This window comes from Artibeus jamaicensis, unplaced genomic scaffold (genome assembly GCF_021234435.1).
Source record: "Artibeus jamaicensis isolate MK-2021 breed Jamaican fruit bat unplaced genomic scaffold, CSHL_Jam_final contig_64, whole genome shotgun sequence".
Lineage (NCBI taxonomy): Eukaryota > Metazoa > Chordata > Mammalia > Chiroptera > Phyllostomidae > Artibeus > Artibeus jamaicensis.
This window is the reverse complement of record NW_026521911.1, coordinates 1,543,736-2,113,485: the sequence shown is the minus strand read 5'-3', so window position 1 is coordinate 2,113,485 and position 569,750 is coordinate 1,543,736. Positions and strand designations below refer to the sequence as shown.

At 49.1% G+C, this 569,750-nt stretch overlaps 7 protein-coding genes, 3 long non-coding RNA genes, 1 other non-coding gene and 1 pseudogene across 30 annotated transcripts in view; 4 read left to right on the top strand and 8 right to left on the bottom strand.

Annotated features, from left to right (window-relative positions):
- The window catches only part of ARHGEF17 (Rho guanine nucleotide exchange factor 17), a 55,271-nt gene extending 1,875 nt beyond the window's left edge, over positions 1-53,396 (bottom strand). Inside the window, exons 1-20 of the mRNA XM_037148642.2 lie at positions 50,174-53,396; positions 16,129-16,206; positions 10,862-11,044; positions 8,756-8,872; positions 8,442-8,534; positions 8,080-8,256; positions 7,731-7,781; positions 7,370-7,479; positions 7,178-7,263; positions 5,483-5,601; positions 5,011-5,224; positions 4,412-4,485; positions 3,682-3,881; positions 3,168-3,466; positions 2,446-2,695; positions 2,072-2,158; positions 1,687-1,754; positions 1,323-1,471; positions 720-894; positions 340-609 (exon numbers count right to left, since the gene is read on the bottom strand). Of these exons, the coding sequence (XP_037004537.2) occupies positions 340-609; positions 720-894; positions 1,323-1,471; positions 1,687-1,754; positions 2,072-2,158; positions 2,446-2,695; positions 3,168-3,466; positions 3,682-3,881; positions 4,412-4,485; positions 5,011-5,224; positions 5,483-5,601; positions 7,178-7,263; positions 7,370-7,479; positions 7,731-7,781; positions 8,080-8,256; positions 8,442-8,534; positions 8,756-8,872; positions 10,862-11,044; positions 16,129-16,206; positions 50,174-53,365 (5,992 nt within the window). The 5' untranslated portion in view covers positions 53,366-53,396. The remainder of the gene's footprint in view (positions 1-339; positions 610-719; positions 895-1,322; positions 1,472-1,686; positions 1,755-2,071; positions 2,159-2,445; positions 2,696-3,167; positions 3,467-3,681; positions 3,882-4,411; positions 4,486-5,010; positions 5,225-5,482; positions 5,602-7,177; positions 7,264-7,369; positions 7,480-7,730; positions 7,782-8,079; positions 8,257-8,441; positions 8,535-8,755; positions 8,873-10,861; positions 11,045-16,128; positions 16,207-50,173) is intronic.
- A 7,614-nt stretch (positions 53,397-61,010) lies between these two features.
- Positions 61,011-64,465, bottom strand: P2RY6 (pyrimidinergic receptor P2Y6). Its single transcript, XM_037148698.2, has 2 exons — positions 64,378-64,465; positions 61,011-63,740 (listed from the first exon to the last, which is right to left on the bottom strand). Exon 2 carries the CDS (start codon positions 63,705-63,707, stop codon positions 62,721-62,723), a length of 987 nt encoding a protein of 328 aa, XP_037004593.2. The 5' UTR covers positions 63,708-63,740; positions 64,378-64,465; the 3' UTR covers positions 61,011-62,720.
- Positions 64,466-121,961: 57,496 nt separating this feature from the next.
- On the bottom strand, positions 121,962-139,885 carry P2RY2 (purinergic receptor P2Y2). Of its 10 annotated transcripts, none has more exons than XM_053670866.1 (3): positions 139,793-139,885; positions 128,634-128,909; positions 121,962-123,772 (listed from the first exon to the last, which is right to left on the bottom strand). In XM_053670866.1, exons 1-3 carry the CDS (start codon positions 139,816-139,818, stop codon positions 122,638-122,640), a joined length of 1,437 nt encoding a protein of 478 aa, XP_053526841.1. In that variant the 5' UTR covers positions 139,819-139,885; the 3' UTR covers positions 121,962-122,637. The 10 variants fall into 10 exon arrangements, with proteins under 10 accessions (XP_053526841.1, XP_053526842.1, XP_037004584.1 ...); XM_053670867.1 differs by having other exon boundaries at positions 128,634-128,811; positions 139,793-139,863; XM_037148689.2 differs by lacking the exon at positions 139,793-139,885 and adding an exon at positions 138,846-138,927.
- Positions 139,886-167,038: 27,153 nt separating this feature from the next.
- LOC128628270 (uncharacterized) lies at positions 167,039-169,070 on the bottom strand. The gene is made up of 3 exons (XR_008392584.1): positions 168,705-169,070; positions 168,200-168,260; positions 167,039-167,403 (listed from the first exon to the last, which is right to left on the bottom strand). It is a non-coding gene; the product is annotated as an uncharacterized LOC128628270 (long non-coding RNA).
- Positions 169,071-180,613: 11,543 nt separating this feature from the next.
- On the bottom strand, positions 180,614-186,222 carry LOC119051755 (uncharacterized). The gene is made up of 3 exons (XR_005082984.2): positions 186,174-186,222; positions 183,629-183,850; positions 180,614-183,190 (listed from the first exon to the last, which is right to left on the bottom strand). It is a non-coding gene; the product is annotated as an uncharacterized LOC119051755 (long non-coding RNA).
- A 15,211-nt stretch (positions 186,223-201,433) lies between these two features.
- FCHSD2 (FCH and double SH3 domains 2) lies at positions 201,434-422,683 on the top strand. 2 transcript variants are annotated; one of them, XM_037135754.2, is made up of 20 exons: positions 201,434-201,463; positions 213,876-213,973; positions 244,743-244,788; positions 303,910-303,986; positions 312,221-312,365; positions 320,955-321,088; positions 324,805-324,859; positions 325,730-325,858; positions 367,552-367,674; positions 380,569-380,664; positions 384,680-384,796; positions 390,124-390,228; positions 402,327-402,488; positions 411,927-412,061; positions 416,483-416,566; positions 416,685-416,862; positions 417,151-417,371; positions 418,365-418,494; positions 418,642-418,724; positions 420,568-422,683. In XM_037135754.2, exons 1-20 carry the CDS (start codon positions 201,449-201,451, stop codon positions 420,649-420,651), a joined length of 2,217 nt encoding a protein of 738 aa, XP_036991649.2. In that variant the 5' UTR covers positions 201,434-201,448; the 3' UTR covers positions 420,652-422,683. The 2 variants fall into 2 exon arrangements, with proteins under 2 accessions (XP_036991649.2, XP_036991648.2); XM_037135753.2 differs by lacking the exon at positions 201,434-201,463 and adding an exon at positions 212,028-212,156.
- Positions 290,325-295,398, bottom strand: LOC119042148 (uncharacterized). The gene is made up of 4 exons (XR_005081162.2): positions 295,243-295,398; positions 292,599-292,725; positions 292,094-292,171; positions 290,325-290,573 (listed from the first exon to the last, which is right to left on the bottom strand). It is a non-coding gene; the product is annotated as an uncharacterized LOC119042148 (long non-coding RNA).
- Positions 422,684-428,907: 6,224 nt separating the features above from the next.
- ATG16L2 (autophagy related 16 like 2) lies at positions 428,908-442,144 on the bottom strand. 7 transcript variants are annotated; one of them, XM_053670888.1, is made up of 19 exons: positions 441,459-441,875; positions 440,136-440,235; positions 439,813-439,849; positions 439,459-439,561; positions 435,944-436,017; positions 435,434-435,685; positions 435,190-435,255; positions 434,807-434,923; positions 433,732-433,794; positions 432,868-432,976; positions 432,405-432,510; positions 431,719-431,789; positions 431,384-431,455; positions 431,138-431,258; positions 430,672-430,777; positions 430,089-430,238; positions 429,820-429,867; positions 429,605-429,706; positions 428,910-429,275 (listed from the first exon to the last, which is right to left on the bottom strand). In XM_053670888.1, exons 5-19 carry the CDS (start codon positions 436,015-436,017, stop codon positions 429,134-429,136), a joined length of 1,599 nt encoding a protein of 532 aa, XP_053526863.1. In that variant the 5' UTR covers positions 439,459-439,561; positions 439,813-439,849; positions 440,136-440,235; positions 441,459-441,875; the 3' UTR covers positions 428,910-429,133. The 7 variants fall into 7 exon arrangements, with proteins under 7 accessions (XP_053526861.1, XP_036991594.2, XP_036991597.2 ...); XM_053670886.1 differs by lacking the exons at positions 439,813-439,849; positions 441,459-441,875 and adding an exon at positions 441,940-442,142 and having other exon boundaries at positions 428,908-429,275; positions 430,089-430,154; XM_037135699.2 differs by lacking the exons at positions 439,813-439,849; positions 441,459-441,875 and adding an exon at positions 441,940-442,142 and having other exon boundaries at positions 428,909-429,275.
- A 9,439-nt stretch (positions 442,145-451,583) lies between these two features.
- On the top strand, positions 451,584-451,712 carry LOC119042153 (small nucleolar RNA SNORA36 family). The gene has a single exon (XR_005081164.1). It is a non-coding gene; the product is annotated as a small nucleolar RNA SNORA36 family (small nucleolar RNA).
- Positions 451,713-466,277: 14,565 nt separating this feature from the next.
- On the top strand, positions 466,278-493,091 carry STARD10 (StAR related lipid transfer domain containing 10). Of its 2 annotated transcripts, none has more exons than XM_037135672.2 (7): positions 466,278-466,380; positions 467,531-467,841; positions 488,682-488,829; positions 489,461-489,564; positions 490,511-490,628; positions 492,364-492,416; positions 492,672-493,091. In XM_037135672.2, the coding sequence occupies exons 2-7, from the start codon at positions 467,635-467,637 to the stop codon at positions 492,915-492,917; spliced, it is 876 nt and encodes a 291-aa protein (XP_036991567.1). In that variant the 5' UTR covers positions 466,278-466,380; positions 467,531-467,634; the 3' UTR covers positions 492,918-493,091. The 2 variants fall into 2 exon arrangements, with proteins under 2 accessions (XP_036991567.1, XP_036991566.1); XM_037135671.2 differs by lacking the exon at positions 466,278-466,380 and adding an exon at positions 467,005-467,144.
- Positions 493,092-495,412: 2,321 nt separating this feature from the next.
- ARAP1 (ArfGAP with RhoGAP domain, ankyrin repeat and PH domain 1) lies at positions 495,413-565,245 on the top strand. 3 transcript variants are annotated; one of them, XM_037135659.2, is made up of 35 exons: positions 495,413-495,521; positions 514,349-514,429; positions 519,721-520,272; positions 531,815-531,984; positions 532,593-532,663; positions 533,283-533,413; positions 533,527-533,682; positions 534,055-534,124; positions 534,394-534,514; positions 534,906-535,108; positions 536,063-536,169; positions 537,263-537,462; positions 539,763-539,848; positions 541,148-541,330; positions 542,419-542,593; positions 543,714-543,848; positions 551,913-552,048; positions 552,363-552,465; positions 553,292-553,487; positions 553,737-553,788; positions 553,899-554,062; positions 554,237-554,449; positions 554,801-554,906; positions 555,347-555,494; positions 555,583-555,669; positions 555,751-555,819; positions 556,118-556,235; positions 557,592-557,705; positions 557,987-558,132; positions 558,654-558,686; positions 562,058-562,140; positions 562,840-562,890; positions 563,076-563,139; positions 564,255-564,404; positions 564,642-565,245. In XM_037135659.2, exons 3-35 carry the CDS (start codon positions 519,764-519,766, stop codon positions 564,657-564,659), a joined length of 4,368 nt encoding a protein of 1,455 aa, XP_036991554.2. In that variant the 5' UTR covers positions 495,413-495,521; positions 514,349-514,429; positions 519,721-519,763; the 3' UTR covers positions 564,660-565,245. The 3 variants fall into 3 exon arrangements, with proteins under 3 accessions (XP_036991554.2, XP_053526730.1, XP_036991560.2); XM_037135665.2 differs by lacking the exons at positions 495,413-495,521; positions 514,349-514,429; positions 519,721-520,272 and adding an exon at positions 524,478-524,548; XM_053670755.1 differs by lacking the exons at positions 495,413-495,521; positions 514,349-514,429; positions 558,654-558,686 and having other exon boundaries at positions 519,724-520,272.
- On the bottom strand, positions 521,051-521,462 carry LOC119042087 (60S ribosomal protein L27-like; annotated as a pseudogene).
- Positions 565,246-569,750: the final 4,505 nt, after the last annotated feature.

Sequence of the window (569,750 nt, the reverse complement as noted above, 5' to 3'; positions counted from 1 at the left end):
CTAATCCGTCCCCTTCCCAGGTTTCACAGTCCGTGTCCCGCCCGCCTGCCTGGGTTCTGCTGTCGCTGTCATTTCTATTTCCTGCTCTTCTCATTGCTTCCGGCTTCGTTCCCTGTTGTCTGTGCCCTGCGGAGCCTCGCTCTACTTCTCGGCTTCTAGTTCACTCCCCGTCTGCCGTGACCCCTCACACACGCACCCCCGGCGTTTATTTTGGGGTTTCCTCCGTCAGCTTCCTGTCATATGTGCCACCTGCAGCTCCGTGTTACACTTCGCCCTGCTCTTCCGCCTCTGCTGGCGGGACAGGCCACAGGCCCCGGGGAAGGGGGGACGCAGACCCACCTGTGTCCGGGGCAGGCGGCGGGGTCGGGCAGAGCAGGTTAAAGCCGTCGGGCAGCTGGACTGCAGCCAGGAAGCGGACGTGGCCGGTGTGCCCCTGGCCTAGGCCCGCGGGGCTGAGGGGCGCGCGCGGGCAGCTGACGGTGCTGGGCGAGGTGGGCATGGTGAGCACGACGCCTGCGCTGGTGCCCACCCACAGCAGCTCCTCGCACACCAGCAGCGCCGTGATCCTCAGGCAGGCAGCTTTGTGCTGCCGGATGATGGCGTCCGAGCCTGGGGCGGGGGGACAGACCGGAGCTGAGGTCGAACCCCGGCCCTGGCTCAGCCTCCATGACGGGGGCAAGAGGCTCCGAGCGGGGCTGGTAGTAGACTGAGGCCACTACCTGCCAGCATCCTGTGCACGGGAGGTGTGACGTCTACCTCGGACAGCTGCTCAAAAGTGTCTGGATGGTAGAGACACACGTGGGCACTGCCTTTCAAAGTCACCCACACGCCCAGGCTGGAGTCCACCATGCACGCCACGCTGCGGCTGGAGTCCTGCCCCACGGAGAACGTGTGCTGGGTGGGGGCAGAGAACAGGAGGCTGAGCAGCAGGCTCGCCTCCCCGGGTCCCTCCCTGCCTCTGCTCCCCCAGGACCCACCCCTCCCTCGCCATCTGCACCAGGCCTCTGCGGGAAGCCTGCCGGCATCAGCAGCAAAGCAGCCTTGCTCCTCGCACCCCGATCGGTCTGGAAGACCAACCCGTCCAAGCTTTCACTGCAGCCTCCCACTCAACCCTCAGGGACTAAAGTGGAGGTGCCCTTTCCCAGTGAAATTTGAGGGATTTAAGGGTCAGAGGGTTTCAAAGTTTGAAGGGGTTTAAGAGCAATCACTGGCCTCTCCCTGGACAGCTGGATGCTTTTCTGTGCCCTGCCCCAGGCTCATCGCCCTCTTCCGTGGGCCAGCTCACCTAAGGCCGTCCCGCTACCACCCACCCCAACGGCTACCTCCAGCTGCAGTGTGTCCGGGTTGAGGACCAGCACTCGGTTCTGGCAGCCACACCACAGCCGCCCGCCCACGGAGACCATCTTGGTGATGGGGCTCCCCTGAGCACCCAAGGTCACAGACTTGAAGTTCTGTGGGTCCCAGAAACGACCTGGGGTGGGGGTGGGGTAAGGAGAACAGCAGACTCGGTTCAGTGTTGCGTTTGAGCCTCACACTCTCCTGAAACGAGGTGCGAACAACCCCATTTGAAAATGAGGGCACTGAGGCCAGAGGGCCTGGGAGCTGCCCAAAGCCCCCTCCCCAAAGCACAGCCCTGGGGCCCAACACCAGCATGGGGCTCCGGGGGCTGTGGGGGCTGGGCCTCACCTGCTTCTCTTTGGTAGACCACCAGTTCCCCATTGGCCAGAGACACAAACACCTGGTTATTCAGATACCTGGCACGAGAAAAGAGGGGGGAGTCAGGGGCTTCAGGGGACCAAAGCAGGTCACCTGGGGCCAAGAACACCACAGATGGCATGGCTATGGTCCCCCAGAGGCCACCTCCGCAGGTGAGACAGCCTGCGTCTAGGAAGGTGTACTGACTTGCCCAGGGCCACACAGTGTGTGAGGCACAGCTAGCCTGGGGCCAGGCCTCTGGCCTCCAGCCACCAACTCCGGGAGTGGCCTAGAGCAGGAGGGCCCTGCGGAACCGGAGGAAGCCTGCAGGGGCAGCGGAGAAGGGTCTGCGCCGGAGAGGCAGCGGGGGCCTTACAGGATGCAGGTCACAGAGGCCGAGTGCTGGAGCTTCATGCTGTTCCTGCGATCGCGGATGCTGTCGGAGGACTGGTACACGTGGACGCTGTGGATCAGGGACGTGCCCCTGTGACACGTGTGTGGGCACGCCTGTCCCCGAGCCATCCCCCCACCTCCATGTCTCCACCACCGTCTCCTCCACGCCAGGCGGCTGCCCAAGGTACTGAGATCCCACAGCTTCCCTGTGAGTTCCAGACCCGCCGGTGACCCGGTGGCAGTGCCCCTGGGGTCTGCCTGAAAGCCCTCCTGTTCCTGCTTCAGAAGCCTTGTGAGTCCCAAAGCGAGGAGCTCAGGGTTTTGGCACTGTGACCCCGGCCCCTTCTGCATCCCTACCAGCCGTCCTCAGTGCCCAGCCACACGGAGCTCTGATAGGCCTCGGGGTCAGCGCTCAGCAGGTCCTCCAGGCTGCCCCTGGTGAAGGAGCCCCGGCTGGAGCGGCGGAGGGCCCTCCCGTCCATCGGGCTGGTGCCGCAGGGGCCACCGGGCCCGAAGGAGCTGGACAGCGGCAGGAAGCTGGGCTCCTGCTCCTCCTCCGAACTGGTCGTCTCTGCCACGGCCTCCTTGGAGCTCGGGGTCTCCTCATCTGAGGGGGACAAAGGTCTCTGTCTCCATTCCCCTCTGCCAGGTCTGAGCCCTGATACCTCTCTGGCCTCCCACAGCTGCTTTCTCAACCCCGAGGCCTCCGCATCAGCTCCGGCCCTTGTCAGCCTGCCTGCCGACAGCTCAGTGCTGCCAGCTCCCGGTCCTAGCCTGGCCCCTCCAATCTGCCACGGCCCCATGGACAAAGGGGCCAACCACTCCACCCCCTGCTCCATCTCTAACTCATCAGTCATTCCAGGACCTGGCCTGACTGTCCCACTGCCCTCTGGGGCCTCAGTGTCACTGCCCTGCCTGCCTTGCTGCCCCCTCCCCCACCCCTGCTCTGGGTGCTGGCGTCCTGAGACTCGATCCCAACCTGTGCTTATGCAGGTCCCTCCTCTCCCATCAGAACCCTCTGGGCTGCCCCCTCTTCTGGGCCGTCCACCCTGCCTGACAGCTCTAAGTTGGGCACTCACTGCCAAAGCTAGAGGAGATGGTGGACCGGCTGGCCTGACTCTGCAGGGTCCCAGAGGGGCTGGGCGAAGACTCATCATCCGAGTCACTGTCAAAGGGCACCAACTCCGGGCGGGGGTCACCCTTGGCCAGGCCGGGGGCCATCTCGAGGCCCGATCCCGCAATGGAGATGTGTAGGCAGGGCTGGGGCCCGGACTCGGTCAGCACCCCCGCTTCCTCGTCTGCCGCCTCCATGTCCAGTTCCGACCCAGCAGCCTCGGGAGCCGACTCCTGGGCGGTCCTCAGAGATGAAGGCTGCTCCCTGGGAGATAAAAGGGGAAGAGATGAGAGCCCCCAGGAGCCCATGCTCAGCCCCACTCCCCGGCAAGCCCACCAGGCCCCACCCACAAACATGCCCTCACCGCCCCACCTATGTCCACTGCACAGTGGTCAGGTGCAGCCACCACCACCAGGGGTGACCTGTGCCTGCCGGACACGGGAACTCAGTGTGGTGGCCCTGCCCCCGAGGGGCCTCACCGTGCACAGCGGGGCTGCAGGCCGGGCACTGCCCCGATGCAGAGGATGCGTGCGGAGCAGACGGCGATGCAGGCCTCCACGTCGGGCTCGGCGCGCAGACTCAGCAGGCACACCTGGCCCACGTAGCCATCGCTGTTGCACACCCACACCTCTGGCGCGGGCTCCGGGCAGCTGCTCAGGGTTGGGGCTGCGCACGAGAACTGCAAGAGGCACCATTGGGTAGGGGAAGGCGAATGGAGGGACCGCCGCTGGCTCCCACCAGCAGGGCAGCAGAGGCTGGCCCACGCGGGTGTGAAGGGGTTCCTAACACACCCCTCTGCCTACCTGTGTGCACACAGCCCATGTGACATGCTTTACACATCAAATGCACACATGCCTGTGATATAGGTATCCTCTGTTCACACATGTGCACACACATGCACCCAACATATACATATGCATGCAGCAAATGTGAAAATGATAACTTTCATACGTGTGTACAAGTTCATGCAAGCACATGAACCAGACCCTTTTCACTTGTACAGCCTTTGTTCACATGCATGAACACACCCATGTGCATGTGACACATGCAGTGTTCATGAGCATGTGCAGAGAGAGCTGTACACTCAGAAACATAGGGAGCAGTTGCAATACTCAAGACACGCATGTAACTCGAACACAGAACACAAACCCATGAACACGTGCTGGCTCTGAACATGTAAACCCACGGGACCAAGGTACATGCACACACCTGCATGCCACTGCGTGTTTTCATGATGGGGATGGCCTTCAGGAACTCAGGGTCCAAACAGCTTTTGCTGGATGCTACAGTGGAGATGAACAGACAGACAGACACACACTGCTTAGCATCTACTCATCCTGGTTCCTGACCTCGCCCATGTCCCTCCCTCCGCTGCCGCTTAGGGTCTCTCAAGGGGGAATGAGGTGGCTGTGGACTATGCCCTGCTTGTCCCTGGCCTTAAGCTCCCAGCCGTGTGGTGTGGGAGGCAGACCTAGAGGTCTCTGAGAATCTTCTAAGCCACAGACCTCGATCCACAGCTTGCCCCAAGCCAGGCTTCCTCCCAGCGTGAGAAGATGACGGGTTCCTAGCAACCCTCTTCCACGTGGGGCCCCTGACTTAAGCCCTCCCAACCCATGGAACCCCTCTCTCTGCCTGGAGGGCCTGGGGAGTCCTGTGTTTCACTGCAGAAGTCTAGTCCACCCTCCTGCCAGCAGGGACTGGACGGAGGACACTCGGTCCTGGAATTCTGGACTCCCGGTGTCTCCTGGTGACAGCCATACACTGCCTGGAGATTCCGGGAGGAGGGTGCCGGCCGGGCCTTGGCTCACCCAGCTTCCTCTTGGCCTCATCAAAGGCCTGTTCAAAGCCCAGGCAGGCTTCAGGGTGGGGGAACTCGAAGAGGAAGGAGTCGGTGCCCTCGGGCCTCGTGGTGCACAGCTCCAGCTTGGTGGGGGGGAAGGACAGCGCACAACACAGCGCCTGCTTCTCTGACAGGTCCCGGTGCATGGCGGCCGAGAGGTCCCGCAGCGCGTCATCCAGGCTCTGTGGGGAGGGAGGCCCAGGCCTCAGGCTCTGTCATCTCCCCACGGGCCTGCGTGTGCCCTGGGGATGTGGGTGGGGACCTGCCTCTCCCCTCTCACAGAAAATGGGGCTCTGCCTTTCCTCTCTCACCAAGGGGAAGTCTGGATCCCCCCCCCCCGCCCACAGACAGGATGGGCCCTCTCCTCCCTCAGATGCAGCGAGGCCGTACTTCCCCGCCCCACTTCCAGCTTGGGGCAGCCTCGGGCAGCGGACACAGACCTGGTGTGGAAAGCCAAGGCTCTCAGAGAGCTTGCTCATCTGGCCCAGGGTGGTCAAGTCCTCGTCCAGGCGGCTGATGGCCTTCTGGATGTTCTCTCGGTTAGTGGCTTGGGATGCCCCTGGTGGGGATAAAGGAAGACCATGGACAGATCCAGAGACAGACAAGGTCAAGCTTAGACAGACAATCCTGCCCTCATTGTGCAACTTGCAGCTGGGTGCGGGGAGTGGCCTGACAAATGGAGCTCACAAACCCCAAGTGCCCAGGAGAGGAGTTAGCAGGCGGCTTGCAGAGAGACCCGGGGCCTGAGAGCAGGGGCTGGGCCTAATTCAGACCTACACAGCCCAGGGTGTTGGGTCCCTGGAGAACTCTCTGAGAGAAAACAAAGCATGAACAGCAGGTGGCCTGCAGATTACACAGGCACTGCCTGGCGAGCTGGCCCGCTGCATGGAGCAGCCTCGTGCAGGCAGGGCCTCGGGGCAGGCAAATTTGCTGACTACAGGACTTTATTCCTCCATGTAGGTGGGAGCAATGTGCTGATGTCCTGGATTTCTCTGGTCTACAGCGCGCCAGACCACTGCCAGCACCCCATGCCCTGCGCTGCCTGGCAGGGGAGTGCACATCTGGGCAGCATAGATAGCAGCGGAGTGTGCAAGAAGCCAGGGTGGGGGACCTCCCGCTCCTTCTGAGGGAAACTGTCCCCACAGCTCTCACCGCCCGGGCAGCCACGGTCTCTCCCATATGACCCTGTCCCACCCTGGGCTGTAACTGACTGGACTAGGCCTGGACACCTGACCTACAGAAAATCATTTGTCAGCTGGTTCTCCAGTGAGGAGACCTGAATCGGGCCAATAGTCAGCTTGGACTCCTACACAAGGGCCCAGGTGAAGCAGGTCTGGGTTCGCCTGGCTGAGCCAGCCCCTTCCTCACCTTGGGGACCACCCCCACTGAGCTTAGGAACCGAGTCTGGGCCCGAACGGCCGCCGGCCCAGAGGTGCCCACACCAGCATTCAATACCCAACACCCCTCAATTAGGCGGGTCCCGGAGCAGCTGGGGCCCAGAGGGAGGGAGGACAGCCCATACAGAAAAGGGTGTGACGGATCGTGGGAGTTAGGAGGAAGCAGAGGAAACTCAGAGTGGTGAGAACAGACTGACAGAGACAGACAGACAGACAGCAACACACACATACACAGCAGGAGGAGCAGGTCCCTAAAGCCGCCTCGGCTCCCGACAGTCTCAGCCCCAAACAGCACAGAGCTTTCCAGCCAAGCGGCCCTTCGACCACACTGGCGCGGGGACTGGCGGGAGTGGGTCTGCGTCCCTGTGTGCAGGGCTGTGGGGCCAGGACGGTGCCCGTCGTCTGGCGGAATGCTTCAGCATGTTTGCACAGAATCACCGGCCAACAGGGACCGTACGTCTGTGCTCCCAGCACTGCCCCAGCCCAGCCCACCCGCCAGCCTAGGCCAGGTCTCTGCCAGAGAGCAGGCGGTCCTCCTGGACCGGTCCTGGTCCGGCTCTGTGAGTGCCAGTCGGGTCCCACATGCCAGCCCCTCGTAATGGGTGGGAAAGTGACGGCCCAAAGCAGAAAAACAGATGAGAGGAAGCCAGCCTTGGCCACAGCCCAAACCCACGAGGAGGGCCTCTCAGAGGAAGACCCCAACACCCAGATCCCTGGGCGGGCCTGAGGCAGCCCCACCTTTGATGATGTCCACATCTTCCAGCGGCAGCTTCCACAGCAGCTTGTACTTGCTGGCCGTGTCAATGACGCTGGCTGCCGTGTACCTGTGAGGAGCCAAGGGGTGTGCTCTGGCCAGGGCAGAGGCCTGGGGCCCAGGGAGGGACAGCTGCTCCCCGCTTCCCGAGCCTGCACCCCACCCCAGCCACTCACAGACTCATGGAGCTGCGCCGCAGGGAGCCCGACTTCCGCTTCAGGGTGGTGCAGACCAGGAGGTCCGTGAACAGGAAGAGGGACCGGTCCTTCTTGCCTCCAACTGCCTTCTGTGGGGCCCGAGGCAGGATTCAGGCCCAGAGGCCCACCCTCCTGCCCACAGTGCCCAAGGGGACAGCCAGGCCCAGGGAGGGACGGGACTCTCCCACAGCTGCCCAGAGGCAGAGAGATAGAGGTGGGACTCGACCCAGGGTTCCTGTTGGGGCGGAAGAGCAGGGAGAGCTGTGGGCAGCAGGTATGAGCAAAAGTGTGAGCAAGGCGGGGATGGGGACACGCAGAGAGACACTAGGACACTTCTTACCACTTCAATGACCATCTCCTGCCTCAGGAACCGCCGCATAGGGGCCTGGAGCTGTGGGGCAGGAGGTACAAGGCGTTTTGCAGGCTGATTATTGATCCTCAGCCCCCCCAAGCCCTTGTGACCCCCTGGCCCCAGTCTATGGCCAGACCATGGAAGCAACATCCCATCCACCCTCCTGATGCTGTCAGGGCACAAGGCTGGAGACAGATGTGGAAGAGGGAAGGTGGATATGCTGGTAGACAAGATGCAAACACACGGTGGACACCACTGTGGATGTGGACACGGCCACAGTTCCAGGTGACCCCAGAGGAACACAGGCACAGGCAGGGTGGGGCGGGGCCGCACGCACATCCTCCATGCCCTCGATGTGGGCCTCGATCTCCTGCAGCACGCGGGCGTGCCGCTCGGCCTCCTCTGCACTCCGCACGCCCTTGTTGATGCGCTCAGCCACCTGCTTGATGTTCCGCTGAGCATCCAACAGGAGTGGGTGGTCCGGGTGGTCCTCAGGCGTGTGCTTCAGGAGGTCCTGGGGTGAGAATGGGAACCAGGTCTGCCTGCTTAGCTGCTCTGCTGGAACCTGGGGCCCCACACTGGCTCTGCAGCAGGAAGAACTATGGGTAGATGTCAGGGAGGACTTCCTTTCCTAACTGACACCTGGAGACCAGGCCTTAGAGCCCCCTGCATCCCCACAGGCCTCCAGTCCTCACCCACCTTCACCAGAAGCTCGTAGCGTGGGATCCGCTGCACGGGCTTGATCATAAGGTCGGACAGCGCCTGCTTCTCCTTGTTCTCACGCATGCTTTGCTGAACTCGAAAACAGGGCCGGGGGCAGCCATGTGAGGAATGACAGGCAAAGAAGGGACTGTCCAGGGACCAGCCCCCAGGAAGCCCCTCCAGCTCAGCCTGAGGGCAGAGGTTGACCCCACAGGCTAGGACTGTGGTGCCCAGGCTGGAAGCTTCTGGGCCCCCCAAAACTAGCCCAAAATGAGGGTGGCTTCCATCCCCCTAGCCCTGGCCCGCAGTACCTCTAGGAACTTGAGAAAGGCAGGCCTCGCCTCTTTGGCCACACGTACAGCGTCCTTTGCGTTGAGAAAGTTATCGATGTAGGCAGAATAGATGTTGACCAGGACATCCTTGGAGAACTGCAGATGAAGACACAGGCTGGGGACCCTCAAGGCGTTTCCTGCCCCATCCCACCCTCTCCTGGTTTCCACTGATTCAGGAGCCAACATCCCCCCCCTCCAGTTAAAAATGACACAGTCCCTGAGAGGTAAGGCAGGTGCTCCTGAGTGCTGTATGTACACGCTGTGTGTGCCTATGTGATCAGGTGTGTGTATGTGCACAGACGCGTGCATGTGTGCCTTATCCGTGTGCCTGGATGTGTCCTGTGAGCTCAGACAGGGTTCTCACTTCCAAGCAGGCAGGTCCCCTGCTCTGAGTGACAGCCTTGCTCCAGCTGCTTGGCCTTTGTTCCTGTCCTTCCCTCCAATAGGTGTGCCCTCCCCCCACCAAAATCTTACTGGTCCTCAAGGCTGAGCTCCAGGTCTGCCTCCTCCAGGAAGCACTCCCTATCCTCACTAGGGCTCCGCCTGGAACTACGCCTGTTCTCCAGCTTCCCTTGACCCTCAGGACAATCTCCCTCTCTAAGGAGACAGGCACCCCCACCCCAGCCAGTCAAGCCCGGCTCAGCGAAGGGCGCCCCCTGGGGGCTGACATGTGTTGGCTGGTGGGCAGCTGGGCTAAATGTGGGGGTTCCTGGGTGAGGCCCTGGCTGGAAGTCAGGACCTCTGGTTCCTATCTCAGCTGCACCTCCAGATCAAGGGTCCCCTCATGCTGCTTTCAGGACAGCGGGGGTCTTCTGAGACCTTTTGAGGCCCGAGGCCCACCCACATCACCTCAAACTCAGGAAAACACACCCACCTCCCATAAAAATAGGTAAGTTGTTTTTTTCTTTGCAAGTAAAATTTTTGGAAGGAGTTTTAAATTTTGCTTTAAAAAAATTTTGGCTCTATCCATTTAGTTTGCATTTGGCTATAACTTATTCACAATCATCATGCATTCTTGGGATTTCTGGCAAAGTAACAAAATGTAACTTAAATTTTTCTAATGTAATCAAATTCTATAAACAAATTCTAAATTTAACAGTTAAAGAAAATGACACATTATGCTTTATAGGCATTTGGTTAAATGTTGACTAGTTTTGCTTTTGCAGTTCTTTTTGAGCTTGGAAGCCAATTCTTTTCCAAAGGTCCCAGTCACTATTGCAGGACCTTTCTTTAATTTTTATGAGCACTTATTTGAGCCAAGCTGATGAAATACACCAGGGCGCAGGATCTCAAATGCTCCTGTTGGACCCCGGAAAGCTCACAGACGGAGGGTGAAGGGAACAGAGGTGGAACAGAGCGTGCACCCTAGAGGCCGGTGTCTGGGGGCTAGATCCTGTGCTTCTCGCCGACTCTGCCTCTGATCAGGTTATTTTCTCTCTCTGCCACAGAGCCATCAACTTTAAATTCAGGGCAACAAGAGCACCTGTTTCCTGGAGTTGTCCATATAACAGGGTGGGGCAGAAGTGGGTTTACAGTTGTTTGATGGGAAATAACACAGCATTTAACAAACACTAAAGAAGAGTAAACCTGCGTTTTGCATACTCACGACTGTAAACCTACTTTTGCCCTGCCCTGTGCAATGTATTTAGCCTAATGCCTAGCACATATTAAGTGACAAATAGTTAGCTATTACTGTTGAAACATCTAATGGAGAAAAGAGCTAGTCAAGGTAGGGGTTGAGGTCAGTACCTGCATCCCTCTGAGGTCTGGGGCAACGTCAGCGCCAGTTCAGGGTCAGGACTAGGGTAGGTCAATGCCAGCAACCTGCACTGGGTCTGGGATCAGGTCAGTGACTGTTTGGGATTAAGGTCCCCACCAGAGTCCAGCCAAGACCCAGGCTGGGCAGTGTCCAGGTTCAGGTCGACCCAGAGTCTGGGATCAGTACCGGTGTCTGGTCAAGTCCTGGGATTACATCCGGGACCGGAATCCGTGTCCAGGTGAGGCAGGGTGGGGGGTCCACAGCAGCAGCCGGCCCCACCCAGGAGGTACATGGGGGCCGCAGCTGCAGGCAGCAGGGGCACTCACCGACTGGATGAGCAGGTGCCCCACCTTCTGCTCGGCGTGCCAGGTCTGCACACAGTGCCGCACCTGCTCCAGGAACTGCTCGTGGTGCTCCAGGAGCTCAGGGATCTGGTCGAAGATCTCGTCCACCAGCGACGGGTCACACAGCAAGGAGTTCTCTGCCTGCTTCAGTGGCTGCATATAGCCCTGGGGGAGCCACGAGGTCAGTACGGGCCCCCTCAGAGAGAGGGCACCCCAAACCACTGGTGTAGGTACCAGGCCTGCAGCTCAGGGGTCCTGCCTCCTGGGTCTCCCTCATTAGACTCAGCGCCCTAGGAGGGAGACAGGAAGACCTACCCTCGTGCCCCACACTGCGCAGCCCAGAGCCTGGCCCGGACGGGCAGGAGGGAGCTCAGGAAAGGTTGAAGGCATGGACAAGCAGAGCTCGGAGTGAGGAAAGCAAGAAGGCTGGGCTCCCTGCACGACCTCCACACACTAAGCCTACACCTACTACATGCCAGGCACCGTTCAAGAACTGGGTGACAGCAGTGAATGAGGAAGAGTTTACAATCTAGTCAGATAAAATACACAACTAAAACAATGAATAAAAACAAACCACCTTTCAGCAAATCTGAGATGTGTATTTGAGAAAAAATTTGCTGCCACTTAAATGATGATAGTCATTCAGTTATAAAGTGAACCTTGATTTCAGAGATGTTACACATGAAGAATGTGCTTTAGAACTGATCACCCGTGGAAACCGCTGAAGTCAAGGATGATCAGTGCTGTGGGGTTAATGAAGCAGGGGGTGTGTGGGAGGGCCTATGGGAAGTACTGGAGGCTTTTAGCGACACTACCTGAACAATAACTTGACAGCTTTCAGATCTGCTGGTCAGTCTGTGACTAACCTCCTATTTTTCACTTCAAATCTGCATTCAGTGGTGTTTCCTGAGCATAAATAGCCCTTGCTCAGCAGCTGGTGTGCTCACAGGGAGGCTGCCCTCTCCTGGCCAGAACTGTAACTGCAGGCCAAAAACAACCCCATCCGAAAACCTATGGGCAACGTTGTCATAAAATGTATATTAAACATTTAAAAGATCTGGCTTGTTTTGTAAGACAAGTTTGAGAAGCAAAGCTCAACAGAATTCTCCTCTCACCTGGGTGGGGGCTCTGAAAAGGCCCGAGGTGAGGAGGCAGGCAGGCAGCCTCTCCCAGCACTGGCCCGGCTGAGCCAGCGTCCCCCCCCCAGCTGGGGTGTCTGCTGCCCCACGACGAGCAGCAGCTAAACAGCTCACCTCCAGGTCCCAACACCCCACACAGAAGCAGGCACACGGCAGGGGGCAAAATAAACAGTGAGAACCCGATACAGAACCAGCTAGGAGCCAACACCTGCATTCACTTGCCACAGTAGACGCTGAGCGACTACTGTGCATCTGGCCTTGAGGTGCGGGGCCTCGATGGTGGACAGACAAAAGTCCCTGTGCTTGAGGAGCTGGCGTTTTAGCAGAGGGAGGGAGAAAACAGGCACCATAAGTAAACTCAGCACACAGCAGGTTAGAGGACAGCGAGCGCCTTGGGAAACACAGGGTCAGGGGTGCTCGGAGAAGGGGCTGGGCTGGCTGGAGTCTGGGCCAGAGCTGCACCGAGGGCGGGCGTGGCCTCAGCACCTGGGTTCAAACCCCACCTCCTTCTGGCTGTTAACCTTGGTATTTAACTTCGTTATTTTAAGCTCCTGGCCTGCAGGAACGATCCCAATCAGCGTGTGGCAGTGGTCACACGAAGGGAACGCCAAGGCTGCGCGGTCCAGGCTGTCTGACTACATTTCAGGCAGTGCAGACTAGGGGGTGACCCACGGGGGTCAGCCCAGGCGACGGTGCCCCTAGTTCTGTGACCGTGAACAAGTTACTCTACTCGCTGCACTGTTTCATCATCTGTGAGAGGGGCGTTATAGTGAGGTTTACTGTGAATCAGCTTAGGCACAGTGCGCATAGTAAGCACTCAGTTTTTAGTTTGTGCTCCCCAACCCCCAAATTTGTATGTTGGAACTAATCTCCAATATGGTGTTATTTGGAGCTGAGGCTCTGAGCAGGCCCTAAGGGTAGAGCCCTTGTGAGTGAGATTAGCACCCTTACGAGAGACCGGGGAGAGGCCCTCAGCTCTTGTAGCCAGTGAAACACCACTGTCTACAGACCAGGAAGTGGGTCCTCGCCGGACAGCGAGTCTGCCAGTGCCTTGATCTTGGACTTGCCAGGCTCCAGATCAATGAAAAATAAATTCTACTTGGTTAAGCCATCCAGTCTATGGTATCTTTGTCACAGCAGCCCACGTGAGCTGGGATACCACTAAAGAGATGGATGACCCTGGGCAGGTTTCCCTGCCTCTCTGAGCCTCCACTTCCTCATCTAAAGAAGGGACTGTAATATCTACCTCGCAGAGTTAATGGGAGGTTAAACGTGATCTTACGTACACCCTCGCGCATGCAGGATTGCCGGGCAGTACGCTAAATTACACACGCTGCTCTCCAGTAACCTGTGCTTGATGCAGGTGCTATTATTATTTACCCTCCACAGACAAGGAAACTGAGGCAGAGACTGGTTATGTAACTCGTGCCGGTCACATGGTTGGTGAAGAGATAGGGCGAAGTCTGCATGCTATGTCCTGGCTCCGGACCCCTGGGCCGACCTTAGTCCTTTGGACACACCGAGGCTGCTTCAAGTGCAGTCCTCGGGTGCAGCTGACACTCTCCTGCCCCTCTCCACTCCTCCCCACCCAAAACTCTCCCTCTGGCTCCCTCAGCACGATCCTTCCTCCCCGAGCTTTTCCGCCCACAGACACTGCGAGCCTCCAAGGGTGCCGCCAGGAGATTCAAAGATAGGGACGTGCCCAGGCCCTGTCGGCCTCCTGTCTGCAAACAAGGAACGGCGGCTTCGTCATCTTTTCATCTCTGTGCTGGGAGACGGGTGTAGGGGCAGCTGCGCTTCTGCAGACAGAAACACTGCACCTCAGAGAAGTGAGGTGACTAGGCTAGTGCCACCCAGCAGGCAGGCAAGTGACTCACACGGGGCTGTCTGACCCCTGTGCCTTCAACGCCCACCTAGGAGACAACGTAAGGTCCCCCACCCCACCGCCAGACCCCTGCACATCTACTCCTGCTGGCAGCCAGGGCATGTCTTAAAGAAGGAATTCCAGTTTGTACATGGCTAGCAGATGTCCCTCCAGTGACGTCCCTGTGGTTACAATCAGGGCCAGCCCCTTGCCCGCCAGCCGCCTCTCCATCCCCAGAAGCGTTAGGCCTCCCCTGGCTCCTGGCCTTGGCTCGTGGCACCCTCCCCTGAACGACTCCCTCCAGCCCCTCCCCTGCCCACCTGCCCTTCAGGTCTCAGCTAAATACTCCAACCTCAGAGAAGGGCCCCTGGGCCCCCGATGCCAGGCAGGCCCCTATCTGTGTTTGCTGCTCTCTGTGCACTTTTTTAAAAGATTTTATTTATTTATTTTCAGAGAGGGGGGAAGGGAGGGAGAAAGAGAGAGAGAGAGAAACATGAACGTGTGGTTGCTTCTCACATGGCTCCTACTGGGGACCTGGCCCGCAACCCAGGCATCTACCCTGACAGGGAATCAAACTGGTGACCCTTTGGTTCCCAGCCCACGCTCAATCCACTGAGCTATACCTGCCGGGGCTTCTGTGCAATTTTAAAAAACACATAAGAGCATGTAAATTTTTGTGTTAAAAGACACAGAACAGAACATTTGCCATTTTAACCATTTTTAAGCGTCCAGATCGGCACAGTCACATCCACATTGCTGTGGAAGCACCTTGAGTGGCGGGCACCTCCGGAATCTCCTCCTCCTCCTCCTACCCAAGGGTCCCCATCAAACACCCCCTCGCCCCAGGCAAGCACCACTCTGCTCTCTGTCTCTATGGCTCTGACTACTCTACACAGCTCAGGTAAGCGGAATCGCAGTGTTTGTCTCTTTGTGACTGGCTTATTTCATTTAGCGTCATGTCCCCAAGGCCCAGCTATGCTGCAGCCCCTGTCAGGATCTCCCTCCTTTGTAAGGTGAGCAATACTCTGTGAAGTCTGTGCTCGCCCTGCACTGTTGCGTCAGCACTTGTTCTCACGTGCGGTCGGTCTGTCCGGCTGCTGTTGGTCTCTGCCGGGGGCGGAGCCCTGAGCACGAGGAGGGCGCTGTGATGTGGGCTTTCGGGGAGCATCAGCAAATACTCTGGACGTTTCCGGGCTCTCCCTTCTACGCTTTGCTCTCATTTACCCGCAGGGCTCGAACAGGCTGGTCCTCAACTGCGACCTTAGCTGAGATCCACACTCTGCATCCTGGGCCCCTGACCCGCTGGTGCACCCCGGCTCCCGGGCTCTCCCAGACCCACACCCCCATTTTTGAACCCGAACCCACCATCTCGCCCCACCTTGCCCAGGCGGGGTTCCTCGGGTGCCTCAGTCACCCAGGCTAGGAGCCCGGGCCCCGTTCTGGGCCTCCCCACCTCACCCACCTCACCCACCGTAGCCGACCAGGTTCCATGCCTGGCCTGCCAATCCACCTCCCAAGTGTCTGCCCCCGACCCTTGCTCCCTGCAGTCTCTTCCCTGGCCTCTCCTCCCTTGCCTGACCTCAGTGGCCTTACCCTGGCCTCCTCTTCCACTCGCTACCCACCTTCCCAGCAGCCAACAGACTTTGCAAAGCTGGAGTCAGGCTCTATACTGCCCTGCTCAGAGCGCTTCCCTGACTTCCTAAGGCCCTCAGTGGAGCCCAAACCCTCCTCCTGGTACCCGAGGCCCTGACCCTGTGCCTCCGATTCCCGCAAAGTCACCCTACGACCATCCCCTTGTGTTCTGCAGGGCCACACAGGCTTCCCCGTGTGCCGTGCTTCTCGTGCCCGGACTTCGCACACGCTACTCCTGCTGCGGAGAGGACAGGTTGGGGGAGGCCGGCCCCTCCTCCAGGGGACGTTCCCGGGCCCCTGACTCACAGTTGCCCTTCGACACCCACATACTCAACTGCGTCCCAGCAGCACTGAGCTCCCCTGGGAACAGGGCCCTGCAAGCAGGGGTGGAGGGGCAGCTGCTCTTGCCTCATCCAGGCCCCTTCGTGGTCTTCCTCCTCCGGGGCCGTCACATGGGGGGCTCTCCAGGGAGGGGAGGTGCGTCCCAGGGTCATCCCTCTCTCCTCTCTGACCTGGGCTCACCGTCCATGAAACAGGTTTGCTCCCACATGTCTGACAGCCCCCCAGACTCGGCACGGCTATGCTCGGGGGCCCGCGCGGGCTGGCAGCCTCACCTGCATCAGGGTGCGCAGCGACTCCACGTACGACTGCTCCGTGTCCAGCAGGGTCATGGTCACGTGCTTCCGCATGTCCTGGGGGACGGAGGTAGAGGGTGAGCAGTGCACACGGGCGCAGAGTGCACCCACGCCCTCTCCCTGGCCTTGGAGGCCTGTGCCCCGCAGGTGCCCTGGGCCCCCGTCACGCCAGGTGTCTGCTCACCTGCTCCGACTGTGGGGGGCGGCCTGCCCCACGCCCTCCTGCCTCCCCAGAGCGCCCCTCGCCCCTCCGCCACCACCCGCCTGTCTGGTGGCTGCTGCAGATCCAGACATCTGTTTACTTCTTGGCTCCCCTGCTGGGCTTCTGAGAAGGACTCAGAAAAAATCAATAGCCTCTCACATTTGCAAAGGAGGGTGCCTCCAGGCCACCCCCACTCCAGCTGCCAACCCCTAAAACCCCACCATCACACTCAGTGCTGAGGGGTCAGACCCACCTGGTCGGGCCTCACACCGTCCCCGAGAGTGGACACTGTTACCCTCTGCTACAGAGGAAGACAAGGTGGCCCAGGGGGACGAGGCTGGCACCAGTGGTCACGCAGGCGGGTGGGGACAGGATTTCAGACACTCTCAGACAAGGCTGGACCCCAGTTCTCTCATTTAAACAGCTTAACTGAACCCTACTCTGTGTCAGGCACTGTTCTAAGTGTTACGTATTATTTCATCCCTCTGACCACCCTGCAAGGGAGATGTTATTTTTCCCATTTTGATGGCGAGGAAAAGGAAGCCCAGGAACCGATGCCTCCATCTGGGAGTCTGGTGACCTGCAGGAGAGTGCCTGCGGGGTGGCCCAGACCCTGCACCCACACCCACAAGCACAGGGTGTGCGTCCCTCGTAGGGCAGCCCCTGTCCTGTGAAGAGACTTGGTGGGAAGCCAGCGGGGCACGCCTTCCCTGTTCTCTCCCCTGGGGCTCACTCCCTGCTGCCCTTCACCACCAACCCCCGGGCCTCTGGCCCACTCTTCCTCCAGGAAGCCGTCCCACATGGCGTCAGTCCCCAAGCTTCTCCCTGCAGGCAGAGTCCACTCCGGTCTCTGGTGTGGTCCTGAGCAAGGCTCCGAACGCCTCGGGGCTGAGATCTCTGGGGCCTGTGCTTCGCTTTCCACTCTGCCTTCCAGGCCTTGGCTTGCCCACCACACCGATTTGTCTGGACCCCGTCTCAGCTCCAGCTCTCACGGCCCACTGACCCGAGGCACGCGGCAATGCCAGGGTGGGTGTCCACATCCGCAGGAGCCCCTCGGGGCAGGGCCTCGCAGGGGGGCTGCCCAGGCCCCTGCTGTGCCCAGGGCCTGTGTCTGCCGAGCGGACCCGAGCCCCAGCTCTGTGTGGCCTGCCTGTTCCAGCCCATCTGCTTCTGGCATGCCCACCTCCAGTCCCCCGACCTCTGACCCAGGGACTCAGGGGTCAGGCTTGTCCCCAAACGTGTCCTATAATAAAGTGTACTCAGAGGAGTGGGCTCCTGTGCTAGAAACTTAGGGGTTGGCTGGGCGAATGTCGCCCCTTCTGGCCCTGGGCTCTGATGGGCGCGAAGGCCCAGGCCCTGCCTGCCTCAGAGCCCCCAGCTCCAGACACGCCATCTAGTCCCAGTGTTCTGAGGCCGCTAAAAAAAAATCAGGGCTGCTTCCAGTAGGAGGTGGTATGAATGGGGGCCCAGCCCAGGATGGAGAGCTTGGCAGGGCGTGGAGGCCCAGAAGGGCCTCCCAAGGAAAGGCCTCAACACCGGACGCTCCCCTCGCTCCCCAGGGACATCCGGGCACTTCACAGATGTGGCCTCGTTTCAGCCCCACACTCATGGCTCCATGTCGTGTCATCATCTCCACTTCCCAGGGGAGGAAGTCGAGTCAGAGAGGTGACCTGACTGACCTAAGGTCGCAAAACCAGAGCTCGGGCCTGTGGAGCCAGGACCAGTCTCTCCGGCTGAGTCTCTCTACCTCACGCCGAGTCTTAGGGCCCCAGTGCCCAGAGCTCTCGCCCAGACTGACCAGCCGGCAGTGGGCCGCAGGGTCTGCACTCGGACCCTACGGCTCTGAGACTTTGAGGGGTCCCCCTCTATGAAATGGAGCGCCCCCCCAGAACCGAGAAAGCGGGCACACTGAGAGCAGAGCCGCGCCCTCCACACACACCAGGTCAGCGTGATCCGTTCTCCCTCCCCCTCAGCAAGGCTATTATTGATCTGTGTCCCTCTCCCTGCTGGACAGGGGGCTCCCTGAGAAGAGGACCAGGCGGGGCTCAGCCTCCCCCACCCACTGCCCTGGCCCAGCCCTGCCAGGCTCAGCAGCCAGGGTCGTGGGCAGGGAGGCCTCCTGAGGGAGGCAGGGCCGAGGCAAGTCACACAGGGAGACTGACTCCACAGTGCCCGCCCGCCTCAGCCTCCCCCCTGCTTAAAAGCACAGCAGGCTGTCACTCAGCTGTCAGGTAGAGGCACAGAAAACAAGGCCAGCTCCCGTCAGTGCACGAGAAACCTTCCGCACGTGCCCAGACACGGGTGTGAGTGTATGTGTGGTAGGGGGGGCAGGGGAAGCAGCGGATGGGCGACGCAGCTGTCAACCAGATCAGCAGGCCCACCTGTTCTGGGCGGGACAGCCCTGCAGGCCCGGCTTCCCCCAGAGCCCTCACCTGTCAACAGCCCCTGCGCCGGCCCTTCACTACGTGGGGCGCTGAAATGGGAGGGAAGGTGGGGGCCGAAGGGACGCAGCAGGAAGAAGGGGGGTTTCTCCTACCAGTGTGATTGGGACGTCATGACCCAAAGCCTGAGACCCCCCCCATAAACACGGCGTGAAGACAGAGACAGATGCATGCAGAGAGCAGCCTTATGGCCAGACTCCCCGCAAAGAGACAAAAAATGCAGCCAAGTCACTCGGCCGAGGACCTCGGCCTTCAGCCCGAGGACGAGGTGGTGGAGAGAGAAACACACCGCGCAGCCTGGGAGGAAGGCAGCCACAGCCGCCTCTGGAGCTGGGGGAGCGGAGCGATCCGGCCCCGACACACAAAGCCATGAAACAGCCCCCGGAGGCCTCCCCACCCCCTCAGGGAACCACGCACTGATGCAGGAATGGAGACACCGCCGTTGCCACCACAGCATGACACCTCCATGGCCCAGTGGAGGGTACAGTGGCAGGGAAAGGGTGGGGGAAAGTGCCCCCCTGCACCCCTCCCACACATACACACACCTGGGGACCCCGTCAGGACTGAGGGGGGGCTGGAAAAACCTGGCGTTCTGGAGCCTGCGAACCCAGGATACCCCTGGCAACAGCTCTTCTCCGCGCTCACCCACATTGCTGCGCTAAGTACTACCGGCTCTTGCCACGGCTGGGTCTCAGGGCGCAGGCCTCCCCCCAGCTGAGTTTACCAGCCTTTTTGCCTCCTAAACTTGCATCCCGGTGGCACCAAACTTCAGTGCCCTGACAGCTACGTCACCCCAGCCAGGGCTCCTCACACACCTCCAAGTCTCCCTGTCCCCATCATGTATCACTGAGTCCCCAGCCCCGTGGCCAGGAGGCTGGACTGGCTGATTCTGTCTCCAGCATCTGCCCATGCTTCCCTCAGTACCTGGGCCTCCCCAGGCTCCTCAGAGTCAGGGCCGCTGCCCTCATTCTCAGCAGGCTCCTCGGAGGCAGGCTCCCCGGAGGCAGCGGCCGGGCCCAGATCGCGCATGTCTTCCAGCGCGATGGTGAACTGGGCCAGGGTCTTCACCATCTGCAGCATACGGCCGGCCTGCCGCGGGGGCGGGGCGCCGGGGATCAGCGGCCCCCTCCCTCTCACCGCTACTCCCTCCGGGGGCTCAGCGGGGCTTGCGGAGGCGGTGGCAGTCGCAGCCTCAGTTCCAGCGCAGATCTGATCGCTACCGCCCGGCCGGTGGCGGGCTATTACCTTCTAGGCTCAGCAAGTGTGCCCAGCAAGCCTGCCGCTAGTGGCGCTGCTGGCGGAGGGGGGGCCGGGGTGGGGGGCGTGGCGGGGGAGGCCCCGCCCTCTACGTGCCGCCCCATCTCCCCGCAAACTCAGGGCCGCCCAACCTCGTCCAGATGCTCCCCTACACAGCGGCATCCTCCTGTGGAGTCATCACCTCTGAGCACCCAAGTCAGTGCATGCCCGTGGACAAAGGCGAGTACACTTGGTTACACGCACTTGTTGTCCACACCTGTACCCCTGGAAGCACACATAGGGGCTATGCACCTACACAGAACAGGCCCACATGCAAGGAAGCCCGTCCCCCGGCCTGGATTGTATGTACGTATGGGTCAGAGCCGAGTGCACCCACATCGACACAGTCCTGTACAGACCTACACCCTGGCACGCATGAACGTGACCCAGTGTAGCACACAACTGCACGTGTTTGAGTCACACAACTGTAACCAGACAGAAGCACACTTAGAGATGCACACGGAGACACACCCCTGAAAACTGACCCTGTCCTCCCGTGGCAAGCACTTGGGCCTGATGGACAGGACTACCTGGGAAACGGCCCACCCTGAGTAATCCCTACTCTCATCCCACTCAGCTGACCAGGGTCCTGTACTTGAGACAGTCCTAGAGAGTTCCCATCCCATCCCTCTGCAACCCACCCACCCCACCCCCATGGAGAGGGGCTCAGGCATTTACAAATCCCAAGTGATGCCAAAAACCCATCCCAGGTTTTTGGGATAAAAAACCTTAACCAGGAGGGCCGCAGTGAACTTTGCTTTGCAGGGTTCCCACTCCCCACCAGGGGGCTCTGATGCACCTTGCACAGTCTGGGGGAACCCCTCTGCTGTGCCTCAGCTCAGCCAGCCTGCGGACTTCAGTCTCCCCCGGTGTACTGCGGGCTCCCACATGGACCGAGCCCTCAGCTGTCTCCCTCCTCCAAACCTGCTTTCACCTGGATTCCCTGCACAGTGGGGGGACCTCCTCACTCCACCACCCGAACTGGTCTTACCCATCCATCCCTTCGCCCCCTCTGCTTAATACATGCAGCCGCTTCTGTTTTAACTTCTAGAAGACTAGGCTCTCTCCTGCCTCAGGGTCTTGGCCCATGCCTTTCCCCTCTCTTCGGGAATGCTTTTTCTTTCCCTTTAAGACTAATCTTAAAGGAAAGACGGCAGTACAAATGTCACCTCCTCAGGGAAGCCCTCCCTGACCCACAGATTAGGTCAGGTGCTCTTCTAGCTCTGTGCTCTCAGAGATTCTCAGTTTTTCTTAACCAGGTAGCAGAGTTTGTAATTATATACTTGAGCAACTGCTACCCACCTCCTCCCTGGGAACTGCAGCTTACGTCTGGGAGGGGGCCATGTCCCTTTGTAAGCCGTGGCACCCTGCACGTAGAGGCTGGCTAGTAAACAAACCCCGGATAACTCTTCCCTCTCAGCACACAGCAAACTGGCCTGCAGTTCCCCCTGCTCACAGACCTTCCCTGGCGTCCATGGCACAGGATCAACCTCTCCTGCTGGCCCTTGCAATCTCTGATCCCCCTCTGCCCCACTGTCTCCCCTCCGTCTGTTCAGCCCTCAACCAGGTGAGTCCACCCTGTCCCCATCCAAGGGGAGTATTCCCCATCCTCTCCTGAGAAGGCAGGGCATGGGCCCTGGCAGCACAGGCCATCTCAGTGCCCAAACATCCAGCATCGGAATTTTAACTCCCCAACAGACAACCCCCCAGGCAGTCGACAACAAAAACAGGAGCAGAGAATTCCCAGGGAGAATGGTCTGGCAGTGGGCACAAAGCAGTTGGCACCACACAGAGGCTGCACCAGGAGGCAGAGCCTGACGCCTGACAGGTGCTGGCTAAGCGCTGAGTTTGTGCCACGCGATGAGGGGTGGACCTGGCTATCTCCACTGGGTTACCAGAGGGCCTGGCCCACAGAACTGTAGAGTTGGTTTGCTCAACGAAAGAATGAATGAAGAAGTCATGAGCATGTGCTCTGTACAAATAGCCCTTCAGGTCCCACTCTGGTTTTGAGAAGGCCCAAAAGTGGTTCTCAAAGTGGGGTCCCTGGACCAAGGGCTTCAGCACCTCCTGGAAATGTATTAGAAATGCACATTATCAGCTCCCACCACCACCCAACCACCCTACAGACCAGAAACTCTGGAGTGGGGCCCAGCAACCTGTGTGCTTGGAGCTTACTTACAGATGCACAGCATGGGGCCTGCAAGCCCTAGAGCCTGGCCCGGTCACCACCCCCTGCCCTGCGAGCGGGTCCTTGCCAAGCTCCTTCTGCCCCTGGGAGGCTGAAGCAAGGGTCCTCCTATGCTTCCAGTTTGGACCAGTGAAACCAGTGAGTCCTTCTGCTTCTCATCCTCCCAATCCCTGGCATGAGGCCTGAGCCTCCTCCCTCTCCTCCGAGGGCTGGACATACAGGGACAGGAATTGGGACAGCCAGGCCGATGGACTGCGTTATGCTTGAGCAAGGAGGATGGACACACCCCTGGTCTGGTCCAAACAGCCAGGTACCAAAGATATATTTCAGTAGCACAAGGGCCGGTGGTCGGCAGGACCCACCCGGCTCACTGATTACTGCAGCTACTTAACCCACCTGTGGCCTCCTCTCAGACCTCCTTTCCCACCTGACCCTCTCCAGCTATATGACCCAGGCCTCATTTCTGGAGTAGTTGGGAGGCAGTGCACAGCTCGTAAGGTGGATCCATTCATTCCGTCAACAGCTCCAGCAGGACCAGGCCTGCAGAGATGAATCCACCTTGGCTGGAATCTAGGAGTTCCCACACAATACTCAGAAGGCTCAGCAGAGGGAGTCACTTCTGCCTGGGGGTACAAGTGAGGGCTTCCTGGAAGAGGCAGGGTTCGAACAAGGTCCTCAAGTCTAGAAATCCAAAGATATGTGGGTGCCCAGCCTGAAAGGGGTGGGGATTGCTGCCAAAGGTGCTGCTTGCTGTTGTTGCTGCTTCTGTAAGGAAGGCTAATTAAATCCAAGCCTGTTGCTATGGCAGCAAAGGGGTGGGTGGGAGAATGAAAGGAAGCTGAGAGAAGAACCAGGAGCCCAAACCTGCTGAGTCAGGGTGTCCACACCACAGGCACTGGAGCCTGGAGCCTGTCAAGGTGAGGGGAGCGGTGGTGGGGGCTGCGAACACCCTGTGCAGGTCCGGTTCTGTTGCTCCTCCAAGCTCCTGTCCCAGACACTGACTTGTCCTTTTGTGTCTCTGCAGTTGTCTGGGTGGGTCTGGCTCCGAATGGTTTTTGTAAGTGTACGAGGTGCTTGGTGAAGGCCCACCCAGCCCTCCCTTCTATACCCCACACCCGCCACAACACCTTCACCCCTCCCCCAGCCACATTCCAGCCCCGGGGACACCTAACCCTCCCTCCCCCAAGCCTGCTGACAGCTTCTGCATCTCTGACAGAAGCCCCGCACCTTGCATGCCTGCCTCTGAACACGCTCCCACCCTGCACCGGGACGCGGCCTCCCGAGGGCCACTTGGTCCTGCAGCTGGCGCTGGACCAACTGGGGGACCAGCGATGAGAAAAGACAAATGGGTGGCCAATGAATAAAGGCTGAACAGATGAATGAAAAGACGGAATGATGACACAGGAGTAAGTAATAAATGGATGGACAGACAGAACGATGAGTGGGATGACAAATGGACGGACTCACAGACACATGTTTCAATGGAGCTCACTGAGTCTTTATTTTATTCATTGTTGATTTGGTCAACAAACACTGGATCCACCTACTAGGTACCAAGGCCTGTGTTGAGAATCAAAGGTAAGAAAAGAGGACAGTCTGGGACCTGAAAAAGTGACGACAAGTGCCATGCAGGTTATGAAGGAGAAATGCGAGTTCTGGGTAAGGGGCTCTAGCCTGCCACATCCGCACGGCTCTGTATAAATATCTGCCAGAAGACGGGTCTGGGCCCCACAGCCACCCACACTGGAGCACTGGGAACTCCGTAAGCTTAGAATCCTCACCATCACTAATGCCGTTTGAACATTTCCAAGCCCTGGCTCCTTTACCCCTGCATCAAGGACACGGCTGGTTATTGTTACTCCCCCATTTGAGGTTCAGGGAGGTCACCTCACTGGTGAGGGGAGGAGCCCAGTGGCTGCCTCCAGGCCCCCTGTTCCTAAACCCCCATCTCCTGGGAGAGCCCCTCTCCACCCCTCTCGGCCTGGTGCCCCCAGCTTCACCTCTGTTGCCGCCCTGGAGCACATGTGGCCTGAGCTGCCTTCACCTGCGTTGAGACAGACAGGAGCAGGTTTTCCCAACCCAGGATGGGTTTGATGGAAAATGAAATGCCACCCACGGGCAGTGCTGCGATCCTCCCCCCGGGAGCTGAGCCCTGGCTCACGGCCCAGATGGACCGTCTGAGGTTCCTGACCCCTCGTGTGCTCATGGACACGGGGTCAGTACTGGACATTCCCAACCGAGTGGGCTATCCATTTCACTGATGGCCCTGGCCTCCTTATGTCCTCAGGTTCATCAACGAGATGCAAGTTCCAAAAGAGGGCCCTTGGCATAAAGATTTAGAGGGCAAACTTGAGCCAGACGGCATGGGCTCAAATCCGGGCGCCACCGTGTACTCGGGATGTGGGGCCAGGCGCTTCCCCTTCTGGGGCCTCAGTCTCTCTTTTTGGTCCTGAGACCCCTTCCCTCTTCCTCCCAGCATCGGGCCCTTTGCCACACACTCCCACGTCACAGCCCATTCCCCACAGACCCTCCCTGCTGCGAGAAGGAGACTAACCAGGCTCCGGAGTTCCCAGGCCGCACGGGCAGCTGCTGCAAGGGCCGTTCCGAGTCACAGGACTCCCTTGGGACTGGCCCCAGAACCCTGGGGAATGTGCTTTGTGAATGCAAAGGGGAGATCACGGGCCTGAGGGGCCTCAGGTCCTTCCTGTCAAAGGGCTACCGCCCTGCTTAAGTGGGTCTCTGAGTGCGCCTGGAGGCGAGACTATGAGTGACCTGACATATGTCCCATCTGTGGACTCATCCAGGTGTCTGTGCGTGACCACCCATGCGGTAGTTCTGCGGCCCAGTCGGAAAGTGCAGGGGCCACTTCCGGAATAACCCAGAGCAACTGGAGCAGTTGATTCCTGAGCACTTACTATGTGCCGGGCGCTGGCTAAGTACCTTACATCACTCTCATTTCATCCGTGTAACCACCCCAGGGAGGTGTGGCAGGCTGCACATCTCAGATGGCTACCGTAATACTTTCCATCCCGCATGTTCTTCCGACAGTGACGCACTGACCCTCTGCCTGGAGAGTGGTGAGGTTTACGTCCCCTCCCCTTGAAGCCGGGTGGACCTGTGTAACTGCCTCAGCCAACAGAGGATGACAGAGGGATACTACATGACATGCAAAGCTAGGCCACACAAGTGCCAGGTACACTGCTCTCGAGTCACTCATTCTTTTTTTTTTTCACTACTTCTTTTTTTTTTTTAACTTTTAAAAAAATATTTTATTTATTTACTTTTAGAGAGAGGGGAAGGGAAGGAGAAAGAGTGGGAGAGAAACATCAATGTGTGGTTGCCTCTCGTGAGTCCCCTGCTGGGAACTGGCCTGCAACCCAGGCATGTGCCCTGACTGGGAATCGAACCGCAATACTCTGGTTCGCAGGCCCGCGCTCAATCCACTGAGCTACTCCAGCCAGGGCTCGAGTCACTCATTCTTAAAACCAGCTGCTGCACTGTACGGAAGCCCAGGCCCCGCGCAGAGGCCATGGGTAGGCTATTCCAGCCGACAGCCCCGGCGAGGTTCTGCCCAAATGCCAGCAGGAACCATCAGACTTGTGAGTAGAAGTGCATTTCGGGAGATTTCGGCCCAGCCACTTCAACATCATTAGATCCTCACACCAATTCTCTGAGCTATTATCATCTTTTGCCAATGAGCAAACACGGGCTCCGAGAAGTGAAGCAATTTGTCTGAGGTCATGAAGTCTGATGTGGCCAAACTGAAATTTGACCCCAAGTAACCACATATCACAGAGGCCTTCCCCAAGGTCACAGAGCACATGAGCGGGGAGCTGGCCACCATCTGCCTGTAACTGCATGGGCCCAGTGAGGACTACCGAGCTGAGCACACAGTTGGTAAAGCCCAGTCGTGCGGCTGGTGAGCAGCGGGACTGGGAGGAGAACCCGGGGGCCCTAATGTGCTGACAGGAGAAGTGAGGCAAGGAGATGACTTCTGCACAGACCCAGCTTTCCCCTGCTGGCCTGGAGAGGTGCAGCTGGGACCCAGCCTCAGCAGAACTATAAAATCTCACCGCCCTTCCAGGAGCTGTCCCTGATGCCTGAAAGGAGGATCGAGGGGGCGGCTCTCGTTCCCTAAGCTGGGTCAGGCCCCACGTTTGGCCAATGAGCTGTGCTGGCCACCTCTCAGCCACAGGAGACCCCTCCACCCACTGCACTCCCGACCCCCTCTGGGACCAGGAATGGCGTGTGCTGTTACACCCATGGGGGACTTACTTTTCCTGCCAGCCCCCCTTTAGTGAGGCGCTACTTCTCAGGTGTTATCTCCTTAGTCCTCACACCAGCCCTCTGAGCCCTGCATCACTACTGTCACCATTTCACAGATGGCAGACAAAGGCTCCAAGGAGTGAAGCGCCTTGCCGAGGTTATGAAGTCTGATGTGGCAAAGCTGGAATTTGACTCCAGGCGATCGGCACACCGGAGAGGCCCGAGCGCCTTCGCTGGGTCACAAGCACATGCGTGCGGAGCTGAGCCAGCCCCGAGTGCCCTGCATTAGGAGGCAGTGGGCTGTCCTCTCTTCCCTGGGTGACCGGAAACGGAGAAATGAAATAGGAGCAAGGCCTCTGTCTGCCTGCTCACCTCCCCACCCCAACTATAGGGCCCATGAGGGAGGAGACCAGGTCTCTCCGAGGTCACAGCTGCGTCCCTGACCTATAGCAGGCACACAGTATGGACCTGCTGATGGACTTGCTCTGTTTAGCTGAGTTGTTCCCCACTTGGGAATCCGGTTTTCCCCTCAGTGAACAAATTGGGGGGGGGCTCTAAATTCCCCACCAGGCTCCCTGAGGTGGGTCAGTGAGGCCATGACCAGAGACTGGAATGGACAGCCTGACGCTCCTCCCTGAAGTCCCTGCCCGGATCCAGTCTCCCACTTTCATGAGGAAGTTGGGGCTCCAGAAACTGACATTCTACTATACGCCCTCCAGATGGCAGCAGAGACCTGCACAGCAGGGGCTGCGTGCATGTGGTTTGAATTTAATTTTTTACATGTGGGTTCCCGCCCCTCCTTTCTCCTCTCCCCCTCCCCCTCCCCCTTTTTTTCCAAGAAGATACAGCTGGATCTTCCAGCCTGGGAAGAAGTTTCCTCACATCATGATAATGGCCGGAAGCAGGAGGTGGGGGGTACAGGGTAGGTGGATGGACAGACCCCCAACAGATGTGAAACACATCTCCTGAGGAGCTAGGAAGCCCTGAATGCCTTCGCCTCTAGGGCCCAGGCCGCTGGGACGATCACCTCCACTGTACAGGCCGAGAAACCGAAACCTGGATCTTCTGGGTGCCACACCTCAGCCTGAGGGGGCACGCTGCCCCACCCGTGGGGGAGGGAGGCAGGGATACCGTTGGGAATCTGACAAAGCCCTAAGGTAAATGCACCTGCCCACTGTGCGCACCTCTGCCCACAACAGGGGTCTGGCCTGTGGTCCCAGCCCCAGCTCAGAACTGGTGCATGAGGTTCTAGAGCCCCCTCTCCCAGTACTGAAACTTATTTCATTCAAAACGTTTAAGCTTTGCTCATCATAGAACCCTGCCCGGGGATTCGGGCCCATGTGGTCCAACCAGTACCACTCACTGCCTTCTCGCTGTTACAAACATCGCTTGCCTTCAGCCTGTTTCCTTCCTTGAAAAATGAGGGTGAACACCTACAGACGGTGCACAGAAGGTGCTCTGCACAGAAGGGCCCCCTTCCCTCGCTCCACCCAGCCTCCAGCCTGCAGGGAGGCTGGGGTGAGGGATCGTGGGAACGGAAGTTTATCCATCGTCTGTGTCCAGCCCCTCCTCCCTCTCTCCCTCCCTCGGACCCAGGCACAAGCTGGGGGGGGGCTACATTTGTGTGTGTTGTCGGGGTGGGATGGGGTGTCCTGCCTCTGGAGCGGAAGCTGACTCACTGGGCTGTGGGCCAGGCACCCTGGGAAAGGCCAGGCCAGCCTCAGACCAGAGTCCCAGGGAGCAGAGAGGCAGGGAGGAGGGGCAGGGCCTGAGCTGTGGATACAATCCTGGGGTGTCTAAAAGCCAAAAGAGGCCATCCTCTCCACTTACCAGGGTGCCCGAAACTCTACTCAGGCACTGAAGGCCCAGAGAAGCTGGCAGTGTGACCTGCTCCTACTAACCCAGTTATCTGACCTCCACTGGAGGCTTGGATGGGCTGTTACATGGCAGAGGTGCTCCCTCCCCCATGGAGTTCCCACACGTCAGCGACCCTGCCTAGAACAGGGCCTGGCTCAGAGCGGGAGCTCCGTCTGTGTCTGTGGACTAGTGGGTGGGTGGAGGCAAGTGTCAGTGTGATGAACGTGCGCAGCCAGTTTAGAATGGCCACGCTCAACTCTCCTTTGAAGACGGGAGCCAGAGAAGGGACCGTTCCTTCCCATTTTACATGTGGGCATTGAGGACCAGAGGCTCTTTCTCACAGCTTGTCCAAAGGGGCCCCGCCAGCTGAGAGGCACTGTGGCCCCCATCTTCCCTGCCTCTACCCTATTCTAGGGCCCAGGGGACACTCCCAGGAGGGGAGCAAGTTCCACCCATCAGTCAGTCACTGGCCCTCAGCCCTCCCTCCTCTGGGGATGCTGGCCTGACCCAAGCCTGGGAAGCCCCCCTCCTGTCACACCAGACAAGCCCAGGTTGGGGAGAGGGCCAGGGACAGTGGCCATGCCTGGCTCACATCCCCCACCCCAGCTTCTGGGGGGGGGCTGTCACTGGCCCTGGGCCAGGCTGGCAGAAGTGGTCTCTGCCTATGGCTGATCAGAGGTAGCTTCAGCTTCTAATCTAAGCATTTTTTTAAAAACCTTCACCCAAGGATATATTTTTTATTGATTTTAGAATTTTAGAGAGAAGAAGGGAGAGAGAAAGAGAGAAACACTGATGCGAGAGAGAAACATTGATCTGATGTCTCCTGTACACGCCCTAACTGGTAATCGAACCCACAACCTTTTTGGCGTACAGGCTGATGCTTCAAATAAGTGAGCTACCCAGCCAGGGCTTCTAAGCCTTTTGCTATCAGCAACTAGAGACCAGACTTAGTGCCTGGGCAGCAAGTCACATGTGTGTGTTGTGCAAGATTCACGGCTGCAGGTCAGCCTGAGCAGGTCCGGGCTCTGCTCTCCCGAGGCCCCAGGACCGGAGCCACCACTTCCAGGAAGCTGTCCCGATGGCCCAGACCTGCCAACACCTCTCCTTCTCCGAGCACTGGGGCCCAGTCTGGAACTCCCTGTGGTCCTGCTGTCAGTAAGCGGCCCCTCCCAGCACTTCACAGTTTACAAAAGGCCTGAAGGGCCTAATCTCATCAGATCCACACTAAAGCCCAGTGGGGAAACCAGGGCTTCTCGAAACCCATGACTGGCTCAGGTTCTCAGACTAAAGAGGGGGTGGGGCTGGGGCTCGACACCCCCTCTGCCGCTGACCTGCCTGGGGCTTCGGTAAATCACTCAGCCTGGGCCTGTGGGTGGCAGCCAGCAACAGCACACAGACGGGTGTTAATCCTTCGTGGGGTTCCCACGTGCTGCTTACAGGCATTTACTGAACCTGAGGCAAGCCTCCTAGGGGCCCTAACTACTACCCTGCTTTACAGAAGAGGCTGTGGGTACAGGGAACAGCCGGGTTCAGTCTCAACAGCAAACGGGACTCCTGCCCCGGGGGGCCAAAAGGCAGGAATCCACACGTCTTCCACAGTGAAGGAGAAGGGGAGCCGTCTGGCCCAAGGCGGGCACCTAGATAGCAGCCAGGGCCGCCAGCCCGAGGAGGCCCGAGGAGGACGCTCACACCTCCTGCCTTCTTCACACCAGCAGGAACTGACCACGGGCAGAGTGAGCCTGCACTTACAGAGCTAAAGATGCCGAGGAGAATGTTCAGCATAATTATAAATGAAAGAAGCCCTGGCTGTTGTGGCTCAGTGGATTGAGTGGCGGCCCTTGGAGGGTCGCAGGTTGGATTCCCAGTCAGGGCACCTGCCTGGGTTGATAGGGGGCGCACAAGAGGCAACCACACATTGATGTTTCTCCTCCCTCCCTTCCCTTCTCTCTAAAAAAAAAAAAAGAACAAATATTTTTAAGAATAATAATAAAAAATGAAAGAAGCATGAACATACACTCTGCAACATCTCAACATCATGAAAAATACCCATGTATGTGTATGCAAGGAGAAAAGGCTAGAAGCAAACACCACCCAGCAGAATTTAGCAGCGGGCCGGGCCCGTGGCACAAGGAGGGCCGAGCCGGAGATCGCCCTGTACTGATGGCTGCTCCGACCTCCAGGAAGCCCACCTGCGTGACTCAGTTCCTTCATCTATATAATAGAAAGTATAAAGGGTTTACTCAGCACAGTGCCTGGAACAAGAGCTCTCAATAAATACTGGCTGTTATGAAAAAGCACAGAACCTTAGGAGGCAAGTCATGTCCGAGCTGACTGTGCCAGCCCCCTCCCGGGGCAGGCGCCCCCTGGCAGCCCCTGCTTGCATTCCCCCGGGCCAAGGACCTTACACCCTCTAGTGGCACCTCCGTAGCTCTGTTTACTATGGCGCTGGTCTGCCTGGGAAAAAGCCCAAGCTGGTCTGGGCCCCTCAGTCCCTGGGCAGCCTTAGCGCTGGATGGTGGTGACCTTAGGGTCCTCCATCTCCCATTCTAAATCCCCTGGTCTTAGACCCTTCTCTGCAGTGATGCCCCAGGTGAGAGGTCAGGAGAGGCTTTCCGGGTGGGTCTCTTGTCCCCAGCCCAGGTGACCATCTCTGATCGTCCTCTGTCCCTGAGACCCCAGAGTAGCACTTGCTGGCAGCATTGTCCGCCTTTTCCATTTTCTCCTTTGGAAAACACAAGAGAGATCAGATGGGTCAAACCGCCTCCCTGCTCCACCTCCAACCCCTGCAGGCCCCCAGGGGCAGGAGGCCCTCTTGGCCTCCTCCTTGGACAACAGCCTGGTGGAGAGCCCTAGAGGCAGGGCCTGTGAGCTGGCTGTTGCTATGGCAACGGCAGCCCTGGAATTTGACCACTGGGGCCCAGGAGTGGGGGTGGGGAGTTGATGCAGGCCATGGTGGGGGCAGGGAGGAAGGTCCAGAGGCCCAGGAGAGCTAAAAAGAGCAAAGAAAGGGTTAGGGTTAGGGTCCCCTCCATGGCTTCAGTTTCCCCATCTCTAAGGGGAGAACAGGCATGGACCTCAAGATCTCTCTCCAGCTGTAATTCAAACTGGAACCTGAGTGAGGACTAGGGGCGGGGGAAGTCCCAAAGCAAGGCCAGTTGCCCCCTTTGATGGATAGGGACCCCAGAGGACAGGGACTTGCCCCAAGTGGCACACCAAGTCCATTGTATTACCAGGACTAGGCCCTGGGCAAGGGGGTAAGGGTCTGTCCGCCCTGGCCTCCCTATTCTCCCCTGGAGAGAAGACAAGGATGCCTGCTCCAAGGTGGAGAGAAAAGGCCCTTCAGGCACGGCTATGGCTGGGCCAGGCCCGTTCTCCTGAGACAATGGACAATGCGCCCGCTCCCCAGCAATCCCCAGCATGCCTGGATCTGGAGGGCTGGCAGGGGGCCTGCTCCCACCCCTGACGGCAGTGCCAGGCTGCAGTAGGTATTTTTAAACGGCTGCCCTGCCCGCCCCTCTCCGCCTTCCGCCTGTGTTCCAAGGCAGGAACACGGCAAATTCCCTCCCCACCCTGCTTTGACCAAGCCTGAGTGGTGCTAGATCCGTGGCCACCCCCTGCGCCCCGCCTTAAGGAGGGCCACCTCTTGCTGACTGCTCCCTCTCACAGAGCTGGCCCTGGGGTCAGGGTGGTGGTGACCAGGGCCCTTTGGCTATGATACTCTAGGTCCAGAGAGGGGATGGCACTTGTCTGAAGTCACACAGCACTGGCGAGGATTTGGGAACACTGTCAGACTGCGCCCTACCTCCTGCTGTCCATCACGTCCTACTGGTGCCGCCCCAAGCCCTTCTCAGCCACTGCCATGGCCCCTCAGGAGCCGCCTGGCTCCTCCAGACCTACCCAAGAAAGATACTCCCACTGCGACCAAGTCGGTCCTCAGCTTAAAATGCCAGCAAGCTGGGGAAAAAAATACAGTTGGAACCGTAACTCACACCACGCACCAGGGTGAATTCTGAATGGCGCACAGATTGAAATGTTAAACAAAACAAGAAAACATAAAGCACCCAAGGAAAACACGAGGAAGTTGCTTTATAACCTTGGAATGGGAAAGGCCTTCCTCACCGTGACTGCACACCCAGAAGCCATAAAGTAAAAGCTTGATAAATTAGACCACATAAAAACGAAACTTTCTACATGTCAAAAATACACCATAAACAAAGTCAAAAGTCAAATGACGAGTCAGGAAAAAAATATCTGCAACTCATAACCCAGACAAAGGACTAACCTCCCTACCAGTTATTTAAAGGTTCCTAGAAACTGACCAAACCAAAGGCCAGCAGCCCGACAGAGAACAGGCAAAGGTTGTGAACTCTTCACAGAAAAGGGAAACCAAAAGTCTCTTGGACGTGTGGGAAGATGCTTGGTCTTGCGCATTAGGAGCTAAATATCAATTAAAATACACTAAGGTACCATCTTCCGCCTATTGGGTTGCGAAAATACCCAAGGGCTGACTTGGTGAGCTGTGGGAACCAGGCGTCTTACTGGGCAGTGGACTCCTGCTAGCATCAAAACTAGAATCAGCCCTGCCTGGTGTGGCTCAGTGGATTGAGCTCTGGCCTGTGAACCAAAGGGTAGCCAGTTCTATTCCCAGTCAGGGCACATGCCTGAGTTGCAGGCCCAGTCCTCAGTAGGGGGCGCTCCAGAGGCAACCACACATTGATGTTTCTCTTTCTCCCGGCCTTCCCCTGTCTAAAAATAAATTAAATCTTAAAAAATAATTAGCATCACATATACCTTCTGTCCCAGCAACTCCACCCCTAAGAAGGTGCCCTCAACATATAGTGGCCCCCAAACAAATGACCTATGGATGAGTTTGTTCACTACAGCTCTGTTTGTAAGAGCCCAAGGTGGAAAATAACGGAAATATCCTTTATGTGGCTAAATACAGTTTGGTCATCTGCTCAGCACAACATCACGCAGCACAAGAAAGAATACGGAAGCTCTCAGAGCGCTGACGAGGCAAGATCCGCAAGCAATGCTGAGTGGAGGGCGGCGTGGACAGAGTGCGGCCGGCTGTGCCGGGAGTGGGGGAAGGACAGGGCGTTTGCTGGCATGCGCGTGTGGGAGTCACCGGAACTGACACCGGGGGTCCCGGGGTGGTGGTCGGTGGGCACTGACCAGCCGGTGGGAAGAGACTTTTTACCGTTGATATTTTTAAACCACATGAATATATTATTTAATTTATTTTTTAAATTTACGGATTTGAGAGAGTGAGAGAGAGGAAAGGAGAGAGAGAAAAACACTGATTTGCTGTTCCACTTATTTACACACTCATTGTATGTATCCTGACTGGGACTGAACCCACAACTTTGGCCTGTCATGCCGACACTCAGACCAACGAAGTGACCCAGCAGGGCCCTTATCTATTCATGTTTTAAATACACAGACCGAACTGACGTCACCTCACAATCCCGCCCCTGCCGCCGGCTCCGGGCTCGAGGCTCAGCTTTGAACAGCCCTCCCAGCCCTCATCCCCCTTCCCAGCCTTCAAAGGCTCCCCTTCCCTTCAGCCTTCCCCAGGACCGGCCCCCCTGCAGGCCCCCTCCTGAGAGGGCACCCACGGGCTCCTCCGGCCTCTGCGCATCTCTGTCCCAGGCCTTATCACTGCCAAGGTCCTTCTCTGTGCCGGTGTCTGGGTGCAGCCCAGCCTCCACGACAGGACCAGGTCCCAAGGGGACTGACACCTGGTGAACGACGACTGACTGAAGGGGGCGCTGCTCTGGGCCCCTGTCTCGTTTGTGATGGCCCTCCAGGGTGCCCTCCCTGCCCACACGGCAGTCAGAAATGGCCTGGCCCCCTGGCCCTGTGCAGAGAAATGTCAAACTCCTCCTTCACAGGCTACCCCCGTCCTCCTCGGGCCCTGGCAATCCTGCCCCTTCCTGGGCCACAGATATTGTCTATAAATTCTACAGTGAGGCTGGCAACAGGCAACTTCACAGCAGCGTGCCATTTCTGCCAGTGAGAAACCAGCAGAGCCCCAAGGCCCCAGAATCCCACCCCACTTCTGCAGAGCCCTTAGCTCCCTGCCCATGCCCAACCACCGAGGGGGAAATTTTGAGCCTCCCTAGGAACTCAGCATACCCACTCCCCCCAGAGATGACCCCAGGCTATTCTTGGTGACTGCAAACACTTCTCTCAGTCCCTGGGACCCCCCTCAGCCAGGCCAGGCCAGGCCAGCACCCTCCCTCCCCTTCCAGCTTGTTTTACGATTCCCCAGTGACTCCCCCAGTGGTCCGGTCCGACTACCACAAGCGTGATCAGACTCCTGTGTATACAGGAGCCATCATCACCATGCCCATTTTACAGGGGCATAAACTGAGCCACAGAGGGGTGAAGTATTCACTTGTGGTCACACAGAGGAAGAGCTGAATCTGAACCTAAGCCATCTGGCTGCGGTCTGCTCTAGCCATCGCACCAACGCACCTGGAGGCAGGATCGCATGGGCATGCGCTCTCGGACTGGCCCGACAGCTGGGGTGACCGGGCCCTTGCTGACCCATCAGCATCAAACTTCTCTGCCCAGACCACACTCTGGCTATAGCATTATAGTCCTCAGCTGGTCATACTCACACCCTGGGCCTCCGCATGTGCTGGTCTCTCTGCTGGGGGCTCCCTCCCCTGTCTTCGTCCTTGGCGGTCTCCTACTCATCCCACATTTTTGGTGGCCAAAGAAGAGGGAGCCCAGGTTGTGTGGTGGGCCCGGTGGGCAGGTGCCTGCAGTGGACAAAGCCTGGGTCCTGAAGGGCCTCGAAGCCTCCAGGCTCAGAGCTCAGGCTTTCTGCTGCCAACGCCTGTTCATGCCTCCTTTCACTCACCTGAACTCTGGGGAAGTCTGCTTGATTCTAACTGAAATTACCTCGACCTAGAAGAGCCAGGGGGATTCCTGGGCCCCTAGAGAGTGTGCCCCCACCTGTCCCTGATCAATGACCAAGCTGGGCCAGGCAGTGTGCCTGCTCTGGGAGCCCGGCTGGCTGCCAGCTCCCACTTCTCTCAAAGGGTCCCAGCCTTCCCAGGTGGCAGCAGTTGGAGACCAGGGTCTTCTCACCACACCGACAGGTCATCCCCCTGATCTGGCAGAGCCCAGCTCTGCAGGCGCCTGGTGGGGGGCACAGCCTGCTCACGGGGCCCCAAAGTGGGTGCCCTGTCAGCCTGGCCCCCTGTGGAGACCAGGCCCCTAACAGGGTTTGTCCCCGCTGGGAGAGCCTGGCTGGGCTGAACTTCTAGGGCTGAGGAAAAGCTGAAGGGAGAGGCTTGTCGGGCCCAAAACCTCTCCAGCAGGGCCCCTCTGGCCCAAACAGGGGTTCTCTGCCTGAGTCGTAAGGGGATCCACAAAGTGCATTGGGGCAGATGTGGTCAAGGGGGCAGACACACCCCCAGCCTCACTTAAATCAACAAGGCCCTGAGTTTTATAGTTCTGCGTCCAGATTCCTCTAGAAGAAAGGGTTCCATTGTTCTTAAAAGCTTGGCAATTGCTGCCCGGGATCAAATCCAGCCTTCAGGGCTGGTCTCCCAGACTCCCCGGGACCCGCCGACTTCCCCAGGACCAGGGGCTTCCAAGGTGCCCGGCCGCAGCAGGGCTTTTCCATCACAGGCCTCTGCCTTCCCAGCCCTCTGCCGAGGGGCCCGGCCCGTCTCTGCCTGTCAGGCACTGCTGGTCCTTCAAGGCTCCAGCCACTGCCCCCATCCCTCCTTGGCCTCCTCCGTTCCGGTTCTCAGTTCTCAGAAGGGGACTCAGGGGCAGGAACCCCTTCCCATTAGTCCTAGAGCCCAGGCTCACGCTGTTCCTGTAGGCTCCAGTGTAGGGCAGTGGACCCTTCAAACCCGTCCTGCAGGCTGATTCCAGAGCTCCTCACCCAGGGCTAACTAGAAAAGCTGGGGGCAGCTACGCCGTCGGCCCGGTTACTCTACCAGTGACAACAAGCACCCAGCCTTCAGTCAATTCTCTGGGCTCTCCCCTGAGAGCGAGCCCTGCTCCAGGCAGAGAGTGGGCTGAGGCCCGCTCCCCATTCACGTGGCTCTGGCGTCCACCGCCTGGGACAGCTCCGTGATGGGAACTCATGGTTCCAGGGCAGGGACGACTGCTCTGGTCACATCTGCCCAGATGGACAATGCTTAGGCACATTACTGAAGCTGACATCCGGCTGCCCTTAATTACTTCGATTTCGCTGCGACCAACCCCAGAAGGTACGAGGGGTTCTCAGGCTGAATGCTCACTTCTGATATCTGCAGAGAGGTCTTCATGGGGGTGAGTCTTCTGGGATTGAAAAGGAGTGTATGTGTGCACGTGCCTACATGACCTGTACCTCGGGCTCTTCCCATGCTGGGATGGGTGGGGCGTCTACAGCAAACTTACCCCATGGTGTGGGCATTGTTGGGTTCAGTGCGCAACCCGTCCGTCCTGCGGGCTCTGCCAGGGCTCCTCTCTGCCTTTCCAGCCCGAGCTCAGGGCCCAACACTGGGTGTTTCTTCCCCAGCACCCATCACCCAGGCCTGGCCACACAGAAGGTGGCCTGGTGATGAGGGTGGGGGCCACAGTGCTGCCTGAGGCCCAAGAGCTAAACTCCTGGGACAGGGCTCAGGGCTAGGGGCCCAGTGGGAGATAGGGCAGGAGGCCAGGGGTGGGGGAGGCGGTCTGGGCCGGCTGCGGGTCTGGGCCTCTCTGGGCTCTTTGTCCAAATATGGAAGGTTTTTTTTGTCTCCATTTGAGTCACGCCGGCCATGGCCCAAGAGATCTGCTTTCCAGATACTGCAGGCAGGCGGGACTGTGCCAGCACTGCCTGGCCCGCCCCCACTCGTCTCTCCTTCCTCTGCCTGTGGTTCATCTCAGCACCCTCCAACCTGCTGGGGCCCAGCTCCCGCCACCAGCAGGGTGCCCAGCAACCTCCTCTGCTGCTCTCCAGCACCGAGGAGAGCTGGACCCTCACCTCCTCTTACTCCCCAAGGGCCGCGTGTATTCAACGAGCCATTCAATATTTACTGAGCAACTACTATGTGCTAGTTCCCGGGCTAGAACGGTAGATTGTGAATTCAGTGGGCTCCCCATGCCCAAACTGAAATTCGCTTTCTCTTCCCACACACCTGCCTACGGATGGCACCACCTCCACCAGGCAGTACTGAAAGCTAGGGGCCTAACATGCAAAGGTTATGGAACCAGACTGGGTTCGAACTTGAACTGTGCCACTTGGTGAGCTTTCCTAACCTGAGCAAACTATGTCCCTATGCTGTGCCTCGGGTCCTTGTCTGTGTCACAGGGATGTCAGCACCGCCCCATAGGGTGCCGTGAGGGATGACTGAACACATGGAACGCAACTGGACCCGTGCCTGGCACCCAGGAGGAGCTCTGCTACCAGTACTGTGACCCTTACACCTGCCTGAGCCGTAGCCAGTCGGGCACTGTGGACCAGACTTCCTGAGACTCCCAGCAGCTTTCTCCTTGATCTCTCTGCTTTAGACAAGAGTCGCTCCCACAGCCTGGGAGTGGAGCCAGCGTAGGTTCCAGGGCCTCCTCTCTTCCTGAGCAATATGGTCCAAGCGGGCACCTCGCCCTCTCCGGCCTGTGTCTAGCTCCCACCCCCACCCCCGCCCCCAACTGGTGCAGGCTTGAGACAGCACCCTTTGCCCATCTGCCAGCTCCCACCTGCCTGGGTGCTCAGGCCTGTGGTCCCAGAGCTGAGCCCACCCCGGGCTGGGCCTGGAGGTGGGAAGACTGGCCTGAGAACTCCCCAGAGGCAGGGCCCAGCTCTCCTCCCATCTTCCCCACCCCCTGCAGATTACTTCATAAATGTGTTTTGATGTCCCACCGAGTGCCAGGAACAGGAGGGCGTGGCATGGTGGGGAGACACCTGACCAGAACCAAGTGCTGGGTCACAGGGTGAACCGGGGGCCATCCCCACACCGCCACACCCACGGCCATGAGGTCTGTACACCTCCAGGCAGAGTGTGGTTGCAACAGCTGTGAGTCCTGGGGCGGGGAAGGTTCCTGACACCAGGGCTGGGATGCCAAGGGGACAGTGCCCAATACAGGGCCCTCTTCCAAAGGCCTGGTTCTAGCCAGCAACCTCTGTCTGGCTGTCAGAGGCAGGAAGACAGAGAGGGTCAGAGGAGATAAGAGACAGACAGAAGGAGCAAGACTGAGGGTGGAGGGCAGGAAGGATGGAGGAGGAAAGAGAGGAGAGCAAGAAGCCCCCAGTGAGGGGAGGGTCTGGTGTGAGTCAGTAGAAGAAACTGTGGAGAAGGAGGAGGAGGAGGAGGAGGAGGAGGCGGCGGCAGGCGATCACAGCTCAGGCCCTAGGTCCAGGTGAAGAGGTGGGGCGGGCGAATGCGCAGCTGCCAGCCCGCCTGCCCTGCTCCTCCTCCTCCTCCAGCCTTGGGGCCAGGCCCAGGGCTATTTTTAGTGGGAACTGAATTTAGCTGTTCCCTCGGAAATTCCTCACCCTCCCCAGGCTACGCCCCCGCTGGCCTTGGGGAGAAGCCTAGAAGCTCTGGACCAGGCGGGAGGGGACGGTAGGGCCTAAGAGAAGCAAAAAGACAGAAGGAAACCTGGGCATCTGATGGGAAGACTGAGGCTCAGATCAGGCCCCAAACAGAATTTACTCCTCTTCCTATAGTCCCTGCCCTATCCTCCTCCAGGAAGGCCTCCTGGGCTGCAGGGCCACAGAACAGCACTTGTCTCAGGGTCTCAGGTATGGATATCATGAGGATACTTTGTCGCCATCTATATCATTCACTGCTAGCAATACTGTCTGCCTGTCCACCAGTCTGCCAGTCCTCCTCCTGAGGGCCTGCGTAGTCCAGAGCTCTCCCGGGCTCTGCCACATCCGGAACCCCCGTTTCACAGATGGGGAGATTGAGGCCAACCAACTTGTCTTGGGTCATAGCCAGTGTAGATGAAAAAGGGTTCTATGGAAAGTCGCCTCACACGCTGATCTGATCATAAATTCCCAACTGGGCAGGTCACGGTGGATAGCTCCACCCCAGGCCTGTAAGTCACTTAGTGAAGGGTTTTTAAGCAAGTCCTGTCCATCGTTCTTGTGAATCTAGGTTAACACACTTTTGAAGTGGCGAAAATAATACCAGCCCCCACCCCACCCCTAAGGGGCAACCACCCTTAAGGGGACATAGAATCTTAACCCGTAACCCGATGGGCCTCGCTCTCTCCCCCGTTCCTGTGACCTTCCTTGCGCTCCCTCCTTCATTTCAAATACATGAAAGAAACTGCAAGTCTGTTGTTCTTCCAGAGCATCTAAGATCTTACTTGACATATGTCATCAGTTTGGCTCGAATAAACTTTTTTTTAAGGCTACTGTGTTTTATTTTTTATTTCTTTTTTAAAAGATTTTATTTTTTTATTTTTAGAGAGTGGGAAAGGGAGGGAGGAAGAGAGGGAAAGAAACATCGATTGGTTGCCTCTTGCATGCCCCACCCCAAGGAGGGGCCAGATCGGCAACCCAGGCACGTGCTCTGATCGGGAATTAAACCGGCGACCCTTCACTTTGCAGGATGACGCTCAACCAGCTGAGCCATGGCGGTCAGGGCTCAGACAAACTCTTACACAAATTCTCTGCAGGTCTGGACACCAGCAAGGCAGCACAGGCCTGATCCTTCTCTTTCCTGCCCAGGCTGCTCCCCCGCAGGGCCCGCACAGGGGGCCCCATGGAGAGCAGGGCAAGGCCCCCGCAGCAGGAGGGACTGAAGTTAGACAAGAAGCATGTGGGCACTGGGGCGAGGACCAGAGCTGGCTCAGGGCCATCCGTCCCTTCCAGAGGCGCAGCGCAAGTTCTCTGATGAGCAGGGAGCTAACCCGATGACCCTGCCCCCTGTCCCAAGGCCTCACTCTCTAACTCCGATGAGGTGGGTGGGCCCCACTCGCCCCAACCCAGCCTCGGATGGAGCCTCAGAGCCCAAGTTTAAACCATCACATTTTACCTCCGAATGATGTCCCCAGTGAGTCCTTTGCTCTCCATCCCACAGCACAGCCCCTCCACTCAGGCCTCACACCTCCCTGTTCCCTCCAGTCCAGTTTCTCGAACCAGAGGGTGCTTTCCAACACGTCCATCTGGCACTGCCCCTCCACAGCCCCTAACCTTCCGTGGCTCCCCACTGTCCACAGCCTCCCCCTGCGCAGTCTGGGCAGAAACCTCTTGGCCTCAGATATATATTGAGGCTTCTCTTTCCTGCCTGGCTCAGCCCAAATGCCAAGGGACCTGACTTCTCAAGAACTCTCAGCGGCTCCTCAGATGCACAGGCCAAGTGCAGGGCTGCTGCAGCTGCGTGCAAGGCGCCCGGAGCAGACTGCTGGGCCTGGTCTGCTACCGCGTGGCCTGGGGGCAAGACCCCTGCCCTCGCTGGGCCCCAGTTGCCTCTCCAAATAATGCGGGTGAGGTGTGTTCAGAAGACACAGCTGGTTTCTAAGCTTCTTTCCAGGTGGACCATCCTGGCATTCAAGGCCCTGCCCCTCTTCCTCCTGCCAAGAAGTTTGGATGTCTTACCACCAGGCCCCACCCCAGGGAGCTAGGGGGAGGGGGACAGTGAGGAGCCAGGAGGGAGACCTCAGTGACATGGGAGACCAAGATGAAGTCAGTAGGATTTTGAGCGGGAAGGGGGTCCCTTCCTGTGCTTCCGCCCCCTCCCTTCCACATCTGCTCCTTGACCTCCAGTGCCCCGTCCTGGGAAAGGACTGGATGTTTGTTCAAGGGGTTGGGGGGAGGGGTCTCAGCAGTCCCAGGAGGCCAGGCTATGGGGCTGGCTGGCAGCCAGGACCCCGGGCCTCCCTCCCTCCAGCTCTGGGAGCAGGGCCTGCTCACCCCCTGGGAACCAATAAACAGGAAACAGATACCAACCTGGCGCTTGCTCCCTCAGCCTGGCCCCTCCAGCACAGCCCCCCCACTGCCCCCCCCATTGCCCCCCCGCTGGCCCAGGACCTGCCCCACCTCTGCCCAGCCTCAGGATCTCAGAACCAAGGAGTAATGATCTCAAATGCAAGAACAAAATCAAACTGAGGCACGACTCCTGGAAAAAAAACTCAGGATCCATCTTGAAACCTCGGGATTCTACACTCTGAACTGGCCGTCTAAAAAGCATACACTTCGAAGTGGCCTTGTTTCCGAGAGCTTCTAGACCTGGGGCCATGGGCTGAGGGCTCCCTAAGCATCATCTCTGAGGCCCTCACAGTTACTCCTTAGTGTCCCCGGAGCAGGAACCTGAGGCTCAGAGCCCAGGTGCAGAGTGACCTGTTAGCTATCACCTGGTGAGCGGGTCGGATTCAGGCGGAGATGCTAACCCGTATCAGTCTGACCCCAAAGCCCACCAGGCACACAGAGCTTTGGAGGGGACTGGGCCCCGTTTCGTAGCTGGTTCCGTGGGTCTGGGACTCTGATCCAGAGCTGTACCTTCGGCTCTGCTGTGCCCCCCAGGCTGGGAGGGTGGTCACATAAGGAGAGAGGAGCTGGAGGGAGAAGCGAGGGTAGTGGGCACTTCCACCCAACTGCCCAGCCCTCTCCCTCTGCCCACCTCCAAAGGTCCAGGATGCTGGCTTACACCGCCTACCCAGGTGTAGCCAGGACTGCACCGGCCCTCCTGCCCAGCTTTATCCTGTTTCAGGGTTGGAAAGAGATGCCAAGAATCTGCACATCTTGGAGTCAATGTCTCTCAGAATCTTAGAATCCTAACATCATCTTAGCATCTCAGTCATGAGGGGAGGAACAAACATTTCTTGAGCACTTACTACATGGGAAGCCCTGCTGGCGTTATTTCATTTAATCTGAATAATCCTCAGTGGAGCAAGGGGATAATGCACCCATGTTTCGGACGCAGGAGCACTAAGTGCTTGACCTGCGTCCTGGCGCCAGCCGGGGTAGGAAGGGGGCGGGCTGCGCTCCGTACCCTACACACAGCACCCGCATGTGACACTCCGAGAAGCACCTTGGCCTCTCGTGGCCTGAAGGGACCTAGCAGGTCCTCTGGCGCCACATCACCAGTTTCCGATTCTGGGTGTCCCCAGGGCTACTGGAGGGGGGTTGTGGACACCCCTCTGGGGACCCCAATACCTTGGCTCCTGGCGCAGGTGGTTAGAGGGTGCTCTCCAGACATCCCTGAGGTCCTCCTGGGACAGCCGGCAGCCATGTGACTCCCACCCCTGCCCTGGACCCCTACCCTCCCTCTTTGCCTTAGCTCTAACCTCTCTTGCCAACTGCCCTGCTCGGGGCGGCTTCACCCCAAGTTTCATCAGCAAACCCAGGGCCAGCCAACCTAAGGGCCCAGCCTGTCTGCAAGGGACCCACTGGCTCTTCTGTCCCCCTCCCGCCAGGCCACGGCTCAGCCACCATCTGGACCCCACTACCTCAGGGGGCACGGACCCTTGTTGGAAGCTCCTGACAAGCAGGGAGGATGTCCAAGCTTTCCCTGCATGAGCCCACTGCCCTCAAGGGCCTCCACAATGGGCTGCTGAGTGGTGGATGACCAATGGTCACGGAAGGAAACGACTGCAGGGTCAATGCCATGGGCTGGATTCGTGGGCTCAGCCCCACACCCAGGGCCCATCAGAGGCTCTGGGTTGCAGGAGCCAGCAGCCCGGCCACTCTGCCCACCTGCAGGGGGCAGAACAATGGTCCCCAAAGATGCCCTCGCCCTGATCCCGAGAACCTGTGTCTGTGTTGCCTCCCCTGGCAAAAGGGACTTTGCAAACGTGATTGAGGATTTGCAGGTGGGATTTTCCTGGATGACCCAAGTGGCCCTAATCAATCACAGGGGTCCTCATCCGCAGAGGGGAGGCAGGCGGTTTGGCTCAGAGAGATTTGAAGGGGCTATGCTGCTGGCTTTGAAGACAGAGGAAGGGGACAGGAACCGAGGAGTGACAGCAGCCACCAGAAGCTGGAAAAGGCAAGGACGCTGGTTTTCCCCTAAAGCCTCCAGAAGGAACGCAGTCCTGTTAACACCTTGATTTTTAGCCCCGTGAAGCCCATTTCTTCTGACCTCCAGAACTGTAACATAATGTTTCTATTGTTTTAAGCCACTAAACATGTGGCAACTTGCTAAAGCAGCAATAGGAAACTAACACAGCACCCATCTCGGCCACCTCAGGTAGCTCCGCTGGGCTCCCCTCTCTGTCACGCTCTCTACCCAGGGACAGTCTCAGAGCCCTGCGCCTTCCCTCGCCTTCCCCCGGCACCAGAGGAAGTTTTCACAATTGGCCACAGCAGAATCACTACTTCAGGGCACAGGCAAGGGCGTGTGTGTATTGGGGGTGGGGAGAGCCCAGAGGAGCAGCTAGTGGCAGGGGAAAGGGCCCTGGGGGCCAGACCAGGGTGAAACCCCGAGTCACTCTCCTCAGCGGCCTAATGGGGCTGCAGTGCCCCCTGCCAGCACCTTAGTCCACAGGCTCGTGTTTTACTCTGTGCAGCTGCTGCCTCTCCCAGCAGCTCTGGGAGACCTTATGCCGGTGCCTAGAGCAGGGAGGAATCTGTGGCTCTGAGAGAGACTTATTTAAAGACACACAGAGGAAAACGGAGAGTCTGAGGTGGGAACCCAGGTCTCCCGACTCCAGTGCAGACCTCCTCATGCTACACCAGGTCACCCTGGTCGCCCCAAACCTACTGGAGGGAGGCTGTGAACGCCCCCGGGGCTCCGGTAGCCTTGCTGGGGCTTTAGGCCCCCGCGCATCATGGGCTCCAGCTCACGACCGCTCAGGGCCGGGCAGCCTGGCCATCTTCTTCTGTCCATCCTGGAACACCCCAAAGGCCTGGGGTGGAAGCAGGGGGAGTGAGGGAAGATCAGTTCCCACTGGGGGCAACATCAGCTCCAAGAGACTCCTGCTTCCCAGGGGACCCGGGGCCCCTGTTTCAGGGCCTGCCAGCAAGGCGCCAGGCTGCCTGGGCACATGTCCCAGTAAGTGCGCCAGGGCGGCGAGCCTTTCTGGGAAACAGGGGCTCCCCCTGCCCCCGCCCCACCACCACTATCCCCGCCAACTGCGCTCAGCAGGAGCTCTGTGGGGCCAATACAGGACCAGGGCATCAGGACACCCGGAGCCAAGTCCCATATTTGAGCCACAGGGCCTTGGGGAGCCTCTGCCTACTGCAGGTCAGCTTCTTCACCTGTATATTGGGGCCATGGCAATGCCCACTTAGCCAGAGGACCCAATGGGAGGGACAGGCCTGCCATGGGGTGGCATGTGGTCTCTGTCCTAGGAGATGTGCAAGCTGGAGCTAACAGGTGTCACGGAGCCTGCAGAGAAGACACCAACAGGACATAGCACAGCCACCGTCCTCACTGGGGCCTCCTGGCCTTCGAGCCAAGCCTACATAGGTCTGCAAGGGACAGCCAGGGCAACCTCCAGCCCCAGGCCACACTGGGGGCTTTGCCAATCTCCCCTTCCCCGCCCTCAGCAGCCCTGCACACACTGTCCAGCCTCAGGACCTCCATGTTCACCTCGAATGCCAGAGTCCAGGTCCTTCCAGAGCCCTCGGGGCTGCAGCAGAAACCCACCAACTGACTGACCACCTCTGCCTCAGCCCAAGCCACCATTAGCTCTTGCCCAGATTATTCCAGTGGCCTTCTGACTTGCTCCCTGCTTCCACTCTGGACTTCTGTAGTCTGCCCGCACAGAGAAGCCAGAGTGGACCTCTGAAGGCCTAAGTCAGATCAGGTGCTCTATTCAGAACCTTCCAACAGTGCCTACCCCACCTCACTTCAAATAAACATCAAAGACTTCCTATTGACTTCGGAGAGCTACCTTGTCTGGTCCCAACCCATTTCCACCCTCCCTTAGCTCCCAGACCTCATCTACTTTGTGCCACCCACACAGTCCTCTCGAACATTTCTCAAACACACTTCTACCTCAGGGCCTTTGCACTTGCTGTTCTCTGCCCAGAATGCCCTTCCCCACCACCCATCACCTGGCGTGCTCTCTCACTTCCTCCAGGCCTCTGTTCCAATCTCCTTCCTTCTCAGGAAGGAGGCCTTCTCAGACCTCTCCATCTAAAATAGTACCCCCTCCCTGTGACTCTCTCCTCCCTCATCCTGCTTTCTTTTGCTGCCCAGACCCCGCCTCTCCCTGAGACATAATGCATCCACTTGCAGACAGGTCTCCTCGCTTCTTGGGAAGCTCCATGAGGCCAGGCCTTTGTTTGCTGATGTATGCGGAGGGATGAGAAGAGAACCCGACATGTCTAAAGGCTCAGTAGGTATTTGCTAAATGATTGAAAGCAATGCCTTATCACGGTCACGCAAGTCTCTGAAACAAACTCCCGACTGCTTGCAAGCTGCTGCCTTCTCTCCAGCCTCCAAACTCTGCTCATATTGAGCCCTCCTCCTAGAACCTCCTTTCCTTCAGTTTTAAAGGCCAAGCTCAGGCAGAGCCTCCTCCAGGAAGCCTCCCCTGCTAGCACGGGCCTGTCGGCCAGTCCCCCAACATCCTGCAGCCCCTTCCATCTGCTTGCAGATTCTGAAAGCTCTGAGTGCTTCAGCTCCCCAAGCAGCCTGGGGGTGCCTCTCCCCACCCCCACTGTGAGTTGGGCATGTGTAACCTGAGAGATCACAGATGGGAGGGAAGGAAGCAGAGGGGCAAGTCCTTACACTGGGTTGGGGGCTGGGGACAGGATTTTTGAGGCTGCCAGCCTCCCAACCCAGCCGGTCCCAGAAACGTGGGCTTGGAAAGTATCAGACCCGACTCGGGTCCACTCCCCACCTCCTCCCTGCTGGAAGGGGTGGGAACCATTCCTGGGTCACTCTGCCCCCTACTAACCCAGGACCCTTAGGAAGAAGTTGGGGGGCAGGGAATAGGAAAAGGACAGTCTTCTGCCTATACTCCCTCGTCCCACCCTCCCCCTGCTGGGTGACAAGACATTTAATTATAGATATTTGGTACCGCTCAGAATTCCAAATGTCCTAATCACCTCCTCTCCCGGAACCAGTTTCCATGGAAAAATCATAGCAAAGAGTCAAGGAGGGAGAGGAGAAAACCCTCACCCCCGTGGGTTCCCTACCAAGAGGAGGCAGAGAAGAAAGGTGATGAAGAGCTGCAGCCCAGGCCTTCCTCCGTAGGGCGGGGGTCGGCTGGGCAAACCGGAGGACCAGTCGGGTCTGCTGGGCAGGGGCTCAGTGGAGAGGCCAGGGTTCCGGCGCTTGGGCCTGGCTCGGCCCCGCCTGACTAAACAGAGTTGGCGTTCTCCCTTCTGAGTCCTGAAGTTCTTCCCACCCCAACCCCAGGCCCCAGGGAATTACATAACCACCATGAAGGTGCCCCCAACTGCACCCCCAAGTCCTGTTCCTCTACTGAGACGGCAGGCCAGTCCCGCTGGGAAACAGAGCCCCTTGGACCCCTTCCCCACTAAGACACTGATATGCTAGGATTCAGTGCGTCTGCCATCCTGAGAATTCAGCCCTGCAGGGTTCCCACAGCCTTCCCTCTTGAAGAAGGAAACATTCAGAGTGTCTGGCAGATAGAAAGCACTTAATAACCCTGGCTGGTATAGCTCAGTGGATTGAGCATGGGCCTGCGAACCAGAGGATCGCGGTTCGATTCCCAGTCGGGGCACATGTTTGGGTTGCAGGCCAGTTCCCAGCAGGGGATGCACTAGAGGCAACCATACATTGATATTTCTCTCCCTCTCTCCTTCCCCTCTAAAGATAAATAAATAAATAAATCTTAAAAAAAAAGAATTTTTAAGAAAGCACTTAATAAATGTTAGCCACCATTACTACTATTCCAATATGTTGAAGTTCTGTGAGTCCATCCATCTGATTCTGAGAGACAAGTCATTTCCTGTTTCTGGGAGACAGCTGTCACATCTGTCAAATGCGCATTAAGTATCTGAGGGCAGCGGGTTGGCCCACAGGGCAGTGCTCTGAGGTCCGGGTAGGGAAGCCCTGGAGTGAAGGTAACGCGGACCCAGGCGGCAATGCCCAGGGGGTAGGTGGGCAGGGCAGGGAGCCCCCCACAGCTCCACCCCTACCCCCAGCACCTGCGCAAGCAGCTGTCCACAGAATGAAGCCAGCATGTGTGGTCCCTCACTCCCTGGGCTCCTGCGGTCTTACGGCTCTTCCCTAGACTGGCCCTTCTCTCCCGTGCAGCCACACCGGACTCCTGCTTTTCCCTGACCACCCTTCCTGGAGAGCCTCAAAGGCCAGGCAGTCGAACCTCCCCGAACAGATGGCAACACCAAGACCCAGGATGACTTTCCAGGTCCCAGCGAGCATCAGAGGCCAAGCCAGGCCTGGTATCCAGGCTTCTCGCTCCCAGCAATGGTGGCAACACTGAACTCCAGCTGGGAGAGGCCTGACTTTGAGGGACTTCCATGCAGCCTGGCGCCAGGTCAGGGGCCCCCTCTGCCCTGGCGGTCGCCGCCGCCAGCTCGGTTCACACTGGTTTCTGCCCCATCAGCAAAGTGTGAAAGCCTCTTCTCTTCACTTCTCACTCTGGAGCCCACACCACACCATCTCCACCCACAGCCCAGGGAGCGTGACTGGGGCCCGGGGCCCAAAACAAGGGGACATTGTCTCCTCCGTGGAGGCCAGCAGGAGGGGGTAGACAGCTGCTCCCCATTTTTCAGGAGCTAAAAGGAAGGGGATAGCAGGAGAGATTCAAGCTAGCAGATGGGAGAACTTCCAGGTGTTTATGAGCGGGTGGGGAATTAGGGGATGTTGAATCTCTCTGGAGCCAATTCAAGTCCGCCAGGTTACACTGAGGCCAGGGTGCCTGGCCCCGTGCTCAGAAACCAGCAGGCGGCAGGGAGGAGGGGCCGAGGCTGGTAACTAGAAGCAGCTGGGGCAGTGGGGCCTGTTCTTCCCCTCCCTGTCCTGCCCCCCCCCCCGGGACAGAGCGATCATACCCACCATTCGCTGTATGAGAGCCGGTTACGTGGAGACCGTTACCTCCTTTTTACAGAAGGGGAAAGTAAGGCACAGAACAGGCAAGGGACTGACCCTAGGGACCCAGAGCCAAGGCTCAAACCCTGTTATTCTGCGACAGACTCACCAGTTCTCTCCCCTAAGGGGCAAGGGGGACACCAGGTTGGTGAGCAGGCAAAGACCTGGAGGCTGGGGAGAGCCTCCCTGGGGGCGGGGAGAAGCCTGTTACGGACAGGTGTGCCCCACCACATAGGCCCCTGGAGGGCAGGGAACCCCAAGCTTCTCCGTGGGGTCAGACAGGCAGGGAGACAGTGCGGTGGGGGCAGATCAGGGGCCGATTCTGTAAAAAATCCCACCTCCGCTCTGGGTCTCATGCCTCTTCGTAGGAGCACCCCCCGCCCCCACCCCCTAAAAGTCTCATTGAGTCCCTTGGTTCTTTCCTGCTCTCTCCCCTAATTTAGCCTTCACGGCTCCCAGGGAAGATAATTATATAGGGTAGGCAGCTGGGGAGCGGCTGCTGGCAGAAGCTGCCCTGCTCTCACCACCCTGCACCCCCATGTTCCAACGACAGCAGGCACTGAAGTTTGGGGCGCCGAGCTGCCCTACTGGGCTCTCAGGAGGAAGGACAGGCCCCGCTGCTGGCCTGCTGACTCTGTGGCTTCGTGAGAGACACCGCAGAGCCAGAACCGGGGGGAAGGAACGACCAGGACAGAAAAACAAAGAGACAGAGAAGTCAGAGGCAGCCTGAGAGCTCTGGGAACAGGAGTGACCGAAGTTGCCCGGGGTGTAGGGTTTCCGGGCTCCTCACCTGGGCAGGGAACACAGTGGGAGCTCGGGTCATCACTGAAATAACCTGGGCCACCCCCGTGACAGGACCAGAACCCAGGGCCTTAAATCCGGCTTCCAGCCGGATGCCAGGGCCCCGACGTGCCTGGAACCCATCCGAACCCACAGCCGAAACCTCAGGGACGCTGGAGCCAGGGGGCAGAAGTAGAGGCCTTGAGGAGGGTCTGCAGGGCCTGGGGTCTGGCAGAGGGAGCGGGGAGCACCTGGAGTCACCAGGAAGGAGGTGGGGTGGGGAGCAGATGCCAGCAGCAGGATGAGGGGCCGGAACCTCCACCCCGACCCACAGAGGCAACCCTGTCCGCGGGCCCAGAACCTCTCCCAGCCCCTCGAGGCTGCTGCCTGCTGAGCTCTGGCAACCTCTCCCTGACTCTGCCTCCCTGAGAGGCCTCAGCAGACCTCAGGCCCCAAGAGTGCCCAACCCCAAAATTGGCGTCACTACTTGGAGACACAGGAGCTACCTTGTCCACAGTCCCCCTGATCGTACAATGGGGAGGTTAAGTCAGAGAACAGCCAGGACTGGCGGTGTGCGGCCCACTCAGCCCCTCCACAAACAATGCCTTGCACCCCTCCAACATGCCCAGGCCCAGGGACAGACCCACATGTTTGTCTGTCAGAAAAGCCACGTGAGGAAGGGCAAACCCATGTGACCCATGGGCCCCCACACCAAAGCATCCTAGGAGGGGTCTAGCTAATAGGACAGTGAGGCTCTCTAGAAAGTTCCATTACTCTCCCATCACCTTGTATATTTAAAACAAAGAACCGGATAGGAATCTCCAAAGCCAATCCTTGAGAAACAGCTGAAGGACAAGGTTAAAACCTTGTGTGATCATCACCCAGAGAACCTCTGGGGTCTGAACAGATAGAAGTCCTTGTTATCAACACTCTTGAAACTGCTCAGGCACTTCCAGGGCCAGAGGGGCACCCTCAGACTGGGGCCTGCCCCGTGAGCACTCTCAAAATGCCCCTGCACAAGTCGGTGCCCCGAGCCTCCCCTCAGCCCAGCCCCCAGGGCCCCCCACACAACACTCACCACCTGCGGCTTGCTGCAGCACTTGCTGGCTGGGGAAGGCTCATCTGGGGCCCGGGCTGCCTCCGGGGGCTTGGCCTCGGCAGAGGGCGGTGCAACCACTGGAGTCAAGCATGGCATATCCACTGGCACTGGGGCAGGCACCTCGCCAGAGCGAAGGGTCAGCATGTACCGCTTAGTGACATCCTCAAGGGACGGTGCCTTTGACGTGGGGTGGGCTCTGGCAGGAAAGCCCACAGGCTCCGGCACAGCCACAGGGGGGCCAACAGAGGTCCGTGGCTCAGGCACCACGATAGGCGTGAAGGTGGCGGGCACGCTGGAGTGGCGAACGTGTCTGGCGGAGTGCCGGGCCTGAGGCAGGCTGCCAGGCGGGTCCTGATTGTCCTCCTGTCTCTGCAGCTCCTGGTGACTGCTCCGGGATGGGCGCTTCTTGGAACCGCGGCGGCTGAGCCGAGGGGACAGGACGCCAGCCAGTTTAGGGTCGAGGTGGAAGTCCCGGTGGGCAGGGGGGGAGGCGGGTGGGGCCTCAGGTAGGGCCCTCTCAGACTGTGCCCGGCCACAGGCGGGACTGGGCTCTTCTGGTTCCGCTTGTCGATCTGCAAGGATGGGCTCGCTGCTGGACGGAGGCAGCAAGGGCTCAACCTCTCGGATGGGCTCACCTCCAGGGCCCTCAAATCCAGGCCCTGCTAGCTCCCCACGGCGGCTGGGGTCACTCAGAGATTTCTTCTTGGGCGCTTTGCCAGCAGCCCTGTCGTCCACCGCACGTCCCAAGGCACCAGGGCCCTGAACAATGCTCTGAATAACCTCCTGGTATCCCTTGCTCTCTTCACTGCCCACAGACCAGTCACTGTGGCCGCTGGTCAAGCCCTCATCCACAGCTGGAGCCGCTGGAAGCCCAGTTTTGGGGCTCAGTGAGCCCAGGAGGTTGCTATCCACAGAGAACCCAGAGGGTTCCTCAGAGGTGGCAGCCCGGTGTCGCTGTGGAATCGGGTCACTTAGAGACCGGTAGGCCTCACCTGCCTCGCCATTGCTCAGCTCAGTCCCACCAGGACCTGAAGGCGGGATTTTGCGTCTCCTGCGGAGGGCACCTGGTGTGGGAGGGGCATCAGGGGACACCAGGGACCACCCCCCCAGACTGTCTTCAGCCCCAGAGAGCTGGTTGGTCTGGGCTGAGGACGAGTTAAGGGGTCGCCACACCCCTGTGGTGCCCAGGCTGCAAAAGGCTGAAATGGAAGGCTCAGGGTCCGTCCCAATGCCCTCATCTGTCAGGCTGGATTCTGGGCCAGAGAGCTCCTCCTGGGACCGCTGCCCTTGGGTCATGTTCCCTGCCCACTCAGTGCTTCCAGGGGGAGTATCACTGCCATCCTCCTGCTGGGCACCCATACGCTGGATCTTCTCAAAAACCTGACGGGCCTCTTGCACATACTGATCCTGAACCACGAGGGGCAGTGGGTCCTCCTCGGCACCTGGGCCTGCCAGCAGGAGCTCAGAGGAGCTGGGCTTCAGGGCACTGGTGCGGGGTACGCGGCGGGCCATGGGCTTCTCAGAGCAGGTGAATGACTTTGTCCTCCGAAGGGTGGCTGTCAAGTCCTTGAGTGTGGGGCGCGTGCCAGGTGCTGCTGGGGTTGAAGGGGGTGTGGACCCAAGTTGCCCCACCAGGGCACCTGCTGATGGTGAGTCTCTGCCATCTAAGGGGCCACTCCCAAGGTCCCCTGGGCGCCCACCAGGCTTTCGGACTCTCAGCTCTGAAAGATCTGAGCGCAGGAAACTGAGCAGGGTCAGGGTCTCTGAGGCAATGTCTGGATTTGACAGGGACTTGCGCTGCCGGCTCTTGTCCAACTCCAGTCCTCCATCCCTCAATGCCCTCGTGGTGCCCACAGGTCCCCTGGTGCGGGTTCGAGCTTGGGGCCTCAGGAGGAGCCCTTCTCCAGCTCCGAAGCTAGGAGAACGATACACACCCCAGCTCCCAGAACCCCCGCTAGCCCACAGGTCCTCATCTTTGAGGGTCTCTGTGCTGGAGTAACGGCTGCTACCACAGGAGCCTGATGGGCTGGCCAGGTATGCAGGAAAGCTCACCTTGGCCACTCGAAAAGCTCCTCCCACAGTGTCTGACAAGGGTCTAAGTCCCTCCTGGGCACCTGGTACACAGGGCGGTGAGCCAGTACTCCACTCCCGGGGTCCTTCCTCATTAGGGGCTCTTGGAGATGTTGGGGGCTCTGGGCTCCTGGCTCCTCCTGCCGGGTCCATGCTGCTCAGATTTAACCCATAACTGTCTGGCCTGCAGTCCTTATCCAAGAGGGAGCTTCCAGATTTGGGCCCCGGCCTCCCTCTCCAGCAGTGGCCGCCCTCACCATCTTGGTCCTCTTCGCTGCCTGAGGAGAGGCCTCCGTGGTAGGCCCGACTCTGCGCCCCAGGCGGCAGTGGTGGCGGGCCCTCCTCTTCCTCCTCGCTGGAGCTGGCAGCCCGGCTGTGGCTGACAGGATAGGAGGCGATGGAGGAGGAGGAGGAGCAGGAGGCCCGGGCCCCGGCCTGCGGTTGGGAGAAGCTATGCCAAGAATGTAAACCATCCGCCGGACGCTGCGCCCGCTCCTGCTGCTGCTGCCGCCGCCTCCTCCCCTCGATCCCTGGGCCAGGCAGTGGCCCCGCCGAACGAAGGCCAGCCAGGGGGAAGCACGTCCGAGGAGGTGGCGTTGGTGGCTGTCGGGGCTCCCGAGCCGGGGGTTCCCACGCGGCACTGTCGGGGCTGGGAGTCCCCGAGGCCTCAGAATCCGCACTGGGCCGCCTGGAGCCAGGGCCACTGAAGAGCTTGCGCATCTCCGTGACGCTGGGCCAGGCCCCGCGCGCTGAGCCCTCTGTCTTTTCTTCGCCGGCCCCAGGGGAGACGCACCCGTCCCGGGCCCCAGCGGAATCGTCCGTCCGCTGCGCGTCGAAGCGCCGGGAGAGCTGGCGCACCGACGGCGAGAGACTGCGGAGCGGGCGCGGCTGCGCGGGGGCGGCCGTGGGCCCCGACGCCAGCTTGGACACGCGCCGGGAGGGCTGGCCCGGAACGGTTGCGGCCGGCCGGCACGAGGCGCGGCGCCGCAGCCCGGGTGTGTCCGCGGCCCCTTCTCTCGGACCCGGTCCGCCGCTCCAACGCTCCAGCAGCTTGAACGAGACGCTGCGATACAGCGGGGGCCGGGGCGCCCCGTCCGCCATAGTGGCGGCACTCACTCCGGGGGGGCTGGCCTCGGGAACCGCGGCCAACCCCCCCCCCGGGGTCCCCGCCCCGAAGGAGCGCAGCTGCCGGGATCCGAAGGCCTGAGTCCTGCAGCTGCAGTCGCGGGAGTTTTCGGGAAGAGGACGCCGGAGACGAGAGCAGAGCTTTATCTGCTACGGCTCAAGTTTCTACGGCCTCGGGCGGCTTCGGCTCCATCCCGCGCGGCCCCTCCCGCCTCAGTGCCAACCCCCAGGCCTGGCCCCGACCTCGGCCGGTGCAGCCCGGAGCATGGCGCGAGGCCTGGCCCGGCTCAGTCCGGATCCCTTCTTCGACTCTACGCCCGCCAGCCGGGTCCCTGCCTCCCGCCCCTCGCGCTCCCGCTCCAGCTCCTCTTCCCTCCCTCCAGTCTGCTCGATCCTCGCTCCCTTTTGTTGCAAATAAACTTTGTGGCAGAAGAAAGGGGGCGGGGGGCGGGGCCTCTAGAGCCAAAGAGGGGGTGGGCTCCCCGCGCGCGCTAGGCTGGGAGTCAGGAGTAGGGGGAGGGAATTGGGGAGGAGCCGAAGTAGAAACTGGACTGCTGAGCACACGCAGACCGAAGCGACCCTCACGCCCGCGCTGCCCCCAAAGGACTCACTTCGACACCCGCGAGCTCCGAGTGTGGTCAGTCCGCGGACATACAACCAGGGCGGCGCCCCCACTGCGGTTCAGCCGCTTTCGTGAGGAAACACATCCTGTCCAGGGACCAATATGGCAACCTCGGACCCACAAACTCGTACACACCTTTACTCAGGTACACGACTCTTCCAGACGGAAAAGGGGCAGGACTCGCCGCCAGGGGGAGCAATGGGCACTGTGGGCGGGCTCGGGCTTTTACCACTCCCTGCCCCGCCTTTTCACTCGGCCAAGGCCACGCCCTGTACTCGGCCCTCCGAGAGTCCCGCTGTCACTGCGACCCCGTCCAGCCCCTCGCACCACCAAACGCCCCACCCCTTCCACCTCTAGTCCTGTCCAGCTCTGAAGGTCTCCGAACTGGTCCCACGCCTCTCCATAAGCCCCACCCCCTTGTCCACGCCCCGGTCACATTTTCTGCAGCCAGCCGGGCGCCGGGGCCTCTTCTGTTACCCCTGCGCTCCAGATTACGTGACTCTTGCGCTCTCTACCGGCCGCATTTGCCCACCCCTCGGCATCCTGGACAGGTAAAACAGCACCCACCACCGGAAAACCAGAGGGTTGGAAAGACCACTTCTTCACTTCCTTTCAGTCCTTTCCTAGTCTCTTCGGGAGCCCTTTGAAAATTAATCCCTTCCCCAAAGTGCACTCACATACAAAAGGAGCTTCGTAGGAACTTGCTCAACTTGCCACTGCCAAACATACACTCCTACCTGCCGCTGCTCCACCCTCCTAACTGGGAAGGTGTGGATCTCTTCCACTGCTTCTAGCCAAGTTTCTATGGGGCTGGGGGGAGGGGGGGGAGGTTGTCCAACCCGCGGCACAGGATGGTTATGAATGCGGTCCAACACAAAATCGTAAATTTACTTAAAACATTATGAGATTTGTTTTTGTTTTCATTAGTGTTTGTGTATTTAATGTGTGGCCCAACACAACTCTTCTTTAACTGTAGACCAGAGATGCCAAAAGGTGGGACACCCCTTTCTGGTCCAACCCATGAGCTCCTACTTCTGCCCCCAAGTATCTGCCCAGGAGATTTGTCTGGCAAGTCTCGAATTCTGTCGGATACTGGGCCCTTCCCCTCCCCCACCTGCCACTGCTAGGCCCGGTTCATCTTCCTGCCCCAGCTTAAATGCATGACAGCTACCCTACATCAGAATGAATGAATGGGGATTTATGGAGTGCCTTTGATGTATCAGTAATATTATTTCATTTGTTTTATTTAGCCCTTGAACCATCATTGGAAGTAAGATATTATTGCCCCTTTTATGGGTCATGAAGGAGAAGCAACTTTGACCAGTGTTAAAGTCAGGAAATGGTAGACTCAAAATCAGATTTTGGGAGCTTCAAACACCCTGTTCCTCCAGACCGCCTTCCCTGGTCCCAGCTTCCTGATTTAGAAGGGGGTTCTCTCTCCTTTGAGCTTCCATTAGCCTCCTCCTCCTTGGGCCTGGGTTCACCTTCCCCAGGAACAGAGTATTCTGGTTGTCCCCTCAACCCAAGAGACCAGTTGGACCTAAGATGGGAGACCCTGGGAGCAGGAGGCCCTGGTCCAGATGATGGGGGGTAGGGATGGGCAAAGGGCAGGATGGCAGACACTGAGGGATTGCCTGACTATGGCACAAGAGAGGGAGGTCTCAGCCAGGACCCTGGGCCCTGTCTGTTGCTTCCCTTGGCTCGCGTGGGAAATTGCTGTAGAAAGAAAGCTCCTCCTCTTTGAGTTGAGACCAGCCTCTTCCCTGTGAGTTCCTCAACTTTGCCTCAGCTCTGCCTTGAAGGAGCCAGCACATTTTTCCGACTTCACTGGGAAACTGATGGCAAGAGAGCCTCTCCTGGCCTAGTGCTGCTCTGCCCTTGCCTGGCTGTGTGACCTTGGGTAAATTCCTGCACTTCTCTGGGCCTCAGCCACCACATCTGAAAAGTGAGGAACAGGTCTAGGCTTCCCCAAGGATGCTTCTCTCTATTTGAAGTCAGACTCTTGTCTCCTCCAGAGTGTTCTTTCTACTTTTTGGGCAGCCATAGCATGTGGGGGGAATTCGTCCCAGAAGTCACCGTTCTCTTCCAATAACCATGTACCCTACCTTCTGAAATGTACTTTTCGAACTCTTTTACACCCTGTCCTATTCTGTCTTCGTGTCACTTCAGGGACAGAGAGGTTCTTATTCCCATTTCACAGATGGGCAAAGTGATGAAGAGGAGTGCAGACTCAGGTCATAGGCTCCCAGCATCCTGCAGCTTGGCTGTGAGAGGAACCAGTTGTGAGGGACGGCTTTGGATCAGGAACCCCTGTGGTGGAGGAGGGGGTGATTAAGGGTCTAGGCTGGTCCTCTGCCAGTGGGGAGCTCCCCCAGAGAGTGGCTTGGCTGCTTGCAGCACCTTGTGAGTCCTCCCCTTCTGACCCAGGATGAGACAAAGTCATCTTCCTGGCAGAGAGACCTGGTGTTTTTAGGACTCAAAGCCTTGCCTAAGAGGGGGCTGGGAGCACTGGGCCCCGGGGGAGAGAGAAGAACACTGTGCCTGGACGCTAGAGCTGGCCCAAGGCCGTCACCCTTATGGACCTGCCTAGTGACCCTAGCAGGCCGCTCTCTTCCTTTGGGCCTCAGGCTCCTTGCCTGTGAAAGGGGAGCGAAAACAACAACCGTCTGCCCCAGGAGTACACTCAGCGACATCAGAGCTATAGGATCCCCTGGAGAAATCAAGATGGGAAGGTTATGAGGGTCAAAGTCACACCCAGTGTTTGGCCTCGGGTACTTAAGGGGGACGAAGATGAGGAGGGAGAGGATTCCAAGAAGCAGTGAGCTCCAGGAAGGAACTCTGACTCCTGACTCCACTCCAAAGTCAAACAGAAATGACCTGAGACTGTTCTGTTCCTTTCCTGTATAATTAGACCTCAAGTTCACAGAGTTGGATTATTTATAACCTTTTGTGCATGACACAGTCTCACCTATTATGTAATTGACTCCCACCAAAACCCGAAACAACTAGGACCTTCATTATATAGCCGGCCCATTCTCCTGTTGCCCACCCTCCAGGGCCACCATCACCTCCTGGGTCCAGCACTACACAGTTTTATCACATCTGTGTATTTCTTTAAAGGCTATATTTTAATTTTAATTCTAATTGTTTTTAAGTTTACAAATAGGGCACCTTGCTGTGTATAGTTTTGGGGATTTCTTTTTATTTAAAACGTATTGCCCAGATTCACCCGTGTCACTCCGTGCTGGCGCGGCGCATTCTGCTGTGTGCAGTTCTGCAGTGTGTGAACACGGCACGGTGCACCCACCCACTCGAATGCATGGGCGTTTGCGTGTTTTTGGTGCTGCCGTGAGCACTGTGCCCGCGTCAGGTGCACATTAGCAGCAGTGCTCGGGCAGTGGGCCGTGTGGCTGCTCACCACGGGTCAGCATTGTCGGGCCAGAACCAAATCTTTTCTGTTTTTTGATGATCTGTATTTCCTTTTCTGTGAAGTGCCTATTTGTGCGTCTTGTCCATTCTTCTGTTGGGTTATAATACTTTGTTATATTTTATGAAAATCCTGCTCTAACCTTTCCATACTCAGTACCCCCGGTGGCCTAGGGAGAGCTGATAGTATTATTGCTATTTTACAGGTAGGGAAGCAGAGGCTCGGAGTAGTGAAGGGGCTTGTTCAAAGTCACAGACTTAGTAACAGCCCTTCTGTATTGAGCTAGTGCCTTCTGAGGCCATTGGGCCTCAGCTAAGAAACCTTCTCTGCCCCTCAAGCTGGGTCAGGGCCCCTGTGGGCCCCAGCATCTCCTGACCATTCCATGAGCATATTGTCTCCCCCATGGGACCTTCTTTGCCCTGGCCCTCTGTAAGTTTCTCTGAACTCTCTCTTCTCCGACTGTGATGATCCAGATGTGTACGTGTTTATTTCATGGTTGTCATTCTCCATCAAACTAGGAGCTTCCAGAGGGCAGGGACCCACTGCCAGCATGATGCCTGGCATACAGTAGGTGCTCAATAAATGTTTACTGGATGAATGTCTGCTCCTTGTCTGCATCCCCAGCCCCCTGGATTCCTTCAGCAGGTTGAGCCCAGGTCTGAGCTGCCTCAGTGTTCCCAGCACCATCTGTGAGGCGCACAGGGAATGCTTGTTAAACAGATGAATGGGGGGCCCGTGTTGCTGGGACAGATCCGGCGCCCCTGGGCTTTTCCTGCTTTGGATGGAAATCTCCCCCAATCAAACCCTTGTTCCCAACTTTCTGGCTCCCCCATCTTGACCCTGCACCCCTGGCTCCTGCCTTCTCTGAGCCCGGCCTCCCTCAGAACCTTCTCTCTTTACTTCTCCCCCCATCACCTTCACTTCCTTCCTCCAGCCCCTCCCTCTGCCACCCCCCGCCACTGCCTCACCCCATCACCATCATTCAGAGACCCCCAGGCTCTACCCTCACTGCTTTGGCTCCTTCCCCTCCTCCCCAGCCCCTAAACGTTGGTGTTCTAGGGCCCTATCCAGGATACCCCCTCTTCTTACTCTCTTAAGAAGCGCATCCACCCCTCAGATTCCAGCCAAAAGTGGGGTGATCACTCCTTTGCACCTTTTCCAGAAGGCCTTCCTGGACGTGGCCAGACCCTGTGGACTCCTGGCTCCCGCCCAGAGAGGCCTCCGCCCCAGTTCAGGACGCTGCCCAGCCTCCACCTTGGTCTACCGTCTCAGGATAGAAGCCGAGTACAGGGGCTGTGGGTAACACAGATCCAAGAAGCTGGGCCTTACAAAAGATAGATCCTTATCCCTCATGCAGAAATCTGGATTTAGGAGGCCCCAAACTGGAATGGTCAGAGGCCCAACTGATCTCAGCTTTCCGCCCCACCAGCCACGGAAGGCACCCTGGCCCTCCCGGTCCAAGATGGTGCTCGGCTGTGAGGTTCCTGCCAGGAGCAGCAAGAAGGGAGGAGAAGCAGAGAACAGACCCCACCTCTCCCTGAAGAACCTTCCCTCCTCCCACATTCAACTGCCATAGGGCACTTTGCTTACGTCCCCTTGGCCAGGAATAAGTTTCCTGGTCATACCCAGCTGCAAGAGAGACTGGGAAATGGAGTTTTCATCCTTGGAGGCCATGTGCCCAGCTAAAAGAGAATTGCTTTTGTGGCTGGCACTCTGCTGTCTCTGTCACAGCTTCCTGGGGGGTCCCCAGGAACTGGGACTGGGCGGGGCAGTGGGCCCCTGGAAGGCAGGCGTAGGAAGGGAAGGGAGTGAGGATAAGGCAGGAGGGATCTGGTATATGGGTTAGAGAAAGGCGGTGTGACCCTGGCACATCCGCTCCCACACCCGGGCCTCGGTTTCCCCACCTATGGCAGGAGGTGTTACGAAGATTGAATGGGAAGGTGTGTGTACAGCATGTTGCGTGGTGCCCGGAACCTGCGGAGCCCAGCTGATGGTCACTGCTGTCGTGCTGGCTCCCCAGTGCTTCTTCGTCTCTGACTCTCCAGCCCCGTCCCAGGCCACAGCCCTGCCGGGGCTTCACGCGGCAGCCTCCATGCCTGTGCCTGTGCTGTCCTCTCTACCAGGAACACCCTCACCCTCTGTCCTTCAGGCTAATCTCATTGGCCCTTCGAGGCCCCACTGCACTGCCCCATGCCCTGGGAAGTCTCTGACCCAGGGAAAGAGCACCCTGGACCCCTTCGAACCCTACGGCCCCGCTGCCCTTCACCTCCACTCCGCTGTCCGTTCCCTGCTCCCCACCTCAGCAAGCAGACGTCCTCCGGGTAAGCCCTCACCTCCTGCCTGTCACTAAGTGAGCTGGAGGTTAAAGTGAGGAGGGAGAAGGGGGACGAAGAGGATGAAAAAGACCAAAGGAGAGGTCTGAGCCCTTCAGATGGTGGTGGTTGGAGCCCTGGTGCCAGGATGCAATGAATGGTTCCCCCTGATAGGAACAGCGTGGGCTCATGGACATGGCCCTTGTTTTTTAAAAAGTGTGCTGAGTTTTGTTTTTGTTTTTCTTAAAAGGCTGGCTGCCTCCCAGATAAAGGAGAAAGAGAGATTGTTGCAACCCCCTGCTTAAAGTCCCTCGTTTAGAAACGTTTAGAAACCTCCTACGATGAGTCCTAGAGATGGACCCCGGGGGACTTGTGTGCCGAACGGGCGACATCCCTATAAGAGTAACATTCGCCACATGCTTACTATGTTCTAAGTGCTTTGCACATATTAAGCAATTTGACCCTCATGACTTTACAAGATAGGTTTCATTATTTTCCTTTTTTACACTTTGAGAAGTTAAGGCACAAAGAAGTGAAATAACTTGCCTAGAACAACACTGCTAGCGAACGGCGGAGTCAGGAGGCACCCCCAGGGGCCTGGCTCCGGGGCCTTTACCCTCTTGCTATTCCGTCCTGCAAAGGGAGGATGGGGATGGCATTTGCCGAGGCCCACAGCTCCCACGCTTCTGGGTGGTCTGCAGGGGCAGTCGTTTGGGTCTTTACAGGGGCTCAGCCTGGGCTGCGGAGGGAGGCCCTCTCTCCCTCTCCCCCTTCACAGGCGACTGGAGAGTGTGGTCTCAAGACTTGGAACAGGTTGTAAGGTGGGCGGCATCTGTACTGCTAGGCACAGTGTGGCATCCCGTAGGGAATAAGGACAAGCCTCTGTCTTCCGACAACCCCACACGTCTATCTCACAGTGGCCCAGAGAATCCAAGTGCTTCGGTCTGAGTCGCCAGCCTCCCCAGGAACGGCACTTGCAATGGGTTCCCCTGGTGGCTGGGCCTGGTGTTCCCACTCCCCCACCAGCTGCGAGCACATCTCCGGCCTTCCCATGGCGCTGAACTCCTCCAGAGTCCCCCTCTGAATGCCTCTGCTGCCCAGCAGCCTTGGAGGTTAGGCAGGGCTCAGAGGAAAACACTGAATTACGCAGCCCTTCCCCTCCCGGCCCTGCCCTCTCCTCCCTCTACCTTCTAAAAAGGACGCCCCTCTGCCACGCTGGCTCGGTCCCGCTCGGTCCCGCTCGGGGTCTGTGTGCTGTACCAGCAGCCAAGGGCAGGCCAGGTTGTTCCACAGCGGGGACAAGGCCTAGAGAAGTGAGGGGTATGGGGTGGGGGTGGGGAGGGAGAGGAGAACCAAGGAAAAAGGGCGGGGAGGATGAGGATTTGCAGGGGTGTGGCTGAGAGGAGAGGTGCGTAGGAAGAGATCAGGGGAAGATGTAGAAGGGCCTTGCCTGGTATAATTCCCCTTTGCTGCCTCCTGGGGACCTTCGGTGAGGATGACTTTCCAAGAGTTTTGAAGGTTTAGGGTGTGTTTGAGATGCTTCCGTATGAGATAGTCTCCAGGCAGCCTCCCAGGTACCCGCAGGTCGGGATAAAGGAGCTGAAGGGGCAGGATAGAGGAAGCCAGCAGGGGGCAGTCTCTCTGAGACTGGGCAGCAGGTCTTGACCACGGACCTCCACACCCCAGACCTCCTGATGGTTCTGGGGTGGCTCTGAGTCTCCTCATGCCACCTACTTCTTTTAGAATAAAGCAGTGCTGAAGGGCTATTTCCCCTAACTTGGGGGGGGGGGGTGCTGGTGGAGGTGTCCCAGGCACAGAGGGTACCCTGAGCTGAAGAAGGTACACGGGAAGAGGTAGGTGGAGGAGAGGTGGGGTCTGAGGCTCTTCCTGGCATTTAATGCTGGTCCCTCCCACCCAGCCTCTTTTCTCGACACCCCACTCCTCCTGGGCTTAACTGAAACTCACTTGCTTTATGGCCAGGCTCAGCACATCTCTACCTCTGAGTTTTGTGCGCACAGCGCCTTCACCAGGAGGAGGCTTCCCTTCTATGCCTTTTAGATTTCTCCCCACCTGTTCCAGGAAGCACTCCCTGATTTCTCCTTCTGCCGAGCCTCCACTCCTGCCATTTTCTGGAGAGTAGCCATGAGACAGCTCTTGCTGTTCCAGCTCTCACACACAGGAGGATCCATGCCCTCCACCCCACTCTCTGCCCACCTGCTCCAGGACACAGCCTAGGATAGGGCTGGCTCAGGTTGCACGAACATGCTTCCCACCTATTTGCGGAGCCCCCATCAGCCTGTAACATCTGGTTCAAATGCTCCCCCTCCCCCACTCCTTGGACTGGGTCATGGGCACCCTCTGGGCACTTCTTCCCTGCAGCCAAGCTTCCCTCGGTCGTGGCCCTTCCATCACTGTGTCAGTACCTCTGGTAGTGGGGAGCCGGTGTGGGACGGGGCAGGGGCTGGTTCCTTCGAGGCCCCAGAACCGACCCAGGCCCGAGCACAAGGTGTCAGTAAAGGTTTGCTGAACAACTGGAGCATCACATCAGCTCATGTTCATCCCTCAAAACCCAGCTCAAATGCCTCTTCCCAGAAGCTGTCACTTCCTCCTCCCATCTTCCCTCGCTCCCATGACTCCAAAGCAGGCAGCATATTCCTCGGTTACAGAACACATCACGCTATATTTTTGTGAGCAGCTTAACATGGCTTGCCCAACTCTCCGTGGCTGACTGGGACCTTCTGGAGAGCCAGGCTCTGGTTTGTCTGTCTCTGTGGCCGAAGGGTCTGGTCCAGAGGAAGGGGTCCCAAAGTAGCTGGTGAGATTTTGGGGTCTGTGGGGGACCTCACTCCGTGTCCAGCTGCGCTAAGCTCTAATTCTCTGTATGTTTTAGGGTTGATCAGGCTCCTGTGTCCTGGCCACAATGGTAAATACTATGGCTGTTCGGGCCCCACGTGTCCTGCCCCAGTGGATTCAGCGGCCCTGCCGCTGCCACTTGGCCGTGAGTTTCTGTAGCAGCTCATGTGACTGCCGGCGGAACTTCTTCTGGGTGAAGTAGAAGAGAATGGGGTCCAGCACGCTGTTGGCACTGGCAAAGGGCCTCGTGCCTTTGTAGGCGGCTGCAAAGGCCTCCAGAATGGGGCAGGGGACACCGGGCGTGGAGCGCACTGCCAGGTAGGCTGTCTTGGTGATGTGGAAAGGCAGGAAACTGATGGCAAAGGCAGCTGCCACCACCACAGCCATGCGGGCTGCCTTGCCACGCCGCTCCTGGACCACAGGCCCCGCGAGGCAGTCCTGGCGGCACAGACGGCGGGCCAGACAGGAGTAGCAGACCAGCAGGGCGGCAAAGGGTAGCAGGAAGCCGATGACCGTGAGGGCCATGCCATAGGGCAAGTATCGGGTGGCCAGGGCAGGTGGGCTTAGGTCGTAGCAGACTGTGCGGTTACGCTGGATGCCTGTGGCGGCGAAGAAGGCCGTGGGCAGGCACTGGGTCGTCACAACCAGCCACACGATGCCACACACAAGCCAGGCAACCCGGCGGCCCCCACGCTTGTGCCAGGGGGCCAGAGGGTGGCAGATGCCCAGGTACCTCTGGAAGCTGATGCAGGTGAGGAAGAGGATGCTGCCGTGTAGGTTGGCGTAGAAGAGGAAGCGCACCAGGCGGCAGGTGAGGTCGCCAAAAGGCCAGTGGTCACCTTGGGCGTAGTTGTAGATGAGCAGGGGCAGGGAGCAGGCGTACAGCAGGTCGGCCAGGGCCAGGTTCAGGGTGTACACAGCCGTGCGGGTCAGGGCCCGACGGGACATGCAGATCTGGGCGATGACGCAGATATTCAGCGGCAGGCCGGCCGCCAGCACCACTGAGTACACAGGGGGCAGCAGGAGTCGCTTAAAGTTCTCTCGGTAGACGCAATTGGTCGGCGGTGAGCCCAGAGCCTGGCTGGTGCCATTGTGCCACTCCATGGCTGCCCGGCCGGCTTCCTACATCTGGGGAGGCTGGGGAAGCAACACACAGCCTGTCAGGGACCCATTCTCCGACCCGGTCCCTCTCTGGGCCTTGATCTCCCCACCGGAACCGAACTGTCTCTGGTTCCACCCCCGCAGAGGCCCCACGCTGTGCCCCCTTCAAGGAGAAAAACCTGGAGTACGAGAAAGCTTGGGAGAAATCCAGTTCACTTTCTTTTTTTGACATCCGTCTCACCAGACGTCCTGGTGAACTTCTTTTCATCTTTCACAACCTTAGTCAAATGTCTCTGCTCTGTAAGTGGAAACGGATAGACTTCAGTTTGGATCTCAGCTTAGTTACTGGCTGTGTGGCCTTTGATTGCCGATAGACCTTCTCTGAGCCTCAGCTTTCCCATCTGAAAAATGGGGGAATGGCGACCTGCCTCTCAGGATGTCATGAGGTTGGACGCACTAAATCGTGCCATACAGGGCTTCCCCAGGGAGCCCCGGACTCTGGAGATTGTGGTTATGGTGGGCCTGCCTGTCTGTCTCTCCTCACAGATCAGGAAGCTCCTGAGGAGAAGAGCCGAGGCTGCTGCCTGTCTGTGTGGAGAGCCCAGCCCTGGTCCACGGCACAGAGGACCACCGCAACTCTTAATGAATCAACACGAATGAAATGTCCACACACCGTGAGCTGATCAAGGACAGCGTCTACCTCCTCGGCCTGGACTCCACCTTCCAAAGCCATGGTCTTTCTTTTGGTTGCAGTTTCCTTATCTGTAAAATGAGGGAAGGAGGGATTCAGGAGTTACCTAAGAAGCCTTCTTCCACTGACTTCAGGCTACAGACTGGTCTGGCAGAGCCACTGGTGCCACAGCGCCCTCTGGTGACTAGAGTAAAAACAGCTTCCCTGAATGCAAAGGGCAGAGGGAGCCACCACCTCAGCAGTTTATAGCTGGAGGGCACGGTGTGGGCCGGGGGCGGGGAGGATCTTGACACAGTGAAGGGCAGTGGCTGCTTAGTCTTACTCAGTGAATTACAGGCAGAGAGCTCTAGCCTGAGCTGGGGCCCAGGCCCAGCCATCTGACTCAGAGAAGGCAGCTTAGTGTAGCCTGTGGACATGGAACGTACAGGTTCCTAGCCCAACTTCAGAACATCAGGCAGGCCTGGTTCAAATCCTGGCTTCCCTTCTTCCATGCCGTTCAACCCAGGGCATGTCACTTGCCTTTTCTGGGCCTGTGTCCTCATCAGTAAAATGTATTATAAGACTGACATGCAGCAGGTGCTTAATAAATGCCATGCCGCGGTGTTTTACCCCACCCCTAAGCCCTCCACTCACCCTTTCAGGTTGGGGATTGGGGGAGCCAACAGCATAAGGCTTTAAGGGGCCCCTGGTGGGCTCCGTCTGACTCCTGGAAGCTCACTCCCAACTGGCATTTCCACATCTGCTGGTGTCCAGAGAGAATTTACCGCTTGACTCTGATGGACCCGTAAGGCAAAGCCATCGACAGATAGTGAGTCCAATCCTCCCCCTCCCTATTTTACAGATTGGAGAAACTGAGGCCCAGAAAGAAAGATAGAAAGTCCTGCAGATGCACTCAGAGGGTGGCAGAGGGTTGATGCTCCGATCCACATGACCAGGTTCAAATACCAGCTCTGCCGCGTGTGCGCCGTGTGGCCTTAGGCTCATGACCGAACCTCCACGCTTCCCGTTCCCCACCTGCAACCCCACGGCCGGTTTCCTCGTAGGGCTGTGGGGGGATCAGTGTGCCGCGCGGGGCGGATGTCAGCTACTCTTAATGGGAAAGCACCTGCTAAGTAAAGTTGTGAGGTTTTTAAAAAAGATTTTATTTATTAATTTTTGGAGAAAGGGGAAGGGAAGGAGAAAGAGAGGGAGAGAAACATCAATGCGTGGTTGCCTCTCATGCTCCCCCTACTGAGGACCTGGCCTGCAACCCAGGCCTGTGCCCTGATTGGGAATCGAACAGCTGGTTCGGTTCACAGGCCGGTGCTCAATCAAACCACCGAGCCAAACCAGCCAGGCCGAGATTTTTTAAAGTTATATTAGAGCAACACATAACTCCCCACACTCATTTCTTCCAACTTAAAATTTCATTTTGATGAAAATATTTTACCTAGATTCTGGGCACCTGCAAAATGATGATGTTTGGATTCTATGGTCTACATCTCACACGCACATCACTCTCGGTGCCAGAGATTCTCTGTGGCCCCAGGGGTTAGGCGTGCTGGGTGCCCAGCCAACCAGGGAGGCACAGGGGAGGCCGAGTGGGAAGCGTGGTGGCACCGCCACTGTAGCCGGGAAGACAGAATCAGTACAAGCGGGAGAAAGTTTATCACTCATCTCTTCATTCATTTTTCAGGCCATTCTTTCATTCACACGTTCATTTTCTGGTTGTCACACGCTAGGCATTTAGTGAGTATTTACTGCCCGGTGGATGCATGAGGACACGGTATGTAGATACCGTGTAGGTAGGTAGATACAGAAATACACATATGCATTAGCTATACTTATACAGGCAGCAGGTGGGACAAAAGCAGGTTTACAGGAATAAACACAGAGTATATTCTTGTACTATTATTGATTAATTATTGTATTCTTTTCCACACTAACAACTGTTAGACTACTTCTGCCCCGCCCTGCACACGTGCCAGTCTGAAGGGGGAGACCAGTGCGATCACAGGACGGAAGAGACTTTTCAGAGGGAGATGAGGATGGAGCAAGACCCTGAGGGTTGTGGAGAGTTTTCCTGGGTGGAGAGGGGTGTGAGGACCCCTGGTGTCCCTAGGAAGGGAGGAAGGTGGAGCAGGCAGGGCCCGAGCGGAGAGCAGCCTGCTGGGGTGGAGGGTCGTGGTGAGGAGCAGGAAGCGGTGGAAGAACGGTGAACCCACCTTTGAGAGGCCTGTTGCCCTTGGACACCACCCCAGAGAGAGGCCCCGGCTTAGGCGACCGGAGATTCTAGTTATTTTCTGCCTGCCCCCCTCCGCTGGCCCCTGGCGAGTTGGGTCCTCTGTGCAGGGAACACAGCAGCATGAGAGATCCATGGCAAACCTCAGGTTGGCGCCAGGAAGGGCAGGCCTAGCTGCCACCTGGCCCCTCATCCATTCTGCCTTCTGAGGATGTAGAGGGGTGAGCTGTTCTCCCAGTTCTGGGCAGGAGCTGGTTCCAAGAGAGCTCGCCTGGCCCTGCCTCCTTGCGGCCCCTGCCTCCCTGTGGCACCTGCCATCGGCTTCCTCTGGCTTTCTCATTGCTCACCAGTCTTGAGACCTGAGGCCTGGACCAGCTCAGACCCAGCCTCTTCCCGGGCTCCTCCACTGTCCGTGATGGGGGGCTTCCCAACAGATGCTTCTGACTGCCTCCTTCCCTGCCGCACCCCCTGTCCTCTGGGGGAAAGCGCAAACCCCAGCCCTGACAGTCTAGCTTTGCGGAGCCTCCCAGCCTCGTCTCAAGTACCTCAGGCCCCTCCACTCGGCCCCTTCCTCCCTTATCATGCTGCTCCCAAGAGACAGAGATGGCCAGAAACCCAGACTTGCTCCGCAGCCTCCCCATCTGTACCGTTCCCTCCACACAAAGTGCCGCTCAACCCAACTCTGTTCCTCACAACCCCAAGTGTCCATCAGGCTCCAGATCCAGTCTTGCTTTTGAGGGGGAGTCCCTTCCTCTGGGCACCCCCAGCTCTGTGGACCTGCTTTAGGTCAGCGCTAAACCCAGCCTGCCTGCCCAAAGTGACAGTCCCTTGTGCCCAGAACCAGCCCCACTGCACACGGGCCCGTGGCCCCAGGACGCATCGACTCTTACCTGCAGCCTTCTGTCCCTGAAGTGTCTTGGGTGGTCTCCGGTGTGTTGGGCCAAGGGGGAGCCAGACGCGCGGCTCCCTGCACGCCTGCCCTCAGCCCAGGCTGCGACACCTCTGACCGGGCCAGCAGCTTCCTCTGCTTCCTGTCAGGGCTGTCTTGGACTGAAATAGCCCCTGCGGGGGCCACCCCCGCCCTAACACCCCTGACACCAAGGCCTGGCGGAAACTGGGACTTGAAGAACAGGGAGGCAGACAAGGTGGAGAAAAGGCCCCTTCCCGGAACCCTCCCCACCCCAGCAGAGGAAAGAGGGTGGTGAGCGGTGAAGGGAGAGGGGCATGGGGGCATCGGAGGCTGCTGGTCCAGGGGCAGCTGCACAGACCCAGCGGCTTCCTCTCTCCTCAGCCTCTCTCTTCTCAGTCTTCTCACCTGTCAAACGGACGGCTTAGTGATTAACGAGCCTTCGGCTGCAACACCAGACCGCCTTCCCAGTCACCCACAACTCCCTCCATCCCCTTTCTCCATGGATCCAACAGCTCACTCGCTGACATGCCCAGCCCTCCACCTGGCCGTCCACTCACGTACTCACTCAGCCGCCCTCTGCCTCCCTTTTTAGCTCTCTTCCCTTTCTCCAAAAGCACTGATTACGCACCTACTATCTGCCCTCAGATATTCCCGCATGTTCCCCTGCAGCAGTCTCGGCCCCCTTTTCCATGGCAGGCCCGCAGCCCACTGGGAGCGATAGGTGTGAGCTGTGGGATGGAGCTGACGCTTCTGAGAACCCGCCTGAGTGAAGTTCTCCTCCCTCAACCCCTCCTCACCACCAAACCAGGACGCAGAGCTGTGTGATTCCGGAGAAGCCCCTTTCCCTCTCTGACCTTCCGGTAGAATGTGGTCATCCTGGCCACAGCGGGCTGTGAGGGGGAGCTGCCAGGGGAAGGTGCCCCGTGTAAGCACTGACCTCACCCCAAACCCATTTTACAGGCGAGCAGATTGAGGAACCAAGTCGGGGCCAAAAGTTTAGACAGAGCTGAGAAAATTCAGGTTTGAGCTGCTGGTGAGAACTTTGTCAGTTGTACATGAATTGCACACCTACTGCGTATGCAGGGCTGCCCGGAGGTTGCTCACGCTGGTTAAAAGCAAGGACTTGCCTCCTGGTCTGATCTGAGCTGGGCTAGGACCTGGAAGGGCAAGGCAGCCTGGCCTTCAGCCCCGTAGCTAGCCCTCTGCCGGGTGCCCAGGGTGCACTCCTGTGGCCCCCCCATGGGGGGGGGTCACTGCATGTCCCAAGAATGGGAGCAGCTCCAAGGGCTTCCTGGGAATGCCAGCCTCCAGGTAGGACTTGGGACTTAGTTCCTGCCACTTGGGGGCAGAGTTCAGGTGTCACTCGGTATACCTTGAGTGACCTGGGAGGGCTCCTGGGGAAGACATGTCTGTTGCTGGGCCTGAAAAGGCCAAGGGCACATGGACTTTGGAAAGTGAAGCGACATCCCAGGCAGGAGGCACAGAGGTGGGGAACGGGCCTACCTTGTGTGAGAAATGAAGAATAGCACTGTAGCCCGAGCAGAGGAGAGTCGCGTAGTGAGGAGGCCAGACGGGAGGCCCGAGGGGGCTGGCCCCTCACAAGACCTCCAGGCAGAGCCCAAGTGCCCTGCTCCCGAGCCCAGCCTCATCCTCCTCACCTGGCTTTCCAGCCCCTAAGCCTGTGCACGAGCTCTTTCTTGGCCTGGGATGCTTTCCCCCACTCTCTCTGAATAATCCTCACCTACCGTCCCTGTAGTTTTCTTGTCTGTGAAATAAGAATGATCATTGGAACCTATGACAAAAGCTGGTATAGGAGTGAAATGAAATGAAACCCTGTATATGAGGTGCCCTGACACACAGTAGGTGCTCAATAAACACCCATTAACTGAATGAATCCATTCCAGGCCCAACCTAGTAAATGCCCACATGTTGGGTGCCCTCAGCCCACCACAGTCTCCACCACTTTCGGGGCCTCAGCACCGAGCGTCTTGTCTTTTTCTCCCCTCCCCTCCCCTCCCCTCCCCTCCCCTCCCTCCCCTCCCCTCCCCTCCCCTCCCTCCTCCCTCCCCTCCCCTCCCCTCCCCTCCCCTCCCTCCCCTCCCCTCCCCTCCCCTCCCCTCCCCTCCCCTCCTCCCTTCCCTTTCTTTCATTTTTTTCAGTTTTAGGGAGAGGGGAAGGGAGGGAGAAACAGAGGGAGAGAAACATCGATTGGCTGCCTCTCGTAGGCGCCCTGACTGGGGACTGAACCTGACTCCCAGGCCTGTGCCCTGACCAGGAATAAAACCAGTGACAATTCATTTTTGAGGACAATGCCCAATCAACTGAGCCATGCCGGTCAAGGCCAAGTGTCATTTCTTAACTGCCTACTGCGTGCCAGATGCTTTATCTGCAGTTCTAGGTGAGTGGGAGTAGGGAAAAACTATTTTCTTCATTTTACAGGTGAAAAAACTAAGATAGAGGAAGGGCCAATGAGTTTCCCAAGGTGTCACAGCCAGGTGGCATTTCATCAGGGTCTTTCTGACTCTATAGCCGCCTTTTCCAATGTTCCCTTCACTCCCAGGTGGGTGTCTTCCCTGCACTGAGGACCTATGGCCATGAGATGGCGCCAGCAGACTGCGCAGCACCGCCAGCCTCACCTGCAGACCTGGGCTGGGTGGCAGGTCTGCACACAGCAGGGGCTTCCCCGCTGGGGCCGGTTCCCAGCCTCGTCTCCTGATGACCCACTCCCCAGCCTTTCTCCCAATCATTCCCAGATAAGCCCTGTTCTCGGGTTCTCCCCTGGTCAGTGTGGCTCACAAGAGCCACGGGGACACTGGCAGGATGACAGGGCCAGTGCTGAGCCGGTCCGTCCGAGGTGGAGGCGCTGGCTGTGCCACCTGATTCCCCTTCATGCACCGTCAGCACGAAAACCGAACAAGGTCACCTCTCACAGAGGGGCAGCTGCAATAATTCAGGCAACAACCCACGGGTCAGTTTATGCCGCAGGAGTGATTCAGCTTAGACGTAAGGGAGAACTGCCAAAGGTTGAAACTCCTTGGGCAGCTTGGACCCTACGGTCTCAGGATACCATTTAGAGGACTTCACAGATGCCCCCCCCCCCGTCCACACCCCAAGGCCCTCATATCTGGAAGCGATGAGGAGGCCTGATGACCAGAGGCAGGAGCTGGAAGCCTGAGTCACAGCCAGACAGCCAGGAACCAGCCCAGACCAGGCTGGATGTGGGAAGAGGCCCCCAGCCTTGGCTCGCCTGCCTGCTGGGAAACCGCTCTGGAATCCCCCTTGTCCAGCCTCTGAGCTGTGACTTGAGCAGCACGGGGACAGGAGGACAGGGGTCGAGACTCAGCTTCCTTCCCTGGAGGAGTCAGACAGGCTGGGATCTGTCACCACCTCGCTGTGTGCCCTGACCCGAAGCCACCTCTCCTCTATGTGCCTGGGGCTCTGCCTGAGGAACAGGGCTAGTCAGGGTGCCTACCTGACAGGGCCATTATGTGCTCTGTGCTCCAGTGACCAGCCCACCCCTGACCCAGGCGGTGTCTAGCCTGAGGCCCGTTCCTGCACCGGCGCCTCCCCGGAGCTCGCCCTTTCCCTAGGAGGAGAGCACAGGGAGGGTAGGAAACCTGATCTCTCTTCTCTTTTCCACTTCCCTTTCTCACCTCCTTTTCAACAGGAATTAAAGCTGGAACTGAAACCACCATTTTCAGAGCAAGGAAGGGGAAGCTGTAGCTCCGGGGAATTTGGTGGTTGAGGCTGCTTCCTTCGGTTCCTCTCCAGCCCCTATAGGCTGAACGGATCGAGAACTCGCACTTCCAGAGCCTCTGCTCGTGTCAGGCCCTGGCTGCTCATCCTTGCACCCAGGTCACCCCTTGCCACAGGCTGGACAGATGTTTTCCGTTGAGCACTGACTGCACGCACCCAGCACTGTGCCAAAGCACTTTCCATGCCTTATCTCATTCACCCCTCACAGTTCCCATCTCAGATGAGGAAGCTGAGGCTTGGCAAAGTTAGCAGGAGGTTCCGTCTTGGAAAGGGGATGAGGAGCTCAGGCACCACAATGGTGAGCGCAGGGCTGAGAAGTCGGGCAGCTCGGGGCTGAGTTGCTGTGAGAGAGGCAGCGCCGGCGGGAGAGGGAGCACCCACGGTGCCGGACTCTCCAAGGCCATGGGGCTGCAGCTCCTCCCACCCAGGGCTCTGGGAGATCCCAAGTCCTTCCAATAAGCCCTCTTTCCCTGGAGCTGGTATGGGAGGGTCTTGTTTCTTGCCTGGACCCCCGGGGTGTTCGGTGTTTTCCCTGTGGAGGTGTACCGCTTGGGTCTCCCTTCAAGAAAGAACCACCCTCTGGCTGAAAGCAGTGCTGTTGGCTGATGGCCTCTGCTGGTGAGCCAGGGACCCACCCATCCTCTCAGATAACCAGACTCCCGTCTGCTGGGAAGAGCTGGCCCAGGCCCAGCCACCTGGCCCGCGGACAGGCAGTCATTGTTCTGTTCCTCTGTAGTTTCTTCCCACTTGGTTCCTAGACCCCCTGTGGTGATTAGGGCCCCACCTCCTGGTGTCCCTTTGGGGGATCCAGTCCTTCCTGTCCTGGAGTCTTGAGGATCTGGGGGTGGTGGGTCTGGGACATAGGCCTGTCCAGGAGAGACGAGTGGGCTCCTCAGGCCTCATAACTGGCTCAGAGGTGGATGGACGACCTTCACTGGGTGCCTCAGAGTCAATTCTGGAGCCTTTGCTGGCACATCGGGAAGGACTGAGTTTGCAAAGCTGGTAGGAAGTGAGCCTGGAGCTGCTGGAACCAGGTAGCTGTGCACCAGGCTCCAGCCTAAGCACTGCGGATACTGTCTGAAGTAAAGCTAAGGGATGTCAGAGTCGACAGGCAGACACACACAGGTTCCTGAGAGCACCACCGAGTGCCTTGTTCCAGCTGCACCTGAAGCTTCCCCAACCACTGTACTTTTTGGTGGCGTGAGCTGATAAAGTCCCTTTTTGTCTCAGTCCATTTGACCCAGGTTTCTGTCCCTTGAAAGCCAGGAGTCCTGCCCATAGACCTGCATCCCTGCACTTCTGTCCCCTCTCTCCGCAGCCTGTGTCCGCAGCTTTGGCCCCAGAGCCCTCACGTTCCTGTCGGGAGGCCAGACCTGACCCTGCACCTGGAGGCCACCAGCAGAGGGCCTGTCAGGTCAAGGTTACTGCCCCCCCACAGCTCCCAGAGTAACCACTGTGTCCCCTCAGTAGGTTCTGGGCGGGAAGCTGGAGGGCTGGAAACCAGGGTTCCAGTCCTGATTTACTTTCTACTTGCTGTGTGACCCCGGGGAGGTCACTTCACCTTCTGAACATGCTTCCCTGAGTGACTTCACGGCTGCACTTTCTTGGATGCTCCGCAGGGGCCAGCCCTGCGCCAAGAGCTTTGCGGCAGGGTCTCATTTGCTCTCGCCACATCCCTGGTTGGGGGGTTGTATTATCCCATTTCCGAGATGAGAAAGCAGGCTCAGAGAAGTCGGGTGGCTTGCCCACGCTGACACAGTGAGTCAGTGGTGGGCCAGGACCAGGGTGCCCAGGAAGAAAAGTGACAATTCCCTATGGGAAAACTGAGGCCAGAGAAATGAGGAATTTTCCCAAAGTGACTGTAAAGCCATCATGCCACCCTGCCTCTCAGGAGCACAGTGGCCTGAGAAGGGACAGAAATGGGGCCAGGAGATAAGGAAGGAAAGACCGCCGCCCTGACCAATTTTGTGGCTCGGTGGGTTGGGTGTCATCCTGCAAACCAAAAGATCCCCTGGGTTGCGGGCCAGGTCCCTGGTTGGGGGGCATGTAGGAGGCAGCCACATGCTGCTGTCTCTCTCTCTTTCTCCCACCCTTTTCCTCTCTCTAAAAACAAATAAATAAAATCTAAAAAAAAAAAAGACCAGTCCAAGGGTCAATGTCGGCTACAGTCCTCCCATTCTCTAGTGTTGTTAGGAGCTGGGGACAAGGTCTGCTTTGTCCTCGCCCCAGTGAACAGCCCAGGTGCCAGCCCCAAGAAGCCCTGGGAAGTGCTGAGTGATGAGCGAGGGAGCCCGGTCTGTAAGAAGAGCCACACGGCTCTGTCCTTGGTGCTGCCTGGCTCAATGGCACTTTAAAACATTTTTGTCTTGGCTGATGACAGAGAAGATTTCAGGGAAATAACATTGATGGAGTAGTACCTCTGAGCCCTCCTGGGTGCCCCAGCCCCCAACTCTCCAGAGGGCAGACCACCAACTCCACCTGAGTGTTTCACAGACAGACACTGAGGCCCAAAGGAAGAAGGCAGCTTTGTCCACGGCTCTCACTGATAAGGTCTGGGTGTGGAGGAAGCTTCAGAGAAGCCCTCTCCTCCCATGAACGGCAGCTCCCCCGCCTTGGTCCTGCTCTGACCTAGCACCCAAGCCCACCTGGCAGGGATAAGATACACATCTGGACCCCAAAGCCCAAGGGTCAGTGACAGAGGTCTGAGCTCTGCACCCTCATGGCCTTAAGAGCATCTGACCCAGAGCTCTCCCCAACCCCTCAGAGAAGGAGGCTCCCTGAAGCCTCTTTGACAGGACTTGTCTGGCCTCTGCTCGCATACTTCCCACGACAAGGAGCTCACTCCTTTGCTCCCAGGCCACTGCATTCCACCTGGAGAAAGCCCAATGGGAGACCTGGTTTGTCACACCAGCCTCTGAGATCTGTCCCTAGGTACTGCTTAGCTTCCCTAGTCTGACCTGCCTCAGTCTGCCACAGAGCCTGGCTGTCCCCAAGCCCCAGGACACCCTACAGAGACTGTCCCAAGATGACTTATCAGTCGATCTTCATCCCCACTGGGCAATTCTAGTGCTTATGTCCAGGCCGGGGAATCCAGTGGTGGGGCCCATAACCAGGCATGAGGCCAGGGGGCCGTGACCACTTCCAAACCTGAGGGCAACACCCTCTGCCTCTGTCCGGTCTCACTTCCTGCCTGGGTCCTGGAGGGGGCGGGTGCAGGGAGCAGCATGGTCTCTTTCCATTTGGGGAAGGGGAAACTGAGGCCCCCCAAAGCTTAGTAGCTTACTAAGGCCACCCGTCTGCTGGTGGTCTTCCAATCAGCCAGACCACCTTCCACCATACTCCAAACCCTCACCTTCAAGCGTCAGTCACCTGGGACTGCAGCCCTGTTTGCAGCTGACCCAGCTCCGGAGGGACAGGCTTTGTGGGCATTGAGGAGCAGCTGGGGGCAGAGATCAAAGTCGGGGCACCTGCCTGGCTAGGGGTGCAACGTGGGAGGTCAGCAGCAGCACAGGGGGTCCTGCTGGAGAAGAGCGCGCTGCGGCCTGCGCAGAGGGCGTGAAGGACACAGGTTGGACCTCACCTCCTGCAGGCGTTCACTCAGGTGCCCCTTCTCGGTGAGGCCTCCCCCACTGTAGCTAAAATGCAACCTCCTGCTCTGCACACTGTGCTTCCTACTCCCCTCCTCGGCTGCATTTTTCTCCTTAGCATTTATCATCACTTAAGGTACTGTTTTATTTATTTGTCTGCTCATTGTCTGTCTCCCCCGGCCAGCACGTAAACTCCACCAGGACAGGGGTTTCATGTCTTAGTCCCTGCTATATCTCCAGTGCCTAGCACAGTGCCTGGCATATAGTAGGTACTCAATAAATATTTGCTGAGTGAATAAATGAATAAATGAATTTCCAGGGGAACATCGAGAGGGAGAGGACTTAAGAGCAGAGATCCGACTAGGGGCAAAAGCAACATGGCTTGAGGCCACATTCGTATCACAAGCTGCAGGCTGCTCTTACAGGTTGGGGCCTGGGCACTGACGGAGGCCTCGGTGCCACCGTGGGGCTGCCTCTGTCTGGCTGTTTGAGATTAAGGCTGTGAACAGTCCCAGAGGAGGGGTGAACTTGGGCCGGTGGGCCTGGTCTCCCTGCCTCTCCCTGTGGCACTGTCCCAGGTCTTCCCTGGCAGTCTCACCTGCCACACCGTCATCTGCCCCACACTGGTGCCGCTGCATCTTGTCCTCCTCCCAGAGCCTCCCAGCCCCCCCGGCCTGCACACCATCACTCCCTCTGCCCTGGGGCCCCTGATCTGGAGCCGTCCGGCACCCGGGCCAGCATCTTCCTGGCCTCTCTCCCTTCCCTTGCCAGCCCGGAGCAGGAATCCTGCGAACACTGCCAGTGTGTGCACACCCCTCACTCCCGGCACCACAGGGCTACTTGGTCCTGCATCGCAGAGCCGTGTGGCTGGAGGATGTGACTAAGCTGAGGACCCTGAGGCCACATGGATGAGGTCACTACCCCCCTTGTCTGGGTCCCCAAGCTTTTGCCTGCGTGGGATTAGCCTCCCTTCTCTCCCTTTCAAACCTCTGCCCTATCTCTCTTGTCAGCCCTACACCCTTAACCCCAGTGGCCCTCAACTCTTCCTTCAGAGCCAAGAAAGCCCTCTCAGAGGGGCCTCCTTCCACTTTCTGCCACCGGAGTAAGCCTGGGCCTGCTGGCTTCTCCCCTCATTCTTCCACAGGCGCTCCGTGCCGCCAGCTCAGCCTGCAGCCCCTCCATCCCGGCCCCCAGGCTTCTCCTGCCGTGCTGCTTCCTCCCTTCACAGTCGAGCTTCTGGGAGAGTCCTCACTGCTCTGTCTCCACTTCCTCCCCCCCCCCCTAAGTCTCACGTCTCAGGTCTCAGTCGTTGGGTCTAGGGCAGAGTGGGGCCTTTGGGCGTGGCTTAGAGAAGACCAGTGGGCACCCCATCTTTCTTGGCCAGGCTGGCAAGATGAGACCAGGGGAGCAAGTGCCCATCTGAGCTCCAGCACAAAAGTGACCTTGGCCCTGGTGGTGTGGCTCAGTGGATTGAGCTATGGCCTGTGAACCAAAAGGTCACTGGTTTGATTCCAATTCCCTGTCAGGGCACACAGGTCTGAGTTATGGGCCAGGTCCCCAGTTGGGAGCGTGTGAGAGGCTAGTGATCCAGGTTTCTCTCCCTGTCTTTCTCCCTCCCTGCTCCCTCTCAAAAAAAAAGTACTCTAAAAAAAAAAAGAAGTGACCTTGACATGACAGATCTTGGGGGGAAAATCAGGCCTCTTCCAGGTGACTTCTGCTTGACATCCCCCCCCCCACCCACACACACCATCAGGCTGGTGCAAGGCTAGTGGAGGAGAAGCTCCTCTGTGGCTTCCAGGAAAGAGCCTGCACTCTGACGGGAAGGCGGGTGAGCTCAGGGCGGGCAGGGGCACTGCCGGAATGTTTGTTTGGGTGGGGGCTGGGGGATTTGAAGGGGAGCAGAGGAGGGGACTGGTAGCTTTGCATAGATCATAACATCAGCCTGAGAAAACATCAGTTGTGTGCACCTTACAATGGGAGAGCCGCCAATCACGGAACAGGTGAAGGTGGATGGACACAGACGCCCTGGTCATACAAAACACGAGGCTACACCCTGGATGGGGTCTCGCCTCAGAGCTCCCTGGAAAGTTCAGAGTTCTTCCAGCCCCATCAATTAGTCTGTTTTTAAAACAGATTTTATTATTTGTCTTTAGAGAGAGGTGGAGAGAGGGAAACATCAATGTGTGTCTGCTTCTCTCACGCCCCCTACTGGGGACCTGGCCTGCAACCCAGACATGTGCTCTGACTGGGAATCAAACCAGTTGACCCTTTGGTTTGCAGGTGGTGCTCAATCCACTGACCCATACAGGCCAAGGCTTCATCAATATTCTAATTCTCCCATGCAGTCGAATACACTGCCCCAACCAGTGCCTGCCCCTGGGAGGGGCCCAGGTCAGTCACATCCATTCCTGGCATGGGCACCACTCCGCCACACATCACCGGTCCCTCTCCAGGGCCCGGCACGTGGCAGACCTGGTTTCCAGCCTTGCCCTGCAGCTTATGAACAGTGACTTTACCTCCCTGAGCCTCAGGGTCCTTAATGATGAAATGGAGATAGTAACACCCACCTCACAGCACTGTTGGGGCTCAAATGAAGCAAGGAATCTAAGATACCTGGGCTACTATCCGGCAAAAGCAGGTATTCCCTCAGGGTGGCTTCTATTATTGCTCATAATTTCATCAGAGGCTAGCAAATCCATGAGAAATGGCCTCACTTATAGCCTTTGCTCATTTACCCACTCACTTATTCATTTGACATCTATTTGCAGGGAGCCTTACAGTGTGCAGGGACTTCACTGGGCCCAGGTTCCTGCTCTTGAGGAGCTCCAGCAGGTGCAAAGACAAATGAAAAGGTCTCTGGGAAGGTGGAAGTAGCCTCTATTCCTGCCTGGGGTATCAAGGAAGGCTCCCTGGAGGAGGTTATTTTTTGGTGGAGTGTGGACAAGGAAGTGGAGGGTGTTAGGGGCAGGCAGAGCTGCTGAGGATGCAAAGGCATGGTGTGTCTGCAAATGTCTGTGTTAGTAGACACAGGAGCTGAGCCTGGGAGGTCATCAAAGCCAAGTTCCAACAGGCCTCAAATTTGTCAGGCTGCAGAGTTGGCATCTGCATGATGGATGCCTGCTGAGGAGCCCTTGATGGTTTGTAAGAAGGGCAGAGGTGTGATCCAATTTGAGATGTAGGGGATGCCATTTGCTGATGCATAGAGGACAGATGAAATGTAGTTAGAGTCCTGGTCAGAGACTCTGGACTGGGGGCCCTGGAACAGGACAGGGATGCTGCAGTATGAATGGGGGTGGGGCCGGGACCAAACCAGGGGCCTCGAATGCCAGGCTCAGGGCAGCCTCCCATCCATCCCTCTTCCGCACACCCCTCTACAGCCCTAACAGCCAGAACGCTAGACAGACAGATTCTCAGAGATGCCCTACTCTGGCCTGCAGGTCGCAGAGGGGAATCCAGGGTCCGGAACAGGCAAGAGGGTGCCCTATAGCTCTTTAGTGTGCCCATGGGGGCCTCCTGCCCTGGACCCCCCTTTCCAAGGCTGTTTCTGCAGCCTGACTCCTCTCCTGGGGAGGGTGGCTTTGGTGGATGACGGGTCTGGAAGGATGACTTGCTCCAACGGCCAGGCCCATGAAGGCCCTCCCATTTCCAACTGGGGAGGGGAGCCCTTAGAGCTCCCAAAATTCTCTCCCCTCCTCCACACCCAGTTTGTAGCTGGGGAAACCAAAGCTCAGAGAAGAGAGGCATTGGGCTCCTGGGATATAAACACAGCCATCTGGCCTACGGGTGTCAAGAACCAAAGGCAGAGTACTTGGGCCCTGCTGCTGGGCAGCTGGGTTCATGATTCCCGAGGGCGGCCAGCTGGTGAGGGGTGGAGGTCCTGCGGCACCAGCTCCTGGCCCTGGCCCTGGCCCGGCCCTTGTGCTCAGCACTGTTCCCAGGGTGTGCTCTCCTTCCAGATCAGTCTGTGTCTCTGCAAGGCATGGACGAGGAGGACAGGACAGGAAGGAACCACATGCTTTCTGCTCCAGGGATCTGTGGGTCTGGGCTGGCCCCTTGTCTGGTGGCTCATCCGGGGTGGGGTTGGGGGGAGGCCTGGCTCTGGTCTCTGGGGTTTGCAGGCTCAACCAAGCCCCTCAGTGCCTGGCCTTGTGCTTGACCTGGGTCCTACCTGGGGGTGGGGTGGACTGGGGGTGGGTATGGGACTACATGGGAGATATGTTACTGTTTAAGGTGCTTAGTGCCTGGTGTTTGCTATCTTCCAGTCTCCCTAGAGAGGCCAGCGGGCCAAGACCTGCTCATTGCCATTTCCCTGGAGGGAAAACTGAGGCCCCATTTCAAATCAGTCACCAAGCCCTGTTTGTTCTCCATCCTTACATCTGTCAAACTGTCCTCTTCTGTCATCTGTTGTCTGTGCCTCAACCTAGACTGCAGCCACCGCACGCTGTCTGTCTTCCCTCTCCCTGGACAATCCATTCCCTTTCTGCAGGCAGAGGGATCTTTGCCCAGCAAAAATCTGACCTCATCACTCCCCTGTCTAAGTGCTTTATGGCTTCCTAGTGCCCGAAGATCAAGGCAAACCCCGTCCTGGCGACCTGTCTGTTCTCAGCATCCCCTCCTGCCCCTCGCATGCGACCTGCAGGACCTTGAGCTACTTTCAGTCCCTGGGACCAGCTGTGCTCTCCTTTGCTCTCTGGTCAGTGTTACTGCTGCCCCCTGGACGGCCCCTTCTCCTGCTGTGAACTCAACAACAGAGGGGACCCAGGCCCTGCCCTCGGGAGGCCCAGGTAAGGGCCACGGTTCTGCAAGCACAGAAGGCTCAGTGGAGGAGGCAACGACGAAATGGTCAAGTGTGGGTGGAGGCAAAGGCACTACAGGCAATGGGAACAGCATGGCAGGGGCCGGATGAGGTGCCTTGAAGGGGGGGTGAACGCAGCTGCAGCTGCCAGTGCACCAGTAAATGTGGCTGAAAAAGAGGCTCAAACTAACAACAATAATGATATAGTTACCGAACCTTACAGATCTGCATTACACTCAATCCCTGTGAGATAGGACTGGTATTACCTCCATTTCATATGAAGGCACAGAAAGGTTACTGATTTGCTTAAGGCGGCACAGGCAGAATGAATGGCTGCTGGGCTGCGAGCTCAGTCTGGCTCCAGACTCAGTTCGTAGCTCCTACGACACACCAGGGCTGGGTGGGGCGGCTATCAGGGGGCAGGGACCGCCAGCCCCTCCGTTGCTCTGCCTAACTGCACAGGGCCCGGCTCGCCCCGAGCTCACCCCCCACCAGTTGCAGGGCTCCACAAACGCTGCCTCCGTCAGGGACCACCCGAAAGGACTCTCTCCGCTTCTTCCAGTGCCACCCCCCCACCCAGTGGGAAGTCTGAGGTGAGGAATGTCCTTTCAAAGTAGGACCTCATGACCTGGCTGCCCTGCACATTCCTGGGCCTCTCCAGGGGACGAATGTTTGCCTGTCAGTGATCTTGCTGTGGGGGCCCCTCCCCCACTCCACAGGAATCCTGTTCATTCAAGGTGGGCACCCGGCCCAGAGCTGATCAATCAGAGTGTGTGCCCAGCCCTCCCACCAGTGGTCGGCTCAGGGGAGCCCAGTTACAGTCTGTCCCAAGAATTTTGGTAGAACCAGCATGAAAGGTCCTTCCTCCTCCCCCCAGGGATCTGAGCCGTGAGGGCCCCACAAGCTCGGTGCTTCTGGAAAGAACTCGGATGACAATGTAGGAAGCCAGAAGGAAGTAGAAGAAAAGATAGGAAAAGAGAGAGAGTGATGGGGTAATTGTCGTAACTGCTGAATTTAGCTATGTCCCATCCAGGCCCTTTCTTCACATACACTGATGCCTTTCTTGCCCGAGATAGCTGCATTTGTCATTTGCAATAAAAATAGCACTGGCCACCATGACACCAAAATCACAAGCAACAAGAGACAAAGGAGGTCAACTAAAATTCATCAAAATTAAAAAAATTTTGTGCATCAAAGGACACTATCAACAAAATGAAAAGACAACCCACAGAATGGGAGAAGATATTTGAAAGCATATATCTGATAAGGGATTAACATTCAGAATATATCAAGAAATACTACAACTCAACCACAACCAAAACAACTCTATTCAAATGTAGGCAAAAGACTTGAATAGACATTTCTCCAAAGAAACTATCCAAATGGCAGCCCCGATTGGTGAAGCTCGGTTGGTTGGGCATCGCCCGCAAAGCAAAAGGCCACAGGTTCAGTTCCCCTCGGGGCACGTGCTGGGCTGTGGGCTGGTCCCCACGGGGGCACATGCACAAGGCAGCCAGTGGGTGTTTCTCTCACACTTTGATGCTTCTCTCCCTCTCTTTCTCCCTCCCTTCCCCTCTCTCTAAAAATAAATAAAATCTTAAAGAAGAGAATTTCCAAATGGTGAGTAAGTACATGAAAAGATTACCAAAATTACTAATTGTTAGGAAAATGCAAATCAAACCAACAACGAGATACGACTTCACACCCATAAGGATGGCTATTATTTAAAAACTGGGAAATAACAAGCATTGGAGAGGCTGTTCAGAAATCAGAACCCTGTTCATTGCTGGTGGGAATGTAAAATGGTGCAGCTGTTGTTAAAAACACTTCGGCAGTTGCTTAAATAAATAAATAAATAAATACAGAATCACCATGACATCAGCACTTTCACTTCTAAGTGAAAAGAATCGAAAGCAACAGCTCGAACAGATATTTATACACTAATGTTTGCAGCAACATTATTCATAATAGCCAAAAGGTAGAAACGACCCAACGTTGCCCGTGGACAGAAGAAGGGATAAACGAACCGTGGCGTATCCATCCATGCAGTGAAACATTACTGAGCCTTAAAAAGCAAGGGAATCCTGTGATACATGCTGTCAATGGATGAACCTTGAAAACATCATCCTAAGTGAAATAAGCAAGATGCGAAAGGACAGAGACACTGTGTGACCTCACTTTCACGAGGTCCCTCGGCTACAGTCACATTCATGGAGATGGGAAGGACAGCGGCTCCCTGGGGCTGGGGCTGGGGGACTGGGGAGCCCCTGTTTAACGGATGCAGTGTTTCAGTCGAGGATAAAGTTCTGGAGACGGATAGTGGTGATGGCTGCACAACAGAGTGAGAGTAGCTAACACCACTGAATTACCCATCAAGAGTTAAAATGGTGAACTTTATGTGTGGCACAGAAATACACAATTTGCCTCCGCCCCCGGTCCCTGACACAGAGCTCCTAAATCCCTTGGAACTTCCTGAGTGATGGGTGCCTTCCTTGTTCTAATGCGTTGACCCTTGGCAGGCGCCTAGGTAACTTCAGGAGGGGGCTGGTCACTAGGGAGACCACACCTTGAGTTGATCTTGGAACTTTCAGCGCCACCCCCTAATATCCAGGAATGAAAGAGGGGCTAGGGATTAAGTTCAGTCCCCAGCAGCCAACGAGCTAGTGGATCACGCTACATAGTGAAACCTCCTCCTAAAACCCTACACGACAGGGCTCAGGCAGCCTCTGGGCTGGCGAACCCTAGGAGCTGCTGGGAGGCGGGGGGAGCCGAGAGGGCACGGAAGCTCCACTCCACAGCCCGTCCCTTGCTCTGTGCATCTTGCATTTGACTGTTCGCGAGTGGTAGTTATCCTTCCTAATAATCCGGTGTTAGTGAACAAAGTGCTTTCCTGAGTTCCCTGAGCTGCTTGAGCAAATTATGAAACCTGAGGAGGGGGTTGTGGGAGCGCCGGATACACAGAGGGTCAGTGAGAAGGGGAGGAGGCCCCGGACTTGCCACTGGGGTCTGAACTAGGGCAGCAGCCTCGAGGGATTGAGCCTTAACCTGTGCGGTCCACGCTGACTCCGACTTGGTGTCGGAATTGGTTGGTGCAAAGGGGAGAAAACCCTACACATTTGGTGTCAGAAGTGCTGTGAGTAAAAACATACATTTTACCACCAAAAAAACAATTAAAATGTAAAGTTTATGTTATATATATTTTACTATAATAAAAAAAACACACGAACAAAAACAACCTTGACCATTGTACCTGCATGTCAGGAGACAGTTCTCCACCAGTCTCTCGGACTTCTGCACAGCTTGTGAGCAGACAGACTGCCCATGTTTGCACAGCAAACAGCCTTGGAAGACAGCGATAGTCTCTCCCTTTGGGGCAAAAGGCAGGTTTGTTAACTGTCTAGTTTGACAGAGACGATGTCTTCCTCTGGGGCAAAAGTCAGGCAGGCTTGATGCCCATTATAAAATATTCGAGTCACCCAGCATCCGGGTTCCTCTCTTGTAATAAAGTTCACTGCACATGCAGGTATTAATTTGCCTCTTTTGCATCGCCGTGTGGGACCCAGGGCTTGAGGAACTGGTGCTAATGCTTCTATTCTCCCTGCTACTGTTGCTGTGAGAAACATTCTTGGTCACTCACCAGGAATCTTAGGTTTTCTGCTAGCATCCACTGAAACCGCGGCTGGCTAACTTGCTAATTTGCAAGTGTATTAAAATTGCAGACTCCTCACAGGTCTTGTTACCACTTGCAGCAGAATCTCAGGTAGGAGGTATGGGAAGTTGGTGTTTTTGACAACTCATTATGATAGTCAGCCAATGCAGGCTTGTCAGGATCTTGTCCTAGAGCTAATCCCTGGAAGAGGTGGTTTCGCTAAGGAGCTGGCACTTTTCCTCCTCACGGAAGTTGCTCCTCCTTTTTTACTTTAGCTGCTAGGAAGCTCCAATTCAAATGTCTATGCTCTCCTACCTCAGGGTCAAAGTTAGCCTCAACCTTCATGTAGCTTGTGTATTCCTGCTCCTGTTTTTTAAAAAATTAAGATGTAATGTACCTATAATAAAATTCAACCCATAAAGTGTACAATTCAGTGAGTTTCAGTATATTCACAAGACAGTGCTACTATCTCTAATTTTGGAACAATTAGTGCTACTATCATCTAATTTTGGAAAATTTCATTGCTACAAAAGAAACCCTGTACCCAATAGCAGCTAGCCCTCACTACTCTCTCCCTCCTTCCTTCTCTATGAGTAGGTAAGAAACTACTTATCTACTTTCTGTATTTATGACAAGCATTTGGGTTTTCACTTTTTAGCTATTATGAATAACTCTAGTATGAAAATTTGTAAGTTTTTGTGTGGGTGTATGTTTTCAATTTTCTTGGAAACATATATAAAAGCAGAACTTCTGGATCATATGGTAACTTTCTGTTCAACTTTTTGAGAAATTAAGACACTGGTTTTCAAAGTGGTTGCACTGTTTTACATTTCTGCCAGTCACGTATGAGAGTTCCAGTTTCTCCACAGCCTTGTCAACACTTATTGTTGTCTGCCTTTTTCATTGTAGCCATTCTCCCAGGAGTACAGTGGTGTCATATTACAATTTGGGTTTGCATTTCCCTAACTGCCTTCTCTGCTGTTTGGCTGTCATTCATGTTTCCCCACCTTCTTTTCTGTATTTCTGATTTGAGAACTGCCATATTTTGTGGAACTAGTGCCCCATGGATAGGAAATTCGTGGGTTTCGGGGCCTGGCAATCCTGGTTTTGCATCCTCCCTCTGTTTCTGTCAGCTGTAACTTTGAGCAAGTTATGTAACCCCTGGATCTGTTTCCTTGCTTATCGAATGTGAGTTACAGTATTAACATTTCATGGTTGTCGGTTTTTATTGTGCAGGCAAATCTATGACACAGCTGTGGTGCGGGCCAAGCAGAGAGCAGGTAAACCTCATGGACTGGGAGTCTGACAGGGAGATCTCCACCTTGGTCAGGGCACATAGGCTGGGACTGTTTAGATTTTAATCTATTATCTGCTTCATTCCAGCACATTTTTACAACAGAGACTTTATAGGGTGCCTCAAATATCGGTCTCTCTGTGCCTCTATTTCCCCTTTGTGACAAGAGAAATGAGACTGTGCACCATAATGTCAAGCGCTGGTGAGTCTGTAGGGTTTATTCTAACATCTTACTGACTCTGGCTCTGGCCTCAGCCGTCAGACCCGAGGCCGCCTAAAGGAATATCTCCTGTCTCAGTCGAAGGGCTCTTCTGAGGGGAGGGGAGTGAACCAGAACTTCCTAAGAACCTACAAGGAATGGTACACGCCTTGTCTTCTTTCATCCACTCCATGAACTGGTCAGGAGGTTCTATTATTCCACTTTACGAATCAGAAAACTGAGATTCCAAGAAGTTAAATGACTTGTCTGAGATCACGTGGCCAGAACAAGCTGGGCCTGGATTCAAATCTAGTTCTCATTTCAACACCTGATTTCTTTCCCCGGTGCAGAGTGTGTCTCCCACACCCAACAGGAGGCACTCAGAGAACTTCCCGGAGACCTGGACGGCCGGGTCCCGTTCCTCTGGCCTGACGGAGAAAATGTCATCCTTCACTCTGTGCGAGGATCTGCCTTCCAGACGCCACGGGCCAGCCCTTTCCTGGGACCACAGAACAACCCCTGCTCCATCCCACCACAAAAACAAGCTCTGCAGTGGGAGCCAGGATGCCGGGCTCCTCCCTGACTGCTACTGACTTAGCCGGCCCAGAGCATGAGTCCTCTAAGGAGGGGGCTGAATTCGCCTTGCCCCTAGGTCCCTGGGTCAGCCCCAGAGATCCATTATGGCATCTTGCACAGGCCCGTCCTCCTGTGGAAGCTGTTAATGACAGGCTGCCCCTTGGGCCTGCGGAACAGGAGGACACCTCCACAAGCCCAGGCCAGGGCGCTTGCCCTTACCAGACATGCCAGCAGTCAGAGGAAGAAGAGTCGGAGCTGGGACAGCAGATCCTTTCCCCCAGACTGAAATAGAAACCCCTTTCGGAGACAAATGGGGAAACGGCCCCCAGACGGGAGGGGTCGGGTGGAGCATCACTGGGCAGAGCCCTGCAGACGCAGCTTCCTGAGAGTCTTGACTGGTCTCTGCCACAGTGGGGACCTGTCACAGCCTCTGCTGACTAGCCCCCCTCCCCGCCCCAAGGAAGGACAAATTGAATCTCAGGTCCCACACTGAACAAGATGTTTTAACTTCTCTGAATCTCCACTTCCTCGACTGCAAAGTGGAGATAACGGTAATCTTGGCTGCATGTGCTTTTATATAAAGCACTTAGCACATAGTAGGTGCTCAATAAATGGTACCCATTGTTAATATCACTTTACCTTCTCTTTCAGCTCAATATTGACCAAGGGATTTATTCATTTGTTTTTCATTCATTTATTCATTCAGCCACCCAAACTGTACACACCTGCCAGGTCGGTCACAACAGCTAAGATTCAAGTTTTTGGAGTTAAAACCCCAGCTTTGCCACTAGCTGGCAGGCTAACTCTGAGAAAGCCATTTCCTCTGACTGAGACTTCACTTCCTTGCCTATAAAATAGGAATAATAAGAGCACCTCTGGACGGTGCTGAGCTGTCGAGACGAGTCAATGGGATGAAGATGTGAGAGCAGCCAGCGCAGAGCCTTGAAGGGAAAAGCGGATGGCAGGTGGGCTGCACAGAGGAGCCAGGCGAGCAGCCCGCCCTGCAGCCAGGCTGCACTGGGCTGCGGGGCAGCGGGGCCTCCAGGGACAGCCGCAGGATGAGAGGAGGGTGGGGGGGGAGGCAGTTGCTAGGTTTCCGGGCCATGGCCCAGTCCCTTTCTGGTAAACTAAGAAACAGTGAGGAAACACAAAAAAAGACTGTCAGAAGTTTAGAGGGGAAAAGCCCGAACCAAACAGGGAGCCTTGGGTAGTGTGGAGTTACTCTGCCCCGCCAAGAAGTCGGGGGACTGGCACACTCACACGCATTGCACACGTGTGTGTGCACAATCACAAGCTGCTCGTGTCACTCCCGCATTCACACCCAGGGTGTTCACACTTATGCAGATTGGAGGCAGGCGCTTTACGGTTTACAAAGAGCCTTCTCATCTATCACCTTATTTGATGACGGGGGGGGGGGGGGGTGGGGGTGGGGGGTGGAGAGACTGTCCCTGAACTGGCTTAGCACCTGTTCAAGAGCTGGCGAGAGATGCCAATCCCAGACATCTTCAAGGGGCCGGGGCCTGTCACATGGGCTGCACTGCTTCCTTTCTGTCCCAGTGGTAGTGTCGGCGGGAGTCGAAAGGCAACAGAAACCTTACCCCAGCTCCCCCAGATACACTCATTTCCCTGCTTTGTTCCCCTTTAACACATCACACCTCGACTCAGGGACACACTTTCCGCACTGGTCACGTGGGGTCAGCTTCAGCATCTCTTGACATGTAACCAGGCCGGCAGAGGCCAGAGCTTTCTAAGGATCAAACCTGTGGACTCCCACCTGGTCACCTGGTCTTCGTAGCCTCTCCCGCCACAGGCCCCACTGCGAGGGACCCCCATGAGCACACAACACTTCACAGTTTTCAGATACTCAGGGGAGATCACTGTTTCCCCGCATCACAGACTAAGAAGTGGAGGCTCAGAGCAAAAAAGTGTCCTGTGCCACTCAAGACTCAAACCCGGGCTGGGGAGCTTGCCAATCCCACCTCCACTATTCTGCTCCTTCACTGTGGCCCAGTTCAGTCCCCCTGTCCCCATCTCCTCCACCCTCCCAGCTGCATAGCCCGCGGGCCCCAGGCACAACTAGTCAGAGGAAGGGAGGAGGACCCCCCAAGTCTGCTCCTGCTCCTGGTCCAGTCTTGCAGGAGCCAGGGTGGCTGCAAGCGGACAGCGTAGGGAGCTCTGAGAGGAGGTAGGGGCTCAGGCATCCGTACAGCATTGACCCAGAACACTCACCCAGGAGTCAGTGAGTTCCCCGTTGGTCTGTGAAGTGTCGGAGCCGATTCTGACTCCCGGAGCAGCCTCTACTGCTACCAGTTCCCGTGTCACACTCTGTCACATGCATATCCCACAGAAGTCTCAGAAGGCAGCAGATGAGGAAACCGAGACATCTGAGGAGGGGAAGTAACTTGCCACAGTACGTGACTGGCAGGCTGCAGGGCTGGGACCCAAATCTCAAGACCAAACAAACAAACTCAAGTCCCTCAAATACCAAGGCTGACTCAGCCCCTGGCCAGCTAGGAGCTGTCACTTCACCCTGAATGTGCTCATTAACTCAGGCCCGAGGGCTGTGGGGAACACTGAGTGAAATCGCATTTCAGGACCAGGGTTTGACACAGGGTAGGCGCTCCTCGGATGACCGTTTTTCTCCTCCTTCTCTCCACCCCACCCTGCAGCCCTCTGCCGGTCCTTTCTTAAGTCTTGAGAGAGCCCTGCCCTGCTCATCACTCTCACGGAAAACGACTAACCCGGTTTTCTCAGCAGTGACTGGAAGGTCCCTTAAGAGAGGCTGAGCCCCTGAGATTAATGGCTCTGTTGACTGCAGCTCTCACTCGGTGGGGCCAGTTGCCACCTCCTCCCCCCAGGGACAGAGGATGGCTCCTCAGACTGGAGGTGACCTGCGGGGAAAGTGTGAGTCTGGTCACCATCCCCTCCCCTAGTTCCAATCCATCCTTGAGCTTGGTGGCTCTGACTCTGGCCAATGGTGGCCTGGATGGCCCCTCCCATCCGTAAGATGAGGCCTCCTTCTCCTCCTCCCTCTCTTCTTCTTTCTCCTCCTCCCCTTCTTTTACAGGTACTTATTGGGCATCTCCTCCATGTAGGTGATGTTCAAGGCACTTGAGGACATAAAACAAAGTCCTTGCCTTTAGAGCTCCTACATTCTAGCAGTGGAGACTAGTTTATTCTGGCTAATATATATATATTAACCAGAATATATATAGTAGATCAAATAGCAGTAAGAACCATAGAGGAACATAGGGAGGGTAAGGGGCAGAGAGGCAGGGAACTGCAGTTTCAGACAGACTGGACAGGCACCATGGGGATTTGCTGGATCCTCTTTTCACACCACCACCTTCCACCCAGCCTGGAGGAGACCCCCGGCCCAGAGCCCCCACTCCGTGTCAGGTTCTGCCTTGGTTGATCTCAGCGGCAGGCCAGATGCCAAGGCTAGCGGCTCCTTAGGCACAGGTCTCACTCAGCTCAGGACCACCAGGGCTTCCCTGTGGAGCATCCTGGGCCTGCCCTCTGTGCAAGGCCCTGCAGAAGCGCCCTCTGCAGGCTCGGAGAGGGAGCGTATCCTCCAACCAACCCCAATGTTCCATTGCCAAGAGAGGTCCTTGAGCCCGGAGAGGGGCAGGAATTTGCCTGGGTCACACAGTAAGGCAAAAGTGTCCTCAGTCCCTTCCTGCCCTTTCCTCTGGCACATCCACAAGGGTGGACTAAGGGCTGAGCCTCAGAGCAGAGTGTTGTTAGCCTGTGATGGGGCGGTCTGTGCCCTCAGCCAGATCTTGGTAAAGGTGTATGAGGTGCTCCTCTATTGGGTCTACCTGGTGGTCCCAGCCTGCCCCAACTTCCAGTTCTTATTCTCTAAGCCCCAGAAATCTGAAACTACTTCCTCTAAGCCTAAGCTCTGGAGTCAACTATGGCTTGTGTTGCTGTGTGACCTCAGGCAGGTCCCATTCCTCTCTGGGCCTTGGTCCCCTTACTTGTCAAATGGAGGAAATGAAGCACCTGCATCTCAGGGCTACCTGAAGAATGACTAAGACATTGGAAAGAAGGCAGTTTGCAAAATGTAGGTGCTACCCAGATGACAAGGGTTGCCTGATGTTCAACAACCCTCCTTATCTGGAAGCTTCTTTCCTCATGCTTGTAAGGCCCCGAGGCAGCCCTCAGAGTAGGCCCGTGACCTCTGACAGGAAATAAGTAGAAATTCCACAGAACCAGTTCTTTAGAAAAGACAAAGCCAACTCTGCTCCCCACTAGCAGGTGGCCCCTCCTCTGTCCTTGAGATGAGAAGGTGAGCAGGGAGAGATGGGAAGGGGCAGGCTGGGGGGAGGAGGAGCAAGCCTGAGGGACTATGGGGGTCCCTCACCTCCCACCTCAGGCCCTCCTGCTGGTAGAGGGTGCAGGGTCTGACCTAGAAGCTGCACACACACTCACACGTGTTTACAATTGCACGCTTGCATGTTTCCCTATGCCCGTGTCTCAGCATGTGACATACACACGTGCACGCACATGCCTACTCCTGGGGAGGCTGCAAACCCCAAGTTCATGGGCCTTGTTTTCCCAGCTAGGCAATTTTTTTGAGAGAGGAGCAAAGGGGAAGGAAGAGAGAAAGAGAAACATAGATGTGTGTGAGGGACACTGATTGGCTGCCTCTCACATGCTCTCAACTGGGGACCTGGCCTGCAACCCAGGCATGTGCCCCAACCCAATTGAAACAGTGACCTTTTGGTTTGCAAGCTGGTGCTCAACCCACTGAGCTGCACCGGCCAGGGCTAGGCAATTATTGCCACAATCCCAGGCTTGCCCAGATGCCGTAGGAGATTTGTGGGGTTCATGGTCATTGTGGGCTCTCAATTTTCCTCAGGAAAAAAAAAGCAGTTAGACAAGAAGAGGAGGAAGGCTTAGAAGGTTAACTCAGGCTCTCCCAGCTCAGCCCTGTCCGTAGGCTCCTAGGGGCTGAGTATTGGGAGGGGGTTTGGTGTGTGCCAAAGACCATATTCCTCCAGGGTCCTCAGACCCTCTGTTAGCACTGGCCCCTCCACAGCCACTCTCCTGCCGTCAGTCACAGCAGAAGCCCCTCAGCCCTGAACAGAGGTCAAGCACTTCAGAGTTCACACCCCACAGGCCCTTGTTGCATGCTGCTCACCAACCTTGGGCCAGACTGACCTTGGAACCCTGCCTCTGCAAGCCCTGTCCCCACACAGCCACTGCCGGCTAGGTCTCAGGGTCCCCGCTCCTGGCCTTGGGCTGGGTTCACAGTACAGTGCAGGTCACTTTGTTGTGTGGGTCTCACCACTTCCGGAACCTTGGTGTCCCTAGCTGCAGAATGGAGCTATTCCTGTCCCTGTGAGTCAAGGGCTGAGAAGGGTTTTTGTGAGCCACTGGCTGACAGAAATAGTTTCTCACGCATCTGGGAACCCAGGGTCACTGCCCATTGATCTGTTGTTGCTTCTAGAAGCCAGAAGGAAAACGCTATCCTGAGCCCCCCTGTCTGAAATGGCCTGGCCCTTATCTGATGGAAGAGCCTCGGTACCTCTGGGATTCAGATCAGGTCCCGACGGGAGCTGTTGTCACTTCACGTTTGCACGCAGCACGCTCGGTGGTCCCTCTTGCTGTACCTCAGTTGTCCTTCTCTGCAACCTGGACACTCTGTAGTTCTGTCCACAGCCTGGGGCCTGCTGTTTACCATCACAGGAAAGCACGCAGTGGCCACCGGGACCTGGCAGAAAAGGAAAGGGGCGCGCCCACGGGCATAATCCCACACTGGTGCATGCACAACACACCCAGGCCCTGACGCAGCTCCACGTAACCCACACAGGCCCACTCACGTGCACGTGAGGCACCTGCCACACCTGGAAGCACACCACTCCCGTCACGCACATGTGCACCCACATGAGTGTGTGTCCGCACGCAGCCCAGTTTATTCAGGGCCTTTGAGTGGCTCAGCAGCAGGTTTCACTGAAGAGCTTTCAGACCAGGAAAGAGATGGAGGGGAAGAACTGAGTCCTCGGTGCCCAGGCCCTTCCTCAGCTCTCTCCAAAGGGTTACCAAGAACGCGGATGATTTGTTCAGTTTTTCCTCCTCAGCCAACCTGCACAAGTCCCGGCCAGAATGCTCAGAGGTCCCCCTGGGAGTGTGGTCCCCGACCTGTCCAACCAGCCACCGGCCCTGTTTGTCACCACCTTACAGTGAGGCTTTCAGCTAATTAACCACTCTGGATTTGGAAGCTCAAGGGGCAGCAAGTGGGGCAGCGGAGTTCCAGAGGGGCAGGGCCAACTCCAGGCAGAGGGAGCACAGCCATAGAGCCCCCCGCTCAGGGCCCTTCCTTCACTGGACTTTTGGTTCATTCACTCATTGAACCCAGGGGGCTCTTCTGAGTGCTGGTGACTTGTTGGTGAAGAAAAGCACCCTGGTCTCAGACTCAGCTCAGGGTCCGGCCTCCTCAGAGCTTCCAGGTGTGCGTGGGGGTCTCCAGTCCCAGGCCTCTCCATTACCCCCTGGGTCTCTGCAGTGGATCCCACCACAGCCTGACCTGAGTCCTCACGTACAGACTGAGCGTGAACTCTTCTCTAATTCACTGGCATCACACAAGAGCATGTCAGGAATGTGCTCTGAGTCTCCACCTTGACCTACTGACTCAGACCTTAGGGATTGCTGTGTACACTGACATTTGAGAAGGACTGGTCTAGAACATTCCATACAGAGCTGGCCACTCCTCCTGCCAGCCCCCCAGGATGGCTAAGAGCCATTCAGGTAATAACCACATATATTGGTGAGCACACAGTGTTTACCACAGTGCTTATACTGTCTCATTAAACCCTCACACAGCCTTATAAGGTAGATACCATTACTGGCCTCGTATCACAGATGGGAACATGAGCCACCCTGACTGGTTAAGTAACGTGTCCGAGGTTCTTACAGCCGATAGTGGCAAAGCCAGGGTTTGAACACACCGCTCTGAACCAGCACACTGCCCCATCCAGCAGCAGTGTCTCCATGTCTGGGCTGGGCGCAGTGTGCGGGGGAGGCGATAAAGTGAAAATCCCAGGAAGCCAGCGGCTCTCCTCATAACAATCTGGGAAACACTAGGTTATACTCACTGACTGCTTTAGAATTTACAACTCTGTCCATAAAGGAGCTCAGACCACACCCACATGTGCCACAGGATCCTATTAGACTCAGGACTGGAAAAAAAAAAAAAAAAAACAGTATCAGAAACCTAGACTAAGATGGTGACTGAGCTTCCTGGCAGCCAAAGTAAAAAGGAGGCAGGAATGGGGCTGGAAGTGGGGAGGCTGTGAGGATTCTACAGCTGGGCCAAAGTCACCCAAAGGGGTGGAGACAAGGGGACCACGGGAGAGATACTTGGGAGGCAGATTTAATGGTGTTTGACTACTGCATGGGGGCAGAAGCCCAGAATGTACCCAAACTACTCCCTCTGCCAGGGGGCTGGCTGGAGGACAGAGAACACCCAGGGAGGAACGGTGCCTCACAGCAGGTGCCTGGTAAATGCGTGCCACCTGTGTCCCTCTCTGCCCACGCCAATACCTGCCGAGATGTGCACCACTCCCACCACCAGCCTGCCTCACACGGCCCGGGGGTCCCGGGCCCTTCTGGCCTCCACTCTTCCACCAGCCCCTTGGAGGCTCCTGCTTACCCCCATCGGCCCTCTGAAGCCACAGTTCCTTCCTCCAATCATCAGCTCGGGCTGGGGGTGAGGTGGGCGATGATCATGGGGAAATTATCGTGGAGAATACTGTGAATCCACAGGCCTGCTGAGGCGGGGGGTGGTGGGGGGGGCGGTGCGCAGGGCAAGGCAGTAAAAGCCCTGCAGGGCAAGGGCCGACACGCAGGAGTTCCCACCCCTTACTTAGTCTCCGAAACCCTCAGCCGATCCTGGCTTCTTCCAGAGAACAAGGGCCTCGGTTCTTTCAGTTCTGAGATTAATTTCTCAGGTATAGGCTGAGGCCGGGTGGGGGAAGGGGGGAGGGAGATGTGCGTAATGGTGCATTTTCATGTCGCTTCATGGGATCCTTGGTTTGCTCATTTACTCCTCATTCATTCAACAAATGTTTACAGACTGGTCCAAAGATCAGGCTCTCCACAGCAGTGCTGATGTCCTCAGCGATAGCATAGAGAGGTCAGGGAGTTTAGTCCTATGTGTCAACTGGCCAGAGGAGGAAAACAAGGTCTGGAGAGAGACAGTGACTTGTCCAAAGTCACACAGCTGAAACTGGGATTGGCCATCAGACTCCACTCCCCACCCAGCCCTCGCTGAGTTTGCACAGGGCTGTGCATGAATGAAGCTGCTAATACCCCAGGAGTCTTTGCACGACCTCAGGTGTTCAGAGTCTCTCAGACAGACTGAGGCTTGCCTTGGGGGTCTCCTCAGCCCCATTTCTTTCTCTCCCTTCTTCCTCTCCCTGTCCCCTCTAGGAACTGAGTGACTCGACACTTCCCTTGTCATGAGGGGACTGGTGACAATGTGGGTCCTAATCTTTCCCTCTCCTGGGCCACCCTCCCCTGAGAGCCACAAACCGCTCCAAGCACCTCCACTGCCCAGATGAGGAGGGGCCTTGGGGTTCACTGTCACCCAACCCAGGGAGCACGGGGCCATTTCACCAGGGAACCTCCCTGACCCCAGAGGAGCCACAGTGGCTGTGGCCGGCTGATGGGGGATCTTTCCTGGGGCTTCTCAAATGATTCTGCACAGCGACCCCTAGTGAAGCTTCCCTGGAAGTGTTAAGCTTGAGAGTGTCGGACTGCCGGAGCTGGGGCCAGAGTCCTTGAACGTGTGAACTGGAACCGGGGATGTGACAGCCGCAGTACAGAACGTGAGAGTTGGGTTATAGACATAGAATGTTTGAGTTGAGGTTATCAACTTTTAGGAGGAAGGCTGTAGAATCATAAACAGTCATGGCTGGGATTGCGGATTAAAGGAAAGCCGGGCCAGAAGTGACGCCAGCATCACTCAGTCCCTCCTCCCTGAGAGCTGAGAAGACAGAGCTGGCCTTGTCACCTTGCCAGTCAGGGCTGGGCCGGGCCACCTGCCACCCCACAGGGTTATTTCCTCCAGACCTCCTGGAGTTGCCCTCAGGGCCTCCGGGCCAAGCAATCCCCGGCTGGGGACAGTGGGGCCGGGGGTCTGCCTCCGGTCTGGCGGAGCCTCACCACCAGCCCGTCACAGCACCCCGCCACCCAGTGGATATATTTAGGTGCCCTCCGCAAATATGTTTCCACAGCTCCCAGCACTGCCTTTTATGTCCCCTTTCCCTCTGAGGCCTCTGGACACCTTCTCTAAACTGACCCGAAAAAGTCACCCGGAACGAGGGCTCTTGCTCTGCCAATGCCCAAGTTTCCCCCCGAAAAGTGGAGCCCAGCCTGCGGGTTTTCCTGGTCCACCTCAGCCTGCAGTGCAGACCCACTGCTCTAGCTCCGGCCTCGCAGCCTCTCTCCAGCTCCCAGAGCCTGCCTTGATTCTTGACTGTCCTCATTCCAGGAAGAGGGTAGCCCAGCTCCTACCAGTCCCCCCCCCACACACACAGGGCACGGGCCCCCATTTTCTGTTCCTTTGGTATCTGTCAGGAGAGAAAGGGCCCCACCCAGGCCTGTGTCTGCCCTCACTTCTCCCCCAGCCTCCCTCTCACACCCCATCCCAGGACCTGCCAGAGACAGGCGTCTTCCCTCTTCACACTGCATTTCCCAGAAGCCAGACAGGTACTGGGGAGGTAACAGTTATAGAGCCTGGGGTTGGGAATGGGTGCCCCCAGACATATTTAAAGGGGGGTTCTCAGGTTCCCCTCTGTCCAGCCCATGGGAAATCATTGCTTCTGCAGGAATTGAGGGTTCCCGGGCCGGCAGGAGCCCACTGCTGTGGGAGCTGCATCATTATCATCACAGTTTTACTGCCAGCTATTAAGGGTTTCTGTGCTGGAGACTGGGCCAAGCACTTTACCTCCAGGAACTCAGTTTCCACAATAACCCTACGAGGCAAATACAACTGCTGTCTCCATTTCATAAAGGAAGAAACTCAGGCATGGAGAGATTTCACCCAAAGGTGTCCATGTGGAGAGTGCCAGAGCTGGGATTCAAACCGAGCCAGATAACACAACGACCTCAGTGCCCCCCCGTGCTAGTCTGCTACGGGAACCCCCTCCCCTGTGGTCCTCTGGGGCCCGGCAACCTCTTCCTGCCTCTTTGCCCCAGTGGGACGAAGGTGAGAACCTCATTGGTGGTCAGGGCTCCTCCCCAGAAGCCAGCTCCCCTGCCCTGCCCCTGCACTAGAAATGACCAAGACAGACCCCACCACTGTCCTCCATGCAGGACACACCCCCATACACTGTGATCCCTTCCTTCATACACAGTACAGTTGTGCAAGGCCTTACACAACCCCCCACACACACAACTGTGCTGCGCCGGTGAACAGCCACATTGCCACACCCACCGGCAGGCCGTGTCCCGCCACCCCAGCCCGGAGGACAGGCAGGGTTTGTACTCCACAGGTGCCGGAGGGCCCCATGCAGGATAAACCTGCTCATCCCTGAGCCTAGAGTCGGCTCACTGGATGGTAACTTACCAGAATGGTATTTTTACATTAAAATAAATGCAGAAAAACTACAGAGAGAAAAATGCAAAATTCACATGAATTTTGAAAGGTGAAAAATGAGATTTCAAAGAAGCTTTGTGTGTGTGTGAGGAAGAGCATGGGGCTGTTCCCACTTCTTCCATTCACATCAGGGGTGAGCTTGTGCTCTCGCGAGCCCTTCGGGTGCTGGGACGGTCAGAGCCACCCCGGGATCTCGGGAAACATTCTGTCCGTGGGAACAGCTCAGTAAATGCTTCCTGCCTCCATTATCTGGCCCAGCACACCACACAGGGCCATGGGGTGCCACAGAGCAAGCACACATCTCACAGCACACACAACACACACATATGCACGAATGTGCCACGGTGCCCAGCATACAGCCCGGACACACACACCGAGCCCCTGGGTTGGTTACCTTGGCATGGTCACCAACAGCTACGGACAGGACCACACACACTTCTTCCTGACACACACCACAGTCCATTGGTTGCACTGGGCACACCCACACACACCTCACATTACACACAACCCAGTACATACACATCGCCCAGTCTAATCTCTTATGTACTGCCCCCAATCACACACAGACTTACCCCCAGAACCCCACAGGGGCAGCAACGCAAGCCTGGAGTGGGCAGACCTACCTTGTACTCTGGACCTTCACAGCCCTCACCTGGGCCGTGTAGCACAAGCAGGGGTTGAGTCCGAACGTCACGGGCTCCAGCACTGGGTGGGAAGTCAACCCACAAACCCAGGGGCAGCGGAGGCGGCTGCAGCAGCTCGGCTCTAAGCGTTCCCTGCGCCCCCCCCGCGCCGGGAGCAAAGGGGCGGGGAGGAGGCGTGGCAGACCTGGCAGGACCCGCCCTGACTGTCCGCCTCTGGGGGAAACAGAAGCCAGGAAATTCGCTCGGGGCTAGAACCCGAGAACCCTGGATTCCTGCTCAGGTTCCCTGGCCATTCCTGTTCTCCCCTGGCCTCAGCTTCCCTCTTTGTACTGGGGACAGTGGCTGATCAGATCTTTTCAGCTCTGCCATTCTACAGTTCTGGAATGGTGGAGGAGAGGGAGGGATAGTGCTTGTTATTTCTTGAGCCCCTACTATGTGCCAGGCTCTGTGCTAGGTGTTTTAAAACATTACCTCCTTTGATCCCCATAGCAATTCCAGAGGTGTGCTGCTCCATTGTACGGGAGGGGAAACCGGGGCACAGAGAGATAAAGTGACTTGCCCAAGGTCACACAGCTAGTAAAAGGGAAACCTGAGATTTGAAAGCAGGCGGTCTGACTCCAGAGCCTCAGTAACCCTATGGCATGGGTTGGTGGCACTTTCCACGCCATACACTGCGCCATAACAATCCCCATCCTCATAACAACCCCTGGGCTTGGTGTTACAAATCCTTTTACGGATGAAGAAACTGAGGTTCAAGGAGGTTATTTTACCTCAGTCGCCCTGCTAGCAGGATATTATACGCGGGGCGGGAATGATGCTGGGAGCGATGGGCATCAGGACAGTGTCATGGGACAGCACTTGGCACATAGTCGGTGCTCATCGATGCCAAAACTCCTCCTGGGTGCCACTCGCCTTCCCTCTCTGCTGTCTTCTAATGTCTCCTATGGACAGTGGCCTCTGCTCCCTCCTCCCTGAAACCTTCCATGACCTGTAGCCTGCAGACAATCTGGCTCTTCCTTACAGCTGCCACTGCAGCTTTTATTCAATAGTTATTGAATTCCTACTACGTGCTAGATTCTGTGCTGGGCACTGAGGATGTACGTGAACAAGACAGCCCAGACAGCACCAGCCTCATGGAGTTTGTAATCTTGTGGGGAACACAAACACTTCACAGTCACATGAACTTACACACAAGCACACGTTGCAGTGAGTGCTAAGAAGGAAGAGTGGAGGGCTAGAGCAGGGACTGTCATGGGAAGGGCGTCTAGTTTCATCTCGGACATTCGGGAAGTGACAGTCAAGCTGAGACCAGAGTGAGGAGTTGACCTCAGCCAGGTGATGGTGAGGGGAAGGGAGTCCTGGACAGAGGGAAATTTATAGGGGGCGTGACATGGGAAAGGGTTTGGCACAGTCCGCTAATAAAGTGCAGCCAGAGTCGGGGGCGCCCCACTAGCCAGGAGGCATGGCTGGACACGGGGCTGGAGGAGCAGCAGTGGCCAGCCCAGCAGGGCCTTGTAGTGATGGTCAGGAATTTGGCCTTCGTTGGAAGATGGGGCGGCTTGCTCAGGGCGGGGTGGAGGATGGAGATATGAGAACAGACCCAGGGGTGTTTGGTGTCTTGGGCTATGGTTATGGCCATCTCTCCCTTACTGGAGGGGCATTGAGGTGAGGCTTTGTCTGGTTCAAGGGGGCAAGGGAGGGTCACTGCCAGCCCCTGGTGGGAAGAAGGTGTTTGCCTGTGACTAAGGGGACTCAGGCTCCTAGAAACCCATCACCTTCTTGCTTCATCTCCCTTTATGGTGGCCCTTCCAAATCTTCCCTCTCCACAAGCCCTAACTCACTGACTCCTCAATCCTAGCTGCTGATTCCACTCTCTACTCACCAAGGCAATTCACTCACCAAATACTCACTGGCTTTTTCCTGTGCCTGGGGGACATTAGAACTGAGGCAAAGCTCAGTGGAGGAGACTCACTTAAGTTCCTGCCCTCAACCTCCCTGCTCATCATTCATCTCCCCAGGGGGTGTCTTTTCTTTCATCTGAAGCTGAAGGCACCAGCCATGCTCAGAGCTGCCCTTCTGCAGCCAGGTTCCCACACCCTTGTTTACCCCACCCTCTTCTGGTTCCCTTCCCTGTAGGCCTATTGTTAACAAAAATTAACTGCCATCAAACTAATGTCAGCACCAGTCCCAAATCTGGGGTGTGGAAAAAGACAAACAGGCTGCAGACCTGGAAAACAGCCTCCAGTGGAAACTGAAAACGCACTCAACTGAGACAAAGGGGGGGGCTCACTTTTATAGAGAAAATTCCTACTCTGGTTCCTGATTGGCCCATTTTATGCAAATGAGGAACCCAAATCTGCACAGTCTAATTGGTCCAAATCTCACATTCTTGATTAGTTGGAATTGTGCAATCTGATTAGTTGTTATGGAGCTATTCTCATTGGTCAGTATAGCTGCAAATGAGGATATAATTTCTGATCAGACAGGGCCAGTCTCAGTCCTACTGGTACAAAGACGATGCCAGGAGCTCCCTTATAAGGGCTGACTCGGCCTGCAGAAACACAATGCAAGAGGCTGGCAGCTCAGTCTGTAGCTTTTCCCTCAAATGCAGTGTGTTCCAGAGGCCTCTGTCAGCAATGGCTGCCAGACTCTGGTGTGAATTTGGGCCCCATTAACCATGAGGAGTCCTTCTTGGCAGATATATTCCTTCTCAGGGCTAACACTATGGACATGGGTGTTTCCTCAAACCCTGCATTGGAGCCACCCCCTCCAGGTATCGCTCCCCTCTCTTCCCTTTACTGCCAACGGTTTGTCTCCTCTGCAGTCCTCTGCCCATTTATCTAGTCTCTGCCCCCAGAAAGCTCCCAAGATGGTCCCTTCGAGGACCCAGAGACCTCCATACCTTTGAAGGAGTGCCCAGGAAGTCACTCCACACACAGTCAAGCCCCCACAACAATCTTCCCCATTCTCCTCCTGCTTCTTAGACTCCTTCCAGGCCCCTGTCCCTGGTCTTTGCTCACTATACACATTCTTCCTGGGGAAGGGCAGTGGCTCTCCTTAAATTATCCCTGTATGCTGGACAGTCACAGTCCCCACCTTCAGCCCAGCGTTTCCCCCACGTCCCAGGCCTATTGCTCCCTGGACATCTTCCTTTTGAGGACTGCAGCACCCCTTCTGTACAGTAACCCCCCCCAGATCCTCCCCTCTGTGAGGGCACCGCTGGCCCTGCCAGCTCGGCCCAGCACCGGCAAGTGCTCAGACAGAAGCCAGCCCCTCCCCTGACCTCCCACTGCGGCTTATAGTCAACAAACATTCATTGGATTCCTACTATGTGGCAGGATTAATGAAGCAGTTCTTAAACAAAAACATCCAAAAAAGAGAAAAAATTATGAAGGGAAAAATTGGTAAACTCAAGCATAATAAAAAATTTTAATTGTTATTCTATGCACACACACACACACAAAGGCAGACTACAAACTGAGAGAAGATACTTCCAACACATACAACAGACAAAGGATTATTATTCAGTATGTGTAAATAACTCCTACATATCAATAAGAAAAAGGCAAACAACCTAATAGAAAAATGAGCAAAAGACACAAACAGTCATTTCACAGAAGAGAAAGCAAGTATGGCCAATACACATATGAAAATATGTTTACCTCACTATCAACCAGGGAAATTTCAATTAAAACTACAGTGAAGTATCATTTTGTACACATCAGATTAGCAAAAGTTAGGGCGTTTGATAGGCCCACTTTGTTGAGGGTGTGCAGAGATAGGAAGTTTTAGGTACTGCTGGTGGGACTGGAAACAGAACACGAGCAAGATGAAGAACAATTTGTCAATATCTGGTGGTTGAAGACACACGGAGTCTGAGACTAAGCCCCTCCACCCCAACGTGTATTACCCGGAGAAACTCTGGCAGGCGTATAAAAACGTACATCACAGAATTATGTCTAATGCAAAACATCGGGAACAGTCTAAAATACCCATTTATAAGACAATGGAAAAATACATCTTAATTCAGGCATTTCTTGCTATTGGAACTCTCACTCTCTTAATATTTGTTCTAATGACTTGTATATATTTGACTAGTAGAGCCCTGGCCAGCTAGTAACTCAGTTGGTTAGAGCATTGTCCAGATACACCAAGGTTGCTGGTTCGATTCCTGGTCAGGGCACATAATATATAAGAACCAACCAATGAATGAATAAATGAATAGAACAACAAACTGATGTTTCTTTCTCCCTAAAACAAACTTTGCTAGTAGAAAACCTGTTGTAAGGAGTCTTCGGGTGCTCAACAGCTTGAGTCTCTGGACGAGAGCATGTGGAGTGAGCGGCACTTGTAACTCAGCTGTTCTCCTGATGGGATAGGATCGGGCCTCGTGCTCACGTCACGTAAACTTGTTTGGTGCATAATCGTCACCATCTCCCCCTCACTGTTTAGTGAAAACGTCTTCTCAGAAAGTGGGAAAGCCCAAGAAGAAAGTAGGTGAGCCTGAGAGGCTTAGAAAAGCCCTTATATTAGAAGGAAATGTGTAAGTAATACAGCTCACGAAGAGGGCTCGGCCAGGCACCCGTCCTTCTCCATCACGCACAGGAAGTGCTCCCCACGTGAGAGACAGGAAAAGCCCGTTCGGTGTTAGACAATGAAGTGATCGGTGTTTAAATGCCTGAGACCTTTCTGTAATGATGGGAATGGTCTCTATCTGCGGTCCAGTATGGTAGCCTCTAGACCCATGTGGCTACTGAGCACTTCAAATGTGTCTAGTGCAACTGGGGACCTAAACTTCTAACTTTCGATGAATTTACATGTAAACTTAGCCTCCTGTGGCTAGTAGGTACCATATTGGACAGCATAGCTTATACTATGCAGAAATAATTGGTGATTAGTAATAATTTAAAGAACTTTAATGACATTTGTGGGAAATTAGTTGACGTTTTTGCACAAGCTGGGAACATATTTTTCTCAGCTCAAATTCTGCAATGTGAGCTTTCACTGTCCACACATTTGCTGTGAGGAGTGGTCCATGTTCTGATAATAAGAGCTGAGTGTATATTCATATAATGGAATACTATACAATGGAGAAAATGAATGAACCAGAGCAACACACAGCAATGAACCTGAATCTCATAAGCATAATGTGACTGGAAAGTGTAAGAAGGCTACACCCAGGAGTGTACTATGACCATCAAATTTTAAAACATGCAAAATAATGCTAAACTCAGTAGAAAGCATATGAGGACATGAATGGGAATAACCAACAATGTAAAGTTACCTTTGAGGGGAAGGAGGCAGTGAGATTGTAGGTGACACACGGGTAGCTCGGGTCCCTCTCTTGACTTCCCAGCAAAGACGACGGTGAGCAGAGCCAGCACAGAGAGGAGCTTCCTCCTCTCGAAAACCTTCTGTGTCTCTCTCCCCACCAGCTGGGCCCAGTGTCTCCTCCGGGCTCCTGAGATCCCAGAGTTGGCCTCTGACGTACCTGATCATTTCAGCCTGATGTTGCCTCTCTTCACATCTCTTCCCCAGCAGCACAAAGGCTCTTCCAGGGCAGGCACTATGCCGGTTGTTCACCAGCCCTGTTTCTCCCACAGTTGGCACAATGCTCTGTAAATACCTAAATGAAGACATAAATATGGGTTTCTTTGGGGATTTAGAGTCATCAATATCATTCATTTATTCTTTGACTCTTGCTATGTGCTTAGGCATGGTCAGGACATCAGGGATGCAAAGATAAATTGCACGTGGCTAATGCCCTTAAAAAGTGCCTGGTGTGGAGAAAGGATAAACCAGGATGTGTGGGCACTGGGATGCAGACATGCACGAGACACAAGAGTCCAGCAGCATACTGGACCAGTCTGGGGACAGCGCGACAGGCACAGGGGAGGTCAGAGTACAAGTGTGTCCTAAGCTGAGTGTTCAAGATCTAGAGTTATTTGGGTAAAATCAGGGAGGGTGTTACTGGGAGAGGGGGCAGCATGCAAAGACCTGAGGTGAGAGAGAACGTGGCGGGTTCTGGGAATGCCGTGAAGTTCAGGTCTACTGAAGGGTCGGTCCAGTGAAGGGAGGAGTGGGACACGCCAAGGCCAAAGAGGGGCAGGGGGTCAGTTCTTGCAGGACCTTGCATGCTTGATTTATCCTGAGAGTGATGAGAGCCATGGGAGGGTATAAACAGGTGAGGTACATATCAGACTGGAGTCTAAGAAGGATCACTTGTCCTGGCTGTTATGTTACGGAGGGGCAGAAGAGGAGGCAGGGACCAGTGACAAGGCTGGGCCAGTTGTCTAGGCAAGTTGGTGGCCAAAGCAGTGGGGAGGGAAGAGGGGTGATAAATGAGGAGCTGACTAGAAGGCAGATCTCAGGGCTCCTTAGAATGCAGAATCTGCAGGACACAGGCAGATTGGATGTGAGGGAGATAGAGGGGCTGTCTTGGTTTGGGCTTCCCAAGAAGCCCACCCCGTGGCAAGGACTCAGGTGCAAATAGTTAATTTCTGGGATGATCCTAGGAAGCATCAGTCGAGGTCAGGTGAAGTGAGACAAGAAAAATAAGGAAGGCAATTCAGGGAGGTCAATGAACAGATTATCACTAGGGGCCAATCCCATTGGGAACCTCTGGGAAATGGCACAGAACATTAATATATCAACTCCAGCTGTCATTGACTAGAGGATGGTCTCCAAAGATTGTAACACTTCTGGTCAAATGTGTTCCAAATAGCCAGAGAAGGCCCCTGGGCAGAGTCCCAGGCCCCTCAGTGAGAAGCTGTAGGTGTGTAAGGGGATAGTGAGTACTGAGGGTCATAGCAGGGAACTGCTCCAGCATTTGCTACTGGGCAGAGAGCAGCCCCATTTATTCCTAATAGGCTGAGCCCTGGTCTTCCAAGGTGGGTGGAGGTGAGGGTTTGTCTTGGTGGCCCTGACTCTCCTCAGTGTCCTTCCCTCAGCCCTCAGCCTTTCTTGCCTGGCCCATCCGCTGTCCCCAGGCCCTCTGGGGTTTGCAGAGCCTCACTTGATTTCCATGGAGACTATACCCCAGCTTCTGGAAATGCCTGTTCTACTTAGTGTAGCCAAGTGGTTTGATCCCTGTACCCATATCAAGACAGAGAAGCTTGGTGGCTCTTTAATGAGTCAAATCCCATTACCCAGGGTCAGCAGCGAGCTAGAGACATGGATTTGTGACTTACGGGCTTAATGTCTGGTTCTCCAGGCTGTGGGATGGACAAGGTTGATTAAAGGATGAGAAAGTCTGAGAGGAGGGTTTAAGATGCAGCCATCAGTTAAAGGCGGGAGGATGAGATGAGCAAAGTGAGGCGGAGGAGCGGCCAGAGCAGAGAGATGCTGCAGAGCAGTGGGACGCCACTGAAGCCAAGGAAATACGGGCTCTGGAGGAGCAGGGAGAGGGCTACAGACTCAGAGCCGGGCCCAGGGGCCAGGACACATCCCTCCGGCCCCGGGAGAGATTAACATAACCCTCCATTAAACCTTGTCTGGCTGCAAACTTGCCTCCTCCTCTTCCTCTCCCTTCTCTTCCACCTTCTCCCAGACTCGATGACCTCAGAGGCCTTAGCAGCTGGCAGGTGTCCAGTGGGATCAATAGCTGGATGAGCTATGTCTGGCATTTCTAATGACTCCTGAGACTTCCCTTGCCCCTGACAGCCCCAAGCCTTGAAGCACCTGCAGCCTCCTCTTGAGGCTAGTGCTGCTCTTTCAGCCCTAGCCATGGCCTTAGGCGCCCCTCCGCCTCCCCTGAGGTCCAGGAGCCCCATGTCTTTCCTGTTCGTTCTGTCAGTCCAGCAGCCATGGCCAGCCCATGTCCTGAATAGGGGAGCCGCTTCCTGGAAGTTCCCCCTTTCACGTTCCCAACACATTCCCACCACATTCCAGCTGTCTGATGGAGTGTTAATTAAAATTCATGACCCAGGAACTTCTGCCCTGGCAGCTCTTCCCCCGGGCCCTGAATTCCTCCTTGTCTCCGTGCACACTGATGGACAATGTGGGTGAGTCACCGCCCATTTCCAGGTCTCAGTTTCCTCAACCACAATGTTGCATTAGCCACCCCTGTCCTGCCCCGCTCTGCAGCTGGCTCTGAGGGCTCAAACTTTGTCCACTCTGCCGTTTACACATGGTGTTCTCTCCTTACCTTCCCGGTGAGTCCTGTTCATCATTCCCAGCTCTACTAATAAACCACGTTACCATGTATTTCACAGGTGCTGTGAGCCGGCATTGTGCTAAGTGTTTGCCTATATTGCCGTGCTTCATTTGTACATGGAGGCTTAGTAAATACTTTGATTATTCCCATTTCCCAGATGAGAAAACTGAGGCTCAGAGAGACTACATGACTTGCTTTAGTTTACACATGTAGGAAGTGTCGATCAAAACTGGAACTCAGGACTTTTGTGCCAAGATTTAGGCCTTTCTCCTTCCTCCGGACCAGCTCCCTCCTACCAGACCCATGCTCGGCAGAGCTGTTCCTGATTCAGAAGTGGACGTGCATGAAGGGGAGCACAGTGCCTGTGGGGAAGGAGGGATAGCCCATGGAGGTCTGCTGCTCAGGTGACCTCTGGAGCCTCAGCAGTGCTGCCTGCTGCAGGGGGCCCGGCGGGTAGCAAAGCCAACAGGTGGCACCAGGAACCAAATTTCATGAGAGTTGATCCTGGAGATCAGGGGGCAAATCTTTCACTTGATACCAACAGATTCCTGTCCGTTTTACATCAGACTTGCTGACTCTGATTCTGAGGTACCTCCCAATGTTGTTTGGCTAAATAGTTTATGCTTCGTAATGAAGAGAGAGTTGATGTTTTCATTAATTTGAGCTCTTTAAGAAATCAACAAATCAATAGCCGAAGATTGGAAATGACCTAAATATCTGCTCACAGGGAATTTATGAGATAAATTATGGCTATAAGCAGGACAAGTAAGATTTTTGTGTATTAGTGTGGAAAGACCTTCAAGATATCTGCAGAAAAAAGTTAGAAGAATGGGTATATGTATACAGCCTTTTGTGTATGAAGGAAATAGAAAAGAATACATGGTTTGTAGGGCTGGTATATGCAGACAGTTACCTGGAAAGATAGAGGAGCAACCACGAACGGGGGTTACGCGGTAGAATCAATGACACTCTTCACCGTTTACCTTTCAATATTTTTTTTGTTTGAACCAGATGAATGCATTCAGTTGAAAATAGAATGAAAAACAAATACATCACTTTCTTTAATTAAGATGTTATATTTATTGCCCCAACTGCTGGGGCTTAATAGTATCCCATTACTGAGAAAAATTAAAAGTTTGTATAAATAAAAATCTATATAGGGATTTACTGTTTTCTAAGTAGTTTTGCGTAAATTAACACATTAATCTTCTTAAGCCTTGTATAGAAGAAATGATTACCCTCATTTTTCAGAGGAGGAAACTGAGGCTCAGAGAGGTGAAGGGTCTTGTCCAAGGTCACCCAGTCTGTAAGGAAAGGAGCTGGAACTTGAGCCCAGGGGCCTGATAATAGGAACAACAGAAAATGTAGGACAAGGATCCCACATTCACCTGTCAGAAGGCCAGTCATAAAAAGGGTGGTTCAAACCCTCGCTGGTGTAGCTCAGTGGATTGAGTGTAGGCCTACAAACCAAAGTACTACTGGTTCAATCCCCACTCAGGGCACATGCCTGGGTTGCAGGCCAGGTCCCCCTCAGTAGGGAGAGCATGAGGGGCACCCACACATTGATGTTGAAAAAAGAAAAAATGGTGGTTTGAGGATTAACTGAGGTGCTGTATGAAAAATTCTTAGCACTGTATCTAGCACAGAGTCAATAATTAAAGCCTGTAACTATTGAAGCTTTTTACTTATGGAATATCAACTGGTATTTCTTGAGCTCCCCAGATGTCTGCTGCATACACTAAGAAGGGGGCAAGCCCTGGAGAATGGAAGGGAATATAGGAAACCACCTCTGCCCTCACGACGCCTATGGTCTCACTGGAGAGAGAGCAGCACGATAGCAAAATGCTAGGGAAGTTCTTGGACAAAAAAAAGTGGGGAAACTAAGACAAGAAAATTAAACAGTTCGAACAACTTACAGCCAGCTGGCGAATCACAAGACCTTATCTCCCCACACCTAGCAACTCGAGAGTGAATGGTTAATGCCTCTTCTCCTTAACCACAGAGCTTCAATCTCCCTGGTCTGGGAGATAGAGAACAGAAACCCCGTTAATGCCATTTGTGCCAGCCAAGCCCAAGGACAGATGCAGTCAGGGGAGGAAATAGCAAAAGCCCCATTAGAGCCAGGCAGACCCAGGTTAAAAGTAAAGCAGTAAAGCAGGCCAAAAAACACCCCAAACTCCCCTATATGCTCAGTCTAACTCACAAGTGTATTAAAAACCGCACCTGGAAAACTGGTGCATATTCTGCTGAAACCACCCCCTGAGAGTCTCCTCCACAGAAGAGAAACGAAACTCTCAAGACAAAGGATATCATGTGCACTAGCTCAAGCTCGTGCCACTTCCTGGGCATGGACTTCCTACTTACTCCCAGGCTCTAAGGGTCCCCAGGAGACTTGCAACCAGGGGAGTGGCGTGTGGCAGCAGCTTGATTCAGGCTTACGCCCTGATCCTGTCTCCAGGGTGCCCTTTTCTCTGACTTCCCGGTGAGCTAACAGCAGCCCCACCTTGGCTCACTCCTTTCCCATAACATTTCTAGGGAGCCAAAGCGGCCCCGCCTGGGCTCTCACCTTTTACTTCTTCTACTCTAAGCCCTCCTTTTGTTTCACTGTTCCGGCTTTAATAAACATACTCTCACACTCACCTGGACTCGTGTTGTGAAATCTTTCTTACACAAAGTCAAGAACCCACATACCACAAGCCGGTCTGAGGCAGACCCACAATGGCCTGGGCCCCATCTGGTCACAAGAGGAAGTTTAAGTAGATACATACCTGTTTTCTAGAAGTAATTACTGTCAGTGTTTAGCTTTTTTCCCATGCCAAGCCTCACTATAAAATTAAAAAGCAACTGAATTGTTAATACAGTTTTATGTGCAATGGTTTTAAGTGATAAGTGATGACATTTGCAATAAAAAATAAGTGGTGTTTTTTTCCAGAATGTTTGGTGCCGGGTTAGACAGTGTTGTGCACAACTTTGATGCTGTCGCCTGCCCTTCCCCCTGAAGCCCCGGGCACATATTTGGCCCTCTGCTCACCCCGCACGAATCCTGACTTTGGCGGCCGTGGTGCCCAGATGGTGGTGTTGTCCTGCGTTGACTTCAGCACCTAAGGTGGTGTTGTAACAGCCTGCACCACGCCACCCCTGGCTTCTGGCTACGCGCAGATCAGAGAAATAGGGACAGAATAATGCTGCGTTTCACTGGAAATAATCATATAAAAGGAACAGTGTTGTTCTTACTGATTTAATTTCCCCCCAAAGTTTGACAAGAGGGTGTGGCTCACAATTCAAATGAAAAAAAAAATCCCTGCCTCTGTCTCTCACATGGAGAGGACCACAGACATCCCCACTCACCGGGGAGGGGGGTTGCGTGGCAATACCCTCACCTGCACCAGCTCAGGATGCAGCTGGCAGAAGGCCTTAGGGGTTGCCACTCTCGGAAGCAGACGACAAGGGCCAGAGTAACACAAGCAGGGGTAGCTAGGGCAATAGGCCACGATTATGAGGGTCTGGGTGCACCCCGAGCTGCGCGCACAAGTTGGAAGAGAGACATTTCGTTGGAATCCTGCTGCCTCTGCCAGTAGAAGACAGAGAATGCTTCCAAAGTTTTTGCCCTTCTGGGTGCAGGTAAGCAAGCTGCAGTATTCAACTTTTCTCCAGGTGACTTATAGACATCATTGCATACGTCCAGGATTTGGCAAAGAGCAGGGGACAGAATGGTGCCCGCTAGTAAAGCCAGGAGGAGCCGGGACTTCCTGTGAGGAAAGTGAAGAGAAGAGTCCGAAGAAAGACCGAACGTCCCTCTGTCTGTGGAATGGACAGGGGACAAAACCTCTCTGTGAAGAAACAGGAGAAGTACACACTTGGATCTCCCTGCGTGGCTCCTGCTTTCCTGGCATGGGAGCAGCATCGTCCTTTTTTTTCTCAGGCTGTAAATAGGGGGCCCAGCACAGACCCCACGTTGTGATAGACAACTCAGCGGTGCATACGCCCTGGAGGGGAAGGTTTAGGTACACGGATACCACCGACCCGAAGAAAAGAGAACTGGCATCGACGCGAGAGCTACAGGCGCTGAAGAACTTTGATTTGCCTTGAGCAGATGAGATGAAGGAAACGAAGACCGGAAACTGCCACCTCAGCGACATAGGTGCTTGTGCACGATGTTTAGAGAACCAGGACACTCACACAGGTGAGGGCTGGTGGCACTGCCATTACCGAAGGTCGGCCTGAGCGTATGCCCTGTACGGGCAGTGGGGCCAGCAAATCCTACCTCGCACACACCCCAAACTTCAACACCAAACACACCTGTGGGTGAAAAAGGGGCACAGTGATCCGTCCAACTGGAAGTATCCTCACAGGGCGATCTGACCACTAATTCCTAACTGGGCAGGTCACAGTAGGGAGTCATGCTTCGTGGCGAGAATACGTAGCCCCTTAACAAGAGACTGTCTTTGCCCTAAGCAAGCCCTGCCCATTGTTTCTGTGCATCTAGGTTAACACACCTTTGAAATTCCTCTTTTTTAGAACCCTGGAAAGAGCACTGCACTCAGGAGAGCACGTGGTGTTAACTATCCTGTAATCCACCTCCCGCCTTCCTTTCTCCCACCTTCAAGGAAACTTCCTCGTGTTTCCTCCCTAATTTGAAATTCGTGAAAGAAATTGCAAACTGTCCTTCTTTAGGAACATGTGAAATCTTGCTTCTCAGCATTGTCATCAGTTTGGCTCAGATAAACTTGTAAAAATTCTCTACAGCCCTGGCTGGGTGATTCAGTTGGTTAGAGCATCACTCCGTCAACCAAAATGTTGCAGGTTTGATGCCCAGTCAGGGCACATATTGGAGGCAACCGATCGATGTTTCTCTCTCTCCTTCTCTTCCTCAGTCTAAAAATTCAATAAACCTGTCCTGGGGTAAGGATTTAAAAAAGTTCTCTACAGGTGTGGATATTCTTTATATCTGATAAGATGCGGCGATCTATACGATGATGAATTGCAGATGGCTACAAAGGGACCCTCGGTCATTAATGTCGACACATGGTATTCAGAGAGGACAATAAGAGGAAGATGGTGTTCTCTGAGACAAAGGTCACCAACATATTGGGGGTGAAAACAGAAATTTATGAAGCATCGGTCGAAGAGGAAATAGAGCATCAGGTATAAAGGTAGGACTTCAGGCCAATTCGAGGAATGAAGGCCAAGTTCCCCTCCGTGAGGACAACGTGTTGGTCCAGTAAGGGCGAGTCCGGCCCCGTGAAGTAGTGTCCCGCAGGCATCCCTGCACGGGGGACGGGGGGGGGGGGGGCCCGGAGGACACGCAGCTCCCTTTACCTCTAACAGACCCAGGCTCCTCCTGAGGGCCTGCCCGGCCCAGTGGCCGGTGTGTGGGTATTAGGCTGCATCTGCCGTGACAAAGCACCACGGGCTTTGGGGGCTTAAAGAGCACAAGTTTATTTTTTCAGGGTTGGAGGCTAGAAGTTCAAGACCACGGTGATGGCAGACCTGGCTGGCTCCCTCCGAGGGCCGCGGGAGACGGGTCAACTCCAGACCCATTTCCGGGCTTGTCGACGCCCGCCTTCTCTCGTGTCGTCCCACCGTCTTCTCCCCACAGGTGTCTGTGTCCACGCCTCCTCGTCGCGGAAGAACAGCAGTCGCACCGGACGGGGGTCCACTCCCGTGACCTCTTTTTAACTCAATTACTTCTTCAAAGACCTTTTCTCCAAAAAAAAGTTACATTCTATTTCCGGATATGAATGTGAGAGGAGAACACAATTCAGCTTTAACAGGGGCAAAACCAAAAATGTGGTCCCGTCCCTTCTCTGTTTCAGACCCCCCCAACCATGTTTTATTTCGAGATAAGTGGCCCCTGAGTGTCCGGGGAGCAGGGCCTTACCCTCTGCAGCAGCGACGGGAGACAAGCCTTGGGCTTCACCTTTCATTCCCGTGTCTACTCCTTTCCAAATGTTCCCCATTTTACTTATGAAGAAACCAGATTATTTATCCTGTAAAAGTCCTCAAATTCTGGATCTAGCTAACTGTATTTCCACATTGTCATTCCACGTGTTTGTCCATATTTCCTGAAGAAAACTGGTAGTTAAATCTAGAGGTTTGATTAGATTCAGGTTCAATTTTCTGGCAAGAATTCAGGGGTGGTGGTGGGTGCTTCCTGACTGGCACCATGTTCTGAAACAGGCTGACTGCTGGTTCCCCCGGAAGGGTGGGCCCGCGTCACCTGGGAGGGTATCTTATCTCAAATAGATAAGTGGGCGCCTGAAGTTGTTTGCTGTTTTGGATTATAACAGCTCTTAGCAAGGATGTACCTTGTGGCTACAAGCCATTTCTGTTAGCAAGTGCCACTTGCCTATACATAACAAACCCCCATCTGCTTTGGGGGCAGAAATCCATTGTCTTGCTGTTGCCCAAAATGCTGCTTCGGTCCTTAAGTTCCCTTACTAAACTCCTGTCCTCCTCTCCCTGCCTCCCAGCACCCCAATCTTCAGCTCCTGTGTGGGCAGAAACTAGAGGAAAGAAAAAGCAGGACAGTGATTGGAATGCTCTTTGGGCGTCCCTCTTCCCCGACAGCCCCGAGTTGGAGCGTGCCTTTTGTTGGATGCAGGCCCTCGAGCAAGGGACCCTCCCCTGCACAGTGTGAGCTCTCTGCCCAGGGGGATGAGCCTGCTGAGGGTGGGCATGGTGACTAGCAAGGCTTCACAGAGGAGGGGATTTGGAAGTGAGCCTTGGAGGAGGAGGAGATGTTTATAGGGTGAGCAAGGCAGAGTGGGGACCACTGCAGACAGAGGAGCAGCACATGCGGGGCGAGATGGGGGCACCCACCGGGCCTGCAGCGCACCAGGGCCTGCGGTTACTCCACAGGGATGCCGGGCAGCTGCTCGGACCTTCCTGGCAGCCCAAGACGCAGGGCCATTTCCTAATCTAATAAGAGGCAAACACTCTGGTGTCTGCTCAGTGCAGCCCATGGTCTTGGAACAAAGGGACCCAATTATAAGGCCATCATAGGGGAATTCAGGGGAAGGAAAAAAAGCCATTGATCGAATCAATGCCCAGCCGCACAGAGGGGCTGTTTTGCAGCCTGCTGCCTCACGACTCTTCCTTGCACTCTTCACCATCTTCCCCCGATGCTGCTGGAGACCTGGGGACCATCCTGTCACCCTCCCCTCCCCCACCCCTTCACCCCTCCCACTGACAAGCTGTGCGCACCACCCTAGACTGTCTCTGGATCTCAGTTTCATTGCTTGCCAAACCTTGCAGGAAAAAACTATCAGGAATCCCGTTAGCTATTCCTTCAAAATACATCTGACATTGATCCACTTCTTACCATCTTGTGGGGGCAGAAAAATAGTTTTCCTTCCACCTTCTTAGATTTTGGCTGGACTAATAATCGGATTAATGGAATGGGAGAAAATGACTACATTTATTATATATGTACATACAGGGTTCCATAAAGATATGAGACCCAAGGACACATGAGCAGTTGAAGCTTGGACACCACTCTGGACTAAGGAGAGGGAGTCGGGGGTCTGGGATTTCAGAGGAAAAGGAGGCCACCCACAGGCAGACAAGAAAGAGCAAGTGGGTGGTGAAGACATTCCTGCTGGGTTTCCCAAACGCTGGGTCGCATGGGGGAGTCTCGCCCTTGTCTGGACCCCCGTCTAGCACGGTGAACTCATACACACTAAGGTGAATATGCTAAGGTCCCTTCCTGAACCAGGTTTTTCTGATTTCCTTTAGGCAGGTAAAGGGGGCGGGGAGTGTCAAAAGTCTTTTTTGAGACTTTTGTTTCTTAATAACCAGTTTAAAATCAGTATCCCCAAAAAGCACATTTTGGGGTGGCACACACTCCTTCCCCTCAGGCCCCCTTGCTACCGCCCGGTCCTAATCCCCGTGAGCTCCCGCCAGGACGCTGTGCGAACTCGTTCCTGCTCTTGCTGCTCCTGTCCTGCCCTCGCAGCCAGACTGAGTGTCCTGGACTGGAAGTCAAGTTGTGCCTCTGCCGCGGCTTTCCACCTAGCTCGGTATTCCACCAGATTTCCTTGATCTCTGGCCCCAGAGCCTCCCATCCCCACCCCAGCCACACACAGACCGTACTGGGCTGTGTTTTCTGTGAAGAGCCACCCCCACCCCCCTCCGTTAACTCCCGCACCTCCCCCGGGTCTGCTCAGATGCCCTCTCTCTGGTCTCTCCTGAGGTTCCATCCGACCGCCCTACTAAGAATCACAGCTCCCTGCCCTCCCATCTCACTTCTTGCTCTGCTGTTTCCCCCACACAGCACTTGTCACTTTTTAACGGGCCATGGAATTGCCATTGTTAAATGTCTCCTGCTTTTGTGTTTCTTACCCCACTAGAATATAAACGAGTTCCACAAAGGAGTGGTCTTTGTTTTCCCATTCACTGATTATTTTCAAGTACCTAAAGCACTCCCTGGCACATAGTAGGTAGGCTCTTGGTAAATATTTGTGGAATAAATGAATGAATGAGTCTATAATAATAAGGTTCCCGCTTCAAAGGGCCATTGTGAGAGTTAACATAAAATAACTTATTCACTTGCTTTGGGAAGGGAAGGAATAAACATATAATGAACACCCACTAGGTCCCCTGCGAAAGTTTACACGGTAGCTCATTTATTCCTCGCTGTGAACCGAATTCACAGGGGGCTGGGGTGCTGGCCTGGAGAAGGGCCAGCTTGGGGTCCTGGTCAAACCCGCCCACGGCTGCCCTGAGCTGAGGGCAGGCGCCCGCTGAGCGCCCCGGGCACTGAGCTGCAGAGCCGAGCGGAGGCCCTGGGAGGAGGGCTCCCCCGAAGGGAAAGCGTGGTGCCTGGGCGGAAGCGTTTCCTCCGGGCCTGGAGGTGGGGGGAGGGTGCACATGATGTTGGGACATCGGGGGCACAGAGGGGACTCTCCTCATGCAGGGAGACCTTTTTAGAGGCCCCACCCTCACTGAGGGAAGAAGGTTCTGGTTTCCCTTCAGAAGAGCTCCCAGACCAGTGGGAGGGCCTGGCATTCAGCCTCCCCTTTGGGAGGGTCCCCACTCCCCCAACACGCAGCTTCGTCCTCAGACCCAGAGCTCGTGTGTCTTCCTGGCAGCAGAGGTGGGGACCCCATCTGGGGCCTCTTGGAAACTAACCAGGAGGTTGCCCTGGCTGGATGGTTCAGTTGGTTGGAGCGTCGGCCCTATATCAAAAGGTCATGAGTTCAATTCCCAGTCAGGGCAGATGCCTAGGTTGTGAGTCCAACCTCCTGTTGGGGAGCATACAGGAGGCAAGCAATCAATGTTTCTCTGTTACATCTGTGTTTCTCTCTTTCTTTTCCCCTTCCCCTCTCTCTAAAAACAATGAAAAATTCTCATTGGGTGAGGATAGGGGAAAAAAAGTAAGCCAGAGGTCAAAGGGACACCCAAGGCCAGAGGACATCATGGGACAGTCATCGAGGAACCTCCTCCAGGCAAAACCAGAGAGGGCAAAGTCGACCCCTTTGAAACTCCAAGCTGGGAGCCTGAAGGGGCAGCGCCCTGAGGACAGAGCGGCTGTGTCTGCCCCTCAGTCCTGCCTTCACGGAGTCATCCGCTGGACCTGCGCGCTCCTCTGTGGGGACGAGTCACCCCGCAGTGCGGACTGCTGTCCGGGTGCCAGGTGCACCGCGGTGGGCCAGCCGGGAGCTGTGGGGCTCCGGGTGGCCCAGTTCCTGGGCGCTGAGGGGGCGGGGGGGTGCTGGCACTAGAGCCGAAACATGACCTGCTCTCCCCGCCTCACTCGGGAAGAGGCAGCTCCCGTCAGTGCAGGCCAGTGCACACCCCCAGGGACACACCTGCAGCCAACAAGCCCGGTCATTACTCACAGTGGCAAAGACTTCTGTTTGGGGGTCCTGGGTACCTCCAAAGGAGGGAGTGAGGGAAGGGTGCTGGTAGAGCTGTGGGGGCTGAAGTGGAGTCAAACGATGGTCTTTGGCAGAGATTGGTCAGAATTTACAAAGCAAGGAGTTACGGGAAAGTCTGCAGTCCTAGGCTGAGCACACAGGCGCCCTCATGGAGCATTCCTGTTAGGTCAGGCTGCTTGTGTCCTCTCTTAGAACATGCAGGCCTAGATACAGGGGTGTTTATGAGGGTGAATTTTTGTAGCCTGAGCTAGACACCATGGCTTGGTCAGGCACTTGGTCAGTTTTGCAAGTCAGGGAATGTTTCGCAGATTGTGTCTCCTGTTTCAGTTCTCAGCCCTACCCCCATCTTGCAGCCCACAGCAACCGGGTTGCTAGCAGGATCATTTTCTTCTCATCATCATTCCACAGGTGAAGATCTGGGCCCCAGCTCTCACTCCTGCCTCTGCAGCCAGCTCTGGACACCAGGGGGCAGCAGAGCAGCATCCATGAACCTGGGGTCCCCCTGCTGCAGTAGACGAAAGAGCCAGGGAAGGGCACTGAGGCAGCCTCAAGAATAAAGGAATGAATAGGTCTGAAAGTTTGAAGTGCCCCACTTGCTTCCCTTTGCTCCCAGGAATTCTGAGAACAGGGAGCAAAAAGGGGAGGAAAACGGGAGAGGGGAAGAAGTGAGCTGAGGGAAAGGAGAAAGAATGGGGAGGGAGGGAGGGAGGGAGGAGGGAGAAGGGGGCCCACAGATCACAGAGCTGGGAGCTGGATCTCCTCTCCACTCCCCATCTTTTTTGCCATCCTGCAGCCTGTTACTTCCACGTCCCGGTTTCAGTCTGACCTCCTGCCAGCACCTCCTGGTCCCTCTCTGCCTCCCATAGGCTGGCCAACCGCCTGTGGCCCACCTGTCTCCAAGTATCTACTTGGTGCTGCTGGGGGACTGCACCGCCCCCTCAGCACCCCCCCCACACACACACACACTAGCACAGGCTGTGATGACCCAGCAGCAGGCTTTTCCTTTCCTGCCCCATGTTTTGCAATTGCTTTGGTCACAAAAGGCTGGCCTAACGTTTTAATCCCATAATGAGGTGGGACTCTTCATACGGCTGCTGATTTGGAGTTTGGCTCCAGGACATACATCTGAGGACACACTGGGGTTAAATGCCCCATTTTCTAAAGAAACCTGAAAGCAGCTGGGGTCTCAGCTTCTCAGAGTTTATCACCCCAACCGAGCTCTACCACCTCCCTCTGGGCTCAGGGGATTGAGACAGTTGTGAGTTTTTGACCTAATGGGAGGGGAAGAAGGGGCGAGGGGTGCTCTAGGAAAATCACTCAGGGAGACTGGGGGGTATTAGAGTCTCAGCAGGAAAGGTGGGACACATTTGTGTTTGGGGGGGCTCCAAGCAGAGGGGCGCTGGTGGCCATGTTGTCATGGCCAGAGAAGCGAGGACAGCAAGAGGGCGGTGGCAGCACTCTCAAGGGACAGGGAAGACACTCTCGTCCCTTTTGTCCCCACCTTGCCCAACACCTGGGACCCAAAGTAGGGGTGAGGAGGGTCCTCCAGCGCTGGGGGAGAGGAGCGGTGAGCAGGAAGTGAAGTAGGAATTGGAACTTTAAGCTGGATTGGACTTTGTTACTCAAAAGTGACCCCACAGTTTTGGAGTTTGCCAAATAGGCAGTTTGTGGATGGGGAAAGGAAATTAGACATTGTCGAGCAGAGAGCATTGAAGGGAGGAAATAAAAATAGTTGTGTGCTTGCGCGTCATGCCTTTTGTCCCGTTCAGTCAGCTGGGAAAAGTGGTAGTATCAGTTCCATTTCACAGATGGAGAAACCGAATTTGGGGTCACAGAGCTGGTGGTGGCTGGACTGGGTCATAACCCTGCTCCTCTCGCCTCAGCTCCCCTGTGTCCCCCAGCCTGCTTCGTTCCCCAGAGCTGCTACTTTGTAACTCAGAATTCAAGGCTAAAGCCGTCCTTGGTAAAAACAGGACTGAATAGGGATCTTTGAGGTCAGAACCCAAGATACAACCACCCCTCCCACCCACGTCATTCAGGCTTCTTCCCAGGATGACCTCACTCCCGGGAGGCACAGACCGGCGCTACTGAAGGCAGCCGAGTTAGCGGGGGCAGTCAGAGCACTGGGATGACCTCGCAGCTAGTCTCCACGTTGGACACTATGTGACGCTGGGCAATGCCCAGCCCTCACTGGGCCTCCAGTCCCTCGAAGCAGCCAAACAATCCCTGGGGTCCCTGCCAGGAGAGAAAACTGATTCTAACTGGTCATGTCTCCCAGGGGACCCACATGCTGTTTCATAGTGGCCTTCAGGAGTTAGCAGCCTGAGGAAGCAATGTTGAGGTGGGGAGGTGAGGAGCCGGGCAGGGAGGCGCAGAGGTAGGGCCAGGGGAGATATTTTGGGGCAGGCGTCTCCCCGATCAAGGCTGGACAATGGTCCAGGGCAGCCATTGTGCTGGGAGTGGAAAATCCGTTTCTGACTCCATCTCCAAGGGCTGAAAATAGTCCAAGGCAGAGCCCCTGGGGACTGGGTTTGGGCTGATGAGTGACTTACCCAGCCTGGCCCATTGTTTCTCACTGGGACAGGGCTGAGACTGAACACCTGGCTCAGCTGGAGCCGAGACAGAGGTGAGCCCGGGGAGCCCCGACTAGAGGAAGAATTGCTGGACCATGCCACGCCTCACTGCAGGTGCAGAAACTGAGTCCCGGGGCCCTGGCCGGGTATCTCGGTGGTTAGAGCGTCATCCTGATATGCCAAGAATTGATCGATGAATGCATAAATAAGTGGAAAAACAAATCCATGTTTTTTCTATCTCTCTTTTCCTCTCTCTCTTCCTTCTTCTCTCTCTCTAAAATCAATCAATCAAAAAACTTTTAAAATTAAAAACATGGGGACAGACTCATAGATGGAGAGCAGGATGACAGCTAGTGAGGGGGCAAGGTGAGCGGGTGGAAGGACTCAGCAAAAAGGAAAAAGGATTCAGGGACATGGACAACAGTGTGGTGACTGTCGGGGGGAGGGTATGGAAATGGTAATGGAAATTGTATCTTCTCCATTACCATTCCTAAATGGTAATGGAAAAGATACAATAAAGATAAGATAAAAAATAAAGACCCCCCCAATCAGAATAATATAAAGCTGAGGCCCAGAGAGAAGGGGTTCACCAAGCCACATGGGCAGAGGAAGATGAGAGTTTGAGACCTGGGGCTCATCTCCTCACCCCATCATTCTCCCCCGAGAGCACACTCTCCTTGGGGGGGGGGGGCCATGAAGATTCCTCACCCTGCAGCCAAGCCACTTGAGGCCAAGCCCCACCCGCCCCCACAAGAGGCAGGAGCATCAGACATCAGACTGGTTCCCTTCGAGCCACTGTGTGGTGCCAATGGAGTCGCTTCACCTCTCTGGTCTCCTGATGCAAGACAGACCCCCCCGCCCCACTCCAGTCCTCACGACTGAGAGCCCAGTGGGTCTTGGGAATGCCTGAAGGAGCAGCTGTTAGTCGTGCCTTTGGTGAAGATCTGGGTAGTTGGTGCCCTAATTGAGGCAGGGAGTGTGGGAGGCGAGTTCTTCGGAGATGGATTGCAGGTGGCCTGAGGTCACACAGCAAAAGCTACTTATTCATTGCCTGCTGTGGCCCAGCTCCAGTCCAGTACGCCCGCGCTGGGGCTCCAGGACCTTGCTTGAACCAAGGAGCAGCTGTGGTACCCCACGGCAGGTGCCAGTGGTCGGGAGAAGGGGCCAAATCTGTTTCCAGGGATAGGCGGGAGCTGTCTAGCCCCAAGGGGCTGCTCCAGAATCTTGATACCAAGGGCATCCTCTTCCTTCCCCGCCCACTGTCCATTCTCCCTGCTGCTGCCCTCCCACAGCCAGCACCTGGACAAGCTTCTGTGAACACACACACAGGCCCGTGGGTCTGAAAGCCACAGTAGGGCTTTCAGGTAGGGCACAGGGTGGTCCCTCGCTTTACTCCAAGATGGACCCGCTCCCTTCCTCCTATACTCTGGGGAAGCCTGGGCCACAGGGGGCCCATGGTGCTCGCTGGCCAGAAACACTGTCCTTTCCTTCAGAGCACTTATCTTCATGTGGTCCCATATTGAATTACGCCAGTGCCATGATGGTAGGGTCTGGCTGGTTCGCCTTCCTATCCCCTTGGCACAGTGCCTGGCATGTAAATGCTTCCCACACACCAGGCACTGTTCTAAGTGCTCCCTGTGTGTTAACTCAGGTGGGCCCCGCAACGACCTACGTGGGAGGCAGGGCCTCCTCTGAAATGCGAAAACCAAGGCGCTGTGAGATTGAGTGATTTGCCCAGGGCGCCCCCCCTGGGGGAGTTGGAGACCACACTCAGAGCCAGGGGCACGGGCATAGAATCTGCGCTCTCAGCCCCGTTCTCACCACGCTGCGTCTCCTCCTACATGCTGAGCATCGCTTACGGACCCTCCTTCCCCACAGGCCTTTCCAGTGAGTGGCACAGGGTGCTGGAAAGGGAACTAATCTGGGACCGGACGGACCTGGGCTCAGTCTCAACTCACGTAATGGCCTGTGTACCCCGGGGCAAGCCATCACTTTTCAGAGCCTGGCCCCTTGTCTGCTGAATGGGGTGGGAATGCCTATTTCACACAGCTGTGGTAAAGGATAAATGACATAATGAATGTGAGAGTGCCTGGCACAGTGCCTGGGGCACGGGTTAGCACATGAGTTCCCTTTCTCATGCAGCCGACTCCAGACAGATGGGCCAGAATCTGCAATGACAAGGGTGGTGACCTGACATGGGCCTGGACTGGGGCAACTGTGTCCGGGGACTTTCCTAGCATTGGAGTGTCAGGGTGAGAATGTTCTCTGGGCTCCCACTCCCTCCTGGGCCCTGGAATAATACCTGCTACCCAGGGCACAGACCCCTCTGTGTCAGGTCCACTGCCCTGGTTGCTCAGAGCTCATTGAGAACAGCTGCTGCAGGCAAATCGGCAGGCTTTTACTCCCCCTACCCCCTTGCCCCCCCACCATCCTGGCCTCAGCTGTAGCTCTGTCCACTTGGGGCAGTGTGTGTGATAGCAGGATTCTCACCAAGGCACTGACCCGCAGTAAAGGGACCAGAGCAGCAGGGGCAGCCTGCGTCCCTGGCATTTGTCCAGGCGCCATGCTGACCTCCTGAGTGACCTTGGGCAAGTTCCCTCCTCTCTCTGGCCTGGAGTCTGCAGCTGGGCTGGATAATCCCCACAGTGGCCTTCAGGAGTCAACAGGCTCAGGAAGTGATGTCAGGGTGAGGAGGTGGGAAGGTGGGGATGGGGCAGGGAGGCTCAGAGAGTAAGAGGAGATATTTTAAAAGCAGGCAGGTCCCCCCACGTCACTGCTGGACAATGGTCTGGGGCTGGGAGTGGAAAATCCTGCTCTTGCTTGAGCTGAAAATAGCACAGGGCAGCAGGATCAGAAGCCTCACCCAGCAGGCAGGTGGCCTGGGCACTGAGCAGCAGGCCAGATGTCCACACCGAGGGGCCAGGTGGTCCCACTAGGGTCTGGAAGTGAGACCCTGGGCCTGTCCCTAGTTCTCCTAGGGTCTCCATTTCCCACCCCCACCATTGCCTGCCACAGGATTAGATGGTGGGTGAGCCAGCCACTCAACATCGCCTAGGTGGAGGGCCCTGTGTCCTTAGAAATCCGCAGCTAGCTAGTCGTAGGAAGGCTTCATGGGGTGAGGCCTGGGTTTTTGGAGTCTCCAGGGCAGCTGCTGGAGGTAGGTGAGCCCGATATGAAAGGAATGGGGACTAGAGGAACTAGGGCTCGTGGTGGCCACAGTGCCACCCCCAATGGCTGATGCACAACAACAGTCCCCAAAACCATGATGTATAACCCCTGCCTCTGGGTTCAAGAAGGGCCAAGGGAGTCAGAGCCCCATTTATGCTCCTGGCCAGCAGAGCATCTTACCCGGGGAGGGCATCCCTATAAACTGGGATGGGGTTTAGCTTGAACAGCAACTAGTAAGGACGGGACGGACTCCAGGCTACAGCAAAGGCTCAAGGACAACCTGTAACAGGTGGTCACCAAAAAAGTTCACAGGGACTAGGGTTACATTAACAGACGTATATGACCTAGAATGTGGGAGGTAAGCACAGCTTTGTTTTGGGCAGGTCACCCACATGGCACAATGCAGAGTCATCGTTTGGATCATGGCTTGCGTGGGTCCCTGCCACATGAAGGAGCTGCGGAACTAGATTCTAAACAGAGCGGCCCCTGGGGTTGCCCCATTTTGCCAAGGGAGAGTGGGAAGGGTGGAGAAGGCATAGGAGGCAGGGAAAGCGGGTGAGGGAAGAACCTCCCAGGTAGGCAGGCCCGTAGGGCAGGGGCCCTGAGGGAGGACAGCCAGCTTGGCCCTATCCCTGCCACAGCTGTCAAGGCTGAGATCTCCGATCTCCGGAGTGGTCCTGGCTGGACCCAGAACCTGTCACAGGTGAGACTCATCTCCCCCACACTAAGCCCTGACCCAATCTGAACACCAACCTTGATGACGACAGGTGGCTGGATTTTCCCCAGAGGCCGAGGAGTGAGTCTTTCCCACACTACTCAGGGTGAAGGGAACCTGTGATCAGGACGAGGAGGGAGCCCTGACTTGGCCCCCTTGTGACCCAGCCCCAGCCTCATTCCAGCTCCGAGCCTGGGAGCCAGCTGCCCAGCCTGCTTCCAGTTCCGCACACCCTGCTCTGCTGCTTCGATGCCTGTGTCCAGGGTGCACCCTGCTGCACCTGGATGTTCTCTGCTACACCCCTTCTCTCAGAAGCTACAGCTTAGGAGTCTCCCCTGACCACCTGGTCCACAGGTCCAACCATTCAACATTACCGAGCAGTGTGCTGAAGCAACTTGTACCTGCTTGCCAAAGCCCAGTTGTTAAATATTCAGGAATTTTGCAGAGAGGTTGATATCCCATTGGCGGTCTGAAACTGGCCATGGTAGGAGTGTTAGCTCTACAGCAATTGGCAATGCTACAATTAAGGGTTCCCCTCATTCACCTGGAGAGCCAGTTAAATGTGTGACATTTACCAGTACATGACTAGTTGTCACCATCAAGTCCTAAACTGGGGCATCCCAAGGACTGGGGTCCCACCTGACTCCTCTCTGAGCCCAGCAGAGCCAGGTACAAAAGCCAGTCAGCTCTAAAGTAGGGGGTGACCTGGGGTCTGGAGAGGGGACGCCTCCTGTGAGACCCCTGCTGTGGCAGCTAGTGGAAGGCAGGTGGCAGGGGAGACGTGCGCGGGGAGAGCCTCTCAGACCGAATCCCCATCCTCCAAACATGAAACAGTGCTCAGCAGATCACAACACTTTTAGTATAAGTTACAGCCTCAAGCTGGCCCCCAGCCCCTGGGGGCCTCCAGATGGGCTCAGGGCACCAGTTTCCATACGTTCATCTCTTGGGCTGGGGGTGCTCCTCATTGCTGAGTCCACTGCACTCAGACCTGCCCCCGACTCCTGGGGGAAGCTCTGGCTCAGCCCTGGCTGCTCACCAGGGTCCTCCATTCAACCGGCAACCCCATCCTTCCCAGGTGGCTCAGGCCCAGACTCCTTCCTCTGTGTGCCCCGGGGAAGTCGCTTTCTTCTCTGGGCCGGTTTCTCCATTGACTTGGTTCGGCTGGACTCCAGCCTGGGTACCTTGACAGGCGCTGCTGGCTCTTTAAGTGGGTGAGTCAGGCCAGCAGCAGCACTGGCCCCAAACCCTTGCCTTTCCTGAAAGCTTATTCCCCAACGGATGCATACAAAGGGTGATGGGGCTATGGGGACTGTTGAGTTCTCTGGACTGCAGAGAGTGTCCCGAGCCCCTACCAGATGACAGTGTTGGGTCATGGCTCCCTTGACCACCCAGCATGCATCATGACTGTCGGTATCTCAGGAGGCTGTCCCACTGGAACAAGTCCTAGTCCCTGTAGCCCCTTCCTCACTGCCAGCCTCCATATAAACGTGTGCAGGCCGGAGGGGTTCAGGTCTTAGAGCCTGACGTCTTTAGTATTCCCACCACCAGCCAGTGTGGGCTCCATCTGCCTGGAATTCTCACTGCTGGCGGACCTGTCTTCTGTCTGGTTGTTGGTTCTGCGGAACTTGTGCAGGTCCAGCCTGCGGCTAGCCTGGGCAGTGGGAGTGGGATTTGTGGATGGCTTGGCGTCCCGGGCAAAGCGCACGAGCCTCTGCCCAGCCAGGAAGTACAGCACGGGGTCCAGGCAACTGTTGGCGCTGGCCAGCGGCCGGGTGATCTTGTAGGCCATGTTGATGGCGTTGAGGGTGTGGCAGCTGACGTCCAGCGAGCGGAAGGAGTAGTAGAGGGTGCGGGTAACGTGGAAAGGCAGAAAGCAGAGGGCGAAGACAGCCAGCACCACCGCGATGGTGCGCACCGACTTGCGCTTGGCTCGCGGCAGGCCCCCGGCAGTCCCGTAGGCCGGCTGCAGCAGCCGCCGGGCCATGAGCACATAGCAGACCAGGATGGTGGCGAAGGGCACCGCGAAGAGCAGGCCCAGCATGACGGAGATGTAGGCCAAGAAGTGGTTGAAGAGATGAGGGGCCGAGGTGTCGTGGCAGGTAATGCGGCTGCCGCGTGTGCTGGTGGTGACGAAATAGAGCACAGGCGCCTGGCAGGCTAGCACCAGCCCCCACACGGCCGCTGCGACACGGCGGGCATAGCGGGCCCGACCCCAATGCAGCGAGCGCAGCGGGCGCAAGACACCCAGGCACCGGTGCACGCTTATGCACGTGAGGAAGAGGATGCTGCAGTAGAGGTTGGTGTAGAAGAGGAAACGCACCAGCTTACAGAGCACGGTGCTGAAGGGCCAGTGGTCGCCGCGGGCGTAGTAATAGACCAGCAGCGGCAGGGAGGCCGCGTACAGCGCGTCCGACACGGCCAGGTGGAACATGTAGGTGGTGGAGGCGTTCCATGTCTTGAGGCGGCACAGGAAGATGTAGAGCACCGCGACGTTCAGACACAGCCCGAGCACGCACACCACGCCGTAGGACACCGGCAGCAGCACGTACTTGAAGTCCTCGTTGAAGCGGCACTTGTAGCCCAGCTCATCCCCATTCCAGGTGTCATTGATGGTGCCATTCCAGACGCTCAGGCCTGCAGCCATCACCCTGAAGGAAGGCGGGTGGGTGGGGAGAACAGTCATCGGGTCAGGCAGGGGCTCATTGGACAGGCTTGACACTCCCGAGAACCAGGCCAGGAGGGAACCCAGATTCCTTTGGTTAAGATCTGCCCAACCGCATTCAAGGTCTTTGTTTCCGTCTGACCAGGGGACCTGGAACCTCAGAACTCTGGAACCCCCCAAATGCATGAGATCCACAAATATCAGGGTTATATAATTCTAAAACTTTAGAACATGAGTAGGCAAACTATACTCTGAAGGCCAAATCCAGCCCACCAGTCTGTTTTTATAAATAAAGCTTTATTGGAACACAGCATACCCAGGCATTTTTACAGAGATGAATAGTTGTGACAAAGACCATATGGTCCGCAACATCTAAAATATTTACCATCTGGCCGTTTACAAAAATAAAGTATGGCGACTGTTCTAGAATCCCAGGAACACAGAGTGCCAGGTCTGGAATGCCGAGCTCTAGAGCCTGAGGGTCCCAGAGCACATCATTTCAGAGCCATGAACAGGGGCTGCTGGTGACCGCTGGGCTCCACCCAGTGCCCACTGTCTTCTGAAGTGGTTCTGGCCAATGGGCAGCCCGCAGAACGTTCAGAACGTTCAGAAGGCATCGGAATGTCCTTTCCTTAGTTCATTCTCCGGCTCCCTGGGGAGGCTCTGGCTGCGTGCCCGGTATTTTGGTATTGAGGAAGTATTTCCAAGGGTCTCCCTCTTTAGTCACTCACTCACTTACTCAGCAAACATTTTTTAGATACCTCTATGTTCCGGCACCTTCTGCACATGTAAACAGCCGCGCTGCTCCCTGGCCTGTGAAGCTACCAGAAGGGACAGTGACCCCCTGAAGATTCCAGGGAAGTCTGGGGTGGAGAAGGGAGTGAGGACAGCTGGGGTCTTCATCTGTAAATTAAATTCCGCTTCCTCCAGGCCCACCCAGCTTTTCTTCCACACCATCACTATCTTGAGATTCCCCTTCTTTGCCCCTAGTGGGCACATAACACACCCACAGGGCCTGACTGCATGGCAGACAGTGAGCACGTGGGGACAAGCTGTCTGCCTTCCTTCTCTCCCCACCGCCACCAACATGACCAAAGAGGGCTCTCTCTCAGCTGGGAGGCAGAGGACAGATACCCTAGTCTGGAGGGCGAAGATATGCCCAAAGGCCGCAGAAGACAGGCTGGAAATCCTGGCAGGAGTCCTCGGTTGGCAGGTTTGGAATAAACATAAGAATAACTTTCTGACAGTGGGAAGGGGCAGGGGAGCTGAACTTTTTTCAAGACACTAGTATGTGTGCTTTATAATGTCACTTCATTCCCTCCTTACAACGTGCTTCTGGGAGCCAGCGTATCATGCCCAATAAGGAGGCTGAGACACAGATCATTCAAGTAATTTGGCCAAGGTCACCCAGCTGGGGGCAGGCTACAATTCCTATCCAGGGCTGTCCCATAATGGAAGGTGTTATCAGAGAGAGGGAGTGAACTTCTAATTTATAGGGGTGTATAAGCAGAGTCTTCAGCAGGGCTCCTGTCCTGTGTCTGGGTGTGTCTGGAAGGACAGAAAGGGCAGATGACATGGGAGTCCTCCCTACCCCGAGAATCTGGGGCTGTACGATTCCTTTTCTTTTAGAACCGGGGATCCTGAGAGGCTGGGACTTGAGGATTCTGTAGGGCCAGCGATATCCACTCCCTTAGACCCCAAGCCCTGTGCCCAGCATGTTCTCCTAGCAGCTGTCCAAGGCCCTTGACGTTGGGATTGGGGGACAGAGGGACACGCATGTCCCTCAGTTTCCCTTCTCACCCACTACTGCTCCACCCCGACCCCGGATCTTCCCCATCTGCTGTTGTCAGCAGAGGTGCGACCGGCAGGAAGGGAGCCCACGCTCGTGACCTCCCTCCCACGGTCACAGGCTCCTTCCCAAGGAGCCGGTGCAGGTCCAGGGTGAGGAGGCGCAGAGAAGCCTATGTGGTACCGAGTTGGGGGGGCAGCCATGGAGGGCCTGCGGCAGGGCCAGCCTGCTGGGCTCCCTCTTTCCCGGGGCCCGGACTCAGACCCGGCATTAGAGCATTTCCCGCGCCACCCCCATCTCCAGGCCGCCTCATGTCACCTCCACCGTTGTTGCCAGAGCCACGGCATCAGCCTCTCTGCCTCCAGCCTCAGTCCTCCCCCAGTCCAGAGGGGTCTTCGTAAAAGACAAAGCCATCCTACTGCTTGAAACCCTCCATGGCTTCTGCCTGCTGTCAGGAGGAAGTCTAGCTCCTCGGCCTGGCACTGGAGGTTTTCTTAATCCAGCCTCTGCCAACCTCACCAGCCCCAACCCTCCTCTGTGACCTGCAGTTTCCCGAATGTGCCCAGTACTTCTCTCCTTCCAGCCTTAGTTCATGGTACTCCTTCAACCAGGAATCCTCACATCTACCTGTTGAAGTTACAGCTCTATCCTTCAGCGCAGCAAGCCCCAGTGATTACGAAGACCTGGCCTCGGCAGCCAGACCTCCTATGTCCTCAACTGTAAAATGAGGTAATTAATGGAACCTACGTGACAGGACTACCATGAGGACTAAGCGAGTGATCTGTGGGAAATGTCTGCAGCAGTGCTTGGCACACAGTAGGTATGCTGTGATGTTATGAGCTTCCAGGCTCAGCTCAGATGTGGCCTTTTCTTGCAATCTTTGGGACACTCTCTCAGGCCACTGGTAGAGGAGCGATAGGTCTTGACTGGAGGCCGTGGAGCAGGTGAGTGTGGTGGGCCAGGCCTGGGACCACTGAGAGCTGTCTGGGAGGGTGACCGGAGAGACTGGCCCGAGGAAGTCTGGGTGGAGGGGGGCAGGAGAGAGTGGTGGACAGGAGGCCTGGCTCAGGGGTTGGGAGGAGGAGCGGGAGCGGGCGGAGGAGGAATTCAGTGTCAGACAGGGTGAGCGCGGGGTGCTCTGAAGGGGTATGGTGGGCTGTGCAGATGGGTGAAGGCTTGGACCTTCAGATCTGCCACTTTGGGGGGTGGGCTGGGAGTAGCTGGCCCGCAGAAGCTGCAGGAGTGTGGAGGCCCGAGTATGAGACTGGAGGTCTTTAGAGGGGCCACATTCCCTGGCCCTCCATGCTGAGACACCGGTGCCAAGCTCTGCTGCAGCACCAGTGACATCAGGCATCTCCTGCCCTCCTGAGACTCAGATCTCTCAGGGACTGAATGCCATGGCCTTGGAGAACTGCGACCATAAAACGTCCCTCATGAGGTCGTCTTCCCCCCTGGAGACAGGGAGAGAGGCCCCCTCCATGACACCCAGTCCCTCCTCTGGGCTGCAGCTGCAGCTCCAGCCCCAGGGCTGAGGTCTGGTGGCCTCTCCTCGGAGTCGGGGCCAGGGTCCAAATCTTCCCCTCGTCAACATCCCCCTGCTCTGCACAGTGCGCCTGCAGATCGCTGGTGGTGGAATCTCTGACTCCAGTGAGAGGGGTGGAGACTTCCTTAAGACTCCAGTGAACCCAGGGAGCCTTTCCACCTGTTTTAAGACATCCTGCCTCCACCCTCCCCGGCCAGCTGGGATTCCATCTCCATGGCCCCCTTCCAGACTGACTCTGCCCACCCTCTTCTTCCACAGGCTGGCTCACCAACCTATGATTACATCTTTCCTGTCCCCCAACCCTGTTTATGGGACAGCCAAGTCCCCAGCCCTCTGTTCTGCCTTTTCTGACCTCCGATGCCCTTGGGGCCTCACTCCCTTGAGACAGGCTCCTGCCTGACTTTGTCTAACACCACTCGCCAGCCCCTCCATGCCCAGTCCTGGCTGGCCCTGTGCTGAAGAGCTCCTGGTCCGGAGGGAGATGTGGGCTGTGTAAGTGCCCCACCAGGCCTCCTCGCCCGTGTGCAGACTGTGCTTTCCGCCTGGCCAGCCTTTGTGGAACCCACCCACACTGCCCTCCATCCTGCCCAGCGCTCGAGGCTCTTTTCAGATGTTGCCTCGCCTCTGAAGCTCTCTTCCTAACACCAGGACACGCTGCACACACACCCTGTTAGCACTGTGTCCATCCACCCGCTACCCCAGCACATTCCAGGTACTCCCGGAAGACTGGGTCCACCTGAGCGCTTTCCTCTGTCCCCATCATCCGGTAGGAGGCCTGAGTTAAAGTGGGTATAACACGAATGAGAGAATGAATGAGAGAATGAATAAAGGAAGCACAAATGGCTATGGAACCCAGAGGGGGCTGAGCTTTATGACGGTGGCTTTCCTTTCCCGTATTCCTCTGAGATTCTCCCAGAGGACAGTGACACTTAAAGATTTATCAACCGCTGACTCTCGGTGGCCAGGAGTCACCTCAGCTCTCTTGAGGCCCCGTCCACTCAAGGCCTGCTCCTGCCTTACACAGGTCCCTGGACTCTCTCTTTCAAGAGCTGCAGAGAAGGCCTTGCTTTCTCTGGACAGAGGGAGGGTCACTGGACCTAGACATTCCGGAGATGGGTCAGCTGTCTGGGCAAGCCACATTCTTCTGTTCAGCCCATCTCTGGCACAGATCATGCGGCAGGCTGGGTCAGGAGCCCCACCCCCTCCCTCTGTAGGGGCCAAGCCTGGGCCGAGCAGCTTGAACACACCATCTTTATTTCACTCCTCACCCTCACTCCTCAACAGATACTGCCATAGAGGGGAAGCTATTGTTCAATGCCATATGGCAAGAAATTGGAAAATCAGGGTTTGATACCCAGGGCTGCCTGGCTCCGAAGCTTGAATTCGTCACAGCTGGGGATGAGGTGAGGGAGCAGCGCAGAGGTCCCCCCGAGCTACTCCCGGTTCGGTGTACACACACATGCACGCACCTGCCCCAGCCTCCCAGCCAGTGGACCCACCCTCGCACGTCCGTACCTGACCAGCCCCAGTTCTTGCAGTAGGATGCTCAGCGCCCGCTCGGGTTCTTCACTCATGAATGCACACGTTTGGACAGGGCTGCAAGGAACTCTGCAGGAAACAGGAAAAACAGGCCCCCCGCCTGGGGCCACACCCAGCTTCCAGCATTTCTCAGGGCAGGCAGTGCTGTGGGCTCCTGAGACACAGGGAGGTGGAGACAGCGTGGGCTCTGAGTCACAGGCAGCCAGCCAGGCCGAGCCCTCCCAGGGCCACCTTCTCTGCTCCAACCTTGGCCTGAAAGAGGCAGAGAGGTGACCTGGCGTGCTGGTCCCGGGAGGGGCATCCTCTGCCCACCAGCCGTCCGCCCTCAGCTCACATGCCCGGGGTGGCTGTTCCCAGCCTCCTTCCCCAGGAGCCCCCTCTCACAGGAAGATGGTTCTGCCAGGGAAGGTCTCCCAGATCCTGCAGAGCTGAGCTGAACCTCCAGCTCCCCTTCCCTTGGTTTTGGTTCTGTGCTTCAGCCCCACGACAGGAAACAGTGAGTGCCCCGCTTGCCTAGTGTACACTTGACATTGTTTCAGCCCACACAGTTTTGCTCAAGCTGGATCTCTACATGGAACACCCCTTCTCCCCCAATCATTCCTCCAGGTATTGTAAACACACATGAACACACACAGGCATGGACACACAGCTACACAGAGGCATACACAGTCACACTGAGACTTCCACACGGTGCACACACCCTTACACACAGTCCTAGTCAGGGCCTGGGACAGCCCTGAGAAATCACCTGCGCCCAACTCCCACTTGACGGAGGAAGGAACTGAGGCCCAAGGCCTCACCGGAAGTCAGAGACACAGGCAAAATCAGAGGCCAGGTCTTCTGGGTTCTGGCCCTGGTTTCTGTCTTGCCTGGGAGCCCCTCCTACACACCAGGCACAGCACTTCGGTGAGCGGATGGTTACCTGGTGGACAGGTCCCAGCATCCACCAGAATCTCAGACACATCACAGGGGGAAAATAACACCTTTTTCCATCTCCTTCATTTCTCTCCAATGGGGGTGTGGGGTCTGAGACAGCTGAGGTCCTCAGGCTGGAGTGCAGTGAAAGTGTGGGGGAAAGTGGCAAGAGGAGATGGGGGGCAGCTTCAGGGATAGGACAGGGAGTGAAGGCACCGAGAAATGACCCTGGGCCACTGTTCCCCCAGTGTACCTTGCCCCAGGAGCCTCAGGTTGACCTGGGCCAGCAGGCTGTAGCTACATACCGACCTGCTCTAGAGTCTGGTGACAAGGTGAAAGAACTTTACCTTTTCACCCCACTCCGCCCAAGGTCACACCTTGTCTTCTCCTTAGGAGAGCCCTTCACGCCACAGACTAAGGTCCAAAAGACTAAGGTGGAGCACAGCCTTTCTCAGAGCCACCCTCTGACTCTGAGAAGGGTCTTCGCCATCCATCCTTTTAGGTGTCAAGCCTTTGATGTGTCCTGGACAACCTCTCCCTTTCCCACCTATGTGAGAACCATCGCTCAGCAAGTCCTGTCAGCTCAGCCCGTGGAGCAGCTCAGAGGCAGCACCCTCCCCACCACGTTGCGCCTGTCCCCTCCCTGCTCTCCTGCCTTCACCCCCGCCCTCCTGTCCATCTGTTGTACGGCAGTTATAGGCCTTCTGGAAACATGAATCTTACCATATGCTATGGAGCTCACAACCCTGCCATGGCTCCCTATGGCCCTCAGGCTATGTCCAAGCTCCTGAGCCTGATACTCCAGGCCCTGGCTGGTCTCTGCCACCCACCCCTCTAGACAGCCCACCCTCTCGGCCTCCAACCTCATCTTCCTGTGTCAGGCACAGCAAAGGCACCCGTGGTCTAGCATTGGTCAGGAACACCACCCCTCATCTTCTATCAGCAATATCGTAAGAGTTGGGTGCTTTTCCTGTGCCAGCTTCCATGTTTGGTGGCTTCACAGACCCTTCCTCATTTACCCCTGAGAAGCTTAGAGAAGCAAAATAACCTCTCCAGGGTCACGAAGCTAACCAATGGCAGAGCAGCCCTGGACTGTCTGACCTCAGGAGCTGTGCCCCTGACCACTACCTCCTTCCCCCCAAAAGCTGAGGTCCTCTCCCCCAGGAAGCTCCCTGACTAGCTCTCTTTGAGCCTCATGGATCTGCTTTTCCGGTCAGTTCTCTACCATTCAGAATGCCCTACAGGCAGGTCCCAGGATCTACTCTTCCTGGTACTTTCCAGGTGTGAAGCAGTCATGACAGTTATTGTACCCATCTCACAGAAGGGGTAGCCCAGGGTCTCGCCCAAGGTCATCAGCGAGTCAAGGGCAGAGCCAAGACAAACATACAGATTACCTGTCCCATTGACTAGGCTCTGCCTCTACCCCACCCTGCGCCCCGGACTTGTGAGCTCAAAGCAAGGAGGAAGGGCTGGGCAGTTCCCAGGCCTGCTGAGGAATTTCCAGGGCGGTTAGAAGACATTCCAGCTCCTCCACTAGGGTGACTGAAATGTACCAGCTCACATGCCCACCCAGCTGGCTCTGGCCCTGTCCAGCCTGGAAGGGGATTGTAGCCCATTCCCATTCTAAACCCCCTGCTGCCTGCTCCTGCTGTGTAGGGAATCAGGAGACCTGGGCCTGAGACACTGTCGAGGGGCAGGGAAGGGCCCCGGGCAGGTGGGAGATCCCAGCTGTGCCACCCCAGCTGTGGGACCTGAACAAGTCTCTCCTCCACGACCTTGGTCTCAGTTACCTTGCAATCTAAGAATAGTTCCTGCCCCATAAGTTTGCTGATAGTTAAAGGTGATGATGTAGAATTCATTTTATAAAATAATTAGAAGAGATATGATTTAAGCAGGTGAAGAAGGCAGGGAAGATGAAGTTATCTCAGGTAGACACGAGGGGCAGGAAATGCACAGGAATTTGGGGCAGAATAGCAGGGTCAGACTGGCCTCGCATTACGTTTCCCACGCTGAAGGCCGTCCTCAGAAGGGAGGGAAGTCCAGGGACCCCCAGCAAGAACCAGACCCCACCACCCTTCTTCACCCACTCATCCTTTCACAGAAGGTGTCATATCTAGGGAGGGCACCTGTGCAGGGCACTTGGGCATTCCAAGGTGGGTCGTTGTCAAGGTTGGCAGGGAAGTGGGTGGCATATGGAAGAAGACCCAGAAATAGGTAATGACAACTCAGGGTGATTTAGCTGAAGGAAGCAGAGGTAACAGGGCAGAAGGAGACAAGAGGACCCATAATGGGAATGGGGAAGTGGTCAAGGAAGGCTTCCTGGAGGAGAGGACATGTGGCCTGTATTTTGGAAGGGATCATGTGAGTGAAGAGAGAAGAAAAGCAGAGTGAACAAAACCAGGGCAGTAATCACACAGTAAATTTAGGAAACTGTCAGTCATCCCTGTGGACTGAGAAGAGAAGAGAGGGCAAGGCTGGGCTAGAAGACGGAAGGGTCTTGAGAGTCATTCCCTGCCACTTCCCAAAAGTCATCCACAGAGCCGAGAGCTGGTGGGCCCCCAGCCTTGCCTTGAGTGCTTTCTGCACCACCAGCCCTGGGGCTCACCTGGGGAAATAGCTGGGAAGATCACCTCAGATGTTATCAAAGGTGTTGTTGAAATGTAAAGCCTCCTTCAGGAAGCCCTTGTGCTCTGCAGCCCGTTGGAGGCACTCTCCCTTTTGGAGTCCCCAGGACCCTGGCTGTGGGAGCCTCGCGCTGGGGTTGAGCTCAGATCATCTGAGCGTGCGGGTGTTAGATCAACCAGACTGGTCCCTCCACCCTACTGACCAGCTGACTGAGACTCCAAGAGCAAAGGCCTTACTCAGGTCTGGTGTTCGAATTCCAGTATTTTCAGTGTGGGGTTGGGCCCCTCCACCCTCACCCCAGAGCAGGACCCCAAAGCGCCTGTCCTACTCCTGACCCAGCACAGTCCAGCCCAGCCCCTACCAGCACAGGGCTATAGAGATGCACTGCTAACCTGAGCCAATTCAGAACCACACTCCTCTGTACTCCCCATTAACCTATCACAATCCAGATGCCTGCAGCTAGACTCAAGAGGCAAGAACCACTCTGACCAGTGTGGCTCAGTTGGTTGGGCAAGGTCTGCAATGTGAAAAATCACCAGTTCAATTCCTGGTCAGGGCACAGGCCTGGGTTGCAACCTCGGTTCCTGGTCAGGGTGTGAACGAGGGGCAACCGATCGTATCGATGTTTCTCTCTTGCGTTGATGTTTTTTTCCCTCTCTTCCCCTCTCAATAAAAATAAATAAATACAATATTTTTTTAAAAGAGGCAAAAAACTTGGGTTCAGGTTCTAATTTGGAACTTCCCGTGCTGTGCGATCTCAGGCAAATTGCTTTCCCTCTCTGAGCCTCAGATTCTTCATTGGTCATCTGGGGAGAGTCACCACTACACAAGACTGCTCATGAGGAATGAGCAAGACAAGGAGATGGGTGGGTGCTCAGTGGGGCCAGCAAAGCATGCACTGTCCTGCTGTGGAGGCTGCAGCTACCCATCATGCTTGAGCGACACGGAGACGCTTCTCAGCAGGGGGCCCTCCTGGGTGACCTGGCAGAGGGGCCCTGGTCAGCACAGTCAGGGCAGGTTCCTGGAAGGGGCTGTAATCAGGTCTGAAGAGAAATGAAAAGGGTCCAGCTTAGAAGGAAAGAGGGAGAACAGAGAACCCAAGGTAGGAAAAGAGACAAAACTGGAGAATGGGATACAAGTGAGCCTGTGATTCTGAGACTCATTCTGTGTGTTTGCAGGATTCTCAGTTCATTGGTCCAATTCCAGGAGTCTTTGGTTCTGGGGGTGAATGTTATATGTTTCTTTAATTATGTTATTCATTGCTCCTGATAGCCTTTGGTTTTGAGATTCTCAGAACCTCAGGAGTCTAGACTCTCAGAATAACATAATCTTAAGTCACTTCCCCAGCGACGAAGTCTCGGCAAACACCTGCCAATGCCTCCATGTGCCTGACCTCAGAGGATCCTGCAAACCCAGACTCAGACCAGACTCAGCTGGGTCCCCGAAGAGCTCCAGTCTGAATGGGAAGAAAGCCACAGATACGGGCCAAATCCACTTGGGTGATCAAGCCATGACCAAAGGAAACCAGGGGCCACGGAGCCCAGAGCAACTCCTAACCAGCCTGGTGAGTCGGTCAGAAAGAGCTTCCCAGAGGAGGGGTCATTTGAGCTGGAACGTGATAGATGATTGGGAGTTTGTTAGGTGGTCACAGAGGTAGGAGGGCATTGGAGGCGGAAGGAGGAGCAGGTGCAAAGACTCGGTGGTAATGACACTGTGGACGGTTTGCCTACATCCAGGCGTCATGTGAGGCTGGAGAGGAGGGTTAGGTGGCACAGAATGTGTGTGGGGAGGCGGGGGAGGGCTGCAGGACTCGCAGGGAATGCCAGGCTGAGGAATTTGGCCTCTGTCCTGAGGACAATGGAAAGCCGAGGCAGGGCTTAAGCGGGGAAGGACATTGTCGGAGTTGACTTTTGCAAAGATGGTGCCAGATGGAAAGTGGATAGGATGGAGAGGCCTCCCCCAAGGCAGGGGGAGAGGGGAGGGTCATATGGGCCCCAAGAAGTCCGAGGGGGGCCCTCCTCCCATATTCCAGTGCCCAGGCAATGTCTTTGTCACTATAATAAGAGTGACAGGACACCAGGATTGAGGAGGGCTTAGCAGGAAGTAATTGCCCAAGAGAGCCCAGGCTGCCCACTCTCCCAGCGAGGACCCTGGTTACACCCTGCAGCAGCAATGCCTCAGAGCTAAGAGGCGGTGAGGCCGGGCAGTGGAGCAGCTCCTCTGCCCAGGAACCGACTGCAGCTCCCCATGGAGCGAGGCCTTCCACTTCCACTCTGTGCCACCTCCCATTCACTTCCCACTCACAGGCATCTCTTCTAGCCCAACCTGTGTGGGTGATGTGGACACAGAGAGAAAGCAGGCTTGGCTTGGCCAAGTCCTGCAACTGACCTCCAGGATGGGAATAGAGGTCAGACAGGCCCCCGCAGCCAGCCTCCCCACTGTCGGGCCTGAACAGTTCGGGAGCCCAGGCCTGAGGACACAGAGGCAGCCCGAGAAGACGGTGTGGGCCAAAGGGTACACCAGACAGGTCCACAGAAGGCACTTCAGGGACAGGGAAGGTTTCATTGGGGCACCCGCACCGCCCGTCGTCAGATCAACAAAGCTTCCCGAGTTCTGTGGGCAGGCCTGGGCGGGCATTGTATTATCAGCACCTGGGGAATCAGGCCACAGGCAAGACCTAAGGACAGGTTTGTAGGGCAGAATCCAAACTTCCCTCACCTTGAGAGCCAGAGGCCCAGGCTGCATCGAGATAGGGTTTTCGTCTTGAACGGGCAGGTTAAACTGCGCCCGTAGGCAGGAGCCCCAGCTTTTGTCTTGGCTTTGTAATCTTATTTCCTGAGCCCCTCTTTCCTCATCTGCAAAATGGAAATAATAATTCCTCCCTAGCAGAGTTGGTGGAGGGACATTTGTAAATTGCTACTAGTAAGCAGAGGGGCATGGGCCGAAGTAGGCAGTCAACAGTTAAAATTCCCCAAACCAGCCCTGACTGGAGTGGCTGGTTGGGCAGCATCCCACACAGTGAAAAGTCACCAGTTCGATTCCTGGTCAGGGTACATGTCTAGGTTCTGGGTTTGGTCCCCCATTGGGGTGCATATGAGAGGGAACCAATTGATGTTTCTCTCCCTCTCTCTCTCCCTCCTTTTCCCTCTCTTTAATAAATAAATAAATGTGAATGATTTTTAAAAAAATTCCTCAAATCAGTGTGATCCTTTGCTATTGCATCCATTTTCTGTTATTGTCTTCGAGACACATTTAAGTCTATGAGATCACACTTCTCCCCTGTGCATTGCATTCTACAGCTTACAAAGTCCTTTTCTGACCACTATCGTAAGAATCCTCATAGCGAGAAAAGGGGACCCTAGTATGCTGTTGGTGGGATTGCAGATTGGTGCAGCCACTGTAGAAAACAGTACAGAATTTCATCAAAAACTAAAAATGGAACTGCTTTTTGACCCAGCAATTCCATTGCTAGGATTATACTCTAAGAACCCTGAAACACCAATGCAAAAGAACCTATGCACCCCAATGTTCATAGCAGCACAATTTACAATAGCCAAGTGCTGGAAGCAACCTAGGTGCCCATCAGTAAATGAGTGGATCAAAAAACTATGGTACATTTACACAATGGAATTTTATGCAGCAGAAAGAAAGAAGGAGCTCCTACCCTTTGCAACAACATGGATGGAACTGGAGAGCATTATGCTGAGTGAAATAGGCCAGGTGGTAGAATACAAATACAATATGATCTCACCTATAAGTGTAACCTAATCAAGAAAAGAAATGAGCAAGCAAAATAGAACTAAAGACATGGAAATAAAGAACTGACAGTGACCAGAGGGAAGGGGGATAAAGGGGACAAGAAGGGGAAGGGTCAAGTCAAGGAACATGTATGAAGGACCCATAGTCAAAGACAATGGTGGGGGGAGGATTGAAAGTGGAAGCGGGGAGGTGGGCAGGGTAGGAGAAAATAATGTGGGGGGCAGGAAATGGGGACAACTGTAATTGAACAACAATAAAAAAATTTAAGTGAAAAGACTCTTCATAGTAACCTTGTATTTGAAGAGGTGAGGATCACGATGTCCTATTTACAGATGGCAAACCAACACCTGGAGGGGCACAGTGGCCTCTTCAAGAGCAACAAGTGAAGAAAGAAGACAAATCAAAGCCTCCACGTGTGGTCCACCAGGTCTTGGTGATGTTTTCACACTCTTTTAGCTGGTGTTTGGGAGTCCAGAAGCCTCAGAGCCCTGTGCATCTCGGTAGGAGGACAGGTGTGGAGGGGCTGTTGCCTCCCTCTGCAGCCCAAGCTGGACAGCCATTTGTGAGGGTCTCCCACTGAGATCCTCCAACCCACGAGGTCGGACCCCAGGACCGCCAAAGGCAGGAAGGAGAGAAAAGTGATGAGCCGCCCATGCTGGGCCTCCCCACACACGAGCTCTCAGCACAGGACCTCACTGGCTCTAACCTCTTTTCAGAGGCGGGCAGGGTAGAAACTGCCCCAAGGTCATCCAGCAAGTTGGGGGCAGAGCTAGGATGAGATCACTCGCTGGTCCTCTGGCTCCCACTGCGGGAGGGAGAGTTCTAAGTGTCCCCAAATGCCCCAGCAAAAGCATTTGAGGGGCCAAGGAAGTGTTCAAACAAGGGGGTGAGGGCTCAGAGTTTAAATGATGCCTGTGTGCTCTGGTGTCAATGTCACAAATGCCCTGACTCCATGCACTTAGCACTGCTCCATCCATCCTCCACCCTGGCACCAGAGAGGGCTTTTGGAAGTGGTGCTCCGACCAGGAATCTCCCCTGCTCACAAAACTTTCATGGCTCTCTATTCCCTTCAGGACGAAACCCACATTTTCAGCCTGCACACTCAGTGTAGCGCCCCAGGACACACTGTTCTGGCAAGCTGTGACACCGCTGTGACAACCTGATTCTGGTTTTCCCTTCTTTGTAATGACATGGAGTTTCACTGTAGACAAGCCTTCACTGGGGGAGCTGGGGACAGGGGTGGAGGACAAGAGCTGCTGTTGCTCTCTCAGTGCAGCTTAGCCCTGTGCAGGGTACTGGTAACACAGAAGCAAGCCCCAGTTCCTGCCCTCCAGGGGGCCTCAGACCTTGGGGTTGGAAAGGAGACAGACAGAAGCCATGGCAGCCCAAGTGGGAGCAGGGCTGTCGGTGCTGGGACTGCAAAATCCCAGAACCCAACCCAGCTGAGGAACCCAGGAAGGCTTCCCAGAGGAGGAGACATCTGAGCTGGGCCTCAAGGCTGGGTAGTTCTCCAACTGAGGAAGAGCAGAGTAAGAGGGCATTTCAAGCACTGAGCATAGAATACACAATAATCCAGAGGCAAGAAGCTGCCCAGTGTGCACGGCAGATTCCATGTGGTTACTAGCAGGTGAACTGGAGAGGTTGGCAAGGACCAGTTCTTGGAGGCCTTGAGTCCCAGGCTGAGAGGTTCAGGCTGGGTCCTGTGAAAGTTTAGCCCAGGGAGAACAGGGATTTGGGTTTCAGTAAATTCCCTCTAGGGACAGACCCCATTCCCAAACCCAGCCCCAAGCTGTGAGCCTGTCCAAGAGGACATTGGTGCTGAATAGCACCCACACATCGGCTCCTTGAGAGCCCTCAAATGCAGTATCATTGCTATTTTCCTTTCACACATGAAGCCATGAGGCTCGGAGGGGACATGCCTTTGCCAGGGTCTCACTGGCCAAGGCAGGATTGGAAGCTAGAGCTCTGCTTCTCCAGACAGCTTTTGTGGGCCCCGTCTGCTCAAAGAATCTCCTTCCCGACCACTTCTACCTACCTACCCAGGTAACTGAGACTTCACTGGTGCTTCACCCTGCCCTTCAGAAACTCCTGGTTATTCCAGCCTAGGTCCCGAACAAACCAGGCGCCTCAGGCTGTGGGCCCAGGGCCACCAAGGATACCAGGAAAGGAACAGGTGCCACCAGCCCCACAGACCCCAAACTGGCAGTTCTAGTCCACCGCACGGCCTGGCCCGCGGGCCTGGCTCCGGGGGCTCCAAACCTGCAGTGCTGGTTGGGGAGTGGAGGAAGGGAACTAACTGCCTTTTCCCGGACTGACTTCCCACCGCACCACCGGCCAGATTAGAAGTCCCCTGACAGAGGCTTAACTGTCCTGCAGGCCACTGCCCCAACCACCGCCCCCTGGTCTCACGGACGCCCTGCCGCTGGAGTGAGGGGCCTCCAGGCTTCCCCGGTCTCCTGCCGCCACCCGGGCCCCTACTTTGAGCGCGCGCGCGCACACACACACATACACACACGCACAGATAAGTTCTGCAAGTTCAGCTACCGACACCGCAGGGGCGCACGCGCGCGCGCACACACAGACTCTCTCAAATACGCGGACACACACTCACCGGGGCGCCCGTCCACACTCCCCGAGATCGATGCTTCAGTGGAGACAGAGTTCGACCACAGCCCCCCAGTGCGCCCCCACGGGCTCGCAGCCGCGCCCCACTCGGACGGCCACACGAGCTCACCGCTCTGCCTTCCCAGTATTCAGTAGGCACCGCCGCGTCCCCGGCCGCGCCCGCCCACCTCTCCCCGCCTCCGGCCCCACCAGGTGACCCGCCCTTCACCTCCGCGGGTGTTCATCCACCCACCGCGCAGCGGCCCACGCTCCCAGTGCCCTCACCCGCGTTCCGCCTCCGCAGCAGCGGGGACCCACGTGCCAGGGGGCCCCGCCCGCCCGCCGGTCTGCCGGCCACTCGGCGGAGCTCCCACCCCGGCCGGGTCAGGCGGGGCCGAACAGACTCTGAACAGACTCTGGAACCGCCCCGCCCCGTGCAGACTCCCAGCCACCCTCTCGGGACACTGCCAGGCAATGGGCGGCAGGGTCCGCGCGTCTACGGGTGCTGCACCGGGAGGGGCCGGCGGCGACCGTCCTACCGCCAGGCCGAGGTCTTCAGAAACGCTAAAATTTTGCAAATTTTGTCTAGTGCTTGTGTGGCTCCTGTCGCTGCCCACCTCGAGACCTCGCCATGAACCTATTCCCTCTCTTCCCAGGGACCTGCTTAGAGCCACAGTCCGAGAACTCGCCTCCCTTGCTTGAGATCCGGTAGGGGAGAGGTGGCCGGAAATCAGGGTCTTGCTTCTCTCCAGCTCCGAGAGGAGGGTGGAGGGAGCCTCATCTATGCTGCCTTTGCGTAGTCTCATTCAGAGAGAGTAACTAGAAATTTCCTGAACACCCCTCTCCTTTTGTCCCTCATCTTGGGCTGCTTCCCTCGAGCTGCAGTTTCAGAGCACTCCAGCCACCCCCGCCTCTCTCCCTTCTCTGCCCTCAACCCCACTCTGACTGCTTGGTGCCTTCAAGGACGCCTTCCCCCACTGTGAGCTCCAGGAGAGCAGGGACCACGTCTGCCTCAGTCCCACTGCCGTCCCAGAGGTCCCAGGAATTGTTGAAAGTGTGAATGAATGGACAAATGAATGAATGAATGAATGTCCCCCGCCCCTCTCATTCTGGTCTAGGCGCCAGGAAGGTAGGTGGTGGTTCAGCTTTAGCACTGACTCTGGGCGACCTTGACCCAGTTTCAGTCCCTCTCAGGTCCTCCTTTTCTGTGAAGAAGAGGCAATCACACTCACCCTCTTGCCAACCAGTGTCCATCCATCTGGGCTTTGGACAGTCAGTGTCTGGATGTGTGCACAGTGGGCCTCTTTCTGGAGCCAAGGAGATTGCTCAGGGCCCTGGGGCCTTGGGTCCAGCTGGTCTCCTCATCAGCTGACTGGCACCTGGCTTCTGGCCCCAGGAGGGGCCCAGGAAGGATGCTGGCTGTAGCCTTGCCAAGAGCAGGAATAGAATGGACACAGAGCCCTGTGTAGTGAGCCACCTCTGCAGTCCCCTAGAGACCTCTGCCTGGGAGACACAAAGGCCTCTTGTCCAGCCTCCTCCACCAATTGTCCAAGCTGGTCTCTGCAGCTTCCAGTGAACTAGGAAGCCTTATGGCCCCTATTCATGGATCCTGGGCCTTAGGGTCCCAGTGGGAAGTCCCCTGGGCACTGGAGGCCCAACCAGCCCCTCTCTTTCTTCTTCCTTCAGACTTCTGCTATACCTGCTATTTAGGCCAAGAGGAAAAAATCTTTAGATACCAAGACGAGGACCCAGGGCTTTGCCTCAGCCTCCAGCTGATTGGAGGGTGGAGAGCCCAGGGTCCCACTCCTGCTCTGGCTCATCTCTGTTACATTATAGCCAAAGAAACTGCATCCCCAAGACACGCGGGGTCTGAGGCCACAGAGGAGGTTCAGTGAGGCCTGAGGAGCAGAGGAAAGGGATCGTCCTTGAACCTCACAGCCTTAGCTTCAGGTTCAGACTCTTGGAACCTCAGTTTCCTCTTATCAAAATAATAATAATAATCCATTTCTCACTGGCCCATCGTTTTTCAGGGTTTTGCCCATGGTTCTGAGCTGCTTGGGATCAAAGGTTAGTATCCCTTCTAACGAGGGGCCTTCAGTCTGAGTCCCCCGACGCCTTCCCCAGACACTCTCATAACCGGGCTTTAGAAAGCAAGTCCAGTAGGCTCCAAATGCCTCAGCTGAGTCCCCCCTTTCTTGGGGCTGCCTGAGGAGCACCTCATCACACTTCAGCCTGAGCACCTTTGCTTTTGTCTGTATTTATTTACATTTTCTGGTAAGAGTTTGTTTAAGAAAATACAGGGCTTTTCGTAGCTAAAAGATTTTAGACCCATTGACTCAGCCAAGAAATGGAAGCCCAGCAAGTGGCCCCACAACAAACCCGTCTGCAAGGGTGAAATAACACCCGGGGGGGGGGGGTCCGTGCAACAGAGGTGGCTAGTGGTGAAGGTCTGGTCACCTGTGGGGCCCCACGTGGGAGGGGGAGGGGCCGGGGGAGAGGGGTTCCCATGACAGCAGCAGGTTAGGATATGGGAGGGCAACCCAGGAGCGCTTCTCCCACGCATTAGGACGCTTCCCGCTCGCCAACCCTGAGGAGGAATTTGGTTCTCTTGAGCCTTCTCATCTTCCCTCTGTCACCTTCCATCAGCTCCCCTGAGAAACCGGCTCTGAGAGTCTGCCCGGAGGGGAGCCTGGGCCCTGGCTCCGCCCCCTCGCTGAGCTGAGACTCGACACCTCCAAGCCCTCCTTCACAGGCCACTGGCGTCTGTCACTACTCCTAAGCAGTGCCTGCCTTACACCCTCTGGCAGCCCCAACACCCTCAAGATAAAGCCCAACTCTGCGGCCTGCAAGGCCAGGCCCTCCCCCGCCCCCGCCCCCTCCCCTCTGATCCAGCCATGCTGCTCTGCAGGACCATCCTGCCTCCCTCACCAACTGGGAACAGCACTCCTCAGGTTTCCCAGGCAGGGGCCGGGCCTCGGTTGCCGACTGCAGCCTGGAAGCCCTGGCTCTCAGCATGCCAGAATGCAGGTACCCAGGGGAGGCAGCCCTGGAGGCAGGAAGCTTGGTCTGGGCCTCGGCAAGCGTCTGCTCCACCTCCCCACAAGCAGGGCCAGCCACACAATTTCTGGGGCTCAGGATAGAAAGAAAATGTGGGCCTCTTGTTCAAGAACTAGTAAGAATGTCAAGATGGTGTAGCAGAGCCTTACATCAAATGCGGGGCTTTCAACATGTGGGGCCCTGTGTAACTGGACAGGTTACCCACGCAAGAGGCCAGATCTGTCCTTGGGCCTTGGTCTCCTCATCTGTCAAATGGGAGAATGACGAGCACCAGCTAGCCAGGCAGTGGTGAGGATGAGGTTGTAGAAATAAGAAGAAGGTCCAGTGGACAGCATGAGGGTTCAGTATGGGTCCCCAAGGATGTCATTTGTTATTTAGGTCTCAGCCCCGTAGCACAGAGTAGCAGGCTAATTCTTGCAGGAGTTTGATTTCTTGTGCAGCTCACTTTCACATACCTAAAACTAAGGCTCAGAGAAGCAAAATGACTTGCTCAGAGACTCCACTGGGGAAACCAGGATTAGAGCCCTGACCCTGGTCTCTGTCTGGTGTTTTTGTAACACAGGTTTGGGGCGGGGGGAGAGAGAAAGGAAAGAGTGTGTGTGAAGGGCAGAGGGGAGGTGTGTGGGGGCGGGGTAGGGGGAATGCTGCTCAGGACAAAGAGGGCCACTGTGCAGACACAAAGACCTGAACACAGAGGCCCCTGCGGGGGCTGGGCCAGATGGCTGGATAGAAAAGCCTCATGGTGACTGGGGAGGTGCCAGGAGCTGCCTCCCAGTCCCCCTCAGTCATGAAGGGGGTGAGGAGGTGGCCTGCAGGAAGTAGGAAATGGGTTAAGGAGGAGAAACAGGCCCAGGCTGCACCCCTCGCCCCAGCCCCAGGCCCCCAGAGCCAGCGCTGCCCACACCACCTCTCTCCAGGTCCTCCTAGGAGCCCACCACTCCCCAACCACCCCCCTTTCCCACCTCAGTGAGAGGGGCTCAGGCAGCTGACCCTCTGACAGTCCTGACCTCACGGTCCTACTCAGAAACTTCTGGCTACTCTCCACCACCCACAGAAGGAGGAAGCATTCAAGGCCCTTTGTGACCTGCCCCGATGGATGGCCTTTTCACACTCCCCTGTCCCCACTTCCCATCAGCCTCCCACACCCCAGGCACGTGGGCGCCTCGTTCTCCCTGCCAGGCAGTCCTTTCACACACACCCCTGTGCTTGCTGGGGCTTTTCTTTCATACTGGAGGGTTTTTCCTTTTTCTGTTTGCAGGAATGTAGGGGACATTGGTTTAATTAAAGTCTATAGTTTGTGTATATACTATTTTTAGAATTTACTTTATATGTGTTCTATATATTTTTTATTGCAGTTGTCTCCATTTTCCCACCACCACTTTCCCCCGCCCCAGCCACACCCACCTCCCACCCTCAATCCTCCCGCCTGCGGCTTTTTGTCCATGGGTCCTTCATGCATGTTCCTGGACTTGACCCTTTCCCTGCTTTCCCCCATTATCCTCCTTCCCTGTCCCTTCTGGTTAGTGTCAGTTTGGTCTGTATTTCAATGTCTCTGGTTGTATTTTGCTTGCTTGTTTGTTTTGTTGATCAGGTTCCACTTAAAGGTGAAATTCTATAAACTTTTAAAAATAAGATGTGTGTTCTCTTATTAGGATCTATCTTTTTATACTTAATTAGTCTGCTGTTATATATGTTCTATTATATACACACATAATACATATACAACATATTTTAAATAATATGTACATATTGAAATAATGTATATTTATATATAAACTTTCCAGTTGATAATGATACTACTTTTTTGTTTATATCAACCTCTCCTTTTGTTTGTATATCATCTATTTCATTGCCCTATTATTTAATACATAAAACCCTTCCTCACTGTGGAGTATTATATATTTTAATAAATAAAGGTACCCCCTTTTGTTCCATTTCATGCTCTTGGCCACAATTTTTTTTTAATCTTTTTTTTTTAAAGATTTTATTTATTTATCTTTAGAGGGGAAGGGAAAGAGAGAGGGAGAGAAACATCAATGTATGGTTGCCTTTCATGCGTCCCCTGCTGGGAATTGGTCTGCAAGGAACTGGTCTGCAACCCAGGCATGTGCCCTGACTGGGTTGGCCACAATTTTAATGATTTCTTATATCACTGTTACTGTTTTCTACTTTGCACTTACCTAACATAGCTTTGTCTGTGTTTGTAATGTGAGTTTTCTTTGTCACTTAGCCTTTTTATTTAAAACTTGAACAAGTAATATACTTACATGTTTCATAAATTAAAACTATGGTGACGAGGGACACACAGAGGAAAGTCTCTCCATTTCACGGCCCAGGCCCCTCCTCCCGTCACACCCTCAGCTGGAGGGAAGGTTTTATTAATTTCTAGTGTATCCTTGAGTTTCTTTGTACAAACACAAATATTTCTGTTTGTTTTTTTAAACATGAAATGTAGCATACAATACACATGACCTTGTATTTTATCACTTAATTGTAGCTTGGGGATTTTTTCCAAATTACTGTGTTGAAAACTTCCTCATTCTTCTTAGGGGCTGGAGAGTATCCCATTGTATAGATGGGCCACAAGGTGCCCTCGGTCGGTGGGCATTGGGTTGTTTCCAACTTGGTTGGTTTGAACAATGTTACAGTAAGTACCTGTGTAGATGCTTTTTGTTCATGCAGGAAGTATCACAGAAGTGTTATCATTAGAGCGAAAGGACCGTGTGTTTGTAAACTGGGTGACTACCGCCGAACCATCTGCTGCCGGGCCTGTCCCAGCTCCCCATCCTCAGTACGAGACAGCCTGTTTCCCACGGTCTCTCCAACCCCGTGATGCTGAATTCTTTTTTTTTTAATTTTTTTATTGATTATGCTGTTACAGTTGTTCTATTCCCCCCTTCATTCCCCTCCACCCTGTACCCCCCAACCCCCACCATTCCCCCCCTTTAGTTCATGACCACGTGTCTCAAGTTCTTTAGATTCTATATTTCCCATACTATTCTTACCCTCCCCCCATCTATTTTCTATCTACTGTCTATGCTACTTATTTTCTGTACCTTCTCCCCCCTTCTCCTCCTCCCACTCCCCCGTTGCTAACCCTCCTTGAGATCTTCATTTCTATGTTTCCACTCCTGATCTAGCTGTCCTTTTAGTTTGCTTTTGTTTTAGGTGTGGTTGTTAATAACTGTGAGTTTGTTGTCCTTTCACTGTTCATGTTTCTTTAACTTCTTTTTCTTAGATAAGTCCCTTTAACATTTCATATAATAAGGGCTTGGTGATGATGAACTCCTTGAATTTGATCTTACCTGAGAAGCACTTTATCTGTCCTTCCATTCTAAATGAAAGTTTTGCTGGATAGAGCAATCTTGGTTGTAGGTCTTTGGATTTCATGACTTGGAATACCTCTTTCCAGCCCCTTCTTGCCTGTAAGGTCTCTTTTGAGAAATCCGCTGACAGTCTAATGGGAACTCCTTTGTAGGTGACAGTCCCCTTATCTCTTGCTGCTTCTAGGATTCTCTCCTTCATTTTAATTTTGGCTAATGTAATGATGATGTGCCTTGGTGTGTTCCTTCTTGCGTCCAACTTCTTTGGGACTCTCTGAGCTTCCTGGATTTCCTGGAAGTCTATTTCCTTTGCCAGATTGGGGAAATTCTCCTTTATTATTTGTTCAAATAAGTTTTCCACTGGTGGCTGTGCCTTTCCCCCTTCTGGTACCCCTATAATTCGGATGTTGTAGTGTTTAAAGATGTCCTGGAGAGCCCTGGCTGGCGTAGCTCAGTGGATTGAGCGCGGGCCTGCGAACCAGAGTATCGCAGTTCGATTCCCAGTCAGGGCACATGCCTGGGTTGCAGGCCAGTTCCCGGCAGGGGACGCATGAGAGGCAACCACACATTGATGTTTCTTTCCCACTCTTTCTCCTTCCCTTCCCCTCTCTCCAAAAATAAAGAAAAAAAAAAAAAAAAGATGTCCTGGAGGTTCCTAAGACTCTCCTCATTTCTTTGAATTCTTGCTTCTTGACTTTTTTCTGTTTGGCCATTATTTGCTTTCTTCTGGTCCACTCCATTGATTTGAGTCCCAGTTTCCTTTTCATTGCTATTGGTTTCCTGTGCAATTCCATTCATTTCAATTAGTTTCGCCTTCATATATTTGACTAATTTGTGGCTACAATCAACCAGTTCTGTGAGGATCCTGATCACCAGTGTTTTAAACTGTGCGTCTGAGAGTTTTGCTATTTCTTTTTTTTTTTTTTTTTAGATTTTTATTTTATTTATCTTTAGAGGGGAAGGGAAGGAGAGAGGGAGAGAAACATCAATGTATGGTTGCCTCTCGTGCGTCCCCTGCTGGTAATTGGCCTGCAGGGAACTGGCCTGCAACCCAGGCATGTGCCCTGACTGGGAATCGAACCGCGATTGTCTGGTTCGCAGGTCCGTGCTCAATCCACTGAGCTACACCAGCCAGGGCAGTTTTGCTATTTCTTCATCGCTTAGATTTATAGGCTCTGGGGCTTTGAGATCTTCTTGAGCCATTTTTGGTCTGTTCACGCCCTTTAAGTGTGAGGAGCTGAGCCTTGGACTCCCAGGTCGCTGGGTTGTGATGCTGTATGTGGGGGCGTGGTCAGAGAGGGGAAATGGCGACCCCCTCTGCTGTTTCCTGCCGCTGGGTGAGGAGCAGAACCTTAGGTGGTTCACCTGGGCCGGGCCACTCAGAGTCGCTGGGTTATGACGCTGTATGTGGAGGTGGGGTCAGAGCAGGGAAATGGCGGCGCCCTCTGCTGCTTCTTGCCGCTTGCCGCGGGAACCTGCTGGGTCCCGGTCCAACCGCCCACTCCCTCGCTTGTCTATCTGTGCACCAATGCGTGACCACAGTCAACCCGCAGCCCTGCTCCCTCACTGTTTCCCTGCGGTCGTTCGCTTGGTTGCTCGCTTGGTCTCTCACTAGGTCCAACCCTGCACCTGGATCCCGCGCACCTGAGTCCGGCTGACCGAGACCTCCTGTGCAACCCTGCTCCACCAGCTGCTGGTTTCGCCCCTTACCGGTCAGACTGAAGAATTTGTTGTTAACAGACTTCTGAAAAGTTCAATTTTCTGTGTTCTGGCTGTGTTTTCTGTTGCTAATATTTAGTTGTCTCTAAACTTGGTTGTGTGAGAAGGTACGGCATCTCCACCTACCATCTTGGCGGAAGTCTCCCATGATGCTGAATTCTTAAAATTTTGTCAGTCTGATACATGAAAATCACATCTCAGCACAGTTTGAATTTGTATTTCTTTTATTTTGAGTACGTCTTATAACTAAAGAGCCATTTGAGATTTATTTCATTTTCTTTTTTACTGCCCTTTTTCTATTAGCTTCCTGAGCTTACTGATTCCGATTAGCTTTTAATATCTTAGATTGTTCCTCTGTTACCTGAATTTAAAATAATATTTCCAAGTTTATCATTTGTTTTACCTTTACTTAGGTTTTTAAAAAATTATTTATTTGTAGAGAGAGGGGGAAGGAGGGAGAGAGAGAGGGAGAGAAACACTGATGTGCAGGAGGAGCGGGGATGGGTTGCCTCTCGCACGCCCCCAACTGGGGACCTGGCTTGCGACCAGACATCTGCCCTGACTGGGATCCAACTGAGACCGTTGGGTTTGCAAGAAAACGCCCAACCAGCTGAGGCACAGCAGTAAGGGTTTTCCTTTTCTTCTTGTCTAGCCCCAGCCAGTTGGCTCATTTGGTACAAGGTTGCAGATTCGATTCTCTGTCAGGACACATGCCTAGGTTGTTGGGTTCAATCCCCTGTTAAGCTACCTACGTGAAGCAACCAATGAATGCTTCTGTCTCACAATGATGTTTTTCTCTCTTTCTCTACCCCCCTTTTTTCTCTATCTAAAATCAATTTTAAAAGAGCCCTGGCTGGTGTAACTCAGTGGATAGAGTGCGGGCCTGTGAACCAAAGGATAGCGGTTGATTCCCAGTCAGGGCACATGCCTGGGTTGTGGGCCAGTTCCCGGCAGGGGACACACAAAAGGCAACCATACATTGATATTTCTCCCCTTCTCTTCTTCCCTTCCCCTCTAAAGATAAATAAATAAAATCTTTTTTAAAAATGCATGCTCTATTATAAATAAATAAATAAAATCAATTTAAAAAGAAACATATTCTCTAGTGAAGATTAAAATAAAAATAAATAAATACATAGATACATACATAAATAAAGGTCTTTCTTACTACTCTGAGATCTCTTTTCCATGTTTTCTCTTCATAGTATTATATCTCATTTTGTACATGTATATATTTAATACTGTTAGACATCCTGTGCTATTTTAAGTATTTCTTGTAAGCAACATACGGGCTAGTTGAATTTTGCTTTTCAGCATGAAAATGTGTACGTTTTTGCCTTCAATAGATAGGAATAGAGTGAAGAAATAAAATGGAGTCGCTATAGTCAAGCTGCTCAATCCCAAAAATGAAGTTGTCTGAGGTGTGAGGCAAGACTCCATTCTGGTTGGAACTAGCCTGAGAACTTAAACTTTTGACCTTTCCAGTCTTGTGTCACATCAGATCTCTAGATAAGTCTCTAATTCCTCCCTGAAGGGGTGAGGAAAGAATGCGGACTCTCCAGACCACCTGCCATCTATTGCCCAGCTCGCTCTGGTCTAGAGGAGTTGCCGTCTCAGCCGGGTCCAGAGGCTAAGCATGTAGGACTAATTCTGCTACAAAAACCCTCAGCTTTCTTCAGAAAACTTCTGGGTATTGCTTAGTTGCATTTCCAGTTTGCAAACGCTACAACGCTTGAGTAAATCTGTGTCATTGTTTCTAGCCAAAGCCTCCAGACTCTTTCTGAGTTCATTTGACAAGAGCATAGCTTAATTTATTTGTACCTATATAATAACTGATGTAGTCTCATTTTACTTCTTTCATTTTGGGCTTCCTTACTGCTGTTTTTTTTGTTGTTGTTCTTTGCTACATAGTCTAGATTTTCTTGTTTTTATTTTCTGTAATGCTTAAGACAGTAGAGCTCTAGTTTGTAGTTCTATAAGCCTTTAGATTAGGTCAAACACAGATATTTTAATTGATAAGTATCCAGTTACCACAGTCAATAAAAGGTGTCCCTTATTGAAGCTGTGCTAGACACCGACGTGGCTGCTTTCCCTGGGTCTCCACTACTACCGTCAGCATTTTTAAAAAAGATTTGTACAATTATTATTTATTTATCTTTAAAGGGAAGGGAAGGAGAGAAGGAGAGAAATATCAATGTATGATTGCCTCTCATTGTGTCCCCTGCAGGTAACTAACTGGCCTGCAACCCAGGCACATGCCCCAACTGGGAATCGAACCGCAGTCCTTTGGTTCTCAGGCCCGTGCTCAATCCACTGAGCTGCACCAGCCAGAGCCTACTGTTGGCATTTTACAGATGAGGAAGCCAAGCCCAGCGTGCCAAGTAGCTCACCGAAGGTCACCCAGTGATTTTATGATTTCCTGTAGATGATGAGAAATTTAGAGTGCTTCAGCCAGTCAGGGCCGCCCCTGGAGTTGGAGTGGAGGCAGTCTCAACTGAACAACATTGCTGAGAGCGGGGGCGGGGCGGCAATGCAGGTGAGTTCTTCAAGGTAAAGTCCCCACAGGGGATTTCACAACCCTGCGATATCACACGCTGGGGTTTCTGCCAGTCTGATAGTTGAAAAGTCATGTCTTGCTGTAGTTTCGATTTGCATTTCTGAGGGAAATGAAGCATCTTTTTTTTAAATATTCACCTGAGGGTATGTTTATTGATTCTTTTAGAGTGAGAGGAAGGGAGGAGGAAAGAACATCGATGTGAAAGAGAAACAATTTGGTTGTCTCTCATCTGTGCCCCAACCAGGAATCATACCTGCAACCTAGGCATGTGCTCCGAGCAAGGGTTGAACCACAACATTTTGGGGTACGTGACGATGCTCTAGCCAAGTGAACCGCCCAGCCAGGGCAAGCGTCTCTTCTCATGTTTGAGAACCGTTTGCATCTCCATTTCTGTTCATATCTTTTGCCCACGTAGGAGGCACCCAGCAAATAACCACTATATCAAAGCTTCCTGGGGTACATGTTCGTTTTGAAAATACCATAATGATGCTTTTTAGAGTTTTATTCTGTTTCCTGTAGAAGATCATTTCAGAGATCTTCATCTGAATCTTCAGAACAGTTTTCTTCTTCCTGTGTGTAGGATCTTTTCACAGGGACCCTGTTCACTGTTTCATTCACACTCTGCACCAGGCAGAAAGGAAGGCAGGCACCGCCTCCTGACCCTCTCACCTTTATGCTACATTGCTTAATAAGGGCAGTAGTCTCGATTCCACCTTTAGACAGATGGTGTGGACACAGAAAAAAAAAAGTTGATGGGATGGATTAGGGAATTATCCCCATTATCATCAGTAATAGCTGGCATTTAAATAGTTCTATCTGTCTGTCTAAACTATACTACATATTATATAGAGTATATATAAAAATTCATGTGTAAATATACATCTGTGAATGTGTGTGTATAAATATATATACACTAAATTTTCATACACACATACAAATTTACTTCTCATAACAACCTTCCAAGTTTGGTACTACCGCTATTTCCATTTTACAGATGACAAAGGTGAGGCACAGAGAGGGTAGATCACCTGCCCAAGCTCACACAGCTGATAGAACCTGGTGGAGCCAGACTCTATCTAGACTTTCCGGCCCCCAAGGCCATGCCCTCGACCAGCCTAGCTTGAAAGACAATTCTGTGTTTTGGAGGTATGGCCAAAGGTCTTCATTGTCAGAAATACCTTAGTCCCTGAGAGAAGGGTAGGCAGTTGGGATTAGTCTATTAATTTATTTTGAAACCATTGGTTCTTCATTCATTAATTCATTTAATTATCTAATTCATTCATTCCACAAGTACTTATTGAGTGCCTGTGTATGCCAAATTCTATGCTAACTGCCAGAAACACCAAGATAAATTAGATGTGATCTTTGTCCTCAAGGAGCTTGCAGTAAAGAGGAAGTGGGCACACTGTCAGTCAGTTACAGCGGGACACATGCTGTTCTGCTGCAGAGGGAGGAGCAGGTGGTGTGTCATCCAGGAATGTGTTTCTCAATCCCTTCCCACCTACCGCCTAGTTAGCACAGCTGCTCCCTGGCACGGTGCCTTATGTCCTCTCTTATCTTTAGTTCATAGAGCATCCCTGCAAGCTTTTGCATTTCTGCATCTGTCCTGATCATTTTCACAATGGTCTATTCAGTCATATCTGCTATCAATTTTTTTTCATCCCAGAAACATAGCTTCGTTCCTGTAAGTGATGGGGGGTCCAAAAGGGTTGCGAGTAGGGCAGAGGGGCCCTTTAGCATGAGCGCTCTGGCTGTGGTGTGGAAAGTAAATGGTATGGGGGAGGATGAGGCAGGCAGCTCCATCAGCAGCCTGCTCAACAGTTGGGGTGAAGGATGGGATCTGAGCAAAGGCCGCAGCCCAGGGAGGGGAGGAGACTATGGCTCCAAAGAAAATGAAATTAAAGGGATGTCCTAATTTGTTTAACAATGTTTAATGAACATCTACGAAGTGGCATGGGCTGTGCCAGGGGCCAGGAACACAGTCGGAAACAAGAAAATACACATAGCCCCTGCCTTCATTGAGTTTAGAAGGGGAAGATAGGCAACTGGAGCTTTTACTATAAAAGATGATAAATGACAGGGAACACTATAGAGCAGCACAGAAAGACAGAAGGGGAATGTGAGGGGTGTGAGGGAGGAGTCTAGGCCGATGCCCTGAGTTCTGCCTTGGCTGCAGGAGTGGATGGTGGTGCCGTTCTTGGAGACGGGGAACCCAGGAGGGCAGAACCCCATGGATGTCTCTCTGAATCCCCCAAGCTCGGGACAGGCAGGAGCAGGGGAGATGGTAAGCAAGTGACCACTGAATGAGTAAATAAATGAATGTGAGCTAGTGAATACTCCCTAGCCCCAACCCGATCCTGAAAGAGGAAGATGGTGAGTTGGTCTAGAAAGAAACTTGAAGTTTTAGGAAGTGCAGTGGTTACTCAATAACCACCAACTGCTAGCCTCTTCCCAGTTACCCAACAGGCCTCATGAGGCAGCTGTGACTCTCTCCCAATGTCCAGCGACCAGATTGGGGCTGCCATGACTCAGTGTATCTGGGGCCTGGGCAGCAGGCAGAGTAAGCACACCCCTGGCTCTTCTGAGGCCAGCAGCGTGGGCCCCAATAGTTGTTGGGGGCCATCCTGGAATTGGAGAGAGGAAAGAACCAGCTCTGCAAAGTTTCTGGGTACTTGTCCCCAGAGTTAGGGCTCCTTCCTCTGACTTCTGTATCCCATCTGTGTCCCTTTGCCTTAGCATCAAGGCCCTGGCTCTGGGTCTGTCTGCCTCTATGTCAGGGACAGAGAGACCCCCCCTCTTGTCCCTCACACTCAGCCCAGGCAACCCGCCTCCCCAGCACATAACAATAAATGTTTATAGAGTTCGTTCAGAGAGACCTGTGCCTTGACCCTCAGGGGCTAGTCTCTCCCACCCTCCGGAGACAATCCACCAAGAGTCACACAAACAGGAGTCTCATTCTTGGCATTTGGCAGAGATACCCATGGTTATGACCCTGAGTTCATGGGCTGAGGCTCTGAAAGCATCGGACCAAGTAAGAGGCGGCACCAACCCACTGCCCCACCACTACCCCTGTCAGTATTGGAGAGACTTGGAGTTGTAGAATCTTAGAGTCTGAAGGATAAAAAATCCCTCTGTGGTCATGTCCTTTAACTGCCCTTTTGCAGAGTCCCAATTGTCCTGTCCAGGCTCTAATCACGATGCCCTTGGCAACAGGAACATACCCCAACCAGGGAGCTGAGACCTGCCTTATGCAACTTTCAGAGGTTCTCCTCTCTATCTTCAAGGCCACAGCAAGGACCACTTGCCCCCAGGGCCCAGAACAACCCACTAGAGCCAGGTCTGGGGGGTAGGAGGGAGGGGTCTCTGCAACAGTCACCTCCAGCATCCTGCCATCCTTCGGAGATGAGGAAGTGAGCAGGAAGTTCTTTCTCCAAGGCCACAATTCAATTGCCACCACATGCAATAACCAAACCATCAGTGAGGCCACATCAATTCAAGAAGTACAAGAGACAGGCCATTTTACCAAGCAGAAAGCTGAAGTGCTGCAGACTATTACGAGGTGGTATGTAATAGTGGTTAAGAGCACCTCTGTTGTATACCGACTAGGTGACCTAGTGCTTAATCTTTCTGAGCCTGTTTTCCTGCAATTAAAATGGGTCCTGATGCCAACCTCGTGGGTGTGGCATGTGAATCAGGTGAATGTGTGCACAGGGTCAGCCCAGGGCAGCACTAGGGAGGTGCTCAGTGAGTCCAGGCTCTCACATGGTGATGTCTGGAGACCACGTGAGCTGCACACTCTGCCCCTGGCTCCTCAGGACCCCCACCCTGGCAGCCTGTGTTTCCCGCCAGTGCAGGTGCATTCAGGCTGGCAGCCAGCTGCAGCGACGTCACGAGCAGAGAGGCCCTCTCCACCCTGGCAGTGGCCCAACACCATCGGCTGCACCCATCTCGCGTTCTTCTCACCCCCCCAGTCTTTTCAATCTGAGAGTGAGTTAGGGCCGTCCTTTCTACTCTAGAGTCACTTATTTGTATGGCTCTTCAAGCAAAGCATCATACGTTTGCTCAAGTTTTCCAAGTTTCTGCTGGGAACAGGGCCCTGTGTGGGGAGGTCTAGGGGACCATAGGACCATTGCAAGTGGGGACAAGAAGTGGAGGTCCACACAGCCAGGCCAGAGCTGGGAAGGAAGTGACCAGGTACACTCACTGCTTCCATGGAATCCCACTTCTATTGCAGTTAAAGTCATTCACAGCAAAGGTAGGGTTTTCCCCCCGCTCCCAACTGTAGAAATAATGCCTCTTCATTACAAACAATTTGAAAACTGAAGAAAAATATAAAACACAAAATAAAACATTCTGACAGTCCTGATCCACACAGACAACTGATGTTAAGCTTTTGGTGTATTTTATAGTAGAGTTTTTCTATGTGTTTCACTGCATATAGATAAACAAGTGCACACTCTGCTTTTTTTCACTCACCATGATAGCATAAGCATTTTCTTGGGTTTTTACAACCTAGCCAGTTAAATCCTACCCTGTTGACTTCAGCCCATCATTCTCACAAAAATCTTTAACCTGTGTTGCGACTTGGCTGCCTCTTCCAGGGGACAGTGGTGCTGGGTGCCAGGCTGGAGGGAGAGAAGGAAGGAGGAGGAGGAGGGGAACAGCAGAGGAGGTGAAAAAGGGGAAGGAGGAGACAAAAGTAAAACCATTATGTTCATTGTCTTTGTTCCTCTCTGCCCCTCAGATTAAATATGTTTCTCAATATTGGAAAACCCCAGGGTAGTCACCTGACCCCCAGGGTCACCTGGACTCACCCAATGTCCTGAATCTTTTACTTGCTCATTCCATGCACCCAAACCTACAAGGCAACAGAGCACACCCTGAAAAAAGAAAGCCTTCTTCCCCAGGGACCAGTCCGGCCAACCCCAACCAACACAGACGACTGCTTCAGCCATACTGCCTGCACTTGAGTCCTCTGCCCCTTTGTCACCTGAGCTGGCTTCCAGGCCCCCGTAATGCCGTCACTGGCTCCTGATGCAGAGTGTACCCCAGCACATCGGCGAGTCCTGGAAGTCCCGGGGGGGGGTCTGGCAGGGTGTAGAACAGGGTGTTTGGGATGCTGAGCCTCAACTATGGTGGCTGCACTTGCGTTTGCCTGCTTGGTAGCCATTGCCTGGGCTCCTGTAGAGCTTGTGGTCAGCTCAACTCTGAGCTTCTTTTCCCATAATTGTTGGTAAACCAGTTCTCCCACATGCGGTGCTTGCACAGCCATAAGAAATCTAATGCAAAGCTTCATACTTTGTCCTCTTTATATATTTGTATTATGAATTTTAGTTCTCCCTCTTGGCTTCTTGCATGGGTGGATTCCATACGTGTGTGTCCTGTCTTTCCACGCACCGTTGATAAGGTGATAACCTGAACAGAGCCCAAGACAGAAATCCCCTTTGCCAGACTTAACGCCCGAGTAGGTTTGATCAGCTTCCTAAAAACCTGAGAAGAAATCACTTTCTTAAGCTGCCCAGTCACGTATAGGCACACACACAAAACAACTGAACACAGCACTAAACAAATACATATATATTAACATTTGCAGCAGTACTATTCACAACAGTGCAAAGGTGAGACTAACCAAACGTATGTCCATCAGTGGATGGATGGCCAAAGTGTGACTGACACGCATGCACGTGTGTGTGTGTGTGTAATCTCACACACACAGCCATAAACAGTAGTAAAGGTCTCACACATGCTATAATACAGATGAACCTTAAAAACATCATTCTATATGAAAGAAGCCAGACACAAAAGGTTGTATATTACATGATTCCATTTGTGTGAAGTATCTGGAATAGGTACAGGGGCTGATGGGAGAGGGGAATAGGGAGTCACTGCTTGACAGGTATGGGGTTTTCTTTTGGGGTGTTGAGAGCATTTTGGAGCTAGATAGAATGGATGGTTGAACAACACTGTGAATGCATAAATGCCACCGAACTGTGCACTCTACGATGGTTGGCTTAGCCCTGGCCAGTGTGGCCTGGTTGGCTGGAACATTGTCCTGTAACCAGAAACTTGCAGGTCGGATTCCTGATCAGGGCACACACCTAGGTTGTGGGTTTGCTCCCTGGTCCAGGCGTATAAAATCTCCGGTCTGGGTGCACATGGGAGGCAACCAATCAATGTTTCTCCCTCACATTGATATTTATCTCTCTCCCTTCCTCTTTCTCTAAAAGCAATGTAAAAACATGTACTTCAGTGAGGGTAAAAAAAAAAGATGGTTAATTTTATGTTAAATGAATTTCACCTCAATTTAAAAAATTCATCTGCGAAAGAAAAAATCCAATGCATTTAACAGACAGCTTTGTGGGGGACTGGGGACACCGAGACAAATGAAACCTGATACCTGCTAAAGCTAATAGAGTCCCAAATTCTTGAAGCTGAGAGGGGGTTACCCTCTGAGAGTCACCTTGCACATGGGGGGTCCCTCTCACTGGTTACTACTGTCACCACCATGCAGCCCCCCAGGGCTGCTGCCCCTCCATCTTAGTGGGTTGGGTTGGTACAATACAGAATGCATCCTCTTAGCAACTCTGCAGCAGAGAAACCTGGCGAACACGACCACATGCGTCAAGGTTAACACGGACAGCGGGAAGTCATGTTGACCTTACATACCCTTGATCTGATGTGATGAGAACGGTGCTTGGCCTCTGTGATCTTACTCTCAAGAACCTGTCCCATATAACCACAGGAAACATACGAAGAAACCAAACTGAGAGATGGTCTACCGGATATCTGACCAATACTCCTCAAAACTGCCATCAAAAACAAAGAAGGTTTGAGCGACTGCCTCAGACCAGAAAGAGGGCAGGGAGGCATGATGATGGATGAGATGCGATGTCCTGGGACAGAAAGAGGACATTAAGTATAAGTGAAAGAAATCCGAATAAAGTGTGGATTTAGTTAGTAATGATATATCAATATTGGTTCATTAGTTGTGATAAAGACAAGATGTTACAATAGAGAAAACTGGCTGAGGGTGTACAAGAATTCTCTTGGCAACTTTTCCGTAAATGCAGAACTATTCTTTTAAAAAGCTTATTTATTTTTAAAGTTCATTTAAAAATATTATCTAAAATGCATCCTTTAAAAATCTTTCCTACCAGTAAATGAATGGATCAAAAAATTATGGTACATATACACAATGGAATTCTATGCATCAGAAAGAAAGAAGGAGCTCCTACCCTTTGCAACAGCATGGATGGAACTGGAAAGCATTATGCTGAGTGAAATAGGCCAGGTGTTGAAAGACAAATACATATGATCTCACCTTTAACAGGAAGCTAAACAACAAAACAAACAAGCAAGCAGAATAAAAACAAAAGACACTGAAATAGAGAACAAGGGGACAGTGACCAGAGGGGAGAGGGAAGGGAATTTCAGGGTAAAAGGGGAAGGATTTACAGGAACAAGTGTGAAGGACACAGGGACAACAACTAAGGGGGGTGGAAAGGGGAGGGAGGGGGGCACGGGTGGGTGGGCTTGGAAGGGAGTAAAAGAAATAATACCGTAGTTCACAAATAATTTAAAAAATAAATTAATTAATTTAAAGATTTTAAAAAATTTAAAAAAACTTTCCTTACAAGGCTGTATGTCACAGGGCCATTCAGACAGAAGTATTGTAGGAAAATGAACAGAGTGGAGTGTGACCTGCTGGCATATTTGGTGACACTTGTCACCCTCCAGGGGGAGAAAACAAAGTCCTTGCCTGATAGTGACCCAGCTCTCCATGTTCCTGACCTGCCTCTTCCTGACTGGGAAGCACCCCTGTGGACACCAAAACCTTCAAAAATCCGACTGAGAGGGTCGGGACCTCTCTCCCACAGCCTAGGGCAGTTCTGCTTTCCAGGCCCTGGACCACATACCTTCCCCGGGACACTTGTACCAGGAAGAACCTCACAGTCTTCCCACAGGGTGGAGTCTCCAGGCCTGATGGTCCTGTGCTAAGTCAACAGTAGAATATCTTAATCCAACATAACACCCACAGAGGCTCTCACGCACGAACCAGGGCCATTTCCTTCTCTGATGAGCAAATGTCCCTCCATTCAGTGCAGGAGGATATCGTTGTTGCCTTCGCCTGGGCCTCTCTGGAGCACAAGTGCAGGGCAGGGAAGTGTAGGGATTAAGAGGAATGGTTTGGAATAGATCACCTTCGATTCAAATCCTGATTCCATCACTTGTTAATTTACTTAAACCCTATAACCCTTAGTTTCCACAACTGTAAAATAAGAATGATAGTAGTGATGGCTGTTTTATAGGGTCGCTGGAGGATGAGATGACGTGAGATGAGCTAATTCACATGGTTGCTCAGCGCAGTACCCGGTGTAAATGCTCAGGCTTCTGTCAAGGTTCTTGGGGGAAGCTGATGAAAAATCCGCAGGCTTCAGGGAAGTGGTACCTGCCACTAAGGTCACCAGTCCAACATGGTACAAAAACCAGAAGAGAGAGAGGGCTGGCTGGATCCTGGAGTGAGTAGAAGAGAAGCAGGGGATTTATCATGGCCAAACTTGACTCTGCAGATTATTGGTGAGGAGACAGCTACAGAGTGGCTCTCAAGGTCTTGTGCATGTCTGCACCCAACATACCTTACATTCACCAGCTTTACCTTCTAAAACTGCCCGTGTCCACCCCTGCGAGGGCTAGCCTGGCACCAGGTACACACCTAGAGAAGTCAGGCACATCCAGGAGGTCCAAAGTGTAGGTCGATGTGGCCTGAGCTTCTGGAGTGTCCGTGATCTGCCAGACATTAGCCCTTTAGTTGATGGGCCATGAGGAGGCCTGGGCGGGACACCCAGGGGCAGTCAGGTGGCAAAACAGTCATACGTGTCAGGGTGCACAAGCCCCACCTGTGCCCTAGTGCCCAGCAGTGTTCCTAGCACATGGTAGGTGACTAATTTTTTGGAGGGGGTCAGTTACCAAACTACTCTATTTGAAGGAACAATACAAATGAAAAAACATAAGTAGATGATTTGCTACAACTCCTAGAAAAGGTAAACTTGCTTGCACTGCCTTGGTGTCCAGGGAAGTTACCCTAGTGGGTACAGGGAACTTGCATAATGTTTAGCTCTTATCACTGTCTCCCAGGGTGTGTTCATCAAGGAGATAATCCTGCACGCCACATTTCGGGGGCCTCCAGCTTGCACAAGCTGGTAAAGTGGTCACCCAACTCTTGATGAATTTGCCCTCTTTCATGTAATGAGTCTCAACGAAGTCACACAGATGGGGGTTGTTTTTGACAATGGCCAGCTTGTGCGATTCCAGTAGTGGCTGATTCTCACTTTTTCCAAGTGTAACACACATTCCATTGCATTTAACTCCCATTCCCAGTCACCACAATCAGGTTTCTTGATATTCCAAAGGAGGATTTTACCACCTTGTTGTTTCTGCAGCTTTATCAGTTTCTCAGCATGTTCCCCCTCCTTGTGAGATTGGGGAAGAAAATATTTGAGGAAGTTCTTTAAAGCCACATCATTGTGGTCAAAGTAGTAAGACATGGGCAGGTAGATATAGGAGGCCTAGAGCTCCAGGTCGATGTGGCTGGTAACGGCAGCCTCGGGTTCTGGTGGCAGTTCTGGCGCACCTGCAAAGAGGACTCCAGTCATCATAGCAGGTGGCAGAGGACAGGTGACAGCCATGGGGGCCTTGGGGTGGTCCAAGAGTGCTTTGAAGAGGTGGCATAGGGTTGGCTCTGGGCAGCAGGCTAGGGTCGAGTGTGGCTTCCATCCAAGCACTGCTGAAGCAGGAAACCATAGCAACTCTCCACAAAGACTGTCAGTAGGTGCTTACTGAGTACACAAATGAGAGAATGCAAAGTCCCTATCACCAATAGAAACTTCCAATGTGAGGTGTGGAAAAAGGAGAAACTTTATTCAGATGAATAATTTGCAAATGGGGAAGTGCAGTCTGTTTGATGCTAAACGTTTGCCTTAAAAAATATTTTATTTATTTTTAGAGGAAGGGGAAGGTGGGGAGAGAGAGAGAGAGCATCATCAATGTGAGAGAGAAACATCAATTGTATGTGTCCCAGCCAAGGACCAAACATGCAACCCAGGCATGTACCCTGATGAGAATTGAACCAGCAACCTTTTGCTTTGCAGGATGATGCCCAACCAACTGACCTACACCAGTGAATGCCTTTTATAGAGAAAATTCCCGTCCTGGTTCTTGATTGGTCCATTTTATGCAAATGAGAAATCCAAATTTGCACATTCGATTGTTCCAAATCATACAGTAGTGATTGGTCGGAGTTGTGCATTCTGATTGGCTATTATGGAACAGTTCTGATTGGTCAGTATAAATGCAAATGAGAATATAGCTTTACAGTTCTGATTGGGCCAGGTCTCTCAGCCCATTGGTCAATATTATACCAGGAACTCTCTTCTAAGGGTTGACTCAGCAGAATTGCATGCAGTGCAGTCGGTTGAAAGCTCAGTCTATAGCTTTTCCCTGAAAAGTAGAGTGTGTGAGAAGACTGCATCAGCAATGGCTGCTAGACTCTGGTTATGAATTTTGTCCCAGTTTACCATGGGAGTCTTTCTTGGCAAATATATTCCTTCTTAAGGTTCACACTGTCCTCAAGGCCTTCATGGTCTAGCAGAGGAGACATGGCACACTGCATACCCAAGAAGAAACTTGCCTAGCAGTAAACTTGGATGGTGGCCATTGGATACCTTGAGGGAGTGAATTACTTTCTGGGTGACTCAAGGAGGATGGTATGAGCCTGTGTTGCAGAGCAGGAACACTGCTGCATGTGGAGGGACTAGCTGTCCCAAGTGTGCCGGGGTTGCCACATGACTCAGGGCAGGGCGGGGCAGGGCAGGGCTGTGGGCTGGAGGAAGGGTGGGGCACCCAGAGAAAATGCCAGTGAACCCTAAGAGGAGCCAGCCTCATTTCTCCTTCCTTCCTTCCTTCTTTCCTTCCTTCCTTCCTTCCTTCCTTCCTTCCTTCCTTCCTTCCTTCCTTCCATCCTTCCTTCCTTCCTTCCTTAATGTACTGCTGCTGGGCAAAGGCCACAGCAGAGTTTCACAGACAAGCAAAAGCTGCGACAGCATCTGCAATGTGAGTAGCAAAGATCAAAATGGTATAAAACTGGCATGACTTTCTAAGTGCCAAACACAAGCAGTGTCCCAGAAATTACTTTAAAAAAATAAGGGCAGCTAAGTGTAACTGAGCTGGAGACTCAGCCCTGGGTCATCCTGGCTTAGCATCTAGAGCCTGAACTCCCTGGGCAAATCACCTAACCTCCCTGAGCCTGCTTCTCTTTCTAAAACTGGTGCTGGAGGTTACGTCTGCCAGGGCCTGGCTCAGTCAGCGGGGGTTCAGTGACAAGTGGGTAGACATCACCTGCCACCGTCACTGCATCATCCCAGACTGTGTCTGTGAAAGGGTCTGGGCAAGCATACTCCATGCCACAGGGGCCTCCATGTAGGGCAGAGAGTCGCTCATCTTTCCCCATATTGCTGAGTGAATATGATCACCTGCTAAAATTGCCCCAGCAGTATCCAGTGCCCAGCAATACCCAATGGTGTAACTGGTTCTCTCAGCCAGTCTCAAGGAGCCATCATCCATCCCAAAGCTCCTGATCAACTCGTCTCCTGTGTTGTGTTCTCAGCCTAGGCCTAGAGGGCAAGAGAGAAGAGGAAGACCCAGCCCTTGCCTTCCAGAAATGTAGAACCTCACAGGACAGGCCGCTCTCTGAGTAGGGGTGCACCGTGATACGAAGCCTTCCCAGATCGTGGGTCTTTAACGTGTACCGAGCTGCCCAGTTCTGGCTCTTTTCCTGGTGACCTCTCAGGCCAGCCTGTACTGATCCTCCTCCCCGAGTCATTCCACCCACATGCCAGGCCTATGGTGTGCTCTTCCCTCCATCTGAAAAATCCTTCTTCCTCCTCCAATGGGGAAGGTCTCCTGAGAGGCTCTCCCTCCTTTTTTCTCCCTCAGCACTTGCATTTCTTCCACTAAGATTGATTGAAGTCTGCTGTGCGGAGGGACTGAGTTAAGAAGAACATGCCCCGCCATCCCATGATGCCTCCAGTCGCATGGACTCCTGAGTCCTTGTGAAAGGGCAATTATCTTCCCACATTGCGATTGTACACCTGTCTGCAACTAGCCTGTGAGCACCAAGGGGCGGGGGCTGTGTCTGTCCTGAGCACTGATGTGTCCAGCGCCTGTTACAGAGAGGGTGCTCCGTTGATTGAATGGCTCTGTGCCAATGTCAGACAACGACCTGACAGTGCTCTGGGAACTCAGAAGAGGCAGTCCTGATGCTAAAAATTAGCCAAGAGGGTTCCTGCAGTGTGTAGAGTTTGCACAGAAGGGAAGGGGCAGGAAGAGAGTAAGGCCATGGAGGCAGGAATGTGTCTGGGCTGCATAGGAGGCAGTGGGGAGACCCGCCTGTTCAACGGGAGGAGCAATGGGGGGTTAGCTGGATTCAGGGCAGCAGGTGCTGCCCCTGGGGGCCCCAGGGCCTCACTGCCTCTCTACGAAGCTGTTGGTTTCCCCCAGCTCCTGGTACTCCCCCCTTCATCCCCTTACTTCCAATAAGGCATCGAGATGTCCACGGATAAGGGACCCAAAGAACAGCAAACTAGGTGGCCAAAACTCTGGTCATCTGAAAGTCTAGGACCTTCCTTGGTTGCAGTCCTAGCTCCAATCACCTTCCCCGCCGGGAGTTGCCAGAGAAAATGTAAGTTGCCCAGTTATATCCGAATTTCAGATAAATAGTGAATAATTCTTTAGCATAAGTAACATTGGGGACATGCTTATGCTAAAAAATTATTTATTGCTTATCTGAAAGTCACATTTTTGCTGCTAAACCTGGCAACCCTTCTCCTACCCCACCCCCATCCCGGAATCTGCCACTTCCCTCTGCCTTGAGCCTCCAGGGAACCGTTAGAGAGGCCTGGGCCTCCTGCAACGTACTCAACAGAACGGGCCTTCAGAGCTGGAAGGCGCATTAAAGATTATCCAGCCCCAACGCTCCCCTGTGTGCGGACTAGGAGACTGAGCCCAGAGAGGACAGGCAGTGGCAAGGTCCCGGGCCCCTTGCAACCTTGGCTGCAGTCTGGGCCTCCTGGAGAGCAGCAGGATCCTTAAGAAAGGCCAGCGCCCTCCCAGGTGAGGCCAGCCAGGAGGTGCTCCTGACACACCCCCTACTTTGGGCAGTTTCCTGGATCCTGACACCAGCAGGTGAATCACCTATACCTGCCAGGCTATATTTGGGGCAGTGCCCGGGACCCTGGCCCCTCATCTCCTGCCAGGCTCCCTGCCAGGAGGGGCTGAGCTGTCCTGGGTGGAGGGGGTCTGATGAGTGGGAGCAGGTGGGTGGGGCTTGACATTGTGAGAGAGGCTGGTCATTCCCCCCAGGCTCTTCTAATAGTCAGGCCAGGGGGGCCCCTCAGAGATATCTCAGCTCGAGTCCCAATAGGAAACTGAGGCAGGGAGTCGGGAGCAGGGACTTGGCCAAAATCACCCAGACCACCAGGCCCACAAGCAGGGTTTTTTTCCTATCAAACAGCCATTCCACACTCCCCGCTGACCACCAGGCCCACAAGCGGGTTTTTTCCTATCAAACAGCCATTCCACACTCCCCGCTGACCACCAGGCCCACAAGCGGGTTTTTTCCTATCAAACAGCCATTCCACACTCCCCGCTGACCTGCGTGTCCCTACCCTGCTCTGTGTTTCTTCATCCCACTCGTCCCTCCTCGGCATTATAACACGTGTTGTGTATTTGTTTACTGTCATTCTCCAGTTAAAACACAAACCTGTTCACTGCGTTGAGATCCTGGAACAGAGCCTGGCACTGAGCAGGTGCCGAAGAGGCATTTGCTGATGAAAACTGCCCCCATCGCAGCTCACTCTGTGTGGAACACACTGTGACGCCACAGTGCCCGCCCCCACCCACCCACCCTGTCCTCTGACATGCACAGCAGCCTGTGCTGGGAGTGAGCTCAGCGCTGGGCTGTGAGTTCCCCAGGTCAGGGTCTGGGCTTCCCCCCTCAGCAGCAGCCCAGCCTGGGGCCTGGGGCTGAGAACGTAATAGCAGAGGCTGAGCTGGGCTGACAGTGGGTTTCGGGGTGCTGCTTGGTGAGAGGTTGGGCTCTCACCTGTCTGCCCCAGCTCACGCCTCTGGACCAGACAAGCCCATAACACCTGGGCATGGCCAGAAAGCTCAATCTCAGAGTCACTTCAAGCTGACCACTCCCAGCCAGGGTGGCCCCGGGGACAGCCTAAGGCCAGGAGCTGCTGATCTGTCTGCCTCCTCTGTTGCTTGGCCCGTCCCCGCCCCTCACTAGGATTCCTGCTGCCTGTCTGTACAATGGCGGCCTCCGGCTGACTGCTGTCTAAGTTCTGCCAGCCCCTCCCGCCTTTGGCTGGTTTCCGCTCCACCCTTCTTCAGACCTCTGTGCCCTGAGGGTGTCCTTCATCCTTGGCTCCAGACCCTCCCCTTCATCCTGGTCAGACCCTTTGCTGTTCCTATCCCCTGTTCTTCTCTGGGACTCAATCCCAGGCCGTCTTGGAGACCCTTAGTGGTTGCGCCAGGAGACCCTTCTGGGGTACCTGGGACACCTGAAAGGCATCTGGAGAATGTACTCAGACAGGATCTGTTCAGACTTGCCGGGCCCCAGCCCTCGGACCCATCCCCACCTCTCGTCAGACATCCCCTGGCACGTCCGAAGCTGAACTCTGCATCTTCCCCGACCTGCTCCTCTCTCAGCCTCGGCAATGTCACCTCCAGCCAGCTGGTCGCTGGGGCCAGGAACCCGAGGTCACACAGCCTCTCCTCAGCCCCTCCCTGCTCTCATCCCCTTTTTCACTCAGTCCTTGTCATCCCTCTGTGACATCCTGGGGATTGTCTACTTCTCAACCTCATACTTCATCTTCTCTCCGCTGAATCTTGAGGGTTCCTTGATACGCTCTCTCTGCTTTCAATCCATGTTCCACGCAACAGCCAGTGCGAGAACCTACCGACAGCACATCCAGCTTCATCATTCCCCTGGTCAAAATTCACTCATGGCTCCCCATTGCCCTCAGGATAAAGTCAGTTCCTTGGCCTGGCATTCAAGTTGCTCCTTGATCTGGACTTTGCCAGCCTTACCACCTCAGGTCACCATGCTGTTCCCCTGACAACTGAGCGTCCCCCAGATCCCAGCCTTGGCTGAAGCCGTCCCCTCCGCCTGGAATGCCTCCCTCCTTCCTAAACCTGCGATTCCTCCACCTCGCAGTCATCTGGAGAGTCCACTGTAGGAATCAACTTGTTACTGGGCGGAATGGATAAACAAGGCTTTTTTTCAGGGTACATGTGTGTACTTTAAAACTCAGTCAATATTTATCTATTTATTCATGAACACATAGCCCTGTTTCCAAAAGGATTTGAAGTGGGCTGTTCAATATTTGCTGAGCGCCAGCCATATGTTGCAAAGCCCCGTGTGCACATGCACATACATACCCACACTCCCACTCGCAGACACAAGCCCAGGGAGTCACAGGGGCCAGAACACAGGGCTCCAGCGTCAGGGAATTCAGAGGAGCTGGGGGGAAGGGATGGGTGAGGAGCTGGGAGGTGGGGGACAACAGGGAGAAGGGCCCGGCAGGAGTCGGGGGACAACAGAGGCGGCAGAAGGAGCAAAGGCTGGGGGAGGAGGGAGAACCACAGTTTCCCTCTGTGACCCCTGCTTTCTTTTTCCTTTCCTCTTGCTGAGGTTGGTTTCAAGACCTGTTTTCTTGCATCATCACTGGGTGGAAGACAGAACGGGGATGGAAGCAGACAGAGGGGTGGGTGCCCCTCAGGCTCCAGAATCCCCGTGGGAAGGAGCCAGGTTCCCCACGGGAGGGGGCGCAGGCTCTCAGCCTGCTGGCAGCCCTGCGGGCACAGCTCACTCCGAGGTCCTGGCAACTCTTTTCATCCTCCATGCGTCTCCTCTGTGCTCCCAACCAGTCTGTATATGTCGCCTCATCCCTTTCATCAGTGAGGGAACCAGGGACCAGAATGCTGGTGACAGAGGAAACACTCAGTTCCTTTGTCCTCAGAGGCTAAAATCCTTCCTTTGTCAGCTATCCCAGGTGCCATCTGCTCCAGCATCCTTGACAGCTGGACACAGCACGGGGACACAAGAACATGTACTGGGTTGGCATCAGGGAGGGACCCTGAGAAGGGACATCTCTGTGCACCATCCAGGCAGAAAGTCACTAACGCTGGGTTTGACCTCCATGGGCTATTTTAGATGCTGGGTCCCTCTGAGTTGCTACCCAACCCTGGAACCCAGCCGCACACCACGAGACCTGGACTCGTGCCCCAGCTTTGCTGTCACTTGCTTGTGACTCTGGCCAAGACCTTGGCCCCTCTGCCTTTTCCCAAGGGCCTGAGCTCCCCGACCTCTGTGGCTTCTGGGTTTCCACGGGTTTGATTTGTCTGTCTGCAGAGTCTGAGAGCAGGACCAGCTCCCATCCCATCCTGCTGGGCACCACTAAGGGGTGCTCTCTGGGGAGTGGAGATGGTGGCCAGGGGCTAAGGATTCTAGTTTTCTATGTTGCAGCCAAAGCCGGGGCTGGCCTGGGCTACTCTCCAGCAGACCCCAGCTGACCCCAGCACTGAGTGGCTGGGCACTGACCCAGGCTGAGCTGAGACAGCTGTCAAGGCAGCCCTAAAATTAGCCCCAACAGGCTCAGGGAAGGGGCAGCGACCCAGGCTTCAGGCTCCCAAAGCCTTAAGGGATTAAGCCCACACCTCACTCAAGGCAGGTGAGGTCGGCCGGAGTTCGGGCAGTGAGCCTGCTGCCATGATGCTGGGTGGGAGAATCATAGATGAATATGGACACACTTCAGGAGCGGGATTGAAGGAAGGCGCCCTCTACCAGTTGCTTGAGCCCTGGAGTGGCTCCCAGCCCCCACACTGTCAGAGGCCTGGGAAGGACCGGGGAGAAACTTACTATTTATATTCTTCTAGAACAGGGTTGAGGGGGGCAGGCTGTCCTTCCAGAGCTGAGCTGGATACCCTTACACCTGGCACTACGCCCGAGCACAGAGGAGGACACGGGAGGTGTGGCGGCCTGCTGTGAGCGTAGGCTGGAGACTTGGGGACAGGCCCAGGGCCAGCCTTCCCCCACTCAAGGACAGCAGCTCTGCCCACTTCCCTCCTATCTGCCTTGATGCTCTGAGGATCTTATGTTTTTTTATTGATTGATTGATCTGAGAGAGAGACAGACAGGCAGACAGACATCGATTTGTTGTTCCACTTATTTATATATTCATTGATTGATTCTTGTATGTGCCCTGTAAAGACAAAACTCTAACCAACTGAACTACTTGGCCAGGGCTCTGAGGATCTTATTAAATGCAATTCTGATTCACAATGTCTGGGGTGGGATGTGAGAGACAGTCTTCAAGATTCTCACAAGGTCCTAGATTGGTCTGCAGACCACACACTGATCATGAATTTTCCCTCCCAGCCTGCCTGGGTGGACCCCAGACTGGGCTCCCTGGCCTCTGTCCCACAGGTATTCCCCAACCCCACCCCAGGAGAGCTGCTCAGGTACCTCGGCACGTTACATAGCAGGTGACTGACTGTTTCACTGTGGGTCTTTACATGGGCGTGCTGGTATTCGAGGCAGTCCTTGTTGCCTTGTGTACATTGCATGTGGCTTGTTACATGTGTAGAGAGTGTACAAAAAACGCATGTATGCAATAACAATGAAAGTAGTTAAAATTTTAAAATAGCTAACCTTTATTGAGCATTCTAGCCAGGCAAGATACTAACAGGGTTACACATAATATCTACTTCAACTCTCATAACAACCTCCATGAGATGACAAAACTGAGGCTCCCAGAAGTGAAGTGACTTGTCCAGATGACATGCCTTATACGTGTCCTCCAGGGCTTGGCTACACACGTGCACCCACCTTGCTGCATGTGCAGCTGGGTGGGCATGGGTGAGAGCGCAAGTAGAGCAGCAGCAAGGACGAGCCGGTGAGGGAGGCATTGTGCACAAAGATTCAGAGACAGCACAGGAAGCAGGCAGAGAGAAGGAAAGAGACACAGGCAGGAGTCAGGCCAGCCTGGGCTTGAGCGCTCGCTCACACTGCTGGGCTGGGCTTTGACTTCCTCCTCTGTGAACTGAGTGCAGAACGAGGCTGCTGCTGTGGGAGAGAAATGCGGTGATGCACACAACGTGACTCGCCCATGGCCAGCCAACAAACACTAGATCAGGGGTGTCAAACTAATTTTCACCAGGAGCCACATCAGCCTCGCAGTTGCCTTCAAAGGGCCCACTGTAATTTAAACTCCTTACCGTTAAGGAGTAGTTACATTTATACAGTTCTAAAATTATTTCAGCCCTTTGAAGACAATCGCGAGGCTGATGTGGCCCCCAGTGAGAATGAGTTTGACACCCCTGTTAGATTCTCAGGATGTGAGCTGGTCCTTTCCTCCCTTCTTGCCCGAACTGCTTGGCCATCTGGGGAGTGGTTTCTGGCCTGGTTTCAGCCAGTTCGCTGATTAAGAGGAGGACCAGGGGCGAGCAGGGGCAAGGCCAGAGGGCAGTGTTGGAGTCATAGCTGAAAAGGCAGCCCAGGGGGATACATCCAGGCCCAGAGCCTGGCCATGGCCCCTCAAGTTGCCCAGACGGGGGAGGTCACAAGACTAGAGACGCTCCCAGCTCAGGAGAAGACCTGTCAGGAAAGCAAACACCCTGTCCCTTCACCCAGCCTTCAGGCCAGACACATCTGTCCTCGCGGTTCTCCGCAGCCTGTGCCCACTGGGGCCCAAATCTGGGCTGGGCTGGACATCGGTTCGGCCAGGCCTTTGGAAGTCCCTGGTGACTCATTTTCTCTTCCTCCACCCACGACCCTAACCTTGCTACTGCAGCTGGGGTGTCCCTGACACTGCCCACACTGGAGTGGCTCCCAGAATGGGCAGCTGTGAGGCAGACCTTACCTACCACGCAGATTTGTGGCCTGAGTCACTCTCACAGTGATGAGCTGCTTCCTGTAGGCCTCTGTAAAAAAGTGGAAAGTTGCCCTGGCTGCTGTGGCTCAGTGGATTGAGTGCTGAGCTTTTAAAGTACAGGATTGCTGGTTCGATTCCCAGTCAGGGCACACGTCTGGGTTGCAGGCCATGTCCCCTGTAGGGGGCGCACGAGAGGCAATCACACACTGATATTTCTCTCCTTCTCTTTCCTCTATAAATTCATTAAAAAAGTGGAAAATGATCTTAATAGGCATTCATTTCTCCTGGAACTCAAAGTGGAGGGGCACTCAAATGGGTCCCTGGAATTCCTAGAAGCAGTTGCTGGGGAATAGAGCCCAGGACACACTGCTCATGAGAGCAGGCTAACGGTGGGAGACCATGCTACAGCACTGGTGGGTCCGCCTTCTTCATTTTCCCACGAGAGGGCCATGGCCACTAGGAGAAAGAGAACAGAACCCACCCAGTCACTCACCTAGGGTGCTGGTGGGAGGGCTTCCAGAGGAGGCCATGAATGACTCAGGTTCTGGCGCCCCCATGTGGCACACACAAGGGAAGAAAGGGCTGTGCAGAGGTTTGGGAAACAGGTTGTTACTAGAAGGAGGGCACGCTCCAGTCACGCTGCTCCTGCCCTTGCTGATCACAGTCCAGTGTATACCTCCCCTACTGGAGCCTCCAAAGAGCAGAACAGGGTCTGATCCGTCACATCCCTGGGGTGTTCTGGGAACGCACTGTGAAGGTTTGAGGAAGTGACTTGAATTGAATTCCCTTCGGTGTAAATGGAAGGAAACATTTAAATCTTTGTGTGGACAAAGATTTATGCACAAGAATGTTCATCAGATCAATGCCTGGAAAAGAAAAATTATGTTGATAATTATTGAAGTGGGTGATGGTTACCAGTGTTCATTGTACTATTCAATTAATTTTTGAGTGTGTTTGCAATGTTTTGAAACATAGGAGTTAAGAGAAAACATAAAGGCCCAACAGTAGAAATCTAAATAAATGATGGTACGGCTGCGCAAAGGACTCACATCTACAGATGTTAAAATGCTCTCATGGAGTTCTTTTGTGCTTAATCATAACAGATCATAACAAATCATATAACATATAACTTACCCACTTAAAGTGTACACTTCAGTGGCTTTTCGTGTATCCATCCATAAAGTTTTGTAACCATCAGAGTAATCAATTTAGAATGTTTTCATCACCCTCCAATGAAGCCCATTAGCAGTGGCCTCCTGCCTCCCTCCCCGTAACCTGGCCCACAGATCTACTGCCTGTATCTAAGAGGCTTGCCTATTCTGGACATTTAACAAAAATGAAATCATATAATACGTTGTCTTTGTGTCTGACTTTTTTCACTTAGCATAACGTTTTCAAGTTCATGTGCATTGTAGTATGGGCCAATACTTCATTCCTTCTAATGACTGAATAATATTCCACTGTATGGATGTACAGTATTTTTTTGGCATATTTAAGTCATTCATTCATTCATTCATTCATTCATTCATTCATTCATTCATTCATTCATTTGTTGTGGACCGCTCTGCCTGGTTTCAGACATTTTAACTCCTCTGTGGCTAAGGATGAGCGAGTGACCTCTGGAATATGACCCACAGGAGACAAAACTTGTCTCTGGTAGCAAATGCTGCCTCAGTTTCCTTTCCCAGCCCCCAAAACATGGTTGGAAGTCCATGACAGGTAAGACCCCTCACAGCAGGGAGCAACCTAACCCAGCCTCTACCACTTGGGAGACCATCATGGAAGGACTTGGGGGGCTGCAACAAAGAGCAATGGACTTTTCCTCCCCCCCCCCACCTATGTGACATAGCCCAAGTCCCCATGTCCTTTGGGACATGAGCTTCCTGACTCTAATCTCCTTAACCCTGAATACTTGATGGGGAGGGGTGCAGCTCCTTGCCTCGCTAGAGTGTGTCCTGGGGAAAAATCTGGCATCACAAAGATTTCCTGATAAACCTGTGAAACCTGCTTTGCTAAGAGTGTTTTCATTCATATGTTAAGGGTTCCAGCAGGAAACCCTAAAAGTTTCTGCAAAACTCTCTTCCTGACAGACTCTGACTCAGACTAAGCCCTCAGATTTCTTTGAAATGTTATCTACAGTTTGATTCTTGCCACCCAGTATTCCTGTGTATTACAACCCAATAAAAGTCCCTGGAGGAAGAGGCCCAAGGCCTTTTTCCCCTGAGAAACTGGCCACTGCTCATGGCCCTTCCCTTTTGAGGGACTGGCCACCCCTCCTCCCTGTTGTGGACTGCTCTGCCTGGTTTTAGGAATTGAAACTCTACCCTCTGTGACTAAGGATGAGTCGGTGACCTCTGGAATGTGAGCCACAGGAGTCAAGGCTTGTCTCTAGTAGCAAATGCTGTCCCAGTTTCCTCCCTGCCCCCAAAGCATGGTCAGAAGTCCTTGATGAGTAAGACCCCTCAAAGGAGGAGCAACCTAGGCCAAACACAATCACTTGGGAGGCCATCATGGAAGGACCTGGGCTGCAACAAAGAGCAAAGGACTCTCACCCCCCTGCTTTGACAAAGCCTGAGTCACCATGTCCTCTGGGAGAAGCACTTTCTGGCTCTAATCCCCTTAAGACTGAATACCTGATGGGGAGGGGTGCAGCTGCTTGCCTTGCTAGAGTGTGTCCTGGGGAAAAATCTGGCATCACAAAGACTTCCTGACAAACCTGTGAAATCTGCTCTGCTAAGAGTGCTTTCATTCATATGATAAGGGTCCGAGAGGAAATGAGTATGTCTCCCAAAGTTTCTGCAACTCTCTTCCTGACAGACACTGACTCATAGTAAGCCCTCAGATTTCTTTGTAATGTTATCTACTGTTTGATCCTTGTTGCCCTGCATTCCTGTGTATTACAACCCAGTAAAAGCCCCTGGATGAGAGAGCTCAACGCCTTTTTCCCCTGAGAAACTGGACACTGCTCAAGGCCTTTTTCCTCTGGGAAACTGGCCACCTCTCCTCCCCAAGCAGATCACATCATGTCTCAGTCATGTTTATTCTCATCTGTGGCACACAGGGGGGCTTGGGAGGAAAGTTGCCTCCACATCTGGTGCCCGAAGAGGGACCCAACAAATTCGGGACCTGCTTCGATCCAGAGGCTTTGAGCCATTGCCACAAATGCATGCCTAAATGAGATGGAAATCTTCATCCCCAGAGGGATCAGGGGCATCTGTGAGTAAGGCCCCCAGCATGTTAGAAATACTCTCATCCGTGGCACACGGGGGGACTTGCGCCCCTATACCTCCCCAAGCAGATCACATCACATCTTGTTTACTTTCATCTGTGGCGGACGGGGGAACTTGCGGGACAAGTCACCCCCACATTTATTTATTTTTAAACATATTTTATTGATTATGCTATTACAGTTGTCCCATTCCCCCCCTCACTCCCCTCCACCCTGCACACCCTCTCCCACCCACATTCCCCATCTTTAGTTCATGTCCATGTGTCATTAGTTCTTTAGCTGCTACATTTCCCATACTATTCTCACCCTCCCCCCATCTATTTTCTACCTACCATCTATGCTACTTATTCTCTGTACCTTCTCCCCCTCTGTCCTCCTCCCACTCCCCTGTTGCTAACCCTCCATGTGATCTCCATTTCTGTGGTTCTGTTCCTGTTCTAGTTGTTTGCTTACTTTGTTTATGTTTTTATTTTAGTTGTGGTTGTTAATAATTGTGAGTTTGCTGTCATTTTACTGTACATGTTTTTTATTCTCTTTTTCTTAGATAAGTCCCTTTAACATTTCATATAGTAAGGGCTTGGTGATGATGAACTACTTTAACTTGACCTTATCTGAGAAGCACTTTATCTCCCCTTCCATTCTAAATGAAAGCTTTGCTGGATAGAGCAATCTTGGGTGTAGGTCCTTGCCTTTTATGACTTGGAATACTTCTCTCTAGCTCCTTCTTCCCTATAAGGTCTCTTTTTAGAAATCAGCTGACATCTGATGGGAACTCCTTTGTAGGTAACTGTCTCATCTCTTGCTGCTTTTAGGATTCTCTCCTTCATTTTAGTCTTAGGAAATGTAATTATGATGCCCCTTGGTGTGTTTCTTCTTGGGTCCAACTTCTTTGGGACTCTCTGAGCTTCCTGGACTTCCTGGAAGTCTATTTCCTTTGCCAGATCGGGGAAGTTCTTCTTTATTATTTGTTTAAATAAGTTTTCCACTTATTGCTCTTACTCTTCCCCTTCTGGTACCCCTATAGTTCAGATGTTGGAACGTTTAAAGATGTCTTGGAGGTTCCTAAGCCTCTCCTCAATTCTTGTTTCTTCATTTTTTTCTGATTGGATGTTTCTTTCTTCCTTCTTGTCCACTCCATTGATTTGAGTCCCAGTTTCCTTTCCATCACTCTTGGTTCCTTGTGCATTTTCCTTTATTTCACTTAGCGTAGCCTTTATTTTTTTCATCTAATTTGTGACCAAATTCAACCAACTCTGTGAGCATCCTAATCACCAGTGCTGTGATTTGTGCATCTGATAGGTTGCCTATCTCTTTGTCGTTTAGTTGTATTTGTTCTGGAGCTTCAATCTGTTCTTTCGTTTGGGCCATTTTTTTTTTTTGGTCTGGGCATGCCTGTTATGTAGTGAGAGGCGGACCAGGTGCCCACCAGGGCAGGGCAACCCATGTCACTGAGTTGTGACACTATATGTGGGGGAGGGGTCAGAGAGGGAACAATGGCACTTTCTCCACTCTCTCTCAGATTTCAGTCCCTCCCGCTGCTCCCCTTAAGCAAACTGGGCCTTTCTAGTGCTGATTCCCATGTGGATGGGCTTGTGTTCATTCTAGGACCCTGTGAGTCTCTCCAACGAACTCTTCTGTGAGGCTGGGAGTCTCTCTCAGCACCTCAACTCCCACAGGTGTTGTCAATCGGTGTTTTGAGTCTTTATTTCCCGACACTGGGGCCCTGGGCTGTGCAGTCTGTCTTGCTACCCAGTTTTGCCTGGTTTATCTGCATGTGAATGTGGCACCACCTAGTCCGTCAGCCACCTTGGGTGCTGTGCCCCTCCACAATCCGCTGCCTTACTGGGTTCGCCCGCTGTCACCTCAAACCTGGGGTCTGGCAGCTGCTGCTTTGCACGCCCGGGGCCCATGGTGTGTCCATCTACGCCTCCATGTTGGTCGGAAGTCCAGATGTATGGCATTTTTAAAACCATGTGTTAGTTGATAGACACTTGTGTTGTTTTCATTTGGGGGTTATTATGAATAATATTGGTAATAACATTCATGTACAAATTTTTACGTGGATGTTTTCATTTCTCCTGAATATATCCCTGGGAGTGAAATTGCTGGGTCATATAATTCTATGCTTAACTGCCTGAGGAACTGCCAGACTGTTTTCCGGGGGGAGGGCCCTATTTCACATCCCCACCAGCAGTGTGCAGGCTCCAGATGTCTCCACGTCCTTGCCACGGTTGCTATTATCTATCTTGCCGTCCTGGTCGGTGTGGCCCATGTAATTTTCAATGGCATGGAAACTGTCCTTGGTGTAATGTTAGATTTTTTAAAAAATAGGCTTTAGAACTGTTTTAGAACTGTTTATACAGTGTAGTCTCAACTGTATGAAATATATATGTCTACAGAAATCATACTAAAATAATTTACCAAAATGGTAATATAGTTATCTATAGACAATTTGGGGTGATTTTTATTCTTTTTGTGTGTGTGTGATTTTTATTCTTTCCTAAATTTTTGACAAAGTGAACATGCATTAATAGGAAAAAAACTCAGTATTATAAAAAAAGACAAGAAAAAAAAACATTAGAGAAATTATGCAAATAAATTAAAATACAACATTAAAATGTATCGAATGAAGCTGACTAAGTACCAGTGTGCAGGACCTTGGGTGCGCGGAGCAGGGGTGTGAGTGGGGGCGGGAGAGGCGGGAGAGTCAGGCCACAGGTTCCAGGTCATGAGGCGTCCAGGCAGAGGCATGAGGGGGAAGGTTGAGGGTTCCAGGTACATCAGACATAGGCCTGACCTCCGTGCTCACAGCCCGCTGTGGTTGCGGACAAGGGCTCCACTGTGTCCATAGGTACAGACGGTGGCCTGAGCAGGCCTGGCTCTGTGCCAGTTTGAGGGACTGGCCCGGCCCAGGGTGCTGAGGATGAGTTCCCTCATCTGTGAAATGGCCACAGTAACCTCCCTCGAGCGTCGTCATCATGAGCGTTGGGTAAAATAGGAGAGCAAAGGAGCCTTCCGCACAAGCCAGGCCCCCCCACAGGAGAGTGATTTGCTGCAAGGAAAGAGGACATGGCAAGGGCAACTCTAGAGATGGGGTGATGGGGAGGGGGAAGTTTGGGGGAAGGAGCTCCTAGGTGGGCTTGAAGGAGGGAGGGTTGGCCGAGGAGGGGGCTCACATTCCAGGCAAAAGCAGCTGAGATTCCGAGTCCCCAGGAAAAGGCAAAGGGTTAAAAGAGAAGCTGGGCTGGAGTTGGGGTGTTGGAGGGAGGGGTGCCAAGCCCTTTGATAATAGAGGTTACCACCTCTTACGTACTTTTACCAGCTAAGGCCTGAGAAGGCAGAACCAGCTCAAGGTCATGTAGGGCGATCCAGGCCTCCCAGCTGAGGGCTGTTCTGCAGAAAGTTGCCCCCGGACTGGGGGTGGGAGGTGGACGGGAGCTGCAGGGGGAATCTGAGCCCTGTGTGTCTTCCCTCCCACCTCTCTGACAAGCGGCCCCCGAGTGATGGTGGAGTTGGAACAGAGGGAGGAGGAAGTTTTATTTTCTTTGTTACTCCTCTGTTTTACCAAGCCCTTCACACTGAACGAGCGCTGCCCTTGTCACCACAGTAAATGGCATGCGCCACTGTCGCTGCTCTTTAAAGAACATTTCCGGGACAGCTGGCTTGGATTTCACAACAAGTCGGTGTTACAAAATTCTGCAACTTATTATCAAATGTTTCTTGGGGAAAAAGTATCCAGGGAGATAAAGCAAATGTGTCAAACTGTTAGCAACTGAGGCACCCTAGGAAAAGGCTGTGTGCGCGCTGGTGTTCATCTGACTACTCTTTCAACTCTGCCATCAATTTGAAAATCTGAAAATTTCAAATGCTTGGAAAAAAAGGCAATATAGAAAACCAAAAGTATAATGTGAACCCAAAACTGAAAGGAAGGAGCAACAAAGAAACAAAATCTTTGTGACCTTGAGTTAAGCAAAGACTGGCTACAGTAACAAAAACATGATTCACAAATGAACAATACTGATAACCTGGATTTCATCAAAATTAAGAACTTCTGCTCTTTGAAAGATACTGTTAGGAGAATATAAAGAAAAGCCTCAAATGGGATAAACTATTGCAAATTACATATCCAAGAAAGAAGCTGTATTCAGTTCACCTATAAAACTATAAAAATATTAAAAGCTCTCAAAACTCAATAATAAGAAAACAAGCCACCTATTTTTTTTAAAAAGAGGCAAGAAGGTATGTGGATGGTAAATAAACAGAGGGAAAGATGCTCAAAAGGCAAAAACTAGCAGAAGTACAGAGAGTTATAGATGAATTCACTATTGTACTTGGAGTCTCCAATACTTGCCTACCAGAAATGGACAGATCCAGGGGGCAGAAAATCGTAGGATGCAATGGACCTCGACAGCACCAACAATCAACTGGACAGAATTGACATCTACTGACTACTTCATCCAGCAATGTCAGAAGACACATTCTCTGCAAGCTCACATGCAACATTCACCAAGGTAGACCATGCTGTGGGCTATAAAACACACCTTAACAATTTTAAAGGAATAGAAATCAGCCCTGGCTGGTGTGGCTCAGTGGATTGAGTGCCGGCCTGCAAACCAAAAGGTTCCTGGTTTGATTCCCAGTCAGGGCACATGCCTGGGTTGCAGGCCAGTTCCCAGTAGGGGGAGCTCGAGAGGCAACCACACATTCATGTTTCTTTCCCTCTCTTTCTCCTGCCCTTCCCTCTCTAAAACTAAATGAATAGAATCTTAAAGAAAGGAAGAATAGAAATCGTACCATGTCTGCTCTCAGACCACAATGGAACTAAACTAGAAATCAATAACAGAAAGATTATTGGAAAACTCCCATAATACATCGAGATTAAATAGCACACATTTAAAAAAATTGATTGATTTTAGATGGGGAGGGGAAAGGAAAGAGAGAGAGAGAGAGACCGATTTGTTGTTCCACCGATTCATGCACTCATTGGTTGTTTCTTGTATGTGCCTGACCAGGGATTAAACCCACAACCTTGTTGTACCGGGCTGATGCTGTAACCAACTGAGCTACCTGACCAGGGCCTAAATAGCACACTTTGAAATAACACATGGGTCAAAGGAGAAACCCCAAGAGAAATTTACAAACATTCTGAACTAAATAAAAGTGAAAACACAACTTACCAAAGTTTGTGAGATGTCACAAAAGCAGTGCGTGGAGGGAAATGTATAGCATTAAATGCCTATATTAGCAAGGAAGACAGATCTGAAATCAATAATCTAAGTTTCACCTTAGGAAACCAGAGAAACAAGAGCAAATTAAATCCAAAGGAAGGAGAAGCCCCTTTAACTGACATCAACCCGTGCCAGCAAGTTGCTAGTAAGTGTCTTTGCGTGCATTCTCTCATTGAATCCTCACCACATCCCCTGAAGTCCACGCTATCATTATGCCCATTTTACAACTGAGGAACCAGAGACCACAGTTTGGTGATGGACCAGAGCCCAGATGCTTCTCCTGATCCAAGGACTGTGCCTGGGCTCCCCGGTAGCCAGAGAGGTCCTAGAATTGTGTCCCCAGAGATCAGCTGGTGGGCAGTCTGACCTACCCCTGGCTTTGGGGAAAGAGGGAGGCTCCAGAAATTAAGACCACCAATGGGCAGCCTGTTTGAGGCTGGGGGGCAGGGGCTGTTTCAGCCACACACACTTGGGACTGTGACCTTTCTGACCTTATGTTCTGTCACTTCCTCTTCCCTCTCACTCCCGTCACGCTCAAACTTACACATATATACTCACTCCTTGGTGCCTTTGCACAGGTATGTTCCCTGGGCATGGAATGCCCTTTGTTCACAAGGCAAAGTACTTTCATTCTCCAAGACTCAGCTCCCTGGCCCTGGCTCCCACTTCCACTTCACCCCTCTCCATTAAATCGTAATTGATTCCTTGAGGGTCCCCTGCTTGGCCCAAAACCTAGTCCACGAGAGTTGTGGTGGTGTTGGTAATTCCTTTCCTTGGGGCCCTGGAATCCTCAGAGGCCCTCCTCTGCCCTGGACTTTCCTCTGTTGCAGCCCTCTGGCGTCGGAGGCCAGAATCCTTTCTTTATCCCAGCACCTACCACTGGGTGGCGCACAGGTCCTTCTGTGAGTGAAGACTGGCCATGCAATCCCTGAAAGCGTCCTGTCCCCAGGTGGCGCTGTCAGCCCAGGCAAGGGCTGGGGACAGCCCCCCCCTCCCCCGCCCCTCCCCCGTGCAGCCCGGCACACAAGTAAGAGAGGACAGTCAGACCCCAGATGCCAGAGCCGCTCTTCTTCATCCCAACCGGTGTGTCCAGGCTTCAAAGCGCAGGATGTCAGGGCCAGATTGACAGCGCGGATTTCCCCGCCCCCCCCCCCGCCCCCCGTGGCCTTCAGATACAGAGAACAAGGGTCCTCACAAGGCCACACTGCGGAACCGGGGGGAGTAGGGGGGGTGCCGACCTCCTGAGAGATCCAGGATGGTGAGCAACCCCCTAACGGCAGTCACTCGCCCAGACTGGGTCGCAATTGGCCACTCGACAGGACCGCCCCTTTCTCTCTCAGAGCGCAAACCTGCTGTCCCCTTTGGCTATTGAGAGCTGAAAAAATGGCCAGAATGATGGGTTCTGGTCCTGGCCCTAGTCCTGGTGTGCAACGCTGGCTTGCGTCCACGCCTCTGAGCCCCAGAGACCCTGGCTGTGAAATGGGGCTTGGACCCAAGAGCTCTGAGCTGTAGGAGTCCAGGATCCCCACTAGGCAAGAGAGGCCTGGGTGTGGGGCCCTCGCCTTGGCCAAGACAGGCCTCTCCTGCAACTACCAGACGGGAAGCATTTTCCGGGAACCGGAAGAGCTGGCGGAGCCCAGGGCCAGGCCAGGCAACCACAGTGGACCGTTGTGTGGAGGTTTAGTTTGGACCCACCCACAGGCCCAGTTCCTGGGCTGGGGTGGGCCCTGCTTTCTGAGCTGCAGCCAGACCCAGCTCCCAAACAACCCAGAGACAGAAGTGTGAGATGGGATCCTTGTCCAGCTCCAGAATGACACCCACAGGCTTGTTGCCAGGGCCTGAATTTCCACCACCAGCCTTCCTGGAATCCACTTGCCTAAATGACTTCACAGAAAATGAGAAATCCCATCTCCCCAACCAGGCAAGGGCCCCAGGGGACAGGGGCAGGCCTTCCCCTCCTCAGGCCCACTGGGGGAGTTCAGGAGAGACTGTGGGACAGCCTGGTTTATATATGATGAAGATCCCTGGCTTGGGAGCACTGGGGAGACCTCGGCTCTCCTCCTAGCTGAGCCTTTATGTCCTCCTCTGCCAATGAAAAGTCAGGAGGGTTGGCAATGCTCATTTGAGGAGACCCAGGTGCTGGTGGGGCGACTTTCAAAACATCCCACCCATCCTCTACCTTGGGAATGACTCCGCCCCAACCGGACAGGCCCCACCCATTCTCCCTCCTCCTGCAGGTTCTGGGTCACACTCACCCCTGGAGTCCTGTCTCAGGGTCTGAGCAGCCCTCAGGACACCCTTCGCACCCTTGTGGGTTGCACTCTGTTCTCCCTTCTCTGGGTGTCTATGGTCTTGTACCCATCACTCCTTGCCACAGGGGGTGCCGCTTGCCTAGTGCTCACCTCCGCGACCATTGCTGCGACCCCTGCCGTGGCCGGGCTCCCAAGAGACATATGACCCCAGCCATGTGTGTGGGGTCCAGTAAACTGTCCTAAGCATGAAAGGAGATAATGCATGTGAGGAGGCTGCATGTATCCTGTAAAACATTGTAATGACTATGAATTGCTAATAGTACAAAATGGGTTTCTTTTTTTTTTTTTAAGCAAAACCCATATTCAGATCAAATTTTAAAAGACTTAGGTCTGAGATGATAGGAACACACCGGGCTGTGGCCAGCACAAAGGTAGACTTGATGTCTGGCTGTATTAGCAGAGGCCTAATGCCTAGAATGTGGGAGGTGGCCAACCAGCTCTTCTCTGTAGCTCTGTGCCCATTCCTCAGAAATGGCTTCAGCCCTGATATTCCTCCCTAAGTAGTTTCAGACCCAAAGCAGAGAAGATGCCTCAAAGTTTAATATGGCCACCAGGGCCAAAGGACAGCGGACTTTGAGTGCCAAAGGAGACAATGGGGATGTCCCAGGAGGCTGGTCTCAGCTCAGAGTGAGAGAGGCAGTTCCAGCAGGAGGGGCTGCTTCTAGAGACAGGCGGTGGGGGTGAGAGCGGGGTTTGACGTGCCGGCTGGGAAGTCTGGAGAGGGTCCCCGTCTTGGTGGGGTGCACCAGCAGCTGGGGAGGCCCCTCCATGTCAGAGCTGTGGGGAGTCGAAGTCTCTAAATCAATCTAAGTGTCTGAGCTTCGGAGGCCAGCGCCTTGGCCCGAAGCCATTTGGTGGTGGGTATCTCAGCAACACTGGAGCCATGACATCAGCCATTTGTTTTGTGTGGCTTTGCTGCAGGGTGTGGATCAATAGGCCTTCAAAAAAAATCCTGCCAGCAGGAGGCCAGGTCCTGCTGTCCAAGGTCATTTCTGTTGATCTTTGTCACCGGTACAACTGGGTGGCTTGGAGCCTGGACAGTGCCTGGAGTTTGCCCCTGGCGTCTCCCTCCCCCCACATCCTTGCATTGTCAGCTCCGGGTCCCAAACCCAACTCGGATAAGAACGAGAACTTCCACAGGCTTTGGAAGTGGACAGACCTGGGCTCCGGTTTCTGCATGGCCACCTGCAAGCTGTGTAGTCCTGGGCAAGTTGCTTTGCCTCTTCGAATCTCTGACTTGTTAAACACGCACATGAACCTCTTCCTCCAAGGTTGTGGAGATTGTGAAGAATGAGTGTCAAGGACTTGGCACATAACAGCTGCTCAGTAAACTTGAGCTCCTTTCTCCTTGCACTTTCCTCTCCTTGGGAGGCAACAGTGCGGTGAGAAGTCCGGGGCTGGGGGTCAGGACATCTGGTCTGAGGGTAGGTTTTGTTGCTCACTGGCTGCTGAGCTCAGTCAAGTCCCTGTCCCTCTCTGATAACTCATTTCATTACCTAAGAAATAAGGCGAGGGCACCAGGTGGTCTCCCTAGAGGCCCTCCCCTTTCCGCGGGCCCAGAGAGAGCACTGCCTGTTGAGTTTGACATCCCTGAACATGGGAGGGACCCTGTGAAGGCTGGAGCCAGTCCTGACATGCACTCTTCCCTCTGGACCTCGGTTTCTCTTCAGTGTAATGGATTGGATGCCACGGGACCCCCACAGGGTCAGGGCGAGGCCCCGCAGGCCCTCCATCCACAGGCACCCCATTCATCCGTCCACCCGTAGCAATAATCTCAGGTCCTGTTTTCATTGTGGTAGAATCCACCTGCACCCAGACTCAGTGTCTTTCCTGCCACATGCCATCTAAGACCCTGAGAGCTACTGAGACTCTGCCCCGTGTTCTCTTCTCGGTGCTCAGTATCTTGTGCGCATACAGGTCTCTCAACTTCCCTGAAATCAGGGGGTTTCTGCCAACAGGGAACTATCTTGACCCCTCCCTATTCATTTCACAAGAATAAAGAGGACACTCACTTGAAACAGACCCCCACGTACTGGGGACCACAAACACGCTGCCTGCTATCCCACTGTCACCAAGACGTCCCTTCTCCTGAAGCTCCCCAGAAATTCAGGTTTCAGCTAGGGCTGCAGCCCAGAGTAGCACTTTGCATGTCCTTGGAGAAGGAGCCAGAGCACTTGAGAGAGTCCTGCAGTTTGGTGTCACGAGCCCTAGCATGTGATGTGAGAATAGGCCTGCTGGGTTGGTCCGATTCCAGACAGCTGGCAAATGGTGAGCTCACAGCATCACGCCCATTTTGTGGGCTATAGAGGTAGGTCACCTGGAGTACTGAGAGGCCCTTACAGCTGCTGGGAGCCAAGCCCCTGCTCAGGGTCATCATGGGGCCACCATGCGGCCCTGCCCAGATACAGCCCTCCAGCAGGAAGACGGCTGCCCAGGTTGGGAGGCCTGGTTCATCCTGCTGGGCCCCTGGCAGGGCCCTGCTGCTTCCTGGACCTGAGTCTTCTCCTGGAAAGGCAGCCAGAGGTAGAGCTCAGGGCTACCTCTCCCACTGGGATGGCTGTCTGTGTCAGCTGCCCGGCCGCCAGGTTATCGAAATCTAGCTAGGGGGTCCTCCCAGAGGCTGAGGGCCTCCTCTGGCCACCTGCTGTCCTAAGGCCCATTTCTCATTGAGTAGCTACCTTGTGCATGATGGCCTGCACAGTCTTCAGCCCAAGTGCTCCTGGGGAAGGGGGATTGGGTCGGCCTCATCCTCACGGCCTACTTTAGGGCTTGGCACAAAATAGATGCTAAGTCATTTGTCCCATCTCTGCCCGGTGTTGAATCCTCCCAGTACCGACCCATAAAGGCCCTAGCAGGGACCTTTTTCCAACAATAACACAGAGGCCTTGGAGTGAGTGGTCCTTAGCTACAAATGAAGAAGTGCTAACGTTAGCTTGGGGCAGATCCTGAAGGGAAAGTGGGGTCCTTGGAGGGGGATGAAAAGAGCCCTGTGGGGTGCCCCCCTATCCCTCTGCTCATGGTCCCATCCCACTCTCTGCACGGGCCCTGGGCTCCATTCCGTCAGGCAGGCGGCCTGCAAACTGCTGGATTTCTAAGTATTCCACCTCAGAGCCAGGCCTCCAGCCATTTGCTCCTCTGGGATGCTGTCTCCAACTCCCTTCTCCCTGGAGATGCTCCTGGCCCCAAAGTCCACTGACTGTGGGGCACAGAGACCACTTTTCCTTCCCAACTGTCCCAGCGCTCCCAGTTTTTTCTGCTTATTGGCTCACCCGGCCTGAGTTACTGGTGCTGTTTGTTGCTCTTATCTGTCTCCAGAGGCTGCTCTCAGAGAAAACAAATACCGGCCTCTGTGGCCTCAGTTTCACCCTCTGTAAAATGGGGACAGTGATCCCGATCCTCCGAGATAAAGTAAGGATTAAATAAAATTAGTCTGGTCAGAACCTAATACACAGTCCCTGCGGCTGCCCACACACGTGGCAGGAGGCGAGGCAGAACCAACCTGGACCCAAGACGCCGGGGCCTCGGGGTTGGGGTTCCCAGCTCTTTGGAAAAGCTCCACTCAGCAGCTAAACAACTCACCTCACCTCCCGGACACAGGGAGGCGTGGCCCAGGGACACGGGAGGCCCAGAGAGAGGGCAGGCACACGATGACGTCTGCAGGCACCAGGCGTGGGCGGAGCAGCGATTGCTAACCTCCACTGGGCACTAGTTATGTGCCCAACTCACTGCTCAGTGCGTCACGGGTGCCGTCTCATCCGTGCACACTGAGGTCGTGGGATCCCGGAGGAGCTGTGCCAGCACTCGGCTCTTCCCACGCCCCTGCGCTGAACCAGTGATGCCAATGACACCTAGAGGCAGATGAGTGCTTATTTACAATCCCAGACGTGGTGTCCTCCACGCAGTAAAAGCGACCCTGCACCATGAGAAACTGGCTTTTTAAAAAATAACCTTAATTTGGGCATAATTTAAAATGTATAGAAAAGTTGCAAAGATGGTACAGAGATACCATGTCCATCTTACCCAGTTTCCCCCATTGTTAGTCTCTTCCATCTTGTGGTACATTTAACACAAGTAAGGTACCGACATTGGGAAGCACTGTTAACCACATTCCGGACTTTAATTGGATTCCATCATGCTTTTTTCTCAGTAAGATCCTCCTTCATCCCAGGGCACCACTCGGCTTTTAGTTACCACGTCTCCCTGATCTGGTCTGTAACGAGAGAAGCTGACTTTTTGAAGTGACGATTTTCACATGGGAAACAGGAGAGGACTTTTTTGTGCCTCCCTACAGTGTCACTTTCACAATGTCACTTCAGGAAATCCCCCTCAGACATGACTTTGATCACGGAAGCAGGCCCCGCATGGCGACACCCCTCCCAGGCTTCAGGCCCCGGACGCCCCTCCGAGGCTCTCACCCCTCTCCTGCATCTCCTTCCCCCTTTTTCTTACTGCAGGGATACTCCATTCTGTCTGGCCTCTCCCACTCACCGTTGAACCTTGTCTCTAAGTACGCCAATGCCTATCATTCTGGGAAGTATAAAACACCTGAAATTTTCGTTTTAGACCTACTTCTCTCCTGGGCAGAAACTTTATGGTCTTAGAGGAGTGAATAGGGAAAATCCCCAAAGCAATATTCCCCCAAACTCACTCTCTCTTCCCCCTTCCATTGCAGTTCCCACATCCCTGTGGGGAATCCTGTGGTTCCCCGACACCAACTCCAGGGGCGGAGATGTGACCTTGACCAATCGGCGCTTTGCATCCCTTGGCCACAGTGATAGGGTTCAGAAGAGGCTGAGTCACCCAAGATGGTCCAATCAGAGTGCACCCCAGGACTTTTGCAGGCATTCTGGTTCACCGACCTCTCTCTCCCCTGTGAGGAGAGAAGAGGCCAGTGGCCATCGGGTTGTCACATGTTGAGGGTTTCGACATGTGGAGGTAGACCTATGAAGCCAGGCCGGGGCTGTTTTCCCTCTTTAGTCACTCCGTCAGTGTTTCCTCTTTTCAAACATCACGGGTACAGTTAATATAACTGTCTGGTCTTGTTCAGTTGTTAAAACTTTGACCACCGTAGTTTGAAACTTCAATTTCCTATCTAATTTATAACAATCCTCCCGCCCACCCGGGCTGGAATGGCACTAGAGGGCCATGGTGTGGGGACAGACTATGGTACCCTGGACACACTCTGCTCCCTTTTCTGGTCACTAACAGCTGAGGATGAGGAGAAAAACGTGGGGAGATCTCCCAGCAGCCCGACCTCACTCTGCAGTAGGGGGGGGGGGGTCCCTGGCCTTACTCTGGTTCTGTCTGCCTCCACAGATATGTGTGGATTTGGGTGCAGTTCAGCTCTGTCTGGGTGCCCTCACAGCCAAGGGTTCCTGCAGAGAGAGCCACCTGGCTTTCCTCTGTCGCCACGGTCCATCTGACCCCAGTCCCTGTCCAAGTTGAGGGTCCCACTGCTTGGCCCAGGGGCTGCTGGCTGGCTGTGTGGTTCCTGCCCCACCTGCGACCTACACGTCCTCTCACATGGAGCCATGGTCAGTATGAGGAACTGGGAGGGGGAGTCCCATGTTCCTCCCAGGCCCACCGTACCCTGGCCCTGACAAGCTTGCTGACACTGGCCCTTCCTTGGGCCTCCGGCCCACTCTCTATGTTCACAGACACCCCTGTCATACGGGGACCTGGTGCAGGCCTGCCCAGGTCCTCCCTCACTGTGGTTTATTCCATCATCAGCACCAGGATGAGCCTGCAAGTCCCTGCTCAGTGAGTGTCCAGTGGGAGAAGCCCTTTCCTTCAGCAAGCACCCCCATTCTCTTCGAGGGAGCCTCCAGGATGCTACCACCCCCTCTCCCCACCCCCACACATACACATTTAGCTTCAACGGGAAGAGAAACAGGGATATTTGAAGCCACTATTGGTTGAAATGTGGAAGTATTAGTATTAAAAGGGGCCTGGACAGCTGGTGGAATTTTTCAGCCCAAATCCTTTCTCCCCCTCCCTCTGCCCTCAGAGACAAGCTCAGTCTGCACATCTCTGATCGCCCCCAGCACCAGGTAGATCTCTCTGTCCTCAGCTATGGCCTCTCCGCCTCCCCCTGTAAAGGAGAAAAATCCGTGCATTTGCAGCCTTCCTCAGAGGCACAGCAGCCGCAGGATGGTTTTCCTGGTCGTGGTGAGAATCAGTGTGGGGGTGTTTCAAATGCAAGAATCCCTGGCGTTTGTTAGTTTGCCCTTCAATCTCACCAGCAAGTACAAGGGTCTGTTTGGGGCCAGCAAGTGCCAATCTTCCTGGGTACCAGACTCTCCCCAGGAGAAGAGCGGATGCCCAGCGCTTTGGCCGGAGCTTCAGGCTGGCTCTGAAGAACTTTCTATTAGTCGCTGGCTTCCTGCCTGGCCCAGCCCCTCGTCTCCTGCGAGGGACTCAGATTCACGGAGCTGAGTGTATCTGCATCCCTTCTGCTTCCCCAGTGGGTACTGACCCCTCCAGCCCAAGCCGTGCTGCTCCCTCTTATTCTCTGACCACTGCCCCACTTACTCCCCCTTCCTCCTTCCCCTTGGTCAACAGGGAGAATTTCAGGGACAGTATCATTCGGGGTACCGAACAGCAACAGATGGCCCACTCAGCTGAAAAGGGAGGAGGTGGTTTATTTATAAAAGGACTATTTACAAAGTGTAGGGGAATCTCAAGTGCAGTAATCTGGAGCCAGCAGCAGCAGGGCTGCTCCACCTCTAGTCCTAAATGGTCAAGGGTGGGGGAGGGGAGCAGTTACTGGAACCTGGAATGACAGTCACATGGAGTCAGCCTCTCTGAGTGGTGCAGTGACCTTTGCTTGCAGGACAGAGCCAGCCACCACAGGGAGGGAGCGAAGGGAGCAAATGCCCCGACCTCACTCTCCTCCCTTCCTCGGGTCTCCAGCTGGGACTCTCCATTGGCCAAACCCAACGTGAAGCCAGAGGCACGGAACTAGTCCTGTTACGTAAGTCCACCTCGATCAGCTTCCTGGGGCCGGGCAGAAAATGGAAGATGCCCGGTGCAGGGGATCCAGGCTCTGGGAAGTTCTGCTTTTTCTCAGGAAGATTTACTTAATCAGCGGCACCCATGTTTATCTGTTCTAGCTGGACTAGATTCTCCAAGCTGCGATCAAGGGCATCTTGTCCCAGGGCTCAGGGCTCACACCGCAGGACTGGAGCACTTACCTCCTTCCTGCTGCCTCTCAGTCACGTGAACCCCAGCACCTCCCCTCATCACCGCGCATCCTGTTAGGTAGCACTGGTCGTTCTTGCACAGAGATGGAGGCATTGATTTGTGGCTTTGAATTCATATAAAATGGAGTAAAAATAGCCTCTTCAACAAATGGTGTTGGGAGATCTGGACAGCCATATGCAAAAAAAAGAAAAAAGAAAAAAGAAACTCAACTACCAACTTATACCACATACAAAAATAAACTCAAGATGTATAAAAAACTTAAATTTAAGTCACAACACCATAAAAGTCTTAGAGGAGAACATGGGGAGGGAAGTCTCACGTATTCCACGCAGCAATATTTTCACCAGTATGTCCCTTACAGCAGGGGACATAAAGGAAAGAATAAAGGATAAACAAATGGGATTTTATCATGTTTGATTCCTACTACTAGAGCCTACAGCTTCTTAATTGTGTGCCACTTCTCTCCCTGGTTCCTACCACCGTTCTGTAATATTTCAGTGGGAAGCTCTAATCACAATTCAGGAACCTCCTCTCTTGTCCCTGGGGCTACACTTCCTGACACCATCTCTCCTTTCTGGTAGCACTTGGCCTTGACCAGAGGTTTCAATGCTGTCTGGTAGCCAGCTCCACAGCAGCCGCTCCAGCTCCAGGAAATCCTGTCTCCGAAGCTCAGGCTAAAAGGGGAAGGAGTGGGGCCCGAATCAACCAAGGGTATCTGCCCCAGTCCACCTCACCCCTTCCTGGAGACACTCATTTCTTAATAAATCACGTGTCCTTCAAGGCTGAATTAAACAACAATTCCCAGCCTGGGGTCACCCACGGAAGTCTGTTTTTTTGTTCATTTTTGTTTTTTGACATCAGCCTCCTGAACTCACTTCACAGGGTGCACGTCTCCATTTTTCACTGACTGCTGTTTTGCCATTCCCAGTGCTGGTATCAGAGCCTTGATTTCCTTTGGGAAGTTTTCCTGCCTGTGCTGTCAGTACGTGGGGTTTCTGTGTGGCTGACCTACCCTCCCAGCTCCAGGGTTGTGTGAAAAAACCAGTCAGTCCCTTGAGACTTAGTCCTGGAATTTTCCTCAGAACTGTTGAGAAGGCTAAGCTCTTCCCAGTAGGGCTGATGGTGTCAGGACAGAGCTCTTGGGGGCCCCACTGCCACCATATGAGAGAGATGCCCCCAGGGAGGAAAGTAGGGTGGTGAGATGCAGACGAATTTCTGGTGACTTGACTTGTGCGCCTGGATCTAGCCATTCCTGAAGCTAGTGGAGCTACTCCTGAGTTTCGCATTTGTTGAGCCAATAATTCTGACCTCCTCTCTCATGTGTTTGGGTTTGTCTTATTTTTTTTTAATTTAAAAAAGATTTTATTTATTTATTTTTTAGAGAGGAGGGGAGGGAGTGAGAAAGAGGAAGAAAAAAATCAATGTGTGTTTGCCTCTCACATACCCCCTACTGGGGACCTGGCATGCAACCCAGGCATGTGCCCTGACTGGGAATCAAACCAGTGACACTTTGATTCATAGGCCTGCGCTCAATCCACTGAGCCATATCATCCAGGGCTGTTTGCTTGTTTTGTTAAGATTTTAAAATTATTATTCTATTACAGTCGTCCCAATTTTTCCCCCTTTGCCCCTCTCCGCCCATCCCACCCCCAACCCCCACAGTCAGTCCCTACACTGTTGTGCATGTCCATAGTCATTCGTACATGCTCTCTAACTAGACCTTTCCCTGTCTTCCCACCATTATCCTCCCCCTCCCTCCCCTCCGGCTGCCGCAGTCCGTTCCATGTTTCCGTGCCTGTGGTTCTATACTGTTCGTCAGTTTATTTTGTTCATTAGAGTCCTCTTATAGGTGAGATCGTATAGTATTTGTCTTTCACCAGCTGGCTTATTTCACTTAGCATAATGCTGGGTTTCATTTGTTTGATTTGCTTAACACATTAGAGATGAATTTCCATGACTTGCTATCAAAAGGATCCTCAATAATACACTTTAAAAATTCCGTTCTTGTTCAGGCCAGAGTGCTGACCTCAGAGCCACCACTCCCCTCTGGTGACGAGACGACATCTCAAGGCCGTCTCTACCTGGGCGCCATGGGCCCACACTGGCGCTTCAGCAGTGACGGGAAGGAAGGGATTTTGGTTTTGGTTTTGTTGGTTTTGGTCTTGCTTTTGTGTTCTTTTAATGGTGGGCAGAACATTTAACATGAGATTTAGCCTCTTAAGAAAATGTCAAATGTGCAACACTGCAGGTTCCGTGCTGTGTGTTCGGCTCTTTACTTAGAGTGAGGACTGGGAATTAGACTTGCCACCCACAGCCTGGGCGTGTTTCCAGGTCGCGGGTCAGGGGGGTCGCCCTCCCACCTCAGCCTCCACTCCCCGCCCTCGCCAAGGAGCACTTCTCACCTTCGCCACGAGGCCTCCTGACAAATGGTCATTGCACTGAGTGTTTCTATCCAGAGATGGAAGCGGGTTTTACATTCCAGCCCTAGATGGAATCTACTGCCCACAGCAGTTCTCTCTCCCCTGAAGTGAGCTTGGGCCTCTCTCCTTTCCGGGGCCTTGCTTGCCCCATTTTCTTGCCCTTCTCTTTTTGCAGTACAAATAGTTCTGGCCTTCTCTTGCTTACTCATGCCGTAAGGCTGTAATCTACTGCAGGAAAAACCATCACCCTGAACAAGACTTAAAAATTTTTTTATTATTAATTTTTTGGGAGATAAAGAGAGGAAATCATCGATTTATTGTTCCACTTACTTATGCATTCATTGGTTGATTTTTGTATGTGCCCTGACTGGGGATTGAACTCGATACATTGGTGTATCGGGATGATACCCTAATGAACTGAGCTACTCAGACAGGGAGGGCTGAATCGCACCGGGTGGCCCGAAAGGCAGCACCAAAAGCAGATATGAAGTGACAAAGGGACTGAGAAACATTTTCTCACAGCCAGAGCTGTCCCACAACATCCAGGCAGTGTTTGAAAACAGCGAGTTCTGATTGTTAGAGATGTCCAGTAGAGTCTGGGATACTATTTGGCAAAACTGCAATGGCGAATATTTCTGCGAGGTTGAATTGGCTGAACCAGATGGGCTCTGAGGACTCCTCCAGTCTTGAGCTTTGATATTTGAAATAGTTGATTGAATGAATGAAGACTGAATGGCTACTTAGTATTTTGTTGGTTGAATGAAGGTTGATTGTTAAAGAAAGTGAAGGAACAAATGAAATTAACTGCTCCAAAAAATACAAAATATTTTAGTGAATGAAGACTGGTTCATTTATTGATTAGTCAAATGAAGATTGATTAGTTACAAGAATAATTTGGAAATACAGGGAGTAGATGAGTAGACAGGTTGAATGAAGGTTTGATGGGTGACAGGATCCAGTTCCTTGGTTCCTGGGCTATTCTCTGATCTTGCCCTTTATCCTACTTGTCTCTCTTTTTCCTTCCAAATGTATTCAAAAAGAAATGTTTTCATTTGTGTGCTGGGTGTGGAAAACATTGCAGTCTAAAGATTCCTTTTGCATAAATCAGAATTTCACCGCAGGCAAATTTGGCTGCCCAGGCACATGCCCATGGTGACTGGTCTAACCTGCTTCAGGGCTGATGGGAAATCTGAATTCAGCATCTCAGCCCAGGGAGTAGGACTGAAGGTCACAACTGAGTCTGGGCCTGTTTGGCCCTGAACCTGGGCCTCATCTGAGCATCCTCACGTGTGGGCAGGCAGTGCTGTCTTCTCCGTGGTTTAGGAGATAGTGCCTATTCAGCAAGAAAATATTCTCCCAGACTATCTTTCAAGTTGCCTAAAAGTCCGCCAATAGAATCACACCTTTGCACAGCAAAGCAGAAAGGCTGTCGAGGTGATACATTCCTACAGCCTGTTGTGCAGACCGGTGTGTTCGGAGTCAAATGTGGGCGGCATCAGGGACAGGATATCTGTGCAGCTCTATTGGCTGGATTAACCAGCTCTTAGCACCAACTCCTTATGTCACTTTGGTCTATTAGCTGAGCTCAGCATCTCTAAAGAGGTTCCGAGGGATCCGGGCCCTGGCTGGATAAGTTTTGATTAAGAGAGTGAACAGGTAATAACCTGAGCTGCAGACGTATGTGAAGGGCATGATGTAATTCTGAAGATGAGGAGCGGCTGGGGAGCTCTCGAAGGGTACCCAAAAAGGACTCCCAGGAAACAGAAGTGAGGAAAGAGGCCTGGAGACTTTCCTTTCCATTCCCGGGGTTGCCTTGAGCTGGCCTGGGTGTAGCGAGGGCTGATAAATTTGACTGCCCCTCTCATGCCCCAAAGAAGCCAAGAACTTGAGAGCTGCATGAATTGGTATGTTCAGTCCAACGGCTTAGGGTACACATTTTGGTCCCCTCTCCCATTAATTGGGCTCCCACAAGAGCCTATCAAGAGGAAGTCCAAACTGCTCCCCTGGAGGCCTTTTCTCCCACCTCATATAACTGCTCAAAATTCCTGGGGACTAGCTCATTTCAACCGAAGTCACTGCTGGGGACCAGCTTTCTGCCACCTCATTGCTCCGAGCCCCAGCAGCCGTGAACACGTGACTCCAAAGTCTAGGCCCTCCTTCACACTCCCAAGCTCAGGCAATTTTCTCCAAGAGGAAAGTCCAAAGGGGCTCTGAGTCCTTAGCTGCAGAGGTCAGCCTGGTTAGTTCAAGGCCCTTTCTGCACTCCACCGAGCTCCCCTCGGGGGCCCAGGAGTTCTTTCCCACTGCCCAGTGGAGCTCACTGGGAATGGTCCCTTTAGGAGACAGTGAAATAATTTAGAATCTCCCATGGGAAGGGTCTAGGCCTTCCTGCATTTGTACCCTGCAGGTATGTTGCCTTCCTCCCCAGCTCTGCATCCCATCCATCTTGGGAGAGGCAGCCTTTGTCAGACCTCAAAGGGTCCTGTGTTGTCCTGCTGGGGCCTGTTCAAATCTGATAACCTCAAGTGACTGCCAAAGCAGAGAGGGCCTCCTTCAACATGGTCATCTAAGTCCTCTCCTCAGGACAAAAAGTGAGAAACTTCCTGCCACTGTTACACTTGGCCTTCTCCAGTTAGTACCCTAGGAGGGAAGTGACTTCAGTGACCGTGAGTCAGGAACATTTTACACTGTGCTGCCAGTTTCCTCAGAAAGACCTCAGGGACTGCTGGGTGGGGCAGGACAAGGCAGGCGAGACCAAGGGAAAGCTCCCTCAGCAGCACCCCCACCCCACCAGCCCCTCTCTCCTCCAGTCAACAACCACTGCCAACTCCTCACCCGGGCTTCATTAGACTTCAGGTACGTTTTCCTCTGATAAAAAGAGCTCTGCAGCCAAAATATATATATTTAAAATTCCAGGCTAACCATAGTAAGATACCACTCCACACTCATTAGGATGGCTATTACTATAAAAGAAAAGAAAAGAAAGGATAAGTATCTCTAGCCTGTGTTCCTAGGAGTGTAACCGAATGCAGGTCCGGCTGCTAGACACTTCGAAAGCCAATTCTTGAGAGGCAGGTGCGGATGTAAAAGAAAATGGTTTATTCAGGTGCCAGCCACCTGGAAGTTGGGGCACTTGTGTCTCAAAGCCCATCTCCCTGGAAAGATGGGGGACTCACGTCTCAAAGCCCATCTCCACCTCCGAGTGGAGGCAGAGATTTTTATAAGGAGGGACAGGGGAACAGCACAGAGAGCTCAGAGGTGGGGGCCGGAAAGTGTGCAGACGGGCACAGTCCATTCCGATAAGGTGAGCGATGGTCAGTGCGCAGCCTCCCGGTTTAGTCATCCTGGCTCCACATCATCCCGGTTTTTGCATCATCCTGGCTCCACGGTTGGAGGTCAGCAAATCTCCTGGAGGCCTGGAGGCCGGAGTCTGTATCTTTGGAAGTTAATTCCTAGGATCCTTATACAAACGTGCTGCTTCTCTACAAGCTACATATCGGTCAGAGCCAGCATTTACAGGAGCACTGCCACAAGAACGGTGGGGTGGGTTACAGTTCCCCACTATACAATTCCCACTGTTACAGGAGAAACTGGAACATGCATGCATCACCGCTGAGAGTGTAAAATGGTGCAGCCGCCATGAAAACGGTTTGGTGGTTCCTCAAATAGTCAAATGTAGAGTTACCGTCTGATCCCACGATTTCACTTCTAGGTATGTACCCAAAAGAATGGAAAGCAGGGACTCAAACAGATACTTGGATACCCATGTTTATCTCAGCGCTACTCACAGTAGCCGAGAGGTGAAACCCGAATGTCCGTACACAGGTGCTCGGATAAACAAATTGTGGCAGTTCGTACAATGGGATCCTGCTCAGCCTTGAAAAGAGGTCAAGTTCTGTCCCACCCCACAGCGTAGTCGGGCCTCAAAAACAGTATGTTAAGTGAAATAAGGCAGACAAAAACGGGTGACTATCGGACGATTCTACTTACATGAGGTGCAGAAATAGGCAAATTCAGAGACAGAAAGTAGAATAAGAGGGGAGGGTACTGAAGGCTGGGGGGAGGGAATGAGGGGTGATTGTCTGACGCAGAGCGTCTCTGTCTGGGGTCATGGGAAAGTCCCGGACGTAGCTGGTAGTGGAGTTGCACAGCATTGTGGGTGCACTTCATGCCACCGAATTACACTCCTGAACATGGTTGAAACGGTATTTTTTCTTTTACTACAGAACAAAACATATCCTGGGCACCCTTCTTTGCTTAGAACAAAACTCTGGTAGCCCCTCCTCGGGTCAAAGGCCCCCCCAGTCCAAAGGTGGATTTCTGAAGGCACCGCAGCAGCCTGCGCCCTCAGCCCCCAAAGCTTCCCTTGGGCAGAGGCATTTCTTTCCTGCTCCGTGGCTGTGAGATTAGATGGAATGAGAGATGCGGGAGCAGCCAGCCAGAACCTCGCACATGGCGGCAATTTCCTCCTCTGTCCTGAATGGAGGGGGCCTTTGGTTGTACCAAGCCCCCTTCTGCATCTTGCAGATGGGAGACTCCGGCCAGGGGAGGAGGTGGGACCTGCCCAAAGCCACACACTTTCCTGACTCACAGCCCTATGCTCTCTCCCTGGGCTGAGGTGCTGAGAACAGAGCCCCCTGGGGCTGGGAGGGGATGATCCAGGACCTCCAGGCTCTGAAGGCTCCTCTGCTGGGCCAGGGTGGGGACCAAGTAACTGAAAGCTCCAAAGGTCCCACATCCAGTGAAGAGGCAGCCACCTCCACCAGGCTGCGGTGGGGACGCCACACCTACCCCCAAGCATCTTCCTACCCACACTCCTTCCCTCGGTGTCCCCTCCTCCCATCTGGAAGCCCCCCCCAGCCTCACTTCTCTAGTTGGCATCCCCAGGAGACCCCTTCAGATACAGGATGACAAACGACAAGATAAACGGGCAGGTCAGGAGAGTAGGACACCCAGGTTAGTACGTCCAGTCCACAGACTGTCTTCGAGGGCAGGTGTCCCTGGGGCCTGGGTCGTCGGGGCCGTAGGACAGACACTTCCCCCACTCCAGCTGCCCTTTCAGGCCTCAGATTCCCTGGCTATGGGACGAGCTTCAAACCTTTCCCCAGCAAAGCAGAGATTGAACAGAACGCCACTCCCAGGCCCAGAGTACAAATGGCAAGCTGATGAACAGTGGGACCCAGCACAGAGCTGATTTCAGAGAAACCTGGTTAAATAGAAAGCTCTTAGGAATGTCATCTCCACAGCGTCTGAACTCACACGGGCAGGAGGGAGTTGGGAGGGAGGGAGGGACAGAAAAGATTTACAGTGGATCAGAACAGACCGTGGGGTGGGATGAGGCTGGCCCGGGGGTGGGGGGGCAGATCTGGGAGGGCTTCCTGACAGGGGCTACTCCTAATTTGAAATCTAGGCCATCTGTGGGAATTGGGCAGGCACCAAGGGGTAGGAGTTGGGGGAAGGTGGTCCAGTCAGAGGGGGGTAGCTCTGGCACTACCAGGGGTTGGGGGGGCCCTGTGCGAACTGGGATGGGGAGGGTAGAGGAGAGGGTGGCTCTCGCTGAGTCCCTGGGGGGAGAGGTGGCAGGGTGGATGGGGGAGTCTCAGAGGGGCTTCCCACACAGTGAGGTCTAGGGTCCCTGACCTAGGCTCCACGGTCCAGTCAGAGGGAGCCCTGGATATGGGCTTCCAGGGTGAATCTCAGCGAACAGCCAAACAGCCAGCCTGGCTGGTTGTAAGAGTTCCTTTTGGGCTGGTGGCTTGCTTTCTGATGACCTCCAGCCCACTTCAGCTTTATTTCTGCCTGCCACCCACACCCCTGGAGGCCTCCTTGCCTGTGCCCCTACCGACCAGCCCAGTGTAGCACTGGCCTCAGAGATGGGGTGGGGAGGGTGTGAAGGGGGGGGGCTTTGTGGGTGGGGGAATGAGAGGGTAGCTCGTCACAGTTGGGAATCCTGTGGTGTGAGAGTCAGATGGGGTCACGGGCATAGTCTAACACAAACTGACCGTTCTACAGATGAAGAAGCCTGGACCCAGATCGGGACTCAGGAAGGGAGTTGTCCAAGGCTATTCAGTGAGCTGGGCGCAGAGGTAAAATTAGAACCCAGGCTTTCTGACCCCAGCTGAGAGCCCTATTTTTCTGCCTAGAATCTGTCAGGAAGGAAATAAGCATTTTAGCTAAAACAGTGAGTTTCAAAACTGATAAGTCAGCTTGAGACACTGTACTGAAGTTAGATGTGGTCTCTGGAGTAGATTCTTTGGAACCAGTTTGCTGATCAAGGCAGACACGGGCCCTGGCACTTGGAGCTGCCTCTTGTACAAGATGTTTTGCATTCCAGCCAAGCCAGAATAGTATCATATTCATTTGCTTAGATTATTATTGAAGTGAAGGTATGACATTTAAACATTGAGTAGAGAATTGGAGGACACTTGTGATTAAGGCTAGAAACCCTCAGGAAACCGAGGAGCCTGGTTTGAGGAACACCAGGTGACAGGGAGAGCGGTCCTCGGGAGGAGGCGCTGCAGGTGCAGTCCCCGCTGCGGTCAGCGGGGAGGGAGCACGGCGTGGGCATGGACTCCTGCCCTTTGCCCGGCCCTGGTCTTCCCCCTGGGTCCCGCAGGCCTGGGCGTGTACCGCCTGTGGCTTTGACCACGTGGAAATCTTTAAGTTTTTAAACAAAGGTCAGAGCCCTTCCATAGGCCTCGCCGAGGGATCCTGGGCCCCTGTCTGGATCTGGGTGTCCGTTTGTGACAGGACAGGGTGGGCTTATCCGAAGGGATCGGTGGGGATGGGGTGGGCACAGGAGTGCCCATTTGGTAGAGGTGTCCCTGCAAACTGGGAGGTTTTTCTGATAGTTGGCAGATCCAGAGCTGAACAGATCTTCTTACCTTTCCTCCAATTCTGAGATGTCGTCTTTCAGAAATAACTCAAAAAGAAAAGACATGGCTCTAGCTCTGGTTGGTGTGACTCAATGGATTGAGCACAGGCCTGTGAAGCAAAGGGTTGCTGGTTCAATTCCCAGTCAGGGCACATGCCTGGGTTGCAGGCCAGGTCCCCAGTAGGGGACACATGAGAGGCAACCACACACTGATGTTTCTCTCCCGCTTTCTCCTTCCTGTCCCCTCTCTCTAAAAATAAATAAATAAAAAATTTTTTAAAAAGAAAAGACATGGCTCTAGAAAACACTGATAATCACCCTTTAGTTATAACCCAGAGTTCCCCCCCCCCCCCAGCTCCCCTGCTCTGGCAGCTTTCATTTTCTTTCTTTTTTTTAAAGATTTTATTTATTTATCTTTAGAGGGGAAGGGAAGGAGAGAGGGGGAGAAACATCAATGTGTGGTTGCCTTTCGTGCATCCCCTGCTGGGAACTGGCCTGCAGGGAACCAGCCTGCAGCCCAGGCATGTGCCCTGACTAGGAATTGAACTGCGATTGCCTGGTTCGCAGGCCCGTGCTCAATCCACTGAGCTACACCAGCCAGGAGCTTTCATTTTCATTCACAGACACTCATCCAGTCCTTGTAGCAGCCCTGGGAAACCGGCAGGAGCCTCGCACACACCCCAGGCCCAGCTCCCTCAGGCCCACATGTGCTCCTTTGCCAGAGACCCCAGGGAGCCCAGAAGGTAGCGGATCCAGTGGCAAGCCAGGGAAACCAGAGCTGGTCCACAGGAGTCCTGAGCATTGGCCTCTGGGGAGAAGGAAGACCAGCTGACCTTAGTGAAGTAAGAACCAGAACTGGGGCCACCTTTTTTGGTTCACCCTCCACTGGCCTCACAGCTTCTTTGGCCCAGTGACGCCCAAGATTCCTGGCATGTCTGCCTCTGGCCTTCTAAAAATACTCTGGCTGCCCAGCACCTCCCAGATGTCTGAGCGCTGAGTCTGTGATTTCCCTGCTGGTAGTGGGTCAGCCCGGACATGGGCAACCAGGGGCGGGTGGCTCAAGCAGCTCCAGCCACTTCCTCAGCCTCCCCCAGCCAGCCTCCCAGAAGCTGGGCCCAGCCCCACCTCCCAAACCCTGCATGGCTCCCGGGGATGGAGCCTCCACTGCCTGAACTGAAAGGCCACAGAGATTGTTGACTCCAGTCCCTCCTTGGACCAGATGGAGGAACTGAGGTCCAAGGACTTGTCCAGGGCACACTAAGGCCCCCCCCCCCAGTCCCCAGGACAGGCCTGATGCTGCCCTGCTTGCCACGTGCTGCCTGCAGTCCGCGTCTGTGAGCCAGATCCGACTGGCCTGCGCCAGCTGTGTGCTCCGACAGCAGGGTGGGGAAGCTCCCTGTGACCCCAAGGGGCCTGGGAAGAGTGTCCGATCCGAGCACGTGTCAGTAAATGCAGATCGGATTCAGCAACATTCTGGCTGCGCAGGGAGCCCTGTGCTGGGTTCCGGTCCAGAGCCAGCCACCATGACGCCGTTGGTCTCATTGATTGCTCTGGCTGAGCCTCAGTTTAATGGGGGCTGGATGAGATGGTGTCCAAGGACTGAGCCAGCTTGGCTGTCCTGAAGCCATGAGCTAGCAGCTGGTAGGGAATTCCCGCCCTCTTGTCCGCGCCCCTGTGCGGGGGCAGATGGCACATCCTGCTGGTTTCGCCCAGCGCCAGGCTTCTGCTTCTCCCCGAACATCCCACCGCTGGATTTAGCATCCTCGGCCCAGCTCTTCCGGTGGTGCCACCCTCCGACTTCACTGCTGGGTGCCCAGGAGTGAGCGCCCCCACCCCACCTTCTCTTAATAACCCTGTGATCTTGGGTGAAGCATTGACCTTCTCTGGGCCTCGGTTTTATCACCTCTACAATGGAGATGATGAGACGACCTTAGATGTTAGCAGGAGCAAAGGAGACTCCACATCAGATTTCAGTTAACAAAAGTCCTCCTGCAGGAAGTCTCCCCTGACCTCCCAGAATGCTCTGGTACCTTTGCTGCCTCTCTGGTTGTGTCCTCTCCTCCCCCACACCAGGTTAGCACTGCAAAGTCATTGTCTCTGTACGCATCTGTGTGCATCTATACACTGGGGTGGGCGCTCCACAAGGCCAGGAGCCCCGAGGGCCCAGAGCAGGCTTCACAGGTGAAGTGCATGGGAAGGTTGTTGACCAACAAAGTGACTGAATAAAGCCTGAGGGAAAGGCGAGGTGGTACAGCAGTCGGGGAGCGTGATCTAGGAGGGGTCCGCTTGACAGTGGGCTCTGAAACTAGGAACACAGAGAGCTCCTTCTCTCTGTTTGGTGTGTTTATCCTCCAGGATCCTGGGAAGTATCTTCTTCTCCGACAATCCTGATCACGCTCCCCCCAGGGCCGGCAACACACCCCACTGCACGATTTCTTTTCCTGTGTGTCTCTGGCCTTGAGCAGCAAGTTCCCTGAAGACAAAACTTTGCTGGATCTTATAGGTCAAGCACTGGATTTGCATGAGTCCAATAAAAATGTGGGAGAGAAAAACTAGATGGAGAAAATGATTTCTGAATCTGACTTGGGGTTGAACTGCCTGATCTTTAAAATTTTTTTTCAATTATGGTTTATATTCAATGCTATTTTGCATTAGTTTCAGATGTACAACATATTGGCTAGGCAGTCATATACTTCACAAAGTGGTTCCCCCAATATATCAAGCACCCCCTGGCACCGTACATAGTTATTGCAATATTATTGACTCTTTTCCCTGTGCTGTACTTTACATCCCTGTGACTATTTTGTAACTACCAACTTGTACTTCTTAATCCCTTTGCCTTTTTTATCCAGCCCCCTCTTCTAGCAACCATCACTCTGATATCTGCATCTATGAGTCTGTTTCTATTTTGTTTTGATCTTTAGATTCCACATGTAAGTGAGATCATATGGTGTTTGTCTTTTCCTGTCTGAGTTATTTCACTTAGCGTAATATTGTCTAAGTCCATCCATGCTGTCCAAATGGTAAGGTTTCATTCATTATTTAAAAAAATTTTATTTATTTATCTTTAGAGAGAAGGGAAGGGAGGGAAAAAGAGTGGGAGAGAAACATCAATGTGTGGTTGCCTCTCATGTGTCCCCTTCTGGGGACCTGGCCTGCAACGCAGGCATGTGCCCTGACTGGGAATGGAACTGGTGACTCTTTGCTTCACAGGCCCATGCTCAATCCACTGAGCTACACCAGCCAGGGCCCAGGTTTCATTCATTTATATAGCTGAGTAATATTCCATTGTATATGTGTACCACCAGTTTTTTTAAATCTTTATCTGAGGATATATTTTTAAATTGATTTTAGAGATAGAGGAAGGCGTGGGGGAGAGAGACAGACAGACTTTGCTGTGAGAGAGAAGTATTGCTCAGTGCAGTGGCCTCCCACCTGAGCCCTGACTGGGGATCAACCCCCCCACCTCAGCATGTGTCCTGACCAGCAAACAAACCCGCAACATTTTGGTGTTTGGGATAATATTCCAATCGACTGAGCCCGCCAGAGCTGAATCGTCACTTTTTCATCCACTCATCTATTGATGGGCACTTGCGGTGCTTCCATATCTTGGTGATTGTAAACAATGTTGCGATGAACATAGGGGTGCTTATATCTTTTTTGAATTAGCATTTTGGATTTCTCCTACACAGCAGTGGAACTTCTGGGTCATTAGGTAGTTCTATGTATAATTTTGGGGGGGACTTTCCATACTGTTTTTAATAGCAGCCATTCCAATCCACATCCCCACCAACAGTGTGTGAGGGTTCCCTTTTCTCCACATTCTCACCAATATTTGTGGATTTATCAATGACAGCCATTCTGACAGGTGTGATGTTACATCCCATTGTGGTTTTAATTTGTATTTCCTGATGATTAGTGACCTTAAGCATCTTCTCATTTGTCTGTTGGCCATCTGTATGTCCTCTTTGGAGAAGTATCTATTCAGATCCTCTGCCCATTTTTTAATTGGGTTGTTTGGTTTTTGGGGTGTTGGGTTGTGTGAGTTCTTTATAAATTTGGGATATTAATATGTTATCACGTGTATCATTGGCAAATGTCTTCTTCCATTCAGTAGACTGTCTTTTTTTGTTGTTGTTGATGGTTTCCTTTGCTGTGCAAAATCTTTTTAGTTTGATGTAGTCCCACTTGTTTATTTTTATTTAGTTTCCTTTGCCTGAGGAGATATAGTAGAAAAAACATTGCTAAGAGAAATGTCAGAGATTTTATGCCTATGTTTTCTTCTAGGAGTTTTATGGTTTCAAGTCTTATGTTTAAGTCTTTAATCCATTTTGAGTTTAATCTTGTATATGGTATAAGGCAGTGGTCTAGTTTCATTTTTTTTGCATGTATCTGTCCAGTTTTTCCAACAACATTATTGAATAGACTGTCTTCACCCCATTGTATGTTCTTGCCTCCTTTGCCTCTTTATTAATTGACCATAAAGGTGTGGGTTTATTTCTGCACTCTGTTCAGTTCCATTGAGATCTATGTGTCTGTATTTATACTAGTACCGTGCTGTTTTGGTTACTATAGACTTGGAGTATAGTTTGGTATCATGTAGTGTGATACTTCTACCTTTGTTCTTCTTTCTCAGTATTGCTGTGGCTATTTAGGATTTTTTTTTGTGGCTCCATATAAGTTTTTGGAATATTTTTTCTGTTTCTGTGAAAAATTCCATTGGAATTTTGATAGGAATTGTATTGACTCTATAGATTGCTTTGGGTAGTATGGATGTTTTAATGATGTTAATTCTTCCTATCCACGAATGGGGTATATGCATCTATTTATTTGTATCTTTTTCAGTTTCTTTCTTCACTACCTTCTAATTTTCTGAGTATGAGTCTTTTACCTCCTTGCTTACATTTATTCCTAGGTATTTTATTTTATTTTTTGATTCAATGGTAAATAGGGTGTGAACTGCCTGATCCTTAATGCCTTTCTCGGCCTTGGGGATGATATTAAGTTACCAAAGCGAGAGAAGCAGAGGGGCGAGCTATTGTGCTCTTCCCTCCAGAGGCACCCTCCCAGCATGTGTGGGTTACATGGGAGCTCACGGTTGATGGAGAGTGCCTGAAATTTTTTTCTCTGTTGAGGGAGGGCCGCAGAGACCAGATTTTAAGCATAAGAGGTCCCTGGATATCCCGAAGATGTTCCTCAAGCCCTTGATCTGAGTCTACTTACTCGCATATTTTGCACATCAGTTTTATACCCTTGGTGATCTGGTTGTAAACAGTTTTAAAGCAGCCAGGTCGGGGGGGAGAGTTGCTGTTGCAGACAGGCAGACAGACAGGCAGACAGACAGGCAGGCACCCACCAGGGCAGCAGAGCGAAGTGCCTGGTGGGCAGGTAGAAGGGAGATGGAAAAACAAAGGCACATTTTACAGGCAAAAGCACTTCAGAGAGACACCTACTGAGACCATTTAGTTCAGGGTTGGGTATCCCTAGAAACCAATGCCCCTGAGTACCTCACTACATTTCTGCTCTGGGAACACACTGTTTTGACCTCAGTCTCCCTAACTGTAAAATGGACAGGTTGCCTCAAGGGCCCTGAGGATTTATGATTCTGCAGAAGTTTCCTTGGGTGAGGCCTCTCACTCCCCTACTATACAGGTCAGATGAGGTTTCGTTAAAGTCAAGACTTCTGTCTCCCGGGGTTTTGGGTAATTAGGCTTACCTGCCACAAACCCCCAAGGGTGAAGACTGTTCCGGGCTGTCTGGGCTGGTCCCCCAAGGAGAAACAAAACTCCCCGGGGGGCTGGCACAGAGACTGTGGTCCTTGTTCTGCTTGCTGCCTACGGAAGGGGTGGAAAGGAAGCCAGGCTTTGAGCGAAACGGAAGTGCCTGGGGTCTGACAGTTGCTCTCAGCACCCTGCAGCCAGGAGGGAAGTGAAACTGTCTGGGCATCTGGCAGCTTCCACCCTGCAAGCCCATGGGACAGCAACAGGTGAGGCCTGGGCAGGCCTGCCCTCTGCTCCAGAGCCCGGGCCCTGGCTGGAGGAGGCCCCTGGAGAGTAGGCTGGCACAGGGACCTGGGGAAGGGCGGGGAGAAGCCCTGAAGCTGGTTTATGACCTTGCATAAATCTCTGTGCCTCTCTGGGCCCAGTTTCCCCACTTGCAAAAATGGAGTTTGGGTTAAAATTTGCCTGTGCCACAAGGCTTTCTGAAATGGTGGGCCCTGGTGATGGAGAGACAATTTGGTAACAAGGAACCTGGCCAGTTACCTTGCTGACAAAGGACTCGCAGCCTGGTGGGAGAGAGATACAAAATTATGGGATAAGCATGACTGTTAGTGGATGTATAGGCGCTGAAAATTCTCCACAGAGAGCACCTAGTCCCTCCTGGGGGCTCAGGGAGAGCTGCAGAGAAGGTCAAGTGGCTTGCCCAAGGTCACAGAGCCAAAAAGCAGTCCAGCTGGGCCAGAGACTTGGAAGGAAGAGGAGTGCAGAAAAAGACAACTAATGGAAGTCTAATCAGCTTGTGCCTAGTGCTGCCATCAGGATCTGAAGGAGGCTGTGGCAGGTGGGCTTATTCTGACCTGGAGGACTGAGGAAGGCTTTCCAGAAGCAGGAGCTCTGAGCTAGGGTGTGAAAGATGAATACGAGTTTATCAGGCGGAGGGAAAAGCCCAAAGGCAGAGGGAACAGCCTATTCAGAAGTGCAAAGTTGCTAAAAGAACCTGATGAGTTATGGAAACGTGCATATATACGCTGCGTTTGGGACAAAGGGTGCCTGACATGGTGAGACTGAGAGATGAGGTCGGATAGGCTAGCAGGACTCACGCAGTGAAGGGCCCAGGACGTTGCTTTAAGAAGCTGGGACTTAATTTGCAGGGCCAGGGGAGCCACAGAAGGGTCTTGATCAGAGGAGTGCATGGTCAGATAGCACATTAGTGGGCCTGCCCTAACTGCTAGGAGGGCAGAGGCCAGGAGAGAGCTGAGCTGGGGGCGAGGAGGCAGTGACAGAGGACTGACGGTACCTAGGTTAGACTCAGGCCCAACCCCTGTCAAGAAATGGAAACTCTTAGAACCTACAGAGATGTAGAGGAAATGAGAATTGAAACCCAGACCCTGCTGCGGCTGTGGGGCAGGTGTGGTTAGCTGGGGAAGTGAAAGGGTTCAGGTGACTGGCAGCCCTCAGGTAGAAGCCCTGCCCCAGGCCAGGGCGTGGTGAGGGGTTGTGTCCTGAGGGAGGCCAAGGGGCAGACAGCCACTGACTACTGTGTGCCCCGCCAAGTCCCTGTCCCTGGCTTGTGCCCTCTGGGATCCCACTTCTTTCTGCCACCCCTTTGCTGAACTCTCTCCTGAGATAAGCTTTTCCCCCTTTCCTCGCCACCTACCCAGCACCCGTGGTTCCTGGTCAGGCCCTGTCTGGCCCTCCAGGGAGCCTGCCCTGAGCAGTGACTATTCCTGGCTTTCCCTGGCCTGCCCCCTACCCTGCCTGAGTACCCAGGACCATGCTCTGCCTTGAGGCGTATCTTGTTCTGTGGTCTTGGTTCATCACACTAGTCACTCTCACCTTGCCATAGGTGCCCTTTTCTCATCTGACTCCACCCACGAGAGTGCTTTCAGAGTGACAGCAAGTCATGGTCAGACCTTGGGGCCCCCAAAGAAGCCACATTGTGCATCACTGCCTAAGAGCAGGGGCATGGGGAGGATGTTCACGGACCAGGCTGGTTGGTTCTTTGTTCTCAGGAAAGTATGGACCTGAGTCGAATAGGCAAGATCCAGGTGGAGAGCCCTATATGAGTTAGGAGGCTGGAAGGAAGCCATTCCTTTCAAACAGTTAACTGAGGAGACTTCATGATGGGACTGCTGTTTGAGTGGCTTGTAGGTTAAGAGAACAACAAAAGGATATTGAGGCACCCACCCAGCACCCAGAGACTGGGCAGGAGGGCCAGGATTCACGTTCCCGGAGCCCAGGGAGAGGCAGGGCTGCCTGGCAGGACTGGGGTCAGGAGGCATTGGGGAAGGCGCCAAGTGGGGAAGGAGCAGAAGGGAAACAGCCCAACCTCTTCTCTCCGCCGCAGTCTCCTGTTGTTTCTCATTGTCCAAACCCGAGTGGAGAGCAGCTGGCAAGGGGGCCTTGCTGATACAGCCCGCCGGGGCTGGCCTCCTAGGGCAGGGTGCAGGGCTGAGAGTCCGGGTAGGGGTGCAGACAGATGAACCATCTCCAGATATGCCTGGAAAACTGTCACCCAGATGGACTCTGGATGATGCCTATGGCCTTGACCGAGTCATTTCTTTGTGATCAGCACCGGGTTGGAGAGGGTTTTCCCGGCTGCCCCAGGGAGAAAAGACCAAGCTTCACCTTTACATATTTTTTGCTACCATCTAGAAAGCATTGTCTAGTCTTGACAGTTACGGAACTAGAGAATGACAGAGCCATGTGGGCCTCAAGGGTAATCATCCCATTTACTCAGTAACCGAGGCCCAGAGAGTGAGAGCTGGGCCCAGGGTCACAGGGCAATGTGAGGTGACATTGGGAGGTATTTGGCATCTATACTGTGCATTTACAGCCGCAGAACTACAAAGCTGCAGAGCCAAGATTCAAACTGGTCAGTCTCACTTTCGAACTTGAACCATGCTCTTCACAAGGAAGCCCTAAGCTCAGTGCCCAGTGTGTGGTGAGGAAAGGCACTGGAGTTAGCACGACCCAGCCCAAGGTCCTTGTCCTTCGGACCTGTCCATCATCCCCTACATGGTCCATGAATTCACATGCCTCCCCCTGGGAGGAGCAGTGGTGCGGTCGAAGGCCCAGTGCAGGGTGTGAGGACAGAGGGCTGGACATGAACGGACACAGGCCTGGGCGGCCCTTAGGCACGCCCACCCTCCCTTCAGGTGCTGTACTGGGCCTTCTGTTCTGGGACCCGGCTGCCACAGCTGCTAAACCTCTGGGGCTCCAGGTTTTCAAATCCATCTGCCCGGCACGCCTCATCCCAGGTGCTAGGGATAGAGTAACAAACAAGCTATCTGCCCAGAGATCTAGGGGGATGAGGACCGCCAACAGGGTGGGTGAAAGAGGCAACACACGTGTCTGTTACAGAGCATGATCAACACCACAAAGGAGGATCGCTCTCACATTTTAGAGCAAACATCCAAGGGGCACCCGCAGGGTTGCCTACAGGCTGCCCCTGTAGGCTCATTCTCCCGGATTCACCGCTCAGACTGTTCCCAAACACAGTTCAGGCCCACCCGGCCTGCGGTTCTGCTCTCACTCTTCCTGTCCTGGGAGCGTCTAAATCCCATAGATCAAGGCCCACTTCCAGTGCTGCGGTATCCATGTGCTCGATTAAAACGTGGCAGCCCAGTTCCCAAGAAGAGGGGCTGGGTGCATCCAGAAATTATTCTAGAGTGGCTAATGTCTGGACACTGGAATAGAACCACCGGGGTTCAAATCCTGCTTCTTAGTAACTGTAGGATCACGAGTAAGTTACTTAACTGCTCTGAGCCTGTTTCCACATCCTTAAAGTCAGGGTAACTGGGTGTTGTGAGAATCAACCGGTTAACACAACGAAAGCCCTCAGAGCTGTGCCAGGTCATCCATAAGCATGCAAGAAATGTTAGCTATTATTATTGCAGCTATTATTAGAAGCCAGCCTGGTGCACTGTAAACGGTTCCTCATACCCAGGCAATGCTGGTGGGACACGCACAGGCTCAATACACGGCCACGCTTGGAGATGGGGCAGGGTGGGGACCTGTAACCCTATTTCAGAGTTGAGTGGAGGCTCAGTGGGGGGCAAGGGTATTCATTTGCTTAATATTTTGGGGACAGTTTCCACATGGAAGGTACTTCCTCTCTTTCCACACCAAACTCCCTGAATCCTCAGAGGAGGGGCCGAGAGCCCTGTATTTTAAACAAGCATCTGTAGGTGGTCCTCTCATCTCAGGCAAGTCTGGAAAAGTGTTTGGATTGTACAGTGCTAGGGCAAGCATCTTGCCATGCTCCAAGTTGGGACCTGGGTTTTGCCGGGGATGCTGTCTGGTGGCAGATTAGCCTAGCAGTTAAAGGCACAGATACTGGAGCCTGATTAATTGGGTACAAATCTCAGTTGGCTACTTACTGGCCACGTAACCCTAGGGCAAAATGGGGCTAATAATACCTACAGCAAAGCTGTCGTAAGAACTAGATTAATTATTTATGTGAAGTGCTGACACATAGTAACTATTATATTATAAAGTATGAGCTATTACCATTTCTATACCCAGTGTAGACAAGCATCAGAGAGAAGGCGGGGGTGGTGGATTTGCTGCTTTTTACCCCAGGACTGGCTCTGCCTACAGTGTTGGCGGCGTCTGTCTCTTTGGGGGAGATTCGCCACCTGCTCCCTTCTGCTGGAAGAGCTTTCCCAAGCCAGGGAATTCCCTCCCGTGGTGACTGATAGCAGTGCCCAGCATTCTGGATGCCACGTGCTCTGCCCACAGCAGCGTAGTGAGAATCAGACCACATGTTGGCATCAAGCCTGGATGGAGAAGACAAGCAAGCTTTGGTGTTGGAGGTGTCCATGTAGGAGGGCTGAAACTGAGAAGGGGAGTGCAGGTCCCGGGGAGCTCCTCCCCGCATACTCTGGGCCAGCTTTGGCTGCCGGTGGGGCTTAGCTCGCCCAGGCTACAGGCTGTGAGTGTGTGGATGTACTGCAGACAGGGAATGGTGGGTGCCCAGGAAGAAAAGGCAGGATGCCAGGGCATCTGCCAGCCCTTTGGGACGCTCATTTTGGCCTGCTGCCCTCCCGAGGCAGGGAGCAGGCAAGTGTGTTTTGTTCTGGCATTAGCTGGGCAGGCTGTGGGAAAATAGGCAGCAGGCTCCCTAAGCTGAGTGGGCCTGCTCCCTTCACAGGCCTGAGCATAATGGTTACAGAGCGCAACCTCCCCAGCCCGCGGCCCCTCCCCCACAGCTCCACTCCCTCCCCTGGTCCCTGGCTGGCCCCTGTCCCTCAGCTCAGCCTGGAGGCTCCTCTTGATGGAAGAGCTCACGGAAGTGTGGGATCCCCCTCCCCACCTTGCAGGCTGGGCTTTGGAGAAACCCCCTGGAGTTAGTTACAGATGAGGAACCAAAGGCTGATGGAGGGCTGGGCCTTCCCGGGGCCTCACAGCGAGTCAGGGACGAAACCCAGGACTGTAGTTGGGCTCAACCTCCTCCCATGGGAATTCCTCTCTTTGTGTTTTATTTATTTTTAAATTTAACAAACACAACCAGAACAAATGAAGAGAAACTGAAGAAAAACATATGCACGCACAAAGGAAACTCACATGTGTGGGCCAGCACAGTTGCAGGCATTTAATATAAACTTTCCCATCTAATTCCCACCACAACCCTGCAAAAAAAAAAAAAATCATTATTCTCCTTTTATAGACAAGGGGACTCAGTTGAAGAGGTTTCAGGACTCAGTCAAAAACTCAAAGCGAGGCAGGGGAGGAACAGGACATCCAACTTAGCATGGTCTGACCCCCAATCCCAGAGATGTCTCCCTTCCACCCAAACCCGACCTTTACCCATCAGTCCTGGTGTCACAGTGTTGCAGTCCGGTGCGGCTCCCAGTGGGAAGGCCCTCGTCGGCCTCCTACACGGGCAGCCAGTCACTCAGCCTTGTCTGATACACGGGCTGTCACTTGCTCACACAGCTCCTTCGCACTTTATAGGTCATGTACCTTTTATTTAGCTGATCTTGCACATACCCCTCTCCTGCCCAGGAGGAAGGACAGAATTTGTGATGTGCCAAAGGTCACACTCGGCAAGTACCTGGCAAAAACAGGACTGTGACCTTGGTTTCCTGCCTCCTCATGTCAAAACCATGTGCCTGCCACCTCCTGGGACTGGCTGTTCTCTAGTCGCCACCCCAAGTTGTAACACTCCCCAGGACTTACCTCTGGCCTAGACTCCTGCTATCAACCTGGTGGAATTGGGGTTCCAATGATTCTCCTGGCTCTGAGTGCCCTTGACTCATTGCTGTGACCTTTGGTCTATGTGTTGAGATTGGGAGCTCCAGCTTATGACTGAACCCAGAATAAGGGGCTTGTTGAATGATGTTGGACAGAATCCAAACTCTAGTTCTGCTACAGACTCACCTTCTGCCCTCGGGAGAGCCCTGCCCTCGTCTGATCCTGAAGCCTCATTCCAGTGGGCTGTGACTCTCTGTTGGCGAGCTGTCCAGGGGAGGACACAGGCACGTTCCCACACCAGACTGACCACGTTGAGGGGACGAGCTCAGGCAGGAGCAAAGGCCCATAATATGTGTGTGGGGGGTGCCAAGTGGAGGGGGAAAGGTACTAGGGTAGATGGGAGGTGAACAGGAATGGGGTCCACAGACTGCAGTCTGCAGCAGCATCCCCAGCTAGGCTCCATGGGGCACAGGTAGGGAATAGCTGGTTTCTGTGCCAATGTGAACAGGGGATAGTGACAGAGGGAAAGGAAGTAGGCTATGAACCCCAGCTGCAGGAAGGGGAGGGTTCGTGCTTTGGTGCAATATGGGTAGATGGGATGACGGCCACCTTCTCTGGAAGTTTTGGATGAAGTGCTTGTCCTGGGTGCCCACTCTGCACTGGGGTTGGCTGCTGTTTGTGTGCTAGCCATGTGCAGGGGCTGCTGCACGCTGGTTTTTCGTGGGAGCCCGTGGAATACTGGAGTAGCTTATCTTCCAATGCCCACTCATATACCGGCTCCAGGCCAGCTTTCAATCCTATGACAAACTTAGAATCATATTCCTTCTGGGAGACTGCGCAGCAGCGTACACGCTGGAGGGAGAGCACAGTTTCAGAGCCACAGGGAACCTGGAGCCAGCCCTGGCTTTTCTGTCCATTATGTAACCTTGGGCAGATCATTTCATTTTTGCCTCTCGGTCTGTGAAATCTGTGAAATGGGATCCTGTATATATATTATGAGGGGTTGTTGTCACGGTTAGAAACAATGTAAATGACATGCCCAAGTTCAATGCCCAGAATGTGGAAGAGGCAACATAAATGCTGGCTGTAATTAATTTCTTCCCAGGGTGAGAATCCCATCTGCGGCCTCCTTAAGGAAGGGAGGCAGCTCCTGCTTGCACAGCCCAAGGGATCAGGGTGCTCATCCCCTCTAGGGGCAGCTCTGCCTGGAAAACCTCCTTCTCTAGATGCAACTGAGAGCTGTCCCAGTTCTGCCTCTGGGGCCACAGTGCATTGCTACTCTGTGACACCTATCCCAGAGAATTTTAAGAGACCTCACTGGTAACACGGTGCTTGCCCAGTTGCAGAGGCAAAGGCTCTGGAGGTGGCTAGCCTGGTTTCAGGGGGTATACTTTAAATCAGGCTTGCACAAATCACAGAAACCCCTTTCTTCATCCCTGTGAGTTTAGAACGTCCGGATTTTATTCTCCCAAGTCTGCTTTTTTCCTGGGTGAGCTCTCCTAATTCCTTTGAATGTTTCTCACAGAGGCAAAGGGGAGAACTGAGTTCTGGTCCTAAATCCATCAACTCAGGGAAGGTCACTTATTTTCACGGTGTGCAGTTCCCCATGCATAAAGCAAAGAAATAATACTATTTTATAGTATTATAGTAAAGATTAACTTGAAAAATTAACATAAAAGTTTGGGGTTTGGAAAAGGCACTTGGTAAGTATCAAACATATTTTTTAACTCTTATTTTTGAAAAAGCAGTTAGTAGGTAAGCCCATATGGGGTTGTCCCTTGCCTTTTTATAACATCTCCAGAGGAAATCATTCTAGAAAGTCAATGCCAGTTCTGGTTTCAGAATAATGGCAAATTGGGTGGCTCTCCTAAATTCATAAAGTGAAGCCCCAGGGGTTGACTTAATCTGTGAAGACCTTACTAAGTCCCAGGCTCATTCACTTACCTTATTCTGTAGTTGGGACCAAGTTTCAGAGAAGGCCCTGGAGGTCAGTGGTAGAGGGTGGACCCCAAGTTTCCCATTCAGCACCTTTATATTCCCAGTGCTTATTCCCAGAGGAGGGGGGCGAAGGGAGGGAGGATAGTCTCTGGGCAAGACCAGATATATCCTGGACTAGGATTCAGCAAATCTTTGCTAAGCACCTTCTCTGTGTGGGACACTACAACTGGGCAAGCACTGTTAATGTCCCTCCCCCCACCCCCTCCAACTAGCTCAGTGTCATTCATGAAATGGTTGGTCTGGAACTCAGCCTTGGCTGAAGGCCTAGGCTGATACTGTCTTGCTTACTCCTGCATCCCCAGGGTCTAGTACAAGGCTTGGCACAAAGCAGGACCTTAGCAAATATTTTTTGAATGAGTGATGAATCAGTGAGCACTTGTTGAGCACTATGTGCCAGGTTCTATGGTAGGAGAAATTCTATTTAGTCGACAAGCCAGTAAGGCTGGTATTATATCCCTATTTTATGAATGAGAACATAAAGGCTAGAAGAGGGGAACTGACTAGCTCAAGGCCTCACAATGAATTAGTGGTGGAGCTGAGACTGGACCCCAGTCTGGCTACTTTCGTCCTGGTCCTAGGCTTTAGCTGTTGACCCACAGCTGCAGGAAGCTAGTCTCCACCCACATATTTATTCCCTTCCCTTGCCCCAGGCCTTCCCCGATAGTAACTGCGGACTCTGGTGAGTGCTGACTTTTAAATGGCCTCAAGAAAACTAGAAATGTCAAGCTTGGACTCCCAGTCTGTACACAGCTCTAGATTAAATATGACTCAAGCATAACCGATTGTATCACCTTCTGCCACAAGAATCTAGGCTAACTCAATGTAAACAACCAAGGCTCAGGTTCCATCTTCCCAATTCCTGGCCCTGTAGCTTTCAGCAAATTACTTGGGTCTCATCAGGCCTCACTCACTTCCCTGTTCTGCCTGCCTACACAATTCTGAGAATAGGTGTCTGGAATGCCAACTTTTGATAAAACTATGGAGCAATCCAGTTCTCTCTCCACATAGACTGTGGCTGCAGAAGCGATATTTTCATTCCTCTAAGGACCACAAGGAAAGCTGATACTCCGTACCCTCAGATGGTCTGGATGGAGAAGGAAGGTTGTGTGTATTCAGGCGCGGTGGGGGGTGAGGGGAGCAGAGGGAGGGAACAGAGTGCCTGGATGAGCATCCTCATTGACACAAGAGGAAGCCTGACCTCACCTAGCCAGTTAGAGGCAGGCAGGTAGTCTAGCACCAGAGGTCTTGACTCCCAGATAAGGGTTTTCTTTGTCCCTGCAGCCTCCTCTACTTTTCCTTATGGTTATCATCTGCGTGTGTTTCTTTATAACCCAAAGAACCCTTTGTGACCCAGAGATTCTAGTCCTTCTGTTTGACCCTCAGAAAGTCTTCAGTCCTCTATGGGCCATAGTCTCCCCATCTGTGAAATAGGGGCCCTGACCTCAACCCCGCTGTTTCCTTCTCGCACAGAGTCCACACTCTCTGACTTGAATGCCCTGTAGCACAGAGCCGTTTTTCTTTTTACATGCCAACTAGACTCCCCACCCCCGTAACAAGGCACCTGCGGCCGTCTGCGGAAGGACTTGTTCGTGCTCGTTCCCTTCCTGCCTACCTACCCGGGCCATTCGCTCTGAAGAGGGGGTGTTGGAGGACCGAGAAGAGGCAAAACACTGAACTCTCCCACTTGCACAGGAATATTGCCCCTTCCTCATTGCAAAAACTTCACTGCAGGCGTCCACGTCGCCCCATCCCTAACACTGCAGCTGCAAAAGCCAGGGGGAAGGGGAGTCTCGTGCGCTTGCGTCGGCGCAGAGCCCTCCCCCGCCCACGAGCGCGCCCCCGCTCGGAGGCGCGCGCCGTGGCGGGCGGGCGGGAAAGCGCGCGGGAAGCCCCCGGCTGGCTCCCAGTGTGGGGGAGGGTGGACTGGAGGCGTTTGGAACGTGCCACTGTGGGATAGGATGGGGGAATTTTCGTGTGATGCTAGCGTTTCTGCCCCTCCTATTCGCCCACCGATCCGTTAGTTTCCCCTGTCTCCGCCACGATACGGAGCCCCGAGCTGCGTCCACTCTCCCTCCCCGCAGCCCGGCCCGGCTCCGGGAACCGAGCTGCGGCCTGAGCTGTCCCCTCTGCCGCCGGAGTGGGGCGCTGCGCCGCGCGGTGGGGCCGGAAATTCCCGCGGCCTGAGTGGAGGAGCCTGAGCCGAGAGCGCGGCGCCGCCTTCCACCTCCCCGCGCCGGGCGGGGGCGTCGGGCCCAGCGAGGGCCGGGCTGCCGGAGTTGGGGCGGAGGGGGACCTCGTCTGCGAGGAGCCCCGGAGCCGGCGGAGGGCGGGGAGCCGGGCGAGGCTGCTGCTCCTCGAGAGCGGTTCGGCGAGCTGGGAGACCCTGCGCCCCAGCTCCTGGGCCCCCGCCCCCTCGCGGTCTCCGCCTCCTTCGCTCACACACCTCCCGGGCCGCTAGAGCCCCAGGCCTTCTCCGTGCTCCTCCTTCTCTTCACTCTCGCCCGCGACTCGGGTTCCCCTGCAGCCCGCTGGCCTTGCTCACTCCGGGGCAGGTCCTGGTTCTCAAGCTCTCCTTTCTCTCTCTCTCTCTCTCTCTCTCTCTCTCTCTCTCACACACACACACACACACTCTCTCTCTCTCTCTCTCTTTCTCGCTGGGCCAGTCCCTCTTCTCGGCCCTTCTCTTTTCTCTTGTCCTATCTAACGCCGCCGTCGGGGGAGGATTGATGTCCCTTCAGCATCATGCAGCCGCCGCCGAGGAAGGTAAGGGTGCAGAGGGAGGCTTTGGGGGGATGCGTCCAAGGAACGCGGCTTGGGCGACCGCTGCGCCCCCTCCCCCTTTCTGCAACGGTCCGTGACCGCTGCAGCCTCTGGCTTGTCACCGAGTCGCTGCCGGTTCCAGGCGTGTGAGGTGCCTTTCCGACGAAGGGGCGGCCGGGGTTTGTCCCCCAAACCGCGCGGGAGACCCTCGACATTTCACAAGAGTTTCGGGTGCTCGTGTGTGCGCGCGCGCGCATGGCAGTGCTGCTAGCTGCAAAGTGCATTCTCGGGGCTGCAACGAGGGGAGGCGGGGGAGCCCCTGCAGCTTTGCGGAGCCTTGTGCTTGTGTGATTGTTTAGTCTGCACCGGGTTTGAGCCCTCCAGCCCCTTGTCGCCACCCTCGCCCGCTTGCACATTTGCAGGGAATTTGTTTCCAGCTTAGCCTTAAGATTTGGCCTGCTTTTCCCACGGGGCGAGCCGAAAAGAAGTTGGAATAGTCACCACCACCCCTTCCCGCCCCGTCCTAGGGGAAAACAAGAAATTAAGCATTGCCTTTTTCAACCCCCTCCTTGTCCAGTTCCTCCGGGACGAGGAGGCGGCGGTACTGCCCCAGGGAGAGTGAGAACCCGGCAGTGCGTGGCGTGTGCATCGCGATCTGGGCTTGGGGTGGGAGTGACGGGTGCTCTGGGCTTGTCAGCAGCTCCCGGCTGCATCTCTTCGAGAACTGCTTCACTGTCCTCTTCTCCAGCTTTTCCAGGGGCTGAGGCTGTGTCCTTATCTTTTTAATCCTGTGGATGGTTACTGAGTGTCTCTTCTGGGCGCTGAGTGGAGGAGGTGGTTTCTGTCCTCCCGTCGTGGGCAAACATTTGCCGAAAGCCTCACTCGTGTCTGCTTCCTTTTCTTTTTTAATCTGGGTTTCTCCAATTATGAGTATTTTTTTCTTTCACACACGTATCCACACCCCTCCGGATAGCCACGCTGAGGCGGAGGGGATCCCAGGCCCACTGGACCTGGAACCCTGGGGTGCTGGCCTCGCGGGCGAGTCACTGGCCAGCTTGCATTTGCTGTTCTAGCCGTTTGAAGTGGAGCCGCCACAGGAACCGGCTTGCTAGGATGGCTTAAAAGCACTGCATATGCTAGAAGGTCACTTTTGCTTTCTCCTGTATGAGAAAGATCTGTGATTTGATGCGCTGTCAGCGAGTAGAGGGCATCATCCTGAGATAGTGTGTTTTCTCGCAGCCATTATGGAATAATTTGTGTAGTCGGCTAAGCATATAATTTTATTATAGTGTATATTTCGGTTATTAGAGATTAGGCATTCTTATGCTCCCTGCTCACCTCTCCTAGTGGTTAATGTCTTTGAATCCTTTTTGGAAAAAATAGAAGACAGACTCTTTCAAAACTTTAAGGAGACCTAGATATGTACTGAGCCTTGTGCATGAAATGGGATGATTGGCAATTTATTTTGCACCTCTTTAATCTAGTTTTTATGTTTGTGTACTTATATTTAACCTCTGTTTCAGGTTATTTGGCTAGTTTTTTTCATTAAATACAGTATCTTCAAGGGACAAAATTAGGTGGCTAATAATGAATTTCTGGTCTTGGGGGCAGTGAGCAAGAGGTACATATTCTGATAAGTATTTAGTATTTCCATTAAGTAGTGTTGTTTTTGTTGTTGTTAAAGTTGCATTAAGGCCTTCATAAGTATATGGTATATTTTAGGTGAAAGTTACACAAGAACTGAAAAACATTCAAGTTGAGCAGATGACAAAACTTCAAGCCAAACATCAAGCAGAATGTGATTTGCTCGAAGATATGAGGTAAGGTTATAGTGAGTTGTCTGAGAACATCTATATCTGTTTCAAAGAACCTTTTGGTTACCAAGCCCCAGGAACTGATGATGGAATTTCCTTTGGGATTTCCTGCTTTAAGGCTGTCAGAGCTTTGACTTAGTTAGGAGTTAGAACTGGAACTAACACAATACAAACTTGTTTCTTTTAACAGAGGGACCTCATACGTACGCACACTATTATGTAAAAACAAGGGTCTTATAAGTTTATCTGTCAAAATAGAATCATTGAAGCAGAAATTCTTATTTAAATAATCTTTCTACTGAACTGTGACATTTATTGACCTTAACGATTTCATGCAGATTTTTAAACCAACACCTCTGGTTAATGGTTAATATCTGGGGGTGAGCCAGTCAACCTCAGATGATTAGATACCAGTGTTATTTCTTAGAACATAGCAAATGTGACTTTGTTTTTGAACACTAAATTTAGTGGGAAATGTGTTTGTCGTATTTTATCATTAAGGTTACCTGTATTTAAAATAAGGTAACTTTGAATTTAGTGGATACAACATTATGGCAGCATTGTGAAAATCAGTGTATTTATTTCTGTATAGAGGGAAGCATCACTTGTTTTATTGAAAGAAACTCGACTGTTTTATTTCACAGTCCTATACTACAAATGGACAGTTTCACAAACATACTTTGGTAAAGGATAGAAGATGATTGCATGTTGAAGCTGAGTGGCTGAAATTCTTATTTTCTTTAGTAATATGTTTATCAAATTGGAATTGGGTCTGTAAGCCTCTCAGTTTCTTTTTTGTCTCCTGTGGTGTACAACTTCATTCTGGCTTTATGAAAGATATTAACTATATGTTGTCGTAATAAAGTTATATGTATTTGGACAGTTGAATTGTTTGTAGCCCAAAGATTTTAATTTAAAGAGTTCCTCTCCCCCCAATATTTAATTTATTTATGAGTATTTCTACTGTATACCTGTATTTACAGGGTTTCTTTCTTTTTTCCCCTCTTGAGATTTTATTTGTTTATTTTTTTAAAGAGAGGAGAAGGAAGGGAGGAAGAGAGGGAGAGAAACATGGATTGATTACCTCTCGCATACTCCTCACCTGAGGACCTGGCTGGAAACCCAGGCATGTGCCCTGACTGGGAATCGAACTGGAAACCTTTTGGTTCACAGGTCGGCGCTGAACCCACTGAGCCACACTAGCCAGAGCTCAGGGTTTCTAACTAAGGCATATAAATTTAGTCTCATCCAGTTCTGGATGTACCAAGATCATTGTTTTTTCTTTTTCTTTTTTTAATCCTGTATTTGTTTCTTTTCTTTTTCTTGTGGCCACAGGGAAATTTTTAGTCTTAAATAATCCCTGTCAGATAACTGAAACTCTTAATATGGTTAAAATTTAAAGTTTTTAACATCTAGTAAGTGAACTAAAATGTTAACATCTATTTTAGTAGAAATCTTTAGATGAAGAAACTAAAAGGTTTTCAGAAGCAGTGTAGGAAGGCAAAATTAGTGTGTAAATGAAGATATTTTTTGGGTTTTGTATGGTCAATGATTATTAAGTTCTGTTGATTATCTTAATAATGACTTCTTGCTTGCATTCTTTCACTTTTTTCTTTCATTGCCTGTGCCCTGGTAAGGGACCTTATGGTCAAATGTGTGGACACACAGTCACTGTTAAATTCATGTAGGTGGTTGCTCCCGCTGCTGGTTTTAGTTATTGGTGTTACTGCTGACCCATCACATTTTACTCGCATTATTGCAGTTATACCCTAACTGTTGCCCTTGTGTTCTCGGACCTTCCAACCTCCCACCCTCCTTTTAAGCCTGTCTTCGCATTGCCGCCAGTTAGCTTTCGAAAAACATTGCTTATTATATATCAGTTTCTCTCTGACTTTCCGGATAAAGACCAAACACCTCTGCCACCCAGCTTCAAGCTTCCTCTCCTGACTTGATTACTGCCATTTCATGCCACAAATCCTTCCTCCCGAATCCCCCCCACCCCACCCTGGCCCCTCAGGACCTCTGGCCGACTAACAGTGTTCTCTGCGCTCATGCCGGTGCTGTTCTTGTTGCCCGTGAGACTCTCCCTCCCACTTTGTCACCTGGCAGATTCTGGTTACCGTTAGGTCAGCGAGTTTGTTGTTCTCTGTGATCTCAGAGAATTTCGATTTTGCCTGTGTTTCTGACTTTCCTCCTCGTGTGAATTCCTTGAAGTCAGGGTCAAAGTTACTTGTTTTTGTATCTTTGTACCCTTTATTTAGGCGGGCAGAATTGTTCAATTGTTCTATTTAACTGCACCGTATTTGGTTTTAAGTGAGATACTTTCGAGCCTTATTTGTAGGTGCCATAGTGGTGTCTGTTGAGCTCGTGTTACGCTTTGATTCATGTGGGCCCTTTAAGATGTACTGTGCTATTAGGGGTAGAGTATGTCTGTACTCATGTATAATCTATAAATACAGAGATTGTTGATGCTCCAAGGATTAATGGATTCTTTATTCTTTTGAAGGAGTCAATGCATTTTTTTCTGTATTAAATGAACAGAATGAATTCCTTCACTCCTGTATAGTTAGTTGTGAGAAGAACACTATATCACTTACTAAAATGAGCTTAGGTTTCTGATTTGCCTTCTTTTTTTCCATTGATAATATGGAATTGGAAGTTGAAAATTGCCTACTCTTGGTATTCGTGATATTTGTTGCTTGAGGAGGGAGATGGTCTGGCTTTTCCGGTCTGTTCTAGCTCGCGGAATGACATTTTAAAAATTCATTAGAAATCTCTGAACTGGGTTTTTTATATGTGTTATGTTGTAAAGGATCTTACCCACTTTTCCTTTTCTGAGGCTTCTACCACCCTTCTCCCTCAAACCCCCTGGAGGGCACTCCTTCTAACCCTGGCCCCCCAAACAGTATTATTATACCCAATTTTTAAGTTAGTATGAATTCACTCAAAAGGGTGCAAATTGCTTTTTTTAAATTCTTATTATAAAGAAATTTGTAATAGAAGATTTTTTATGACTTTTAAAAAAGTTTTTTAAAAGGCCACAGCATATTAAACTGTAAATAGGAGAATTTTAAGCTTGGTAGTTCCCACCCCTTTCCCCTCTGGTCATCGTCTGGAATTTTGAAGGGAGGAAACCAGTGACGATGCAGTTTTTTTCCTTTGCTCCCTTCCCCTCCTTCGGTTCATTTGTTTCAGGGACGCCTTTGGAAGCTGGTGCGTTGGGAGTAAAGTAATGGAAGGAGAGCTACAGCTCACTGGTTGTTAATCAGAGACGTTCCATGCTTTGGCAAGACTGTATTCTGGAGCATTTCCTGTTGACTTTTGCTGTCAGCAGTAGGCAAGCACACTTCACTCTTTTTAATTCATTATGTTTTCCTGTCTTTGCTTTTTAAGGCCACTCATAAATGAGTTTCTAAATACCATAGCCTGTTATTGTTTATCAGTATTAGTATTTAGTATTGTTTATTACCGTGATGCGCTAAGTAGTCAGGGAAGAAAGTTCTTTGCCAGCACCCACCTTGTGAACAACTATCTTTTTAGCAGACATTTTTAGGGTGTAATTATATAATATGGAAAAGTCTTGGAGTTTTAGAGTTAGGTGGAGACTGTTACATTTGTTGATTTCTGTAGATGAAAATGGCAACTGAGGCGCAGGGAGATGCAGTGAGTCATGTTCAGGAAGACCCTGAGATACTGCCTGGAATTTCTAGGCAACTGCACTTATCTGTATTTCCCAACCTTTTAACCAAGGAGCTCATCATGGACCCCATTTTTTAAAAAACATTTTTGCCTATCAGAAAGTATGTGTTAGCTAATAGTTTATTTTTCTGTTTTTTTTTAACTTCTCATACATTAAGCTGTCAATCAGCTTTGAATCAGTATTTTAAAACTACTAACATGAAACCAGCCAAAGAAAAGACACTTAAAACTTGACCTCAGAGAAGGCGGAGTGTGTGGTTTCCCTCAGATGTTCTGAAAAGTGGGAGCTGGCTCAGGAAGCACCTGCCCTTCCTTCGCGGACACCTGGAGGACTGTAGACCTCAAACGAGGAATTACTGTTCTTATTGATGCTTTCTCTAAACTGTAGGGTCGTGGGAGTCAACTGGAAATTGGGTTCTGAAGTCTGTTTATGGATGCTCTGAGACTGTTATGTTTAGAAAGGAACCTTAGAGGTATTCTGGTAGAGAGGAATTTTTTTAAAAGATTTATTTATTTATTCTCAGAGAGAGGGGAAGGGAGAGAGAGGGGAAGAGAAGCATCGATGTGTGGTTGCCTCTCGCATGGCCCCAACCAGAGTCCCAGCCCACAGCCCAGGCACGTGCCCTGACCGGGAATTGAACCTTCAACCCTTTGGTTTGTAGTCTGGCAAACCAAACTCAATCTACAGAGCCGCACCAGCCAGGCTGGTATAGAGGAATTTTAAAAAATAGGTTGATTGAGATAAATTCACATACCATACAATTAACCCATTTAAAGTTTTTAAATAATGTATCCGTGGGTTTGTACAACCATCACCACACTTTAACATCAGAACATTTTTGTCCTGCCTGAAAGAAACTCGGTACGTATTAGCTGTCACTTCTCGACACCTTCTCCAGACTTGAGCAATTCCTTTCTCTCTTTACAGAAATGGAGTTTATATAAATGGGATCACACAGTATGTGGTCTTTTGTGACTGGCTTGTACTTAGGATATTGTTTTCAAGGTTCATCCATGTTATAACCTCAGTACTTCATTCATTTCTACTGCTAAATAATATTCCACTGTAGGGCTATACCACAGTTTATTCATTAATTGATAGACGGTTTGGCTGTTATTCATAATGCTGTTTTGAATAGTCATGTACATACTTTCGTGTGGCCTGTTTTCATTGATCTTGCGTTTATACCTCGTAGTGGGATTGCTGGGTCACATGGTAACTATGTTTAACTTTGTGAGGAACTTTCAAGCTGGTTTCCAAAGTGGCTGTACCACTTTATATTCCCACCAGCAATAATGTTTGAAGTCCAGGTTCTCCGCATCTTTGCCAGTGCTTGTTGCCTGTCTTTTGATTATAGCTACTCTAGTGTCTGTGTGAAATGGCATCATGTTGTGGCTTTGAGTGTATTTCTTTCAGAGCTTAGGATTTTTAGCATTTTTTTTCATGTGCTTGTTGGCCATTTGTAGCTCTTCTTAGGAGAAATGTCTGTTCACATCCCTTGCCCATTTTTTAATTGAGTCATTTGTTCTTTTCTTATTGAGTTGTGAGATATATATATGTAAATATACATATATTATGCACACACATATATATAATCAGCTTCATGATTTGCAAATATATGCACTATTTGCAATATTTTTCTGCTTTGTGGAGGACTCGCCTGTGGCGGTTTTTACATGTACTAAATTTTGAGAACCACTGAAGCAGTGGGAAAAATAAGGACTTTGAAAGTAGACCAGAGATTGAAACTCAGCTCTGCCATTTGTTAGCTGGGTAATTTTTGACCAGTTAACTGAAGTTCTCCGAGCCTCATAGTTCATCTATATAAAACAAGAGTAATACCAACCTTTTTGCTTTTCTCAAGAGTTAAATGAGATATATGAAATGCCTAGTGTGGTAGGTATTCAGCATTGGTAGCTACTATTGTTAGTGGAAATTTAAGGCTAAGAAGGATGTTGGCTTATTCAAAGTAACAAAGGAAGTTATTGTTTCATTAGTTCTAAGAGGAGCATTGCTTTTACATTCTTACACTTCTGAAATCCAGAAACTTCTTACAGTTGCTTTTGGCCATGGTACAGTTGCCATGGTCTCTTCATGCACAGAACTTGCAGAGTAGGTGTCAGCAGGCTTGGAAGAAAATCCCAGAGATAATCATTGGAATACAAATCTCGGGTCACCTGACCCAAAGCATGATCTTGTGTGGAAAAACATGGGTACGGTGACTCAGATTTTGATTCAGAAGTGTTCAGCTCTGATGGGACCCATTTATGCACTGGTTTGTTTTGTTTCTCTTTTTAAAATTATGCACAAGAGTAATACAAGCAAAAAATCTAAGTTTCAAAGAGATCTTTTAATGAGCATAAATAAAAATTATTAGTGCTAGGGCATTTTACCAATTTGAGTGGTGGTGTATTTTTTTATTTTTAATCCTCACTCGAGAATGTGTTTATTCATGAGAGAGAGAGGAAAGAAGAGAGAGAGAGAGAGAGAGAGAGAGACAGACATCAGTTGGTTGCCTCCTCTCTGTGCCCCAGCTGGGGATCGAACCTGCAGTCTTGGCAGCATTTTCCCGGCGGAACTTCACGTGCCTTGCCGTCTGTGGTGTTTTGGATTTGGCGATGCCCGGAAGCAGCAGATGCGGTACTAGACTCCGGTCTTTTCTCATTTACTCAGCAGTTGTTATGGCTTCTCAATCTAGTGTTCTTTCAAATTAGAACTTAAAAGTGATGTAAACCATGAGATGGTGAATTTTTTAAAAACCGTGAGATGGATGTTTTTTAAAAAACTCTGTTTTTTAAAAACAGAGTTACAAAAAAAAAAGATCACGTAGTACTATAAATGCTTCTTTGAGAAAGAGAAAAAAAATTGACTGATTTTATTTTATTTTTATTAATTAATTAATTTATTTTTCGAGAGAGGGGAAGGGAAGGAGAAAGAGTGGGAGAGAAATATCAATGTGTTGTTGCCTCTCATGCAGCCCCTGCTGGGAACCGGCTTGCAACCCAGGCATGTGCCCTGACTGGGAATCGAACTGTGATCCTCTGGTTCGCAGGCCCGCACTCAATCCCTGAGCTACACCAGCCAGGGCACATTACCTGATTTTAAAACTAAAAGATAACGTGGAACTTCAACGAACTAAATGAATTTCAAACTTAAACATACATTTCCCCACTGGGGTCAGTCATGGAGGGGACTAAACATGGGAGCTGCAAACCAGGCAGAGGAAGAAATTGGGAAATCTAGTGTGAGAGGGTCTGTTTAATAAAATTTTTTGTCACAAACCATTGCTTACCTGAATTGAAGGAGTCAGGGTTTCAGTAATACCTCTTTCTATTGCTGTTCAGTGATTTAGGAGCTCATACACCATTGTTCGTAGGTCTTTATGTACTCCTAAAATTTGAAGATTTGGTTCTGAACGGGATAGCCACTGCAGCCACTGTGTGGAGAAGTTGTTTTATGATTTATAGACTTGAATGGAGGATATTTTCATGAGCCGCAAGGAATTATACTAGGGAGTAATAATGGAAGTTACCCACTGCTCGGGTTGAGAATACAGGTGTCGAAGAATTCTGTGTGCACGTCTCCTTGCCTTGGTCTTTTCAGCCACTCCAGGTGCACAAGTGCAAGACGGCGAAGGTGATCCGTGTGGCCCCGTGGCTGGGATACACTGAAACAAACACTAGCTAGTTCTCAGTCTCCTGTTAACTGCGTGACTTCAGCCACAAGTCACCGCAAGTCACCTAAACTTCTCTGAGCCTCATCTGCACAGATGTTTCTCATCTGTAAAGTGGTAATAATTATAATCCCTTATGGGGTTATTTTGATAATTAAACACAGTGACGCATATGAAAACTGTCTTGCACAGTGTGTGGAACATAATAGATGCTCAGTAACAGCAGGTGGACAGTGATATTGTTAAGTAATTGAGAACATCAGTTCAGAAATTATGGTCTGTGACTTATTTATTCCTGAAAGAGTTAACTCGTGCATTAAAAAATGTAAGGGAACCTCAAAGGTAAACTGTTCAAGTAATTCTAAAGAATTTTCTTGCCCTGGCTGGTGTAGCTCAGTGGATTGAGTGCAGGCCTGTGAACTGAAGGGTCACTGGTTCGATTCCCAGTCAGGGCACATACGTGGGTTTCCAGCCAGGTCCCCAGTTGGGAGCACATAAAAGGCAACCACACATTAATGTTTCTTTCTCTTTCTCCTTCCCTTTCCCTCCCTCTCTAAAAATAAATAAACAAAATTTTTCTTAAAAAAGAATCTAAAAAATGAATTTTCTTCACCAAGTTCATCAGTCCTAGGTAACTTCCATCTTTTTATTTTTTAAATATTTATTAATTTTTTTAGAGAGAGGGGAAGGGAGGGAGAAAGAGAAGGAAAGAAACATAGAGTGATTGGTTGCCTCTTGCACGCCCACAACCTGGGAGCTGTCCTGCAACCCAGGCACGTGTCCTGACTGGGAGTCCAACCTGCAACCTTTTGGTTTGTGGGACAGTGCCCAACCCACTGAGCCACACCGGCCAGGGTGTTACATTCCATCTTTGTGTGTGTTGGTAATGATTCTCCTCACGATTGCTGCATGGGGTCAGCAACTCCCAGCATGATCATTTCCATTCTTCTTCCTCCTATTAGGGAAGACAATTGCTACCAGAAATGATGCCAGTTATCCCTTTTATCTCATTGGCTGAGTTTGCTTTATGTGCTTATGCATACCTAGCTGCAAAGGAATCTGGGAATGTGATTATCTTCTCGTGGAGGTGGTCTTTGCCAGCAAAAGAAATAAGATATTGGTTACCAGTACTATGGCTTGTGCCACATTACTGTTTTGCCCTGTTTGCCCCAGCGACCCATTTCTGATGCACTCCTAGCGTCGTCCATAAAAGTACATGCAATGTGTTAGGTTGTGGAAGATATAGCTGGAATTCCAATTCCTCCAGACAAACTGGGAGTAAGGAACTCCTTCAAAACCATTGTAACCCTCCTCCCAACTACTTTTGAATTAAATGTCTTAGGTCAGGAGTAGGTTTTTGTATTGGCACAGGTAATGGGCCAATAGTCTAGGGCTCTCTTAGGATTCTCTTCTTAAGAATATGGGAGTGGGTAAATATCTTGCTACTTTTGGTCCACCAGGCCATTGTATTTTTGCTGGATTTCTTTTACATCTCAGGTGGAAGCATTAATATGTAGCCAAGTGGCTAATCTGAAAGCAAGGGAGGACAAATAAGAGCTAAAAGAAAATATGCCTAGCTGAATAATTTGCCCCTTAATTGAGGGGCAAATCAGGGATTGGCAAACCATTCTTGAAGGTATAAAGTACAAAGCCTTTTACCAGAGGAGGCCTGTGGTGGGAAGTCGATGTTCCTTCATAGATTCTTCGAGTGTCCATTTGAGTCCCACAGATGCTGCCCTGCTTTGCTGGCGTCAGTTCGCAGGGATGATCTGCTGCATAAGCAGGAGTCAGTGTGTGAGTCTGGTTTGCACTGTGGGCTCCTCAGTGACTAATTTGGGAACTAGGCACAGAAACTTGCAGGCCTGTCCGTTGTTCCATTGCTGCAGATTTCCTGTCATGTGCTGGTCAGGACTTTGCTGGTATTTTTACTTCATTTCATTGTGTCCTTGCAGTATCCCTTGGTCATGCTTTATTTTAACATTCCGTTCGATCTCCTTTTTGGCATTCATGTTTGAGTGTCTTGTCATCCAGATGTTTTCTGTTTTTGCGAACTCTGCAATAATCCCAGTTCAGAAAGAAAATGTCATTTCTGGTGTCAGGAACAGTGTCTCCATGCCTGGGTCCCACAGGAGACGATTGGGAGTTTATGTCCCTCCCTTGTACTTGAGTGGTATTTGTTTTACCCCCATTGGTGGCTGGAGAGTGGGGGTGAGAGACAGACTTTTTATTGTACACCTTTTTTGGTAGGTTTTGAATTTTTGAACTATGTGAGTGTTACCTACTCTCAAAACTAAAATTAAATGATTCTGTACCGGTAACGTTTATTGCATATCTGTTAACATAATACATTATAAAAGTTCACATTAGTTGATGCTAAAATTCATTTTAGGCTTTTAATTAGTTTTTAGTGAAGTTATTTTTATTGTTAGTAGACTTTACTATTTCTAATATGTACCAGTAGTAAGAACATTTGATTGACTTCCCTGACAGGTGTGGCTCAGTGGATGGGGTGCTGTCCTGCAAACTGAAGGGTTGCTGGTTCGAGTCCGTCAGGGCCCAAGCCTGGGTTGTGGGGCAGGTCCCTGGTTGGGGGTGTGTGAGAGGCAGCTGATTGATGTTTTTCTCTCCTTCTCTTCCTCTCTCTCTGAAAATAAATAAATGCAATCTTAAGAAAAAAGAATACTCGATGTACAAACTTCTCTTCATAAAATGACTGGCCTCCAGCTGGTTGCAGCTTGGAGCTGGGGCGCAGGCCGCGTGGGCTGCCACGTTTGTTTTTCCGTACTTTGGGATTGTTTTGTCCCCAGACAGGCAGGCTTTTAAGGTGATTGGATTCCTGTCCAGTCTAACTTTATTTTATGTAACTTCATCCAAAGGTTTTACATCCTGGTCATTTAAAATACTGTTTTTGTGGCAAAATGGTTTTTGCATCATTAGCCAGCTTGCTCCATGGGGAAACTGATTTGTCTGCTTCACACCAGAGGTATTTTATACATAATAGTTTTCTCAGCTATATTGAGCTAATTATTTTTTAGTGTTCTATTTTTAGCTCTGCCTCTTTCCATTTTTCAAGTGGCCGTTCTCGTCGTCACACCATGCGTCTTTAATCGATCGCCGGGTCCTTAGGGTCAGTACCCTGCCACCCCACACGAGATGCTCACGGTGGCTGCGCCATCCCAGACTGCGTGCTGCACACGCTATAAACCTTGTAATACAGTGTTGGCTGTGCCCTGAACAGAGAACAAAACAAGTCTTGTATGTTTACCCATTTTAGCTCTCTTGTCTCCTTCCCGAGACCAACACACGGTTTTGAGTTTCAGTCTGGTATCGTTTCCTTTTGGGCTGAAGAGCTTCCTTCAGTGGTTCTGCGCGGTTCTGCCGGTGACAGTTCCTTTAGCTTTCGCTGATCTGAAAGTGTCTTTGCTTCCCCCTTATTTTTTGAAGGTAGTTTTTGCTGGATGTAGAATTCTGGGTTGACAGTTGGCCACTGCATTGTCTTCTGGTCTTCGTTGGAAGCGAACTGTTCTTCACTTACTTGTTCCCTTCTGTGTAATGTGCCTTCCCCTCCCCACCCCCAGTGATAGCTTTTTCCTCGTGATCTTCGGTTTTCTGCACTTTGTGATGTGACGTGACCAGTGTGGTGTCTTTGTAACTATCTTGTGTGGGGTTTACTGAATTTTTTTTTTTTATCCATAAGTGACGTTTTTCAACAAAAATTGGGAATTTTCAGGTCATTACTTTTTCAAATTGTTTTTGCCCCATTCTTTGTTCTTTGCTTTTTGCTTTTTGGACTCTAATTACATATGTGTTAAACTGATAATAAATAGTCTGTGTTCTTCAGATTGGGTAACTTCTGTTGATCTCTTTTCTGGCTCTTTGGTCCTTTCTTCCATGGTTTTCAATCTACCTTTAAGCCCATCCAGTCAAGTTTGCATTTCTGATATTGTACCTGTCAGTGCTACAAGGATTGTAATATTTATGGTAGGCATTTCCCAGGTCTTGCTGCTGTTTCCAACGTCACAGCCCTGCCATGGCCTGTTTCTATGGGACACTCCTACGACAGTCAGTCATATTTTCCTGCTTATCTTCATATCTAATAAATTTTGACTAATTGGACATTGTGGACGACACATTATAGGAAGTCTCGGTTGTGTTGTCTGTCTTTAAAGAGTGTTGAGTTTTGGGGTTTCAGCGGAAAGCCTGAGTGCCCAGGGTGTGCAGCGTCTGGCGTCTGCTCAGCTCTCAGGGCTGCACCAGGGACTCTGTTACGCCCCATGGAGTCTCACCCTGGCTTGTGTGTAGCTCCGTACTGAGACAGGAGTGGTTAAGAAACCCCCGTGCAGATTTCTGAGGCCAGCCCCTTTGCATTATTGCTTCCTTCCTGGTGTTGCATCCCATCAATTCCAGCCTCCTCCAGTAGCCCAGAGCTCACTTGTCTGCACCTCAGCTCAGGAAGACCATCATGCTTGGCTTAGGCTCCAGTTCCCGGTGGTCGTCCCGGGAAAGCGTCCCAGGCAGAAAGCTGGAGTGAGTGTGCTTCACCCCTGTGCTGCCAGCTGTTTCGTACCTGGAAAGAGCGGAGTTATATATTTCGTCCAGTTTTATAGGTATTACTCAAAGATGCCGGTCTGGTACCAGTTACTTCATCATGGCTAGAAATGGAAGTCTACTTCTTGGATGTAGTGGAGGAAGACATTTAACTTATGTTGACAAAAGTGTTTTTTATTTTATTTTTGGAGAGAAGGGAAGGGAGGGAGAAAGAGAGGAAGAGAAACATTGATGTGTGAGAGAAAACATCGATCAGTTGCCTCTTGCAAGCCCCCACCTGGGGGCCTGGACTGCAACCCAGGCATGTGCCCTGACTGGGTATTGAACTGGTGACCTTTCGGTTTGCAGCAGGCTGGCGCTCAATCCACTAGGGCACACCAGCCAGGGTTTTCACTATCTTTAAATACATAACTAAGATTGTGTTTTTATACATACTTAATAATTACATAATCTTAATCTTCTCTGCATTTACGTATGGAATCTCCAACTCTGTGAGTTTGGATATTCCACATTTAAATGTGTGTGTACTGTGGCACAGGAATTTTTTTAACAGCTTTATTAAGGTATAATTTACACACCGTGTAATTCACTCATGTAAAGTGCATAATTCAGTGGTTCTTGGTATATTCATAGAGGTGTGCATCCATCAACACATTAATTTTGGAACATTTGCATTACCACAAAAAGAAACCTGTACCCCTGAGCCATCATCCTTCCCCTCTCCTTCCATTTGCCCAGCCCCAGGCAGCCACTCGTCTACATTCTGTAGATTTATTTGTTCTGGACATTTCCTGTAAATGGAGTGGTCCAACATGTAGTCAGCAGTGACTGGGTTCTTTTCAACGTTCATCAGTGTTGCAGCATCCATCAGTCCTCCATTCTTTTAATTGCTAAATAATATTCTGTTGTTCAGATAAATCACATTTTATTAATCCATTTATCAGTTGATGTTTGGGTTGTTTTGCTTTAGTCTGTCGTACCTAACACATTTTTTAACATTGATGTATACTTTTTTTTATGTACATGTGTTTTCATTTCTCTTGGGTATATTCCTAAGAGTAGAATTGCTGAGTAATAGGTTAACCTTTTGCTTAACTATTCTAGCAACTGCCAGACTGTTGTTCAAAGGAACTATATCATTTTACATTCCCACCAGCCATGTATCAGGGTTCTGATTTCTTCATATTCTTGTAAACACTTGCTTTTGAACATTAATTATATGTCAAAGCCGGCAACTGTGTATTATATTATAATTGTTCCCATTTGTACATGAGGAGACCAAGGCTCAGGGTGGTTAAGATACTTACTTGCCCTGGATCATAGAGCTGAGAAATGGAGGAACTGGGTTTGAACCTGGGTTTATGCCTGACTTTGAAATTTAATTTTTTCCCTCATTGAAAACTGTCCCTACAGATAGAGCAGTCGAAATCAAATGAAATGTTCATGGTGTTCCAAGCAGTGAGAGAGCCTAAGCAGATAGACACTTTCTCGGCTTCACTGGGTCTTGGCAGGTGTCCACTGGGCATGAAGAATACCTTTTTTCCTGGCTTCGATAGCTGCACTCAGTTTTCTTGGAAGTGGAAGACAGCTGTTTTTTTTTCACTCAGGATTATTTTAAATAATTGGAGACACGGCATTTTTAGTGCTCATCATGTGCAGACATTGTGGATGGAGTATAGTATCTTATTTCAAGAACTACTACTTAGAATAGATACCAAAGAAGAGGTGTAAGATTCGGTGCCTTGCAGACCTTTCAGTTCGGCTGGTTAGTACGGGAGTGGAAGGAGATCCACCGTCTGGAGTTTCATGTTTGTTTCAGGTCCAGGATTGTTCAAAGGTTGTGTGAAACACTGAACTTTTAGGGATCTTTGGGCTCTTCTGATCATTATATTTGGGGTTTAGGTTTTATTTTGGGATATTTCCTAGTTGAAAATGTTCATCTGTCTTTTTTGTTGTAAGTAAAGAACAGGCAGTTTTGTGGTGACTGAGTGCAGTATACAAAGTTTCTGAATAGCAAGGTTTTTTTTAGGGCCACCTAATTATATTTACTTTCAACATTTTGACAATGTACAGAAAATAAAATATACTCCACAAATAGCTTAGAATCAGCTCATATTGGGTGGTGGAAAGGTATGTAACTTTATGATCATTTGTATAGGAAACTCAATTTAATAGAAAAAATTCCTTACATGTTTGAAACCAATGGGTTACAAAAGTTATTGAAATGCTTCTTATCTAGAATATAAATTGCTGTTAGTCTGTTAACATTGTTTCATTTTGTGCAGCTACATGTATGAAAACAAAGATTCTCCTGGGGAGACACGATGATCCTAAATTTACTTTCAGGAAAATAGCCAGATTTTCAAAGCTCCATTAGTTTATTTAAAAAATAAAAATAATAGTAACCAATTGTGAAACTTTGTTACAAACTTTAAACCAGTTGAGACAGTGGCCTATTTTGTTAATGCCCCTTTTATCATTGATTTAGGTCTAGGCTTTCTGTGTTAGTGCACGTGTTGAAACTGTCTCCAAACCACCTATCTGTTATACATCTGTATCATTTTAAGGAAGAGAAAGCAAGGAAAAAGACCTCAGTGTTTAATTTCATGCAACTCTTCCAGGCAGAAGGCTGTGAAAGATTTACGATGTATCTTTTAAGTGGACAATGTAATTCATGGATAAGGAGTAAAATGTATCTTGTAGTAAATATATTCAGAGACAAATCATGTAGTAAAAAATTGTGTTAACTTTTGTGTCCTATACAAACAGCAGAAGTTTTCATTTGATTAAAATGTTTGCTGTGTGTCGTCTACTATGATCTCAAAGGCATGTGCGTTCCACTGTAATGACAGATTATCTGATGAATGAATGTCTCCCACTCTTTTCCTGGCAAAGAAAACTTGGCACCTTAAATCGAGTCTTAAATGATATATTGTATATGAAAACATTTAAAGTCATGGTTTTTAAAGGTAAATCTGATTATGGATCTCCTTGCAAGATGATTTTGGTAACTTGATTAATATCGGTATATCTTCATGAAAATTAATTTTTTTAGTCATGTACCACATAATGACATTTGGGTCAGCCAGACTGCAGGTACGAAGGGGGGAGCTGAAAAATTCCTATTGCCTGGTGACATTGTCGCCCAACACATTCCGTACATGTTTGTGGCGGCACCGGTGTAAACAGACCTCCTGCACTTCTCGTCATGTAAGAGTGTAGCACGTACAATTAGGTACAGCACATGATACTCGACAGTGAGAATAAACAACTGTGTTGCTGGTTTATGTATTTACTGTACTGTACTTTTTGTTGTTATTTTAGAGTGTGATCTTTCTACTTATAGAAAGTGTGTTGTGAGACAGCATGCTGACTGACACACAGCTGCCCCGTACACTGTGTGTTGACCGCGTCTCTTGGCTGCATCATTTCCTCTTGCGCCTGATTTAATCTTGTGTCATTCTGTATAGTGACGCACTGTCCAGGCCAGCAGCCCCAGAGCAGCGGGCTTTGCCATCTAGGGGTGTGCGGGTACACTCAGGGTTTGCCCAGTGACAAAATCGACCAATGGCGCATTCCTCAGAAAGTGTTCCTGTTGTCGAGGGGTGTGTGACTACCTAAAAATGCAGTTTTAGTTGGGGGTGATCAACCCTTCTTCCTCAGGTCTTTGTGTGTGTGTGTGTGTGTGTGTGTGTGTGCGCGCGTGCCATGATATCAGCATTGCTGAAAAATAAGAAGATAGTCTTCTGTCATCATGCAATTTTTACTAAAATGACCTGGCTACTACTTAAAGGTTGTAATTTTTTTTTAATTGGAAGATTTCTTGTGACTCTTCATCTTAGGTCTTATTGATGGCAAACTTGGACTTTCCATTTCTTTGTGATAAAATTGTCTCTTTTCAGGTAACTCACTTTGATGGCATTATTATTATTTTTAATTTGTCATGCATTAAGGGCTGAAAGGAAAAGGAGATTAAAGACATTTGATTAAAATAAGTCAGTGGTGAACACATAGAACTAGAAAACAAGCAGCTCTCCTTAGACTGTATTTGTGGAGTCCGAGAGTCCGAGAGGTGACGCTGGGAAGTGCGGAGCCGGGGAAGGATGGGTGTGTGATGAGGAGGATCAAGGAGCCTTTTCAAATTCCTGGCTGTGGCCATCACAGCGTGACGACATTGTCTTCTTTGGAATATTTTGAATTCCCAGAGTTAAACGCAGTTTACTCACAGGTAGGTGCCAACAACGCACTGTATTAGTAAGAGAATCACCTGTGATCTTTACGATATTACGGATGCTTAGGGCCTCCTTTTAAGACTCAGAGTTGGTAGATTTGGGTCCGCATCTTGGCCATTGTGAGCAGCGCTGCAATGGCCACGGGCTGCAGGCGTCTCTCGGAGGTGGCGATTTCACTTCCTGCAGGTGTATACCCGGAGTGGGGGTTACTGAATCACACTCGTATGGTCGTTCTGTTTTGATTTCCGAGGACCCCGCACACTGCGTTCCACAACGGCAGCTCCAGTCTCCATCCCCACCAGCAGTGCACACTGACCAGCACTTACTTCTGTCTTCTTGGTGACTCCCATTTTAATAGGTGTGATGCCGTGTCTCATTGTGCTTTTGACTTGTATTTTCTGGATAATTAGTGATGTTGAGCACCTTTTCATGTTGGCTGTTTGTATTATCTTCTTGGAGAACTGTCTTTTTAGGTTCTCTGCCCATGTTTAATAGGATTTTTAAATTTTTTGCTATTGAGTTACAGGACTTCCTTATGTATTTTGGGTATTAATCCCTTACCAGATATATGGTTCGCATATATTCTCTCCCAATCCACAGGTTGCCTTTTCACTTTGCTGCGCAGAGTTTTTTAGTTTGACGTGGTCCCACTTAGTTGTTTTAGCTATTGTGGCTTGGGCTTTTGTATCATATCCAAAAAATTGTTGCCAAGACCAATGTCAAGGAGATTTTGCCTATGTTTTCTTCTAGGACTTTTACAATTTAAGGTCTTATGTGTAAGTCTTTAATTAATTTCAAGTTAATTTTTGTGTGTGGTATAAGATAGGGGTCCAATTTCATTTTTTTTGTATGTAAATATTTAGTTTTCCCAGCGCCATTTATTAAAGAGACTGTTCTTTCCCTTCTGAGTATTCTTGCTGTCTGTCAAATATGAGTTGACACTGTGTGCATGGGTGTATTTCTGGACTCCTTATTCTGCTCCGTTGGTTTATATGACATCTTTTATGCCAGTATCATACTGTTTTGATTATTACAGCTTTGCGATTTAGTTTGACATTATAATTCTATTTGGAAGTGGTATGTGCTTCATTCATTTTTTTATTAAGTGTTAAAAATCCCTTTGAAATGTTTGGTTTCATATTTCATCTGCTTCATGGCAGCATTCTTCCCAGGAGTGTCCTTCGGTTACTGTCCTTTTCCTGTTGTTTTTTCCTTTTTTAAATGTCATACTTGTAGAGATTCTGTTTCTGCTTCATTTTCAGTTATTCTTTTTGAATGAAGAGGATTTTTTTTGTGTACTACTTTTGGGGATCTCAGAAGTACGTGTTTTGGTGTAGCTGCTGTCTTCTAAGTTTACAGTGGTTTTCTTTATGACTAGGATTGTGTGCGTGAACTCGTTTTGCCTTCACCAGAGAAGACCGGCCGCCGCAGGCCCACTCGCAGTGCGGCTGTCTCGCTGCCGCACTAGCAGCCTCGTTTCTGCCAGCAGAGCTTGTCTGTGTGATTCTTTAGTGCTGCCTCCTCTACTTATTCCAACCGTGAGCAGCAAAGCTCTCTCCATCAGCCTGCATCCCCTGTTTTTGTTGTTGCAGATGTGGTTTAAATTTTATGTCTCGGGAAGTGCACTTGAAGAAATATACCGTTCCCATCCCCTTTGCTTTTTTTGGAGCCTCATGCCTTATATTTACCCTCATTCTTCAGCTCAGTTTTCTCTTTTTTTGGCCTATATTCCACTTACTTTTATATGCTTCAAGTTTTATTGGAGATCATGTTTGCATGCTTGCTTTTTCTTCTTTTTGTTGCTTTTGGGCCATTTCTGAGAGGAGACAGGAGATTCTGACTTTGCTCAGTTATCTAACACTAGAAGTACTTAAAGGGTATTTTTTGTTAGTGCTTTGCATATTTAGTTAGTCAAAATATTTAAACTAGATTAAGTTTCATAATTATAAACTGTGGGATGTGATATTTTCACTTACTTACCAAATAGTCTTTCCAGTACTTTATGTGCCAAGTCTGTTCTCAGTGCTTTGCAAATACGTACTCATTTAATCTTTATAGTAATCCTTTGAGGTAGGCAATCTTTTTATACCCATTTAATTGATAGGAAGCTGAAGCACAGTCAGGAAAATTAACTTGCCCACGGTTACCTAATTAATAAGAAGTAAGAAGAACACGTTCTGCTTTTCATTCACAAATGCCGAGGGACTCTGGCATTTGTGGTTCTTGGCATCATCTATTTATACCTTATGCTAATGAATCCCTTGAGAGCAGAGTCCATCTGTGTCCCTTTCACCTGCATAGTCCCAGTGCATATTTAGCAGAATACCTGCAATTTCGAAGTTACTCAGAGGACGCTGTTGATGAATTAATATTCTCTGTTAGGAGCCAAATAATTGCCTCTCGGCCAGACTTATATAGCCTCAGCTGTTCATTCTACTTGCCTTGTTTAAGAAAAAAACTTGCCTTGTTTTCTCATGTCATCATTTTAATGCTATTGCCATATTTGCTGTAGTAAAACCTCTAAAAATAGCCATTGTCTTGCAGAACAAAATTATTAAAGTTTCTTTATAAAAGACCACCTTCACCGTGCTGATGGCATGAGCACTAGATCCTTTACCCTAACACACTACCCTTGGTAATAGTTACTTTTTATATCTTACTATTAGTTATATTTAAATAGTGTCATGTGTAAAATAACAGAAATCAGCTAACTCAAGGTGTTGGGAATGCAGTAGTTCATTTGTTTTTATTGCTGAAGTTTATTTTGTTGTGAGAATAGACTTGGGTCACCACTGGTTGATCTGTGGTTCCACCAGTGGACACCTGGACTGTTCCCTGGTTTTGCCTCTTTATGAATAAAGATGCTACAGATATTTTTGTCAAATGTTTTTGTGGCATATGCTTTCATTTCTCTGTAAATGTCTCACATTAGAATTGCTATGTCAAGATAGGTTTTTGTTTAGTTTGTTGACATAAGAAACATTCAAACCTGTAGAGAATTTTTTTCTTTGCTTGTTGTTTGTTGTTATTGTATAAGAGTTTATTTGAGCCAAACTGACAACATGCTGGGAGGCAAGATCTCAGATGCTTTGGAGAATGACAGTTTTGCAGTTTGTACTGTACATTTGAAATTGAGGAGGAAACTAAGGAAGATTATTAAGGTGGGAGAAAGCGAGGCAGGGAACTCTGTGACTGGTGACTGGATTCCAGAACAGTCAGCAGGACTGACTGCTCCCTTGAGGGTGATTACTTCTCTGAGGGGTCTGTGGAAGAGGCATGTGAGGGTGTGTTAACCTAGATACACAGGAGCAGTGCACGGGGCTGGCTTAAATGGAAGGTGAACTTCTAGGCCTGGGGTGTGACTCCCCACTGAGCATGACCTGTCCAGTTAGGAATTTATGACCAGGTCAACCTGTGAGGTTACTTTTGGTTACATTTACCACAGAGGCCTTTTTTTTTAAAACCCAGGAGTTTTATGAGAAATAACCATTAACCCCCCCAATTTTTTCGCCAAAGTTGTATCATTTTTACATTCTTACCAACATGTTAGAGTTTCATTGCTCTATAGACACACAAACACATGTGTCAGTTTTGTTACCATTCTGGTGGGTGTGTTTATTTTAAATTTTTTAAATTAATTTTTTTTACAGACAGGGGAAGGGAAGGAGAAAGAAAGGGAGAGAAACATCAGTTGGTTGCCCTTTGTACATTCCCTGACCAGGGACCAAACCTGCAACCCAGGCATTTGCCCTGACTGGGAATTGAACCTGCAACCTTTTGGTTTGCAGGATGACTCCCAACCAACTGAGCCACACTGGCCAGGGCTGTTTATTTTAATTTTTAACATTCATCATTATGGTTATTGTTATCCCATCTGGACTACTACCATTAATAATTTGAATTTAGGTGTTCTGCTTATCCTAGTAATGAATTACAGAGTTCAGGAGTCCCCAAGACAGCTCACTTTCCCTTTTTTTTTTATTGTTCAAGTACAGTTGTCTCCATGTCTCTCCCATCACTCCCTCACACACCAGCCATCCCTATCTCTCACCCCCGATCCTGCCCTCTTTGGCTTTGCCCATGAATCCTTTGAACATGTTCCTTGACAACCCTTTCCCCCTTCCCCCTTGTCCCCTCCCCAGTCCCCTTTGGTTATTGTCAGTTTGTTCTTTATTTCAATATCTCTGGTTATATTTGGTTCACTTGTTTGTCTTATTGATTAGGTTCCACTTATAGGTGAGATCACATGGTATTTGTCTTTTACCGTCTGGTTTATTTCACTTAGCATAATGTTCTCCAGTTCCATCCATGCTGTTGCAAAGGGTAGGAGCTCCTTCTTTCTTTCTGCTGCATAGAATTCCATTGTGTAAATGTACCACAGTTTTTGATCCACTCATTTAATGATGGGCACTTAGGTTGCTTCCAGCACTTGCTATTGTAAATTGTGCTGCTGTGAACATTGGGGTGCATGGGTTCTTTTGAAGTGGTGTTTCAGGATTCTTAGGGTATAGTCCCAGAAGTGGATTTGCTGGGTCAAAAGGCAGTTCCATTTTTAGTTTTCTGAGGAAATTCCATGTTGTTTTCCACAGTGGCTGCACCAGTCTGCGTTCCCACCAACAGTGAACTAGGGTTCCCTTTTCTCCACATTCTCTCCAACACTTGTTTGTTGATTTGTTTATAATGACCGTTCTCACTGGTGTGAAGTGGTATGTTACTGTGGACTTAATTTGCATCTCTCTGATGACTCATGATGCTGAACATCTTTTCACATGTCTCTGAGCCCTCTGTATGTCCTCCTTGGAGAAGTGTCTGTTCAGGTCCGTTGCCCATTTTTTAATTGGGTTGTTTGTCTTCTTGGAGTGGAGTTATGTGAGTTTTTTATATATTTGGGGATTAAATCCTTGTCTGATATATCACTGGAAAATATATTTTCCCATACAGTTGATTCCCTTTTCATTTTGCTCATATTTTCTTTAGCTGTGCAGAAGCTTTTTATTTTGATGAGATCCCATTTGTTTATTCTTTCCTTTATGTTCCTTGGTCTAAGGGACATATCAGTGAAAATACTGATGTGTGGAATATCTGAGATTTTCCTGCCTATGTTCTTCTTTAGGACTTTTATGGTGTTATGACTTATATTTAAGTCTTTTATCCACCTTGAATTTATTTTTGTGTATGGTGTAAGTTGGTGGTTGAGTTTCATGTTTTTGCATGTAGCCGTCTAGCTCTCCCAACACCATTTATTGAAGAGGCTGTTTTTACTCCATTATATGCTTCTGCCCCCTTTGTCGAATATTAATTGGCCATAGAGACTTGGGTTTATTTCTGGGCTCTCTATTCTGTTCCACCGATCTATGAAGATAACTTACTTCTGACACCAACTTCAAGTTTGGAGGTCTCCAGACCACCCTCATTTCTGACATGACTTGTAAAATTGAGCATCCCCAAAACCACCCTCGGATTTGATAATGTGTCAGAAGGACTCACAGAACTCACTGAAAGTTTACTAAAGGTTATTATTTATTGTAATGAAAAGATATCTTCAGTTCCTTCAGAGGTGGCGCAACCCCCGTGCTCCCCACCTGCCTACCCCCAAGTAAACCACATTGTTAGCATAGACTGTCTGGCATGGCCTAATGTCCATAGATAAACAAAAATGCTTTTATCAAGCATGACATTCCAAAGGTTTTGGGCAAGGTTAATACTTTACTGTACACTTAATATACCCCCCTTGGTTTTTAAAGCTCATAAAACACAAAATGGTTGTGTTAACTGATATAATCTGTTACCAAGGTCAGGAAACTTAAAGTGCAGTCTTGTTCTAAATTGCTGTCTTGGTTCTGCCTGTGCCAGGAGCTAACCCACTGAGCTATTTAATTCAAACCTGTGGAGTGTGAAACCTGAAGTAGTTTCTGTTTGTTCATTCATTCATTTGTTCGTTCATTCATTCATTCACGGACTTAGCAAACATCCGTTGAGCGTCAGCAGTGTTCAGGCATTGCGCTGCATGTGTAAAGACAGGGAACTCCACGGTCGATTCATTGTTGCAGCACTTGAAGCAGGTGCCCTGTTACAGATACTGGAGGGCCTCAGCCGGCATGTTTCATCACAAGTGGAATTCAGGGAGACTCCTCAGGGAGAGCAGGCTCAGACCACGTTTTGAAGGCTGAGGAAGATTTAGGGTAAATAATGGGGGAAGGGAATTTCTAGGAAAAAGGACCACATTTGCTAGAATGTGAAAGCATGAGTATATGGGTCCTTTTAAGAAAGTTAGCTGTGCCTGGATTGTGAGTGGGGCGGGGGGTGTCCTGAGGTGAAGCCACATTAGCTGCTAAGTCCTGACAGTCAGCAGCCTCTTAAGGGAAAGGCAGATAGATAGCTTTTTACTCTGGGATTGATTTCTGGAAGCCATTCCAGAAGTGTTAGCAGGAGAGTGGTTTGATCAGAGTTGTCCTAGGAAAATTATTTGAAACATTGGATTGATTTTATTAAAGAATTAATTGTTGCAGGGATTTATTCTTGTTCCTTTCTATATGATATGGAATTTATATTTTTTTCATATAAATAAATAAGTTGATTGAAAATTGGTGCTTTTATATCTTTATAATTATAGAAATAATAGATTATTAGATAAAACGTAGAGTAGAGAAGTAAGAGTGTCATGTTCTCTTCTCCTCACAATGAAGATTTGGCAAACATCCTTTCAGGGTCTTCCCCCCGGATGCGTTTTCCAGGTGTTTGTGAGTATGTACAGGTATCTATGTTACACAGAGATAGATTAATATTTTTAAAGGTGAAATGAGATTTTGCTTTGTAGACTTTTCTGAAGCTTTAAAAAAGTACTAGATAATATATTTTAGCTTCCTTCATAGTACTTATGAATACCCCATTTATCATTACATAATTCTTTGTATAATGATTTGTTTACTCTCTGTTAGTCCTACTGATGTCTGTCTGTTCCCTGCGACACCATCAGCACCGAGACAGGGCCTGGCCCGTCGCAGCTGGCCAGCCAGTGTGTCAGTAGCTGCGTGAATTAACTGAGGACGTCTTTGACACCAATGTGTATATAGGTCCACCATGTTCTTTTTAGTGGCCTTATAGAGTTTTTCTGAATGGACGCAGTATAACTTATTTTCAAAGGTCAGTTTGTTTTAATTATTTACAATAGCCGTTATGGAAAATAGTTTGACTGTTCTTCAAAAAATTAAACATAGAATTGCAGTACGACCCTGTACTTCCACTCCTAGGGATATACCCAAGAGAACTGAAAACATATCCTTCAATGGGTGAGGTATTTTCACTCAATGGGATGTTATTCAGCTATAAAAAGAAATGAAATTTTGATACATTCTACTACTTGGATGAACCTTGAAAACATTGAGTGAAAGAAGCCAGGCAGAACGTCCCATGTTATATGATTTCATTCATATGAAATGCCCAGAACAGGCAAATACATAGAGACAGAAAATAATCTAACTGTTGCCAGGGGCAAGGGGCAAGGGGCGAGGGGCATGGAGAGTGTTTACTTAGTGGGTATGGAGCGTTCTGGAGTGATCGGCATGGTTTGAACACAGAGAGAGGTGGTTGCACCCACTGTGAGTCAGTGATTGCTATCGAGTGGTTCACTTTAAAGCGGCGGATTACACCGTGTACATTTCACCTCAATAAAAACACACATACCTTTACACATGGTGTTGGTTTATATAACACAAATACGATTGCAGTAAAGGTCTTTCTTTTACAACTACTACCAGTTCCTTTCTTCATGTAGAGCCAGTTAGCCCTGCCTTGTGGTAAGTATTTCAGGAAGCTCTCCTGAAGCGGTTCCAAAGGGGGTCACAGCAGGCATTTCTGCAAGGAACAGTTTCATTTGAGGGACAGTGGTAATGGAGAAGTATTGTAATTATCGTTCCACTTTTAGTATATGTGCTGCTGAAGCTAGCAAAATAATTATAATAAACTAGCATGTTCATGTAAAATATTTTAATATGAAAAGATAGTGTGCTTTATACATTATTTGGTAACTTTTCTGTGTACTTAAATTGCATCGTCCTATAAATTTGTCCCAGTACCATCTACTAAATAATCCATCCTTTCCCCTTTGAATTGAAGTGTCATCTTTTTCAGTTAATAAACTTTTATGTGTATTTGGGAGTGTTTGTGACCTATGTTTTGGTTATCTCTTTGTTTTACTCGTGTTCTATTACCAAGCTGTTTTAATTACTGTTGCTTTTGAAATTATTTTTACTGTCTGGTGAGGATAGGTCCTTTTAATTTTTTTTTTCAGAATGTTTCTGACTCTTCTTAAATGTTCATTTTTTCCCATGTGAATTTTATACTTTGGGAATTATGGCAAACTTACCTAACTACCAACCCTTGACAATCACTAATCTACTTCCTGTCTTTCTGGATCTGCCTACTCTGGACATTTTGGATAAATGGAGTCATATAACATGTGTTTTTTTCATGTCTGGTTCGCCCGTGTTGTCGCGTGTGTTGGTGCTCTACGAACGTGCCATGCCCTGTTTACCTGTGGCTTGTCCGTTGGTGGACATCGGGTTGTGGCCACTTTTTGGCTTTTGTGAGTAGTGTTGCTGTGAACAGCCCTCTCCAGGTTTTATGTAGACGTGTGTTTTAAGTGGTTTGGGATATACAGTAGTCACCCTGTACCCATTGTTTTGCTTTCCACGGTTTTAGTTACTCAGAGTCAACTGTGGTCTAAAAATATTAAATGGAAAATTTGAGAAATGAAAAGAAATTTATAAGTTTGGAGTTGCATGCCACTGAGCAGGATGTTGAAATCTTGCGCATTCCTGCCCTGCCCCGGCCGAGCCCTGAATCACCCCTCTGTCCAGCACATTCACGCTGTGAACACTACCTGCCCGTTTGTCACTTAGGAGGCCTCTTGGTTACGAGGCGGACGGGCATGGTGTCACAGTGCTTGTGTTAAAAAAAAACAGCCTTATTTTACTTAATAATGACCTCAAAGAACAAGAGTAATGATTCTGGTAATTTGTATATTCCAGAGAGAAGCCATAAAGTGCTTCTTTAAATAAAAAGGTGAGTATTTATAGGAAAAAACAGTGTCTATAGGGCTTGGTGCTATGGATGGTTTTAGGCATACACTGCAGGGGTGGGGGGAGGTCTTGAAATGTGTGGTCTGCAGACAAGGAGGGACGAGTGTACACCTGTGAATAGAATCCCTGGGTTGTATAGTAACTTTATGTTTAACCTTTTGAGGAATTCCCAGACTTTTTTCCAAAGCAGCTGCCCCATTTTGCAACCCCTTCAGCACCATGGGAGAGTTCTGATTTCTTCACATCATTGCCAACAGTTGTTCTTGTCCATCCGTTTTTTTATAACATCCGTCGATATTTTGGAAGAGGTTTTATGATAAACCGATGGTGCATTTCATTTAACAAATACCTTTACATCTTATATGAAGATTATCAGAAGATTTTTTTCTTGCTTTGCTCTCTTTATATGGTGAATTATAATTTATTTCCTGATATCGATGATGTTGATTTTGAGTAATTGTCATGTTGGATTTGTTTTCTTTCTTTAGAACTGGAAATTACTTAGGAGACATTTAATTGTTTAATAATAACTAAAAATTCCATTAAGAATTTGAAATTAGTTGTTATGCGTGTTCAGAGTAAAAGAGTTAGTTACCATTTTCTTGCAGACTATATTTGTTGCATTCTTATTTCCAGATGAGTTACATAGGTTTAAAAGGGTAATAAGTAAACAGCTTAAGCATTTACTTTTATTTTTTATAAAACACTTAAAATACCATCTTCAAAATATAGGTAAATTTTCAGACTTTTTTTTTTAATGGTGAAAGTGTAAGCTAGTTCACTTAGCTTAGTTTCTTTTGCCTAAGTATTTACATTGGGTAGGGAGATAACATATTTGGTAGCACTAGTCATGATAATTTCTAAGTCCAGTTTTAATTTTAATTTTTAATTAAATTTATTGGGGTAACATTATTTTATAACATTACATATGTTTAAGGTGCACAGCTCTGTACAACATCGTCTGCGTATTCCATCGTGTGCTCACTGTCAACATTCTCACTGGCTTCTGTATTTGACTCCCTTTACCCTGTTCTCCCTCCCCCACCCCTCCTCCCTCCCAGTGATCACTGTGCTGTGTCTGTGAGTTTGTCTTGTTTGTCCATTTGCTGCTTTTTGTTTTATAGCCCCTGTACGAGTGAAATCGTATGGTTCTTGCCCTTTTCCATCTGACTTATGTCACTTAGCACTTATACTCTCAAGATCCATTCATGTTGTCACAAATGGCAAGATTCCATTTTTCTAATGGCCAAGTAGTGTTCTGTTTGGTCCGCCTTGTCATCGGTTGGAGGACACTTAGGTTACCTGTTTCCACATCTCGGCCCTTGTGAATAATGCGACAATGCACATAGGGGTACACATATCTTTATGACTAAGGGTTTTCAAGTAGATACCCAGAAGAGCCATTACTGGGTCATATAGTAGCTCTATTCTTAATTTTTTTAGGAGTATCCATACTGTTTTTCTTAGAGGCTATACCAATATACGTTTCCAGGAGAGGGGTATACGAGTTCCCTTTTCTCCACATCCTCTCATTTGTCACTTGTCATTTCCTGTCTTATTGACAATAGCTATTCTAACAGGTGTCACATGTCTCCTTGTGGTTTTGATTTGCATTTCCCTTTAGCTAGTGAAGTTGAGCATCCTCTCATCTAACAGTTGGCCATCTGTGTCTTCTTGGGAACCATATCTGTGCAGGTCCTCCGCCCATGTTTTTTAATTAGATTGTTTTTTATTGTTGAGTTCTTTATATATTTTGGAGATTAGCCTTTACTGGAGGTATGCTTTGCAAATATCTTCTTCCCTTCGGTTGTTTGCCTTTTGTTTTGTTGATGGTTTCTTTTGCTGTGCAGAAGCTTTTTAGTTCGAAGGAGTCTCATTTTTTATTGATTTTACTTCCCTTGCCTTTGGGGTCAAGTTGACAAAAACCTACTCCTCTGAGACCAAGGTCTATAAGTTTCGTACCTATGTTTTCTTTTCTCTACTTTATTTCAGATTTTATGTTCATGTCTAATCTATTTTGAGTTAATTTTTGCATATGGTATCAGATAGCAATCCAGTTTCATTCTTTTGCATGTGGCTTTCCAAGTTTCCCAACACTATTTACTGAAGAGGCTTTTCTTGCTCCATGGCATGTTTTTGGCTCCTTTGTTGAAATTGGTTGCCCATATATGTTTGGGTTTATTTCTGGGCTCTTGATTCTATTGCATTGGTCTGCGTGTCTGTTTTTCTCCCAGTACTGTATGGGGTTGATTATTGTTGCTTTGAACTATAGTTTGAAATCAGGGAGTGTGATGCCTTCAGCTTTGCTGTTTTTTTTCTCAAGATTGCTGTGGCTCTTTGGAGTCTTTTGTGGTTCCATATAAATTGGAGTATTTTATGTTCTGTTTCTGTGAAAAATGCCAGATTTTGATGGGGATTGTATTCATTAATGTACAAGAAATGAACAAATTCTTAGGAATATATAACCTTTATAGACTGAACCATGAAGAAATGGACAACCTAAATGAACCAATTGAATGCTAAGGAAAATGAAACAGCAATCAAACAAAAGTCCAGGCCCATGTTCTCATCTAACAGTTGGCCATCTGCGTGTCTTCTTGGGAGCCGTATCTGTTCAGGTCTTCTGCCCATGTTTTAATTAGATTGCTTTTTATAATTCACTGACTTCTCCAGTGAATTCTGCCAAACATTAAAAGGAGATTTAATATCTATTCTTCTTAAACTCTTCCAAAAAAATTGAAGAGGAGAAAATACTTCCTAACTTAGTTTTATGAGGCCAGCACAACCTTGACACCAAACCAGGCAAGGACACGCATACACACAAAGAAAATCACAAGCTAATATCTCTAAAGAACATAGATGTGAAAACCCTGAAAAAAATGTTGGCAAATCAAATGTAGCAATGCATTAAAAAGAGAGCACATCATGATCAATGGCCTGCGTTCTGGGGATGCAAGGATGGTTCGACGTATGCCAGTCAGTCAATGTCGATACCCCACTTTAACAAAATAAAAGATAAAAATCCCGTGATTACGTAAATATATGCAGGAAAAGCATTTGACAAGAACAGCATCCATTTATGATTAAAGTGTTCAATAAAGTGGGTATAGAAGGAGAGTATCTCAACATAATAAAGGTCACAGATGATGGATCCTCAGCTAACATACTCAGCAGTGAAGGACTGAAAGCTTTTCCTCTTTGGTCAGGACAAGGCAGGGCCGCCTGCTCTCACCACTGTTACTCAGCGTAGTACTGGCGGTTGTAGCCAGAGCGGCCAGGCTGGCCTGAAACAGAACGCATCCAAATTGGGGACGAAGAAGTAAAACCCTCACTCTTTGCCCATGACATGATTCTCCTTAGAGAAAACCTTAAAGATGCCACCAAATGACTATTAGAAATGATAGAAATACAGTAAAGTTGCAGGATACAAAATTAGAATACAAAAATATGCTGTGTTCTTATGTACCAACAATGAAATATCAGAAAAAGAAATGAACAGTCCCATTTGTAATTGCAACAAAAGTGATAAAATACCTAGGAGTGAATTTAAAGAAAGTGAAGGACCTATACACCAAAAACTGCAAGACCTTGTTGAAAGAAATTGAAGACACAAAGAAATGGAAAGATATTTTGTGTTGATGGATTAGAATATGTAACATTGAAATGGCCATATTGCCTAAATCCAATTTTAATAAAACAACATAGGTGTAAAAAGGTGTGTGCATATGCTTGTGAGTGTTCGTTTATTTATTGAAAAATAAGGACTATACATTTTTTAAACACAAGACAAATTCTTACTCAAACATCAGAAAATACAGGATGCAAAAGGGAAAGAAGAAAGTGAAAGCCTGTAATCCCTCTACCCAGAGAAAACTTACAGTACTATTTTGGTACTATTTTGGTGTATCTATATATAGAGAGAGACTTCTGTAACCCCAACATATACACATACACACAGGTACGTGTGTGTCTATACATGTAAAATACAATATATAAATGCATATATACATACATATATAATATGTAGTTTATGTGTTTTTTCTTAAGGTGAGTAGACTAATTGTATTTTAGAGGGCTGTTAAATGCTTTATAATGTGCAGCACACCATAAGGAAAAATGTTCTTGCTCAACTTTGTTTTTCCATTTTTTTATTGTAATAAAATACACACAATATAAAATTGATTATCTCAACCATTCTTAAGTGTACAGTTAGTGGTATCATGTCCACTCATATTGTTCTGAACCCTTCACTACCTTCCATCTCCAGACCTTTTTTATCTTGCAGAACTTAAACTCTGAGCCTGGTAAATAACTTCTCTGACCCCCTCCTCCCAGCCCTTGGCACCAACATTCTCCTTTCTGTCTGTCTGAATTTGACTACTTTGAGAACTTCATATGAATGGAATCATATCGTATGTAAATTTTGGTACTAAATTATTTCGCTTAGCATATTATCCTCAAGGTTCATTCATATGATAGCACAAGTAAGGGTTTCCTTCCTTTCTAAGGCTACATAGTAGCTATTTGCCCAAAACAAGTGTAGTGAAATCTTAAATGGCTGTATTTCTCATATAAGATGAATAGCCATTAAACACTTGTTAAAGTGGGAATTTTGGCTTATTGCTTTTTTCCCCCTATTCCAGCTCTTTTCTTTATGTTTTTCACTTTCCCTGATATCTGTTTCAATGAAGTGCTTTTAAGAGTACATGTATCTGGCACCTGTAGAAAAGTCTTTAAACTCAGACTATTCAAGTTAAATTGTTGGTATTATCATATTTCATTGATTCTGCCTTGCCTATGGTTTGTAAGGTATACTGTTCCTTCATCAATGTTAAGATAGAAGAAAATAACACCAATCATTAATAAAAGATGAATCCTAACATAATAAATGTTAAAATGTGGAGCGTGTTTGCCGTGGAATCTGTGAAACGTGTGTGTGTGTGTGTGTGTGTGTGTGTAAAGGGCGCTCCCATCACGCCACAACACGTGCTTTGTTTTGCGACCCTCAGAGCGGGCTGGGAGGAAGGAAATGATTTGGCTCTTTTTTCACATTGAGAAGCTGATGAAAATTTTATTTGAACCTTGTTTTCTGTAGTTCTCTCTACATTGGTTAATAAATATTTTTAGTGCCTACTATGTACTAGCCATTCTAATAACAGTAGCTAACTTTTATATAGCTTTTATTGTGTGCTAGACACTGTTTTGAGTACTTTATGTATTTTAATTAACTAAATCTTGCATTATCCCTATAAGGTGGGTATTGTTATTACCCCATTTTACCAAAGAGGAAACTCAGGCACAGAGAAGTCAAGTGACTTGACCAAGGTCATACAGCTAGTAAGTGGTGGAGCGAGGATTTGAATGTAGGTTGTCTGATTCCAGGGGCTGTGATGTAAGCACGATTCCTAGGCACATAGGATGAGAGAAAATCATCTCTTCACTTAACACAGCCTATCAGGCCGTATTTGAGGGTGGGTTGATAAATTTACATGAAATTATTGTTATACTTTTGGTAATGAATTGTTTTTATTTGTGTTTTTAGGACATTCAGTCAGAAGAAGGCGGCTATTGAGAGAGAGTATGCACAGGTAAGCTTGGGAATGGAGGCCCCCGTGCGAGGCGTGCCTGTCCTTCTGAAGCAGGGGCACGTGTCGGTTGGAGAGAAGCCTTGGTGTCCCGGCATCCTCCTTTTCTTATTTCCGGTTGTCTCACTTTGATTCCTATTTTATTCCACCTGACTCTTCAGATGAGGATCTACATTGTTCCTTACCACAAAGAATGTCGTGAACCTTTTGGGTGAAGATAATATTTATAATATTTATAAAGTGATTACAAGCATACATAATAATAATGAGAACATTTACTTACTCTCCCTTATGTATCCCATTCTCTGCTGTTTTATGAAAGGTTAATTGTATTTTTATTGAATTAGGCATTTATTTCTCATTAGGCCCCTATTTGTAGGGAATGATGTACTTTCAGTATGGCACAGAAAATTTAAGCATATCCTTCTTTTATTTTTAAATTTAAAAAAAAGATTTATTTACTTATTTTTAGAGAGAGGGGAAGGGAGTGAGAAAGAGAGGGAGAGAAACTTTAATGTGTGGTTGCCTCTCACACGCCCCCTAATGGGGGCCTGGCCCGCAACCCAGGCATGTGCCCTGACTGGGAATTGAACTAGCCATCCTTGCTTCACAGTCTGGCACTCAATCCACTCAGCCACACCAGCCAGGGCTCCTTCTTATATTTTAATTAGATTCTTAATTGCTCCCAGGTAGCTAAATGTGCCAAGAAAAAATTATGTTTATATATTACTAATGGGTATGTAAGAATTAATAACTTAACCTTTCTTGTACAGAAATAGTTTAACACAATTTGGAAATTTTGACCTTTGTAAGCAATTACTTTTTTTTTCAAAAATTTTATTAATTCTTAGACAGAGGGGAAGAGAGAGGGAAACATCAGTGTGCCATTGCCTCTTGTGTGCCCCCTACTGGGGACCTGGCCCACAACCCAGGCATGTGCCCTGACTGGGAATCGAACCAGCGACCCTTTGGTTTGAAGGCCTGCACTCAATCCACTGAGCCACACCAGCCAGGGCAACAGTTACTTTCTTTGTGGAGTACTATTCTAAAATTGATCACCTCTCCAAAAAAAAATTGGCTCTTCCTCAAAAAAATGATAAAAGTAGTGTTTATAACACAATTAAAAAATACAAGGGAATGTTAGAAGGAAAAATTAGCATGCAGGAAATGTTGTACATGGTGACCGCTATTGCTACTGCTGCTGTTGATATTTTTACTATAAATAATAAAATTGGGACATGATATTTTGTGCCTTGTCAAGTTTTGATTTTAGCTTTGTTCTGATTTCATTGTAGTTAACCAAGTAGCTGTCTGTCTATATTTTATTTGATAGTCTTGGAAGAGAATTATCTGTTTCTTGAAAGCTAGATAGGCTAATTAATTTAGTCATTAGTTTTTGAGTGCTTATTATATATCAGGGGCTTTATGTAATGCATAGTGTCAGTTCTACTATACTAGTGTTGAACCTTTACTCTGTGCATATACAATAAACACTAGTAGTGATAGCCAACATTTATTGAATCCTTACATTATACCCGGTGCTTTGCTGGTTATTTTACATGTGTTATCTTGTTTAAACCTGTGAAATCAGGAATAGCTGTTGTGACCTTTACAAATATGTTTCCGTAGTGATCAAATGCACAGTCTTTTAAAGTTGAAAATATTTATATGATATATTCTTTGTAACATGACTTAAAGTTTTAACAATTAAGTGAGTAGGCCAAGTTAATGACTAAAATTACAGAACAGCACATTGAATTGTATGAAAAGCAGTAGTCCGTCGGGCCCGCTACTGATTGGTCTTCCTCAGAGAAAGGGTTAAAAGCAATGCCTAACTTGTCCTCCTGGTGATCATTTCCATGTGTTTGAATAATGTGCTTATAACTGATTCTTGATTTGTCAGCTCTCAACATTGCTTGATTACCTCATAATAAATGAAAAAGTAGCTTCCTAAGCCATTTCTTTTCATCCTCTTCTTTCCAATATAATTAGGTACTATTTTAGTGCCTTTCTTACTTTTCTAACTCTAAATGCTAAAGTTAGACTTCTGTCTCATCTTCTGTTAAATGCATGTATGTATTTATATGTGTATGGAAATACGCATTTATGTGTTGTATGTGCACAGTAAAATGGAATTACATTTCCCAGAGCAGTCAGATTTACTCTTGAAAAATTTCTTTAATTTTGTCCATCAAGTAGATTATGCCTGGTTTTGTTTATTCAATTTTATATAATAATTTATGTAAACTGTGCAAGGTACCTAATAATATATATTTCAAAATTTCATAAAATAATCATATCCAGAAACTAGAGTGTTCTAGTGGGTCTCTGCTTAGGACACATTCATGGAAAGCCAGTTTGCTGGTTATTCTTGTTGTCATTTTTGCCTTTTAGGTAACTTTTCTTAGTTCTTCTTACTGTTCAATGTTTTTACAATTAAATTTTCAGTTTATTTTGTGAGATTATACAAAAACCTAGCTCTGTCCTCTTTTTTGGTGGACAAAACAGTGGTTTTTACTTCTTGTCCATCGTAGGGAAACCCCTAAGGTGATGGGTACACTCTTTCCGTGGGTTTTGCCTGGAGGTGCCCATCATGTCAGGCCTGTTGTCTGCGTCCCCCACGTGGAGACACACCCCGTCTGGTGGTCGGGTGTGCTCAGGGAGGACCGGCGCCCCTTTTCAATGAATTCTTTTTCTTCTCTGGCTCAGTGTAGAGGCGAAGAGTGTAAAATTGAAATAATAGCATATATAGTAAGATGAACAAATCTTGAGTATACTATATGAATTTTTATGAAGCAGAGTCAAGCAGCTGCTACCCGGATTAAGGTGCAGAACTGTACCCTGGGCCCTGGAAACAGCCGTTACTCACGCCTTCTGGTGGCAACCAGGACTCTGACTTTGATCAGAATGGTTGTCACCTTCAGACTTCTGACCGTTTCTGAATTTGAATTGAATGGTGTCGTGTAGTATGTATTCCTCTGTATCTGATTTCTTTCATCCAGCATTATGTTTTGGAGCTTCACATGTGTTGCATGTAGGAATTCATTCTTTTTATTATTATATGTTATCCCCTAAATGAATATATCACAGTTTGTTTTTCCAGTTTACTGATGGTTCAAATTTGAGTTGTTACCAGTTGTGGATGATTTTGACTAATGTTTCTAAGCAAGTTTCACACCTGTCTTTTGATGGACATATGGATGTATTTCTGTTGGGTGCACACGTAGAGAAACTGCTGGGACGTTGGGTCCATGAGTCTCTGCTCCTCTCTGGTTGATGCAGCCAGTTCTCCGAAGTGGAGGTACAGCTCACACTCTCAGTGGCGGTGTGTGAGCGTCACAGATCCTCCGTATCTCTGTAAACACTTGGCATTCGCTAGAATGAAAAAGAGTGACATTTTGATGAGTGCGTAGTTGTATCTCATTTTCTTTTAAATAAACTTTTAAAAATTGACATATAGCAGGCATACAGAAAAGTGTGTGGATCCTCAGTGTACAGCTCTGTGAGTGTTCAAAGTGAACACACCCATGTAACTAGTACCCAGGCCAAGAGACAGAACATTAGCACAGCCCCAGAAGTCCCTCCTGTCCCCCGTCACTTGTGCCCTGCTCCCACACAAGTGTCCACCGTACCAATCTTTTGCAAACAGCCTTATTACCATATATTTGATATATGGTAAACTTAACAATGTACAATTTCATAAGTTTTGACGTGTATACCCGTGAAACTACCATCACAATCAAGGTAATGAACGTGTCTGTAACCTCCGAAAGTTTCCTCACGTGCTGTCTGTAGTCCCTCCCTTCTGTTCACCCCCCTCGACTCCTCTCTCCCCGTGATCCCCCGACAACCACTCATCTGCCTCCATCCTCCTAGATTAGTTTGCAGTTTTAGAATTTTGATTTAATGCTATGTAAATAAAACCATACAGTATGTATTCTGTCTTGTCTGGCTTCTTCCATGCAGTATAGTTCTTTTCCAGCTTATCTGTGTTGCTGTGTATATGAATAGTTCACTTCTTTTTATTGCTGAATAGTGTTCCGTTGTGTGGATATAGCACAGTTTATCTATTCACCTGTCGATGGACATTGGAGTTCTTTCTTTTTTTTTGGTTATTATAAAGCTGCTGTGAACAGCTGTGTGTGGACAGTGGTTTCGTTTCTCTTCAGTAAATACATAAGAGTGGACTGGATGCTTCATTTTTAACTTAAGTAACTTTCCGACTTTTTCGAGGGCGGTTGTACCCTTTCACATTCCCGCCTGCAGTATATGACTGACAGTACCAGTTGCTGTGTGTCCTCCCCAGGCTGGATGTGGTTACTCTTTTCCACTTTAGATGTTGTAATAGGTCCATGGTGGTATTCATTGTGGTTTTAGTATGCATTTATGCAAAACCTAATGATGTTAAGCATCATTTTCATGTGCTTATTTACTATCTATCCATGCTCTTTCATGAAGTGGTTTGTTTTCTTTTTAAAACCTTTTATTGTGAAAAAAAATTTCAACCCTCTTTGAAAGTAAAAGGAATTAGAACAGTGAATTCTTATTAGCTATTACTCAGCTTTAGTTGTTACCAGTATGTTGTGAAACTTGTTTCTTTTATAGCTCTCTACTGGCTATTCCTTGCTAGTTACTTAAAAAAATTTTTTTGTGAGGCATAATATATATATCATTAAAGATTTATACACTTTAATGTATAATTAAATGATTTTAGTAAATTATAGAGTTATTCAGCCATCAGCATAATTCATTCAGCCATAGAGTATGTCCATCAACCCAATGAGTTTCTTATACCTGTTTGCAGCTAGTCTTGGTTGGCTGAGGCAACCATCAGCAGAATCTGTAAATTTTCTGGACATGTCATAAACATGTACTCTAATGGTACATAGTCTTGACTGGGTCTTTCACTTAGCAAATATTTTTGAAGTTCATGCATGTGTTACCATATACTAGCAGTTTATTCCTTTTAATTGTTGAGGAGTATTTCATGGTATGGATACATGCTACATTTTGTTTACTCATTCATTAATTGATGGATACTTTAATTGTTTCCAGTTTTAGCTATTATGTATAATGCTGCTGTAGACATGCACGTATCAGTCTTTATTTGAACATGTGTTTTTATATTCTTGAGTGTATACCTAGGATTGGAATTATCAGGTCATTGGGAAGTTTAACATTTTAAGAAATAGCCTAACTTTCTTTTCAAATTGGCTATATAATTTTGCATCCTCACTGGCAGTGTATGAAGGTTCCATTTCTTCTACATCCTTGCAAGTACCTACCATCGTCTGTGTTTCTAATTGTGGCCGTTATTGTGATGGAAATCATGGTGAATAGTGCCACTGCGCACGTTCTTGTATGTGTCTTTTGGTGACTGTGAAAGTTGTCTACTGGGCACACGAGGTCTGTCCGGAAGGTATCCAGCGATGTACTATGAAAAACAGGCATTTATTGAAGGAGATACAAGATACAAGAAACATTGCACATAGGACAATGACACCTCAGTCCCCTTCAAAGTAGGTACTTTGGGACCTCACACAGTTCTCCCAGTCACCATCAGCTGCCCCATTATATTTTCCTGAATCTCATTGACAGTCTGAAATCTTTTCCTTTTCAGAATGATTTTAGTTTTGGGAAAAGCCAGAAGTTACAGGGTTCCAAATCTGGGCAATAGGGGGTGCTGAGTTACCTGATGATTTGACGTTTTGTCAAAACCTGCACTAGACACGATGCATGAGCAGGCGCATTGTCGTGATGAAGCTGCCGGTCTCCAGTTGGCCCGTGGAGCTACGGCCCTTCTGAATCACGCGAATAGTTTCCACGGCAGAATGTTCCAGGCTTAATCCAAAATTTGATGCAGATTTGTAGCTCTACTCGCTCATTTTGTTTTTTCTTTCCACTTTTTATTTTTTAAATATATAATCTTTATTTTTTCCATTACCATTTAGTCCCCTTACTCCTCTCTCCCACCAGCAGTCACCGTCCTGTTGTGCATGTCCACGAGTCCTTTTTCTTTTTTGCTCTGTCCTTCCACCCCCTAACCTCTCCCCACTAGCTGTTGCTCAGTCTTGTTGAATGCAGTGGCCACACAGTACACATGCTCACTCAATGGCATCTACCACCCCCACTGACTAGTACAGTGAGGTTGTCATTGTTCACACATGGGTATTCCAGGCCACCCTCCTTGGCTACCAGGTTATACTGATGTCACGCAAACCATTCTCATCATATTAACAATGGCTGTACTTTCCCCGGACAGACCTTGTACACCTAAGGAGAGGATTTGCTGAGTCATAAGGTATGTGTTCAGTTTGGGAAGACATTAGGCAACAGTTTCCTAAGTGATGGCCGCAATCACTACCAGCAGTGAATGAGGAGTTGTAGTTGCTTCAAAACCTTGGTTTTGTCTGTGTTTTTTTGTTTTAGCCTTTCTGGTGTATAATTGGGGTAAAGAATTGTAGACCTGATTAGCATTTTCCAGTTGACTAATGAAATTGAGGAACTTTTCATATATTGATTGGGCATTTGGGTGTTTTGTTTAGTGAAGAACCTGTTCAAGTCTCTTGTTGGTCTTTTTCTCATTGGTTTATTGTGTTTATATATTATGGATTCGAATCCTGTGTCAGATGTACAGGGTGGGGCAAAAGTAAGTTTGAAGTTGTGACTATGTGAAACGAGTTTGTTCTCGTGTTATTATTTATTAATTACCGTGTTATTTGTATGTATGAGAACTGGACACCTGCTATTGCCAACCCTGTGTGTGTTACAGGTCTCTATTCAGTCTCACGAAGAAATGTCATGGTTTGTGTCTTGCTTTTTTATCTATTAGATTATTTTGATTAAAACAGTTTCTTAATTTAATGACATCTACTTTATATTCTTTTTATAGTCAGTCTTTTATGTCTTATTTAAGAATATATTGCTACCTTAAGGTATGTCTAAAGTGTTATGCAACGTTCTGGAATTTTTATTGTTTGTTTAGTCTTTTATGTTTAGTTCTATGACCTATCTGAGGTAAACTTTTATGTGTGGTGTTGCATCGGGGTCAAGGTTCCATTTTGTACTTGGATGTCCAATAGGGGCGGCTACATGCGTTGAAAAGCACTCCCCACCCTCACGCTGCATTAAAGTGATACTTTGTGGTCAGTTGGGTAACTGTATGTGTAAATCTATTTCTGGACTTTGTTTCATTAATTTAAAAAATTTTGCCAATATTATACTGTTTTACTTACTATAGTATAATTAATTTTGCTATCTGGTAGTGTAACAGCCTTTGCTGTTCTTGGCCCCTTCTATTTCCATATACATTTTAGAACCAGTTTGTTCACTTTCCTGGCATGCATGTTGGGGTTTTGATTGGGATGGCTTTGATCTTCATGTCAACTTGGGGAGAATTAACATCCTAACAATATTCAGTCTTCTAAATCATGAACATGTCTAGTTTTTCTCAGGTTCTCCAGTATTTTAAATACTGGAAGGGCTTCAAGTTTGTGAAAACCTTCACTGAGTTGGAGGCCTCTTTTCCTGAGCCTGCAGCCTCTTGTTCCAGTCTGGGTTTTCCCTGCAGTTGCTGCACAGATCTCACTTGGATGGTTTTACTGCTTTCTTGGGTTGGATTCACTGATTCTTGGCTCCTGTTTTTCTTCTTAATTAGCTTCACTTGTGGTTTTTTTTTAAAAATTTTATTTGTTGATTTAAGAGAAAGGAAGGAGAGAGAAGTATTGATTTATTGTTCCACTTATGCATTCATTGATTGATTCTTTTTTTCTATTTGTTTTTTCAAAATATATTTTATTGATTATGCTATTACAGTTGTCCCGTTTCCCCCCTTCATTCCCCTCTACCCTGCACACCCCCTCCCAGTCACATTCCCCCCCAAATTAGTTCGTGTCTATGGGTTGTACATATAAGTCTTTAGCTTCTTTATTTCCTATACTATTCTTAACCGCCCCCTGTCTATTTTGTACCTAGTGTTTATGCTACTTATTCTCTTTACCTCCCCCCCCCACTCCCCCAAGCCCTGTTGATAACCCTCCATGTGATCTCCATTTCTGTGATTCTGTTCCTGTTCTAGTTGTTTGCTTATTTTGTTTTTGTTTTTGGTTCACATTTTAATAGCTGTGAGTTTGTTGTCATATACTGTTCATATTTTTGATCATTTCATATAATAAGGGCTTGGTGATGATGAACTCCTTTAACTTGACCTTATCTGAGAAACACTTTATCTGCCATTCCATTCTAAATGAAAGCTTTACTGAATAGAGTGATTGTGGATGTAGGTCCTTGTTTTCATGACTTCAAATATTTCTTTCCACCCCTTCTTGCCTGCAAGGGTTTTCTTTTCTTTCTTTTTTTAAATTTTTTTTGAGGTATTAGCTAATAGTCTTATGGGAACTCCTTTTCAGTAACTCCTTTTCTCCTGCTGTTTTTAAGAGTCTCTCCTTCATTTTAATCTTGGGTAATGTAATGATGGTGTGCCTTGGTGTGTTCCTCTTTGGGTAACTTCTTTGGGATTCTCTGAGCTTCCTGGACTTCCTGGAAGTCTATTTCCTTTGCTAGATCGGGAACGTTCTCCTTCATTATATTTTCAAATAAATTTTCAATTTGTTGCTCTTCCTCTTCCTCTTCTCGTACCCCTATGATTCAGATGTTGGGACGTTTAAAGGTGTCCTACAGGGTCCTAAGCCTCTCTTCATTTTTTTGAATTCTCGTTTCTTCAGTTTGTTCTAGTTGACTGTTTGTTTCTTTCTTCTGCTCCCCATTGTTGATTTGAGTCCTGGTTTCTCTGTACATTTTCCTTTATTTCACTTTTCATAGTCTTCATTTTTTCCCTCTATTTTGGGACTATACTAAACCGTTTCTGTAAGCATCCTGATTACCAATATTTTCAACTCTACATCTGATAGGTTGACTATCTCCTTGTTGCTTAGTTGTATTTTGTCTGGAGTTTTGATCTGTCCTTTCATTGGGCCATTTATTTTTTGTCTCAGCGCACCTGTTACATAGTAAGGGGCAGAGCCTAGGTATTCACCAGGGCAGAGCAACGCAAGTTGTTGTGTTATGATACTGTGAGGGGAGGGGAGAGGAGTCCGAGAGGGAACAGTGCCACTTGCTCAGCTTTCTGCTGGCTTTCAGTCACTTCCCCCACTACCCACAAGCAAACTGGGCCCTTCTGGTGCTGATTCCCAGGTGGGTGGTTTTGTGTACATTCTAGAACCCTGTGGTTCTCTCCAATGAACTGTCCTGTGAGGCTGGGAGTTTCTCCCACCTTCTCAACCCTCACAGGTTTTTTCAGCCAGAGGTTTTGAGGCTTTATTTCCCCACACTGGACCCCTGGGTTGCATGGTCTGTCTCACTCCTCAGTTGTTCCTCCTGGTTTATCTGCATGGAAATGTGGGACCACCCACCCTGGTCCTCCAGCTGCTACCTTGCTGGAGTCCTCTCTGCCCAGCTGCTTGTCTCCGCCCCTCCCAGTGGTCTGTGTGAATATTTCTTCTTTAACTCCTTGGTTGTCGGACTTCCATACAGTTCAGTTTTCTGTTAATTCTGGTTGTTTTTTGTTTTTAAATTTGTTGTTGCCCTTCTTTTGGTTGTGTGAGGAGGCACGGTATGTCTACCTACGTCTCCATCTTGGCTGGAAGTGAGTGATTGATTCTTGTATGTGCCCTGACCCAGGATTGAACCTGCAACCTTGGCGTATGGGGATAATACCTGACCTTTTTTGATTTGTTTTGTTTTGTATATGTTTCATGCAGTAATTTCCTAAAAAGGCTTTATATTTGTATTATATATGTTTATTATTTCACTATAATAAAGTTTTGTGAAGAACTGGCTTTGAGTACACAGAATACTTTGAGTCCATTATGATTTTAGAGAGCTGCACACTTTCCTTCATATGGATGTAACAAAAATGAAAGGCATTTTTTGTAGAAGATTCTGGAAATCAACTAGAAGAAAATTATCTATCACCCATCTTGTAGCTATTGCCTTTATTAATTAATTAATGTTCTATTATAACCTTATGCTTGTTGAATGCTGTGGCCACACAGTGCACATGCTCACTCAATGGCATCTACCACCCCCACTGACTAGTACAGTGAGGTTGTCATTGTTCGCACATGGCTATTCCAGGCCACCCTCCTTGACTGCCAGGTTACACTGATGTCACGCAAACCATTCTCATCATATTAACAATGGCTGTACTTTCCCTGGACAGACCTTGTACACCTAAGGAGAGGATTTGCTGAGTCATAAGGTATGTGTTCAGTTTGGGAAGATATTAAGCAACAGTTTCCTAAGTGATGGCTGCAATCACTACCAGCAGTTTAAATATATTGAGTGAATTTATTCAAAACTTATAAACATATTTTTTGTTGTATCTTCTCTTTAGTTACCAATATTTTTATGATCAACTTTCTTTTTATATCACTATTGAAATAACTGCATATTACAATTTAGGGTAATTATATTTACCTTTGTTTGGTATAAATCATTTATTTAATATTTTGTTGGGTATCTAAGTTGTTTCTAGTTCTACCTTTATATGTAAACAATGCTATTTTTATATGAGCAACTGCTTTGAACTTTTTTCTTTCCTATGTCAATTTTATCAACTTTAAAATGGTCTTTAAAAACGATGGTGGTTGTGTGTTTTGGTTCCTTTTCAATATTCTTGCCTGGTGGTTCATCTCGTCAGAGCCCTGTCCTGTGAGTGTTGGCGTTTCCTTACTTAGACCATGAGATGGATGGGAATCTGTGCTCCGAAAAGACTTACTGTGTTTGATTTTTTAAGAAAGCACTATTTTAAAATTAGAAGTTTATTTTCAGGTAGGCCAGTTTCCATATGTTGAGCATATTTGTTGAGCACTCTTCTACGTACTATGCATATTGCAGTGCTCGAAAAAGAAAAAAAGAAGCCCTAGCACTCACGGAGCTTATATTCTATGGTTGTGTGTTGTCTTTCAATTAAATATATTAACTTCTTCCTCCTCAAAGCCACTGATGGCATTATAGTCTGTTGGGAAAAATGACCTTTATAGAATTATTGCTAGTGGTGCATATTGTTGTTCTCTGTGCAAAGGAATGATTGGTCAAAAAGGTTGAGTGTTATTTGTGAAATTTAGAGATTATATGGATGAGCCATTCCAATGGAAAAATATTATAAAGGAAAAGAATTCAAGTGGGATTATCATATGACAGCAATTTGAAAAATAGTACCTCAAGCACGTGCAGAGTAAACTTGTAATGTATTTTTAGGGGAATGATAGAAGAAAGAAAATAGTATTACATAACCTAATATTTACATGTGCAGGGATTTGAGCCCTGAACTTTTTCAAGTTGCTCGGTACTTTCAACTTCCTACAAGAATATTAATGATTATTTTTAAGCATAGTTCATGGCATTCACTTTGTAATCCTCCAGAAATAACAGATGTGTTGCATATCTATTTATACAAACAGAACAAATGAATCCCTCAAAGTACAGAAGCCATATAAATCACTAAACAACATTAAATACTAGGGTAAAATCAGCTCTGGCTTTTGACTGCAGTTACCCAACCGCTGAGGTGTTGGTAAAATCATTTGCAGTACTCAAGCTGGAATTGCTAAAGGCAAGTTCTGTGTATTAACATACTTCCTGTAGTCTTTGGCAGAATGCTGCCAGTGAAGGAAGGATACAAAAGGTTACTGTGGCTGGAGAGAAAGAGCAGGAAAAGATTGTGGACTTTGAGGGCGGCTTCTTGCTCGTGGACAAACACGGAGCAAACCTGGACGCCCTGTCAAATAGTCTGTAGTATCACACCAGTGCACTTCAAGTTTTTGCTCTTCGTATTATTTTAAAATAAATTTATAAAAAGTTGGGTATACTACCCATAAAGTTAGTGTTATATGTATGTGGTGGCGTTCTTTTTTGGTAAGTGCTATCAGCATAGAAGTTTAAAATGTAACTTAATTTAGTTTTGTGCAGTTAGCTTTCTGGCCATGGCTATTAAAGGAGCACTGGTCAAGTGACGAGAGGTGGTGGACTGTGTACTTGGGCTTTCTGTTCTGCCCGTCTCATCGTGTGGAACTATAAGGATAACTATCTTGAGAGAAAACTGAGGGTTGTTTTCTGTGTCCCTGCTGATATGTTTTTTTAAATCCTTACCTGAGAATATGTTTGTTGATTTTAGAGAGGAGGGGACAGGGCAGGGTGACGGGGGAGGGAGCAAGAGGAGGAGAGAGAGGGGAAGGAACAAAGGGAGGAAGGGGGAGAGAGAGATAAAGAGAGAGAGAAACATTAATGTGAGAGAGAAACATCAATCAGTTTCCTCCAATACGCACTTCAACCAGGGACCGAACTCACAACCTGGGCATGTGCCCTGACTGAGTTTCGAACTCAACCTTTTGGTGCACAGGATGACACTCCAAACAACTGAGCTACCTGGCCAGGGTATTTTGATACTCATTTTAAAAAATTACTTTGTTTTTCTGTGCCTCAGCTTGCAATAAAGGTTAGAAATACATTTGGAGAGAAAATAGACTATTTTTCCCTAAAACACTTGATGTAGTTTGGTTTTTGAAAATTTAAAAACTATTTTTAATATATTTTATTGATTATGCCATTACAGTTGTTCTATTCTCCCCTTCATTCCCCTCCACTCTGCACACCCCCTCCCCCACTGTTCCCCTCCTTTAGTTTATGACCACGTGTTTCAAGTTCTTTAGATTCTATATCTCCCATACTATTCTTGCCCTCCCATCTATTTTCTCCCTACCATCTATGCTACTTATTTTCTGTACCTTCTCCCTCTTTCTCCTCCTCCCATTCCCCTGTTGCTAACCCTCCATGTGATCTTCATTTCTATGGTTCTACTCCTAAGAGGTTCAAACTCCTCTTAGTTTGTTTTTGTTTTAGGTGTGGTTCTTAGTAACTGTGAGTTTGCTGTCCTTTCACTGTTCATCTTTTTTATCTTCTTTTTCTTAGATAAGTCCCTTTAACATTTCATATAATAAGGGCTTGGTGATGATGAACTCCCTGAATTTGACCTTATCTGAGAAGCACTTTATCTGCCCTTCCATTCTAAATGAAAGCTTTGCTGGGTAGAGCAATCTTGGATGTAGGTCTTTGGATTTCATGACTTGGAATACTTCTTTCCAGCCCCTTCTTGCCTGTAAGGTCTCTTTTGAGAAATCTGCTGACAGTCTGATGGGAACTGCTTTGTAGGTGACTGTCCACTTATCTCTTGCTGCTTCCAATGATTCTCTCCTTCATTTTAGTCTTGGGTAATATAATAATGATGTGCCTTGGTGTGTTCCTTCTTGGGTCCAACTTCTTTGGGACTCTCTGAGCTTCCTGGATTTCCTAGAAGTCTATTTCCTTTGCCAGATTGGGGAAATTCTCCTTTATTATTTGTTCAAATAAGTGTTCCACTGGTGGCTGTTCCTCTTCCCCTTCTGGCACCCCTATAATTCTGATGTTGGAACGTTTAAAGATGTCCTGGAGGTTCCTAAGCCTCTCCTCATTTTTTTGAATTCTTGTTTCTACATTCTTTTCTGTTTGGTCATTTTTTTTCCTCTTTCTGGTCCACTCCTTTGATTTGAGTCCCAGTTTCCTTTCCATTACTATTGGTTTCCTGTGCATTTCCATTCATTTCAATTAGTTTAGCTTCCATATGTTCCTCTAATTTGTGACTAAAATCAACCAGTTCTGTGAGCATCCTGATCACCAGTGTTTTGAACTGTGCATCTGAAAGTTTGGCTATTTCTTCATCACTTAGATTTATGGGCTCTGGGGCTCTAAGTTCTTCTTGAGCCGTGTTTTGATCTGTTTGTGCCTGTTAGGTATGAGGAGTGGAGCCTTAGTTGTTCATCAGGGCGGGGCCACCCAGGTCGCTGGTTTGTGACACTGTAGGTGGGGGGGGTGGTCAGAGAGGGACAATGGCGGTCCCCTCTGCTGCTTCCTGCCATTGGGGCCTGCACGGTGTGTCTCACCGCTTCCTCCTTCACTGGTTTATCTGCGCGCAAATGTGTGACTGAGGTCGGCCCTCAGTGAGTCTGCCCGCTTCTCCACACCTGGGATCCGCCTACGGCTGCCTGCGCACCTGGGTCGCTCGCCCGGGTGGGTCCGGTGGATCTTTCCTGCCCAACCCCGCTCTGCTGCTGGCTCTGCCCCTCTTACTGGTTTGGCTGAAGGGTTCGTTGTTGTCAGACTTCCGTGAAGTTCAATTTTCTGTGGTTTTGGCTGTGTTTTTGTTGCTAAAACTTTGTTGTTTTTAAACTTGGTTGTGGGAGGAGGTACAGTGCTTCCGCCTACGCCTCCATCTTGGCGGAAGTCCTGAAAATTTAAAAACTATTAAGAGAAGAAATGCTGAATATGAGTAAATGTTCATATTCTTGGGCACATAAATTTGCTAGTTAGCTTTGTCTTTTTGTGGCTATTCTGTATCTCACATCTTAAAGGAGTGAAAAGAAATTATTGCTTGTACTGCTGCCATTCTTTTCCTCCCCAAATATCATTTGTATTAATGAATTTCGTGTCAGGCCAGGGTGAAACAGAGAGTACATAGAGGGGAGAATTTAAATTAAAGCTGTTTGGTTTTGGGGGGGTTTTTTGCATGTTAAACATTCCTTCCCTCCCCACTTTTTTCACACGGGGCACACTGGTCTACACTCACTAGCTGAGTTTGGGTCTCCTACTCCAACCGTTGACCAAAAACCATGATTTTAGAAAATGCTTCCCCTGTCTCAATCTCTCTGGGTAAGTTTCATTTTTTATCTTACGGACTCTTTCTCCATATTGTAGGCTAAACAACATAATACAGGACGTTTTGTGTCAGGCATTCTTCTGAGCACTTTACATGCATGAACCCATGTGTTTTTTCAGTAACCATTAGGAGTATTAACTGAAAGTAACTTGCTCAGAGTCTTCTGTCCTCTACGCATTCCACCGCTTCCCTTCAGCTAAGCTGTTCCCGGGCACATTTTGAAAGAGACGTGAGCTGCCATCTTGACCAGATGCTCCCCATGCTAAACTCTGAAGTGAAATACCTGTGGGGGTGGCAGATGGGCGGGCTTCCAGAAGAAGATGACCGAGGGTAGTGGTGAGTCTGGAAATCACGCTATTTGTGAAGATGGTTGAAGGGACTGCAGATTTTAAACAGCCAGCATTATGGGCTTTGTGAATTGAATATTACTAATTTGTTGTAACTCCGAAGTATAGAACTAGGAACAAGGAGTAGAGAGGTCAGAATGACAAAAGATGTTTTCTATCGAGAGCAGATCCGTGTCTTCTGGAACTGCTGAAGTAAAATAATTGGTAGATCTTGGTGTAATGTATCTTTCTTAAAAGTTTTTGTTTAATACTCCTCATTGTTGATAGTGTTGTATGACAAATAAAACGTGTGGAGAGACTTTTCCTGTCTGAAAGGTACTAATCGGCAGCCTCTGATTTAATTGTTGTAGGTTTTATTTTTGAATCAAACCGAATTCTGAATTTTGGGGCCACATTATTTTCATTCAGCAGAACTGCTTTTATTGAGGTAATGCTTACACTTCAGAGAGTCACTATTCACTTAGTAATTTGTTCAGTCTTAATTTTTTAAAAAAATCTTAATCCTTTATCAAGCACCTACTTCATTACTGGCATGATGCTAGGTGCTGGGGGTGTGAAGAAGCTGAGTGGGGTGTGTGTGTGTGTGTGTTCAAGAGGTTGGGATATAAACTGGTTAGTGCTGGGATGTTTCCAGGTGATACAGGGAATGGTGTGAGGTGAGGCTGAGGGACAGATAGCAACTGTCATATAGGAGCCTTCTAAGGCCCTTAGAAGTCCTTCTAAGAAATAGCCTGATGAAGTAGACTACATTTATTGTAGGTGTATCACCGTGGACATTGCCTATCAGATCATTGAAGACCATTTATTACATGAAGGTCAGGAACATCTTTGTTTACCCTATGCTTCCTCCTTGGGACAGTGCAATTCTAATTACTGGTAACTTTCCCTTTTTCTCTCTGACCATCTGGAAATTAGTCTGAGAAGCTTTAGTCTTTATATCCACATTCTAAATTTTTACCTGGTCTTTATTATTATGTGTAATTTTATCTGATTCTACTTTTATACATATTTGTATGTGCTATTGTATTATATATACATCATCTGATAAGCCATTTTAGATTCTTTGTGAAATGAAATTGTCGACCAATAAAGATGTGAGGCTGTAAAATGAGTCAGAAGTTTATTTGGAGTCTTAAAGGATTTGAATCTGGGAGATAGATTCAGGGGAAAATCTGAAGCATGCTCTGGGGAAGACAAAGGAAGCCAGGTCTTAAAAGGTAAAAACCACAAGTTGTAACAAAAGAAACTTCTCCGATTGGCTGTCGAACATGGTGTGGTGACAAGTTCAAAAGGATTGTTCAGGTCTGGGTGGCAAGACTCTGGGGTAACCAAGTTCCATCATGTGCCTCTATGCAAGCACGAAAGTTCAATAGTTAAAACCTCGTTTAGATTCTCTATGCAAATAAAGGACCTGGCTAATGAAACAGATTGGTTGCTTTCAAGATGAAGAGTACAGAGGATTTGGTTGCAACAGTGAGGAGGAAGTAAAGCTCAGGATGTGGTCTTGCTGGTTCAGAAGTTCATAGGTGGAAGGAGCATAAGGCAAACACTTCTTCATGACCTCCTGGCTCCATTTTTGTTCTCTTGACATAAATGAATGTCTTGGCCATTTCAATTTACAAACTAAAACAATAAACTTTACTCCTTGTTGGATAGTGCACCATAGTATAATGCTTGAATTAAAAGGTAGAGCAAGTTTTCCTGTAGTGTACAATGATCTTTTTTTTGTTTGTTTTTGCTTTGGAGTATCTGACCTCCTTCCTAAGTATGGACAATTTACCATTTATGAATCTAGATGTTTAATTTACCTGTTGGGAATCCAGAGTCATTTGTCAAGTCCTTTTTCCAGAACTGAGAAATTTTTTCCTCAGTTCTGGAAAAATTTCAGTTTTCTCTGTAAACATTGCTTCTTCATTATTCTAAAACTTACTGTCATAAATTGGATCTTCTCAATATGTTTTCCATGTCTATTAGTTGCTCTATTACATTTTTAAAAAGAGTTTATTTATTTATTTATTTGTTTGTTTGTTTTTAGAGAGAAGGCAAGGGAGGAAGAAAGAGAGAGAGAAACATGGATGTGTGAGAGACATGTTTATCACTTGCCTCTCTCACATGCTGCCTGGCTTGCAACCCAGGCATGTGCACTGGCAGGGAGTCAAACTGGTGACCTTTCAGTTTGCAGGACTATGCTCAGTTCACTGAGCCACACTCGTCAGGGCACCATTTTACACTTTTTATTCTTTGTTCTGTGTGCTGCATTCAGACAAATTGTCCAATTTAAACTTCCAGTTCACCAGTTCTCTGTTCAGCTGGGTCTGTTTGAGGGTTTTATCTTACCTGTTACTTCTTAGTGACCATATTCTTTATTTACAGGATTTTTTATTAGTTCTTTTTAGATATGAACATGTTATATATATATATGTATGTATGTATATATGTACATGTGTGTCACCATTTTTTGTTTTAGTTCTGAATGTTTTTGTAACTTCTTATTCTTGTAGAAGTGAATATGGCTTTTTAAATTTCTTCATTTATTTTATTTTTTAAGTTTATTTTTTCATTATAGTTTGTATTCAGTATTTTGGATTAGTTTCCAAAGTTTGGAGTTTTGTATATGACAATTCTCTTCTCTTATTGCTTTCAAGATTCTCTTTATTTTTGGTTTTGACAATTTGCTTGTAACACATCTTACTGTGGATCTCTTTGAATTCATTTTACTTGGAATTCATTGAGCTTCTTGGATATTTATACTTGTGTCATTCATCAAATTTGGGAGGTTTTTAGACATTATTTCTTCAGATAATCTCTTTGACCCTTTCCCTGTTTTTCTTCTGGGGCTCCCACAATGCATATGTTGGTTCACTTGTTAGTATCTTACAGGTTCCTTAGGTTCTGTTTTTTTTTTCTTCAGTATTTTTCTTTCTTTCTCAGACTTGATCATTTTCATTGCCCTATCTACAGGTTCACTAATTATTTCATCTGCCTGCTCAATTTCATCACTGAATTTCTCTAGTGAAATTTTTATTTTAGTTGTTGCACTTTGCAGCTTCAGAATTGTTGTGTTTCCTTTGAGATTTTCTATCTCATTATTGATATTTTGTTCATTTTGTTCACACATTGTTTTCTTGACTTTCTTTAGGAATCTGTAAGACAGTTTATTTTATATAGGGAGTTTTCAAGGGACGGTTTTTATTGATTTATTTTTTCCTTTGAATGAACCATACATTTTGGTTTCTTTGTGTGCCCTGTGATTTTTTTTAATTGAACACTAGACATTTGAATGTAATCATGTGATAATTTTGGAAATCAGATTCTCCCCCATTCCCAGGGTTTGCTGGGGGTTTTTTGGTATCATTTTTGTTTTATTTCTTATTTTTGTACACTCTTGCTATGCTGAGAGTCAACCTGAAGTGTAAAGGTCTTCTCAGGTTTCTTCTCAGCCTCACCCTGTGCGTGCTTGGCCACTTCCTAATTTTCCCTGTGTATACAGTTGTTTTTAAAACATTCTGGGCTTTAATGGCTAGTTTCTGAAAGGAAAAAAGGCAAAAAATAAAAGGGAGGAAAAGTCCTTTAAATTCCTTGGAAATCACTTCAGCTGGATGAGTAAGGGCTTGCAGCAGTAGGGGGAGGGGTCACAACAGTGGCTGGCTGTCTCTTTGTTTATACCTCTGTGATCAGACGTAGCAGTCAGGACAGCGATCCCTGGTATTTGGAGGACAGGGGCATTTTTGCCCACCCTGGTTCCCATAAGCAGTGTGCAGGCTGCTCCAGGAACATGTAGGCAGCTACCTGCCAAGTGGCTGCAAGTGGAGGTCGGGTAGCTGCTATTGTGCCGAGAGCGGAAATGGACTGAAATTAACTGCAATTTACCCATCCCGGTTTCCCTCTGGAAATTACACACCTTCACCAGTCTCCACAGTTCCAGAATAGGTGGGGCACCCGATTCTGTCAGAGCAGTTTCTGTCTGGGTTGGAAGAGAGATTTCCTGGTGCTTCCTATTTCACAGTGTTACCAGAAGCCTATTCCCATTGCCTTCTTTTCAACCTATAGTCGAGTGCAGTGATTTTCAGCTGCTGTTGCACGGCACACTGGTGTGCTGCTGCGAGATGCACACTAGTGTGCTGCAAGAATTTTTAAAACATGCAGTACCGGACTATTTAGTTGGGGATGTGGACTTTTCGCTTAGATTGTCAAATAAAAAAATGGTAACAGCTGGCATAACTAATAGCCATCCTGTGTGAATGAATCAAAGTTAAACCTATTGTTTTTGTCAGATTGGCACAAATGACATTTTTTGGTGTGCCATAGAATTTTAGTCATCAGTGTATGTGTGCCACGAGATGGAAAGGTTAGGAATTTGCTGGCCCATGTGTTTCCGACTTCAGCCCTGGCCACAGCTCTACTTTTCTGGGGAGGAAGACAGCTCATTTTGATGTCCATCTTTGTCTTTCTGGGTTTCTCTTTTAATTTACCTCCCTTTCATAAATGTTATGAGTAGGGTGGGTGGACAGTGTATCAAAATATAAATTTATTGTTTGATTTTTTCACTCAAAGTCTTTCTTAGAGAGTCTTTAGGGCTCCCTTTGGCTCTGGCATTTTATGGTGTGTTGTTGACCGTCTGTCCTGGGAAATGCTGGTTGAGTTGTACTCCTTCATTGCCTCTGTGTAGGAGTGCAGTGAAAACAAAACTTCTCTCTCCTGGGTATTTTTCCACCTTCCTGGTATTAGGATTGAAATGAAGTGATACAGGGTATCTTAAAATAAATCATGAGTTCTTAGGATACTACATTTGAATTTGCTCATGACACATAATAGTAAAAAATGTGCAGATACAAAGACATGCTTAAATGTTTCCATTTCTGAATGATTAAGTCTGGTACAATTAGGTATTTGTTTGAAATTCTTTCTTGAACAGGTGTTATTTTTCCTTGAGGTTTAACTTTAAACTGGTGGTTACATTTGCATTTATTTAATGAATTTATCACAGAAGAATTAACTCCTTTTTCAGTAACACAGGCAGAAATTAAGGCTAGTAGTGTTAGATTATTTTGGGGTATATTCCACATATTTCTATCAACACAATTTCTATCAAGATACCAATGGTATATTTCACAGAACTAGGACAAATATTTCACAAATTTATATGGAAACACAAAAGATGCCAAATAGCAACAGCAATCTTGAGAAAGAAGAAAAAAATTGCAGGAATCAGGCTATGTGATATCAAACTATATTTCAAGGCCATTGTAATAAAAAAAAAGCATGGTACTGGTATAAAAACATGTAGATCAATGGAACAGAATAGAGAGCTCAGAAATAAACCCACTTCTATATGGTCAATTAGTATTTGACAAAGGAGGCAAAAGCATACAATTGGGTGAAGGTAGTCTATTCAATAAGTGGTGTTGGGAAAACTGATCAGATTTAAAAAAAATAAAACTAGACCACCTTATACTCAAGAATAAACTCAAAATTGACTAAAGACATAAATGTTAGACTCAAAGCTATAGAACTCCTAGAAGAAAACATAGACAGTAAAATCTCAGACATTTCTCATAGCAATATTTTTTCTGATATATCGACTCCAAAAACAAAACAAAAAATAAACAGATGGAATGTTTATTTCCAAACTAAGAAGTATTTGCTCACCCAAAGAAATCATCAATAAAATGAAAAGACCCACTGAATGGGAGAACATATTTGACAGTGATACATATGATAAGGGGTTAATATTAAAAATTTATGAAGAACTCATACAAACCAATACCCCCTAAAAACTCCAATTGAAAAATGGGGAGAGGACATACAGATGGCCAGTAGACCAAAAGATGCTCAACATCACTAATCATCAGAGAAATACAAATTAAAACCACAATGAAATATTACCTTACCCCTGTCAGAATGGCTATACTCAATAAATCATCGAAAAAGAGCTGGTGATATTGTAGAGAAAAGGAAACCCTCATGCGCTGTTGGTGGGAATGCAGATTGGTGCAGCCACTGTGGAAAGCAGTATGGATTGACCTCAAGAGATTAAAAATGGAACCACCTTATGACCCAGTGATTTCACTTTGGGGAATATTCCAAATAAACCCTAAACACTAATTTGAAAGAATATATGTACCTCCGTTGTCATTGAAGCATTATTTATAATAGCCAAGATTTAGAAGCAGCCCAAGCATCTATCAGTAGAAGAGTGGATAAAAAAGTGGTAGTACATTTACACAATTTAATACTTCGCCATAAAAAGAAGGAAATCTTACCCTTTGCCACAGCATTGACAGACCTAGAGAACATTGTGCTAAATGAGATAAGCCAGTCAGAGAAAGACAAGTGCCCTGTGATTTCACTCGTATGTGGAATCCAGTGGACACAATAAACTAACAAAGTAGAAGCAGAGTCCTAGATGAAAATTGACTGATGTCTGTCAGAGGGGTGGGGGGGTCACAAGGGCTTGGTGGAAAAGATGAAGCAATGAAGCAAAAAAACCCCCACAAAAACCCTCACAGACACAGACAACAGTATGATGATTACAAGTGGGGAAGAAGGTGGGGGAGGCAGAAGAGGGTAAAGGGGACTAAATAATGATGAAAGGAGGCTTGACTTGTGGTGGCGAACACACAATACAATAAAAGATGTATTATAGAATTGTATACCTGAAACCTATACAGTTTTATGAACCAGAATAAATTCAATAATTAATTAAAAAATTAAAAGAACATAATTACTATCTCAGATTAAGTCTTAATCTAATGGAGAAATGAACCAATAAACAAATAAAACTAGCTCATTTGGTTGTGCCTAGTAGAATGATCCATTATTAAATAAATGAGCGTGTAATGCTTCGCGTTAGAACACTGCTTCACAGTATTGACCATGTGGGAGAGACTTCTGCACTTTAAATAGTTAGTTCAGGTGAGTCTGATTTTGGCATTTATATCTGAAATCACTTCTTTCTGTTCGTAGGCATGTTATGTCATTTACAGTCAACCATCCCACAGATCTCTCGTTTGTTGTAACTGAGAATCAGTTGTCTCTGTCTTGCCCTCCCCACCACATGCCCCAGTGAATTGTGGGTAAGCCACATAGCTGGTATTTTAAATCAGCTGGTCTCACCCATAACTTCCAGTTGGAGAAAATGCAATCCAAGTCTTTATTGTGATGTATTGGAAAAAGTAATGAGCAGAAATTTTATTTTATAAGCCGACATTACTCTAGCCTAAGCTGTTTTCCTAATTCTCTAAGTTGGTTTGCTTCATGACTTTTCTGAGAAAGAAGGAGGTGATCTAATGCTTTTACTTGAAAAGAGGGGACCATTAGCAACTATCCAGGAAACATTCCATGATAACACCCATGTCTCGCTTCCCCACCGGTAAAGTTCTCGAATGCAGAATTAGATTTCTCTTGTGATTTATGTCTCGCTCTTAGAATGTCTGACACATCATAAGTGCTTAAATAACATTTGATGCATGAAATGAAGAATGTTCTTTTTATGTCTGCTGTGTTGGAAATTATAGTTCAGAATGAGAATCAATAAAATGTTATTCCTAAGCTGAGGAAGTGGTATTGCTAAAAGGAAATCAAAGTGTGTTTTTTCACCTGTAATTGAGAGCCACAGCTAGTTCCTTTATATATCAGAAATTAATCATTATGAAATTTACATATGAACAGTTTGTAAAAACTATATATTTCTGACATACAGTTAAACTCATATTCATTTAATGACATTACTTTCTTCAATTATAAAGCATTTTATGTATACACATATGTGTCATTTAGCAGAATTATATCTTTAGTCCTCATACTACTAAATGTAAACCAACCATCACTGATTTAAGGAACATACATTTTAATGAATTGTTATTAATGTTATTAACTTATTTTAGTGAATGGGTATTCAAAACTTCTTTTAAGTTACTTAAACATTGGAACTTGAATTGTTGAATACGAGCGAGTGGTTTTTTAAATCAGTATTTCAGGGTAGATGCAAAGATAAATAAAACTTGATTCTTACCCTCAAAGTGTTTATAATCAAGTAGGACAAACAAATGTGTAAATGAGTACAGTATAAGCAAAATAAAGTAGATTTCAAATTGCATTTGCAGGCAGCGAGACTGTGACAGAGAGAACTGGTCCGTACTAATAATGATGAACAGTGAGGGAGGCTCTGGTAGGCATTCAACGTCGATTGCTGTTGGAATGAGAGAGCCGGTTCTTAAACACCGAGGCTTCCTTTGTCCTGGTCCACTCAGTTTTGAAACACCGAGGCTGATTTTTTAATTTTGTGATTTTGAAATCTTGTCTATTTGCTGAAAATGGATCTGGAGGAGAAGAATTTTCTAAGTGGGCAGTATAACCTGATGGTTAAGAATATGGTTTGAATCCCAGCTCTGCCACTTAAATGTATAACATTGGGCAGTGTACTTAACCAGTCTGTGCCTCAGTCTACCAGTCTGTAAAATGGAAGGATAATAATACCATGTCGGATTATTATTTGTCTTTATTTTTTATTAGAGTTTGCTTTGTCGTGGATAGACACTTTGAAGCAGAATAAATGGGTGGAAATTCTAAGAGGAACAAGACGTCGTGTGTGTGTGTGTGTGTGAGAGAGAGAGAGAGAGAGAATATAAATGTGTGTGCACTAAAAATTCCATTGTAGTGTGGTGAAATCAGAACTATACTGAAAACAAGAGTAGGGGCAACATATTTTAGAGGAGGTTTCAATCTGGGAATTTTGTATTATGTCCCAGATTTCAGGAAGAGAGCAAAGGCTTCTTTGCTACTGAAGATTTCTTTAGAGAACATTGACTTTTATTTAGGTTTGAAGCAGTTCTGGAATTGTGATGATTCTAAAAGCCTGAATGCCAGTTAGCTAAGTATCTTCTCCACTTTTAAAAACATTTTCTCTGACTCTTTAAAGCTAATTAGGGTAAAATTAATGGGACCCCCACCCCCTTCTATTTAATGTCTCATTATTCTTGGTGTGCTTTTTTAACTAGTTCTCTGTATTTCTGTGTTAGTGATTCAAATCATTCAATCTGTTGTGGAGAAAACTGGGCACATTCCAGATTCTTTTTGTATCCAATTATATTATGCACAGTAAATTCTTCAACTGATGTCATACCGAAAGGATGTTAAAATGTTAATATAATTTTTATATGCTAAAAATGTTATATATGTTCCCTTTTATAGATATCCAAACATATATCAGAGTTAAAACATGACAGTTAACACCCATATGTCCACCTACATTCTATTATTACCATTTCATATACTTCATTACATATTCCATCTTCTATTGATTATCTGTCATTCATTAATCTGTTTTATTTTGGGTACATTTCAAAATAAACTGCAGATACCAGGATGCTTTCCTCTAAATGCCTCAAGTATACTTTGTTTTTGAAAAGTTTTTCCCTCTCCATTTATGTGCTTTGTGTTAATTTTGGACTGAACCCACTATGGTTACTTCTGTTACTAAGCCTTCTCGTTGTTAATTAGATCTGCATTTCTTTGTGTTTGTGTGTTTTTCTAAAAAGGTACTTAATAGTCCTTTCAGCCAATTTTTAAAAGTATTTTATGGCTTATGTAATTGTAGCATTTCCCCCTATAGTTTTCATTACTTTAGAATATCACTGCTGATGTGAGTTTTGAAGACAAATTCTATACCATTAGACATTTGAAGTATTGCTTACTTTTAAACTATGTAGAAGGCTTTGAACTGTTTGTAGCCAGGAATTATATATCTCATAATTCCTTGTGGCTCATAAATTCTTGAACTCAAATACTTGTTGATATATAGATTTTTTAATATTGATGCTCAGATACTTTGGGTACAGTTTATTGTTATAAAGTTAAAAGTTTAAAAGCAAATCCCAACTTATATTTTTCAGCAGATTTCAAGAATTTGTATTTATTATATAACATATATTATAATGGTGTTCAAAAAATCATAATAGGAAATTATGTGAGAGGCATGTAATAGTGAGGCATTGTTCTTAGAATTGCAAGGTATCCTTTTATTTTATAGACTTTGCATTGCCAGCTCATGAAAGAATATGATGACCTGCTCTGCACATGACATTTTATAAAAATAAGTCTATTATTTTAAAATAATTGAACCATGGACATTGAATTAGATAACCATTATAGACAATATGTTATTATAAGATCGGATTCCAAGTAGCAAATAAAATCCAAAACACATCAAACTAAAATGACCTTCTCTACTGTTTTCATGGTTTCTTCTATATCAAATCTGTGTAGGATAATGGCTTTTGAAAGTGTTGAAAGTGTAGTCAGACACAAACTGTAGTTGGAGGAGACTGATCCTTTTTCTCTTTGCTCCATTACATGTGTGTGCGTGCACACACACATCCCTGTGGTTGGAACTCTTGTTACATGTCTGACTTGAAGGTTCTTTTGGGTCTTCCAGATTCAGTACTTCTTCCCCTATCTGGATCAGATTTTAGTTATTCTAAATAAAAAATAGGCATGCAAATTATAATTCTGGATACCAAGAGACCGAGACCATGTGAAGACATGTACATGCCTGAATAATGTCTAAACTTTAGTTCTAGCCCTCCGTCTGCAGGTGGAAATGTTTTATTACCTTAAGAGTACTGACCTCCAGTGATGTCTGTTTTTTGAATGATTGGGCAAGGAATGTAGAGAGGCCTTCCCAACATAATGTTCAGCCATTTAGAGCAAAGGTTGACCATTATTTTTTGCAAAGGACCAAATAAGTATTTGGGGCATGGAGGACCATGTGGTTTCTGCCACAGAGGTCCCGCTTTGCTGTTGTGGAGTGGAAGGAGCCACAGCCAGCTGGTGAACAGCTCGATGTGACTGGGGCCCAGTCGGATGTCGTGGAGGAACAAACAGTGGGGTGTAACTTGCCAGCCTGTGCGCCGGAGTTGTGTGTGTTGAAATACCTGCTGCAAGGGCTGTTGTTTCCTAATAATTTGTGGGTGGACATGTGTAGAAAATGGAATAAAAATGAATTACTGGGAAAGTGAAATTTAGAAAACAAAATACAAGATTAAAATTTTAGATTGGATAAATAAGTTACATTTTAATAAAAATAATTAGAACAGTCATACATAAGGAAAAAGAAAAGAATTAGAAAAATTAAGTGTTTTGACTTGAAGTTCTTTTCTAGCCTGTTAATATAGAGAGTTGCTATTACATATAACTTTTTTTGTCATTCCACAGCACCAGCTACACACAAAGTTGAGTGACATCAAAGCTCCCATTTAGTAAATGCCTGTATGCATACTCTCAGCAGGCGCCGTAAAAATCAGTAGAAAATGTAACTAGGGACAAGTGAAGTTGCTTCCTACTGTTAATGTACCTGATCTAGGTTGGATTAACCACAGTGCCAGTGACAACAGAGAATGTATATCTAAATTATTCCTACATTTGAACAACATTCAGAGTAGAGAAACCAGACTCACAGGGTTTGTTGATAAGAATTGAAGAGATTCCAGAGGAATTTTAGCAAACTTGGTTATCATTTTTAACTTTTCCCAAACTGAGGCAAGTGGTTTACTTTCACTCTTTTATTAGTAGTGAGTTCTAACAATTTATCCTACTGAGCTATAGTGAAATTTAAATTACCTTTCAATTAAAGAAATGGACTCTGGATTCATAAGTTTCCAATATGTGGATCTTCTTTTGATGGGAAAAAAGAAAGTATTCTATAAAATTTGTAAGGCATGTAAAGATAATTTTTCACAAATGTACAATATCTGATCATACCAACTTCATTGGAAATTATTGTTAAATTATGGAACATGTCATAAGTGTCTATAAGAACACTGACTTCTCACACTATATTAACCTCCCTTTTTGCTTTGATCTTCTGGGCTGTTGAGAAACATCTGTATGCCTACCTTACATGGAGGTATAAAGACCAATAAAAATACTAAATACGTAAGACAAAACAGTCTGGCTGTCCGATTCACATCTTTAAAACATCGGTACCAAATTTACTTTTTATCTTGCAGAAGCACTAGGAGTTAATTTCACTTTTCGGTTTCTGCAGGTCATTTCTCCTTGATAATCCTGAAACCTCAGCACATAGTAACAGGAGTATATGATCAGTTTGCATATTACCAGTCAGTGAGGAGAATCCTCACTAACATATTGCATTAGCCTTTAAGTAATACAGTATTATTTATGTCATTAAACATACTGTTTAGACAGGTGGCTTTTTTTTTAAATCATAGCAATTGTTTCTCAATGAAGGAAGCAGTGCTTTGCTTTACACTCTCTAGTAAAACCTCTAATCTGAGTAACTGTGCAGGTTATGTTTCTATCATTATATTTGCACCATCAGAATACATCATTACACAGACTCTAAAACTCCAAACCACATTTGTCGACTATATAATCTTTTGTAGATGTATACAATTCAGAGTTAGTTGTGTTTGGCAATGAAGCTGAAAAAAACCTTCGCAAGGCCATCATATTCAAATACTAAAAGAATTGTCATTTTTTTGCATTTATGACGGCTCAGTAAAAAACATTTTGCTAGGTTTTTGCGTTGTATGAATTATTTTTCATGTTATTAGCCAGGTCCTGAATGCATCAAACTATGATATCATTAAAAATTGGTACTTTGTTGCAGATTCACTGAATATTTCCAAGCAAGAATCTTTGATGGGGTGTTTTCCTGTCAACATATATGTTTTTGTTTTTTGTCTTAGTATTCTTAAGATCAACTGTATAAGAAGCTGAGAAAGCACTAGTGTTCATATGTTAAAGAAGGAACATCTGCTTTTCTTGGCTATATAATTCAATATTCCTCTTTTTCAAATTAATTTTATTTTGTTTTGAACTTAATATCTTTATGTTTTCTATAAAAATGCCAGTTTGGCTTTGATGGTTATTATTTTATAGCAAGTATGTCTCTGCAAATAACACCCTGTGGCTTCAGCACCTCATTGTCAATTATACTTAAAGATAAAATTAGAATGAACTCTTTGGTCTTCCTTGGTTTCAGATAACTTCCATTATCATTTAATTTGCTACTTCTGCCTTTTTCAGAGGAGATGTATCTTTTCTTGCCAAATAAGGCTGGTTAAACTATTTGCAATTTGTATATTAGAGGTGAAAATACTTATTGGCTTACTTAATTTAACAAGTAATATTAACTTATAAATTACAGGCTTGATTAAAATTTTAAATGATTGTAGAATGGCAAATTATGGAAATAAATGTTTACATTTTCTCAGATTGTTTTGTCTCTTGCCTTATAGTTGACAAGCTAACTGATGTCAAATTGCTATAAAAGCATCCAAGGGCTTACATTTAATTTCTGTACTCAGGTTGTTATGGACCAGGAACAAACAGTAGGAGAACCTTTGATCTAGGGATTACTGGAGGGCCATTGGGAGATGTCCTGAGTTGTTACTTTTCCTAGGGTAGAGATTCTGGGCTTTGGTGAAACCCAGGTATAACTTTCTTTTGCCCTGTTTGAGATGTATTAGAATAAATTTCTTCCCGTGCCTGCATATGGAAAATAATGTCCAACAAACGTGAAGGGGCTCTCAGCAGGCGATTCTGTGTGTCCTGAAGTCTCCCCGTGGAGACAGGAAAGCTTGCTGAAGGACGTGGTCGTAGTTCGTGTCTTACCTGTTCACTTGACACTGAGAAGTCGTTTTGGTGGTGCCAGATGTCCACCAAAGAGGATTATTTCAGTGTCCTGTTCCAGGGTCTTGTATGTTCTGCAGCTACCTCTCACATCTATTTTAATGAGAGTGTCCTGTTCTATATATGTTTTTAGCAATCTTGTTTCTATATGTGATTTATAACTATATGCATACAAGTGTATGTGATATCTGCATATATATTAAAATGTCCCTTTAGTTCCACCTATTTCTGTATGTTATTGAATTGCTTTAATGACTTTTAATGGGGCTTTGGAGCTGGAAGTTGTGTAAACATTACGTGTTTCAACCCTTTTTACAGTCACTCCTTCTTCTTAATAGAGGAGTGGCTGGCAAACTGTAGCCCTTTGGCCTGATGCCTGTTTCTGTAAATAAAGTTTTCTTGAACCATAGTCACACCCGTTTGTTTACGTGTTCTCAATGGTTGCTTTCTTGCTACATTGTCAGAGGTGACACGGGGATCATATGGTCTGCAAAGCCCAAAATATTTACTCTCTGGCACTTTACAGTAAAAATTTGCCAACTACCACAGGCTTTGCAGGGGCTGTCTGAGTTCAGTGATAGTAACTTCACTGTCTCTCAGGCATTCATCTTCCAGTTACAAAGTTCCTATTTATATTGAGCAAAAGTCTTCCCTTCCAAGTAACCTTTATGGGCACATGATAGTCTTTTAGGAATTTGAAGACAACTTTTATGCTTGTTCTCATGTCTTTCTGCAAGTTTATGTCTCACCCCCAATCTTTCCAGTCCTAAAATTCTGTAGTTTATTCCATTTATACTTGAATGGCCCATGCAACTCAGTTTTAAACCTTTTACAATGCCCGTCTTGTTTTTGGTCATTATTCCTCAGGTATTGATATTCAAATCAGAACTCAGTTTAATAATCCTGCAGATGTGATTGGCTCAGAGAAGAGTAGACTGTTTCTCCTGTGTTTTTATTTATTCGTTAACTTTTACTAGTGTATTTCCTATATACTGGCCACTCAGTGATGTTATAATTAATATAGGGTAAGTTGCATTATCCTTTTAGGTAGCTTAAACTCAAAACCACTAAATCTTTTACATATAGTGCCATTAAATCACATCTTCTCTATCCTGCCCTGAACCCGCAGCAGGACTTTTATTGCTATGCGGTTTTGTTGTAGAGGGTTTGGCCCACTGTGTCCGTATATTGAGAAGGTTTTGCATGTTGATTTTGTCATTCACATATTTACTGTTCCTCTTAGTTCTTAGCCATGTGAGAATTTGATAGCAGTGAGTTACTTGATCAACACCTTGCTATGTTTACATATTCATCATTGAACTCAAATGAAATTTTTTTGCGAGCTGCTTTTGGAGTTTATGGTACATTGAATTATTGCTCATCAACTAACCATTCCTCACCTTTCCCCTTGAGCTAAATTATACATCCCTGACTCACTGACTTTGGACGGGTCATGTGGCATCCTTGGACCAACAGAATGGAGGTGGAAGTGACAGCAGGCCATTTCTAAGAAGAGGCTTTAATAGGCCTGGCAGGTTTCTCCCAACTCCCTCGTACTTCCGCCCTTTACCACAAGAATAGCTTGTCCCAGGTGACTACCGCCCCTTCAGACTGGAACCCAGAATGAAATATAAGTGAAAGTGAACTGAATTTGACCCACAACCTGAAGCAGAGTAAGAAATCAGCACTCAGTGTCAGCCATTAGCATTTTTGGAGTTGTTTGTTACACAGCATTGATTCAGCAACAGTGATGCATACACAGTTAAGCCATTCTATTGGTGGGGAATTGCCTCTGAAATGCCTATTACCTGTATTAATAACAAAATATGCCAATTAACAGGCTGTCATGGACCTGGGTAAAGGGAGATCAGAGGTAAATTTGGGGTCTTGTGCGTGCTGAGGTGCACGGCATGGGAGGAGGTGAGAGGTCATCTCTGGTGAAAGAAACTGCCATCACTAAACAGACAGCACGGGTGTGTCCGGCTGCCCTGGCTGTGCCACAGATGCGGTGGGTCCGTTCTTTGCTTTTTACGATTCGACTTGCTATCATTGCCAGGTTTCTTACTTCTTTCTGTTATATTTTTCTGTTCCTCCTTATGCCCTGGGATTTTTTGTTCTCTTTTTACCCTTTTGGAAATAGCTCACATTTTTACAAGCTACATGTACTATGTAAAGAAATAACTGACCCTGGCTGGGTCCTTCCGTTGATTAGAGCATCAACCCGATACACTTAGGTTGCAGGTTGGATCCCTGGTCAGGGCACACACGAGAATCAACCAGTGAATGCATAAATAAGTGGAACAATATATCAATGTTTCTCTCCCTCCCTCCTAGTCTCCCCTGCACCCCCTGCATTTCTTCCTCTCTTCCTCCCTCTCAAAACCAATTAAAAATAATTTTAAAAGCTCTGACTTGTGTGGCTCAGTTGGTTGGGCATCGTCCCACAAAACAAAAGACTGCCAGTTTGATTCCTGGTCAGGGCACATGCCTGGGTTGTGGGTTTGGTCTCAGGTTGGGGCATGAATGACAGGCAACCGATTGATGTTTCTCTCCTCCCTCCCTTCCCCTCTAAAAATAAATAAATAAACTATTTTAAAAATTAAAAAGGAAATAACAGAGTAAGGTAGTTGGAGTCCTAATTCTGGGTCTACCACCATTTGTTAACATAATCGTCCTAAATAAATTACTTAAACAATTTCCTCCTCTTTGTAGTGGGATTCATAAGTAACTAATAGTTGTTGCTAAGCTGAACTGAAATGACAAAAATCACAAGTGTCATTTGTGTTGTGTACACAGCCATTTAGCAAATACTGAGTGAATTCTGAGAGATACAGTGTTTGCACAGTACAAAAAAACAATACATTTTATGGCATTTTCTAAAGCATAGCCCTATAAAGCACTCACTGGCATCACATTGATGCCAAGTGAAAAGAGAGTTCCATTTCTATTTGTAGAAGAAGGTACATAAATATTTGCCACTAGAAATCATGGGACAGGTTCATAGATGAGCTTCATGTTATATCAAGGCCGAATACTTTATTTTAGGACTTTTGCATTGTCTTTGGCAGTGGACAGGTACTCCCAATGGCTGGTATTTTTTGTTGTATCTGAAGGTAAGAATCCAAGGCAGAGTATAAGATTGCTTATGTTCTGTTTCCTCTTCTACTTACATTTATTCAGAATATAAATTCAAGTATGTATATCATGTCATTTAATATTATGGGCGACTGTTTTTTTCTTATAACCTTGGTTAAAATAACAGTAAAAATGATGATGCTAACAACTTTTCTGATTATTTGGGCACATGTCAGACATTTTGATGTCTGTTTCGTAAGATTTTTTTTCATTAAAAACTGTCATTTTAACAGTTCAAATAATACAGATGTATATAAGGTAAACTTAATTTTTTTTCATTTCTTTTCAAATTCACCCTCTTGTGTTTGGTATGAATTTTTATGTGTGCTCATTTAATATGTAGTTTTTTATCCTTTATAAAAAATAGGATTATACTTAACCTACATCTTTCATATTTAATTGTATTTTTATAATTGATATTTTTCTCAAGTGAATAAAAATTTCAATTTTGTTGGTGGCATCACAGTTCATATTACGGGTATAAGTTACTTAACATCCACTTTGATTTAAATTGTTAAAAACAATGCTGCAATAAACATTTTATTTATTTTGTTATACTTATGCTTTTATTTTAATTCTAAAAATGACACTCCTGCAGCAAAGCATATCTGTATTAAAATTTGTAATAGATACTAATAGGTAAAACAATTAAAAACCTTTTTTAATACGCAAACATTTTTTTTTTAAGATTTTAATTTATTTATCTTTAGAGGGGAAGGGAAGGAGAGAGGGAGAGAAACATCAATGTATGGTTGCTTCTAGTGCATCCCCTGCTGGGACCTGGCCTGCAACCCAGGCATGTGCCCTGACTGGGAATCGAACCGCAGTTCTTTGCTTTGCAGGCCCATGCTCAATCCACTGAGCTACACCAGCCAGGGCTACATTGTTTTTCTATACAGTCGCCACTCTGTCTGCAGTTTCACTTTCCATGGTTTCAGTTACCCATGGTCAAGTGCAGTCCGAAAATATCAAGTGGAGAATTGCGGAAGTAAACAATTCTTAAGCTTTGAATTGTGCCCCATCCTGAGTGGTGTGACGAATCTCACGCAGCTCCTCACCGTCCCCTCCGGGATGGGCAGCGTCCCTTCGTCCTGTGCACCCTGCGGAGTACACTCCCGCCTGGTAGCCGCTAAGTAGCCATCGGCTTGTCAGATTGACTGTCGCGGTGCTTGTGTTCAGGTGACCCTTATTTTATTTCATAATGGCCCCAAAATGCTAGCGCAGTGATGCTGACAATTTCTGTATGCCAGAGAGAAGCCGTGAAGTGCTTCCTTTGAGTAAAAAGGTGTGTGTGTGTAGGAAAAAAACACAGTATGTGTTTCCTACATCCCCTGGGGGTCTTGGTCCATATCCCCCATAGATAAGGGGGAACTAGTGTACATACATACCTATGACAGAGTTTACTTTATAAGTTAGGCACAGTAAGAGGTTAACAGCAGTAACTAATAATAAAATCAAATAACTATACTGCAATAAAAGTTACATGAATGTGGTATCTCTCAGCAAAACTAGCACAGACTTTTTTTCCATCCACCATTTCACAGATAGAAAATTCATTCTTACCATATATTTTAGCAACCTGAGCATATGATTTTTTTTTCTTTCCTTATGAAGTCGAGACCTTTTACCTTTTCTCTTAAAGGAAGTACTTTTTGGCTTTTCTTTGGCATATCTGAGTTGCCAACATTGCTACTCTTGAGTGCGGGGGCCATTTAGTAAGTAAAATGAAGGTTACTTTAACACAGGCACAGTGGTATCTTGAAAGTCAACCTGTAACCTAGACGGCCCGGAGTGACCAGTGGGTGTGTGGGGGCAACTGCTGACGGTGAAACGGGGGTAAGGACTGCTGCACAGGAGGGTTTGGTGCATCTCACCCTCACCCGAGTGGGTATTGCCGGTCGCTACTTTTTTCACTGGGCTGGGGGAGAAATGGTATCTCATTCTAAGTTTCATGTCTCTGAATACTGGTGTCTCTGCACAGTCTCATGTTTGCAGCTATTTGCAATGCATTTTGCCATATTTGCTATTCACATATTTATATTATTGGTTGTTTTCCTTTTTAAAATCAATTTACAGGGGCTTTCTGAAAGTTCTTATAGAAATTCAGGCAAGGGACCTTTTTTACTTTCCTTCCCATCTTTTGTTTTAGAATATTTTTATATGTAATATACTGGAAAATTAATGAATTATTTTGCATATAATATGTGCATTGTTCTATATATAGTATTTACCCACGATTTGCCTAATTTTTAAAGATTTTATTTATTTTTAGAGAGAGGGAAAGGGAGGGATAAAGAGAGAGAAAGAAGCATCAGTGTGAGAGAGAAACATCAACTGGACCAAACCTGCAACCCAGGCATGTGCCCCACTGGGAATCAAACCAGTGACCTTTAGCTTTGGGGAACAATGCCCACCCAACTAAGGCACATCAGTCAGGGCTTACCTAATACAGGTTTAAAGGTTTTATTTATTTGTTTATAGAGAGAGGGGAAGGGAAGGAGAAAGAGAGGGAGAGAAACTCGATGTGTGGTTGCCTCTCACACACCCCTTACTGAGGACCTGGCCTGCCACCCAGGCATGTGCTGTGACTGGGAATCGAACCAGTAACCCTTTGGTTTGCAGGCCCGTGCTCAGTCCACTGAGCTACACCAGCCAGGGCAGGGCTTACCTAATTTTAATGTGTATCTCTAACATACGTGCTTAACCTCTAAAACAGTTTGTATTCTGTTATTGTAGATCAGTCAAACCTTGTCATTAAGATTTGGAAGTGACTTTGTAAATATTGTTTGGGAAGTTTTCAAGTTTTTTTGTTTTGTTAGTTAATGAATTCAACAGTTGTAATAGAGTCAGTAGTCATAGAATTTTATGGTGAAGCTTAAAAATGTAGTGATACTTATTCAGTATTCATGTTCCAGTCATGGTGCTAGGCATTTCGTAGACTCAGTTTAATATTCATGATAATAGGACACCTCTGGTTGAATCTCCATGGGTTGGACTTGAGGAAATTTGTAACGGGAGATACCCTGTTTGTAATTGGAGATAACCATTGTAACTCCTATTCAGATAAGCAACCTCAGCTCCTAAGAAGTTGATTTTCTTGAGTAAGTAGTGCTGTAGCTCAGATGTCTTGGCCAGCTGGATACCTTCCACCATCTTCCACAGTAGTTATCCTAGCCTTAATTTTACTGTGTCAGGAAAACCGGAACTTGGGGTAATATTAAATTAATAACAGTGAAAATATGTCTGTAACTTGCTTGCAATGGATTTTACTTAACAGGGTGAGAAACTTAATATTTACGTTTTTTTTTAAAAAACAAACTAGGGTTCTTCTTGAAATATATTAGAATAAAATAATAAATTGACCACTTAAATTTAAATGTTTAATTTTAAATCTTAATTTTAAGAATTACAGGTTTTTAACCTAAACGTTGCCTTGCATATATGCAGAAAAATTATGTATCTGCTTACTGAATTCTAGCTGATACAGAAAACGTCATAGAAACTTCAGTAGCACCTTGTTCCTGGTGTTGGAAAAGGAATAGGAGAGAAGTCTGTCCAGGGCCTTCCAGAACAGTTCCATAGTTTGTGCCCTTGCCAAGTGGGGTTCAGTAGGAAATTGAAATCCAGTTCACGTTTATCTTCGCAAGTCAAACGCCTTATCACAGGCCCTTTGAGAAAGCGACCTCTTTCCTTCACGAAGGTAAGGCTGCCTTGCCAAGCCATTTCCCTCCGGTGGAGTTATATCCTCCCAGAGGGGGCGCCTTTTCCTAATGTATCGGCTAAAATGGTCTCTAAATCACACAAAGGTCACCTACAGGGAGTGGCAGGCCCTGAATGTATCTATAGTAACAAATTTGGAAACAAAAAGAGTTAGTGGTAACTTTCACTGGTAAATGGTCTGTTTTCATCAGGATAGGCTAATTGCTTTAACCAACAACCAGAAAATCTCTGGGGCTTTGCAAATAGAAATTTAGTTCTCATTCACTTAACACTTGCATAAATCTGTTGAATGACCTTCATGTGATGAGTTAGTGACCCAGGTACTTTTAATATTGAGGTACAGGATCCTTTAGGGCTCACCTGCTCTGCATCCAGTTAGCAGAGGGGGAGGAAGGAAAAGGATTGCACTTGAGTGGTCTTGACAGTCCAGACCTGCATGTACATGCTTTACTTCTCACATCCTGTTGGTCAGAATTCAGTCAAATGGTCACATCTCATTTAAGAAGCTGGAAAAACTCACCAAGGTGTATGCTTTGAAGGAGAGAATATGGATACCACTAAGCTGGCAGTCTCTGACACGGTTTTTTTTCAACTTTTTTTTATTGTTGTTCGAGTACAGTAGTCCCCATTCCCCCATACACACAGTCCCACCCTTGATCCCACGCCACTTTGGTTCTGTCCATGTGGCTGACATGGTTTTGATTGAAAAAATACAAAAATCGTTTTTAATCTGAAAATATTATTTTATCTATAGTGTATACATTGGGTCAGAAAGAACAATGAAAGTTGTATGTAATTTAGCTGATTAATTCCTTTCATTATATAAATGGTCGGTGGACTGGGTAACCAAGATAGGAAGGAACAATTAAACAAATAAAAAAATTAAATTATATATTACTTGGCAGATTGCCCAGAAAACTGGATAGAGTGGTGAATATTTGCTTATGAAAATGAATAATATTTGGCCCTGGCTGGTGTAGCTCAGTGGATTGAGCGCGGGCCTGCGAACCAGACAATGGCGGTTCGATTCCCAGTCAGGGCACATGCCTGGGTTGCAGGCCAGTTCCCTGCAGGCCAGTTCCCAGCAGGGGATGCACAAAAGGCAACCATACATTGATGTTTCTCTCCCTCTCTCCTTCCCTTTCCCTCTAAAGATAAATAAATAAAATTTAAAAAAATGAATAATATTTGGGTTCACTACTGAATAGAGCCTTTTAGTGATTTAATCTATGATGCAGAGAAATGATATTTGATATAAATATTAAATATTAATCTGCTGTACCTATTTACAGACTTATATACTAGCCTATATTCTTAGATATCACTAGTGTTATTACAAGGTGATCTTTTTAAGTGATTCACATGATCTTGTGACTTGGTATTGCTGTGTTATCTTCTAAGTTTATTAAGAAAAGAAGTGGGAAAATACCATAATTAGGAAATAGGATTCTTCCCATTTAGCATATGAGTATAAATGTATATGCATAAATTTATATAGTCCATCTAAGATCTAATGATTTGATGGTCCAGTCATTTGCAAAAGGAATTATTTAAAATTATGAAACATAATAGAAGTAATCTTAAAATGCCAGCAGTAGAAGTGTACACTGGATGTGTAATTACGAAGCAGATTCCCATGTAATTGCCATCAAAGTGAAGAAACAGAAAATTTCCAGCTCCCTGGAAGCTCCCTGTGTGTCCTTTTTTATTATGACTCTGACCTGTGATAATAGTTGCTTTTCTTCATAGCTGTGTGTGTGTCCTTAAAGAGTACAGCGTAGGTAACCCGTTTTCAAACTATGAAAATGGGTCACACGGAACGTATTCGTTGAGTCTCATGTCACTCATGTTTATAAGATTCAAGGTGCTCTTTTATGTTGCTGTATTTGTTCATGATCATTAACATATAATTTGCACACAGTAATTATATTTCATTGATTATGCCATTACAGTTGTCTCAGTTTTCCCCCTTGGCCCCCCTTTACCTAGGACCCCCATTTCTTCAGGCAGTCCCCACACCATTGTTCATGCCCATGAGTCATGCGTAGGTTCTTTGGCTACTCCATCTCCTATGTTGCACTTTACATCCCTGTGGCTACTCTGTAACTACCTATTTGTTCTTCTTAATCCCCTCACCTCTTCACCCATTCCCCCACACTCCACTCCTGTCTGGCAGCCGTCAAAATGCTCTCCATATCCATGATTCTATCTCCGTTCTTGTTTGCCTAGTTCATTTTTTAGATTTAATTGTTAATAGATATGTATTTGTTACCATTTTATTGTTCATAGTTTTGATCTTCTTTTTCTTGAACAAGTCCCTTTAACATTTCATATAACAATGGTTTGGTGATGATGAACTCCTTTGGTTTTTTTCATGTCTGGGAAGCTCTTTATCTGCCCTTTGATTCTAAATGATAATTTTTGCTGGGTAAAGCAGTCTTGGCTGTAGGTCCCTACTTTTCATGCCTTTGAATATTTCTTGCCAGTCCCTTATAGCCTGCAGAGTTTCTTTTGAGAAATCAGCTGACAGTCTTGTGGGAATTCCACTGTAGGTAACCCTTGCTGCTTTTAAGATTCTCTCTTTATCTTTAATCTTTGGCATTTTAATTATGATGTGTCTTGGTGTGGGCCTGTCTGTGTCCCTCTTATTTGGGACTCCCAGTGCTTCCTAGGAAGTTTTCCTTCATCAAATTGGGGAAGTTTTCTTTCATTATTTTGTCAAATTGATTTCCAACTTCTTGCTCTTTCTCTCCTTCTGGCACCCCAAGGTGCGAACTTTGGAAAGCTCAGAGTTGTCCCAGAGGCTGCTTACACTACCCTTGCTTTTTGGATTCGTTTTTCTTCTTGTTCTGATTGGTGGTTTTTGGCTTCCGTATGTTCCATATCATTGATTTGATTCTTGACTTCATCTACCTCTACTATTGTTTCCCTGTAAATTGTTCTTTATTTCAATTAGTGTGTCCTTTGTTTCTGACTGGATCTTTTTTATGCTGCTGAGGTCCTCACTAAGGTCCTTGAGCATCCTTATCACCAGTCTTTTGAACTCTGTATCTGACAGATTGCTTATCTCCATTTTGGTTTGTTTTTTTTTTTCCTGGAGTTTTGATGTGTTGTTTCATCTGGTCCATGTTTCTTTGTCTCCTCATTTCAGCAGCCTCCCTGTTTGTGTTTCTATGTATCAGGTAGAGTTGCTTTGACTCCATGTCTTGGTAGTGTGGCCTAATGTAGTAGGTGCCCTGTAGGGTCCAGTGGCACAGCCTCCCCTATCACCCAAGCTGGGTACTCAAGGTGTACCCTTCTTGTTGGCTGAGTACACCCTCCTCTTATATTTGAGCCTTGGTTGCTGTTGGCAGATCAATAGGAGGGATTCGCCCAGGCTAGATAGCTGCAAGGACTGGCTGTGACCACCAACCTGCACCTTGTGAAGGATCAGCTGTGCAGGGGCAAGATGGTGGTGCCACAGCATGGTCTGTACGTGTTTACTGGGTATGCAGGCTCTTGGGTTTCCCAGGTGGTACAGGCCAAGGTCAGCCCCCATCTGTGTTTTGCCCCGGGCCACCCTGCCTGGGTTATAAAGCAATGTGAGATGGCTGCTATCTGTGCTGGGTTTGGAGATTCCCAGGCTAAGCCAAGCTGTGAATCTAGGCCAACTGCTGCTAGTGCTGGGCCTGGGGCCTCTTAGCAAGAGGTATGGAGGCTGGGGACTCACTGATATTGGCTATTGCTTGTTTGATAGGATTTAGGAAGTTGTGAAGCGTGAGCCAAGATCAGCCATTCATTTGGAAAAGTCTCTGTTAACAGCTTGGGTGGGCCTGTAAGTTGGGTGGAATGAAGTCTCAAGCATCTCCAGGGCAGGGTAGACATGTTAGCCAGGTCCATGGAGTCTCAATATGGCCTCTGCCTGCTGGCTCTGTGGCTCTGTGTCTCTGTAGGTGAGGGTTCAGAAAGGGACAGTGGCCTTTCTGGGAAGAAGCTGTCCTCCAGCTCTCACATTGATGCCAGACCTGTCACTTCCTCCCCATAAGCCACTGGTGCCTTTGAAGCTGCTTCCCTGTGCTGGAGCTCAGAGGGAGTGAGTCTGATGAAGTCTGTATGTTGGTTCTTTAAGAGGAACTACTTGGGATTCCAGAAGTTTCTTCCACCAATTCAGTCTCTGCTGGTTTTTGCTGCCAGAAGTTATGGGGACTTGTCTTCCCATCACTGAAACTCTAGGCTGGTGGACTTGTTGCGGGACGGGGACTCCTCACTCCTGAGATGTCCCTTCTGAATTTTTATCTCCCACATGGGGGTGTGGGACCAGCCCGTTCCACGTCTCCGCCCTGGCTTCCAGTCTGGATGGGTGTGGTTTCTTTAATTCCGTAGTTGTCAGGCATCCGTTCAACTTGATTTCTCACAGTTCTGAGTGATGGTTCAGTAATTTAGGTGTGCTTTTGATGTGGTTGTGCAAGGAGGTAAGTTGTGTTTACCTATGCTGCCATCTTGACTGGAAGTCTATAGTTTTCTATTGTGTATATAAATCAAATTTTATTCATTCTGTTGATAGACGAGTTGTTTTTATTTACTGGTTTTTATGAAAAATTTTGCTGTGATCATTTATGTACATGTCTCCTGTTGCACACGCATGACTTTTTCTGTATCATGTGTTAGGAGTAGAACTGCTGTATCATAGAGTTAAATGTGTCTTACGTTTTACTAGATAATTTCCTAAAGTGGTTGCACACTATGCCAGGATTGTGTCAGAGTTCCCCTATCATACATTGTCAACACACTGAATCTTGTCAGGGTAAATATTTGCCAATCTGGGGGGTATGAAATGATCTTATTTTTTTTATTTGCATTTCCCTTATTGAGATTGAAACCCCTTTTAAATGTTTTTTGACTATTTTGTTATATCCTCTTTTGTGAAGACCTTGAAGTATTTAACCCTTGCCCCACTAATTTTTATTTCTGCTTATTTATAGGAATTGTGCACATATTTTAAATAAAAGACTTGGTAACACAGTTAAAATATCCTCTCCTATTGTCTGGATTGTGTTTGTTTGTTTTTTCTTTTTAATTCACTCTTGGAATAATTGTCAAGAACCATCAAGGGGCTGAGATTTCTACCCCATTTGCAAGATAAAAGACTTTCTGGTTGTGTGAAAAAGACACCAGACTCCTATTCAGAACCGAGAGTTTATTACTCATGGCGGTAGCACTGGTCAGGGTGACAGCACTTGGTTGCTGGTTCCTAAGCCCAGTTTGCACAGGGCAATCAATGCAAAGAGGACCAAATGCCGTAGCGGATTGTTCAGGGAACCTTGGGCTTTTAAATGGGCAGTAAACAAATCTGACTGTTGTCCTGGTGAGAACCATTATGTTTATTGTGCTGGACAGTGACCAAACCTGCCAAAAGGGAAACACTGTTTCTATCCTTCAATGCTATTTGCTACACAGATGTCTTTGAAGAGAGAGTTTGGAACAAAGGCAGCCATTGCCTCTGCTTACAAGACACACAGAGATGTATTGTAAGATGTCTGTGGACCCTTTTAATAAAGACAGGCACCTTTTAATAAGCAGAAGTTCTTCATTCTAGTATAGTGAATTTTCTGATATTTTGCCTTATGGTTATTTTCCATTATACAAAAGATACTCTCCAATATCCTCTTCCAAAAGCTTTATAGTATATTTAGATCTGTATAGTATTTTAAATTCATAATTTATCTGGAATTGGTTGGTGTATGGTATGCAGCAGAACTCCCGTTTTACTTTTTCACAAATGGATACTCAGTTGTGCTGGCATCACTGATGGAAGTTACCCCGACCCTTTCACACAGACGTGTTTTAGGCAGAGTCACTGTTGTCTTCTGTCCAAGTACCTGTGTATCTCTTTAGGCTCTTCGTTTCTGTCTTACTGTATTCGTCTTTCATTTTTATGCAGATATTAGACTGTCTTAATTCATACAGTTTTCCAAAAAATGTTAATATCTGGTGTACCAAGTCTTTTCATACTGTTCTCTCTTTTGGTGATTCTTGGCCCTTGGCCTCATGCAGATTTTAACATCATTTGTCAAGTTTTGCCGAAAGGCCTGTGGGGATTTGGGCTGAGGTTGCATTTGTTTGTAGGCCACTTGGAAGACACTGACAATCCGTACAATGAGATGTGCAATCAACTAGGCATGCCTCTGCATTTTTAATGATGTTCTTTAATGTCTTTAAGTACAAATTTTGTAATTTTTCTCAATAGAGGGTCTGAACATTTTTGTTAAATTCAGTCCTAGGTACTCAATGTGTTTTCTGATGCTATAAGAACAGTCTCTTTTCTGAAACCCTTTGGGGCAGTTGTATTTCGGAATTCAAAACTTGGATTTTAGCAAAGTTGTGCAGTGCGTGTGCCATGGGTTATGTCCCCCATAGTGTTTGGGACACGAAAGTTGTAAATAGCTTGGTCTCCATTCAGGACAGGTGTTGCCGCCAAATGAATTACAGGTAAAATTTGCTCTCGTGTCATTTCCTGTTTGGGGATTGTGGGCCTTTATTAAAATTGACAGCTTTTAAGAAATTCACATTTTAACTTTTGATCATGTGTAGTGTTCTGAATTTTGATTTTGGATTTCGTAGTCTGCTGGCCATTTTAAATTCTAATACTTACCTTTGAAACTTTCCCCGTGCGTAGTCATGCTGAGAACGACCGCAGTTCTGTTTCTCTGCTTCTCACGCGGCGACCCTCATCTGTGTGCCAGTGCGGGGTTGCACAGAAATGACCGGGCCAGATGTAACCACGCAGCGTGATCGTAAGGGAAAACTTAGGGTTGTTCTGTGACTTTAAAACAATTTTTGTCAGATTCTTACTGTTATTTATAAATGTAAAAGGAAACGAGAAATAGTAAAATTAGTGTTTGTTTAGTATGTATACTTAATTTAAAACGTTGGGAACTATGAGAATTAAATGTTTTATTTCTTTGTAAAATACTCAGTAAGAATAGTTTGAGCACACTGGGTGCCAAGGCGGGGGTCGGGGATAGGCGAGGCGGGTGAAGGGAGGAGGCAGGGCCACCCTGCAGAGGGAGTCACGGGGCCGGGGTGCACACAGCACGGCAGCCGCGGTGAATGAAGCTGCCAAGAGAGTAAATCTTACAACTTCTTGCCAGAAGAAAAAATTCTGTAACTTTGGTGACACATTAATTAGACTTACTGTGATTATTTCACGACATACACAAATACTAAATCAGTAAAAAAAAAGTTTGAGCAATGCTTGTTTTTTCCTTAATGACATTTTATGAGCTATATTAGCTTCACACCAAAATTAGGGTGGAAGTAGAGTGATTTCCCATATACCACCTACTTCCCTCAGTTATAATCTCTCACATTATCAACATCCCCCAGCAGAGTGGCACCCTCCTTACAATTAGTGAGCCTGCACCCACCCAGCAGAACCACCTAAAGTCTGTGGTTTACGTTAGAGTTCACTCTTGGTGTTGTATACCCAGTGAGTTAGGACAAATGTGTAATTATGTCTATCCATCATTATAATATACAGAGTAGTTTCACTGCACGGAAAATCCTCTGCACTCTGCCTGCTCTGTGCCTCCCACCCCGGCAACCACTGATCTTTTTGCCGTCTCTGTAGTTCTGCCTTTTCCCAGCGTCATGTAATTGGATTCATACAGTAGGTAGCCTTTTTCACATTGACTTTTTCACTTACTAATATGCATTTAAGGTTCCTCCATGTCTTTTCATGGCTTGATAGCTTATTTCTTTGTAGTGCTGTAGTTGTCTGGACGTACTGCAGTTTATCCATTCACCTCTTCCAAGTTTGGGCAGTTATGGATAAAGCTGATACAAAACATCATGGGCAAGTTTATGTGTGGACATGTTTTCAGCTCCTTTGGGTAAAACCAAGCAGTGTGATCACTGGATCTTATGGGAAGGGCATGTTTAGTTTTATAAGAAACCCCAAACCGTCCTCCAAAGGAACTGTACCATTTCGCATTCCCACAAGCAGTGTATGAGAGTTCATGTTGTTTCACATCTTCATCAGTGTTTGGTGGTGTCAGCGTTACACATTTTGGCTGTTCTAAGAGATGAGTAATGATTAGTGGCATCTTGTTTTAATTCACATTTCCCTTATGACACAGGTTGTGGATTGGTGATAAGATGATAAAATGATAAGATGATCTTATCATCTGCTTCTTTGCAGCTGTTTATCTTTGATGAAGTGGTCTGTTAAGGTCTTCGGTTCATTTCTTAATTAGGTTGTCTGTTTTCTTATTGCTGAGTTTTATGAGTTCTAGATATATTTTGATTACCAGTCCTTTAATGGATGTGTATTTTGCAAATATTTTTCCCAGTCTGTAGCTTGTTCTCTCATCTCTTGATATGATCTTTCAAAGAGCAGAAGTTTTTAACTTTAATGAAGTCTAGCTTATCAATTGTTTTTCATGTTATATGTAAAGAATTATCACCATACTCAAGGTCATCTAGGTTTTCCCCTCAGTTATCTTGTAGGAGTTCTATAATTTTGCATTTTACATGTGGGTCTATGATCCATGTCGAGTTAATTTTTGTGAAAGGTGTAAGGTCTGTGTCTTAATTCCATGGTTTTTTGTTTGTTTTTTTGCATGTGGATATCGGGTTGTTCTAGCACCATTGGCTGAAAAGATGTTTTTTTGCTTCATTTTCTGTTTTTTCATCAAAGACCACTTGAGTGTATTTATGTGGCTGTATTTCTGGACTCTCTCTTCTGTTCCATTGATGTATTTATTCTTTTACCAGCACCTCACTGTCTTAATTAATGTAGCTTTATATTGAGTCTTGAAGGTGAGTAGTGTCGCCCTCCACCTTTGTTCTTCTCCTTCAATATCATGTTGGCTGTGCTGGGTCTTTTGCCTCTCCATCCATGTCAACTTTAGCATCAGTTTGTCATTATCCACAGGACAAATTGCTGGAATTTTAATGGAGGTTGCATTGAATCTATAGATCAAGTTGGGGAGAACTGACATCTTGACAATATTGGTAATGGCTCCTTTTGTCTACGGCCGTACCACCCTGAACGCGCCTGGTCTCATCTGATAATGGTTCCCTTTGCCCTCCCCCTAGTAGAGCAGGTGGGGTTTTTTTTCTTCTGATATTACCATGGGAACCTGGATGAGCTCCTGAAAGTAATTCTCACAGTATAGAGGGGTTCACCCTATGACTGTGCCCCCCCGGAGTTCGTAACTCAGAATCGTTCACATAGAGCCTCCAGCAGTTTGTCAAATTACAGTTCATGTTTCCCTAACCTGCGCTGGTTTCTAGGGAGGTTTCTGCTCTGGAGCCTGCACCAGTTACCCCGTGACTCCCTGTGTTCACCTGTTCTGCCTCCAGTCTTGGGGCAGTGGTTTGTCTTGTGTCTTCCCCTCTTACATCTCCAAGAAAAGCTGATGATTTTTCAGTCTCTTCAGCTTTTTACTTGTTGTTAGGATGGTGTGGTGACTTACAGCCTCCTTACACGGGGAACCAGAAACTGGAAGCTCCACCCAGGGATCTGCAATTGTCTTTTTAGCATCTGTGACTTGGTGAATTGTTTTTCTCTTTTCTATATACTTAGGTTAGCTTCCGACTTTATCCTTTGCCCTTTCTATGCCATGAAATATCTCAGAGTTTTTGTAATGTGACTTTCTTTCTTTCTTTCTTTCTTTCTTTCTTTCTTTCTTTCTTTCTTTCTTTCTTCCTTCCTTCCTTCCTTCCTTCCTTCCTTCCTTCCTTCCTTCCTTCCTTCCTTCCTTCCTTCCTTCCTTCCTTTCCTCCCTCCCTCCCTCCCTCCCTCCCTCCCTTCCTTCCTTCCTTGCTTCCTTCCTCCTTCCTTCTTCTCGTTCTTTCTTTTTTTCTTCTCTATTCTTTTTTCTTTTCCTCTCTTTCTCTCTCACCATCCACTTAGCCACACTCACTCTCTGCGTGTATGGTCACCTTCACACTCTGACTGTGCACCCAGAGTCCCCCCAGTGGCAGCACCAGCAACATTCCCACAGGCAGCTGTTTCTTCTGTAGCTACACTTACAGTTGGTTAGAATTTCACTCCAGCGTCATCACTTTTTGTTTCTTAGCTGCACTTTCGTCTCTGTTGGCTAATTCCCTCTTTTGGTTCTTCATTTTTGTAGTGTCATGTGGGTTTATCACTGTAAGAAGAGGCAACATAGCTGTGTCTTCTCTGCCTGTGTGAACTGAATAACAGATACACAGTGATTAATCACTCACAGGCTTTGAAAGAAGTGAAGTGATTGGTCCTTGATCATGATATACAGCTGTCATTTGCAGTGATTTGTAGGCCAAAGAGCTAGCAGTTAATTTTGTACTTTATACAGCTACTCATATTTAACATATGAGTAACTAAAATTCAAATGGTGTTGTTGGGGGAGTGATAATTTAACCTGTAAGTAACTGAAACTTATTCATATGGGACCATGCAAAGTGAGGACTGCCTGTACCTCTTCATTTTGTTTTCTGGCTTATCTCACTGTCAGATGCCTCCAGTGCCACGGTGAAGGCAACACTCTTGTCCTGTTCCTGGTCTCAAAGGAAGGTCTTTTAATCTAATCATTCTAGGAGGATTGCTGTAGAGTTGTTTTTTTTAATCTATCAGCTTATGGTATTCCCTTCTATTCTTCATCTGCTAAGAATTTTGATCATGAATGGATGCTGAAATTTTATCAGTTGTTTTATCTATTGAGACAGTTACATGATTTTAAACTTTTATGGCAAATAATATTGATTTTTTTTTTTGCTAGTACTAAGTCAAGTTTGCATTCTTGGGATAAAACACACTGAGTCTTGATGTTCTATCATTTTTATACATCGTTGGATTCCATTTGTTCATGAATGAAATTGGACTATAATTTTGCTTTTAATATTTTTTCTTCTTGAATTTTGATGTCAAGGCTTTATAAAATGATTTGAGGTTATTCCCCTCTTTCTCCTTCTTAAAGAATTTCTCTAAGTTGTAATTATTTCTTCATTGTTCAGAAGTTCTTACTGGTGAAGTGGTGTGAAGCCTAGATAGAGTTTTCTGTGTGAAAATTTAAAATTATTTATTTTCTTTAATGGCAGTATAACTGATTAATCTATTTTTTCTCATGTAGATTTTGATAAAGTAACATTTTTTTCCTATAATTTGTTCGTTGGTCAAATTTATTGGCAAATTGCTCATAATAACTTGGTATTTTTCTCTAATCACATGCAGCTCTGTAATTTCTTTTTCATTCCTAATGTTGATTTTTTTTATGCCTCAGCTTCCTTTGAGTAGCCTCACCAGAAGGTTGCCTGTGTTAATAGTCTCTTCAGAATTAACTTATGGCTTTGTTGATCTTCTCCATTATATGTTTTCTATTCATTCATTTATGATTTTATCTTTTATTTCCTTTTTATTTTCTTTGGAATTAGTCAGCTATTCTTATTTTTAACTTCTTGGAGAAGGCAGGAATGCTTGATTTGTTGATCTTCGGACTTTCCTCTTTGTCAACATAAGTATTTAAGGATGTGTTTCCCTCCAAACTGAGAGCATTCTGTAAGTCCTGTTGTGTAATGTTCACTTGTTTAGTTGGAGAACTTTTCTGACCTCCACTGTGACTTCTCCTTGGACCACTGAGTTAGTGGCTTTATTTTTTTTATTTGATTTTTGGCTACAGTTTATATACAATATTATGTTAGTTTTGGGGGCACACATAGTGATTAGACATTTCTATACCTTACGAAGTGATCACACCAGCAGGTCTGGTCCCCATCTGACACCATATATCATCTTCATTCTGAGGCTCCAGAATATCTGTAAATGGAAAAGAAGGCATGGCACATGGCAAATCAGGTGCTAATTCTTAAAGCTCCTGCTTAGAAAAAGTATGTGTAATACAACAATTCTACTGTCATTTCATCAGCCAAAGTAAGTCATGTGGCCAGCCTGGTATCCGGGGGTGGGAAAGTGTAATACTTCCTTAGAGAGAGGCAGGGGGATAAAGCCCCATCTATTGTGTGCATTACCAACAGCCTTACTGAGATGTAATTCACATACTATAAAACTCACCATTTTAAAGTGTACAATTCAATAGTGTTTCATATATTCAGAGTTGTGCAATCATCACCAAAATCAATTTTTAAAAGCATTTTTGTCATCCCCAGAGGAAACACTGCGCTCATTAGCAGTGACTCCCTCCCCCCCTCCCACCGCTGGGCAGTCACCAGTTTACTTCCTATACCTGTGGATTTGCCTGTCCGGACGCCTCCTGTAGGTGGACTCATACACTGCGTGGTCTTCCGGGGCCGGCTTCTTTACCTGGCATACTGTTTCCACGGCTCATCCACACTGTAGCGTGCGCTTCATTCCTTTGAATGAACACATGTAAGAGTACATGTGTTCTTAGTTAAACATTTAAAAATTGGTAATGTCTTATCTTAAAAATATGCATTTGATATTTATGAAGAATATCATAATCTGTTTTTAAGCTTTTGAGAAAAATCCTCCCTTAAATAGCACGACAAGATTTCTGGATGCTGCTGAGTGCCGTATAAGTATACGAAGCAGCAGCATCTTAGCCTCTTGATAAATAAAGCAGGTAATGTCCCTTCATCTTACAGAGGATGGATTTAAGGGATGAATACATAAAGAGAGGTAGGAAAAAGGAAAAAATACTGTTTTTAATCCAACAGCAATAATATTTGAAGTAACTTTAATTCCAGAGAGAATTGAAATCCGGTGTTAGAGCAGGTAACTTAAAAATTGCTAGTTAGAAACTAAGGAATCTGACTACTTTTAAAAATAAAAAGCAAAACCCCCAAAACTATGCTGAGATAGCATTAATAAATAAATCCTAGGTAGCAGCATTACTGCACCAGTGCTGTGCTTCAAACCTGATGGGTCTCCACCTTCAGCCTGTATCTTTATGCCCCTGGGTGAAAATGAAAAATGCTTTACATATGTGGAGTAAGAATGGTTCTTACCCCAGCTTGGCCAGAGAATATTTATTTCATATTCACAAGATGCACTGGTCAAAGTTAATGCATTACTGTACATATCATGTTGGCAAGGGAAGGTGTAAGCCTCAGAGGACACTTGGTATTGTTAAGGAGGCAGAGCTGCCTCGCAAGGAGAGCTTGGGGGCTGAGCGTGTAATACGCTGTGCATGAGTGCACATACATGTGCAGGCGGACACGCCTCCCACCCCAGCCCAGGGTGTAGCCTTCTTTCACTCAGTGATGTGGGTGAGGGTTCCTTCAGGTCTTTTAATGATGTGTGTTTGTGTGTGTGTTTATTTGTATATCTCACACATATTATAGTTGTACCCTTAATGAAAACACTCTGCTTCCAGGAAAAAAAAGCCTGCTTGCTTTTCCACATGACTGCGGAACAATTATAGCTTCTAGGAGCCCTTCTCCTGTTCCTGGGAAAATAGCTGGGTTGGCTGGTATTTGCATAATCGTCTTTAGGGCTATTGTGGGCGGGTTTGGGCTGCGCACGCAGGGCCGCAGACTGGCCACCTGTCCAGAACAAATGGGCTTGGCCGTGGTGCAGCATTATTATCTGGTTCTCCACAGTGTTGTTTCTGACTCATGAATGATTTGATTAAATATTATAAAACTGTTAATTAGGAAATGTTTGTGTTGAACTTCAATCTTGCATCTTGGGGAGAGAGAAATTTCTTGCATATTCCACTGGCCAATGACATATTTCCACACCCCGTAGTTTTGTATCTGCTTTTGTGAAATTGCTCTCATGAATATTAATTAGGAATGTGAGGATTTGAAAAGAAACTTCAAAATGATTTGTAGTCATCCTTCTATAAATTATAAATTAAATGTCTGTTTTCTAGGAGTCCGTTTCACTTATGTAGAATAATTAATGAAATATTTAAAGTCAGTAAAGGAGGAAGAAATATCTGTGATCTTGAAATAAATACTAACCAGTCCTACTTCATTCATTTTCAATTATTCATTGATAATTAATCTCTTTACTCATTTAGGAAGGGTTTGTCCAATAATGTGTACATTACTATATGTTAACTAATTTTGTCATTTACATTCAGCTTGTAATAGGAAATTTCTCAGTTTTTAAAAAACTTAAACATGATGGTGTGGATGTTCCTTGTACATAATGACCAACTGAATTGAGTTTTCATGTGAGAATCAACTCGTAATTGATAGACCTTATACTCATATTATTTAAGAAAAATCACGATATCAAATAAGTGGTCGATGAATTAGTGAACATTTCTTTAAATCACTTGCCAGTTATTCGGGAGCAACATTTACATGGCTACGGCTGTGACCACGTCCCTTAGTTCTCACTGAACACATGTGAATGAGTGAGGGACTGGGTGCTGCTGGGAGACGTTTGGAGCCCCTGTAGTACCCACCTCAGGTACTTGGTGTACGTCATCTCCTTTGATTATTATAACTGTCATTTGAGATAGAGGGTGTTATACTTATTAAAATCCACTTTAAGTTTTAGCAGTTGTAGGTTTATAGTAATTTGGAGCAGAAAGTTCAGAGCTCCCACATGTCCTCAGGCCCCACGCACGCAGGCACCCCCCACTGCCGACGCCTGCACCAGAGGGTCCTTGCGTTTGTCACACCACGGAAGCTGCATCCACGCATCATCACCACCCAAAGTCCACACTGGGGTCACCTCCCGGTGCTGCACATTTTGTGGTGTTTGGCAAATGATAATGACATCCGTCTGGCATTACCGTATCATACAGAATAGTTTCACTGTGCTAAAAATTTTCTGTGCCCCCCCCTTTGTTTCTTCCTCCCCACATAACCCCTGGAAATGACTGATCTTTTTCTGTCTCCATATGTTGCCTTCTCCAGAATGTTATATAGTTGGAGTCACGCAGTACATACCTTTCAGATCAGCTTTTTCCACACAGCACAAGGCATTTAAAGTTCCTCTGTGTCTTTTCGTGACTTGATAGCTCACTTCTTTTTAGTGCTGAATAACATTCCATTGTCTGGATATGTGACAGTTTATCCATTCACCTACCGAAGTATCGTCCTTACTTTACAGATGATAAGACAGAGGTGAGGTCAGTGGCCTGCCCGCATTCACAAGTATAGTCCTTGTCAGGGCTGAGACCGCAGCCCGTGATGCAGCCCGTGGCCCCCAGAGTGGGCGGCCCGCAGCGCGGGGTGTGCGGGAGCAGCGTGTGCACACCGAGGGCCTTCCAACAGCGCCCGGTCTGCTTGCCTTCGTGTCTCACCGCACAGCGGTTTTCATCTGATTAACCTGATTTACAGATGACATTCTCTAATGAAAAGTGCACTGTTTTGAAGTAACTAAGGCTCAGGCACTTGAAATTGTTATTTGCTTCTTGATTTGATACCTTCCTGTTTCTGCTCTAAAGAAGGAACTGCTTTTACAGCTGCCTTGAGGTCAAGTGGGCAGTTCAGCCAGGCCGACCAGTCTAACACTTTTCTTACTGTTGAAGAACAACAGCAACTGGCTTGCCCCTGCCCCCGACTGAAACCTTCCTGTCAGAGGGGTATACATTTCATACAAATAGTTTTCAGTTAATCTAGGTCTTGAAACATAATGTTAACAAAATATTGAAACAAATTACAAATTTTACAATGTTTAGTGACTTTTTAATGTTCTTATTAAGCCAAAATTACATAGATTTTGCTCTAAAAATTGATAAGCCATAATTTATATTTTAATTGATGTTTCAATATTATAAAATAACCCCCCAGATTCAGTTTTTATCGACAAATAATATTAATCTGTATTAGAAAATGACCGTAACACATAGTGGAAAAATGCTGCTTTTCTTAGTAATAGCTTCCAGTAATTTGGAAAGAAAATTTCACAAAATGTGGGGGAAGGAAAAACATTCATGAAAGTGTAGCCATCATGTCCTGGTTAAACAGTCCAGACCTGCAAAGTGGAAACTGGAGCGAAAGCCGTTAAACTAGTAGGGGTGAGCCGAGTCCGTGCCTTTTAATTAGTAGGGTTTTCTCTTAAAACTTGCATTTAAATTAAAGCTTGCTTATACATTTCTTTGGGAATAAAAGGGGGGCTCTGTAGGAGAAAACAAGACTGGAGGGGTGAAAATCACTGATGTAAACTTGAAAATGATGGAGTAGCTGACATTTGAGATCCAGCATCGGGTGGATTTGGCCTTGTGCCTCCTCAGAGGAATATGCCTCTTATCCAACAGACCTCCAAGTCGTATTCTCATATTGGCAACAGCATCGTATAAACTGGACATTTAACACTTCCTCTCTGTTTAAGTCCAACAAGATTCATATACATACTTGCTCTTATGAAATTGTCACAATATTCAGGGGAGTAGTAAGCAGAGTTCAGGCAGATGCTTTTATGTCTCTTATGTATATAAAAGCCAAGGCTGTGTGTTTTGTGTAAGTGTAGTGATTTAACTTAAGATGATACACCACAGTTCCAAGGAAATATCTTTTTAAATGTGTTGTAATGATTTTATTAGTACTGTGGTAGTAATAGTGCTTTTATTCTGAAATGAGTAAAAGAATGATATTGGAGAGTGTTTCTTAAAGAGAACAACTTTGTGTAAAACTGCTTTGAGAGTAGATATCTCCTGGGCACTAACAAAAACAATTTGCTGTGTGTATAAGCATCAGCCTCAAAGAACAAGCTGGATGCGTATGAGTTCAGATTTGCTCCGCCGCCCCATCTCCACATTCCCCTGCTATTTTTCCCATCACCAGTTTTCCACCTGAGTTATGCTTCCTTTCTCAGTTGGTCCAATTCCTGTTTGTTCTTTCAATTCTAGTTCTCATATACTCAAGTTCACATAGATATCACGTTAGGAGAGACATATCACGTTAGGAGAGATAGTGGCTTTTCCTCTTTCCTTATACTTCTGCTAAGCCTAGTATTATTTATATTCTAGCCCAACAACTTTTTCTGTAATTAAACAGCCTCCCCCTCCCTGCAGGATATACCATCATCCATCCAGTTGTATGAGGTCAAACTCCAAAGAGTCATTTTTGTTGTCTCCATCCTTCTTACCTTTTCCATAGCTAGATAGACTGTTACCAGTCAGGTCAATTTTCTCTGTGACATATATTTTTTTTTTGCCTAGTTCTGTCTTAGGGCCTCTACCACAGTTGAAGATGTTATTATTTCTACCCAAATACTGCGGTAGTCTTCTTTGGACCCGAAGAGTCTCTTGTAGATAGCACATAGTTGGATAGTGGTTTTTTATATCTGTTCTGCCATCTGTATTTTGAATGGAGAGTTCAATCCATTTAATTTACATGTATAGTAATTATTGATAAGGAGGTATTTCTGTCATGTTGAAATAGTGTCTCTTTTGTGTTGAGTTTTTTGAAATGAAATGTTTTAATTTTCTTCTGATTTCCTTTTGTGTATATTGTATAGCTTTTTTCTTTGTGGTTACATTTAACATTCTAAAGTTGTGACACTCTACTTTGAATCTATACCAGCTTAACTTCAGAAGCATGCAAAAACTCTCCTCCTTTACAGTTTCATCCCCACCCTTGTTATTTATTGATGTCAAAAATTACATCTTTGTACATTGGATGTGCAAAAACAAACAAAAGATTGGTTCTTAGTGCATTAGTAAATGCCAAATGTGGATTGACATACTAAATCTAACAGTGATGCTAGTTTTTAGACTAACAATTTTTAAAAAGTGTTACTCCCTTAAATTATGTAGAAAACAGAAAGTGGAGTTACAGATCACTTTTATAATAATACAAGCTTTTGTAATTGCCCCTATATTTGCTTTTATTCCTTGATATAACTTCAGGTTACGTCTAGTGTTCTTCCCCTCACCCTGCATTTCTCACAAAACAGGCCTAGTGGTTACAAACTCCCTCAGATTTTGTTTATCTGAAAATGCCTTAATTTCCCCCTCACTTGTGAAGGGTGCTTTTGCTGGTTATAGTATTCTTAATTGACCATTTCTTTCTTTTAGCACTTTGAATATTTGGGTCCACTGTCTTCTGCCCTCCCAAATTTCTGTTGTGAAATCTGCTGATAAGCTTACTGTTTAGCCCTTGTATGTGGCAATTTGCTTCTTTGTTGCTGCTTTCAAGATTTTCTCTTGGTCTTTAGCTTTTGACAGTTTGATTACAATGTGTCTCACTGTGGGTCTTTGAGTTCATCTTACTTGGAATTCATTGAGCTTCTTTCTTGCCTGTTTATATTCTAGACAAGAAGACATTTGTCAAATTTGATCACTATTTCTTCCTATAATCTCTCTGTTGCCTGCTTTCTCTCCTCCTTCTAGTACTCCTGCAGTGCATCTGTTGGTCTGTGTGATGGTGTTCCAAGGGTTCCTCAGGCTCGGTTTACTTTTCTTCAGTGGAGAACAGGGGTGCAACAGTGGCTGCCCACCTCTCTGCCCCCACCTCCTTGATCAGAAGCAGTGATCAGTGGTCAGAGCACAGATCTGTGATATCTGGAGGACAAGCCCCTTACTGCTCTCCCTGCATTCAGTCTGCTCCAGGAGCAGGTGCTGCCTGCCACTGGGCTGGGAGCGGGGGCTTGATCACTGTAAAGAGATAGGCCAAAATTTACTTCACTTACAGTCCGAGCATTCTCCTGGAAGTAGCAAGCATTTAAGGGACTTCAGAAGTCCAAAACGGTTATGAGACAGGTTCTGTCTTTGAGTTGGTTGTCTGAGTTAGGAGACAGATTCCTGGTGCTTCCTATTTCGCCCTCTTCCCAGGATCTTCTCATGCAGTGGTCTTCTAATTGGGGCTGTAACTCAGCAGCAGGCAGGTGGAAGAGATACATAGGGCAATGAAAAATATTTCAGAACTTTCCTTAAGCATGGAGGTGACATTCTCTATTTTTGATAAACTAACTTAGTAGTAGTAAAGACAATTGTATAATTTACATCAGCCTAAGAAGTGTCCAACTTATGTTAATTTGTAAATGTCGTTTGCATAATGTTGAGAATTGGAAAGTTATAGTATAGAGGTAACATTTTCTGTAATTTTGTACAGCTGTCTGTTGGTTAGGGGGAGAAATGGATACAGAGTAACCTGTGCGAGAGCCACAGAGCACGCTGCTGCTCAGCCTGCTGATGTAAATAGTCAGAAGGTTAAGCCATCGGTCCATTTGCCAGTGTCTGCTGAACAGTGGCTTTCTTTGTGCTGCCTCACTTGTTAGAGCAATATTGAGAGATAAAACAAAGCAGGTCTTACAGAAGACACTGATGGCTTTTTTAAAGGTTGGAATGGGATATTATTGGATGTTCTAAAGAGTGTATTGATGGCACCTTTTTATGGAAACCACTGACCCAGAGTAAACTGCATTTGGGAAATCAAGTCAACATTATATGTGAGTGATGCTCAGGTAAATGTAAATACACTTATAAGTCCAGTGCGCCAGTTTTAGAGAGTATTGTCCTGGACTAGGGGAGTGATTTTAAAAACAAAAATACTTTTTGAAATAGCCATATATTTATTTTCCTTAGCCACTTAATTCAGGTAGATTTTATATCTACATAAATAAGTTTCATTTATAAGATGTATCTTCAAGCATAACATAAAAGGGAAACCAATTAAGTATAGGATGCTTTTGGAGGCATGAAATGCTGTTTAGGACTTTTCCTGTAATGGCCACAGAGCGTTTCTTGAGCGTCCCTGCAGATGAGATCTTGGACAGCTGCACAGAGCTCACAGAAGCCACGATTCCTGCCTCTGTGAACCAACTTGAATAAAGTCTTTCATCTAAAGGGCTCACTGTTTGTCTATTTCATGAATCCCTCATCTCATCTCTGAAGGGCTCATTCAGCTTAATACAGTTCCACTTTGTGGTGCAGAGCTCTAGAAATTGCTGTTGTGACTTACAATGCACAAAAAAGATAAAGTAATTTAAGAATTTTTTAAAGATTTAGATAAAATCCACACTGAAATGGTGGGTTTTTTTTTCATTTTTGCAGAGATTTAGAATAACTCAGTTCTGAATTGAAATATAACTGGTTATGTGGTCTTAAGTAAATTCTGTATCCTCTTAGTGTCTGATTTTTCTGTGGTTCTAGCAAAGCCTAACAGAGTTCAGAGGAGTAAATGTTTTGAAATGCCTGTTAAGTTCATTTGTTCTATACGATTCAGTCCTGCTCATGATCTGAGGCTCGTCTCATAGCTCATGTTCTGTATGAAGTGCGCTCTAACCACTTTCGCAGTGATTACACTGAAAAAAGTCACGTATCTTTAGATGTAATTTTTTTTGTATAATAAGGAGGTTCCGGTTCATTTTTTTTTAAGATTTTTAAAATTTATTTATTTGTTGATTTATTTTTAGCGAGGGGAAGGAGGGGAGAAAGAGAGGGAGAGAAACAACTGGGAGTTGCCTCTGGTTGCCCCCCCCCAGCCTGGCCGCAACCCGGGTGTGTGCCCAGACGGAGTCGGACTGGTGGCATCCATTGTGCCTCACCCACCGGGGCTCATTTAGATGTAACTTCAGTAAATATCAGATGCTCTTTGCCTCATCTCTGTGCTTACATCACATCTTGTCACTTATTTGACAGTGGCCTGTGTGCTGCCTCCCATTTTATGTTGCACACTCTTGTTCCTGTCCACGTGCCACGAGTTCTTTGAATTCAGGGAATGTGACTCATTTGAACCTTCACAAAAAATTAATGTGGAGTGCTAACTTTGGAATAAACTTGTTATTTTTCTTCATTGCTTTGTAGTATACACACATGTTCTCTTCCAGTAGTGAAGAATGTCAAATTTGACTGTAATTTTCCAAGGAAATTGTTTCTTATATTAAAACTACCTGGTCATAATCTTAGAAGTCTGGACTCATTCCCCCGGCGCCCCCCTCCTTTGAACATATGAAAATTAAGGTCCAAGGAAATTCTGACTCAAACATTTGTAACTGAGAATGGTAAAAACACAAAGGAGTGTGGGTATTATACATTAGAAATAAAATACTGTAGGTGACATTTATTCATGCAGTAAGTGAATATTATTGGCATCAACTAAATGTTAGGCTCTTTGCTGCTATAGCCTGGAGACATAGTGACAAAAAAAAAAAGACAAGATTTCTACCTAATGGAGTTTATAGTTAGTAGACAGGTAAAATAATATTTAGCCTGGCTGGTGTGGCTCAGTGGATTGAGCACTGGCCTATTAACCAAAGGATTACTGGTTTGATTCCCAGTCAGGGCACATGCCTGGGTTGTAGGCCAGGTCTCCAGTAGGGGGTGTGCTAGAGGCAACCACACATTGATGTTTCTCTCCCTCTCTTTCTCCCTTCGTTCCCCTCTTTCTAAAAATAAATAAATAAAGTCTTTAAAAATAATAATATTTAAACCAGACAGTAACAGTGTAATAAGGATTATGAATGATTAGGGCAGTATAGGAGAGAATAATTGGCTAGAAGGTGAGGTACTTTGTATACAGTGATTAGAAGAGGCCTCGTAGAAAAAGACATAAAGTAACACCTAGAGGATGAGGAAGGGTTTACAGTGTGGTCTCTGAGTATGGTTTGTCTCTGAATGGACTCCGAATGCCTTGGAAAACTAGTTTACTGAAGATCTGGAATAAGAACTGCAAAAGAAAGCAAGAAACTATCAAAACCTGTTGTGGTCACATGACATGGGAACCAACTTGGAGGGACGCCCACTGACCGCAGGTGTTACAGTTGACACGCGAAAAGAATAATGATGGCAGTAAATGGAAACATACCTTTTATTCAAAATATATGAGTTCATAATGCAACTTGGAAAAGTCATTGTCTACCTTAGGACCAAAACAGGACAATGAAATATTTATTTTACCTTTCCTCTGAGATAACCAAGTTGTTCAAAAAGAGATTGTTCTTTAAAAAGAATTTTAGCTAATGAATGAAGAAAGAATGATAAACTCTTCTACTTCCATGAAATGAAATACCTAGATAATGAAATTTCTCACATTGTCATATAAGCTTTGAATATTTTGTGTTAGAAAACTTTAAAATAAGTTTAAAGGAAGAGCAGTGAAAATTCAGCCGGAAGGAATGGGAGTGGTGGAAAAATGTTTACCGCAAATAGGAACAGGGTAAACAAGGTGTGGAAGTGAAAAAAATACTGTATATATTGAGGGAAGACTTGGTAATTGGTTTCCCCAAAGTATAAGGTACATAAGTGGCAGTATCTTGGATATGCAGTTATATGTATGTTCTTAGAATTCACAGTCCCTGGAAATAGTGAAACTAAACAATTGCCAAGTTTGGAAGGAACCTGAGATTCAAAGGAGCTTCTCTACAGTTCCTGCTGCTCTTTGGCTCATTGAAGCGGTAAACAGAAGCATTCAACAATGGATTTCATGAAGCCAAATTGATCTGGCAGCAAACCTTAGTAGGAAGATATCATATAGAGAACTCAGCAGTAAATTTACCTGGGCAATCTCTGCTTAAAGTATGCAATCAATTAATGTGATTGCTCTTTATCTCAGCATTTATTTATTCTTTTAAAATTGTATGTATAGAGATGAACATCTTGAAGTCATTTGTTATTATCCATTACATTGGGCCCCAATACAGTATTAGAGGACCCCATATGTTCCCATTGAAAGGCAGTATGGCCCTAGCTGGTGTAGCTCAGTGGATTGAGTGCTGGCCTTCGAACCAAAGGGTCACTGGTTTGATTCCCAGTCAGGGCACATGCCTGGGCTGTGGGCCAGGTCCCCAGTGGGGGGCGTGCTAGAGGCAACCACATATTAATGTTTCTTTCCCTCTCTTTCTTCTTTCTTCCCTCTTTCTCTAAAAAGTAAAATATTTTTAAAAAATTAAAAAAATAGAAACAATGTGTTCTGTATTTGGAATGAGTGGTTTAACCTCACTTGGGAACAAAATAGTCTTCTCTGTTCAAATCCTGATACCGCCCCCAATTCCTATTATAGGTAAATATTCTGTTTTTTCCAGTTCCATGTTGTATGGATAACAGTAAATTGGTGGGCGAATTTCATTGTGAAACGATTGTTTTCATTTGAAGTGACTTGTGCCATGGTGTTATTTAAAAAGCCAGCAGCCCTTAAAATCTGTCTTGAAAAGTATTGGCATACTTTTCCAAAGTGTTGGCAACACCAAGGTTTATTCCCTGATTTTTTTGACAAGCCAGTGTGTCTGTCTGTCTGTCTGTCTGTCTGATCCAGATGTTATCACCATTCCTGGTATGTGAAAACTCGGCTGCTGGAATTCAGCAGTGCAGTGCACAGCGCAGCACGGGGGCAGCGGACATGCGGGGTCGGCCTTGCGGAGGTGGCAGCGCCATCCTCGTGATGCGCCGGATGTGTCCTTACGGCCGGTCAGATAGTTCGGTGAAGAAACAATGCCCATCAGTGTTCGGTTTTCTCATCCTGACACTCGCCCTTTTCCTAGAAATGGAGACGAGAGAAGACTGTGACAAGAATGAAATAAGATAACAATGTTCCACCCTTCAACACTGATTCTTTATTTCAGAACTAAATTTATATTTGGAAAGATAGGATTTACTAAGCACTATATTTTAGGAAAAGAGTCTCCTTTACAACATGATACTTATTTTATAAAAATGTGTATTTTTTAAACAGGGTATCCAGAAGCTGGCTAGCCAGTATCTGAAGAGAGAGTGGCCTGGAGGAAAGGCTGAGGATCGGAGCGACTGCAGGTAACGCACGAAGCCCTTCCTGCTTCTTCAGCAGACGGCCGCACCGAGCCGTGTCCCGTGTGGATAGGGCCGACCACAGGTTTTTTAGCTGCTGCTTTATTCTGCTGTTTTTAGACAATGTCAACGTTATAAAAGATGTCAATGTTCACAACATAGGTAGATAATCTGTGTAAAATAGATCATTTTATGTCTTAGGCCAAGGTTGCACTTGTTTAATTAATACCCACATATGGAATTTAAATAGTTGATGACAGTGAAACAAACGATTTCCTCAGCGACCTACAGAGGAAACACGGTGCAGAGGTGATGAAGCCAGATGGAGATAAAGGAACTGTGGTGGCTGACTCTTTGTTCCAGAACAACTGAATCTGGGAAGATGAGCTTTTGTGAGCACAGGGGAACAGAGTTTCTAAGTTTGTTTGTTTATAAACAGGGTATCCAGATTGACTGATTGATTTAAAAATCAGGTATCCAGAAATTAGCTAGTCAATATTTTCCATACACACTTTAAAGAAAGTAAATGACAACAGAATATAGATTCTGTCCTCAGTAACCTGTGGATATCTCTAAAGTATTTGCAGTCTTGTCTTAAGTTAGTATCTTTTTGAGGTTAATTTGGAAGAACTTACTGGCTGTCATGCTGAAGACTGTCCTTAGTGTTGAGGGAGCCAAAAGTCAAAGACGTATATCGGGGTTTGCCCTCTCGTTGGCGTTAAAACTAATGCCATGAGACAACAGCAGAAAACCCAGGGCCATTAAAAACTCATGCTCAAGTGTGTGGTCGGAGGTCTGTGTGTGAAACCATCAGATCGTGATCTGCGTCTCAGGTAATTCCTTAACGAGGCCAGAAAACTGAAAGTACAGGAGAAATCCTAATAGTTCTTCGGAACTGCAGGGATGACTGCTAACTTGGAATACTATAAATACTAACTTGTGATACTATAAATAGTAGTGTCCATAGTTGCCATATAGAATAATAAAGGAAAACAGGAATGTGAAAATAGAGATTTTCTTGTGGACTTGCCAGTATCTGTGAAACGACTCCAGGAGGAACATACTCATATAAATTATATAAATGACACTTTTTGTATACTGGAAAACTAAATCTCAGGTTACGTGCCTCATTCAGGATTACACAGCCATTTAAACACGCAGTCGTTCATTCATTCGTTTTTTATCCACGAGGTAGGTGTGAACTACCGGCTGCATGCTGGCTGCGGAAGCAGACTTCAGGGTCAGGGACCGGAGGGCACGGTGCGTGCCCCGAAGGAGCCTGCAGGAGACAGCCCCATGCACAGTCTCAGCAGGCGGGAGTAGTGTAGGTGCATTGGCAGCGTAGAGGAAAACTAAGCAGGAGTTGCCAGGGCTGTGCAACAGTAAGTCCAAGCAGGAGTAATTCCTTAAAGGTATGGAGGCGTGAAAAATGTGAATGTTAGATAACGAAGAGCAGTTCAGTGTGGCTGCTGTGAAGTATGAGGGGGACCCAAAAATCCCTGGAATTTATTTATAAAAAATTGTGTATTTATTCTTACATGTTTAAACTTCAGTCAGCTTGAAAGTACTCTCCATTGGATGCAGTACACCTATCGAGACTTTTTTCTGCTGCTCAAAACAGTTGTTGAACTTGTCGATTTTGATGCCTTTTAGTGCTTCTGCCGGTTTTTGTTTCATCTCTTGCACATCAGCAAAACGTTTCCCTTTGAGGACTTTTTTCATTCAGGGAAACAAAAAAACAGTTGCTCCCAGTGAGACTGGGTGAATAGGGAGGATGAGGCACAGGGCTTTGGTCCAAAACTGCTGAGCACTCAGCGTGGTGTGAGCAAGTGTGCTCATAAATTGCCCATCATGAAATGGGCAAACATATTGAAAGAGTCTTCAAAAAAAATTCGCTGAAGCCGAATGGAGCCTCTCACAACAAGGCCAGCTGGTGCACTGATACAGATGGGTCCCTCAAACACTCACTTAGCAGGGGAAGCTTGTACTACAAAGGGCCCCAGCTCCAGAAGATAATTCTGGGGGTTTGGGGGTTCCTGGGTTGGAACTTGAGAGGAGTTGTATCATTATGAAGGACTTTGCACATCACAGAATTTCTTTTTCTACTCAGAGGATAATAGACCCATTGAAAAATTTCCACAAGAGGAATAACATGTTCATCTTCATTTAGTGATAGTATGAAGGTGGATTAAAGGGATGGATGTAAGGGAGACTGGAAAGGATAGAATTGCAGAAGTTTAATCCCTCATCATCTCTCATCATAACCATGAAAATTATAATAGAAACTAGGTTGTGGGGGAGGTTTCAGAGATGCTTAGAAAACTGGAGCTAGAGGACTTGCATTTGATTTGGCAGTTTTGTTTTTTGTGTTTGTCAAATTTGCTTTGAGACAAAGTATCCATGATTTTCTATAACACCCAAACTACAAAGTAGTCTTCTCAGTATCTAAAATAGATCTTGGAACATAGAAAGCACTCGATCAATATTCGCTGACTGAAGAATGAAGTCAGGGGAGGAAGAGGAAGGACTGTAGAGTGACTCCTAGGTTTAACTTAGGCAGCTGAGAGGGTGGTGGCAGCATTGAGAAAAAAGACAATATGGAAAGATCGGGATTGAGGGCGGGAATGGCAATTGCCAAGGATTTTTTTGTTTGTTTGTTTATTAGGAGTTTGTTTTCATTCTAGTCATTTTACATTTTCCTTTTAACTTTTCTTGTAAGTACATTTGTGTTGGTAGTTTAAAGTTCCTTATCCAAGAAATGCACGTCTGTGGCACGTGCAACAGTATGAAGTACTGTCCCCGCTTCTTTCCCAGGCGGCTCCCCCTGCATTTCCGCTCCCTTAGAGGGACCGCCGCTGAAGGCGTATGGTCTTTTCTCCCGTGTTTTCCTGTGTGATGCATGGCATACCCAGTTTTGGTGTCTTTAAAGGACTGGAATCATTACACACACATGTTTCTGGAACTCCCCCCTGTTCTCACACTCACTTGCAGGAGTCTAGGCCTCCTTTTATGTCAGTGTGGGCAGGTCCCACGTGCTTTTCAATGGCCGTGTCTGTGCCATAGTGTGAGCGAGTTGTAGTTTTGTTACCTGTTGCTCTGTTGGTGGTTATTTAGTTATTACTTTTACAAATGGTGCTGCAGTGGATAACTCATGTGTGCACATAGTTATTATGTCTTTGTGGACTGTGCAAGTATATTTATAGGGTAAATCTGTAGTGGGGGAAGTGCTGGGTCAGACCGTTTATATATTTAAAATGTTGATATTATAAATTATCCTTCATCAACTCTATCAATATACAGGTTGGGGCAAAATAGGTTTACAGTTGTGAGTACACAAAATACAGAGTTTATTTTGTATTATTATTTGTTCATTATTGTATTATTTTCCATATAAACAACCATAAAACTACTTTTGCCCTACCCTGTATTTAACATTTCTTGTAATTTGATTTGAAATTGTTCGTTCCTTTTAATTTTTTTTGCCAGCAGGGCATGTGATCAGTCTTTTAAAACTTTTGCTGGTCTGAACAAGAACAGAGACAGAATCATGGATCAGAGGGTTTTGATGGTTGCCAGATAGGAGGGGGGTGCGGGGGAAATGGGTGAAGAGGTGGGAGGATTAAGAAGTACCAATACGAGTTACAGACTAGCCGTGGGGATGTAAAGGACAGTGTCGGAAATGGAGCAGCCAAAGAACTTATACACACGACCCATGGACATGGTATGGGGATTATTTGAGGGAGTGGGGGTACTGAGTGGAGGGGGCAAAGGAGGAAAAACCAGGGCAACTGTAATAGCATAATTAGTAAAATATAATTAAAAAATAAAATTGATATACATAAAAAATACTAAAAATAAAATTTTTGCCAGTCTGACAATACATGCATCATTTAATGTCATTAAACCATCTTTATTTGCCTGGAAACTGAACTTCTATAACACTGCTTTTTTCTTGGACCTTTCTTAAAAATCTTTTGAGGACAGGTTTTCATTTCTGTGTTCGTCTGTTCAGGCTGCTGTAACCAACTTCCACAGACTGGGGGGCTTATAAAAACGGAAATTTATTTCTCACAATTCTGCAGGCGGGAAGTCCGAGCCGGGCGCCAGTGTGGTGGGGTTCTAGTGAAGTCCCTTCTCTGAGCTGCAGCTCCTCAACTCCCGGTTGTATCCTCATGTTGGGGAAGGGGGTGAGGAGCCCCGTGGGCCCTCTTCATAAGGGCACCGGTCTGCTTTGTGACCTCATCGCCTCCCAAAAGCCTCACCTCCTGATACCATCACCCCTTGGGGCATATGAGTTTTGGGAGACAGACATTCGAACCACAGCAAGTTCTCTCTATGTAAATGTTTCTCAAAGTCCTCTCAGTTCTCTAGAGACTGTTTCAAGGACTCTTATCTAGATCCCTGTCTTTAAATATTGCCTATAAAATAGTAATGGTGATATGTTTTATTGGCTCTTTATCTTGGAAACCAAAAGGTCAGCTGCCTCCAACTTTCACTTCTTTCTAGATCACATTGTTGTAGTTTTTTAAAAATAATGTTATGTTGCTGCTTCTCTGCTTGCAGTCTCCCCTTTCACACTTTCATTTGCTACAGTACCACCAACTATCTGGATGTCTTTGTAAAATAGGCCAACTGTTATTCCCCTGCTTGAAAATCTATTGTGTCTCCTTACCAATAGGACAAAATTTAAAAAATGTATGACATTCGAAGCCATGAAGAAACCTGGCTCCAGGTCTCCTTTCTCCCCTCATCTCTGGCTGTTTCTCCTTTCGTCTTGGGTCCCCACCCCCAGGCTCGTCCAGCTGCCTTTGTATTGCAGCTCCCACCACACCTTGACTGCACTGCAGTCAGTCACCCTGCCTGCCCTTACCTCTGTTACGTGGGCGCGGGATGCTGTCCCATCCTGTCAAGAACAATATGTGAACACTTACTTATTAAACACCATGCTTTCCCCTTGTTATCAGTTGCTGTATAAATTAATCTTAGATGATGAACTTATCACATTTCTAGAGTCCTGACGTGCAGCACTGTATTTCTGGGCCTAGGTTTGGGACGACAGGAGAGGTGGAAACTAGTTATGTAGAAGAGAGAGAGAATAAGTGGGCCGAGGAATACAGCCGGCTGCTGGCTAGTAGCACCAAGGCCCTGCTGGGACGTACTGACATCAACCGAGGGTGAGACCAAGCAGCATGATTATGGTTTTCTCAGCAGCATGATTCTGCTGCACAAACATCTGTATGATATAAACAGAATTTGGGATTTAACCAATGTGGGAACTTGTAGATTCTAATGATGGAAAGAGAAGAGAGCCAGGGCCACAGGAGGGAATGTGATGTAAGGGAGCAACTGTAATGGTGGTCCGTGAAGCCAGGCAGGGTGAGGGGCCGAGACAGGAGGGTGGGACCAAATGGGTTGTGAGTTCTGGCAGGACTCAGTGATCATTAGAGTCAAGACCCTGAGGGGGTGAGGGGAGACAGGAAGTGTGGGTCAGAGAACAGGTGACTGAGTTGGAATCGGAGCAGAGGGCTGGGTACTGGTGATGGCAAAGCGGAGGCCGTGACTGTGGAAGTGCTGTCTCCAGGGGGATGGCCTTAAAGATTTCACAGCCTCTCTGAGTCTTACTTTTCTCCTGCAAAATGGAGACAATGCCTATTTTAAAAAGTTTTTACGAGGATTAAATGATATGATAAATGTAAAATACATGACATAGTGCCTAGCAAGTGATTGGTTCTTAAAAGCATTTCTTTCCTTTTTTTCATAATCATTGAGCCTCATTTCCTGACCTGAACAGAATAGCAAAATACCTTTCCTCATGCCTTGAAATGACTTATATGAAGCCAAGTGAAAAGAAAAATATTTTAAAAGTCACTCTGCAACCCATTATTGTTTTTCTCTGATCAGAAGGAAGAACACTACTAGCACTGGAACTACCACTGTTATGTTACCAAGAAGTACTTCTATTTTTGCTACAATTCTGCTACTGTTACTATATTTTCATTTAAAAGACTCTGTGTGCTACATCGTTTGCATTTATTGTTAAAATAGCCCTGTGAGTTACATGGTACAGGTATTTTTGTTATTTCTTCATTTGCCAGTTGAGGAAATGAAAGTACAGTGAAATGTGTTATATATGATTGTTATATATTTGTTACATTAGAACTTGAACCCAGGTCTTCCGACAGACTGGAACTATTGCTGAGAATATGATTGCCTGCTGTAGATCTGCTAATCTCTAAAGATCTCTTTTTAAACTCTATAATAAAAATATTTTTATTGTACAGTCCTCATTTTACATTATTATAAAATAGATTTTTATATTCATCCATTCATTCATTGTTCATTCATCACATAATTATTGACTGAGATGGTAAGTCATGCACTCGGTCTTTGGAATACAAGAGTAAGAAAGACATGTACCCCTGCCTTCATTAAATTTTCACTCTAGTGAGGACAGACTGTAAACAATTACGTAACACCATTTATCTTAAAGGGAAAGTGCCCAAGCCATATGAGTAACTAACAGAGAGGGACTTCACTGAGTCTGAGGGTTGGCTCGGTGGTGATCACAAAAGACTTCCCTGAGTAAGTTGCTTTTAAGATGAGATTTGAAGGATGAACAGCAGTCATCTAGGTCAGCGATTTTCCACCTGTGGGCTGCAGGAATGTTTAAAGCATGCAGTACCTGACTATTTGTTTAGTCCGGGGCACTGGCCTCTTTTCCTTTAGATTGTCAAATTAAAAAAATGGCAGCAGCCAACACAACAACAGCTGTCTGGTGTGACTGAATCAAAATTATACCTATTTTTTGTCAAATCAGCAAAAAATATATGTACACATTTTTATTACGATTTTCAAATATTTTAATATAAGTTGATAGATTACAGAGCGTGGTACTGAGTTTATTCTCAGTGGGCAAACCAGTTGTTCGGACTGCTGGGAGGGCCTGTGTGAGGTAGCATCCCGGCTCCGCTGCCGTCGTGCAGGGAGGCCACGGAGGACGTGGACTGTGCTGTTCGTAAGCCCATCAGTGCTTTTACGCTGATAGTTTTTGCCGGCATACCACATGGAATCTTTTTTCCAAAGGGAAGGTGGTATACCTCTGCTTAAATAAATGGCTATTTCCATCCCAACAGATTCACTTGACATATTAAACAAACCATTTCTTCACACAAACTGATCATTTCCTTGGTTGAAACATAATTTCAAGTTTTTTCAGTTCTGGGTAGGATGGGGACTCAGCTAGTTTTCCTTTGTCATTACACCTTCACCCATGGACCCCCAGCTAGCATTTTATGTAGCACATGGTCCTGCACGGCACAGTGGTAGGAAATCCACATGGCAGTGTAAAGGAAATTTCAGGACATGAATATCGTAACTGATCAGTGCAAATATCTCACTTTAAAAAACATAGTATCATCCATTGTTGTGATCAGTTATAAAATATGTTTATAACTAGTGTTGGGGCATACTAGACCTGGCTAAGGCATTTAGCAAAGTAGAAGAAAAGGTTTGAAAAGGAAGCAGGCTACAAAAAAGCAAAGATGAGTAATTCTTTGACTTCACCAGGAGGTTGCTGAGCACATTCATCAAACAAAGGTGATGGGATTTGCTTGGAATGACTCTAAGCCAAAATGTAGTGCCGGCTGAGCATTATTACAGCAGAGAAGGAGATGGAGAGCAATGACACCATTCACTTCTTTGGTCAGACAAATAGATTTCTCCAGCACGAAGCAGTTGTTCGTAATTCCTGCCCCCCCAGCCACCTCATTCCGTGTAAGAGAGAAAGATGATACAGCTCAAAGAGAATGTATGTTAGAAGCACCCAGCCTTTATCTGTGGGATTTAATTCTCTCAATCTCTCTTTGCCTCGCTTACCTCATAATGACACTTGATATTTATAATGATGACCCCGGAGACAGTGAAAGGCCTGGACAGTCTTAGTCACTGATTTTTATAATGTTAGCTTTGTCTAGAATTATAATCCTCGTATCATTTTACGCCAGTAACCCGAATAGCTAGTTAATCAAAACAGCCAATTGTAAGCAATAGAGAAATAGAGTATATGCTATTTCTGCTTATATATGCTAAAAATATTGCTACCTATAAGCCAGTGTAAATATACTTTTGACTGTAAAGACAACATTCATTCTGTTTGTCAGTGTTAGTGAGTGGGCAAAAGGTTAGCCAACTTTTTCTTTCTCTTCCGTACCTAACACTTTTCTGTCCCTCTTTGAACTTAGGAGCATGTATCCTGTGTGGAAATCTTTTCTCGAGGGAACAATGCAGGTAGCCCAGTCTCGGATCAATATGTGTGAAAACTATAAAAACTTCATTTCTGAGCCTGCAAGGACAGTGAGAAGCTTAAAAGAACAACAACTAAAAAGGGTATTGTTCCTTTTTGTTTTTTTGTTCTTTATTTGCATTTTAATATCTCAGTGTTACATTTGTAATCTGCAAGACTATATTAAGTTGCATTCAATACTCAGAACTTTTCTGTTGGGTCACAAACGATTCCGACCACAGCACGGGTGCTCTGATTACAGCACATGCCCTCTAACTGCTGCGTTTTATTAACTGACAGCGGTGAGTGCAGCTGTGCTCTGTGGACGTTCTGGAAGCGCTGTAAACACTTAACAAATACTGGTTTTCAACTTAACTCAAGTCCATAGATCTTAGTTTCCACAACGTTCGTTCGTATAGTTTGGTGCATGTTCAAGGAGTTACAATGTTATTAATCTCATTGAGCCTTAAAAAATTCATCATAGCTTCGACTTGAGCCATTTTCCATAATGATTTCAAGGAAGTTGACAGATTTTGACAAAATATAAAATTATTACCCAAACCAATATACTTTAAAGTTTAATTGTACAGGTTATATAAAAGGAAAACTTTTCAAATAGATCTTTCTTTGATTATGCAGAAATTAAAAGTTCACTGAAAAATCATTATTAAATGTGACTTTTATGCAAAGCTTGCTATTAGAAGTAGGTGATTAAATTGTCCTTTTTGGAACTAGAGTTACAGAAATAGAGATTATCATGACACCTAATAAGTAAGTTTCTCTTATGGAAGTATTAATGCTTTAGAAAATATTAAGGTAATTATTTAAGAAAATAACATTTCAGAAGCCATTCAATATGCTTCTAATTGTCATTTGGATGTTTAGATATTTTGTACAAACAAAAACAAAAGAAATCTAATCTTCCTTGTTTGTCAAAGATGATTTTAGTAGTATAAAATTAGAATGTGAAGTGTATATTGTGTGTATAAAATTTTAATCTGTTTAGAGCCACTCACATATCGGTTGGTTTAACATACTTGTATAGGAATACCTTTGTTTTATCTTTGATCCAATACCTTTCAAAACAAACACGGTGAATACATTATGTGACCACTGACTAAACAATGCTTTCGATTTAGAAGAAAATATTTTGTATGTGTGCATAGGTATCCATTTGTGCATGCTGTGAAAAGATAGAAAATTAATACTAGCATAACTTCCTAACCAGAAATACTGCATTTCAGATAGTCAGTACATTCACCGAATCTGATCGAGTTACTGGTATGTTCCACCTTTCACACTATCAGAATATTTTTAAAGAGTTTATCATATCTACATTTTTCTGCCTTTGGTAGAGTGATCTCTGACCTGAATTTAAGCAACATTCCTGAGTAAAGGACGTTTGGGGAGATTCGACAAAGCCTTGTATGTGAATTAACTTGTTTTCTATTATAGCTGATGATGATGTGTATCTTTTATCTAAGCAATTGTTAAACTTTAGGTACATATTGAACACACCTGTCAGGACTCCGATTACAAATGACACAGCCTACTTTAAACTGGTTTTAATCCAAGAAGAGAATGTTTTAGCATGTAAATTTCAGCATGGATGGAATCCAGGCAAGGGTGGATCTATGCACTCAAATAAGGCTATTAGAATTCAATTTTCTTCCCATCCATTAGCTCTGCTTTTTCCAATGGCTTCATTCTTTAGCAACTCGGTCCATACAGTGGCCCCAAAGTGCCAGATTTACACATCTTATAACTAGCCCTTCCATGGTTTCTTTTTCCCAAACTACTTTTGGTAGTTTCGCAAAACTACCAGAATTGAAACTCATTGATTATCTGGGGTCACGTCCCCCCACCCCACCACTCCACTAGTCGGGGGTTAGGAGTCTTCACGCAAATGACACGGGCTAAAATGGGGAAAGAGGTAGATTCTTCAAAGAAAAATGGAGACGGGCTCCCAAAGAAACAGCAAGCAAAAGCAGCAGACGGCCGCTGCCACTGGCTTCTCCAGTTGGACCTCCCAAACTCTGCAACAAACTGTGGGCTCAGTAAACCAGCTATTCTTTTTCCTTTCCTGCTAAGGCTCTGCCCTGCCCTTTTGAGGCTTCTTTTGAACACAAAAGAAGCCTCAAAAGGGCTTCTTTTTAATCTTTTAGAAAAATATTTTATTGAGATAAGAACACAGCATGAGATTTACTCTCCAAAGAGACTTTGCAGTGTGCAGTACCCAGAACTTACTCACTTTGCACAATGGGAGTCTTACACCTGTTGGTTAGCAGCTCCCTCTTTCCTTTGCCCCCAGTCCCTGCCAACCACGTTCCTCTTCTTCACTCCCGTAAGTTTGACTATTTTAGATACTGAAGTGGAATCATGTAGTATATGTCTTGTGACTGGCTGGCTCATTTCACAACACAGTACTCCCCAGGTTCTGCCATGTTGTTGCATCTTGTAGGATTTTCCTCTTTTTTTTAAGGCTGAACAATATTTCATTGTACCTGCCACACATTTTTGGCATATTTTTACACGTTCACGTATTGATGGACATTTTGGTTGCTTCTGCATTTAAGTTTTTGTGAATAGTGCTGCAGTGAACATGGGGGTGATAAATCTATCTCCTCTGCATCCTGATTGCAATTCTTCTGGATAAATACCCATAATTGGGATTGCTGTATTATGTGGTAGTTTCTGTTTTAATTTTTGAGGAATTGCCGTACTGTTTTCCAATGCAGCTGCATTATCTTTTATTTCCACCAGCAGTGCACAAGGGCTCCGATTTCTCCACAACCTTGCCAATACTTACTGTCTTTTTTTTTTTTAAATAACCAACCTTCCCAATGGCCAGTGTGGCTCAGCTGATTGGAGCGTGGTCCCATGGGCCAAAGGTTCAGCTTTTGATTCCCAGTCAGGGCGCATGCCTGGGTTGTGGGTGTGGTCCCTGGTCAGGGCAAATATGAGAGGCAACCAGTCGATGTTTCTCTCTCACATCAGTGTCTCTCTGTCTCTCTTCCTCCTTTTCCCTCTCCCTTAAATCAATAAGCATGTCCTCAGGTGAGGACAAAATAAAAAAAATAACAATAACCATCTTAACAGGTGGGAGGTAATATGTCATTATGATATTAATCTACATTTCCCTGATTATTAGTGATGTTGAGCAATCTTACAGTTTTTGTTTTCAATTTTCTTCACTATTAGCTTTTTAGTTTTATAATCTTACATTATTCTTTTAGTAATTACCTTAGACATTCCAATATGCCTCCATTTGACTTATTGTAGTTTACCTCTAATTGGTGCTTCTACTATTCTCCAAACTTTACTCTAAATTAATTTATTACCTTGAATTAGTGTTTTGCCACCTCAATAACATAAAAACCGGGGCATCACCAGGTTGGGTTGAACCTTGTTAGCTAGGTTGGCGGAGGCTCAGGTACGGTGCCCACCTGCTGGCCGTGTGGGGGAGGGCTTGGAAAGGGAACCGTGGCCTCTGCCAGTGTGTCTGCCAGATGCACTGGGAGAAAGCTGCCCCCCAGCTCTCGTCCGAAGCCAGACAATTCAGTTCCTCCTTTATGTCCCTGGTACTTTTGAGCTGCTGCCCTAGCACTGGAGCTCAGAGCAAGTGGGTCTGAGTAAGTCAGTGTGTGGGCCCTTTAAGAGGAACTGCCTGGGATTCCAGAAGCCCGCCTCTCACTCAGTTCCCTGCTGGTTTTCACAGCCAGAAGTTATGGGGACTTTCCTTCAGGGCACTGGAACTTTCCTCCAGCTGGGGGTCCTGATGTGGGGCTGGGACCTTTGCTTCTTAAGGGGGGGACCTCGGAAGTCGAGATGTTTCTGCTGATTTTTAACTGCCACCTGTGGGTGTGCGACCAGCCTGTTCAGCATCCCTGCCCCTCCTGACTATCTTGATGTGGCTTTTTCTCTTCACTTGAGGACATGTTTTCATTGATTTGAGAGAGAGAGAGGAAGATGAGGGTGGGAGAAAGAGAGACACTATTGGTTGCCTCCCATATACACCCCAATTGGGGATTGAACCCACAACCTTCTGGTATATGGGATGACAATCCAACCAGCGGGGTCACCTGGCCAGGGCTGGGACTTGTACTTTATATCCTTAGTTATAGGACTTCTGTTCAGCTAGGTTTCAGGTGTTCTGGATGGTGCTTGCTCTGTAATTTAGTTGTAATTTTGACGTGATTGTCAGAGGTTCTGATTTCCATGTTTACCTGTGCCACCCTCTTAACTGGACTCCTCATATTTCTGCACAACTTTTGGGCTTATTTTTTAATTTCTGAATGACTTTTATTTATTCTACCTTATCTCATTATACCTCTATTTAATCATACCACTAAATCTGCAGTAAAGTTAACTATTTTCTTTTAAGTTATTTTCTCAGGATAAATTCCCAGGACATGACCACTGGGTCAGAGAACCTCCTAGTTTGTGGGACTGGGACGTGTTGGCCCAAGTCACCTTTAGTTTTATTCCTGCCTTCAAGTTATTAGCAAGTCTCTCTGTCCCACCTGTCCATCTCTCTCTGTGTCTATACTGTTTCTGTGTCATACTTGGAGATCATACTTTTAATTTCTTCACTAGGATCTGAATTACAATTATCCAGTCTGTCACCACCTCGTATGATCCCTTAGCCTTCATGTAAACTTATACACTCATTTCCACGTCTGCTCAGTGCTGGTAACTCTTGGGGAAGAGTTGGGTGTACATCACACTGAAGCTTTTCTTAACATGGGCGTCCTTAACCTTCTTTTTACGTACGTAATTTAGTCCACCCCAGAAAAGTGGATTCTTACAGAAGAAATTTATTTAAAAAATTAGAAAGTCCTAATTAATCTTTTCCTTTGCAAATTAAGTTTGATGACTTTTTAAAATAAATATTTTTGGTATTTTGCTACATGGAGAGCACTTTCCTTTGAAGAAGAACCCTAATTAATCTGACTGGACATAGTTCACTCAGATGATGGAAACCATTTGGTTGTGGGTTTACTGAATGCGTGGGAAGAAAGGATCACAAGAGATCTCTTCAGCCCAAACATAGGCTATCTCTAATATTTTGATAGCCAGTATCTTAGAAACTTACGAAAAGGGAAAAAAGCAAACAAGAATAGAGTCAACCAGAGTTTGCTCATAAGATTTTTTTGGGGGAAATGTTTTAAAGATATGAACTACCACAAAATGCATCTGATATTGTGGCATGTATATAATATAGTAGCCTTTTATTTACTTTTTAAATTAAATTTGTTGGGGTGGCATTGTTTAATTACACTTATGTAAGTTGCAAGTGTACAGTTCTATACCGCATCGTCTATGTATTGCATTGTGTGCTCACCAACCAAATGCAATGTTTGTGTGTTTGACTTTCTTACCTTCTCCTCCTCCTCCCACCCTCTTCCCCTCTGGTAACTACCATACTGTTGTCTATGACTTTGTTGATCTGTTGCTTTCTGTTATACCCCACATATGAGTGAAATCATATGATGCTTGTCCTTTTCTGACTGACTTATATTGCTTAGCATGATACTCTCAAGATCCATCCATGTTGTCTCAAATGGCAAAATTTCATCCTTTCTTATGACTGAGGAGCATTCCACTGCATACATGAGCCACATCTGGTTTATCCAGTCATTCACTGCAGGACACTTAGGTTGTTTCCATGCCTTGGCTCCTATGAATTATGCTGCAGTGAACATAGAGATACATATATCTTTATGAAAAGTGTTTTCAAATTTTTCAAATAGATACTCAGCAGAGGGATTGCTGCAAGTGGCAGCTCTAACTAATAGCCTTTTATAGATGAAAGTGAACTAAGTAATCCCTGTAAGCTGTTTGCTTACCCACAACTAAGGAGTTGTGTCTTGTTCTTCAAAGGGTCTGGATGTCAGGTGTAAGGGCAAGCAGCTGTGTGTGTGCATATATGTGTGTACACATGTATGTGGTGTTCACTTTGTATGGATATATCCAGACCCTTTCTGTATGGTTTCCAGTCCCCTGGAAAATCTTTGACCTACTATGTTTAGTTTCCTCCCAAAATGTTCAGATTAGTCAACCCTTTCATTGCATATGCATCAACACAGGACTCTTGGGCTTCCCCTCATTGATTAGTTTTCTGAGGCCAAGCTTGTTTCGAATGAATATTATGGATAAAATGCCTTCCACTTGAGGCCTCTTTTAAGTAATTGATACCATTTTCCCATTGAACACAGTTGTATCTTTCAGACCACGCTTCAGTTTGGGGTCTTAATACCTACCTCAGGTATTAAGGTGCTTGGAGCACCGTCTCAGCTCTTCCCACCTGTGAACGTGGCATTATTGGGATGTTTATCAGTCCTCTGTGGGGTTGTCATGTTGTCATGGTATTATTTATTAGACAAGAGGTTTGTGTATGATAAGGACCAATAAAATTAAAAAGAAAGGCAGATTTTTCTGCAAGATAAAAGCTTACTATTTAAGTATATTTTTACAATGAAATATTATGCAGCCATAAAGAGAAATGAAGACTTTACACCCAATGTAACATAAATGAACCATGAAAACATTTTGCTAGATGAAAGAAGTGAGCCACATAAGGCCACATATTATATGACTCCATTTATACGAAACGTCCAGAGTAGGAAGTTCATAGAGCCCGGAAGGTGGTCAGTGGTTGCCAGGGGCTCAGGGTAGAAGGAAATGGGGAGTGGTGGCTGATGGGTGCAGGCTTTCTTTCTGGGACAGTGAAAATGTCCTGGAATTAGTGGTAATGGCTTTACATCCTTGTCAGTGCACTAAAAACCACTGAACTGTACCCTTTAAAAAGGTGGATTTGTGTTAAGTGAAAAATATGTCCATTTTTTTAAAGCTTACTATTTTGACATAAAGTATCTCTGTATGGGACCTTGAAAACTTGGCCTTCAGAACTGGAGTACGTGCTATAGTGGTTACGTGGTAAACGATATCACTGCTTCCTCACTGTGAGACTTCGGGCAGATTATTTAACCTCTCTAAACCTGTATCCTTGTTTTAAAATGGGACTAACATATGAATACTTTTATCATAGGGTCATTTGGAGAACTAACTGAATAATCCCTATGAAGTGCTCAGCACAGTGCATGGTACCTGTGCATTGGCTGCAGGGAATCTTCTTAAAAACGTAGCTAAGCATTCAGACTCTCATGATTATCACAGGCTGCCTGTGGCAGGAGGTTTATTGAGAAGGACATTAGGACAGGGAGCACCGTTCGTTAACCAGCATTTGGCGCCCAGCATTCTACCCAACATAGTAGAATTAGTTCTTCCACCAGTGCAAACCTCAGTCTACACAGCCAACCAGAGTTACTCTGTTGGGTCCCCAGGCGAGACGTCTGGGCCAGGGCAATGAGACTCCCGTGTGCAGGGGTAGCTGCAGGCCCTGAAGGAGACTAGAGTCTTTGTTCCAGCTCTATGTGCAGAGCTTCCAAGGTTCCTGCAAGGGACATGTCCAGATACAGGAATCACCATGCTCAAGCCCAAAGCCAAGGCTTCTCCATGAGATATTTATGGTTCATTTATAGTTTCTCCAAACTGATGCAGTTTACCCTGAAGGGTTCATAAGCAATGTTGCCAAATAACGCAGCTAACATTGTGTCTTCATCAGGTTTCTACTGAAGCACAGACCTAAAGCTCCAATTTTTCAGGCAGAGGGGAGAGAGGTGTTATTTTAACCCTTTCTTCACAGCCTGACCCCGAGGTGCTCAGTAAATGTGCCCATAGGGAGCCCTCCAGATCCCTCGCTTCTTTGTAAAGTATCTCCTTTCTTGACATCAAAACAGTTCTGGGGACCTCTGCCCAGTGTGTCACATGGCTAAGTTCAAGTTTATTCATGCTTTATCCTTGCTCTCCTCCGCACTGCGTAGCCTGACACAGTGGTCCCTCACCAGCGTCTCTTCTGCTTGCTGAGCTCTTGTCCATCTGCACCAACCCCTGACTGCTTTTCCAGCCTCGTGAGTTTTCTGATGGGGGCTACCCCAAACTGGCCTCGGTCTGGCAAAATTTTTCAGTGGTTTGTTTCAATCTAGGGAAAATTATTCCCCTTTGTATATTCAGAAGGGACCCATAATAGTGTTGCTTTGGCCCCAGTATATTGTAAGTTTAATGATTAAACATTTCTTGGAGTTGTGATTATGTCTGTTCTGTCTGGAATGTATATGTGTCTCCCAAGAGTTGGGGAGAGTTGAGCAATGATTATTACGGTGGTGCCCAGGTTTCTTGCTGTTGTCCTTCACCTTGGGCTTAGGTCAGACTTCTAAGATTCCTCTCCTTGTCCAGGGCTGAATTCTTCAGTACCCTTTACACTACCAGATACCCAGACATATAGAGAAATATAATTAAGATCATGAAGAAACACAGAATTGCTTTATTCTTTTGCTTATTGCCATGGTAGCTCCAACAGTAAGAGCATTTGCATTGTTGCTCTCCTTATGCCTTTCCTTAGTCTCAGCCATCAGCGCTCAGTTATTACGTCTGCCAACAGAGTCGTCAGCTGGCCGTGCCGCTTTATCGTATGTCACTTGAAACTGGAGTAGCAGCTGTTCACTGGATTTTACTTTTCAGTTTGAAGGAGACTGGAGTGCTGACTTCTCCTGGGTTTCCATCCTTAGGGCAGCCCATTTCTGTAAGCCTGAAAACGGAAATCATAATAATTGCACTTTGTGTTTTTACAGTGTATGGACCAGTTGACAAAGATCCAGACTGAATTACAAGAGACAGTGAAAGATTTAGCTAAAGGCAAAAAGAAGTACTTTGAGACTGAACAGATGGCTCAAGCAGTACGGGAGAAAGCTGACATCGAGGCAAAGTATGTGTTTCAGCATTTCTGAAGAAGTGATTATGCAAATAATGTTATTTTTACCAATACTTTGTTTTCCATTAGTACTGAGCATAGACTCATTCTTAGATTATGGTGGTTTCATCTTACCTGTAAGTGTTACGGACTTTAAATCAAAATTTTCTTTTATACTAGCTGATTATACTTAAAATAATATAGCAAAGTGAGAAGATTCGACCAGTCAGTTTTTACATTAAATTGAATTCTCAAAAGAAGACAAGTGAACATGGTATTGAAAGCTTAGCAAATGTCTAGTTAAAGTTGCCCTGGTGTGTGGTTTTCAGGGCTTAGAAGCCTCCTTTTTCTTGTGCTAGACGCTCAGGTAACTGTAGCTGGGAGTCCCCCGTCCTCAGCCTGCCCGTGGAGGGTCATGGGCGTGCCACGTGGACGGGACCACTGACCACACTGTAGGTACCCTGCCTGGGTGCAGTTTTTCTCCTACGTGAAATTCTAACATGTGTACTTTTTTTTTTATGTCTGCTTTACCAACTGTGTGAATTTTACTTCCATATTTGTGATTTGCAAATTCTCTATTTTGAGAATAATTAGGAAAAGAAGGAAGTGGCAATTGGTAGTAGAAGGAACTCATAAAGCAAGCAGTAGAGATTTCTGCAGTGACAACCTGAGAAAAGATAGGCCTCTGTTACAGAACCGGGCTCTGAAGAGGTCCGTGCGGAGAGCTCCCTTCAGTGAGCTCACCGGTGTACAATCTAGGAGTCGGAACTCTGAGTCACGAAATACGAAAGGCTGTGAACACTTGTACAGACTAGCAAGGCCTGGGGAGTGTCTTTCTAATATTTTTTATCTGTTTGCAAGAAATTAAGCAATCTTATAAGTATCTTGTGAAAATTTGAGTTCTCCTGAGAAGTGTATTTCGTACCAAGGTGTGGTAGTTGCATATTCATGAAATACTTAGTGTTACTGGGAAATACATTCACTAAGTTCTGTTTCCCTTAGTTTATTGTCGTAATTATTTTATTTTTGTGAGCATACAGACATTTCCTGTAGAGTAAATTTTCCCAATAAGATCCATCGTCTTTATTGATTTTTTTTAGAGGGAGAGGAAGTTGGGGGGAGAGAGACACTGACTTGTTGTTCCACTTATTATTACACATTCATTGGTTGATTTTTGTATGAGCCCTGACCAGTGATCAAACCCACAACCTTGGCACATCAGGACAACACTCTAACCAGCCCTCTACCCAAACAAGCTACCCAGCCAGGTCCCAGTGAGACCAAAAATATTTTAGATCAGGTGCTCTCCATTAGGAATATCCTGTTATGGTAGGTTTTAGGAACTTGTTTGTTAAAACTCTCTGGGATTCTAGAACAGAGAGTTGACAGATTTGTAGAAGATACAGAAATGCCCACGTTAGCCAGGGCCTGCAGCGTGAAAATGAGGACCATTGCGGGCTGTTCCTGAGATGGGTGGGTTTGACAGGGTCTGGTTACCACAGGTGCTGATCGGGGAGCTGCCTTCTAATATGGCCCAGATTCAAAGGGCATGCAGCAAATTAGACCCTTTAGTTCACTGTGTGGCTTTTCTGAAAATTAATTCAGCTGCAGAGTAAGAAATGCCTTTTCATCTTCACTCACTCGCTAAGTGTTTATTGAATAATTACTTTATATTGGGTGCTGTGAGTACGGAGATGAGTAAGGTGAGTTTTGTGCCCTGAAGAGATTTAAAACCTAGAATTAAAGACAGATGTATTTAAGAGTGGCATTATGATTTGTTTATTCACAGTAAACTTAGAAAAGGACCTAAAGTCACTTACTTAGTGGCTACTGTATTTACAGTAGACAGTACAAATCATGAAAGACAGATTAATTTTGCCTAATGTAGAAGGAAACCTTTATAGAAGAAGTGATGTTTGGACGTAGTCTTGGAGAATGAATATGATCTCTCTAAGTGGAGATGAGAAGGTCGGGAAGGGGGACATGAGAGCTGGACCGCATGTAGTTCGATAGAGGATCTGACAGGCGGTGAGACGTGCATGTTAGGAGGGATGTGCACCTCGCAGGAAGAGGGATGCGGTTTGAAGGCCAAGGTTAGTTCTGTTTGGGGTATGAAGGTTCTAAAAAACCCGTAGAACGTTAGTGTGAATATTTTTGGTAGGGAGTCATGTGACTAGCTCACTTTCAGATGAGAATCTGGGTGGAAAGGTCTCACTTTGGAGGTTAATTGCCTTTCAGATGATAGTTATAAAGATGACATCATATGTAAAATGAGATGAAAGTTGAGTTTGGAACCTTAAGTAATATCAACATTTGGGAAGCAGATGAGAAAGAATTCATTATTTGTATATATCTCATTTGTTCTAGATAGTAATCTTTGAGGGCAGGGACCATATTATTCTGTTGATTACTAATAGCTACTGTAGTACCACACAAAAATTATTTGAGGATTCCCAAATGAAATAGAAGCCAGAAATTTAAAGCCTTACATTGGAAAGTCCAGGTGCAACTCAGACTATTTGGATAATGGCAACAAAAAGTGGAGAATTGAGAAAAACCCCAAACCACCTATTTTAACCGTGAACCTGCCCTCTCAAATTTTTAAGTCTCTGGCCTTTGCTTTTCTAGATCAAAACGAATACAAGACTAACTAAAAACAAAAACCCCACGAAGTATGAATATGGGAAGGTAGAAAATAGGAATATCTTGGACCCAATTTTTTTTAACAACGGGGAAGTAGTTTGGCTCCATCCGTGTACATCCCTGAATGCTTCTCCCCTGTCAGAAGATGGGAGGCTGCGTTTGCTGCCCTCCTCACTTGGTTCTGCAGAGACTGGCTTGCTCCGTGGCTGTAGCTTCCCCTCATGTTATGGCCCAGCTGCTGGCACATGCACTGAAGTCTCCCATGGCAATTGATTGCCATGACATCGCAGTCAAGACAAACATCGCAGCTTCAAAAGTCACTGGTCGTGGGAGTGGTGATTGTTCTTCCACATTTGTCTGTTGACTTTCTTTGTGGTTGTTTGGATAAAGCCAGCATGTTTATTACTGACTTTCAGATCATGGCTCCTCTCCCATACAGAAAGGGATCGAAAGAAATAGTGATGCCAGATTTGGAGAAGATGAAATAGAACAAAATCATATAGGGCAGAGAGTCCAGGGGCTTTCTCATTGTGCTCCAAATACTGTGTGAAGAGTAGAGAGGGCACACAGGCACCCAAATAAGAGCTTTTAATGGGAAAAATAGTGGAATGAAGGACTTTCTAGAGCCTGTCAGTATCACACGGTGGGCTGCGTCCCGGCAGCGTTGGAGCCTGTCACATGCTGCCCGGAAAGCCGCTCACCTTTGTTTCCACTGGTTATCGGTCCCTTGCAGGAACTAAAGCGTGTGTAATTGTATGATATGGGAGTAACCTGTAGTTTAATGACTCTTGACTATTATGAAACACCAATGAATTGGATTTGTCTGATTGATTTTTTGTCATTCAGAATATTTTTATTTTATTAATATCAGTATCTCCTGTTTCACCATAATATTAAATTCTTCCTGTAGTAAAAAGAAGGAAAATAATCATTGATCTTGGTTTTTCACTTTTTTTAGTTCTCTTTCAGAATAGTATTGTGAAAATGGGTAACTTTAAAAAAATTAGTGATTATAATATTTAATTATTTTGTTATGATATAATTTGATGATTTTACTTACCATCCTTTTTTGTTTTGTTTTTTTACAGATCTAAACTTAGTCTTTTTCAATCAAGAATCAGTTTACAGAAGGCAAGTGTGAAGGTGAGAGTTTGAAAACTGTGTTTCGCAATTGAGAAATCTTATCTTGAAGAACATAAAACAATTGGGTCTTTTGATGGTGGAGGTCAATTATTTTGAGCTACTCCAAAGGAGCATTTTAAAGTCAGTAACTTAGAGAAGGACTTTCCTTCCCGGTTTGTGTGGGAGGGGGAGGAGTCGGTTCACCCAAGTGTCAACACCTCCGAGGGCGCCTGCTTCTCCAGATTGTGTTCCGGGTAGGTCTCAGTACCTTATCTGCTCAGGTAGCTTTATGTCTTTAACTTGGTGTAAGAGGCTTATCCCAGGGGATTTAGAACCCCATTTCATTGAGATTTACACCCTGAGCAGAAATTTTGGACCAGATACGAGCTGTTTTCCCCTGTAGGACCCTCGAGCAGTGGAGTACTGATAAGGAAGCTCAGTGACCTGGCTCTGGCCACCAGGCTCTCAAATGGCAGGCAGTCCTTTTGGCACGGTTTTAGTGTTGGATTTTTAAAAACTATTTTCTAACTCCAACAGATATGCCCGTGTCTTTGAAGACAGAATAAGGTACTTAATTTGGGAACTTTTATTTTTCCATCTGGATGAAATGAGCAAAATACTTTGAAGTTCTTGGTAAAGCTTTGGAAGTTATGTTAAGTATAAGTAACAAATATTTGAAAATGCTCTTACTAGGTTTAACAGTTCTAGTCACTGTTTATTTAATTCCTCAATAGTGTTGAATAGTTGTTATATGCATATAAATGTTTCTCTATGTGGTTACTCTTTACTTTTATAGAGGAGCCATTAATTGCCAACTGAGCAAGGTATTCTCATGTGTTTTGCAGTGTAATATCAGTCTGCGCTGATTTTTTTTTTCTTTTATTGTTTTAGTTAAAAGCCCGGCGAACTGAGTGTAATTCCAAAGCTACCCACGCAAGGAATGATTATCTTCTTACATTAGCAGCAGCGAACGCACACCAGGAGCGCTACTATCAAACAGATTTAGTTAACATTATGAAGGTAAAACAGCCTTACTATCTGCGGTAACTTTGTTTCATTAAAGACAAAAGCAGTTGATAAATGGGGTGTTCAGTACACAGGGATTAAGTATGAAGAATAGCATCGTGGCTACTTTTCACTTTCTTGGAATAGACTTGGTACTTTTTGGGCCACCTGTGTGTCAGGTAATTCTGAATCGGTTTTTAGTGTCAGAAAATGTGTAAAGCCATGTCACAGTGAAGGGTTGTGTTATTCCCTAGCAGCAGCAGATGTTTACTGAATAAGGGTTATTAATATATTAGATTATTTTTAAAAGCTTAGGTTTTTCAAAATTCTATAACTTTTAATTGATAGGTAAACTCATATGTTAATATTTTACGATTTTGAGGTGCCTAAGGAAAATCAAGAAAAAAATGTCTCCTGGTTATGTGACAGTGTCTGGACCCTGGGCGTCCCTCTGCAGCGCAGGCAGACTCCATCTCGGTCTCTCCCTGTTTACACACTGGATGTTGTTTGACTTGCGCTGACGTTCAGGAAGAGAGGTGAAAGAGAAGAAAACCTCTTAACCTGCTCCCAGGTTCCCCTTGTTACTGCTCGACAAGTTCTACTTTGAATTGTATCTCATTCTCTTTTGTCTTCTCAGGAACCCAGACATATGATTACTCTTTCTCCTATACTTTCAACTCCTCCCTCTCAAAGGCATTGCCCTTAAGCACTACCAGATACATTGCTTTCATGGAATTGTCTGCCTTATAATCCGAGGTGTTGAGAATGGGGATGTAGCAGGAAGGGACACTCTTTTGTCTAGAGAGGCTCTGGGGCAGTTCTTTCGTTGAGAGTGGAGGCAGGACATTTCCGGGGACTTCAGGGGAAAATAGGAGCCGTAAAGAGAGTCAAATTGGACTAAGTATCCTTTTGCATTTTTTATTTCCTTTTTTGTTCACTGCCTGAAATCCCCTTCCCCTTTCTATCCTGTTATGACTTCTGCTGGTTACAATACAGGTGGTGAGAGAGACAAAGGATTGTTTTGACATCTCACAGGAGAACTTTATGTGCGTTTTTCCATAAAGTGTGGGAACTAGAGGGTTGGGCATTTTAATATCTCTTTGGGCGCTTTAGTATCTCATATAGCACGTCAGACTTACAGGGACCACCCGGAGACCTGGCCGCCCATTGTAACCTGTGTCAGACAACTTGTTTATTAAAGATTTTTAGTAAAGATTTTACTTAAGATTGTATTCCCTGTATCCTTTTGCTATTAAATCAAAGCTGCTAACTATATATTTTTCTTCTTTGGATACTTTAAAATGAACGTTATATTAGTTTAAGCAGCAGCAAAATCAAAATCTTTATGTTTTTTTTCTTTGATTGGATCTGTAGCCAAAAAAAGATCTCTTACTTTTAAACCCTCTGTGTGGCCTTTGATAAACCAGGAAAGGTACGGTGTTATTTTAGGGATTTGCTCTCAACCCAGAACATAGAAGTTAGTGGGCATGGTCTGCCCTTAGACACGTTTTTGATCAGCATTTGAGTAGGTTATGCTGCAAGTTACTCATTTCATGAACTATCATAGGGTACTGAAATGATAAAAAGAGAAGCAGGAGTTCTTTCTGTTCCTTAAAAATAAAGTGTATCTTAATTTTCATGTCATGCATGTTAATTCATTTTCTTTCTCATGCTAATTCTATCGTCTGCAGTATTGGAACACTCCCATTAATCATCCTGTTAGCTACTTAGTAAGTTTCTATCATTGACTTGACTGTGGAGTAGCTGGCCTTTTAGTGTCTTTCTTGGAAATGTCTGTTTTTCGAATTGTTGTTAAGGTTACAATGCCTTAAGTAGGATCTTTTTAGAAAACTATGTGAATAGCTTGGAAGCCTGTGATTTGATTCATTGATTTAACCAAACACGTTTAATAGTTACTGCGAGTGTGGCAGCTACTGGACTGGACTTCAGGAAGAAGCAAAGATGAGTCAGGCTCTCTCCTTATCCTGTAAGAGCTCAGTCTGGAAGGAGAGAGAGAGAAGTGATTGCATATTAGATACTCAAATAAATCACTTTCTGCTAGAGGACCATGATTAGTAATAATAGCTGTCTTTTTTTTTTATATACTGCTTAATATCTCATTGGATCACCCTGACCACTTCAGGCATCTCACCCGTGCTCATTCTCCTGGTCAGAGCTCACAGTTTGTTATTTAAATGACATGCAAGCCCAGCAGTTTGCAGCCCCTGTGCTGCAAGAGTATTTAAAACCTGCGGTACCTGAGTGTTCGTTCAGGGGCACTGACCTCTTTTTCCTTAGATTGTCAAATTAAAAAAATTACAACAGCCAGCACAATCACAGCCATCTAGTACTAATGAATCAAAATTATACCTATTTTTTGTCAGATTGGCAAAAAATATATATATTGGCGTGCTGCAAAATTTTAGTAATCAGTTTATGTGTGCCATGCAATGAGAAAGATTCAAAATCGCTGCTGTAGCCCATAAATGAAACAAATCCCCAACTCTGAGTGACCTCAGATAACCTCTTTCTCTGTACCTGCCCCTAAGCAGCTGACTTCTGCTGAAGAAGGTCTCTCAGCAGCAGATTCGTCATCATGGATCCTGTGGAACCCACCTCAGAAGGACCCTTACCACTGCTCGCATTTCCTGCTGTGTTTTTCTGGTTAACTTTCTCTCCTATTTTTAATAATTTTTTCAGTTTTTCCCCTTCTTCTCAAACCTTAAGCTTACCCTTTTACTTTCACACTTAGCAAGTGGTCTTTCTTCCTAATTTACAGAGAAAATAGAAGCCTTTGAAAGGGAATTCCATTATTGTCCCGTTACCTGCCTTTGTCTGCGTTCAAGACTTTGAGGAGTCTCAGTAGCTGTTACTCCTCCTTTCCAAAGATGATCTTTTTTCACCTTCGCTTTGGCTAATACCTCAGCCCCTCCTGCCTTCTCAGAATCAAAACAACGGATAATTCTGTGTTCTTCTCATCTTTCTCGGACAGTCCATTCTCAGGTTGCCAGTCGATGGGAACTTAGTGATGACGTTACATCTCGTTTTTGTGTCACGTGTCTCTACTCTGGATTCATTGCCCTCTGCCTCCCGTGCAGTGCAGTCATTCTGGGACCGTCCTTTGCCCCTGTCCTATGTCGGAGCTCGTTTTCCGTGTCATATGTGTCCTTTTCTCCTGGTTTACTCTGTTCTTGGGAGCGTCTCCTCCGGTACCTCCTTGAGAGTGAACGTGGGAGGTGAGTCCTGGGAGATACTGTGTTTGTAAAAATGTCATTATTCTGTGCTAATACTTGGGTATAGAATTAAAGGTTGGAGCCATTTTTTACTCAAATATTGAAGTTAGTACTCTTATTTTCTTGTTTCTTCCTCTGTTAAGTAGGTGTTGAGAATCCAAAGCCATTCTCATTCTTGATTCTTTGTAACTGATCTAGTTTTTTTTCTTTTTAGAAGCATATATAATATTCTCAGTATGTCCTTTGGTTCTTGGATTCATTCTTCCTTTTTATTTTTTCTGTCTGAAACTCCTGTTATTAAGATGTCAGATATCCTGGCCTAATTCTGTGAATCCCTTTTTTCTCTTTATTTTTCTCCTTTGTTATGCATTACTATCTGGGAGACTTCAACTTTGTAGTGAAACTTTTATTAAGGGTTTACTTTTTTCAACATGGTTTTAATATCCATTGTTCCTTTTTATTCCCTGGGTATTCCTTTTTATAGTAGATTTTTGTGCTTTATCTCCTTTTTTTTTTTTTAAATTTTGAAGGTATCAGTAGGATTTATTTTAAAGCATTCTTTTCCCTGCATAGTCTTTGTTTGAGGCAGTTTTTGACAATGTTGGGGTTCACTCTGGGGTGGCCTGCTAGACCTTTTAGGGGAACCCCAATATCAGTATCCTTAGATTTCTGCACCTGGGCTGCTCAGGCTCCCTCTTTGCCCCCCTTATTACTTCTCCAGATCTGCTCTGTGGCAGCCTCTGAGAAAGACCCCCATGACCTCCTGCGCCGGGTTTCCTCTCCCACACAGTCCGGCGGTCTCATAAACTAAAGCCACGCAGCCAGACTCCCACGTGTGTCTGTGTGATTCTGTGGCAAATGCCTTAGCTCCCACCCAGCTGTACACTCCGTGAGGACAGAGATTGTGACTGTGTCACTTGCGACTACTTCATCCTTGCCACCTCCTGCGGTGTGTGTTCAATGTTTGTAAACTAATATTCTCGAATGAATGAGCGAACAACCAATCATATTTTAATCTTCACAGGATGAATTATTCCCATTTTGCAAATGAGGAAATTATGACAAAGCCCAAATTCAGCTCTGGCAGGTGTCAGAGCCAGTGCCCTTAGCTCTCTCTGTGAACTGTTTCCTCTTCCTCTGTGGGGTGGGGGTAATTCAGCACTGTTTTGTCTCCTCTGGCTTCTGTGAGGAGCAAATGAGGTACTAAAAAGTGTTTCTGCCCTGGCTGGTGTAGCTCAGTAGATTGAGCGCTGGTCTGCGAACCAGAGGATCGAGGTTCGATACCCAGTCAGGGCACATGCCTGGGTTGCAGGCCAGTTCCCAGCAGGGAATGCACGAGAGGCAACCATACATTGGTGTTTTTCTCCCTCTCTCCTTCCCTTCCCCTCTAAAGATAAATAAATAAAAGTTTTAAAAAAGGTGTTTCTGTTAATTTTGGAGCTTGACGTGCATGTTATACATTGTCTTTTTTAAAAGATTTTATTTATTTATTTTTAGAGAGAGGTGAGGGGAGGGAGAAAAAGAGGGAGAGAACCATTGATGTGTGAGAGAAACATCAATCAGTTGCCTTTCACAGGCCACCCTGCTGGGCACCAAGGCACCAGGCCTTGTGCCCTGACTGGAATAGAACCAGTGACCTTTTGGTTCACAGGCTGGCGCTCAATCCACTGAGCCACATGAGCCAGGGCATACACGAGGTCTGTCCAGAAGATATCCAGTCATGTAATATGAAAATACAGATGTTTATTAAAGAAGATAAAAGATATAAGAAACATTGTACATAGGACAATGACACTTCAGTCCTCTCCAAAGTTGTCACCCTCGGCCCTCACACAGTTCTCCCAGTTGCCATCAGCTGCCCTGTTATATTTCTCTGAATCTCATTAATAGTCTGAAATTTCTTTACTTTCAAAGGTGGTTTTAGTTTTGGAAAAAGCCAGGAGTCACAGGGCATCAGATCTGGGCTGTAGCAGGGCTGAGTCACCTGGGCGATTGGCCGTTTCGCCAAAAAACTCTACGTGAGACATGACGCATGAGCCAGGTGCATTGTTGTGATGAAGCTGCCAGTCACCAGTTGCCCATAAGCTTCAGCCTTCTGAATCATCCAGATAGTTTTTGAGGAGGAATATTCAAGCTTAGCTCAAGATTCGATGCAGATTCATTGTTCTACTCAGTCATTTTGAATGGAACTTCCACACAGTACACATGCTCACTCAATGGTGTCTACTGCCCCCACTGACTAGCACAGTGAAGCTGTCATTGTTCACACATGTGCATTCCAGTCCACTCTCCTTGGCTGGCAGGTTACATCAGTGTCATGCAAACCATTCTTGTTATATTAATAATGGCTGGACTTTTTCCGGACAGGCCTTGTATACTTGTGAGTGAGTTGGAGTGAAAAAAACAAATAATGTCTTAGTATTGTATTATTATGAAAATAATTTTGACCTTACAGACCCCTGAAAGAGTCTCATAATCCCTTCAGTGGCCCCTTGATTTTACCTTGAGCACTTCTGCCTTATACTAAATAACCTTTTTACTGCCTTCACTTAGATGAAACTGTGACTAAAATTGAAGGTCTATTGAGTGTTTCTCTCATTTGGAAACTGGAGTAAAAAACAATCCTATAAGGATGATGTGGGGAATACGAAAAATATACGTAAGGCCTTTAGCAGGACAGGCACAAAGTAAGTACTCAATGAATGGCACCCATTTTCTATCAAAGAGTCCATTTAATCAAGCCAAGTGTGCTGTGCCTCACAGCACTTGCTCACAACAGCTGAGCAGCGTTCTGCTTAGAACAGTGAATCTGTCAGCCAAGTCCCAAGTAAACTCCTGCCATGGCCAGAGCCCTGGGCTTATCCCTCTTTAGACTTGGGCAGAATATGGTTGTTCTTGCTGTGTTTGTGTTTCCTGCTTTAGACCATTATTTTGTAAAACTTACTAATGAAATGAACCTCAAATGTGAAGAATAAAATTAATACTATCCAATTGGGCAACTCAAAACAAACAAAAAAAACTGAAGGTCTATAATTGAGTATTTCAATGGAATGCTTAGGTTTCAATAATAATACCGGTTATGGACTATCTAAATGGATTAGATACATTACAGGATGTAACTTCCTTCCTCAAGGATGCAGCTTCTTCCCTCAAAGAGTTTAGTCTCCTGAGGGAAAAGGAGCGTTCACAGGTCAAATCGAAGTACGGAGTGGAAAGTGAGAGGTGACCTGCTGTGTCTCAGTGGTGAACTGAGCTGAACTCACCATGGCAATTTCTAAATTAAGTTCGTAATCCCTTAAAGTGTGCTTGGCTACTTGTGATTCTCTTGGCTTTAGAGGAAGAAGGTAGAAGGAAAAATTACAGCACATTTAGAGATCTTTAATTTGTATTGGCTTAGTTGTATATTTGATCATTTACTCTGAAAGATTTGGGTAAACAGAGAGCAGGGAATATTGCTGTCATCACATTTCAGATTTATTTCTCAAACGTGTTCATTTCTGAACTACACACACTCTGTATTTAAAACAGCACTAAATACAGGGAAATATAATTGTAAATGACCTGGAAACACCTAGATTTGATATATTTATGCAGCAGCTAAGAATTAGGGAGGGCAGAGACCACATTTTTTAACTGAACATTGAAAAAGAAAAGGCAAGGTCAGAAGTTCCAGTACTGGAGAAGGAAAGCATTAGGTGTGTGCGGTGATGAGGCAGCCTCAGGTGTGCCATTCCTCCCCATCCCAAGGTCACCATTTACCCCACTTTAGTAGCTATTTACCCCATTTTACAATCAGCCATTAATACTTTGGATCAAAGGTAGGAAAGCGTGGTGAGTGAGAGGGGAGCCTTTCTCTGTAACCACGATTTACTCTCTCTGGCCTCAGCCCCAAATTTCTGGCTCAGCCTTCTTACATGTTGGGAATTCTTTTTATCACAGCCTTTCTAGAACTTTCATCCTTATTGTTAGAGTGTATTTTAAACTATAAGTTCTTTATTATTCTCTCTCCTTATCCCATACCTTTCCCTCACGTCTATTCCCAACATTAATCAAGGTGGAGAGAGCTTTTTGGTGACTTGCAGAGTGGGTGCTGTTTTACCAGAAATCTTTGTAACTTTAAAAGAAATGGGGATGGCAAGTAGGTTTCAGTTTATGTGCCAGTTGTAATAAATTAACAGTGGCTGCCTGGAATGCTGGGCCAAGGAGAACCCTGCAACTGCTGGGCTCGGGAGCCACAATCCATTAGCAGTCCGTGTCCTGGGTGTGAGGGGAGAGAATGCCAGCACCTGGGCCCTGTGTTTGGTGAATGCCAGTGTTTGGTGCCCCTGGCTAGTAAATCTCTGCTCTGGATTCATTTAAATCATAGGAGCAGCAATTTTATATATATATATATATAATATTAATGTATATATAATATTAACCTGTATTTGCAGTAAGTAGTTCCTGTGTATCTGTTTTAAAATACATCTTAAAGTTAGACCGAAGTCAATGCATTGGAATATCTGAGATACCTTTTTAAAAATATATTTTATTGATTATACTATTACAGTTGTCCCAATTTTTCCCCTTTTCCCCTCCACCCAGTACCCCCATTCCCTCCAGTGATTCCCTGCTTCAGTTTATGTCCATGGGCTGTGTACATAAGTTCTTTGGCTACTACATTACCTATACTGTTCTTATCATCCCCTTGTCTATTTTGTACCCACAAATTGTGCTGCTTAATCCCTGTACCTTTCCCCCCATTTTCCCTCTTCCCCCTCGCAACTGGTAACTCTCCAAATGATCTCCATATCTATGTTTCTGTTGTGCTTGTTTGCTTAGTTTGTTATTTGGATTCAGTAATTGATAGTTGTGAAGTTATTGCCATTTTAATGTTCATAGTTTTCAGTTTCTTTGTTTTCCTATATAATCCCCTTTAGCATTTCATATAGTAAGGGCTTGGTGATAATGAACTCCTTTAGCTTTATCTTGTCTGGGAAGCACTTTATCTGCCCTTCCATTCTAAGTGAGACCTTCGCTGGATAGAGTGATCTACTTTCATCATTTTGAATACTTTATGCCAGTCCCTTCTAGCCTGCAAAGTTTCTTTTGAGAAATCAGCTGACACTCTTATGGGAACTCCTTTGTAGGTAACTCTCTGCTATTTTCTTGCTGCTTTTAAGATTCTCTCTTTATCTTTAACCTTTGTCATTTAGATTATGATGTGTTTTGAAGTGGGCTTCTTTGGGTCCATCTTGTTTGGGACTCTGAGCTTCCTGGACTTGTGTGTCTGTTTCCTTCACCAAATTAGGAAAGTTTTCTTTCATTATTTTTTCAAATGAGTTTTAAATTCTTGGTCTTCCTCTTCTGTCACCCCTATGATTTGGGTGTTAGTACGTTTAAAGATGTCCCAGGGGTTCTTGAGCCTATCCTCAATGGGTTTTTGTTTTGTTTTGTATTGTTCAATTCTTTTTTCTTCCTGCTGTTCTGATTGAATGCTTTTTCCTTCCTTCTGTTCCAAATCATTGTGATTTTTGGCTTCATTCCCTCCCCTGTTGGTTCCCTATAGAATTTTTTAAGTGTATCCTATAGAAGGATATATTTAATGTATCCTTCATTTCTGCCTGGGTCTTTTTTATGCTGTTGAAGTAGCCAATGAGTTCCTGGAGCATCATGATAACCAGTGTTTTGAACTATGCATCTGATAGGTTGCTTATCTCCATTTCATTTAGTTCTTTTTCTGGAGTTTTGATCTGTTCTTTCACTTGGACCATGTTTCTTTGTCTCCTCATTTCGGCAGCCTCTCTCTGTTTATTTCTATGTATTAGGAACCCAGCTTTCATTCCTTGTCTTAGCACACCTCTTAAGTAGTATGGGGCTGAGCCTTAGGTAATTGCCAGGGTAGGGTAATTTTGCCGCTTCTCTATTGCTTCTGTGTGGTGGAGGGCTCGCAGAGGGGACAGTGCTGCTGCCTGGCCTCTTGAGTTTTGCCCAGGAGGAAGCTGTCTCCCCACTGGCACTTCACTTTCTCCCCATATGCCACCAGTGCCCTTTCACCTGTTGCCCTGATGCTGAATGCCACACAGTGTCCTAAGTCCGTTACTGGCCCTTTAAGAGGACACAATTTCTTCTGCCACCCCAACCCCACTGGTTTTTACAGCCAGAAGTTATAGGGACTTATCTTCCTGGTTCTGGGATCCTAGGCTGTGTGGTCTGGTCTGGGGCTGGAATACCTCATTCCCATGATATTCGTCCCTTTTTAAATCCACTACACGTGGATATGGGACTGCCCATTCTGATCTCCATGCCTCTCTGCCCCTCCTACCTGTCTGAATGAATGTGACTTCTTTAAATCCTTGGTTGTTGGACTTCCACACAGCTTGATTTTCTGCCAGTTCTGGATGAAATTTGTTTTGTAGTCTAGTTGTATTTTTTGCAATAGTTGTGTACAGAGGCGAGGTGTGTTTACTTACACCTCCATCTTGATTGGAAGTCTCAGAATATCTGAGATATCTTTATGACACACAAAAAAAAGGGAAAAATCTCTACAAACTTAGAATCAAAGGAACTTGACTTGTAGTTCTGCCTCTACCAGTCAGCTTTTGACTTGCACAACCCGTCTGTATCTCACTTGAGCCAGCGTCTGACATATAGTATTAAATACTTTCATTGCTCCTCTAACCAAACACACAAAAAGCCGTAAGGAGCAGGTGCTCTGAAATGGCTATCTTTGCAGTTCATTGAAACCAGGCTCACCTAGTGTGGAGACTTACCGTTTAGTGTGCACCTGACAAACGGTAGGAACATATCTGTACTGGTGCTCTGAATCGTTATCTCAGAATGGACTGTTTCTGATGAATATATGAAGTGGAAGACAAAGAATAACAGTTGAACTAGGATCAGAATTTCTGAAATGGGTGAAAAGGGTTGGCAGAGCCTTGGAGACCATCTAGGCCTGCAAGTCTCAGCCAGCTCTAGGCTCCACCCACTCACCTCCAGATTCTGATACATAGAGAGACCTGTGGCACACACACCAAGTGCAAAGTATCAGTGCCGGTGAGTGTGCATATTTTTTAGGTGTATCAGAGCAGGAAAGTGATTGAGAAACTGATGTAGTCAGTGCTCTTATTTCCAAATATGGAAGTAAGTCAGTTATGTTGACATACTAGAAGGTTTTATTCTGAATCAAGGTTCTAGATTTTTTTTTTTCAGTTAAAAAATTTATTCCTTGGGGGATTTGGTTAAAATAGGGTGATCTTTTTTTTTCCTTAAGTCTGATTAGTTTTAAGGGATTATAGATAAAATTTAGGGAAGAGGTAACAGACCTTTCTCTGAGTTGGAAGAGACCTTTTTCTGAATATGGGTTTTTAATCAAAGGAGAAAGTAGAATTGGTGAACTTGGAGCAGAAACTGATGCTGCAGTGTGGGAAAATATTGATTATGATGAATACCTGGTTATCAGATTTTGTCCCATGGTGTTTGCATGAAGTTCAGCAACTATTTAGAACTTGTCATTTTTGTGCTCTACTACTTAGTTCCTAAGGTTCACCTATGACTTGACTTAAAGCAAGCCATCTTTTCCCTTTGTAAAGTGGGAAGATTTGTTGGTAAAATTTGCTGGTTAAGTGAAACCAAAATCTTTAAGATTAGAACTGAGTACTTTAAGGAGGTTAAATGCTAAAATATGGTATGATATGTGTATATGTGTTGATATATACATACAAAGGGAGAAGAATGCAGATATATATACATTTGTCACTTAGTAAGAATGAAGAATAGGTTTTTTATGTCAACTGTTATTTAAAGTAATTTGTACCAGTATAATTTCAAAATTATAGAGAAGTTTCAAGAATAGTACAAACTCATATGTCCCTTTTGCCTGGGTTTCCAAGTTAACATTTTATTAGTTTTCTTCCTCTCTCTTTAACATATATGTGTATATATTTATGTGTTTGTGTGTGTACCCATTGCCATTATTCTTTTTCTGATTGATTTGAGAGTAAATTCAGACTTGATGCCTCCCTACTTCTAAATGCCCTGGCATCTTTGTTCCCCAAGTGAGGCTGCTCTCCTACCTGACCTCCCGAGCCTGCAGCTGTCCACATTGGTGCAACAGGACTGCCCAGTCCACAGGCGCGGTCCAAGTTTTACCAGCCATTCCAACCGTGTCTCTTTTTTCTAATTACAGTTCACATACAACTGTGTATGTGTTTCGAGTACACAACATAGTAATTAGTCATTTATATAACTTACAAAGTGGTCACCCCAGTAAGGCTAGCACCCATCCAACACCAAACATTTCTGATTTGAGATCCAGTCCAGGCTCATCTGTGCCCATTTGGTTGTCATTTCTGTCCCATCTCCTTCAGTCTGGAAAAGTCCCTCCATTTTTTCCTGCCTTTCACAACTGACAGTTTTTAAGAGCACAGGCCTTTGATTCCGTGGGCTGTCCCTCAAGCCGGGTCTGTCCAGTATTGCTACGTGTCCAATGTCAGGTCATGCCTTCTTGGCAGAAATACCTCGGAAATGATGCTGTGCTCTTCTCCGAACATTTTATCAGGAGGCACATGATGTCGATTTGTCCTGCCACTGTTGATGTTAATCTTCATCACTTAGTCATTTTGCTGTCTGCCAGGTTTTTTCCACTGTGAAGCCATCATTCTTTCCTACGCAATGGTGAAGTGTTTGCGGGGGAGACTCTGCCAGTACCCTGCTCCTCCTCAATGCTCTGCCCACCAGCCTTAGTTAGCACACTTCGGGGAAATCCTTTATGATGGTGCCAGACAGTGAAATATTCTCATCATTTCTTCTATATTTATTAGTTGTCATTCTACCATAAGGAATAAGTTTTTACTCTTCCCTATTCATTCATTCATTTGTTTATACTGTTGTGGTCATGGATTTCTGTTTTATTTTCTGGATTGAAATGTGTTGCTTTTATTGTTCTCAAATTGCTTCATACTTGACCAGTAGGAGTCTCTTCAACTTGGCCCATCCTGTCCTTCACCTATGTCCTCTTTCTCTGAGCATTTCCTTTCTGGTGCAGAATGTTCCAGGACTATTATTTCCTTTCCTTGCCCCAATTCTGGAATCAAGCATTTTCTCAAGAATCCCTATGTCATTTTAATGACAGATACTATTTAGAAATTGAAGTTTGGGCCCTTGATGTGCTCATAGCTTCTGGATATTATTGCCTCTCATCCCTCTCAGTGGACAGAGCTGTGAAATGTGTGCGCATGTGTGTACGTAGCTCTACTTCTACGTCTCTCCAGGTGTGTCTGCACATAAACTCACGTTGAGATGTTCAGTTCCAGCCCACCACCTTAGCATTCTTTCTGGCCTTCTCTTTTCCATATTTGTGTGGAAATGTCATCTTTGACAGGGGGAACTTTGGCTCCCACTGTATTTACTTGCTCATTGTCATTGTATATTACTCATGTTGTGACTCGTCTGGCCACCTACTCAGCCTTCAGTTTTTCCCTCCCAGACTTACTGCTCTTGAATCTTTCCAGTCTCAGTAATGGCAACTACATCCTCACAGTTGCTCAAGCCAGAAAAAGCCTGGGCGTCATCCTTGTCTCCCTCTGGCCACCCCACACCCATCCCGCCTTCATCTCTACCTTTAAACGGATCCATTCTCCCCCACCTCCACTACTACTATTCTAAACCAAGCCACATTATTATCTTTTTTAAAAGTATTTATTCATTTGAGAGAGGAAGGGGGAGAGAGAGAGAGACATCGATGTGTTTGTTACTTATTTATGCATTCGCTGGTTGATTCTTGTACGTGCCCTGACTGGAGATCAAACCTGCCAACCTGGAGTATCAGGACGATGCTCTAGCCACCTGAGCTCTCCAGCCAGGGCTCACCATCATATCTCTTACATGTACTTTACCAAGCGTTGTCATCTTCTTTTTCCTTTGATTGAATTTATTGGGATGGCACTAGTTAACTAAGTCATACAGCTTTCAGGTGCACAGCTCCACAACACATCATCTACACACTGTATTGTGTGTTCACCACCCCAAGTCAAGTCTGCTTTCATCACCACTTAGCCCCCCCCATACCCTCCTGCTTCTCCTCACTCTGCCTCGCTCCTGCCGGCAATCACCACACCGTCATCTGTGCCCATAACATTCTTTTTTCTCTATTTTCTTTTTTTTTAACAAGAGTCTTCTAATGAACTTTCTGCCTCCACCCTTCCCTTCAATGTCTGTTCTTCTCACAATAGCCAAAGTGATTCTTCTAGAATCTAAATCTTAGATTACATCATTCTTTGCTCAAAACCTACTGGTAGTGTCTCTTCTCACGCAATTTGAAAGTCAGAATTCTTGTCAAGGTCTGCCACTCGTTCCCTCACTCTAATCCTGCCGTACCAGTCTTCTCACTGTCCTGCAACAGTCACTCTCTCACCGCCAGGCCTTGGCCTTGCTGTCTCCTCAGCAGGCTGTTCCCCCAGGAACCCACCTAACCCACCCCTCCCCCACTTCGTTCAGGCCTTTGGCAAACGTGACTTTACCCGCAAGGCTTTTCCTGACTACCCGATATAAGATGGCATCCTTTTCTTCACTCTATTTCTTTACTTTGTTTATATTGATTGTATTTATTACGACCAGACATTATATTTAAGAGCAGGGCTTTGGGTTTGGTTTTTTCCCACACAGTGGAAACAAAATTTTTTAAACTTCAAGTACATTAGAACTAGTAGAGGAGTAGTTTGTTTCCTTTAGGGCAGGCTCTGGGGAGGGTGAAGTATTTACCATGAAACAAGCAGATATTTCTATCAAGAAAGCCTTCCTTTGAGAGTAGGCTTTCATTCCCTTATTTTCTTTATCTTTTGAGATTCTATTTCTTCATCTAACATGACCAAAAATAGGACTGTTTTTTCCTGAACTATGTATGTAAGTGGTTGTCGTATAGTAGGTGGACTTTAAATATTCACTTCTCTTTCCACTCTTCCACTAATTAACACATCTTAGTGTCAGATTTATACCAATAAACTTTTTTGTATCTTAACCAAAGTTATAGTTGGTAAACACAACTAAACAAAAAGTATAAGGAATCGTTTTTGCTCTAGAAATACTGAAGGCTGACATTAGATTAGTGTTTTCCCTCACAGACCTCATGTGTCTCTCTCTCTGGCGTTAAAATAGAGAAGAGAGAGTTGCTTTGCCTGAGTGATCAGGCGAGACCCATCCACACGAAGCCACAGGGAGTTTCCAGGCATTGACGTGGGTGCACTGCCTCCGATTTTACCTTCATTTGGTAAGACAGGCAGACGTACCATGAAGAGTTGGGGGTTTGGGGTCTTGTCGGAAGTAAACAGGCTGTAAAGGTGTACATGTTGAGGGGCCAACCGCGGTGGGTTCTGAAAGTTATCTTCTAAGTGAAAGAGGACATGTGTTATACTATTCTTGTCAACTAGAACTTTCCCGAAGCTTTATGGGGTAAGAACTTTATCTGCTATATTGAACTATTTCCTCTACAGGCATGGTTGATTTCAGCCAGATACTAAGAACTTATAAACAAACTCTGAAAAGCCAGACTTCACATTAGTGGGAAAATAGCATATTATAAAGGCAGAGATGTTCAGGCTCTCTAGAAAAAAGGAAAAAAAAAGATTCCTACATTATACTAGGCCAAGTTATACATTTGTTACAGATAAATGTAGCAGAGAAAAACATGCAAAAATATTTATCTGATCTCAGTGTAGGAAGGATATTTTAAGTAGTTTAGAAAAGGCAAACACAGTGGGAGTGTTGTGATAGATTTGACAACCCTAAATTTTAAAAATGTATAATACAGTAATAGCAACAGCTAACGTTTATTATACTAAGTATCAAACCTTAGCGTGCTTTACACATAAGTCAGAGTGCCAGACCGAGAAACTGCCCCAGCACAGCGCCGTCCACACCCCGGTCTGCCTTTCGTGTCTCGCCGCGGGGTAGCAAGCGGCACCAGCTTCCCAATCTGCAGCATCTGTTTCCTCACTTTTTGCTGCTCAGCTGCTCAGCAGATGCGGCCTCTGTTAGTTTCTGTGTCGTTGTTACAGCAACATCCCATTACAAGATAATAATTCTGTATTCATTAGGACAAAGGATAAATGACTAAAATGGAGAGATCCAAAATGTAATGGCTCACAAAAAATAGACATTAATTATTTCTCTTGCAAGAGGTCAGGATAGAGAGGTGAGTTCTATCTACCTCATGAAATTATCCAAGGATCCAGGTGGCAAGGGGACTCCATCACTTTGTCTCACCACCAGCTTGGCCAGACTTGAGGCATTGACTCATTTGAATTTTAGCTTTGGGGGTAGAGGAAAGAGAGCATCGAAAAGACACCCATTCTTTTAAGATCTGACCCCGAAAGTGGCATATATTACTTCTGCTCACATTGTATAAGAGCGTCTCTTATACATCTGCTGAGTTTTAAGGCCATATCTACAAGCAGAGGAGGCTAGGAAATACAGGCCCCCCAAGTGCCCAGGGAGAAAGGGAGAACAGGTTCTGGTGGACAACAGATAGTTTTCACCACAGCCGCTATCTGTGCCGCCTCTAAATGTCCGATAAGGCAGATGGCAATGTGGGAGCTAAAGTGTTCCTGTAAATCAGTAAGAAAAATAAAAACATTCTTTTTTAAAAAATTTTATTTAGTTATTTTTCAAGTACAGTTTTTTGTCTATTTGAAAAATAAAAACATTCTAAAAGAAATAAGAAAAAGCTTCAAATTGAGTTCTAAAAAGAGAAATATACCCTTGCATATACAGTCAACTAACATTTGACAAAGGAGCCAAAAATGCTCAGTGGGGAAACTATAGTCTCTTAAATAAGTGGTGTTGAGAAAACTGGACAACCATGTGCAGAAGAATGAAATTGGACCCTCATCTTATATCACTTACAAAAATTAACTCAGAACGGTGAACGACTTAAACAGACCTGTAACCATGAAACTCCTAGAAGAGAGCGTAGGAGAAAAGCTTCTGGCATTAGCCTTGGCAGTCATTTTTTGGATGTTGCACCAAAAGCACGAGGAATAAAAGCAAAAAACAGATAGTGGGACTACATCAAGCTAAAAAGCTCCTGCACAGCAAAAAACAAAAACAAAAACCACTCAACAAAATGAAAAGGGAATCTATGGGATGGGGGTAAATGTTTGCAATTTATATATCTGATAAGGACTTAATGTCCAAAATATATAAAGAACTCATATAATTCAATAGCAAAAAATAAAATTAAGTAAATAACCCAATTGAAAAATGGGTGAAGGAAGTGAATAGATATTTTTTCAAAGACTTTAGATGGCCAACATGACTAATCACCAGGGAAATATGGATGAAAATCACAATGAGATATCACGTCACACTTGTTAGAATGGCTTTCATCACAAAGGTAAGATAAGCATTGGTGAAGATGTGAAGGGAAGGGAACCATTGAGCACTGTTGGTGAGCATGTATGTGAACTGGTATGGCCACTGTGGAAAACAGCATGGAGATCCCTCCCCAAATCAGAAATACCATATGACCCAGCCATCCCACTTCTATGTCTATACCCAAAGGAGTGAAAACAGGATCTCAAAGAGGTATCTGCACCCCCGTGTTCATTGCAGCATTATTCACAATAGGCAAGGTATGGAAACAGCCTGTGGTCCTTTGAGTCCTGACAAGGGTGGCAAGACCGGACAATGAAGGGAAGATTGTCTTTCTACAGATGGTGCTGGGACAACTGAATACCCACGTGCAAAAGTGCAAGGTTGGACTTCTACCTCACACCGTGTATAAAAATTAATTCAAAATGAATCAAAGACCCAAATGTAAGAGCTAAAGCTATAAAACTCTTAGAAGGAGAAGTAGGTGTAAGTCCGTGTGGACCTGGGTGAGGCAGCAGTTTCTTAGACATCACCCAACACAAGCAACCAGATTTAAAAAAAACAAATTAGACCTCATCAAAATTAAAAACTTTTATGCATTAAAGGAATCTATGGAGAAAGTGAAAAGGTAACTCATAAAATGGGAGAAAATATTTGCAAATTATGTATCTGATAAGGGTCTAATATCCAGAATATATAAAGAAGTTTTATAATTCAAAAATAAAAAAACAATAAAAGTAATTATTTAAATGCACAAAGGATTTGAATGAAATTTTTGTGTCTATTGCTATTTTATTGTTTATATATTTGATCTTCTTGAAGAAGTCCTTTTAACATTTCATATAATAATGGTTTGGTGGTGGTGATCTATCTCCTTTAGCTTTTTCTTATCTGGGAAGCTCTTTGTCTGTCCTTAGATTCTAAATGATAGCTTTGCTAGGCAGAGTAATCTTGGTTGTAAGTCCTTGCTTTTCATCACTTTGAATACTTGCCAATCCCTCCTGGTGTGAAAAGTATCTTTTGAGAAATCAGCCAACAGTTTTATGGGGAGCTCCCTTGTAGGTAACTAACTCCTTTTCTCTTGCTGCTTTTAAGCTTCTCTGTTTGTCTTTAACCTTTGGCCTTTTCATTATGATATGTCTTGGTGTGGTCCTCTTTGGGTTCATCTTTTTGGGGACTCTCTGTGATTCCTGTATTTGTATGTCTATTTCCTTCACCAAGTTAAGGAGGTTTTCAGTCATTATTTTTCCAAACAGGTGTTTGATAATAATGAATGATTTATGATATATATGTAATTTATTTTTATTTTTAAATTTATTGTTATTATATTTTTCCATTACCAGTTATCTCCCTTATACCTCCCTCCCCCTCAGCAGTCACCACATTATTGTCCATGTCCATGAGTCCTTTATCCTTTTTGCTTAATCCCTCCGAACCCTAACCGTACCCCAAGCTGTTCGTCTGCTCTCTATGAGTCTGTCTCTATTTTGCTTGTTAGTTCAGTTTGTTCATTAGATTTCACATATGAGTGAAATCATATGGTATTTGTCTTTCTCTGACTGGCTTATTTCACTTAGCATAATGTTCTCCAAGTCCATCCATGCTGTCTCAAGGGTAAAATTTTCTTCTTTTTTTTATGAGCAAGTAGTATTCCATTGTGTAAATGTCCCATTGTTGTTTTATCCATTCATCTACTGATGGACACTGGGCTGCTTCCATATCTTGGTGACTGTAAATAATGCTTCAATGAACATAGGGGTGCTTATGTTCTTTCGAATTAGTGTATCAGGTTTCTTTGGATAAAGTCCCAGAAGTAGAATTGCTGGGTCATAAGGCAGTTCCATTTTTAATTTTTTGAGGTAACTCCAGACTGCTTTCCACAGTGGCTGCACCAGCCTGTATTCCCACCAATAATGCAAAAGGATTCCCCTTTCTCCATATCCTTGCCAGCACTTGTCGTTTGTTGATTTATTGATGATAGTTATTCTGACTAGTGAGAGATGATATCCTATTATAGTTTTAATTTGCATTTCTCTGATGATTAGTGATATTGAGCATTTTTTTCACATGCCTATTGGCCATCTGAATGTTGTAATTCATTTTTAAATTATCTTGTAGAAGAGTAATGATTAATGGAAAATGCTCACATTATATTAACTTATTAAAATGGATCATAAATAATATACAAACTGTAGTCCTACATTTGTTTTTAAGTCCATTTTATAAATATATGTTCACATATTTTTATATACAAATAATCAAAATAACTTAGAAGTGATTATCTCTAGAAAGTGAGATTACCTATGGTTTCTGTACAGAAATGACTTCCATTTTCTCTGAACCCATGAAATTTTGTTCCCCCTATTCCAACTGCTCTTACATACAGCGTACAGGTCAAGACCCATGTTAGTTTCTGATGCTGGCTCTTAAACAGACCACCATTTGTGTCTTCTGTGACCTACCTACCATACTGGGTGAATAAACTTAGAAGCATATTTTAGATTGCACTGTAGTTACTTCTGCCCACTTGGTTTGAACTTAACTATATATGTATATTCTTTTATATTTTTATTATGTATAGTATTAATTTTATATTATATACTTAATGTAATTTATGTTGCCTGTATATTACTTAAGTATATGAAGCTAAATAGTAGGTGAAATAATATTCTGTGGCAGTTAATATTTTATCATTGATATGCATAAATATCCCCAGATATTGTAAATGGATATAATTAGTGTATAATTTCAGTGATGGGAGTAAAGCTGATCAGAAAACAGCTACCCAGAATTATAAATCAAAATCAGTTATGAATGTAAATGAAGGGGGAAATTAATTAATATATTCTTTGGCTATCTGTAAACCTCATCATTCATTCTCCTCAATATCTTTACCTTTCTTTAAAACTAATAAAAACTAACAAAGGTGTGTGAATTTCACCTCTCCTTCCTTCCCATAATCAAAGGCGGAAACCTTAATGATTAGTGAAATTAGGGAAAACTGAGAAGCAGAAGAGATTTTTTTTAAAGTCCCTAAATTATCCATAAGAAGATTGATTTCCTACAGAACTGCACGTCACCGTACCGCTCTGTGCTGCCTGTGTCCTGAGTCAGTCTCTGGTGCTTCCTTTGCCAGACCTTCCCATCAGGTGTCTCGGGCTTCTCTTCAATAATAAACAGATCCTTTATTTCAACATTAAAAATATTTAAAACATGTAGAAGAATACAAGGAATAATATAAATGTTTGTGTATTCATTACTTAAAATTAGCAAATAGTGGTAACATTTATTAGAGTCACATGCTTTTTTTAAAGAGACGAAGATACATACAGAGCCTAAATCCCATTGCACCCTGCACCTGTTCCCTTCCTTCTCGTCTCCTCCCATTCCAGGGACAGCCACTGCTCCGAGAGAGTTTCTTTCTTTTCTGACCATGTCTTCAATGCTTTTTAAAAATTCACATAAGCATGTAATCACAAACAATATGTAATATTGGTGTACGCTTTTAAAGAAACTATATACATCATCTTGTGCCTGTTTCACAAGTTAATATTTTAATATTATATTTGTTAAACATTATATTTTTTAAATGTATCTGAATATATATAGCTCTTAATTTATTCATTTTATCTTCTTTATTTATGCCACTTCATAAACTGCAGTCAATTTATGTATTCTGCTATTGAAAGACAATTAAGTCATTTCCAGTATTTCACTGTTAAAACAATGCTCCTTTGAAAATTTTTACACATCTTGGCCTCACTAAGTACCACCAAAGTGATTGTACGAATGCATCCTCTCCAGTGGCGTAAAGATGTTCCGATTCCCCCATCTCCTCCTCCATACACAGTATTAGCACACATTGTAATTTTTGCTAATTGATGGTTACTAACAGGTGTTTTCTATTGGCATTTTTCTAATCACTAGTGAAGTTGAGCATTTTTATCATTTCAGTTTCTTTTGCTATGAATTGTTTATTCATATTCTTCATTTTTTCATTGGGTTATATTTTTCTTGTTGATTTGTAGGAATTCATTCTTCTTCTAGATACTAATTCTGATATATGTTACAAGTAACAAACTTGGATGCCCTTTATATAGTCTTTTATTAACAGAAGTTTAAGTTTTTATGTACTCAAAAATTGTCATTTAAAAGACAATTTTGTTATTGCTTTCTTTTGTACCCCTACCTAGAGATCATATAGATTTTTATCTATTTTCTTATGTTTTAAAATATTGTTTTATAAATATAGGTCTTTAATCCTTTTGTAGTTTACTTGTATGTGTGGCTAATTACATTCCACTTTTCTCTTTCTAAATAACCACTTGTCCTAATACCATTCATTGAAGAGTTTTGATTTGAACTGACCCCTATTATAAACCAATTTTCTCAGATGTGCAGATATAATCCTGGTTTTTGTATTCTGCCTCGTTTGTCTCTTGTCTGTCTCTGTCCAGTATTACACTCCCCTTCAGAATTGTGTTAGTTCATAATTGTTCTTCATTCTTACCTTTGGAATCAACTCATTTGTTATTCTGTGTGTATTTTGATTTATAGATTACTATATTTGTTTCCTAGGGCTGCCTTAACAAATTACCATTAACGTGGTAGCTCAAAACAACAGAAATTTATTCTCTCACAATTCCAGAAGCGGAAATCAGAATTCAAGGTATGAGCAGGGTCGGTTTCTTCTGGAGGCTCTGAGGCAGAATCCATTCCATACCTCTGCCAGCTTCTAGTGGATGCTGGGAGTCCTCGATGGCTCCTTGGCTTACAGACTGCATTGTAGCAGTTCCTGTTTTCACATCACCTTTTCCCCTGTGTCTCTGTATATCTTTCTCTTTCTCTTGTAAAAGGCCATTGGCTTTAGGGCCCATTCAAGCAACCAACCATGATCTCATCTCAAGTGTTAATTACATCTTCAAAGGCCCTTTTTAAAATAAGGTCACATTCACAAGTTTTAGAGGTTGAGACATGGACATATATATGCTTTTTAAGAGTCACCATTCAATCTACTGCACTGACCAAGAAAAAAAAAGAGAAGAATTAAGTTACCTAAATCCAGAATGAAAGTGTAGTATTACCAACCTTACTGAAATCAAAAGATTATAAGAGAATACTATAAATAGTATACCAACAAAGTGGATAACCTAGATAAAGTAGACAAGTTTCTAAAAATACAAATTCAAAACTGACCAAAGAAGAAATAGGACATCTTAATAGTCCTGTAATAGGTAAAGAGATTGAGTCAGTAATCAAAAAACTTCCAGGACCAGATGGCTCCATAGGTGAATTCTCCCATGTACTTGAAAAACTAACACCAATCCTTCTCAAATTCTTCCATAAAAAGAATAGGAAAGAATATTTCCAAGTTCATTTTGTGAGGGGAGCATTATCCTGATACCACAGCCAGACAAAAATATATATTTAAAAAAACCTACAGACCAGTATTCTTTCTGTATATAAATCCTCCACAGATTAATAGCAATTTGAATGCAGTAGCATATTAACAGGATTTTATACCAAAGCTAAGTGAGATTTAATCCCAGGAATTCAAAGATGATTCAACATATAAAATATCAATACAATATAATAAGCCACATTAGTAGAATAAAGAAAAAAAACACGACCTTCTCAAATGATGCAGAAAATGCATTTGATGAAATCTAACACCCTGTGTTGATTTTAAAAAACACTCACCAAGCTAAGAATGAAAGGAACTTCCTCAATCTGTCAAAAAACCATACTTAATATACATAATGGTGAAAAACTGTAAGTTTTCATCCTCAAGTCAGAAACAAAACATGTCCACTTGCCTCCTCTATTCAACATTATACTGGAAGTTCTCTCCAGAACAGTTAAGCAAGAAAAAGAAATTAAAGGTACTCAGATTGGAAAGGAAGAAATAAAATTATATTTTCTGATGACATGATCTTATAAACAGAAAATCTTAAAGAATCCACAGAAGTCCTATAAACTCAAATTTGCAGGATATGAGATCAACTCAAAAACCAGGTATGTTTACTAGCAATGAACATCTGAAAATAAAATTAAGAAGATTCCATTTATAATAGCATCAAAAAGATGAAAATAATCTAGGAGGTATAAGATTTGTACACTGAAAACTATACAATATTGTTGGAAGAAATGAAAGAAGATCTAAATAAATGGAAAGACATCATGTGTTCATGAGTTGGAAGGCAATATTATTAAGATGACAGTACTTCAGAATTGGTCTACGGGCTTAATGCACTCTCTCTCAAATTTCCAGTTGCATGTTATGCAAAAATGGAGAAGCTGATCCTGACATTTTGGGGTACTGTGAGAGCCCTTGAATGGTCAAAGCAATCTTGAAAGAGAAGAACAGAGTTATAAGACTCACACTTCCTGATTTCAAAATTTACTGTAAAGCCACAGTAATCCAAAACAGTGTGGTGCTGACATAAGGAAAAGCATCTAGATCAGTGGAATAGAATTGAAGAGTCCAGAAATAACCTTGCAGTATGTATGGTGACTTGCTTTTCTGCAAGGAGTGGGTACAAGAGTCTTTTCCACAAATGGTGTGGGACAGCTGGGTATACACATGCAGCAAGATGTTGGACCCTTAGCTCTCACCGTATATAAAAATCAGCTCAAAGTGAGTCAAAAACTAAATATAAGAGCTAAACCTGTAAAACTCTCAGGTGAAAACATGGGAACAAATCTTTATGATCCTGGATTGGCAACATGGTCTTAGATGGGACACCAAAAGCACAAACAGCACAAAGAAAAATAACGAAATTAGACATCATGAAAATTAAAACTTTTGTGCATTAAAAGACTCTGCAAGGAAAATGAAAAGACAACCCATGTAATTGGAGAATATATTTGTAAATCACATATCTGCTAAGATTCTAGTACCCAAAATATGTAATGAACTTCTAGGACTTGAATAGACTTTTCTTCAGAGATAAAACAGATGATCAATAAGCACATGAAAATGTGCTCACCATCATTAGTCATTAGGGAAATGCTAATAAAAACCACAGTGAGATACTACTTAACACCCACTAGAGTGGTTATAATAAAATAAAATAAAATGAATAGCATATCGCATAGCATAGCTATATGCTATAGCATGTTCGTAGTGGAGCCAGTACCCTTCTCTAATTTTAGAAAAGATATATGCTTTATTGATTACCAAAGCACCAAAAGAAAATTTGCAACATGTAGAGAAACCCAAAGGTAAAAATGACTGACTTCACCATGCTGCAGCAAACCATTCTTACTGTTATAAATGTACTTCATAAACTGTCATAAACATACTTTAAAATTGGTATTATTTTGTGTATATAAGTGCTTTCTTTTTTCCTGAAATTGTGAAATATTCCTGCCTTTAAATACTACTTAAAAATGTGGTTAAATGACCATATAGTTTTTATTATATTAATATATCAGTAATTTACTGGTTCCTTTTTCCTGCTTTTATAAGTCTATAGTAAAGATTCTTTTAGACAAATATTTGTACACCTTTTTGATAACTCTTTTAAGATGCCTTTTAAAAAATTCATCCCCTGGTCAAAAACAAAGATTTCTTAGTACCTTCCTTGTATACTCATTACCTTCTAGAAAGGTTCTGTCAATTTACACTCCTGAGAGCAGTGTGTGAAAGTACCTATTTTCTGGCACCGTTATGAAAAATGTGTTTTATAATTAAATAAATATGAACAGTAATTTGGATGAATGTGTAATAATTTAATATTTTAATTTTTGCTTACTAATATGTGGAACATTTTCATTATGTGCTGTTCATACAGCTCTTCTGATCAGTTACGAGTTGAGAATGGTATGGATTATTGAAAGAACAAGACGGTTAATGCTGAAGGTAGTGATGATAGTTGGAGCCTGTATTTTGTAACAAGCAAACTGACATCCAATGTAATTTATTAAGTACTTCCCCATAATTTACCATGTATAATGAACACTTTCTTGCCCAGATTTTTGAGGGGGGAAATAAGCATGCACATTATACGTGGGTATAATGATTTTGTGCCATGGGTATAAGAATGAGTATAATAATCCCATGTACAATGCGTGCATATTACACATGGTAAAGTGGGATACATCCTCTTACATACTATTTTAGACATGGAGGATAAGTACTGTTAGGAAATGTTTTTATTGCAGGCCATTCATGCATTCATAATTTAACAGTTATTTACTGGGTGCCTTCTGGGTGCCATTCACTGGAGACACAATAGTGAACGAGATCCCCATGGCATCTGGCTCCCTACAGGGGAGTAAAAATGGAAAAATATCCTTATTCATTCATTAACTATTTACTACTTGCCACACATTGTACTAACCTCATTACATATATTATTTTCTTTAACCATAAAGATGGTATTTAGAAACCGCATTTTGGAGACATGCCTATGTCTGATTGAACCTGTTTACATCAACCGAAATACTACTGTGACTTACAGAAGGCTCTTCAGTATCGCAAGTGGGGTCATTTCTGAAAAGCGTAGAATGTGAATACGTACAGACATATTCCGCTTAAACGTTGTTGTGAGACTTTCAGGCTTAAGAATCTTGGTAGTGATGAGTTTAAAAGGCTAAGGATGATAACAAAGCTGATTCCCACTTAGAGCTAAAATGTATTTGTCCCGCTTCTATGAAATTAGAGCTGAGAATCATGTGCATTAGACCTAAATGCCTTTTCAAGTTAGCTTTGTTCATGCTTTCTACACAGAGGCTACAGGGCCATCACACCACACGAGGGGCTCCAGCCAGGACGCTGAGCACGCACGCCACAGTCGTGCTGGACAGGCTTCCTGGGACTCGACTGTTTGCTCATAGAAGGAGTCACCCGCCATCCCATAGGTTTCCTACGAGCCAGGACGTTTTCTTTAGAAAATGAAAATCTAACAGAAACTCTGATGTTTTTACCAAATGGGCAGTTTTTAAAAATCTGAATAAACCTCTGTAACTCTTTTAAAAAAATTAACTTATAATTGTAGGTACCATTAGACTTTAGAATAAGAAAGTGGAAATCTGATTTTTGTCTCAATTTTAAATGCATTGCCCAATTAGAAAGGTATTTGAGACACGATCTATTACAACTACAATCTTCCTCAGTAGGGGGGAAATGTTCAGTTTTAGCGTTTTTAAAAGGGGAATTTTTGTCCTTGCTGCTGAGAAATGAATTCTGTCCTTGACCTTCCTTCTTCTTTCCTTCCTGCATGTCCTCAGCTAATGTTTTTTCTGTGATTCAAATGCTGCTGAGCACAGCAGAGGTTGCTGGAATTGACTTCAGTCTGGATGTGTGTGCGTTTATAATAAGGAAGGCCAAGTTCTATCTTCACAAACCATGTCCTGAAAAGCTTTGATATTCTGAATAACTGAATGCTAAATAAAGTACAGTTTAGCTACTATATTAAAATTTGAAAATATCCTGCTTTACATGGTTAGGCCCAAGGCCATTTTTATTAAGTGCAAAGAACAAAATCTCAGTGGCTCTTACACCCTTACTATATGTTTTAGAAACTATTTATAATTTTAAGTCTGCTTTAAAATGTAATTGAAAGATCATTTAAAATCCTACTCATTGATTTATTAGGAAAGCAAAAATAATCAAAATGATAAGTTAGACTTAGGCAAGCTTTGATAAATACTGATTCAAGTAGTTAAGAACTAAACCATTTCCTTAATAAAAATTATGACTAATTAATTCTTAAGGACTTTTAAATGCATTTTCAAGGCATCATTCCCTCCAGAAGCCTCCCTTAGAACTCCGTGTTTGTCTGTGTGCCTCTCTCGTAGCGTGCTATGCAATTAAAACCCTCCTAGTACCTGCTCGGCTCCAGTACTGGGCGAAATTCTTCACGGTTAGTACTCAGGTACACAGAAACCAACTTCACCCTTCACCTAGTTCTTGGCGCAGAGTTGGTGCTTAAGAAATATTTTATTGAATTGAACTATTGAATAATTTATTATTATGTTTACCATAGGTTTCTTTTGTCATGGTATTTCAAATCACATAAAATATTTGGGTGCAAAGAAAGTTAGCTGTCATGTGTGGGTACACCTTACATCTAAGATTGTTCCTCTCACAGGCTGTCTGAGGGTCAGACCGTGTTCAGTGCAACCGCCATAATTACAGTTCAGAAGAGAGAGGTAGAAGCATCCGAGGGCAGCAGGCTGTTTTCGTTCCATTAACGGTCCCATATGTGCAAGAAACGTGTGTTAACTCTTCACTAAAACTTCGGTGTAAAAAACTTTCATGTCGCCAACATCAGGGATATTACTTCCTGGACTAAAACTGAGGCTTTACATTCTTCATGCTAAATACTTCCTGGTACTTCAATACTTGAATGTCAAAAGTGCACATAAAACATGCCATTTAAATAAGAAAAAAGTTATCTGATTAAATTGTGTGACTTTGGGAAAGTTTAACTGCTTATTGTTCAGGTTTTTTGTTGATTTTTTTTTGATGATGAGTTGTAGGTATGATGAGAGAATCAGCTCATATTGCGAATAAGCAGAACCTGATTTCTAATACATGCTTAGTAAATGGTAACACAGACCCTCTTTTTTTATGCTCACCTGAAGGTATGGTTTTTTTGTTTTGTGTTTTGTTTTTTAAACATCAGCGTGAGAGAGAACATCAATCTGTTGCCTTCTGCTCATACCCCGACTGGGGATGGAACCCACGACCTAGGTGTGTGCCCTGTCTGGGGACAAACCTGCAACCAACTGAGCCACCCAGCCAGGGTAGTCATGTTCCTACTTTCAAGATGAAAAATTGTCTTATTCTTTTTGTAACTCTCCTTTGAATTTTCTCCCTTTAAATCTTTTCACTGTTAGTTTTAGAATGTTAACTGCATGGTACTGAGTCATGTTTCCACTTTGTTGTTAGAGATAGATTAGCAAGTAAAAATAGGTAACTACAGGAAGGTACTGGATGGAAGGGGGAAAAATTAAGACAACTGTAATAGCATAATCAATAAAATATTTTATACTTTACAAAACAGGTAACTGCAGCCCATTGGCCGGGCATCATTCCGCAGAGTGAAAGGTCACTGGTTCAGTTCTGGTAGGGCACGTGCCTGGGTTGTGGGTTTGAGGCACAAATGAGAGGCAGCCAATTGACGTTTCTCTCTCTCATTGATGTTTCTTTTTCTCTCTTTTTCCCTCCCTTCCCCCCTCCCTAAAAATAAATAAATAAATAAAATCTTTTAAAAAAGGGAAGTAACTGCAAAAAATAAATAACAACAGTCAAGAGATGGATAGAAGGGAATTCTAGGTCCAAACTGGAATGCCAGAATTCTTCTGTGTGCAGCAGTCCTGTTTATTGTCTGATATGTATGTTTTTATGCTTTATCTATCTAAAAATATGAACGTACAGTTTCTCCCAGAAGCCTTTACGGTTCCTCCTTTGGGCCTTTCGGCCCTCCAGCTCTGCCTGCAGCTTATGCCCGTAATACTGCACTACCCATTGGTCATCAGAACCACAGCTAAGAAACACTCCCTCTTTGCTATTGGGGTGTTGCAGTTGGTAAACAGAAATGTGCTGTTTAACTAAGCAGCAGGCATACTCTCCTAAACAGTCCTGTGGTAGAAGAAAAAACTGGGACAGTGATGAAACTTTACCTTGAGGAATCTAGGACCCTCTTTTTCATGGGCAAAAATTACTATAGGCTCTTAGATTATTTTGATTAAAATGTTATTTATATATGCACAACAAGACTAGGTAATAATTTATCCTTAAAGGTTTTATCCATCCAAAACAGAATTATCATTTAAATACAAACAAATCTATAAAATCAATACAATTCAAATTGACAAAGTGAATTAAATATGATAGCTGATCATGATTGGTTGGCTCGAAACTGCTACTTGCAGTGTGAATTATGGGTCTCTAGACTCCTGCAGGGCTGTCCAACCCACAGCCCACGGGCTGCACGCCGCCCAGGACGGCTGTGAATGCAGCCCAGCACAAAGTCGTCAATTTACTTAGAACACGGTGGGATTTTTTTTGTGATTACATGTTGCAGTGTATTTAATGTGTGGCCCAAGACAGCTCTTCTTCCTGTGTGGCCCAGAGACACCAAAAGGTTGGACACCCTGGTAAAAGTTTTCAGTGACTCTACTAACATATGCCTGTGATTCTCTTCTTTCACCACCCTCTTCTCTGTGTTAGTGTAGCGTTCACTGATGTCATTTGGTCTCCACATGTTACAGCTGTCATTTGCGTTGTAAGTGTGAGATCACTTCAAGTGTAAGATCTGTCCTCATTAACCTGGGACCACTGGAGTAGCACTGGTGGGAACGTTGACTATAAACACGAGCATAGGCATAGAAATCCCATGGCATGCTCCAGTAAAAGGTGGTCGTCCGTATAATCCTGGGTTAAATTAGTGTTTTTAAATTATATGTTAAAGTAAAAACAAAAAATTTAAATACCCCAGAGTATTTACGGACCACAGAGACTAGGTGATTACATCTTCCGTCCACTTTAAGGAAAACCACTCTAATTACTTTTGTGTGTACAGTGTGTGTGTGAGGCATGACAGAGACCTGCTGCTACAGAGACCGGCATGGGGAGGAAAGAGATTTCCCAAAGCTGCATGTGCGAGCCAGTCTGTGCACCGCTGCTTTAGGTTCACCTGGGCAAGTCGGTCACCTTTACCACATAATTTTACTTAACTTTACTAGAGCTTATGAGTTAGGTTAATTCTAGCGGATTTGTTAGAAAGGAAAATTAATATTTAGCAATAGGGTGAGATGGAAAATAATGAATGGTTGAGGAACTAAATAAATTTGTGTATATTTAAAAAGTAGTCAAATCAGCACATGTTAAAATGTTGCAGTATTTGTGGTTATCTGTGAAGCTCCTTGCAAAACTGAGATTTCCTGGAACACAGACAAAAAAACATGGGCACTGAATAAACAGCAGCAACAACAACAATTCCTGGGGAAAGAAAGGAATCCGATTTCCAGAATTGCCACATTTTATTATTTAAATATCTAGTTCTTAACAAAAAATTGGGCATGCAAAGAAACAAGAAAATGTAGTCCATACAACATGAACAAAAGGAGTTAGTAAAAATTGACCCAGGGAAGCCCATGCATTGGACTTATTAGACAAAGATTTTAAGTCACCTAAAACACCAAAGGCCTGAGGGAAACCATGTCCAAAGAACTAAAGGAAAGTGTGAGAACAATGTCTCACCAAAGAGAGAATGTCAACAAAGAGGTGGGAATTACAAAAAAAGGAACAAAATAGAAATTTTGGAGTTGAAAAGTACAAAAACAGAAATAAGAATACACTGGAAGAGTTCATCAGTGAACTGGCAAAAGAAAGAATCTATGAATTTAAAGATTGGACAATTGAGATTATCTAGTCTGAGAAAGTAGATAGGTAATTTAGTCTGATTTAAAAAGACAGTGCACAAAACAGTAATTATAAAATGTTGTTGATGGGCTTATAATGTATAAAGGTATATTTGTATGACAGTAATGTCACTTAGGATAGAGCGAGTAGAGCTGTGTAGGAGCATAGTTTTCATATTAAGTTCGAAATTAAGTGTGCATTAATCCAAACCAATGTGCTTTAAGTTAAGATGTTAATTGTAATCCCCAGGCAACCACTGCTCAATAACTCCAAAAAATATAGCAAAAGAAACAACAAGGGAGTGAAAGTGATACACTAGAAAATATCTGTTTTACAAACTTCATGAGGAGATGCTATTAGTGTTTGTGTACTTTGTAGATGAGAAAACTGAGGCTTCGAGAGGTTAGACTGCTTAAACCCATAATGGAATCAAGGCTCAAAACCAAGTCTGTCTCCAAAGTCCCTTACTATAAGGAAAATGTAGGAAATTCTTGGGTAGAACATACAAATGACTTAAGTTTATCATTCTAATAACCATTTTTAATAAGTACCACACTCTTTACATTTTATAAGGAAAATAGATACAATTCTTGGGTAGAACATAGAAATGGTTTAGCTTCATTATTTCAGTAACCATCTTTTTACAAGCACCATGCTCTTTTGACTTCATCAGATCAGGAATTTAAAGATCATGAAGGTTGAGTCTCCCAGACCGAAATTGCCAGTACATGGTAGAACTGGCATTTGCATGCAGGCGTAGATGGTTCAAGGCTTCTCTTGGACCATGTGCTTTGGGGTCACAACCTGAATATTGACGTGGTTTAACACACTCACAACTAAATGGCGCACACTCATAAATAACTCAAGAGGACAGTGCAGACTGTGTGGGAAAGCAGTGTGGTGTTTTCCTTTGCTGGCTTTGCAATTCACAGAAAGTTTCTTGCTTCTTCCTTAGAACCTGAAGTAACTCGGTCCTTTAAAATAAAACAACTAAGTATAAAATTAGGGGATGTGTTTTAATTTTACTTTATGTCAATTGACAAATTAGGCCACATGTTAAGATATTTACTTGCTTTGATCTCTTTGAATTTGTGAAAGTCAACTTTCTCTTTGCACCCTGGTCAAGTACAGCGAGGGGGCTTCTCAGGAAGATAAACAAATGCCTGGCAAGCCATTGTTTTTTCCACGAACAAGGGAGGGCTGTGGAATTTCATGATTTAATTAAGATAGTTTGGAGTTCTCATCATCTTCATATTTATATCCTTGACTTTCACTGCAGACTGTTTTTGGAAAGCCAGTTGCTCTCAGAAAAAGAAGAGTTTGCACTTCTAGGCTGCATTAAGGAAACTCAAGAGATTTCAGCATAACTCTTGACTGCAGAATCCATGCCCTTCCAGGATCTAAATAAGGAAGCTACTGTTTAAAGTTTTCCGTTAAGGGGAAATGACCTCAAATGCTCAGAAAGACGACACCTTTTCTTCCTCCTCCCTGCTAATCCATCATAATTTGCCTCTTCAGAGAAGTTCCAGGGATTTTACACTTTCCTGTAAAATAAATGTTTTGTTAGTGGAACATCCTAGAATTCTAAGTTGCTGAATTGGTCTTTAAGATCTCTCCCCCCACCACCTTTATTTTTACTATTTTGAGTATTTGCTATTGAGTTTGGGTTCCAAACTCAACTAATTTTAGAGATCAAGTTGGTCAAATAAATAAGTAAAGAGGACAGAGGTAATATATATGGGAGGGTGTGGTTTATAGGTAACTGAAAAGAGTGAGACTGCCTAAAGGCATTTATTTGTATGCAGTTTTCTCAAAGACACTGCTAGATCATTAAAGCATATTGCTCATCAAAGGCTGCATGGTTTCCCCATTTAGATACCACAGACTTCTTCACCTAGCCATTTGCATCAAATAATAATAATAAAAGTTTGACTATATTTTAAATGCACAGTTATAGATGAGTTACCTACCAAATTTTTTCTTAGTGGACACCACCAAGGAGCTCATATAGCCAGATGAACTCATATTTGTATGCACCTTGAGAGAATGCTTCTCCTGACATTTCTGAGCACACATGTGAATTCTAGTGAATCACTGATTGTGAAATTTATAGCTCTTCACACATCTCTATAGAAGTTGAAGTTTGTGCATATCGGCTCACTTGAAATTGAATGAACTAGTATACTTAGAGAACATTCTTGTGTTTTGCTCATATAAGTGCCAGCAGGGCTCAGATGCATCTTTACCACACATATCCTCGTCAAACTGTTACAGCCGTGACACTTTTACCATTTATTGTAAGCTTTAAGTAGTTCTTACGTTACCTTAAATTTATAAGAAATACATGTAGCCTTTTGGGTTGCATTTGTGATTCAACTTTGAAATAAAATTGTCTACTTTAAGCTTTTAGATTCGTTTCATTGAGAAGAACTGGTAGTAAGCTATTGGATCATTATTTATTACAGTTAATTACCTCTATGAATCAATGTTTTTTTCTTATAATGCAGCCAAAGGAAATAATTTCGATAGTAGGGCTCATATAGCTACAGTTATCATCCAAAACCTTTCGTAAGGAGTCTCTTAATTGCAAATAACAAAGATTTAACTCAAAGTGACTTGAGCAAAATGGGACTTCGTTGGCTCAGATAAACAAATCACAGAAAGGACAGGGCAGTGCTCGCTCAGGAGCCGCGTGATCCAAAGACACTCCCTGACCCTCGCCTCTGCCCCCATTCCCAGCTTCACTCAGCTGAGTTTCTCATCACTGCTTTTCCTTGTAAGTTGGCTTAAGTCTCTCTAACTGCAGGCTTTCTCTACTTGATGGAATGAATAACCATTTGGTGGGAGGAATGTTCATTTCGAACTCATCTTTCCTCTGCCATCCCAGGGATGGCCTGATTTAGGTCAAGTGCCCAGTAAGGGCGCTCTGCCTGGCATACCCCGCAGCCTGCCGCTTCGTCCCGGTGGTCAGGGGAGCAGGGTCTGCTGGTAGAAGGAGAAAGAAAGTGCGCAAGGTTATACGTGTTCTCCGTCTTGGGACTCCCCATAAAGAGAAGCCACTGCTAAAAATATGTAAAAGTAACTGCATGAGACCAAGTTTTGTGAGAGGCGCTTCCTCTCGGGCTTGTATAACACTTCACCACTGGCATAACATCAGGAGGCTTCCTTCTCAGTCATGGGGCTCAAGTGCGAGCTTGTTCGCTTTTTTAAAACAATGTGAATTCTGATGGACATACTATTTGTTAGAAAGAATGGGTGTTTATGAAGCACTGCCAGCGTGTCACGCCCCACACCCAGCACAGAAGACACGACAGTGGACAGACAGACACGATCCCCACCTGCACAGAACTTCACAGACCAAAAGGAGAGACGGATCACCAGTGCGGCTTATATGCTGTGACTGAGGGTTGTGCAGCCAGAAGACCAGAGGGATAGGTGACGATTAAGTGAGGTCATAACGATAAGAGTTAGCTAAACCAAGAAGGAGAAGGTAGAGAGTAGTCAAGAAAGAGGAAAAGCCTATGTGAAAACTCAGAGGCAAAAGTAACATTGGAAGAACCAGACGGTGTGCAGTATAGAGAAAGTGAACGGGGAGGAAAATGGGAACCATCAGTGAAGAAGCTGAAGAGTTAACGCCAAGTCAGGATCTTCATGAAGTCATGAAGATTTTTAATTTATTGATACTTTATCTTACATACAATGGGCAGCCAGTGAACACTGTTGAGCAGTCAAGTAAAATACACAATTTAGAAACACCTCCCTCGCCCCCGCGTGGAAATGGTTGGCAAGAGGGAGGGGTAGCTGGATGCAGGGAGACAGGAGCTGCCTGCCATCGTCCTGATGAGACAGGGCAGCAGGGGGGCCCGTTGCTGTGGAGATTAGGAGGAAGGGTTGGGTTTCATTGATGTTTAAGAAATGGAATCAAGATGTAGTAATTCCCTGGATGTTTGGGAGCAAGGCAGAGGGGAAATAAACCTTTAGCTCCGCGTGTCCAATGTAGGCGGGTGAGTGGATAGTGGCATCCACACACTGCGCTAGGAACACACACTGAAAGAGCAGTTGGAGAAGGGAATCGTCCAGTGCAAGAGGCAGTTTAATGTATCGGTGAGGAAGTCAGAGGAGGGAAGTAGTGTCTGGTCCAAATCTAAGTGGGTCTGAATAATCACATACTTGTTCACCAGAGTCACACTGACCCAATTAAGGTAAGATGGATGCCTGATTTTCTGATTGACTTTGGTGCCTAACCCCCCTTTTACAGTCGAGGGCCTGCTTTCGTAGCTCCCACTCCTCTCTGTGCAGTTCACGTCAGTAATCATTCACTGCAGGTTTCTCTGCAAAGCTTAGGGATAAAACGAACAAGCAAGTGCAGCCTGCTCTCAAGGATCTAAGAGTCTGTTGGGAAATCAGACATATGTAAATGATTTTGATATGTAATTTGGAAACAGCCTCCAAGCTGCAGTGTGGAAAGGGTTGTGGGGACCAGAGGGACCACAGGAGATGCTGCAGTAATCCAGATGAGCCAGGTACTAAGGACTCGATCTGCAGAGATAAATACTCTATATGATAATATGGTGGAGGAGTTGATAAAAAAGCATTTTTCAAGCTCTGTTCTTTGATTGCCAGCATTCAGTCTATTTGGGGGGACTACTTCTTTTCTAATTATTGACTTTTTAGAAGTCCTTATAAATATTTATGCAATCTGCCTTCTAATCACAAAACCATGTTGAGATAGTACTGCCCAGAATTGCTTTGAACTTCATCTCTAGGCACCACAACTGATTCAAACAGTTGCATTTAACTTGGGGAGGGGGCTAGAGCCAATCATGGGGTAATCATCTACTTCCTATGCTTTGATCCAGCAGTGTCTTAATTTTCATGCCTCCTGCATTAACTCTGTGCGCACTAGCAATGGTCCACGTAGACCAGAAGGCCTCCAGCTCTCTTATTCTTACACTCCAGAAACATCATCATATGTGCAGGTTGCTGAAGCCAAGAGAGGAAGTCTTTGCTGGTACATAATGGTACATTTTCTCTTAACTGGAGTGTATGAGGTGTAGCTTGCTTGTGAGGTAACTTATTCAGGGCATATTTATTGCTATATTCACTCTAGCATAAAGTGTTCATTTATCCTGTGAATATTTCTTAGCATCTGCTATCTGCCGGGCACTGTGCCGGAATAAGACCCAATCCACGACTTGCAGTACTACCCACACATTATACAGAAAGTTGTGGAGTCACTGTGGAGGAACTGGTTGAGTCGGCTTTGTAAAGCATTTGGAATGTGCTAAGCCATTAGTAAATGTTAGTTGCCTGTGTTAGCCATCATTATTACTATTTGAGTGGGGGAGAGAGGGAGGAATGACATTCCAGGTCAAAAGTAACTTAACTGGAAACGTGAAAGTGAGTCATTGTCCAAAGCGGCTCGATGTGGTTGGGATGTAGGGTACTGTGCGGTGTACTGTAGAGTGTACTTGTGCATCTCTCGACGATGACCAGAGATGATGCTAATGAGAGGCAGTTTGAGACTAGATTTTAAAGGGCCTTAGCTACCAAATAAAGAATTTTGACTTTTCCAAATGTAAAGGAGTTATTGAAAAAAAAATATTTTTGTGGTGGAGTGCTGGCCAGTGTGGCTGACTTGGAGCATTGTCCCTTAAACCAAAAGGTTGCAGGTTCGATTCCCAGTCAGGACACATGCCTGGGTTGCAGTTCATTCCCCAGTCAGGATGCAAATTAGAGGTTCCTAGTCAAGCATGTATGAGAAGCAACTAATAGATATTTTTCTTTCATATTGATGTTTCTCTCCTTTTCTCAACAAGCTTGTCCTGTGGAGAGGAGAAATAAAAGTTTTGTGCCATCCCTTTTTTTCCTAATATGATACTCAGGTGTACTTTTTATGGAAAATTTCCAATGTACACTGTAATAAACACAGTTGTGTAATGACCCCCGTGTACTCATTACCCAGCTTGAACAGTGATCAATATTTGGCCAGTCCAGTAGAGATTTATAAGGAAGGCGAGAAAGAAGACTGATGTCGTACCACTTCCATGACCTTAGTTACCCTTCACAATGTCCTGGAGAGTGTGTGGTATTCCCACTTGACCTGATTACAAATAAGAAAGCCACCAAAGGGATGAAGTAGGTGAAAGTTCTCAGACCCTAACCCACATCCAGCTTATTTCAGAACTCAGGTTCTTTTCCGGACCGTGTCATGCTGCCGCCATAATTCTGAGGCAGAGCATGCTTTTCAGTTGGAAGCAGCAGCTGATCTGCCTCCCTGCTCAGGAGAGTAGACATCTCTTTCTCCAGCCGCTTTCCTTGGACAGAGTCACCAGGACCCAGGTCCGCACAAACACTCCACCTAATCAGCTAAAACGACTGTCTAGTTCAGTGGCTTTCAAATTACGGTCTCTGGACCAGCAGCAAGGTGTCCGAAAATACCAACTGTTGGGCGCCCCCCCCCCCCCCCACTGAATCGGGAGCTCTAGAGGTGGGAGCTGGTGATGGCTATATTGCCATTTACTGTCTCTAAATAAAAGTTTCCTGTAAACACAAGGTTATGACCATCTCCCAAAAGAATTTCTTAGGAAAAAGCTTCATAACATAAGTTATATGCTTCTTTTTTAGCAAATTTATGGGGAGAATGTCCTAAGGCAAGAATTTTCATTCAGACTTAGCACTGGGAGTCTCTCCAGGGTGGGAATGTTACGTAACTACTAGAAATCTTAAGGAATTTGCACTGCCTGTATTTAAAGTGCTTGATGGTGCCATCTAGTGGTGTAAGCAGTATAGAACCTACTTTATTACTCAGGGCTTTGGGAACAGAATTTGTAAATTTTTCATTTTTTATTGATTGATTTTAGAGAAAGGGAAAAAAATGTCAATTTGTTGTTCCACTTATTTATGCATTCATTGATTGATTTTTGTGTGTGCCCTGGCTGGAGCTTGAACCTGCAACCTTGGTGTATAGATAGATAGGTTCATTGCTCTTAACAAACTGAGCTGCCACACCAGGGACCAGAATTTGTGTATTTTTTAAAAATCTATTTTATAGTAAAAGTTTAATGGAATAGTCAAACACAAGATATATAAAGAATTTATTTACTATAACACATCCATTGAGGATTCTTAGATCTGACACTAAGACACAGTAACAAAATTAAAATAGCTGATTTAGACTTCAAAATTTAAATCAAAATTAAAAAACTTTTGCATGTTAGAGGACTATTGAGAAAGTGAAAAGATGGGTCACCAAATGGGAGAATATATTAGCAAGTCATGTATCTGATAAAATACATGTATCCAAATACATAAATAGTATTCAAATATGTAAAGGACTTCTACAATTCATCAACAAAAAAAGTCAAACAACCCAATTTAAAAATTAGTAAAGGACTTCCCTGGCTAGTGTGGTTCAGTGGATTGAGCACCAGCCTGCAAGCCCAAGGGCCACTGGTTCTATTCCTAGTCAGTGCACATGTCTGGTCCCGATGGGGCCAGGTCCCCCTTTGGGGGTGTGTAAGAGGCAACAGGTCAATGTATCTCTCTCACATTGATGTTTCTCTCTCTCATTCCCTTCCTTCCCTTCTCTCTGAAAAAATAAATAAAGTCTTTGAAAGAATAGTTCATTATGTGGGGAAATTCTCATATATAGTAAAAAGACAAAAACAAGCAAACAAAAAAGAACAATAAAATTTTTAAAAAACGAGTAAACGATTTGAATGGACATTTCTCCAAAAATGATACACGAGTGGCCAATAAGCCCATGAAAAGATGTCCAGTGTCATTCGTTATTAGAGAAATGCAATTAAAAGCACATGGGATGCCGCTAGGATGACGTAATTTTAACCAACAAAATAACAAGTATTGATAAGGATGTAGAGAATCTGGGACTTTCGTACACTGCGGTGGGGATCTCAAGTGCTACAGCCACACTAGAAGACAGTTTCGCAGTTCCTGAAATAGTTAGAGTTACTGTGGGACCCAGCAATTTCACTACCAGGCATACACGCAAGAAAATTGGAAACAGATGTTTAAGCAGAAACTTGTACACAAATGTTCACAGCACCATTACCCATAATAGCCAAAAAGTGGAAACAACCCAAATGTCCAGCAGCGAATGAATGAGTAAATAAAATATGGTGTATCCATACAGTGGAGTATTACTCAGCCACAAAAAGAATTACTACTACGTTGATGCACCTTGAAGACATGCTAAGTGACAGATGCAGCCATAAAAGTCCGCATATTGTACGATTCCATTTATATGAAATGTCCAGAACAGGCAAATCTGTAGAGATAGAAAGTAGATTAGTGGTTGCTAGAGACTTGGGGAAGGAAGAATGGGAGTTCTTTTGGGGGTGATGAAATCTATTGAAATGAGCTGGCAGTGATGGTTGGACAACATTGTGGCTCCTAAAAACCACTGGATTCAACTACTTAAAATAGTTTAAGTGGTGACTTTTACAACATGTGAATTTTACCTCAGTGTTTGAGAAAACTTCCGTTGACTGGCAAGACTCCTGAACCTTTTTTATTGATATGTTTTTCCCAAAATTGTTGCTAGTGTGTATGTATTCTATTTGTTCCTTTTTTTCAAACCTGAAATTATTTGACACATACCTCTCCATCTATATAGCTCCACAGTTTGGGGGGTTTTTTTGGTGACTGTATATATTTTATTTTATTTTTTAATTTCTTTTATCTTTATTTTTTTAATTTTATTTTAATTGTTATTTAAGTACAGTTTTCTGTCTTTTACTCCCATCCCAGCCCACCCACCAAGCTCTCCCCACCTCCCTCCCATTTCCATCCCTCCTAGTTTTTGTCCATGTGTCCTTTATACTTGTTCCTATAAACCCTTCCTCTTTTCCCCTGAAATTTCCTCCCCTCTCCCCTGTGGCCAGTCAGCCTGTTCTCTATTTCAGTGTCTTGGGTTATATTTTGCTCGTTTGCTTGTTTTGTTGTTTAGGTTCTTGTTAATGGTGAGATCATATGGTATTTGTCCTTCATTGCCTGGCTTATTTTGCTTAGCATACTTTCCGGTTCCATCCATGCTGTCACAAAGGTTAGGAGCTCCTTCTTTCTTTCTGCTGCATAGAATTCCATTGTGTATATGTACCATAATTTTTTGATCCACTCATTTACTGATGGGCACCTAGGTTGCTTACAGCACTTCGCTATTGTAAATTGTGCTGCTATGAACATTGGGGTGCATAGGTTCTTTTGGGTATAATTCTAGCAGTGGAATTGCTGGGTCAAAAGGCAGATCCATTTTTAGTTTTCTGAGAAAATTCCATACTGTTTTCCATAGTGGTTGTACCAGTCTGCAGTACCACTAACAGTGAACTAGGGTTCCCTTTTCTCCAAAACCTCTCCAACACTTGTTGTTTGTTGCTTTGTTTATGATGGCCATTCTGACCAGTGTGAAGTGGTATCTCATTGTGGTTTTAATTTGCATCTCTCTGATAGCTAGTGATATTGAGCATCTTTTCATGTGTCTCTGGATCTTCTGTATGTCCTCCTTGGAGAAGTGTCTGTTCAAGTCCTTTGCCCATTTTTTTAATTGGGTTGCTTGTCTTCTTAGAGTGGAGTCTTGTAACTTCTTTATATATTTTGGAGATTAAACCCTTAGGGCTCTGAGGTATCACTGGCAAATATGTTTTCCTATATGGTTGGTTCTCTTTTTATTTTAATACTGTTTCATTTAGCCATGCAGAAGCTTTTTATTTTGATGAGATCTCATTTGTTTATTCTTTCCTTTATGTCCCTTGCTCTAGGGGACAAATCAGTGAAAATATTGCTGTGTGGAATATCTAAGATTTTCCTGCCTATGTTCTCCTCTAGGACTTTAATGGTGTCATGGCTTATATTTAAATCTTTTATCCACCTTGAATTTATTTTTGTGTATGGTGTAAGCTGGTGATCGAGTTTCATTTTTCTGCATGTAGCTGTCAGTTCTCCCAACACCATTTGTTGAAGAGGCTATTTTTACTTCACTTTAAGTTAGTGCCCGCTTTGTCAAATATTAATTGCCCGTAGAGACTTGGGTTTATTTCTGGGCTCTCTGTTCTGTTCCATTGGTCCATGTGCCTATTTTTATAGGTATATTTTTATGTCAGTATCAGGCTGTTTTGATTACAGTGACCTTGTAATACAGTTTGGTATCAGGTATTGTGATCCATCCTACTTTGCTCTTCTTCTCAAATTGCAGCAGCTATTCAGGGTTGTTATAGTTCCATATAAATTTTTGAAGTGTTTGTTCTATGTCTATGAAATATGCCATTGGTACTTTAATAGGTATTGTGTTGAATCTGTAAATCGCTTTGGGTAGTATGGACATGTTGATATTAATTCTTCTGATCCATGAACACGGTATATGTTTCCATTTGTTTGTGTCTTCCTTGATTTCTTTCTTCACTGTTGTGTAGTTTTCTGAATACAGGCCATTTACCTCTTTGGTTAGGTTTATTCCTAGGTATTTTATTTTTCTTTTTGCTATATCAAATGGGATTTTTTTTCTTGATTTCTGCTTCTGCTGTTTCATTGTTTGGTATACAAAAATGCCTTTGATTTCTGGATATTGACTTTGTATCCCACTTTTTTGCCAAATTCATGTATTAGGTTGAGCAGTTTTTGGGTGGAATCTATAGAATTTTCCATGTACACTATCTTGTCATCTGCAAACAGTGACAGTTTTGTTTCCTCCTTTCCAGTTTGGATGCCTTTTATTTCTTTTTCTTGTCTGATTGCTGTGGCTAAAACTTCCAATACTATATCGAATAGAAAGGGTGAAAGTGGACAACCTGGTCTTGTTCCTGATCTTAGTGGAAAAGATTTTAGTTTTTGACCATTGAGTGTGATGTTTGCTGTAGGTCTCTTATATATGACCTTTATTATGTTGAGGAATGCTCCATCTATTCCCACTTTGCTGAGTGTTTTTATCATAAATGGGTGCTGTACCTTATCAAATGCTTTTTCCACATCTATTAATATGATTATGTGATTTTTGTCTTTGCTTTTGTTTATGTGATGTGTTACATTTGGTGGCTATATATATTTTAGTCATTAGATGTCTCCTAGCTTAATCATTTCTCACATGTTTGGTAGTTTTCTGTTCCCTTTTTTTTTTCAGTTTTAAAGTATTTTTCTATGCTTAAACAAATAATAGTTTTAAACTGTTCATACATATTACACAGGTTTTTCTTCCCCCAAACAGGAATTTAGTCACATATCTTTTTTTCTTTTTACTATTTCACTTGTATTTTTCTCTGACTGCTATATAGTGAGAATATGCTAATTTATAATCCTACCAGTAATAGACAAGGAGAAGTGGACGTGATGAATGTGTACTGAGAGTCTGTGTTGTCCCAGGCACTGTGCCTGGGTCCTTTCACCTCCATTATTTCATTTGACTCCCACACTTGTTCCCCCTCAAGTGACAACAGAAGGTGACACAGCTAATAGCAGATGAACAGAGGTCAGGACCCAAGCACATTGTGTCCCAAGGTTTGTCCTTCTCCCACAGCTTTACTAATATTGGATTTTACCTTCTGTTGTCCCTACTTACTAGAGAGCATCAACATTCTCCCAAGTGATTGTTTGCTGTTTATATTTACTCGTATATGATAATCAGTATCTTTTGTTAATTTACTGTCGATAAGTTTTAAACTGAACTTACCTTGTACACAGTAGACATGTATCAAAGCTTTATCATAATTTTTTTGTTTGTGTGTATTCCTTTTTTACAGGCTCTTGATGGAAATGTGTATGATCATTTGAAGGATTATTTAATAGCCTTCAGCCGGACGGAGCTGGAAACATGTCAGGCTGTGCAGAACACGTTCCAGTTTCTACTGGAAACCGCCAGCAAGGCAAGTCACCTTCAGTGCAACATGTGATGGCAACCACGATAGAATCTAAAATAGTTTGACATACGAATTAATGCAAGTACCAATGACATTAGAAGAATGCTTTAAAACGGGAGTATCTAATTCTTTGGCGTCATCTGGGCCACACTGGAAGAAGAAGAGTTGTTCTGGGCTGCACATTAAACACATTCTGGCACGTAATCACCAAGAGATCTCATAATGTTTTAAGTAAATTTACAATTTTGTGTCAGGCCGCATTCACAGCCATCCTGGACTGCTTGCGGCCCACGGGCTGCAAGAACACCCCTGCAAAAGGGCAGATTTCCTGGAAACAGTATGCCTTCTCACAAAGGTAAAGGATATTGTGTTCTTGAAGAATTGACATGAAGGTCGAAAGGTGAAGTTATGATGCGGGCTAGCTGGGGACATCAGTCCATCGTCATGCCCATTGTTTTTTAAAAGAATGGTTTAAAGAGCTTTACCTTCCTCTCAGATTTTGAATGCATTCGTTCATATGGTGAAACAAGGTCATGGTCAGTGCAGAGAATAACAAAGGGACACTAAGGGAGAAATAGCATTTATAATCAATAGAGGAACAAATACAAAAAAAATAAAGGAATAAATACTATGATATCCTGTTTTATAAACATTAACCTTACCTCTAAATGCTGTCATTCTTTGATAGTAATCTTTTCATTCAAAAGTATTACAATCCATCAACTTTGCTGGCATGTCATATTATATACAAAGAAAATCAATGAAATTGCTTTTCTTTAGGATGTCACAGATTTAAATTTCTTACAGTAGAGAACCTGTTTTTTGGAAGATAAATTGTTCTTGTAATTAGTAAATGTTTTCTTTCTAATAAATCAAGGTCATAGGAAACATTTCCCAACTGAATTACATGCATTTGTAAAAATATATTCATTTTATAACAGCTATCTTTAAAAAGCCAGTTCAATTCTCTTTTTTGGCAAGGAGAGCGGGAACTGGCTGATACTATAAAGAAATTGTTTGGAAAGGAATCGGAATCCACCTCACAAGATCATGTCCACAAAGAGGAAAGAAAGAGGAAAGAAGGCCCAAACCTTCTTCCTTAATTCCTCCTTTTCTATTTATTCCTGTTTTCCATGTACCACAACTTCAGTTTTATTTTGAGAAAAACAGTTAAAATGTTAAGTTGATATGGAAAAGATCATGAGTCTGTTGCTCTGAAATCCTGTCATGCACAGTTTATTTTCCTTTATTTCCTCCCACAGGATCCAATAAAAGATATAAAAGGACCGATGTATAGAAAGAAGAATGGATGGATAGGTAGATAGTTGTGTGAGAGCTAATGTAGAAAAATGTTAATTTAAGAATCTAGGGTATATGGGTATTTTAGCACAATTCTTTTTATATTAATTTGTGTATATTTGAAATTTTCCATAAGGGAATATTAGGGGGAAGTCTGTGAAAACATCTTTATTCCTTTAATATATTTTATTGATTATGCTATTACAGTTGTCCCATTTCCCCCCTTCATTCCCCTCCACCCTGCACACCCCCTCCCACCCACCTTTCCCCCCTTTAGTTCATGGACCTGTGTCATAAGTTCTTTAGCTTCTACATTTCCCATACTATTCTTGCCCTCCCCCTATCTATTTTCTACCTACCATCTATGCTACTTATTCTCTGTGCCTTTCCCCCCTCTCTCCTCCTCCCACTCCCCTGTTGCTAACCCTCCATGTGATCTCCATTTCTATGGTTCTGTTCCTGTTCTACTTGTTTGCTTAGTTTGCTTTTCTTTTAGATGTGGTTGTAAATAACTGTGAGTTTGCTGTCTTTTTACTGTTAGTATTTTTTCTTCTTTTTCTTGGATAAGTCCCTTTAACATTTTATATAATAAGGACGTGGTGATGATGAACTCCTTGAACTTGACCTTATCTGAGAAGCACTTTATCTGCCCTTCCATTCTAAATGAAAACTTTGCTGGATAGAGCAATCTTGGATGTAGGTCTTTAGATTTCATGACTTGGAATACTTCTTTCCAGCCCCTTCTTGCCTGTGAGGCCTCTTTTGAGAAATCATCTGACAGTCTGATGGGCACTCCTTTGTAGGTGACTGTCCCCTTATCTCTTGCTCCTTCTAGAATTCTCTCCTTCATTTTAATCTTGGGTAATGTAATTAGGATGTGCCTTGGTGTGTTCCTCCTTGGGTCCAACTTCTTTGGGACTCTCTGAGCTTCCTGGATTTCCTGGAAGTCTATTTCCTTTGCCAGAATGGGGAAGTTCTCCTTTATTATTTGTTCAAATAAGTTTTCCACTTGTTACTTTTCCTCTTCCCCTTCTGGTACCCCTATATTTGGGATGTTGGAACGTTTAAAGATGTCCTGGAGGTTCCTAAACCTCTCCTCATGTTTTTGAATTCTTGTTTCTTCATTCTTTTCTGTTTGTTTGTTTCTTTCTTTCTTTCTTCCTTCTGGTCCACTCAATTGATTTTAGTCCGAGTTTTCTTTCCATCACTATTGGTTTCCTGTGCATTTTCCTTCATTTCACTTAGTGTAGTCTTCATTTTTTCATCTAATTTTTTACCAAAATCAATCAGTTCTGTGAGCATCCTGATCACCAGTGTTTTGAACTGTGCATCTGAAAGGTTGGCTATCTCTTAGTCACTTAAAAATATTGGCTCTGGGGCTTTGATGTGTTGTTCTGTTTGAGCCATTTTTTCTTTTTCTTTTCCTTTTCTTTTCTTTTTTTTTTGGTCAGGTCCTACCACTTACGTGTGAGGGGTGGGGCCTTAGGTGTTCACCTGGGTGGGGCAACCCAGTCTCTGAGTTGTGACGCTGTATGTGGGGGCGGGGTCAGAGAGGGAACAATGGCACTTGCTCTGCTCTCTCTCTAGGATTTCAGTCCCTTCCACTCCTTCCCACAAGCAAATTGGGCCCTTCTGGTGCTGGTCCCCAGGTGGGTGGGCTTATGTACGTTCTAGGACCCTGTGGGTGCCTCCATTGAACTCTCCTGTGAGGCTGGGAGTCTCCCAGCACCTCAACCCCCACAAGTGTTTTCAGTCAATGCTTTTAGGCTTTATTTCTCGGTGCTGGGACCTTGGGTTGCGCCGTCTGTCTTGCTGCCCGTTTTTGCCAGGTTTATCTGTGCACGAATGTGTGATCATGGTCAGCCAACTGCCTTGCGTGCCTCACTGGGTCTGCCCATTGCCACCCCATGTCCGGAGTCTGCTAGCTGCCACCTATGCACCCAGGTCTGCTAGGCACTGCCTTTTCCTACTGCAACCCCTCTCCACTGGTGGCCAACTCCATCCCTCTTACCAGTTTGGATAAATGGTTGTCTGACTTCCGTACAGTTCAATTCTATCATTTCTGGGTGCTTTTTTTTTGTTTCTAAATTTTTGTTGTCGTTAATTTTGGTTGTGGAAGAAAGCACAGTGTGTCCACCTACACCTCCATCTTGGCTATAAGTCCTTTATTTCTTTTTTATGGAGTAGTTGATTTTGACTAGCGATCAAATTGTTTATATTTATTGGTCCATTCAAGTTTGCTATTTCTTTTTTTCTACATTTTGGTAACTTACACTTTCCTAGACAATTGTCCATTTCATTTATAAAGTTTGATGGCATAAATTTGTGTATAAACTAGCTTGCTTCTATAATTGTCTCACTTATTATTTTTAATATTTGCTTTTTCTCTTACTTTGATCAGAGTTAATGGTGTATTTTTAAAATATATCTTACCGATTATGCAATTACAGTTGTCCCAATTTTTCCCCCATTGTCCCCCTCCACCTGGTACCCCCATTTCCTCCCTCAGTTCCCCACCCTTAGTTAGGTCCATGGGTCATATATATAAGTTCTTTGTCTTCGCATTTCCTATACTGTTCTTAACATCCCCCTGTATGTTTTGTGCCTACCAATTTGTGCTTCTGAATCCCTGCAACTTTTCCCCTATTCTCCCCTGTCCCCCTCCCAGCTGATAACCTTCCAAGTGATCTCCATTTCTGTGATTCTGTTCCAGCTGTTCTGCTTGTTTGCTTGGTTAGTTTTTTACATTCAGTTGTTAGTTGTTGATAGTTGTGGATTTGTTGTTATTTTAATGTGCATAGTTTGATCTTCTTATTTTTCTTAAATAAGTCCCTTTGATATTTCATATAATAATGGCTTGGTAATGATAAACTCCTTTAGCTTTATCTTGTCTGGGAAGCACTTTGTCTGCCCTTCTGTTCTAAATGTCTGCTTTGCTGGGTACAATAATCTAGGTTGTAGGTCTTTGCTTTTCATCACTTTGAAGACTTCTTGCCAATCCCTTCTTGTCTGCAAAGTTTCTTTTGAGAAATCAGCTAACAGTCTTATGGGAACTCCTTTGTAGGTAACTCTCAGCTTTTCTCTTGCTGCTTTTAAGATTCTGTCTTTATCTTTAACCTTTGACATTGTAATGAAGACATGTCTTGCTTGTGGTTTCTTTTGGGTCCAACTTGTTTGGGACTCTCTGTGCATCCTGGACTTACTTGTATGTCTGTTTCCTTTGCCAAATTAGGGAATTTTTCTTCCATTATTTTTTCAAATAAGTTTTCAACTTCTTGCTCTTCCTCTTCTTCTGGCATCCCTATCATTCGCATGTTGGCACATTTGGAGGTGTTCCAGAGGCTTCTTAATTTGATACTCAATTCATCCCCTCAACTGTGGGTTCCCTATAGATTTTTCTCTATTTCACTTAATATAACCTTTATTTCTGCCTGGGTCTTTTTTATATTGTTGCCATACTTAGTGCATTCTTTGAACATCCTGATAACCAGTGTTTTGAACTCTGCGTCTGATAGGTTGGTTATCTCTGTTTCATTTAACTCTTTTTCTAGAGTTTTATTTTGTTCTTTCATTTGGGCCATATTTCTTTGTCTCCTCAGTTTGGCAGCCTCCCTGTGTTTGTTTCTAGGTATTAGGTAGCTGCTTTGACTCTCTGTCTTAGTAGTGTGGTCTGTTGTAGAAGAGTGGACCTATAAATTGCATGGGACAGAGCCTTAGGTGACCACCAGAGTGGGGCAACCTGTTTCACCGCTTTGTGACTCTGTGGCGGGGGGGGAGTAGGGCTCTGAGAGGTAACAGTGCAACTGCCTCCTTCTAGAGGTTTGCCTGTGAGAAGCAAGCTGTCTCCCAGTACTCATCCTGTTTCCAGTTTCCTCACTTTCTCCCAGATGCCACTTGTGCCCATTCTAGCTGTTGCCCTGGTGCTGAATCCCAGAGGAGGTGTGTCTGCAAGTGTCCTAAACCTGTGCTGGCCCTTTAAGATGAGTCTCCTGATAATCTAGTAGTTTCTTCTGCCACCCAGACCCCCACTGATTTTTGCAGCCAGATGTTATGGGGATTTATCCTCCTGGCACTGGAACCCTGGGCTAGTCTGGTGTGGGGCTGGGATCCCTCACTCCCAAGTTATTTCTGTCAAGTTTTTATCCACTACATGTAAATGTGGGACTGCCCATTCCACCACATCTCCCTGCCACTGCCACGGCTTTGTGCCTCTTCACCTCTCTCTGCATCTCTGCCTCTCCTGTCCATTTGGATGAATGTGGTTCTTTAATTCCTTGGATGTCAGACTTCATACAGCTCAATTTTCTGATGGTTCTGGGTGATACTTGATTTATAGTCCAGATGTAATTTTTTCTATAGTTGTGCGAGGATGCAGCGTGCGTGTACGTACTCCTCCATCTTCAACAGTCTATTTTATTCATCTTGTTCAAGAGCCAGCTTTTGTTCTACTTCTCAGTGTTATTTTCTGTTTCCTTAATTTCTGCCTCTATATTTATTATGTATTTCCACTTTATTAGCGTTTATGGATGGTCTCACTTTTTTTTAGGATTATTTTTCTATTAGGTCCTATATTTTCAGCCTTGGTTTCAAATCAATCCACTTAAAGCTAAAAAATTCCTCTTTCACCTTTAACCACATTCTGTGATATGTAGGACCTTTTTGTTTTGTCTTTTTTATTGTTATTTAATTACACTTTACATTCAGTGTTATTTTGTGTTAGTTTCAGGCACACAGCATTGGTGTTAGACAGTCATACTTCACAAAGTGTGTTATTGAATGAATAACATACAATACACAGTTATTACAGTGTAGTGACTATATTCTCTGTGCTGTGCTTTACCTCCCGGTGCCGTCTGTACTTCTCAGTCCCTCCGCCTTTTCCATCCAGTCCCCCAGCTCTGTTTGTCTTCTTTCCCCTCTGTATCTGTTAATTATTTAGAAGTGAGCTCTTCCAGTTTCCACTCAATGGGAGTATGTAGTGGGGTAGCATTTTTCATTTCTAATTTTATTAGAAATTATTTTTATTCTATTACAGTGATCCTAATTTAATCAGACATTTTCCTCTGAACAAAATTATTTAAATCATTTTCTAAGAATGAGTTAGGTTGAATACACTACTTTTAGTTCATGAAACAGGTAAATGTATAGCATTAAAAAGCATCTAATATTTTATAGAACATTTAACAACTTTACAGGAGTTTTTAGACATCCTCTGAAGGTGGCATTATCAGGCCTGTTTTAGAGAGAGGAAAACAGGCTCAGGGAGTTTATGTGCCTTCCCGAGGTCACTCACACGTAGTATTTCCCATGCTCACCTACTGTCTCCGCTTCTGTCTTTAGTTTATATTATTTTCATAGAAAGTGAATTAAAAATGTATAAACTGAGTTGGGCACATAAAGAGATAAGCTTTCATTTTCCTCTGCATTCACTCATATGAGTGTCTTGCTCTCCAGGGACGAGGAATAAATGAGATGCTCTTATGTCCTGATTGAACATGGTAGTAATAAAAATTTAATAAGAACGATGTAGCTCAGAGATGTGCCCCTCTGTTCCAAGCACCAGAAGAGCTCACGCTTTCTACAGTTTTATTCCCTGTGCTTTCCTGCCACAAAGGCCTGCTGATGCTGCTCTTCTTTCGCTGCCGAAAGCCACCCAGCGATTCGGTAATCCAAAAAGAATTTTGAAACTCTATAGGTTTTTACTCTATATCATTCTTGTCTTTTGGGGATAAAAATCCATTTTTTCTCACATATTTAAATTGTGATTCTGCATATGCTAAAAGACATTCCAGGGTGATTCATAGTGTTGCACCATAAATGTTATGATGTTCTCTACATCTTTCATCCCCTAAAGGAAAACAGCTATCCCTAGGAGCTTTTGTTCAATTTTAATTATTTATGAAGCTTGCTTTTCTCCTTAATAATTTATGAAGTGCTTTGTATATGTGACTGAAGCAGATGTTGTCATAGATATTTTCTCTACAATAGTCATTCTAAAGATAGTTGTGCTGGTCTTTCTAGTTTGTTTATGTGCGCTTACTTTCTGTCTGCTTAAGGAAACCAATTAATAATGTAGCTCTTTTAACAATTCAGAGAATAACGGTGTTTGCTATATTCCTTTGAAAATTAAATTGTCTAGTATTGCTATTCTTAATACCTTGAAGACTAACCAAAAAAAAAAAAGGAAACCTAGTAAAAAGAAGAGGGGAAAAAAACTACACGATTATCTCAAAAGCCACAGGAAAAGCATCGGATAAAATGCAGCACTCTTACCACGAAAGCACTCAGCACATTAGGAACAGAAGGGAACTTCCTTAACATGATAAAGGGTATTTATGAAAAACCTACAGCTAATATCACACTCACTGGTGAAAAACAGCAAGTTTCCCCCGCTAACATGAGGAACAAAGTTACTGTTGCTATTCACCATGGTACCGGAGTCTTACAGCAGTTAGGCAAGAAAAAGAAGTAGAAGACATCGACATTGAAGAGGAAGAAGTAAAATTATTTGTTCATAGATGACATTCATATAGAAAATCCTGTAGAATCCACAAGAAATGATACTAGGGTTAATAAATGAAATCAGCAAAAGTTACCAGTATAAGATCAAAACACGCAAATCAGTTGTGTTTTTGTTCTTCATTAATGTGTGAACCAAAAGGAAATTAAGAAAACGATTCCAACTACAGTAACATCTAGAAAATAAAGTACCCAGAAATAAACTTAACCAAGAGTGTGAAAGACACTGAAAACTACAAAATATTGCTGATATCATTTAAAGAAAACCTAAATAGCTCTGGCTGGTGTGGATTGAGTGGTGGCCTGCAAACCAAAGGGTCACCTGTTCGGTTCTCAGTTAGGGCAATGCCTGGGTTGCATGCCTGGTCCCCAGTTGGGGGCATAAGAGAGGCAACCACACACCGATGTTTCTTTTCCTCTCTCCCTCCTTTCGCCTTTTCCCCTCTCTCTAAAAGTAAATAAATAAAGTATTTTTTTAAAAAGGTCAAAACTATGAACAGTAAAATGACAACAAACACAACTATCGACAACTGAACCTAAAAAAAACAAAAGCCAACTAAGAAAACATCTAGAACAGGAACAGAATCACAGAAATGGAGATCACATGGAGGGGAAGAATAGGGAGAAAGGTACTGGTGATAAGAAGCATGATTGGTAGATACAAAATAGACAGGGGGAGGTTAAGAATAGTATAGAAAACAGAGAAGCCAGAGAACTTAGATGTATGACCCATGGACATGAACTAAGGGATGGGAAGGCTGGAGGAAGGGAGGGTGCAGGGTGGAAAAGGGGGATAAAGGGGAGAAAAAATGGAACAACTGTAATAGCATAATCAATAAAATATACTTTACGAAAAAGAATTAAGCATTTATCATTTATCATACCTTATGGTAACTAAGTAATTTACTTGGATAGTTTCTCTTATGGAAGAAGCATTTTAGCTAATAAGTGAAAAAGAAATGATAAGATGATAGAAAAAATTTGAAAACCTCTAGTTTTTGCAACCCATAGTGGATTTAGGCGTTTATCATCCAAGGCCTGTTCTATTCGTTTTTTAGGGCTGCTGTACCAATTTCCATGAGCTGGATGGCTTAAAACAACAGAAATTTACTCCCTCCAAGCTCTGGAGGCCAAAATTCAGAAACCAAAGGGCCAGCAGGGCTGCACTTCCTCCAAAGGCTTTAGGGGAGGATCGGTTTCTTGCCTCTTTCAGCTTCTGGTGCCTCCAGACATTCTTTGGCTTGTGGCTGCCCGGCTCCAGTCTCTGCCTCCAGTCTCTGCCCCCAAGGTTACACTGAATCCTCCATCCGTGTTTTCCTTGGTATGTCTTTTATAAGGACACTCAGTAGATTTAGGCCCATCCAGGGAATTAAGAATGATCTTGTTATCTTAAAATCTTTAGCTATCCTTAACTTAGATAGATCTGCAAAGGGCCTTTTTCCAGACGAGGTAACGTTCACAGGTTGCAGGGATGTATCTTTTCAGGGGCCCCCATTCAGACCACTGCAGCTGTTAATAACATCAAAAGAGGCAAGTCAGAGGCAAGCTTTCTCATAGAAGTGACCGCCACCTTGTCAAAACCCAGAAACAAGCAAAACACCTGGATGTAATCAAGCATCAATATATAGGAAATATAGGAAATAGAACACTACAAGGATGCATGCAATAAGATTCATATGTGGGAAGCTCTATAGACAAAAACCCAGTTCAACAACTAAAATGCAAGGATCGAATGAGGAGAAAGAGAAGGAAACCTGAGTATTTTATTTTTTATTTTTTTAATTATATTTTTGAAACCTGCACATTTTATTTTTTAATTACATTTTATTGATTATGCTATTACGGTTGTCTCAGTTTTCCCCTTTGCCCCCCTCCACCCTCCACTTGACTGCCTCAGGCAATCCCCACACCGTTGTTCATGTCCGGGGGTCATGCCTATAACTTCTTCGGCTACTCCATTTCCTGTGCTGTACTTTACATCCCATGGCTATTCTGTGACTACCTATTTGTAGTGCAGGCAAAGGTCAGCCCCCACCTGTGATCAGCCAGGGGCCACCCTGCATGAGCTATAAAGCATTTGAGATGACTGCTGCTATTGTGCTGGGCTTGGAGATTCTCGGGAAAAACCAAGTTGTGAATCTAGGCTGGCTGCTGCTATGCCAGGCCAGGGGCCACTTAGCAAGAGGTATGGGGGCTAGAGGGTTAGCTGTTCCTTATTTGAGAGGATTTAGGAAGTTGTAAAGCATGAGCCAAGACCAACCACTCAGGTGGAAAAGTCAGGATTTACAGCTTGGGTGAGCTGGAGCCTCAGGGGATCTCCAGGGCAGGACAAACAGTGTTAGATTGATGAAGTCTCAGATATGGTACCCACCTGCTAGCTCTGTGGCTTTCTGGGGGGAGGGCCCAGAAAAGGGACAGTAGTCTCAGTCCGCATTTCTGTGTGGGAGAAAGCTGTCCCCCAGCTCTTACCTGGATCCCAGTCACTTCATTTCCTCCTGTGTGCCACTGCTGCCTTTCAAGCTGCTACCCTGGTGCTGGAGCTCAGAGGGAGTGAGTCTGTGTAAGTCTACATGTGAGTTTTTTAAGGGGAACAGCTTCAGACTCTAGCAGTTTCTTCCACCAACTCAATTCCCACTGGTTTTTCAGCCAGAAGTTATGGGGACTTACCTTCCTGGCACTGGAACCCTGGTCTGGGGACTGGGAGTCTTCTCTCCTGAGATATCCCTCCCGATTTTTTATCCCACACACGTATGTGGGAATAGCCCATTCTGTGTCCACCCCTCCCACCAGTCTGGATGGATGTGGTTTCTTTAATTCCATAGTCGTCGGACTTCCATTCAACTCAATTTCTGATGGTTCTGAGTGATGGTTGTTCTATATTTTAGTTGTAACCTTGATGTGGTTCTGTGAGGAGGTGAGCTATGTCTCCCTATGCCACTATCGTGACTGGAAGTCCCCAGGAACCAATGGTTGATTCTTGTATGTGCCCTCACTGGGGATGGAATCTGCAACCTTGGCATAGGGGGGATGATGCTCTAACCAAATGCACTACCTGGCCAGAGCCTGCAGCTTTTTAAAATTGGAAGTGGAGGAAGTAGGTGGGTTTATAGATGAAGCAATATTGGCCACAAGGGGATGTTTTTGGAAGTTGGTAAATGGGTATGTGGGGATACATTATACTCTTGTCTGTATTTTTATATGTGTTTGAAATTTTTTGTAAGAAAAAATTAAAGTTTTTGAGAGGTTGGAAATTCCCCCTGCACCCAAAAGATATATAGTACCTGGGAGGATAGGTTTGGCAACTAGAGGGGCGCTTCTCTTAGCTTTTTCCTTATGGTGATTGGGGAGGCTCCCAAGACTTTGTCAAGAGCTCTTACAGCTACTCTCGCTTAAACTGGACCCTTGGAAAAGAACAAAGCACATTTCCCTCTGAGAAGATGTTGATTCAGCCAGCCTTCCCTGGGCGAATTCTCCCAATCACTCCTCACCCACCCCACCTCCACAGTTTGGATTAAATATCACCTTTTGTGCTCTCCTAGTACCCTCTGCATACTTCCTTAGTGTGTTGTAATTTTATGGCCTGTGTGGTTCTCCTGGTTTCCAGATTATACAGGGTCCAGCAGCAGTAACACCTGCTTGAGTGGGGCTGGTAGGGTCATAATATGTGTGTAATAATTTATAATTTTATTTTGAACATTTTGCCTAAAGTGTCAGTATGGTGCGCTTGAGTGCAATATTGTTATGTCACAAAATTACATGATGATTTTGTAATGATAGAGACATTCTTTGTGCCAGACCCTGTATATTTCTTGAGTATACTAACCTTGATGATTTATCTTTATTCATTTATATATTCCTCCTCACCCCCACATTAACATTGGGCCTAGTTAAGCTCTCTCAATCAATGTTTATTGAATGAGGGCCAGGAGAGCAATAGAGAAACTGGGACTGTACTGGTAAATAAAATGCAAAATACACCCCCTGCTTTCTCTGTCTTCTCAGTAACCCTTTTCCCAGGTCTGCTAAGGTATCGCTACAGAGCCGCTTTAAACTGTTTCTTCCTCTGCCCATCCTCTGGCAGAGGTACTAATGAGCTGTGAAATGCCACGAATGAAAGATCAGCAAAGAGTAAGCAGTGTAATAAAATGGGTTTCTGCACAATCAAATGTTGCTGATTTCTGTTCTTTCCCAGGGCATATGATCAATGAATTGTTTTCAGATGGCTGTCTTTCTTTGCAGTTTTGCTACTTCTCTGTATATCTGAATTCCCCTTCTACATAAATTCCCTTCTACTTTGTCTTCTTGGTATGCTTTCAAAAGGTAATTAGAATGTCACCTCCTAGAAAAGGTATCAAAGAAGTACTGTAAAAATACTCTTTTGTGCTATGGGTGAGGTTATCTGGCAGTTTCCCAGGGGGTCGCAACCTCCATCAAACCAACTGTTAGAGGCTTAGGATGTGGTGCAAGCGGTGAAAGGAGAAAGGAGCACAAACTGTTAGTTACAAAATAGTCACAGGGAAGGAAGTAAAGCACAGGGAATATAGTCAGCAATGCTGCGATAACTACAGGGCCAGCAGGCGTGCGGGAGATATCGAGGGGAGCACTGCGTGAAGTGGGATCATCTAATCACTGAGCTGTTCACCTGAAACCAATCCAAAACAAAACCGGAAAAAGGGGGCCTTCAAAACTTTAGAACTGGGAGAGACCCAGGAAACTAATGTCCTTCCAGATTTGGGTGCGTGCGCACAAACACACACACGCATCAGAAAGAATAGCTTTTCAGATGCAGCTATCTTGTCGCTCTCTTAAAATATTGTATATTGTCTAGTGTCAGTATGCGGGTTAGTTTCTAAACTAGTACTTTCCAAATTTAGATTCCTGAGAAAATAGGACACACAAGTAACACACTGTTACCTAAAATGACAAAAAAAAAAATGTGTAATTATCATTTCTTTTTGACCATGTAGTGTTGGGTGATTTCTCATTTTGGGAAAAGAGCAGAATAAATCTTAAACATTAAAATGTAACTACGGGTCATTTTAACCTTATTAAAGCCTTAAAGATACTCTGTTTCCTCTGTAGGTGGTACGGGACTATAATCTTCAGCTGTTTCTACAAGAGAATGCTGTGTTCCACAGACCCCAGCCCTTCCAGTTCCAGCCTTGTGACAGCGATACTGTAAGGGGATTCCAGATTTCATTTCACTCGTTTGTAAGCTCTGTTCGTGCTCAGACAATTATTCTTGAAGTAGAAGAAGCTGAGCATGTCTCACTAATGTTATAACAAACTACAAGGATACAGAGAAACTGTGATATTCTTTGTAAAATACAGCTACCATGCTAACAACTTCCTACTAAATTGGGTTAAATTGTAAGACAAGTTACTACTGAAAGCTGAAGTTAGGGAAGAAGAAAAAAATATTCAGTAAAGGCTTTTTCCAATTCAAATATAAATTATACTTTCTATCCACGAAATTCGTCACATACATGCCCTTTAAAAGAAACCAGTGGTGAAATTTTAACCAGAATAGAATTAATAAATAGAATAATGAATATGTGCATGCAAATATTTTATTGGCTTTATACAAAATTATAGGCCTTTTATAATATCTTTCAGATTTCTCAGAATGTTAAAGTATTAACACAGACGCCACACTGGCAATTTTTTAAAAGCTAACACTAGTCACCTATTTTTATTCTTGAGTTTACTCTCTGAAAAAAATGCCAGTTCTTGAAATTAAGAAAAACAAAAAGCTAATTTGATCATCTAAAAAGAGGAATCAACTTCTGCAAGGTGAGACAGCCCATGTCCGGCTCTGTCTCTGCGCCCGCGCCTCCAGCTCTCGGTCCCGCGAAGGCCGGCCAAGGTGGCGGTCAGTTCTGGGGCGAGTTCTGATGGAGAGCCGGGGCTCGTACCCGGGCGTGTATGAGGTCAGAGGTTGGTGGTACCAGTTCAGCAGAAACCTTGCTAGAGACAGCTTCATTACCTTTCTTACCCAAGTTTAAGTAGCCCTGGTTGTAGCCCTATAAGGAAATGTAGGGAAGAAAGCCTTTTCCTGTAGATTATAGCCCTTGCCATTTATACCAGTGGCTTTTGTTTGTTGGTTGAGTGCCTTAAGCAGTCAGCTTTTGCTTAATGATTCAGTGTCCTCGTTCTATAAGTTGACTTCTTTGAAGCCTGGGAGGAATAAAGCAAAGCATTGGAAGATACAGAGTGTACACACGTTTGCCAGGCTTAACTGAAAATTGTGACCGATTTGAGATTATTTTATCTTTGCTCATTTTCCTCAGAAAAACCAAAGTAACGGTGATGCTCATCTCGCTTGTCCTGGCTGCAACCTTAAATCCCTTTCTGTTTCTAGACATCGTGCTAAATGTTCTTAGCTGTGTCCCTCTTTGCCTTGAAATGCTAACTGTGCTGTTTTCTGTCCTTGTGCGATCTTTGCTGGGCAGAGTTTAAAAGCTGCCCAGCTGGTGGATATTGAGCTCTCCCCTGTCAGTGCTCTGAGAATGACCATAGCTGAGGTATATGGGGGTGTGGGTCAAGGGCGGGTGCCATGGGGTGTGTCTGTTGCATGTTAATGAGGGGTGGGACCTGCTGTTGGGATGAAATGTGTGCATGTATTTGTATAAGGGACCCCTGAAGCATGAGATGGGGCTTTCCACTTCCCCTTGTAAGGCAGGGATTTCCTTTCCTGTGTATAGTGAAAAGATTGAGCTGCTCATTTTTCGTCTTGTCTGAAGCACCCTAATTTTCCTCAGAGGAGTGCTGAAGAGAACCTTTCAGAGCTCATCTTGCCTTTATTAAAGGGGAGACCGAAACCTAGGAAAAGAGACTTGTCCAGAGCTGCACCGTGAATTGAGGCACCTTTCTGAGCCGATGGCAGTTTTACTCTCTGCCTGCTACTGTTTTCTCAAAAGAAGTAGTGAGCACTTGGGGAGCAAGTAATTTTTTTTTCATAATGGAAAAAAATAAATGCCCATTGTTTCATAAAAACTATTGTCAACCATTGGAAAAGTCTTTAGAATAATCATTTTTAAATGTTTTTAACTGCAAAATGTTTTGTATTTTGTTTTGTTGTAAATGAAGTATTTTTACTGCCCACAAGGATTAAAATCCCAAATCATCATTTTTACTCCGTTCAGACTAGCACTGTTCTTCCACGTGGGCGTGGGCCATCGTTTCTGCCCTCTGGGCTCCTCGTGGGGCTGGCGGCGCTGGGCCGGTCACGGAGCGCGGAGCACCGGCGTGCTCATTAACGCACCGCGCTCATTGCCCAGCGAATGCAGGGCACACAGGAAGGACCGATGACCACTCTCCTCTGTTGTTATTTCTGTTGTATTTCTCACCCCCGTGAGGTAGGTGGCATTTCCACCAATTTTCAGGTGTAACTAGGACGCAGATTAGTCAACCTGCCGAAGATCATGAAGCTAGAAAATGGCGTAGAGAGGATCTCGGTCTACCTGACTCCACCTGTGCATGGGCTTTTCAGAATACACCTTCCTACCTGTGGACATCGGAGTCCTCCAGCTGATGTACATTGTCTTTGCATCCAGGGTTGGACGTTTTAAACCCTGACTTCTGAGAACAGATAGAAATTTAAATGCTAGGTCCTTTTACAAAGCTAAATATAAAAACAAAATCAGTCTCCAGATTCCTAGTAGCCCCAAAATGATATAGATATTAAATATAATTATAAAGTTGATTAGATTTGGATTTTCATTCTTTTGCCGTTTCAATTCATTTATCACTATACAATCTGGCTTTAGATTATATAGACACTAGCTGAAATGTCTGCATAAAATAAAGTTTTTCGACTTTGCCTACAATCCCAACAAAAATATTAAATTTTTGAGTGAATTTATCAACTTCTACTTACCCTGCTGATTTTGAGCATGGGACCTTGCAAAAGCCAGTGTTCTGAGATCTCCCCACTCTAAAATTTTGCTTCTTTTTATATTAAAATTCTCTTTGGATAATTCATAATTAAGGAATTTTTTCTTTTCTAATTATTTTGATAAAGTTTTATTATGAGTTCTTAAGAGTTTAGAGAAAGTTAAAATAGTTTTAGTGGTTCGGAGTTCTGAGTCTGGAGTCAGATACATGCAATCTCGGTTGATATCTGATAGATGGTGGAAATTCTACTTAATCTCTCTAGCTGCGGCTTATGGCCCATCTCATAAGGTTGGTAAAAGTACAGAGTGGCAAACTGGGTTTACAGTTGTTCATATGGAAAATAATATGATAATTAATAAATAATACAAGAGTAAACCATTCCATGCACTCACAACTGTAAATGGACTCTTGCCCCACCCAGTATGGAAACACTTTCCACAGTGCCTTGAACAGTAGGGGTTACTACTGTCACTACTGTTCATTTAGATTTTGCAGTTTGTTGTTTGTTTTTGTTAAGATTTTCTTTCTTCTTAGAGAGAGGGTAAAGGAGGGAGAAGGAGAGGGAGAGATGTTGTGCAAGAGAAACATCAGTTGGCTGCCTCTCACACACCCACAGCCACAGCCCCAGCGTGTGCCCTGTCTGGGCCCTGCGCCCTTCTGGTGCACAGGGTGACACTCAGCCCTCTGAGCCACACCGGCCAGAGCTGCAGTTTGTTCTTTGTGAAACATAATCAGAGCATGTTAGGGTTAGAAGAAACACTTAGTGGTCATTTGATCTAGCACCGCCATCTTTCATGTGACGTGAAAGCCCAGAGGAAAGGTAAAAGCTAGTTTGAGGTTTGGTGGTAAGTTGGTGATGGACCTGAAACTAAACCCATTAATTAAGATAATTAAACCCATTATCTTGCGGAGCAGAGAGTCTGTGTTGCTATTACTGTTTCTTTTCACTCTATCCAGTGATTCTTTCTTTAATCCCATTGAAACTATTGAGTTGTTTCCATTTTTATCTATGCAACTGTTTTAGTGCCATGGTAGGCTGGCATGAGTTTTTCTTCTCCGCATAGCTAGCTTTCTTCACACCCCAAACGGATCAGCCCACCATGTTAGAGATGCAGCTTTAGTGCTGAGCAGTAGAAGACAAAAAAACCTGTGGTTGTCGCCGGTTAATGTTGCGAAACAGTGACACATGTCTCATGTCTTCAGTGCTAATTAAGGAAGGCCCTCTGATCCACCTACCACGTGGCCCTGATTTCAGTGAGGATAACAGTGCTTTTCTCTGTTCTCTCTTGTGTCGTAGAGCCGACAATTAGAGTCAGAAACGGGGACCACAGAGGAGCACAGTCTAAACAAGGAGGCTCGGAAATGGGCCACACGCGTGGCACGTGAGCACAAGACCATCGTTCACCAGCAGCGGGTGAGTGTGACTGAGGGCCGCAGGCTGCGTTTAGCCCAAGCCAAGTGTCTGACCACCTTAAAGAGTTGAGTTTTATTGATGTTCTGAAGAATAGCCCCCACATGTTTCTTCTGTAACTCCTCAGCACTCAGCAGTCTGCTCGCACTGTCTGCTTTGCTTGGGAATCCTAAGGCCCTGTGGCATCAGCACGGTGATTTCTCTGTTTGCCGCGGAGCTGCCCAAGGAAGGCTAGTGACAGTGTCTTGCAGCCTCTTGGGAAGTGGAAGAGACATAAATGTGTTGAATTTGGCTTTTCATTCCCAAGACAAAATTTTTGAAGGCACAATTGTAGATTCCATGAAAATGTATCATCAAGACTAAACTGAAAGTACAAAGAAATCGTTAGGTATAGTACTTTCTTCCTCGATTTCCATTTATTTATATTTTTATTATTGTCTTTCTTTACCTGCACATCCAGTTTCTTAAAAGAGTCCATGTATTTAACAGCTGTATTTCCTAGCACCCCACTTAACCACCTTTGGGCCCGTTGCATTTGGTCCTTTCCTGCCTTCCCTTTCCCTGCACTGCTGTGCGGAGCCTACACTTCTGAAAATCACCGATGGTGTCGTGTTGCTAAAGCCAAAATGACACTTTGATTTCTCATCTCACTTAACCCATGACAGCTTCATCACAATTGACAACACCTTCCATCCTGAAACCTTTTCTTCCCTGGTCATCCATGACGTCACATGGCCCTGGTTTTCCTGCTGCTGCGCTGGCCATTCCTAGATTCTTCTGTAGCTTCTTTCTCTATCTCACGTTTAAATATTTAAATTCCTTAGATTTCTGTAGTAGGCTCTCTTCTTTTCTTATTCTTTATTCTCATTATAGGCAATCGCGACCTCTTCCCTGGTTTCACTTAGCAACCAATGACTGACAGATTGAGCCCAGTCTTCAACATTAGGCTTATCTTCTTGTATCCATATGTCCACTTGCCTGCTTTGACACATACTTCTCACTATCTTACTTACAGACATCTTAAACTCAGTGTTCCACTTATCTAATGCTGCATAGTAAAACACTGTAGCCCTGTCTGGTGCGGCTCAGTTGGTTGAATGTCACCCCTCAAACCAAAAGGTCGTGGGTCCAATTCCTGGTAGGGGTACATGCCTGGGTTTTGGGTTCGGTCCCCAGCTGGGTGTGTATAAGAGGCAGCTGGTCAATGTTTCTCTCTCCATCCATGTTTCTTTCCCTCTCTTTCTCACTTCCTTCCCCTCTCTCTAAAAATAAATAAGAGTCTACGGCCATGCCCCTCTGAATGCACCTGATCTCATCTAAAAATAAATAATAATAAAAATAAAATAAAAAGTAAAACACTTTAAACTTAATGCCCCCTCAGAAAGCATTGTTTATATTGCTTTGGCGGGGCTCAGCTTGGCAGCAGTTCTCATGTGGAGGTCTCTCATTGCAGTCAGGGGGAGCTGGTGCCGGAGTCTTCTCATAGGCTTCCCCACCAAAATATCTGGTGTTCGGACCAAGGAGACTTGGACAGCAGGGGGCTAGAGCAGCGAGAGCATCTCTGTCCCTCTCTGTGGTCTCCCCATGTGACCTCCCTGGCAGGCACAGCAGCTTCGGGCCAGCCGTACCCGGCGCCTGTAGCTGTAGCACAGGACCCCAAAGGCCTGAGTCCCGGTAGTGAGCCAAGAAGAAGCTGTACCATCTTTCCTGACATGGCCTTGGAAATAGTATTAGTTGTGTCATATTTTTATTGATTGAGGCCATTACAAAAAGCCTGGCCAGGTTCAAGGAGAGAGAACATAAACTCCACTTCTTGGTGGGGAACTAGCAAGGTTCTGGAAGAACCAGGTTCTGGAATGGGAAATATTGTAATAGCTGTTTTTTAAAAAATGTAATCTGACACAGCCTGCCTTCTGGCCATAACAGTTCATACCCCTCTTGCACACAAAATATAACTCTCCTCTTCACTCAGATTGCCAAAGCCTGGCGTCAGACTCCAGCTTGAAATGCACAATATCATCATCTAAATCAGATTTAGGGACACATAAGAGGTTCTTGGGTACAGTTCCTCTAATATAGTTTATCTCAATAAAAGAATTTGTGAACTCAAGAGACCTATATGCCCACACATCCAATAAATAGTGATGAGATAAATTACTGCAGCTTTATACTTAGAAATATAAAACACACAGACAAGTTTTTTTCCACTAGATGCTTGACTGTATTTGAAAGTAAATGTTCAGATATTAAAAATAAATCTGCTTCCTCTGTTGTCAAGGCATGTTGTGTCTTTCTGTTGGAAGATAGAAATAGAAAGATTTTAATAAATTTTTAGTTCTTTATGGTATGACACTATTACCTTAATCCTGTAAGATATATTTTAAGCAATAAAATGAAGGTATTTTCTTAACACTAAATCAGTTCTCCTTTGGCCATGACCAAGTAACTGGGATCACACTCGCTCTCCTGCATAAACAACTGTAAATTAGTCTAAATATGTGAAACAAATGTGTTCAAGCATTGGACAACAGACGGTGGCAGGATTGTGACACCTGAGAGAGAAAACAGTGAAATTAGCCCTGTGGCTTCCCAGGCTTTCCTCCTAGAGGCGCCTGCTCGGCTGCAGCCCGGGAGGGAGAGCTGGAGCTGAGCACCGCAGACTTGCAGAGCTGAGACCGGAGAGGTCAGACTTCAGAGGAGCTGAAGTGGCGTGAATTCTCAGGGCAGAGTACCGGGCAGCAGGGAGATGCAGAGAACCTCAAAAATCTACATAGGTCTCCCTTCAGGCTATTGCTGAATAGTAAACCACACATATGTAGGATGAAATGCCACTCAACTGGGTAAAGAAGAACAATAGAGAGATAAGCCGAACAATTCCCAGAGTTCACATTGGGCTGGGACACATTTAGGTCCTACCAGCCAAAGCTGAGAGTACTCATAGACCACGTAGGGCATTCAGGCGACTACAGATGGATAAGGCATTGGTAGTAGAGCTATAAATTAGCCCTAGAGTAAGACTGCTTTAGAACTACCCTAACATATCTTTAAAACGAGCTTCAAAGAGATCAAGCTAGGGGTTTCCAGCCAAGATGATAGAGTAGGTGGACGCTACGCTCATCTCCTCCCATGAGCACATCAGAATTACAGCTAAATTATAGAACAATCAACCTGGAGAACCATCTGAAGAGTAGCTAACCAGAAGCCCTATAACTAAGGATATAAAGAAGAAGCCATGTCAGCACAGGTAGGAGGGGCAGAGATGCAACATGGGCTGTCCCCACCCCCATCTGTGGTGGTGAGGAATCCAGAGGGATGTCAGCTGCAGAGGTGCCCCCTTAGGCGAGGGGATCTCAACCCCACACCCAGCTCCCCGGCCCGGAGCACCTGGCTGTGGACCTCAGCAGGGCTCCTGCTATCCAGGTGAGATGGAAGGCCACTGTAAACCCAGGTGTTCTCTTCAAGTGCTAGTGAAATGACATCATCTGAAATTTTATTTAAAATGCTTTAGCAAAGAGAAAAAGGCATAGATAAAACAGATCTGGAAAAATCTTGGTGATTGATATATGGTAGTTCATATATCTTTACTTTTGAATATATTTGAAATTTTTTATAATGAAAAACATTTTAATGGCATTTCAGAGTTCCAGGGAAAGAGCATATTTAGTAAATGGTATTAGAGCAATTGTCTCTGTATTTAGGGGAAACATGTAGATTCTTCCCTTCCACCAAATACATAATAAATTTCAGAAGAATTAAAGACTCAAGTGCTTAACAGGGGATTATTGAAAACTAGAAAAATATAGAATATTTTTGGTGCATTAAAAATGGCTTCTTAAACAAGACACAAAACCCAGGACCCATAGAAGAAAAGATTATTAACCTCAACAACATAAAAACTAAAAATTTCTGCCCTGGCTGGTGTGGTTCAGTGGATTGAGCACAGGCCTGCAAACCAAAAGGTCGTGGTTCAATTCCCAATGGGGGCACATGCCTGAGTTCCAGGCTGGGTCCCCAGCAAGGGGAGCACGAGAGGCAACCACACATTGATGTTTCTCTCCCTCTCTTTCTCCCTCCCTACCCCTCTCTCTAAAATAAATAAATAAAATCTTAAAAAAAAACAAACACTAAACTACAAATTTCTGTTAAACAAAATAACTTTAAAAACTTAAGAGAAAGGGTCCTGGCCAGTGTGGCTGAGTTGGTCAGAACCTTGCTTCCTAGCCAAAAGGTTGCAGGTTCCATTCTCAGTCAGGGCATATACCTAGGTTGCAGGTTCCATCCCTGGTCTGGGAGCATAAGGGAGGCAACTGATAATGCATTTCTCGCCTGTCAAAGTTTCTCTCTTTCCCTTTCTCCCTTCCTCTCTAAAAGCAATAAAATAATGTCTTTGGGTGAGGATAATTTTTAAAAGTTAAGAGAAAGGGAATAGAATAGAAGAAATATTTCTAACATAAGTATTGTTACAACTATTAGGACTGATATCTAGAAAGAAATATATTTAAATAATTACAAAAAGACAGAAATTAGGAAACTGTGTACAGGATATGAACTGCCAGCAGCACATGAGACGAGGCTCTTTCTCTCTTACCTAGAAATGAAAATTCAGTCAATAAGATGACCTTTGGCAAAAATTTCAAAAATTGACAATCTCCGGTGTGGGTGCGAGAGAAACGTGCTCTCACATACTTACTGCTGGTGGGAGAGTAGGCGTAACCCTTCAGGGGCAGTTCGGTTATGTCTTTTAATATTAAAATGTACGATTTCTGCTCCTCTGGTTTTATCTTAAATATCTGTTCCCATGTGTATTCAAGGAGGCGTTGGCTCAGCTGTAACTGTGCAAGTATGTAAGACACACATGGGAAATGGTTTGGAGAAAACGCGCCTAAACCGATGTCATGGTGGTCACCTGGGGGGGCCGGGTGCACAACGGCACGTGCAGGTGTCGCTGTTTTTGCCATTTTTCATTAGTTGTTGTTTTGCAGCAATATTTTGTATTCATGAAGTTGTTAAAAATTAAAAGTGTGCACAAAAAGATGTGCGACCCAAGCAAGGTTCTTATGTTTGTGCCCGTGCACATTCCCTGGTTCGCACGCGGCGGCTTGCTCACACAGTCACTGCTGTCTGGGAAGCTGAGGGGAGGGGCTCCCTGTTGTACTTCTGCGGCTTCTTTTGGGTCTTAATTATTTCGGGTTTTAAATTAACAAAAAATTAAAATTAAACATCAAAAGTGGAACCATGGCCACTCATCACTAAAGTCTTTTAAATTACTGAACTACTCCTATCACTTAGGAAAAAGCAGTCACTGTGTATTTCCCTGTGTTCTGTGATAGGTCCTGGGTGACCTGGAATGTCACGGAGTCGCAGGGTCAGAACAAAGCCGAGCAGAGCTGGAACAGAAAATGGATGAAGCGAAAGAAAATATTCGAAAAGCAGAGGTGAGGTGGAAGCTAATTTTGGCATTTGCCCAGCTCCATTAATGTCTCAGCTGTGGTACGTACCTTTAGAATCCAGTTTCTGTACACTTACTATAATGAAGACGACTCACCATCTTCATCTGTATCGAGAATATTATTTTTAAGTAACTGCTTCTTACAAGGTGGTGCATGCAACAAAAAGACCCTAATCTAAGAAGCATTTACAATCAATAAACATTAAATAAAAAAAGGAATTAAGTCACAATGAAGACACTAATTTTAAGGTTATACAAGGTACTTAACAGTCAAATTAACAGCATAGAAATCGGTATATATGAGGTCAGAGCCCCCCCATATAGACACCCCCCCCATATGGAAGATTCTCTGGAATCTTAGATCTAGGGGCATAAGCTAAGCTTTTAAAAGAGAAGACTTGATTAAGCAAACAAGACAAATTTACAACAGTGGATTTTAATTTGGGAGAGGTTATCATGGGACCTTTTGAGAGTTGTATGAAAGTGTGAAACCTTCTTTCCCGTAAAAAGAATAAATAAATAACATTTCTATGTGTAGTGTCTAGAAGTCCATGTTACCTACACTAATATTCCCTGACCTCAAGGGGGAGAGGTTAAGATGGAAAGAAAGAAGTTACTTGAAAAGAAGGAAGACATGGGACACAGTTTGGCAGTCAGATTTGATTAGAGGGGCGGACTTTTATAAGGAAACATGGTAGAAAGTAAATAAATTAACTGTGGTTAGGACCAGTTCGTGGAGGACCTGTGTGCACTTGGGTATGGTTATCTACTGTATGCACCTCGGAAGGAATATGGAAGGAGGCACTCAAAAAAGATGGAGGCCGCCCAGCCCTCAGGGACGGCGTGTTCTTGTTAGGAGGGCGTAACAGATGCCGAAGACAGCCGAGACTGTGAGCCTAAGTGCCTGGGAGTCGTCCACAGAAGCATACTTAATACTTAAGAAACCCAGAAGAGCCCTGGCCAGGTAGCTCCGTTGGTTAGAACATTATTCAGGTACGCCGAGGTTGTGGGTTCAGTCCTCAGTCCGGGCACAACCAGCGAATGCATAAGGAAGTGGAACAGCACATCTATGTCTGTTGGTCTCCCTCTCCCCCCTCTCTTCCTCTATCTCTCTAAAATCAATAAAAATGAACAATTTAAAAGAAGAACCCCAGAAGAAACATGTCCCCATGGGAGGCGTCACTAGGGCAGGTGATACAGAAGAAGTAGGACATAGATGGGTGTAGATAGATCGGTAGCATTCAATTGGTCAGAGAAAAAGGGATAGCACAGATTTATGCCATGCAAGCTAAAGAGGCAGAACTTGAACTAAAACAAGAAGGCAGGAAGGAGGCAGATCTGAACTTGGTATTGGGAAATAACCTTCTAACAGCCAGGTCTTCCCAACGAGGCGGGAAGCTCCCCTGGCACATGGCGCAGCTTTACGATTCTGGGCAAACATCTCGGACTCTATACAAGGAATTCTTGCATCCTTTGCTTTTCAAATACCCCCTTAGGACTCGAGAGGTTTTGAGGACTTGTTTTGGTGGGGGTGGGGAAGTGCAGTAGAGAGGTAGCATACACAGACATAGGAAATATGAGCACGTTTTTGGCACAACTTCATGGAAGCAACCTCTACCAGAAACAATTTGCCATCTACCTGGTCTAGAGAAGCCTCGGTAACCACGACTCGTCTTTTTCTTCTGGTAAATGATCTACAGCCTCCATAGTGAAAAGGGCAGTGTGTATAATAAATAGCCTTTTTTCTCTCTGAATTCAGAGCCAGAGCTAAAGCACTACTGTAGTGTGCCGGCCAAGAACTGTTGGCAGGTCCTTTCCTCATCTGGGAAACGCTGCCCTGTGTAGAGCGCTTTCCTTGTTTGTTTCTTCAGACTCTGGGCGGGGCCGGTTTCAGACCCTTGGTAGTACAGGACGGGTCCCAGAAGTTTTCTTAAGGCTGTGTTCTCGCCTGTATTTTCCGTCTCCAGACTCCATCCGTGTTGTCACCGTCTGCTGCCCTGGCTCCCCACACCCCCAGCCGTGCGGTAGTAGGCGTTGACCACACCAAGTCCGCATTTAGGCTGACTGACCTGTTGTTTCCATGAACTTGCTGAACTGCCCTGTGTTGTTAGCTTAAAGGTGAAAGTATGAAGTGAGGTGTCCACAGCAGAATGTCTCTTCTCTCCCAGTGTCAGTGTGTAAAGTCTGCATTCTCAAAAATAATTTTCTTACCAAAATATGGAAGGTGCTAAAAACCATGATGCCAGATCCGTAATTTCAGCTTTGACTATTTATAAAATGTAGTTAATCCTGCTAACCTAAAATTATCTCTCACTTGATTTCCGCTTATCAGACACAGAGAATAACCCCGCTAAAGTTGGATGGCAAACATGAGGGTAGCATTGGGACAACACTCAGAGGGCTGCCCTGGTGAAATTTTGGATGACTGCACCGTGGGAGCCTTCGGAGGAATTGATAATAATGGGCTTTGGGGATTCTCTTCTTTCTTCTGCCTAAATATTATTTGCATTGAATTTTCTCTTTTCATTCAATAGTTAGTTAGTTATTATAAACACCTATACAAAAGGGAGAGAGAACTGGTTAAAACCCCCTCGTATCCTTCATGTTTGGTTTCTAACTCCTACCGGGGTGAATGATACCCTCCCTTGTTGGTCAGTCTGCTTTATCCAGTGTTTTCTGTGCTGCAGTTCCATTCAGTGTTGCTAGTTAGAATAAAACCCTTTTGTGGTGCTGAGCAATAAATTAAAGAAACTTTTCCCAATCATAACAAATTGAAAATATAAGTGGCTTGTGCTTTTCCAAAAAATAGGGCTTATATAGTGATTAATTGATTATTGGCTGGTTAATTTGAGAGCAAATTCACTAGTTGATTAGTTTAACAGATACTTAACGAGTACCTTAATTGGTGCCAGACACCGATGAATGTTTTAGACACACAGGGACGAGCAAACTGTTGTTCCAGTTAGGATCTCCATGACAGCCACAGGGACATCTGTGCAGGACACGCTGCTGGCGTGTTCCCCGACTAACTCACGAGTCGGAATGAGGCAATAGCTTCTTACACTTTAATAACAATTTTCCTAATTTGATATGTAGGTATTTGTATTCTTGAAATTCACGTGTTACGCAGACACACAGATATTCTTTACCTGGCACGTCACACCTCCTTTTAAGGTAGCTTGCCAAGAAGCCAAGAGTTTTAAAAGCCATACCTGACTTATGTTGTTCCAGAACACAATTATTTTTATGTTTAAATTGTACCTTTTATTTGACTTGAGGGCAGTTCTCTCTTCTTACGACAGTGAAATGCTTAACACAATGAAGAGAAAGTTAATGTAAGAAGTTAAAGATACCCAGAAGTTTTTAATAGCTCATATTTGGTGTAAGGTCTGCAGGAGGAACTATAGACTACATGATTCTTTCTTTAAGATATTAACTACATTCTATTATCTGAATTGAACATACGTGTGAAAGCTGAAGTATGTGGTATCAAGTGAATTAACAAAACAAAAAATCAGTTATTGTTTACATTTACATAAACACATTTTCATAGATAACCATTTTCTCTTAACTGATCCTTTTACTCGGTCCTGCTGTGCACTAGGAATCCAGAATCACCGAGCGATCACTGAGGCCCGCGCAGGTCCCAGCCTAGCTGTGGCTTGGGGTTGCTATCCGCCTCATAAAGCGAAGCAGAGGCTTTGTGTCCTGAGAAAACAGAGTCGTCTTCTCCTCCGAAAAGCCTCCTACATAGTTGGCGTTGACGTCCTCCAGAGACAGGAGAGCAGGACTTGAGACTTTGAGTCTGGGTTTTCAGTTGAGGTAGAGAAAGGACAGTGGTTACAACCAGAAAGTCCAGAGTGGGGTGTAGGTGCCTCCAGAGCACATCACTGTTTGCCCAGCCAGAGCTTCATGACAGTCGTAGAAGTGGATCCTTTAATAATGAAATAATAATAGTAATAATACAGTGTCCCCCCTTAAAATTTCAATGCCATCCTTATACCTCAGTAACTCAAACTGGGAAGACCCTTGGCCATGATGCTGTAAGAGGAGTCTAAAAATGTTCATTGCGTAAAATGTGACGCTTCAATACTAGAAGGTTTATGAAATGCTAAGGGTGAGCCTGCTATTAAAATAAGATTTCCAACCAAATTATATCCAAATTTACCTCAGGGCCTGTTTTATAGGATTTCAGTGTACTCTTTTTTTTTTCTTTTTAAAGATTTTATTTTTAGAGAGAGGGGAAGAGAGGGAGAAAGAGAAGGAGAGAAACATCAACGTGTGTTTGCCTCTCGAGCACCCTCTACCAGGGACCCGACCTGCAGCCCAGGCATGTGCCCTGACTGGGAATCAAACCTGCCACCCTTTGGTTCACAGGCCAGCACTTGATCCACTGAGACATACCAGCCAGGGCTCACTGTACTCTTATAATATGATAGACCTCTTGACTAGTCACTTTCTTTGGTTTTAATGTGAAATTTTTAAAACATACAAAAAGATGAAAAGTAAATATATTATTTCCCAACATGATAAATTCAACTGTTAGGGGCTTAAGGGTTTTTGTGGGTTTTTTTTTTTTTGGAGAGGGGGGAAGGAAAGGAGACAGAGAGGGAGAGAAACATCAATGTGTGGTTGCGTCTCCCATGCTCCCTGCTGGGGACCTGGCCCACAGCCCAGGCAAGTGCCCAGTGACCCTTTGCTTTGCAGTCTGGCACTTGCTTCACTGAGCCACACCAGCCAGGAACTATTAATATTTTGCAATATTGGCTTTGTGTGTTTATTTCTATTCTATAAAATGGAAGTTAATTTTGTAATTCTCCGTCATTGAAGTTCATTCTATTCTGTAAAATATCCTGATGAGAATCAGTATTTTAGACAAGAATACTTCATAGAATTGCTATGTTGTTCACCATAGTATGTTTGTCTCAAGCTGTCTCACTATTAATGATGCTAAGAGTGGTCACTTAATGAAGGTGGTGCCACCAGATCTTTCTGCTCTTTTTTTTTTCCTCCTATTGCAACTAGTCAATACTAGTCCCTGCCAATGATGGCAGATGGATGCTTTTCTCTCTTAAGTATCATTATGGAATTTTAAAAATCAACTCTATTGAGCCCTGGCTGGTGTAGCTCAGTGGATTGAGTGTGGGCCTGCGAACCAGACAACCGCGGTTCGATTCCCAGTCAGGGCACATGCCTGGGTTGCAGGCCAGTTCCCAGCAGGGGACACATGAGAGGCAACCACACATTGATGTTTCTCTCCCTGTCTCCTTCCCTTCCCCTCTAAAGATAAATAAATAAAATCTTTAGAAAATAAAAATAAAAATCAACTCTGTTGAGGTGTAACATGCATATAAGAATGAGGTGTAACATGCATATAAGAATGTAATCATTTCAAGTAAACAGTTTGATGAGCTTTGATAAATACATACCCCTATATACCCACCATCACAATCAAGATATAAAAAATTTATATCACCCCAAAAGTTCTCTTGTGACCAGGCCACAAATGATCTGCCTTCTGACCCATAGGTTAATTCAAGTTCAGCAACACGAATATTAGATTACTTGACATTGTTCTAGACATCACATACAACTACCATCCACACATTGTTGATCTAACCTCATTTTTTACCGTAATCTCAGTGTGATTAGTTAGTGTCCTGTGTACTCAAGCTTGCGGATCTTCCCTTCTGTGGGGTCGAACCTGCTGTCAAGGACATCCTGGAAATTTTTGTTTCGGATATTATATTGTCAGCTCTATAAGTCCTAGTTAGGATTTTTCTATATGTCCCACTTCACTCCTGTTTATCTTCATGTTTTCCTCTAAATCTTTAAGTACGTTTCTAACAGTGAATTTAAAGTCTTTGTCTACTCATTACATCGTAGCTGTGATCTGGCTCTTTGTTGACTGACTGTCCCTTTTGTTACAGCTAATATTTTTTCTGTTATTCAAATACTTAATAATTTTTTTACTAAATACTAGAAATTGTGAAAATTTGGCTATTGAGGTGTGGATTCTCCTTTCTTCTTTCAAAGACTGTGGATTTTTTTTTAGCAGCCAGGCCAGTTGCTTACATAACTATCTTGATCTGTTTGAAGCTTGTTTTTAAGGGTCAGTTAGAGTGGCCTCTCCGTAGAGCTAATTTAGCCCGGTTACTAGTGTATTTCCTTCCTGTGGTTTCCGATGCTGTGGGTGTCCAGCCCAGTCTCCACACTCGAACTAGGAAGAGCTGCAACACGTACTCGCTCTGGGGATTTTTCAGTTCACAGCTTCAGAGAAGATGTTACTTGCCCAGCAGTTATTTTTTGCTTCTCATGGGATCCCACCTTATGTATTCTAAATTTATTGCAGATTTTTATTCATTTAGAATATTTTCAATTACAGTTGTCATTAGGGCTTTTTTAAGCCCTTATTGTCTAAATTTGGCCTATAGAGATCCATTTAAGCTTCTATGTTCATCCTCTCCTTTGTCTTTGAACTGAACACACTCTTGCTCTCTAGCACAAGCCATCAATATAATAGATTCACCTTGTACTTTTCCTTCTTCAAGGAGCTCTGATTTTTTTTTATAGCAAATAGTAGTTAGACACCAACATCTAGGCTGTGAAGGCGACTGTTGTTATGAGTGTTGTTTCTCAGCCCCCTCTTTGCTGTTTTAGGCAGGAATTTTTTCAGATCGCAAAATCAGATGGATATTTCCAATTAAAACTTAAGATTAGAAGGATTTTATTAACTTCTTTGATTTTATATTTATATCTTTTTTCTTGCACTAAAAATCTTAGTTCCTAATAATAGCATCATAATACTTTGTTTGCTTTATCCTGTAGTATATTTATGAAGCAGGTTCAAAATTATAATATAAATATTTACTAATAATAAACTACTGAGTGTAATTTAAGATTTTTTTGCAGTTCTCTTTCAATGTAGAATATATCTCTATAAGAACTTCTATTGGTAATGGTGAAATAGCTTATATCCTCTTTTAAATAATTATTAATCTGGGGTAAAAATATTTCAAATATCTTGTTGGTAGAACTAGAAAATGACCCAGAGCATATAAAAGCTGGAGAGGAATTGACCCTTGAAAGAATGGGACTGTACTTGATAATATTTACATTACACAGCTCTTTTTGAAGGGCTGCACACTAGAATTCTAGCAGAGTCTTTTATTTTTTAATATATTTTATTGATTATGCCATTACAGTTGTCCTATTTCCCCCCTTCATTCCCCTCCACCCTGCACACACCCCCAACCATTCCCCCCCTTTAGTTCATGTCCATGTGTTATAAGTTCTTTAGATTCTATATTTCCCATACTATTCTTGCCCTCCCCCCTGTCTACTTTCTACCTACCGTCTATGCTACTTATTCTCTGTAGCTTCTCCCCCCTTCTCCTTCTCTCACTCCCCTGTTGCTAACCCTCCATGTGATCTCCATTTCTATGGTTCTGCTCCTTATCTAGCTGTCCTCTTAGTTTGCTTTTGTTTTAGGTGTGTTTGTTAATAACTGTGAGTTTGCTGTCCTTTCACTGTTCATCTTTTTTATCTTCTTTTTCTTAGATAAGTTCCTTTAACATTTCATATAATAAGGACATGGTGATGATGAACTTGACCTTATCTGAGAAGCACTTTATCTGCCCTTCCATTCTAAATGAAAACTTTGCTGGATAGAGCAATCTTGGATGTAGGTCTTTAGATTTCATGACTTGGAATACTTCTTTCCAGCCCCTTCTTGCCTGTAAGGTTTCTTTTGAGAAATCATCTGACAGTCTGATGGGCACTCCTTTGCAGGTGACTGTCCCCTTATGTCTTGCTGCTTCTAGAATTCTCTCCTTCATTTTAATCTTGGGTAATGTAATTATGATGTACCTTGGTGTGTTCCTCCTTGGGTCCAACTTCTTTGGGACTCTCTGAGCTTCCTGGATTTCCTGGAAGTCTATTTCCTTTGCCAGATTGGGGAAGTTCTCCTTTATTATTTGTTCAAATAAGTTTTCCATTGGTGGCTGTTCCTCTTCCCCTTCTGGTACCCCTATAATTCAGATGTTAGAACATTTAAAGATGTCCTGGAGATTCCTAAGCCTCTCCTCATTTTTTTGAATTCTTGTTTCTTCATTCTTTTCTGTTTGGTTATTTTTTTCTTCCTTCTGGTCCACTCCCTTGATTTGAGTCCCAGCTTCCTTTCCATCACTATCTGTTTCCTGTGCATTTCCCTTCATTTCAATTACTTTAGCCTTCATATGTTTCTCTAATTTGTGACTAAAATCAACCAGTTCTGTGAGCATCCTGATCACCAGTGTTTTAAACTGTGCATCTGAGAGGTTGGCTATCTCTTGGTCGCTTAGAATTATTGGCTCCGGGGCTTTGAGCTGTTCTTGAGCCATATTTTGGTCTGTTTGCACCTGTTATGTATGAGGGGCGGAGACTTAGGTGTTCACCAGGGCGGGGCAACCCAGTCCCTGGGTTGTGGTGCTGTATGTGGGGGTGGGGTCAGAGAGGGACAATGGCATTTGTTCCCCTCTCTCTCAGATTTCTGTCCCCTCTGCTGCTTCCCACAAACAAATCGGGCACTTCTGGTGCTAGTACCCATGTGTGTGGGCTTGTGTACACTCTAGGACCCTGTGGGTCTCTCCAACGAACTCTCTGTGAGCCTGGAAGCCTTTCCCGGTGCCTCAACCCCAAAAGTCTTTCCAACTGGTGCTTTCACACTCTAATACCCGTTGCTGGGGCCCTAGCCTGAGCCATCTGTCTCACTGCTCACTCCTTCGCTTGTTTTATCTGCACACAAATGTGTGACCGCAGTCAGCCAGCCGCCCCGCACCCTCACTGGGTCCACCCTTTGCTACCCTGCACCTGGTATCTGCCTACTTCCACTTGCGCTCCTAGGTCAGTCTGGTGAATCTTTCCTACCGACCCCGCTCCACCACTGACTCCGCCCCTCTTACCGGTCTGGCTGAAGGGTGCATTGTTGTCGGACTTCTGTACAGTTCAATTTTCTGTGTTTTGGCTACGTTTTTTTATTACTAAAACTTTGTTGTCTTTAAATTTGGTTGTGTGGGGAGGTACAATGCTTCCACCTACACCTCCATCTTGGCCGGAAGTCAATTCTAGCAGAGTCTTATTGGCTTGAGGGTGAATTTCTAGGAGCTCTCTAATTTTCATATAAACATATAAATAACCACACAAATCCTGGCCAAACCTCAACACACATGTGGAGCATTTATATCTAATTGGCATTTATAGAACACTCTACCACGTGGGAGTAGAATACATGTTCTTATAAAATACATGTGAAACATTCAACAAGACCAAATACTAAACCATAAATTGCTGTCAGTATGTTAAAAGGATTGCTATCAAGCAGAATATGTTCTGTGACCCATCAGAATTAAATTGAAAGTCAATAACAGGCCTGGCCGGTGTGGTTCAGTGGACTGAGTGCAGGTCTGCAGGGCGGAGAAGGTCCCCCCAGTTGGGAGTGTGTGAGAGGCAACCGATCACTGTATCTCACATTGATGTTTCTCTGCCCCTCCTTCTCTCTCCCTTCCCCTCTGTCTAAAAATAAATAAATAAAATCTTAAAAAAAAAAAAGAAACCCACCCAACTTTATAGCCAAAACAATGATTTATGATCTCTCATGATCCGGCTCTTGACTGTGACAGTGCATTTCTTTCGCAGGTTTGGCTTGCAAAGATTCCTCAGTGAGCTGCACTCAGCCAGAGGATCTGCCGAGGGCTGAGCCTTTTTTCCATATGGTTTTCATCCTTGAATGCGTTAAAACCGGGCTTTCTCACATAGTGGAGGAAGCACATTCCTAAAAGTCAAGTCCTAATAGCCCTTATCAAACTTGCATAAAATGTGCATTCGTTCCATTGGCCAAAGCAAATCACATGGGCAAGCCCAGAATCCTGTGGGAGGGGACTGTATGGGTATGACCTTGGGTAAATCAGTTTTCTCACCTATAAAATGGAGTTTGTTATCCTTCCCCAGAATTGTTGTGTGGTTAAATGAAATGAGATTTACAAGCTTTAAGCTATCAAAATTTCATAAACTCAACTATGGTGTGACCCTTAGATAGGCTTATATTAAATTTATATTGAAACCAGTTAATTGACAGTGTCCGTACACTGTGATATTGTATCCTAAAGGACCTGGCTTTTCAAACATCATCTTAAAAAAGCTCTGTGTCTTTACAAGTTCTGAAAATGACTTGGTCAAGTTGTATCTAGAATGCCATCAAGTTACAGAGAGCTGTACTCTGCAGAGTTTTAACCCATTGGCAAATCATCAAAATTCATTGGGAAGCACTGGAAAATTCTGCTTTTAAACAGTTGAAATATAAACAGTTTGAACTCTAAAGGAAAAATAGCAATGTTTATTCTGGAACTGTAGTCTAAAAGTCTAAGTTTGCAATACTGTGTTTGTTAGTTGTTTGGTAAAGTACTGGCAAAAATAAATCTTAAGAAAAATAGATTACTTGGTATTGAGAAAATAGAATAAACTAATCTACCTCTTTCTCTCTCTCTCTCTGCCTGTGTCTCTGCTGCAGCAGTTAAATGACTTACATTTATGATTCCAAGAAAGGGTCTGTTGATTCGGTTCATTCTTTTTTAAAAAACACTTCATTGCCAAATTAAATTAAAACACGTACTGGAATGGCACTGAGACAGCAGAATATCCACATGCAAAAGAGTGAAGTGGGACCCCGGTGCTACACCATATACCAAAATCACCACCAAAGTGGAACAGCTAAAACTATAAAACCCTTAAAGAAACCATAGGGATAAACCTTTGTGACCTTGGATTAATGCCTTAGATACGACACCAAAAGCCCAAACACTAGATGAGCTGGACTTAATCAAACCTGCATATTTTTGTGCTTCAAAAGACACTATCAAGAAAGTGAAAGACAGCCTTATGACAGGGACAGGTTTAAACTGTGGTTACCTGCTTACCTCTTGGAACAAGAGCCAAAAAACAGGCAGTCCTTCCCTTTAATTTGGAGAACAGGAACTTTTTATTCTCAATTTTTGCTGTCTCTGACAGCTGTGTGATAATTTAAAGTCTTCAGTCACTAGGCAGGCATCGCAAAAGTTTTTAGCCAGGGGAGTGACATGATGAGGTCATTTGCAGACTTGTAAAAGATGGATGATTCCAAGAGGTGGGTAAAAGGCTGTTGAAGATGCTAGATTCTAGAATGCTCTGAGGTATTTGTAGCTTTATTAAGAAGAAAAAAATGCAGACTTCACGGCCCATTAATAGCTTCCTATTCATAAGTTATATCTGATATATCTTGTCAATGCATGGTGCCATTTGCTGATTTGGACTCCGGCCAGCAGTGTCCGTGGTATGGATGTGAGAAACAAATTCACATGGACTGCAGAAGTCCTGTGGAGAAAAGGGATGGCACTGCCACTCTGTCAGTGAGAGAGCACCACCCCCGCCCTGACCCCTGCCTTCTGGGAGCATTTCATCAAAGAAGGTTCTCATTCATTATGCTCAGGTTTGCTTTAGGTGATTCCTTCTTGCAGATAACAAAGAAAAGAATGTTGTGAATGCAAGGGAATGAAAAAAGTGATTGATCTGGTTACCCTCTATCCTGGAATGGTTTAGCACAGACTTTAGGCAGTTACTTCAACAATGTGCATTAAACATTTGCTGTCTTAACTCAGGGTGAGGGTGTCTTAGCAAAAGCAAGACTCAAAGCAGCCTAAATGTCATGCAGGCCTGATTCTCCATGGGGAAGCCGACCTGTGGGCCTGGCTCCTGTGTGCTGTCTCTCGTGCCTGTTAGTTTTCTGAATCAGGGCTGAGCTACATTCACCATTGCCATGCAGACCTGTTCCCTATAATTTGCCACCACAAGCAGTCTGATCCCTGTTCTCCTGTGCCCTCCCCTCCCCTACCCCCACCCCCACTTTACCTTTCCCTTTCTCCCTCTCTCCAATTGACAAATTAATAACTATGCCAAGGCAGAACTGCTGGTGAATATCAATATTTTTCTAATTAATGTCAGAAATAACTTAAAAACAATCAATTTGGGAGAGAAAAATGTCCTGATTTCAGACCATTTTCTTGGTTTCCTTAGATAATTAAGTTGAAAGCCGAAGCCCGGCTGGACCTGCTAAAGCAGATCGGTGTTTCCGTGGACACGTGGCTGAAGAGTGCAATGAACCAAGTGATGGAAGAGCTGGAAAATGAGCGGTGGGCCCGCCTTCCTGCAGTGACCAATAATGGCACCTTACACTCGGTATGTTCCTATTCTCGGATGCAGTAGTCTAACTTTCAGTGAAGGGTGACATTCTTTGACTATGTAGCCAAACCTGATAATGACCAAAATTTTAAAGAACAAAATAATACTTTTGCTAGTAGTTAGAGTATTTTTTTTCTTCAACCTATCACTAATTGAGCTGAACTTGAGTGTAAGAAAGAAAGGGGGTCAGGGGGAATAGTGCTTTTTAAAACAGTTCACTGAAGATCGTATCTCTAGTTGGTTTCAGTGCCAGTTTACCACCCCATTACCTCATTCATGAAGTGGATACTCTTCTCGTCTGGGAGTAGCAGAATAAATATTTTGATCTAGGGTTTTTGAAGTTCTCGGGAGTCTTTTCTAGTGTAAATGAAAATGAGCACCCAGAGAGTTGGAAACACTCTTAGAGAAGGGCAAGGAATGCTCGTAATCCATGGCGTCACCTGTTTGGTTCACAGGGCCCTTCCCGTTCTGCTCCCAATGTCTTTCATCAGGGAGATGGTGTCTCCCACACAAGACCAGGACTCAGGCTCAGGTTTTCCAGTCCAGGGCACTCTCCACTCTGATGTCATCTGGTTAAACCTTAGTTTTTTATGCTGGAGACCTGAGTACCAGGAAGTTTGGTGATTTGCCTAATATTTATGTAGGTGGGTGTGATGATGCCTAGCTAGTCAGGCTAAAGTAATTCCTGTGGCTCCCTCTCCACCCGGCGCTCTCTCTCATCCTGTTTGTTTACTTGTAGCTTTATTACAATCTATATTTATCTTCTTTATTTGTTTCCTCGTATTTATTGTCTGTCTTTCCCTCTAGAATGTAATTGCCATTCCCGCCTGGCTCACTGCTGTGCACAGCAGAGTGTGTGGCATGTAGTAGGTACTCAGTAAACATCTGTCGAAGGAAGAAATGAACGAGTGGATGGACAGATAGAGGGAATGGTAGCAAACTAAAAGCCAGAATTCCAATTTCCCAATTTCCCACTCCATCCACAGTGCCCCTTTAGTGTTTGTGCCCTTCGGATTGGAAAAGGCATCCTTGCTAGAAAAATTGGCCAAAGTTTAAGAACATTCCTAGAAGTTTTATCAGCTTTTTTACATGCCATTCTGCTTACACATTTAAAAAGGATTGTGTACGGATATGCATCTTAAGGAAAACAATCGATTAAAGGTTTGTCTTTGTTTCACCATTAATGCTAACACCACTGGGGAAAATAACACACATCTCGCACTTGACTTTTGGGTTAGAAGAGCTTGTCCTGTTTTCGGGACAACAGAACTGCTCCATGTTGTGGAATAGCTCTTTTTATTGCATCTTTTAAAAGGCAAATCCCCATGTCTTCGGGTCATTCTGTGGGACAGGAGTAATGATGCAAACCCAGGCACAGACTCGCTTTCAGCTTCTTCAGCAGCACCATTGGCAACCAGTCAACCCACGCTCTTCCTGAACTAGCACCTTTTCTGACTGAATCAACCCGGCCAGCACTTACTGCCTAACGATGAGCCGACTTCCTGAGCAAATTGGAGATAAACAAGACTTGGTCTCTGTCCTGAAAGCGGTGACAGCCTGGTAGAGCAGACAGGACTTATAGATCTCAGTAACACATGGCAGCGTGTGACCGGGCTCCTGTATGGCAAACTCACAATCGCTTACTCCTAACTGACCTATTCACCTTGGGAAAAAGTCATTTGCCTCTGGGTTTCAGAGAGAAAGTTAGGGTAAATGATTCTAAGATCCCCTCCAACTCCAGTATCTCAGGATTTTGTAAAGAGCTGTCAGTACAGCCTAGTTCCAGCTAGAAAAATAGAAAAGAAGTTTGCCCAAGAAGGAGATATCATTGGAGGTAGTCCTTCCAGAATTTAACAGGAGATCAGAAAGGGCTTCTGACTGTGAAAGAAGGAAATACAGAAGTGCCTGGTGCAGGGTCTGGCACTGAGTGTCGATTAAATTGGGTGTTTTTGAGAACTGTCCAAAGACATGGACACATATCCTCTGTGAAGGGAGCATTTTGCCATTTCATTCCACTCTTTTCACTAGTTGGTTTTTTTTTTTTAAGATTTTATGTATTGATTTTAGAGAGGGGGAAGGGGGGAAGAAAGAGGGAGAGAAATATTGATGTGAGAGAGAAACGTTGATCAGTTGCCTCTTGAACAGGCTGCAACCCAGGCACGTTCCCCGGGCGACCTTTCGATTGGCGGGCAGCACTCCACCAACAGAGCCGCGCTGCCTGGGCTCCTGTAGTCAGTCCGATGGAGTTTGTGTCTTCCTGCTTGGGGCTGAGGGATCTATTTTGTGGAATCTTTACTAACAATATAAATAAGGGAGAGATGTAGGCACAAAATAGCTTAATGAAGCCTCAGTGTTTACTTAACCTGCTTTTAAATGACAGCACTGAAATTATCAGAGGGAGTTGTGTCTCTTCACACTGACAGCTAGCTGGCCAGCAGTATGAATCAGAAACACACGTTCCGGGGACCAAATTATTTCTTCCATTCTAGATGCCAACGAAAACATTAGTCATCAAGTTTAGAGTTTCCTTCCATCTGGAAAACATGGTTAATACTGCTGTTAGACATCAACAGTGTGAAGTGCCTTAGAGAAGATGAATGTTTTTAAGACACAGTCTATTTACCTTACAGAACAAGGAGGGAACTATACTTAGTTGGATATTAACTCTTTGCCTTCCATATTATGCTGTACTACAGAATGTAGGATTGGGAAGAAAAGAAAGACGATCACAGAATAGAGCAGTATTTTTTTAAAGGAGCACAGGCTGCTGCAGAGTGATTCAGCTGATGGTTAACCAGAGTCTACACACAACTTCACAGGATTGCTGCCATGACCCAGTCAGCCTCACTCATCCCTCCCTTGTCTTATCTTCCTGCCGCCTCTTACTCAGAAACGCAGTTTACAGCCTTGTTTTTGAAGTTACATTAATTTTAGAATGGAAAAAGTTAGATAACCAGACTATTAAAAAAATTAGAAGTACCATAGAGAAGACAATGACCCGAGGCTCCATTCTTCTAACACCCCTGTTAGCAACTTGATGTAATTCCCTCTTCTTTCTATTGTTCTTTTTTAAATGTATTTGTTATAATAATGTTAATTTTGTGGAAAATTTATAAAATTTCCATGGAAAAATTCCCATGTAACATTTCATGTTGCCAAATGGTCTTCATAATCATGTCTTTTTATGTCTCTAGGGTAGTCCATCAGGAAAATGTACTGTGATACATTTAGGTAACTATTCTTTTTTAGGTTCAATATTTAGATTGCCTCTAGATAGACTGGATAATACTCTAAAAAATCTGTATGCACGTTTCTCTTTTTTCATGCTGGGTTTTTTTTTTCTGTAATACGGATTCTTAGAAGTTGTATTATTGGGTCAGTTATCTATAAGTTCTTTGAGTTTGGGTTTTTTCTTGTTCTTTTTATTATTTTTTTCTTCAGATTCACAAACTTAGTCGACACTGTTGACATGACTTTCTTATCTTCAGCCACTTCCCCCGGCTATGGTACAAAGGCATCCTGACATATGCTTCAGTGTGTAGGCTGTCTGAGTATGTGAGCCTTTTGTGTAGTTACGTGGCAGTGAATTCTTACTCCACTCATGATGGTCATCCTGAATAATGCATTTGAAAGGTGAAGAGATTAAATATTTTTAACCTCCAAGATAATAGTTTGGTTCCCATCTGCCTCAATAATGTCTAATAGTCCTTGCAGTCCAGTGGGTTTCGTTTTTGAAATAAGAAAGTCTGTTGACTTGAGCTAATCCCCCCAAAAAATAAACAATGGATTTTTATAATGCAATAAATATAAACTGTAGAAAATTATAAAATATACCTGCAGAAAACTTCAGTCACTTCTGTGTTTACAGTATTTCCAAATGGTCAGTGGTCTTTTTATTGGACTAAACTCCATACTCAAACAGCCCACTTTTTTTAGTGACACTGGCATGTGAAATTCCCAGTTAGGATCAGTTTCATTTAATCCAGTAAGCTTGTATGGAGCTGGCGCAGCTTACGAAACCCTTTGCTAGATGATGGGAATTACAAAGCTGAGTCTGAAATTGGTATCTGTTGAATTGGTATCTACAGATTGAGAGAACCAGCCACATGACAGCAAGGACCAAAAGATGGACATTGGAAAAAAAAGGAAAAAAGAACATATGTAGAGACTTTGACCTCTAAGAGAAGTGTCTTCAGCTATAGTATGTTCTGTGGTTTTCTGCATAGCCATAAGTAAAGTGCCTGACACAGCTCCTTATACTTAGTACATGTTCAAAGATATTCATCTGAACTTCAAGATAAGCTGTTTACCCCATCCAGTCCTATCAACTAAGCTTAAAATACTACTAAAACAAGGGAGTTTGTATCATTAAAGTATCTCTTCTGTACCAGATACTATGTCTTCAGGCACATAGATTATTTCCGTTACTAATCACAGCAATTCTGAATGTGTTTACAGACGAGGAGATAGGCATAGAAGAACTAAACATCTTACCCAGTAGCACACGGGTAGTGGAGAGAGCAGGAGTCCGAGCCCAGATCTGTCTGCCTGTAAATCCCTGCTCTTTACCATCCTTTCTTACCCTGCGGATAACCCTTTATTCCTTTAACCTTTATCATGATTCGTTTTCATTGCTGTGTATTTCTTTTTTTCCTTTTTAAAAATTATCTGTTGAATCACCACCAAATATCCTATTTTCAGTGTTATTGATGGTCTTGTAGCATCTTCAAGTACCATGTGGCCAGTTGTCATTAAAATTTTCAAGCTTTACTGGTATTTTAAAGAGCTTTGCTGAGGTATAATTGACATAAATAGACCACACATACCTGAAGTGTACAGTTTGGTGCATTTGGACATGAATACGCCAGTGAGACCCTTGTTTCCTCATGCTGCTTCCAGCCCCTCAGTCAACAACAGACCTTCTTCTGGTCACTATAGCTAAGTTTCGATTTCCTGGAATTTTATATAAGCCAAATCATACAATATGTACTCTTTGGGGGTGGTAGAAGTCTGGCTTTTTTCACTCAGCTCCATTATTTTGAGGACCATCTATGCTGTTGCCTACATCAGCCGTTCCATTTCTTCTCATCGCTGAGTAGTATGCTGTTGTATGAACATACCACACAGTTTGTTTATCCACTTACCTGACGACAGGCATTTGGTTTGCTTGGGGCTATTATAAGTAAAACTGCTTTGAATATATGTTTTGGGCGCGTCGTATAGTCGGTATATATTTAACATTTTAGGAAACTGCCAAGCTGGTTTCCAGAACGGCTGTGCCATTTTACATTCCCATCAACAGGGTACTGGTCTTCCAGTTGTTCCACAGCCTTGCCAACACTTGGTATGGTCGGTCTTTTTAATTTTAGACATTTTGATAGGTATGCAGTAGTATATTGTTATAATTTTAATGTGTATTTTATTAATAATGTTGGGCATCTTTTTATATGAAGGAGTATTGTCTTCATTCTAGAGGTAGTAGTTATTTTGCTGAGTACAAGAACATGGCTACTGAAACCAATTCAGAAAGGTCCTTCTTACCTGCCTTTGCAATAATAAGAGCAAGCATTTTACAACATCTAAGGAAGGAAAAGTATTAGTACAGCTAGAACGAACAGTCGTGACTGAAGTTCTGTCATGTGACAGGAAGGAAAGGGGGTGAGAGAGAGAGCGGTCGTTACGAAACAGAGCCGTGCAAAAGCACATGGCAGTGACCTCTGCTGCTGTCACTGCAACCTTTTGTCCCCTTTCACGAGAACCAAGAAATGAACTCAAAGGAGAAGGAAGGAATGTTTAGTGTCAAAGGACGTTGCCAAAATAAAATGTTTTGGATTGATCCCCAGTGCCCAAGCACAGTACATACCAACATTCCTTATATATTTTTGGAAACTTGTACTACCCACAGTGGCTTTCATTTTAGTTTTTGTAGATGTATGGATGTTTTATTTTTTGTAATGCCATAGTTTTATATTTAATTTCTTCTTCTCTGTATCTTTTCCATCACCATTTATCCTTCTTATCCGCTCTTCCACCTCCCACCCGTCCCCTGCAGTCACCGCACTGTTGTCCGTGTCCATGAGTCCTTCTTCTTTTTTCTCAATCCCACCAGCCCCTGACCCCACCTCCAGTCAACAGTTTTATTTTTTTAATGTCTATAACCTTTCCTAGAATATGAAAGCAAATTCTAGCACATGATCCTCCTCTTCTATGACACAGTGCCCTGGAGAAAAGGGGACTCATAAGCACGAGGTGATCTGAAAGGTCCAGATTTGAGCCTATTTTGTCATTGACCCAACTGACCATAGAGGAAGTATGTGTAAGACGAGGTGCACAATCACCTCACTCAGTTGTGGAGATTTTCAGTAGGAGTTATAAGTGAGAATATACAGGGATTTGGAAACCGAGGCAATAAATGTGATGGAAAATATGCACTATTTATTCTTCTGGAAAGCCACCCCCCCAACAAAAAAATGCTATACAGTTTTGTTAGAGAAATAGCAGTTAAGAGGAGAGGCTGTTTTAAAACGTCAGTGATAATTAAGAGAAGTCACTTTATTAAGAAGTAGAAGTCGACAATGTAGGCAGCCTCTACCTTGCGGCTCACTGATTCCCAGGCAGCCCCTGACCTGCTCCAGGCACCTCCAGCATGCCCCTGCTTCCCTGCACACTAGCGCCCCGCTGTGGTGGATGTCCACTCGGGGCGGGAGCTCCTGCAGAGCAGTCAGGGAGTCCTCCATCCTGTATCTGAGAGCCTAGCATGGCTGGCGTTCAGTGCACAGTAGGTGTTTGATATTTTAGTTAATTATTCTACTGTGAGGCCCAGTTCTCACACTTCATTCCTTATATCCTTAACGTGTAGACATTGGTGCCTTTATATGTTTGAAAGGGGGAAAGCAGTAATATACAAATAAGTATTTATGTATAGCCAGAAACAAAGAAACCTTTAAGCCTGGTTTTGTTTCTTCTCTATCGGGTTTTTCATCCAAAAAGAAAACACATTATTCCAATAGTTCAGATAGTACAGAGGCATATAAAACCAAGTCAGTCGCCTCTTCTTTCCTCAGTCGTTACCCTTACTCTGCCTCCCTGCCAGATACTCATGCTTATGGAAGTGTTATTTGTACTTTGCTGTCATGGAAGGTACTCTAGGGAAATACATTTTTTTTACACTCAGTACCATCTTTTTTTCACTCAATACCATTTAGTTAATATATGCCTTTTAGCTATAGTGGGTAATATACCTTTAAACTTATTTTAAAAATTATTTTCCTGGTGCTATATTTCAAAAGGAAAGATACCCCTTTTTGTGGTAAAACACATATAACATAAAATTTACCCCCTTAACCATTTGAAGTATACAGTGCAGTCATGCCAGGTACAGGCACACTGAGGCAGCGCCGTGGCCTCCAGCCCCCTCCAGAGCTCTGCGCCTTGCAGTGGGAGACTCTGTGTCCCCAGCCCCCGTGTTTGGCGCCAGCATTAGACTTTCGTCTCTGCGAATTTGACTGCTCTGGGTACGTCATGTAAGCAGAGTCAGACAGTATATATCTCTTTGTGACTGGCTCATTTCACTGAATGTTCTCAGGGTTCACTATATTGTAGCATGTGCCAGAATTTCCCTCCTTTTGAAGGCTGAATAATATTCTGTTGTTTGGATTTACCATAGTTTGTTCATCCATTCATCCGCTAATGGATACTTGGCTTGCTTCTACATTTTGGCTATTGTGAAAAATTCTGCTGTTAACATTGGGGTACACATATGTATTCAAGTCCCTGCCTCGAAATTCTTTGGGGTATGTAGAAGTGAAATTGCTGAATCATGTGGTAACCCCATGTGAAATTTTTTGAGGAACTGCCGTACCATTTTCCAGAGCAGGTGCACCGTTTTACATCCCTGCCGGCACTGCACAAGTGTTCCGGTTTCTCCACTTATCGCCACCTATTTCCAGATTTTTATGCTGGCCATCCTCACGGGTATGATATGGTATCGTATGTGTTGGTTTGCATTTCATTTCCCCAGCGGTTAGTGGTGTTGAGCATCTTTTCATGTGCTCATTGCCCATGTGGATGTCTTCTTTGGAGAAGTGCTTATTCAAGTCCTTTATCCATTTTTGAATTTTTTTATTGTTGGGTTTTATGCATTCTTTATATAGTCTGCATATTGATCCCTGATCAGATACATGATTTGCAAATATTTCCCCCCACTCTGTGGGTTGCCTTATACTCTGTTCTTTGATGCACAAAAGTTTTTTATTTGATCAAATCCAGTTGACCTGTTTTGGTTTTTTTTTAATTTGTTTCTTATGCTTTATCATATCCAAGAAATTGTTGTCAAACCCAGTGTCATGAAGCTTTCCCCTTATGTTTTCTTCTAGGAATTTTATAGTTTTAACTCTTATGTGTAGGCCTTTGATCCATTTGAGTTAGTTTTTATAAGGTAAGCATCTAACTTCATTCTTGTGCGTGTAGAGAGCTAGTTTTCCCAGCACCATTTGTGGAAAACACTGTCTTCCCCATTGAAGAGTGTTGGGATCCTGGTTGAAACCATTTAACTATATATGTGAGCCTGCATTTCTAGGCTTTCTGTGCCCTGACTCGTTGTCAATGAGTGTCGTTCATCACAGTTTAGTCAGTAGTCAGTCACTCCTCCGCTGATGGTTGTATAGGTCGTGTTCCAGCTTTTGCCGCTACCTGTGCAGTGCAGCAGTAAACATCCTAGATTACACCCGGTGGTCCTGCACCCTGGTGCTTTTCTTTCTCCATAATGGATGTACAGAAGTAAAATTGCTAGATCAGGTGGTATGTTTAGTTTTGAATTTCAGTAAGCAGGTTATTTTTTAAAGGATGTGTCAGTTTACATTTCTTCAGGCATAGATGAAAGCCTGGTTCTCAGCGTCCTTGGTAGCATTTAGAGATCTTTTTACTGTTCCCCAATACTATTGGTTTAAAATGGTAAAGAGTCTTTACTAATCAGTATTTAACAGTGAAAAGTAAAAGGATACTGATAAGTATTTCTTACATATCTGAAAGACATTTACTCTTGGTTTTAAAAAGAAAAAAACCTCTCTCCTTTCATAACATAAAAATGCAAGTGACCCCTGGCTGGTGTGGCTCAGTGGATTGAATGCTAACCTGTGAATCAAAAGGTTGTGCGTTCAATTCCCAGTCAGGGCACATGCCTGGGTTGCAGGCCCGGTCCCCAGTGGGGGGCACAAGGCAATCACACATCTATATTCTTTTCCTTTTCTTTACCTTCCCCTCTCTTTAAAAATAAAATAATAAAATATTTTTAAATGCAAGTGAAAACAGATACTTATTTCTGTGTGCAGTTGAATAAGTTAATATTTTGAAAGAATCAGGCTTTAAGTGTTTCTCTGGCTTTCAACCATTATCTTGAAGTAAGCAAGCTAGCCAGTGGCTCCTAATTTTTCCTAGCTTAATGCAGAAACCGAAAGGGAAGAAGGAGAAGAGTTTGAAGACAACATGGATGCTTTTGATGACAGCAGTTCCAGTCCTTCCGGCACCTTGAGAAATTACCCACTCACCTGTAAAGTCGTTTATTCCTACAAGGTTTGTATTTCTTTAACTTACTGCTCCTATTAAATTGCAACTGTACCCACCCAGCCTCTTATACTGTGCTTAACATAAAACAGGTGTTCAGCTAATATTAGAGGCAGTGCCACATGATGGCAAAGCATCTAGGCCCTGATGTCAGAATGCCTGGGTTAAAACCCGTCTCGGCCACGTAAGGAGCTCTGCGGCCACACCAGTCCCTTAGTCTCTGGGAGCCTTGATTTTCCTGTCTGTATTATGGGGGAAATATTATAAGGCTAATTTGGGATTAAATGAGATAACCATACCAGGGACTTAGCCAGCATGGAGGACAGTGCCTGGTACATAGTAGCTACTCAGTAAGTAACTGTGGAAAGGATAAATGATGTCAGAAAGGCAAGAACAAATGGATCCTCCTCTGGCTCCCATGCTGGTGGAAGCCCTGTTTTTAAAGGGCAGCAGCCACAGACAGGGCAGCTTTCCTCCCATCACCCCCGTCGCTGGAGAGCCAAGAGTCAGCCTTGTTTACACCTTGATATTGGTGCTTTCCAGACTTTTTAGTTTAGCATCCTTTTATTATATATTTAAATGAAAAATACTCCCTGCTTTCTAAAAGAGTTGAGGTTTTTCCCAATGCTTACTGTTTTGATAATCTTTTGAGAATCACCTTCCAAGATACTTGGAAAGTTGTTATAGAGTGTTACATAAAACAAGTTTTGGGATGTTTCCCCATCTCACCTCTCAATGGTGTGTATGTTCACTTTCAAGCTCTAGAATTGAAATTTAAGATCCGTAAATGGAGGAGGGTCCTGTGTGTCTGAGCGATCACACACACCTCGCGTTCACCCCACCTTCCCTCTGTTGGTGTGTCCCGGGCACGTCTGTGTGCTCAGTCAGTCACTGAGCGTTTGTGAGTGCCCGCTCTGTGCTAAGTTTGGGGGCGCAGGAATGAATGCGACATAATCCCTGCCCCCCAGAAATGGATAGTCTGGGGTAGTAAATATTAAACTGAAAAAAACAGAATATATACGAAGACATTTATAGTAGAAGTAAAACCACTAATTCTCCCTGTGATGGTTGGGAGAAATTTTACAGGTGAGGTGGCATTTAAATTGGATCATGACTAAGACCTCTCTAGGTACAGTGAGAAGGGAGGGAAGGGGAGGAGCCCTCTGGGCAAAGAGAACAGTAGATACAGACGCAGTTGGATGAGCATGCGGGTGTTTGGAAAATTCAGTGGTGTGTGAGCACTCAGGGTGGGGATAGAGCGGCTGGAAGTAAAGATATTTGCTGTCAGATAATAAAGGGCCTTATAGACCAGCCGAAGTTCCTTTTATCCTGTCTGGGAGGAGCCATTGTATGTCCTGAAGTCAGACTGGGCTGTTAAGAAGGTACCCTGTTATTAACAACCACACCTAAAACAAAAGCAAACTAAGCAGACAGCTAGATCAGGAGCAGAACCATAAAAATGGAGATCTCATGGAGGGTTAGCAACAGGGGAGTGGGAGGATGAGAAGGGGGGAGAAGGTACAGAAAATAAGTAGCATAGATGGTAGGTAGAAAATAGATGGGGGGAGGGAAAGAATAGTAGGGGAGATATAGAATCTAAAGAACTTGTGACATATGGACATAAACTAAAGGGGGGAATTGTGGGGGAGGGGTGTACAGGGTGGAGGGGAATGAAGGGGGGAAATAGGACAACTGTAATGGCATAATCAATAAAATACATTTAAAAAACAAAAAAGAAGGTAACCCTGGTCCTGGTAGAGACACAATAAGAGGGTAGATTAAAGTAGAGAGAGACCAACCGTACACCTGATAGTGGTTCCTGTAGTCCAGACCAGCCTAAAAGCCTGGACTAGTCTTGTGAAAATAAAGCTAGATTTAAGGAACAGATTCAAAACCCTAAAAAATATTGATAACTAACTTCAAATAATGTAACAATAACAAAATATGAAGATACTTTAAAATGACAATCACGAGAGTTTTTCATGTAAGAAGAAATTCTGGGTTATTACAAAAGAAAGCTAGCAGATTTGCATGCACCTTAAAATCTCAATTATGCCTATTTCCAGCTTTTCTACAGTGACATACATGATTTTTATTTTTGGGGAAAAGCATATAGTTTTAAAAGAAAACGGGACATTTAGAGAGACAGTGGGGGGTGATCGAGGGCAGGCTGCCTCTGGATTTCTGGACGTCACTAGACACCCGGACTTCAGGAGGCCGTGGGAGACCGTATCTTTATTTAATAACCATTTACAGACCACTTGCTGTCTTTAGTTGGAGTGAGAAGAATTTCATTCCCTGCCTTAAGTTAGTCATCCCAGTAGGAAGTCCACAGGAGCAGACAGCTGAGCAGAGAGCCGCGGTCGGCAGTGTCAGCGTGGCTGCCGTGTGCAAAGCCCTGCAAGAACCAGAGGAGGAAGGAGCGGCCCCTCCCGTGGGTAGTCTGGGAGAGCTCGAGCTGGGCCCCAAAGCATGAGCAATGACAACCGCTGCCATTTATGAAGTACCGTGTGCTGGACCGCAAATAAGTTTTTGTAATCTCTTCAGCCCCTATAAGGAAGACGTTATCAACCAACCCATTAATTCAACAAATAGGACTTGAGCACCTTCCATGTCCCTGGAGAACTGGGCTTGAGGAGAGAGCATTGATCAGCACAGGGAAATCTGTGCCCCCCGTGGAGCTTATATTCTAATAGGAATAAAAATAGAACTGAGGTTCAGAGAGGTCTTACGGTCAGTTCCCCCACACAAATGGACTGAAGTTGGACTTGAACGCACAGTAATCTAAGTCCACTCACCGGGTGGGAAGGAGGGAGCAGAGCCTGCTGGAAAGACCGAACAGCCTGGTAAAGCACGGAATCGAGGAAGCCGTGGTGTGTCCAGAGAGCAGGGGACAGTGCACTTAGGCCAGAGCACCCGCAGACTGTGGGGCCAGGGGCTCAGGGGTCCTGTCGGGTGGAAGAACTGGTCACTGCTTAGGGTGCTGGGATCAGGGTGGTGTCTGCTGACATGACAGTGTTGGGCAGTGTGTGTGGACTTCGTGGCTTTTTTACAAGGACAGCGATACACCTGAAGGTTCTTGCCTCTCCTGCTCTGCTCTCACACACATTGAAATCGGTTGTATTGGCACCTTTTAAGTCTTGCCTTGGAATTAGGAGAAATACCTTTGTTACACAGATGACTTTTGCTAGTGCATTCAAGGCATAGTGTGGTTTCAGATGAGCAAAGGAATTCCATTGGGAAAGTTCTCAAGAACCTGGGAGGTTTTTTCCTCGTATTTTGAGATCAGAGGTAATTTATTTAACACTCTGGTCCTGGAGTAAGTCTTTTCTGTGATTGTCAGCCATTTTCAACACTAGTGTTCCATCTCAGTGACGTCCCGAATCTGAGGGACATCTCAGTGACGTCCCGATTAAATGTCGTAATGCCCATGAGATGGAACGTGAGTCTTAGGAAAGTACCCATTTTCTTGCCTTGTTTTACTTGTGGTACTTGGAGACATTTCACACATTGAGACTCTTAAGATCTGAAAAACTACTTGATCTCAGGTGATAGTTTTAACTGATCTTGGTGCTTGAGGGAAGCTTTTAAGACTGTTGGCTAGAGAGCCAGAGAGGCCAGCAGGCCCCGTCCTGTGTGCCTGCGACCCAAGTCTCTGCAGGAAACAAAGCCACCCAGTCCCTCCGCAGCCTCCGTGTGGCCGGTGCTGGTGAACCCCTGCCGCAGTGGTCACACAGGGCACGGTTAGCAGCCTGTGCAGAAGCACCTAGTTGCATCAGCCCCATCTCCACAGTTTAGTTGGGAGCATAGTAAATACAAATTTTGACAAATCTCAATCATGTTGTTTCCTACAACTTTCTTCTCTTGGCCCCGTCTCCCCGTGGTTCCAGATGAATCCTAGGTGCTGGCCCAGCTGTCACCCCGCCCACGTCCATAGTCCCGGCTTCTGCAGCATGCTTGCTCTCCACGCAGCGCTCTGGCGCGGTTCTTGTTCATCGCCTTCTCCGCCTGTGCTTCCCCATTCCTCATGGCTCCGTGCTTGTTCATCCCACACAGACTCCTCAATCCTCCTAAGAAGGGCAGGATTGTCATTTTAAAGGAATGGAGGCATCAAGGAGTTGAGTGGCTCACCGGCAGATTTGGAAGCAGGGGCTGGAACCCCACCCCCGGAGCCTGCAGTGCCCTCTGGGCCTGACGACCTCCTCGGGGTTCCGTTCCTCCAGTTTTGGTTTTGGCTTTATTTTACTTTGTTTAGTTTTTTAAAGTAAAACTTCACCTCATTATGAGAGTTTTACAGCACTTCAGTTTTCACGTCCCACACATCTTCAAAACCATGTCGACGTTTGGATCCCCAGCTTTTGTTATGGTCAGCGCACATCTGCTCTTTATCTAACCGTTTTAATTTTGTCCATGACCATCCTCCACTGCAGGCTTCTCAACCAGATGAGTTGACCATTGAGGAGCATGAGGTGTTAGAAGTGATTGAAGATGGAGATATGGAAGACTGGGTAAAGGTATATTCCTTTGCTCATATCACCCCTTCTTGTGACATTTTTAGGAGTGTTTTGGCTCTTGCCATGCCCCATCCAGACTGTGCGTGCAAACCTGTTCTGTCACGTGTCTTTTCCTCAGGCTCGGAATAAAGTCGGTCAAGTGGGGTACGTGCCAGAAAAATACCTCCAGTTCCCCACCTCGAACAGCCTGCTGAGCATGCTGCAGTCGCTGGCTGCCCTGGACAGCCGGTCGCACACTTCCAGCAACTCCACGGAGGCCGAACTCGTCTCGGGCAGCCTCAACGGAGACGCCAGCGGTAAAGACCGAAGCTGGGCGCTGTGCAGTTGGTCTCGTTTGGCCCAAACTGTATTTATTGCCTGGAGTCGGCCTCGGGGTGGGGCTAAAGGCCACGACTCCGCTCCCATTCTGTAACGTGTTTTCCTTCATATGGCCCCACTGGCCCGTCCCAGTTGAGCCCCGAAGTTGGGCTTCAGCAACTGAAAACAGTGCGGCTCTTCTCCTTGTCACACAAGCACAGGGGTGGTCGCCAAAGTGACCCGGATGTCATCGTCCTTACTGCGTTTTTCTCTCTCTTGCCCCCTAGTCTGTTTCGTCAAAGCACTTTATGACTACGAGGGTCAGACAGATGACGAATTGTCCTTTCCTGAGGGAGCAATCATCCGAATCTTGAACAAAGAAAACCAGGATGACGACGGCTTCTGGGAGGGGGAGTTCAGCGGGCGGGTCGGAGTGTTCCCGTCGGTGCTGGTGGAAGAGCTCTCGGCCTCAGAAAATGGCGACACTCCGTGCACGAGGGAGATTCAGGTACCTGAGCCGGGAGAGAGCGGACTGAAGGTGTTTAAGGGAAGTGACTCCCCTGGGGCCTCAGCCTCACCCTCAGCACCTCAGCCCCAGGGGCCAGGTGTTTGCAAAACGGAGTTTGGGGAAGCAGGACCCACTGGTCAGGCTCTTGTGTGATGGCTGTGTTAGACCTGTGCTGCCCCACAAGTGAGGGTGAGCAGGGGAGGGTGGCCTCTGAACCCGCTCACCGAAACGCCGGATCGCGTGTGAGATGCAAAACGGTGGTTTGGTGGAGAAGCAGAAACAAACCGGCGCGGGGATGTGTATTGTCTCCGTGGCTAGTTTATACGGTAAAAGTGTGAGTTTGCTCGTACTCTTCTCCCCCGTCTGCGCCTCCTGCCCGGCCCGGGTTGTGCCGGCCCCTTTTCAGAGAATCGGTGAGCCCGCCAGAGCCCCATCATACATACACCTGTGGCCCCGCGCTTAGCTCGTCAGAGCCAGAGCGAGGCCCGCCTTCACCGGAAACCCGAGGCGGGTCCGTCACAGCAGGCCCGGCGGGTCCAGCACCGTAAGGAACAGGCCCCGGTTCTGTGGCGTTGTGACCGCTGAGCCTGACACTTACAAAACCTGAGGAAGTCGGAAACTCAGCCAATTATTTTATGTTTCACAAAAAAATATTTAACTTTCACTTTTTTTGTTCTTCACTGAATTCACTGACTTGACTAATTCGGTGTGTTTTTAGTAGAACTCTAGAGAACAGTTTGACTGGGTAACTGTTTAAGATGAGCTATGATCGGCGGTGTAATGAGACCTGTGAGAGCAAAAGTTAAATGCAACACAAAATCAAGATTCGGCGTCGTTCAGTCTAGGTTCACATACTCCTAAGGAGTCTGACCAAAAGTGTCGGCGGTCGTGACTTAGCTCCAGAGCAAAGTAACTCGTCCGACGTGGTCAGGGAGGCCAGCCAGCCGTCCTTCCCGGGGCGAGCACCGTGTAACCCCCTTCCCTCCGTGGCAGATCTCTCCGTCCCCCAAGCCGCCCGGCTCCCTGCCTCCTCTGCCGCTGTACGACCAGCCCCCCAGCAGCCCCTACCCCAGCCCGGACAAGAGGAGCTCCCAGTACTTCCCCCGCTCTCCTTCAGCAAACGGTAAGGGTTCTGCTGGACAGGGGTCGGAATGGATTTTCATTCAGAAATCCGCTAGTTCACCCAAAGGACGGACAGACAGAGCCGCACTAGCGTTCTCATTGCTCTGCGCCACAAGTAAAATGGGTCTTCTTTGGTTCTCTCCCTTAGAAAACAGCGTCCATGCCGAATCGCCGGGATGCTCACAGGCACCCCGGCCTGCTGCTGAGCCCTCACATGGCAAACTGCGACCGGTAGGCCCTCACCTGGCGGGGCTGTGGAACGCGCTGTTCTTGCACATTGAAAACTAGGAATGAGTGTTTCCCCTCGGCCCCTGTGTTCTTGCTAATTCCCCCATGCAAGGGAGAGATGGGTAAGGGGAGATAAGAAGAGTTCTTGACGAAGAAGAGCATAAAAGTCAACACATCCCAGGAGATCCGGTCTACACTGGCACTTTTTCCTGAGTCGTGGTGAGATTCGCGGTGATAGCTGCGGACGTGTATTTAAACTGTAACAGGCTCTGTGAGCATCGAAGTGATCTCCTTGTGAAACAGAAGCACGCTTTTTTCAGCACGCGTTTACTGAGACCCCGTTTTCCAGGCCTATGTCTGCGTCTCTGAGGGACACTGAAGTGAAATAAGATGCACTTCATGCCCTTTTGAGGTCTGAGAGCTTCTGTTCCCCGGAGAATCTGCTTCCACCTCGCTCCCCACCACCGCCACCTCACTGTGCAGCCACTCTCGCTCGTCCCGGGTTGGAACTTCCACTTGTGCTGGTCCTTTCCCGGACCCCCTTATCAGCATTTGACAGTGTCCCTCAAAACCACTCACTCCCTTTGGTTTGGTCATTCAGCACGTGTATTGAGTGCCTTGTAAAGGACTCGGTTCTTCATCCTAAATGTGATAGGAAGCCGATTGTAAGGTTATAAGCAGGACAGAGATATGACTAGTTTTGCATTTTTAAAGCATTACGATGGCACCTAAGTAGGGAATGAGTGGAAGGTGACAGAGCGGACTTGGGGAGCCGTGAGGAGGCTGGAGCAGGGGTGCAGGCGGGAGGGCCGGCAGCATCCGGAGTGGTGGGCAGAGGCGGGCCGGTGTGCCGCACTAGCCTTTCCTGGTTCGGTTTGCTTTCTGCCTCTGGCCCTTCCTTTCCACTGGCTTGTGCAGGCTTCTCTGCCCCTGTCCATCTCTGCTAATGCTTCTTAGGATTCTGTCCATGGGCTGCTTCTCTTGGAGTCATTAAACTCTCCCTGTGCCATCTCATCTGCTGCCACACCTTTGGCGACTGTTTACTGAGAACTCCCAGGATTATAACTGCCTATCTGATCTCTTCCCTGGGCTGCAGGCTTGTGGGCATCTCGGTGTATGTGCCAAATGCCCAAATCTCAGCAAAAGTGAGTTCATTATCCTCCCTACCAGTGCTCTGGTCTCCCACCAACAGTCGTCACCAAGTCCTGCCGCGTCCCCTCAGAGATAGCCGTCAGTCTCCCCAGCTCCCCACTGCCCGGCTCCCTACTGCCGGTGCCAGTTCCAGCCTGCAGGGACCCTCGTCCCGGTGACGACGGAAGTCTGCTAAGTTGTCTTATCGGTGCCTGTGTCCACCTCCACTCCTCTCTCCAAACTGTGACCTAACTCATCTTTTCACACATCTGATAATGCTTTTCACCAAGGACTCTTCTGCGTAGAGAATAAAGCTCAGATTTCATGACTATTCCCAGCCTCCTTCTCTGGCGTTCTCTTTCACAACTTCCTTCCAAGACATGCTCCAAGGTTTTCAGGTCTCCAAGCCCTGCTCCCTCTTACTTCCAACTCCAGGCCTGCTCTGTGGACAAGACTTTTAGGGCCTCAGTCCCGCTTGTGCCCCTGAGGCTTTTGGCCCAGGCAAGAACCTGATTCATGGGTTTTACATGTCATCCAGAACAGTAACTCCTTCTCAGTGTGGGAAAGAGTGAAAATTAGGTGGAAAGACATGTGGAGGGCATCTCTGAGACTCCGGTGGGCCCCTGTCCTTGGATGAATGATTGGTTAGGGTTTGAGTGCTTCATTCAGACATGGAGTTTGGAGCTGACAGTTTGTGTAACTGTTTCCTGCTCAGGTCCGGGCAGCTCCCCCTCCGCCTACACAGAACCACCGCAGGCCCGCCGAGAAGATTGAGGATGTAGAGATCACACTGGTGTGATGGCGGGTGTGCCATGGTCACTGCTGCAATCAAGGCCAGGCTCGGAGTGCGGCCAGTCTCGTTTCTTAGGCACCTTTGCATGGTGATGACTCTTAAACAGAGCAAAAACCAGGAGGACCGTTTGCAACTGGGTGGCCTGGTGGACTCCTCCCACATTTTGAATATTTTGTGCCTTTTTTTGTTGTCATTTTCTATGTCATCTCTCCTACCATAGCACAAATCCTGGCGGGCCCTCAAAATAGCGGGGAGCAGCCCCTGTGCCTGATAGTGGCCCGTTTTTATCTAAGACTCAAGACCAGGCCTCGTCCTGGGGACAGTCACAGCGACACTGATCTTGTGCACTCGTACAGTATATTACTGTGGCCACAGGGTGTGGCAGAGATTCTCATCTTCAAGTGGCTTTTGCTCATCTGATTAAGTTTAATCAGATCACTTTGGCTGCGGAGGAAGCGGAAGGAGGGACTTCAGGGAGGCTGGCTCCTCCCCACAGTTAGTCCCGGACTGAGAGCGTGGAGCTTCATTGGAAACCAGTGGACTGCCCTGAATTTAGCGCCAGTTGCATCAATGCACATCTCTTCCACAACTAACAGATCCAAAACAGTAACAGTGTCTTTTGTGTTAATACTTCTGCCATTCATAGTATCAGTGGAGCTAATAAGGAGGGGCCGAACTAGTAGCCAGATCTCATCCGTCACAGACCAGTAGAAAGGAGGCTGCGGCTAGAGCAGAAATGGAGCCTCCAGATCTGAAAGGAGCCGATTTAACGTTCTTTTTGTATTTGGGTATTTCTCAGCTTAATTTTTGCAGCACATACTCTTCTGACCAGTATCCTTAGAGATAAATTATCTAGATAAATTGGGGACACATGCTTGCTGTGTTGAGCTCCTCTAATGGGAGAGCCCCGAGCATCGGTTTATCCCCAAGCCAGTGCACTGGCCCAGCCAGGCAGGTGGTGGCTGGTGCAGAGCGGCGGCCAGCCCCGACGGAGAATGCAGCTGCCTGGACCCCACTGACCTGACCTTTCCCTGGGAGAAAGAGCCTGTGGCCCAAGGAGGAAACCGGCTCCCAACAAAAGAGGACTGAAGGATTGCACACCTGCACAAGTGCAAACTGACGAGGAAAATGCAGGTTCTCTGTGCCGTGGAGAGAGCAGGGGCTGACTCTCCGCGGGCCGGCCAGGCACCGCAGCGGTGTCCAGGAGCAGGCCCAAGCTGGCTCCCCGCCTCCCATGAAGATACAGAGTGTTACCTAGGGACTGGGGGACGTCTGCCACTTGTTTTGGGTTTTTTTTTTTTTTTAAGAAATCAAATTTGCAGAATTTAGTCTAAAAGTTGTATTACACTTTGGAAATTCCATCCCTCCTATGACTCTGAAAACTTGAAATGTCGCCAAATGTCCCCATGGGATTTTTTTTTAAGGTCATAACTAAAGCAATTTTCAGTTCGTCATTTGATCATTTCAGTGACAATACCCACTGATGAATCTTCTCCATGATTTGGGGTTTTGGGTTTCTTTTATGTTTTCTGTTGTTTTTGCATTTTTTGACCTGTTGATCTATTTGAGGTCTTTTTTGTTATCAAACTTATTCTTAAGTTTAAAAAAAATAAAGGGTGGTTTTTTAAAAAGATTTTAAAGTTTGCCTACATGTTAAACATCTTCAGAGCACTTTAAGATTCTTCCAAGTGCTTAAATAAGGCAGTTCTCACCACCCAGCCTTGTACTCTCTCTAGCTAGCCAAATTGTCCTTGAATCTGGGTTTTTCACATTCTCAGAGGGTTATTTGAAATTTTTTGTTATATTTTAAATATTTTTTTGGAAGAGCTGCTAATTTTATTTTTAAAAAAACAAAGTTGTAAAAATAAGCCTCCTTTTTAAAAAGCACCCCTCCCCCCAGGACACATCACCCGGCATCACAGCGCACCGGGCGGGCTCGGCAGGAGCGCCTGCCTGCAGATGCGCCTTCGTTACAGCGGCTGTAAAAAGTTTGTATTTATTATGTATAAAATGTTGAATAATAAAAAAATGGAATTAAGTTCTCTAAGTTTCCTTTTAAAAAGATTTGGGTAAACAGGCTCGTGCAACCAGACAATGCTCCTTATAAAGAGATACTCCTAGGCCCTCCCTTTAACCAAGCTGCAGATACCAAGGGGGAGCACATGCATCTGTCCACGGGGCAAACGGTCCTTGATGCCACCTGCCCGCCAGGGACAACATTCCGGATACTAGAGGTAGTAATGACTAAGTCGTGGTCTTTGCTTGCAAGGTTCTTTCCGGGCAGGGGAGGGGACAGGTGCACACGGCAGTGCTGTGTGACATGTCCTGGGACAGGACAGCGTGCTGAGGGAGCTGCGTGTGGGGCTGATCGTGCTGCTGGCAGGATGAGAGGAAGGCCACTGAAGTCCCCCTGGAGGATAGACCGTATTCTTCAGACCATAAGACGCATCTAGGTTTTAGAGGGGGAAATTTTTGAAGCAAAAAATGTGGTAAAATATTTAATAACATAAATAACGTAATATTTCACCAATGTAAATGTTAACAGAACTCAGCAGCAGCATTAACGACCGTTATTCCTCCCAAATTTGCGGGGGCGGGCGGGTATACCTTATAGTCTGAAAAATATGGTAACTACTGGCTTCTAGGAAGCGGGAACCCTGGATTCCTCTGCTCTCTCCTCAACCTCCACCCTAAGGAGTAATGAATGAATCAAGCCAAGAGGACTTTACTGGTCCCAGGGTTGGGTGGGTTCCTGGTGAAAGGCTGAGTCCCTCCGGCTGCTGGACGGCCACACTGAGGACCAGGGCCCCGCGTGTTTGGGGAGAGCCCAGCAGCTCCCCACTCCCCAGAGCGGCACACGTGCGGTGTGTGTGCTCCCAGATGCTCCCTGGGTGTGGACGCATACGTGTCCGCATTGCCTTTTTATGTAAGTGGAACCGTATGACACATTCCGGTTCACTCCTTCTTCTCGAAGGCTACATTATATTCTATTACAGGGGCATAATTTAAGCATTCATATAGTGATGAATGTTCAGGTTATGTATCCTTCCATTGGCTGTTAGAAAGTTGAAATTAACATCTTTGTTCATAATTCTTTATTACTTTGTTCCAGTAAAAATAGTGGGTAAGTTTCTGAGTATGTAATTTGAGAGTCAAAAAGGTATATGTTTATTTAATGGTTTTAGATTTTGCCAAATTGGCCTCCAAAATGGTTGTATCCATCGACACCCCCCCAATGGCCCAGGAGATGACACGTGGACTTTGGAGTCGGAAGGTCCGAGGGAAACAAACCCTGGCTCCAGCTGGACGGCCACGGGGACCGGGCTCCGCGCCCCGGGTCACCTGAGAGTCACGCCGTGGATCCACGTGTGCACGGTGAGCCGCTCGGGCGCTCACCACAGACGCTCAGCGTCCTCCCCCTCAGAGCCAGGGTCCTCGCTGCTGTTCCAGCCTCGTGGTAGCACAGGGTTGTCACGAGGTCACTCACCTTCTGCCTTGCCCTGCTGAGGAAAGCTGCTCCCGTGTGAGATTGCTGTGGCGTCAGAGGCTTAGTCTGTGACCCAGGAACAGAGTTATTAAGCCAGTTGCCCCGCCCCAGTGTCACAGCTACATTTTGGCCTCCGTCACAGGAACTAGCGTAGGGGAATCAGGTCAGACTCCCAGCACGTCACCTGGAGCCCTTTCCTCCCCGACCCTCCGCCCCAGCCCACGTCCAGCAGCAGAGACGTGAGTGAGACGATGTCATCTGGCCTTAGCTCTGTCACCACTCCATGGGTGACCTTTCCCTCCCAGCTGCCACATTCCCAGCTTTAAAAGGATAAAGTCAGATGATTTTTAAGGACTTATCCAACTCACATTCTAGACAAGTTCACTCTCTAGACGCAGTTAGAACATCACACAAAAATGCCGCAGTATTTGAGAACAGACTGACACACAGAATCCTTGAGACGGCCAGAAATGGACGAGAAAGGCCAAGCCACTGAACTGTCCCTGGCACAAAGCCAGCCTTGGTCTTCGGGGCTGAGCTCACATCCCAGGCTGCACTCACTGCTCACTCGCTGCCCAAGGAGCCCACCGTGGCCTTCGGTGTGGGGCCGGGAGCTGCCTCACCCTGCCCCAGTGGCCTTATGACAAAATCTGGCTGCTCCGATCTCATTTATTTTGCTCATTATTCAGTTGTTTTTATTTTATTACTTTTTTTTTAAAGAGGGAAACTTTTTTTTTTTTTTCAAGAGAGGGGAAGGGAAGGAGAAAGAGTAGGAGAGAAATATCAATGTATGGTTGCCTCTCATGCGTCCCCCGCTGGGAACTGGCCTGCAACCCAGGCATGTGCCCCGACTGGGAATCGAACCTCGATATTCTGGTTCACAGGCCCGCGCTCAATCCACTGAGCCACGCCAGCCAGGGCTCAGTTGTTTTTAATGAAAAAAAAAATACAACCAAGTTGCAGAAATCTTAGTTAAGGGGGAGCATTCTCGTTTGTCTCCAAATCCTACAACTTGACACAACCAGTATGTCTCTTCCTAAACTCTCCGTGTGTTTGCTCTGTCGCTGCTTGATGTGGCCAGAATCCTGTGAGTGCCAAAGAGCATCTAGTTCCTGGACCATTTTCTGGCTCCACTGGCCAAAAAATAAATGTGCTTCTGTCATGTCTGTTTCAGAGAGCTCTGGTCTGGCACTGTTTTCTGGAACATTATCTGAAACAGAGCAGAAGTGAACGCACATCCTTTCCACACTGTGTGCTAGACACCTAGGCATCCTCCTCATTCTTACCACCTTCGCGCTCCTGTGAAGGGCAGGGGACAGCGGGTCAGACACGCTGTCCCCAAACCCCTGGGCCACCTCAATGAGCTGTGAACTTAGGCCTATCCCCTCCTTTCTGGGCCTGCCTCATCTGGAAAGTGAGGATGAAAAGGTAATACAAACTTCCTAAGATGCAGGTGGATCAAATAAGATAATGTACAGATAATCTGAAAAAAGTATTGGCTAGTGGATGTGCATCCAGAGAGAGAGCCGCCTGCTCCGATGAGGTCTGTGCATCGCAGGTGGGTCTGGGCCGACGCAGCCAGGATTCCTCCAGAGAACATCTTAGGGGCCAGGGCTACCAGTCTCCAGCTGCTCTGTGTCCTATCAGCAAACTTCCTGCCCCAGGCCATGTGCCGGGCCCTGGTGACACAACTCAGATTCACCCCTGTTGCCCAGGGGCTCACATCTGGTAGGGAGACTCAGGAACTGCAGGCTCAATCCAATGTATCTCCCAGGACAGGAAGATGACCCAGGGGCCTCAGGAGCCTAAACTAGGGTTTCTCCCTCTCGGGTCTCAGGCTCATCGGGTCTGAGACTGGGCAGGGCAGGCAGAGGAGGCAGTGTTCACACCAGCAGAGCAGCCCCAGCAAGGAGCTGGGTCACCTTCGGTGAGGCCTGGGCCATGGAGGCAGGGAGACTCACAGACAGGGAGGCCCCTTGTCCAAGAAGACAGGGATTCCCCCAAGGCCTCTCTGGAAGGCAGCTGGGGGCAGAACCTAGAACTGAACCTCGGGAAGACCAGACAAGCCCTTCTGTGCAGAACCTGAATCCAGTTTCCAGAAAAGAGGGACTCAGAGGCCTGGATTTCTACCCCCACTCTGCTGGGGACCCTGCGCAAGGCCTTGCCCTCCTCTTCGGGAAGCAGCCTGAGTCTCTGAGTACTCTACTGAAAACCCGTGTGCCAACTGCTGAAGACCTGGATCCACGTTCAGCGACAGGGCTCTCCCTGAACCCCGCCACTGGGCTGCAGAGGTGAGGTACAGCCCCACCCCCAGCAGCAGCCCCACTCAGCCCTGCCTGCCCATTTCTCCACCCCGTGCCCCGAGTGCCTGGCCCGTCTCTGGCTCCTCCAGGAAGCACCCCTTCCCAGGGAGTTACCGTGTGTGCTCCCCGAGGTGAGGCACCTGCACCCCAGTGCGCTATCAGATCTGGCCTTCAGGGGGGTGGAGGGGTCACTGGCCCCGGAGTCAAATCAAACCATTTCCCGAGCCCCTTTTCTGGGTTCTCTGGGCAGTCTTCACTGCAGTCCTGAGGCACTTGCCCCAAATGGGGTGGCTGGTGACAGCCTCCTGTCCACCTTCCTGGTGTGGCCCTGCATGTCCCTCACTTCAAAAGACGCTAACCCTCCAAGCACAGGCCCCAGGCCCAGACTGGAAGAGAAGATACAGGGAGGGACTTAGGTTGGGCAAAAAGCTCTCTCAGCCCTGGCAGGGGCGCACCACAGGGGCAAGGGGTACCACGCAGCTCTGCCTAGAGCCCAGGGTGTCTGACATGTTCTCTTTTAAGTTATAACAGTCACCACCCAGCTGTGCCAGCTCTGTGATCTCACATCACTTAACCTCTCTGAGCCTCGGTTTTCTCAGCTGTGAAGGAAACGCCTGCATTGTAAGGTGGTTGCAATGAGTGAGATACCATGGAAAAGCACAGACCACAGGGCCTGACACAGAAGCAGGTCCTGGGTAAGGCAGTGGCTCCGTCTCCCTGGTCTTTCCAGGGTGACTCCCGGGACACAGAACGGCCTTGGCAGACACTGAGCAGCTGGTGCCTCCTGGTGGCCACCAGGAGCCAGGGCATGAGGGCTGGGCCTTCCTGAAGTTTGGGTGAAGGATGATGCACTCGTAGTATCTTCAGCTGCTAGACTGGCCGAGTGGAGTTGGGGGTATTTGGCCCCTTAAACACTACCCGGGGCTTTCTCTGTGCCAGGCCTGACCCCAGGGAATACCTGGTTCCCACCCTGGTCTCCTCCCAGAGTTCCCTGCTGAAATGGAGTCAGGCAGACACAAATGGGCCGGGTCTGAGGGGGCCACCGACCAGCCTGGCAAGTGAGGGGTTCTCCCAGTGAGGGGATCCTGAAGGGCAGATTTGACCTGGGGGCTGGGAGGCCAGAGCAACCTGAGTAGAGAGAAAATCACACACAAGACACATTGAGAGTAGCAAGGAAATGAAGATGCAGTGGAGGCCAGCAGGGCAGCCCCGGCGGCTTGGAAGTTCATGCCTGGAGTTTCTCTGCAGGCATCGGGCGAACTCCCGATAGTTAAACATGTGACTGTAACACCTTCAAAAGTTACGGTGGCAAGGAGGGGCCTAGGTGGGGTGACAGCAGGTCTGGAAGGTGGCCTGCAGTGGCAGTGGGGCTGGAGAGGAAAGGGACACAGTGGCTCCCCTGCCTTGGTGCTGAGGGCACAGTGTGAGGGGAGGAGGAGCTTCCGTCAGGGGAGATGAAGCCGGGGAGGCAGCCGTGGTCACCTAGAGCTTGGGTCAAGAGCGGCGGGTGGTCTGCGGGTCAGCAGATTTGGGTATGTGAGCCCAGCACTCACACAGCCTTTGACACGCGCCAGGAGCTTCACAAACACTAGTACATGGACACCTTACGACAGCCCTTGAGGTGCAGACTGTCACCCCATTTTACAGAGAAGGAAACTAAGACACAAAGACCTTAAGTAACTTGCTCAAAATCCTTCAGCTACTAAACAATGGACCTGAGATGCACATCCAGACAGCCTGGAGACGGAGTCCAAAACCCTGGGACTGGCGAAGACCCCCAGGGAGATGGTCAGGGGACGGAGAAGGAGGCTGAGAGTTCGAGAGTGAGGCCTTTGACTCGCAGCTGAGCAGATCCCCAGACGTTGGCGCCCATCACTCAGGACAACGACCATGCTGCTGAGTCCGCCATGCCCCAGGTCGATGAAGGCCGTGGGGCACCCGGGCTCCACCCTGTTGGGCCTGCCTTACCCCGCAGAGCCTTGCTGTGCAGATGAAATCGGAGGCCAATGCAAGCCAGGGCCCAGGCCCGTCTCTCGTGGCGCCCCCAGGCTCACAGACTCATGGAGGCCGTCCCCACCCACTCCTGCTCCGCCTCCGGAACTAGCACTTGGCTGGCCTAAAGGCAGGCCTGGTGTAACAACCACTAGACATCACTCTCCAATCGGTTTGAACCCTTTCCACCAGGGCCCTTCGGGGCTGCCTCCTCTGCTCCCTCCTCAAACTCTCACGGTGCCCCCTGGGGAGGAGGGCGCTAGGCGTCGGCCCCGCTGCAGGGCCAGCTTGGCCGCAGGGTGAAACTCCCAGGCTCCAGCAGCCTCTGCCCTTTCCCCACGCGGTCTCCTCTCAGACCCCACAGCACGGAGTCCGGGCCGGCTCCACCCAGCTCTGTGCAGGAGGAGGAGAGGGGCCAAGCCTGGGTTTTCTTGAGCCATCAGCCCAAAGATCTCTCTTCCCCAAATACTACAAAGAGACAAGCAGACGCCAGTTTAGATGCATTTTTTTTCCATTTTGGCACAGAAAGTGAGGAGACGGAGATAAACAAAAAGTACTGTAATCTGTCCCCCCAACCCACACTTTGTTTTTAAACAGGCCAGGTCCCGCTGGCCTTCTTCCCCACTGGAGGCCCTGAGCCACCCCACCCCGCCCACGCCTCCCTGGGGCCCACTGGGAAGCTGTTCTCTGGCTCCAGCCTTCGGACTCAAGCTCCAGCCCAGGCAGGGGAGGTCCCGGCACTAGTGCCAGAGCACGACCTTCCTGGCCTGGTCCACGCTCGCCACGTGGCTCCCAGAGTAGCACCAGGCCACGGCGTTGACAGCAGTGCTGAGGGAGGGAGGGCCAGGCTTCAACGGGGTGTCAGCAGCTGGGCCCGGGGCCCGGCGCTGCCCCTCATCCTGGACTTGGGCAGCCTGAGGCCTCTCTGAGCCCATTTTCTCACCGGTAAAGTGGGCTCACAGAGCACAATGAGGAGGGACCCAAGGGCATGTGGAAAAGCACCCTGTGAATGGGAAGGGCTCTGGGGAGTGGGAGATATTTCCATATCTCTGGGAACAAGGGCTGGGGACTCCCAGGCCCAAGCACGTCAGAACCTGGAATTGGCAGGACAGGACTGGGGCGGGGGCAGCCGTGGCCCTGAGGCCAGGGTGGGCAGGTGGGCGGCGGCCACGCTCACCTGTGGGGTCCACGTAGGCTACTCTCCAATTTCCCAGTGTCCACGTCCCACATATAAAGGGCTCCGTCCCAGGAACCTGCCAACGCGTAGCTTTTGTCTGGGCTGCAGTGGCCGGAGCAGGACAAGAGAGGGGGTGGAGGTGAGACACACACCGACACACAGACACAGTCGGACTGGGCACACCGGGGCACAGACGTGTGCTCTCATGGACACACCTGAACACAGCTCTGGTCCAATCAGAACCGCACTTGAAGCCATCAGCACTGAGGACAGACAGAGTCGGGTCAGAATGGAGGTGGCCGCCAGCCGGGCCCTCGCCCAGGAACTTCAGAAGGTTCCTCTCCCTGCCCAGGGGCCGGGAGCCTCCGCAGACGCTGGTTCAGGGAGGGCTCCGCACTGACAGGCTCTGAGGCGCCTTTTACAGGGGACTAGAGGCCCAGCTGCCGCAACCAAAGCCATAAGGTCGGCGGCCAGGAGAAGGTACCTGAACACCTGGCGGACATTGCTGACACGCAGGTCGATGACCTTGAGTGTGTTGTCCCGGGAACAGCTGAGGAGATGCAGGTGATCGTGGCTGAGGCTCAGGGAGGTGACCCGGCCCTGCACGGGGATGACCTGTGTGCAGCGGGGGGCCCTGAGCAGCAAGGACAGAGATGGGCATGAGGAGCAGCTCCCGCCTCCCAGGGTCGCCCCCGACCTGCTAACAAAGCACAGAGGCAGCTGGTCCCAGAGCCCTGAGCCTGGGCTGACTGCCACTGACCGCCACCGCAGCAGCCCCGCCACAGCAACGCAGGCAGCCCTCAGCTCGAAGCCAAAGCCGGAGCCCCTGAAACCTCTGGGTCACAGAAACACATGCCCAGGGAAAGCCGTGGAAGTCTGTCCGTCCCTACACGTGTGAGGGACGCGAGGGCATCTGGCAGCCAGGGAGGAGGGGCCTGAGGTGGCACAGGCCCAGCAGCTCAGCCTCCCTGCCCCGCGCACCCTCTGTGCACAGCTCCGTGGCCAGAGAAAGGGAACCCGGGAGCCCCGTCCCTGTGCCTCCACCACGCATAGCCCACGCCTGTCACCTGCTGTCCCAGAACCGGATCTTCTGGTCATTGTGGCCACTGATGATGACATGGTCCCCACATACCACGTCATTACAGTAGGAGAGGACATTGATGGTCCTGGAGCCTGGGGAACAGGGAGCGGGGCCCCAGCCTCAGAGAAGGGTCGGCAGGAGCCGGTCCACTAGCCAGAGGAGACGCTGAGGCCCAGAAGCCCCAGAGGGCAGTGTCCTCCCCAAACCACCAGCTGGGTCCCCTGCGTCCCAGCCCGAAGCCTGAGATCACCAGGAAATGACAGGAAGCACCAGGGGGGACAGAGAAGGTGGGGCCTTGAGAGGTTTCAGCCCAAATGCCTGTGAATCTTGGCATCACTCCCAGAGAGCAGGTCAAGGCCCCTCGGGGCCCAGCATGGGCGGTGAGGAGGGTATGCGTGGTGCAGGGGATGTGGGGAGGGTGGGAGGCAGGGTGGGGCGTGGCTGGGCCTCACAGTAGGCACGACCGAGGTCCCACTCCTTCACCGTCCGGTCCCGACTCCCAGTCACTGCCTGGTGCCTCGTTAGCTTGAATTTGGCAGCTGTCACCTTGTCTGTGTGTCCAGACAATGTCTCCTGCCCCACGTCACAAATATGGATTCAAGAGCGTATGGATTTCACAGGACTCCAAAATACCATACCCCCGTTTAGGCCCAAGACACGACCCCAGAGCCCCAGACACCTCCCCAGTCAGACCTCACCTTGGACATGGCCTCTCCCACCTTCCAGAGCTGAGCGGACTGGTTGTACGTGGCTGCCAACACCTGGGAGCCCTGGAGAGATGGGAGTAGGAGCGGTCCCGGGCCTGGACTTGACCAGAGGCGATACCCCTCAGCCCCAGGCCCGGGCAGGGCTCCCTGGGAGCGTCCCAAAGCCTGGTCCCCCAGCAAATGGAGGCGCCTCTGGGCCAAGGGAAGAGCAGTTGCGTAGGAACCTGAGGGCCCAGACACGTTTCCTCAGGCCCCAGAGCCTCCGCCTGCTTGGGGTGGAGACAGGGGAGGGTGGCACCCGCACCACTGGGGCGAAGTCTCCTCACCGAGGGGTCAAAGTCCACACTGGTGACACTTCCGCCAGCTCCTTCAAGGGTTTGGTTGGCCTCCAGACGATCTGGGGAGGGGATGGGGACCAGGGGAGGGGACCAGTACAGTGAGGTCACTGACCTCATGAAAATGAGGAGCTGGGACTGGAAATGGAAAAATCCGTGTTCCCCAATTTAAAGGACAGAATCACTGGGCCCTAGGGGATAGCTGGTCACTTCACAGGGCTACAGATGACTGGCAGAAAGGGACTGCCCCTGGGTCCCATACCAGCCAGTGCCAGGCCAGCTAGAGGTTCACCCCCTCGAGGAAGGCCCTGCCTTCCGGACACACCCCCTCCACAGAGCCCGAGGCAGGCAGCTAACCTCCCTCCCCTCCCTGAGTTCTCAGAGTTCAAGTGGTAACAGAAGGGGCCTAGGGAACCCCTGCCTCGCCTAACGGGGGCCATCTGAGCTCCACCATCCCCGTCCTGCAGGCATGGACCCCGAGAGCTAGAAGGCCCTACAATTTTCTTCAGAGAAGTGAGCCCAAAACTCTTGCCAAGGCATCATCTGGCCACTGGCCACAGGAATATTCTAGGTGAGGGAACATAAAGAGGTCCAAGACCTTTGCCCACCGAGTGACAAACTGAGGGTAGGGTCTGGGGAGAAGACACTGGGCTGGCCTACAGCGGAGGGGCCCTCACCTCCCACGACGTTCCAGAGGTGGATGAGGCGGTCAGTCCCCGCAGTGGCCAGGAGGCTGCTATTGGGACCAAAACAAACTGCATTGACCTCAGAAAGGTGGGCTTCCTGTGGGGAAAAGGGGAGGTTGGTGCCCCTGACCCTTGTCACGGAGGCCTCCGTGCACACTCACAGGCTCCCTCCCTCATGCACCCAAGCACGCAGCAGTGTCCCATCGCTCTGCCTAGACCCCTGCAGCAGCCCCCCCCCCATGGGTACCCTGGTCTCCCAGCCTCGGGTCTCTCCCTCTCCAGTCCGCGCCCCCATTATGAAAAGCTGAGGGGTTCCCACCACGAGCTGTGCCAGGAAAACTCCTACTCCTGCTGGCAGCCCCGCCCTGCTTCCCTGGCCTCCTCGGACCACTCCTGGGGCCCACACTCCCCGTCCCTGCTAGCACCCCCTGCAAGCAGCCCAGCTCCTCCTTACCAGCACATCCTGAGCCCGGGTGGGAAGTCGGGCAGCCACGCACACAGGGATGCTCTGGTATCGCTGCTCAGGGACTCCCCCAATTGAGTGTCCTCTCCTCTTCTTAAAACTGGGGGTGAGGGGGAGTCAGGAGGGCCTTCAGCAAGGCCTTCTGCTACGAGAGCCTCGAGTTCCCGAGGCAGCAACAACAGGAAGCAGACACAGAAGGCAACAGAACACGGCCAGGACGTGCAGGAAGCCCAGTCCCCGGCCCAGCCTCTGACCCCTGGGGTCAGGGTGGAGATGGGAGGAGCACAGAAAAAGGCACAGCGGCAGGGCAGAGCCAATGAATGCTGGGGTTTCAGCCCTGGCCTTGCCCCTGCTGGTCTCTGTGGCCCTGAATCAGTCCCTGACTTTTTTTTTAATCCTCAGCCAAGGATATATTTATTGATTTTAGGGACAGAGAAAGAGAAACATCAATCAGCTGCCTTCTATAGACACCCTAGCTAGGGATCAAACCCACACCCAGCTGTGTGCCCTGACTGGGGACTGAACCTGCAACCCTTTGGTGTACGGGACAATGATCCAACCAACTGAACTGCCTAACCAGGGCCAGTCCCTGACATTTCTGAACCAGAGCTTCCCAACTGAGTGGCAGTCCCTGCCCAGCCTCAGGCTGGAGCTCCTGGTCCCCTGTGAGGAAACTGGAGGAGGGACAGAGCCTGGAGGACAGCTGAGCAGGGGCTGAAAGTGAGGCCATGCACCTCCGGGTCTCAGCAGAGACTCGCACAGACTGCTGGACGACACACAGAGGGACAGACGGAGGCGCACACACAGGCCGAGCCTGGGCTCCAGGGTGCCCTGCCCCTCCCCACACACACTTACTCCAGAAGCCCCTTCACCACATCCACACAGTGAGACAGAGTCAGGGAGGTGGCAGAGGCAGACCTGGGGCAGAACCGAGAGAGACGTGCTGAGGGACCAGCGGTGCGTGTGCAGACTGTGCCGCCAACCCTGCTCTGCCAGAGACCCTGGGGCTCACAGGGCCTGGAGCCCTGGACGAGCACTTGGCTCCTCCAAGACCAGGAGAGTGGCGTGCCCCAGCGCAGTCCCGTGAAGTTGCAGGCAGAGAGGCGGCTGGCAAGGAAGTCTCCCAGAGTTTTCACCACGATGGTAGGAACTGCCTCATCATCCTAGTTCCTCCCCTCACAACCGAAGTTTCTGGGAGGGTGAACTGGGGCCTGTGGAGGGGTGGTGGTGAAGGTGCCCCAGGCTGGGACAGCATAAGGCTGGGGGAAGGGGGGTGGGAGAACCTAGATCTGCTGAGACCTTAAAAATGCCCCGGGATGAACCGTCCCACAGGGGCTGCCCAGGGCTGGGGGCCCGGCACTGCATGCCCTCCCCCAGGTTCCTGCACTGCCCTGAGGCCTGGATACCAGTGACCGCAAGGAAGAGCTGGAGGAATGGGGAATGGGGCAGGGAAGGGCAGCGTCAGTGCCAGGCAAATCAAGACAGATGGGCAGAGTGAGGGGAGGGGCACGTGGACCGAAGCCCTGGTCAGGTCCCACAGTGTGAGCTCACATCCACACACACTCAGATGTTCACGTGCATTCAGGTATGCTTGCCCAGGCTTGCACACTCATATGCTCTCACATGCTTGGCCATGCATCAATGCCTGCGACAGCTGAGCCCTGGGCCTTGCTTGCCCACAGGTTCCCTCCTGGTGACACCTTTTCACCAGCCAGGCACCACACCGCCAGAGATGTGGTCCTGGGAATGAAAGACAGGGGCGAGGACAGGGGGAGGGGTCCCCGTGGTGGCACTGGGGGGTCAGACCTGTCCAAGGAGGTCTGAGCTATACCACAGCATCTCTCCAAGGCACCTCCCAACGCCAGCCAGCTCAAGGTCCTACTGGAAGACTGAGATGGGGCCCAACTCAGAGCTCTAGGACAGTCCTCACCTAAAAGGCCTCTTCCACTTCTCACCAGCCTCGCTCGCTAGAAATTCCGGCTCAGCAGGCAGTGTCAGCGTCACCTCAGCCTTCTCCTTGATCCCGGTGCCTAGGGCGTCTGGGCTCCTGAAAGAGGGAACGGAGCTTGGGGCGGCCAAGGGACCCTGGGGCCCCATCCTGGCTCCTATGACCACACATGTCTGCACCTGTCCTGTGAGCTCCGTCTTCATACCCCCTCCCTACTGTGACCGTGCCCACATGCGGTCAGGTGCCTGGTGGACACAGGAAGGTGTGGGGCAAGGTAGAATTGGAGGAAGTGGCCTGAGAACAGGGCACTCCAAAGTACATCGGGCAGAGCCATCATCAGAGGGTGCAGGGGCCTCGCCACTCACTCGCAGATGCTCACTGTCCGCTTGGCAGCCTTCCTTAGCTCCTGGGACACCCGTGCCTGTTTGGCCCTGTGGGGAGAAAAACATCCTGGGATCCAGGCGCAGGATGCTGCCACCTTCCTGCGAGGGCAGGGGGGTCGCTCCTTCTGAGGAAGGTGCATGGAGTTCCCCCCAAGAGGAAGGGATGGAACTCGCTCCTATCAGGCGGAACCACTCACCTCGCTGAGCGGTGAGACACAAGACTCACCTCTCGCGGCGCTCGTTGCGTAAATTGCGCTCGGCAGCCGCGCGGACCTTGCGCTGCACCAGCCGCTCCAGCAGGTCGCGCGCCTCCTCCTCCAGCCTGCGCAGGGCCGCCTCCTGGAATCCCAGGTGCGCGCGCAGTGCCTCGTACGCCAGCCGCTGCGCTGCGTTCCGGGCCCCCTGCGCTTCCACCTGCCGGCTCTGCTGCGCCCGCGCCTCCCGTAGCTGCGCCACCTTAGATTCCAGAGCCGCCAGCCTGGAACGGGGCGAGCCAACGTCACCGCCCAGTAGGAACGGGGACTTGCCGTGGCCAAGCACCACCCGAGTGGCTAAGGCAAGTCTCCCACCTAGCCTTACCCCCTCAGAGTCCTGTGGTTCAGGTCTGGGGATGAGGGGAGAGCTGTCGGGCCCTGCTGGAGGCACACAGGATCATCCCACCCTCCCCGCGCTGCAGAGATGGCTCAGAGGCTTTTAGAGGTGGGTACAGTTCTTCTGGCGCCCACCCACACCTTACCTGCTGCGTCGCTCCTCTAGTTCGGATTCCAGGGTGCCCAGGGCTGCGCTCTTTTCCACCACCTGGTAGGCCATCTGGGGGGCGGTTAGGGGCCAGACAGGTGGGCGGCTGTGCAGAGCTTCCGCCAGGGCCTGCTACTCCCTCCACCCACCTGCCGCCTTAGTGAAAAGCAAGCTGAGGCGCACAGTACTTAAGTGTCTGGCATGGACGCACTGCCGTTTGATGGTACAATTAAAGGGCCTTAGCCTCTGCACTTTAACACTTGGGTGTCAAGCCTGTGACCCTAAGGTAGTCATTTAACCTCTCTGAACCTACTGTTCCTTTCCTATAAAATGAGAACGGTATTGCTTACCTAATAAGGTAACATGGAGTTATTATATTAATAGTTCTTCAAATAATGGCAAATTTTTTAATTTTTAAAAAAGATTTTATTTATTTACTTTTAGGGAGGGGGGCAGGGAGAGAAAAGAGAGGGAGAGAAACATCAATGTGTGGTTGCCTCTCTCATGCCCCCAAATGGGGACCTGGCCTGCAACCCAGGCATGTGCCCTGACTGGGAATCGGACCAGTGAGTGACTTTTTTGGTTCACAGGCCAGCGCTCAATCCACTGAGCCATACCAGCCAGGGCTTAATTTTTAATATGGCACTTACGTGTTCCATTTCTTGTTCTAAGCATTCTACACAAATTAACTCTTAATCCCCATGACATCACCAAGAGGTAGGTATTGCCATTCTCCCCATCTTACAGAGGAGGCCACCAACACAGAGAGGTTAAGTATATTGCCCAAAGTCACACAGCTAAGTAACAGAGCCAATATTGGAACCCAGGCCACCTAACCTTATGTTCCAAGTAAAGGGCAGGTCTAGAGGAGGGGTTCAAGGGGTGTAGATTCTGTTCCCCACCTCTCCAACACCTGGCTGACCCAAGCATCGATCGGGGAGAGGAAGAGGAGCCCTGAGCAGAGGCACACAGACTAAGAACGGAAATGGACTTTAAGAGCACAGGGCCCAAACCGAACACTGTGGCTGAGGGTGATCTCAGCCATAGCCCAGCCTCACTGAACAGTCCTTCAGCCAAGCGCCAAGAGAGCTGGGGAAGCCACAGAGACAGACTTCAACTCCCACCTCGGGAGCCGAGCGATCAGCGGGGAGACAGATGCCAGGCACAGTAGTTCCCACCAGTGTGGCAGAAGGCGCGTGAGGAAATAACCAAGGCTGGGGGTCCAGCCTGTTCCCGTGCTCTTCCCCACACAGGCTTGGTGAGGGGCGGACTGAGGAGCAAGGTCGGGGCGCCGGCCGGCACTGACGTGCCTCCCTGTGTGAGCCCCCGGGGAGCGGCCCCGCACAGCCTTCCAGGCCTGCTTCCACGGCCACACTTGTCATTTGCTTCATTACTTTCACTGTTTTGGTAGTGTTTTTCTGATACTTTTCAAAATTCAAATAAGATATGCAAAACAGATGAGTGGTTACCAGGAGCTGGGAATGACTGGGGGAGAGGCGTAAGCAGTGACTAAAATCGGACGGCGAGAGGGATTTCTGGTGATGAAATAGTGCCGTACGGTAATGTTCACACAGATACGACATGTGGCAAAAACACAAAGGACTGTGTACAGTCCACACCAACGGCAACTCTCTGGCTGCCGGTGGTTCTCCAGTTACATCAGATGTAACAATGGGGGAAACCGGGTGAAAGGTGCACAGGGCTTGGCTCTACTCTCTTTGCAGCTTCCTGTGAATCTATAACTATTTCAAAATAAAAAGCTAAAATAGAAAAAAGCTAAGAGAGTAATAATGATACATGTGTGTTGTGGTAGGTGAAATAACACTAGCAGTCGAAGGAACGCCCCTCCTCGTCCCCTGGCACAGCCGAGGGGCGCTGACTGGTGTGCCTGAGGAACGAAGGGGGGGAACGCTGGCTGAGGGTGCGGGTGTGTGTCCCGCACTAAGGGAACCAGGGTCCCAGAGAGAAGCGAGTGGCAGGTCACGCACATACCAACCCGACCACGGGCAGAGGTGGTGAAAGAGGCTTTTACCTTTTCCGCTCAATGGGCTTCTGTTCTTTTGAAATGCTCACAAGCATGTGTTGTGTATTACTTTTCTTTTATTCATGGAAGTCATTTTTATTATTAAAATATATAGCTCTAAGTGCTGTATGAAGAATGGGTGGGGCCAGGCCAGATGTGGTACAAGAAACAGAAGTGGGCGGATGTGGAGGCAGGATCCATGGCCTGGCGACCAGCTCAGAACAGAGGGAGGGGTGACGGGGTCACCGGGGTTAACGGCCTGGTGACTGACTACCAACAGAGGGGTGTGTGATCTACCTCATTCACCACACTCATCACTTAGTCTACAAATATTCATTAGCATGGACTGGAGACAGGCCCCAGGGACACAGTGGAGGCAAACCAGAAGCATCCCAGGCCTTGGGGCACGCACAGCCTACGAAGGGGGCTCAGATCCTGGAGAACCACTTCTCAAATGTCAAGTTGTGACTACATCAGGCCTCCAAGGGAGAGGCTGTCACTGGGTCCACAGCCCCGGTCCCACGGGAGTCCAACAAGTGGCCGGGCATGCTGTGACTGGGTCTGAGTCCACTGGCTGATCGGCCTCCTCGAGTGGACTCACAGCTCTGTGAGGCCAGGTCTTGTTCATTACTGCATCCCCTGGGCCTTCCACAGAGAGATTATCAATAAATAACTGTCGAAAGAAAGGAGAGCACCAAAGATGGATTCATGTGGTTTGTTGGAGTTCAGATCCTGCCTCCACCTCTCTGAGCCTCAGTTACGTCCTCTGCAACCATAAAATTGTGGAGAATTAGCTAACACTTAGCACAGAGCCTGCAGGGAGTCGCCTCAATGTGACGTTGGCCACATTATTACAGGGTCGATGGGGTGTCTGACTTTAGATGTGAAGTCCAAAAAAGCAGCTGAGCAAGGCAGTCTGGGTTAGAGACGGGTCTGGGAGTCAGCAAACAAAATCTCTGAGGCTGTGGGAGTGAGCGAACCTACCAGAGCTCCGAGAAACGCGTGCATGCAAAGGAAGAAGTACAGGGAGCAGGGGAGGAGCCAGACAAGGAAGTTCCGAAGCAACAGGCACAGAAATGAGAGGAGCACAGGAGAGTCTGGTGAAATAAGCCAAGAGGCACCATGGGGGTGTGAGGCGGACCACCTTACCCATTTAGTCTGTAAATGTGGATTGAGCGCCAACTGGAGATAGGCCCTGGGGTTGGCAGGCGAGTGGTGAACAGAGCAGGCTGCACCACCAGGAAGGGAGAACAGAGGCAGCCTGGCCCATGTACCTCACATTCCCCCCTGAGCTCCCACCTCGCTTCCTCCAGCTGCTGTTGGAGCCCACCTTGCCCTGGGCTGCCAGAGCCAAGCCAGAGAGCACTCTGACGGTCTGGCCTCAAGGTGCAGGACTTGGGGAATGTCTCCCTTTTGCTGGCTCCCTTGGACCACATCTGCTGGCCCCCAAAGATCCTGGCCCCACCCCATTCTCTCTCTGCCCAGCCTACCTCACCACAGACCAGCTGGAGCCCCTCCTTCTTCTCTTGCCATTTCACCCTCAGAGTGGCTGGTGACGGGACTTGGTCGGAGTCAGACCCCAACTCCTCCTCCCTGCCAACCAATCGAGAGAGTGGTGCTCACTGTCCCTCCATCCACCCATCCACCCAGGGGCTGTGCAAGGAAACCCCAAGACCAGAGCCATGAACATTCTCCTGAAGAACCAGGAAGCCAGCACAGGAAAGAGCGTGTCTCCAGACACTGAAGCTGTCCATGACCCCTCAGCTCTGGTGTCCTTTCCACAGTCAGGACCCTCCTCAAGAAGCACCTCCCAAGTCTGGGCCCCAAACCATTCTGATTCTCACCTTCACTCCCTCTTTGGAATAGGTAGCAAGACCCTTTCTGTAGGCACTGGGTAAGGAAGAGGGAGACAGACAGAGAAGGGGAAAAGATGAGTGTGGGGGTGAGAGCGCAAGGAGATGGGACAAAGGCAGACATGGACTGAGATGGATGGAAGGGAAGGACATTCTAAGCAGCTGGCCTGGGGGAAGGCTGAAGAGCTGGCATCCCCCTCTCCTGGCAGCAGCCAGGGGCTGATGAGGTGCCAGGGGGAGAACCCAGCACAGGCGATTGGGGCTGGGCCTATGCACAAGCAGCCCATTGAGACCATGAACACACACACACTCACCAGGGGCCCTGGTGGGTGGCAGGAGTGACATCGTTTGGCTCTGGGTGCAGTTTATCCGAGAACGGGGCCAGCAGCTCAGCCTTCTCCAGGAGACGGTTATCTAGGGGTGCAAGAGGGTAAGCCTGGGGCAAAAAAAAGGCACCTTCCAACAGACTCCATGCATATAGGTGACCTCACTGGCTGGGAGGACTGTGAGCCCAGGGGTGCAGCATGGGAGAGCTGCTGGCAGACTGAGCTCTACCCCTTTTGCATAGGGTTTTATGCAGCTCTACCAGAACCTTCAGCCTTGGCACAGGCTCCTCACAGCACTAGCCCTCAGGTCCTCCCAGGAGAAGACCTGCTCTCCCAGGGGCAAAAAAAGGATCACCACCATCAGGGAAGAATATGGCTGGGCACTGCCCCACCAAGGTTCCTGAGAAAGGAAGGGGCCGGGGACTGATCCCCCTGCCCTGGGCAGGGCTTGGCCCTAGAGAGTGATGACACAGAGCTCCACCGGCCCACAGCCTTACTTCCCCTAACTTTTTGGACTAAAAAACAATCATGACTTCCCCAGGTTGGCGGAAGGTTCCTCTCACCCCTCCCCCCAATCCCAGCCAAAAGAGAAAGCCCTTGAGCAATTATCCAGCAGACCTCCTCAAGTTTGCCAGTTTCTGCAACAGACCTGAAATTCCCTCCCCCCCCACCCCCTCCACACCCACCACTGACACTTCCTCTTTTTTCACCAATTCCAGGGCAGGGTGCCCCCAGTAAGTCCAGGCCTAGCTCCTCAGCAACTTCCCTCAACCAGTGCCTGACTGTCACCTCCACCCAGGTGGGAGGCCTAGTTCTCACACAAAACCCCAGTCCCCAGGACACTGCACTGCCCCTGCACCCCCAGCAAGTCTAAAGATGCCATTGTGCCCAGTTCATGGGTGAGAAATCTGAGGCTTAGGAATATAACCTGCTTAAAGTGTATCTGATTTCAGCCCTCCAGAGTCTCCCCAGTCCCACGCATTTGCTGGGGAGAGGGGGTGTCCGTGGGGGACAGGTGGTTAAGCTTCAGCCAAGATTAGGCCCAGTGATGGCGCTGCAGAGACTGTTGGACTTTCAACCTCAAGCATAACGATCTCAGGTGACCGGAGGCCCTACACACAGATCCACACCTGTTCATCGCTCTTGACCTACACACCCCCTCCTGACCAGCTAGCTCCCCAGAAACAATGCTGTAAAAGTCTGACTTCCAGGGCTCAGCCAGCTCCCTCCCACGGCCTGCGGCTCCCTGTGTCTCCATAGGCCAGGGCGGGCTGGGTGCAGAGGCACTCCAAAATCCTGACCCAGACTCACCTATCAGGAAACTCTGCGCCTCCTCCTTAGAGACTGTTTCACTCCTACCTTTGATTGGCCAAAAATAATTGATCTAGATAGTCCCGCATTCTGTCACTGGGCTATGGGTACCAATCGGACTGACCTGGCTCTATCTTGGGAACCGCCCATCCGGGGGAAGCACAAGGGACCCTACGAAACCAACACCATGCGGGTGCCTAGGAAGTACATTTCGTGGGAGGCAGAGCCGGGCCCTGAGGAGCAAGAGCCGGAGCACCAGGAGAAGCGCCACCCAGGAAGGGGCTCTAGGCAGAGCCTGGCCTGCAAGAGGCAGGAATGTGGCTAGTCGGAGATGGGGCGCAACATATAGGGTCCAGCAGGTCCAAAGCTTCGGAGGAGAGAAGGCACTGGTGCACTTGAGTCACAGTCGGAGAAACCAGACACTCTCCCGGAGCCCCGTCCCTTCCACAGCCATCTTCTGAGCCCCCTGGGGCGCACTCACAGGCCTGCACCAGCTCCAGGAAGAGTGCCTTTTGCGTGCGGTCCCGCTGCCGCAGCTGCCGCACGATGTGGCGTTTCCAGCGGGCGACGGGGGATCCAGAGCCACTAGGCCCCGCCATGGCAGCGAGCTCCCGCCTGCCCCACGCACACCCGGGCCCTAAAAAGGCGCCAGGGGGCTGGGGCGGGACCTCCAGGGGACTCCGTGACGTCAGGGAAGGGCCGCAGCGGGACATCCCCAGATTGTACCAAGAGCGCATTTGGTGGGGAGAAAGAGACGCAACCGTTAGTCGGAGCTCACCAAGATCTACACCACGGGGACCCCCAAAAAATTCTCATCTAAGTTAAAGGTCATCTAAGTTGGAGGTTCTCATCTAAGATGAGAAAAAATTCTCATCTAAGTTGGAGCAATAAGCAGAACTCGAGATCGGAACCTCCTGGACAGCTTCCCCCGTGCCCGTTGGTGCGCTCCGCAGGCGGGGCCACCAGGGCCAGTGCTGTTTGTCTAGACCGTGCCCCGACCGAACTGTCGGTAACCGAGCTTTGTCCACGCCCCTCTGGGCCGGGCAGCGCTACACGGTCCGACCAGGTGACCTCCTCACACCCGGCCCCCAACCTCGAGGCATCAAGATGGTGAAGGGAGGCCAGACTGACCCGAGGCACCTTATAGGACAGAGGGAAAGCCCCGAGGAGGAGGGGACTGAAAGGAAGAAGCCCTACTTTCCGGAGATGATGGCGTTTGAGTTGAGTTGTGAGGGATGAATGAAATAGGAGTTGGCCAGAAGGAAAGAGAAGAGGATTCCAAGCTGTGGGAATAACAAGTTCGATGGTATAAACACGGATTCGGGCCTGGAAGGACAGGGGGCAGAACTGCTCCTGTGGGAAGCGAGGTTTAGGGGTCCAATTTGTCGCAGAAAATGTAGGTCCCTGAGAGTTGCAACTGATTTCATCCAGCAAACCCCTGGACCAGAGGGGTGGGTGGCTGAGCTGGACAGCAACCAAATTTTGGTTCAAGGTTTAAGGAGAGGTTCGCCTTATTTGGTTGGCAGCTGGAGAAGCAGCAGCATCTCTTCCAGTTACATTTGTCAGTAAATCATGGGTTACGGGGAACTGTAGTGAAATTACCTCCAGCATGACTCCGGTCCAGAGCTCTGCAGACACGGGCTAGTGCGAAGAATTAGAGGAGGAATTCACTGGGTCCAACCTCAACCCCTGGTACACTGTGTAAGGCCCCAGCAGGCCCTGCTCCTCGTGAATGAATGCAGACCTTTCCATCCCCAGGAAAAGAGAGAAACTGGGTAATGTTGGGGAGCCAGACAGGCCCTGGAGGTGACAGGTTTGTTGAGATGCAGATGGTGGGTCACAGGACTTGGAAAGCATTAAACGCCAGTGATGTCCCAGGAGAGTACACTCTGCTCTGCTTTGGAACCCCAGTATACTGAGCTCAGTCCCCCACATGCCATTATCTATGACTCTGGTTTCCTCTGCACGTGTTCCTTTGAAACGCCTTCCCCTTTAGTCATCCCGGCTTCCACTCGTGGGTTACCTCCTCCAGTAAAACTCTCCAGCCCCTGCGTTGAGTTAAGGCTTCTCTGACCTCAGCCTCAGCTCAAGCCTGCCCTGTCTGGAAGGATTGGCTGGTGAGTGGCGACGTTCACTAGAAGGCATGCCCAGGAAAAGGTCATGGTGTGCCCAGGGAGGCCCGCAGCCAACTGGCAACAGTGATGAATTAGCTGCCTTTAGGACTGGGCGCTCAAGGGTGCCTGGGGACGCCAAAAAGGAGCTGGGGCTGTGGGCATCGAAGGGCATGTTCCCAGGGCTCTGCCCAGTTGTGAGGTGCAAAGGCGCCGGTTCTCTCAGGCGAGGAGTCCCATCGCAGCTGGGGGCTCCTGACCCTTTCCTGATTCAAGAAACATTCCTAGGAAATTTTAGATCATTGACATTGTTTAATGGTATGCAATAAAGATTTTTATTTAAAATATCTCCTGTCTTTAGGCTATGAAAGATTATATAAAGAGTTCACTTAAAATAAAATTTTAGATAACATTCATAATACATGAAGGCAAATTTCTACTTTTCACGTTTAGCGTGAAATTTTTCATGTTTAACTTATCTTTAGTTATGTTAGAAAAACAAAATTCTAAACCCATAAATATAAAAAGTGATTATATCATGATTTAGAGATCAAATGTCCTTTTGAAACTTGCACTCGGGTTAGGCATCTCCCAGCAGCCAGAGTGACTGTTTAAAACGAAGTTAGTCCTGGCCGGGTAGCTGAGTTGGCTTGATGTACCAAGGCTGTGGATTAGATCTCCGTCAGGCACACATACAAGAATCATCCAGCCCTGGCCGGTGTAGCTCAGTGGATTGAGCACGGGCCTGCGAACCACACAATCGCGGTTTGATTCCCAATCAGGGCACATGCCCGGGTTGCAGGCCAGTTCCCAGCAGAGGCTAGTTCCCAGCAGGGGATGTACCAGAAGCAACCATACATTGATATTTCTCTCCTCTCCTTCCCTTCCCCTCTAAAGATAAGTAAATAAAATCTTTAAAAAAAAAAAGAATCAACCAATAAATGCATGAATAAGTGGAACAACAAATTGATGTTTTCATCTCTCTCAATAAATTTTTAAAGAGAATTATAAGATAAAATCATAAATCAACTTATGTTATTCCTACTTAAAACCCTCCTAAGGCTTTCCAGCAGATTCCAGGCAAACCACAACCCCGTTCTGTGGCCTTACGCCCCTGCTTAGTCTGGCTCCTGCCTCTGTTTTTGACCTTCCCTCTTTCTACTCTGCGAATAAAGCCTTATTCACGGTGCTGAAATTGCTGCCAGACTCAGCCCCACTGTGGCTGCACCGTCCTGGTTGGCCTTGGTCCTGGGGCTTTTCCTCCAGAACTTGCAGGGGCTGCCACTCTCCTTCATTCAGAAGCCCTTCCCTGTTCACCCAAATCTGTAATATCCCCTTCCCAATCTATATCTACAACATCATGTACATGCTCTTCCGTTCAGAGCATGTAACACGCCCAGAACGGATGGTGTTTCTGCGTCATTTTAGTGGTTTGTGATTTGTCCCTCCCACCGGGCTGGAGGTGGCAGGAGAGCCAGCACAAAGTCAGCCTGGAGCACAGCTCTCTCTTCAGCTCCTGGACGCCCAGCACCAGCTGAACGGATGATCAGTAAATATTTACTGGCGTTTCTGTGGTTTCAAAAATATACAAAACCAGCTTCCATGGTCCTGTGCTTAGCAGTTTTGAGTTCAAAATCGTACCTATACTTGATTGAGAAATAAATCACATGCACATAGCCAAAAATTCAAATAGCACAAGCGTGAGGCTCTTGGCCTCACACCCTCAGACTGGTTGGGATAGGACAGGCTGTTCTGTGCTCTTTCAGCTATCTGTCACTTAATGCCGCTGTCTCTCACTATCATAATTCTGAGTGTGGCTGAGCTCAGCTGGCGGACTCTCGCTTTGAGTCTCTTACGCGCTGCAGTCACAACCAGGACTGGGGTCATCATCCGAAGACTGGGCCGGCCTGGCTGCTGGTGACGGCTCACTCATCTGACTGGAAGAGAGGCTGGCAGTTAGCTACAAGGACAATTAGATCTGAAACCCAAAGTGCCTCCATGTGGCCCCTCCATGTGGCCCCTCCATGTGGCTTAGGTTCCTCAGACGATGAAGGTTACATTCTGAGAGGGAGCGTCCAAACATTCCATTGATCAAAGCAGCCATGGTCCCACCCAGATTCAAGGACAGGAGTCATAGACCCCAGCTTTCAGTGAAAAGAGTATCAAAGAATTTCTGGTGCTCTTTAATCTGCTGCATGTGGTGTGCCAAATAAACCTTCGTATTTCAGTGGCTTAACACAACAAAGGCTGGTTTCTAACTCACATCACAGTGTGGGGGCGACAGTGCACCCTTCTCCTCCTCCAGCAGGTGACTCACAGCCAAGGGGCTTCCACCCAGTGCCTCCAGCGTCTCAGAGTTCTTGGATCCCAACACTCAGATGGAGGAGAGGTTGGGGGAGTGGGGCAAAGATTCACACTCACACTTAGTTGCCACATTCCTCTGCCCACATTCCCAGTGTGAGATCAGATCTCTGGGAGTGCTGGGAAATGCAGTCTTCTCAGGTTTCCTGGAAGAGAAAAATGGGTGCGAACACATCATGGTTGCTGACACACACTAACTTCCCAATCTCCTTCCCTAGAAGCACCATCATTAATAATTTGGTGTGTATCCTCCCAGAAAAATGTCTGCATATGCAAACATATAAGAACATAAAGGCAGGAACTGGCTGGGTAGCTCAGTTGGTCAGAGCGTTGTGCCTATACGCCAACGTTGCTAGTTCGATCCTTGGTCAGGGCACGTACAAGAATCAACCAATGAATGCACAATAAGTGGAACAGCAAATTAATGTTTCTCTCTCTCTCTCTCAAACCAGTAATTTAAAAAAAACATAAATATAGCATTCATACACTGTTCCACATAACACACTGCTTCTTTACATAACAGTATATTTTCAATATATCTTAGAGAATTTTCCAGGTCAGAATAAATAGATCTATTTCATTCCTTTGAAGCTACAAAGTGCTTCATTGTGTGGATGAACTATGATTTACTAACCAGTCCTCTGTTGTTATACATTTAAATTTCTTCCAATTGTTCATTCTCACTGTGTTACATTGTACAGCCTTATACTTCAACTTCTGCTTAACCATGTTAGTGAAACTATAGCTAAGTTTTGATACATAACATTTAGAATACATACATTCAGCCCTGGTCCATGTGGCTCAGTGGATTGAGCTCTGGCCTGCGACCCAAAAGGTCACCAGTTGATTTTCAGTCAGGGCGCATGCGTGGGTTGTGGGCCAGGTCTTCAGTTGCGGGTGTGTGAGAGGCAACCAATCAAAATATATCTCATATATTGATGTTCATATTCCTCTCCCTCCCTTTATTTCTCCCTTGCCCTCTCTCTAAAAGTAAATAAATAAAATCTTTTAAAAAAGAATACACATATTCAATAGTTATCATATAGCCCAAAACTAATCTACTTAGGAATATACTCAAGAAAAAACTTACAAGCTGCAAATTAACAATGTAGATTGTTATCTATATAACTATATATATCTATATAGTATCTTAATGTGATCAATTACAATACCTGAAGGACAGCCCTGACTGGTGTGGCTCAGTTGGTTGGGCGTCTTCTGGCAAAGCTAAAGGTCACCAGTTCAATTCCCAGTCATGGCACACGTCTACATTGCAGGTTTGGTCCTCCATCGGGGCACATACAGAAGATAACAGATGTTTCTCTCTATCTCCCTCTTTAAAAAAAAGATGATAATCAGTAAGCATATTATCAGGTGAGAATTAATTAAAAAAAGACTAAGAAAAAGGTTTTGAAAGAATGAGGTGAGGTGCACTCTCCCTCCCTGGAGCACGCCCACCCCTTTCCCTGCTCCCCCTTCCACTTCTTCCCACACAGGCATCTCCTGGACTCTAAGGGTCCCCGGGGGAAATGGGCAGGTGGCAGCCGTTCTGGGTGTACCCCCTGAACCTGTCCCCAAGGCCGCCTTTTCTCTGACTCTCCAGTGAGCAGCCGTGCCTTGATTTTATTTCTTTTTTAGAGAGAGAGGAGGGGAGGGAGAAAGAGCAGGAGAGAAACACCAACGTGTGAGGGAAACATTGATGTGTTGCCTCTCACACACGTGCACCCCGACCCTGGACCAGGGCTACAAGCCAGGCATGTGCCCGGACCAGGAATCGAACCAGCAACCTTTCACTTCAGGGAATGACACCAACCAGCTGAGCCACACCAGTCAGGGCCTTGGCTCGCTTCTGTCCCGTAACATTTCTGGGGAGCCAGAGCAGCCCAGCCTAGTCTCCGTCCTGTTGCTTCTTCTGTCCTAAGCCCCTTGCTTGTTTTACTGCCTCCAACTTCAATCAACGTGCTCTCAGACTTGAAAAAGAAAGAATGAATAAGGGAAAAAACTGTTATAATGAAAATGGTGTGCTGTTGTTTCAGAAATAAGCAAGATTAGTAACCGAATAGAGACCAGAAATCGACCCTACTATGTAGGAATGTAATATGTGATTGAGGGGCATTTCAAAAAAGTGGAAAATGGATGTCTATTCAATAATTTGCATAATGAAAAGTAGTTGTTCAGAAAAAAATATAGTTGGATTCCTTCACACTGTGTAAAAAAAATGAATTCCACATGGATTACAATATATTATGGTCTATAACCATAGAAGAAACAAGGTTATTCGAAACAATTAAGATAATTTATCTATAACCTTGGGATAGGAAAGACCTCCCTGAACATCATGCGAACCCCCAAACCATAAGAGATAAGACAGATCATTTAACTACATCAACAGGCAAAACTTCTGAACGATAAAAGACACTCCACCCTATCAAACTTCTTCCAGCTCTCCAAGAGCAATTCATTTCTTGGAGAAATGACAACACCAACCCTCAAATTCATAGGGAATTGTGAGGGGCCCTGAGTAGGCAAAACGCTCTTGAGAAAGAAGGTCAAAGTTGGAGGACCTCGCCCTTCAAGATACCGCAGTGGGAACGGTGTGGCAATGGCAGAAGGGTAGTCAGACTGTGAGCACAGAACTGAAGTCCGAGTGTGAACCCACGCGCCCATGGCCAGCTGAGTTTTGATGAGGATGCTAAGTCCACTCAGTGGGGAAAGAATTGTTCCTTCAAAAAATGGTGCTGCAATAACTGCTTTTCCACATTTGGACCTTTACCTAACACCATATACAAAAATTAACTCAAAGTAGATCTAAGGCCTACAGTTAAGAGCTGAAACTTTTAAGAGTATAAAACTCTTAAAAGAAGCATAGGGGGCAATCTCCTTGACTATGATATCATGGATATGATACCAAATGCCCAGGCAACAAAGGAAAACACAGAGAGATTGGAATTCATCACAATTAAGAAAGCTTGTGCATCAGAGGAGACTCTCAAGAAAGTAAGAAGCTAATGTACAGAATAGGAGAAATAGTTGCAAATACGCACCTGATATGGGTCTAATAACCAGAGTATGCAGAGAACTCCCAAAACTCAGCAAGAGCAAAAACAACACGATTCAAAGAATGAGCAAAGAATTTGAATAAATATTTCCCCAGAGAAGATGGACATGAGACCACTAAGCACACGACATTAAAGTGTACTCAGCATCATTACTCACTGATATTTTTTAACTGAATTTATTGGAATGACGAAGTTGTACAGGTTTCAGGTGCACTACTGTGCGCCGCAGCACCTGAACACCGCGTTGCGTGGTCAGCGCTCCCAGCAGGTCACTGCCCATCACCGTCAGGCCCCCTGCGCCTTCCTCCACCTCCCCCCACCTCCCCGCAGTCACCGCATTGCTGTCCGAGTCCCAGAGTTTTTTCTCTTTTTTGCTCAATCCTTCCAAAGTTCTCCCCCTGCCTGGGCAACTGTCAGCCTTTCTAATGGAAAATAACAAGTGTTATTTGGGAGATGTGGAGAAATTTGAACCTTTGTGTATTGCTAGTGGGAAGATTTTATAATAAAAGATTCTGTAATAAAAAAACAAAACCAAAATGTGTTATTCGCACCAGACCCTGCGTAACCCAGCGATTCCACCCCTAGGTGTTTACCCACAAGGACTGAAAGCAGGGACTGGAACTATACCTGTATTTGCACCCATGTTCATCATAACATTGTTCATGGTCAGAGATGGAAACCACTTAACTGTCCACCAGCAGATGAAGAGATAAACAAAATGTGGTACATTGTTCAACCACAAAAAGGGATGAAATTATGATACATGGCTACAATATACATGAGCCTTGACAACGTATGCTATGTGAAATAAGTCAGACAGTAAGAGAAATATTGTATGATTCCACTTTATGAAATTATAGAACAGGCAAATTTACGGAAACAGAAAGTAGATTAAGATCACCAGGGACTGGGAGGAGGGAGAAGTCAGAAGTAATTGCTTAATGTTTACAGAATTTCTGTTTGGGCTGATGTAAGAGTTTTGAAATAGCAGTGGTGGTTACATACCATTGTGAATGTAATTAATGCCACTGAACTGCACACATAAAAGGGTTAAAATGGCAATTTTTATGTTATATATGTTTTACTACCACAATTACCCAAAAAAAAGCTCACTCGAAAAAATCAAAAGACAACACATACAAAGTAAAAAGAGAGGCAATAAATGAGGAGAAAACACTTGCAACATAAACTGCAGTCTCCCATCCCCACTTTTGCTCTCCGTACCTTCAGTTACTTGAAAATATTAAATAGAAATTCCCAGCCCTGGCTGCTGTGGCTCAGTTAGCTGGGGCATCATCCTGTAAACCTAAGGGTCATACGTTCAATTCCCAGTCAGGGCACATGCCTAGGTTTCAGGTTTGATCCCAAGTCAGGGTGCAGATAAGAGGCAAGCAAGCAATGTTTCTTTCTCTCCCTCCCTTCCCCTCTCTCTAGAATCCACAAGCGAGTCCTTGGGTGAGGACTTTTTCTAAACTTCCAGAGATAAAGAATTCATAACTTTTAAATTACACAGCCTCTGAGTGGTGTGATGAAATCTCGTGTCTTTCCCACCAGTACGTGAGTCGCCCCTTGTCCAGGGGCAAATGCCCCCTGCCCGTTGGACATTTGGTGGCCATCTTGCTTATCAGGTCAGCTGTCTGGGTGTCACAGTGCTTGTGCTCAAGTGACTTCTATGTCACTCACTAGTGGCCCCCCAGTACAAAAGTGGTGCTGGTGCTGGTTTGGGTTTGCCAAAGAGAAGCAGTAAACTTTATCATAGGCGTGTGTGTCTAGGGGGAAACTTCGGGCATTCACTGGGGGTCGTGCAGTGTATCATCCCCTCAGGTAAGGCGGACCACTGGATAACTAATTAGTACAATCCAGAAAACCTAAAGAGCTCTCACAAATTAACTGAAGAACAGAAAACCCAGTGTAAAAATGGGCAATAACTTTTCTCAAAAAATGAAAACAGCCCACAAGAAATACAACTATGCCCTACTATTGAGGTGTAAGTTAAAGTATGACTGAGAAGTCACGTTTTGCACCCATCAGATTGGCAAAATTAAGAAATCAAATACTCTTCAGAGTTGGTTAGGATACGGGGGTGGGGAGACGAAGCCCATCATTCTCGCTGGTGAGAGCGTAGGTCTGACTCTTGGGGAGGGCACTTTGGCCATCTGCCTCTCCCTCCCTCCCTGTCCCTCTCCCCCGCCCCTCCCCCTCCCTCCCTGCCAACCAACGCGCACACCCCTGGCCCCTGCGGCTGCACTGCCGTGTGTGACGGGACCCACGGTTGCATAAGTCACAGTCCATCCACAAGCTGGAATTCAGTGAACTACAAAGGCCACAGATCTGTATGTCCTAACATTGGAAACATGCATACATGTCTACAATACTGCCTAATACTTTTCCAAATCCAACAAGTTTATTTTCTGTTCCTAACTCCTGACCTAGGGCCCTGGTTGGGCAGCTCGGCTGGTTAGAGCATTGTCTCAATACACCGAGGGTGCAGGTTCAGTCCTCAGCGTATCAGTTTTGATTGGATAAATGCAAGTATTTGGTGACAATCGTTTTGAGGCAAATTTACAGGTTTTTTTAAATGATATTTTATTTTATTCCAAAGTGTTCAGTTCAGGGCAGTTTCCCTGTTCTGTTAATTAAACCTGGGACATTGGGACACAAGCTTAGGAGAGATGATTGGATGGAAAGCATTGCTCTATTCATTGACCTTCCAGCCTACAAAAATGAAAATAAGTAAATAAATGAAAAAAATATATTTTATTTTGTTTTTTAAATATCTTATTTCTTTTTAGTGAGAGGGGCAGGGGGGAGAGCAGAGGGAGGGAAACATTGATGTGTCAGAGATGCGTTGGCAGTTCCCGCTCACAGGTTTCTTCCCCAGGGACCCGGCCCGCAACCCAGGCATGTGCCCCAGCTGGGAACTGAACCGGCGACCCTTCAGTCCACAGGCCGGCACTCAATCCATTGAGCCACACAAGCCAGGGCAAAAAATGATATTTTATTGATTATGCTATTACAGTTGTCCTGATTTATCCCCCTTTGCCCTGCTCCACCCTGTACCACCCACTCCCTCAGGCAAACCCCCTACCATTGTTCATGTCCAGGGTCATGTATATAAGCTCTTTGACTGCCCCACTTCCCATACTGTACTGTACATCCCCATGGCTACTCTGTAACTACCTATTTGTCTTTCTTAATTCCCTCACCTCTTCACCCATTCTCCCCCACCCCCCTCCCATCTGGCAATCATCAAATATTCTCCATATTTATGATTCTACTCTGTCTTGTTTGCTTAGTTTGTTTTTTGTACTCAATTACTGATAGACATGTGTTTATTTGACATTTTAATGTTCATAGTTTTGATCTTCTTTATATTAAATAAGTCCCTTTAACATTTCATATAGTAATGGTTTGGTGATGATGAACTCCTTTAATTTTTTCTTGTCTGGGAAGCTCTTTATCTGCCCTTCAGTTCTCAATCATAGCTTTGCTGGATAGAGCAGTTTTGGCTGTAGGTCCCTGCTTTTCATGACTTTGAATATTTCTTGCCAATCTCTTCTATCCTGCAAAGTTTCTTTTGAGAAATCAGCTGATAGCCTTATGAGAACTCCCCTGTAGACAACTAACTTCTTTTCTCTTGCTGCTTTTAAGATTCTTTGTTTATCTTTAACCTTTGGCATTTTAATATAATGCCTTGTTTTGGCATTTAATTATACGTCTTGGAGTGGGCCTCTTCACATCCACTTTGTTTGGGACTCTCTGTGCTTCCTGGACTTGAATGTCTATTTCCTTCACCAAATTAGGAAAGGTTTTTTTTCCACTATTTTTTCAGTTAGATTTCCAGTATTTTGCTCTTTATCTTCTCCTTCTGATACCCCTATGCTGGGAATATTGGTACATGTGAAGTTTTTCCAGTGGCTGCTTATACTATCCTCATTTTAAAAAAATTTTTCCTTCTTGTTGTTCTGTATGGTTGTTTTTGCTTTCTTATGTCCCACATCATGGATTTTATTCTTGGCTTCATCTACCTTACTGTAAATTGTTCTTTATTTTAGTTAGTGTGTTCTTTATTTCTGGTTGGATCTTTCTTATGCCGTTGAAGTCCTCACTGAGTTCCTTGAACATCCTTATAACTAATTTGGAACTCTGCATCTGCTAGATTGCTTATCTCCATTTTGTTTAGTTCTTTTTCTGGAGTTTTGATCTGTTCTTTCATTTGGGCCATGTTTCTTTGTCTCCTCACTTTGGCAGCCTCCCTGTGTTTGTTTCTATGTATTAGGTGGAGTTGCTTTGTCTCCATGTCTTGATAGTGTGGCCTAATGTAGTAGGTGTCCTGTAGGGTCCAGTGGCACAGCCTCCCCTATCACCAAAGCTGGGTACTCGAGGTGTGCTGTTTGTGTGGGCTGAGTACACCTTCATCTTATAGTTGAGCCTTGGTTGCTCTTGGCAGATCAACTACAGGGATTTACCCAGGCCAGTCAGCTGCAAGGACTGGCTGTGACCACTCCCACCAACCTCCACCCTCCGTGGAGAAATAGCTGTCCAGGGGCAGGGTGGTGGTGCTCTGACAAAGTCTGAAGCTGTCCACTGGGTGCGCTGTCCCTGGGCTTTCCCAGGTGGTGCAGACCAAGATTAGCCTCAGCCTGTGTTTTTCCCAGGGCCACCCTGCCTGAGCTATAAAGCAATGTGAGAGGGCTGCTACTTGTGCTGGGATTGGAGATTCCCAGGCAAAGCCGAGCTATGACTCCAGGCTGGCTGCTGCTAGTGCTGGGCCTGGGGCTCCCTGGCACCAGCTGTTGCTTGTTTGAGAGGTTTAGGAAGTGTGTAGTCTGAGCCAAGTGTGTAGTCTGGCACCAGCCATTCATATGGAAAAGCAGCTTTGGGGGGCCTGTAAGTTGAGTGAGACACAGTCTCTGAGAAGGCGGGTCAGTGTTACCCAGGGCGATGGAGTCTCAAGTATGGTACCAGCCTGCCAGCTCCCTGGCTTTGGGTGGGGAGGGCTCAGAAAGGGGACAAATGAAAAAGGACAAACAGTGGAAGAGGAGTCTGCAAAGAGTAAGAGCAGTGAGTGAGCAGGAAGAAAACTGAAGCGTAAGTCTCACAGAGCAGGAAGATGGCTGTTAGTGCTCAATGCTGCTAGGAGGTCCAGTGTACTGTGCCGCTGTCCAATGGGGTATTAAAATGTAATCAAAATTTTAATTACTTGGCTATTAAATAAGCCAATGGCTATTAAAATTTAATTAAAAGTGATTCATTGAATTTAAATTATTTTAAGTAAAATAAAAAATGTTTAGCCCTGGCTGGCTTAGCTCAATGGATTGAGCGCAGGCCTGGGAACCAAAGGATCATGGTTCAATTCCCAGTCAGGGCACATGCCTGGGTTGCAGGCCAGGTCCCAGCAGGGGACACAACAAGAGGCAACCATTCATTGATACTTCTCTCCCTTTCTCCTTCCCTTCCCGTCTAAAGATAAATAAATAAGACCTTTAAAAAAAAGAATAATATCTTGGCTCTTAACCCTCAGAGTTCTGACATTCTCTGGTATTTTGGTGGTGTTCAATATTTCAAAGATAAAAAAAATTTAATGTTTATAACTCCATGGCACTTAGCCACATGTCAAGTGTTTGGTAGCCACAGATTAGCTGCTACCGCATTAGACAGTGCAGACTCAGGACACTTTGATCACCACAAAAAGTTCCATTCAACAGAAGAGAATTGGGAATCCCAGGCGACGGTGATGCCCCTTGAGTGGTGTCTGGAGTTGTGGTGGTGGAAAACCTGTGGGAGGTCCATACAGGTAGTGAGTAGTGTTCTTTATAAATGCAGCCCTAACAATGCTACTCTCCTCCTATGATAGCTACTGTGTAACTCATTCATATGTCAAACACACAAGCTCAAGCAAGACCAGAGCACATCATTCGGCAGCTTTACAGGTTTCCCTGCCAGCACACACCCTTAAGGCACAGGTAGCAAACACAAGGCCGGTAAGTGCAATGCAGCCCTATACCTTGTTTTATCTGGCCTGGCACCTTGTTTCTACACAGTAGCAGCACCGAGCTCTCAATTAACTGACTGTTAAGGAGTAGTTACATTTACACAATCCTAAAGTTACATTCGGCCCTTTGAAGGCAACCGTGAGGCTGATGTGGCCACAGTGAAAATGAGTTTGACACAACTGCTTAAGGTCCCCAAACTCCATCTCCCATCATGCCCTGGGCCCTTCTGCGACTCTGGCTCTTGGACTTCTGGGGAATGTAGTTTTTTCAGCGCTCCAACTCCAGAAAGGTCCTAGCTCTGAACTTAGGTTCCCATGTGGCTGCGCGTGGGCCGTGCACTTTTAATTCACTGCCCCAGCCACGTTTGTCAGAAGGAGGCGCCAAAATGGGCACACGAGGTTCAGTGAAGCGGGGAAGAAGATGCTGGAGTCCCGGGAGAGGAGTATAGTGACAGCGCTGTGCCTTGTCCTGCCACTCCTCAATCCCCGCCGCTCGGAGGCTGTGGGGACCTATCAGCCGAACAGAGCCAATAGGGGTCCCGGGGAGCTCAGTAGAGTACTCGGGGTAGCGGGGTAGCGGGGTAGCATAGGACAGCCCGCAGCTTTAGGACCTTTGGACATAGGTCCAGACAACACCTTGTCTGGAAGCGCAAGCGCGAATGCAGAACCTGGCGGCCTCTGTATAAACACCGAAGAGCGCCTGCGCTAGAGGAGCGACTAGGGATGGACTCTAGGGGGCGCCTTAGCCAAGAGAACAGAAATAGTAACAGCGGTTTTTTGTCTTATTTCCGTTGTCCTGTATTTTATGGTTTGCAAAGCACAGCCTCCTTCGTTGTCCCTCTTAATTTGATCTTCATGGCAGCCCTGTTACAGATTGGATAACAGGTCGGAGAAAGTCCCACAGCCAGAGTCCTAGTATCATGGAATTTGAAGGACCAGATGTTGTTCAGCGTTCACAGACTCTAGCTCAGGCTCGGCCTCTGACTGGCCGTGTGACCTTGGGTAATTCTGGTTCCTTGGGGATCTAAGCGTTCTCATTTGTAAATGGAAAGAGGTTACTGGGAGGATCAAATCGGATGCTGGAGTGACACTTAATTCCCAAGCTGTCAATAAAGGCAAAATATTATAGAGAGGTGACTGTAGATTGAGGGGCCCATTTTCTCATTCTACAAATTACAAAATTGAGGGCCCCAGAAGGGGCAGGAGCTTGCCCAGGTCTCAACAGTCCGTGAGCAAAGGCTAAGCTCAGCTCTCAGGCCTTTCGTCCTGGAGCCTTTCCCTTCGCCCAGTGATTTTGTTGGATGCAGTCTAGGGAGGCCCTAGTTCCAATCCTTCTACCCAACCTGGGCCTAATGGAGGAGGGCCCTGCTCTGTTGAGATGGCTACGGAGAAGCTGGAAGCTAAGGAAGATCCAGAGAATCCTGGAGGATGGGAACACTGTGGTTGGAGCTGAACAGACCCCGCTTCTCAGGACAGTGGCCCAGGGAAGGGAAGAAGAGGAGCCCAGGTGGGACATATGTGGGAGTAGTTCTTGGGAGACAGACTCTGAGTGGGAAGGAATAGGAAGTCATTGGGCTGTGTTTATTACAATTTTTTTTCTTTTATTGATTCCAGAGAGTGGGGGAGATAGGGAGAGAGGGAGAGAAACACTAATGTGAGGGAGAAACATGGATCAGTTACCTCCTGCACATGCCCAGACTGAACCTGCAAGCCAGGCATGTGCCCTGACTGGCAGTTGAACCCACGACTTTTTGGTGTGTGCAAAGTTGCCCAACCAACCGAGGCACACCGGCGAGGGCTGTGCTCTGTTTCTGAATGTGGGAGCAACTGGGCACTCGGGTGGCTCCAGCTGGGGCCGGCAGCAGCTGGAGCTGATGCCTGGGTTGGCTTGAGCAATGGGGAGAGGAAGTAGTGCACACTGAGCTGAGGCTGTAGAAGCTACTCTCCTCAGTCTGTTGAGCAGCCAGGTGGCACCATGGGCACACCATGCCACCCCCAGGATCTGGCAGCTGCCCGCCAGAGAAATGAACTTTTCTCTGTCCCTGAAGTGGTGGAGCTGGGCTGTACCCAGGCGTTTCTCTGTGGAGTGCACTTAGAGTTTCTGGAGATAGTAGGGGGAGGGGCTGGGAGCCCTCGAGGTCTGGTTGCAGATGGGGCCTCCTCAGGCAAGTCATGAAAGGCAAAGGTGTGTAGAAATGGAAACCCAAGATCCTCCCCACACCCAGTATCTAATTCTCTGGGTCTTCACTTGTCAGTGGAGTAAACCGAGGCTAAAGGAGGAAAGGTCTCTGTCAGGGACACACAGGAGTTGGGGTAGAACCAAACTGGGATAGGGATCTTTCCATTACATGGCAGTGATCGAACATCTTCATCAAACATTTATCGAGTCTCTAATGTATACTCAGGGAAGCGCTTCCTTGGGGCAGCAGACAGAAGCCAGGATTGTAGTCAAAATCTAGCTTTTAACCAGCCTTCCCAGTGACTTCACGCTGTTACCTGGTGTGAGTCACTACCCCTCTCTGTAAAGCGTGTGTGTGTGGGTAGGAAACCTTATCCAGGGCTGCCTTGATGTGTAACTATGAATTAAAGAAGTTAAGACTTGTAGAGTGCATAGAACAGCACCAGGCATGTGGTACAAACTCAGTAAACACTAACAACCATAGTGACTGGGGGACACAGGGCTGAGGCTAGCTGCAGACAGGGCTGTCCCGGAGCCCAGCGGGGGCGGGGATGCTGCAGCCCCAGATCTGCTCACCTCTCAGATACCTGCCCGTGCCCTGAGAGTCTATATTTCTGGGAGTCCAGGGGAAACCAACGTCTCCATTTTTCCCTCTGACACTGGGAAACCGGCAGGGAACAGGCACCTCGAGTGTTTGAACCGTTCACACCTCCACATGCAACACAATTCCCTTCCCTGCAGCTGGAGGCCTTGTGTTAAGCTGCACATCACAGCCCTGGACAGTCAGACCAGAACCAGACCCTGGGCTCTTTCCAGCCGCCTCAGGTTGTAAGGTCATCCCCTTCCTCCCCACAGGGCAAAAGCCAAAAAAAGGCTGCCAGCAGGGGCTTGGCCTGTGTGTCCCCTGAATAGAGCACAAGGAAAGAGGGAGCTGGGGAGGAGCCTAGCTGGGATGTGGGCCAAATGTGGTCAGTTATTTTGCCCCTGACACCCCTCCCCCTGCCGTTTGAAGGTGGAGGTCTGGCTCAGGCTGATTTCCACTGTGTTCCAAGCCTCTGTAACGGAGGTCTGGTTCAAACCCCTTATTTATAGAGGGAGCAAGAGAAGGCTAGAGAGGCCAAGAACTCACCAAGAGCCCCACGGTAAGGTGGGAGTGATACTCTACCTGGCAACTAATTTGGAGGGGGCAGGGCTTTGTTTCATCTCTCCTTTCCTGCCGCCCCCACAATCCTGCTTGGGCCTGCCCTCAGCGTGGCCCCCTCGGTGGGTTCTGGTTGGGGAGTGCTGGGGTAGAGGGCGGTGTCTGGAAAGGGAAGGGGTGCAGAGTACAGACCTGGTGAGAGAGAAGCCCAGAGCTGACCTGGGGTGAGTGGACAGGGAACTCTCCCTGGTGTGGCGGCTGCTGTGGGATTCTCGGGCCTTATTAATAAGTCTGAGACGGCAGAGGCTGAAAATGCCGTGGGAGCACAATCCTGGAGGAGGGCAGCAAAACGTATTCGAGAATGAGTCACAGAACCCAAGCCCTAAATTTAGACGATGCTGAAGGAGGCACCCTCCCCCAGGGAACCCTGTGGAAATGCTGCTGACCCAGGGCCTCGGGGCTGAGGGCAGTGGCTGGCAGGTGGTGCCTGCACACCGGCGCCCTGTGGGGAGAACACAGTCATTTCGGGTTGCTGCGTAGGCATTTTACGGTATGTCAGCCCCGCTCACACCCAGAATCTGGACATTTAAATAAGGACCTCAGCTTAGGATCCTGCCACAGGTTCCTGCCTCACTTTTTCTGGGCACATTTTTAAATGACCACTCAGAGTTGAGCCTGTGAAAAAATTAGTGCCTCTGCTGGGTGCTCTTTGCTACCCGGCTCTTGATCTCCTGCTCCCTCATAACCCGGGACAGGGGACTGCCCTTCTTCCCCTCTTGTGCTCCCTCATTTCTGGGAGCTGTCAGTAATAAATCTTGTGACTACTTCCTTTGTGTTAATGGATTGAAACTGTGCCTTCAAATCAAAAGGACTGTGGGGTTTTCACTTCTCCAAAGTCGGGAGCTCTGGTGCTGAGAGAGCATTCTGCCAACCCAGCGTGGGTAGCTTCTGCTCGTCATTCAGCAGGTCATCGTCCGCATCTTCTCTATTTGCCAGCTCTGAGTTTTCCAACACGTGCCCTGTGGGAAAGCAGAGCCTGTCCCAGGACACTCTCAGAGCCCCTGTCGAGTCTTCCCCACATCAGCCATTTGCAGGGCCTGGAAGCCAGCCCCTGGAGAGTGGACATCTCAGTGCTGTCCTGCCTACTGCCCAGGACATGGCCGAGCTCCATGTGTCCTGCTGCTGCCCCAGCATCCAGCTGTTAGACACTGAGGGGGCTCTGGGGATGCAAGGAGCCACTGAGTGAAGACCTCTCAAAAGGGACCCATCCAGGTCTTTTGACATCTGTTGGGAATTGGGGGTAAGAGAGGGGGGCAAGATCTCACAGTGCCCCCATCTGCTTTATGCTCAGCCAGGTGAACCCATGCTGTTTTGTTTCCTCCAAGGCAGAAGAGGGAGGTACTGTTTCCAGGTCAAAAGAGGCCAGACTTTGGGTACAGAGGCTGTCACCAGCCCCCGCAGCTCAGGGACTCAAAATCGTGGTTATTCTGCCCATTGTCACTTGCGCTGATAGAACAAAACTATGTTCAGTAAAACAGATCAGAAACTGTATCCTTTGACTGAGGAATGAAGAATGATCTTGTGCTTTTCCTGATTCTGTGGAGTTAGGACAGTCTAAGGCAGAAGGGGTTCAGGGAGCAGTTAGGAGGGCTCGGGGACAGAGATTTCCCAGAAAGGGGCGGGGAGTCTTGGATTTGCGAGGGAGCATGTGCTGTTCCCACGGAACACGCCTAGCCAGACGCCTCGAGTCTCGTTTTATGTTAGATCCCACCCCTGGTTGTTTAGTGTGCTGATGAAGGGAAAGGTCATCAGAGGGTCCCTTGGTGCCATCTTGGGTTGTTCTGGAGCAAACTGGTTTCTCAGTTGTGGTCCTCGGATTTTCTGGTTCCAGCGGGCGGGTTTAGGTAGTCTGCCTGGAATTTCTGTCTTCTCTTGCCAAGTGCAACCCACGTATATCAGAGGACATGTTGGGGAGAATACAAGGAAAGTAATGGCAGCTTAAAGATGACTAATATGGCAGCACAGCCTGACGACGGCAGTGCCAGGCCTGAGGTCAGGGGCTCAGGAGACAGGAGCTGACGCAGCCGGGGCATTGGTGGAGCACTCGGTGCATTCCCGGCACAGAGCTGAGCACCCGTGTGCACGAGCTCCTCCATTCCCATTGCAATGATGTGAATCCACACTGTTCTACTCACTTTAGAAATGGGAAGGTGAGGCACAGAGATCAGTAAAGTGTCCTACATTGCACAGTGAGAGGTTCTCGTCCAGAAAGTTCAGCTCCCTGGCCCAAGCTCTTCGCCATTACGCTGGACTGCAGAGAAGGGATTTCACCAAATTTGTCCTGCCTCCTCTACCGTCCTCCCCCGACCCCCTGCCCTCCAGTCCCTGCAAGACAGAGCCCTGGGAGCCGCCCTCCTGGCCGGCAGGGCAACCTGGCTCAAAAGAGGGAGGAGTCTACTAATAATCCCACCATCTTGTAGGACTTCCCCATTTACAGAGCCCTCCCACCTGCCCCAGTGGAGAGGCATTGTAAGCACCGCCATCTGACAGAAAAACTCGCCTAGAGAGGTGCAGGACCTTGCGCAAGGTAGGCAAGGCCCAGAGCCGAGCCATGGAGACTTCCGCTTTGGGAAGGCCCCAAGCCCAGCTGGACACCCGCACTCTCTCCCCCCAGCACTGGGTGTCCCTGCTGATGACATCTACTGGACACTGCTGCCTGTAGGAACCCAGTGCTGCTGCCGGGTCAGTGCAGCCTTCCAAAAGCCCTGAGTTTCCTGTCTGATATTCCTGACCCTTCTGCCTGACTCCAGGCCCTCCCCTCAGGAGCACAAGGGTGGTCCGGGCTTTCTACCAGGACCACTACTCCAGCCCTGGGACCAGGCCCCTTTTCTGGCAGCCCACACAACTTCCTTCTTACAGTTTCTTATTCTTTCAATCTCAAGGCTGGGCCCTCAGCAGCCTGGCTCAGGACATTTTCTACCTGCTGGGTCGGGAGGATCCTCAGGGGAGCATTCAGGGTCACCCTTTGGATGGCAGGAGGGGTGAGGGGTCTGCCCCCAAAGCCTGGAGGCTGTTTGCTCCTGAGGTGAGAAGCCCCTCTGAGAGTCCCTTTTGAGGAGCTCGGACCTCCCCAGGGATGCAGTGTGGCCCAGGTGTCAGTGTAAGATGCGTGCAAACACACACACAGAGAATTTTTATGAGTTTATTTGAGCCAAGACAGATGACAATTGCCAGGACGCAAGATCTGAAATGCTCCGAGCAGAACAGATTTGCAGTTTCTTTTGTGCGTTTGAAATTAAAGCGGGAACGCAAGGAAGACTAAAGGAAAGTGGGAGAAAGCAGGGTGGGGACAGGGTTACAGGACAGTTCATTATGCGCTGTCTTGCGGGGTGGTGGGCTTTAGGAGGAGGGGCTTGAAGAGAGGCCTTCCCCCGGGGCGTTAACTAGATGCAGGGAAACAATGGTCAGGCTTGCTTTAGGCAAAAATGATCCTTTTACTAAAGAGGTTACAGACCCCAGGGAGACCACCCACCGTGACCTGCCCCACTAGGAATTTATGATGGCATCACCCTGTGAGGTTACTTTGCATAGAACCCCCTTTTTGTCCACAAAGGTATACCATAATTTCCCACACACCCCTTCTGCCGCATGCCCCAAGGGCCATAAGCAGGGTCATCGAAAAGAGGTTGTTTCTTGCTATGCCTTATTCGGCCCCCTGTCAAATGGTCCTAATGGTCCCTGCCTGACCTTCGACCTGAGGTTGGACAGATGAGTGTGGAGCCTCTTGCCCCAGTGCCTCTGCAGAGAGGATGTGCAGACTGCTTGCCAGCAGGTGCATTCCACAGCTGTCACTGTGCCTGCATCCCCAGGGCAGGTGAGGCATCAAGGTCAGAAACCTCTCCTGCCCTGGGGATGCACACAGTCACTGCTGTTGCTGTGTGCACGCGCTCCAAGCCCAGAGGGAGCTTTTATGAATTTGTCTGAGCCAAACTGATGACATATGCCGAGATCTCAAACGCTCTGGAGAATAACAATTTTGCAGCTTATGCACTTGAAATTAGGTGAGGATACAAGGAAGACTAGCAAAAGCAAGGCAGGGATGGGGTTACAGAACAGCTAACAGACCACATGCTCTCTTGAGGGTCAACACCCCCTTCCAGGGTGTCACGTCTGGCATTTCAAAAGCATGTTTGCCTAGATGCACAGGAACGATGGACAGGGCTGGCTCAAAACTTTTCACTAAAGAATTTACGGGCCTGCGCATGACCGCCCACCGTGGCCTGTCCGGTTAGAAACATATAATCTGATCACCCTGTGAAGTTACTGTCCCCCTTTTTTTCCGTCCACAAGTGACAGAGGCTGATGAGGGGACTGGTGAGCGCCTGAGCGTGCTCGTACTTCAAGGCTTTTCGATGTGGTTATGGCAGTGCCTCAGGTGTAAGGCTGCCAGATTTAGCAGATACTTGGGACATGCTTATAGTAAAAACTGATTCTCCGCTTAACTTAAAATCAAATTTCATTAAGCGTCCAGTGCTTTATCTGGTGACTCTGCTTCCTGGGAGCTCCGGCTGACCTAGCGCACCCAAGCACGCCCACCTTTGACTGGATGGCTAAGAAAGAGACCGAGACGGTGCGTGGCTGTGTGGGACTGTGACGGGACTTCGGTGTGATGGTGTGTTGGCTGTGACAGAGTCACCAGGAAGAGTGAGGATGTGGGTGACTGTGTGCCTCTCTGTAACTCCCTCGGGCTCTCGCAGCTGCCTTGATGCAGGGTTTGAGCTGTTTGCTAAGGGAGGTCCAGCAGGGGCAGGAGACCTGCCCTGGGCAAACATTTAGATCCGGCTCAGGAAGGGACTAGGATGCAGAGCCCATTGCCACCGGCCATCAGATTGTGAAGGACGTGTCCTTCTCCAGGCCAAGCCAGCCCTGGGGGCCTTAGAGTGCTCTGTCCTGGGCCTTTCCCTGGGTCCTATGGAAACTGCTCTCCACTCTGCTACTTCCTGGTGACATCACACAGGTCACTGCCCAGCCTTCTAGAACAGTGCCTCCCAGGTTACTGCCTTGTTGCTCTAGGCAACCTGGAAATTTTCTCCACCCAAACTGGCAGGGGCTCCCCCAGAGGAGGGGGTAGGGGGAGAAGGGACATCAGTGAGGGCCTTCTCCTCGTCTCCAGAGGGACATGGAGGCAGCCAGCCATCCGTCCGACTAGATGGTAAGTAGGAAGGGTACTCAGGAGCAAGTCAAAGCTTGGAACACTAGGCAGAGTGGGGGCCCTGGGGCTGAATCTTGAGGCAAAGAGAGAGTGGTGACTGTGTCAAGGTCGCCCCCAGGGTAGTGTAAGAGCTAGGAGACCTGGAGTCTTGCCTCTACTTTGTCCCTGCTGGCCGGGCCTTTGTTTCTCTGTCTGAGCCGTGAGGGGCTGGGACTGAAGGACAGTAGTCTGAAGGTTTTGGTTCCGATGGGGACCCAGCGGGGAGAGTTGAAGGGAATGCTAGGGACTAGGCTAGGCCGTGGTTGGCTCCGGCCGCTGCCTGCCCCTGCTCCACTGGCTTTCAGGAAGCAGTGTGCAAAGTCTGGCAAGAATTTTTCCAAGTGAGCCCCTGATCCCATTCCAGGGGTCACAGACTTGAGGCACCAGAGGCCCCCATATGGGCTCGGACTTGCTGTGTGATTCAGGAGTGTCCTGTGCCTCCAGGGGACTTCAGTTACTCTCTCTGTGAGGGGCACGTGTGAGACCCAGTGCTTGCTCAGCGCCCTGGGTAACAGTTCCTCACATTCCCTTGCTACCTCTCAGTTTTCTAAACACCTTCTCCTTGGGAACACACTCCTGCCTGGTGATGCTCATTCTGGGGCGGGACCCGGACAAGAGAGGGACCCAGGCCCTGCCCTGGCGGCGCAAGGGGCACCTCCATCCACTTCCTGTGGAGGGGCCAGCGGCTGGGAATGGGGCTGAGGGGCAAAGCAGGCTCACACTTTGTCAGCCTTTTCCACAGCTGATTTAACCTTTCATGAGAGTCTTAACCATCGTATCTAGATGTTGTTACCTGAACACTTCCTGTTGAAAACTTGCCATTTGGGGATAGTTTATTCCTCCCTACTATCGACCCTCCCGCCCCCCCCCCATTATATATTTTTAATTACTTACTTGGGGATGAAACTGACACACTGCCACTCTTTGCAATAATTCTAAAAGAAGGAGGTATTACTATTCTAGAAGCTCAGAGAGGACATGCCGCCCGCCCTCGGTCACACAGGTAGGAAATGGTGGGCACACAGCAGGATTTGGATCCAGGTCCACGGCCCCTGACTGCCGATGGCAGGAAGCGGGGTTGGCTGAGGCCTAGAACGCCTTCTCAGGCTCCTTCTCCGTGTCCCCTCCCCGCCTCCCTGGGTTCACTCTACGGTCCTTGCACAGATCCTTTTAGCTGCTTGGAAGTATTTGAGACAGGATATGAATCTGCTTTGATCCTGGCATGTTTGGGAAGCTGTTATAAACCCCTGGGCCAGAGACACCCAAGTTCCTGGTAGGGGAGGTGCTTGCAAAAGCAAATTATTGATGAGTAGAATGGGAGAGATGCCCCTCTGCCCACCCACTGGCCGGTTAGCCTGGCCTGAGCCCAGCGCCCAGGGTGGAGCCCAGAGCGTGGCCATCTAAGCCCAGGGATACCAGGTCACCCACCATTTCTGACCTAAGACTGAAAAGCTTCATTCTTGGTTAATCCTAAGGTTAGGATTTGAGTGATGGTTTGGTATTTCCATCTGCATTTCCCTGTCTGCCTGAGATTGGCAGCTCTCTGGGTGTGGGCAATCCTTTTGTCAGTCTGCCCTCATTATTACCCCTGGCTGTTTGTCACCCCAGTCTTATCTGTTACCCTGGACTGGGTGATAGGCATGAGAGGTTTACTGCCGTGGTGCCTGTGGACAGCTAAGATGTGTGTTTTGGGGGCCCTTGGAAGGCAGCAGCCACCAGGCCTGGGCTCTCCTCTATTTTCCTCGTGGCAGATCCTAGAGGCTACCGCTCACAAAGCTGGCTCTGCTTACATGTCTTTGTGGCTCCCACAAGCCTGAGTGTGAAGCTTTCAGACAAAACCACTGAGGCCAGGGGAGGGGCAGTGACCTTCCTAGAGTTGGGGTGGAGACAGAGGAGGTACACTGTGAGAGCCAGAGCCCTGGTCTCCTGAGCCCAGAGCCAGCCTGCCTGCCACCCCACTCCCAAGCACTTAAAGACTGTGGTTTAGGAGGGGAGGGGTGATTATCTGCCATCCATACTACAGATCTAAAGTCTCTCCGGAGGGCCTGAAACTCACTTTACAGGATTTCCTTCATAGAATACCATCTATAAAGGGACATGATGGCAAGGAGTCACTTGCCATCATGTCCCTGCTCACCACTACCACTTTTGAAACAGCTCAAAGACTGAATGAAGCTCTTCAGGAAGAAACACCTGTATTTGCAAACCCATTGAACCCACTGTTGATAGTTCCTCATCTTCCTGTAGCGACTTCAGGAGAAGCTGTTCCATCCCAGAGCTCTAGGATGGTGAGACTAGGGGGTCACCCGTTCTGACTGCCTCATTTTACAGATGGAAAACTAAGGACCAGAGCAGATAGGCAGCCAGAGCACAGCAGAGAACCTTGTGATGGGAGGAGGCTGACACCTGGGTTCTGGACGGGCTCCTGAGACCTGGGAGGGAGCCGAAGTAGGACATACTCACTGTGTGACACTGGGCAAATGGTGGGCCCTTGTTGGGCCCTGTTAGCTGCTCAGCACTCTGTGGTCAAGGGACAGTCCCTGGGGTCAGTGACTTTTCTTCAGCCTTGGGCCCTCTGCCACGCTGGCCAGGCCTCAGAGAAGTTGAATTATTGACTTCAGTTCACACAGAGCAGTTGGAAGCAGAGCTGGCACTAGGACCCAGAGGGCAGATGGCAGCCTCCCAGGCTGAAAGGGGTGGCTAGAGGGCTGGTGGACACATCTCCCTATGGCTATGGAGCATGGCCAGCTCTGCCTAGCAAGGGACATGGAGCCCCAGTGCTCAGGAACCAGAGGCTTTTGAGAGCCTAGTCTAGTCCATGGGAGGTGTGTGGACACGCACATGGGTGCTCAGGAGGGGTGGTGGTGGACAAGGGCCAGAGTCTCAGGCTGGAGGGGAGCCTGGTTAAAGCTCCCAGATGGGAGTGGAGATTTTGCCGGCCTGTGACCCTTGAGGCTAGTGGTTGGTCAGGAATCCAAGCTGTGGGCATCTCGGAGCTGCTCTTGATTGTGGTGGGGTGTGTGTGCCCATCTTTGGGCCTCTGGGGTGTCGTTTGGCTGGGGGTTCTCCGTGTTCTGGAGCCAGCATGCCTGTGTGTAAGTAGGTTGTTGCAGAGTTGTGCACCTGTGAGTATGGGGGCCGGTGGAGGGAAGAGGTTCACAATTACCTTCCAGAGTCTCTATTCTTGCACCTCCTTGCCCCTCTTCTCAGAGCCTGCTCTGTCTTGGCCACTCCCAGCCCTGTCTCCAAACCCTGCCTGAGCACGGGTCTTACTCGGGTCAGGTCCCCTCCGGGAGGGCGGGGAGGGCGCTAGGACCCTGCGGGGCGGGGCGGGGCGGGGCTCCGAGCTCCGTCCGCTATACCTCCGCAGCCTGGAAAATACCGAGCTCCGGCGAGCGGTGGCCCCAAGCCCCCGAGCCTTGCCCGGAGGGAGGGGGCGCGCGGGGCGAGGGGCGCGGGGAGGGCCGAGCGGCAGGACCCACTGCTCCTCCCCCCAGACCCCTTGCGTGGCCCCCGGTCTCCGGGGCAGCGGCAGCTCAGCGGCGGCGGCGGCGCTCGCACCTCGGCCCCAGCGGAGCAGCGGGCACAGGTGAGCTGCCGGCCGGCGAGCGTCCACCCCGCCGGCACCCCGCCCCGCTCACTTTCCGCTCCGGCGCCGCTGCCCGAGTGAGTTGAGCAGACCCGGCCAGCACCGCGCGGACACCTCCGGACCGTCCGTCACCTCGGTCCTGGCCTCCCCCGGGACCCGACGGGCTCTCGCAGCCCCTCCCCCCACACCCGACACGCAGCCCCCACTCCAGCCCCAGGGAGGTCTGGGCTCGCTCCTTGGGGATGCCCCCAGTGACTGCTCTTCGCCGGTTCGCCCTCCCCAGGGGCCAGCCCCTGCTCATCTCGAACTCTCTACCGCCCAGGACCCCGGACAGCCCCACCCGCACCCCCAGCGCACTGACTCCGGTCCCCAAACCGGTCTTGCAGGTCCCGGGAAGGTGGCGTCAGCATCTGCAGCCGCGTCGACGTAGTTGGAACCTCCGCGGAGAACCCAGGAGAGCCAGACTAGGACCAGGGCCCTGGGTTTCTCCATGGAGAAGTCGGCGGCCTCAACAGAGCCGCAGGGGTCTCGGCCGGTCCTGGGCCGCGACAGCGTCCAGGTGCCGGACGACCAGGACTTCCGCAGCTTCCGGTCAGAGTGTGAGGCCGAGGCGGGCTGGAACCTGACCTACAGCAAGGCCGGTGTGTCTGTGTGGGTGCAGGCTGTGGAGATGGATCGGACCCTGCACAAGATCAAGGTAGGGTTGCGCTCCTGCACGTGCGGCCTCACCACCTCCAACAGGGACTCTCTTGGTCCTCCCTCAGAGCCTCAGACACCTGCTTGTGCGTTTCAGAACTAGCCTCTGGCCAGGAACCGGGAGGAGACACAGTTTGTTCTACAAGCCCCCATCACACAGATGGGCCAACTGAGGCCTGGAGAGGGCGTGTGACCAGGCTTGTAGTTCAATAAACAGAACCTAGGCTTCTGCATGCCCCTGCCTCATCCAGGGAGGTGGACTGCTGCCAGGTCCATCTAGGAGAGTGACTCCCTCAGGGACCCCTCTGCCCCCACTAGCCTTCACCTGGTACCTGATCTGAGTCATTCAAGGTGGGAGACTGAGCCCGTCTCTCCCTGGTTCTCTCATTCTGAGCTGTGTCTCTTTCCCTACTCTCTGCACACTTGGCTGCCAGGGACCTGATTCCTTCCTGTCTGGTACCCTGCTCTTCCCCCTTCCCTTCCTGTCTGCTCCCTGAGCCTGCTGTAGGGACTCAGGATTGAAGCTGGCAGGTCCTGGAGGCAGGGCTTGGATGTGCCTGCTTTACTCAGGGCCAGGCTGGGGGTGAGCTGGGGGGTGACGGTGAAGGCACACCAGCCCCTTCATAGCCATCAATCTAGTTCCTCATGACCCCTTGATTTCTCTTTGCCTCATCAGGACAGGCTTAGGGTGTGGAACCCCATGAGCCCACCTGTCCTGGGGCACTAGATGGGGCAGAGGCTGGTGAAGGCTCCGGTCCAGAGGCATCAGTCACTAACCCTAGCACATCTGGCTTTGTGTGAGTGCCACATTTTGAGGGGGGTTGGTCTCCCTGAAGCGGGCTCCTGGCAGTAGGCTGTGCCCTTTACATCCCTTCCTCTTCCCTTGCCTCTTCCTTTCTGTGTTCTTCTGGAACTGCGAAGGTGTGTATTCCTGTTTCAAGGGATGGTGGGTCAGGGCCTTGGACTCAGACCTCCTGCCCTTCCGGCACTCCAGCCCCTCTTGCCTGGGCCCGTCTCTCAGACTTAGCTCAGGCATCTTGGTCTCATCCCCGGAGATGTCTGACCCTCAGTTGTCTGACCTTGGGCCTTTCTGATCCCTTCTGTCTTAGTCATTTACAGCTTCGTCCATCTGTCCCCATGCAACCCCCTGGTTCACCCTTTCTGTTTCCCTTCTCTCCTCTATGACTCTCTGAGATCTGGTTTTCCCTCTGGGACTCTGCCCAGGCCTGAGGACTGTGGGCTGGAGGACCCTCCCTGGGGGCCTGACCTGTGTCTGAGCCTGAGGCGCAGGGAAGGAGAGGGCAGCTGGTACGTGCCAGCTTGGTGCTCACTGAAGACAAGGAATAGGTCCTACCTCAGTTCGTGTCTCCTGCACCCAACACAGACAGAGCAGGGATGGTGGTTGAATGAAGGATGGGATGAAGGAGGGAACAAACTGCACAGCTGAACAAAAGGTGAACAAGGTTGTTGTGAGAACAAGGTTGTTTTCCTGACCCTGACCTGGGAAAGACTCAAGGACGGCTGCATGGCGGGGTGGGGAGTGTAGTTTCCCCACTGCGCTGGCTCTCTACAGGGGGCAGGGGAAGGTCTGAACTGAGTCCAGTACTCCCACCCTGTGTCAACAGGGTGGAGCTTCCTCCTCCGTCTGGCTTGGTTAATGAATAAACCAGCCTGGTTCAGGACTGGAGTTGATGGTCTGGGGGCGAGACCACCACTACCGATCAATCAGACTTGCCCAATAGTCTTCCTTGGGGGTGGAGGAGACCTGGAAAAATCAGGGTGTTGCGGGCTTGTGGTTGGGATAGTCACCCACCCCGGCAGCCAGGATCCTGACCCCTCTACCCTCTCAGAACAGAGACTGGAGGTGCCGAAGGACCCTTGGCAATCCCCTGTTTCATACTCCCCCCTCACTGAGGTGCAAGTGAGGACGCTGAGACCCAGAGAGGGGCAGGGCCCAGCCCAGAGTCATATCCAAGTTCCAGCAGAGCTGGGCTTGGAACCCAGATATCCAGCCTCTCAGCTACGCCCTCTCTGTCTTTTTTCTCTCCCAGTTGCTGCCCTCCAGATCTGCTCCCTCCAGTGGGGTGAGGGTTGGGACTGTAGGTCGGGCAGAACTAGGATGTTGTGTACCCCACTCCCGATCCCCTCGGCACAGTCAGATGAAGCTGTGGGAGATGGACAAAAGTCCCTGACCAGCTCACCCCTAAAATTTTACCCCTAACCATTTCTAAGAGCCCCTGTTTTGAGCCAAGCATTTTTCTCCAGCATCTAATATAACTTCAGTCTAGTCTTGGGCAGTGGTAGGCTTGTTTCCATGCCACAAAGAAACTGAGGCTAAGAACTGTGATGACATTGACCTGGGGCTGCAGGGTAGCTGGGTAGAACCTAGGCCAGCCTGGCTCCAGAGCCTCAGCCCCTCTCTGCCTGGGCTCACATCTTAGTCAACATTACAGCATTTGACCCCATCAATAACCCTGTGAAGGACACTGTGTTCTCATCTCATTCTCTTTTGACAAATGAGAAAGCTGAGGCACAGAAAGGGGCATGGCTTGCCAAAGTCACACAGCAGGTCTGAAGCCAAAGTCCCAGAGCTGATTGGGTCACTCCTGGAGGCTGGAACTCAATCAAGGTGTTTGTTGAACTTCTACCCACTCCCCACTTCCCCAGCCTTCTAGGCCCGCCTCCTGGGCTGGGAAAGCCAGCTGCCCCCGGGAGGGGCCCTGTGCTGGTAATCACGGGGTGGGGGTGGGGATCTGGATCTGCCTATCTATTTACCTGATTGATTTCCTCCATCTTATCTCCGTCCCCCCAGACTTATCTTCTCCTACCTCTATGTCCAGAGGTCCCTGGATGCCACTGTGGCGCTGGGCCCAGCATTCGGTGCCAGGACAATGGGAAGGGGCTGCTGGAGGCCCTTTCCCTCCCTCTGGCCTCCAGCCCGGCCTGGCCCAAGGCCTGCGCTGTGCCCTGGGCACTGGAGAGGAGGCAGACACCGCCTCCTGGGAGGTCAGGCCCTGTCCCAGAGGCAGATGTCGAACATGCATCCTGGTCCAAGGCAGAGGGCAGCCTGGAACCTGAACCCAGGTCTCTGAGGGTCCAGGCCAGGCTCCCTGTGACTCCGGCAGTTCGGGCAAGAGATGGGAATCCAGAGGGCCTGTCAGTCAGTCAGGGCCAGCTGGGCAAGAGGTTGGCGGCTTCCTGGCTGTGCCGTCCTCTTCTGTGTGTGTGACAGTGGGCACATCCCTGCCCTTCTCTGAGCTGTCTGTCTTTCTGTGTCATGGGGCTCTCTTGGCCTCAAGAGCCTCTGAACTCAGTGTTTGTGCCGGGGCCTGTGGGGATGGAATGGGGAATGGGGGACAGAAAGCAGGAGAGGGCATGGCCTGCCCAGCCCTGCCCTGGATGCTGCTGTGTTCAGGTTCTCCAGTGCTGCTGCATGTGTCCAAGGCAGACCCCAAGGCAGGAGTTGGTCTGGTGGGAAAGGGCTTGAGGGGCTTGGTGGCTGGAGTAGGGGTGGGCGATCTCTTGGGGGAGTGTGGTTATGAACCTGAGGCTCCTGTTGCTGTAGGAAGCTGCATGGCGGGCACCTGTGTTCTCTGACTTCCTGTCCTATGGCTCCTCCCCTTCCCCCTTGGAGAAAGCTCCAGTAGCCCCTCACTGCCCTGTCTCATTATCCACCTGCTCCCCACCCCCCACACAAGCTCTCAAGCCAGTGCTCCGTCCTGTCAGCGTCTGTGCCTTATTCTCTCTGCCTTTGAAACGAGGGGTCAGGGGATCATCTCAGGGATCTCTAAGGGCCCTTTTCACTCGTACAAGTCTGTGGGACTCAGAGGGTCATGGGGAAGGCGGGTAGGGGTGGGGGCAGGGGCAGGGCTGGGTGTTTGGTCTTTCTACTGTATCTTCACAGCTGTCCTGTGGCATAGGTCTTATTAAGCCCATCAGACACATGTGGAAACAGACTCAGCAGGAATTTACTTGGGCAGGGCCAAATAGAAAGTGGCTGAAGCAGGATCGGAACCCAGGTCCTTGAGTTCAAGGCTGAGACTTCTGAGGCTGAGATCTCTCTGCCCCCTTGGGCTTTTGTGTCTTCAAGACCTCATGGCTCATAATTTTCTTTCTCTGCTGACTTGAGTCTTGCTGTGCTGTGTCACTGTGGGAGGGCATCCTGGAGGGGACCCAGCTGGGCACAAGCCCAGTCTTTGCTGTGTGACCTTGGGGGTCATTTCACCTTTTAGAGTTAGTTTTCTTATCTGTAGTGGTGGAGGTGGGAGTTGTCTGGTTTTAGGACTTTGCATTGGGTGAGTTTAGGTGCAGGATGGGCCTCTGTCCCCTCTGGGCCTCAGTTTCTCCATTTCTACAGGAAGTTGCTGGGCAGGTGGTTTCTAGAGGCCGTCCTGGCCTTAGGCCGTGGTAGGGGCTCTGGACGCAGAGTAAGGGCAGGTAACTAAGGCCTCGCCAGCCTTTAGGTGTGTGCGTGGGGGCGGGGGCTCAGAAAGGGAAAGGTCAGGAGTGGCTCGAGGCTTTAGAGAAGGCTTCCTGGAGGAGGTATCTGGGTCGGTTTGAGGCTGTAGGTGAGAGAATACTGAGTCCAAAGTGCCAGCCACATGGCCTTAGGCAGGTTGCTGCCCCTGCCTGGGCTTTCGCTTCCTCATCTGTCAAATGTGGGTGGTAGTGCTGCCCTGCCTGTCCCAGGCATTTTTATTCATTCACTCACAAATTTAGTGGGCATTCACTTACGGCGCCTCTGCCTGGCCTTGTGCTGGAGGTTGGAAACAGAGAGGGGAATCAAACTTGAGCCCCGCACTCAAGGAGCTCCCTATTTGGGTGCTGAGGCAGCCACTTGCCAGGGGAGCTGTGGGGACCCAGAGTGGGGCTCTGAATCAGCCTTGGGGGCCTGGGAAGACTTCACAGAGAGGGAATGCTCAGGCGATCCCTTTTGAACTGTGTGGAGAATGAGGCATACCAGTTTGATAGTGCTGGGAGCTGGCCATGCAGAAGAGCAGCTGTGCAAAGGAGGCAGGAAACAGGGAAGTAAGTGCATTAGGAAAACTGTAGGCATTTGGTGTGGGGCTTGGATCTTGGGGCTGGAGGTGTTGAGAGAGCTAGACAAAGGCCCCTAGGACTTGGATCCTGGAGCCCTTGGAGTTTCAGGGGAGGGTTTTACATAATGCAGTGGGAGGAGGAGGCTACTGCTGTATTGTCTGGATAGAGGGCCCGAGGCCTGCACTAAAGGAGGCGTTGCTGGAATGGAGTGGCAGGATTGCATCCAGAGAGAGAGAGTTAGGAGAGACAAAGGATGGGACAGGCCACTCACAGGATAACCCCTTGCAAATGTGCCAATTGGGGAGTGTTATTCAGGTTGAGGTGTGGATGTGCAGCCCCCTTGATGCCTTTTGGGGGACAAAGAACCCTGTGAATGGGAGTAGGGCAGGGGGTGGGGTGGGTGCCTCTAGTCCGTGTCCCTTGGGGCTAGAAGAGCCCCCCTGGCCGCCAGGCTGGCTCTGTGCCCTCTGTGCCCAGCTCCCCAGGCTCTGGCTTTTAAATTTTAATGAGCCTCAGCTCAGTTTCCAGTTGAAAGTCTTTAAAGTTTCAGGAGATAAGAGAAAGGAGGGAGTCCAAGAGACAGACGGGTCTTATTTCTTCCCCTCTGTCCCCATGCCTGGCTGGGCCACCTGGAGCCAGAGTTGAAGTGCCACGACCCCACTCATCTGGCACTCTTTGGGGATCTGGGACCTCCCTGGGCCACTCTAGTCTGCTCCTGAGGGACTGGTGGACACAGGCCTGGGTATCAGGTTGCCACTGACAGAGATGGATAGAAACCCTATTTCAGCCATGACCCCTGACCTGGACAGATGCGCATGCCCCGGCAACAGGTGAGAGGAGGGCTGCTCAGACCAGGTGGCAAGCTTGAAGTGCCTCCCTTTATCTCCTCTGGCGTGCCTGGGCTGGCGTTGACACACTGGAGCCCCTGGAGCTTCGGCAACACAGAAGGTGGAAGAAAGTGGCGGGTCCAGAATTTAGTGCTGGGTCCCACGCCAAATGCAGGCTCCTCTCACCTGTCATTAAAGAGAGCCTGGGGCAGGTGGCATGTGGCATGTGGCATGTGGCATGTGGCACAGGGCAGCTGGAGCAGTTCTCTGGGGCTTTAGCTTAACTATTGCCTCCCTGCCTCTCAGCCTGGGCTCCCTGCAGGCAGGTACTTGCTACCTGTGGTGTCTCTAGAATGTTTATGTCCTGGAGCAGGAGAACAATGCTTGCACATGTACACCCCGCATTCCCCCCAACACACGGGGAGTGAGGGGGTGAGTACCCATGCAGGGCCCAGGCCATTTAATTTCATCCTTTTGTTGCACATCCTCCATCTTCCCCTGGTTCCCTGAGATCTCCTCTACCATCTCCAAGACCCCCCTTCTCAGTCTTTGGACCCTCTCAGATTGCATGGGACCAGGTACTGGGCCAGGGAGGTGATGAGGCAGAGCCTAACAACCAGAGGGGATGGCATTCCCTTGTGTGTCTCCAACATTCAGTCATTCAACACATATTTATTGAGCATATACTATATGCCAAGTTTTGTTTTATATCCAGGAACTTAGTGGCAAACCAGACAGATTAGGCCCTGCTGTCATGGGTTTACATCTTGAGGGTGAGATAAGCAATAAGTAAATAAGACACCAGATGGTGGTTGTGTGGTTTGAGGACAGGACGGTGTGATGGGGTTGTCCGGCCTTCGATGTGTGGGTGTTCTGTGTGGAGCTGGGTTGTGGGTGACCGTGTGTCCTCACTGAACACATGCTGGTGCCCCTGTGAGGTTGTGTGTGCGCCTCTGAGTGTGAATCTGTGTGTTTCTGTGTCTGGTGTTACTCTGTGTGGGAGTCACACCCCCTCACTGCAGCGGAGCTGTCTCTGATCCAGTTATGACTCCTCAGCTGTCTCCTGGTGGCTCCTGCCACCTGCTCCGTGCAGCTCTGACTGCGGAGGTTTCCCTCCCTGTCCCCATCCAGCCTGCTGGCCTGGCCCTGGGCCTCCTCTGGGTCTCCGAATCTCTCCAAGAGTGTATTTCCTATTCCTGTCTCTGATGGTTACTTCCTTTGCCTTAATCCCTTATCCCTTTCCCCCATTTTTTTTCTGTCTCAGCTGTTTATTCATTCAACAAACTTTTCCTGCCTCCCACATAGCCCGTCAGCTACTGTGCTGCTGCTGGGGACCAGACACGGATTGGACCCAGGCCCTGCTCTCAGGTCCTAGTGGGAAACTGATGTGACAGCCCTCCGTGAGAGCTCAGGCTGAGGGAGGCCAGGGGCAGCAGGAGTCTGGGGGGAGGGACTGGGAGGCCAGCAGGAGCTAGGCAGCAAGTTGAGAGGGTCTTGGTGAGTCCCTCAGGAAGACAGACTCCCAGGGGCAGAGACATGGGCTGAGGGCAAGGAAGGAATGGAGCCAGAGCCAGAGTGAGGAGGATGCTGTGCAGTTAGGGTTTGCTGGAGGCAGGGAGAGAGGCAGCAGAGTTTTTCAGACTGCTCAGTGCCATCATTAGCTCTGGGTTACAGAAAGCTCCCTGGCTGCAGGGGACAGATAGTCCTGGGAGCCAGGACATGAGGATGTGGCTGCGGTACTCCAAGCAAGGATGGCGAGGCCTGCCTGGGGTGGTGAGGAGGAGCTGCTGGGAAGGAAGGCCCTGGCTGAGTGGAGTCCCAGGGATGGCAGTGAGGGACGAGTCCAGAACCTTTCCTGGGTTCCAGGCTCAGGAGGGGAGCAGAGTGGAGCAGGCATTGGGGTAGGCATGACAGCAGTGGTGGACATGGTGCCTATAACAGGCCTGTGTGCTGTCTGGGGGCTGATCCCCAGGAGGCTGTTGAAGATGCAGTCTGGAGTTTGTTAGAGAGGGTTGGGGGCATTAGGCCACTGGCGGTCCCTGAAGCCCAGGGGGACGTTTATCCAGTTTGTCTTTGTCTTGATGTCTGTGGGTCAGGCCTGGCTTTGTCTTATCTCTCTGGTCTCTTGTCACCCCTCCCTTTTCTTCCAGGCCCACCCACTGTCTGCTTCTTCTCAGCTCTCCCTCCTCTGTCTGGCTTCCCCACCTCCCGGAGGGCTGGAGCCAGGCTCCAGACCAGGAGGTCAGCTTCTGAGCTGTCAGCAGGATGTTCCTCACTGCTGCGGAGCTGGGGCCTGCTGCTCATGAGCCTGGGGGATGGGGGTCCAGGTAGGCTGCTGGAGATGAGGGGGAGGGAGGAGGAAGGAGGCCGAGCAGCCGTGAGTCATTTAGCCCTGGATGGAGAGCCCCAGAGGGCCCAGCTCCGTCTGCCTGAGCAGACCCGTGAGCAGACTCAGGGAGCTCTGTCTCGGGGCAACGAAGCAGCATCTCCACCAGAGTCTCAGATGGGCCCCACTTTTGGGGAGAAGATGGGTTATGGGTATATTATTTTATTTTTTAAGTGTATTTTATTCTCATTGGAGAGAGAGAGGAGAAGGGAGATAGAAACACTGATGTGAGAGAAACACGGATCAGTTGCCACTCACATGCGCCCCAACTGGGTATTGAACCTGCAACTTAGGCAAGTGGCCTGACCAGCAATCAAACCAGCGACCTTTAGGTTGCAGGATGATGCTTTAACCAACTGAGCCACAGTGGCTAGGGCAGGGGATATCTGATTTTAGACCTCCTTCTTTTCAAAAGAGTGGGCTGCGCAAGTTGTCTGGTCATTTTTCAAATGGGAATACTGAGCCTGAAGGTGGGGGAAGGAGACCCTGCGTTGGGCCGGGTCTGCTCTCTGTGTCCTTCTGGCTGCCCCCACTGCAGGCAGAGCCAGCCACGACAGCTACACCCCCCAGTGTGGAACCCCCAGGGACAGCCCTCCTCTGGCCAGGGGCTGGCCCCCTGAGATCTCCTGGTCCTCCACAAAGCAGAGCCTGGTTCTTGGAGAACAGCTTTGGGGACGGACTTTGGGTCACGGTGGGTTCCAGGTTGTTCCTCCACTTCACCTTTCTGAGCCACTGTTTGTAAATGGGCATAATCTTCCCTCCTAGGTAATTGAGAGGATAGGACTCGGTGAATTTGCAAAGCCCCTAGCACGGAGCATGGGGCCGAGCTGGCACGCCGTTCACATTTGCTGAATGGATGAAAGTATGAACAGTGTGAGGCACCCAAGGGACAGCTCCATTTCCTCCAGCTCTATCCTCATTCACTCGGGTTGCCTCATGGAACTGTGTGAGCCCTCTCCTTCCCCCATCCCATCGAGGCCCTTTCCAGGCCCTGGGCTCATGTCAGCGCCTCTGCCAGGAGTCTCTTCCTCTTTCTTACGTGTGGTGCCATCTGCTTTCTCTTCATCCCTTAGGACTCCACTTAGGTGCCCCTTCCCGAACCTTCTCCCCCAGCTCCCCTCTGTCCTTGCCCCGACTGCCCAGGGTTGTCATGCCTGTGCCCCGGCCGGAGGGTGGAGGGGCCCTGAGTCCCTCTGGCTCCACTTCCAGCCCGGCCACGAGATGCAGAGCATTTCCACGTGACTGAGCATCAGCCTGGGCAGCCTCAGGCCCCATCTTAGCTGAGTCCTGGCTTCCATGTCCAGGGAACAAGGACCTTGGGATTCCGGACATTCTTTTTTATTTTTATTTTTAACCTCCCCTGAGGACATGCTTATTGATTTAGAGAGAGGGAGGAAGGGAGGGACGGAGCAGGCGGAGAGAGAGTAAGAGACAGAGAGACATGGATGAGAGAGAAACATCAATTGATTGCCTCTTGTATACGCCCTGACCCTGACTGGGGACCAGACCTGCAACCTAGGCGTGCGCCTTGACCAGGAATCACCCCTGTGACATTTTGGCATGTGGGACAATACCCAATCAACTGAGCCACCGTCCGGGGCAACTGGACAACATTCCAAACTTAGAAAAATCTATATATAGTTTCTATAGCTTGTATAAACTACATTGTATCAACAGTAATAAGAACCCAAAAATGAAAAATAAGTCACCCAAAGTCTTAATTTCTGTGTAAAACTTTTTCTCTGTTCCTTCTCACTCTCATTCAAGGGTGTAGATAATTTATACATAGTTTAGACCAGCAATTTTCGACCAGTGTGTGGCGGTGCACTGGTGTGCCACAAGAATTTTTGAAACATGAATACCTGACTATTGAGTCAGGGGCACTGACCTCTGTTTCCCTTAGATTGTCAGATAAAACAGTGACAACAGCCAGCACAACAATAGCTGTCCACTGTGAATGAACCACATTTTTTTTGTCAGATCAGCAAAAAATACATGTCTTGGTGTGCCGCAGAATTGTAGTAATTAGCATGTGTGCGCCATGAGATGAAAAGGTTGAAGATTGCTGGTTTAGACTGTGGCACCGGTAGAGGTTTATACCCTCCTTTTCTCATTTAACTTTGCATCTGTGAAAGTCCCTCACATTGCTGAAGGATCGTTAATTCGGGGACATTTCCAGTGGCCGCCCCTTGCAGTCCTGTCCTGGGTTTTGAGGCTTCAGAGCCTGCTCAGCCCCGCCCCTGCCTCCGGGCTGGGGGAGCCTCAGTCCTCCGAGGCTGGCAGCAGTTACCAAGGGGATGTGTCGTTCTTTTCTTTAACTTTTGGTTTAGGTTTTATTTTTTTTAACTTTTTCATCTTACTGTTGTTTTATTACAGTTGTCCCAGTGTTTCCTCCGTGGCTCTCCCCTGCCCCCGAAGCCCCCACTCCCACAGTCGTCCTCGCCCTGCTGTCCATGTCATGGGTCATCCACACATGTTCCCCGCCCAGACCCTTCCCCTTCTCTCCCCCTGTCCCCCTTCCCCTCCCCTCAGGTCACTGTCAGTATCTTCATTGTTTCCATGCTCCTGGTTCTCTTTTGCTCATTTGTTTGTTTTGTTCATTAGGTTCCTGTTAAAGGCAAGACCATATGGTATTTGTCCTCACTGCCTGGCTTATTTCACTTAACATAATGCTCTCCGGTTCCATCCCTGCTGTCTCGAAGGGCAGGAGCTCGTTCTTTCTTTCTGCTGTGTAACATTCCAGTGTGTAAATGTACCACGTTTTTTGATCCACTCATTTACTGCTGGGCATTTAGGCTGTTTCCAGCACTTGCTATTTTAAATAACACTGCTATGAACATAGGGGTGCATAGGTTCTTTTGGATTGGTGTTTCAGGATTCTTAGGGTGTAATCCCAGCAGTGGAGTTGCCAGGTCCCAAAAGGCAGGTCCATTTTTAGTTTTCTGAGAAGACTCCATACTGTTTCCCACAGTGGCTGCACCAGTCTGCACTCCCACCAAGAGTGCACTAGGGTCCCGTTTTCTCCACAACCCCTCCAACACTTGTTTGTTGATTTATGATGGCCATTCTGACCAATGTGAAGAGGTATCATTAAGGTTTTAATTTGCACCTCTGTGATGACTCATGATGCTGAGAATCCTTTCATATGTCTCTGGGCCCTCGTATGTCCTCCTTGGAGAGATGTCTGTTCAGGTCCTTTGCTCTTTTTTAAATTGGATTGTTTGTCCTCCCAATGTTGAGCCATAGGAGTTCTTTATATATGGAGTTCAGCACAAATAATGACCCTTTTTTATTACAAAATCACAAGCATGTAATTCTGTAACATAACAATATCACACCCAAGCACACCAAATGACATTTTAGGCAAAATTTTCAACTTAAAACTATAAATTATTATACCCATATTATTACCATTTTCACCCATGGAACCACTACTTCTGCCAGATCCTGTCTTTTGGAGATCAAACTCTTGTCTGAAGTATCATTGGCAAAGATGTTTTCCCATACGGTTGGTTCCCTTTTCATTTTGATGGTTTTCTTTAGCCGTGCAGAAGCTTTTTATTTTGACGAGGTCCCCCATTTGTTTCTTCTTTCCTTTATGTCCCTTGCCCTAGGGGACGTGTCAGTGAACATAGTGCTGTGAGGGATTGTCTGAGATTTTCCTGCCGGTGCTTCTCTCTAGGACTTTTGTGATGTCATAACTTGTGTTTGTCTTGTATCCATCTTGAGTTTATTTCGGTGTATGGGGTAAATTGGTGGTCTAGCTCGTATTTGTGCACATACCTAACCAGATCTCCCAACACGATTTATCGAAGCGGCTATTTGTACTCCATTTTATTCCCCTGTCCCCTTTGTCCAGTGTTAACTGACCACGGAGACGTGGTTTCATGTGTCATTCCTCACTCAGCCAGGCCCTGCTGGGGGCGGTGGGCAGGATCGTTATCCGGTACACAAGGTATTTTGCTCATTACGAGAACAATAATGTTTTCGTGAATACTGTAACAGAACTTTTTATTTGTTTTTGTTTTCTGCGAGTATAAATTTTGGTCCTGGTCCCAGGAACTAAGTTGAAAGAGACATTTTTGTGATTTAAAACAGGTTCACCAGAGTGCTTTTCAGGATAGTGAAACCCAGGTGTGCTGTCCCTCACCTTACCAGTTTTACCACACCCTCACAAGCAGTGCGTATTATATATATTTTCTTTTGCTAATTTACCAAGCATAGTAAAATTGGTACCTCAATACAATTTTAATTTACTTTTCTTTAACTATCAGAACCATTAAAGATCTTACAACAAAGTCCTGGGGTGGCCCCTGAATCTGTCTCGGACATGCCTTAGTCCTACAGCCCATTTCGAGAGGGTGACAGCAGCAGTGGTAATCAGCTTCAAGTGCCCTAGGGGTTTTTACAAGCATCCAGGAGTCTTGCCGACGCAGCTCGCTGGAGGTCAAGAGAAGCTCCCATGGGCACAGCCTCTTTGTTGGCTCACCTGTCCAGTCTGCTGTTCAGGCAACAGGTCTCGGCTAAGCTGTGCAGGGCCCGGGGGGCGCCAGGGTGAATGAGGGGCCACGGCACTGCAGGCTCATTGGTATATCCCAGTGTGTGCTGATGGAGTGAGGCTTGGGGGCCGGAGGGGTGGGCCCCCAGCCCAACCTGCATAATTTAGGGACAGGGCAGGCTGCCTGGACAGGGGTCAGCTGGGCCAAAGTTTGAAGACAAAATAGGACAGGAGCCAGTGAAGGAAGGTCCTGGGAGGGTCAGTCAGACTGCTCTCCTCCTGCCCCCGCCCCACCACTGCTTCCCCCAACCCTGGTGTAGGTGCCTTCGCGCTGCTGTAGAGACATCGGAGGGGAGGACGGTCTTAGGGGGTCTCGGGGTCCCAGAAACCCAGGCGCAAGGGCAGGGGCTCTATCAGCCTGTCTCAGTGCTGGCCCTGTGGGCTTTGGGAAGGGCAGAGTGGAGGGCCCTGAAGCCAGCAAGCAGGCGGTGAGCAGGCAGGGAGGAGGGGTCCCTGGAGCTGGTCTCAGCGTCTCTCAGCCCTGGTCAGGCAGGGGGAGGGCGGCCGTGGTTGTGAGGGCGGTGTGTGTGTTGGGGGGATGTGTGCCAGGCGCTGGTGTCAGAGGGCCACCCACCCCCTCCTTGTCGGTCCGCTTTGTGGAGAGAGAGGGGGCTTTTTTGTTGTTGTTAATGTTGCTCCTTGTCCCTGTATATCTTGGCTGCCCTTTGGGGACCGTAAGGAAAGTGGTCCCCTGAGCCGGGCCTGAGAAGTCAGGAAAGCTGCCTGAGCCAGGGCAGGAGGAAGGGCAGCTGCTGAGGCTTTATGTCCAAGCCTCATTTAATCCTCACAGCTCGACTCTGAGGGGAGGATTATCCCTGTGTGAGACGGGGATACTGGGACTCAGAGCTAGAGTCCTTTGCCCAAGCCAAGGGCCCCCAGGCAGGACGTGGCCAGGGCAGAGGCCCGTCTGACCCAGACAGCCCCTGGAACTGCTGAGTAGACTGTAAGCCCCTGGGGCCTGGCGGGGCCTGGCGGGGCCTGACGGGGCAACGCCTGGCCAAAAGGTTCTCAGAGGGGCTTCCAGGGGCAGAGCTGCAGTGCTGGGAATGCTGGGGGTTGGGAAAGCGCGGCCCGCCTTTGAATCCAGTGAAGTCTGAGCATGGAGTCAGTGACCTCATTCAGACGAGGAACCTCTGGGCTTCTCCTCCCTGGTGAGCAAGCCCTCTGAATTCAATGAGCGCTGCATAATAACCATCAATTAGCTCAGCCAGTCTCCAGTTGCAGCCGGGCCAGTCCTGCTCCCTGATGGAAGTAGCAGAGTGTCCTGACACTTGGGGGTCAGGCACACTCGGGCTCTGGTTCTCTGCCTCAGCACTGTTTAGCCGTGTGGCCTGGGTCGATCATTATGACCCTCTAGCCTCACCGTCTGCATCTGTAAAATGGAAATGATGACACCCGCTGGGGGTGCTGGAATGGTAAGAGATGGTTTCTCCACAGGATCCAATTTGGTGTCCGTAACAGTTGGCAGAGGTGGTCTGCCCTAAATTTCAGCCCCTGTGGGGTCCGTGGTCCAGGTGCTGCTGTCTCCTTTGTGGGACAATAACTTAGTGACTTGAACACATGGTAGTGGATATCAAGGCTGTTGGCTGTTGCTTGAGCCTGTGATCGAGTTGATACTTGGTGCCTAGGAGGACTTCCTCTGATTTGAAAATGGTTCTGTTGGGGAAGGGCAATTGCCTATTACTCCTTTTACCAACCTACTAAAATGAAACACAGGGAGAAGTCAGCACAGCCTGAGGGGCTGAACCCAAATGGGCCCATTACCCTTCTCTGGCCTCAGTTTCCCCAGTGGAACCCAAAGAGTCGAGGTAAAGGAGAGACTTTGGGATATGCTTTGGGCCCCACAGAGCCCGTGGGCGGGGATACTGGAGACCGGCTGTGTGAGGTCTGGGAGTGGGAGCCAAACTCAAGTTCACCTGTCTGTCTCAGTTTGCTTGTTACTGCCCTGGCCCTTGGCCCTCAAGGCCGTACCACAGCCCCATGGGGGTGACCCGACTAACTTCTTTCCCCGTCTCTCAGGTCAGCCATCTCCCTGGGTCCTGGGAGGTACTGCTGCCCTTCCTCCCTCCCACGGAGACCCTCCTCTAAGGCTGAGCGTTACGAAGTCTCCCAGAGAAGCACAGGCAAGGGGTAGGGAAGGGGGGACAGGGGAGGGGCAGAGTGAGATGCAGCTTAGACACTGGGCCCTGCTCTGTACATAGTTAGGGAAGCCTCTAGGCCTTTGAACCCACCAGTCCCTGCCCGAAATGTCCTTTCTCCCCTTGTGGCAGTTCAGCTCCTTCTCCTTTGAGACTCCCTCACCCTCTGCTCCCATGGTTCCCTCACCTCCGCCCGCCATCCCCCAACACTGCACATTCTCTACCAGGATTTTGTGTCCGTGTCTTTCCTACCACACCCCTTTTGAGGCTCCTTCGGGGCGGGGCCAGGTCCGGTTTGCCTCTGGGTCCGTGCTGTTCAGTTGCAGGCCTGGAGCACAGCGGACTCCCAGAAGTGGTGAGCGGTGGATGGAAGGGCAGGGCCAGGGCGAGGCAAGAGAGATGCCTGGGGCACAAAAGAAAGGACGCACGTGTGGCCTAGTCCTGGCCTGTGGGAGGGTGAATGGCTGCTCGAGGAAGCCCACAGGAGTAATAACAGCTACTGTTTTGAGTATTTGTTGTGTATATTAGAGTATTTTTTAGTATATTTTAGTATTCATGCACATTACCTCATTTAATGTAATCATAACATCCCCATGCCATAGGTACTTACTAGTATCCCTATTTTTCTTTCTTTTTTTTAAACAGATTTTATTTTATTTTTAGAGAGGGGAAGGGAGGGGGAAAGAGAGGGAAACATCAATGTGTGGTTGCCTCTGGAGCGCCCCCTACTGGAGACCTGCCCCACAACCCAGGCATGCGCCCTGACTGGGAATCGAACTGGCAGTCCTTTGGTTCGCAGGCCTGTGCTCAATCCACTGAGCTACACTAGCCAGGGCAGGTAGCCCCATTTTTCATATGAGGAAACTGAGACTCAGAAGAGTTAAATCTTGTGCCCAAGGAGAGGATTGGAACCTGGGATTGCCAGACCCAAAGTCTGCAGGAATCTCTCTGATGGCCTTCCTTGGTTGTCCGGTGCTTTCTGTTCACCACTCTGTGTGACTCAGGGTGCTGGGGGTGTGGGTTGGGACCAGGGGTTCTGGACAGTAACAGTTCTCCCCATTGAGGGGGTCTGGAGAGAATGGAATCCAGGGGTCACAGTCTGTATTTACCCTGGGCCTTAGTTTCTCAGCTGTGAAATGGCTGCTTGTCAGTCTCCCGGCTGTGACCAGGCTTTAAGGGCTTTGTAGCCCAGTGCGGCTCCTCCCCTTTAGTTCTGGATTCCAGGGGGAGCTCCCAGGTATTCACCTGAAGTGACTGACTTGCCCAGGGCCCACTGGATGTGCTTTCCATGCATGGGGCCCATCCACCAGGTGCTCTCCAATAACTCACTCCTGCCCCCACGCATGCATCCCAAAGCCTCTTAGAATTACACCTTGTCTTTGCTGATGTGGCAGCTGGCCCTGCAGGCAAGAACAATGCTAGATGTAATTTACCGGTCTTGGCACAACCACACTGGCCTCCTGGGGCTGTGGAAAGAGCTGGGTTAGGAGCCAGGCCAGTCGCTGGGGATCGTGGGAGCCCATGGACACTCACTGTTCCGTAGTCTGCCTCCCAGACCTGGTGTCCTCACCTGGAGGGCCACCACAGCCAGGGCTCTTACCTGCCCAGTGCCCCGCCCCCCAGCAGGGCTGTCCGTGCTGAGAGTCCGCCACCAGCTGGGAAACCTTTGAAGTTCCCACCTGTATCTCGAAGATAAAACGTTATGCAGAGTTGACTCTCCACAGGTGCCCAGTCTGTCCTGGGGCCCTGCGTGCCCTGCCCCTGGCCTGCTGTGTCAGAGGGAGGCCTGTGGTCCCGAAGCCACAACGGTTCTGATCCAGAGGCCCGATCGAGAATGGGCAAAATCCCGGCAGCGTGGGCCCCTGCTGGTGTGCACGCGGCAGTGGCTGCCGCTGGGCCCGGGGCCCTGGGGCCGGCCTCAGGGAAGAGGCGTCCCCACAGAGCCTCGTCCTGCTGTCCCGGGCCCTCCACGCCTGCACCGGCCAGCATAACACATCTGAGGACTTGCAGAGCCAAGCCAGTTCCCCACTTGGATTCAGAGTAGTTCCGGTTTCCTCAGAAGCCACACCTGAGTGCTCCTCGATGGTCAGGAGTACAGGGAGGTCTGGTTTTGTCTTGCATCCCTGCTAGGCCGCTTTCTGGCTGCCTGACGTGGGCAGGTTTTTATTTTGCAGCACAAGCGTGACACCGCTCACACATATGAAGGTGAGTGTGTGTTGGGTGTCTGGTGCGGCACCCGGACGGCCACATGGCTGCTGAGTAGAAGGTTGTCTGGAATCTCCCGGTGGTGCCAGGTCCGCCTCTGCCCGCTCCTCCCACGCCCCCTCCCCTCACACCCCTCCTGTGGGGCTGTCCACCCACGCACGCACTCACTCAGGTTTCATTAGTCTCGTTAGTTTCATTAGTCAGTCTGATATGGCTCTTGAGTCTTTCCTTGACTTTTATGACCTGACTTAAAGGCCAGTTATTCTGTGAAAGTTCCTCATTTTGGCTTTGTCTGACTTGCCTTATGATTAGATTTAGGTTATCCATCTTTGGCAGAAATGTCCCACCATTGGTGCCTGCACTCTTTTCGCTGTGTCCTGTCCGGCATCACCCAGATGCACTAATGATGCTCACTTACTGATCATTCGCAATGACGCTCATTACTATAACATTCACTTTGATCGCTTGATTAAGGTGGGATCTGCCAGGCTTCTCTGTCATGAAGTTACTCATTTTCCCTTTGTAATTAGTGTTTGATGAGAAGGTACCTTGAAACTATGTAAATACCCTTATGGAGCATTCAGTTTATTTATGTTTTCACTCCCGTGTACACTTTGGTTTCCTGTTTTATTCAGTGGAATACGATTTGTTACTGTCATTATTATTTATTTTAATACCCCGGTGTCCCGCCTTTCGCCCCTGGGAGGTGGCCGGCTGTCCTCGTCTGCCCAGGCCTGAAGGGTTTCCCAGGATGTGCACTCTCAGTGCGAACACCGGGGAAGCGCCAGGCACGCACTGATGAGCTGGCCACCAAACCAGCGGAAGCTCGTCCTGCTGGCTCCGTGCCCTCTAGGCGAGGTCCCTGGCACTCTGTGGGTAGGTCCTTTTTTGCACCATAAGATGTTCCAGGCTCATCTCACGCTTACTCTGACCCAGCCCCAGAATCGCGTATTTCCCCAAGGAGACCTGGGACCAGGGCCTGTTGAGTGCTGGGCTCTACCACACCACGGGGACTGGAGCAAGTGGAGCCCACTCGGCCCCTGCAGGCCCCTCTCATCTGCCTCCGCGCCTGTTCCCTGGCTGTTCACTCTGCCCGGGCCACTCGGCAGACACCCGCCGTCCAGACTAAGCTTCTCCATGAAGCCTGACCCCTCACCCACCCCACAGAGCTGGGCAGTTTAGGGAACCTCCTCATTTTCAAGTAGGTCTTCTCTTTCCACTGGAAGCCTTTCGAGGACAAGCCCCAGTTTCATCTCTGGCTCTTCTGCGCTCCTGCAGGGCGGGAACCAGGCTGTGAAATGATTGGATCTAGTCATGCTCCCTCTTGGAGCAGGAGAGCAAACAGTGAGGGAGAGAGTCTTCAGACTGAAGTCTGTCCTTGAACTCGGGTTTTCTTAATTCTAAAATGGGGCTAATACCTTAGAGTGTTGCTGTAAGAGTAAAATGCCGTAATGTGTATAAAGCACCTATTAGGGTGGTACCTGGCAGGTGGTGAGTGCACCTCTCAGTATCTCCGAGGGAACTTTTCTTTTCTTGAGAGTACATTTATTAAAGCTGGGGGCAGCGAAGTAAAGGAAGGGCTTAGGGCAGAAGAAGCAACGGGATAGTCTGGGCAGCGGCTGTGCTTCGAATCCCAAGAAACGTTATAGGAAAGGAGTGAGCCGAGGTGGGGCTGCTGTCGGCCCACTAAAAAGTCAGAGGAAAGGGGCATCGGAGACGGGGTCAGAGGGTGAGCCCAGGACGAGCCGCCGCCGCCCGCTGCTTCCCGCAAGTCTCATGGGGACCCTCAGAGTTTAGGGGAGAAAAGTAAAGATACGCACCTGAGAGAGAAGGATGTGGGTGTGCTCCAGAGAGAACCCCCGGGGGAACTTTTTATTTAAAATTTTCCCATTATTCCAGAAGCAGAGCTATACAGTTTAGAAAATTAGAAATGCAAACAGAAAAAAAGCCAACAAAAAACCCACCGTGTTCTCATCAGTTCGAGATCGCCGCTTAGCACCTCAGGACCGTGCTGCCCGAGCTGTCTGTGCACGTGTCACCCCCACCCCGATGAGGTCACCCGTGCGGTCCAGGTGGTGATTTGCATTTTTTTTCAGGCAGCAAATCTCCAGCATTTTGATTCAGCAGTTTTTGGCACGTCTCATCCTCGGGCCATGTTCACATTTCTCCAGTTGTCCCAGATCTGTCCTTTCCGGCTGTGGGGTCCCAGCCAGCACCCGCAGTCCAGGACCACACTTTCTATCTGGCTGTCGTGTCCTCTGAGTCTCTTAGTCCAGCCCAGTTCCTCATGACGATCCATAGAAAAGACAGGGCCAGCGACGCTGCGGAACGGCTCCCCACCTGATTTTGTTCTCACGGTGACAGTTTGTTCCTTGCTCCTCTGCGTCTTCTGTAAAGCGAAGTCTGTCCAGGGCTTGATGAGTTCATTGGTGCCTGGAACCCCCAGCAGGTGGTGACGTGTCCTACCTGTGGCCTCCCATACAGTCAGTGGTGCCAAGGCCTCACCCGGGATCAGGGCAGGGCACTGCGACCCTCCCTCACGTGGCTGTGCGTAGGCCTGTTTTAGGAGAAAGCAGGGTGTGTGCTTCCCCTGGTGCTATCTGAACATGAAGTTCCCAGAGGCCTTTTTAAAATGCAGAAAAGTTGTTCCCTTGCTGAGGGGAACTGGATTCTGGGGGGCTGGGCCTTCGCGTAAAGGAATTACAGAACAAGGCTGTGGACTGAGTTTCCTCTTGCTGAGCCCAAATCCCGTCCCCTGGCAGCAGGACTCTGAGCCCGGCGTGTCCCCGTGTCTGTCTGCAGCACCAGATGGAGAACCCTGAGATGGTTCTGTCTTCACTCGCTTTCCAGGCACGTGATCTGGAGTAAGTCCCATCTCTCTGCCACTTCCCAGCCTGCTGGCTGCCCCTGGGCAAGTTACTTCCCTCAAACTCTCTGAGCCTCAGTTTCCTCCGGGATTTCTTGTCTGGCAGAGTTGTTGTGCGGGTTAAATTTTAAAAAAGGTATCTTTGGCTCCTTTCTCCCCTAGATGGAAAGTTCTTTGAAGACAGGTTTAGTAAGTAATAAGAAATCCAAATAACAACAAAAAATGCAGAAAACTGTACTTGAACAACAATAAAATAAGTTTTTTAAAAAGAAAGATATCCAAAGATGCTTATTGAATTAAAAAAGAAGGGAGGACAAATGGTACGGCCTGGTGATAAGTACCGTGGAGGAAGGAAATCAGCCATTTAGGCAATTCCTTTGTTCCTTCATGCCTCCATCTCATTTAACATGTGTCCATACCAGCCTCTGTGCCGAATCAGCTGTGAGCCTCCACCCAGGAAGGTCAAGGGTCCGAGAGGGCACAGATATATAGAGACTCAGTGTATGGGAGTCCAGAAACTCTGACTGGGTAATTCAGGAAGGCTTCCTGGAGGAGGAAACTATGATAAATGGGGAGGTTTGGTGGGGGCTAGAATAGGGGAGATAGACTCTGGATACAGGGGCTGCTGTCTCCTGGCACAGGTGGCTTCTGGGAGGATTGGACAGGACCCATGGCACGTGGTGAGCCCATGCTGGCTTCAGAGGACACTGTTGCTTCCTGTTTTTCTCTTCCTCTCCCCTCCGCCTGTCCCCCCTCTGGTCCCCTGGTACCAGGGCTTTGAGCCTTGTGTGATCCTGACAACCCATGTGTCTGTCTTGCAGTGCCGGATGGAGTGCCGTGATGTGCCAGCCGAGACACTCTATGATGTCCTACATGACATTGAATACCGAAAGAAGTGGGACAGCAATGTCATCGAGACTTTCGACATCGCTCGCCTGACAGTCAATGCGGACGTGGGCTATTATTCTTGTGAGCAGGCCCTGGCACACTGCCCCGCCTCCCTCAGGCCTCCCCTGGCCCACACCCAGCCTCCTCCTCCCATCTTCCTCCTGGCGACTGCCCCCAGGGCCAGGCTGCCCAGAGACCTGGGTGCTGAGATGTAGGGCTGCCCTCCTTGACGTCTCTGTCCACTCCCAGACAGTTGGGTACACACACACACACACACACTTACAAACGCATGTGCACTCCCATGTTCATGTGTACACATTCCACACAAATATATTGGTACACACGTATACAACCCACAGCCATCTGCCACATGTCCGCAGCCATGCGTTTTCATGTACACACATCACAGTAGTCCTGTTGTCGTCTCATACACTCACATATAGAAGCAGGCCAGGCCTGCAAGGTAAGGACTGTGTGAGGGTGTGGGGAGTGGAGCAGGGATGGCTGGAGACAGGAGGGGAGAGGGTTGTACTCTGTCTGCTTCCCAGTTCCAGTTCTGGGACTGTGGTCTGGTGTCGGGGGTAACCTGTTCGGTCCAGGGGGAGCTGGCAGTTAACTAGGCAACCCTGTGGCTGTGGCCTCTGTCATGCCCTCCCTTGCAGGCAGGCAGGCCGGCCAGTGGTCTGGCTGACTTGTCCCTTGCCTTCCACAGGGAGGTGTCCGAAGCCCCTGAAGAACCGTGACGTCATCACCCTGCGCTCCTGGCTCCCCATGGGCACTGATTACATCATTATGAACTACTCAGTCAAACATCCAGTGAGTCGGTGTGCCTCCCCTGCTGGGTGGGCAGGGGAGGTGCCAGGCAGGGCTGGCCCAGCAGGCCGAGCACAGGGAGAGGACCCGGTTGCTACCATGGCTTCCCTGCGACTTCCTACGAGCCCTCAGATTCCTTCTTCTTTTTTTTTTAATCGTTATTTTTTAATTTTATTTGACTTTTAGAGAGAGATAAAGAGAAAGAGAGAAGGAGGGAGGAAGAGAGAAAGAGAGACACATCGATGTGTTGTTCCACTTATTTATGTATTCATTGTTTGATTCTAGTACGTGCCCTGACTGGGGATCAAACCCGCAACCTTGGCATATCAGGACAATGCTCCAACCAACTGAGCTACCCAGCCAGGGCTTGTTTCCTTCTGATATAGTGAGAATAATGGTTCCTGTCTCCCTGCTGGGGCTCTCAAGCAGATGAGGAGAGGGCAGTGTGGGCCATCACTGTGGGTGAGTGGGTGGGATGCGCTGGATTTTGTCGGATGGAGTCCGGCCTGGCCTGGCTGGGAGAGTGGGAGCAGGAGGCGGGGCAGGGCTTCCTGGCCTTCCTTGAGGCTGGGCCGCCTCGATCTCCATGACAGGCACACGTTCTCCAGGACGGGAGGGTGCAGCCGGTCTGGGCAAGGATGAGAGAGTGTATGTGTGCCCGTACACATGCATGTGTGTGCGTGTCTGTGTGCTCATAAACCCTGACCCCAGGCCGGGGTCTTCCCAAAAGGCAACAGGGGAAGCTTAAGAGGGATAAGAATGGCCTAGTCTGACTCTTCCCCTTCTCCTTACCCCAGCAGTAGGCCAGGCCTGGAGTGGACACCAGGGGTATGAACTAACTGTGTGTGTGTGTGTGTGTGTGTGTGTGTGTGTGTGTGTGTGTGTACTCACAAAGACACCTCCTTTGCCCCTACTCTGAGTCTTACCTCCCTGTGCCTTCCATCCCCAGAAATACCCACCTCGAAAAGACTTGGTCCGGGCTGTGTCCATCCAGACGGGCTACCTCATCCAGAGCACGGGGCCCAAGAGCTGCGTCATCACCTACCTGGCCCAGGTGGACCCCAAAGGTGAGGGCTTGGCCCTGGCAGACTACCATGGGATCCTCCCCTGTACCTCAGGACATGGGACTTGAGCTCCTCAGGATCCAGAAAGGCTTCTGTTAGGAGCTGTTTTGTATTTTGGGGCATACCTCCAAAACACCATTGGAACCACAGTTTGAGACTTTATAGTGGTTTGAAAAGCCAGGGCCAAGGTAGTTGCCACTGTCCCGTGATGAAGCTCAGTGCTGTCTTCCTGGGCACCCACACCCCTGTACTCTGACTTGCTCCCGCTTACTGGCTGCTGTCTTGCTGGTTCCCATCCTCTGCCCTTCTCAGAGGTCTGGATTTTCTAGCCTCAGGTCTCTTTCCCTTGGGAAGGCTCAGCCACTCCCAAGGCTGCTGCGGCCAGCTGAGCACATGGCTCAGATGCCTGTGGCCACTGACCTCCGAGACGTGCCCCTCAGGCTGTCTTCCAGGACCTGAGACTGACTCACTGTGTCCAATGCTGAACTCACATCTCCCCTCCTGACTGGCCCCTTCTCCTCAGTCTCCCCTGCAGTCACTTATGCCAAGAGCCTGGGGTCGTGTGAGGCTCCCTCTTCTCAGCTCCCAAACCTAGTCGCCAATTCTTATTGATTCTATCCCTAAATAGCCTCTGAATCTGCCATTCCTCTCCATACTCATCTACTTCGTCTGTCCATACAGCTACCAGAGGCATTTTCCCAAAAACACTTATTTCCTGATTCTCTTTTGCTTAAAATTCTCCTGTGACTTTCCATTGTCCTCAGAGTGGAGAGTCTAAGCCCCCTCCCAGGTTTCTGGCTCCTCACGCCTTTGTACACATTCCCATCTCCCAGTCTAGGCAAACCTATCCCTCAGCCTAGACACGCCTGTCCTCCCTTCTCATCCCTTTAGGGCTGCTTCAGATGTCCCCTCCTCTGTCCTGATACCCAGAGGCGTCATGGCTCCCAGCTCTGCGGGCTCGTGCCCCTCTCGCGGTGCAGTTGGCATACAGTTGGGCCTCCCGTATAGTCCGTTCCTCTCTGGGTCCCCAGGGCTGGTCCAGGGTGGGTATCATGGAGTGAATGTGGAGTGAGTGAATGGATGAGTGACTAGGCGATGGGTAGGCCCTGAGCACCTTTGCCTGGATATGCCCCGAACACCACTGAGGACCAAGTGGCTCAGGCCCTGGGCTCACCAGCATCTCATTGAGTGAGTGTGTTGGGTGTCAGAGGCAGAGCAGACACTTGGGAATGAGACAGGGTGGAGAGCTAGGCTTTGGATTCTAAGTCAGGCCACGAGAAGGTGCTGAGCCATGAGGCCTGTGTAGCAGGTAGGCTTCTTGGAGTAGGGGACATGGAAGGACAGGCAAAGGAGGGGCTAAGCATCCGGACCATTCACCATAGAAGGGCTGGGTATAAGACGGATGTTAGCGTGAGTGGAGGCAGCTGACAGGAGCTTAATGGATCAGGATTTCAACCCATGTAGTCATAGCCTGTGGTCACCTAGGACCCTGTGGTTTTCTTCCCTGCAGCCCTTCTGGGCTCAGCAGAAGGGGATGGGACATAGAGTTGAGCCTAAGGACCTAGGTCTGAGGTGGAAAGAGGGAGCGAGGATGATGAAATCTTATAGGACTTATCTCACCCCCCACCCCTATGGAGAAGAGGGTGGCTTCCCTGGAAACCCCAGACTGGAAGCAGGGGCTAGGTCCCTGAGGCTGCTTCTTCCCCTCTCTTCTAACTACCTTGTTTTGCTCTCATAGGCTCCTTACCCAAGTGGGTGGTGAATAAATCTTCTCAGTTCTTGGCTCCCAAGGTGAGTGGCCTTGGGACTTTGTGGGGTATGGAGGCTGGTGGAGAGGGTTTGAGGCTACAGAGCTAGGTAGACTCAGGGATGGAGACTGGGAGTCGGGGGGTGCAGTTAGGGCTGGGGGCAGGGTTATGAAACTGTGGCAAGAACTCTGGATGCTCAGAGCTGGGGCTGAGTAGCAAGCAGAAGAGCGCAGGAGGGGATATGGGCGTACCTGTGCTGTGCCTGTTCACCCGACTCAGCAGTGCCGCCGGTCCACAGGCCATGAAGAAGATGTACAAGGCGTGCGTCAAGTACCCTGAGTGGAAGCAGAAGCATCAGCCACACTTCAAGCCATGGCTGCACCCAGAGCAAAGCCCGTTGCCAAGCCTGGCGCTGTCGGAGCTGTCGGTGCAGCACGCGGACTCACTGGAGAACATCGACGAGAGCGCGGTGGCCGAGAGTCGGGAGGAGCGGATGGGTGGCGCTGGTGGCGAGGGCAGCGACGATGACACCTCGCTCACCTGAGCATGGAACCACAACAGGGACTGAGACGAGTCGGGCAGAGCCTGGGGGTGGCAGATCTTCCGCGCTTTCTCCCTTCCCACATCCCCTACGCCTCCTGAGGACGTTGGGCTCAGGCCTAGGTTGGCACTTCGGCCTGGCTGGACACAGCCCTAATAAACAATCCCACAGCCTCAACCGGCTCATGCAGTACCTGCACCCCACCTGCCCGGGCACGCCTGCTGCCCTTGGCCCCCTTGTTCTACAGTTCATTTTGTTAATGTTATCATTGATCGTCCGACCTTTGCTCCTTTAGGCGTCCCCTCCTCCCCAGGTGTAACTGGGGGACTGGGTTGTTCTGTTCCCTTTGTTTCTATTCATTAGTTCACTGCAGTTTTTATGATTTTTAAAATATGTATTTATTGATTCCAGAGAGAGAGAGAAACATCGATGGGTTGCCTCCCGCATGTGCCCCAACCAAGGACTGAACTGCAAACTAAACTCGTGCCCTGACCAGGAATGGAACCCATAGCCCTTTGGTACACAGTGCGATGCTCCAACCAATTGAGCCACACTGGTTGGGCCATTATTTCACTCTTTATCTATCCACTTGTCCTGGTTGCATGTTCATTCTGCCATTCTCTCCAGGCTATTTGACTGTCTTTCACTGCTCTAAGAGAAGGAGCAGATCTGGATAGAGGCCCTGCATCAGGGGTCAGAGGGTGGGCTTCTTCCATGTGACCTTCAGCCCCATGGAGAGGGAGGTTCTGCTTTGTGACCTTCAGCCTCCTAGGGTTCAGTCTATGGGCTGGGGGCCTGATCTCTCCAGGCATCAGGGAAGGGAGGTGGAGAGTTCCCTGGGTCTCACGCCACAGGGCCGAGGTTGAGGCAGCATGTTCTAGAGGAGGGAGGTTGGAGTTGAGGTGAGAGTCATCAGACTCCAGTGCTTTGAAGGGACCAGGCCCTGGTATTTTGAGCCCTGCTTAGGTCATTTTGAAGACCTCTGGACTGGCCATGCCACGTAGCTCATTAGGTTAGAGCAGCATCCTGATATGCTAAAGTTTTGGGTTTGATCCTTGGTCATGATGCATAAAAAAAAATCAACCAGTGAATGCATAAATAAGTGGAACAACAAATTGGTGGACATTTTGCCCCCCTCCCCCCCGTCTCTCTCCCTCTCAAATCAATTAAAAAAAAAAAAGACCTCCAGCCTGTGTTAACAAAAAGGATGGGGTCCCTAGCCCCCTGCCAGTGGTCGGATGCCAGGCCCTGTTCCTGTGTTCTACCTTGATGCTTTGAAGTCTAGAAGGATGCCTGGGTCTCCCCTGTTCTCTGTGGCCCTCAGGTGCCCTCAGCTGCCTGAGGGATACCCCTGCTGTGAGGTTGGGAGAAGGGCCCTGTGCTCTGCCCTCCCCAGAATGTTTGCACCTGATAATGAATTTGGGGCCAGGAAGTTCTCTCCCAGGCATGGCCCTGTTCTCCCTCCCAGGAAGTGACTTGCCTTAGCCTTGTCAGGAAGACGCAGTAGTGGTTTTCCTAGGGGGGCAGAGTAGAGGTCCAACAGTAGGCAGGAGATTCTATAACTCACCAAGACTGGGGTTCCAATCCCGGGTTTGCCCAATACTGGTTTTGTAACTTGGGGCAAGCTGGGGAGATTTTTGGAGCCTCATTTTCTAATCCATAACCTGCAGTGATGATTTTTGCCTTCAAGCAGAGGAGGCCTGAGATAAAAGGAGTGAATCGTTCAGCACTGGGCCTGGCATGCAGTAGGTGTAGGTACTCAAATTAATGACTCCCAGTCTCAAAGAGTAATCCCTCAGGTCCCACTCCAGTGAGAGCTGTTCTTACAAATGTGTCCACAGGGCATTTGGAGAAATAGAGTAAGATCTCTGGCTTGGCTGGCCCCAAAGGTGTTCTGGACACAGGAACCAGGAATGTCTGCCCTGGACCGCCATCTGTGTGTGTGCTTGCAGAATGGTAGAGACTATCCCGTTCTTTAGGCCAGCGAAGGTGCCTGGGTGCCAGAGCCTTAGGCAGCAGCCTTTAGCCTCGGGATCCTTAGCCACTCAGGGCGGGAATGTTCCCCACCACCCCGCCTCTGGGGGCGTGGCCCAGGGAGAGAAGTGAGGTAGCCCCGGAGAACGCGGTGGGGAAGGACTCCTTAGAAAAGGAGGACAGGGACCTAAGTCCTACGGTCTTTCACACCCTGGGGGTGGGGGCTCCTGGGAGGGGTGTGTGGCTAAATTACCGCTGGGCACCATTACCAGAAGAGGAGTAGCAAGAGGCCCGCAGACTCTGGAAGAGATGGAGACTCAGCGGGTGGTGGGGGTGGGGATAGAACCCGAGCCTCAGGAGACAAAACGGACCTCCGAGTGGCAGCAAGAGGAACAAGCGAGACACGCACACCGTTCTTATGCTCGGCGAGCTGGGACTCTGAAGAGCCGGGTCAGAGAGGGGGCGTGTCCATGCCCCTGCCCCGCCCTCCCCTCCCTGGGGCGTCACGTGGGGCGGGCGGAAGCACCCGGGGGGTGGGCGCGCCCGGCCTCAGGCCGCGAGTTGGCTGGTCCGGGTGAGTCTGTGGCTGCTTGGGAACGCCGGGTCCTTGCGTAGAGTCTTCGCTCAGAACAGGTCAGTGTGGTTGCCGGGACCTCCCCGTTGCGCTCCTTCCCCAAGCGTGGCCCGGAGTTTCCCATTCCGCAGAAGGGAACGCCGAGGCCCCGCGACGATTCCGTGCCGGCACCTACTTCCGCGGGTGTTTCGGGTTGTGTTTTCAGTTCTGCTATTCAGCGGCGGGGATGGGGACCGCTTCCTCAAGGTGCGCTGTCCGGTCAGACTGCAGGCAGGAGGGCGAACCGGAGGGACTCGGGGCGTCCTGCCCTCAGCCCTTTGGCAGGAAGGCTTTCGGGATCCGAAGCCAGTCCGTCGGACGCCTTGCTTTTCTCATTTGTGAAATGAAGGCTCCCACCTCATTGACCGCGGGGACCCCTGCGGCTCTGCACAAGGCATGACCCCGTGCCCAGGACCTGGGCAGTGACCTTGGGAAGACTATTTCCGGTCTCTGCGCCCCAATTCCCCACCAGTAAATGGTGGCATGGACTCCCAAGAGCCCGTACCTGGCCCCATTGCTGGAAAAAGGAGGTTTGTGTTCACACTGAATGGGGTCAAGGCAGCAGTGGGTTTTTGGGACTGGAGAGAGCAGACTTGGAGTTCAGCCTGGGGGGAATGGGATGGGTGTTTAGTCCCAGATCGCCAGAGGTGTTTTTGGTGCTCTGGGGAGCTTGGGTTAAAAGCCATCCCCGTATGGCTCCTAGCGTATGTACACCGTCCCCCAAAGCTCCTGCCCTGGGAGCATTCCCTTATCCTCAGGCTTGGGGGGCAGGGAGGGCTGCAGGGTCAAGCAGATGTGCAGAGGTGCTCGGGTTACTGTGTGAGCACTGAAGTCCAGACAGAGGCACCCAGGATACCTGTTCTCAGACAGCAGATAGTGCCCAGGCTAGGGGAGATCTCCCAGTAAGCTCATTACAGAGTAGAGGGATACCAGCAGAGTCACAAAGGCAGATGCAGATAGGCACTGAGATAGAATCAGGGACTAGAGCTCTTGGAGGCCCAGGGAGGAGATGACTGCAATGGTCCTCAGCAACGATAAGGATCCCCCCGAAGAGGGCATAGCTTGTGCAAGGGCAGGAACTTGCACGGCATATTTGAGGAATGGCACGGAAATGGGTATGGCGTGAAAGGGTAGCAGCGGCCGGGTGTAGAGAGAACTCACCCCCCTGTCCCATGGCTGGTTTGGGATTGTCTAGACCTTGGCCTGGGGACTCTGCCTCCCCATTTGCCACTTGCTTACAGGGGTCCGTCCCAGGCAGAGACCTGGCAACTGGGGAGGGGAAAATTGGCAGAGGCCACCAGGGGCCCAGATTGTACCACGGCTTCTTTGGGGCATTCCCTGCTTAGTCCCAGCCTCACCCCCGTCACCTGTCAGGATCCAGTCATGCTTGTCTGTACATCAAGCCTCAGCCCTTTGTGCAGGTCCCACCCCCAAAGTTTTCTCGCCTCCAAATGCCCTAGATCCTTTGGGGCTTCAGAAGTGGGCTGCCCTACTGCTGCCTAGCTTTTCAGTGCTGTGTAGTGGCTCAGCTTAGCAAGGGCTTCCTTGGAGCACTGTGGGGAAAGGGCCTGCAACACTAAGGGAGTGTCTGGGACCTGGGGCAGTGTCTGTGCTGCTACCACACCCCATGTGATTGCATACCCGAAGATGTCTCAGTTCCTCAGAGCCTCCATTTCCCCATCTGCAGAATGGACTGGTAAGCCCATGCTCCGAAAAAGAGCCTCGTCCGGGGCTGGGGCTGGGCCTGAGTCTAATCCTGCCCCCAGCAGTGAGTATTTGATGAAGAAAAGGCAGAACTTGGGGGAAGGGGTCAGCTCAGAGCAGTAAGGGGCCTCTGAGAGTCCTGGGGGCTAGTGATGGACTAGCCCAGTACTAGGGCATCAGCTGGAAGAAGGGAGTCCCCTCTACTCTCCCCAGGGTGGGGGGGAGGGGCGAGGGGCTCTCCCCTCTCCACCCTATTCTCCCTTTGGCCAAGCTCAAAGCCAGCCGGCTGATGCCTAAACAAGTAGCTTCTGTTCCCAAGGTAGGGGGAGGGGAGGCAGGCCCTGGGCTCTAGCCCTGACCCTGCCTCTTCCTCCCCCCACCCCCTTCAGATCTGGATCTTAACCCTTGGAGGCCTGGGATGGGCCCTGGGCTACTTGAGGTGTGGTATCCCTTGTCCACCAGCTGTGCCTTTTAGCCCACTTTAGGCTTCCAAGGTTTCTGTTGCAGCGGGGGTGGGGGGAGGGTGGGGGGTGCAATAGGACAGGAGCTGGAAATGGAGAAGGAAGGAGGAAATGGAGGTGGGAGGGAGGCTGGAGCAGATATGGCCATGGACCGTCAGTGACCACTTGGTCCAGCTTTTTTCACAGATGGGGAGACTGAGGCCAAGGCCAGAGATTGGACCTGGGTCACACAGAGAGCCCTGGTGGGAGCCCGGACTGACCCCGACTTCCAGTCTGGCCCTTTTACTTGGAACCTCCAGTAAAAGGGGAAGACACTCGGAGCTGAGTAATGACTTCAGCTGGAATGACAGCGACAGTGACCATGCACACAGCACTGCTGCACTTTATTTTACAGTTTTATTTATCTTTTAGAGATGGGGTGGGGGGAGGGAGAAGGAGAGGGAGACAAACATGGATGTGTGAGAGAAACATCTACCGGTTGCCTCTCATACACTCACAACTGGAGACCTGGCCTGCAACCCAGGCATGTGTCCCTTGACTTTTCGGTGCTTGGTCCACTGAGCTGCACCAGCCAGGCCGCAGGCACCTTTATGTTTCATCCTCCAAACAACCTTGGAAGTTAGGTTTCAATCTACAGAGAAAGAAATGGAGGCACAGAGTGGCAAAGTCACTTACCCAAGGTCACAGCAAAGAAGTGATAGAGGCAGGATCAGGATCCAAGCTCTTGTTTACCTCTTTGGCCTGAATTCCCCTTCCCTAGACTGACCTCACCCCATGAGCTCAGTCCGAGGTCTCACTCAGTAAGGGGCTTTCCCTTGGTGGTGGTGGCCAAGGCAGCAGGGTGTGACCTCAGCCCAGCAGACTGGGCCCTCCATCAGAAGTAGGGTCCACTCCCTTGGGCAGCCCCTGTCATGCCTCCTCCAGTCTCAGTCAGACCGGACTCATCTCTTCCACAGCCCTGTTCAGAGGGGTCTTCGATGTTTTAGGAAGGGGTTCTGCGCTAAGGGTGGCCACTCCAACGGTCTGAACAGCAAAAGGATATGGGGATCCTCAGAGATCCCCTATAAGTGCACCCCTGGTAAAACTCAGGGCTTGCTGCTGACTCCCGAGAGCCCCCATTCCTGACCAGAGAAGGACATCTTGTTCACTTAACCTCACCCTGTCAAGCCCCCAAACCTGTGCATTCCAACCAGGGCTCTGGAGTGGACAATCATAGCCCAAAGAGGAAGTCAGCCCTAGGTGTCAGGGACAGCCTGGGGGTGGGGGCAGTGCATGGTTGGCCTTCTGCATGACCTTCCTGCGGAGTCTCTCTCTGGCTCATCCTTTGGAGTATGTCTAGAAGGGAAAAGTCTGTACCATAATCAGGACATCCGCCCTAAGTCATTGGGACAATCAGAGTGGCTGGAAGGGCATGTGGAGTTAAATGACCAATTTTATAACCACATTATTAAATAGTAGTAATGAGTCCTGGCTGGTGTGGCTTAGAGGACTGAGTGCCGGCCTGCGAATCGAAGTGTTGCCAGTTCACCTCCCAGCTAGGGTGCATGCAAGGGCAAGCCAGGTCCCCAGTTGGGCGTGTGTGAGAGGCGACCAATCTGTGTCTCTCTCGCACACTGATGCTTCTCTCCCTCTCTCCCTTCTTCTCTCTCTCAAAATAGATACATAAAATCTTTTTTTTATATAGTAGTAATGATAGTAATGGTAGCTACTGTTTCTTGGAAGCTTACTCTGTGCTAGGACCACTGAGCTAAGCATTTTATGTCATTTAATCCTCAACAGTAGCCTTGTGGGGTAGGCACCATTTTCACTGCACAGATGAGGAAGCTGAGGCCCGCAGAGGTTAAGTGATTTGCTCAGGATTACCTGCTCCACAGTAGAGCCGTGAGCCTGAATTTCTCTCGTTTCATAGTGAGAACCCTGAGTGCTGGGATCCCCTGCAGCCCCGAGGGGATCCAAACCCTGTCCTACCCTGGGAACTCCCAGTCAGGGTGACAGGCAGGGACTGGAGGGCCCCCTGCTTGCAGACTGAACTGGCGGCTGTCAAGTGCTCAGCTCCTGTGGGCCCAGCCCTAGGATGAGCTCCCCCGGAGGTCTGCTCCCTGCTCTCATCCTGTCTGCTTGGCTTTGCGAATGCAGCTGTTCTCCCAGACCCCATCTTGTTCGTGAGGGAACTGACATCTGTGGGACTCAGTGACTTGCCTTATATGGTTGGTCATTCAGCCCAGGAAAGGGGAGAGCTGGGGCTGGCAGCTGGGCAGGGGGCTCCGAGGCCTGCGTTCCACCCCCCTGCCCAAGGCCCGATAGGGGCCTCCTGAGACTCTGACACCCTGAGGTGCCTTCGGTCACTGCTTACCTTCTTGTTGTAAAGCCCAAGCCTTTCTTCCTGAGCCTGACTCTGCTCAAGGTGCCTGAGATCAGCAGGGTGTCAGTGAGTAATTGACACCCTGGAAAAAATGGTTCCGGAGCTGAGAGGGCAAGAAGCAGAGACCAGCTGTGGTCAGGAGTGTGGTGCCCAGGGTCACAGGGGTCCAGAGGAGGGGTCGGGGCTCAGAGAGCCCGCCCCAGGAGGGAGGGCTGTGGTGAAATCTTGCACCTTTCGTTATCTTGGTTATCTTCGATGTGGGGGTAAAGATTGGGGATAAAGATCGTGAGCCAAAGGGGGTAGGGAGAGGAGGATCAGGACCTCTCATAGCCACTTCTTGTCCCTGTTCTCAGGGCTGGGAGCCAGAGGTCAGCCAGGAATCTCAGCTGCCCAAGCCCCCGGGGCAGCCTGGCCTAGCTCCTCCTGGACACGCTGGGGTGGGTCAGCGTCCAGGATGGGGAGGGCGGGGGGCGGGGGGAGTGGTGGCAGGGCTGAGCTACCACTGCACATTTCTTCCCCAGGTGCCTGGGTCCCCTTTGCCCTATTCCCTACCACTCCAGAGGGTACTGCCCTGCCCTGCCCCTGGGCACCCACCTCTCTCTTCCCCTCCTTCCTACCGTAATTCAGGGCCAGGGCTCTGCCTACAGTCAGGCCTGCAATCAGGAGCCCATGGTACGCCCCTGACCTTCGGCTCAGTGAGAGGCCTTGGGTCACTTATTTTCAAAGGACTTGGCTTCCCTGGAGCTTCAGGGAGGGAGCAGGGAGCAGCAGCCCCTGGACCCTCCCGGGTCCATCACCCCCAGGTGTGGGCAGGTGAGAGGTGAGGCGGGTTGAGGTGGGGGCTTCCTCATGCCTTTCCACTCTCGCCCTCTCTCCTTATGTGGAGTAGTTGCAATTTTAGGATTCCAAGTCTGAGATCCTAGGTGTTAGGGATTCAAGGATTCTAAGGTTTTATGCACCTGTGATTCCCAGCTTCCAAATTTTCAAAATTCTAGGTTCTGTGAGTCTGTGGTAGGACTATCAAACCCTCAAATTGGGTAGGGTGGACCCTGAGTTGAGAGCTAGGTGGTCTTTGCCACACCTTGGCCAGCTGGCGCCACACAGATGAGGACTGGAGAGTTCCCAGGGCCGCTTGGGGGCGAGTTGGTCGCCAGGCTCTGCACACTATCTGCATCCACCAGCCCAGCATACATGCCCAACTGCCCTCTCTCAAGAAATCTGAGAACCAGGCCCTGCCAGGGACTTGGTGGGGAGTGGGGAGGGGGCAGACAGAGGCCAGGCCTCCTTTTCATGCGATGGTGGTGGAACTGTCTTCCTGGATACCGGGGTAGGTCTGACGGGATGCCCCAGGAAGGCTGGTGATTGGCTGGGTCACAGAGCAAGGTGTGGGCCACGCTGCTGGGCAAAAGCCAGTCCTCTGGGGCAGGATGTGGTTCGGCAGGCCCAGGGCCAGTCTTGGGGGTTGGAGTAGCGATCAGAGCCTGGAGCCATTGAGTGTCTCACAGCACCTGCCGCAGCTGCTTCTGGTGCCCGCTGGGCCTGTGGGCACAGCAGCTGCCCCAAAGGAGCGCTGGGCATAGAGCGGAGCCGTCCCTGGAGGGGAGGCCTGTTACCTCTTGTGAAGGAGATGCACCCCGCCCTGGAAGATTTCCTGGCCCAGGGAGCCCCTTCCTGCTCCACAGCCTTCTGGGGCCACTATGAATGTGCTTGTGTGTGTACCTGTGCACTCATGGGCCCACACTTGCCCTCAAAGGTCTCGTGCTTTTCCCTGTGTATGGGTGTGACCAGCAGTCCAGGTCCTGCTGGGTTGGGGGAGGAAGAGCTTGGCTCTGCAGCCATTTGGTAGATGAGCTGGGTGAAGCTTTCACCCACAGGAGTGGGGCCCTTCCTCCAGATGGGCCGCTTTGTGCGCCTGCAGTTAAAATGCAATAATTTGTTCCCAAAGGCCTCCCAAGCCTGGTGGGGTGGGGAAAAGGGCCACCCCGAGGGCAGGGCCAGAGACTGCGCAAAGTCCGAGAACCAGCTCTGGGGTGGGGTCTCTCTTGCTCGGTGCCGGAGCCTCAGCGAAAGGCCTGCCTCTCCCATCGGACTGGGGCTGTTCCTTCTCCCTGTCTTCTCAGCTTTAAAGATGGATCCACCAAGCCCAGGGAGGCTGAAGAGCCAGGGGTTGTCTGGTGGTTCTGTTCCAGGATGTGAACTAGGACACTTACCAGCCTCTACAGCCTGTGGCCTGAAAACCCACATTTATCAGTGCAGAGCCAACCTAGCCAGTGCACTGGGAGGAGGGGGGTTGCTGCAGTATCTGTGAAGTCACCTCAGAGAAACTCCGCCTCTCAGTTCTTTCAAGGAGCAGGCAAGTGGAAGGGGGTGGGTGCTCAGGCTGGGGCGGGGGCTCGGAGAGCTTTGGTCTTGACTTATTGGGTGGCCCGGCTTAGGTTCTTGCCTTTCTCTGGGGCTCACATTCCCCTTCTAGAAGTGGGAAGGGTTAGACTAGGTGGGTCTCTAAATGTCCAAGGAGCAGCTGGTTGTGGGGGTGGGGAGTTCCTGGCAGAGAGAATAGTATAAGCCAAGTAAGTCTTGGAGGTAAACTGTCAGGCAGTGGGGCCAGGGGTAATGAGGCAGGAGAGGAGCAGTAAACTGCAGAAACTAGAGGGTGGAGGCCTTTGAACTGCACTGGGTGATGGGCAGCTATGGAAAGGGCAGGTTGGCAGGGGAGAGGCTTTCAGTTGGGGCCGGGTGTTGTTGGTCTCGGACACTCCTGGAAGTCCAGGTGATTCTGACCTGTTCTGGGAGCGGTAGTGTAGGGGTGGGCAGCTCTGGGGGTCTGAGAATCAGTACTTTCTCCTGTGAACGAGCGGTCCCCAACCCAGCAGTATTTATGGGCCAGCACAGCAGGAAGTGGCTGGGGCAGCCTCAGAGGCAGAAGGACCTGTCAGGCTTAGCCATGGAGGGTGCCAAGGGTTCTCGGAATTGAATGTTTGACACCTGACTCAGCCAACCATTTCTCTCCCTACCCATGTCACAGGCCCGAGTCCCATCCCAAGTTCCTGACCTCAGTGAGCCAGGCCTTTGTAGATTTCCATTCATCCCTTCTCCTTGTGGCTGGCGTTTATAGCCACAGGGGATAGAGCTGTGAATGAGACAGTGTCCCGGCCCTCCAGCTGAGACTGACAGTGGACAATAAATATAGAATACAGTGTCCCAGTAGTGGTAAGCGGGATGCTGAGAAATGGCACAGGGTCAGGAGGTGGGGGGTGATGGGGGCACTTTTTAGGTAGAATGGCTATGGAAGGCAGGCCTTGTGTTTGAGCAGGTGCTGGGCAAGAATGGCAGTGAGTCACGGCGGGGTCTGCAAGAGCCATCCAGGCAGAGGGAGCGGCAGTGCCCCCCCCACCCCAGGCGGAGCACGAGGACTAACAGCAGGGAGGTGGGCGGTGGCAGGGGCAGAGCAGCCGGCCCGGTGGGCCGTGCATGTGCTGGCTTTGGCTTTCTCTCTGAGGAAGGTGAGTGAGAACCGGTCGGACCAGGAATCTCTTTTGCAGGCCTACATTTATTCCTCACAGGCCTGCAAAGTGGAGTTGCCATAATCCCCATTGTGCAGGTGATGAAACAGACTCAGAAAAGGCAAAACAGAGTCAGAAAAGCTGTGGATTTCCAAGCCTCACAGCAGGAGGAACCCCCGCCCACCCACCTGTCTGTCACCCCGTGCTTGGTTGCAGGGCACCCTGCTGCCTTTCATGACTTCCTGTTACCTGGTCAGCAAGGGCGAGTGTCTTAGCATGGCCTTCCAGGCCCTTCTCAGTCTGCATGTACCCTCCCTGCCTGTCTGGTGCCCTCGGAGGAGATGGAGTGGAAGCAGGGCCCAGGCAGCCCGTGGATCTGATTCTGGCTCCTGTGTCATTTGGGCAAGCCATCCGCTTTCCAGGTGTCTGGGCAGGGGTGTCCAACCCGCCCCCCGCGGGCCGCATGCAGCCCGGGGTGGCTATGAATGCAGCCCAACGCAAAATTGTAAATTTACGTAAAACCTTTTTCTTGCTCATTAGTTTTTGTTAGTGTTTGTGTATTTAATGTGTGGCCCAAGACAACACTTATTCCAGTGTGGGCTAGAGACACCACAAGGTTGGACACCTCTGGGGGAATTACATGAAATAATCTATGTAACGTTTAGCACATACCTGGTGGGTGGTAAGCACTCCATAACCGTGATCTTTAAGCAGGTATGGGTAGATGATAAGTGGGTTAGAATGCTCCCTCCGAGTGGGAAAGGAGGGGCCTTTTCAGGAATCTTCCCATCTGTTGTCTGATTATATGGCGGAGGAGGCTGTGGTCACACGGCTAATTGCAGGCCAGGGCCCGCAGGGCCGGTCGCCTCTCCCGCTCTCCCTTCTGGCCTCTACCCCGCCCATCTGGGTCACCTCCACCCACCAGCACAGGCAGCTTCCCCTTTCAGGTGCCAGCAGCGTGGGGCCACTTATCTTCCTTCTTCTCCATTTCAGGGGCCACCTAGAGAGAGGACAAGTTCAGGTCTCTCTTCTCCTGGGCTGCTCCTCCAAGTCTTTCTCCCGGGTGGGTGCCTGTCAGGTTCCTGGTCACTCAGAGGGTGGAGCCCAGCAGCCCTCTCTTCCCCTTCCCTGTCAGGGCCAGGGATGGCCCTCAACTCTTCTGGTGAGTGGTGGGGGGCCTGGCATGTGGCTCTGGTACTGTCCACTCTCGCTGCCTGGGAGTCCGTTGTCAGCTGTGCCCTCCCACCCCCGTTGCGGTTAGCCTCTTCCTGTTTCTGTCTCATTTACAGTGTTAAGGGGGGCAGTGGTCACAGAGGAGGATCTTCCCGCAATTACCTGGAACACCTCAGGCTTCCCCGTGGCAGCAGTTTTAGTTGGGGAGGCACTCCCTGCCCTGCCTGGGAAGTCCCCAACCCAGTAGGGTGTGTCTGTGACCGAGGGCAGAGGGCCAGGCCAGAGACCCGGTTCTCTTGGTGGGAGTGCCCCAGGTCTCCACAGGCGCTGTGGGGCTGGGTCACCCTTTAAGGTGGGAGGGCCTGAGTGAGGCCTGAAGAGGGAATGGTGGGGGGGGTGCAGGCATAGGGAAGGTGGATGTGCGTCAGGGATGTGAGTTTAGGGTTCCAGTTAGGACTCTGCCTTGTGGCAGGTTAGAGGTGTAGGTTGGAGGGTGCCCTGGCTGCGGTGGGGGAAGGGCAGAAGGAAGGAAGGAGAGCCAGAGGTCCAGGCAGACTGGGGAGGCCTGCGGTGGGTGGGGGCCATGGGGATGGAGAGGAAGGTGATGTGTCAGCATCGTGGCAATGAGAGGGGGTACATGGTAGGGCTGAGGAGGATTCAGATGTCATAGACTTTTTGACAAGGCCTAGAAACCAAACCATTTGACTTTCAGTGTCAATTATTTATTTGCAAGTGAGATACTTCAGACATTCACACTGCATCCTCACGCCTTAGTCCCTGTCTGACCCTTTCTGGGGTGGGGCTTGGGCACGAGGGACCCCTGGGTGAGGTTTGGGGGAATGTGGGGTGAGGGTCAGGGCTGATGTGGTCAGGAGCTGTTAAAGGACAAACCGTAGGGACCCTGGAGGCTCTCGTGTTTACTGATGGATCTCAGCCCGTTTCCCATTCGAAAGTCTGGGAGCTGCACTTTGTCACAGCCCTGTGGGTCCCTGGTGAGGGACCTGATAAACTAGGTCTTAGACCTTTGGGAGGGTGAGCTGGTCGGGGGAGGGAGCAAGTGTCTCCTCTCGCCCAGGAAATCAGCGGTTTTATTTACAGTATTTCTCTTGGCGGTCTGTTCATGTCGTCTCTAAAATCATAAAGCTGCTTTATAATGACAGTGCGAGGAGCAAACGCAATTCTAATAGACTTAAATACTTTGATCATTTTTCCTTCTAATTATAAAAGTGATTCCCAACTGTAAAAACTTTAAACAGGACAGACCTGAAGGTTGTAGAAAGTGATAGTCTTTCAGGACTAGGGTGGGAGTTAAGGCCAGGCCTGAGATTGAGGTCAGGGATGTCCACGGCCACTTAGTCTTATTTTTTTTTAAGATTTACCTATTTATTTACTTTTAGAGGGGAATGGAGGGAGAAAAACAGTGTTCGAGAGGAACACCCATTGGTTGCCTCTTGCGGGCCAGGCCCGGCGGGAAATCGAGCCGGTCACCCTTGGGTTCGCAGGCCCAGGCTGGTGCTCAGTCCACTGAGCCACACCAGCCAGGGAGGCACGTAGTCGTTAATATCCTTTGGTCATTAATAAACTTTGATTTACTGCCCCAAGGAGGTTGTTAGAATACCCGGCCCCGTGTGTGGGTGTGTGTGTGGGTGTGTGTGTTGTGCTCTGCCCAGGGTGCCTGCTGGGAGCCCTGGTGTGGGGACCCCCTGAGGCAAGAGCCATGTTTTGATTTGCTCAGCCGCCCGTGTAGGTCAGAGGCAGCCTTGCTTTATTTGGAGAGCCGAGCTGGTCAGTTCAGTGTGGGATGGGGACTGGGCGGTGCCCGGGCCCACCCAGGAGGAGCTCCAGGGGATGGTGGGGTGTCTGGTCCTGGACCCCGGTGGGGGAACACGGCTGGAGGCAGGGTGTGGTGGTCACTGGTGTCTGGGGTAACCGAGAGCTCCCGGGTGCTGCAGGGGTCCAGGCTGGAGCCTGGCTGCAAGACCAACAACAAGGGCCCCTTGGGGCTAGGAACCGGAAGTGTCTCTCTTAGCAGTGTAGGAGAGAGCAGACGGCCAATGTGTCTGCTGGTACACACCTGGTGACATGTCACAGTCAGGTGGATGACAGCTCTGCTTTGTGGAGGGGGAAGCCGAGGCTCAGAATGTGACCTGAGTTGAGAAGGGCTTCAGGTAAGAGGAGGTGGAGCCAGGACTGGAACCGGGACTTGGCCTGTGTTCTGCAGGGAGGGGGCTCTGGCCTGGAGCCCAGGGAGTTGCCAGTGGCGCTACCAGGTGACTGATGTGGCTCTTTATGCACCTAGACCCTGGGGCCCCCAACGCAGTCCTCACTGGCCTGAAGGCTGCTTCTTGACCTCCCCTACTGCTCCTGGAATACCAGAGGTCAGGCCACAGCGCAGATGGGATGGGGCAGAAAATTGGCAGAGATTCAGGGCGGGGGCAGGGCAGGAGCCTCCAAGGTGCCGCCCTGGGACTGGTTTGCAGTGGCTGCCAGTCCCTGAGAGACGGAAAATAGGCTTCTCGGCCCAGGGGCAGTCAACTGTGCACCTGCTTGCTGCCTCGCCTGGTGCTGCGGGGAGCTGGCTTCTGCAGAGCAGTGGGAGTCACTTCTGCACCCTCCGGGCTGGGAGCCCAGCCCCCACCTAGTTCCTCATCTGGAAGGGAAGTGTCTCTAAGGCGCTTTGCCTCCGTTAGTGGAGTCCTGAGAGCACTCTGCAGACTGAGGGTGGCCCTGCCCATAGGTACCCCCTGGTGACTGGGCTGGAGGGAGGTGGGTATTGGATTTGGGGGGGGCCTGATGCAGTTGTATGAAGTCCAGCTATTGGTGGGGAGAGTGGGGAAGCCTCTGTGTGTGTGTGTACAGATCCGTGTGACTGCCGGGTCCGGTGGGAGATGTGTGTCCTTGTTGGTGGTGTGAGGTGTGCATTTGCGGTATGGGCGGGGTGTGGCCTGGCCAGAGCTGAATGGGTGGAGCCCTCGGTTCCTGTGTGGGGAGCTCTGAGGGTTTCCTGAGGTCTGGACTCTGGACGCTGGGGTCCCTGCTCAGCCTGCCTTGGGTGGGGGGCTGTGCAGGGCAGAAAATGGTGGGGGTGGGTAAGCTGAAGTCTCAGGTCCGGAGCCCGGAGCCTGCCTTTTCCCCCTCCTTGTCCCCACACTGTGGACCTTCCTTGAACCCAGAGCCCAGCTCAGTGTAGAGGGGAGATCTAAAGATGCAGCCGAGGAAGGGTCTTGGCTCTGGGGACTCCAGCCCTGAGTGTGGAAGGACCTGGGACCAGCAAGGCTTTCCCGGCTTCGGCCAGACCCACTCGTGCGAGTCAGAACGCAGTGGATGCTGTCATCCATGTGGTCAGCAGGCTGCGTGGACACCCAAGAGAGAGTCTCCAAACCTCTCTACACGTCACTACTGTCTCATCACATTTTCTGTTCTGCCCCACTGAACCCCCCCCCATCGCCCCCATCACCGCATTGTCAGGTCCTAACTTGTCCCTGGGTCTTGCGCACGCAGTTTCCTTTGCTGGGAAGGGCAGGCTCCTCTGTACCCTTCAAGGCCCCCCGTTCAGGAGTGCCCACTGGGAACCTTGCCCACCCCCTCCCCCCGGACAGCAGTGGTCACATCCTCTACGGGCCCTGGGTGGGTTTTCATCTCACACAACCTCAGTTACCTCCATGAAATGGGGTAAAAATACCAGGCCTTGGGCTTGTTTTGAGGGTGACTGAGATGAAGGTGGAAATTGGCAGCAGCTGGGTGAGAGGTAAGCATTTAGTGAATGGACATGGATGTGTGCCTGTCCCTAGGAAGGCTCTGGGCCACCGTCCTGCTGCCCTGTTGGAATTGGTGTGTCTCATCAGTAGTGGGTGGGGATGGTATGGGGGACATGCCACGCTGGGGAGAGAAGGGGCAACAGGGTTTAAACTCTGCCCTTGGGGGTTACAGTGGTGGTTAGAGGACAGAAGGGTGATAGCTGTGACTCCAGCAAGAGGGACTCAGGGCAGACCTAGAAAAGGGTTGGAGACTCCAGAGGACCCTTACCTCCGATGGAGTGCCCTGTGAGCCTGGTCAGGTCCTGGGCTCTCCTGTGGAGGGCAGGGGGCACCTAAAGGGGTGCAGGTCACTGGGCACCCCAGGCCAGGTTACGGGTTGGATGGAGATGGACCCCCACAGATGGAACAACCAGAGATAGAACAGAAGCAATTCTGAACTGCATCGCCCAGTTTCTGAGGCCTAAAAACCCGAGGGTGGTCAAGGAGAACTTTCTGGAGGAGGCAGTATGTAATTAGTACTTGAAGGTGAGGAAACTTTTGGGGGCTCCTGTGTGCCAAGCTGGTGCCTGATGCAAAAAAAAAACCCAAAAAACAACCCTGAAATGGAGGGAGTTATGGGCCAGCTCAGCCTGGCTGGGGCTTGGGGGATGTCACAGGCGACTTAGGCAAGTCACTTCCTCCTGTGGGTGTTTGTTTCTGCATCTGTAAATGTCAGGGCTGGAGCAGGTCAAATGACAGTCCCAGTGGCTGGACTTGAGGGCACGGGGAACTGCGGGAGGCCTTGAGCAGTGGCAGGATGGGATGGGTTGGCACAGCAGAGGGGGCTGGAGGGAGCGGGGGAGAGGCGGGGGCAGGGTGGAATGGTGGGGTGTTGAGTCCTGAGCTGAGTCTCTGGGGTGGGGATGGAGGAGAGCCCCCCAGCCTCTGGCCATGCTCTTGCAACAGGACAGCACTTCCCTCTGACTGGGTCCCTGCCTCCCAGGGGTGGAAACTCAGTGATGTGCCGCAGCAGCTGAAGGGCTTAAACCCCTGGGGGGAGCACAAAAACTCAGTGGTCAAGACAAAGAATATATTTTTAAAAGTCAATATTAAATGAAAAAAGTCCAAGATAAACAAAATATCCACATTTTAAATAAAGAAGTTCAGTATTGCTGATTCTTTCTTTGTCTCAGGCTCTGGCATGGCTCAGCAGGGCACTGCTCCAAACTTCTTTTTTTTTAAGGAGCTGCTTCCTCCAGGAAGCCTTCCCTGACCCCTGGCCTGGTGAGGACCATGTGGGCTGTTTCTGCTTGCTGGGTGATATCTGACCCCACCCCCAGCCCCTGAGGTTCCTGGGGGGCAGGTCTGAGGTCTGGCTCCTGCTTCCAGTGTTTGGAATGGAGCTATCCTAGAGGGTTGGAGGTGTGGAGGCCCCGGGTCTGACCTTAGCCTGAAGCATCTAGTGCAGGAGTAGGAACTTGAGAGAGGCCCAGGATGGGGCTGGGCCCTCTGCAGATCAGAAGTGGTTTCCTGTTTTCTAGCCCTGGTCATTCCCATAGTGGGGTTGGGTCATCATCAGACAGTCCATGTCGAACCATTAAAACAGGGCCCAACCTGCATAGCAGGGGCTCAGTTGGTCAGTTAGTGTTAATAGCCACTTTTGAGAGGCAGTGAGCAGAGTGGTTAAGAGTTTAGAGCTGCGCTGTCCAACAGAAATATAATTCAAGGCAAGTGCAATTAAAAATTTTCTAGTACACATTAAAAGAAACATGAAATTAATATTAATAATATATTTTCTTCAAATAGCCAACATATTGTTCCATTATATAATAAATAGAAAAAATTATTAAGATCGTTTATATTCTTGTGTGGGGGTTTTTGTTTTGGGGTTTTTTGTTGTTTTTTTTTTTGTACTAAGAAAAACACTGATGGGTGAGAGAAACATTGATTGGTTGCCTCTTGCAGGTCCCCAGCCAGGGACCTGGCCTGCAACTCAGGCACGTGCCTGGATGGGAATCAAATCGGCAACCTTTTGGTTTGCAGGATGCTGCCCAACCCACTGGGCCACATCAGTCAAAGGCTCCAGTGTGTATTTTTTTAATGTATTTTATTGATTATGCTATCACAGTTCCAGGTTTTCCCCTTTTGTCCCCCTCCACCTGGTACCCCCATTCCCTCCAGCGATCCCCTGCTTTAGTTCATGTCCAAAGTCAGGTGTATAAATTCTTTGGCTTTTCCATTTCCTATACTATTCTTAACATCCCCTGTCTATTTTGTACCCACCAATTTGTACTTCTTAATCCCTGCACCTTTTCCTCCATGGCCCCTCTGCCCCCTCCCAGCTGATAACCCTCCAAATGATCTCCATATCTATGATCCTGTTCCTGTTCTGCTTGTTTGCTTAGTTCATTATTTGGATTCAGTGATTGATAGTTGTGAATTTATTGCCATTTTAATGTTCATCGTTTTGATCTTTTTTTAAGTGTTTACTTTTAAGAACTACTTGTTTATTTTTTAGAGGTCAGGGAAAGGGAGGGAGAGAGAGAGAGAGAGAGAAACATCAATGTGTGGTTGTCTCTTGAGTGTCCCCTGCTCGAGACCTGGCCTGCAACCCAGGCCTGTGCCCTGACTGGGAATAGAGCTGGCGACCCTTTGGTTCACAGGCCAGCACTCAATCCACTGAGCCACAGCATCCAGGGCTGATCATCTTCTTTTTCTTATATACTGTAACTCCTTTTAGCATTTCATATAATGATGGCTTGGCGATGATGAACTCCTTTAATTTTATGTTGTCTGGAAAGCACTTTATCTGCCCTTCCATTCTAAATGATAGCTTTGCTGGATACAGTAATCTAGGTTGTAGGTCCTTGCTTTTTATCACTTTGAAGACTTCTTGCCCGTCCTTCTAGCCTGCAAAGTTTATTTTGAGAAATAAGCTGACAGTCTTATGGGAACTCCTTTGTAGGTGACTGTCTGCTTTTCTCTTGCTGCTTTTAAGATTATCTCTCTCTCTTTTTTTTTTTTTTTTTGTAGAAAGTAAAGTTTTTATTCACTCTCCAAGAAAGAAAAGGGGCATGGTGTCAAGATTCTCTTTGTCTTTAATGTTTTGCATTTTAATTATGATATGACTTGGTGCGTTCCTCTTTGGGTCCACTCTGTTTGGGACTCTGTGTTTCCTGGACTTGTATGTCTATTTCCTTCACCAAATTAAGGAAGTTTTCTTTCATTATTTTTTTCAAATAAGTTTTCAAATTCTTGCTCTTCCTCTTCCTCTCATGCCCCTACGATTCAGACATTGGTATGTTTTAAAGATGTCCCAGAGGTTCCAAGCCTCTCTTTTTCCTTTTTAAAAAAAATTTTTTTTTCCTGATGTTCTGATCCAATGGTTTTTCTTTCATTGTGTTCCAAATCATTGATTTGATTCTCGGCTTTATCCCCTCCGCTGTTGGTTCCCTATAGATTTTTCATTATTTCACTTAATGCAAACTTCATTTCTGCCTGGATCTTTTTTATGCTGTTGAAGTAGCCAGTGAGTTCCTGGAACATCCTGATAATGTGTGTTTTGAACTATGCATCAGACAGGTTGCTTATATTCATTTCGTTTAGTTCTTTTTCTGGAGTTTGTTCTGTTCTTTCATTTGGGCCACGTTTCTTTGTCTCCTCCTTTTGGCATCTTCCCTGTGTTTGTTTCTATGTATTAGGTAGAGCTGCTTTGACTCCCTGTCTTAGTAGCATGGCCTATTGTACAAAAGGCACCTACCTGTAAGTAGTATGGGATGGAGCCTTAGGTACTCACCGGATGGTGCCACCTGTCTCACTGCTCTGTGGCTCTGTGTGGGGGAGGGCTTGGAGAGAAGACAGTGCCGCCGCCACCTGGTCTCTGGAGTTTTGCCCAGGAGAAAGCTGTCTCCTGGCACTCGCGCTGTTGTCAGTCACTTCACTTTCTCTCCACATGCCAGAGGTGCCCTTCCAGATGTTGTCCTGGTGCTGAATGCCAGAGGGGTAGGTCTGCATGAGTCCTAAGTCTGTTGTGGGCCCTTTAGGAGGAGTCTTTTCCTGGCTGGTGTAGCTCAATAGATTGAGCACAGGCCTGTGAACCAAAGGGTCACTGCTGTGATTCCTGTCAGGGCACATGCCTGTGTTGCAGACCAGGCCCCCAGCAGGGGGTGTATGAGAAGCAACCACACATTAATGTTTCTCTCCCTCTCTTTCTCCCTTCCTTCCCCTCTGTCTAAAAATTAATAAATAAAATCTTTTTTTTAAAAAAGAGGAGTTTCTTGAGAATCCCACAGTTTCTTCCACAGTTTCTTCTGGCTGCCCAACCCCCACTGGTTTTTTGCAGCCAGAAGTTACGGGGACTTATCTTCCTGGGGCTGGAACCCTGGGCTGGTCTGGGGCTGGGATCCCTCACTCCTGAGGTATCCCTCCCAATTTTTATCCACCGAGTGTGGGTGTGGGACCACCTTTTCCATCCCACTCCGTACCTCTCCACACCTCTCCACTTCTCTGCATGTCTCCAGGTCTCCACCTCTCCAACTTGTCTGTGTGAATGTGGCCTTTTAAAATCCTTGGTTGTTGGACTTCTGCACAGCTTGATTTTCTGACAGTTCTGGGTGATGCTTGTTTTGTAGTCTAGTTGTATTTTTGGCTGTAGTTGTGTGAGGAGGTGAGGCGTATTTCCTTACGCCTCCATATTGACTGGTAGTCTCCAGGGTGTGTCTTGTACATCACACTTCATTCTGCGGGTCTATACTAGATTCAGACTGCTCCTTTCCTAGCTGTGTGATTTTGGGCAAGTTATTTAAACTCTCTGTGCCTCAGTTTCTTTATTTGATGGGATGAGGTATGTACCTCATATGGTTGCTGTGAGGATGAAATAAATTGATAAAGAGTGCGTAGGTACTTGGCATACAGTAAGGACTATTTATGTTGTCTATTTTTTAAAATCTCATTTGAGTAGCATTGCCATTTTTGCCAATTCTTTCTGAAGTACAATTACTTAAAATTTGTTTTTAAAAACTCACTTTTGAAACATACCCCTATTTTAGCTGCATCCTGAAAAATAATTGTTGAGTCCACTTGAGATAAATACCTGACTAGGACATTAAAAAGCCATCGTGCAGAGCCTAGCAGTTTGCCATTGGCCCTGCCCTGTGGCAGGGGAGGTGGCTCTGCCCAGGACCTGCCCATTCCACCCCGTCCTGAACAGAGCCCGGGCCATTCGAGCAGGCTGGTGGTGTGCCTGCAGGGATGGCTTGTTCTCTTCTCTTGGCTGGGAACGCTTCTTTTGACCCCTGTCCATGTTAAGGAATGGGCCTCTCTGGTCTCATGCCCCTGCCTCAGTTGCAGCCCCTCTTTTCCTGCCCCACCCACTGGCCTCCAGGCTTAGTGGAGAGAGTTCTGCCCCCTGGATCTCCCCAGGGTCCCCCACCTCTCTGACAAGCTCTGCGTTGTGGGAGGAACTGCCTCAGCCATGGGGCTGCGTGCATCTCCTCCCTGGGGTCTTCCCTGGGGAGTGTCCAGCCTCCTGGCCAGGCCAGTAGTTTCTACCACAGCCCACTCCCTACCATTGGTCTTGTGGGAGAGCCAGAGAATGAGGAGTCCTGACTCTCCCTTAAGACAGGCCTGCACCTCTGGGCAGGCCCGTCTGCCTGACCCCTCGCCCCCCACCGGAAGGCCCTGGCTTCCACTAGGCTCCCTGCACCCTCACTTCGTCTTCCTTCCTCTACCCTCTTCCCCATCTCTCACTTTCTCCCCTCTTTCCTTTTCCCCATCCCTCTCTGCCTTCCTCCCCCGCCTTCTTCCCTCCACCCTCCTTTCCCTTCCCTTTCCCCTCCCCTTCCTCCTGGCATCTCTCTGCTCCAAATGGCCTTGCCTCATGGACTTTCTCCTCTACTGTCTTTGCAGCTTCCGCCTCAGGCCAAGATGAGCTGCTGTTCGGAGTAGCTGCACCCTCTGGGAGGACCAGTGTCCTGGGCAGCCCAGCAGGTGAGTTGGGAGATGGGGAAGAGGGAGGGGCTGAGTGTGGCAAGCTAAGCCCCAACACCAGGTGGGGGAGGAGGCTTCCTGGACGCAAGACCGGAGGGCCCATTTCCCACTTTGAGAATAGGTTGAGAGGCAGAGAGAGCGGGGTAAGGCCCAGAGACTTTGAGAAGAGCCTCCCAGGAGGGCTTTGAAGGGTGGGTGAGGCAGAGCCGGGGGATGAGCCTGTGGGTGTGTGTATGTGTATCGGCTTATTTGATTTCCTTCTGTGCCTGGTGAGCTACTGTCTCTTCCTCATTCCAGATGATCACATTTTCTCTTAAACAGCATTTCTGGTTTTGGAATAATGGTACAAAATTAAAGGGACAGGATATAGTGAAGGTAACCTTCCCTCTCCTGCCTTCCCCGCTGCCAGTGCCCACTCCTCCTCCACAAAGGCGGCTTCTTACGAACCTGCCGGAGGCCCTTCCGTGTCTGCGTTTTCTACACCTATGCTTTCTTTTTCTTCCAAATTACAGGTATTGAGGTAACATTGGTTAACCGTATAATTAATCTATAATTACATAAATTTCAGGTGTACAGCATTATGTTTTGGTATCTGTGTCTCTGTTGCATGCTTACCACCCAAGCCTAGTTTTTCCCCGTCACCTTGTATTTGCCCCTCTACCCGATTCACCCTCCGCCACCCCTTTCTCCAGTGACCACCGTTCTGCTGTCTGTGTGATGAGTTGGTTTCTTTGTGTTCTGTTAGTTAATTTGTTACTTGTTTTATATTTCCCGTGTGAGTGAAACTACAGTTTTTGTCCTTTTGTGTCTGACGTTTTGCACTCAGTATGACGCTCTCAGGATCCGTCCACGTTGTCACGGATCACAGTATTTTGTAGTTTTCGTGGCTGGGTAACGTCCCATTGTAGAAGGACCGAGTCTTCCTTACCCTTTCATCCATCGATGGACTATAGGTTGTTTCCATGTCTGGGCTGTGGTAGATAAGGCTGTGTGAGCACAGGGCCACTTCTGTCCTTACGAATAGCTGTTTCCATGTTTTCGGGTAAATATCCAGAAGCGGAATGGCTGGGTCGTAGAGTCTTGTTTTTACTTTTCTGAGGACCCTCCATGCTGTTTTCCGTGGTGGCTGTGCCGGTTCACACTCCTGCCGGCAGCGCACGCGCCCAAGGGCTCCCTCTTCCTCGTGTGTTCTCCTGTACCTGTGTTGCTTGTCTTTGTGATGGTGGCCTTTCTGATAGGTGTGAGGTGACCTTTCATTATGGTTTTGATTTGCATTTCCCTGATAATTAGTGATGATGAGCATTTTTCATAAATGTTTTCTTTTTCTTTACCCAGATGTTTACATCATAAAACACTCTTCTACATCTTGCTTTTTCACTTACAGATAAATCGTTAGTATCATTTTACATGTACTTTATTTTTTTAAACTTTAAAAAAAAGGTTTTATTTGTTTATTTTTAGAGAGAGGGAAAGAAGGGGAGGGAAGCATTCATTGTCTCTGACACGCCCCCAGCCAGGGACCTGGCCGGCAACCAGCCCTGACCAGGAATCCTGCTGGTGACCTTTCAACCCCCCGGTTTGTAGGACACCCAACTCACTGAGCCACACCAGTCGGGGTTTACGTGTACTTTAGACTTTGCCACTGGGTAATTTTATTCATTTATTTATTCATTTACTCATCCATTGTATATCTTATTGTTGTTCTATTACGGTTGTCACAATTTTTCCCCTTTGCTGTCCTCTGCCCCTCCTACCCCCTGCTCCTACAGTCAGTCCCCGCCCAGTCCATGTCCATGTCCATGTCCATGGGTCATTCATACATATTCCTTGACTAGTCCCTTCCCTTTCCTTCCACCCTTATCCTTCCAGAGTTAGTCTAACTCTGGAAGAACCAGTGGCTTTATGTTGAGAGCTGGCCTAAGACATCTAATGTATTTCTGTTTGTGTCTTCCTTTGGGTCTCTCGTTAACTTGTTAAAAAATATTCACGTAGTTCAAAATTTAGGTGATGGAAAAAAAATTTGTGAAGTGGAAAGGTACCCCCACCAGTCCGAGGTGGGCTTCCAGGAGGGACCCGCCAGTCTGTGTGCAGTTGTGTGTTTTTGTAAATCTGTACAAAAGTAAGGTATTCTTTTTTTTAATTAAAAAATGTTAATGGAGATTTCATTGGCACATAACATTCATTACATTAGGTTCAGGCATTATAACAATGATTTGATATATACATTGTAGAGTGATAAGTTAAAATATTTGGTATTCTTTTTATTAAAGAGGACCTCCGAGTCGTATCAGCTGCAGGCCCAGGGAAGCCCGGCTCTGCGCCTGCTCCCTCCCGTCCGCTGGCCCTCACCTCCCTCCGGGCGGCCAGCGTCGCCTTATCTCCTGAGTGTCTTTTAGAGGTATCTTGTGCGTCTACCAGTCGCGCACTGTTCCATCATCTCCCTGGTTTTTTCCTTCCCGCCCGTAAAAGGCAGAATGTTATACACAGTGTTTTGTACCTTTCTTTAGTCACTTATAAACAGCATATTTTGGAGGAGTGTCCTCATTCTCTGTATCACCTCAGTATTCTGTATGACTGCACTGTAATTTAGTTAACTGTTCTCTGCTTTATGGATGTTTTGATTGTCTCCGTCCTTTTGTTATTCTGCACAGCGTTATAGCCACACTGCCTGTAAGTGCCATTTTGGGCGTGTGCCAGTACCACTGCAGGGTGAGTGTCCAGGGCCGGCCGGGTGCAGGGGCTGGAGCTCCGGGGTTTCACACCTGCTGTGGCCCTGCCCCTCCTGGAGGGGTCCAGCCCGCCTGTCGCTGCTGAGTGTGGGCAGTGTGGCTCTTTTCATCTGTTTCAGAGCCATTTATAGTTTCCTTTTGGTGAATTTCTCTGTTCCTATCCTTCGCTCATTTTTCTTTCAGTTTATTGATGTTTCCTATTTTTAGGTGATTTTCAGTTTTTGGGAAACGGTGTTTGGGATATGAACAGCAGATTGCCCCTAGTTTGTCATTTATCTTTTGGCTTTGCTTACGGTGTTTTTTATCATGCGGGAAGGTTTGGTGTTTATGTAGTTGAATTTTTCACTTCTTTCTTTACCCTTCCAGGTCTGTGTCATTTCCAAAAGGCTTTTGCTCTCTGAGATGATTCTTAAAATCCTTTTATGGCTATTTTTATAACCAAATCTTGGGTTCTTCTGTAATTTGTCCTGTTGTAAGTTAAGTTGTGAGGTAGGGAGGGGTCCAACTTAGTTTTTTTCTAGATTGCTGTACAGGTATCCCAACCACTTGATAATCATTCTGGTTTGAATTCATTTTATTGTATGCTACATTCTTATATGCATTTGGGTTTATTTTGGAATTATCTGTTCTGTTTAAACTTCCTGTCCAGGTGCGGGTAGCGTGTACAGTCATAGTCATCCCTGGGTACCCCCGAGGAATGGGTTCCAGAACCCTCTGTGATACCAAAGGGGTGCTCAAGTCTCTCATTAAAACAGCGTAGATCAGTGCACACAGTCAGTCCTCTGCATCTGCAGACTCCCAGCAGTGGATGGAAAATACAGAGGGCCACTGGTACTGTTTTAATGACTGTCGCTTTATACACTTTAATAGATAGTGAGGCTGATTCTCGCTCATCACCCTTCCTTTCTCTCACCCCCACCACTTCCACGGTTTTCCAGGATCCTCCTGCTTGTTTATTTTTCCACATTGACTTTCAAGTCAGCTTGTCGAACTAAAAAAAAAAAAAATTCCGCGTGTATTTAATAGGATGGTGCAGATTTGTAAATGAGAGGAAATCGCTCTTTTTGCCGTCCTCTGTCCCGGTGCGTACTGTGTGCTTCCGCTGGTCCAGGTCTTCCTGCTGCTCCTCAGTGACCGCCCCCTGCAGATTCGCGCGCTTCTTGTTAAGTTTATTGGCGCTTTCGATTTTGTGATGCTATTGTAAACGGGGCCTTTCACCCTGGTTTTTACCTAGCTATTGCTTATAAGTATCGATTTCTGTTGCATTACTTTTGAACCCAACTATTTTACTAAATTCTTTTATTGGTTGTAATAGTTTCTCAGTTGAGTTTGTTGGGTTTTCCAATTCAAAATTCATGTTATTGGTAACTAGTAGATCACTTATCTCTCCCTAGTCTTTATAACCTCTTATTTATTTATTTCACAATAAATAAATAATTTAAACAATTTTTAATAAGAATTTTTTATTGTTGTTCAAGTACAGTTGTCTGCATTTACCCCCATCTCTTATTTATTTTTGGCTTTTAGAACTTTTTCAGAGCGATGTGGAGAACAATGATAATAGTAGTAGTAGTGAAATGGATATCATTGTCTCATTCTTGACTTTAATGGGAGTTTTTCTACTGCTTTTCCATTAAGCGAGATGCTGGTTAAGGAAGTATTGTTCTATTTTTATTTGTTTGAGCACACTGGGTGTTGAGTTTTAAATTATATGCCTCTTTTGTGTCTGTGGAGGCGATCAGATGACTTCTTTCTTTCGGTCTGTTAATCGTCATCTCCTTACGGCGTCTGTCTCTTGGCTCTTGCCAGGCCGGGACTCTCGAGTGCAGGGGTGGAACCTGAGTCCCCATTGCCCAGTGCAAGGCTATTTTGGATGAACAGATGAATGAATGGCCTTTCCCATACATTACTCCTTTCCTCCTTGGTGGTGAGAGGGGTTGCTCACTCACAGGGCCATCGCACATCAGACTGTGTGACGCTGGGTTGACTCACCTCCTGGAGCGTCCTACTTCCTCCAAGGCCATGCAGATGGGATCGGGCTCAACCCCTAGCCCGGGCCAGCATTGACCTTTCTCAATCCCAGCTGTACTCACTGAGCCACTCTGCCTGGCCCCTAGGTGGTACCAACCCTCAGAAGGAATTGGGACCTTTCCTGGGTCTCGCAGGGGGCAGAGGGGTGTGTGTGTGTGTGTGTGTGTGTGTGTGTGTGTGTGCAAGAGGCAGACTCTGGCCAGCCTTACAACATGGCTGAGGCTGTGGATAGGGGTGAAGGGTGGTACCAACTCAGGAGGTCCTGTAGGGCCTCCTAGAGGAGACATGAACTGAGTGCTAGGCACCCGTGGGGGTGGGGTGGGGGTGGCTGTTTCAGGCAGAGGGAAAAGCCTGTGTGTCCAGAGTCCTGGCAGTACCTGGCCTTGCCTGGCACGTGGGGCACAGGGGAGAAAGTTCAAGGACAGAGCTTGACCCCATGGCATGGGAGAGCCACACAAGGAGGCTGGTTGGGGAGCTGCATCCGGGCAGCCATGCCACTGCCTCTGACCCATGCCTGTCTATCTGTTCCAGGTCTGTGCAGAGCTCTGCTGGCTGGCCTCCTCTGCCAGGAACCATGACAGAGGCGGTGGATGCAGCCTTGTCGGTGGCTGAGTGGCTGCAGGCCCTGCACCTGGAGCAGTACACCGGGCTCTTTGAGCACTACGGACTGCTGCGGGCCACAGATTGCCAAGGCCTCAGTGATGCTCGCCTGGTGGCCATGGGCGTGCTGCTGCCGGGCCACCGCCGCCGCATCCTGGCTGGCCTGCTCCGTGCCCATGCGCCCCCAACCCCGGCCCCCCGCCCCACCCCACGGCCTGTGCCCATGAAGCGTCATATCTTCCGCCCACCCCCTGCACCCACCACTGCACCTGAGCCACTGCCCACAGCTGGAGAAGATGAGGGACTACCCACTGTCCCGCCCATCCCGCCCCGGAGGAGCTGCCTTCCTCCTGCCTGCTTCTCCGCCCCATCCACAGCCGCCCCAAACCCGGTGCTGCCCCCGCTGCCTGCCAAGCGGCATTTGGCAGAACTAAGTGTTCCACCTGTGCCTCCTCGCACTGCATCCCCCCGTCCACCTGTCAGGTGAGTGGATACCATCCAGGATGGGAGGTACACAAGCAGAGGATCCTGGAGGGTGGAAGGGGAGTTTGTGGGTTTGTAATCACAAAGGCACTGCAGTGGAGGGAACAGCGTGTGCAAAGCTCAGAGGTAGGAAGCACCCTCTGGGTTACTCCGGGCAGACCCAATGGCTGAACTGGTGGGCGAGTGAGTGTGAGGCTTGTCGATGGTGCTTGTGGGATGTGCTGTGAAGGCCAGGTGGGCAGCCCAGAAGGTTTTAAGCAGAACAAACTGATGAAAGCTGAGTGCCGAAAGGATGACTCCAGCTGCTGCTGAGGTTGATGGGAGAGGACCTAGGAGATCAGTGAGACGCGGGGCCAAGGGCGGGGCCCCCACGCAGGCTGTGTGAGAGAAGTAGGCGGACTGCGGTGAGATGTTGTTTCTGGAGTGGACAGGACTTGAGGACAGCCAGGGTGTGAGTGGAGAGGGCCTGGGGAGCCACAGGGGTGTCCAGGTTTCCGTCTTAGGTGGACACTGGTGCCATCACTGATCTGGGGACCCAGGGACAGTAGTTAGTGCGGGAGGGAGTCTAGAGTTCAGGTTGGGGCCTGCTGAGCATGAAACGCTGTGGGTGATTGGGGTGTGTTGTGGAGTCGGGGTAGCATGTGGGGGAAGCAGGGAGTCTCGGGTGATGAGCTTTGTCCGGGAGCAGGGCCTGTCCAGGGTCTGGTGCTCATGCACTGTCTTTCCTCTTTTTTTTTTTTTCTTTTTTTGATTTTTTATGACTGAAAAAAGAAAAGACCTAAAACCACAGCTTCTGGAAGAACCATTTGTTCTTGCCGGTCTTGTACCTCTCTTCAAACTTGACCTTGGCCTCCTGTCGGGCCTTGTGGTTTCAGAGCAGGGTCTCTGAAGATGTCCTTGTTGAAGACAGTTTTGTCCAAGGGGGTATCCACAGAGTATCTTAGGGGCATGAGGTGATTGTAGTTATAAACTTTCACAAAAGACTTGATCTTAGACCTCTTGATGATTTTCTTCTTGCCCATGGCGGCTGTCACTTTGCAGGGATAGCGGTCAATTCCAGCCACCAGAGCGTGGCTGTAGGGGTGGTCTGACGTGCCATCATCAGCGTTCTTCACAGTGACCACTTTGCGTCCAGACTAGCGTCCAGCCAGGACCAGCGCCACCTTCCTGGGTTTCATAAACTTGCCCATTTCGACAGCAGCCACTAGGGCCTAGGGCAGAAAAGAAAGACCTGTCTTTCCTCTTTTTACTGCTCCTGCCACAGGCCGCCAAATCCTAGGGACGCTTCTCTGGCCTCAGCCTACTTGCTCTCTTCGGAATTGTTTTCTCCCCTCCTGGCTCCTGGAAGTCTTTTTTCTTTTTTTTGAGATTCCTCTTATTTCTGTGGACATGTCATCTGAAGTTTCTTCACAAGTGCTCTCCCTTTCTTCCTTTGCTGGGGTGCCCAGCCAGGAAGGGGGCATTCCCAGGTGGGGTTGGATATGTGTTCAGGGGTAATGGAGATTCACTGCAGCACTCACCTAGTCAGCCTAATCTGGGAAGACTTCTTGGAAGAGGAAGAGATGTACAGTGGGAGGTCTCCTGGCCCCTATATTATTGCTGGGCTGTGATGAGTGCTTTGCTTATATGATCTCATTTGATCCCTGCAGCAGACTTTCTGGGGGATTCATGTCCTATTTTCAAGCAGAGAAACTGAGACACAGAGAAGGGAGGGGGGCACTGACTAGATCTGTGCCAAGTACGTGCTTAGGGATCCCACCCCTGTGGGGAAGGCCTGGGTTTTCCCCGCCCAGAGAGAGGCATTGAGTAAGGGGCCTTGAAGGCAAGCCAGGGCTGTGGTGTTTTGGAGTTTGATTAGTGGAAGCACAGAAAGGGTTTGTGGCTTTTCTGGGTTCACGTAACTGGGGATGATGCTGGGGTCCCCCAGGAGAAGCCTGACTCCCAGCCTGGGTGGGAGTTTCTTGGTGCTACTCCGCCCTCTAGTGGCTATTGTCCTGCATGCAGGAGTACTTTTCTATTTCCTTTAACTCCATCATCAGGATTGGGGGGCAGTGTCTGTGTATCTGTCTCTGGGGGCATAGGAATGGGTAAATAAGGAGGTAGGGCCCTGTTCACAGGGAGTTCACGAAGAGGCAAACCCCCAGTGGAGTGGTGGAGGTCTGGATTCCTGCTTAGGAGGCACGATACCTGGGGCAGGCCCAGCTGGCTTTGTGACTCCTGTTTGGAGCTGTATGTTTCCCCATCAGGTTCCCCCCTTGGCCTTTCATGGTCCTTCTGGTGCTGACCACTGAGTTCGCTGGTAGAGTAAAAGTCTGTGTACTCCTCAGGGTGCCAGCCCTTGCTCTCAGAGCCTGTTTGAACTTAGCCACATAGCCAAGCTGCGGGGGAGGCCATGTGTCCATGGTTAGGAATCTGGCTCCTTGCAGTGAGAGGGTCATTCCTGAAGTTCATTCCTTGCTGAGAGAATCCATAGACAATTATTCCTCACCATTTGGGACTATTCCTTAAGGCAGATTGTGGTGGGCCCTTCCTGGCTTCTGGCTTCCTGTCTTCTGGGGCCTCTAGAATTGGGAACTGTGGGCACCTGTACTTCTAGTGCTTCCAGGGTGTACAGAGGCTTTAAAGTGGTAGAAAAATTCACGGCAGATGAAGCCTCATGTATGTGTACCAGGCAAAAGCTGGGCGCGGTAGGAGCCAGGATGGAGCCCGATTGGCTGCTCCCTCCCCTCACACCCCGTTCTTGTAGTAACCCCACCTGTAGTACATGGTGGGAGACTGCTCAGCCTGGCCTGGCCTGCCCTGCCTGCAGGAGTCCTACTTCCTCATAGGACCTTCCTGTTCTCGCTTGCACCCTCTGGTGATGGGAACCTCACTCTATCTTAGGGCCTCTTACACCAAATCATGTGGTAGCTGAGCAAACCCTTCTGCCTAACTCCAGCCTATCACCAGGCCCCCAGCGGAATTGGGGATCATATGCTGTGTGTGCATGTGTATATTCTTGAGATAGTGACTCCATATGAGGGCACTTCTGGCCAGTTTGTGCATGTTTGTGCACACTGTCAGGGTAGTCACGTGTCTGCATTTACATATCTGACAGGTTCTAAGGGAGGTGGTGTGTGATCCTGATATGCCATTTCAGTGGTGCCTTGTGAGTTCCCCAGGGCCCTGTGTACATGCATGTGCCCACGTGTGCTTGTGGGGTGGGGACTCCAACAACATGAGTCCATTTTTGAATGCTCACTTCTGGGTTGGTGGTGAAGTGGCCAGTGTGGTATTTATGTATCGTCAGGTGCGAACGAGTGTGTATATGTGTGTGTGCGTTCAGGTGAGGTCAAGAGGAATCCCCTGGAATGTCAGCTCCATTAGGGCTGAGAGCCTTTTTGATTTTCTGTGCTGATGAATCTCTGCCATACAGAACAGTGCCAGGTGCCTAACAGGCACTGAGAAAGTGTCTGTTGTGTGAGTGGGTGGACGGAGCCTATGTGAGTCTCTGTACTGCTGCCCTCAGTGCCCATGGGGCACTGAACGAGAGGGTTAGAGGGCCCTGAGCTCACCACGCCAGGTCCCGTCCCACCACCCAACCTGCGTCAATCCACATGTCTCAGAAAGGAGAGGCCCTCCACGGAGACAGGCAGAAAACCAGCAGGGGCGGGGTCCTTTCCACCTTGCTTCAACTGGGGCAGGACTCTTAGAATTGGGCTCACCATTCTGTCTGGCCTGGGAGGTCCCCACAGTCTTATTTAAGACTGTGGTAGGGAACTTGCTGATGAGTCCAGAGATGCTGAGAAATTTGCTCACAGTTATGTAGCTCCACAGATGGAAGCCAATGTTCAGACTCTACTCTGGGCCTGGGGCCCAGTCTACCCAGTTCCGAGTCTCGTTGATGTGAACCCTCTGAGTCTGCTTCCCTGAGAGTGGCACAGGGATCAATTCTGATCCAGGGTTCCAGGGTCACTTCACAGGGACCTTCCTGTACTGATCTGGGTCTCAGTCCCAACCCCCACCCCCCAATACTGGATGCCCGGAGATACCTGGGGAAGATGGAGTATTTGCCTGGAGGGGGCAAGCTGTCATCTGGAGTCACACTGCAGGGCCTCCTACCTGTACCTCTGACTGCCCAAAGCCCAGCCAATCCCTGGTCTTCCTGATGGCTGATCACTTGTTGCTGTGGCAGAACTTGCTCCCTTCAAAGAACCTCTTTCCCAGCCTCTCTAGGCTTCTTTGTTGGGAGTGGGGAGGGGCCAGCCAGGGCCAGAGCTTCCTGGACGTCCACTCAGTAAGTCCCTGCTTGATGGCACTGGGGTGGTCTGTTCCATTCCAGCCTGGGGTGGGGATTGGAGGGGGGCAGCCCCTGATCGGGAGGAAGTGTCTGGCCCAGAGGATTCTGGGTGACTTTTCTCTTTCTCAGTCAGTGTTTTCAGGAAGTGTGTGTTGACCAGGGCTGCCGGGGTTGAGGAAGGCGGAGAGCAGGAAGCCAAGGGAAACCAGGGCTGGATGCAGACACACACATACACACACACGCGCGCACACACACACACTCACTCCTCTGAGACAGATCCACAGTTACACACAGAAACACACGCTCACACAAGTGATCAGAGGCACTCAGGGACATAGGCACGCAGAGCTATACCTGGACCCAGATTTAGTTTCAAACACGCCCAGGGAACAGGTGCCAAGCTTTCTGCGAGACCAACCCAGGTTGGCCGCGAGCTGCCGGGGCAGGCACACAACATACTTGGGCACATGCTGGCCCCACCTGGCCAAAGCTGTGGGAGTTCTCAGGACCCGGCAGGCAACTGAGGGTGAGCAAGGGGCCGCTGGGGGAGGGGAGGCTCCTCCCGAGGGCCCGTGAAGGCAGGAGCCCTTCTTTGTCTGCCCATCTCCTCTCTGCTGTTTCCTGTGGTGCCTCATCAAATTTTCTCTTTTCTCTCACTTTTTCCACATTTTCTGTTTTTCTCTTGCTCTTTCCTTTTCTCCCCTTTCGTCTTCCTTCCCAATGCCTTGGGCGTTGCAGTTTTCCATCTCTGCATAAGCCTGTCTCCTCGGTCCTCAGGGAGCCCGTGGAACCTGTTTGCCAGGCCACACAGATGGCTCCCCTGTGGGGTCTCTGCCCTTTAGGGACTTGGTGCTGATCTCCTCAGTTCTAGCTCCCAGCATGCCACTGCGGATTCTCTCAGGAGGCTTCTCTTTGAGAGAAATGGGCTTCTCTCAAAGTCAAGTTCAAGGGTGCTGTGGCTCTGGGCAGCTACTGCCTGAACACCCTTGTTCTTCCCACCCCTCACCTTCTGCTCCAGTCCAGGATGACAGGGAAACCTGTGGAGGGCTGGCATTTGGTTGGCTGGTCCTTACCCCTCCTCCCCGGGACTGGTAGTGTGGTGAGTGCCTGTGTTTTGGGGGGCAGGGCTGGTCTCCCCTGGCATCTCCAGGGGACGTGGTTCTCTAATGCACTCAACAGCCCTGTGCTTGGGTCACTGGGGACATAGAGATACCTCTAGCCGGGTCCTGTCGGTGCACCCAGCCCTGCCCTGCCCCCTTGGCTCATCTTCCATAGGGCTCAGTGGGTGTCTGTACTTTCACCTGTCAGGCCAGCCCTGGGTTGAGCAGTTTGGGTGGGGGAAGGGGTTCAGTAGAGTGTGAGCTCCCTGAGGGCTGAATTTCCTCCCCTGCGACCCTCTGGAGTCAGCACAGGGCCAGGCCTGAGAAGCACATAGAGCTGCCATGGGAGATCCAGGCCTCTGCCTCCTTCTGCCCAGACAGCAGGGCTGGCCTGTGAGGAAGCTCAGTGGTAGACCTGGTGGTAGATGAGCCATGAAGGGCTCAACAGGCTGTGTGAACTTAGAGAGGGGAGCAATTGGGTGGACTTCCTGGAGGAGGAGGCATGTCTGAGCACAGTGGAATTGATGATCTGGGTGATTTTGGGGATCAAATGAAAACAGGCCCCCAGCAGAATGCCTGGCACACAGTGGGTAATTAGCAAGTGGTAGCTCTTGTTGTGGGGAGAAGTGCTGAAAGCTGGGTGAAGCCTTACTTTCGAGGGTAGTTGCCAGGTTAATTTGGTATTGCTCTGTGGAAAAGTGAGGGAACTGCTAACCTCGGGTGATTTGGACGTGAGGGGATGGTGACCATTCAGTCACTCAGCACACGTGCTAAAGCCCCTTCAGCGTTGGGTGGCACTGAAGCATAGAGAGGGCTCAGTCTGAGGAGGCTCACAGCATGTGCAAAAGCTGCAGATACCACGTCTAAGCAAGCGGAGTGCCGGGAAGGGTTTTCTGCGCTACAGCTTGAGCAGAAGTGAACAGAGCATAACCATGCTGGAGGCGGTGGCCTTTGGGCCTCATTGTGAAGAAAGAAGGGCAGGGGTAGCTATGGAGGAAGTAAGAAGCAAAGGACTAAGGCCTGGGCCTTGTGCAGCCAGGGACCAAATGAGGAAGCAGGGAAGGCTTCCTTGTTGGAAGGGGAGGTCAGGGTAGGAGACAGGGGTGCCCACGTCCCTGGGCCTGACCCCATCTCTTGGCCCTGCTGGTGAGAGTCCAGGGACTGGGATTGGCCTGAGTCCCTCCAAGGCCTGTGGCAGGCTCTAGGGGGAAGGTCCCGACTCCAGGACAGGGTGCAGGCTTGGGTTCTTGGTCCTTGGTCAGTTCAGTGAAGCAAATATGGACAGACACAACTATACTGAATGACCAGAAGTGTGGAGGCTAGAGGAGCCTCAGGGGAGCGCCAACCCAGCCTGGGGCATGAGAAGAGGCACAAAGTGGAGGACGATTTGTATCTCTTAAAGGAGAAGTAGGAGCTGACTGGACAGGGAAGGGTATTCTAGGTGGAAGGAACAGCATATACAAAGACCTGGAGGTATGCATTTGTGCAGTGCTGCTCAGTCGAGGATGGCTGGAATGTGAGTGGGTGAAGAATGCAAGGCCAGCCTGAGGTAGTCAGATCGCCCTGCTCTGTGGCCTACCTGCACTTGTGGTGAGGCCTAGTTCCTTTTGCTACAGATTGATGTAGACAGAATGATATGAAGGGAGGGCCAAGGCCTGCCCTGGAAGAGGAGGCCCTGAAGCAGGTGGGTTCCTGGCCCAGCCCGTGGGGCCTGAGCCACCTTCAGCCCCAGCCAAGGGAGAAATCTATGCTGTTGACAAATGGGAGTGTCTCTCCTTACTGAGTGGTCAATAACCCTGGAAGCAGATCAGACAGGAAACTGAAGCTCAGGGATGAAGGGACCTGCTTTGTGAGGTCACAGACTGCTGAGCGGTCAAGGCGGAACTCAAGCCAGGTCTGCCTGGCTCTAATGCTCTGTTAGCAGGAGTGACCGCACATCTCATTTTCCCCGGGACAGGCCCTATTTACGCCTGTTCCCTGACATAGTTATTAACAGTGCCTCTTTTAACTCTCAGAAATGTTCTGGTTTATGCAATCAGTTATGTGGTCCCCCTGCTCTCACCCATTCTGGTCTGGGTCCCTCACATGTGCCCCAACCCCGAGGTATAAGGACGGCTCTGTGTAATTTGCCCTAATCTGGTAAGACAAATCTTGGGCTGAGGGCCCAGGCTGGGGTGGGTCAACTCCTGTCCGTGAGTGCCAGTCTTGCTGTGGGCATAGTGGGGAGAGCAGGTAGGTCCACGTGTCACTTGGGGAGAGGAGAAAGAGGCTGAAGGAGCAGGGGAGCCAAGGGTGGGGGCCAGGGGAGAGCAGCTCTGGACTGGTATCTCGGAGGCTGCCTAGAGGCCAGGTCCCTTGAGCTGTATTTTGAAGTACAGATGGGCTTTCCATGGGCCGAGATGGTAGGGAGAGGGCAGTGAGGAAGAGGAAGCTATTCTAGCAAAAGCTTGGCAGTAGGGCTGCTGAGCACATGCTTAGGGTTGGGGCTAATACCTTCGTATAGTTGGTCAAAGGTTAGTGGGAAACATCCCAGCTGGGCCTCGGCTGCAGATCGGAGCTGGACCTGGGGCTGAGGGATCAGGTGCAGGCACTGCGTGGCCCAGACTCCAGCTGGGGAGAGAGCACTCTGTGGCCTCTGCCCCTGCCCCTGGGGTTTTCCCACATGCTGGACCTTCCGGACTCCACTTCTCCTTTTCTGGGCTCAGTCCTGACTCAGCATGGCCTGGTTCCCTGTGGTAGGCAAGCAGGAGTCAGCCAGGGGCTTCCTGGAGGAGGTGGCTACAATGAAGTATGGAGGTTCATGAAGGGTCCCCTTGCTCCCACCTTCTTGACACACAGTCTTTTTCCTGTAAAAGCTCTGCTGGAAGAAGATCCCTTTGTATCTGTCCCCCTCTCCCTTCTTTCTGTGGTCACAGCAGTCTTCAGAGCTGTGATCACATCTCCTCCTGGACCAAACATCATCCTCAGAGCGGCTTGCATCCTGCGTCAGGATGGGGTGTGAGGAGCCGGCCTCAGAAGAGCCCTCAGATCCTGGCTGTGGTTGAGCCTGCAGGGTACCCGGGTACCTAGTCCCAGCTGTGGGACACAGGGCAAATTACTTTGTGTCTCTGTGCCTCAGTTTCCTCATCTGTAAAGTGGGGAGAACAGTAAGCCTTACCTTGTAGAGTTCTGGCGATGAGTAAATGAATGAATTCATGTGAAGTATTTAGAAGATGGCTAGGAATACATACACATATTAATACAAATAAATTAGTGTAGCTCTTCACTTGAGTACTAATCCCTGTGGAGTGCTCAGCCCCCCTTAGTGAATAAGGAAGTGTGGCATTCGCCTCAGGACCCACCTGCTGGGGAGGCCCCGAGATGGTCAGATCCTTTGAAGATGATCAGGACAGTGAAAGGGGAGGACTGGGAGCCAGAGGCGGGAGGCCTGAGGCTGCTTGGGCTCAGAGGATGCTTTGTTGCCACTATTTCCCCTCAGTGCTGGCCCTCGGTCCTGGGGGAGGTCAGGGAGCCAGGCCCACTCAGCCCTGCCTGGCTGGAAGGGGCGGAACCTGTCCCCATTTCCCTGCACCAGCCTGACTGGTCCCGGCCCCACAGCTTGGAGCTCTGCTCTCAGCTCATCAGGCCCTGCCCCCAGGGGTCCCCTCTTGGAGTCTGGGAGGCTGTGTATGATAGATTGCCTTGCCTGTCCAAGGGTCTCCCAGGGCATTGTACCTGACCAGCCGGGGCCACACCCCAGGTCGTGCCTGCAGGGACTCACTCAGTCGCTCGGTCGTCATTCATCCTTTCCTTTCCTTTGCTTTCTTCCTCCCTTCCTTGTGGACACCATATCCACCTACCTCTCCGTCCATTCATCCATGCATCCACTTGTTCTATCCATCCATCCATCCATCCATCCGTCTATCCACCCATCCATCCATTCAACATACTCTTATTGCTGACTCAGCCAGGCCCTGTACCCGGCTGTGGGGATAAAGAATCAAGTCCAGTGCAGGCTCCGCCTTAAAGAGACTTAAGGTCAAGTGGGGGAGACAGCCTGGGCTATTCCCACCAGCGGGTCTCCTCAGGTCCAGCTGAACATTCTTGCCCTCAAAACCACCATACGCCCACTTGGCGTCAGATTCCCTGAGAAGCATAAAAGGAGGGATCAGCTGGCCACAGGCCACTGACAGTCTTTCCTCTGCTGTGGACCCTGTGGGGTCCTCTTAGCAGTCACTGCCACTGTCTACATGGCCATCCAGGAGCATTCTCTGTGGCATCTCAGGGGACAGCTCAGGGGTGAGGGACTGAGACAGTGGAAAGATGTTGGAGCCACCATGACTTAAAAATTCTTGCCCCAAAGGGCCGGTGTGTCTTCTAAACCTCCCACGGGTGTGGCATCAGGCCCTTGCATGGGCTGTGTCCCGCCACCAGCCACCACTCTCAGAGAGGCCCAGAGCTCCTGTTCTTCACCGGATGAGACCACTGAACAGTTTCTCCCAGCCCAGTGCAGTTCGTCACTCAGGCCAACTTTGCCAAAGGCAGTGTTGGCCTGGAACATGGCTGACATGCCACCTTTAGCAGGTTTCTAGGGAAACGGAGTGAGGGAGCTAGCTGGAGGTCAGATTCCCACACAGAGGGGAAGAGTTTCCTTCACTCTTTGCCCGCACGTGGAGAAGAGACGATTCAAGTACAGGGTGACACGGAAGTAGCCACTCGTACTGAGAAGCACACAGACTGTGGATTCAGGGGCCAGGTTCTGGCTTAGATGCCAGCACAACCTGGCACAAAGGAGGGGGACACTTCAAAATTGTATTCGAACACGGGCAGGGACTGGGGGAGCATGCAGGAGGTGTCAGGAAAGACTTTCAGAGAAGGGGCCCCTGGGTTTGGAGTTAAAGGAGAGGAGGTGTTCCCTAGTGGGAGACCAGGGAGAAGGGTATTCCCGGGAGAGGCAGCAGCAGGAGGAAAGGACAACGTCATGGTCACACCCCAGCCCTTCCTTGCTTTTGTAGTAGTCACACTGTCAGTCACTGCCAGGAACATTGGGCAATCAGCCAGGCCGAAAATAACCGGAGGGGAAAGCTGCCCATGCACCGTGGTGCTTCTCCTTGGCCCGGCTGGACCTTCATAGAGATGGTGGGTGGGGCCGGGGCTGCAGGGCTCAGACGCCTGGTTCCAGCCGGGGGGCCCTGTGCATCCTGTCTGACACTCCCCGACTTGGTTAACCCTCCAGTCGTCCTGCCAGGTCAGGGATACAGTCCCCACTCTACAGAAGAGGACAGTGAGGTTCATAGAATTTAGGGGCTTACGGTGTACAGAATTTAGGACGGAGGCAAGGGTTCAAAGCCACCTCTCTTGTTGCCAGAGAGATGCGTTCAGCCTTCAGGGAGTAGTGCGATCTGTACTGAGGCAGGCAGACAGGAGCTCTGTGCCTGTGGGATTGGGGGGGCAGGGACCTCGAACCTGGCCTTGGGAGTCAGGGAAGGGCTCCAGAGGGGGTGACAGCAGAGGGGAGGAGCTGGTGCACAGGAGCAGTGTGGTGGGATCAGGTGACCTTGAGCGGTCCGAGGGCATCTGGGGGTGGTGAGCATTTGTGTCCAGGAGGAGAGAAGGTGGTCTTGAAGGGGGGGGGGGGGAGACCCGCAGCTCAGGGTCTCAGGACCTAGTTTCTGAGGCTTTGATCTGCTCCTTGGCTTCAATGCCCATTTCATTCCCCCACCCCTGCCCCTGCTGTTTGCCAACAAATGACTTCTTATCTTTAAAAGCTCAGCTCAAGCTTCATGTCTTCCAGCTTTCCCTGTCTCCCCAGGCTAGGATGTAAATTACCCATGCCCCATTCTGCTGTGCCTTTCTGTTCTAGAGTACAGACCCAGTGGGCGCGTGTGGCTAAAAGCTAGAGCTCTGGGGACAGGTGACCGTGTCACGGTGATGCAAGCTTTAGGGCCAAGCTTTAGGCCTTGGGGGGCTTGCAGGGTTTGGGGCAGGGTGGGGAGGGTGGTGATGAGTGGAGGAGGGCTGGATGGAGGCAGCCCCGCCTGAGTTTGCAGGGAGCAGGTGAGTTTTGCCAAGCTCAGGTGAGCCGGGGCCGTGGTTCGAGGCAGACCCTGCCTCACTCAGGGCCCTCAGTGACTCAGCCGTGCTGGGCTGATCCCTCATTGCCCAACATTTGGTCTGTTCCCAGCCTTCCCTGCAAGGAGGAGGAGGAGGAGTTACTGTCATTGCCACGGTCACCTTCTCCCCAGACAGAACCCGAGGAGCCCCTGGACAGCTTCCCTCGGGAGCCCACCCTGCCCCCTTCTCCCAGCCCCCCAGAGGTTCCACCAAAGCCTCCTCGCCTGCTCCCAGAGTTCGGTGAGTGCCACTGCTAGGCCCAGGGCCCTGGGTGGGTGGCTTGGGCTCTGGCCCCTGAGGAGTCTTCGAGGATGCAGGGTGTGCGTTCCCCTTTCTGCCGGGCCTGCCAGGGACCTGCTGTGTGGCCCTGCACAGGTGAGCATCCCTCTCTTCTCAAAGAGAGACAGCAGCCACTCATCTGACCTACTGACTGTCTGTTGTGGGCATGTATGTGGCAGACCTTCTGAGTGGCCTGCGGTTTACATTTGGGGTATTTTCCATGCTCACGGTTGGTTTGCTGCCCCTCGGATTGTCTGCTTCTCCTGATTCTTCATTCATGTTGCCTTTTACAGCCTTTTTCAGACAGTCCCCACCCCTAACCCCCAAGGTTGCCGCCTCTTCAGACCTCCCCGTGGTGCTCAGGCGCCCCCAGTGCTGTCCTGTGAAGCCAAGAGTATAAATAGCACTTCCTGTCCCCCGTGCCTTTTTTTTTAAAAGCAGGCCAGGCCGTGGGGTGTCTCTCTTGGGCTGAGGGTGGCCTTTGTGATGCCAGTCCCAGGTGCCTTGGGGTGGGGGGAGGAGGCCAAGTTCTTTGCATCCGAGCCTCCTCAACTGCTCTTTCTCCCCAGATGACTCCGACTACGATGAGGCCCCAGGGGAGGGGCCAGGAGCCCCGGCCGGCGGCGCGATGACCAAGAAGGTGGGGCCCGCGGTGGCAGTGGCGAGGGTTTGGGCTGTCTGCTGCCGTTGTGGAGGGAGGGCTGCCTCGCTGCCTTTCAGGCCCTGGGGCCACCCGATGGGGAATGGGCGGCCGGCCCAGGAGAGTTGCCTTCCCCCTTTGTTGTCTTGCTGTGCAAGGGCCAGGGGTCAGGCACAGGGTCCCAAGTCCCAGGGCTGGGCCGGAAACTGGGGGTCTGGCTTGTGGCTCCAGCCCCAGCCTTCAGCTGCAGCTGGGTGGCGTGCGCGGCCTCTTCTCTCCCCTGGTGTTTGGAGCATCGCTGTGTCAGGGCGTCTGGCCCACTGTCTTTGTTTCACTTTCTGTGTTCCTGTGGCCCCCCTCTCTGAGTGTCTTCACTCTCCATCCTGAATCCTTCTGTGCGTTTGGGGTTTTGTCTCAGATCTGGGCGGGCGTGGCCCTGTCTCCCTGGTCCCCTGTGCAGCCTGCCAGTGGGAAGAGGGGAGTGCGAGGAAATGGAAGTGAAAGTGCTAAGTCGTGTGGGTCCGGAGCGGAGTGGACGGGAGGGGGCGTGGCAACCCCTGAGTGGGTGTTGTCTGGGGCTTGAAGGGAAGCGTGACGCTGAGTGGGTCTGGGGGGGCAGGAGAAGCCTCCAGTGAACCCAGTCCCACGTGCCGTGCGTGTGGCCAGTCTGCTGAGCGAGGGGGAAGAACTGTCAGGGGATGACCAAGGGGATGAAGAAGAGGACGACCATGCCTACGAGGGCGTCCCCAAGTGAGTGTCTGGCTCTCTTGGGTGGCTCTCCCAACCAGCACCCCCATCTCCTCGGCCTTCGCTCCCCAGAGCCCTCACCGTGGTCCCCCTCATTCCCTGTCTCCGTCTTCCAGTGGTGGATGGCACTCCAGCAACCTGAGCATATCCTTGCCCGGCAGCCTGCTGATCCCCCAGCTCCCACCCCACCCCATGGACCAATTACCTGGGGGTCCCACCCCCACCACACAGGTCATCAAGGCTGGCTGGCTGGACAAGAACCCACCACAGGGGTGAGTGAGACCTGTTGAGTCCTGCTAGTGCTCTGAATGGCATGTGCATTGCTCTAGTGTACTGGTGTCGTGGATCCGCAAACCAGAGGGGCCAAAGCTATTTGGCTCCCTCCATGCCAACTGTAACCATTAACGATTGCCACAAGACCTATGTTTTATTACTGTTAATAGTGGGAAGTCCTACTGTGAGTCTAACTTTAGTCAGTCTTGCTGTAGGCAAAGTCCATCTTCCCAGTGAGCATTTGGGATCTTTCCTCTCTTGGACGTGGCTGTTCCTAACTTTGTATGTGGCTGCCAGAGCGGGCTGGGGTGATCCTGGAGTCTCTCCCCTAATGCCCAGTCCTTTGCTTTGTTGTCCCTCTGCCTCTCCAGATCATATATATATCAGAAGCGATGGGTGAGACTGGATGCCAATTACCTGCAATACTTTGATAGTAACAAGGTAAGGCCTGGATTGGTCCCTGATGCAAACCTCCTGTTCTAGCCTGGCCCCAAATTGAAGCCAGGCAGAGTCCCTCCCCAGATACGTCCTCACCAGCGCTCTAGTCTGACTCCTTAAACTGCGTTCTTCTGGCCCATCGGCCAGCTGTGGGCTGTGGTCGCGGTCAGCATAGGGGTTGTCCGTGTGGGAGACGGGGCTGTAGCCTTCATTTCAACTGAGGTTGAGGGACTCAAGGGAGACTGGCAGTACAGCTCCTCTCTTTTCCCCAGGACGCCTACTCTAAGCGCTTTATCTCTGTGGCCTGCATTTCCCGTGTGACTGCCATTGGGGACCAGAAGTTTGAAGTGATCACGCACAACCGGACCTTTGCCTTCCGGGCAGAGAGTGATGGTGGGGAACGGGGCAGGAAGAAGGCTGGGTTTGGCTGGATAAGGGCTGGGAGAACCAGGGCACTTCTGCTTCCCCCACATGAAACCCAGAGAGGAGTCAACCCTCTGTGAGGTGGGGGATGGAAGGGGGTACCCTCTGTCTGGCTCTGTGCTTGAGGCACCCAACAAGTCCTCAGAGCCACATTCCACTTACAGGGGAAACTGGCTCGTACGGGCCAAGCGGAGCGGCTTGCCCAGTTTTAAGCGTCACAGCTAGGACTGGAGCCTGAGGTTGTTCAAGTCAGAGATCTCAGAGACAGACAGATAGGTGTGCTGGTCTGGGCAGGCTTTCTTGTTCTTCGGGGCCTCCTGCCAAGCATAGCTCCGGCTTACTCCTTCCCCTGTGCCCACAGCGGAGCGGAAGGAGTGGATGCAGGCCCTGCAGCAGGCAGCGGTCGAGCAGCGTGCCCGGGCCCGGCTGCCTAGTGCTTCTCTGTCGGGTGTTCAAGGCTCAGAGCCGCCTGACCGTGCTGGCAGCCTGGAGCTACGTGGCTTCAAGAGTAAACTGTATGTGGCAGTGGTTGGTGACAAAGTGCAGCTTTACAAGAACCTGGAGGTGCGATTGGGTGCTAAACCTCTCCCCTGCCCCCTGCCCACCCTGGCCCCTCAGCCCTGCCCCCTGCCCACCTGGTCCCTCAGCCTCTCCCTTGTCTACCTGCCCCTCAGCCCTGCCCCCTGCCCACCTGGTCCCTCAGCCTCTCCCTTGTCTACCTGCCCCTTAGCCCTGCCCCATGCCCACCTGGTCCCTCAGTCTCCCTTGTCTTGCCCTAGCGCCCCATCCCCGCTCTCTCCCTTGTACCTGCCCCTCAGCCCTGCCCCCTGCCCACCTGGTCCCTCAGCCTCTCCCTTGTCTACCTGCCCCTTAGCCCTGCCCCATGCCCACCTGGTCCCTCAGCCTCTCCCTTGTCTACTGGCCCCTTAGCCCTGCCCCCTGCCCACCTGGTCCCTCAGTCTCTCCCTTGTCTACCTGCCCCTTAGCCCTGCCCCCTGCCCACCTGGTCCCTCAGCCTCTCCCTTGTCTACCTGCCCCTCAGCCCTGCCCCCTGCCCACCTGGTCCCTCAGCCCTGCCCCCTGCCCACCTGGTCCCTCAGCCTCTCCCTTGTCTACCTGCCCCTCAGCCCTGCCCCCTGCCCACCTGGTCCCTCAGCCTCTCCCTTGTCTACCTGCCCCTTAGCCCTGCCCCCTGCCCACCTGGTCCCTCAGCCTCTCCCTTGTCTACCTGCCCCTTAGCCTTGTCCTTTTTCTTTCCCTCATCTGACCAAGCCCAGACCTTTGCCCGCCCTCTTTCACCTCTTAGTTCTGCTCCCTGATCGTTACTCTCATCCTGTTGCTAGGAGGCCTCTGAGCCTGGGTCCGCTTTCCCAGGCTCTGATTCCTGAAGCCTCCCTAACCTCCTTCCTAGCCACTTTCTAGTCACTACAGTTCCACCTCCCCTCCCCTCTTCCCCTTCCTGGGCCTTGAGCCCCATTCTGCAGGCCGCGTCCTCACCCCTTCCCACCTGCCTGCCAGGAGTACCACCTGGGCATCGGCATCACCTTCATCGACATGAGCGTAGGCAACGTGAAGGAAGTGGACCGGCGTGGCTTCGATCTCACCACCCCCTACCGCATCTTCAGGTGAGTCCATGTCCCTGTCTCTGTTTGTACTTCCTCCACTGTTTGCTTCTCGCATATGTGGGAAGCTGCCCCTTCTTCTGCGATGGACTTCTCCTCCCTTCCTAGCCCTGTCCACCCCTGCTGATCATTTACTTTTACTTACTAATCTTCTCTGACCCCTTCCTTCTAAGAAATCCCACTCTTGCCCCCTGCCCTGCCCCACTGGCCATCACTCTCCTCCCTTCCCAGCCGCACTGCTCCCAGAGTTGCCCACACTGGCTTCCTGCACAACCCACTCACCCTGCTGTCCCCTCTAGTCTGCTCATGCAGTTGGGTGCAAGCACATGTAGATGGACTTAGTGCCTGGCTAAGGCCTTAGCGGCTTTGCAGGTTCCACTGCCAGGCCTTTGTAGATGAGGGTCGCCTTTGCCACCCCTCATAAAGCAGTGTTAACATCTATTGTATCTGTAGCAGCAGTGTCTTCTTTGGACATGGTGGGGGGGTCACAGATGGAGTCAGATCTTCAATGCATACACCCAACTCCAGGTTGACAGGGAGAGAAAGAGCCAGAGGGGAAGATGTCTCTGTTCTCTTCTGTCCTTCCCGCTGAAACCCTTCACTACTACTCCGTTGTCCTCTGGGTGCCTTTTGAGCTTGTCTGCCTGGCACAGGCTTGTCCCTGCCTCTCTCCCAGCCCCTCTCTGCCAGTCTGCCCACCCTGCCCGCAGGTCCTGGACTCTCCCGTGTGCCGTCCTGCCCCTTTGCACGTGCTGTTCCCTCTGTCTAGAATGCCCTTCCGCCTCTTTACCTGGCCAGACCTTTGCCATATGTCAAGTCTCAGCCCAGGTATCATGCTTTCCCAGCAGCCTGTTCTACTCCCTGGGTGGGCCAGAGTCCCCTGTGGGACCCCCCTGGCCCTGGTATGTCTTTTCAGGTTCTTGCTGTCCTTGCCTTTGTGCACTCCCACCTCCTCACAGACCCAGGATGCCTCCCTCTTCTGACCATGAGACTCAACACTTGTTCCCCCTACTTCATGCTCTGCCCCTTTATGCTGCCCCCAAGTCCCTCTGAGCCCTTGTCCACTGGCTTCCTTCCCCCATTCCTGTGTCCCCAGCTTCTCAGCCGAATCAGAACTAGAGAAGGAGCAGTGGCTGGAGGCCATGCAGGGAGCCATTGCCGAGGCCCTGTCTACCTCAGAGGTGGCCGAGCGCATCTGGGCCGTGGCCCCCAACAGGTTCTGTGCTGACTGCGGGGCTGCCCAGCCTGACTGGGCCTCCATCAACCTCTGTGTCGTCATCTGCAAGCGCTGTGCAGGTCTGTGGGGGGCGGCGGTGGGGGTTGGGGAACGTCTGGGCCAAGGCATGACCGGTCTGGTGGGTCCACGTGTCTGGTAGTAGGTGGTCTTATCTGGCTGGAGGGTCTGGGGTGAAGATAGTAGGGATTGTTTATGAGGTTGCACTTGCGTGCCAAGCCTCTCCCACCAGGATTTAAGCTCCATCCTTACATTGCAGGGCAGGGGTTTAACTTCTCATGTCATGGGCGGGGCACTGAGGCACAGACAGACAGACAGGGAAAATGGCTGGTTCAGGGTCATCTGGCAAGTAAGTGAGTCTTAGTTTTAGCCCAGATCTCTTGGGATCCAGCATTCCTCTTCCATCAGAGGGGTGGAAGGGAGCCAGGCAGGAGGGGCTGGCAGGGGCAGGAGGAGGGAGGAGCTGGTATTTCATCTGGGGGGGGTGGGAGGCAGCGGTGGGGGGCCAGGGCTCTGGCTGTTTGGAAGTCGAGTTTGAGGGAGACTAGTAAGGAGGCGGCTGCTGCTGGAGCCAAGATGAGAGAGAGAGAGAGAAAGAGAAAGGCCTGCTTTGGGGAAGCAATGGAGAGAATCCAAGAGATGTTTAGGACCTGTGGTGTGAAGTTCCCATTGATAGATTAGGTGAGGAGAACGAAAGAGAGGAGATTCATGCATCTATTCAGTCAGCACTTACTGAGGGTCTGTGCCATATCAGGCACTGTGTCAGGTGCTGGGAATTTGGCACCCTTAGCAGGTAGGAGGCAGCTTTGGGTGTCTGGAGATGGGGATCCAGGAAGAGAAATAATGTGGGGAACTGTCTGAGTTTAGTGAAAAACCCTGAGGCCTCTGGGGTGGCAGATGTCCCGAAGGCCTTGGGCTGTGAGGTCTTGGTGCAGAAAAGCAATGACTGGATCAGAGACCAGCTCACGGAGGGTAAGGGCCACTGGGGTGGATGGGACAGAGGAGGTGAGGCCACAGCCAGAGCCAGGCCTGCCGTCACCGAGTGCCCCCAGCCCCCCTCCCTTCTCTATGCATCCTACAGCCTTACTCTGTAGCTGAGTAAGGCTGCATTCTGTCCATCCCTGACTCCCCTGCCCCTCTCACTCCGCAGAGATTTATCATTAAGAGCTCACCACATGCCAGGCTTTGTCCTGAGCTCTGAGGTTAGACACTAATGCAGACACTCCAGGTTCCTGCTCTCAGGCAGCTTCCATTCTAGAAGGGAGAAGCTGAAAAACACAAACCAGTCGAGGGGTCAGGTCACAGCAAGTCCTAGGCAGCAACTATGTGCGTGGTAAGCCCTCTCAGGAGGTGACTGTGTTAACTGAGATTTGAATGTCAGGAGGGGGCCCTGGCAAGATGGGGGAAGAGAGACCAGGCAGGAGAACAGTGAGTGCAAAGGCCCTGAGGCTGGAAGGAGCCTAGAAGATTAGAAGAGGGAGAAGAGTGTGGCTGAGTGGGATGTGAGGAAGCATGAGATGAAGCTGGAGGAAAAGCAGGTAAGGAATTTAGACCCAATTTGGGGGAGCCATTGGAGGGGTTTGAAGGGATTTGAAGCAAGGGAATTTGCTTTTTTTTTTTTTTTTTTTTAGGATACATTTATTGAAGCTGGGGACAGTAAAACAAGGAAGGGCTTAGCATAGAGGAAGCAATAGGAGAGCCCAGGCTGGGCTTTCATAGCTCACTGGGAAGTCAGAGAAAAGGGGGCTTTAGGGAAAGTTTCAGGGGACCAGCCTGGTGCAAGCTGCCAGATGCCTCATTGCCTTGGAGTTTAGGAGATATGTGCCTGTGAAGAAAAAAGTTGGAGTGGGGGGAGGAAAAGGAAACTCCTGCTGGCTACTCCCCAGAGGAAGAGCACACGCGTGGGATTTGCATTAAAAAAAATTGATTTTAGAGAGACAGTACGGGGGAGAGAGAGAGATTGTCATTCCACCCACCCATGCATTTGTTGGCTGATACTCGGATGTGCTCTGACCGGATCTACCGACCAGCTAGCAACCTTTTAATATCAGGGCGAGAAGATGCTCCAACCACCAGGGCGGGAATTTGCATTTTAAAGAGATCACTGTGGCTGGGCTGTATGGAGAGTGGCCTGCAGGAGCCCAGGGGCTGATTGCTGGACTCAGCTCTGTGGTGCAGGGAGCAGCAAGTGTGTAGCTGGTTTCTGGAGCTGTGTGGGGGCGGAGCCGCAGGCCTGGGCCCTGAGTCCTGCCTGTGGCCTCTGCCTGCCTGCCCCTGGATGAGCACTGGGGGTCGGGTGCAGGAGGACGGCAGTTCTGCCTGGGGAGAGGGCCAGAGGACCCAGCCCAGCCTTTGCCCACAGGGGAGCACCGCGGCATGGGCGCCGGCATTTCCAAGGTGCGGAGTCTGAAGATGGACAGGAAGGTGTGGACGGAGACGCTCATCGAGGTGGGAGCCCCCACTTGGTACCTGCGTTTGGGGTCCAGCTGCTGTCTGTCCCCTCTCCCCCATCTCACAGACACTAGCACCCTAGAACTAGAAGAGGCCTTTGGGATCATCTGGTGGGTGTGGATTTTGGAAAAGCCAATTTTTGGCAAAATCGGCAAGCTGGCCAGTGAGCTAAGGATGTTTTTACAGTTTTAAAGGGTTGTTTAAAAAAAGGGTAAAAAGACCACTCAAAAGAAACTTTGTGTCCTGCAAAACCTAAAATACTTACTTCATTTCATCTCTACTTGTGTGCGCCAGTATGTTTAGTACGTGAGTGTGTACGTTTAGGGACACGCACTCATGTACTCACGTTCGTATTGGGGTCCCCAGGTACTGCTGTGTGGAGTAGTTACAGGGGAGGACCTGCAACAGGCGGCTGGACCCAGGGCCTTCCTGACAGTCCCAGCCAAGCTGCAGGCTCAGAGCAATTTGAGTGTCATGTTGCCTGTGAGGTGGGGTTGGAGTTCGCAGTTTACAGATGTGGACACTGAACCCCAGGGAGAGAAAATGACTTGGCCGAAGTTACAGAGTCAGTAGCGGCAGGGGCTGTTTCTGCTCTTTTCTCTGCTGTGACCCTAGCACCCCACACAGACCTGACAAAGAGGCAGCAGTCGGGGCGGGGGTGGGGACTGGGGGGGGGCAGGAAATGGCGCTGGAACAGATAACCAGCAGAGTAAAAGAATGAATAAACTAGTATTTTGAGTGCTAGACCCCTGCACTCCTCCGGAGTCTGCTCCTGCCCCTCCTCCCCTGCAGGGGCCCAGCTGGTGATTGTAGGGCTCAGTCGCGTAGCGCCAGCAGCAGGGGTATGTGGCTGGATTCTGGGGCATGTTGGGGTGGAGCTGCAGGCCCAGCCCCATGGAATGTCCTACAGGAATATCAGGGAGGGGAGCTGATTCCAAAATCCCTGCCCGCCCCATCGGCCGACAGGTTAGTCACCACCCCCAAGATGTGGTAGCCTCAGGAATACAGAGTTCCAGATGTGGGACTGGGTGGGGAAACAGCAAGTTGCCTGACCAGGTGCCAGACCCGGGGTGTTAACCTGTCAGACTGTCTGCCTCCGGTCCTGTCAGTGAGCTGAGGAACTGGGCTCAGGTCTGGAGTTGATGAGGGAGCACCCAAGGCCACCAACAAGCAGGCTGGCCCTCAGCGTCTCTGATGGGAAAGGGGGCCAGTAGCCTGGCTTCCCAGCCATAAAGTTTTGCAGGGCATGGGGCCCATGGTCATAGGCTGCCTCTAACCTCTTGCTCACATCCACAGCTCTTCTTACAGCTGGGCAATGGTGCTGGGAACCGCTTCTGGGCAGCCAGCGTGCCCCCCAGTGAGGCCCTGCAACCCAGCAGTAGCCCTGGTGCCCGGCGGCGCCACCTGGAGGCCAAATACCTCGAGGGCAAGTACCGCCGATACCACCCACTCTTTGGCAACCAGGAGGAACTGGACGAGGTCAGCTCATTGGGCCTCTGGGTCCCCTTAAAATCACCCCATTTTCCCTACACTGTGCCCCTTGAGGCCCCTTTTTTTCTTCCTGTCCCCACATTCCTCACCATCACAGCCCATCTTTCCACCAGCTCCAAGTGATGAGGTGGCCCAGACAGAAGGGTCCTACCTAAGCCATAGGGGAAGTTGGGGCAAAACAAGGAGAAGCCAAGCCGGAACCTTGGACCAAGACCATGTCCCCAGCATCTGTCTGCCTCCCTCCCCAGCTGATTCCTCTGTCTCCGCACCCTGTCCTGCTTCTTCTGTATCCTGCCAAAAGGAGTGAACTTGATGGGGATGCTATTTCCTGTCAGGCTCATGAAAAACAGCTGGCTGCTCTGACTGCCCCCCCCCATCCACACCCCACTCAAGATGAGGCCCTGTTTGGGCCCCAGACCCTGACAGGCTGGGAACCAAGCCCCAGGTCTTGGCTGGCTCTGCCTGAGCCGGAGGTGGCCTGCTCCCAGGCAGGGGGGTGCCCCTTGTGACCTCTGGGCGGCCTTCAGCCCCTCCCCCCAGGCAGCCCCACCCAGGCAGTCTCAGTCCAGCTAGAAGCCCAGTGGGAGCCAGGCCTGCGCCTCCCAGGAACCCCCAGGCGTCCAGCCCCCAGTCCAGCCCAGTTTGACTTGCCAGCTAGGAGGGGCGGCAACTCCCATTGGTCAGGAGGGCTGGGCAGGCGGTGAGGAATTCAAATGTGGGAGGAATTAGTTACAAAGCACCCCCCTCTGCCCTTCCACAAGGCAGAGGGAGCTTGAGATCCTCTAGAGAGCAGGCTTGGCAGCTCGCAGGGTCCTGGGGGCTACCAGCAGGGGTGAGACCTGGGCTGGTGGGACCCCGGCTTCTGCTGGGCAGCCCCTGCCCACCCTTTCTCCCCTCGGCATTTCTCTTCCTCCTCCTCTCTTCTCTTTCTTCATCCCTCTTCTTTCTTTCAGTGTGAGATGGGCCCCCAGACCTGGGTGTCTCCTTCCTCTTCCTATCTCTCCCCTCACTGCCCTTTCCCCCACCAGCCCCACTCCTGCTGGGACTGACCCCTCCTCCCTCCTCTCCCCTCCCAGGCCCTGTGTGCTGCAGTCACCACCACAGACCTGGCCGAGACCCAGGCACTCCTGGGCTGTGGCGCTGGGGTCAACTGCTTCTCAGGGGACCCTGAAGCCCCCACACCCCTGGCTCTTGCAGAGCAGGCGGGGCAGACACTGCAGATGGAATTCCTTCGGAACAACCGGACCACGGGTGAGCAGCTGGTGGGACAGTCCTCTCTGAGGGATGGGGCCTCCCTGCTGCCGGGGTCTGGTCCTTTGCAGGGGATGCTGGTCGGGGGCCCGAGGCTTGATTACCTGCCATAATGTGAGCTGTAGCGCTATAATCGCATTTCCTCGAAGGTCCTGGAGCAACATGTGTGTGATTCGGGGTATTTGGCTTTGCCTGTCAGTGTCTGGCAGTCCATCTGGCTTCCCCTTCATATGCGTAGCCCTTTGTGTCTCTGTTGCTGCTTCTCTCTGTGTATTTGTGGGTCCCTTTCTGACCTGTAGTGTGGGCCTTCAGTGCTGAGGGCTTTGGGGGAGTGTGTATAGAGTGTGTCTGTGTTGCTTTGTGTGTGCCGGGTGGTGGGTGTGGCATTTCTCTATGTGCAGGTGACCCATGAGAGCAGGCCTGGCTGCTGCCCTGTCTGGGTGGGGGTCTGTCCAACACAGACTGAGTTTGGGTCACATTTGGCTCCCACTCTTGGGGTGGGTGAGGAGGGAGTAGTGGGGGTGAGCTCTGCTGGTCATGGTCCAGGGCTGGCCTCTGGGGACATATTCTAGACTGAAGGTGGAACTCCACAGCCAGGGCTCAGGGCTCTGAGCCACCGGTGGGTGGGGTGCGCTGGGCTGGAGAGAGCCCAGGTGTCCGGGGAGGCACAGGAGACCACCCAGGCTGGCTTGGGCTTTGGGACCACTGGCAACAAGGCTGAAGCCAGGCTACTTCCTTAGGCTTTGCATCATCTGGGATAACCTCCCTTTGGGGATCGTTACCGAGTTTGCCCAAGGCCCCAGTCATTCGAGTGTCCTGGCTCTCTGCCTCGACAGACAGCAGGGAGAGGAGAGTGGGCTGGGCTGGGCTGGGCTGGGGAGTCAAGGAGATCTCCTGGGACTGGACCTGGGCCTTGGCAGCAGGGTGGAATTCACATATGTGGGGAGAGGTGGAGAATGGCTGGGGCTAAATTCTGGCTGTGGCAGTGAGAGCCTGAGGGTGCCTGAGGGATCTGGGGCTAGTGACTCAAATGCAAGCTTGGATGCCCAAGCTAGGTGGGGGTGAGGGAGGTGCCCTTGGAGGCAAGCATGACCAACCATTCTCCCCCGCTTCCCAAAAGAGGTGCCTCGGCTGGATTTGATGAAGCCCCTGGAAAAGCACTACTCAATTGTCCTGCCAACTGTGAGCCACAGTGGCTTCCTCTACAAAACTGCCTCTGCTGGCAAGCTGCTGCAGGACCGCCGTGCCCGGGAAGGTGGGTGCCCGGGAAGGTGGGTGCCTGGGAAGGTGGCATTCTGGCATGGCGGCAGGGCCAGAGAACCAAGGCTTTCCAGGCTGGTGAGCTCACAAGGGTTCCATGTACACTCTGGCCATCACCCTGGAGGGCTTCCTGGATATGGTCTCTGGTACACAGTTGGTACATAATAAATGGGATGGTCAGGATATGAGTGGGGCACAGCACTGCCTGTTTCCTTTAGACTAAGAAGCTTTTATTGAGTACCTACTGGGTGTGGGCCCTGTGCTGGGTGAGCATCTGGTATTTGGAGCCTGGTAGATGCTAGGAAGTTTGAGGACTAAGCATAAAACACCGCCCCTCTCGTAATCTCCGCCTCCCATTTGCTCCCCAGTTTTGAGTAATTCCAGTCCTTAATCCCACCAGGGCCTCCTCATTACAGCCCCACCCCCGTTGCCTCCTGACCCCGCCCCCTCACTCACTCTACTCCAGCCTTGCAGCCTCCGAGTTGTTCCTTAGACATTCACACTCACTCTCACCGAGGTCTTTGCATTGCTGTGCCCTCTGCTCAGTGCTTTTCCCCAAATACCTGCATGGTTAGTCTCTTGCTTCAGTTGAGTCTCTGTTTAAAAGGTCACTCCTTGGAGACTTCATCCCCAACCATTTTATCTGAAATAGCAGTCCCTACTCACCCCGCTTTCACCCTACTTTCGTGCCATTTATCTAACATTAATTGTTCGTAGGGCTGTTACCGATTCTCTGAGCCCGCTGAAACATAAGCTCCCCTTGGTCCCTACTTTCGCCCCTAGAGTCTGGAACCGTGCCTAGCACACAGTGGCACTTGTCAGATGTCTGCAGATGAACAGTGACTGTGGCAGGGCTGGTTCTCCTCAAGGGAGCCCTGCCCTGGGGGCTGGTTCCGGGACAGCCGCCCTCAGAGGGCGACGCCACGTTCTGTTCTGTAGACAGTGTCCGCTGTGGGGACACGGCTGAGGCCGCTGCTCCCAGCTTCCCTTGGCGTTCCTGGATGAAGCCCTCCGACTCCAGAGAGGTTTCTTTGGAGCTCTGAGGTGCATCACCTCACTGCCCCCGGGGCCCTGCCCAAGTCTACCTCTCCCTGGCTGATGATGTCATTTGTGTGACTCCCTGAGTCATCCTTTTTGTCCTGGGTACTAGGAAGCCCTTAGCCAATGCCAAGCTCAGTGCTATGAACTGAAGGAGTCTGGATGGCTGTGGCCTTCTGTTCTTTTCTCCTGCCTTTCCCGGCCCAGATTCCTATTTCTCTTCCTTAATGGAATCTTATTAAACTCCTTAGGGCCATTATAAGAAGAGATGGAGGTTTTTTATTCTACTTTGTATTTCTTTTTTAAAAGATTTTATTTATGTTTAGAGAGAGGGGAAAGGAAGGAGTAAGAGAAATATCAATGTGTGGTTGCCTCTCTTGCACCCCTCACTGGGGACATGGCCTGCAGCCCTTTGGTTCACAGGCCCACGCTCAGTCCACTGAGCAACACCAGTCAGGGCTTTTTCTAGTATTTTTTGTTGTATTTTTTTCCATTACCATTTAGTCCCCTTATACCTCCCTCCCCACTACAATCACCACTCTGTTGTCCATGTCCATGAGTCCTTTTTCCTTTTTGCTCGAACCCTCCACCTCCTCCCTATCCATAGCTGTCATCCTGCACTCCATCTATGAGTCTATCCTGATACTCCTTGTTAGTTCAGTTTGTTCATTAGATTCCACATAGGAGTGAAAACGTGGTATTTGTCTTTCTCTGACTGGCTTATTTCCTTTAGCATAATGTTCTCCAGGTCCTTCTACACTGTAGCAAAGGATAAAATTTTCTTTTTTACAATTGAGTAGTATTTCATTGTGTAAATATTCCATTGTGTAAATTTCCCATAGTTGTTTTATCTACTCATCTACTGATGGACACTTGGGCAGCTTTATGGAAGCTGCCCATTGGCAATTGTAAATAACGATGCGATGAACATAGGGGTGCTTACGTTGTTTTGAATTAATGTTTCGGGTTTCTTCGGATATATTCCCAGAAGTGGGATTGCTGGGTCAAAAGGCAGTTCCATTTTTAATTATTTGAGTTATTCCCATACTGCTTTCTGTAGTGGGTGCACCTGTCTGCCATCCCACCAACAGTGCAAAAGGGTTCCCCCTTCTCCACATCCTCGCCAGCACTTGTTGTTTGTTGATTTATTGATGATAGTTATTCCCACCGGTGTGAGATGATATCTCATTGTGGTTTTAATTTGCATTTCTCTGATGATTAGTGATGTTGAGCAACTTTTCATATGTCTGTTGGATACCTATGTGTCTTCTTTGGAGAAGTGTCTGTTCAAGAGGCAGAGTTTAGAGCAGTGGGTGCTTCTGGCAAAGGAGGGTGGGGTACAGGAACAGGAGGGATGCATAGGAGGCTTCCTGTGGCTTTTTTAAAATTGAGTTTTAGAGAAACAGGAAAAGAGAGAGAGAAACATTGATGTATTGTTCCACTTAGTTTTGCATTCATTGGTTGATTGATTATGCTATTACAGTTATTCCAGTTTTTCCCCCATTACCCCGCTCCACCCAACACCCTCCACTCCCTCAGGCAATCCCCCACCATTGTTCATGTCCATGGGTCATGCATATAGGTTCTTTTTTAAAAAATATATTTTATTGATTATGCTATTACAGTTGTCCCATTTTCCCCTCTTCATTCCCCTCCACCCTGCACACCCCTCCACCCACATTCCCAGCCTTTAGTTCATGTCCATGTGTCATAAGTTCTTTAGATTCTGTATTTCCCACACTACGCTTGCTCTCCCCCTATTTTCTACCTACCATCTATGCTACTTATTCTCTGTACCTTCTCCCCCTCTCTCCTCCTCCCACTCCCCTGTTGCTAACCTTCTATGGGATCTCCATTTTTGTGGTTCTCTTTTTGTTCTAGTTGTTTGCTTAGTTTGCTTTTGCTTTAGGTGTGGTTGTTAATAACTGAGTTTGCTGTCTTTTTACTGTTCATATTATCTTCTTTTTTTTAGGTAAGTCCCTTTAACATTTCATATAATCAGGGCTTGGTGGTGATGAACTCTTTTAACTTGACCTTGTCTGAGAAGTACTTTATCTGCCCTTCCATTCTAAATGAAAGCTTTCCTGGATAGAGCAATCTTGGAGGTAGATCTTTGCCTTTCATGACTTGGAATACTTCTTTCCAGCCCCTCCCTTGTCTGCAAGGTCTCTTTTGAGAAATCAGCTGACAGTCTGATGGTAATGCCTTTGTAGGTGACTGTCCCCTTATCTCTCTCTGCTTCTAGAATTCTCTCCTTCATTTTCATCTTGGCTAATGTAATTATGATGTGCCTTGGTGTGTTCCTTCTTGGGTCTAACTTGTTTGGGACTCTCTGAGCTTCCTGGACTTCCTGGAAGTCTGTTTCCTTTGCCAGATTGGGGAAATTCTCCTTTATTGTTCAAATAACTTTTCCACTTGCTGCTGTTCTTCTTCCTTTTCTGGTACGCCTATAATTAGGATGTTGGAACGTTTAAAGATGTCCTGGAGGTTCCCAAGCCTCTCCTCATTTTTTTGAATTCTTGTTTCTTCATTCTTTTCTGTTTGGTTGTTTCTTTCTTCCTTCTGGTCCTCTCCACTGATTTGAGTCCCAGTTTTCTTCCCGTTGCTATTGGTTTCCTGTGCATTTTCCTTCATTTTACTTAGTGTAGCCTTCATTTTTTCATCTAATTTTTGACCAAATTCAACCAATTCTGTGAGCATCTTGCTCACCATGCTTTGAACTATGCATCTGGTAGGTTGGCTACCTCTTGGTTGCTTAGATGTATTGGCTCTGGAGCTTCGATCTGTTCTTCCATTCGAGCCATTTTGGTTGTTTTTTTATTTTATTTTTTGGTGTGGTCACGTCTGTTACATAGCGAAGGGTGGAGCCTTCAGTGTTCACCAGGGTGGGGCAATTCAGTTTCTAGGTTGTGATGCTGTATGTGGGGGCGGGGTCAGAGAGGGAACAATGGCACTTGTTCCTCTCTCGAATTTCAGTCCCTTCTGCTGCTTTCCACAAGCAAATTGGGCCCTTCTGGTGCTGGTTCCCATGTGGGTGGGCTTGTGTACATTCTAGGACCCTTTGGGTCTCACCGACAAAATCTCCTGTGAGGCTGAGAGTCTCTCCCGGCACCTCAACCCACACAAGTGTTTTTAATTGGTGCTTTTAGGCTTTATTTCCTGGCGCCGGGGCCCTGGGTTGCACAGTCTGTCTCACTGCCCATTTTCATCTGGTTTATCCATATGCGAATGTGTGTCCGTGGTCAGCCAGCCACCCTGAGCGCCTCACTGGGTCTGCTTATCGCCACCTTGTGCCCGGGGTCTGCCAGCTGCTGCCTGTGCACCCAGGTCTGCTAGCCACCACTTTTTCCTGCTGCAACCCCTCTCCTCCGGCCGCTGACTCTGCCCCTCTTACCAGTCTGGATGAATGGTTGTCGGACTTCCACGCAGTTCAATTTTCTGTCAGTTCTAGTTGGTTTTTTGTTTCTAAATTTTTGTTGTCCTTAATTTTGGTTGTGTGAAGAGGCACAGGGTGTCTACCTGCGTCTCCATCTTTGCCGGAAGTTTCCATATAAGTTCTTTAGCTACTCCATTTCCTATACTGTACTCTATATCCCCGTGGCTATTCTGTAATGACCTATTTGTACTTACTCCCCTCACCTATTCACCCATTCCCCCATACCCCCTCTCCCATCTGGCAACAATCAAAACCTTCTCCATATCCTGATTCTGTCTTGTTCTTTTTGTTTGTTTAGTTTGTTTTTTAGATTCAGTTGTTGCTCGGTATGTATTTGTTGCCCCTTTATTGTTCATAGTTTTGATCTTCTTTTTCTCAAATAAGTCCCTTTAACATTTCATGTAACAGTGATTTTGTGATGATGAACTTCTTTAGTTTTTTCTTGTCTGGAAAACTTTTTAAAAAAATTTATTTAATTGTTGTTCAAGTACAGTTTTCTGTCTTTTACTCCCATCCCAGTCCACCCCCCACCCCGTGCTCTCCACCTCCCTCCCATTTCCACCCCCCTTAGTTGTTGTCCGTGTATCCTTTATACTAGTTCCTGTAAATCCTTCCCCTTTTCCCCTGAAATTTGGGAAGCTGTTTATCTGCCCTTTGATTCTAAATGATATCTTTGCCCTGGCTGGTGTGGCTCAGTGGTTTGAGCACCGGCCTGCGAACCAAAAGGTTGCTGGTTTGATTCCCAGTCAGGGCACATGCTTCGGTTGCAGGCCAGGTCCCCATTTTGGGGCACACGAGAGATAACCACAGACTGATGTTTCTCTCCCTCTCTTCCGTCCTCCCATCCCTTGTGTCTAAAAATAAATAAATAAAATCTTTTTAAAAAATGATATCTTTGCTCAGTAGAGCAGTCTTGGCTGTAGGTCCCTGCTTTTCATGACTTTGAATATTTCTTGTCAATCCTTCTAGCCTGCAGAGTTTCTTTTGAGAAATTGGCTGAAAGTCTTATGGGAACTCCCCTGTAGATAACTAACTTCTTTTGCTGTTTTTAAGATTCTTTATCTTTAGCCTTTGGCACTTTAATTATGGTGTGTCTTGATGTGGGCCTGTTTGCATCCATCTTGTTGGGACTCCGTGTTCTTTCTATTGCTGCCTGTCTCCTTCATGAAATTAGGGACTTTTCTTTTCATTGTTTTTTCAAGAAGATTTTCAATTTCTCATTCCTTCTCTTCTCCTTCTGGCACCGTTATGATGTGAATGTTGGAATGCTTGAAGTTGTCCCAGAGGCTGCTTACACTATCCTTGCTTTTTGGATTCTTTTTTCTTCTTGTTCTGATTGGTTGTTTTTTGCTTCCTTGTGTTCCATATCATTGATTGGATTCTCTACTTCATCCACTCTGCTGTAGTCTCCCTATAAATTGTTCTTTATTTCAATTAGTGTATCCTTTGTTTCTGACTGAATCATCTTTATGCTGCTGAGGTCCCCACTAAGTTCCTTGAGAATCCTTATAACCAGTGTTTTGAACTCTGCATCTGATAGATTCCTTATATCCATTTCGTTTAGTTCTTTTTCTGGAGATTTGATCTGTTCTTTAATTTGGGCCATGTTTCTTTGTCTCATCATTTTGGAAGGCTCTTTGTGTTTGTTTTTAAGTATTAGGTAGAGCTGCTATGACTCCATGTCTTGGTGGTGTGGCCTAATGCAGTAGGTGTCCTGTAGGGTCCAGTGGCACAGCCTCCCTTATCACCAAAGTTGGGTACTCGAGGTGTGCTTTTTGTGTGGCTCAGTACACCCTTCTCTTGTTGTTGAGACTTGATTGCTATTGGCAGATCAATGAGAGGGATTTGTCTAGGGTAGTCAGCTGCAAGGACTGGCTATGACCACTGACCACTAACTTCCATCCTCTGTGGAGGATCAGCTGTGCAGGGGCAGGGTGGCAGTGCTTGGACATAGTCTGTAGCTGTCCACTGGATGTGCAGGCTCTGGGTTTCCCAGGTGGTGTATGCCAAGGTCAGCCCTCACCTGTGATCTGCCTGGGGCTACCCTGCCTGAGCTATAAAGCCATCTGATATGGCTGCTACTTGTGCTGGGCTTGGAGATTTCCAGGCAAAGCTAAGCTGTGAATCTAGCCTGGCTGACCTTAGTGCTGGGTCTGGGGTCTCGTAGCAAGACGTACAGGGGCTCGGGGCTCACTGAGGCTAGCTGTTGCTTTTTTCATAGTATTTAGGAAGTTATGAAACGTGAACCAAGACCAACCATTCATATAGAATAGCCATGGTTAACAGTTTGTGTGGACTCATAAGTTGGATGGAATGAGGTCCTGGGGGATCTCCAGGATGAAGCAAACAATGTGAGCCAGGTTGATGGAGTCTCAGATATGGCACCAGCCTGCCAGCTCTGCCGCTCTGTGGGGTGAAGGTTCAGAAAAGGGACAATGGCATTTGCCTGACTTTCTCTCTGAGAGAAACTTGTCCGTGAGCTGCCTCAATGCCAGACACTTCAGTTCTTCTCTGTATGCCTCTGTTGCCTTTTAAGATCTGTTACCCAGTGTTGGAGCTCAGAGGGAGTAAATCTGAGTAAGTCTGTGTGGGGGGTCTTTAAGAGGAATAATTTAGGATTCCAGCAATTTGTTACACTGACTCAGGCCCTTTAGCCAGAAGTTATGGGGATTTATCTTCATGGCACTGGAACCTTTGACTGGGGGACCCTTGGTGTGGGGCTGCAACTCTTCAGTCCTAAGATGTCCCTGTTGAATTTTTATTTGCCACATGTGGATGTGGAACCAGCCCATTCTACGTCTCCGCCCCCGTTACAGGTCTGAATGAATGTGGATGTCATTTCTTTAATTCCATAGTTGTCAGACTTTCATTCAACTTGATTTCTGGTGGTTGTTATATAATTTAGTTGTAATTTTGATGTGGTTGTGTGAGGATGCAAGTTGTCATCTTGCCTTCTATGCCACCATCTTAACTGGAGATCTTTGAACTATTCTCATTTGCTGATTCTTGAATGTGCCCTGACTGGGGATCAAACCTATAACTTTGATGTATCAGGACAACGTTCTAACCAACTGAGCTACTTGGTCAGGGTTCTAATTGCTTTGGACAGGGCTTGAAGGATAAAGGGTGTGGGGAAGGAATAGGATGAGCAAAAGCAGGGAGGTTTGGCATGTGGCCAGGAGTGGTTAAAGAGGGGCTGGAGGGTTGGGAACAGATAGACCCAGCAGGACTTCAAATACCAGGCTGAGGGGCATAGACTTTGTCCTGAGGTTAAGGAGGGTGGGTAATGGAAAGGTTTGGAGCAGAGGAAGGACAGAATCAGGTTTTGCTAGATTACTTTTGAATCTTGGAAGAAACAAGGCTGCGAGAGCAATAAAGAGGCAGCTGCAGTGGTCCAGGGGAGAGGCGAGGGCTGAGTGGGTTGGTGGGGCTGCAGGGGGGAGGGTGGAATGGGGTGGGGGTTTGTGAATCAGAATGAAGAGCACATGGACCAGGTGGGGGTGGAAGCCCAGGGAGGATGCAGAGGTGGATTTCAGGTGAGGGTGGGCAGCTCCATCATGATTCCCCTGACCAACTTCTCCCCAGAGTTCAGCCGACGCTGGTGTGTCCTTAGCGACGGGGTCCTGAGCTACTATGAGAATGAACGGGCAGTGACCCCCAACGGGGAGATTCGGGCCAGCGAGATTGTGTGCCTGGCAGTGCCCCCTCCTGACTTCCATGGGTGAGCACCCCTAGGCACAGTCACAGGTTATTACTGCTGTAAGGTCCAACCTTTCCTCCCCTGCCCGCGTTGGGAAGACAGGGAAACAGGCCTAGAGAGGGGTGGGACCTCCCCAGGGTCACACAGCAAACTCAGGCTCTGCAGGGGCTGAGCCAGTATCCTGAGGGTCTAGCCTAGGGCTTTCGTATCAGTTCTTAAAGGCCCAGGTGAGGGTGCTCACAAGGATAGTTGTGGGTGGCGGGACAGAGAAAACCAGTGATGTGGAGGGCAGGGCTGGATGGGGTGGGCCTGAATCCTGGCCTGTGTATCTGCAGCTTGGAGCACACCTTTGAGGTGTACACAGAGGGAGAGCGACTATACCTGTTTGGACTGGAGAGTGCGGATCTGGCTCGTGAGTGGGTCAAGTGCATTGCTAAGGTGGGCCTTGGTTAGCAGGAGGGTATAGAGGGAGTCCTACAGGGCGTGTGGTGGGACTTCCTGGCAGATTCCATGTGTCCCAGCCCCCCCACAATGGAGGGCAGTCAGCACAGTGCAGGCTCTCAGGCCAAGGGCCTACCGTAATCTGCAGCACTCCAGGGGGAGGTCAGGGGCCCTGCCTCAACTATGTGAGCCTTGCACTCCATAGGTGCTCAATACATGTTTGATAATGAATGACAGGCATCTTAGGGTGGACAGAGCTGCTCTCAGAGGGAGTGATCTCCTCGTCCTGGAGGAAGGAGCCTGCGGAGGAGAGCTCTGGCCTAGGGACTAGAGCCAGGTGCCCTCTGGGGTCCCCCATGCTCTGAGGGTCTGTGACTCTTTCTTCATTCCCTTGTTCATTGATGAGTCATCTGCGCAGCTCCTGACGGTTGCTGCTCAGAGCCCTGTGGACCCAGATGAATCAGTCTTGGCCCTGGCTCTGCAGTCGCTAGCTGCCATGCTGATGGGGGAGACAGATGGGGTCCAGAGAGCAGTGACAGTATAAACAGTGCTACAGCAGACAGCGGGGATGCTTTGGCACCTTGGGGCTGTAGAGAAGAGACATCCTTCCCTGGTGTGTGGGAAGGGTTTCCTGAGACGGGAACACCTGAGTGGGCGTGATGTGGGGCATGATATGCTTGAGTTCATTCGCTCTGCTGCGTTCTGCCCTGAGTAGGAGAGGAGGCAGCTGGGTCGGCAGCGGACACGCACCCACAAGCCAAGGACAGAGGTGTCTGGGCTGGCAGTGCTGACGGCTGACACAGTTTCTGGCCTCCCCCACCAGGCGTTCGTGCCTCTCCTGGCTGAGGATTTGCTGGCCCGGGATTTTGAGCGGCTTGGGCGCCTACCTTACAAAGCTGGTTTGAGCCTACAGCGGGCCCAGGAGGGCTGGTTCTCTCTCACCGGCTCTGAGCTCCATGCCATCTTCCCAGAGGGGACTTGTGAGGAGCCACTGCAGCTGCGGAAACTGCAGGAGCTTTGTGCGTGCACCCAGACCTGGGCCCTGACCTCCAGGGCACCGTTTCCCGGGCTCCCATCCCACTACCCCTCCCTGGAAGTCTGAATGCTACCCTGGCCTGCCCAGAAGTAGCCAACCGCCCTCTCATGTTCTGCCCTGCCCTTGGTGGGTGGGTCCAGGCATGTGTGTGTTCAGAGAGACTCAGGAGGGAGCAGGTTGGGGACCATGAACAAGGCCTGGGACTCACTTCTTTTTACTGGCTCCTCCATAGCCATCCAAGGGGACAGTGAGAACCAGGTGTTGGTGTTGGTGGAGCGGAGGAGGTGAGCCCTGGCCTCCCTTTGAGAGACCCTGAGAAGCCTTTGGCAATCTGATTGGCCTGGGAGGGGTGGGGCAGGGGAGACCCTCAAGTGACTGGCTGTCCCGGGCCCAGGACACTGTATATCCAGGGAGAGCGGCGGCTGGACTTCACAGGCTGGCTGGGAGCCATCCAGAAAGCAGCGGCCAGCTCTGGTGATACGCTGTCGGAGCAGCAGCTGGGGGACTCGGACATCCCAGTGATTGTGTACCGCTGTGTGGACTACATCACACAGTGCGGTGAGCCCCCACAACACAGGCTCTGGTGGGCCCAGGGTGATATTCACCTCCCCTAGAGGCCAAGCCTCACCTCCCAGGATCCCTGTGAAAGTAGCTGTGAGGCCCCGCCCCATGACCAATGCCTTAGGCCCCGCAGTTTTGCCACGCCCCCAGCTCAGCCCCGCCCTTCTCCAGGCCTGACTTCCGAGGGTATCTACCGCAAGTGTGGACAGACTTCTAAGACACAGCGGCTGCTGGAGAGCCTGCGGCAGGATGCCCGCTCTGTGCACCTCAAGGAGGGCGAGCAGCATGTGGACGATGTCTCCTCCACGCTCAAACGCTTCCTGCGAGACCTGCCTGACGGGCTCTTCACTCGAGCCCAGCGCTTATCTTGGCTGGAGGCCTCAGGTGGGCCCTGCATCCCTTATCTAGCCTGAGATCCAGGTCAGTGCAGCTGGCTTATCCATTCCCGTCTCAGCACTCTGGCCCCTTCCCATTGTGTACTTGGGCCAGACGTGCCCCAGTGGACAGGCTCCAGTCCTGTCCCTCCTTCCTGTTTCTCATCCGGTTGTCACTCCTTACATAGCTGGCAACTCTTGAGTGCCTGGTAGGATTTGACCCGGAGGGATCAGGGAGTATTGTTCCTTGGGGGTAACAGGCAGAACAGCTAGAGGGTTGGGATGGAGAGGTAGTTACGGCGTGGGGGGTGCGGGGAGGGATGGCAGGCAGTCCTGACCTGATCTATCTCCCCCCACCCAGAGATTGAGGATGAGGAAAAAAAGGTCTCCAGGTACCAAGAGCTCCTGGCACACCTGCCCCCCGTCAACCGGGCCACAGTGAAGGCCCTTATCAGCCATTTGTACTGGTGAGGAGTGATCCTACTGGGAGGCTCTCAAGGTGGGGGGGGCGGGGGGGGCAGAGGTAGAGAAGATTCTTCTACGCCCGACCCTGCTGTCTGCCTCCCCTGGGAAGCAGGCAGGCCTGGGAACCGAGTGCTGACTTACGATGCGCCCTAATCCTGGACATTGTGTCTGACAACTTACCTTCTGCACCTGGGAGAGTAGGGAAGGTTTCAGTCAGGGGGCCAGGGGACCTTGGCCAGGTCTCCCAGTTTTCTGGCCCTACTCTTTCCAAGCACCCAAGACATGGCCACAAAGATTGTTCCCATTTCCCCTTAATTAGTAGTCTGCTCCAACCAGGACCTTTCATGGGCTCACTCCAGTCACGGACCTGCCAGGAATCGAGAAGATGAGGTGGGGAAGTTCTGGGCTGGACTCCTTACTCAAAGACTCCTTCTCTTTCCAGCGTCCAGTGCTTTTCAGACACGAACCAGATGAACACACACAACCTGGCCATTGTGTTTGGGCCCACGCTCTTCCAGACTGACGGGCAGGACTACAAGGCCGGCCGGGTGGTGGAAGACCTCATCAGCCACTATGTGGTGGTGTTCAGTGTGCGTCCCCCGCCAGTGGGAGGCAGAGGGCAGTGTTGAGCATCCTGGGCAGCAGTGACCGTCTGTCTCTGTCCTTCCCCCTCCCCAGGTGGACGAGGAGGAGCTGAGGAAGCAGCGGGAGGAGATCACTGCCATTGTAAAGATGCGTGTGGCTGGCACTGCCAGTGGCACCCAGGTGAGGACAGGGCCTGGGGTGGGGAGCTCAGGCCATCCACCTGCACCCAATTCCCAGACATCCAGCCCTCTCTCCTTACAGCATGCCGGTGACTTCATCTGCACAGTGTACCTGGAGGAGAAGAAGGCAGAGGCTGAGCAGCATATCAAGGTGGGGGCTGGGGACCTAGCAGCCAGATGGCCAGAAGAGTCAGGCTGGGCCAGGCACAGCTCATATGGCTGGGGGAACAGAGCTTCCATCCCAAAGGGAGCCCGGTTCGGGCCTGGCACCTGGTGGCACTTGACCTGTCTCTTCCCTGTCTCCCCACCCATCTCATCAGGACCATTCAGAGACACACCCCTGCACCCCAAGACTCCAGAGGGCCCCGAGGGGTGGGCTCAGCCCCTGTGTCACACGGCAGGGTGGTGGGGCAGGGGACAGGGGAGGTTGATCTCCTTGGTCATTGCAGATCCCAGCATCCATGACAGCCGAGGAGCTCACCCTGGAGATCCTGGATCGCAGGAGCGTGAGCGTCAGGGAGAAGGACTATTGGACCTGCTTTGAGGTCAATGAGCGGGAGGAGACAGGTGGGTGCAGAACAGGGCACCAGGCTGTCCTTGTCCAGGCTGTTCCCCTACCCTGAAGGGTGGCGACAGTGGCAGTGAAGGGGGCTGTGGATGACGAATGCTGCTGTCACACCGGGACCTCAGCAGTTGTAGTAACAGTGACCCGCTGGTGCCCGAGGTCACAGCTGTAGTGCTGCTGGCGGGAGAGACAGTGAAGGGGGCAGATGGTGTCAGCTACGAGGATGTTTTCTCCGGTGTGAGTGGCAATGATGTTGCTGGCTAGAGCAATGACCCTGAATTTGGTAGTGGAATTGCAGGCGACCCTGTCGGTGGTGAAGGGGGGGTAGAGGGCGGTGACGGCCATGCCAGAGGGGCGGTGGCTGGGCTGCTGGTGCAGGTAGGGATAGCTGGGATGGTGTTGTGAAGGGGGCATGGTAGTGAAGGGAGCGGGGATAAAGGCATTTTAGGGTGGCCTTGTCGGCAATGAAGGGGGGTCTCTGTTCCTTTGCCGTGTTACTTGAGCAGTGCCAGGCCCTGGGCTGTGGAGGCAGATGACAGCCCCTCCCTCCTGGGCTTAGTGTGGGGTAGGACAGACACAGGATCCTGCTGTCAGGTCGGGAAGTGCACAGCTACAGCCGTGTCGGCTGCTGTGCAGACCAGGGCCACCCGCCACCGCAACGCCGACTCTCTGGCTTTGGGGTCCCTGCACTAGGAAGTGAAGGAAGAAGAGGGGTTACTTGGTGAAGAGGGGGCGGCAAGTACTTCCAGGCGGTGGGAACAGCGTGGGCCAAGGCCCCGTGATGGCCAGAGGCAGTGCCCTTTCAGTGAACTGGATGCAGGGGCAGAGGTGGCCACTGGGGCCTGGGCCCTGACAACAGTGCGAGGCCAGGGGAGGCTAGTGATTGGGAGTTTGAAGAGATGGCTCCTTGCTCCTAAGTGGAGAGAGATGGGAAGAGGGGGCTGAGAGCACAGGCAGGGGCTGCTTCAAAGCCCATAGTACTCGTCTGAGGAGAAGAGGCAACACGGCGGGGGGCAGCGCTGGAGACGGACAACGGCAGAGAGATTCGACCTGTGGAGGGCGGCTGCGAGAGGGGGTGGGTGGTGTTGGTGGGGTGGCCTGGCGGGGGGCGCCGAGTCCCCTCCTGAGGACGACAGGAAAGCCCCCCGGCTTGGGGTTGGACGCGCTGGGTCGGAGCAGCAGTCACTGCAGCAGGACGTGTGGCGCCTGAGGCTCAGGTGTGGGAAGGTGCTCGTGGTACGACCTACAGGTGCCTACAGGTGGCTCGAGTGGGGGGGCATGTAGGTGGGGTGTGTCCCTGTGCCAGCCTCTGCTGGCAGGCCACGTGGCCCTGCTGACGGGGTGTGACCTCCCCCCAGAGCGCCCCCTGCACTTTGCGGAGAAGGTGCTGCCCATTCTGCACGGGCTGGGCACAGACAGCTTCCTGGTGGTGAAGAAGCACCCGTCCATGGAGGCCATGCTGCTGTACCTGGGTAGGTGCCGTGCCAGAGTGGGTGCTGTGCTGGGGCGGGTGCTGTGCGGGCTGGGTGGTACGTGCAGGGCTGGGCAGGCTGGTGGGTCCCTAATTCAGAGCTGGGGCAGAACCTGGTGGTGCCGGGGAAGAGCAGCTCAGGCAGTGGGTGCCAGATGGGCAGGCTTCTTCAGAGTTCAGGGCAGGATGGGGCACTTTCCTCCACCTCGGGACCCTACCCTGGGTGTTGGGCCCATGGGTAAGGGGTTGGTGTAGTCCATGCCCACTCCAGTTCCCCCCCAGCCAGCCACGTGGGTGACACCAAGCACGGCATGATGAAGTTCCGAGAGGACCGTAGCCTCCTGGGCTTGGGCCTGCCCTCGGGGGGCTTCCATGATCGCTACTTCATCCTCAACAGTAGCTGCCTGCGGCTGTACAAGGAGATCCGGGTGAGTGGCGCCACTGGGCCCTGCCTTGTGATGGGCACCTATGCCTGAGTACCCACAGACACCCACCCACGGATGCTCCCTTGGGTTTGCCAGTGGGGGCATCGCTGTGGGGGTCTTGGGCCAACACAGCAGTGGGGAGAGTTGAAGACACCCAGGGATGTACATGCTGTGGCCGGGGGCGGCCGCTCTGCTCTGCAGTCCCCCAGGTGCTGGCGCCTGGACGCCGTGACATCAGGCCCGTGCCTCCCCACCCGAGCCTGTGCCTGTGGCACGCACAGGAACATGCTGCATGGCGGCAGCCCACGTGGTGGCCGGGCATGTCTTGCTGCTCTCAGGCCATACCCCTCTTGGTCACTCTGTCCACGTGCCGGGCATTGTCCCAGACCAGGCTCCACCCTGGCAACCTTTCCCCAACATCTTTTGCACACACGTGCCACATCCTGCCACACCCCACACCACACGCCGTCCTGGCTCTGGACCTGGGCCTCCTTCTCCTGTAACCCTGACCCTCTATCAAACAGAGCCAGAGGACGTGGAACGGGGCCCCTGAGACCGTGAGTAGCTGTGGGCCAACTGCCAGCTGCCTTACACCTCCTGGGGGCCAAGGGAGCCTGGTGGGAGCGTAGGGACATAGCCAGAGCTCCTGGCCTCTCCGGGCTTGGTTCCCTGCCCCCTGGCCTGTCGTCACTGGCCCCACCCTGGGGCTTGTGGCCTAGGCTCCTGCCCTTCATCCCCAAGCCTGTCCCACAGTCCTTTCCCCAAGGTGGGAACCCCCATCAATATGATGCTCTAGAATTTTCCAAAGGACTCAGTTTAGCGGCTGTGGGGCCAGTAATAGAGGCTCCTAGGTTTGAATTAGAGTACCGGCCACCCTCTTTTTAACCCTGGAGAGAATTCCAGGATTATCAGAATGTCCTTTCCACTGTCCTGATCCTAAAATGCCAGGGTGGGGCTCCAGAGGCTTTGGTCTCACAGCCCGTTTGCACACCCCTGGCAGCCTACAGGGGTACTTCTGCCCAGAAGAAGGTCCTCACTCAGATTCAGATGAGAATATGACACCCCTGTGGGTCCCAGCTGTGCCTCAGGGGCCACAGGACACAGATGCCCTGCAGAGACAGGCAGCAGAAACGTGTTCCCGAGCCCGGAGGACTAGCCTGAGCTCCCACAGCCGCCCCCTCTGGGGTCTCCAGCCTTTCTTGCCCTTTCATCTCCTGAGACCGACTGGACAGGCCTGGCTGCCATGGAGGAAGCAGAGCAGATAGAGCAGACCCTCGCCTCCCTTTCTTTACACGTTATACCTCCATTAATGCAGCCTGGGCTTCTGCTGACTCTTGTGGGGAATGCCTCCTCTTCCATCCATGCCTCCTTCTCTAATCACATCCTTACTTTTGGGTCTGTCCTCCCCTCCAATCAGTCTCCCTTGGTTCTGGGATATTATTTCCCTGGCCCCCTCCCCCTAGGGGCACTAGCCCCTTGGCCTGACCAAGCCTGTGAGTGTGGACGGGGGAGGGAGGATGGCTGAGGCCCCTGGGGAAGCAACAGCTGATCCCTTGGCGTCGGGGAGAGAAGGCAGGAAGGCTACAGAAAGGGGACGTTTAATGTTTGTCGAGCCAGGCTTGGGGAACCACCCTTCACCTGCTGGGACGCACAGTCTCACCACTGCCCTGGGGGGAGGGGTATGGTTCCTGTTTCACGGGCTAGAAAGCTGTCTCTGAGTGGCGCACCTGAGGTCATCTCTAGGTTAGGCTGGGATTTAGACCCATATTTCTGAACATCAAAGCTTGAGCTTTTTACTCCTTGAAGTATAGGAGTGAAGGACTCCGCAGCGAGGGGCTGACAAGTGCGGGGTAAGTGGCGCCCTCCCCGCTGGCATCCAGCACCTCAGGCCTGACAGAAGCCCCAGGAAGGGGTGTTTGGCTGTCGAGGTGCTGGTAGTTTTGTTTGCTGGTTTATGGAGCAACGGGACAGAATAATTTGGACAGTCCCCAGCATTCAGGATACATGAACCCTCGCTTTGCCCTGGGAGTCTCCCATTCTTAAAGACCCTCAGGCACCTGGGAAAGGCACATTCTAGAAAGATCCTGGTTCCAGCAGATGTCTTTGGTCATCAAAGGGTGAATTTCCTTCTCTGCTAGTGACCTCAGACCTCAGAGATGCTGGAAACATGAGCTGGTTGATTAGAAAAGAACTCCTTGGGGACCAAAGAAGATTACATTGATTTAGGGTCCCCCTTGCCCCCCGCAACCCCCCTCAACCTTCCCATCTCAGCCATGCACGCGCCACGCGTGTGCCATGCACACGGGATCTGGTGGGAGCAGAGGCCTGGGACTGTTTTTCAGACTCTCGTGGCGCCACGGCCCGGGTTGAATTCCTCAATTCCCACAGTTCTGTCCACTCCCTGACTGGAGCCATCACTCCCGTCACACCCACGGGCCTGTTCCTTTCACTCTCGGTCGACTTTGCTCCTTGCCTCTACTTCACTTCCCCTGGCACCCACAGCCTGAGCCCGAAGCCCACGTTCCGTCCCCTTCCCTGATGCCTCCGCACCTGCAGCCCGTCCCCCGCCCTCTCCTCCGTCCTGCCCGCAGCCTGGGGCCGCGGCCAGTTCCTTTCACGCCCATCTCAGTCTCACTGTTCCCGCTGCCTGCTTTCTTTGAACATGCAGGCTGATTTCTCAGCGCTCTGCACCCAGGTTTCTTCCTCGTTGCAGTCTCCCCACACCTTGTTTCTCCCAGGCCTGCAGCCCTAACACCCCTCCCCCACCCCCCAGTTTCCTCCCTGCCTGCAGCCTGGTTTGTCCCAGGCCCTCTTGGGCACATGACCATCATCAGGTCAGCTGCCATGTGCAGGAGACACAGGGCATCTCTATCAGTCCCTTGGTCATTAGGGGGGATTGGGGCGACAGCAGGGTGCAGTCTCCATAGATTCCTAGGCAACCCATCCTTTCGCGACCTCACAGGGCGCCAGCCGGTTCCCAAAATTCTCCACCTCCCCTGGCTGTTCCCTAGTTCCCTCTGTCCTCTGTCCTTTCTGTCCTTGCTGAGGAGCCATGCCTGGGGGTGCCAGGAGCAATGGTAGGGAACATAGTGGAGATGGCTCAACCTTTGACCCCCCAGTTCTGGTTGTAAGTGAGTCCCCCTACCCTGCCATTCACCCCAGCACCACTGCTGGCTCCGGGGTGCCTGGTGGGGGCAGGGCTTCGAGCAGGTGGCTCCCAGAGCAGGAGGAAGGCTTATTAGCTTGACCTCCAAGCAACCTCTTCCTTGGTGGGGGGGGTCATTGCTCCCCCTGCCTCTGAGCCAGCCTGCTCCTTCCAAGCCCAACCCATGTGCAGAGGTGGGGGCCGGGGTTGGGCCTGTCAACCATCTGGTGCCCCTCCCCAGTACATTGGTTTCTTGCTTCCTGACCTAGACCATCGGGAAGGTCTTCCTTTGGTCTACCGAACAGCTGTTCCGCTTCAGCTTGAGTCATTAGCCTTCCCCTCATGGAACCAAAGAGCTAGTGACTGCCGGCCCCACAGCTTTCTGTTCACACAGTCAACCCTGGAGCCTCCGAGGGCAGGGAGCGGGCGAGGGATAAATAACCTGAGACGGACACAGGCGACCAGCGGAAGTTCCCAGACGTCACACTGGTGCAGTTTGCTGCCAGAGGGTGACGTGCAGACTTCTGCCTCTGGGACTGGGACACACGGCCACCTCGGGGACTGAGGGTTGACTGTCTGATGCTGCTGCAGGGGGAGAGGCCTGGGGGGCTTCACTGGGCCAGAGTGTGAATGGGGAGGGCTTGGTCAGGAAGGCTTCCTGGTGCTGGGATGCAAAGGGGGTTGGGGGAGGCAGGAGGGAGGCAGGTGCCTGGTCGGAAAAGTGCCCTGAGTCCACCCTGACTGACTGAAGTGCCTTCTCCCTTCAACCTCTCCCACCCCCAGAGTCACCGCCCTGAGAAGGAGTGGCCCGTAAAGAGCCTCAGAGTCTACTTGGGAGTGAAGAAGAAGCTCCGGCCGCCCACCTGGTGAGCTGGACCTGGGGCGATGGGTGTGCATCTGGGGCCTGTGTGGACAACTGGGGGAAGGCTCAACTGGGGGCTTTGACCTTGACGGGTAGATTCAGTGGTTCTGGGTGTGGTCTCCCAGACCAGCAGCATCAGCAGCACCTGGAAACGCAGGAGAAACTCATCCTCCAGGGCACCACCCAGACCTGCGCACCTGTGGATTGGGGGTGGGGCTGGCCGTCTGTGCCGACCGTGCAGTGCAGGGAATGCTGACACTTGCTCCTGTTTGGGGACCACTGGCCTGGATTGAAACCCTGTTACTGACTGTCTCTGGCACCTTTCCCTGCCTCACTTTGCATGTCTATAGAGTGGGGGAAATAATGGTATAGTTGTTTCAAAGGGTGGTTTTATGTTTGAAAAAAGTTGAGAAGTGATACATAGCCATTATTATTGTTATTAGTTTAAGGAGCCGTCAGGCTTGGTGTTCTAACGTTCTTCTCTCGTCTGGGAGCCCTGCGTGGTTTTACCTGAGGGACTAGGGCAGGCCTGGGGTTGGATGGGGTGGGGGAGCCCTGGGCCTGGGAGGCTGGGGGGGGGGCGGCTGTGAGAGGAGAGGCAGTGGCCCTGGGCTCTGTCCCCATGCGTCTGGGCTCTGTCCTGGGAGCCTGGGCTGTGAGGCTTCCGGGGTCTGTCCAGTGACCCGTCACCCCTCCTCTGCAGCTGGGGCTTAACCGTGGTGCACGAGACAGAGAAACACGAGAAGCAGCAGTGGTGAGCGAGGGCCCTGTCTTGAGACCCCAGGCCAAGGAGAGATGGTAGCCCATCCCCCTTGAGTGGGTCCCCCCCACTGTCCAGATCTGTGCCCTGCCTTGAGACCCTGGGCTGGGGAGGTGGGCAGGGTGTTCCCTGTGTCGTCAGGCCCCTGGCAGCATCCAGACCTGAGTCTCGCTCGGCAGGTACCTCTGCTGCGAGACGCAGATGGAGCTCCGGGAGTGGTTCGCCACCTTTCTCTTCGTGCAGGTAACCAGGCGCAGAGTACAGGGGTGGGCTGTGGGCGGGGTCCCGAGGAGGCACCCCTTGTGGTGAATGGGGCGTTTGCTGCTTCCCTGCTCAGGCTGCCAGTTGCTTGCTTCAAGGAAATTTTGAGTTGCTTTTAATTCATTCTGTTTGTGTTTTTATTCATCAGACCCTTCCCTGTGCCCACTCTGGTCCCTCCCAGAACCAGGCATGCTGGAAACAAAGGGTGCAGGCCCTGCCTCTGGTTGGGTGCGCGGGGAAGGCGTTAGGGAGAGGCTGCCATGGGGGCGGGGGGGGTGTTCAAGCAAAGGTAGGGGGTGGGGCTGGCTTCTAGGCAAAGGGGACAGTTCACGCAGAGGCACGGCAAGGGAACTGCAGATTGTCCCGTGGGACGTAAAGGGAGGAGCCAGGCTCTGGAAAGGGAGTCAGGAGCAAAATCTCAAAGACCCTTGAAGGCCATGCTGGGGAAGCAGAACTTGACCTTGTCGGCAGTTTTAAGGGAGGGTGTTAATCAAGAAAGAGTGGTGTGTAGGTTTGAGTTTGAGGGTGCATTCTGGGTGTGGCAAATGGGGGAGGGTGGACATCTGGGCCAAGCGTGCACATGAGCAGGCCAGCGAGGGGGCTGCACAGCGAGCCAGGTGGGAGCAGCCCTGGGACTTGGAGCAGGGCCAGAGGGGTTGGGCTCAAAACAGAGGTTTTTATGTGAGAGCTCAGAGTTGTTCGGGGAGAAGGGAGACAGAAGTGCACCCGGCCTGGGCGGAGCCCTTTCGGTGGTCAGGGTCTAAAGGGAAACAGAGTAGCTTCGGCAGTTTTCGAGGTTTTGTGTTTTCTCGGCTCCCGGTGAGAGGAGGAGGCAGGCTGTTTCTCAGCGCTGCGTTCCTGGAGCGCAGTGTGTCTGTGTGCGGGAGAAGACAGTTGTTGGGTAATGCAACTGGCTGGTTTGCCAGGAATACAGTCATTTCTTCTAACAGCTGCTTCTCATATCGGCTGGGATCAAAGCTGAGGGTGTCACCTTGGAGCACAGTCGGAGTCATTTCTGGGAAGAGAGGGTGGATCTGGAGCCCGGTCTGGGCCAAAGCTGAGCCCTGGTCCCGGTGCCCCTCTTCCCCCTCCTCCAGCATGATGGCCTGGTGTGGCCCTCGGAGCCCTCACGCGTGTCCCGGGCGGCGCCTGAGGTCCGGCTGGGCAGCGTGTCGCTGATCCCCCTCCGTGGCACCGAGAACGAAATGCGCCGGAGCGTGGCTGCGTTTGCTGCCGATCCCCTTTCTGTGAGTGGCTCTCCCTCCCCACGGGCAGGGGCTGGGGTCTGGGCTGGAGCCCGCCTTTCGCCTGACTCACCTACTCAGTCTTTGCTTCTCCGAATGTTCCTGGGCCCTTTCCTCTGTCCTCAAGGAGTCCTGACAGGCCCTTCTGGTTCACATGGGTGTGGGAGTCCCCTGTCCGCCTGGCGCCTGTGAGCCTTCACAAAGTGCTTATGAAGTCCGGGCTTCTTTGTCTCCCTACAGCTCCTCAGAAATGCGTGAATGCAGCAGCCAGTCCCTGGCTCTGGGATTCTGCTGCCTGGAAGCCTTCGCGTTCAGACACCCTCGTGCCCTGCTTGCCTGCTGTGAGCCCACAGGGGCACCTGAGGAAGAGGCACCCCACATTCCACATCCAGACTGCAGCTCGGGGTTCCTGGCTGGGGAACGGGGGCAGCAGGGTCTGCCTGAGGAGGAGCCCTCACCTGTTCTGTCCAGGTGTCAGCCCCCCTGGCCTGGCCTGCCCCCAGTCAGGGCCACCCACCCTGAGTTTGAGAGGTGGGAGAGATGGGCGTTGGTCAGGAACTCTGGGGAAACAGCAGCCTTTCAGAGGCTCAAGGCTCTGGGGCCCCGCTGGAAGGGAGCCCAAGCCCTTGTCACAAACTCCAGAACAGCGAAAAGCCCACACGCTAAAGGAACACTCAGCTGGGTTGGGGAGGGAGCTCTTGGCTGATTTTCTACAGGCCAGCGGTGGACTTCGGGGCCTTCAGCCCGCCTTCCTGTCTGGGCCGACTGGGAGGGCCCAGCTTGCCTGGTGCCCCTTCCCCACTTTGGGGACCTTTTGATAATATAAATATATCTGTATATTTTATTCTATGGTGCTGTGAGGCCTGTGATTGGTTGGGGGTTTCCAGTGTGGGAAGAGGTCCGGAGGCCCAGAGGCCGTGCTGGTGCCCCGAAGCCCCAGGACCTGCTCTGCCGCCTTTAGGCCCCGAGCTGCGCAGCCGCTCCCCTGCCCCAGACGGAGCCACGGCCTGACTCCCTGCCATCCTCTCTGTGCTCCTGTGCGGCCGGGTGGAGAGTGCCGGTCCTGACCCCGACAAGGACAGACCCCCATCTGGACTGAGCCCCCTGTTCCTGAGCGGGAACCTGAGTGTGGCGTGTCAGACTGGGGCAGCCCCTCCCCAGCTCCTCTGAGACACAAGGTCACGGGGTCACAGGAGCTTTATTAGGAAGAAGGGCCTCGGGTTACTTTTGGCCCTTGTGCCTGCCCCTCCAGAGGTGGGCCCTGTCTCCTGCCTGGAAGCTGTCCTCATTAGGCCCTGCCTGGTCATTTCCTCCAAGAAGACAAGGCCCTGGCAAATGGAGCTATTCAGAGATGGATTTGGGACTCCCTGGGAAGATGCCAGACACCACATTCCTGCCTCTGCGTAGTCTCGTTACCGGCCTCTCTCCAGGGGCCCAGCAGGCAGACAGGCTGACCTCCCAGCCTCAGTCTCAGCCGGTGGGGCTGGGCAAAGAGGTGGAAGATGGGTCACATGACCTCTGACTCCTGTGATTCAGCTCTGTAGGGAGGTCTGGGTGCAGATCCTGGGAACCTGGGATCCAGGTTTCTTGTTTCTTGAGAAGGGAAGGTGAACACCAGGAGACCTGAATGGGTCCCCTGGCCAGTTCACAGGCTGGGCCTAAGCCCCTTGAGTCTCCAACTCTTGTCCTGTCCTAGGTGGGCTTCTCCAGGCCAGGCTGACCTTCCACCTACAGGCAGGACAGACCCTTGTCTGATGCTCAGAGGCTGGGATTCTTCCCTGGATCTGACCTTGGACTGAGGCTCAGAGAGAGGGTGAGTGAGAATGGGATCCACCCCTCTGCTAAGTTGCCAGTGTCTCTGCCCTGGCTGAGGGGCTGGCTGCAGTGACTTCATTGAGCCACCAGGGGGCAGCCACAGTTCAACACTGATTCTCAGAACGTGTTGTCATCCTGTGTGATGACAGTGTGGTCATCCTGGCTCAGGTCTTGCTCTTTCAGACTGTGGGGTGGGACCCGTCCCTCTCTTTAACCCCAAGGTGATATTCTGAGAAGCACCACAGTGCAGGGATGTGCTTCGGACTCCTGGGATCTAGAAGCACCCACCGTGGGTCAGCGCCCATGCTCTATGCACTGTCTCCTCCTGGCAGAGGGAGAAAGTAAAGCCCAGAGCAGGGAGTCAGCTTGCTCAAGGTCACACAGCTCTCCTGAATCTGGGCTGAGGTCTCTTTCCACTGCCCCACTTTGGGGTGATCTCCCTCCTTATTCAAGCTCCTCTCCTTATTCCAACTCTGCTCTCATAAGTGGCCCCCCATGTTCTCTGGGGAAGGGGATCTAAACTGTTAGGACTTTAAGGTGCTTTTGCTTGAAATCGGGAGCTTTTAGGGCCTTGACTTTAATGAATTATGGGAATGACAGCGTGTTGGGCAGAGTCGGGCGGGAGGCTCTGCTGGCTTTGCCATGAGGATTCCTAGAGATGGGGCCTCTTGAGAAGTTTGCTCACATGTTATTTGAGGTTGGGTGGGGGGGTGGGGAATGGCTGAGGAGCCCAAGGCTGGACCTGCTGAGGTCTGGGGAACAGCTCTTGGAGAGGGAGGGGGCTTCCTGTAAGGGAAGGTGACACTGAACTGGCCTTGACGACTGGGGCACATGAGGCAGGGGAACTTGGAGTGGATGTGGGATAGGGTGTTTGCAAGGAGAACTGGCCTTCAAGGGTTGGCTCAAATCTGGGCCTAATTGCAGGGGACCACAGGGAGCCCTGGGAGAGAAAGCCGTGGTGAGTCAGGGCACTGTGGATGGAAAGGAGGCTGGGATGCGTAGGATGGCTGTCTGTCTTTCATCTCCTTGCTCGACCAGCCCATTCTGCAAAGCAGCCATCGAGGGCTCCTGGGCCTCAGGAGACCCCTGGGGTCTGCAGGAAATCTGGGGCAGGAGAGAAGATGGACCCTACCCCCTCCCCTCTTCCCCCCCAGCTAGGTTGGAAAGGGTCTTTCCTGCCCCCATGCTCTGGAAGCTCCCAAGCCTCCTGTCCATGGCTGGCTGTTTCATAGAGGTCGGTATGGATGCCGGTGCGGTCACCTACCAGCTGTGGAGATGTGGTTGCGTTCCCAAGGCTTCTGGTCCTCCGTGTTCTCACCTGTGCTGCTACAGGGAGAACTGATACAGGGACATACATGCCTCATTTTATTCTGTTTTGTTTTACTATGCTTCACAGGGGTGCTTTTTACAAGTTGTAGGCAAGACCCTCCACCAGCAAAGATTACGGCTCTGTTTATTGGGACACTTGTTGTATTGCACTGGTCTGGAACCATTTTTAGTGTCTCCGAGGTATGCCTGCATCTACTGGTGGGAGGATAGATGAGCCAGTAAGTGGAAGTACCTAGCCCTGTACCCTCCTGAATATATCTGGGGGGACATCATGGCATCCAGAATCCTCTCCAGGCCCAATATGTTTTCATTCAATGAGCATTTCTTGAACACCTACTGTGTGCAGAGCATTGCTGAAACAGAGCAGGAGCAGGTGAGTTAACAGTGTGGGGGAAGGAAGGGGCCCTTCGGTAGAAGAGGGGTATTGGTCAGGAAAGACTCCATGGGTGAGGTCAGGCTAGAAAAACAAGTGTATTACTGAAGGTGGAGTTGGGAGGGAAACCTCCGGGAGAGAGAATGGCACGAGCCAAAGGCAAAGCGATGTCACTCTGCAGTGAGCGGCCTGCTGGAGCTGGAGCTCAGTGCCCCCAGGAGCCCTCCAGGGCCTGTCCCTCATGCCTCTGGTGTTGGGATTTTTGCCTGTACCACCCGCCTCTGAAATATGACCAGAGTGCAGTCAAATGGGCTCTTTGGAGTCTTCCCCCACCAGAAAAATGAGCAGTTCCTATTCCTTTAGCCAGCTCTGTGACCTAAGTGACCCAGCCCCTAATCTGGGGAATGTCCGTCTCATATACTTGTAAGTACAGCTCACATGAACCTCCCAATCGCTCTTCCAATATGACACCTCCTCCAGGAAGTTCTTCTGGATTTCCCTTTATTTCTACTATACTGAGTGCATTTAGGATGTGTGTATGTGAATGTGTGCATGCATGCTCTGGTCACTTGCACCTACGGACAGGGCTTCCTGGTCACCCCAGATGGTCCAGCCCTAGCTTGTCCCCTCTCCCATGCCACTTCCAGCCTGTGGAAATTTCCGCACTTTCTCTGCCCTGGTTACAGCTCCTACTGCTGTATTTATCACCCTGGAGACACAGTAGCACAGGCGCACATGTGCCACACACACACTTGCCCAGTGTGCATGTGCCTGCACACCTCAGCCTGCACTCACACATACTGCACGTGTGTGAACGCCCCCACACACAAAGCTCTCTAGGAAAACTGCCCCTCTCCCCCCCGCTGCTCCTCTCCACTCTGCCCGCCCACTGCCGCCCACCTCAAAACACTGGGACCGAACAGGGGCTGCATGGTGCCTCTCACCGCCTGTCAGCCTGGGAGGCACCTCCCCCTCCTTGACTACGGGGTGCTCCCCCACCAGCCGCCCTCCCCCTCCAGCCTGTCCCCCAGCTCTCGCTGCCCTTTCCCTCTGCCATTCCTCTGCACCCCCGTCTATCCCCCCCTTCCACGGCAGTCCCTCTGAGTCCTCTCGTTGCCACTCTGGACCCTCTGTGGTGGAAACTGCCCTTGCCTGTTCTTCCTCCCGAGGGGCTCAGGACAGGCACCTCGCAGGGGCTGATGGAGACAGAGGAACAGGCCAAGGGGTTCAGGGCCCGAACCTCCTCAGCTCCTGTCACTTTCTGTACCTCCTCCGGAGTGAGGGGAGGGCTGTGTGCCTGGCACCATGGAGACCAGTGCCATGGCAACCCGGCCTGGGTGGGCACAGCCTTCCCTCTGGGAGGGGCCCTACAGTCGCCTAGAAGGAGCTGCCATGAGGCCCTGCGACGGTGGGCCGGCCTCCAGCTCCTGTCACCCCTAGGCCACCCCCACCCTGACCAAGTTTACTTTCACTGCAGCTTCTAATGCCTTAAGTCAGTCACAGGGGAGAAGGGGCGAGTTCTCTCTCAAACACCTGCAGAATCGGTTCGAGACCGCGGGCCAGAGAGGGCAGCGGCCTGCCCAGGGCCACACAGCAAGTCTGGCCTAGCCGCCAGGTGAGCAGTCATGGGTCAAAGAGGTCATTCCAACGTGGGATCCTGCCCTGGGAGGTCTCTTGCCAGGTCTCTTGCTCTTAGTGTTGCAATAATAATGATAGAAACGGTAATAGTGATGAACCATTAGGAAGCACCCACCACCTACAGGCTCAGGCTTTGCATGTGTCATCTTGTTTCATTCCTAAAACCAACCCTGTGAGGAAGCTGCTCTTTCTGT

Coding starts and splice junctions, on each gene's coding strand:
- FCHSD2 (XM_037135753.2), top strand. CDS start 212,136: ATGCAGCCGCCGCCGAGGAAG. Junction 380,665..384,679: donor AGCCTTGTGACAGCGATACT/GTAAGGGGATTC, acceptor CTTGTGTCGTAG/AGCCGACAATTAGAGTCAGA. Junction 412,062..416,482: donor AAGTCGTTTATTCCTACAAG/GTTTGTATTTCT, acceptor CCTCCACTGCAG/GCTTCTCAACCAGATGAGTT.
- P2RY2 (XM_053670866.1), bottom strand. CDS start 139,818: ATGGATGGACACTGGTTGGCAAGAGG. Junction 128,910..139,792: donor GGACACTGGTTGGCAAGAGG/GTGAGTGTGATT, acceptor TGCCTCTTTCAG/GCCAAGGTTGGAGCAGAGAA. Junction 123,773..128,633: donor CAAGAACTGGGGCTGGTCAG/GTACGGACGTGC, acceptor GCCTTCCTTCAG/GGTGATGGCTGCAGGCCTGA.
- P2RY6 (XM_037148698.2), bottom strand. CDS start 63,707: ATGGAGTGGCACAATGGCACCAGCCAGGCTCTGGGCTCACCGCCGACC.
- ATG16L2 (XM_037135699.2), bottom strand. CDS start 442,057: ATGGCGGGGCCTAGTGGCTCTGGATCCCCCGTCGCCCGCTGGAAACGC. Junction 440,236..441,939: donor CCTGGAGCTGGTGCAGGCCT/GTGAGTGCGCCC, acceptor TTGCACCCCTAG/ATAACCGTCTCCTGGAGAAG. Junction 429,707..429,819: donor TGGACCAGAGCTGTGTTCAG/GTGTGTCCATGA, acceptor CGGCCACTGCAG/CCCAGACAAAAGCTACGCGT.
- STARD10 (XM_037135672.2), top strand. CDS start 467,635: ATGGAGAAGTCGGCGGCCTCAACAGAGCCGCAGGGGTCTCGGCCGGTC. Junction 467,842..488,681: donor GGACCCTGCACAAGATCAAG/GTAGGGTTGCGC, acceptor TCTGTCTTGCAG/TGCCGGATGGAGTGCCGTGA. Junction 490,629..492,363: donor GGCCCAGGTGGACCCCAAAG/GTGAGGGCTTGG, acceptor TTGCTCTCATAG/GCTCCTTACCCAAGTGGGTG.
- ARAP1 (XM_037135659.2), top strand. CDS start 519,764: ATGACAGAGGCGGTGGATGCAGCCTTGTCGGTGGCTGAGTGGCTGCAG. Junction 554,907..555,346: donor CTTATCAGCCATTTGTACTG/GTGAGGAGTGAT, acceptor TTCTCTTTCCAG/CGTCCAGTGCTTTTCAGACA. Junction 558,687..562,057: donor GGAACGGGGCCCCTGAGACC/GTGAGTAGCTGT, acceptor TCCCACCCCCAG/AGTCACCGCCCTGAGAAGGA.